This window comes from Corylus avellana, chromosome 2 (assembly GCF_965113065.1).
Source record: "Corylus avellana chromosome 2, dhCorAvel1.hap1.2, whole genome shotgun sequence".
Classification (NCBI taxonomy): Eukaryota; Viridiplantae; Streptophyta; class Magnoliopsida; order Fagales; family Betulaceae; genus Corylus; species Corylus avellana.
This window is the reverse complement of record NC_142491.1, coordinates 19,169,656-19,672,799: the sequence shown is the minus strand read 5'-3', so window position 1 is coordinate 19,672,799 and position 503,144 is coordinate 19,169,656. Positions and strand designations below refer to the sequence as shown.

At 36.3% G+C, this 503,144-nt stretch overlaps 35 protein-coding genes and 4 pseudogenes across 58 annotated transcripts; 24 read left to right on the top strand and 15 right to left on the bottom strand.

Moving 5' to 3' along the window:
- Positions 1-8: 8 nt before the first annotated feature.
- Positions 9-3,575, top strand: LOC148587450 (F-box/LRR-repeat protein 10-like). Its single transcript, XM_088514025.1, has 4 exons — positions 9-131; positions 356-564; positions 809-902; positions 1,887-3,575. The coding sequence occupies exons 1-4, from the start codon at positions 36-38 to the stop codon at positions 3,420-3,422; spliced, it is 1,935 nt and encodes a 644-aa protein (XP_088370151.1). The 5' UTR covers positions 9-35; the 3' UTR covers positions 3,423-3,575.
- A 23,512-nt stretch (positions 3,576-27,087) lies between these two features.
- LOC132167100 (serine/threonine-protein kinase STY46) lies at positions 27,088-39,773 on the top strand. Of its 2 annotated transcripts, none has more exons than XM_088513363.1 (16): positions 27,088-27,493; positions 27,994-28,108; positions 33,403-33,503; positions 33,711-33,830; positions 34,347-34,401; positions 34,746-34,856; positions 35,121-35,207; positions 35,386-35,561; positions 35,665-35,772; positions 36,223-36,296; positions 36,419-36,594; positions 37,327-37,422; positions 38,410-38,490; positions 38,590-38,643; positions 38,922-39,056; positions 39,322-39,773. In XM_088513363.1, the coding sequence occupies exons 1-16, from the start codon at positions 27,291-27,293 to the stop codon at positions 39,400-39,402; spliced, it is 1,773 nt and encodes a 590-aa protein (XP_088369489.1). In that variant the 5' UTR covers positions 27,088-27,290; the 3' UTR covers positions 39,403-39,773. The 2 variants fall into 2 exon arrangements, with proteins under 2 accessions (XP_088369489.1, XP_059433980.2); XM_059577997.2 differs by having other exon boundaries at positions 27,089-27,493; positions 35,157-35,207.
- A 7,145-nt stretch (positions 39,774-46,918) lies between these two features.
- On the top strand, positions 46,919-51,397 carry LOC132169839 (mechanosensitive ion channel protein 8-like). Its single transcript, XM_059580792.2, has 5 exons — positions 46,919-48,678; positions 50,086-50,209; positions 50,429-50,722; positions 50,799-51,001; positions 51,102-51,397. The coding sequence occupies exons 1-5, from the start codon at positions 47,039-47,041 to the stop codon at positions 51,394-51,396; spliced, it is 2,556 nt and encodes an 851-aa protein (XP_059436775.2). The 5' UTR covers positions 46,919-47,038; the 3' UTR covers position 51,397.
- Positions 51,398-55,178: 3,781 nt separating this feature from the next.
- On the top strand, positions 55,179-82,992 carry LOC132163769 (serine/threonine-protein kinase STY46-like; annotated as a pseudogene).
- A 3,300-nt stretch (positions 82,993-86,292) lies between these two features.
- On the top strand, positions 86,293-87,490 carry LOC132169846 (uncharacterized). The gene is made up of 2 exons (XM_059580801.2): positions 86,293-86,854; positions 86,961-87,490. Exons 1-2 carry the CDS (start codon positions 86,293-86,295, stop codon positions 87,488-87,490), a joined length of 1,092 nt encoding a protein of 363 aa, XP_059436784.2.
- Positions 87,491-92,433: 4,943 nt separating this feature from the next.
- On the top strand, positions 92,434-96,774 carry LOC132167966 (mechanosensitive ion channel protein 6). Its single transcript, XM_059579020.2, has 5 exons — positions 92,434-94,548; positions 95,246-95,369; positions 95,589-95,882; positions 95,959-96,161; positions 96,256-96,774. The coding sequence occupies exons 1-5, from the start codon at positions 92,648-92,650 to the stop codon at positions 96,548-96,550; spliced, it is 2,817 nt and encodes a 938-aa protein (XP_059435003.1). The 5' UTR covers positions 92,434-92,647; the 3' UTR covers positions 96,551-96,774.
- A 3,342-nt stretch (positions 96,775-100,116) lies between these two features.
- LOC148587449 (uncharacterized) lies at positions 100,117-105,549 on the bottom strand (annotated as a pseudogene).
- Positions 105,550-119,935: 14,386 nt separating this feature from the next.
- ATR (Ataxia telangiectasia-mutated and RAD3-like protein) lies at positions 119,936-136,713 on the top strand. Of its 4 annotated transcripts, XM_059589807.2 has the most exons (16): positions 119,946-120,161; positions 120,859-121,003; positions 121,099-121,211; positions 121,430-121,764; positions 121,923-122,047; positions 122,623-122,767; positions 122,918-123,496; positions 123,579-123,654; positions 124,156-124,471; positions 126,779-128,035; positions 128,510-131,909; positions 132,010-132,579; positions 133,029-133,652; positions 134,151-134,345; positions 135,088-135,296; positions 136,295-136,713. In XM_059589807.2, the coding sequence occupies exons 1-15, from the start codon at positions 120,005-120,007 to the stop codon at positions 135,253-135,255; spliced, it is 8,205 nt and encodes a 2,734-aa protein (XP_059445790.2). In that variant the 5' UTR covers positions 119,946-120,004; the 3' UTR covers positions 135,256-135,296; positions 136,295-136,713. The 4 variants fall into 4 exon arrangements, with proteins under 4 accessions (XP_059445798.2, XP_059445790.2, XP_088369287.1 ...); XM_059589815.2 differs by lacking the exon at positions 136,295-136,713 and having other exon boundaries at positions 119,936-120,161; positions 135,088-135,477; XM_088513161.1 differs by lacking the exons at positions 119,946-120,161; positions 120,859-121,003; positions 121,099-121,211 and having other exon boundaries at positions 121,618-121,764; positions 121,895-122,047.
- A 291-nt stretch (positions 136,714-137,004) lies between these two features.
- Positions 137,005-138,720, bottom strand: LOC132166011 (pentatricopeptide (PPR) repeat-containing protein). The gene is made up of 2 exons (XM_059576751.2): positions 138,398-138,720; positions 137,005-138,286 (listed from the first exon to the last, which is right to left on the bottom strand). Exons 1-2 carry the CDS (start codon positions 138,698-138,700, stop codon positions 137,222-137,224), a joined length of 1,368 nt encoding a protein of 455 aa, XP_059432734.2. The 5' UTR covers positions 138,701-138,720; the 3' UTR covers positions 137,005-137,221.
- A 6,318-nt stretch (positions 138,721-145,038) lies between these two features.
- LOC132182492 (uncharacterized) lies at positions 145,039-149,186 on the top strand. The gene is given in 6 exon segments (XM_088513986.1): positions 145,039-145,326; positions 146,126-146,377; positions 146,948-147,091; positions 147,488-148,240; positions 148,771-149,011; positions 149,014-149,186. Coding segments are annotated over 6 exon segments (1,566 nt in total). The 5' UTR covers positions 145,039-145,215; the 3' UTR covers positions 149,079-149,186.
- A 2,723-nt stretch (positions 149,187-151,909) lies between these two features.
- On the top strand, positions 151,910-154,080 carry LOC132164763 (uncharacterized). The gene is made up of 4 exons (XM_059575319.2): positions 151,910-152,197; positions 152,425-152,525; positions 152,837-153,091; positions 153,728-154,080. Exons 1-4 carry the CDS (start codon positions 152,071-152,073, stop codon positions 153,896-153,898), a joined length of 654 nt encoding a protein of 217 aa, XP_059431302.1. The 5' UTR covers positions 151,910-152,070; the 3' UTR covers positions 153,899-154,080.
- A 282-nt stretch (positions 154,081-154,362) lies between these two features.
- LOC132167581 (UDP-glycosyltransferase 92A1-like) lies at positions 154,363-156,259 on the bottom strand (annotated as a pseudogene). The gene is made up of 2 exons (XR_015911573.1): positions 155,388-156,259; positions 154,363-155,306 (listed from the first exon to the last, which is right to left on the bottom strand). The product of XR_015911573.1 is annotated as a UDP-glycosyltransferase 92A1-like (transcript).
- A 2,676-nt stretch (positions 156,260-158,935) lies between these two features.
- On the bottom strand, positions 158,936-165,724 carry LOC132184282 (uncharacterized). 3 transcript variants are annotated; one of them, XM_059597856.2, is made up of 14 exons: positions 165,507-165,724; positions 163,810-163,921; positions 163,377-163,489; positions 162,359-162,481; positions 161,827-162,029; positions 161,657-161,732; positions 161,249-161,335; positions 161,012-161,092; positions 160,716-160,748; positions 160,518-160,571; positions 160,392-160,433; positions 159,964-160,042; positions 159,805-159,875; positions 158,936-159,403 (listed from the first exon to the last, which is right to left on the bottom strand). In XM_059597856.2, exons 1-14 carry the CDS (start codon positions 165,669-165,671, stop codon positions 159,320-159,322), a joined length of 1,323 nt encoding a protein of 440 aa, XP_059453839.2. In that variant the 5' UTR covers positions 165,672-165,724; the 3' UTR covers positions 158,936-159,319. The 3 variants fall into 3 exon arrangements, with proteins under 3 accessions (XP_059453839.2, XP_059453847.2, XP_059453856.2); XM_059597864.2 differs by having other exon boundaries at positions 165,499-165,684; XM_059597873.2 differs by lacking the exons at positions 163,810-163,921; positions 165,507-165,724 and adding an exon at positions 163,628-163,645.
- A 12,014-nt stretch (positions 165,725-177,738) lies between these two features.
- LOC132163088 (protein ALP1-like) lies at positions 177,739-183,765 on the top strand. Its single transcript, XM_059573285.2, has 5 exons — positions 177,739-178,015; positions 178,107-178,175; positions 182,068-182,593; positions 182,685-182,916; positions 183,007-183,765. Exons 3-5 carry the CDS (start codon positions 182,297-182,299, stop codon positions 183,432-183,434), a joined length of 957 nt encoding a protein of 318 aa, XP_059429268.2. The 5' UTR covers positions 177,739-178,015; positions 178,107-178,175; positions 182,068-182,296; the 3' UTR covers positions 183,435-183,765.
- LOC148587448 (uncharacterized) lies at positions 178,482-179,599 on the top strand. The gene is made up of 2 exons (XM_088512612.1): positions 178,482-178,592; positions 178,703-179,599. The coding sequence occupies exons 1-2, from the start codon at positions 178,482-178,484 to the stop codon at positions 179,378-179,380; spliced, it is 789 nt and encodes a 262-aa protein (XP_088368738.1). The 3' UTR covers positions 179,381-179,599.
- Positions 183,766-193,031: 9,266 nt separating the features above from the next.
- On the top strand, positions 193,032-195,741 carry LOC132167022 (Tetratricopeptide repeat (TPR)-like superfamily protein). The gene has a single exon (XM_059577914.2). The coding sequence runs from the start codon at positions 193,171-193,173 to the stop codon at positions 195,586-195,588; it is 2,418 nt and encodes an 805-aa protein (XP_059433897.2). The 5' UTR covers positions 193,032-193,170; the 3' UTR covers positions 195,589-195,741.
- A 4,735-nt stretch (positions 195,742-200,476) lies between these two features.
- Positions 200,477-201,430, bottom strand: LOC132167476 (uncharacterized). The gene has a single exon (XM_059578466.2). It carries the CDS (start codon positions 201,035-201,037, stop codon positions 200,498-200,500), a length of 540 nt encoding a protein of 179 aa, XP_059434449.2. The 5' UTR covers positions 201,038-201,430; the 3' UTR covers positions 200,477-200,497.
- Positions 201,431-208,592: 7,162 nt separating this feature from the next.
- LOC132181617 (uncharacterized) lies at positions 208,593-229,323 on the bottom strand. 3 transcript variants are annotated; one of them, XM_088513179.1, is made up of 16 exons: positions 228,278-229,323; positions 228,120-228,188; positions 227,922-228,029; positions 224,452-224,520; positions 223,300-223,464; positions 216,837-216,884; positions 215,918-216,024; positions 215,587-215,655; positions 215,021-215,072; positions 213,596-214,209; positions 212,302-212,508; positions 210,914-211,025; positions 209,493-209,606; positions 209,285-209,375; positions 208,967-209,143; positions 208,593-208,883 (listed from the first exon to the last, which is right to left on the bottom strand). In XM_088513179.1, exons 1-13 carry the CDS (start codon positions 228,638-228,640, stop codon positions 209,535-209,537), a joined length of 2,055 nt encoding a protein of 684 aa, XP_088369305.1. In that variant the 5' UTR covers positions 228,641-229,323; the 3' UTR covers positions 208,593-208,883; positions 208,967-209,143; positions 209,285-209,375; positions 209,493-209,534. The 3 variants fall into 3 exon arrangements, with proteins under 3 accessions (XP_088369305.1, XP_088369306.1, XP_088369304.1); XM_088513180.1 differs by having other exon boundaries at positions 208,978-209,143; XM_088513178.1 differs by having other exon boundaries at positions 208,593-209,143.
- A 3,598-nt stretch (positions 229,324-232,921) lies between these two features.
- On the top strand, positions 232,922-234,732 carry LOC132169476 (putative polyamine transporter At1g31830). Its single transcript, XM_059580513.2, is given in 3 exon segments — positions 232,922-232,981; positions 233,085-234,507; positions 234,509-234,732. Coding segments are annotated over 2 exon segments (1,416 nt in total). The 5' UTR covers positions 232,922-232,981; positions 233,085-233,130; the 3' UTR covers positions 234,548-234,732.
- A 1,797-nt stretch (positions 234,733-236,529) lies between these two features.
- LOC132169491 (serine/threonine protein phosphatase 2A 57 kDa regulatory subunit B' beta isoform-like) lies at positions 236,530-238,597 on the top strand. The gene is made up of 2 exons (XM_059580523.2): positions 236,530-237,656; positions 238,132-238,597. The coding sequence occupies exons 1-2, from the start codon at positions 236,640-236,642 to the stop codon at positions 238,468-238,470; spliced, it is 1,356 nt and encodes a 451-aa protein (XP_059436506.2). The 5' UTR covers positions 236,530-236,639; the 3' UTR covers positions 238,471-238,597.
- Positions 238,598-243,322: 4,725 nt separating this feature from the next.
- On the top strand, positions 243,323-245,450 carry LOC132169866 (protein FAR-RED IMPAIRED RESPONSE 1-like; annotated as a pseudogene).
- A 1,012-nt stretch (positions 245,451-246,462) lies between these two features.
- On the bottom strand, positions 246,463-259,099 carry LOC132169877 (rhamnogalacturonan I rhamnosyltransferase 1-like). Its single transcript, XM_088513450.1, has 8 exons — positions 258,892-259,099; positions 258,687-258,754; positions 247,995-248,083; positions 247,745-247,910; positions 247,361-247,650; positions 247,046-247,250; positions 246,809-246,966; positions 246,463-246,712 (listed from the first exon to the last, which is right to left on the bottom strand). Exons 1-8 carry the CDS (start codon positions 259,091-259,093, stop codon positions 246,463-246,465), a joined length of 1,428 nt encoding a protein of 475 aa, XP_088369576.1. The 5' UTR covers positions 259,094-259,099.
- Positions 259,100-262,249: 3,150 nt separating this feature from the next.
- LOC132165694 (uncharacterized) lies at positions 262,250-264,442 on the top strand. 3 transcript variants are annotated; one of them, XM_059576373.2, is made up of 6 exons: positions 262,250-262,335; positions 262,996-263,037; positions 263,135-263,232; positions 263,330-263,478; positions 263,658-263,739; positions 263,992-264,442. In XM_059576373.2, the coding sequence occupies exons 2-6, from the start codon at positions 263,001-263,003 to the stop codon at positions 264,103-264,105; spliced, it is 480 nt and encodes a 159-aa protein (XP_059432356.1). In that variant the 5' UTR covers positions 262,250-262,335; positions 262,996-263,000; the 3' UTR covers positions 264,106-264,442. The 3 variants fall into 3 exon arrangements, with proteins under 3 accessions (XP_059432356.1, XP_059432340.1, XP_059432348.1); XM_059576357.2 differs by having other exon boundaries at positions 263,327-263,478; XM_059576365.2 differs by having other exon boundaries at positions 262,258-262,335; positions 262,999-263,037; positions 263,327-263,478.
- Positions 264,443-268,229: 3,787 nt separating this feature from the next.
- On the bottom strand, positions 268,230-295,308 carry LOC132176474 (transportin 1). Its single transcript, XM_059588702.2, has 29 exons — positions 294,875-295,308; positions 291,283-291,570; positions 289,646-289,735; positions 289,277-289,354; positions 289,091-289,171; positions 288,482-288,532; positions 288,151-288,236; positions 286,579-286,645; positions 286,431-286,487; positions 286,308-286,337; positions 286,122-286,181; positions 285,847-285,960; positions 285,044-285,157; positions 283,625-283,723; positions 281,405-281,530; positions 281,224-281,298; positions 280,988-281,059; positions 280,721-280,831; positions 274,952-275,035; positions 273,837-273,944; positions 273,195-273,296; positions 272,828-272,890; positions 272,669-272,743; positions 271,914-271,985; positions 271,698-271,822; positions 269,768-269,819; positions 269,615-269,683; positions 269,465-269,524; positions 268,230-269,034 (listed from the first exon to the last, which is right to left on the bottom strand). Exons 1-29 carry the CDS (start codon positions 295,061-295,063, stop codon positions 268,951-268,953), a joined length of 2,682 nt encoding a protein of 893 aa, XP_059444685.1. The 5' UTR covers positions 295,064-295,308; the 3' UTR covers positions 268,230-268,950.
- A 4,124-nt stretch (positions 295,309-299,432) lies between these two features.
- LOC132167793 (Sept9 (DUF616)) lies at positions 299,433-308,126 on the top strand. Of its 3 annotated transcripts, XM_059578820.2 has the most exons (9): positions 299,433-299,629; positions 300,721-300,772; positions 301,637-301,746; positions 302,235-302,414; positions 303,225-303,302; positions 303,388-303,587; positions 306,204-306,619; positions 306,958-307,142; positions 307,722-308,126. In XM_059578820.2, the coding sequence occupies exons 3-9, from the start codon at positions 301,665-301,667 to the stop codon at positions 308,093-308,095; spliced, it is 1,515 nt and encodes a 504-aa protein (XP_059434803.2). In that variant the 5' UTR covers positions 299,433-299,629; positions 300,721-300,772; positions 301,637-301,664; the 3' UTR covers positions 308,096-308,126. The 3 variants fall into 3 exon arrangements, with proteins under 3 accessions (XP_059434803.2, XP_059434801.2, XP_059434805.1); XM_059578818.2 differs by lacking the exon at positions 300,721-300,772; XM_059578822.2 differs by lacking the exons at positions 299,433-299,629; positions 300,721-300,772; positions 301,637-301,746; positions 302,235-302,414 and adding an exon at positions 302,624-302,707.
- Positions 308,127-309,658: 1,532 nt separating this feature from the next.
- On the bottom strand, positions 309,659-316,605 carry VAB2 (ATPase, V1 complex, subunit B protein). Of its 2 annotated transcripts, none has more exons than XM_059593552.2 (15): positions 316,536-316,605; positions 315,807-315,868; positions 315,506-315,561; positions 315,313-315,411; positions 314,982-315,041; positions 313,851-313,962; positions 313,555-313,763; positions 312,636-312,764; positions 312,374-312,511; positions 311,931-312,081; positions 311,664-311,746; positions 311,116-311,163; positions 310,503-310,556; positions 310,324-310,407; positions 309,659-310,214 (listed from the first exon to the last, which is right to left on the bottom strand). In XM_059593552.2, exons 2-15 carry the CDS (start codon positions 315,859-315,861, stop codon positions 310,029-310,031), a joined length of 1,464 nt encoding a protein of 487 aa, XP_059449535.1. In that variant the 5' UTR covers positions 315,862-315,868; positions 316,536-316,605; the 3' UTR covers positions 309,659-310,028. The 2 variants fall into 2 exon arrangements, with proteins under 2 accessions (XP_059449535.1, XP_059449541.1); XM_059593558.2 differs by having other exon boundaries at positions 316,478-316,561.
- A 1,215-nt stretch (positions 316,606-317,820) lies between these two features.
- Positions 317,821-323,896, bottom strand: LOC132189608 (uncharacterized). 2 transcript variants are annotated; one of them, XM_059604358.2, is made up of 12 exons: positions 323,494-323,896; positions 323,164-323,270; positions 322,719-322,787; positions 322,564-322,618; positions 321,827-321,874; positions 321,579-321,733; positions 320,513-320,754; positions 320,170-320,260; positions 319,012-319,137; positions 318,725-318,878; positions 318,252-318,346; positions 317,821-318,163 (listed from the first exon to the last, which is right to left on the bottom strand). In XM_059604358.2, exons 1-12 carry the CDS (start codon positions 323,747-323,749, stop codon positions 317,978-317,980), a joined length of 1,584 nt encoding a protein of 527 aa, XP_059460341.2. In that variant the 5' UTR covers positions 323,750-323,896; the 3' UTR covers positions 317,821-317,977. The 2 variants fall into 2 exon arrangements, with proteins under 2 accessions (XP_059460341.2, XP_059460347.2); XM_059604364.2 differs by having other exon boundaries at positions 321,579-321,637.
- A 1,314-nt stretch (positions 323,897-325,210) lies between these two features.
- Positions 325,211-329,666, top strand: LOC132168030 (chaperone (DUF3353)). Its single transcript, XM_059579097.2, has 3 exons — positions 325,211-325,607; positions 327,719-328,079; positions 329,353-329,666. The coding sequence occupies exons 1-3, from the start codon at positions 325,278-325,280 to the stop codon at positions 329,526-329,528; spliced, it is 867 nt and encodes a 288-aa protein (XP_059435080.2). The 5' UTR covers positions 325,211-325,277; the 3' UTR covers positions 329,529-329,666.
- Positions 329,667-331,069: 1,403 nt separating this feature from the next.
- Positions 331,070-337,635, bottom strand: LOC132192251 (protein ALTERED PHOSPHATE STARVATION RESPONSE 1). The gene is made up of 4 exons (XM_059607530.2): positions 336,483-337,635; positions 333,765-333,985; positions 332,290-332,513; positions 331,070-332,197 (listed from the first exon to the last, which is right to left on the bottom strand). Exons 1-4 carry the CDS (start codon positions 337,360-337,362, stop codon positions 331,357-331,359), a joined length of 2,166 nt encoding a protein of 721 aa, XP_059463513.2. The 5' UTR covers positions 337,363-337,635; the 3' UTR covers positions 331,070-331,356.
- Positions 337,636-344,330: 6,695 nt separating this feature from the next.
- LOC132177546 (Protein phosphatase 2C family protein) lies at positions 344,331-351,154 on the bottom strand. Of its 5 annotated transcripts, none has more exons than XM_059589925.2 (8): positions 350,548-351,153; positions 350,118-350,232; positions 349,570-350,004; positions 348,088-348,455; positions 346,310-346,546; positions 345,559-345,602; positions 345,367-345,451; positions 344,331-344,799 (listed from the first exon to the last, which is right to left on the bottom strand). In XM_059589925.2, the coding sequence occupies exons 3-8, from the start codon at positions 349,886-349,888 to the stop codon at positions 344,530-344,532; spliced, it is 1,323 nt and encodes a 440-aa protein (XP_059445908.2). In that variant the 5' UTR covers positions 349,889-350,004; positions 350,118-350,232; positions 350,548-351,153; the 3' UTR covers positions 344,331-344,529. The 5 variants fall into 5 exon arrangements, with proteins under 5 accessions (XP_059445908.2, XP_059445916.2, XP_059445900.2 ...); XM_059589933.2 differs by having other exon boundaries at positions 350,123-350,232; XM_059589917.2 differs by lacking the exon at positions 350,118-350,232.
- A 20,189-nt stretch (positions 351,155-371,343) lies between these two features.
- On the bottom strand, positions 371,344-372,735 carry LOC132169894 (uncharacterized). Its single transcript, XM_059580839.2, has one exon. The coding sequence runs from the start codon at positions 372,733-372,735 to the stop codon at positions 371,344-371,346; it is 1,392 nt and encodes a 463-aa protein (XP_059436822.2).
- Positions 372,736-384,589: 11,854 nt separating this feature from the next.
- On the top strand, positions 384,590-384,944 carry FP6 (farnesylated protein 6). The gene is given in 3 exon segments (XM_088512611.1): positions 384,590-384,646; positions 384,649-384,811; positions 384,814-384,944. Coding segments are annotated over 3 exon segments (351 nt in total).
- A 2,226-nt stretch (positions 384,945-387,170) lies between these two features.
- On the top strand, positions 387,171-388,346 carry LOC132169910 (F-box protein At2g26160-like). The gene has a single exon (XM_059580855.2). It carries the CDS (start codon positions 387,171-387,173, stop codon positions 388,344-388,346), a length of 1,176 nt encoding a protein of 391 aa, XP_059436838.2.
- Positions 388,347-409,055: 20,709 nt separating this feature from the next.
- Positions 409,056-409,655, bottom strand: LOC148587446 (uncharacterized). Its single transcript, XM_088512609.1, has one exon. The coding sequence runs from the start codon at positions 409,653-409,655 to the stop codon at positions 409,056-409,058; it is 600 nt and encodes a 199-aa protein (XP_088368735.1).
- A 15,676-nt stretch (positions 409,656-425,331) lies between these two features.
- LOC132167387 (Putative adipose-regulatory protein (Seipin)) lies at positions 425,332-432,652 on the bottom strand. Its single transcript, XM_059578347.2, has 2 exons — positions 431,669-432,652; positions 425,332-426,117 (listed from the first exon to the last, which is right to left on the bottom strand). Exons 1-2 carry the CDS (start codon positions 432,392-432,394, stop codon positions 425,440-425,442), a joined length of 1,404 nt encoding a protein of 467 aa, XP_059434330.2. The 5' UTR covers positions 432,395-432,652; the 3' UTR covers positions 425,332-425,439.
- Positions 432,653-454,327: 21,675 nt separating this feature from the next.
- LOC132186066 (Splicing factor, CC1-like protein) lies at positions 454,328-470,256 on the top strand. 5 transcript variants are annotated; one of them, XR_009440703.2, is made up of 16 exons: positions 454,328-454,469; positions 455,125-455,759; positions 456,293-456,361; positions 461,034-461,115; positions 461,225-461,281; positions 462,104-462,159; positions 464,295-464,529; positions 464,899-464,982; positions 465,255-465,329; positions 465,925-466,008; positions 468,669-468,733; positions 468,807-469,047; positions 469,131-469,219; positions 469,312-469,426; positions 469,511-469,639; positions 470,003-470,256. XR_009440703.2 is itself a non-coding variant. In XM_059599859.2 (15 exons), the coding sequence occupies exons 2-15, from the start codon at positions 455,176-455,178 to the stop codon at positions 469,550-469,552; spliced, it is 1,878 nt and encodes a 625-aa protein (XP_059455842.1). In that variant the 5' UTR covers positions 454,328-454,469; positions 455,164-455,175; the 3' UTR covers positions 469,553-469,931. The 5 variants fall into 5 exon arrangements, 3 of the variants coding, with proteins under 3 accessions (XP_059455842.1, XP_059455834.1, XP_059455860.1); XR_009440704.2 differs by having other exon boundaries at positions 469,995-470,256; XM_059599859.2 differs by lacking the exon at positions 470,003-470,256 and having other exon boundaries at positions 455,164-455,759; positions 469,511-469,931.
- A 487-nt stretch (positions 470,257-470,743) lies between these two features.
- LOC132188571 (monooxygenase 2) lies at positions 470,744-475,429 on the top strand. Its single transcript, XM_059603071.2, has 6 exons — positions 470,744-471,131; positions 471,232-471,378; positions 471,590-471,658; positions 473,678-473,843; positions 474,219-474,447; positions 474,851-475,429. The coding sequence occupies exons 1-6, from the start codon at positions 471,055-471,057 to the stop codon at positions 475,393-475,395; spliced, it is 1,233 nt and encodes a 410-aa protein (XP_059459054.2). The 5' UTR covers positions 470,744-471,054; the 3' UTR covers positions 475,396-475,429.
- A 2,020-nt stretch (positions 475,430-477,449) lies between these two features.
- LOC132167548 (monooxygenase 2-like) lies at positions 477,450-482,783 on the top strand. The gene is made up of 6 exons (XM_059578554.2): positions 477,450-477,529; positions 477,633-477,779; positions 478,055-478,123; positions 478,544-478,709; positions 480,314-480,548; positions 482,242-482,783. The coding sequence occupies exons 1-6, from the start codon at positions 477,450-477,452 to the stop codon at positions 482,781-482,783; spliced, it is 1,239 nt and encodes a 412-aa protein (XP_059434537.2).
- A 1,902-nt stretch (positions 482,784-484,685) lies between these two features.
- LOC132181407 (monooxygenase 2) lies at positions 484,686-486,746 on the top strand. The gene is made up of 3 exons (XM_088513500.1): positions 484,686-484,944; positions 485,016-485,162; positions 486,336-486,746. Exons 1-3 carry the CDS (start codon positions 484,865-484,867, stop codon positions 486,406-486,408), a joined length of 300 nt encoding a protein of 99 aa, XP_088369626.1. The 5' UTR covers positions 484,686-484,864; the 3' UTR covers positions 486,409-486,746.
- Positions 486,747-503,144: the final 16,398 nt, after the last annotated feature.

Sequence of the window (503,144 nt, the reverse complement as noted above, 5' to 3'; positions counted from 1 at the left end):
TGGATCACCTGCCCCCGGAACTCCTCGCCACCATCATGGCGAAGCTCGACGTGGCATCGATCTGCTCCGTCGCCTCCACGTGTACGGCCTTTAGGGCCTGCGCTTCTCAGCTCCCCACCTTCCACCTCCTCGTGAGTCACTTCCTCTTTCTCATAAAACCCTAGGCCTCTGTTTGGATGCCGAGAATACGATGGAAAAAAGAAAACACGTAAAACCGTAGTCAAAATCTTGGATTTTGTTGTGCTTTCCATATAGTAAATTTTGAGTGTGAAAAAATTACTAGAAATCTTGATTGATTCTGAGAAAACGGGAAATCAGATTGAAAAAATGGAAACTTTGGATTTGCTTGTTGCAGGACATTGCTCCTTCTATGGATTTGTTGCGGCCTTTGTTGGGGCCGCCGAACCCTTACATGAGGAGCCTGAAGGTCGACTGTGATAGGCTCAATGATTCGGCGATCGAGCTCTTGCTTCGTCCTCCAGCGCACGAGCTTTGTCTGCACAATTGCGCAGATTTTAGCGGGAAACTGCTTTCCGAGGTCGGCAGGCGATGCCGGAATCTGAGGTTCGAACTCTCTCGCTCTATTTTGCATGCTGAGAAATGGCAATATCTGAATCATTTAAGTAAACTTAATAATTGCGATTTTAAGATGTCCATTAGTGGAATTCCCAAGAAAATCTAGACGATCCTAATTTATCAAGGTACGCATGCGCAATCATGAACAAGACATGTTTTGATAAATAATGCCGTGGTTTGGAATTGATTTCATATTTGTTTGCGGCGTTGATAGCTTTGGTGTGTTCTTCAGGTCTCTATGCTTGGGTTCAGTGGCCGAAAACAGAGTGCGGGGGATTCATATTTCTGATCTGGAGGAGTTGCTCATTGGCTGCACTCAGCTAGAAGTAAGGCTTTAGTTCAAGATTAATTGATAGAGAACAGTTAGTACAAAGAAAAAGAAAAATAAATCCAAGTGTAACGACTATATTAAAACTAACATAAGGTCTTATAGAAGTAATATTTTTATGAGATAATTTGTGGTTTTAATGAAGACAAGTAATTGGAAAAAGGTACGGAACGAGTATAGTATTTACCCAGAAAAGAAAGTGTAGTGAATATTAGTTTGAATATCCCTATGATGCCTAGAAAAGAACAAGTATCTCCATAAAAAAATTATAAAAAAAAGAGTAGTCAATGAAAATAATATTGAATAAACAATAAGTACGATTGTTTAAAGACGAAGTTTTGTAGCAGATTAAAGTAAACATGTGATCGGTATAATTATTAATAGAATGTGTTTTTACATATATCAGCTCAATGCCCCACTCTCATTAGTATTCTTAAGAGCCCTCGTTTATCTTGATGTCTATTGACTTGTGAATAGGAGTAATTAATATCATTTGGTTGTTGATCTGGCCGAATGGATGCAGAAATGCTTGGTCATTTCAATAAGATTCTCACTCCATCATCTAGTAATGCATTGGATGATATGACACCTGTCATATTGCAGTAACTATTTTTGTCCATATTCATCAACGCCTTGTGCTGAATGATTGGCTTATACTCAGAAGCTTGCAGTAGTTATTATGTCAGTTTCAATGCAATTGTCCATGAAAGCGGGCATAATGTTCCTTCTTGGCCATTAGGTTTTTTGGGGGCATCCCGATTAACAATTAAACTGGTTCAGATCATTCATGCATGTCAGCACATTAATGATAGTGCCATATGCTGAAGTTTCTGTAGAAACCATATGGGTCTTGTATATGGCTTAACTACGGAAACTTGATCTTTCTTTTTCTAGATTTGTGATTCTTGCATGTTGTCTTTTGTGCCATTTTATAATTGTCTTATGTGTTTCATCTGAATATGTATTGCAATCGTTTTGGTAGGCATTGATCCTGATGTTTGATGTTTCACCATTTCTTGGTCATGATTTGGCTCGAGTTTGGGCTTTGGCTTCTAAAAAACTCACTTCTATTGAGATCGGGTACATTCCTTCAGTAGCAGTGACTGAGATGCTTAGCCCAAATTTGGGACCCCATCAATCGCCAATTCATATCCAACCATCCATGTTGTTAAGCATTCAGAAATTGTGCCTATCAGTAGACTGCATAACTGATGCCATGGTTAGTACGATATCTAAAGGTCTCATCTCCTTAACCCATTTGGACCTTCGTGATGCACCCCACAGTGAACCAGGAATCGCACAGGACTTGACCAACTTTGGCCTTCAACAAATTAATCAGTACGGGAGACTGAAACATCTCTCATTGGTCCGGCGCCAGGAGTTCCTTATCACCTATTTTAGACGAGTAAATGATCTCGGAGTCCTCTTGATGGCTGATAACTGTACTAACATGGAAAGCATATATCTTGGTGGCTTTTGTCGTGTTACAGACACGGGTTTCAAAACAATCTTGCATTCATGCTCTAGATTATACAAGCTTAGGGTGTTTCAGGGGACCCAGTTAACTGATCTGGTTTTTCATGACATCTCTGCAACTTCCCTTACTTTGACACACGTTAGCTTGATATTTTGTAATCGTTTGACCAATCTTGCAGTCAGGAATTTGGTATCAAACAAGGATCTTAGAGTTCTTGACCTGAGAAATTGCAAAAACCTTGGGGATAAAGCACTTCAAGCCATCGGCATTCTTCCTCAATTGAAGATTTTACTGTTGGATAACACTGATATAACTGATGTGGGATTGTCATACTTAAGACAGGGAGTTATGTGTTCACTTGTTACATTGTCCATTAGAGGGTGCAGGAGACTTACAGATAAATGCATTTCTGCATTATTTGATGGTTCATGTAAGACGGAGTTGCGAGAATTGGACCTATCAGATATTCCTAACCTTTCTGATAAGGGAGTTTTGTTACTGGCAAGAAGTCGGGTTCCATTCTCTGAACTCCGAATGCGGTGTTGCCCACTCATAGGTGACACTGCTGTCATGGCATTAGCCTCGATGCAGGTCAATGAGGACAGATGGTATGGTAGTAGCTTGAAGTTGTTGGATCTTTTTGACTGTGGTGGCATCACACAGCTTGCATTCCGTTGGTTAAAGAAGCCGTACTTTCCAAGGTTGAGATGGTTGGGAGTTACGGGATGTGTGAATAGAAATTTGGTAGATGCTTTGGCTAGGAGTAAACCATTTTTGCATGTGGAATGCGATGGTGAGGAACTGGGGGCTGATCAATGGGATTGCTCGGATGGTTCATACGTCCACGACTATGATGAGGTGCATGACTACGATGAGGTGGATGAACTTGAACAGTGGCTGCTAGAAGGTGAGGGCGAGCATGTTGATGAAGAGATGGGAGATGAAGTGGATGAACTTGAGCAGTGGCTGCTAGAAGGTGAGGGCGAGCATGTTGATGAAGTGATGGGAGATGCTGAAAATAATGCTGAATTGGTAATTTAATTTGGAAGATATGTTTTTACTGTGTATTTATACATGCTTGTAACATTATCGCTATCTAGTGTTGTTGATATGTAGAGATGTAACTCTTTGTATCAAGAAATTGTGGTTAAGAGTTTAGAAAATTTGATATCCTGACTCAACTACATCACTCAATGTTCTTTGTAAAGCACTGTTACAGAATTTCCTTCGCCTAAGTTTACAAAGAAATTGTATATCCTCAATTATTTTTCTAATTCATGTAAAATAATAATAATTTATGAACTCAAAATCATATTGTACATGAATTTCAATTTTAAGGTTAATTCTTTGACCTACAGCACTACACAGGCCTTGTGGCCATTGTACTGGTAAGCTTCCCAAGAGTTTCCTTTCTTTCTTCTCCCAAGGATTAGTGATAATTAGAATATAATCATTTATAACATTCAGTTTCTGTGAGATTGAGTTGTCCACCACGTTAATTTCTTATTATATCAAACTGAACTTTATAAGTGATTCTAGAGAACTTCAATTATAACTAAACTAGTTTTTTGAAGTGATAGTGCAGATTTGATTGACGCAGATTTAACTAACACTTTTTCTTGAATCGTTACATTTGTACCCAAGTTCTTGCATACTAGAAAGGCCCTTGAAGCCGAGAATATGATCCCCTCTATTTCATTTGAAATTGATACATTGAAATATTGGATAATATTCATCTCATTATTAGGATTTAAAGTTTGTATATCTAACGGTGTACATAATGAGTTGGCACATTTTTTAAAAAAAAAAAAAACTATATAATATAATAAAATGTACATTGTTAAATGCATCCGGACGATAAAAATAATGTTGGCCGGTGAATCTATGATTATCAGCTAGTCTAAGTTCCATGTATATATGGTGATGATCCATCAGCCCCCCACCAACTTTGTTGCTAATGCTTTCACCAGGAGACTGGAGACAGCGATGGTGGATTGGCGTCTCTTCATAATATCCCGAGCATTAGCAATGTGATTTGCTTACCTTTTGCCGTTGGGTGGCCACAGAAAGTGAGCCTTCTTGCTTTTTCATGTAAACATTAATCGTCGTCTAACATATCTTCTACAAAAAAATTCGGACCAATTCCTATCGCTAATGATGTAGATTATGAATGATTGAATTGAATTGAATTGAAATGCCAACTTTTGACAGGTCAACAAAAAATAAAACATTACAAGTACGTTTATGTTTTATAATTGAAGGCTGTCTCCTCCATCGAAGGAGATTATAAATTTGCTTAATTCTTATCCATTTCTATTATAACTCAAACCAAGCACAAAATTTAAACGGGGGCTCGAGTGGGGTTCCCAACTTCCTTCAACTTAGATCGAGATTTAAAGTAATTATCTATTTGAATTACTAGTAATTTGAGTAGGTAACGCGAAAAAGTTTATCTGGAATTTATTTACTTAAATAAATTTTAAGTTATCCAATCACCTATCTGAGCAGATGGGGTTCATATGGAACCTCTCACATTATTTGTCCAAATTACTAGCAATTTAGATATGAGAATTGTGTTGATTCTTATTTGCCAACTCATATTTGGTCTTTCTAAAAATAATGTGATGTGACCGTCCAAATGACATTATATCGGCCGCTAAACAATAAATTGTTAAGTAAAAAAATTTAGCTTGTTAATTTAATTAATTAATGACTCGCGTGGTAAATGCCATATAAACTACACTGTGAATTTATATGAAAAATTAGTAAAAATCTAATATCACAAACATTTTCCTACTTAATATGACCCTACAAAATTATGACGTTCTATTCAGCATATATAGCTTCCCAAGATTTAACACGTGGATCAGTCCCACTAGAACTGATGCGTTTTTGCTTGACATCAACAGCTGAGATAGTCGGGTCAATTCAGTGAGTGGGCCTGAAACAAGATCAAATCAGAGTGGGCCGAGCTCTAATCGACTGATTGTGAAGTAACTCCGGAGCTAGAATACTTGCAAACAGTTAACTGTGGGGCTTACCATGAGGAGTAACCTTTTGAATTGAGTAGTATATATATATATATATATATATATATATTCTTGTTCCAATTCTTTGTTTTTAGCTTTTAAATCTTTTATTTCTATTTTGATTTGATTGACTTCATGTTGTAAGTCTTGGAGGGTTACTTCCCTTTGTTTTGATTTAAATATGTTGAGGATTTTATCAATACTAATTTGTGGTTCTGTAATTTTTGTTGGTCTATTTTTTGTTTCATTTTTTATTAAATTACTCTTGAATTTTTTTAAGGTATTTGGCTTTAGTTTTTGGGTCTTCTATTCCTTCTATCAAATCAATTAGCATTTCTTCATGTTTAGTTAGTACATTTATCTTAAGTTTTGTTTTACAACATGAATCTTTGCAACCTAGTTCTATCTCTGAATTACTAGAATTTTGACTTGATTCATAATCTGTTGAGGTGTTAAAAATTTCATCTTCATTGTTACTAGAATATGAATTTCTGAGTTCTAAGATTTTATATAAATCTTCTTTTTCTTTGTTGGAAATTTTTAATTGGTTGATTTTATCTTTTACTTTGCACTCATTTTTGTAATGGCCTGTTTTTCCACATTTGAAGCATTTTACTTTCTTTTTATCATATTTTTCGTTTTGTGGTTTTTTGTAATATTTTCTTGCTGTTTTATTTTTCTTGTAATATTCATTTGGTTCAAAATTTTTATTTTTTCTATAACCTTTTTTTAAGGGTTTTCTAGTTTTAGCGTATTTATCCTTATGTTTTCTTCTAGAGGGTGGTATAGGGGGTAAGCCATATTGTTCACAAAAATTTCTCATTTCATATTTTGCTTCTCTTTTTTCTTTGTTCAAGTTTTTATTTATATTCATGTCTATACACATTTTTAATCATATTTTACTTATTGTACTTATGATGTCTCCGTAGGTGAGTTTATCATATTCTATAATTCCAGTTTTATTACTTAATTCTTCATGAATTTTATGGGCAAATAGATTGGGAAAACCATTGATAAATTTCTCTTTCCAGAAGACATTTTTACAATCATCTCTTAACATTACTCTTGACATAAAAATATCTTTATACCATCTAAAATCACTTAAGGTTGGACACCTAAGGTTACTTAGTTGGTCATGAATTCTAGATGTAACATTATTAGGGATTCCTGTAAAATGTTTCATTATGTGTAAATTAAAACATTAATTCCATTGGGGATTCCTCTGTTATGTGCTTCATCATAAATTGTGATTCCTTCTTCATCTTTTTGAACTGCATATTTTATTTCACTACGATTTGCTTCAGTTATGTATTTTTCCCACCAAGCTTTTAAGGTTCCCGTAAATCTTGATGTTAAAATGTCTACAATTTTTGCATTAGTTTTTTCTGAATTTGTAAGGTAATTATTAGTAACCATTGACATGTGTTGTAGTTTATTTAAAATTTCTTGTTCAGACAAACCATCAATATTCCATTCATAAATCTTGTCAGTAGAAACTGAGAATTGGTTAAAAACATTTTGTTCTTCATACTGAATGTCTGGTGGTGTAGGTCTAGAGTACCAATTGGGGGTGTTAGGCGTTGGTCTAATCATTCTATTAACTTGGAATTCTTTGAATTGTTGTTGCAATTTGTTGTATTTCTTGATCTGTAGTAGTTTGTTCAAATTCTGAACTTTGTGTTTCACGTGTTGTTTCATATGTGATTATTTGTTTGTCTTTTCTAATGATTTGGATAGTTTCAGAGGGCAAGGTTTCACTTTTGACGTTTTCAAGTTGTTTTAGCATATTATTAACATTTTCAAGACAGGTTTCGCCTTTATCCTTTAAGTATAACGTTTTGGGTTGTGAAATTTTTAAGAGGGGTTGTTCGTAATGGGGTTTTTTTTTTTTTTTTTTTTTTCAGTTTCAGTTTTAGTTGAGGGTGTAATTCTGTTTTCTATTCGATATAATTGTTTTCCTATGGTTATGAGGCTTTGGTTTGTTTAATTGTTTTGTTCCATGATCTTTTTTATTTCGTCATCTTTGGAAGTTTTAAAAGGGGAGGCTAAAATTTTTTATCCTTTAAAGTTTACAAAGATCGGTTCTTTTGGAAGGTGACTTGCTTCTATTATTGTTTTATCTTCCACTTTTTCCCACTGGGTTAACATATTTAATTTTTTATTTTCATAAATTTTTATAAAGTCAAAGAATTTTATATATAACTTATGTTCATTCATAAATTTTTCCCATTCTGCAAAGATTTTTATTTTTTGTTCTTTTGTATATTTTAACTTATATTTTTCTCTTTTTTCTGTATTCTTGGTAGAATTATAGTTTTTATTAAGGATTGGAGGTCTAAAGTAAATGGCTTAGTTACAGTCATTAATTGTTGGTGTAAATGAGGTTATTCTATATCTGTTTGTGTTTGGAAATTTGGTCATTCTTCTTCAAAATTTTCTTGATTAGCTGTATAACATGGGGAGCTTATTACAAATTCTACTTTTATATCTTTTAACTTTAAATTTTTATCTCTTCTTAAAGGTTTAATATTAACGGAGGAATAGGCAAAATTTCTATGGTTTGTTGGTGTATCTTTTGGGTTTCTATGGCTTGTTGGTGTATCTTGGAAAGCTGTTTCTTTTATCATGAAGGGTGGTTTGTTGAGTCTTGGTCTATCAAAACTTAACCTAACAGTACCATCTAAGTATTGTTGTAAACAATTTAGATCAAATGCTGTATTTTCTGTTTTTGTTGGAATGTTTTCATTTTCTATTAGCCATTCTGATGGGAGTTCTACTTCAAACCATACTACTAATCTTGATACCCTAACATTTGTGTCACAAGAATGTGTCTATATAAGTAAAGTTTTATCTTTGAGACTTTTAACAAGAGCATGCACATTAAGATTTGTTTTCATTGACTTATAATAAAATCTGTAAATTAATGCTAAAGGTTGGCTTCCTTCTAACATATCGAAACCTGCTGTTTTAATGTTCAAAGTTAAAGCTTTTAAGATCTGTAGATCACTTAAACTTAAAGTTAAGTCAGGGAAACAGTCAAAATGAATTGGTCCTTTATGAAAACTAGATTCAACGACTCCTAACATGCTAGTGCTGTAATCTTTATGTCTTGCATCTCTTAAACACAAAAGTACAGAGGCATTAATTCCTAGACGTACTAGGGGTTTTACAGCAACTTGAATTAATCCTATGTGAAGGAAATTCATTTTCTTTTCTCTGAGTTTTTTAATTACTTCTTTAGAAAGTAATTGACATGTATCATGATGTTTATTTATAAGTATAAACTTGTTCAACTGTTTTTACGCTGTAATCATTGCTAAAAGACAAGGGTGAAAAACTTGATTTATAAATTTCTTTGGTTGAGACCTTGGGTATGTTCCAATCATGTGAATCTATATTTACTTCAAGAATGTTATATTTTTCTTCATTAACTATATCAGGTAAAGAAGGCAAACTAGATCTAGAGCTCATAGAAGATGTGGATCTAAACAACCTAGACATAATTCAAACTATTTGTTAAGGACAAGACAATAAAACTGCAGACTTTCTACTTCCAAATGCTTTTCTTTAACGGGTCTTTAAGTGTTCTGGAATAGCTATTTATGTGTCCTACTCTGTATCCTCTCGACTTACAAGCCTACCCGGCCTAGCTGCGTTGACGGCACAAAGCGTACATCCCGTAGAACTTAAAGGTTTTGCTAAAGATAACATTTGAAAATATACTTGTTTTACAATTCTGTTTTCTGGAGTTAACAAATATATGAATAGACATCAAGATGAATAGATCTAAACATGGCTTTGATACCAAGAGGGGACTCGCAAAACGAGTTGACATAAGCGGAAGAATTAAAGACATAATGATGAATTTAAAGATTAATAAAAAAAATTTCTGAACAGAGTCAATATAAAAGTGAACAAGAATCAGAAGACGAAAAATCTACAAAATCTTCAACCAAAAGTTTAATCTTCAAAGAAACTGCAGATAAAAAATACTTAAACATAATTGATAGAATCCTTTTCCAAAAATGGCACTCTAGAGTAACAATAATTATTAATGGTGAATTCGAATTTGAAGTTATAGCTTTGATAGATTCAGGTGCAGATTTAAACTGTATTCAGGAAGGAATGATACCTACTAAATATTATTCAAAAACTACAGAACATTTATCATCAGCCAATGGCAGTGAAATGCAAATAGATTACAAGTTATCCAAAGCACATGTCTATCAAGATCATGTTTGTTTCAAAACTTCATTTGTCTTAATAAAAAACATGTCTGATTCAAAGGTCATATTAGGGAATCCCTTTTTATATCTTTTGTATCCTTTTACTACATATCACAAAGGAATTACCACAGAAGTTTTAGGAGAAAAAGTAAAATTTAAATTCTTCAAAAGACGCCATACTAAAGATCTTAATATGTTAAAAGAAGTTTCAATTTTTAAAACAATTAACATTTTACAGAATAAGAGCAAGCATTTGAACTCCCTAAAAGAAGAAATTAAAAATAAAAGAATCGAACAATAACTATTAAGTGACATCCTTTTATAGAAAATTGAAAGATTTAAAGAAAAAATACAAAATGAAGTTTGTTCTGATCTCCCCAATGCCTTTTGGCATAGGAAAAAGCATATTGTAAAACTTTCGTATGTAAAAGATTTTAGTAAAAGAAATATTCCTACTAAAGCTAGACTCATCCAAATGAATCAAAATTTAATGGAACTTTGTAAAATTGAAATTAAAGAATTGCTTAACAAGGGAATAATTAGAACAAGCAAGTCCCCTTAGTCCTGTTCAACCTTTTACATACATAAAAATGCAGAATTAGAAAGAGGAGCTCCAAGATTAGTAATAATTTACAAACCTCTTAATAAAGTTTTACAGTGGATAAGATATCCTATTCCAAACAAAAAGGACCTGATAAACAGAATAGGTCAAGCCAATGTTTTTTCAAAATTTGATATGAAAAGTGGATTCTGGCAGATCCAAATCCATGAACAAGATAGATACAAAATAGCATTTGTTACACCATTTGGCCATTATGAATGGAATGTCATGCCCTTTGGGCTAAAAAATGCCCCAAGTGAATTTCAAAAGATCATAAATGAAATCTTTGACCCTATAACACATTTCTCAATTGTTTATATAGATGATGTCCTCATATTTTCAAAGTCAATTGATGAACACTGGAAACATCTTCATTCGTTTCTTAGTATCATCAAAGTTAGTGGTTTAGTTGTTTCATCTACAAAAATCAACTTGTTTCAAACAAAAATCAGATTTCTAGGATTCAACATCAGTCAAGGAATGGTTAAACCCATTGATCGGGCCATTCAATTTGCAGACAAATTTCCTGATATCATCCTTGATAGAAACTAGCTTCAAAGGTTCCTAGGATCTTTAAATTATGTTGCTGAATTTTATCAAAACCTTAGAAAACATTGTAAACCATTGTATGGACGTCTTAAAAGCAACCATCCACCTTGGACAGATCTTCATACTTCAATTGTCTAAGAAGTCAAAAAATATGTCAAGACTTTGCGTTGTCTTGGCATTCCTGACGTAAAAGCTTTCAAAATTGTAGAAACAGACGCCTCCAACATTGGATATGGAGGTATTCTCAAACAGAAAATCTCTCCAGATTCTCCTGAACAAATTGTTTGTTTCCATTTAGGAATTTGAAATTCAGCACAAAGTAATTATAGTACTATTAAAAAAGAGATTTTATTTATAGTATTATGCATCTCAAAGTTTTAAAGTGATTTGTTAAACCAAAAATTTTTAATTCGAGTCGATTGCAAAAGTACAAAACATGTTTTAGAAAAAGATGTTCAAAATATAGCAAGTAAACAGATTTTTGCCATATGGCAATTAATTTTAAGCATTTTTTATTTTGATATTGAATACATCAAAGAAGACCAAAATTTTATACCTGATTTCCTCACTCGTGAATTTTTGCAGGGAAAATATGGCTTAAAAGCCACAATTCAGTAAAAACAAAAATAAAACACCTTTCATCAAGTCACAACCAAGTCACCATATAGTCCTGAGCCCAGGAAATGTAAACCCCTATGACATATGTTCACCCATTAACATGTTAAACAAGTTTCAGGTTCTTAGTTCCCCAAGACCTACTTTTTCATTCACTTTAGCATCCCCAAGTCATCCGAACCCTTACCAGTTGGTAGAATGTCCTACAGCAACCGTTATCCCTACGCAACAGAACTCTTCAAAACTCATACAGCAGCAAAAATTCTATACCAACCAGCCAATTACCCATACCAATAGATCTAGGTTTGTCCAAAAAACCTATATAGAAAACCTGTTTTTTGTGGAACATGACCAGCGTCATCTCAAGAATCCTTTGGATCTTGTAAATAATTATTTCCCTCCTAAATGAAATTTCATTCCATTTCACCCATTTAAATCCATCAATTTCTACAGAGACATTTTACTCCAAACGGCATCAATTACCAAAGACTCTGTCCCAGACAAATTTGATTCAGAACAGAAAAGAATAATCTTTGATAAAATGTATATCACAAAGATTATTTCAGCAAAAGAATGGGGTCACCCAACTAATCTCAAAGTCCTACAGGGCCACCAAGTTCAATACAGCTACTATGATTACATTGAAGCATGATCAAAAGTACTTCTTTATCAAAACAATAATAACAGTCATTCTTGGTATCTTTGTTTTGATAACAACTTCAGCAGTCAGCTCCCTATTTGGTTCAACAGATGGTGGCAAAGTCATGGGATTATTCCTGAGATTTTACCCTCAGAACTTGCAGATGCATTACAGTAGTTCTTTGCAGCCTACAGAGTTAATGAAGCAGAAAGTCAATTTCCTTCCTTGCTTCATATGGCGAAGAAATATAAAATCTCATGGCTCTTCAAATGGGATTATGCCATTGATCAAGGAATTTGCAGAAGAAACAGATATGTCCGCTGGTGGGACAAATTCAACATTCAGAAAATATTTTCATCAATATAGAGAGAATTCCCTTCCTTCACCACTCAAAGCCAATTCATGGCCAGCAAATCACATCTACAAACAGAAATTGCAGCAGCCATGACTCAAGTCCAATGTAAAGAAGACCTCAAAGACCTTTGCAGAAGCCTTCTTCTTAAAGCTAAAGGCATTGAAGAACAAGGAGAACAAAGCTCAGCTTCATCCTCCTCTTCAACAAACCAAGTACAGCCCATTTACCAAGAAGCCCAAGACCCCTATGATCTTGGTGAAAATTGAGACTTAGAGAAGCCCAAATACAGCAATCAATGTTCCAAAATACAGCAAACACTGTTCCCAAATACAGCACTGTTCATGTCACCGTTCTGGCGGCCATTACTGTTCATGCCATTGTTCACGTACTGTTTATGTCGGTAGCTACTGTTCATAGCACTATTCAGCACTATTCACCCCAACAAAACACTGTTCATCTACAGTATTTAACTTTTAATTTTTATTTAAAGCTCCTTCAGCTCTTGTAAACGCAGCTCGGCCCACTCTCCCTCTCTGATCATCTGTGAAATCTCACAATATGTATGTCAAAGTTTCATCTATGTATTATAGAATGTTTCATTCAATGAAAGCCTTCAAGCTAATTTTACAGCATCATATTTTCGTAAGTACTTATTTTCATATATCTTTTTTTCATTATATATATTCTTGAATTTATGGTTCCAATTGAAGTATCTTCAACATTTCATATTCATATTTATGTTTATATCTTTGTGTATCCATCCAGATATTCTGTTCATATTCAACCTAGAATCTTATCTGCAGTCTCTGTTTAAATTCATCATTATGTCTTTAATTCTTCCGCTTATGTCAACTCGTTCTGCGAGTCCCCTCTTGGTATCAGAGCCATGTGTAGATCTGTTCATCTTGATGTCTATTCATATATTTGTTAACTCCAGAAAATAATGACATGAACAGTGTTGTATTTGGGAATAGTGTTTTCTGTATTTTGGAACAGTGATTGCTGTATTTAAGCTTCTCTAAGTCTCAATCTTCACCAAGATCATAGGGGTCTTGGGCTTCCTGGTAAATGGGTTGTACTTGGTTTGTTGAAGAGAAGGACAAAGCTAGGCTTTGTTCTACTTGTTCTTCAATGCCTTCAACTTTAAGAGAAGGTTTCTGCAAAGGTCTTTGAGGTCTTCTTTACATTGGACCTAGGCCATGGCTGCTGCAATTTTTGTCTGTAGATGTGATTTGCTGGACAGGAATTGGCTTTAAGTGGTGAAGGAAGGGAATTCTCTCTGTATTGATGAAAGTATTTTCTAAATGTTGAATTTGTCCCACCAGCGGACATATCTGTTTCTTCTACAAATTCCTTGATCCATGGCATAATCCCATTTTGAAGAGCCATGGGATTTTACATTTCTTTGCCATATGGAGCAAGGAAGGAATATATATATATATAAGAAGAAGTATTCAACACTAATAATGAAGTATCGCAAACACATATGAAGGTTTTTGGAGTAAAAGGCAAAGATTCATGATGCAGTACCACGCTGCACAAACAAGGATCCTTGAAATAAGGGACAAAAGGTTTATGCATTTATGGTGTGTGCAAAACCGAAAGTGAGTAGAGACAAGAATGCATGGCACGAACAAACCCACATAATACACAAGTGCTCTTGAGGAGAAGTGTAGAAATGTGGTGATTGATTCACAAAGATCGTTGAGAATATAAGTATGAGTGTAGAAAAGGTTTGTATCCCACACCAAAAAGATTTTATAAGTTAGAGTGATTGATATAGTATAATTGAGCCAAAACCCATAGAACTTAAAAGTTTTTAGATCGACTTGGGTTTTGGATACAAATAAAAAAAAAAAAAAAAGGCATGAGCAATATCCTCTAAGAGCGACTAAAAAGAGAGTTTTTAAAACAGCTAGGACAACAGGGTATGCTTATTCTTTCTGTTTCTACCACAATGACAGAAATACCATTTTCAGCTATAAATATTGTCAAAATTAAGCTTCGCAACAAAATAAAAAATGAATTTCTGATTGATTATTTGATGTTGTACATCGAAAGAGAAATTGCAACGAAGTTTAGTAAGATTCAATTTATAGAAAAACAATTATTTTATTTATTTTCTTTTCTTTATTTTTTTGTTAACACTAAATGGTTAATAATCTTCTTTTTTATATTAATTTAATCTCTTGTCTTAATATATTTCTGATTCATGCTTTTGTCCCATTAACTGTTCCATTAAAAGCCTACAACACATTTAAACCAGTCAAGTGGCTAATGTTGGAATAAGATCCTCTCTATTTCAAACGAAATAGATAATATTCTGTTAATGTTTTTAAGGGTAAAATTATCATTTTTATTTTTTGGACAATTTTACCCCTCCAAAATATACTAATGGGATATTATCAATTTCAAATAAAATAGAGATGATCATTTTCCGCTAAATGTTGTGGGCATGGGAGGCCTGCACTAAACCTTTTGAACAAACAAAAAAATAAATGAGAAACATTTGATCGTGACTTTCTTACACAAAAATGGATTAGATTTTGACCCAATCTGTAATTAGATTTTGGTAGTATTCCCATACATATCCTCTTTCATGCTATACTGTTGTTTTCCTACTTGACAAAACAAAAATATCTTGACCACGTAAATGTGAATGAAATACTCGGAAAAATAAAATAAAAAATAAAAAATGGAATTCTTAGAAAAGACTTAACAGTTTGTATATTAAATTAGTATTCAAATGCTTTCTGGTTCGTGCAAAGCATTTGTTTTATAACCATTAATATTACAGATGGTTGGGCATATTTTTAGGATGGCACAAAAGAATATACTTAAAACATGATAATTTATTATAATGCTCTAAAAGAACAGGGTTCCACCTCTGTCTGCTGAGAAAACAGAACTTCCCAACAACAACAAAAAAGACTTGCAAACCAACTTTGTTTTGTTTTGTTTTTTTATTTTTTATTTTTCTTGTTTGATTAACTACCATGGAAAACGGATTAAGATAAACATGGCACATTTATTAGGTTCCTAAATATGATGCGTACAGACTAATATCTAGAAGGAGCTATTCAATTTAGATTCATTTAGGGATTGCCATATGGTGTTATTACATTAATCTAATATTACATGTAAAGGCTCAAGAAAAACGTTAGTCATATCTTTGATATCAGTTCAAAATGACTAATCAAATTACAATTGGAATTACTTATAATCAAGCAACGTGAAATTTAGCACTAAGAGTGTATATGTGGGTGGAAATTAACTGTCACATCTGCTATCTATAACTATCCGTTATCTGTTATCCACACATGCAGATGCGGGTATAGTTAGCAAAAGTCACTATACATATATGTGAATGCGAATAACAATTTTAGTGTATGCGAATGCGGTTATTATATATAATATATTTTATTATTAACCACATCCATATACCCTTTATATATAATATATTTTTTATATATATTATATTTAATAAGTTCATTAAATCAACGTTGTTTTTTTGGTGGTAAACACCAAAATGACATCATTTTAGATTAGGTATATGTTGTGTTTACATTGTTTTAGGTTTTTTTCTTCACAATTCACTCAATAAAAAATGTCAAAATAATGTGAAATCAATAAAGACCCAAAGAAGGCCCAATATACTAAAATAGGCCCATTACCTAAAATGCTGATAACAATTAATAACCGTGGAGATGTGTTATTAAAGACATGAGGTCGATGCGGATGCAAATATCTAAAAGTAATATTCTCATGCGGGTGCGAATATTGTAAATAATTGCATTCGCATCAACATGTACACACTTACTTAACACTCATGAGTGATGAGTCTTTTTATGATTCACCCGCTTAATATGGACCGTTAATCTTTTCGATATAAAACTAACTTTTTGGAGTGTCACATGTTAGTAGTTTGTTTCTAAAATTTTCTAAAAGGAATTCTTTTTTAATGGAATCTTTTCTTTTTTGCAACTTTTACCTTTATTTCTATACATTTTTAGTTTCTTTTTAAAATATTTTTCCTTCGTAATTAATCAACCAATCCTTTCTTTTCATCTTTATTCCCACACGATATTTGCCCCTTCCTACTCATTTTGATCACCAATTAAACTGCTTATAATAAATTTATGCGTCAGTGCGTGTGTATATTCATATGTGTCACGTGTATATGTATATACACACACGTGAGGGCACTACCAAAAAGAAAGTTCATGAAAGGAGGTAATATGTCCACATTCAATGGATCTGGACATTATATGTACATTCAATGAATACGCCATCTGTTGCTACATCCTAGTTTGTATGTTCCTCCTCTTTCTAATTATGTGTGTTTTTTATTAAAAAATATATATATTTAAAGAAATATATCTCTTTTGAAAAATGCTTAGCATACAGTTTTTAATATAATATTTTTAGAAATTAATATAGCAATTTATAAGTGATAACAAATGGAGCGTCTAATATTATGGTCTTTTTGGACTAGGGATGAAGATTATTGTTATTAGTATGTCTGAATTTTACACACATTTATTTAACATTGATTAACGTTGTGTTTTAAGTGACTTTATTGTCATAAAAAATATGTCACGTTAATTATTATAAAATAAGTGTAACAATTGAACGAATGTGAAGAATAGCTTTACGCTTTACAAAAATTCGAAAAACTTGAGAAAGATAATGGAGATTAATCTGTTGGATCGACTCTTTGACCATCTCATCTAAAAATTAATTGATGTCGAGTGAAAAAAGTTAAAGTCTTTTATGGCATTTGAAATTGCATTCCACAGAGTATGTTCTAAAAGCCGTCTACGTGAGCAGAGCGGCATTGTTGCACCTCAACAATCCCTTACTTAACATGATGCTCCCGCGACTCAAACTCATGATCCTAACTCTGATACAATTTGTTGGATTGCGCATTTGACCATCTCATTTGAAAACCAATTAATGTTCAATTAAGGGAGCCAAAGCCTTTTGAGAAATGCTACACTTCTCAAAAGTTTGTTCCTAAATGATATGTCACCATCCTGTAAAATTTATCATTTTGAAAAATATGTCACAAACTCATAAGATAATGAAACATTAGTTATAAACTAACTTTTAAAGAAAATTTTTGAGAAGTGTAACATTTCTCAAGCCTTTTATAACATTCAAACTTGCATCCCATAAGACATTATAAAAGTCGTCCATATAAGCAAAACCGCACTATTGGAACGATAAAACCTTATATAAACACTTTACAGAAAGCAAAACGAGGTCTATAAGGATACTTAGGCTTCTCATAAACTATATAGGCTTTTTCAATCCTTTTACTTTTTAAGCCAAGCAAAACCCTCACAACAGCATAGGAGGAGTTCTCTCATACATAGACCACATGGTTCTCTTCCTTAAACAAATTCATGCATTAACAGGACAACATTTAAGTAACACAACCAACCATGATCAGAGTACCGCATGCAGAAAAAGAGAGAACCCATGTTAAGTTTCCCACTTGCCAAGATTCTCTACCTAGGCTCGGCTAGAAAAGGCAACATATTTTCATAACTTCAAGCTATATTTTTTTTTCTTTTTCTATAACCTTTTTCCTTGGGATAGTTGATATTTATTTAATGAACAATTTTGGCACATGATTTATTAAAATAATAATCACCCATTAGCGTGAGAATAATTTAATTAATTATATATAGAGACCTCATAGATGCTGTAAGATATTCCACACTTATATATTCTTAAGCATTTCAAAATCACAGCACAATCATCAACATGATCGACTGCGTGTCACATGTGGTTGGATTTTAGCAACTTTTTTGTTTCAATTATATGTAGCAGATAATCGTTAATTAAGGCCTAGGATTAGCCATCGGCAGGGACAATAATTTCATTATCCTTGTCTTTAATTGATGTATTTTGGCTAAGAGTTTCACTTCATTATATTATTGGTACACCGATCATAATGATTGTGATTCATTCATAGTATTGCAACTTATTACTCAAATTCAATTTTTTTTAAAAAATAATAATAATAAAGCTGTTTAAGTACAGAATATTTACGGATCGATGGCTGGTTTAAAAGAATTTACTTTTTTATACTTTTTGATTTCTTTAATGTATTTTTTTTGGATAATAAAGAAAAACTTTAGAAGACAGGTAATCACAAATTAAAGTAAAGATAAACCATTTGAACCTTAACCAATATTAATGTTGACAGATATGTAGTCTACTCATTGGGGATAAGTGTAACACTCCGGTCCCATATTGGAAAGATGAGAAGAAGTTCACATAGAGTGGGTGGTTTATAAAGATAGTCATGGGTTCTAAGTCCTACATCACCTTGTTATTAGGTAAAACTAAGATTTATAATGAATTCTAAGAAAGTTTTAAATTGACTAATTTTTTTGAGGTGATCATAGCGCAGATGTGGTTAGCGCTTTTCCTTAATCGTTTCAATAAGATTGCTATGAAATCACATGACGTATATAGAAAAATGATACAACGTCTATCATTGTCTTTCTGGGATCCTTTTGGCTTAGCTGACTTTTGTTTAAAAAATAAAAATTGCTATGAAATCACATGCTAGGGAAAATTGCTAGGGAAAATAAGATTGCTATGAAATCACATGACGTATATAAAAAAATGATACAACGTCTACCATTGTCTTTCTGAGATCCTTCTGGCTTAGCTGACTTTTGTTTAAAAAAGAAAAATTAAACCAAAAAAAATGTCCTAGTTGGGTGACTTGTTTTCTCTCTCCCACATTCCTGTTTTCCCTATCATCTCTCTTCTTCAAAAAAACGCATCTCTCTCTTGCGGCAGATCTATGTCTCTCTTCCTCCATAACACACAAACTTGCTAAAATAAAGCGAGCTGGTTTATAGAATACGGAGAGCCCAAAATCAATGGCTTTAAGAGCGGCACCTCCCTCCTCATTGTCAAACAAGAGAGAGATTTTTAATTATTGAGATCAGTCAGATGAACCAATTTTTTTGGTTTAAGTTTTTATTTTAAAATAAAAAATAATGTCAACTCGGCTAGAAAGACCCTAAAAAGACAACCGTAGAGGTTGTAACATTTCTCATATAATAAATATGTTAGCGTGTTATTTGAAAAATTCAAATGATAAATACAGTAACATTAAATTTTTAATTATGAAATGATTGATTTCTATTTTATTTTATTTTATTTTTATTTCAACGGAAATTAACAGAATTCTTGTCCAATTATTTGTCAGTTGAGGCCACAGATAGGATAAATTAAAATAATAATAATAATAAATAAATACACGTTTTATAAAAGCAAAACTTCATATTTGGTTGAAAAACATGGAAACAAAAGCCTTAATTAGAAATGTACAAGAAAGGAAGGATTATGATGTCAGGCTGTCCAGTGACCAGTGACCACCATCCACGTTTACAGACAACTCTAGCTTTGTTCTCCATTTTGACCAAAAAGACAAGCACGAAACACCGCTGTTTTGGATAATATATTTTATTACCATATCTCCCCCTTTGATTCAATGGCTGGACCTACCGCCTTGGACTCCAAAGTCTCCACAGCATATTACTTAATCCAACGGCTATTACGGCGGCTACAACTCGCCGCTTCGCTGGCAAACCTCTCGTCCTCATCCACTCTCCTTTAAACCTCTCCTTGCCCCTTCGCCACCTCCAAGGGTCACTTTGCCATGTCATCCAGTCATTTCCGTCCACGTTTCTTCTCGTGCAGGTCAACTTCGTCCTCGTGCCATTCGAGGCTCGCCACGTGGTGGCACATAGCCGGTTTTCCTCATCCTATCCCATAATCTCGCTAATACTATAATGCGTTAGTTTTTGTGAAGATAATATTTTCAATAAATTTCCTAATCACCCCCCATCAACTAGGACCTCCTGTTATTGGGTAGATTATGTGGATTAGGATTTTTAATAATTTCTTGTCTAAATTATTAATAAGAATATTTTCAAAAAATCTCTCTAAATTTTCACTCGTTTTGACGTTACCCTCAAAATTTAAAAACTCTAAATTAAATGTATCAAACTTTAAATTTCTTTTAATTATTCATTTATGTTAGGATTTTTCGTTAATTCATCTCAAAATGTCTAAAATACCTCTTTTTTTTATTAAAAATTTGCAAATATGTTTACAAAAATATTACACTCGAACCTTTACAATTTTTTTATAATTAAAAATATGGGTATTTTGAAAATTTTAATAAGATTTAATGAAAAATTCTGACAAAAATGGGTAATTAAAATAAATTTAAAGTTCAATACCCTTAATTGAGAGTTTTTGAACTTCGACAAAGTATTTTCAAAATGCGTAAAAGTTAATGAAGTTTTTGTAAAGCTTTCCCTTATTAATAATTTAGACAGTATATTGTAAGAGAATAACAAGCAGTAGTTTAATTAATAATCAAGATTGAATCTCTCAAAACTTCTCTTTATTTTTTCTTTCTAATCAAAAGTTTCTAAAATTAAGTCAATTTTGAGATTTAGTCTTGACTATTGATTAAACTACAGCATACATACTGTTAAAATAAAAGCATGTAAGTCAGATCCGTTTGCAAGAGCTACGAGATTTAACTGCTTAAACAAATTTTGAACTATCTGACTATTTATTCAGGTAAAGAAGTCCCATGTGAACCGTCTCCTACATATAGCCCAAATTAATAACAATATCAAGGTTCTTATCCAAATCGTATACCATAAAAGGAATAAGAAAAAAAAAAATGTTTCTTCGCAGTGGTTACGGCACACTATATAACGTCTTCGGTGGTTACCGCACCAAATATGTGCATTAATTTAATTAAGTTTGTTTATTTTTAAATGAATGATTATCGCTTAGTTTATTGCAAAACAGATCCACGACTTGCATGTTTAGCTTGTGAGGTTCTAGATTACCAAGCTCTATTATATAATAATTTAGTGCAACATTTATTCATCATAAATAAAATGAATAATAAAGTACAACAACATCTTGACTAACTGGGACAGGCTCGTTAGATGAAGTGTTAACGTCAAAAATGTCGGTAACTCTTTGTGACCGATTGATGTGAATCATGGAAGCTTGCAAAACAAGAAGTAAGAAGTACGATGTCCCTACAGGTTGTACAGGTCAATACTAACCACTCGCATCTGTTATTTACAATTATTTGTTATCAAATATTCGTACATGTGAATATGGTTCATAATGAATACTGGACAGAAATGGAAATGAAAAATAAGTACACAAATTTACTTTCAAATGATAAATAGAAGTTGACCATTTAAGAGATAATACCAAAAAGATATAAAATATCATCACCCAAAAGATTATAACAATGAATACAGAACTAGAACACTCACCACTTTAAGGCTTACATCAAAGAAATACAAAGATACAAGGAAAACTCTCATCTCAAAAGTCACTAGCTGGTTTTTTAACACAATACTTCAATCTGACCTACACTTGCACACACAAGTATTATATAAGCTTAGATCAACCCTCTAAGCATAGGATAAGAATCTAATGAAGTTAAACAAGCAATAATGCTAGAAAATAATCATTAATTCGTGGGGCAACAGACAAGAGGACAAACAATCACCTTAATGCATATTTTCGAGAAGGCTGACCACTCAACTTCAAATGGTCATAACTTTTGGCACGCGACTCAAAATGATCTGAAACCTTTTTAGTTAGAAAGATAAGATTCTGAACTTCAAGTTTGACCTAGCCATGTGCTCAAAATAATGAAGGAATGGACGGCTGTTGTGCAAATTTATTTAACTCGCAAGTGCACAAATCAATTGTAGTTAATGGATTGCAAGTGCGAGGTCGAACCCACAAAGAATTGTATTATTGAAAGCAATTTTAAATCTAAATTAATTAAACCCTAATCTAGTTCCAAATTTTATTGCGGGACGATTTTGGAATAGTAAATCTACGAATTAGGAAAATCCTATTTCACAATGCACAAGGCTATTTTTTGAAAGAAGTTAATGATGCAGAAATAATAAAGTGGAAATAAAAAGACAGTGACACAAAAATTTACGTGATTCGGTCTATGACCTACATTCACAAGTAAAAGCCCTAAGGCTACATAAAGCTTGTATTTCTCTTGGTAAGTTTACAATATAACATGATCATTTATTATAGGAGATTAATGTATGATACAAATAGACTTTTACTCTAACTAGATAATAGTTTTTAACTATAACTAGACTTTAACTGTAACTCAGTAATATTCTTCAACTGTAAATCAATAATAATCTTCAATTATGACTATTATTCTTGAACTCTTTAACTGTAACTATTATTCTTCAACTCTATGATATACTCTAACATTTTCGAGTATGTGCATCTGTGTATATATAATAATAATAATAATTTCACAAAAATGTTAATTGTTTTGGTGTTTACTATCAAAATGATGTTTTGGGTTAGATAGGTTATATGTTTACATTTTTTTTTAAAAGTAATGTGAAATCAATATATTTTAAAAGCATTAGGGCTTCATTTTTGTTTTTTTTTTTTTTTTTAAAAAAAAAAGGCACAAAACACTAAAAATCTGCTCAAATTATTAAATCGTTTAAAAATAGAGACCCAAAGAAGGCCAAAAAGAATATAATATGCACAAAAAACAAATTACCTAATATGCGAATAGCGGATAATAACCGCAATAATCACATAGATATGGTAAATAAACAAATAATGCAGATGTGAATATCTAAAAGAGATATCAACATTTTGAGAATACGGTTGTAAATATTGTAAATAACCACATCTGCATCTGCAGTTACACCATTAATGAAGACTATATGGGATCTCATACCTTTTTTGGATCATTATAACCCTTCTTATGTAAGAATATTCTTTTGGAAAGTGATACAGTTGGGTATTGCCCGATTATTGTGTCGCACATTTTCCTTCAAAAGTGCGGTTGACATAAAGCTCAATTTTTAAGCTATTGGTAAAACGTGGTTTTGGGTGTTTTGAACCTCAAAAGTGCTTTTAAATTTTTTTTACCAAACATGCACATTTTCTTAAAACTGATATTTTAGATGTTAAATGCATTTTTAGTCTTATCAAATGCACACCCAATTAGACCTTTAGTCACATAATAGACACATAGTCATAGTCCTCAAGTGATAGCTCAATCGGTTGAGACTACACATAATGAAGCGAATGTCACTAGTTCGAATTCTCTTCCCCCCTCTTATGCGGGATATCCAAAAAAAAAAAAACACTTAGTCGTGCAATTAAAACAACTGTCTCAAGGGTGGATAGATAACTCCTAGACCGTATCAATTCTTTTGGTTGAATGGCCCTTTATTATTTATTTCCATGTCAATGTCCAGGTAGGTATATAAGCACATAAATACACATTAAAGTATTTATGAGCACTTACATTAATATAGTTTTGAATTTACTATAAGGTGTAAACTAGTATCCCATTTGCATGCATTTTGAAGAAAGTATATATGGTGGTCCATAGAGCATTGAAAGAAGAGTTTACGAGCTAAAATTTGCCAGGTGGCAAAAAAGGACACCAAAAAGTATAGGAGTTGAATGATGTCGGTTGAGATTCTTTTATGTGGGTCTAGGGCAACGATAAATATGTTTCCAAACAGTAGGAAAGCACCCACGTCATTAAAGTGTCACGTTCCTTATCTCCCCATCTTCATAACTTCATTGTACACCTCTGAAGCTTACATCAACACGCACTCACTCTCTGTGTCACGGCTTTTCGATGCTCCCCTTGGCCTCTATCTCACATTTAAATCATGAACTCAGTGCAACAACCCAAAACATTCAACATTCAATTTACTTTTTTATTTTAATTAACTAATTATATATTTTTTATTATTTTAACTATTCATTTTCATTTTGTTTTCTATTTTATTTATAAATTTTTACTATGCTATTTAAATATTAGCATAATGAAGTGGCATTGAAAATTTGTCTTTTATTATTACTTTTATACAACCCGTTATTTACTAATCCAAATGCTTATTTTTTACTATGACATCATCCCAATTATATAGTAGTCTAATAAATAGCATTACTCATTTTTTATTTATTTATTTTTTTTTTCACATTTGGTGAGTAAATAGTGCTCACCAAATTTGTTGAGTGCTATAGTAGTTCACCAAATGTTTCAACATTTTGCTAAGAGAATGTTTGAGATCGTGTTTGAGAAATATAACTTTTAAGTAAAAAATCGTTTTTTTGACCATTTTTAAGCTTTTTGGACAATTAAAAGTGCATTCAAATTTTTTTACAAAATAAGTATTTTTTTTTTAAAACAAAATTTTTGAATGTTAAACGCATTTTTAGACTCCTCAAACACACACCAAAACAAACCCTAAGTATATATAGTTCATTTTGGCCTCATTTTAGCATTTTATTTGAGCAGATAATCACGCTCACTTGAAATAAAAAGCAATTATTTTATGGTCAAAACATATTTTTTTATTCTAATGTTTATTTCGCGTACATTTTTATTGAGTTGACATGCTTCATTTACAATTAGATTTTTTAAAAAAGAAAAAGAAAAAAATTAAGAGTGAATAGAACATGCTACACGAAATAGAAATAAGACAGTAAATAAATCACTTAATCACACCTCCATTTTACCATGATAGTACTCATTATTTAATCCGTCATTATTATTTTTTAAATAAAAAATAAAAAATTAATATTCACTGTGGCGTCAATCCAGTCAAATAATCATAAAGCGAGGGAGTGGTTTTTAACGGAGCTAAATCCCCCTCCGTTTCATCCGTCTTTCTCGCATACCATCACAATCTTGGCATTGATTAACAACGAGATCTGCTTTTCTTGGTGACCAAGATTCATATGCTCAAACAGAAAATTACAAATATGGGCCTGACGGACCATTGCTCCAAGTATTCAGGAGGTGGCTATGTAGCGTCAGAGCCAGATCATTTCAATTTAGCACCACATACGGAAAAAAAAAAAAAGGCAGCAATAATTCTAATAATAACAAAAGTCGTCAGTAAGGACATGAGTGTCTTTTCAGTGCAAGCTTATCCAAAACCAGTGGGCGCCCAGAATATGCCATTTGGTTCCTCTTTTGGCCGTGTAGTAAGTGGGAGTGGGGAGAGAACGGAGAGCTCCCATTGGCTGGCCTGGAAGGTGGGGTTTGGGCATCATGGATTCTTACTCATGGGAGATTCTTCAAAGAGATTTGTTAATAATTATAATTACACCCATAAATTAAGACAAGATTTTATGTGATGTAACGCCATTCTATCATTCCTAATGGGTCACACGCATGAATTATTTCGTATTTATCATTTAAAAAATTAATTATGTATATATTATTATTTATTATATATAAATAAACAGAAGAAGGGATAAACTTTAGCATATACATAACATCACCTTTTATATATCAATTTGACTGTTTACTTTGGCATATCGCCACACTTGCTATCGTGGTGGTCGACTTGACAAAAATATAATATTTAGTCAAATGTATTATATTATAACAAACTTTATATTATCTTTATATCTTTATATATATATTATAAAAGTTATTGTTTTTATGTATTACATAGTTTGAATCCTGATCGTGTAGATTTACTAGATTATTTTTCGTACAACGACTTCAATTTTATTACTTTGATTATGAACTAATGAAATATTATGAATAATCTAAACATTTAATTAAAAATAATGACTAATATATTCATCAAAAAAAAAAAAAAGACTAATATTTTAAAAATTGACCAAGTTTTCATTCAAACTAAATTGTAAGAATTTTCTCTAATTAGACGGTGTTCAAAACGAATGTGATGCATACAGTTTGGAAGAAATTACTCTAACTCAATTTGGAATAAAATCATCTCCTTTAAAAATTCTATCAATAAATTATCGTAAAATATTTAAAAATGACGTAAATTCTCTCTAAATTAGGTTGCCTACTTTATAAAATCATGTCAGATTTTTTTATTTTTTTATATTTTTTAAATAAAGACTGATCTTATTCAAATAAATCTGAAAATAATAAAACATCTAGAGCCAAAGCTCTAAACACCAAAAGCATAGAACTCTAAACAATAAGAGCAGATTGCTCTAAAATAACTACATCAGGAATAATATCCAGGATTTCTTTCATCCAAATTCTAGAGACACCAATTCAAATTATGTCTGCTTTGAGCAGATTGATCTCTTCCATCCAAATTATGTCTGCTTTGAGAATGTGAGAAACACATATTTTTTTTAAATAATAATATTAACAAATTTATGTGTTTCTCACTTGCTAATTAAAAAGCCATGTTATTCTTATATGCTTAAAAATAAATGAAAAATTTATAGATGAAAAATTCATACAACCAAATTTAGAAAAAAAAAAAAAAAAAAAAGTCCCTTAGAAAATCAGGTCAAATATTTTATTCTATTTACTATTAAAATCAAAAGAATCACTTATACGATGTACTTACCATTTCAACAAAGACATCCCTCAATCAAGGGGTCATTAAAAATTAATTAATTAATTAATTTTTTTTTTTTTAAAAAAGGTTATATATATATATCATTAATACCATGATAATTACGAAGAATAATAAAATAAAATAAATCCGAAATTAGGAAGCGGATCCACCTCCCCGTGACTCAATGGTGCCCTCTAGCCGCTAAACAGTCACTCATACCATAAAAAACACACTCTTTATTCGCTAATCTTTATATTTTTATATTAGTTTGTTTAAGCCTTTCTCCAAATCTGCGTTTTCCATATAAACCGACCTCGTTGTTTCTTCGTTTCTCCAAAATCAACCACCACTTTCACGTAAACCAAACACCAAAAGATTCTCCCTCTCTCTCCCTCTCTGAGTCGCTCTCACTTAATTTGTGGCATTTTTTCGTATTCTTTCGGTTCGTTTTCAATGGTGATGGAGGACGCGGAGAGCTGCGGGAGTAGGTCGCACGACTCGTCGTCGACGTCGCCGGCGCGGACTCCGCAGCAGCGGCAGAAGCTGGAGGTGTACAATGAGGTTCTCCGGCGCCTGAGGGATTCGAACAACGAGGAGGCTATTCAGCCTGCCTTCGACGACCAGCTTTGGGCTCACTTCAATCGCCTCCCCACTCGGTCCCTCCCTTTACCCTAAACCTCTCCATGTATAGATATACGTGTGTGTGTATAAGTATGTAGGATTGTATGTATTCTTGCATAAATGCGTGTATAACTGTATGTGTACTATACTGATCGAGGTTTTGGTTGATCTTCGATAAGTACTATTTTTTCTTTTCTTTTCTTTTCTTTTCTTGTTTTATATTTTTGTGTTTTGGTGCGTGATATCGTTTAATGGATAAGCATACTGCATAAAGTTTTTTTTTGTTCAGATTGAGACAGAGTAGAATGGATTCAATTTGATATTTCATTTACACATTGTTGTTTGGATAATTCTAGGTTTAATAGGAGTATTAGTTTCTGTGACTTGGTGGATTATTGTGATTACGAATTTTATTGGTTTTACGGCGAGCTTGTTGGTAAAGTTTTTGTATTTTTTTTGCATTTGCAGAAAAAAAGAAAGGTGTTCTTGGTTTTGTTGAATGAGTTCTTGAGCTATTTGATCAAATACGTTGCAGGTATGCGCTGGATGTGAATGTGCAGAGGCCAGAAGATGTTCTTATGCACAAGAGATTGCTGCATTTGGCTCATGATCCCGCCAGAAGGCCTGCGATTGAAGTCCGCCTCGTGCAGGTTAATTGATTTTCTTACTCGTACTTTGTAGAATTGTTGCATTCTCGATGCTCATACGATAGCTAGCAGGATACTATTTTCTTACTCGATTATTGTTGGAGTACTCGGATGTTGTTCATTTAGTCCTATAATTAGTTTAGCCTATCTGTGCTTGGCCTTGTGGATCGAAAGAGTATTTATCCTCACAATTTGGGATCTCTTTTCATGTCCTTTTCTATGTGTGGTGAATGGTTATTGTCATGAGTAATGAGGTGTATTCCCTTCTTGATTACCTTCCAAACTTGGATTTAAGCTGTTAACCCTTTAAGACCTTATGGACCATTTTGGTATGTCATACTCATATACAAAGAAGGATACAGATGTTTGAGAGCCCTATCCTGGACAACTGATTCCATGAACCTTGACCGTGTGCCAAATATCAGTCTGGTTAGGAATTCAGATTTATGTGCTGAAATGCAAGCCTCATCTGATAATATTTGATAATTTTGTAATTGACAGCTGGGTTGATATGCCCATAATATAATGCATAGGTCTCTTCTGGTTGCCAGTTGTGAACTGTGAAAGATTCACATGTTTGACCTGGTTTGATTTGGATTAATTTTGATGAAATGGAATTGGCCTTGCTTGTTCATAACTGGGTTTTCTATATTTCACAGAATTGTTTGCTTTCAAATTTACTTTTGCCTTTTGGAACAATGGCGAGAGGTGCAAATACAATATAGAATTATACTTATTCACTTTGTAAGACAATTAATGAACCATGAAAAAACCATTTAGACTCATTTGAACTACTTGTGCTTATTATGAAACTGTAATTCCCCATTACACCTCAAATGCTAAGATGAGAGGGTATTTATTGTAGTCAAGTAGATTGATTGGGGCACATTGGAGATATGCCTTCACCTCATTGTTCTTTCCCTCTCTATGGTAAACGTAATTATTGTTTGATTTTACATTTTACTATTACTGTTATATCATCGTAATCATTATTAAATTTTGTAGCAAAAACTTTGATTAGTTGAAAGTTTTGGATTTGAGATATCATAAATATTACAAGGAAGGTCATGGAGAGGTGGTTCTTTGTGGAGCCTTCAACCCTTGTGTTCTTGGTAGTGGAAGGTGCCTTGATGGTGAGGTTGGAAGAAAGGAGGAGGGATTTCTCGAGTGTAGTGTTTTTGGGTACCTAGAGTACCGCTTGGCTGGTTTTGACATTGGAGGAGTTGTTGCGGTTCCCTAGTGATGAGGAGTTTGTCAAGTCATTTAGGGAGGATCAAAAGATTCTCATCGTTCGGAGAGGTGGTAACAATTACGACAGGTTCTTGGCGGTGGTGGTTTACGTAGTGGGTGACTGGAGAGGGCTCCTTTTGATCCCTGAGGGTCGTGACGAGGCCACTTTTTCCTTTTGACGTTGCTGAACACCTTCTCATTTCATTTCTTCAAATCAAATTCTAAAGCCTGGAGCTTGCATGCTAAGACAAAACTTGGCGTACCTTGGAAATAATAAGAATCCCACCACTGTTTCACCAAGCCCACAAAACCTTCCACCTTAAGCCACATGTTTTCAAATTTGAAGGGCCTACTCCCCCTTTGAACATTGCTGCAGTCCAGAAGGATAGGGAAATGATCCGAACAAAGGTGGGGGAGCCTTTTCTAGGAATCACCCGGTTACAAAGCATTCCCATTATGGAGAAATAAGGAATCTATTAATCCTGAACCATTCAAGGGGATCATGTGAAATCGACCATGTATAGGCACCACCAACAAGAGAGGGGTCCATCAGGCCCTGATCAAAAATAAATTCAGAGAACTCCATCATGGCAGAACATAAATGAGATGCACCCGACCTTTAATTGTGGAAGCAAGTGACATTAAAATCAGCCCCAATACACCAGGGTAGGTTCCACCAACTGAGCAAGCCAACCAATTTATCCCATAAAATCCTTCTATCCCTATCAGGATTAAGGCCATACACACCTGCAAAGGCCCAAGTGAAATGATTAGCATCGTTTGTGAAGGAAACAGGCAAGGAGTAGACCCCCACACACTCAACAATCTTCTCCACCACCCTTTTATCCCACATGATTAGGATGCCCCCGAAGCCCCACTGGAATTCAAACAACACCAGTCCACATGACTACAATCCTCCAAAATTGTGCACAATTCTATTTGACATAACATCAAGCTTGGTTTCTTTAAGGCAGACAATGTCCACCTTCCAATCCCTTAGCAAATTCCTAACTCACAGACATTTTGACCCTCTCACGTTCTAGGAAAAGATCCTTGGCTTTATAAAATGCAGGGCACGCCCTCACCTTGTGTTTACCACGACTAGAGCACGCACCTGTAGCATTGTAGTTAACTGACCACTCCAAATTCTTAATCTCCCTTCTAGCTTTCGAACCACGTTTGGAGAGGGCAGCCAACACCTCGAGCTCGACGTTCCTCTTCAAGAAAGGTCAAGAGGGCAAACATTTGATACTTATGTCCCTCGCACGAGATCTCCACATTGGGATAAATCGCCTTCGCACACTCCACAACCCAATTGGAGTGACCCAATTCAGCCACTGAGCAGGGAGAATAGGTCCCCAAAGGAGAAAGTAGATCGCCTTCTCCATCCCCAATGCACAAAGCACTGGCTCTACCTTCCTCTACAGGAAGTTGGTCACCCTCACGAGACAACCAACACAGAGAGCATCCTCATGGACATGTTGAGAGGAGCAAGAGCTACAGCCCCCACAAATTCTTGGGAACCCAGCTCTTCCCCATTGTTAGGCTGCAAGGCGTTGAGCCCTGGCGGTTTTTCTATGGCGTTCTTTCAAGCTTGCTGGGATGTGTTTAGAGTGGATATTATGAAGGTTGTTAGTGATTTCCATGCTAGAGCTAAGTTTGAGAAAAGCCTCAATGCCTCGTTTATTTCACTTATTCCGAAGATCCCTGGTGCTATCCACCTCAAGGACTTCCATCTGATTAGTCTTGTTGGGGGGTATCGACAAAATTATTGCTAAGATCTTAACTAATAGGCTTAGGACGATTATGGAGAAGATCATTTCCAAGTCTTAGAGGGCCTACATTAGAGATAGGTAGATTCTTGATCCAGTTCTTATTGCCAAGGAATGCCTTGATAGTAGGCTCAAATCTGGCAAGCCGGGTGTCATTTGTAAAATGGATTTAGAGAAAGCGTTTGAACATGTGAGTTGGGATTTTCTGTTGTATATGCTGAGGTGATGAGGCTTTGGAAAAAAGTGGTGCTCTTGGATAGTTCACTGTATTTCCTCAATGCGCTTTTCGGTCTTAGTTAACGGCACTCCTATAGGATTCTTTAGTAGCTCTTGTGGGTTGAGACAAGGGGATCCTTTATCCCCCATGCCATTTGTTTTTGTGATGGAGGCTTTGGGTAGAATGATATTTGCTGCGGTTAATGGGGAGTTGATGGATGGTTTCTTAGTGGGAAATCTACCTTTTCTCATCTTCTATTTGCAGATGATACTCCGATCTTTTGTGACACACTTCCTAGTCAATTGCGTTGTTTGCGGAGCTTATTCCCATGCTTTGAAGATGCTTCAAGCTTAAAGATGAATTTGGCCAAGACAAAATTGGCCCCTATGGGGAATGTTACTCAGGTGGGGAGGTTGGCCCGAATTCTAGGGTGTGGGGTTCCACTTTGCCAATCAAGTATTTTGGTCTTCCGTTGGGTGCCTCCTATAAGGCCAAGCATATATGAGACGACATTATTGAGAAGGTGGAATATCGGTTGGCCAATTGGAAAATGATATATTTGTCCAAGGGTGGTAGGGTGACCCTCATCAAGAGTACCTTGCTAATATGCCTATGTATTACATGTCTCTTTTACCTCTTTCGGCGGGTGTTACTAATTGAACTGAGTAGATCCAATGAGATTTCTTGTGGAGTGGGTTAGGTGAAGAGTTCAAATATCACCTGGTGAGTTTGTTCAAATTTTGTTCAGCGATCTTTGAGGGGGAGGGTTGGGTATTAGGAATCTGATGCTATTTAATCGTGCCATTTTAGATAAATGGTTGTGGAATTATGGATTTGAGAGAGAGGCTTGGTGGAGAGAAGCAGTGGACTCTAAATATTGCAGTTTATGGGGAGGGTGGTGCTCTCTTGAGCTTGCAAGAACCTATGGGGTGGGGTTGTGGAAGAATATCAGGAAAGGGTGGGAAAAACTTATCAGCTTTACCAAATTTGAGGTAGGGGATGGCTCCAAGATCAGCTTTTGGCATGACCAATGGTGTAGTCTCCAACCAGTGGAACGTGACCTTCACTAGAGTGGCACATGATTAGGATGTAGATTTCTTTGCCTCTTTTTTCCAAGTGTTACATTCACTTAGAGTGAGATGGGGTTGTGTAGATAAGTTGTGGTAGGCTCCTTCCTATAGAGGATTGTTCAAGGTCAAATCCGTTTATTACTCTCTGGCTTTTTCTATAGGTAGCTACTTCCACTGGAAGAGTGTATGGTAGATGTAGGCTCCTTTGAGGGCGACCTTTTTCGCGTGGTCTGCTACTCTAGGCAAGATCCTCACCTTGAATAATCGTAGGAGGCAACACATCATCGTGATGGACAGATGTTGCATGTGCAAGACAAATGAGGAGTCTGTAGACCACCTTCTTCATTGCGATCTGGCTTCCACTATTTGGAATGTTTTTTTCAGTCGTGTTGGAATGTCTTGGGTTATGCCTAAACGTGTTGTTGATATGTATGATTGGTGGTCGTCCTCGGATAGGCCAAGAAGTGTTGCTGTGTGAAAAATGGTGCCTACGTGCCTATTTTGTTGTTTATGGAGGGAAATAAATGATAGAAACTTTGAGGATAGGGAGAGGCCATTGGGGGAAATAATATCTTTGTTCTTCGACACTTTGTATTTTTGGACAGCGGTATATGTGTCTCTTCTGTCGATTAGTTTTAATAATTTTCTTATTTGTTTTGCTATTTCTAGTTAGATGGTTCCTTTTGTATACTTCCTATGTATTTAGGGACGTCTTACGCTTTCAATGAGACTGGTTTATTACTTATCAAAATAAAAATTTATTGTAGTCAATGCAATTTGTATTGCATTCTTTTTATCCTAGTTGTACCGTGAATCTTATATGACATTAGGAAGCAGATTATATCTCATTTTGTTTTTGCTCTCTTTTTTTTATAAAGGTTTTTAGGACGCTCATCTACTTTTTATAATATGTTCTCTCTTTTCTTGTTTCTTTTCTTTTTGTTTTTTGGGAACCTTTTTGTTTAAATTGTTGCATGAGTGCATTATGGGAATCATACTTTTCTGCAGGTTCATTCAACTTATGATGGGAATTCAGTTGATTCCGTGCATTCAGATTTTCCTCATGAAGAAGCTGCCCAAAGTTCTATAAACTACTCTAGCAGACAGAGGTTCTTTTTTTTTTTTTTTTTTTTTTCTTCTATTATTTCCTGAAATATATAGTTAATTTTTTGGAAAAAAAATTCCCGTAAGCATCACATTGATAGTCCACAAATGAAAGTTATGTTCAATTTGTTTGCTTCTTTTGATTGTTCACTTTACTGCTTGATGCTTGCCATTAACATTCTGACATCTCTAACTGGCTTTTCAATTGTCAGCATACATCCACCACCTGCATTTGGTTCATCTCCTAACCTTGAAGCCCTTGCGCTTGAAGCAAATGACTCTCATGATCAAGAGGATGAACAGTCTGTACATGCCAGTACACGGTTTTCTCAGTAAATACTTGCATCTCAATCCATTCATTTGGCTAGAGCTGGCAAAATTTTACAGAACATCTTTTGTTTGGATTTTGGACTTTAATTGATTAATTTTTTATATCAATTTTAGTTACCCTTTCTTTTTAATAGGCTTTGAGATTCGCCTTTGTACTTGCTAAATGATCTAAACCATACATGTCCATGACGAGTTCTACTAAGGCTTAACTCTCTCTCCCTCGCTCAATTTAGTGCTTTTAGTATATGAGGATATAAAGAACTCTATATACTTATTTATTTAGCTATGATTCCTCGAATACAGTTTTTGACTTGCTTTGATGTACTACCATATGATGACCATCATCCAAAAGGTATATTGCCAAAATATGGTCATGCATGATGCTTCAACTGAATTTAAACATTAGTACCAATATCATACATTAGCAGATGATTTTTTATACATTTAGTGAAGTGAACTGGCTATACTTTCAAAGAGGATTGTGATATAGTATATCTTTGTGATTGACAATGCTGTAGGCCCCTGCATGAAGTCACCTTCTCATCAGATGACAAGCCCAAACTCCTTAGTCAGGTATTTAATAGGTTTTCATGTTTAAGCACATCAATTATTATCTTCGTATGATGTTTATTGATTTGCAGACCGTGTGTGTATGCCATGTCTGTGTGTCTTCACATGCCTGTGTGCACATGTGCATACATGTGCATACATGCCAGACTGATGGCAGTAAACATGCTTTGAGCTTGTAAGTATGGGTTCTTACAGAATTCCTGATATGAACATACCCATGAAGCACTCAACTCAAATCAACCTAGCTTAATCAAATTTTTTGAACATTAAATACAGTATGAAATTATGTCTCTTGTTATATGGTAGCATTCGCATTCTGCATGGTCATGGTTATGCAAAATTTGCAGTTGACTTCCTTGCTGGCTGAGATGGGACTAAACATCCAAGAGGCACATGCTTTTTCAACAGTGGATGGTTACTCCTTAGATGTCTTTGTCGTTGATGGTTGGCCTTATGAGGTAATTTATGATTTAATTAGCAAACTGGAAAGAGTAGTCCTTCTATACGAAAATAAATTCAACATTATATGGCATTAAGACAAGGCCAATTGGTCTGCCACTACAATATATCTTTTATTTGCCATAGTTTCGTTCTTCTTCTTTTTTTTTTTTTTTTTCTTTTTTTTTTTAAAGTAGTATTTTGAGAAGGTAAATGCGCTTTTGGATCAATGGAATTGTATGAAATTTTTGATTAGTTCAGTTTTCTGAATTGCATTACAAAAGCAATTCTTTATGTGTTCACAAGCATTGCTGATACAGGGCACAGATCAGCTTAAAACTGCATTGGAAAGAGAAGTTCTAAAAATTGAGGTAATATCTTGCTACTCATTTCTGCTTTCAAGTAGGATAGCTCGCACTAAGCACGATCTTGTACCATGTCAACTGAACAATCCAATTTTCTATTCTATTCTTTATTCTAGTTCCCCTTCTCAATTATATGTGAACAATGCATCCATAACTTAGTTTGGAATTTGGGGTTGCTATTCAGAGGCAGGCTTGGCCGAATCCTCGATCATCACCTACTGTAGGCGAGCTTGATCAAACAGTGATCAAATGTGAACCTGATCATTTGACAATACCTAATGATGGGACTGATGTATGGGAAATTGATCCTAAGCATTTGAAGTTTGGAAACAAAATTGCATCAGGGTCGTATGGCGATCTGTAAGTTTATACTATTTATACATACCTTCCTCTTCTTCTTTTTGGCTAGGTATCTACTGATTGCTGTTAGTGTTAAATTAACTAACTTGTTTAATTGAATCAGGTACAAAGGTACATATTGTAGTCAGGAAGTGGCTATTAAAGTTCTCAAGCCTGAGCGTGTAAATTCAGATATGCAGACAGAGTTTGTACAGGAAGTCTTTATTATGAGGTTTGTTTGAATCATATTATTTGCACTATTTGGGCCTTTGATATCTGTTCTTCATTTTTGTCTTTGAGGATGTTGTGCAAGTCCTGTGTAACTAAGCTTCATGTTCTTGTTGTGGGTGTTTGTTGTATGTTCACCTAATAAGGAACCAATGTAAAACTAGCACCCATGTGTGCCTTTATTCTATGTGGGCTATTCATCTCCCAATGTGAGACAAGAGTGTTACAGAAAGTAGATGCATTATGTAATGACAGCAATATCTACCTCTCCACAATCAACTCTCTGTCGATTCTTTAATGGATTCTTCTTATTTCTTGATCTGAAACTTACTTTAATTCTTGTTTGATTCACTCAAGTTATAGTGCTCAGCCATATATAAGTAACGATGATTCTACAGTAATTTTTCTTTGGAATGCTTGGTTCGCTTTAACAAGCTTCTTTTGAATATTGCAGGAAAGTTCGACATAAGAACGTTGTACAATTCATAGGTGCATGTACCAAGCCTCCAAGCTTGTGTATTGTAACAGGTGAATTCCATCACGTTTGCAAATTATATTTGCTTTTAATGGCACCTTTTACTTTAAGATTTTTGGTTATTTTTATTTGATATCGTCATTTCAACAACTTGTTTTCTGCTTTAAACTTTCAGAATTTATGTCTGGTGGAAGTGTCTATGACTATTTACATAAACAGAAGGGTGTTTTCAAGCTTCCGTCCTTGCTCAAAGTAGCAATTGACGTTTCCAAGGGAATGGACTACTTGCACCAAAATAATATAATCCACAGAGATTTGAAGGCTGCTAATCTTTTGATGGACGAAAATGAGGTAAGCGGCTTCTCAAATATGTATTTTATCCATGTCAATTTCAACATGGTGTTCGTAATTGCTTTCTTTGTCTTGTGTTTGTGCATTTTTTTTTAATCCATGATATATGGTGGCAAGTGCAGATATCCTCATATTTTCTTTCTGTCTTCGTAAGGATCTCAGGTGGTTATATATTTCTAATGGTTTAGACCATCACATATTTTCTGGTCAAATCCATAGTCTTTTCCTCATAGGATGGTCTGTTTGATTTTTATAGATTCCAGCATGTACAAGGCATGACTGGTGATTACATAGTAATGGAAGCTTCCGTCCACCCTGTAGATGAAAAAAAATACCACTACTTATTTCTTTAAGATATTTCTTGTGCTGAAGTATGGGTAGATTGAACTTATATCACTAAAAAAAGTTATTCAACCTTCCTGTTTTCTATCTACATTTTCTTCACTTCTAAACCCAGAACTAAATAATCAATGGCCAGGTATTGACAGTGCTCTGCCTCCGATTGTATCTAGCACTTCTAAGGTCTCTTGCAGACCTGCATATACAGAATCCATTTCTAATGGCTTTTCCGTTTAAAAGTTTTCTTAGTTCTCATGTTTTCTCACTGGGCTTACATTACTGAGGCATCTGAATTAATTTTGATGAAGGTTTCATATATATGCCATGATTAACTGTAGTTCAGCACGATTGCAAAATTTATTTATTTATTTTATCATATGTTTTGCCTTTCAGGTTGTTAAGGTTGCTGATTTTGGAGTTGCTAGAGTAAAAGCTCAATCTGGAGTTATGACTGCAGAAACTGGGACATATCGGTGGATGGCTCCTGAGGTGTGAATTTTTTACATGAAATCTTGGAGCCTTCAATTTTAAAAAGTTTTTCAAGTGTTCCAATACGTACTGACATCTGCCTTTCCTACACCTAACATGGCTACATATGTTATAAATTGTATTTGGAATTTTCTGATAATGCTTCATATTGTGAGTAAAATATGCAAGAGCTTATTATAAGTTTTGATAACCGTGGAATTAATATGGCCATTTGGTTATTTAATATTTACTTATGCCTATTTTAATCAGGTATCAAATTATTAAAAGTTTATATTAGATTCTGATATTAGAATAGTAACTGATTGTGTTGACCATCACTTAGAAAATGAATCTATTTGAAGCAGTGGGTTGACTGTGTGTTGCAGTTGTTAGGCCATTTGGTCATGTTGGATGTTTGCTCACTTGAAACTGTGTTGCACGCAGAACATTATTTTTGGACTTCTTTGTCTACAATGATACTGATTTTCAAGGCACTCAATTTCTTTGACCTGATAATATTGGTTATAAATTAGGTATCAGGCCAGTGGTCGTTATACAAGACTGTATGTTAAAATAAAAATAAAAAATAAATAAACCTTGTGGATCAGTTAGTGGAGAAAATTTGGCTTTCGAATGTTGTACTTTTCTTTTATCAGGGGCATTCCTGTTTTTCTGTGAAGACCTGGGAGCTGGAAAGGATTTCTCGCCCTTCCCTTTTGTATGACTTTTCATTAGATTAGAAATATGGTACTGTTCTCTTTTGCTGCCTCAAAAGAGTGAGAGAACAAGAAAATGAAGATAAAAGAAAGAGCAGATTTGATGTGAAGCAGCTTATAAATAATAAAATCAATAATAGCAACCTAAATTTGTTGCCTTAAAAGTGCTGCCTTTTCAATTTATGATTGGATGTATACCATATATCAGTTTGCTTGGCAGCAGTTATTTTCTATCTTCTATTAGGAGGTTATCATATTGTCATTTTCTTACCACAGTTCTTTTGCATCGAAGGTTATAGAACATAAGCCATACGATCACAAGGCTGACGTTTTCAGTTTCGGAGTTGTGTTATGGGAGTTACTAACTGGAAAGGTATTGCTTGGTGGTGGTTTTTTTTTTCCTAGAATAAAGTATTTGTGACTTGCATTTTCCCCCTTCAATTGAATTATCTCTTCTTCTTTTTCTTGCCAGCTCCCATATGAATACTTAACCCCATTGCAAGCAGCTGTTGGAGTGGTTCAAAAGGTACAATATTTTTTCAACATTGTGGAATAAGTTTTGTGACCATATAATGTTGCCTATATCTCATCCGGGCTATAGGCAACATTAGATTAGGTTGGATGAATTTCCTCCAACCCAGTATAGAAAAAAATTCTGTCCTTTTTGAAATATATCTGTCTGAGTTGGAGGGTTGAGGCCTGTTATGGAACTGGCTTAGTGCCTTCCTGTAACTGAAAAGGCTATGTTGATTGAATGGATATATCTGGTATGTGAACATAAATTACGTTTTACTTCTGTTCCAGGGTCTACGGCCTACTATCCCAAAGCATACTCATCCAATGCTTGTTGAGCTGCTAGAGAAATGCTGGCAGCAAGACCCAGCATTAAGACCTGACTTCTCAGAAATTATAGAGATACTGCAGCAAACGGCCAAGGAGGTAAATTCTCGTTATGCATGCATTACAATGGTTTCTAGTGCATGATTCAAAAATTAAGAAAATACTACAAGCACCTTTTGATGACTTTTGCTTCTTTGGTAGTATTCTCTCTCTTATTTGCTGAATTTTTGTAGAAAATCTCTTTCAAATCATGTATATTTTCATCCACCGCTGTCTTCCCTCCTTCCCTTTCTTTCCCTTGTCTCACTCCCAAATATGCCTCAAATTAAACTAATTTCCAAATTATGTAATGCATGTGGAACAGGTTGGGGATGAAGGAGAGGAACGACGCAAGGAGAAGTCAAGCGGAGGGTTCCTGTCTGTTCTTAGACGGGGCCATCACTAGTGAAGAGAGACAATAATGTCGCTTAACATGGACGTAGAATTTACTGTGCAGGCCACCTGTCACTTCTTACATCAGTATGTACAGTATGTTGTCCACATGATCAGGGTTTTTTTTTTTTTAATATGTCACTCGTATCCATTCTTTTAACCAGCCATTCCCCTTTGTGTTATAAAACTAATTAATCTGTAAGAATGGATGATGGTTTGGTTGAGAGTTGTAACTTATTACTGTTCTTCTGCGGCTTTATATTAACAAGAAATTACTAATGTGAATTTTCCTTTCACCAATTCCTGCTTTTCACAAGTAGCTGTATAAATATTCATATGGGAGATATGGTGTCTTGAGTAATGCTAGAAGTCTTTATTGTGTTACTCTTATGTCCCTTCAATGATAATGTGGCTATTAAAATTGCTATTGAGCTTGTGATTGTTCACTATTAGATTTTGATCAAATGACGATTTTAAAAACTATCTTATTTTTAGAATAATACAAAAGAGATTTTTAGAATTACACTAAAATTACTGTTATCCACATGATTAGTCCCATAGAACTGATTGAACAAACAATTTGGATCTTTCGTTATTTGGACCAATAAAATCCTCAAAGCTAGACAAGGGAATGAACTATATATGGACCCCAACTACTCCAAATTGGTAAACCCCATATTCAAAGGTTGTCAGAACAAATTGGTTGTATAATTTTAGTCAATGATTCACTAAATTAGTTGTTTGAACTGCTAAATAATTTAGGTCGATAATGTGGGAAATTATGTATGACATCTAGGAAATCTTTATTAAGAATTTAAACAAATAATGTAAAAAAATTTATATAAAGCGTAATCATTTACTTATTCAAATTACTAACTTGTATCATCATCCCTCTTAAAATTGGAGCACCCTAATTTTGGATAGGTTAGTGACTTGGCTGGGGACAAAAGTTGATAATATATTATTTGAACTCTCTGGAAGACCCGTAGGACAATCCTCCAGCTGGGCCGACAAAATTTCCGTACAAAAGTAAATTGCTCAAAATTAAGGAATGAGGGCGTGACGCGGAGCCGCACTTTAAGTTAGTGGGACTATAGGCCTGTCGTGGTTGTGTATATGTTTTTGCCTTCTATGGAATCTGCGGGAATGTATATGGTTTTTCCTTGTTACACATTGAATAACGTACACGAGTAATTATTGGGTCACACCAAATTCTGCGGATGGTTTTAAGAGAATTATCACAATCACACAAGTGGAGTTTACAATATTTAACTTATATTACATGCTTATCGAAATATGACTTGTCGCTTGAATTCTTCCTCAAGAAGAAACTATCATTGGACATTGAAATAAGTGCTAATTTTGTCTCTAAATTTTTCAATTTAAATTATCTATTGTTGAAACTAGGGGTGTCAACAATAATGCTTATCGAAATTTTTTGTCTCTAATTATTTTGTCCCTAAAAGTGCCATAGCACTAGAAATAACATTGTTGAAACTAGGGGTGTCAAGGTGGTTACGGTTAGTAGATTTCACTAGCTAACCGCCTGGCCGTTAGCGGTTAGTGAAATAGATTATAACCGCCCGCTAACCGCTTATTCAAAATTGAGCTTTTTTTGGGCTTTCTTTAAGGCTTTTCGGGCCTTTTTGGGTTTTTTAGGCTTTTTTTTTTACTTTTTTTTTACTTTTTTTTTTTTTTTTTTTTTTTGTCGTCTTCTTGAGCCCAATTGCTGTAAAAAGAGCCCATATTGAAAAATCAAAAATATTTGACCCAAAATTTACATTTACTTGTACTTTAAAAAAATTTCCTTAAATATTAAATCATAACCGGTTAACCATTTTTTTTTTTTAAAAAAAAAACAACATATATATATATATAAAAATTCAACACAACATATAAAAAAAAAAGTTCAAAATTCAGACAACTGTCACAACATATAATGATAATACATTAATACTTAAATTGTGTTTATAAGTAATACATTGGTCATTGTTTAATCCAATGTCAATTACTTAATTTGATATTATACAAATCATATCATCATTGTACATTAATAATATGATTCACTTGAAGTCTTGAATAAAGTATTTGAATTGTCATTGAATCATATGATTAAATATTGATATTATACATTTGTATTATTCATATGCATATGTAGACTTATATAGACTTATAACATATATAGACTTATAAGTTTATAACATACATTGGAAATAAGTCTTTAGATATTTAATTGTTGTATTAGTATGAATTGGTATACTTATGAGTTATGTCATATTATATATGTATAATTTGTCATTATATAATTAAATGATTTAATGATCAATTGATTATGTGATATAATCATATAAATTATAGTGATAATATATTAATACTCAAATTGTGAGTTAATTATTTTTTTTTAAAAATTGTGATTTAATGATTAAGTGATTATATGATATAATCATATAAATTATAGTGATAATATATTAATACTCAAATTGTGATTTAATTATTTTTTTTAAAAAAAATTGTAATTTAATGATCAAGTGAATATGTATAAATATTTTTATAATTATAATTATAAAAAAGTATTATATAAAAAAGCGGTTAGCGGTTACCGTTAGTAAACCCAATAACCGCTAACCGCTAACCACTAGGCGGTTATAGCGGTTAGCGGTTACGTGGTTAAACGGTTAGCGGGCGATTTTTAACCGCCCGCATTGACACCCCTAGTTGAAACATCCTCTTTATATTAAGATTTGGCCATACTATCAATACCAATCATAATTGTTCATGTCCAAGTTTCGGCCATAATAGCCGTTAGTGGTCAAAGTCATTGAGTCAAAGTACTAGTCGATGTTCAAATTCTGACCATAACCGTTGATGTTCCAAATCAAGCCATAGTAGCTATTCTTCACCTAAACGATGTTGAAGATAATATTGCTAACAGGTTGTTTATCTTGCGAGGCATCACAATGATAAAAAAAGGGAAAATTCACTTTACCCCTTAAGTTTCTGGAATTTTTTAATTTGAACTTTAAAGTTTTAAAATTGGCAATGTACCCCCTTAATGTTTCAAAAATTTGAATTCAGAGCCTCCATCACTAATTTTCGTCTAATTGGATGGAAATTAAAAAAAAAAAAAAAAGCAGTGAGGGTAATTACGTAATTTCATAGATTTTTGTCCAATTTGACGGAAATTAGTAACGGAATGCCTGAATTGAAATTTTTTGAAACATTAGGGGGTACATTGCCAATTTTTAAACATTGAGGTTCGAATTGAAAAACCTTTGAAACTTCATGAGAGTAAAGTAAATTTAACCCTGATAAAAATCTATGATTTGATTATGAAAAATTAAGGGATTTGTTTGTTATTAGAGAAAAAAAAAATCAAATTAAAATGCTATAAATAGAAAAAGAAAATCTAGCCTACCAGCTTTAATGTGTGCAGCCACATAATTTCCATGCCTGGCTGTCTCTATTATGAGAGATTCTATAGCATAAACGTAGCTTCCTTTTTTTATTTTTGTTTTAAAAGTTTGGTTGATATAAATATAACCCTAGTTTATTCTCATAGGATTTTTTTGTTTGTTTGTTTGTTTTTTTTTTTTTTTTTTAAAGGTAATAATCAAACAAAGCCTTTGTTTTCTTCCTAATTGGTTGATTGAAAATCCCTCACAAAGACAGCGATGTTAATTGAACATACACGCTTGTTTTGTTCTGTTCTGGTCTACCCAAAATCGATCGCAAAGACAGTGATGTGAATCAAACAAACACGATCCGTACAGTTAGAAGAAACCCTAGCCGTCTCTTTTCTCTCTAGTAGCCGAGAGAAAAGAGAAACCCTTTAGCCACACAGGGGAGGAGGGTTGGCTGTTTAGCTGCCTCCCTCCTCCCCTCGTCCTCCTCGCCAGTGCTAGTTATTTACCTGATGCCCTAGCCTAGGGGCCTCCTTTCTTCCCCTTCCTTGCCGCTTCTTTTCCCCTATGTTTTTGTTCGTTTTTACCCCTTCCCTGCCGCTTTTCTGTCCCCGCCTTCATTTTCTGCAGTAGGCTCCTTAGCCTTGTTTTGGCTCTTTGTGGGTTCGGATTTTGTCTGTGGTCACCGCTGACTTGTGTCGCCGCTTCGCTACCTGCTATTAGGGTTTTCTTTCATGCGTCCCCACCGCGTCGAACTCCCACGCCCCTTACGCGGCAGTTTCCGGCCTACACGGGTCCGACTCCCTTCCGACCACCATCTTCCCACTTAGTGCTCCTTTTCCTTGCTTTTTCCCTGTTTTGGTAGTTCCTTGTTGTTTTTTTCCTTGTTTGTGGTTGTTTTCAGGTCCTGCTTTGCCGGTCTTCTCCGCGCCTGTTCGCCGCCCACCGTCCACTGTTGGGCCTTTCGACGCGTCCCTACCGCGATGAGCTTCTAACGCCCTTGGTTTTCGGTTCCCGGCGTGTGCGTGATCGGAGTATGCTGTTTCTTTTCTTGTTTTATTTCCCTGTTATATTGCTTCCTTAAGATGTATTTGTGTTTTGACGTGTGTTTTTTTCCCTATATTGTTTAATTTTCTTGTTTTGTTCGCTTTGTAATAAGGCTCTTTCCTCTCTCACTCGATCTATGTCGCCTTCGGGTTAATTAGTTTTGGTCCAAACCTTTGGGTTGTGAATGTGATCATATTATCCTGGCCTTCAGGTCGTGGAGGAAGAGTTTCGGCATAAGAGTCTTTCCGCTCTCAGGGTCGAGGAATAATTGCTATCCATGCATTTGGTTGAGTTTGTCTGTCACAGATCTAGTATTAAATCTGATTTTAGTCATGGGTTAGCGGATTGGTCTCGAATCTTATACTAAACCTGGTAATCTTGTAACCTTATGCTATGGTTGCTTCAGAACTTTGCTATGTGATGTAAGAGCTTTATGCTCATGGTATTATTGAATGAAACGTTGTGTTTTTCTAAAAAAAAAATCAAACAAACACAACAACGGTTTCTACATTGGTTGACTTCAATGAATAATAATAATAAAAATAAATAAATGACACGTAACAAACTTTTCCGATGAATGACACGTAGCAAACTTTTCCAATATATTTGGCATTTATAGCGCCTCGATTCCTGTCACATTCTTGTGGTTGGTTAGCTCTAGAAAACAAAACGAGGCCTATTTTTAGCCACGTGGCGTCACTATAGGCAGCTTTACGGTGCAAAACAGTGAAAACGTCACTGGTAGGTCAGCTTAGGATTTTATTTATTTATTATGGAAAAAATATAAAAAAGCCCCACAAACTATCAGCTGTTTTCGATTTAGCCCCCTAATGTTCCAAAAGTGATAAAGTAGCCCCCCAAACTACCAAACTATAACATTCTGGCTACTCTGTTAGTCAAAACCGTCAGTTTGGACAGAAACTGCAAAATGACGTCGTTTTGTTACGGGTATGTTACTACAATGCTCTTTTATGAAAAAAAAAATAAAAAAATTGGGGAAAAATATAAAAAAGCCCTTCAAATTACAAGCCTTTTTCATTTTAGCCCCATAATGTTCAGAAAGTGATAAAGTAGCCCCCAAACTATCAAACAGTTGCAATTTGGCCACTCCGTTAGTTATTACCGTCAAATATGATGAAAAGTTTAAAACTACGTCGTTTTGGCAAGGGTAAGTTACCAAAATGCCCTTTTTAGAAGAAAAAAAATCATATTAAAATAGGCAAGCAAAACGGCGCAGTTTTGCTTGAAATTAGGGTTTCCTTACACTTACCAAAACGGCCCTGCTTTAGTAAGTGTTAGGAATTAAAAGAAATGGGAAAATATAAAAAAGCCCCCCAAACTATCGGCTGTTTTCAATTTAGCCCCATAATGTTCTAAAAGTGATAAAGTAGCCCTTGAAACTACCAAACTATTGCATTTTGGCCACTCCGTTAGTCAAAACCGTCAGTTTAGACGGAAACTGAAAAACGACGTCGTTTTGTTACGTTTTAGAGTGTTGAATCACTATTTTGAAATATTTATGCTCTATATATCACTATATTTAAATTTACTGCTAAAGGAAATGGAATGAAATCAGATTGGATATTTTTTTTCTTCTATATCTCAATCCATTTAATTAAGACAAGATATCTCACTTATCAACGTTGGAATTAGATTTTTTGTCAAGATATTTAACTATCTTGACAAAATAGTTAAGTATCTCACTTAACTCTTCATTATTATTGTAAACGAAAAGTTAATAAGTGAGATATCTTGACAAAAGTTAATATCTTGACAAAAAAATCTAATTCCAACGGTTGATAATTTGGAGAGATTTTTTATATTTTTTTCATTTATTTTTTTTATTTTATATGGGAGTGGGACACGTGTACTTGCGCGGGAAGCATTGAGCTCCGTGTTCCCACAATGCCCTTGTTGATTCCAGGTGTTCACAGTGATACTTACAAACGCACAAATCTTGTGGGAATACAAAGAAACGTGCACAAGAAGACAATGTTTTAGCCTTTTAGGACATGCAGATACGTGATTGGTTGTTTGAGCGTCGAAATTTTGTTAAATTGGGAAATTATAATAGCCTTGTACGTACAAAATTTGGGGCGAAAATGTTCATAAGGCGTGATTTATAGTTAATTAATTATCTTTTGAAGATATTTTTGAAAGTGTTGTGATGTAACATAAAATATTTTTGTGTTTTGAGCTATTTATTAATATATAATATATTGTAAGAAAAAAAAAAAAAAAAAAACAAACTGAAGGACAGAAACAACACTATTTTCATTTTTACTTAATTAGGGCTTAAACTTATTTATAATTTATGAATAACTCTTAACTAATAGAATATACTGTATGAATTATAATATTTTTCTATTTTATGGAAGGATATGAGTATGCTAAATTATTATTCATACTTATTTTATGACACTAGTGTATCTATTTCTCAGGAAAAAAACAAAAAAAAAAAGATCAGTGGTACTATGGTCATTATGTAAACAATCTAGGGCTTTTCTGTTTCGTGGTCTGTGGTAGAAAGACACCCGGACAGACTCTCTCTCTCTCTCTCTCTCACGGTCTGGTTGAATTGAAAATCTTGAAATTTTTTTTAATTGCTCTCGCTGTACACGCGTCAACCAAATTTCCCTACAAACCTTAAACAAATCCCGACAATATTTTTCTCAGATTCAAGGCACCAACTTTCCAAACATTCTGGCATTGTTTGCCAATGGCGGCTGGAACTGTATCAAGCCCTCCTTCAATTTTAAAAAAAATATTTTTTATCTTAAAATTAATCTTAATATTTTTATTTTTTATATTACATCAATTATTTTTTTATAATTATTTAAATAAAAAAATTATTACAAAAAATTTATTTTTTATATAAAATATATTTTTTCACTTTTTCTCACAAAATATTTTCACACAAATCAATCAAACACATTTCTAAAAATATGCTACAGTACCCGACCCTAATACAATACCAGGGCATTGGCAAACACTACCGCTGACTAATAAAGTTTCAGTATGATATAATATTGAGTACCAAATATATTTTATTCGCAGAAACAAATAAATAATGGATTTCTCTCGTTCATATCAAATGGCTCTAACAAGCACTTGAGGAAGATCTCCGCTGGTGGAGACACTGACAGTAGCAACGAGCACCTCCCCATTCTGTTCGACCACAAATCCAATGAGCAGCAGTCAATGAGAGCCTTTGAACGCTCCGACCGTGGCGAAGTCATTGTCAAGATCGACGACGGAGATTTCTCTGGTAAAAAAGACGCGGTGAACCCCATCAACATGAACAACGACAACAACAACAACAGTAGCAAGATTTGGAGAGACGCCAGCTACGACTTCTGGAAAGAAGACGACGACGACAACAGGAACAACAATGTGAATAATGGGGGTGAGATGTCTTTGGACATGGATCTCGAGATGGACGAGCTCCGGACTCTCCCTCCGGTGGCCGAGTCTACGATGAAGGTCACGACCCAGACGTCCAAGGAGCTCAACGTTTCGTTCCAGCCCTCCAATGCCGGGTTCGAGTCGGCGACCGACGCGGTACGACGTCGTTACAAGGAAGCGTCCGTGGACGAAGAAGAGGGACACCGTAATCAACAACAACAACGACAATCGCCGCCGCAACAAGCTCAGCAATGCGGTAGGGCAAGTGGGTCTGGGGCTTTGGGCGGTGAGGTGGTGAGGTGCACCTCGAACGGGTCGTTTCAAAGGAAGTCGAGCTTGTTGAGAGCGAAGACCAGGTCGAGGCTGATGGACCCACCGGACGAGCCGGAGAGGCGGTCGGGCCGGGTTCCCACGTCGGGTCAGCTCCTGCTGGCCAAGGCCTTGGACGACTGCGAGGACGACCCGTTCTGGGATGATGATTTGCCGGACGAATACAAGAAAAGCAGTCTCAGCGCTGTGACTGTGTTGGAATTCGTGAGCTTGATTTTGATCATCGCCGCTTTGGTTTGTTCTCTTTCGATTCCTTACTTGAGGAACAAGAATCTGTGGAAGCTCAAGCTGTGGAGATGGGAGGTTCTGGTCTTGGTTTTGATCTGTGGGAGATTGATGTCCGGGTGGGGGATTAGGATCATAGTGTTATTTATAGAGAGGAGCTTCCTTTTACGCAAAAGGGTTCTCTATTTCGTTTATGGGGTTCGAAAGCCGGTGCGTAATTGTCTGTGGCTGGGGCTTGTTTTGATAGCTTGGCACTTTTTGTTTGATAAAAAGGTTGAGAGGGAGACCAAGAGCGATAAGCTTGGGTATGTGACTAAGGTTCTCGTTTGTTTGTTGGTTGGTTCCTTGGTTTGGTTGGTGAAGACCCTTATGGTGAAGGTGTTGGCTTCGTCTTTTCATGTCAGTACTTATTTTGATCGGATCCAGGAGTCTCTGTTTAACCAGTATGTGATAGAGACGCTTTCTGGGAAGCCATTGATTGAGATGCGGAATGCGGAGGAGGAGATTAAGCTTGCCGATGAGGTGAAGAAGCTGCAGAACGCTGGCGCTACTATCCCCCCCGATCTCAAGGCCAGTGCTTTCCCTTCGATGATGAGTGGAAGGGTTATAGGGAGTGGAAAGCTTTCTCGGGCATCGTCCAAGAAGGGGGATGATCAAGGGATCACCATTGATCATCTGCATAGGTTTAATCCCAAGAATGTGTCGGCCTGGAATATGAAGAGGTTGATGAATATTGCTCGGCATGGGACTCTTTCCACTCTGGATGAGCAGATTTTGGGTACCACTAAGGAGGATGAGACTAATTCCCAGATTAGGAGTGAGTTCGAGGCGAAAACTGCAGCCAAGAAGATATTTCTGAATGTCGCTCGGCAAGGGTCCAAGTAATTAGTCCTCAACTTCTATGACATCTTTCTTTTTATTGTGTTTTTGTGTGTGTGCCCTTAATTAGTTTGATTGGAACTTCTTATATTGCAATGTGTCATTTCATGCACTTGAACTTATATGGGGTGAATTTTGTTAGTAATTGTTGTTTCCTGATATGGAAGTCTTTGTGAGTTACTCTGTTATGTCTGTATTTGAACTATTTCCTCAAAAGAACATCATGCGTCTATATATATGTATACACCTTAATACCTAAATAGTAGCATACTGTCAAGAAAAAAATGGATTAAACAAGTTTTAAAGCACCACAGCGGAAGGGGTTCAGAGCTTTTCTTTTGGAAAGTTGGGGGGGTAGGGGAGATGAGTTACAAGAGCCATCCTGGTGGGCATTAAGACTTAATATGTTGTCAGAGGTATTATATAACATCTTCAGTTCCTTTATTGGCAAGTCTAGATCACATGATTTTCTGCCAAGGGGAAGCCAGCAGCATCTCCATTTAGAATTGAGCATATATATGTTCCGTTAGGAGTGACCACCAATTTCAGATGTTCAGTGGAATTAATCTACCCCTCTTTGTGCAAATTAAATAGTAACACAATAGCAAAATAATAATCAAGCAAACCAACAAGCAAGACACCAAAATTTTTACGTGGAAAACCTTCAAATGCGAAGGTAAAAACCACGGGACCTAGTCCAGTTAAATCTTCCACTATCAACAATAATGAGTTTACAATTTGTCTTCCCTAGAGAAATATCTAGAGGTAATCACCACATTAATAATACATACATTGTTGGATTAAACATAAATTCATCACCCTAAAGTAGATTCTAACAAGAATAAAGAAAAATCTTAACAAGTAGGTATTAGCAACCAAGCGATTAGAGAGGTATTCCAACGATCGACACCAGTCAATACATAGCACTCGTCGTCAGGAGCAATACTCTAAAATTGCATCAAGATCGGACCACAAATGAGCCTCCAATCTCTGACAGATGTGAATAGGCAAAACCCTTTTTCTTATTTTTCTTTTTCTTCTCTGCAACGCCGCACTCTTTCTTTTTCTTTTATATTTCTCTTTTTCTCACTTTTGTCTCTTATAAACACACGCACCATGTGTTAGAGTTCTACTACAAACAAAACTCTTTGTTTTGTTGTAGTCCATGTGGTCCTCACATAAGAGGGACCACCCAACATATTCGACTTTTGATACTGTTCTTTTAACCTTGAGGCATATTTTTTGTATTGCTTGTAGTATGTCCTGGTTGTTGGTCTGTGATCTCTCCATCCTATGAAGTACCGTTCGTTAAGTTGATTGACTAATCACCTATCTAATGCATATATGATTTGGTTGTAATTATCCTTGTTCACTTTGTAATCGATCTCTGTTTATTGTTTCTTTCTCAGGTTCATCTACCTGGAGGACTTGATGCATTTCTTGGTAGAAGATGAGGCTTTGAAAACCCTGAGTCGCTTTGAAGGAGCCTCTGATACCAAGAGAATTAGCAAATCATCCTTGAAGAACTGGGTGGTGAGGACTGGGCAACAAATGGTTTTTTATGTTTTCACTTTTTCGATCCCCTTTTCAATGGCAGCAGTAGAAGTGAATCTTCTAGTTGATAAGTTAGAAGAAGCATGATTTACAATGTCTAAGCTTTACCTATTAAATTTTAAGAATCCTGGTCGATCTATAATTGATTACAGACAGCATCAATGGTGCAGACATTGATTATGAATTTGATTGTTCCAGGTCAATGCCTTCAGAGAGCGGAGAGCACTTGCTTTGACGTTGAATGATAACCAAACAGCCGTGAACACACTTCATCGAGCCGTGAACATTATGGTTGCCCTTGTTATATTAGTTATTTCGCTCCTGATACTGGGAATTGCCACCACCAAATTTCTGCTCCTTGTGAGCTCTCAGCTTGTCGTTGCCGCATTCATCTTTGGAAACACCTGCAAGACAGTATTCGAAGCAATCATCTTCTTATTTGTAATGCACCCATTTGACGTGGGAGATAGGTGTGAAATCGAAGGCATTCAGGTAATTTCCCATCTCTTAGTTGTTAATTTTTGCCTTTTCATACCTGGGTCCTAATCTGTTTTCAAATAAATTTCAGATGGTTGTAGAAGAAATGAAAATCTTGACTACCAGTTTTCTGAGATATGATAACACAAAGAGTATTTACCCAAACACTGTTCTTGCTACCAAGTGTATCAATAACTTCTTTCGAAGCCCTGACATGGGAGATGCTGTTGAGTTCTGTGTCCATATATCTACTCCAGCAGATAAGATTGCGCTCATAATACAAAGAATCATAAGGTATCTTTAGGAAGATAACTTCTACCTCATTTGACATTGGCTACATATATATATATATATGCTGATATTTTTCTCCTTTTTGTTGCTGCTGCCTCTGCAGTTATATTGAGAGCAAGGAGGAGCATTGGTATCCTGCACCTATGACTATATTCAAGGAAGTGGAAGAATTAAACAGGCTGAAAATAGCCGTATGGCTGACACACAGAATGAACCACCAGGACATGGGAGAAAGGTGGTCAAGGAGATCTCTTTTGGTTGAAGAAATGGTTAAGATTTTCCGTGAGCTTGACATTCAGTACCGCCTGCTGCCCATTGACATCAATGTCCCCGCCATGCCTCCTACTCCTGTGAATTCTACCCGGCTTCCCTCTACTTGGTCAGAAACTACAAGTTGAGTGAGAAAACATGAGGATTTTTTTTTTTTTTTTTTTTTTTTTTCTCTGACTGAATATGATCCCTTGGTGATGCTCTCTGTGTGGCACTATTTTCATAGAGTAGGTTCTTCGGGAGAATGCAGAGGCGTTTTTGTGTATATTGCTTTGTAGTTGGTTAATCTTGTTCCAAGTTATTCTTTTGAGTCTTTATCACAAACTATATCCCACTATAGCAATTTCCTGTTTTAACAGAGTTTGAATTGTTCTATCTCTCTCCTCTTGAAAGTAATTTCCTCCTCGCTGATGATTCCATAGAGTAAGGCTTACTTGGCGTATTTTAAGCGACTTACTTCTGTTTTTTCAAGTAAGTAATATGTAAAGTTACTCGGCGTATCTAGGCACTAGTTCGAATTCTCCATTAGAAATTCAAATTCGCTGAGTAATATGTAAAGTTACAAATTTAATGATAGATTGATCTATTTATTATATGAAGTTTAAAAAATGGTTGAATACCTAGTAGGTGAAAACTCAGTCCCGGTTTCCGGTTATTGGCCAAAATCGGCAACCGGAACTAAGGTGCCAGGTTTTTTTATTTTGAAAACCGGAACCTAGTACCCGGTTAACCGGTTATACAATAACTGGCCGGTTTCAATTGGTACTCGATTATCCGGATTAGGGTAACCGATTTTTTTTAATTTTTTTTTTAATTTTGGGCTTATTATAATTATTGGGCCTAATTTTTGGGTTTAATTTAACCATTTTGGGCCCATTTAGAAAAAAAAATAAAAAAAATAAAAAATTAGCCTTAAAATGCCCTAAAATTTCATTTTAAAAGGTTACATAATACATGAGATTAAACTACATCTACGTAGACTACATTAGTAGATACATGTGATAAAATGCCCTAAACAATTAGTCTGTGTGTGTCTGAGTGTCTGTGTTTAGAAGAAATGAAGAAGAGAACAATACTAGAAAAGTGATTTACGATTTTTGTGAACCCTAGAGTAAAAACAAAATAATAAATATACTAAATTCGAATATATATATATATTAACAACTTAGAGCGTATATATACATACATTAGGAGTGTTTGACATAATAAAATAGACATGCTATCATATAACATCTAGTTAAAACATACCATCAAGGAGTCCCATATATCTTCCTTCGTACGTTTTGGTACCTTCGTCCAGTCGTCTTGTATTTCAACATAATTTCCGCTCCTTATAATCTTACCGGTCATGTATCTAAACCTCAGAACACTAAATCCTTCGGGCAGCCACGAATTATTGTACTCGAGTATGATCCTTTTCCTCGCGGGGACCCCCAGCAACCTGTGCGAGTTGTTAATGGTGAACACCTCTAAATAGGTGCTTCCATCTGGATTGATACCTAACACATTAATAATTACCGATGTTAGTTATTTCGAATTGAAATTTTATATATTCAACTTTTATTCAATCACATACGCTTGGTTTGGATCTAAGTCGAGTTTGACGTATTCGATGTGATCCTGCGAATCGTGATCATTATTACTAGTCAATAGGAGCGACTCACACTCGTAGTAGTTGACACATGCATCATGAGGCACTTTACCCTGACCAACGTCATATACGTTTCTAGGTTTAGTCCTTACAGCATAAACCCAATCTGGGTCCCTATCATCTTGGACGTAAAATACCTGGTCAACTTGTGAAGTTAGCACATACGGCTCATCAATAATCAACTCTCCCGTGTGGATAAGGTTTTTGAAGTTGACAAGCATTAGGCCATAGTCGTCCACATTGTATCCCTTGTCCCTCGTGTTGTCCACCCAATCACACCTGAATATAATGTACTTAGTCCTGTCGTTGTACTCAATCTCAAGTATTTTCATTAACTTCTTGTAGTACGTTTCGCCATCAACAGTCTGCACGCACACCTCGCTGTTCTGAGTCCTCTTTCCAACATCATATACATGAGTGCGAAACAGCTTGTTATTAACCACATATCTATTGTATCCATCTGCTGACTCCCTCGGCCATCTACAATGCATTACTAATTTGTCACCAAGTTCCTTTCTGCATCGATCGTCCAATTGATCGACCTGTAAGTATATTACGTACAATGGAAAATGCAAAATTAGTTTGTTTAGTTGATATGAACTAGAAGCAAATATACTCCGACTGTTCTTTTGTTAATTTTTGACGTTAGTCTTACGTAGTCACGGTACCAATCGCAGAACTGCTCATAATGTTGAGTTTCCAACTGATCTTCCATCATTCGCCCCCTATTGCATGATCGCCTACGTGTATCCATTTGTATCCTACAATTCAAAATTAGTTTCATTATAATTTAAAACTAATGGTGCAAGTTGATTGACCATATACATGCCAATGAAGGACCTCGACTTACGTCCGCAGTTGAAAGAACTCGTTAAGTTAAACATAATATACTGGTGAATCTGTGTCAATGTGATGCGGTCAAGTCCGATTTGTGTTCCATGTCCCTTTGAACCATCCGGATTTCTTTGGTTCTTATTGTGAAATGTTGGTGCATTATCTAAATACCTCGAACAGAACGTCACTAACTCAGTAGCTATGTAGCCCTCCGCAATGCAACCCTTAAGAGCCGCTTTGTTGCGCACACTAGACTTGAACCCTCCAAGGCTCCTACATATGAACATCGATAAGTCAATCAGTTCAGTTAGTAATTGTCTTGTATTGTAGTGAAAAATAAAATCAGAAATATTTGTAAACAAATTTTACCTCTCTCCCGGATACATCAACCTATACTGTATTGGTTCACCGAGTCGGCATTCACTGACAAGATGCACGACCACGTGAACCATGCTGGTAAAAAAGCTGGGGGGAATACCTATTCCATCTTGTTCAAAGTGATACAGACGTCACCTTGTAGTCGGTCTATATCTTCTTGTATCAATGTTGTTGAACATAGGCTCCTAAAGAATGCAGACATCTCAATAAGAGGTATAACCACGTTACCTGGCAGTGATCCACGTAATGCAATAGGTAGAAGCTGTTGCATCAGTATGTGATTGTCATGACTCTTTAAACTCGATATCGTACGTTCCTTATGTCATACACAACGGGAAATGTTCGAGGCATATCCGTTGGGCACCCTTACATTTCGTGGCACTTTCAAAAAATATTATTTTATCATCCTTGGACATCGTGTGGGAAGCTGAGGGGCATATATGTTTACCATCCTCACCCGTGTAGGGATGAAGTGTATGTATCAAACTCATTTCTTGCAAGTCTGTGCGGGCTTGCTATGTGAAAATGGTGCCTACGTGCCTATTTTGGTGTTTATGGAGGGAAATAAATGATAGAAACTTTGAGGATAGGGAGAGGCCATTGGGGGAAATAATATCTTTGTTCTTCGAAACTTTGTATCTTTGGACAGCGGCATATGTGTCTCCTTTGTCGATTAGTTTTAATAATTTTCTTATTTGTTTTGCTATTTCTAGTTAGATGGTTCCTTTTGTATACTTCCTATGTATTTAGGGATGGCTTACGCTTTCAATGAGACTGGTATATTACTTATTGAAATAAAAATTTATTTTAGTCAATGCAATTTGTATTGCATTCTTTTTATCCTAGTTGTACCATGAATCTTATATGAAATTAGGAAGCATATTATATCTCATTTTGTTTTTGCTCCTTTTTTTTTATATAATGGTTTTTAGGATGCTCATCTACTTTTTATAACATGTTCTCTCTTTTCTTGTTTCTTTTATTTTATTTTTTGGGAACCTTTTTGTTTAAATTGTTGCATGAGTGCATTATGGGAATCATACTTTTATGCAGGTTCATTCAACTTATGATGGGAATTTAGTTGATTCTGTGCATTCAGATTTTCCTCATGAAGAAGCTGCCCAAAGTTCTATAAACTACTCTAGCAGACAAAGGTTCTTTTTTTTTTTTTTTTTTTTTTCCTTCTATTATTTCCTAAAATATACAGTTAATTTTTTAAAGAAAAAATTCCCATAAGCATCACATTGATAGTCCACAAATGAAAGTAATGTTCAATTTGTTTGCTTCTTTTGATTGTTCACTTTACTGCTTGATGCTTGCCATTAACGTTCTGACATCTCTAACTGGCTTTTCAATTGTCAGCATACATCCACCACCTGCATTTGGTTCATCTCCTAACCTTGAAGCCCTTGCGCTTGAAGCAAATGACTCTCATGATCAAGAGGATGAAGAGTCTGTACATGCCAGTACACGGTTTTCTCAGTAAAAACTCACATCTCAATCCATTCATTGGGCTTGAGCTGGCAAAATTTTACAGAACATCTTTTGTTTGGATTGTGGACTTTAATTGATTAATTTTTTATATCAATTTTAGTTACGCTTTCATTTTAATAGGCTTTGAGATTCGCCTTTGTACTTGCTAAATGATCTAAACCATACATGACCATGGCGAGTTCTACTAAGGCTTAACTCTCTCTCCCTCTCTCAATTTAGTGCTTTTAGTGTGCGAGGATATAAAGAACTCTATATACTTATTTATTTAGCTATGATTCCTCGAATACAGTTTTTGACTTGCTTTGCTGTACTACCATATGATGACCATCATCCAAAAGGTATATTGCCAAAATATGGTCATGCATGATGCTTCAATTGAATTTAAACATTAGTACCAATATCATGCATTAGCAGATGATTTTTTATACATTTAGTGAAGTGAACTGGCTATACTTTCAAAGAGAGATTGTGATATGGTATATCTTTGTGATTGACAATGCTGTAGGCCCCTGCATGAAGTCACCTTCTCATCAGATGACAAGCCCATGTTGATATTTGTGACTTGAATAAGACAAGTCAATACACGTGGGGCCCATTGCAAGTTGCTGTTCAGCCTAGGAATACTTCTCCTAGTTGGATTCCTTGTGTGGTGTCGTGGCTTTACACACCAACTTTGAGTCCTTGCCCTGGGAGGTTTTGGAGTACTTCTCTAACTTGTATTAGGAGTACTATTCTGACTTGGAGTTGGAGTCTTTACCCAATATATAATAGCATGGTGTTGTGCGGCAAAGTGTAGAGCAAAAAGGAATGGTAATATTTGCTTGTATTTTGGTGTGCCAAAAACGTGTGGGACAAAACGTGAGATAGGGATATCAGGAGAGTACAAGGCAGCAAGCACAAGGGGGTACCGCACAAGGGAATTAGAAAAGCCAAGTGTGGTGTTTTTTTCTTGGTGGTTTTTGGAGGAGCCAAAAACAAGTGATTAGAAGAAAATAGCGATCAGCCGTCATCCGTTCCAGCAAAAGAAGAGTTTGTACATCTGTCTTTTGTATTATATTTTGAGAATAATCTCTCTTGTATGATAGTGAGATTTTGGTGTATTGGGGCTTTGGGATCTGAGTAATTTTCTCCCTACTATTTTTGTACTCCATCTTTTGATAGTGAATTTTCTCCGGGTCGTCTCCGCCAGTGGATGTAGGCTTGTTAAGCCGAACCACTTAAATCTTTGTGTCGTGTGTGATTGCTTATCTTTGTTATTCCGCATTCTTCTTATTTTTTCGCATCTCACGGGTCTTGGGAAATAGGATTAATTTCCTAACAACTAGTATCAGAGCTTTTGGTTCGAGTGGGAGCGATGGTAGGTGAAGAAGGAAAGGTGGGAATCGAGAAATTCGACGGCAAAGATTTTGGGTTTTGGAAGGTACAGATTGAAGATATTCTTTATGGGAAAGATCTTCATCAACCTCTTTTGGAAGAGCAACCTGACGACATGGATGATAGCGAGTGGGCTCTGCTTGATCGTAAAGCCCTAGCAATTATCAGGTTATCACTGTCAAAATCAGTTGCACACAACGTTGTAAAGGAGAAGACCACAGCAGGTCTAATGGCGGCTTTATCAAGTATGTATGAAAAACGGTCGGCTAACAACAAGCTGCATTTGATGAAGAAATTGTTCAACCTAAAGATGGTAGAAGGGGCTTCGGTGACACATCATCTCAATGAGTTCAACACTATCACAAATCAATTGTCCTCGGTGGAAATTGATTTTGATGATGAGGTTCGCGCGTTGATCATCTTGGCATCTTTGCCAAATAGCTGGGAAGCCGTGAGGATGGCTGTGAGTAACTCTGTAGGAAAGAGTAAACTGAGCTATGAAGACGTCAGAGATTTGATTCTCAGTGAAGGGGTTCGCAGAAGAGATGTGGGTGAAGCCTCTTGTTCTGGTGCTGCTTTAAACCTCGAGACTCGGGGCAGAGGACAAGACAGAAACTCTAGTCAAGGCAAATCAAATTCCAGAAAAGGGAGAAGCAAATTTAGATTCGGACAACAACTAAAGTGTTGGAATTGTGGAAAGACTAGCCACTACAAGAAGAATTGTAGGGAACTGCGGAAGGAGACTGAGAACGATTATGCAAACATAGTGACAGAAGAAGTATATGATGCCCTACTTCTTTCTGTTGACAGTCTCCTTGATTCTTGGGTCGTAGACTCAGGAGTATCTTTTCATACGACAGCGATCCGTGAAATTCTCGAGAACTATGTTGGTGGAGATTTCGGGAAGGTGTATTTGGCTGACGGAACGGCGCTGGATGTTGTGGGCCTAGGCGATGTTCGCATTAGAGTTCACAGTGACTCGGTATGGAAGTTACAGAAGGTCAGGCATGTTTCGGAGCTGAAAAAGAATCTGATTTCAGTGGGACAGCTTGATGAGGAAGGGCATTCAATTCATTTCCACGGTGGAAAGTGGAAGGTTAGCAATGGAGCTAGGATTTTGGCTTGTGGTCATAAGACGGGTACTTTCTATATGACCATGAACAACAAGGATACAGATGCTGTTGTAGATACGACTGCTGACTCAAAACTATGGCACCTAAGGCTTAGGCACATGAGCGAGAAAAAGATGAAGGTACTTATGTCAAAAGGGAAACTACCGGAGTTGAAGTCAGTTGAGTCTGATTTGTTGGAAGGCTGCATCCTAGGGAAGCAGAAGAAGGTGAGTTTTGCGGAAGTTGGCAAAGCACCTAAGCTTGGAAAGCTGGAGCTAGTACACACAGATTTGTGGGGTCCCGCACCAGTGGCATCTCTTGGAGGCTCGCGGTATTACATCACATTTATTGATGACTCAAGCAGGAAGGTATGGGTTTATTTCTTGAAAAGTAAATCTGATGTATTTGAGACTTTTAAGAAATGGAAGGCCATGGTTGAGACTGAAACGGGCTTGAAGCTCAAGCGTTTGAGATCAGACAATGGAGGAGAATACGAAGACAGGGGGTTTAAACAGTTTTGCGCAGTGAATGAGATTAGAATGGAGAAAACTATCCCGGAAACGCCACAGCAGAATGGCGTGGCTGAGTGCATGAACAAGACTCTCAATGAGCATGCTAGGAGTATGAGATTGCATGCTGGGTTACCAAAGACTTTCTGGGCTGATGCAGAGTGCACTGCTGCATATCTGATAAATAGGAGGCCTTCCGTTCTCTTAAGCCATAGACTACCGGAAGAAGTCTGGAGTGGAAAAGAGGTAAATCTTTCACATTTGAAAGTTTTTGGTTGTGCTTCGTATGTCCATGTGGAGTCTGATGCTATGAGTAAACTAGATGGTAAATCTAGTAAGTGTTTCTTCATTGGATATGGAGATGAGGTCTTGGGTTATCGATTTTGGGATGATCAAAATCAGAAGATCATTAAAAGTCGGAATGTGACTTTTATTGAGTATGCTATGTACAAGGATGCGTCAAGTGCAGAACCTGAAGTTACAGAGCAGTAACCGAAAATGTCTAAGTTTCTTAACTTAGATGAGCTTTCTGAAAGTACAGTACAAAAAGAGAAACAATTCGTGGAGGTGGAGCTTGATGAACAATGTTCACTCACGGATGAATGTGATAATAGAGAATCTTCAAGAAACTTACAGCACCGAGAAGAGTCTTATTCTTTAGCAAGAGGCAAAGAGAAACGTGATCGAAAAGCAACAAAGAGGTATGGCTTTGAGGATATGGTTTCTTTTGCTCTGACAACTAGTAGTGGAGATCTATCGTCTGTTCAAGATGGTATGCCGAAAGAGGTGGAGTCACTATGAAGTGGTAAAACTTGGAAATCGGCAGAATTACCCAAGGGAAAGAAGGCTAAAGGGTGCAGATGGGTCTACAGGAAGAAAGAGTCATCGGATAAAGCTGTATGGTCAACAGGACAAATAGGGAGGCATGTTGTTATGTCTAAATCAGGTCCTATGCTTAAGTTCAAGAGGCACTTGGACTTAAGTGACACTTGTGGAGTGTGATTGCCCTTAGGGGCTAAGGCGGAGACATCTGGAGGAAATACATTTTGCGACTTGATGGGATTCAAGTCAAGGTGGAGATTGTTGATATTTGTGACTTGAATAAGACAAGTCAATACACGTGGGGCCATTGCAAGTTGCTGTTCAGCCTAGGAATACTTCTCCTAGTTGGATTCCTTGTGTGGTGTCGTGGCTTTACACACCAACTTTGAGTCCTTGCCCTGGGAGGTTTTGGAGTACTTCTCTAACTTGTATTAGGAGTACTATTCTGACTTGGAGTTGGAGTCTTTACCCAATGTATAATAGCATGGTGTTGTGCGGCAAAGTGTAGAGCAAAAAGGAATGGTAATATTTGCTTGTGTTTTGGTGTGCCAAAAACGTGTGGGACAAAACGTGAGATACGGATATCAGGAGAGTACAAGGGCAGCAAGCACAAGGGGATATTGCACAAGGGAATTAGAAAAGCCAAGTGTGGTGTTTTCTTCTTGGTGGTTTTTGGAGGAGCCAAAAACAAGTGATTAGAAGAAAAAGGGTGCTGCAGAGTGAGAGAAGAAAATAGAGATCAGCAGTCATCCGTTCCAGCAAAAGAAGAGTTTGTACATCTGTCTTTTGTATTATATTTTGGGAATAATCTCTCTTGTGTGATAGTTAGATTTTGGTGTATTGGGGCTTTAGGATCTGAGTGATTTTCTCTCTACTATTTTTGTACTCCATCTTTTGATAGTGAATTTTCTCTGGGTCGTCTCCGCTAGTGGATGTAGGCTTGTTAAGCCAAACCACTTAAATCTTTGTGTCGTGTGTGATTGCTTATCTTTGTTATTCCGCATTCTTCTTATTTTTCGCATCTCATGGGTCTTCGGAAATAGGATTAATTTCCTAACAGCCCAAACTCCTTAGTCAGGTATTTAATAGGTTTTCATATTTAAGCACATCAATTATTATCTTCGTATGATGTTTATTGATTTGCAGACCGTGTGTGTATGCAATGTCTGTGTGTCTTCACATGCCCGTGTGCACGTATACATAAGCATACATGCCAGCCTGATGGTAGTAAACATGCTTTGAGCTTGTAAGAATGGGTTCTTACAGAATTCCTGATATGAACATACCCATGAAGCACTCAACTCAAATCAACCTAGCTTAATCAAATTTTTCGAACATTAAATGCAATATGAAATTATGTCTCTGGTTATATGGTAGCATTCGCATTCTGCATGGTCACGGTTATGCAAAATTTGTAGTTGACTTCCTTGCTGGCTGAGATGGGACTAAACATCCAAGAGGCACATACCTTTTCAACAGTAGATGGTTACTCCTTAGATGTCTTTGTCGTCGATGGTTAGCCATATGAGGTAATTTATGATTTAATTAGCAAACTGGAAAGAGTAGTCCTTCTATACGGAAGTAAATTCAACATCTATTATATGGCATTAAGACAAGGCCAATTGGTCTGCCACTACAATATATCTTTTATTTGCCATAGTTTCGTTCTTCTTTTTCTTTTTTCACATTCCACACTTTTTTTTTTTTTTTTTTTTTTTTAAAGTAGTATTTTGAGAAGGTAAATGCGCTTTTGGATCAATGGAATTGTATGAAATTTTTGATTAGTTCACACTACAAAAAAATAAGGGTTTAATGACGTGGCAACTATTCATTATTTGTTACCACGTCACCATATGGTAACGTGTGAAAAGAGGACACGTTACCATGGTAATTTCTAACGTGGCATTTTTTACACGTCATCTTATGGTAACGTGTTGTATTAACACGTTACTTTATTGTAACGTGTTAAAAAGACACGTTACCATATGGTAACGTGTGAATATGACACGTTACCATAGGGTAACGTGTTTATTTACCACGTTACCATATGGTAAAAATATGGTAACGTGGTAAATTGACATGTTGCCCTTTGGCAACGTGTTAATTTAACACGTTACAAACTTGTAACGTGTCCTATTAACACGTTGCCATTTGGCAACGTGTCAATACGACACGTTACAAAATGGCTAAAAATTTAAAAAAATTAAAAAATAAAATTTTTCATAAATTTGATAATAAAAAAATTGTTTTAGTGACTCCTTGCATTATTTGGTAGATGAGAAGTGTGTTTTTTTATACAAGTATAACCTTGTAAACAATTATACAATTCTATTGACATTCATTAATCTATTATTATTAATTATATTATCAAATTTAGTACGTATGTTAATAATTCAAACTATATAATATAGAAGTTGTAAAAACTTGAGCCATATATATTATAATTTAAGTTTATTGAGAGTGATGAGGACTCAAACATACACATGAAAAAGAAAATGCATGGGAGCTTAGGACTTTGTGGCAGGCAGATTGATCATGATTGCATGCATGCAATGCTAGTACATTAAATTTAGTGACTCCTTAACTAGCAATATGATAAAGTAATGATTATGAAAAGAGCTAAATTCTTAATAACCCTATCAATTAATTAACAAAAGTGAACTGGATGCAAGCTAGCACTGAACATGCTATACATTATTATAAAGTTGAGCAATAAACTTGAGCAATACATTATTATAAAGTTTATATAAACTAATGAAATAAATAAACAAATCAATATATACTATCATACTTTATAATGATCATTATAAAGTATATATCATAGGATTTTTTCCTACTATATTGCATGTCATATAGTAATTGAGTTCTTTATATTATGGTTTATGTTTTGCATTATATAAAATTATAAATTCTGCATATTTATATATATATATATATATATATGATCAAATTTTTTTGTTAGCTAATTAACTTATTAATTTGGTTGAAATATATTATTTTTAGGGTCCATGGATGTTTGTATGATAGGTACGTATGTAGGAATGTAGGATTGTTCAATATGAGCATACATGCAAAATATTTATATCTACATTTTTAAGTAATTAAGTAGTTTGAAATTAGGTAAATTTATTTTATTTTGTGTAGGTTTTACAAACCTATTAAGTAAATGATCATTTATATAATAAACAAAAAATTGAAAATTGATTTAACAAAAATAATAATAAAAAATATAGAATGTTGAAAAAAAATGAAAAAAAATAAAAATAAAAATTATGTTACTTTATTTTAAAAAAAAAAAATTGCGACAAAAACATAACTTACATTTATTTTATTTAGGTCCCCCTAACAAATTATGCCTTTCAATTTGTTTAATATAATTTGGTTTAGGTTTTGCAAATTTATATTAGAGTACATGTTATTAAATCAACAACGAACATAGATTTTTTTTTTTTTTTTTTTTAAGTACGGTACCCAAAACAAATGGTTTTAATTTTGTATTATAATGTAGTTTAAGGTTTGGAAATTTAGATTTTGTAACAATTAACCTAGAAATATTTTATTTAAAGGATCCCCGTAACAAAGACGATATAAAATAGGAAAATATAAAATGTAGATTATGTTAAGGGCTATAAAAAACCTATAGGACACAAACCGAAAACAAATAACAAACCTATATTTATTTTATTTAGGGTCCAAATATATACATAACAAATGCATAAAAAGGAAAGACAAGAATAACAAAAAGGTAATGAACCTACTTTTACTTATTCACCGTTAGGGTCCCTTTGGGCCATAGTAATGCATTTATGTTTAAGTTTAGCGTTATTATGATCATGCAAATTATCACGAGAGTGAGCTACTCATTTTAAACAATAATCACCTAAACGATCCGCATGATGACATCCAATACGTCCGACCTGGCTTCGTACCCATCGAAGCGTATGTCATTTTATATGAATTAAATTTGTACATTGATTGGTTTGTTGTAATTTATTTGTACATTGATTGTCAATTATGTCCTCGACATTCCCGGCTCTTCGATTGATTTAGGCCCGAATTACGGATACCCAGGCGTTCCGACAGGCCTTACCCAGTTCGGGTATCAGTATGAGACTACTCCTCGCGCCTCGGACAAATCCCCACGTATGCCATCCCCGGGACCGACATTGGCAAAGATTGGATTATTGTCGCACAGGTATTTTGATCCGCCGCCACACAACAGCGTACCTGTGGATGGTAGTGAGACACAGGCCCCTGATGACATGGATGGTGGGACAGATGACCCTGCTTGGCCAGTATTGGCTATCGACCATGTTCGTACGATAGATATGTATGTATGCTATTTCGAACCATAAATATGTACAAATTTATGCATAATGGTACATGTAATAATTAAGTTTATAAATTCAATTAATATATGTTTAACCATTTGTGTGTTAATACTTCATCATTGCAGATAGCGACGGTAACTTTAAAGTGTTGACCGCAAATGACTCACACAAGTTGTGGGACATTCCCGCTGGGAAAAGGGTCGTCATGGAGTATAATGGAGTGTGGCAGCCCATAGGACAAAGCGGCAAAAAATTTAGACTGATGATGGGCAAGACTTGCAAGGCCGGGTCCTTTATCAGGCTATCTGACAACTGGAAGGATGTACCAGGACAATGCAAGGAGGAATTATTGGAGTCATTGATGGTAAGTGTGGATTAGATATTCTTAATTTATGATATGTAGCATTTGTATATTAAATTTTGTAAAAGTGTATATTATATAGCATTTGTATAGTAAAAGTGTATATTATATAACACTTGTACATTTTGTAAAAGTGTAAATTTTGTAAATATGTACCAGCATTTGTATATATATAGCATTTGTATATTAAATTATGATGGTAAGTGTATATTAAATTTGTATATTAATACCCTAGTTTTTAATTGATGTAGAATTACTTCTATATCATGCCTGGGTCGGATATGACGCAAATAAAAAAATACGCTTTCAGAGACATGGGCGAGAAGCAGAAGCTTTTGAGACACAAGTTAAGGAAGAAGCTCATGATTCAGAGTGACGACACTCCTTCGACAGTGGCGGCAAGGATGGGCCAGACCATTTCAAAGTACAACCCCGCAGACGTGAAAATATTGTTGGGAAAATGGTGTAATCCCGCTTATCAAGTAGGTCACTTCAAACTATTTGTGTTTCGTTAATTGTAATTGTTCGATGCCTTAGCTATTAATAATGTCTACATGTTGTGTTCGTAGGCTTATTGTGCGCACATGAATCAAATACCAGACTACACCGGCACGAAGAGCTTTGCAAGGGTGGCACATGAGGACATACTACTCTAATTCACCATAACTATATATGTATGTCATATATTGCGTAGTACATATACGAACGTTGATAATCATGGTTTGCACTTATTGCAGGTAATTACTTCGGTCAAGGCTCCTACGCAAGCGAAGGCTTACATTAAGACTCATACAAAGAAGGATGGTAGCTGCCCAAATCCGATGGTCGCAAAGAGAATTGTAAGTGGCAGACACCTTGTCATGAATTTTTATTTATGTATTAACTAATTGAGTTTTAACAATTATATATATAATAATGATCATGTATAGGCACGGATGGAGGAGTTATTGGAAAATGACCCTGCGGAACAGGTAGATAGGCCCCAGGGGATGATTAGGTGGACACCGAATGACGCTTATGCTCAGGCGCACAACAATAAGCCTGAGTATGCGGGTCATGTTCGAGGGGCCAGTAAGAATATTCTGCCTGCACGCAGCACCATCCACTCATACTATACACCGTCCCAAGCACGGTCGCAGAACCGTGGCGGGACAATGGTCTCGCGGGAAGAACTTGAAAGAGCCATTGAAGCTGAGATGGAGAAGCACATGGAGCAAATGGATGCGAGGCTGGCGCAGCAGAGGGACGAGATTACTGTGGCGGTGACCGCGCGGGTGACTCAGCAGATGGCTGCTCAGATGACGGAGTATGAGGCCCGGTTTCGCAGCCTTGAGGGGTCGAGACGTATGGGGTCCGAGCCGGAGGTGATGACTATCAGGAATCCGCAAGATGCGGAGTCCCCAGCCCGAGTGATTCTGAGATCCTTAGTTGATAACCGATCAGGTAACAATATATTCTTATTGTTTCTATTTGAGTAACATGATTATCTTACGAGATGAATATCATTTTAATGGCTAGTAATTTTGTTTGGCAAATAAACTTTGTTTGTATCTAAAACAATTGTATATAACACAATTGCAACGTACTATGTGTAGATGATGTAAGAGTAGAAGCTGAGGACGACGATCACAATGAAATCCAACACCAGACCCCGGCTCGACAGAAGTCTCGTTTGTCAAGACATTATACCCGTAATTCAACAACCCCGTGAGTAACATTGATAATCGAGCAGCATATATATATATATATATAAACTCAAAATAATCTACTTTGTAGTTCCTGGTTGGTTTGGTTGTGATTTGAGCTTTGCATAGTTAATCTTACCATATTTGTTGAAGCCGTCTCAGTGAATAAATGTATATGTAGATATATATGTGTTTGTGCTTAGGTCGTGCAAATATGAATGTCGATGTATATTTTTTCTCACTTACTTGGACATTGCTCATCTCTTAGGAGTTGATAAGTATATATCGCAAGTGTCAACTAGCTGATTGGTTGTTTGTTTTATCATTTGCAGTTAGTACAGATAAGTCGGGAGATAATAATGGTCATGATAATCAATGTTCACTCGGCTTTGGTCGGAGTAGTGTATGACTTGGCTTAAGTTTACATGTATAATTTAAGGCTTAAGTTTTTTGTATTTATGAATAACGTTAGTTGCATTTTATTTTACTATGTCCTACTTCCTACGTTGATGTATATATTTAGAGTTGGATTATTGTAGTTGGATTGTGATTATATATTTGATGTTGGATGGATAGTTGGATTGGTTGGTTTGGTTGGTTTGGTTGTGATTATCAGGTGTCGATCGTCGGAACGGAAAAAAATTTACAAAAAAAAAAAAAAAATTTCCCTACCAACTTTCGTAACGTGTCATATTTTGACACGTTACAAATGTTTGTAATGTGTCAGAAACTGACACGTTACAACTTGGTAACGTGTTAATTTCTGACACGTTACCAAGTTGTAACGTGTCAGTTTCTGACACGTTACTAAATTGTAACGTGTCAGATGATGACATGTTACAAAAATTGAAATAGTTACGCCTACTTTCATAACCCGTCAAACACGTTACTATAGACACGTTACTACACTTTAGTAACGTGTTAACACCATATGCACGTTACTAATGGTCTGTAATTAAAAAAATTGATTCTTGTAGTGTCAGTTTTCTGAATTGCATTACAAAAGCAATTCTTTTTGTGTTCACAAGCATTGCTTGATGGACTTTGGGTTGATGCAGGGCATAGATCAGCTTAAAACTGCATCGGAAAGAGAAGTTTTAAAAATTGAGGTAATATCTTGCTACTCATTTCTGCTTTCAAGTAGGATAGCTGGCACTAAACACGATCTTGTACCATGTCAACTGAACAATCCAATTTTCTATTCTATTCTTTATTCTAGTTCCCCTTCTCAATTATATGTGAACAATGCATCCATAACTTAGTTTGGAATTTGGGGTTGCTATTCAGAGGCAAGCTTGGCCGAATCCTCGATCATCACCTACTGTAGGCGAGCTTGATCAAACAGTGATCAAATGTGAACCTGATCATTTGACAATACCAAATGATGGGACTGACGTATAGGAAATTGATCCTAAGCATTTGAAGTTTAGAAACAAAATTGCATCAGGGTCGTATGGCGATCTGTAAGTTTATAGTATTTATACATACCTTCCTCTTCTTCTTTTTGGCTAGGCATCTACTGATTGCTGTTAGTGTTAAATTAACGAACTTGTTTAATTGAATCAGGTACAAAGGTACATATTGTAGTCAGGAAGTGGCTATTAAAGTTCTCAAGCCTGAGCGTGTAAATTCAGATATGCAGACAGAGTTTGTACAGGAAGTCTTTATTATGAGGTTTGTTTGAATCATATTATTTGCACTATTTGGCCCTTTGATATCTGTTCTTCATTTTTGTGTTCGAGGATGTTGTGCAAGTCCTGTGTAACTGAGCTTCATGTTCTTATTGTGGGTGTTTGTTGTATGTTCACGTAATTAGGAACCAATGTAAAACTAGCACCCATGTGTGCCTTTATTCTATGTGGGCTATTCATCTCCCAATGTGAGACAAGAGTGTTACAGAAAGTAGATGTATTAATTAATGACAGCAATATCTACCTCTCCACAATCAACTCTTTGTCGATTCTTTAATGGATTCTGCTTATTTCCTGATCAACTTACATTAGTTCTTGTTTGATTCATATATAAGTAACTATGATTCTACAGTAATTTTTCTTTGGAATGCTTGGTTCCTAGCATGCTTTAACCAGCTTCTTTTGAATATTGCAGGAAAGTTCGACATAAGAACGTTGTACAATTCATAGGTGCATGTACCAAGCCTCCAAGCTTGTGTATTGTAACAGGTGAATTCCATCACGTTTGCAAATTATATTTGCTTTTAATGGCACCTTGTTACTTTAAGATTTTTGGTTATTTTTATTTGATATCGTCATTTCAACAACTTGTTTTCTGCTTTAAACTTTCAGAATTTATGTCTAGTGGAAGTGTCTATGACTATTTACATAAACAGAAGGGTGTTTTCAAGCTTCCGTCCTTGCTCAAAGTAGCAATTGACGTTTCCGAGGGAATGGACTACTTGCACCAAAATAATATAATCCACAGAGATTTGAAGGCTGCTAATCTTTTGATGGACGAAAATGAGGTAAGCGGCTTCTCAAATATGTATTTTATCCATGTCAATTTCAACATGGTGTTCGTAATTGCTTTCTTTATCTTGTGTTTGTGCATTTTTTTTTAATCCATGATATATGGTGGCAAGTGCAGATATCCTCATATTTTCTTTCTGTCTTCGTAAGGATCTCAGGTGGTTATATATTTCTAATGGTTTAGACCATCACATATTTTCTGGTCAAATCCATAGTCTTTTCCTCATAGGATGGTCTGTTTGATTTTTATAGATTCCAGCATGTACAAGGCATGACTGGTGATTACATAGTAATGGAAGCTTCCGTCCACCCTGTAGATGAAAAAAAATACCACTACTTATTTCTTTAAGATATTTCTTGTGCTGAAGTGTGGTATGGGTATATTCAACTTATATCACTAAAAAGGGTTATTCGACCTTCCTGTTTTCTATCTACATTTTCTTCACTTCTAAACCCAGAACTAAATAATCAATGGCCAGGTATTGACAGTGCTCTGCCTCCGATTGTATCTAGCACTTCTAAGGTCTCTTGCAGACCTGCATTTACAGAATCCATTTCTAATGGCTTTTCCGTTTAAAAGTTTTCTTAGTTCTCATGTTTTCTCACTGGGCTTACATTACTGAGGCATCTGAATGAATTTTGATGAAGGTTTCATATATATGCCATGACTAACTGTAGTTCAGCACGATTGCAAAATTTATTTATTTATTTTATCATATGTTTTGCCTTTCAGGTTGTTAAGGTTGCTGATTTTGGAGTTCCTAGAGTAAAAGCTCAATCTGGAGTTATGACTGCAGAAACTGGGACATATCGGTGGATGGCTCCTGAGGTGTGAATTTTTTACATGAAATCTTGGAGCCTTCAATTATAAAAAGTTTTTGAAGTGTTCCAATACGTACTGACATCTGCCTTTCCTACACCTAACATGGCTACATATGTTATAAATTGTATTTGGAATTTTCTGATAATGCTTCATATTGTGAGTAAAATATGCAAGAGCTTATTATAAGTTTTGATAACCGTGGAATTAATATGGCCATTTGGTTATTTAATATTTACTTATGCCTATTTTAATCAGGTATCAAATTATTAAAAGTTTATATTAGATTCCGATATTAGAATAGTAACTGATTGTGTTGACCATCACTTAGAAAATGAATCTATTTGAAGCAGTGGGTTGACTGTGTGTTGCAGTTGTTAGGCCATTTGGTCATGTTGGATGTTTGCTCACTTGAGTCTTGAAACTGTGTTGCACGCAGAACATTATTTTTGGACTTCTTTGACTACAATGATACTGATTTTCAAGGCACTCAATTTCTTTGACCTGATAATATTGGTTATAAATTAGGTATCAGGCCAGTGGTCGTTATACAAGACTGTATGTTAAAATAAAAATAAAAAAAATAAAAAATAAATAAACCTTGTGGATCAGTTGGTGGAGAAAATTTGGCTTTCGAATGTTGTACTTTCTTTGATCAGGGGCATTCCTGTTTTTCTGTGAAGACCTGGGAGCTGGAAAGGATTTCTCGCCCTTCCCTTTTGTATGACTTTTCATTAGATTAGAAATATGGTACTGTTCGCTTTTGCTGCCTCAAAAGAGTGAGAGAACAAGAAAATGAAGATAAAAGAAAGAGCAGATTTGATGTGAAGCAGCTTATAAATAATAAAAACAATAATAGCAACCTAAATTTGTTGCCTTAAAAGTGCTGCCTTTTCAATTTATGATTGGATGTATACCATTTATCAGTTTGCTTGGCAGCAGTTATTTTCTATCTTCTATTAGGAGGTTATCATATTGTCATTTTCTTACCACACTTCTTTTGCATCGAAGGTTATAGAACATAAGCCATACGATCACAAGGCTGACGTTTTCAGTTTCGGAGTTGTGTTATGGGAGTTACTAACTGGAAAGGTATTGCTTGGTTTTTTTTTTTTTCCTAGAATAAAGTATTTGTGACTTGCATTTTCCCCCTTCAATTGAATTATCTCCTCTTCTTTTTCTTGCCAGCTCCCATATGAATACTTAACCCCATTGCAAGCAGCTGTTGGAGTGGTTCAAAAGGTACAATATTTTTTCAACATTGTGGAATAAGTTTTGTGACCATATAATGTTGCCTATATCTCATCCGAACTATAGGCAACATTAGATTAGGCTGGAAGAATTTTCTCCAACTCAGTTTGGAGGAAAATTCTGTCCTTTTCGAAATATATCCGTCTGAGTTCGAGGGTTGAGACCTGTTACGGAACTGGCTTAGTGCCTTCCTGTAACTGAAAAGGCTATGTTGATTGAATGGATATATCTGGTACGTGAACATAAATTACGTTTTACTTCTGTTCCAGGGTCTACGGCCTACTATCCCAAAGCATACTCATCCAATGCTTGTTGAGCTGCTAGAGAAATGCTGGCAGCAAGACCCAGCATTAAGACCTGACTTCTCGGAAATTATAGAGATACTGCAGCAAACGGCCAAGGAGGTAAATTCTCGTTATGCATGCATTCCAATGGTTTCTAGTGCATGATTCAAAAATTAAGAAAATACTACAAGCACCTTTTGATGACTTTTTCTTCTTTGCTAGTATTCTCTCTCTTATTTACTGAATTTTTGTAGAAAATCTCTTTCAAATCATGTATATTTTCATCCACAGCCGTCTTCCCTCCTTCCCTTTCTTTCCCTTGTCTCACTCCCAAATTTGCCTCAAATTAAGCTTGTTGGGTCATGGATCAGCTGAGTTGGGCCCGATAAAACGGTTTGCTGGCCCATCCCTAGAGCTCGGTCATTTTTACTGTTCACCATGTTTATACTCGGCAAATTTATGCCCAATGAACCACGCTCGGTTAGGAGGCTCGGTAAACCGAACCTCACATGAATGTGAATTCTCGAGAAAGCACTCTCAGAATATTATATATACCTGCATAAATATCCCATTTACCGTTCTTCAATATATTGTTGGCACGTGGACCTTCGGTAAGTCCACAGTGTTGGATGAACAGGTGCAACCCGATGCCTGTAAAAGAGGGGTCCCTTCTTTTGTTTTGGCAACTTCTTTTTCCTCTCCTTAACTGAATATTTCTGATTATCTTTATCTTTGAAGTTATATTTTCTCTTAAACACTGTGACTAACTTAGGCATCGGAGCTATTCCCTGCCGGACAACGCCGACAGCTTTGATTCCTTTTCTTTGACATTTCTCAGCCAGATAAATCCCAGTAGACATCAAGATATTTATGAGATCCATCCTACGTCATCATTCGGAAAATTGCTTAAACAGTTTGGGGCCGTCTGTGGGAACTTCGATTTTTTATTGGTTCTTACTAATCTCAAATATTCCGATATGGTGAACGCTTCCCCACATCCTGTTACACCTCCAAACCCCGACCCTATTACACCTCCACACCCTGCTCCAAATGTTCAAACCAATATTCTTGGAACATCACACGAACCAAACACCCAAGCAACCTTATTGGAAAGTTTTATGAAGCGAATAGCTGAATCAATGGAAGCTATGAGGAAACAGAACGAGGAAATCGTCTCTAGGTTAACTCATAGAGAAGATCAAATGCACGAAGGAAGGCAAGAAGGAGAATTCCAGGAACCACCATCGCCGACTCGACAGCAGTCAGTCCGGCGAGACGCTGAAAGTTCGATACGTGGGAGTCATACTACTATACAAACTAGGAGAGACTCTCACCGAGAAAGATCTTGTAATAAGGTGCAGTTTGGTGGTAAGTCTCATCGTGGCGAAACTAGTCACGCCAAATCCCATCATAGCCGCCCTCACCAAGGTTGTTCTCACCATCCAAATCCTGAAGGGGTTGTCATGAATAAGGAGGTGCGAGATCTTCAGGAGAAGTATGAGAAGATGGCTTTTCTAATTGAAAACGGTGAAAATCAATCCGTAGCCAAAGATCTTATGCAGTATACCAATCTGCCTTTCACTGACTTGGTAATGAGATTTCCTCTTCCTGACAAATTCAAAATGCCTCGGGTCAATAAGTATGATGGAAGCACGGATCCTTCCGATCATATGGAGAGTTTCCGAGCTCACATTATTCTTCATGATACTCTAGACGAGATAGCTTGCCGAGCTTTCCCACTAACTTTGGAAGGTATTGCCAAAGAATGGTTTGGAGGTCTGAGTCCTAAATCTGTTGACAACTTCGATTTTCTCGGACAACAATTTCTGGGTCAATTCCTTGCTGTTCGGAAAAGAAAGAAAAACCCTGCTTATTTACTGTCTATCATCCAAGGGAAAACCGAGTCTTTAAAAGATTATATGTTACGTTTTAATCGTGAGAAGTTGACGGTCGAAACCCCGGATGAACAAATTGTGCTTTCAACTTTGATGTATGGCATAAGAGCTGATGGGTGGTTAATGGCCGAGTTAGCTTGGAAATCAACCTCGGGAACTCTTCGGCAGTTCACGAACAAAGCTGAAGAATTCATTAACCAAGAAGAAACTATCTCAGCTTTGATGAAGTCCAAACCCGAGGAGAGTAAGCCTGTCACTGACTCGGTTAGAATAACACCAAAGGCTTTGGTGGAGAAAAAAAAGACAAGAGATCATCAGAAGGTGAGAATCCTAGAAAAGAAGATTGAGCTACCACCCAGGCAGAATCAGCAGCAATAGTATGTAGGATGGACACCTCTGAACACAACTGTTTTCAAGGTATTCATGGAGCTCAGGAAGGATCCGAGCTTCCAATGGCCCGAAAAAATGAATGCTCTTCCCCAAAATCGCACCACTCAGAAGTTTTGTGAATATCATAACGATCACGAGCATTATACCAAGGATTGCATAAGCCTTCGGTTTGAAATTGAAAAGTTTCTCATAAATGGGAAGTTGTTGAAGTTTGTAGCCGAGGAGAAAGGTCGAGAGAAAAATCCTCAAAACGAGTAGAGTCATTGTTCAGCACAGAACATGGAGCCGGACAATAATAATTTTCGTAATTAGAGACAAAGGCGTGATGAACCGAGGGTCCCTCATACCAATCAACAAAACCCTCAAAATCAAACCATAGTTGGGGAATCCGAACAATCGCAGGAGGATTGGCTGGGGGAGGGGAATCCAGTTCGGCAAGGAAAGCCTATGTTAAGCAAGTGAGAACGGAAGAAGTTTTTTCACTTGAGAAGCCCTCCAAAGCCCATAAACTGGAATCGGGCGTTCTATCATTTTCGGAGAAGGATGCGAAATAAATTTCAATGCCACATGACGATGCGTTGGTGATAACTTTGACAGTGGCTAATCAAGCTATTCATCGAGTTCTAGTGGACAATGGAAGTTCGGCTGATATTCTCTACTGGACAGTTGTTCAACAACTAGGCGTTGGCCGAGAAAAGTTAAAAACCTTTCTTGTCACCATTAATCAGGTTTGCAGGGGAGCATGTTCAACCCATCGGAATGATTTCTCTTCTAGTAACAGCAGGAACCGCTCCTAAACAGTCCACAATCATGGTGGATTTTTTGGTGATTGACCGACCATCGGCGTACAATGTAATCATCGGTCGCCCAACTTTGAACCAACTAAAGGCTACAACTTCTACCTATTGTTTGAAGATGAAATTTCCGATGACCGAAGGCGTCGGAGAAGTCAAAGGTGATCAAATTGTCGCCAGAAGGTGTTATAATACATCTTTGAAGAGGTGCCCAAAATCAGCACTATTGACGATCAGCAATTTGGGCAGTGCGAAGAAAATCCAGTTGAAGAAAGAACCAGCCGAGCCATTGGTTGATATACCAATAGCTGAAGGAAAGGTTGTGAAGGTCGGTTCTCAATTAACTCCAGAAGCCAGGGAAGTTCTTATTCGTTTCCTTCAGGAAAATCTGGAAGTTTTTGCATGGTCTCCCGAGGACATGCCGGGGATTGATCCTAAGGATATTGTTCATCATTTGAATATTAATCCAGAGATAAAGCTGGTGAAACAAAAGCGAAGGAAGTTTGCACCTGAGAGAAACATGGCAATTTCCGAAGAGGTAGACAAGTTACTTAGAGACCGGTTTATTGAAGAAGTCTATTATCCTGATTGGTTAGCCAACATGGTCATGGTCAAGAAGTCCAACGGGAAATGGAGGATGTGCGTGGACTTCACCGATCTTAACAAGGCTTGCCTGAAAGATAGTTTTCCACTACCACACATAAGTTCGTTAGTTGATTCAACGGCCGGGTATGAACTTCTGAGCTTCATGGATGCGTTTTCTGGTTACAATCAGATCTTCATGCACCCATCTGATCAAGATAAAACAGTGTTTATCACTAACCGAGGCTTGTATTGCTACAAAGTCATGCCTTTCAATCTGAAAAATGCCGGAGCTACCTACCAAAGGCTAGTAAACAGAATGTTTCAGGAGCAGTTCGGGAAGAATATGGAGGTTAATGTCGATGACATACTGGTCAAGAGCAGGCTGCAGATAAATCATGTGGCGGATTTACAAGAGGCGTTCACAACGTTGAAACGGTTCAAGATGAAGTTGAATCCTACGAAGTGCGCACTTGGGGTTTCATCTGGAAAGTTCCTCGGATATATGGTGTCAAGCCGAGGAATTGAAGCCAACCCAGAGAAGATTCAAGCAGTGCTAGATACGCAATCTCCAAAGAATACAAAGCAGGTTCAGCAATTGACCGGTAGAATTGCAGCATTGAATAGGTTCATCTCTCGATCCACAGATAAATGCCTTCCCTTCTTTAAAATTCTACGGAAAGCTTTCGAATGGTCAGAGGAGTGTGAACGAGCTTTTGACCAACTCAAGAAGTACTTGGTTGGCCGACCTCTCTTTAGCCGAACTATTCCTGGAGAAGTGTTATAATTATACTTAGCGGGGTCTCCAACCGCGGTCAGTGCGGCTTTGATTAGGGAAGAGGAGGGAGTTCAGAAACCTGTTTACTTCATCAGCCGAGCGTTACATGGCGTTGAGGAGAGGTATGTGCAAATGGAGAAACTTGCCTTTGCTCTAGTCATTGCATCTAGAAAGCTTCGGTCGTACTTTCAAGCCCACACAATCAATGTGTTGACCGAGTATCCATTGAAGAAAGTGCTTTGGAAGTTGGATCTGTCTGGTTGGTTAGTTAATTGGGCGATTGAAATTAGTGAGTTCTATATCCATTTTATCTCACGCAATGCTATCAAAGGCCAAGCACTTGCGGACTTTCTGGTAGAATTCACCAACACGCAAGACCTGGAAGTTTGGCCTAAAGAAAAAATATGGGTGATTTATGTGGATGGTTCCTCTACAAAAAAGAACGGTGGAGCTGGAGTGGTGATGATCACACCAGATGGAAAAGAGTTAAAGAGTTCGTTAAGATTAGAATTCAAGACTACTAATAACGAAGCAGAATATGAAGTAGTAGTAGCTGGGCTCGACTTAGCCCAGGAGATGGTGGCAGAGTTTATGAAAATACGGAGCGACTCTCAGGTGATTGTCAGCCATATTCGTGGCAAGTTCGAGGCTAAGGGCAATAAAATGAAGCTATATTTATCCAAAGTCCAGAATATGCAAAAGGCTTTCAAAAAATTTTGCATTGTTAAATTCCCGAGGGAAGAGAATGAGAAGGCAGATCTGTTAGCTCGGTTAGGGTCAGCAACCAATGATGGAGTAGAAAAAACCGACCAACCGATACAAATTCTGCAGCAGCCTACTATCACCGAGAAGGTCATGGTTTTAAGTATTGAGGTCATGCCGGCCTGGGCCGAAGAGATTGTCTGTTATCTAGAGATGGGAGTTCATAAAGGGGATAAAAGGAAGGCTATGCAATTGAAAAGAAAAGCTACTCGATTCACTTTCCTCATGGCGCCCTTTTTAGAAGAGGTTTTATGCTACCTCTCCTTAAGTGTGTTTCTCAAGAAGAGGGTAATTATATCCTCCGAGAGATACATGAAGGAATTTGTGGCAGTCATTCAGGAGCTCGAATGTTAGCACACAAAGGTGTTAAAGCAGGGTTCTTTTGGCCGGGTATGAATCGGGATTCCATGCAAATTGTCAAAACTTGTGATAATTGCCAACGTTTTGCCAACGTCATCAAGCAACTACCTGAGGAGCTTAGTTCAGTCTCCTCGCCATGGCCGTTTTCACAGTGGGGAGTGGATATAGTAGGGTCGTTACCTCCAGGAAAGGGGGGGTGTTTGGTTCGCTGTAGTTGCCGTGGATTATTTTACAAAATGGGCAGAGGTCGAAGCCTTGGTTAACATTACAACGAAAAATATCGAGAAGTTTCTTTGGAAAAATGTTATCTACCGATATGGAATTCCTCATGCCTTTGTTATACACAATGGCAAACAGTTTGATTGTGATTCCTTTCGAGACTGGTGTGCTGGGCTTCATGTTCGCCAATACTTCTCATCTCCAGGACATCCTCAGGTAAATGGACAAGTAGAAGCAATGAACAAAACCATATTCAAGATCCTAAAAAAGAAGCTCGGTCAGCACAAAGGAAACTGGGCAGAAGACCTTCTCGAGGTTTTATGGGCATACCGTACCACCAAAAGAACTCCAACCGAGGAAACCCCTTTTGCTTTAGCCTACGGAACCGAGGTTGTCATTCCAGCCGAGATTGGATCGAGGAGCTTTCGTGTAGACACCTTCAACCCCGAACTCAACGGCGAGGGTCTGAAATTACATCTCGATTTATTGCAAGAAAAGCAGGATCAGGCTCAAGTTAGTATGGCAGCGTACCAACAGAGGGTAGCTCGATATTTCAATCGGTGGGTCAAACATCATAGTTTTCAAGTTGGAGACTTGGTTTTGAAAAAAGTCACTCTTGCAACCAAGGACGCAACTGATGGGAAGCAAGCACCAAGCTGGGAAGGACCATATAAAGTAACCAAATGTGGCAAAGCAGGAGCGTATCATCTCACAAACTCCGAAGGCAAGCCACTCCAACGACCATGGAATGCTGAGCATCTTAAGAAGTATTTTGTATAGAATTATAATTCTCAGAGCTTCATTTTTGTTGTACTCCTGTTATAACGAATAAATACTCATGAATGAAGGATCCTTTGAGGTTATAATCATGCATAAGTCTTAAAAATGTGGCAGACCATACCTTTTATCTAAACACTCAAAAACAAAACAACAATTGAGTAAAGCGTTTTCCGAGAGCCACCTTTGGAAAAGTGTCTATAGCATTTTCCGACCCTTCGGTGAAATATAGCCGGAGAGTTTCCCGAGCATCGCTCGATGTAATATCACTAAGGCGCTTTCACCAAGGAAGAGTTTGGAAACATAGCTGAACAAGCGTTTTCCGAACTTACCACCTTTTCCCTAAAGGTTCCACTTTGGAGGAATATAGCCGGAGAGTTTCCCGAACTTAGTTCGGTGAAATATCACTAAGGCGCTTCCCCAAAGATGAAGTTCACAAACTTAATCGGACTGTACTGTCTAAAACTTAACCTTCCCCCAAAAGTTACTATTCGGCGAAATATAGCCAGAGAATTTCCCAAACTTTGCTCGGTGAAATTTCACTAAGGCGCTTTCCCAAACTTAACCTTTTACTCAAAGGTTCCACTTTGGTGAAATATAGCCGGAGAATTTCCCGACCTTTGCTCGGTGAAATATCACTAAGGTACTTTCCCGAGGAAGAAGTTCACAAGCATGACTAACGCCAGCATCTTCCTAATTTAAACATTTACCAAATGTTCGGCAAGACATAGTCGAACCAAACACTCGGCATACCGAATGTTCAAATATTGCGTTTAAACATAATCTTTCCCCAAGCATGCACATTTGGTATTCCTCTTGGTAATCCGCGTAAGACTTAGTAATTCATGCACTCCATCCCCAAATTCCAGAAAATCAAGCAATGATCAAAAACACACAGTGATCGGCGATTACTCGTATTTTGTGAGCGTACTTTCTATGAGCAAACACACACATAAATAGACCCAAAATTTTACCCTTCATCAAGATTCACATCATTATAAATTCAAAATTTATAAACAATAGGAATCGAGGGGGTATACATATATAACGCATAAGTTATGAAGCACAGAAGAATTAATCTCTGTCAAAAACATTCCTATTTCATTGTCAGAGTAAAGCAATTAGATACAATGAGGGAATTATGTCATTTCAGAGGCTAAAAAAAAAAAAAAATCATCAAATCAAACAGCACAATCCGATGCACAGTCCCATTCCTCATCAAATACAGTCACTGATTTTTCCGAGTCATCAGGTGCTTCAGCATGCTCGACTGCAGTAGAAGATTCGCTAGTCCGATACCGAGCAAATGGGTTAAAACCGAAGATTGTAATGCCTTTACAGTCAGGCATCTACTCCTGACCAACCACAGCAATCTTCGAAATGGCCTCTTCATTGGGGGGAATATCTTCAGGCTTAATTGTGTCTAGATCAACACCTTCTAGAGGACTTTTTGACCAACTCCGAAAGGTCTCAAAACCGGAGATGAAGCCTATACCCCAGCCATAATCTCGGCCCCAAGAAGCAAAAGAAAGCTGTTTATAGAAATTTCGAGCTTTATCCTTGTATCTGGTCACTTGCTCTTTAGCTCGAGAAAATTTTCCCTTAAAACTTACAGTTTCCTTTTTAGCAACCTTAAGCTTCTTCTATGTTGATTTTTGTTTTTTCTCAGCAGCCAGAAGTTGCTCCTCGGTTGCCTTTAATTTTCCCTCAGCCACTTCGGCTCGTGTACATTGCGCAGCCGAGTATTTTTGGGCCTTTTCAAGCTCCTCAGAAACCAAATTAATGCGAGACTCGGTAGCTCGACATTGAAGTTTAGCATCGGCAAAACTCTCCTTAAGACGGGTAGCTCCATCCTTGAGAGTCGAATAATCAGCCAACAAACTCGCGTACTTTGCTTTCTCAATAGCTAGCTCAAATTCCAAATTCTGAGACCGAGAAACAGCTCCAGCACTTTGAGCCTCCAACCTGGCAACCTGCTCGCCCGAGAGAAGAAGCTCACTCTATTGCTAGAATGACAGTTCTTTTAGTCATTTTATCTCGGCCTCAGCCTCTTCAAGCTTTTTCTTGGTATTCTCGGTTTCCAAAGTCGAGTTCTCAGCAGACCTTCTAAAGTGGAGGTAGTAGTTCAAACTGTGCATTGATCCTTGCAAAAGAAAAAAATTTTAGAATCACCCGTTTTTATCTTTAAAAGGAATAGAAAAACAAAGAGCAATTTACCTCCAGCTGATGTACAACATGTGCTCCATCACTTCCTTTGGAAGCTGGGCTCTTTCTTCTGGCGAACTATTAGCTGCGATCAGATTTACCAAAGCAGCAAAGGGATTTCCAAGCCAGTTGTCACCCAGCCAAGTGAGAGGCTCCCCAAATGACCAAGTTATCGGGTCAGGTGTACAATCTACCGAAGGACCTGTTGGTCGTGAAGTCTCGGTAGGATTCTGTGCGGGTTCACTCGGAGTACTATCTCTCGACAGCTGAGGTGAGCCTCCAAGGTTGGCTGAGTCTCCTACAGTTTCATCCGCAGTTGCAACAGTCTCGATATCCACTCGCTCGGGAACCACATGGGCACCAGCCACCTCTTCAGCCGTTGGAAGCTCGGAAGCTATAGGCTTAGGAATCACTGGCACATTGCCCGCAGACTCGGTAACCGAGGGTTCAACAGTCACGGGCTCCTCAGCAACTTGAGTTGCAACACCTGCAGTTTCTGTATGTGCATATTCGAGTTGCAGGGATGGGCCCCAGCCTCGGTTTGACCAGGGTAAACCAAGGCTAACGGCGGTATTATTGGCATCCTTGAGGCAAGCTCCCTGAGAATATCACCAACGTCTACCAGATCCTCCTCCAAAGAATCAGAAGCACTTTGGTGTGCGGCTTCAGTTAAAGTTGAAGGAAGGGGAACTGCCGAGATTGGTTCGACTTCTAAAACCTTGGAGAAGGGAGGTCTGGGCCTCATTGGTGTGTGAGAGGACGATCGGGGGGGTCGGTTTGCAGGAAGGACATCTCGGGTTGATGTGCCTTGTTCTCCTAGAAATTCTCTGACACACCTAAGAACCGAGGAATATGCTCTGACATACGAAGCTGGCGCTTCAACCTCGGAAGCTCCAAGTACCCCCGAGTCACTTGCAACACCGGCTCTTTTTCCCTCAGAAAGAACATGCGGTACTGTTCCTGCTATTTCAGGAACCGAATGTGCCTCAGTTTCTTCGGCCTCTAAATCGACAATTGGTTGTTCTGCTTGTGAGCTGCCCTCAGTTTTCTTCTTCTTTTTTCATTTTCTTCTCCAAAGAAGGAATCTCAGGATCTTCTGGCTCGTCAGTAATAGCCAGAGAGACTCTAGCAGCAATTGGCGACCTCACTGAGGTTTTCTTCGAGAAGGCATCCTCGGCTTTTCTCTTTCCTTTAGCTTTAGAGGGTTCCTCGGCTCTGATGGCTCTCCTTCTTGGAAACTCGGCAAGCTCGGCAGTTGGTCTCCTCGGCACCTCGACAGATGATACTCTCGGTGGAGTAGCTTCTACTAGTCTTGCAGGTGCAGAAGTCCACACATAGAGCCTCAGGTTCTCATCAGTCATGAGGACATCATAATCCATTTCCAGTGGATGAAGCTCGGCGTAATCTAGTACGCTCCTTACGCGCCTCCTCACTGTTTAAACTCGGTTCTTGTTGACCTAACGGCATATGTCAGGATTAGTTTTGCTGCAAAAGGAAGTATAATAGATAAATATGAAGCTCGATTTTACCTCGGTTTGATGGGGGCAATAGTTTCCCGAGGGACACTTGGGTCCCTAATTATTTCCGAAGGTGAAAATTCCAAATCACCTTGGACAAAGAAGAATTCATCTTTCCACCCCTTGTTGCTCGTGTAAGTAGGCCTGAAGGTAAGGAGCTTCATTTTCTTTCGAAGTTGGAAAGTGAACAAGAATTCAATCTTGGGACACTCCGTCAATCGGTAAATTTTTAGAAATTCCACGACGGTAAGTGGATGGTCTACTCCGAGAATTTTTGGCCAAACAATCATGCAAGCAAAGAAAACCCTCCATGCATTTGGCGACAATTGGTGCGGAGCTATCCTAAGGTAACTCAACAGCTCCAGAACTATCCTAAAAAACGGGAGTCTCAGACCTATTCAAAACATCTCCAAATAGACACAAATTTCGATACGATTGACATCCACCACTGCTCCAACACTGTCGGTATCGAAGCGCAGTCGAACCGAATCGGGTAGATGCCAGGTTTCGCGAATTTCGTGCTCATCACCGTCTGACAATTTTGATTCCCAAGTGACCGAGTGTAAGGCACCCAATGCGCTAGGGACATCCTCAACTCTACGACTCATTAGGTATCGGTGAAAAGGGGTTAATGGACGAGGGATGGAAGAGAGACCTTGTTGAAATAGGATATGGGCAACACTCAATCGAAGACGGTTTACCGAGGGCTCAATCAGAGGGAGAATGAAATCAAGGTAATGGAGAACGGGACTATTTGGGTGGACAAAAGGTTCGGCTGAAGGGACAGATTCGACCGAAGTCTTGAAGTACACCACTCTCGAAAAATAATACTCGGCCGAAAGGTCCGAGTGAAGGAGAGCCAGATTGGAAAGAGAAAGAAAATCGCAGAAACTCAAAAAAAAAAAAGAAAAAGAAAGACAACAATGGCTTCTAGACAAAAGGCAATGAGGAGAAGGCGAAGGTAGGAACTGTTTTTAAAGACTTATGAAAGGTGGAACCGAAGCAATGCAATTAAAGCCGTAGGGGCTAGGATTCCTCAAAAAGGCGCATTTCTTCTTTTCCTCTTCGTGCAGACGCTGACACATGGCCACTATAAAATTCAAACCACAAGAGGCATGACACGTGGGTCTCCGGGAAAAGGAAGGTAAACCATTTATCATTCAACACGTTTATCTTAAAAATTCAAAAGTTTGAAAATAAAATTCCAAAGTTTGAAAATAAGAGCCAAATCACGCTCATCCTTTGAAAATTCACTTTTATTTTTTTAAATAATAATAATAACAAAAAATCAAAGAGAAAAGCTGACCCATACTCGGATATCTACACGAAATTTCCATATTTTGTTAGAAAAGGAAATTGGGGGGTAACTATTAGGTCATGGATCAGTTGAGTTGGGCCCGATAAAACGGTTTGCCGGCCCATCGCTAGAGCTCGGTCATTTTTACTGTTCACCATGTTTATACTCGGCAAATTTATGCCCATTTATGCCCAGTGAACCACGCTCGGTTAGGAGGCTCGGTAAACCGAACCTCACATGAATGTGAATTCTCGAGAAAGCACTCTCAGAATATTTTATATACTTGCATAAATATCCCATTTACCGTTCTTCAATATATTGTTGACACGTGGACCATCGGTAAGTCCACAGTGTTGGTTGAACAGGTGCAACCCGATGCCTGTAAAAGAGGGGTCCCTTCTTTTGTTTTGGCAACTTCTTTTTCCTCTCCTTAACTGAATATTTCTGATTATCTTTATCTTTGAAGTTATATTTTCTCTTAAACACTGTGACTAACTTAGGCATCGGAGTTATTCCCCGCCGGACAACGCCGGCAGCTTTGATTCCTTTTCTTTGACATTTCTCAGCTAGATAAATCCCAATAGACATCAAGATATTTATGAGATCCATCCTACGTCATCATTCGGAAAACTGCTTAAACAAAACTAATTTCCAAATTATGTAATGCATGTGGAACATGTTGGGGATGAAGGAGAGGAACGACGCAAGGAGAAGTGAAGCGGAGGGTTCCTATCTGTTCTTAGACGGGGCCATCACTAGTGAAGAGAGATAATAATGTCGCTTAACATGGACGTAGAATTTTCTGTGCAGGCCACCTGTCACTTCTTACATCAGTATGTACAGTATGTTGTCCACATGATCAGGTTTTTTTGTTTTTTTTTAATATGTCACTTGTATCCAGTGGCGGAGAGACAGGGGGGCGGCCCAGGGGCGAGTGCCCCCGGTAAAAAATAACAAATAAAAAAAAATAAGAGTAATTTTAAGTCAGAAGTTGGAAGATGCCCCTGGTAAAAAATTTGAATACCCCTCCAAAATATTTTTACCACCTTTAAAAAAATAAAAATAAAAATCTCAAGTCTCAACAGCACACGGCAATACACTTAAAGACTAAAAAAAAAAAAAAATCTCAAGCCTCAACAGCAAACGGCAATACACTTATACACTAAAAAAAAAAAAAAAAAAATCTCAAGTCTTAACAACACACAGCAATACACTTATACACTAAACAAAAGAAAAAAAAAATTATCTCAAGTCTCAACAGCACACAAATGAAAATTCTTGGAATTGTTTAATTCTAAGTGTATGTGCTCTTTATGGTAGAGCATGATAATTCTTGTGGAATTATTACTGTTGGTGTAGACAGTGTTTTGTACGACATCCCAGGGCGTGGGGATGGGCATCGGTCAAGATGCGGACCTGAGGTCTCAGGTGGAGGTTGCCAAATTTTCGCCAAGGTGGAGATTGTTGATAATGGCTCAAATTGTCAATAAGTGTAAAGATAATTGCTGGAAAATATCAATATTCAAGTTGGTGGGCTCAAGTCATATTTATCTATAAGAGGATAAGGTTAGGCAATACACTTATACACTCAAAAAAAAAATAAAAAAAATAAAAAAAATAAAAAATAATAATAATAATAATAATATTACCCTAAATCCCTAACCCCTCTTCGGCTCTTCCAAACTCCAACTTGAACTTAATCCTGCCCCTGCGGCTCAAGCGTGGACTGTGCAGCACATCACTGCCCATCGACCTTGAATTGCTTAGCCGCACCAGTGCACCACCGACATTTTCACACCACGGCTCGACGGCTGCCCACGGTGATAACCCATCAGACTAATCTTCGTTTTTTATTTTTTTTTTATTGATTTTCATGAACTTTGTTTGATTTTGGTTTATGGGTTTTGTTGGTTTAACTCATTTCTCTAACATGGTGATTTGGTTTTTGGTGGTTTAGAACTCAGAAGGAGACCTAGAGAAGGGAAAGAGAAAGAAAGTTTGATTGTGTGTGTGAGTGGTGAAAAGCAGAGGGATAAGGATAAAAGATTGCTCATTGGTAGTGGTGCCGTAGTGGGGACTTGGGAGTTGGGAGAGATGGGAACTTGAACTTCAGAAGAATCAGAACTTGGGAATGGGAAGGCTATTTCATGTTTATGTTTGTGAGTATGTGACCACACTCTTGAAGCCAACAATTAGTGACGAAACTTGAATTGGGCTCCACACTCCACTTTTGACTGACTATGTGACTGTGAGTAATGAATATTGCTTAACTTGCTTTATGTTTATAAATATATTTGGTTCCTAGAGACACGAGATACATGAATAATTAAGGCATCAAATTTGTTTGTTTGTTTTTTGTTTTTGCTACTCTCCTGAGTTCTGACCGCATGATAGCTTTGCTTACTTTTACTAATTTATATTTGGCCCATAAAAACGACAAGACTCAAGAGATACTTTGTATATTATTCACAGTACTTAATTTGTTTTTAGTATATAAATTCAAGGATATCTTTGGCCTTGGCTTTAAAAGTATCGCCTACCTTTGGATCCTTCCCCACTAGAACAATATTGAACTTAAAATTGCTAAATTACATTGTGAGATAAATGTATAATTCATATTACTCATTCTAAAAACTGATATATGATGTTGATATTCCCATTTAACGATTACATTTTATATCCAATTAATAATTTTTTAGGCAAGGACATGAATAATTCTTTTTCTTTATCCTTGATGCTTGTTTCGGTTTGAGTCGAGGTTGTCGAAGTAATAGAGTTTGGCTTGCCTTAATAGAGATGCATTGTGCAAAAATAAATGGTTAAGATTGCTATATTTGAGGAAAACTTTAATTATTGTTTTCCTGGGGGAATTTTCATTATTTATTTTTGAACAGGAAGATTTTCAGTGATTTTTTTACCTAACTGGAGGTAAGCCAAAGGGATCCTAATCATTTTCAAATGTAGAGAAGGAATCAATTCATCCATGTATTTTTTGGGCACAATCATTCTCGCTTGGAGTCTACTGTGAGGGTAAAACTAAAACCAAAGTTGAAAACCATTATGATTATCCGGACGAAAATCTCTCAAGAATATATGCATCAGTTAGGCTACAGATTTACATTGATAAGAAAGAGGACAAATTTTCCACTCCCAATAAAAAAGAAAATAGAAAAAAAGAAAAGAAATGCAGACTACCAAAGCTGCTGCAGTGATGATGAGGTTGAAAACATTACAATCCCCTTATAATGAATCAAATGTAAGGGATAAGGGTATGAACCTTTCAACATCTCTCCACTCTCAGACATTCCCATGGGGAAGGTGGTTAGGCATCTTTAATTGGGCAATTTGCAAACTCTAATATGATTGACTGAAATTTATGGAGCTTTTTAATTGTGATATATCTCTTATTTTCATCATTTTGTTTATCTTATTCTAATAAAAACAATATTGTTATTTTTTTTTTTTAGGTGTGTTTTATATATTTTGGGATTTTGTCAAGCATCAACGAGTTTCAGAAGATTATTGCCAATCTCAGGTTTGTTCTTTTTATTAATTCATTTTAGGCTAATAGCTATCGGAATATGCTAATAATTTTATTATAATATCATTAAAGACTTAGAGTATGTTTCATTAGACATGAATTGTTTAATATGAGAATTAAAACTAATAGATAAATAATTTTCCAGGTTTCTGAAAATTCTTATATTACATTATGAGCAAGCCAAAAACAATTGATGCATTTTTTAAGAAAAAAGATGCTGATTCAAATTCTAGAATGTCTTCATCGACATCCAATCCTCAAACTTTAGCTCCTGAGCAACACCCTTCTAAGATGCCAAGAATTGAATCTCAATTAGTTGAGTCAATTGACATTTCTACTTTACAACATGATCCCGGGTTACGTCCTCAAATATGAGAATATCTTGTTAATCAACGGGATGAAATTAGATGTGCTTATCTTAAAGCCGGTCCGAATAGGTTCATTCCTTCTAGTAGTCTTGGATACCCGTTTTCGGGAATTGAAAAAACCGCTGAAGATTTCAATCATCTTGGTATAAGATGTTTGATTGGTTAGAATATTTTGAGGACAAAGATGCTGCTTATTGTTTACCTTGCTTTCTTTTTGCTAAAAAGCCAACGGGGCGGTTTGGAGGTAGTGCATTTACTATTGAAGGATTTCGCAATTGGAAGAAAGTTAACGATGGTACGCATTGTTCTTTTTTGGTCCACATGGGAAATGGGCCATGTTCACCTCATAATAATGCTGTTAAGTGTTGTGACAATTTGAAGAATCAATCTCAACATATTGATAGGGTGATAGATAAGCAAACTTTGGAAGAAAAATTGAACAATCGATTGCGATTAAAGACTTCAATCGAATATATTCGTTATTTAGCATATCAAGGATGTCCTTATAGAGGTCATGACGAAGGTCCCGATTCTAAAAATCGTGGCAATTTTCTTGAGTTGATAAAACTTGTGTCCAGTTTCAACGACGATATTGCTAAGGTTGTTTTAGAAAATGCTCCACAAAATGAAAAATATACTTCACCTCAAGTCCAAAAAGATATTTTACATGTCTTGGCAAAAAGAGTACGAGATGCAATTCGTGAAGAAATTGGTGATTCAAAATTTTGCATTATTGTTGATGAGGCACGAGATGAGTCTAAGAGAGAACAAATAGCTATTGTGTTTGAGATTTGTTAACAAAGATGGTTTTATACAAGAACGCTTCTTTGATATTGTCCAAGTTAAAGATGCATCGGCATTGACTTTAAAGGATAAAATATCTGATGTTCTTTCTCAAAATTGTCTTGATATTCAAAGTATTCGTGGACAAGGGTATGATGGTGCTAGCAATATGCGTGGTGAATGGAAAGGATTGCAAGCATTATTTCTTAATGAATGTTCTTGTGCATATTATGTTCATTGTTTTGCACATCGATTACAATTAGCATTAGTTGCTGCATCTCGAGAGGTAACTGTTGTTCATGATTTCTTCTCAAATTTGAATTTCATTATCAATGTGGTTAGTGCTTCATGTAAACGTCATTGTAATCTGCAAGATGCTCCAGAAGCAGATATCGCATATTTGATAGCCATTGAGGAACTTGAAACTGGAAAAGGAGCTAACCAAATTGGCACTTTGAAAAAAGCTGGTGATTCTCGTTGGGGTTCTCATTTTTATTCTATTTGTAGCTTACTAAGGCTGTTTAATCCTGCTTGTTCAGTACTTGAAAAAATTATAAAAGAATGATCCACTTACTCTCAACGTGGGGATGCTGAAGCTGCTTATGAAATGATTACATCATTTAGATTCATATTCATTTTACATTTGATGAGGGAAATAATGGGTACCACTGATTGTCTTTCTCAACATTTGCAACAAAAATCTCAAGACATCTTGAATGCTATGCAATTAGTTTCTAATACAAGTACTCCTCCAAAAATTGAGAAATGAAGATTGGGATAATTTTCTTAAGAAAGTAGTCTCTTTCTCTAAGAAATTTGAAATTGACATTCTAGATTTGTGTGCTCGTTATGTTAAAGGCCGATGTCGTCTTTCACTGGATCACATTACGGTGGAACATTATTATCATTTTGATGTATTCAATGCTGCTATAGACTTTCAATTGCAAGAGCTTGATTGTAAATTTGGTGAAAGGGCAATGGAACTCTTGACACTTAGTTCAACTTTGAATCCAAATGATGCTTATAAATCATTTAATATTGATGATATATGTAGTCTTGCAGAGAAGTATTATTCTCTTGATTTTTCTGAGCAGGAAAAAATTATTTTGAGATTTCAGTTGAAGCATTTTGAAGTTGATATGCTTCATCATCCGAAACTACAAAAATTGTCTTCCATTGCGGAATTATGTCGAGGATTGATAGAGGCAGGAAAATCAGATACATATTATCTTATTGATAGATTGGTTCGTCTTGTTTTGAATCTTCCAGTGTCTACAGCAACTACCGAACGAGCATTTTCAGCAATGAAAATTGTTAAAACAAGACTTCGTAACAAAATGGAAGATGAGTTTCTTGGAGATAGTTTACTTATCTACATTGAAAGAGAAATTGCTAAAAGTTACGATTCAGATTTGATACTTGATGATTTTGTTTCTCTAAGACCACGTAGAATGCAATTTTAGGCACTTTGTATTTTGTATTTTCCTTTACTTTTGTACTAGTGCCTATATGGTAACTGATATATGAATTTAGCATATATTTATGAAGTCAGATAAATATGCTTTTTGTGATACATATATTGTGGTATAATTTCTTTTGATTGTATTTACCATATTATAATAAAAATATAATATATAAAGAGAACAAAAAAAAATTATTTTATCAATATATTTTATTATTTTATTGATGCCCCTGGTATACTGAATTCCTAGCTCCGCCGCTGCTTGTATCCATTCTTTTAACCAGTCATTCCCCTTTGTGTTATAAAACTAATTAATCTGTAAGAATGGATGATGGTTTGGTTGAGAGTTGTAACTTATTATTGTTCTTCTGGGGCTTTATATGAACAAGAAATTACTGATGTGAATTTTCCATTCACCAATTCTTGCTTTTCATGAGTAGCTGTATAAATATTCATATGGGAGATATGGTGTCTTGAACATAAAATTACGAGTAATGCTAGAAGTTATTGTGTTACTCTTATGTCCCTTCAAGGTAGTGGCGGAGCCAGACATTTCATATTAAGGGTGCTGTTAAAATTTTTTTGGCGTCCTAAAAATTTTCTCCACCCTAAAAATTTGGTAATTCACACAATATATGCTTCATAAAAAAATATCTATAGAAATTTATAAATATGTGCTCAAATTAATATATTAGAAATGTAACATGTCGGCACTATATCAAAAAGATAAATACAAAAAAAAAAAAAAAAAAAAAGGGTCTAGAAATACATTTTACCGTCTCTTAGAAGTACAAAATCATCGAGTATATCCATTTCGATTTAGATGCTTATGGGTTTTTTCATTTCTAAATAACCAGACTCCATAGATATATAATGAGTAGGTAAAAAGATTTTCTTTTCTTTTCTTTTCTTTTAATTTTGTGGATTTTGAGCTTGTGATTGTTTACTATTAGATTTTGATCAAATGATTATTTAAAAGCCACCTTATTTTTATAATAATACAAAAGATATTTTTAGAATTACTCTAAAATTATTGTTATCCACATGATTAGTCCCATAGATCTGATTGAACGAACAATTTGGATCTGTTGTTATTTGGACCAATAAAATCATCAAAGCTAGGCAAGGGAATGAACTATGGACCCCAACTACTCCAAATTGGTAAACCCATATTCAAGGCTGTCGGAACAAATTGGTTGTACAATTTTAGTCAATGATTCACCCAATTAGTTGTTTGAAATGCTAAGTAATTTAGGTCGATAATGTGAGAAATTATATATGCGATCTAGTAATTATTAAGAATTTAAACAAATAATGTAAAAAAATTTATAGAAAGCGTAATCATTTACTTATTCAAATTACTAACTTATATATCATCCCTCTTAAAATTGGAGCACCCTAATTTTGGATAGGTGAGTGACTTGGCTGGGGACAAAAGTTGATAATTTATTATTTGAACTCTCTGGAAGACCCGTAGGACAATCCTCCAGCTGGGCCGACAAAATTTCCGTACAAAAGTAAATTGCTCAAAATTAAGGAATGAGGGCGGGACGCGGAGCCGCACTTTAAGTTAGTGGGGCTATAGGCCTGCCGTGGTTGTGTATATGTTTTTGCCTTCTATGGAATCTGCAGGAATGTATATGGTTTTTCCTTTGTTACACATTGAATAACGTGCACGAGTAATTGTTGGGTCGCGGATAGTTTTAATAGAATTATCACGATCACACAAGTGGAGTTCAGAATATTTAACTTATATTATATGCTTATCGAAATTTGACTTGTCGCTTGAATTCTTCTTCAATAAGAAAATATCATTGGACATTGAAATAAGTGCTAATTTTGTCTCTAAATTTTTCAATTTAAATTATTTATTTCCTACGTTTTAAATTTGTGACAGATTGTAACGGACCCGACATGCAAAGGCGATTAAGATCGTAATTATCCGTAAGGCGCTACTATTGTCCTTTTGATAAATATTTACAACCAAAGACATAACTATAAAAAATTTTCTTTTCATTTTATCATGTGAAACCACAAAACTTGCATCTTTTCTTCCTAGTGGTCACGGGTTTGAACCCGCTTACGGTAGTAGTTCACAAATCAGATGCTACTAAGAATAGGCTCTACCAACTTGCACTTTGGTGGAACTGTGGTGACAGATTCGCCTTCTCATGCGGTAGCTATAACTTAAACCGAACATTTCACAACAGATGGAAACCCCAATAGTCACGCCCAATAAAAAAATTACACCAGTCGCCTCTTCCCGCATTTTCAATTAGAAACATAACTTCATTGACGTAACTTAATTATATATTCATAACTTATACATTAACAAAAGGGCACCCGTACCCACATAACATGATTTATAAAGACCAAGTCCCCAATAGTGACTCCCAAAAGATGACTAGGGGTCATGTTGTGTATATATATATTCAGCTCACCCATCTCCATATCGACTTTAGCTGTTAAATAAACATTTAACAAATCGACTATAGCTGTTTAACTATTAGACTAAATAAAGCCAAGAACTTTCTCTAAAAAAAATATATATATATATTGTTGAAACATCCTCTTTATATTAAGATTTGGCCATATTATCAATACCAATCATAATTGTTGATGTCCAACTTTCGGCCATAATAACTGATAGCTGTCAAAGTCACCGAGTCAAAGTACTAGTCGATGTTCAAGTTCTGGCCATAATTGTTGATGTTCCAAATCAAGCCATAGTAGCTATTCTTCAGCTAACTGATGTTGAAGATAATATTCACTAACAAGCTGTTCATCTTGTGAGGCATCACAATGATAAAAATCTATGATTTGATTACGAAAATTTAAGGGATTTGTTTGTTATCAAAAAAATAAATAAATAAAATTACCGATAAAACACTATAAATAGAAAAAGAAAATCTAGCCTACCAGCTTTAATGTGTGCAGCCACATAATTTCCATGTCTGGCTGTCTCTATAATGAGAGATTCTGTAGTATAAACGTAGCTCCTTTTTTTTTTTTTTTTTTTTTAGGTAATAATCAAACAAAGCCTTAGTTTTCTTCCCTCACAATTCACAAAGACAGCGATGTTAATCGAACATACACGCTTGTTTTGTTCTGTTCTGGTCTACCCAAAATGGATCGCAAAGACAGTGATGTGAATCAAACAAACACAACAACGGTTTCTACATTGGTTGACTTTAATGAATAATAATAATAATAAGAAATAAATAAAAGAGTGAACCCCGATACTAATGAACGACACGTAGCAAACTTTTCCGATATATTTGGCATTTATAGCGCCACGATTGCTGTCACATTCTTGTGGTTGGTTAGCTCTAGAAAACGAACGAGGCCTATTTTTAGCCACGTGGCGTCACTATAGGCAGCTTTATTGTGCAAAACAGTGAAAACGTCACTGGCGGGTCAGCTTAGGCTTTTTTTTTTTTTTTAATTTTTAATTTTTATATGGGAGTGGGACACGTGTACTTGCGCCGGAAGCTTTGAGCTCCGTGTTCCCACAATGCCCTTTGTTGATTCCAGCTGTTCACAGTGATATTTACAAACGCAAATCTTGTGGGAATACAAAGAAACGTGCACAAGAAGACAATGTTTTAGCCTTTTAGGACATACACATACATGATTGGTTGTTTGAGCGTCAAAATTTCGTTAAAATGGGAAATAATAATAGCCTTGTACCTAAAAGATTTGGGAATTAGATTTGAATTAGTGATATGTATTTTATAAGACGTGATTTATAATTAATTGAATTATCTCTTAAAAATATTTTAAAAAGTATTTTAATGTAATATAAAATATTTTTATGTTTTAAGTTATTTATTAATATATTGTATGAATTATAATATTTTTCTATTTTATGGAAGAATATGAGTATGCTAAATTATTATTCACACTTATTTATGACACTTCTCAGAAAAGAAAAAAAAAAGGATCAGTGGTACTATGGTCATTATGTAAACAATCTAGGGCTTTTCTGTTCCGTGGTCTCTGTCGCAGAAAGACACCCGGACAGACTCTCTCTCTCTCACTTTCAGGGTCTGGTTGAATTGAAAATCTTGACATTTTTTTAAATTGCTCTCACTGTACACGCGTCAACCAAATTTCCCTACAAACCCTAAACAAATCCCGTCCCGGCAATATTTTTCTTAGATTCAAGGCACCAACTTTCCTAACATTCTGACTGAAAAAGTTTCAGTATGATATAATATTGAGTACCAAATATATTTTATTCGCAGAAACAAATAAATAATGGATTTCTCTCTGAAGAAATCGTTCAGATCAAATGGCTCTTACAAGCACTTGAGGAAGATCTCCGCTGGTGGAGACACTGACCGTAGCAACGAGCACCTCCCCATTCTGTTCGACCACAAATCCAATGAGCAGCAGTCAATGAGGGCCTTTGAACGCTCCGACCGCAGCGAGGTCATTGTCAAGATCGACGACGGAGATTTCTCTGGTAAAAAAGACGCGGTGACCCCCATCAACATGAACAACAACAACAGTAACAAGATTTGGAGAGAGTCCAGCTACGACTTCTGGAAAGAAGACGACGACGACGACAACAAGAACAACAATGTGAATAATGGGGGTTTTGATTTCGTGCCACGCGGGCAGGGGGTGGAGGATCCGCCGTCGAAGCTGATTGGTCAGTTTCTGCATAAACAGAGAGCCTCCGGTGAGATGTCTTTGGACATGGATCTCGAGATGGACGAGCTCCGGAATCTCCCTCCGGTGGCCGAGTCTCCGATGAAGGCCACGACCCAGACGTCCAATGAGTTCAAGGTCTCGTTCCAGCCCTCCAATGCCGGGTTCGAGTCGGCGACGGACGCGGTTCGACGTCGTTACAAGGAAGCGTCCGTGGACGAAGAAGAGGGACACCGTAATCAACAACAACAACGACAATCGCCGCCGCAACAAGCTCAGCAATGCGGTAGGGTAAGTGGGGCTTTGGGCGGTGAGGTGGTGAGGTGCACCTCGAACGGGTCGTTTCAAAGGAAGTCGAGCTTGTTGAGAGCGAAGACCAGGTCGAGGCTGATGGACCCACCGGACGAGCCGGAGAGGCGGTCGGGCCGGGTTCCCAAGTCGGGTCAGCTCCGGTCCGGGATGCTGGCCAAGGCCTTGGACGACGACGAGGACGACCCGTTCTGGGACGATGATTTGCCGAACGAATACAAGAAAACCAGTCTTAGCGCTGTGACTGTGTTGGAATTCGTGAGCTTGATTTTGATCATCGCCGCTTTGGTTTGTTCTCTTTCGATTCCTTACTTGAGGAACAAGAATCTGTGGAAGCTCAAGCTGTGGAAATGGGAGGTTCTGGTCTTGGTTTTGATCTGTGGGAGATTGGTGTCCGGGTGGGGGATTAGGATCATAGTGTTCTTTATAGAGAGGAACTTCCTTTTACGCAAAAGGGTTCTCTATTTCGTTTATGGGGTTCGAAAGGCGGTGCGTAATTGTCTGTGGCTGGGGCTTGTTTTGATAGCTTGGCACTTTTTGTTTGATAAAAAGGTTGAGAGGGAGACCAAGAGTGATAAGCTTAGGTATGTGACTAAGGTTCTCGTTTGTTTGTTGGTTGGTACCTTGGTTTGGTTGGTGAAGACCCTTATGGTGAAGGTGTTGGCTTCGTCTTTTCATGTCAGTACTTATTTTGATCGGATCCAGGAGTCTCTGTTTAACCAGTATGTGATAGAGACGCTTTCTGGGCAGCCATTGATTGAGATGCGGAATGCGGAGGAGGAGGAGATTAAGCTTGCCGATGAGGTGAAGAAGCTGCAGAATGCTGGCGCTACTATCCCCCCTGATCTCAAGGCCAGTGCTTTCCCTTCGATGATGAGTGGAAGGGTTATAGGGAGTGGAGGGCTGCAGAAGAGTCCCCGAGTGAAGAGTGGAAAGCTTTCTCGGGCATCGTCCAAGAAGGGGGATGATCAAGGGATCACCATTGATCATCTGCATAGGTTGAATCCCAAGAATGTGTCGGCCTGGAATATGAAGAGATTGATGAATATTGTTCGGTATGGGACTCTTTCCACTCTGGATGAGCAGATTTTGGATACCACTAATGAGGATGAGACTAATACCCAGATTAGGAGTGAATGCGAGGCGAAAACTGCAGCCAAGAAGATATTTCTGAATGTCGCTCGGCAAGGTTCCAAGTAATTAGTCCTCAACTTCTTTGACATCTTTCTTTTTATTGTGCTTTTGTGTGTGTGTGCCCTTAATTAGTTTGATTGGAACTTCTTATATTGCAATGTTTCATTTCATGCACTTGAACTTATATGGGGTGAATTTCGTTAGTAATTGTTGTTTCCAGATATGGAAGTCTTTGTGAGTCACTCTGTTATGTCTGTTATGTCTGTATTTGAACTATTTCCTCAAAAGAACATCATGCATCTGTATATATGTATACACCTTAATACCTTAATAGTATCACACTGTCAAGAAATAAATGGATTAAACGAGTTTTAAAGCAACACAGCGGAAGGGGTTCAGAGCTTTTCTTTTGGAAAGTTGGGGGGGAGGGGAGATGAGTTACAAGAGCCATCCTGCTGGGCATTAAGACTTAATATGTTGTCAGAGGTATTATATAACAACTTCAGTTCCTTTATTGGCAAGTCTAGATCACATGATTTTCTGCCAAGGGGAAGCCAGCAGCATCCCCATTTAGACTTGAGCATATATATATTCGACTTTTGATACTGTTCTTTTACCCTTAAGGCTTATTTTTCGTATTGCTTGTAGTATGTCCTGGTTGTTGGTCTGTGATCTCTCCATCCTATGAAGTACCGTTTGTTAAGTTGATTGACTAATCACCTATCTAATGCAAATCTCTGTTTATTGTTTCTTTCTCAGGTTCATCTACCTGGAGGACTTGATGCGTTTCTTGGTAGAAGATGAGGCTTTGAAAACCCTGAGTCTCTTTGAAGGAGCCTCTGAGACCAAGAGAATTAGCAAATCATCCTTGAAGAACTGGGTGGTGAGGACTGGGCAACAAATGGTTTTTTATGTTTTCACTTTTTCGATCTCCTTTTCAATGGCAGCAATAGAAGTGAATCTCCTAGTTGATAAGTTAGAAGAAGCATGATTTACAATGTCTAAGCTTTACCTATTAAATTTTAAGAATCCTGGTCGATCTATAATTGATTACAGACAGCATCAATGGTGCAGACATTGATTATGAATTTGATTGTTCCAGGTCAATGCCTTCAGAGAGCGGAGAGCACTTGCTTTGACGTTGAATGATACCAAAACAGCCGTGAACACACTTCATCGAGTCGTGAACATTATAGTTGCCATTGTTATATTAGTTATTTCGCTCCTGATACTGGGAATTGCCACCACCAAATTTCTGCTCTTTGTGAGCTCTCAGCTTGTCCTTGCCGCATTCATCTTTGGAAACACCTGCAAGACGGTATTCGAAGCAATCATCTTCTTATTTGTAATGCACCCATTTGACGTGGGAGATAGGTGTGAAATCGAAGGCGTTCAGGTAATTTCCCATCTCTTAGCTGTTAATTTTTCCCTTTTCATATCTGAGTCCTAATCTGTTTTCAAATAAATTTCAGATGGTTGTAGAAGAAATGAACATCTTGACTACGATATTTCTGAGATATGATAACACAAAGATTATTTACCCAAACACTGTTCTTGCTACCAAGTGTATCAATAACTTCTATCGAAGCCCTGACATGGGAGATGCTGTTGAGTTCTGTGTCCATATATCTACTCCAGCAGATAAGATTGCACTCATAAGACAGAGAATCATAAGGTATCTTTAGGAAGATAACCTCTACCTCATTTGACATTGGCTACATATGTATATGCTGATATTTTTCTCCTTTTTGTTGCTGCTGGCTCTGCAGTTATATTGAGAGCAAGAAGGAGCATTGGTATCCTGCACCTATGACTATATTCAAGGATGTGGAAGAATTAAACAGACTGAAAATAGCCGTATGGCTGACACACAGAATGAACCACCAGGACATGGGAGAAAGGTGGTCAAGGAGATCTCTTTTGGTTGAAGAAATGGTTAAGATTTTCCGTGAGCTTGACATTCAGTACCGCCTGCTGCCCATTGACATCAATGTCCGCGCCATGCCTCCTGCTCCTGTGAATTCTACCCGGCTTCCCTCTACTTGGTCAGAAACTACAAGTTGAGTGAGAAAACAAGAGGATTTTTTTTTTCTGACTGCATATGATCCCTTGGTGATGCTCTCTGTGAGGCACTATTTTCATAGAGTAGGTTCCTCTGGAGAATGGAGAGGCGTTTTTGTGTATATTGCTTTGTAGTTGGTTAATCTTGTTCCAAGTTATTCTTTTGAGTCTTTTATCACAAACTATATCCCACTATAGCAATTTCCTGTTTTAACAGAATTTGAATTGTTCTATCTCTCCTCTTGAAAGTAATTTCCTCCTCGCTGATGATTCCATAGAGTAAGGCTTACTCGGCGTATTTTAAGCGACTTACTTTTTGTTTTTTCAAGTGAGTAATATGTAAAGTTACTCGGCGTATCTAGGCATTAGTTCGAATTCTCCATTAGAAATTCAAATTTGCCGAGTAATATATAAAGTTACAAATTTAATGATAAATTCATCTATTTATTATATGAAATTTAAAAAATGGTTGAATACCTAGTACTTTTTAAAAAAATGGTTAAAAAGTAGGGGTGAAAACCTAGTCCCGGTTTTCGGTTATTGGCCAAAACCGGCAACTAGAACTAGGATACTCGGTTTTTTATTTTTGAAAACTGGAACTCGGTACCCGGTTAACCGGTTATACAATAACTGGTCGGTTCCAGTTGGTACTTGATTATCCGGACCAGGGTAGCCGATTTTTTTAATTTTTTTTTGGAATTTGGGGCTTATTATAGATATTGGGCCTAATTTTTGGGTTTAATTTAACCATTTTGTGCTCATTGAGAAAACAAAAGAAAAAAACAATCAGCCTTAAAATGCCTTAAAATTTCATTTTAAAAGCTTACATAATACATGAGATTAAACTACATTTACATAGACTACATTAGTAGATACATGAGATTAAATGCCCTAAGCAATTAGTCTGTGTTAGGGCTGGGCACGAGGCGGGGCGGGGCGGGGTGGGTATCAGGTTTTTTCCCACCCGCCCCGCACCTTGCGGGTTTGGGATTTTCCAACCCGCCACCCAATCCCAATGACCAAGATCCGCGCGGGTCGGGTTAGAGAGATCGAGAGGCGAGAGTGACTGAGTGAGATGAGAGATCGAGAGCCGAGAGTGACTGAGTGAGATGAGAGATCGAGAGTCGACTGCCGAAAGGATCGAGAGGCAAGAGTGACTGAGTGAGATGAGAGATTGAGAGCCTTCAAGGTGCTGAGTCTAGGGGTGGGTATCGGGGGAATCGGTGACGGTAGGGGGTTTTCCGCCTACCGTCCAGACTTTGTCGGTGAAGTCGGTAATTTCATCGACTTCATCTCGACTAAGTTTATTTCGACCGTTACCGTCATCGATTATTCGGTGACAGTGACGGTAACGGTCAGTAACCTGTTAGAGAGAGAGAGAGCGTTGTGGGGTGGAGAGGTCCGGTTGGTCTATTCTTCGTCGCTGCTTCGCGGGCTGGCAGATCACAAACTAGAAAGCTGCTTCTTCAAGATGAGATGATGGGCTGCTGGATGACAGCCTTACGTGGTAATGGATGACATCTCAAGTTGGTGATGAGAATTATACGGTTAGGATTTAAAGAAAATGATCCAAAGGCTAGAAATAAAAAGAGCTTTGTACCAATCCCCTAGAAAAAAGAGCTTTACAGGGTAACTCTTCAAAGCCTTCTTCTTCTTGTTTCTCTTCTTCTTCATCTAGTAGACCAGTGCTATGAATTCCACCATAGCCGCCAAATCATCATTTCTTATTTCTGATTTCTGATGTCGGTAACTTCGGTTCAGTTTCGGTCGAAAACCGTCTTCTTTGAAGGCTATTTTGCCTACCGAACTGAAAATGTTGGAAATCTTAAAAGCCTACCGCTTATCGGCCGGCCGGTAGTCTGTGTCGGACGGCGTCAGGGCGGTTACGATTGAAACTCGACCTGTTGGGTTGAGAATATCCAACTCGTGCGGTGCGGCTGTCGGGCTGTGTTGAGTGTTGAGAACTTGAGTGCTGGGTGCCGAAATCGAATGGGTTATGGGTAAGTCTAGGGTTTTCTTTTTGTGTTTTAGGACCTGCGGGTAGGAGTGGGTCGGGGTGGGTACCCGCATAGGAAATTTTAGTAAACCCGAAATCCGCCCCACCCAGCCCCGCACGGGTTGGATATTCTCAACCCAAACCCGCGAAAATAAACATTAAACCCGCACGGGCCGGGCCGGGGCTGGGTGGGTTGGGCGGGTTTTTGCCCACCCCTAGTCTGTGTGTGTCTAAGTGTCTGTGTTTAGAAGAAATGAAGAAGAGAACAATACTAGAGAAGTGATTTACGATTTTTGTGAACCTTAGAGTAAAAACAAAATAATAAATATACTAAATTAGAATATATATATATATATATATATATATATATATATATATATATATATATATATACACAACTGGTTACCCGGTTATAACCATGTATTTAAAAACCCCAAAACTGGTAACTGGAACAGGGCACCCTAGTTACCAGTTTTTCCCAACCGGTTTCTCGGGTTTTTTTTACACCACTAGATAGAACCCTTATGTTTGGTTTCAGACAACTTTCTTCTTCCTGTTCATCTTTGGGAATAAAATCCCAAAAATCAACAGGCAAACCCCTAAACTTTTTCTTCAGAAACTTCACTGACAACTTTTCATTTACCTATGCTATAATCGCACTATTTCTAAAGAGTTCCTTAGAGGAAACTTTAAATTTCACTTTTGGATACCACTTTACTTAATTTTCCAGTTTATTATGGAAGCATGATTTTAAAATCACAAAGGCTTGAAAAGAAAAAAGAATAATAAGAGCATAGCAAAATTATAATACAATACTTGCAACTCTCACTACAAAAAAATGGATTTTTTTTTTTTTTTGACAGGGTGTTTTTGACGTGTTAGGTGGCCTGACACGTCACTAAACTTTATTAACGTGTGTCGGGGGTTAAAATTATGGGTGACAAAAAAGGGAATTTTTTGACGTGTCACTGTTTGACACGTCAATAATTTGTGACGTGTCAAAAAGTAGCACGTCAAAACACTTTTTTTAACATGTCATTTTCTAACACGTCAAAAAATTTCTAACGTGCCAGAAAATAACATGTCAATAAATATTACTGATGTAGCAGTAGTGGCACGTCATAAATTTTTTTGACATGTCGGTACTACAATGTCAGTAATAGTCAGAAATTTTTTGACGTGTCAAACGTTATGACACGTCAAAAAAAAATTGGTAATTTTTAAATTTTAATTTTTTGCCTCCCCCTATATATTTTTTGAATTTTTTCGGGGTTCTAGCCGACTTTCAGATTTAACCTGATATACAATTTACATATATACTACAAAAGAACTATCCATCAATCCATGCAAATAACATAATACATATCCATCAACGTCAATCACAAACATACAAGTTCGATGTACATTTAACAAACTATCAACAAAACCAGCTTTAAGACACAATAAAACTATCTCTGTTATCACGAGACATATATATAACTATATATCTAATTACATCAAGAAAACTATTACAAATACAATTACATCAACAAAACAACTTATGTTCACCAAGTGCGAATGGCCAACCATTTGCTCAATCCAAGTCATCATTGATATCAATAGCATCCTCTCCATAGCCACTAGCTGCAAATGACAAAACAATCAGCAAACAATATGATAGAATCTTATCAAGTCTTAATCATTGAGCAACGTTACTATGTAAACAAAGGTCATCATACTCAACAAATTCATATTTATATCTACACCTCTAACATATTTTCGTGATCAAATCAAATGGATGTCACATTCTACAAGGACCATAGTGGTCCATCTCACGATGCCAAACATTTCAAATGCATAGCTCTAACCCACATCCACCACCAAACCAACCAAGATATAAACCAAATTCAACAGGATTTGCAACATCATTAATGACAATCACTACAAAATATCTAAACTCTAAATTTAGAGGTGCACATATATATAGGTACAGTTCTAAAACCACATTGACCATTAAAAAATGTCATTACCTGACTCACTATCGATCGACAATCTCAGAATCGCGAAAGGTGGGGAAGCTCTGTCTAGCGCTGCCTTATATTGAGTCACCTCAGGCGCGGAGCTCGACCGCATCATTTCCTCGAGCTGGCGAAAACGGGCCTCAAACATGGCAACTTTTGCTGTCATCTGAGCTTCCATATGAGCCTCTTTTTCAGCCAACTGCAAATCTTTTGCAGCCATCTGCGCAGCCACCTGCTAAGCTACCCGTGCATTTGTCTGCTCTCGCTCTGCGGCCAACAGCGCATCCATCTGTGCCTTGTGCTGTGCCCTCTCAGCCTCAAGTGCTCTGTTAAGAAATTCTTGTGAGACCGTGGAGTGCCCGGGGTTTTGTGACTATGCTTATGATGGTGTATAGTATGAGTATGTTGCCCCGCATAGGTAGAATATTTGGTCCAACCTGTCGAACCCTACCAGTGTACTCAGGCTTATTTCTAATCGCCTGGGCATACGTGTCGTTCGGCGCCCACCGTACCGTCCCCTCTGTCATGCTCAACAATGTTGCAAGTTCAATAGGTATTAGCTCCTCCATCCTCTCCTATATGTTACATTAATTATTGGTGCATCATATAACTATTAATCGTAAATAAATTATCACACACATATATAAGCAAAACAACTTATGAAAGGTGAGTAGCATACACATCTCTCCTTGATTATGTCATTCGGATAATTATCATCCTTCTTCTTATGTGTCTTGATGTACAACTGTGCTCGTGTAGGAAGAGTGCCCATAGTTACGGTCTGCCGAAAAAATAGAACATAAAGAGATGTATATATATATATATAAGTATAGGGTAAATTACACACATACCTCCTCATGTGTCAGCCTCGCGATGCTCTTCAACCTGGTGCAGTGAGGCATATTGTTCAATGCTCGCAATCTCTTTATATGCGCAGCTTACTCCTACACAATTAACAATCTTAATTTGTGAGCACTAACACAATTACAATTAATAAAACTAAACAAAATAATAGTATAACTCACAACCTACCTCATTCTGCTTGTCACACCATTTATCCAACAAGATCTCCAAGTCAAAGGGGTCGTACTCGTCGAGCTTTCCTTGCCTCATTCTTGCTCCTACGATGTCTGGAGTATTGTTCGATTGAATGGCAAGATCATCTTTTAACTGGTGCCTCCAAGTCCTTAGCTTGACGCCCATATCTCGAAACGCGTCCTTTTTTACGGCTTTAATATTGCACTTTGGTAGGACGTAAAAGTCCACCTGCACAAGTTAAAAATCGATAAATTAAAAAAACAAAAATATATATGTGTATATGTATATACATATACATTCACATATATATATATATATATATATATATTAACAACTTAGAGCGTATATATACATGCATTAGGAGCGTTTGACATATTAAAATGCACATGCTATCATATAACATCTAGCTAAAACATACCATCAAGGCGTCCCATATATCCTCTTTCGTACGTTCCGGTACCTTCGTCCAGTCGTCCCGTATTCTAACATAATTTCCTCTCCTTATAATCTTACCACTCATCCGTCTAAACCTCAGAGCACTAAATCCTACGGGCTGCCATGAATTATTGTACTCGGGTACGATCCTTTTCCCCGCGAGGACCCCCGGCAACCTGTTCGAGTCGTTAATGGTGAACACCTCTAAATAGGTGCTTCCATCTGGATTGATGCCTAATACATTAGTAATTACCGATGTTAGTTATTTCGAATTGAATACTAACAGCAAAATATAAAGACATATATATTAGTGTTCTGGGCATATGTACTTACTTATCGTCTGGACTTGGCGAGGGCCTAATCGGGCTGGAGCAGTGTCCTCGAGCTGCGAGTCATCTGTGGCACCTGTCCCACCAAGCAGGTCCTCTGGGGCCTCTGTCTCACTGTCATCCATACTTGCGCTAGGTTGGCTGTAGAGTCGCTCCACATGGCCATGAGAACACACTCCTAACTCGCTCATCGTCATTAGGTGATCAGGTGTATGAAAGGATGCATCTTTGTCGTACAGAGACGGCTTATACCGATACCCCAGCTGGGTCAGGCCTGTCGGACCGTATGGATTAAGAACACGGGTCTCCCCTTCCACATCATCTAGAAGTAATGGTTGATACCCAACCTGCTGCCTCATAAGCATAGCAATGTCCTGTTGCTCGCTGTCACTAGGGTGGTACGATATAGACCTTTGCGCTATAAACTGCTGCACTGGAGATGTGGACCTCCGTGCACTTGCCTTCCCCCTAGTATTCATATCAACCTACGAAAGACAGCACGCACCCAATTAATTACGTATACAATGTATGAAATATGCACTGTCATATGTAAATGACTCACCCGATTAATTGTGTTGATGTAATAATTAGTGAACAACTACCAATCAATGTAGTAAGAAATAACAGTAAACCAGTCAATTAATGTGAACTACACACACACACACACACACATATATATATATATATATATATATATATATATATATATATATATATATATATATATATATATATATATATATATATATATTCAACTTTTATTTAATCACGTATGCTTGGTTTGGATCTAAGTCGGGTCTGACGTATTCGATGTGATCCTGCGAATCGTGATCATTATTACTAGTCAATAGCAGCGGCTCACACTTGTGGTAGTTGACACATCCATCATGAGGCCCTTCACCCTCACCAACGCCGTATTCGTTTCTAGGTTTAGTTTTACAGCGCAAACCCAATCTGGGTCCCTATCATCTTAGACGTAAAGTACCTAGTTAACTTGTGAAGTTAGCACATACGGCTCATCAATAATCAACTCTCTCGTGTGAACAAGGTTTTTGAAGTTGACAAGCATTAAGCCATACTTGTCCACCTTGTATCCCCTGTCCCTCGTGTTGTCCGCCCAATCACATCTGAACATAATGTACTTAGTCGTATCATAGTACTCAATCTCAAGTATTTCCGTTAACTTCTCGTAGTACGTTTCGCCATCAACAGTCGGCACGCACACCCCGCTGTTTTGAGTCTTCTTTCCGGCATCATATGTAAGAGTGCGAAGCAGCTTGCTATTAACCACATATCTATTGTATCTAACTGCTGACTACCTAGGCCCTCTACAATGCATTACCAATTTGTCACCAAGTTCCATCCTGCATCGATCGTCCAATTGATCGACCTGTGAGTATCTTACGTACAATGGAAAACACAAAGATAGTTTGTTTAGTTGATATGAACCAGAAGCAAATATACTCCGACTGTTCTTCTGTTAATTTCTAACGTTAGTCTTACGTAATCATGGTACCAATCGCAAAACTGCTCATAATGTTGGGTTTCCAATTGATCTTCCGTCTTTTGCCCATATTGCATGATCGCCTAAGCGTATCCATGTGCATCCTACAATTCAAAACTAGTTTCATTATAATTCAAAACTAATGGTGCAAGTTGATTGAACATACACATGCAAGTAAAGGACCTCGACTTATGTCCGCAGTTGAAGGAACTCGTCCAAGTTAAATATAATATACTGGTGAATCTGTGTCAATGTGATGCGGTCGAGTCCGACTCGTGTTCCAAGTCCCTTTGAACTATCCGGATTTTTTTGGGTCCTATTGTGAATTGTTGGTGCGTCATCTAAATACCTCGAATAGAACGTCATCAACTCAGTAGCTATATAGCCCTCCACAATGCAGCCCTCAAGGGCCGCTTTGTTACACACATTAGACTTGAACCCTCCAAGGCTCCTACATATAAACATCGATTAGTCAATCAATTTAGTTAGTAATTGTCTTGTATTGGATTGAAAAATAAAACTAGGAATATCCGTAAACAAATTTACCTCTCTCCCGGATACATCAACCTATACTGTACCGGTTCACTAAGTCGGCATTCACTGACAAGATGCACAACCACGTGAACCATGCTGGTAAACAACCTGAGGGGAATACCTGTTCCATCTTGCTCAAAGTGATACAAACGTCACCCTGTAGTCGGTCTATATCCTCTTGTGTCAATGTTGTTGAACATACGCCGCTGAAGAATACATACATCTCAATAAGAGGTATAACCACGTTACCTGGCAGTGATCCACGCAATGCAATAGGTAAAAGTTGTTGCATAAGTACGTGATTGTTATGACTCTTTAAACCCGATGTCGTACGTTCCTTAAGTCGTAAACTACGAGAAATGTTCGAGACATATCCATCGGGCACCCTTACATTTCGTATCACTTTCAAAAAATATTGGGGAAACTTCATTAAGGACCCCTAAACTTCCACCCGTTTTGAAATACCCCCCCTGAACTTCAAAATCTCTCAATTTAGTCCCCTGAACTTTCAATTGCTCTCAATTTGGACCCTTCCGTTAATTTTAGCAGTTAAAAATTCAAAAAAAGACCAAAATATCCCTGATTTTTATTTTTTATTTAAAAAAAAAAACGTTTTTGAAGGTAGAATTTTATACAAAAGTCAGGGGTATAAATGTCATGTGACGTTTAAAATCTAACGGATGGGTCCAAATTGAAAGCAATTGAAAGTTTAGGGGACTAAATTGAGAGATTTTGAAGTTCAAGGGGGTATTTCAAAACGGGTGGAAGTTTGGGGGTCCTTAGTGAAGTTTCCCCAAAAATATTTTTTATCATCCTTGGACATCGTGAGAAGAAGGTGGGGGCATATAGGTTTTACCATCCTTGCCCATGTAGGAATGAAGTGTATGTATCAAACCCATTTCTTACCAGTCTGCGTGGGCTTGGAGGTTGTCATTCGTTTTCTTTAGAATGTCCAGTATTGTGCCAAGTATGTTGTCCATCAAATTTTTTTCTATGTGCATGACATCAATGTTGTGCCGCAATAAATTATCTTTCCAATACGGCAACCTAAAGAAAATATTTTTTTTCTTCCACAATACATTATTAGTACTTTTCTTCCGCGTCTTTCCTTTTTCTTTACCATCCGGCTTTGCTTTACCGGCGTTCTCATCCCCAGATACGATCATTTCTAATTATTTCAGGATTTCATCTCCACCTGGCACATCGGGGGCACATTCTAGTTCTTGCTTGCCATTAAATGTTCTTTTGTTCTGCCTGCACAGATGATCCATGGGCAAGTATCGCCTGTACTCCGTAAAACACCATTTATGGTCATGTTTTAACCATCTGGACCTTATCAAGTACATACAGCAAGGACATACCTTCTCACTCCTGGTAGGCCATCCGGACAAATCTGCGTATGCGAGGAAGTCATTAATTGTCCACATCAACTGCGCTCATAACACAAAATTATTTTTCTTTGAGACGTCAAATGCGCGTACTCTTATATTCTATAGTTCCTGTAACTCTTCAATTAAGAGTTGAAGGTAGACATGTATATCCATTCCAGGTGAATTTGGGCTCGGGATAATCAGGGATAGTATGAAAGACGTTTGTTTCATGCATATCCAATGAGGCAAGTTGTACGGTACAAGCATTATAGGCCAAGTGTTGTTGGATGTGCGCATGTTCCCAAATAGATTAAATCCATCTGAGGTTAGTTTAAGCCTATCGTTCTTGCTGTTCGCTGAAAATCCCGGATGTAAATTGTTGAATGAATGCCATACTTCGACGTCGGCCGGATGCCTCAATACGCCGTCCTTAGTAAGGCCGTCTGCATGCCACCTCATATAGGGCGCAGTATGCTCTGACATAAATAGCCTCTGTAGTTGTGGTATGAGTGGAAACCACCACAACACCTTCACCAGACGCTTCTTACTCGATGATATGAGTTGACCATCCTCATATAAATGGATTGCATCATTCCATTTAGATTTTCCACAGACGGTACATGAATCCAACTCCTTATTACCCTTCCAAAATAACATACAGTCATTACGACACGCCAGAATCTTCTCATACTCGAGTCCCATGTCCCGTAGAAACTTTTTCGCCTCATATGTATTAACTGGCAAAGTTTCATCACTCGCAGGCAGCAACTGATTAATGAACTTAACGAAAGACAAGAATATCGCGTTACTAAGTCCACCAACGCACTTCAAGTTGTACAGATATATAATTACACTTAGTTTCCTAGGTTTGGTCCCAGCATGAAGTGACTTCTTCGCTTTTTTAAGTAGGTCGTAATACTTTAGTACTTCACCTTCAGCAGCTTCTTGATTCACAATTTCTTCACCCCCTTTACACCACGAATTGAGGCTCACAATTGTCTTCCCTGACTTTGTGTATGCCGAATAAATCACGCAACATGGCGTGCATGTCTCCACCCTGATCTGTGCTTGCACCAACATTTACGGTCGAACAATTCAAATTAGAGCTTGTAGCAAGACCCCGTACATGCTTCTCACCGTGATAGTACCAGTGTGTGTATATAGTCATTATTCCTTTACCCCCTGTCAAGTGGTCAAATACGAAACTGAACGGGTGGCGCTGGTTATTTCGACATGTCTTACAAGGGCAACAGATGAATCCATCAGGAGTTGTACAGTTACTAACTGCAAAGTCCACAAACAATCTACACCGGTCTCTGTATTCCCTCGTACCCCTAAACTTTGTCATCCAAGTCTTGTCCATTTTTCTCTACGTACATTAGGAACAAATACATAATACTTAAAAATAACAAATAAACACATACGCCTAATCTAAATACAAACCAATTAATATAGTACAAATTTAAAGAAATCTAGCTGGTTTTTTTTTTTTTTTTTTTAAACATGTAATTTACATGATGTAAAGTTGCAAAACCTAAACAACACCAAAACTAGTCCATATTTAAATGCTTTTAAACTAGTCCATTAAAAAAAATACAAAACATGCACGTACTATACCTACCATATGTTCAAAAAATTTAAATATAATTTAAATCAAATAATTCACAGAAATATATATATTGACAAATGCATTTCTTATTTGTCAATCACTAAACATGCATATTAATTTCTTCAAACCCCAAATGTTGCTATTTCTAACAAATTAAACTTCAAATTTAAATGCTAAAACCGTTAAACACTAAACAAACATATATGAGAACCCTAACACTAGGTTAGTTAGTATCCTTTTTTTTTTTAAGTGTCCATATATGTGGACCCTAAATGAATTACTTCTCAAAATCACCAAATATAGCTCACAAATCAATTGCTTCCTCACAAATACTCAATCCAGTGCATTAACGAAACATCATCAAATTGAAGACAAAATAAAACATAAAATTGATAAAACAAAACAGTATAAACATCTAAATACATATATAAATGCAATATAAAACATATAAATACAATAAAAAACATATAAATGCATAACACACACACACACACACACACATACCCAAATCGGAGAAAATGTGGCCGGAGATGAGATGGAGAAATTGAGGCGGCAGAACCATTGGAGTCAAAGATGGCGACGGCGAACGGCCGTTAGAGAGAGAGAGAGAGAGCTGTTAGAGAGAGAGAGAGAGCTAGTACGATGAGAATGGGCCGGTGAGCGAGTGAGAGAGTGAGTGTGAGATGCAGCGGGGGAGGGCGACAACGACGGCGAAGATATTGACGGCCGGGGGTGAAAAAAACGGAGAGAAAAAGGAGTTGGGGGGGGGGGGGAGAGCTGTGCGCGGGAAGGAGGAAGAAAAGAGGGGGGAAAAGGAAAGAGAAGAAGTTGGCATGGGGATTCGTGTCCACATGGGGTTTACTGACGTGTCAACATGTGACATGTCAAGAAATTCTAATGTGCCACATGTAGTACGTCAAGAGGAAGAAAGAAGGGGGGAAAAGGAAAGAGAAGGAGTTGGCATAGGGATTCGTGTCCATATGGGGTTTGCTGACGTGTCAACATGTGACATGTCAGGAAATTCTAACATACCACATGCAGTACGTTAAGAAATCCTTGATGTGCCACATGTGGAACGTCAATAAATTTTTGTGGCACGTCAAAAAAGGGCTGATTAATTTAAGGTAGGTTAATTATGGTAAGATAATTATGGTAATTTAATTATTTATGGTAAGTTAATTATTTAATTAGTAGTTAGGTTTTATAAAACCTAGCAACTAATTAAATATTTAATTTTTAAAAATTAAAAAAAAAATGGCTCTTAAATCATTTGATTTTTTGATACTCCATTATATATATATATATATATATATATATATATATATATATATATATATATAACATGATTAATTTTTAGTACTGTGTCCAACTAATTAAGTGCTCGATATATGCCTACATACGTATTTGTATATAGGTATATACGGGGTGTTTTTTACACAACACCCCCCACTGTGGCACTTTTCATTTGTAAAAAAAAAAATAGTGATTGATATGAGAAAATGGAAAAGTGGTATTAGAAAGTAGAAAATTTTGTTTTGTATTGATTTTTTTATTTGAATAGTAACAAAAAGTAAATGATGTGATATAAAAAGTGAATGATTTGATATATTTAGATAGTGAAGATGATGTATAATATTAGAAACTTGGAAAAATTACAATTTACCCCCCAAAGTTGGAAATGTTTTTCAATTCGAACCTCAAAGTTTTAGTTTTTGCAATCCACCCCCTCAAAGTTTCAATTTTTTTCAATTCCGTTATTCCGTCAGTCAAAGCGGCTTTGACTAACGGAACAATGATCATGTGCGTGGCCTTTTCGTACCCAAAATATCCCCTTATGGGGCTGAATAAATTGGCCAGATATCGTGGGTGGGTGAGTTGGCCGGATCCTTCACAAGCAACTCCCAGTAAATACGTAGTGTCCAGGGATTGATTTCGTGTCAGCGTAGCTCGTGTACTCCACCACGCTTGTGTTGAATTCCTTTATGAGCGCCATCGCATTTTCTATCACCATCTGCAACTCCACCTCGTCCGTCTTGTCCGAGTCAATGCTCAACAACACGTTCTTTCTTCTTATGAACTGAAATTGTGGAGCCATGTTGTATAAACCTGTGACTTGGAGGATGTCACCCACTCGGTACCGGTTCAGTCCGGCATAGGTGGTGATGATGAACTCGTACTCCTTCCCAACATTATTATAGGGTTGAATAATGTGCAAATGCACTGCACCCATCCTTAACTGCTGCCATTAACATGTGCCATGTGGATTTGCTTTACACCCATCACATGGGATGAACCTTAGTTGCTGCCTGGTGTGGTGATCATACCACTAACATTTAGTTGCCATTGCCGCCAGGTGTGGTGATCATACCACTAACACTTAGTTGCTGCCATGTGTGGTGATTATACCACTAACAGTTGCCAAGGCTTAATTAAAGCAAGAATTTGAAACTAAAAATGATCCCATGTTAGTCCCCTGTTAGCCCCTGTTTGGCTGATTTTGCTAGCATGAATAGAACAACCTTTCACATCCCTTTTCAACTTCATGCAGCATGAAATTAATGCAAAGAATTCCTAGTAAAAGGATTTAAACTAAAATTTGTTTTGATTTGCTTCCATGATTACTATGGTAGTAGTAACTAAATTTATAGAAAAAAATATTTACAGTAGTGAAACATATGAACTTCAAGGGTCTTTACAGTTACAGTTATTGCTACTGCACGTGATTGTCGCTTTGGTGTGGATCAGAGCACGAGCCTCTTTTTTAGTCTGAAGAATTTGGTAAAGAAGATTTCACCTTTGACAGGTACAACAGAGGTTGGGGAAGAAGATGAGGGAATCAATTTTAATGCTGGTTTTGTTGTGTGTAGTGGCTTTGGTATCAGGGTGAAGCAAAAATCACAGCTTGGTGAGCTGGTAAATGGTAATGGTCATAGTTCAAGTCTTTGGGTATTTTGGAAGGGATGAGGGGTATTTTGGGTACTAAAACGCCTTAAGTGATCACGTGCATCGCACATGATCATTGTTTCGTCAGTCATAGCGGCTTTGACTGACGGAATGGCGGAATTGAAAAAAATTGAAACTTTGAGGGGGCGGATTGCAAAAATTGAAACTTTGGGGTTCAAATTGAAAAACGCTACCAACTTTAGGGGGTTAAACTGTAATTTTCCTTAGAAACTTTAATGAGCTTACCCTCACTAAGCTATTGAGGTTGAAAGAGAAACATACTTTAGCTTAGTGAGGGTAAGCTGATTAAATTTTCCACAAAGAAAATAAAAATAACCATTGATTCCCTGCATTTAGTTTTCAACTCTACATGTCAACATGTATAAACTTCATTCCTTCTAGGTTTCCACAAATAAAATACAAATAACCATTGATTCAAAGCAATTGTAGGATCTTAACACACAAAGCTATAAGGGAGTGTCTATGCATAGAAGGAGGTGTGTTTATCAACAAAATATCCCCATCATTCCTAGACCTATATATAGTGTCCCTAATTTGGAGTTCATTGATATGACGCACAAGAACCAAAATACCTTTTATATGCACATAAACCTCTCCCTTCTCAATGATGTCTACAATAATCACTCAACTTATCAAAGTTCCACTTGTTCAAGCACTCATAAATATGCACTGCAACATGACATGGTATACCAATTTCACTGAGCTTGATACGTGGATCACCAACAACCACCATGTGAAAATAGTGATCACTTTGCTTTCCAAGTACAACATCTTTCATCCATCTCAACCCATAAGAGTGTGAGGGATCTGCCCCATTGTGTTTGTTGGGCATATACCAAATTTTATTTGAAGACACATTTGTGCTTAACTGCATATTAAAAGTAGGGGTGAAAATGCAGGTTGTTATTGCTATCTGCACTTATCTGCTATCCGCATATATAGATGCGAATGCGGATAGTGATTTTAGGGTATGCAGATGCGGATAATATGTGCATCCGCATTTATATATATATATATATATATATATATATATATATATATATATATATATATATATATATATATATATATAATTTTATATTATTTAATTTATGTTTTTTAGATTTGCTAGATTATGTTGTTGGATTTCACTTTAGGAAACTATTTTGATTTGTTCTGATTTAATTGTCTTATATGTTGTTATTATTATTATTATTATTTAAAGGGAATTTAGATATAAACTCCTTAGGTTAATGCGTCTTCATTTAAAACTCCCTAGTTTTTTTTTCAAAAATTTAATCCATGGGTCAATCGAAACTACAAGAAACTCCCTACCGTTAAAAAATTTTAACACCAGTTAGGGCACTCAAAACTCCCCGTTTTACCTGATTAAAATATTATTTTTTTATTAAATTAATTTTAAAAGTTAAATCTAAAAAAAATAAAAATAAAAATTTGAAGGGTGGCCAAGGGTGGCACCCACACCCCCAACCCCTATGGGGTGGCCGCGAGCCACCCCATGGGTGGAAAGGGGTGGCTCTACGGGGGTGGCTGCTAGCCACCCCAGGGATGGCCGTAAGTCACCCCAGGGGTGGTTTGCCCACCCCTGGGGTGGCTTGTAGCCACCCCCAGGTGGTTTGGGGTGGCTTGCGGGCCACCCCAAGCCACCCCCGCAGAGCCACCCCTTTCCACCCATAGGGTGGCTCGCGCCCACCCCATTGGTGGTTTGGGGTGGCCTGGAGGCCACCCCTCCACCCCATAGGTGGAAAGGGGTGGCTCAGGGGTGGCCCACAAGCTGGGGTGGCCCGCAGGCCACGCCAAACCACCTGGGGGTGGCCGCAAGCCACCCCAGGGGTGGGCAAACCACCTCTGGGGTAGGTGCCACCCCTGGCCACCCTTAAATTTTTATTTTTTTTTAGATTTAACTTTTAAAGTTAATTTAATAAAAAATTAATATTTTAATCAGGTAAAATGGGGGTTTTGAGTGGCCCTAATGGGTGTTAAAAAAATTTTAACGGTAGGGAGTTTCTTGTAGTTTCGATTGACCCAAGGACTAAATTTCCGAAAAAAAAAATACCTAGGGAGTTTTTAATAAAGGCGGGTTGACCTAAGGAGTTTATATCTAAATTCCCTTATTTAAAATATTTTTTCTTGTCACCAACTATAGATGTACTGGAAGCTAAATATAATACATGTGATGAAAATTTTATTAGCAAAATGATTAGCAAGTGTGATATGAATAATAGTTTTCAAGTATAAATAATTAATTAATTTATTTATTATTTGCTAGAAGCAATAAGTAGTGAATGCCAACTTGAAGTTTTAAGACACTCATTACCTCAAATGCAGATAGCGGAAAATATCCACATTTCTTATCCGCATTAACCGCGCGGATGCGAATAGTAATCACATAATGTGGATGCGAATGCGGATGCGGATATCAAAAACCATTATTCGCATTTTGCGGATGCGGATGAGAATATTGCTATTATCCACATCCGCATCCGCATTTTCACCCCTAATTAAAAGTATACAATAAGCAAAATGAATAATAATCTACAAAAAAACTGACTCGAATGCTGGATGAAATCAAGGCTGTGCAGTTTGCCTAAAATTTTTAGGCAGTCCAGAGCACAAGAACCCAACTCATTAGCTATCCCCCTAACATCAACCAACTTCTCGTAGGCCCTAGTCCGTTCATCCTGCAATATTTAATCAAGTAGAATCAGCACAAGTAGAAAACCAGAAATTCTGTAGGATTACGTGTGATTGGCCATCCATATCAAGACAATGAGAGCAGTGAAACAGAAAATTCTTACAAAGATCAATTGCTGTCCATTAGAAAATGCATATGTAACTTCAGTCACAGAATGACAATTTGGTGTAATTGGAAAACAGTTGAGAAAAAGTGAATATGTCCTCAGAACAAACTTGTTGATCAACTTTGGATCGATATCATCCAACAAATGATGGACCCGAAAACCAAAAATAAGGCATCATAAAAGAGAGGACATCATAGACCATCAAGTTAGCATAAGAACTAGAAGAATGACTAACTATGAGAACCATTAGAACAAAGCCAAACAAGCAGCTAAGTAATTTTGAACAAAATTGGTGAACTGAACAAAGCATGGTCTGCAGAAAAAATGAAGATTAGAAAATATGGTAAAAGTGTTGTAGCAAATATGGTTTGATGTGATACTCTTGATTGATATAGTTTTGGCCTAGTTACTCATTACTAAAAGTACTTTTTAGGGCTAGTAAATTTTCCAAATCCTTAGGGATCACATCAAAAGCTACTAGAACATACATTAACTAATTTTCTCCTATCAACCACTTGCCGGTACTTGAGGAGAACTATATAAACAGATGAATAAAGATATTAAATTATTAGATACATTCTACCTCTAGAAGATTGGTTAATTGGTTGATTAAATTTGAACAGATCCATAAAAAATACCAAGTTAGCGACCATGTCGTACTATTGTTAGAACGTAGTAACAGAACCAAATTCAGAGGATTTAGTTGCAATTCTAGAAGCTACAACACCAAGGAATGGTCTCTTGGTAGGGAAAAAAAAAATTATAGGAATTGTATATTGAAAGAGATACATTATGGATGTATCATGAGAAACCAAAACATCCATTGTAAAATAAATAGCCTTCACTTACATTGTTTATGTCCATAAGTAAATTTGGAGATAATAGTCTCTCATTTCCATAGAGAATATTTTGGAGGAGGGAAAGAAAGGAAGAAGAAGAATTTGAAGAAACAATTGTATGGAAGAGAATAACAATGAAGGGAGAAACCCATAATGCTTGATTTGGATTCCATGGCCTTTCACAATATGTTTTATAAGCCATACTACTTTCCATATAATAAAATTGAAAAAAATAATTGACTATCACTAAGAATAAACTTCATTTATTCTGAGTTTCCACAAAGACAATACAAATAACCATTGATTCCCTGCATTTAGTTTTCAACTCTGAATGTCAACATGAATAAACTTCATTCCTTCTAGGTTTCCACAAATAAAATACAAATAACCATTGATTCCCTACATTTAGTTTTCAACTCTGCATGTCAACATAAAGTTCATAACCATATTATAGTCTGTAAGTGATAGAAATAGATAGGATTGGTAGTGGGGAAGGCTGGGGAAGGGAATAGTCACCACATGAACTCTAGATTTCCACTGTTATAGTCATCCTTATTTAACATTACCAATATTATACTCTACCTCGATATAGAGGTTTTTTTTTTTTTTTTTTTTTCTAAAAAAAAATTTCTCAATTTAACAACCGACAATTTTACAACATGCATCACCTGAGAAACATGTGTGTGTTTTTATGTGTATGTGATAGCATTTCATAGTTTGGTAAATGGTCAAATGTAAATGGTTTCCAAATATAACTACTCGGGGATGCAATTTTAAAACAACTTATAATCATGCCCTAATCACATTAATTCAAATTATCAAATAAGGTTGCAGAATTGAGACATGTATATTGGAAGGCCATGTTACCTAGGCGTGTGATAGAACTAGGGGGGAAAACCCGGTCCTGGTTTCCGGTTATTGGCCAAAACCGGCAACCGTCACTGGAGTACCCCGTTTTTTATTTTTGAAAACCGGAACTGGAAACAGGTATCCGGTTAACCGGTTATACAATAACCGGCCGATTCTAGTTGGTACCCGATTATCCGGAGCCTGCAGGGTTCTTGTTTGAGAACTAACTACTATTTCTTTAGGGTTTTAAGGCTGGGTTGGGTTGTGGGGGGGTTGGGTTGGGCTAGGCTATGGGAAGCTTTAATTTATGGGTTGGGCTGGCTGGGTTGTGAGGGGATTTATGGACTATGCTGGGCTATGAGGGGATTTATGCTTATATATCTGCAATCAAAATGTCTCTGACATGACACAGTGTATGAGATACGGTACTAAAACAGAGTAAAAGTTTTCAGACGTCTATGATGTGAAGGTACGAGGTCAAATATTTAGAAGAGAAGGATGTTTATTAAGGGTATAAACTAGAATAATCTATGCCTACACCTCAAAGACTAGCTTAAATTGTAAAATTAGGCCTCATACAAAACTTGTTACCATTTGAAGCTGAAATGAGTCAAACACAAGCTTCCCCCACTGGACATAAAATAACAAATAGAGAAATAGTTTACCTCAGAAAATGGTGGTGCTGCCGTAGGGTTCTTCTTTGCCTTTTCTGCTGTAAGGACTGTAGGGTTCTTGTTTGAGAACTAACTACTATTTCTTTAGGGTTTTAAGGCTGGGCTGAGCTGGGCTGGGCTGGGCTGAGCTGGGTTGAGCTGGGCTGGGCTATTGGGGGATGGGCTAGGTTGGGCTGTATGGGATTGGGTTGTGCTGGGCTGGGCTGTGGGGAGCTTTGTGGGTTGGGCTGGCTGGGTTGTGAGGAGATTTATGGGCTGGACTGGGCTGTGAGCGGATCTATGCCTATATATTTGAAATCAAAATGCCTCTGACATGAAACATTGTATGAGATACAGCACTAAAACCGAGTAAAATTTTCCAAACGTCTATGATGTGAAGGTACGAGGTCAAATATATAGAAGACAATGATGTTTATTAAGGGTATAAACTAGAATAATCTATGTCTACACCTTAAAAACCAGCTTAAATTGTAAAATCATGCATATTGCAAAACTTGTTTCCATTCGAAGTTGAAATGAGTCAAACACAAGCTTTCCCCAAATAGACAGAAAAACAACAGAAAGAGAAAGAGTTTACCTCGGAAAATAGTGGTGTTGTCGTAGGGTTCTTCTTTGCCTTTTCTACTATAGGGGCAGTAGGGTTCTTGTTTGAGAACTAACTACTATTTCTTTAGGGTTTAAGGCTGGGCTGGGCTTGGTTATGGGGGGTTAGGTTGGGTTGGGCTATAAAGAGCTTTATAGGTTGGGCTGGATGGGCTATGAGGGGATTTATGGGCTGGGCTAGGCTGTAAGGATATTTATGCCTATATATCTGCAATAAAAATGGCTCTGACATGACACACTGTATGAGATACAGAACTAAAACAAAGTAAAATTTTTCAAATGTCTATGATGTGAAGATATGAGGTCAAATATATAGAAGATAATGATGTTTATGTTTATTAATGGTATAAACTAGAATAATCTATGCCTACACCTTAAAAACCAGCTTAAATTGTAAAATCAGACATAGTACAAAACTTGTTACCATTTGAAGTTGAAAGGAGTCAAACACAAGCTTTCCCCTAATGGACAGAAAAACAACAGATAGAGAAAGAGTTTACCTCAGAAAATGGTGGTGCTGCCATAGGGTTTTTCTTTGCCTTTTTCTGGTGTAGGGGCTGTAGGGTTCTTGTTTGAGAACTAGAGGCGGACCTACGTATGTGCTTGGGGGGACGAGTGTCCCCCCAAAGATTTTTAAAACTCCCTCAAAACTACTAGTAACTCTACTAATACCTCTTCTAGTTCAGTTTTTGTCCCCCCAAATGACCTTTTCACCTCTTAAAGGACAGGTTGAAGCCTCATTTAAGTCAAATCCTTTCTCATGATCATTTTATAGTGTTCAGACTGCACATAGAAGTGAAAATATTGAAAAGTCAATAAAACTATATTTATTTTCACACTCCACACGTTTGCTCAGACCTTTTGTTGTTTCATATAAAAAATATAAGCTTTGGTTGGTCTATTTTTCTTACTTTTCTTCTTCCATTTATTGTATGTCTCTCGCGTCAATTTGGAATGCCGCACACCGTTTTGGGCTAGTTATAATATGTCGTTAAATAATCGTATTGTTATTTGTGTATTCTAATAGAGCAAAATAAATGAATCCACACGCCATTTATCTTGAAAAATGGTTCATTTGATATTTGGTGTATTTAAAAAGTGGCTTCCAAAATTAAAAATTAAAAAGGTGGATTTTTAGCGAAAATTTGACTAGCGTTTGAGGAGCTCATTAGACAAAGTGCATTTCAGTAAGTTATAAAATGTCTTCTTGTTTTTTCTTTTTCTTTTTTCATCCCCCCTCACTCAAAGTTCTGGTTTTGTCCCTGTTGAGAACTAACTACTATTTCTTTAGGGTTTTAAGAATGGGCTAGGCTGGGTTGTTGGGGGATGGGCTGTGGGGGATTGGGCTGGGCTGGGTTGTGGGGGCTTAGGCTGGGTTGGGCTGGCTGGTCTACGAGGGAATTTATGCCTATATATCTGCAATCAAAATGCCTCTGACATGACACACTGTATGAGATACAGTACTAAAATATAGTAAAATTTTCTAGACGTCTATGATGTGAAGGTACAAGGTCAAATATATAGATGATAATGATGTTTATTAAGGGTATAAACTAGAATAATCTATTCTTACACTTTAAAAACCAGCTTAAATTGTAAAATCAAGCATAGTACAAAATTTGTTACCATTCAAAGCTGAAATGAGTCAAACACAAGCTTTCCCCCACTGGACAAAAAAATAACGGATAGAGAAAGAGTTTACCTCATAAAATGGTGGTGCTGCCGTAGGGTTCTACTTTGCCTTTTCTATTGTAGGGGTTATAGCCTTGGACCTAGGTAACCTTTTTTTTTTTTTTTTTTTTTGCATTTTATTTTAGGTATTTGACCTAATTTTTGGGGTTAATTTAACCATTTTGTGCCCATTAAAAAAAAAAAAAAACAATTAGCCTTAAAATGATCTAAAATTTCATTTTAAAAGCTTATATAATACATGAGATTAAACTACATCTACATAAACTACATTAGTAGATACATGAGATAAAATGCCCTAAACAATTAGTCTATGTGTGTTTGAGTGTCTGACTGTTTGTGTTTAGAAGAAATGAAGAAGAGAAGAGAACTAGAGAAGTGATTTACGTGAACCCTAGAATAAAAAATAATAATAAATATACTAAATTCGAATATATATATATACCCGGTTATAACTGGGTATTTAAAAACCCCAAAACCGGTAATTGGAACTGGGCACGTCGATTACCAGTTTTTCCCAACCGGTTTTAAACTAGTTTCTCGGTTTTGTTTTTACACCCCTATTAAAAAGTGAGTAATATGTAAAGTTACTCAACGTATCTAATCACTAGTTTGAATTCTCTATCTCCCTTAATTTGTGTTGACATGTCAAAAAAAAAAAAAAAAAAAAATTACACTTTGGTCGCCCTCTTACCCTTCAGGAAAAAAAGAAATGAAGTAAGAGGGCAAAAGAGGTTTTTATGCAAAAGATACAACAAACAACTTTTGGTTGATTATCTTAGTTAGGGGTGTAAAAAAAAAGGAAACCGGAACCTGAAAAACCATAAAACTAGTTGGAAAAAACTGGTAACTGGGGTGCCCGGTTCCAGTTACTGGTTTTGGGGTTTTTAAATAACAAGTTATAACCAGGTAACCGGGTATATATATATATATATATATATATATATATATATATATATATTCGAAGTTAGTATATTTATTATTTTTTTTAAGTCAAGGGTTCACAAAAATCGTAAATCACTTCTTTAGGTTATTTTTGACATGTTAATATTTACTATTTAGTGTTTAATCTCATAAGAATGAGATTTGTAGTTGAATCGGTTGATATATCATATATGTTGTATATGTAGATGTTTAATCTCATGTATTAGGTAAGCTTTTAAAATGTAATTTTAGGGCATTTTAAGGCTTTTTTAATTTTTATTTATTTTTTATTTTTTAAATGGGCACAAAATGGTTAAATTAATCCCTAAAATTAGGCCAAATATCTAAAATAAGCCCAAAATGCAAAAAAATTAAAAAAAACAAGTTACCCGGTCCGAATAACTAGGTACCAACCGAAATCGATCGGTTATTGAATACCCGGTTCCAATTTTCAAAAATCAAAAATTGGATACCCCTACTTTGGTTGCCCGTTTTGGCCACTAACCGAGAACTGGGACCGAGTTTTTATCTCTAATCTTAGTGTGTTTTTAGATGAAAATGTTTTTTAGAAAAACTGATTCTCGCTATTTGGATCGTATTAAAAATGTGAAATGATATTTGTAATGAAGCATATTTTTTTAGCTAAAATAGGCTGTCTGCAGCTTAACAGTGTGGTGTGACAAAAACATTAAGTGTGTTATGGGTTCATTCATATTTTACAATGTGTAACAAAACGTATTCATTACATTTATTTGTCTTGTTAATCAATTTTGTTTAATGTAATGGGTTCAAATCCAATCATTTACCACAAAATATGGCTTACCATTAATGCCCACGAATTGTTATCAAACATGAATTTATCATAATTTTTTTTTTTTTTTTTTTTGACATGTTCGCGCAAGAGGGGGAGGAGAATTCGAACTAGTGACCTCCACTTCATTAAGTGTGGTCCCAGCCGATTGAACTACCTCTTGGGGACGAATTTATCATAATTTAAATGCAAATGTTGATCAAAGCAGTAGTCGTGGGATACAAAACAAAGATAATTTTCTTCCACCCTAAATTAATTCTTTCAACCATGCTTCTTTCTCTTTTATTTCTCCTTTTGTTTTTGTATTATATATATTTTTTTGGAGTTCTTTTGGTTTTCCAAGTAGAGGGGTTTGGCTCGAATGCTCGATGCTCTCACGTGGGCCCACCGCTCAGTTGCCTGGCAAGCACTATCCCCTACTGTTGTCTAATAACACAGGTTCGAAATTGGGAGGGAAGAGAGAGAGAGAGAGAGGGGCATGAGTGGGCATGGCGAACCTGTCGAGCCTGGTACACGAGCTACGAGAGCGCATAGCTGCGACCTCGTCGACTCCTACACACATCGGAGACGACGTCGCTTTGGAGACCAGATTCCGCGCCGTCCTCCCCAACCTCCTCCACGCCTACGTCGTCCCCTCTCCCTCCGGTACCCTCTCACTCCCGACTTTTCTTCTCTCTGTTTGGTTCCCGAGAAAATGAATAAAAGAAAGGAAAACGAATGCCATTTCCATCAACTCGAAAGTGTCTGCTTCACTATTTGAGCTAATTAGTTGAAACTTAGCGAATGTTCCAAAAAGAAGGGATTTTAGTTTAATTTTATTTTTTATTTGCCGCGGATGAGAGAGAAGTTATAGCTGTATTGAAGCTCATCGCTCACACTGCTAGGAATTTTATTATTTTAGTTGAAACTGAGCAGATGTTAAAAAAAAAAAAACAGATACAAAATTTTAATTTGATCTTTTTTTACTTGCAGCGAATGAGAGTGAAGTTATAGCTGTGATGAATCTAATCTCTTGCACTACAAGGAGTTTTAGTTGAAACTGAGCAAATGTACAACAAATAAAAATGAAAAGAAAGTTTATTTTTGTGTAAAAGATTTAAATTCTAGGTTGAAGATTTTAATATAATTTTTAAACTTCTTATTATTTTGCAGTGAATGAGAGAATTTTTAGCTACATTGAATCCAATCTCTCACATTGCTAATAATTTTAGTTGAAACTGAGAAAATATGCAAAGAAAAAGAAAAAAAGGAGAGAGACAGTGAGAGAACGAGAAACAAGGTTTTGTGTAAAAGATTCAAATTCAAGGTTGAATATTTTAATTTAATTTTAATTTATTTGCAGCCAATGAGAGAGAAGTTATAGCTGTATTGAAGCTAATCTCCCACACTGCAAGGAATTTTCCTGGAGTCTTTTACCATGGGAAGGCTAGCGCAGTTTTACCTGTGGTCGGTCGAGTACTGCCTTTCTTTGCGGAACCTGCCTTTCGGTTAGTAAATTTTGTGAAGTTTTGGCTGTTTGGTGTAGAACTTTTATAATGTTACTTTGTGTATTGCTCATTCTTTTTCGAATTCATGATTTCAGCTTTCGACATGGAGTAATTTTCGAGACCATTGGATCCCTTTTATCCTTGCTTCGTAGTGGAGCACGAGATGCGTACCGACAATTTTTCGTTGATTCCATGTTAGTTGTTGAAGGTATTAAAAGTTCTTTTTGAACCTTTTTTTTTTTAATCCTAATAAAGATGCTAGTAGGAATGCTCCTTTTACTTGTTTTATGGGTCTTAATTGGTTTTGTGGTATGTGTCTCCCATATTGATCTAATCATATGATAGTCTGGATTGAACATTTGCTAGGCATTAAAATTGCCAAAAGTATATAACAAAGATAATTTATTTGCCTTTCTCGTCATACAGATCTTTTGTACGTGGCTTTGCTCTCTGCTGACAGTTCAAATATCACAGAATCGACTTGTTTGAATTTAAAGTGTTTCTGTGAGTCCTTTACGGGAATTTTTAGTGATCCTGATCATCTCGGAGATCTTCCGGAAAGTAATAAACCAACTGATGGCATTGGAATTATGATTAATCTTACGGGAAAAAGGAGGTGGCGACCTTTTGTGACCTGGATCATTAAGCTTCTCAGTCGATGCTTAACTGAAGGAACTTTGTATGTTGAAGGACTAATCCATGGGCCATTTGTTTCTTCTGCATGTTCTCTTATATGTTATGGTGACGCTGATTTGCAAATGGTAGGTGGCAAGAGCTATGAGTTCTTTCTGTTAGTATATCATTCAACTTGTGAGCTTGTTGATGCAATTGTTGGTCTAATATTGTCTCATTTTGTTTATATATGTGATTCATGGTATCCTTATAATACAGTTGCCTGACAATTGAAATTCTGTGGAAGGCATGTTTTGACTTTGCACGCAACATTGGATCAGTGATAAATTATGATATTCTTTCATATCAAAACTTAATCCAGTCAATATCCACCATATTAAGCGAGGACAAAGAGGGGCTTCCTGTATTCAGGTATGTGCTCAGATGTTTGAAACTTGTTCTTGGCTGGTAGAACTCTTATCATTAAGCTTTAATGTTGCATGTGAAATCACTTAAATGGATGAAACTCTAAGTCAATAATTTGCTTTTATAACATTTATGATACTGTATATAGGAGTTAATATTCTTTATGATTGTCTTAATTGCTTTGCCATGGTTGATATATTTTGCTTTTGTAGGAGGTCAAATTTATTCAAATTGTTACTATCTCAATGGTTGGACTCTAATGGTTATATAAACTAGAACTGGTATATCTAATTGTCTGGTAGGCCATTCAGCTACCAGTATATTCTTGTAATGTTGATATTCTGCTGCATTGGATTGTTTTTCTTGTTCTCCTAGAAACATTTTATGTATCTGTCAAATATGGTTGCTAGAAATCAGCTGTTTTTGACTATTCTTTTTATTGATAAGTTTTGACTATTCTTTCTAGTCTTGAGAAATATTACTTTCCATGTGATCTTTTTGGAAGAGGATGAAAGGAGTTATTCAAACTGTATTATTTGCTTAGTTTCCCCTAGTTCCCTAATGTTAGGCTTACATTGCAGAAATATGGCTTATGATTCGTCCCTGGGTGGTTGCCTTCATGCACTACACTCTAGGTGTGCTGATGATGTTGTCAAGCTAACAGCTGCAGATTTAGTCAGTGTTTTTCTTCAGTCACTGTGGAGAACCAAAAGCCAGGAGCTTAAGGTTAACTTTGAAAAATGTCGTTATTAGTCAAGCTTAGTTATTCTTGTGAGGCATTTTTCTTATTTTTGGGTACCTGATAAATCTGAGGGATTGAATTGTTTCGGGAGACTTAATAATAATTTCTAATTCTAGACTTATGTTTTTATCCAGGTTGCATTGTGTAATGCGTACATCAGGATTGCTAAAATTTGCCCCCCTCATGTCTGGAGGCCAGAATCTCTTATTCGTGCACTTTGTTTTCCAGAACCGTGCTTTCTACTGATAGATTGCTTTCGAGTAGCTTTGTCAATTCTTGGTCTTGATAGTGTTGGGGGGAGAACAACAAATTGTAGTGCTCTAGATTTATTAACGTCAAGTGATAAATCAATTGAAAACTTGAGGGTTGGAGAAAAGAGGCCTATTTCAGATGTGGATACTTTCAAGGTCAAACGTCAGAAGTTAGATAATGAAATTACGGCATCTGATGCTAATGTTCAGGTGCAGAGCAAGCACACTTGCATAGTTACTCGTGAAAGAGAAGACAAATATGCAAATGATATGCATGAATCACTTCTTTCGTTTGTTAAGTATCTTAACTCTCCTGATGCTGGAACTGATACTTTAAGTCCACATGTTGCATTGACGGCTCTTAGCATGCTTTGCATTGCCTTCTCTAGATTCCCAGATACCAATCTGTCAATCTTCATTTTTCAACAGATGTATGCATGGATTCCCAGGATATGCGAGCTGGTAGGTAGGCTTAAATGAGCAAACTCTTCTCATAAACTCACTACAGTTTACCCTATTATTAACTGAGATTTACATCACATAGGCAAAGCAAGAGAATTCAATGACGCGTGACGTTTCCATTTACCTGGAGGGAATTCACAGCATATTGCTTTTGCAAAGTAAGGCAACAAACTTAACCTTCATCAAGGCTGCACCAACCTTGTTTGTATTGTATATATTATCTTGGTTCTAGTTCTTAAAAATTCTTAATTTTGATGACGGTTTCTAAATATCTCTTAGATGAAGGAAGTGAACTTCTTTTAATTTTACCATTTGCTGCTTTCTAGTATATGTGCTGTTAACAAAGGCTTTACTGAGCTCATAATTTGCACGTGCTCAAAAAGTTGATCATAAAAAGGTTGAAATCATGAAATGCATTTCATCAAACAATGTTGATGTGCTTTGACAATAGATCTTATACAAAAACTTGAGAGTAAGATATGTATAAAATTTGATAGTTCTCTTCTATAGGTTTTGGAGTGAGAAGACTATTTACTGCTGTGAAAATTTCAGATCTTCTCTTCCATTTACTGCCCATCCTCTGGAAATTTGCTACATGTTTCTACTTTGCTGCTATTCTGTCATCTGTGACTTAATGCCAACTATATATTCTCTACAAGGTACCCCGCTTATGGAGAACAAGCTTTTCAAAATTACAGATAATAGTGCAGACCTTTTATCTATGGTACTAAAGCTTCCCTGGTCTCATTCTCTTTTGATTACTGAACCTCAAAATACATGGAAAACAAAATGTATATCAGTTCAAGTTGCATCCAAGCTTGGTTCTAGCTTAAAAACTGAAATTGGTCTTGAAGTCTTGGATTTGAGTCTTCGTGATGAAGTTGAAGAAGTTAGACTTGAAGCTGTCGTTTCTATGCCAGTGATTGTCTTCTGGTCTGGTCTCGGTGTACTGACACATATATTCAGAAGGGTGGAGTAAGTGAACTGTTGAAGTTATTTATTTGACCTGTTTTTGTTATTACATGTTTTTCATATATGATCAGTATATGTTTGATTGCTTTTGTCATTTCTTGACTGTGAGTCACAAGACTTGGGATAGATTAAGGAGATCACACAATGTGAAGTTTTTGGCTGAAGGCTTCATTGACAGAATTGTATTCATTCATGACATGTTTCTTCTTTCTTGAAACTTTTTTTTGTTCTTTTTTCTTTTTGTCCATAAAATTGAACAACATAACTAGTATACTGTTGACTGACTGGGAAAGTAGAACCAAGAAGGAATGCTTAAATTTCTACAAGCTTAATTTACTCAAACTAAGAATAAGCTTTTTAAGGCTGAACATTATTAACTTAGGAATAAGAATTATGCTACAAGTTAACTTAGGAATAAGAATTATGCTACAAGTTAGGGTTGATTAGGTCAAGAGTATGCATATATGCACAAGAGTCAGACCCCAAGGTGGTTGGGTTTTATACTACCGATGGATGCATTAACATGGAAACAATGGCATACTAAAGTGAAAGGAATGAAATGTGTTAAACCACAATTCATCATAAAAGGTTTAACCAATAGGAAACGATAAATTTAATCATTTAATTAATATTCTAACACTTTTTTTTTTTTTTTTTTACTTGTGGGCTCAAACTCCCCCTTAACAAATGAGGTTCAACACGTTAAATATTTAATTGAAATGAGAGGTAAATTACGAAGACAAGGTTTGAGTTCAGGACCTTTGCTCTGATGTCCCTTAAATCACCACTTATCTTGAAAGCTTAAGAATAATTAGATATCACTTGGAATATTGCATGTGTGCTGGAGTTTGAGAGAGTGTTAAAGTATAAATTAAATTGTTAAATTCAATATTTCCTATTAGTTTAAGCTTTTAAGATAAATGATAATTTATCATGTTATCAGAGTAAAGGTCATGAGCTTGAACCTGACTTTGTAATTCACCCCTCATTTCACTTAATATTCCACGTGTTGGGCCTCACTTGTTGAGAGGAAGTTTGAGCCCATACGTGTGGGATGTGTTAAAGTGAAAATTAAATAATTAAATTTACTATTTTCTATCAGGTTAAGTTTTTGAAATAAGTGGCGATTGAATAAAATATATCTATATGGATAGACATACATATATAGGAGTGTGTGCAGGTTGATCTCATTTGATAATTTGTCAGTATACTTAAGTTGACATGTAAATAAGTTTTGAACAACTTCTAATAATTCATTGTCTGAATCTTTTGCAGTCCATATTGATACCTTAGGAATTTATCGTGATAATCAGTCTACCCAAAGAGTTTGCATTAAATCTTCTTGTCTTGTATGGATGAAGTGACTATCATATAGTGAACAAGATGTAGGTCCCATAAGTCATGGTTCTTGTGATGACTAGGATTGGAATGAGCTGAATACAATTAATTATGCAGCTGTTCTAGCTTGGCTTATTTGAAATTCTCCATTTAAGTGGCATGTCCTTTTCTGTTCTTGTACATTGTAGCTCACATTATTCAGGCCTGGCCAGGTTCACTTGTCAAGTGCACAATGTAGTTTTCATGTCTTGATTGGTTGTACATTAGTTTTATGAAAGTCAAGTTAATAAGAAGTAGCTGGTGCTAGTAAGAGACTTGATATTGTAGATTGTGATGCTTATATGCTTAGATAAAGGAACTAGATTTAGTTTTGGCTGCATAAAAGGCACGTTTGTATCTCATGTACTAATTTTTTCTGTTTAGACAGAGATTTGGTATTGGCATCTTGAAAATCCTTCGTACAAGTATTAAATCGGTTTTTTTTTTTATTTTTTATTTTTATTGAAATCATTTGTAGGCAAGGATCACCTTCCATATAATTTTTTTGAATGTTTTATTTATCAGCATAAGTGCATGATAAATTCTGTCTGTCACTCAGCCTTGAATTAGTTGTGTGGTGTAAACTATATCAAATGTTCAATATAAGGTTAGCTTTGGGAGCAACATCTTGGTTATGTTGCTGTGATATGGATTAATTTTTGTTTTACCTTTATATATATACATACAAATATTTGCTTTTTTATGGGTCAGAGGAGTGTGTGAGTGGTCAGCTGACATCATGTGGTTTTTGTTTGCTCAGTACTTGTACTTTACATTCTAGAGTGCTTTTGATGTTTGAAGTGCCAAAGTGAGATTCACTCCCTTGAGTTTTTTTTTTTTTTTGTTGTCCTTGTGCTTAAAATTATTAATGCAAGGACATCTTACTAAATTTTTTTCTTGTTTTTGTTTACCTTTTTCTTCTTCAATTTGCAGGTTCTTGGGGAGAGAGAAGCATGTGAATGTTAAGAAAATTGTTCCCCTTTCTCTTGGTTTTTTGTCATGCCTTTATGGATCTTGTACTGCTGTAGATGGTCTAGATAAAAGTGTGTGCAAATTATTTCTGAATATAAACAATGAGAAACATAGTCAGACAGTAGATTATTTACTGCAAGGATTCTGGTGTTCAAAGTGTGACAGAAGTGTTGTGCACAATGCTGAAGTATATTCAAGAATCATATATCCACCTGATATGCAAAGGATGGAGATTACTTTGGATAGTGATTTCATCCATCTGCAGTCACTTTTTTTTAAACTTCTTTATGACGAGTCATCGGAAGAGGTTCAAGTTGCCTGTGTGGAAATTATTCGACGGATTCTTGTACATGGGACTGCAGATGTTCTGCTTAAAACTAGATCTGAATGGACTAAATGCATTGATTTTCTGCTCCTTAACAAACGGAAGGCTGTAAGGGAAGCATTTTGCACTCAGATTAGTTCCTTCCTTGAGGATCCTATTTTGAGTTGTCTATTTTCTGATGAGGGCAGTCCGAATACAAGTAAAGAACAAAATTTCCTGGATATAATTAAACATGCCTTGGCTGCAGCTGAAGATTCCCAAATCTTCGAAACTCTTTTGGAATCTACAGCAGAAATTATGATTGCAGTTGATATTTACAGCCAACTCTTTTTGTTTTCTCTTATCTTGTTGGTCGATCAGCTAGACAATCAACACGTGACGGTGAGAATGAATGCATCAAGGTTAATACACAAATCTTGCTACTTTCATCTTAAAGGAGGATTTGAACTTATCCTACTAAAAGCTGTTCATCTTCGAAATGAACTATTTGATTATCTATCCGTGAGGCTAGCAAGCCGTCCAGAAATGGTCAGAGAATTTGCAGAAGCTGTTTTTGGTGTTGAAACTGAAGAACTTGTGAAGAAAATGATTCCTGTTGTTCTTCCGAAGCTTGTGGTGTCTCAGCAGGATAATGATCATGCAGTTGACACCTTATATGAGTTGGCCAAGTGTTTAAATACTGATATGGTGCCTCTGATAGTTAATTGGCTACCAAAAGTGCTTGCTTTTGCTCTCCACCAAGCAGATGGGCAAGAGTTGCTCTCAGCTTTGCAATTTTACCATACACATACTGGCTCTGACAAGCAAGAAATTTTTTCAGCTGCATTACCTGCCCTTTTGGATGAACTTGTTTGCTTTCTGGATGGTGGTGATTCAGATGAGATAAGCAAAAGGTACTAATCTCTACACAAGTTCACCAGAACTTAGCAAGTAGTTATGGAACTTACTATAGTTGATCTGGTTATTCTTTTTCCTTTTTTGTTTGGTAAAACTTCCTGGCCTTTGTTTGTGGTAGTGATTTTTCATAGATGTTGGTTTCTATGCATTTGTAGGTGTCTTGTAATGTTTCTCTTTTATTAGGCCATGAAGGAGTTCTTAATAACTACCTATATACTTGGGTTGCACCCCTCTCCGCTTTCTTTAATCAATATTATTATTATTTATCAATATATATATATTGCCTGCGCATTTACTAAACTTTTTTAGTCACTAATTTGTGTTGATTCCTGGGACCACTGACTAGTGACTGCAGAGCAAAGTTAGAAGCTTTTAGCCGATATATTATACTTACAATTTTATTAGGTGGCAATCTATGCAACTACTATTGGTCATTCTGCCAAGCATTGTGATTTTGTATCTGTTCACAGGTTAGCAAGAGTACCTCAGATGATTAAAGAAGTTGCTAGAGTTCTAACTGGTGGTGAAGATCTTCCAGGATTTTTGAGGAACCATTTTGTTGGCCTCCTTAACAGTATCGATAGAAAAATGCTCCATGCTGATGATTTATCGCTGAAAGAACAAGCCTTAAAACGTATTGAGATGCTGATTAAAATGATGGGTTCTCACCTTAGTACTTATGTGCCAAAACTAATGGTTCTTCTCATGCATGCTATCGATAAAGAATCGCTCCAGAGTGAGGGCCTCTCGGTCTTGCATTTCTTCATTGAGCAGCTAGCAAAAGTATCTCCATCTAGCACAAAACATGTAATTTCTCAAGTTTTTGCTGCTCTTATTCCTTTCTTGGAGAGAGAGAAAGAAAAACCTTCAGTGAATTTGGATAAAGTGGTGAAAATTTTGGAAGAACTTGTTTTAAAGAACAAAGTTATCCTAAAGGAGCATATTGGTGAGTTCCCTCCATTGCCCAGTATTCCAGCTCTAACAGAAGTTAACAAAGCCATACAAGAAGCGCGGGGGTCAATGACCTTGAAGGATCAATTGCGAGATGTTGTTGATGGTTTGAATCATGAGAATTTGAATGTGAGGTATATGGTAGTGTGCGAGTTCAGCAAGTTGCTAAACCTAAGAAGAGAGGAGGTTACAGCTCTGATCACTGCTGAAGCTGGTTCAGACATGGATGTTTTGAGCTCTTTGATCACATCCTTACTAAGGGGCTGTGCAGAAGAATCAAGGACTGCAGTAGGACAGCGGCTGAAGTTGGTCTGTGCTGATTGCCTTGGAGCACTGGGTGCAGTTGACCCTGCCAAAGTGAAGGGTTTTTCATGCCAACGCTTTAAGATTGAATGTTCGGATGATGACCTTATCTTTGAATTGATTCACAAGCATCTGGCCAGGGCTTTCAGAGCTGCACCAGACACCATTATTCAAGACTCGGCTGCATTGGCGATACAAGAGCTGCTAAAATTTGTAGGTTGTGAGGCATCACTGGATGTGAATGCTTCTGCTTCTATTTCACAGACACTGAAAGAAAAGGAATCTCGAAAGGTCATTGCATCTAGAATTAAGGGCAAAGATGGTAGTGGTGAGATGAATAGGAGGGGTCAAAAACTGTGGGACCGGTTCTCTAACTATGTTAAAGAGATCATTGCCCCTTGCTTAACCTCTAGATTTCAGCTTCCAAATGTGGCTGATTCTGCATTCACCGGCCCAATTTACCGCCCATCTATGTCATTCAGAAGATGGATTTTCTTTTGGATAAGGAAACTAACTGTGCATGCAACTGGATCTCGTGCTAGTATTTTTAATGCTTGTCGAGGTATAGTCCGTCATGACATGCAAACAGCTATATATCTGCTGCCTTATTTAGTCCTAGATGCTGTCTGCCATGGTACTGAGGAGGCACGCTGTGGCATAACAGAAGAAATACTATCCGTTCTTGATGCTGCTGCATCAGAAAACAGTGGGGCAACAGTTCATGGAGTCAGTGGTGGGCAAAGTGAAGTTTGCATTCAGGCTGTGTTCACTCTTCTTGATAATCTTGGGCAATGGGTGGATGATGTTGAACAAGAACTAGCTCTTTCCCACTCTTTCCAATCATCAGCTTCTAAGCAACAAACATCCAAGTCAAAGGATCAACGTCAAACTTCTTTGACAGATCAAGGCCAACTCCTTGTACAGTGTAAATATGTTTCAGAGCTTCTGACTGCAATCCCAAAGGTGACACTTGCCAGGGCCTCTTTTAGGTGTCAGGCTTATGCAAGGTCTTTAATGTACTTTGAGTCTCATGTGCAGGACAAGTCAGGTTCTTTCAACCCTGCGGCTGAGAGGAGTGGAGTTTTTGAGGATGAAGATATTTCATATCTAATGGAAATATACAGCTGTCTGGATGAGCCTGATGGTCTATCTGGATTGGCATGTTTACGAAAGTCTTTAAGGTTACAAGACCAGCTCTTAATAAACAAAAAAACAGGAAACTGGGCCGAAGTTTTGACTTCTTGTGAACAAGCTCTGCAAATGGAGCCCACTTCAGTTCAGAGGCATTCTGATGTACTTAACTGTTTACTAAACATGTGCCACCTTCAGGCCATGGTAACTCATGTGGATGGTTTAATTTCTAGGATTCCCCAATACAAGAAAACATGGTGCATGCAAGGTGTGCAAGCTGCATGGAGGCTTGGCAGGTGGGATTTGATGGATGAGTATCTTAGTAAAGCTGACGAAGAAGGTTTACTTTGTAGCAGCTCTGAGAGTAATGCTTCCTTTGACATGGATGTTGCAAAGATTCTCCAGGCAATGATGAAGAAGGATCAGTTCTCAGTTGCCGAGAAAATTGCATTGTCCAAGCAAGCTCTGATTGCTCCTCTGGCTGCTGCTGGGATGGATTCCTATACACGGGCTTACCCATTCATTGTGAAACTTCACTTGCTAAGAGAGCTGGAAGACTTCCAGAGTCTTCTTGTTGATGATTCTTTCTTGGAGAAATCATTTCATTTGGGTGATCAGGGATTCTCAAAAGTGATGGAGAACTGGGAGAATCGTCTCAGATTTACTCAGCCATCACTTTGGGCAAGGGATCCGCTTCTGGCTTTCCGAAGATTGGTTTTTGGTGCCAGTGGTCTTGGTGCTCAAGTTGGGAACTGCTGGCTTCAATATGCAAAGCTCTGTCGCTTGGCTGGTCACTATGAAACAGCAAACCGGGCAATTCTTGAAGCTCAGGCTTCAGGTGCACCTAACGACCACAAGGAAAAGGCTAAGCTTCTGTGGAGTACTAGGCGATCTGATGGTGCCATTGCGGAGCTTCAACAAGCTCTCCTGAACATGCCTGTCGAGGTTGTAGGCTCCGCTGCAATATCATCAATCACTAGCCTTTCACTGGTTCCACTGAACCCACCGCCTTTGGTTTGTGATACTCAGGCTTTGAATGAGAATCGAGATATAGCGAAGACCCTTCTCCTCTATTCTAGGTGGATCCATTACACTGGGCAGAAGCAGAAAGAGGATGTGATAAGTCTTTATTCCAGGGTGAGGGAATTACAGCCTAAGTGGGAGAAAGGATACTTCTATATGGCCAAGTATTGTGACGAGCTGCTTGCTGATGCCAGGAAACGTCAGGAGGAGAATTTTGATTTAGGTCCCAGGATAGTGCCCCCAACTTCTGCTGTTGTTGGTTCTTCAAATGTAAACACTGAGAAGCGCTGGTGGTCTTATGTGCCTGATGTACTGTTATTTTATGCAAAGGGGCTACATAGGGGCCACAAAAATCTCTTTCAAGCACTTCCAAGGTTGTTAACCCTGTGGTTTGAATTTGGGAGCATTTATCAAAGAAGTGGTTCGTCTTCCAATAAAGATTGGAAAAGTGTCCACGGGAAGGTAACTCTAATACTTCCAAAATTAACTTTATTCTTATAACCACTTTGAGACTCTGCCTCCTCCATTTTACTGTATGTTCTTTCCTTTATTATTTTGTCAGGTAATGAGTATTATGCGTGGCTGTCTGAAGGATTTGCCAGCATATCAGTGGTTAACAGTATTGCCTCAGTTAGTTTCCAGAATTTGCCACCAAAATGAAGAAATTGTTCGATTGGTCAAACACATAATCACTTCAGTGCTTCGGCAATACCCACAGCAAGCTCTATGGATTATGGCGGCTGTTTCAAAGTCGACCGTTCCATCAAGGCGGGAGGCAGCTGCTGAAATCATACAAGCTGCACGAAAAGGGTTCAGCCAAGGAAATAGTGGCAACAATTTGTTTGTTCAGTTTGCTACTCTGATTGATCATCTAATCAAGTTGTGCTTCCATGCTGGTCAGCCAAAATCGAGGACCATTAATATCTCAACCGAATTTAGTGCCTTGAAGAGGATGATGCCACTGGGAATTATTATGCCAACACAACAATCTCTTACTGTTACTCTACCAACATATGATGTGAATCTCACAGACTCGCTTACCTCTAATATCTTTTCTGCCACAGATCTTCCTACAATATCAGGAATAGCTGATGAAGCTGAGATTCTCTCATCTCTTCAGCGACCTAAGAAAGTAAGTTCTATATATAGTGGTTTCTGCATTTGCATGTCTCTTAGATATTCTCCATCTCATATTCTTCTCTTGCATTTTGGACATATTCCACAATTTTATCCACTTTGAAAAGTCAATAGACACAATTTTAATAATTTATCCTTTATTTGAAAAGTCAATACCAGTTTTTAATTTGCTTTATTTGAGTTTAAACTGAGGATAATTTTGAAAACTGATAATTTTATTTCATTTATAAAGACCAGCATTAAAGATGTCCACGTAAAAAGTTGAATTTTGAAGGTACAACAATATGGGACAAATGGAGTATTTTGTGTTACTTGATATGAATTTCAGGGAATAGGCATTATGTTGATTTTGGTGAATGTTTCTTGGACGATACAATTGGATCACTGCTCTTATCATAGTCCACTTGTCTTTGGATCATCTTTTAACAATAGGTTGTATTTCAGATTGTTCTAATGGGCAGTGATGGCATTGAACGTCCTTTCCTCTGTAAACCCAAGGATGACCTCAGGAAAGACGCACGTATGATGGAGTTCACCGCAATGATAAATCGTTTGTTATCCAAATACCCTGAAAGCCGTCGAAGGAAGCTCTACATTCGCACCTTTGCGGTGATTCCTCTAACAGAGGACTGTGGTATGGTAGAATGGGTGCCTCACACTCGTGGATTGCGGCATATACTTCAGGACATTTACATAACCTGTGGAAAATTTGATAGGCAGAAAACAAATCCTCAAATTAAACGGATTTATGATCAATGCCAAGGTAAAATGCAGGATGATGAGTTGCTGAAGAACAAGATTCTTCCAATGTTCCCACCAGTTTTTCATAAATGGTTTTTGACCACTTTCTCTGAGCCGGCTGCTTGGTTTAGGGCTCGGGTTGCCTATGCACACACTACCGCAGTGTGGTCCATGGTTGGGCATATCGTGGGGTTGGGTGACCGACATGGTGAAAACATTCTTTTTGATTCTACCACAGGTGATTGTGTTCACGTTGATTTCAGTTGCTTATTTGACAAAGGCTTGCAGTTAGAGAAGCCTGAGCTGGTGCCTTTCAGGCTAACCCAGGTTAGCTAAGTGCTCAAATTCATGTCTTTTAGATTGCGATCATATTTTCTATAGTCGTTGGGAAGTCCTGAGTTGTTTTCAACATTTTGTTGAGCATCTGTAACCAGATATAATAAAATCTAACGAGAATTGTTTAATGAATATATCTGTTCTGTAATCTTGCTATGCCTTTTGTACTTGGGTTGCACTCCATTTTTTGTGATTTTCTAATGATTACGTTATCTAAAATTTTTGTGTGGAATTAGTAATTATTTGAAATAAATTATAGTGGCAAGATATTCATATTTAACATACTTATTGAAAGATTTTATCTATATTAGCCTGCTTGTGTTTTCCTGTGCATGTAAAGTTGTATAGTTCCAATAATATTCCATGTTTCTGAATAGTTCATGGTTTATATATTTGAATTATTGAATGGTTACCTAATTCTTATTTCTGATGACACGTAGTTCCCAAAACCTGGGTTTTTATACTTATGGACTGTTGTATAACCTACAGAACATGATTGATGGTTTGGGCATCACTGGGTATGAAGGAATTTTCTTGAGGGTCTGTGAGATCACGCTGTCAGTACTGAGGACACACAGGGAGACTTTGAAGAGTGTTCTTGAAACTTTCATTCATGATCCGCTTGTAGAATGGACAAAGTCTCACAAGTCCAGTGGCATAGAGGTTCAGAATCCACATGCACAGGTTTGGATCTTCATTCATGTCCTTTATCATTGCTGATTTGTTATAACAAGTTTAGCTATGCTGTTCTTTCTCAAATTAAGCAATTACAATGACATTGGTTCATTGTTGCATAATTGGCTAATTTCACATATTCTGAGGCTCAAACAAATCAATTATTTTGCAACTTGACTAAAATTGAAAAGTGCTTTTCAGTAAGTGAAGCATTGCCCTACTCTGCCTCTGTTAAATTGACTCCTAGTCCAACATAGTGTCACCTTCTTCATTAAATTTTATGCATCTTCTGTATGTAAATCTACCTGATGGAAAAACAACTTATATTTAATGAGTTGAAAGTTGAAAGGGGGTATTTTGTGGTGATTGAACGTTGTGGGTAAAAAAGTTGCATGATGAGTTTAAACTTATTAATCAATATTTGCAGCCGTTAAATTTTGAACTTGCTAAATTATGGAGATAGGAAGATGTAGTAGTAAACCTTCTACTACAATAGCATGTGGATTGATGTTTTAAGTAAGCATCCTCAACCTTAAAACGGTGGAATATATTCTTTTATGTATTTTCTATGCTCAATATGTATTCTGAGAAAAGAGTTTTCAATTGACTTGAATCACTGTGTTGGCTTGCCTAAACAAATATTGAAGTCAATGATCCTGATATCTTGGTTTTGGCTTTTAACAGATCAGTTTGTGGGTAAAATATATGGTTGAAAACTAACAACTAAGCATCCTCTGTTTGAATCTTGCAGCGAGCCATCAGCAATATTGAGGCAAGGTTGCAAGGGGTTGTTGTTGGTGTTGGGGCAGCACCATCTTTGCCTCTAGCTGTAGAAGGTCAGGCTCGTCGGTTAATTGCAGAAGCAGTATCTCACAAAAATCTTGGCAAGATGTATATATGGTGGATGCCATGGTTTTAGGAGTTAAATGAATAGAGAGGTTTTTCCTCTACTGAGTCCAGGTCAGATATGCTGCATGATTTTCTTCCTCTGTATATATAATTTCGAGGCCTTTGTTTCCACAACAGAATCTTTGATAGTGACCGGGAAATGTGGAAAACAGTTGATAGATACGATTGGCTAACTTCATAGGAGAACTAATTATGATCTTTACCTATATCAACAGTCTTTTGCAACATTCAAGTGCTGTGTTTGCTTTCTTCCTCAGATCTCTCTAAGATATATAAGGTTCCAACCGCCCCATTTATACAAATCTGCATTCCTACATTTGTTGGCTTGCTCAGCCTCCTTAGTAGGATGCCCAACAATCAGCTTCCAACATGAAATTTCATAATTTATCATACAACAATCTGAGAATGTTTGGTGCAGCATATGATTGTTTGTTACCTATCTATCCTTGATGAGATTCTCACTAGAATTGAATCAAAATTCTTAAAATACCCAAGATTTATAAAAAAATAATACTAATAATAATAAAAAATTCAAAACATTCTTGGGTGGCAGACCATCCCAAGGAATGGTTGGCCACCTTGGCTGAATACTGGGAGTGGTCGTGGCCACCCTCAATGGCACCAAGGATGGTGTGACCAATCCCAGTCTTCTGTTAGGGTGGCCGGCCAGCCATAGAGTGTTTTGAATTTTTTTTTTCTTGATTAATAAATTTTAGGTTTGTAGAAAAAAAAAATGCATTTTTTGGAAAACTCATTTTCTTCCCCAAAATAGCTATTCATCTCACTTTTTAGAGGAACAATTATTCCTTAATTTAGAGGAATAGCTAGGCATAATGTGCAGCCAAACAAAAGAATGACTGTTCACATTCCATTTAAAGTTATTTTGCATACCAAGCGTGCGCTAATTGTGATTCTGTGGAATTCTTGTGATTGCTTTTTTGTGTGCATGCTCAACTGATGACTGCTCAGAATTTCAAATAGTTATTTGGTTTTGCATAGAATCAGGCAACACCTTATGATTGATATAGAATGTTTTGTTGCAAGTGCAGGGTTAACATGATTATACAGGTGAAACTAGATAGCTACTCAATTTTGCGTTGAAATAAGCCTTGTAATTCGTAGAGAGAATGTGTCTTTGGCAGATTTCTGCAAGATGGTGTTTCACTATGGGGGAATATCCTTGTCATGGATCATGCTATAACTTGTTGAAGGTTTGAACAAGCTGAAGGTGACAGTATTCAAAGAGTGGACCACCTACATGGGACTGTGGATAGGTTTTTGGTTAAGGAGGTAGTCAAAGGGAGAAGTGTTGTACACTGTATGCTGCCCTTTGCAGCAGTAACTGAACATTTGCAGTATGTTCAGTTGCACTAGCATTTCCACCTAGATACCTAAAGGACTCTCTGTACATGAGATATTTCCTTTTGTATGTTACTTTGGGTCGGCATAGGTTTTTTCTTCTTTTTTTTTTTTTTTTTTTTTTTTTTGTATTATATTATGTAAAATGGCATTTTGTAATTAATTATTATTATTATTTTTTATTCCGTTGTATATACATAATATTTCTGTTCCTGTACTACTGTCAGCTATGATGCGACTCTCTTTGGTTGAAGGTGGAAACATTTGCTATGTTTATGTTGACGTTTCAAATGATAATATTTTCCATAAAGCTGCAGGTGGGTGCTTGAGATTTAGTTTACATGGAGAGAATAGAGCTTCATTACCTTCAGGAGAATGAAAGCCAGGCTTCCCGAAAAACAAAAGGAAGAAAGTGTAGCATTCATGGCAAGCTGTAAAGGATGATCTTTTGCCTATCTAGTGAGGTACAATATTGACCAAAATTTTGAGCTCATGGATTTGGATCCAATCCATTATGTTATATTACATGCAAACTAACAACAGCCAATTTCCATGCTCTCAAATCTGAATTGTTTTGACTCGTGAGCCAATCCGTGATCTGCAGTTTCTCCTATCAATCAACATAGCCAGTCTCTCACAACTTTCCCCTTGCCAATAAAACAACCATTGTTCTTCCTATCATTCCTCATTGGACTCTTCATCCGAACCAACATATTTCTAACCAAACCCTTCACCGGCGATTTACCTCTAACATTGCTATGCTTTCCCGACCCACAGACCACGGTAACCTGCCCTGGAATTACATGCTTCCCATCCTTCAAACAGTGGCGCAACTCCTCCAACCACTGCAACATTATCAAGTAGGCCGAACCCAAATGCATTCCATGCAAATCCAACTTAGCTTCCAAAGAATCCCACTCCATTACCTCCTCCAAAACAGAACATGACCCAACCAATTCTTCCACCACCAAAGCCTCATCACCATTCAAAACCCCACTCAGCTCCTCAATGGAAAGCGGTAGACCATTGATGACTTCTAGCATTGCCATGATTCTTGGGCATGAATTCAAGACCGAGTTGTACGTCCTGACTGAGAAGGGAATGCTTAAAGCTTTCATTTTCCGAAGCATCGAAGCTATTTCTGTCAGCTTGTCATGAGCTCCATATGCCGAAAGAACCATGTTCGAACAGACAGTGTCTATACCCAAACCTTCATTCTCCATTTGGCGCACGATTCTCTGCATATCTTCAAACAATCCCAATCTCCCATACGCATACAAAACAGACCTGAACTCAAACCGCGACGCTTTCAGCCCTCTCACGCGCATTTCTTCAAACACGTTTTCCGCCTCGCGAGGCCGACCCATTTCGCACAACCCCCCGACCATTGATTCGTAACATCGACGTTTGACGTAAACAGAGGCGGAGCTATGAAGAAGCTGATTCAGTTGAGTGTAAGAAGCCTCAAATCCTCGCTTTGAACTTCGCTTGGAGTGAGACTCCACCAATTCGCAGTAGAAATGAACGAGCTCTCGCTCTCGCTGCTCTAACTTCGAAACGGCTTCAGAAATCAGCCTTTCCCATTCATTGTAATGGCCTTGTTTATCAAGCAATGCCACGAGCTCCGCTACCAGCTTTGGGTTCCAACTGAACCAAGAGGTTTCAGTGATTCTCGTGTACAACTGCGAAAAAAAACAGCAACCAACATTACTGAGATTGGAGTTCGAGCAAGAACGGTTCTTAAAAATATGACAGAAAGAGAGCATAATATGAATGACTAGGTTGGTGCTTACGGGGAGGGCGAGGGAGGAGAGGTGGGGGTGGGAGGTGCGTGGGGAGAGTAGATGGGAGAGGGTGTGTAGAGCTACGGATTTTGGTGAACTTCCCACAAATTTGCGTATTAACTTGTCTGTGGCTGAGGGATCTCCCAAGGTGGTGGAGGTGGTGGTCAGGGTGGAGAGGAAGCGGTGGGCTTGTTTGGTTAGTGCGCATTTGGGCAACAAAAGAGTTAGTTTTTGTGGCGGTGCTTTGTGAGGGTTGCATGGTAATGGCGACGGGAAAGGCAGTTTAAGACTGCCTCCTAATACTACCATCATTCGGCTCAGCAGCTGCGTTAGTGTGAGCTAGGTGCCTATAATCTTTAGGTGCTGACCATTACATTGTAAAAGTGATAAGATTCTAGGGGTTGAGTAAAATTTAAAAAAATATAGGGAAAATTACACTTTACCCCCCTAAAGTTGTCAGGGATTTGCAATTCCGCCTCCAAAGTTTCAATTTTTGCAATCCACCCCCCTAAAGTTTCAATTTTTTGCAATTCAGGCAATCCGTCAGTCAAAGCCGCTTTGACTGACGGAACAGTGATCATGTGCGCCACACGTGATCACTGTTGGCCTTTTTGTACCCAAAATGCCCTCACCCACACCTTACCCACAGCAAACGGCGTCGTTTGATGCTGCTCCTTCGCCAGAGTTCGTTGATGGGTCATTGCTCGAAAATTTGCCTTTACCTGCAACAAGATGGAGAGCCCAAATGACGGAATCTCCTGCAACAGATCGAAATCTCCTCCTCTGCCCCCTTTGGTGTTCAAAGACAAAGTCCCCTTTAACACTAAATTAATTCAAACTTTGAATGTCATTTTCTACAAAATTAATTCAAATTTTAATTATTCATTTTGTTGACAGTCTTCCTAAAGGGATCGCACAAGTCAATTTGTTGCTTGTATGTTTTGTTTGTTGGTGGCATACAGATCTTCAGGAAAACCATGTGCTGCATTTGGATTGGTTAATTAAGTCTAAGCTCAAAGAAAGATGTTGGGAGATGAGAGCATCCCAGAAAGCTAACGCGTTGCCCCACGCCTTGTCCTCTTCCATGTGCTTGCCCCACACCTTGTTCTCCTCCCACAGACAAGCCAGATCTAAGCAAAGCCAACCAAGTTCGAAGCCAGGTTTTAGGGATTCAACGAACTCCAGCATGGGGGTATTTTGGGCGTGAGTTGGGTTGGGCGTGCGTGCGTGATGGAAAAGCATGGGGGTATTTTGGGTACAAAAAGGCCAACAGTGATCACGTGTGGCGCACATGATCACTGTTCCGTCAGTCAAAGCGGCTTTGACTGACGGATTGCCTGAATTGCAAAAAATTGAAACTTTAGGAGGGTGGATTGCAAAAATTGAAACTTTGGAGGCGGAATTGCAAATCACTGACAACTTTGGGGGGGTAAACTGTAATTTTCCCAAAAATATATATACATTTATATATTTTGAAAATTTTGATATGATTTAATGAAAAATTCTAACGAATGGACAAAATTGAAAAATACTGAAAAATGAATACACTAAATTAACACATAATTGTAAAAGTAATGAAAGATCAAGAGTAATAAATGAAGTTTCTCTTAAAAATAAATAGCAACTACAATGTAAATAGCTAGCTAGATATTACGCAACCCATTTGAAGTTGAGAAATGATAAAAGACATTCTCTCAACTATCTCAGTATATATATAGTCTTATACTTATGGCTCAACACGATTCAAACCTGACATGCGACATTTAGGACTAACAATTTTGTATACAGCTTATAAACACGACATGAACCGAGCACAACATTAGTAGATTATGGTTAAGAGGTCTGGTCCGTTAAATTACAAATTGCTACCCCAAGAAAAAATAATCTTCTCCTAATGAAAACAAAATTCATAATAAAGAAATAATATGACTGGAATACACAATCCTCTATCTAATCCTAATACTATTAGGATTCCAAAATTTCTTTAACTAATATCACCTAGCTGTCTAACTTTAAAAAATATCAGTAGGAAACGAGGAAAAAATGCTTAAATTCTATAGAAGGGAGAATCATTTTTAATTCTTATGGATTTTAACAATCGAAAATGTCGATCAAACTGATCTTTCAATGTTCCCTAGATGCTAGCTATGTTTTTAGAGATTGAGGAAACCTTAATATATAGAAGGGAGAGCCATTTTTATTTCTTATGGAATTTAACAATCGAAAATGTCTATCAAACTGATCTTTCAATGTTCCCTAGATGCAAGGTATGTTTTTAGAGATTGAGGAAACCTTAATATGGCTGTGTTTCAACAAGCGTCTTGGAATCATGCCGCACTGATTTCTATTTACAATAGTCTAAAAAAATATCTAAATTGCTCAAAAATTAGTGAAACGAACTTGAGTAGAACTCACCATTGAAAATCGGTTTAAAAGAAGAGGATACTCAAGAACTTATGGTTAAGATTAGACTTAATCCATATGGGATACAAGGATCGTAACATATCACCATTATTTCACAGCTAACATCCATGGCGGCCAACTCTATCGACACTGATCCAATTACAACCCTTTCTTTTTTGGTGGTTTCACTCACCTATTAGTATTTTAGTCAAACCCATAGGTCACTCTCTTCGTGAGTCGGACTTGTGACGTGGTGTTTGACTTTAATACCAAATGATACAAATTTTACATATAACTCACATTTAAAAATCAGCTTACAAGAAAATGGTACTCAAACAATTATATATACATAGTTAAGATTATATTTAATCATGTTAGACACAACAATCGTAACAATTAGCCTTGTTTGTGGAGATCCTATGATGTTCCATTGCAAATTTGCAATTGACTATGATATGCTTTTGTCCATTTACAATTGTCACCTTATGAGTAATCACAACCTACTGTCCTGACTTGAAATTGTGTTTAAAACACTCACTAATTAGTAATGTGCAAATAAACTAGTTTTAAAAGGCCGGCATCTTTTTAAAATGACACCTGTTATTGCTAATTGGGTTGACTCTTAAATAAAACAAACAAAACAAACGGAGAAAACCATACTTCACTCAAATTTCTGTTCTCTCTCAAATTTACTTTGAAATGGTAATAACTTTTCCAACTTTGAAAAGTTGTAATTGATCTCTAAAATTATTTAACACTTAGCCCACGTTGTTACTATTTATGCTCCCTATAACATATGTGAAAGTACAATTAAAAAAACAAAACTTCTTTGGCCATTGAGACCCGTGGGTCTTAAGTAATTCTAAAAGCCCATCTTGTATTACTTAAAAAATGAGATGACTCTAAAATTATCATTTGATCAAAATCTAATAATGATCAATCATAAATCCAATAGTAATTTTAAAAGCCACGTCATTTTTTGAGAGACTTCGATCCCTTGAGTTTTTTATACTTTTTTAAAAATATTTATCTTACATTCGCAGTCTCCTCTCTTGAGTTTTGTATACTTTTTTAAAAATAGTTATCACGATGTAAGAGTATTAGCATTTTGGGTCACGTGTCACACATAATGCATTTTTTTTATTTGACCAAAAAAAAAAAAAAAACCTACCAAAGGGGGTTAAGTGAAAGAATTAAGGCATGTTTGGATGTGCGTTTGAAGATATTAAGACAAGAGTTACAAGAGCTCATGTTCTCATACTATTTCTCTATAAATAGAGCATTGTATACAATCAAATAATAAAAAAGTTAAAAGAAAAGATGTAGCCACAAAAAGGCTTTGATGTGTGGACGTAGGCCATAGGCTGAACCACCTTAATTCTCTGATTCTCTCTTTCATGTTCTCATTTCTCTTCTCTTCTCTAAATTATAAGTTCTAATAGCCTAAAAATCTTTTTGAAGAAAAAAATATCCGTTTGGTAAAAAAATTGAAAGTGCTTTTAAGGGTCTAAAAATAGTCAAAACGCACTTTTGACAAAAGTTTAAAAATAAAGCTTTTGCCAAAAAGCGTTTTTTTTTCCTACTTAAAAGCTCTATTTTTCAAATACAGTCCCAAATATGCTCTTAATAATTTGCCAAAAAGGTATGCAGTTGTCTATGTGAGATAAAAAGTGAGATTTAATGCGACAACGTGAAACACTTGTAGTAATATAAGTATCATGTTTTGCAAGATGTAGTCTACAAAATTTGTATTTGCAGAAATAATAATAAATCGATATTTTTTGTGAAGAAAAAGCCTTTTAAGTATTAAAATTGCTTTTAGGCACCTAAATGCAAAACCAAACACGCCCAAAATCGCAACTACCAAATCCATTATTGCCATGTTTGGGGTAGTTTATTTATATTTAGAGATTTAAGTACAATTTTGAGTTTTTAAGAGATAATACGTTTCGTAAATATCAACCTAATTTATGCGTTTATCTGAAGAAGTTACACGTTATTAAAAAAAAAGAAGAAAAAAAATGCTTGAATGGAAAACTAAGCACAAATTCTATTTTTCATCTTTAGAAGTTTTGATATATTCATCTAATATATGTACTTCTTAAATGTCAACCTAATTTATGCTTGTATTCAAAGAAGTTACATGTTATAGAAAAAAAAAAAAAAAAAAAAAACTCAAATGGACAACCAAACACACATTATATTTTTCATTTTTATAAGTTTGAGAAATACTACATATCCCAAATTTTCTTCTAAAAAGTTGGTTCTCAAATGATGTGTCACCATCCCATGAGTTGGTGACACGCTTCCTAAAATAATAAATCACATGAGATTGTGACACATCATTTGATAACTAACTTTTTGAATAAAAATTTGGGATGTGTAGCACTCTTCTATAAGTTTTGATATATTCATCTAATATATATGTACTTTTCATCTAATATCTTATGTAGATCTTTATTTTGTGTCTACACATATGCTTAAAAATTGCTCGAGTAAAAATGAGTCTGTTTGGTAAAAAACTTAAAAAAAAAAAAAAAAATTGTTTTATTACTTTATTTGTTGCTCTAAAAAAGCATAAACCAACAGTGTTTTAAGAGAAACTTGAAAACAAAACTTTGTTCAGGCATTTTCTATAAATAAAAGCTCTATTTTCTAAGGCAATCCTAAATAAGTTTTCAAAAGCTGAAATTTTTTTATAATATTAAAAATATTAATTTAAATAATTAAAGTCTACATTTTTCTTATCTTTGTGATTTAACAAACCCAATAAATACAGAAACAATAATTTTTGAGTTTAATCAAAATAGAAACGGGATCCTCTCCGGTTCAATATCGAGTTAGTTATATGTGAGAGGTATTTGTGTTTTTTCACTTTTTGAAAAGACAAAAATATTTCTCTAATATAACTAACTGAATATTCTTCAGTTTATTTAAATTGAAGAGGATACTAATTCATCAAGTCCTTAATATGACAACATTAAAATTTCTCAATCATTTAAAACAATGTACAAGAAGCAAATACCAAAAAAAGGCATTCCTAAGTTTTACCATAAAAGACATGGGATTTCCCTAATATGGTTCTCAAGAAACTCAATATACGCTAAAAACATAACAAAAAATGGATTGAAATCTTCTAAAATTCATTTTAAATTTAAGATTCATAAATTCATAAATCTCAATCGTTCATCTCATCTAAACATTTAAAATAAGCTATGTTTCAGAATTTAATGAAGAAGTTACTCTCATCCATATCATAAATCTCGTCTATTTCATCTAAGTATTTAAAATAAGTCATATTTTAGAATTTATTGAGATGGATGATGGTAACTTTCCCATTTAATGACATGGATGATGGTAGCTTACTACTTTTCTTAAATTTTGAAACATGATTTATTTTAAACGCTTAAACGCTTAAATGAGATGAATCATTGAAATTTACAAATTTAAAGAAAATTGGGGAAAGTCCACATAACCCCCTCAAACTACCATTTAATTGACAATGTCCCCCCCAAACTTTCAATTGTAACAATGTCCCTCCCAAACTACCAAAAATTGTCAATGTTCCCCCCAATGACGAAATTACCCTTAGTAGAATTAAAAAAAGAAAATAAAAAAAAAAACTAAAACTTCTAGAAAAAACCTAAAACTAACAAAAAAGAAAAGAAAAAAAAAATCCAAACGATGGCCAATCTTTTTTTAAAAAAAAAAAAAAAATTGAAAATTTTCGTTTTTTTTTTTTTTTTATTTTATTTTAATTTTTGTTTTCTAATTTTATTTAAATAAAAATTTACGTTTAAAAAAATAAAATTTTCGTTTAATAAAATGAAATTTTTTGTTTTTTAAAACTAAATAAAAAAATTAGTTTTTTTTTTTTAAGAATAAAAATTTCCGTTTAAAAAAAAATTAAAAAACTTTGTTTAAAAAAAAATTGTTTTTTTTTTTAAATATTATCTTTCAATTAAATTTTTCGTTTTTTTAAAAATCAATTTTTTTTTTGACTTTATAGGGGTATTTTTGTCTTATTGGGAAATCTATAGGGGCATTTTTGTCCTATGGCTAGTCTTGGGGGGATATTGACAATGTTTTGGTAGTTTAGGGGGGACATTGTCACAATTGAAAGTTTGGGGGGACATTGTCAATTGGGTGGTAGTTTGAGGGGTATGTAGACTTTACGAAAAAAAAAAAAAAAAAAATTATAGTGAATGTCAAATTGACAATGCACAAATAATAGGAGAGAGAAGGGCGGTTGTGTATAAATCCACGATTCGTCTCTATGAATCCGAAAACACCTCTCTTCGGGTCACAGTTTCTTCGCATCAGCTTGCACCCAGCTCTCCTATAAATTCCCTCGTTCACGTGATCGGAGCGATTAATAATAATAATAATATAATAATAATAATTGAGGTTAAAGTTTTAAGAGGATGAGTAAGCGAGCGAGAACCAGCGTCGACAAGGCAGTGGTCGATATTTGGCAGCGGGAGGTCGGCCAGCTCTCCACCAGAAACTTCGCGCACAGACTCGGCGCCTCCGAGGTCTTATCCTGGTTAACCTTAATCCCAAGTTTTGTTTTGTTTTGTTTTGTTTTTGTTTTTGTTTTTGTTTTTATTTTTATTTTTTTGTTTTGATTGTTTTTTCTGTGACTTCTTAAAGATGGGTACTGTAGGATTGGTGGGAATTAGAGTAGAATTATCTAATACCTGTTCTGGGTTCCGGATAATTTGGTTGGTTTTCCCTGTTCTCGATCAGGGTTATACACATTCGTCACTGTGGATTTGGGATGGCTGAAGTCCTGATTGGCTTAGAATTGTTTACTTCCTGTTTGGGTTTGGGATAAGTTCGTTGCTTTTCATTTTTCTCAATCAGAATAATTAACATTCATCACCATGGAGTTGGTATATCTTGATTCCTAATTGGGTTTTCATCTTATATGTTTGGTTAAACTTGGTGTTCTATTTGTTAATATTGATCTGATTTTAAGTGCATAAGATTGAATTATTTTTATTTGCCTTTTCTTTTTTCTTTTTTTAATATATAGATTTTATCTTGTTGACTTTTGACTGTCGTTCAAAAACTTTCTTTTTATTTCCCTGATGTGTGCTTAAGAACCAAACAGAGGTTTAGTGACAATGGCTTAGAAGCTCAATTGACTGCATTCTTTTTATTTGGAACCATAAGAGTGCTGAACTAAGTGGCATTCACAAGTCACAAATTTGATCCTAGAACATAATGGAAATAGGCATGCAAATATTTTCACTGATGACTATGCACTCTATAGCGTGTTGCCAAGTTGATGTTGTACAAGGTATAATTAGATGAATTTAAATGTGCCAGGATCTTGTGCTCCGACTTGATACTTACAGGAAGCTGGAAAAGCACAAAGGTTGTGTGAACACCATAAGCTTCAATGCAGATGGTGGCATTCTGGTTTCGGGCTCCGATGACAGGCGGGTCATACTCTGGGATTGGGAAACTGGGCATATCAAGCTTTCATTTCATTCAGGTCATAATAACAATGTTTTTCAAGCAAAGATCATGCCTTGCACAGATGATCGAAGCATTGTCACCTGCTCTGCGGATGGGCAGGTATGTCATTTGTTCCAAAGCAATTACTGTATGGAAATGAAGTATCATTGTTTCATTAAAATGTGTACCAGCTTTATCTTAGAATGTAAGAACGTTATTGGCCACAACCAATGGTCTCCAACTCAAATTACACTTCCTCTCTTGGTCCCCTCATAAGAATGGAATGGAGAGTGAGATCATGGATTCAAGACTCATTGGATGCTTGTTAATTCACCAATCAACTTATATATATGTCTATGTCTATGTATATGTACACAAACAGACCAAAAATTATTTTTTTCACTTGAACCATTCCTTAACTTACGTTGAGGTTTTCTCTTAATATTCTAAAGAGAATTGTCATATGAATGGATAGGGAACAGGTCACCTGTTCTCCAAGTTAATGGATTATGAGATCTTGGCATTACAAATTCAATGATTTGATGTTGCTTGTTTATCTCCTTTTGCACCTTGTTTGCAGTCAGAAAAAAATTTCACCTTGTTTTCTTTTGCTATCAAGATTAGGAATTTTTCTTGTTTTGTAACCACAGCACTTATCTTAATTCTTAGCGAACATTTGGTTAATTTTAGGTGAGACATGCTCGGATTCTGGAACGTGGATGCGTGGAAACTACATTGCTTGCCAGACATGAGGGACGGGCTCATAAGTTGGCTATTGAGCCTGGGAGCCCACATATATTTTATACTTGCGGTGAAGATGGATTAGTGCAGCATGTAAGTTATGATCCCCCCTTGCTACTTTGATTGCTGATTGTGTAGTTTCATTTATTTGGAGAATTCAAGTACCCTGGGACAAGCCTAAACAACTGTTCATAGCAAAACAGGGTGAGGTATAATTATTTGATGAGCTTCATTTGGAGGCTTACAATAGAGAATAAAGTCTCTACTCCATCGAGCCTCCTTTCCTTAGCTTTAATTGCTTTTGCCAACTATCCTGAACTTTTCAATGTTACGTGACTAGTTGATCCCAGTTATAAATGTCGCTTGGCATTTTCCTTGCATCATACTAGTGATGGATCTTTTCATTTTTCCTTACATATTTTGATTTTTTCCGTAATGTTTAGTATTTCTGGGTTATATGGTCATGTGATGCTGTCATTATTGTTACAGTTTGATCTGAGAACTCGGGCTGCCACTGAACTTTTCTCATGCCAACCAACTGATGGTAGAAGGATCAACATGTCATTTATCCCTCTAAATGCAATTGCCATTGATCCAAGGAACCCAAATCTCTTTGCGGTTGCAGGGTCTGATCAGTATACTCGACTTTATGATATCCGCAAGTATAAGTGGGATGGATCATCTGAGTTTGGTGAACCCACAAACTACTTTTGCCCTCCTCACTTGATTAATCATGAGCATGTTGAAATAACAGGCTTGGCCTTCTCGGAACAGAGCGAACTTCTTGTTTCATATCATGATGAGTTAATCTATCTTTTTACAAAGGATATGGGATTGGGACCTAATCCACTTCCAGCCTCTCCAGTGTCTATGAGCAGTGATGCAAGTGAAGCAGGAGGTCATCATAAATTGGCAGCTTGTCCATCAGTTATGGATACTGATGATAAAGTTACTCCCCAAGTTTACAAGGGGCACAGGAATTGTAGGACGGTGAAAGGTGTGAACTTCTTTGGGCCTAAGAGTGAGTATGTTGTGAGTGGATCAGACTGTGGCCGGATATTCGTATGGAAGAAAAAAGGTGGGGAGCTCATTCGTGTCATGAAAGCAGATAAGACTGTTGTAAACTGTATTGAGTGTCATCCCCATACCATGGTGCTTGCAAGCAGTGGAATTGACCATGACATCAAGATATGGACTCCAAAGGCCCTTGAGAGAGCTACATTGCCTACAAACATTGAACAGGTATGACTTGTAATCTTGAGCTGATTATTCAAATTCGAAAGCTTGATATGTTCTCAATTGTATTTGGTTTTGGTGGTTTGGCCAGAAACTTTTAACTTTGAACAAGTAGTGGAAACTTAACTTAAGGTTTTGAATGCATATTGCTTCATTTCTTCATGATTAGAATTTTCTTATAAATAGGTAAAGTAGGTTGCTGGCTACTGACATGGTCTTTCACATTTTTGTGTTTGCTAGACAGAGTAAAAGTGCGTGTTAGTTGTTTATGTAGGACTTTGCTGGTTTAATTTTTTCTGTTTAGATTTCCTACTCTTTGGTCCTTTTCTTACTCCCTGAACTCCCAAGGCTTGGAAAAAACTCAGGTGGTCCTGGAACTTTTCAGGATGTGTAGAAAGTTGATATTAGACCAGTATTGCCATTTTGAGGTTGATAAACAATTAGATGTAGACATGGATAGGGCTATACTACCCATGCTACAAATCAAATGGGCAGCAGAGGAACTAATTTCTCTGCCGTTACTTGTTTTGAAAAAGGTTCTGATACCTGATCGAATTCTTCATTGGTTTACCTTTGGTGACTTCGACGACGATGACAATGACGATGATGATGAAGACGGTGATTTTTTCTATGATGATGATATTTCTGATGATGTTTCTGATGAAGATGATGATGATGATGATGATGATGGTAGCAATGGTGATGAAAATGACAATGACGACGCTGTTGATGATGATGGTAGCAAGGGTGATGAAAATAATAATGATGGTGATGGCAATTGATTGATGATGCTGATGATAACAATGGCAATGATGATAGTTTTCTTGGTAGCTGTGTTGAATGATGATGATGATTATGACTTACCCTTTTTGTGTCCAGCAGAAACCCAAGGCTAGGGACTGGACGGATAGTATATTTTCTCCTCAGGAGTTGATGTTGCATCTACTTCAATTCCGAAGGCAGAGGACTAGCAGTACAAGCCCCGAGCGCAATGGTGAAAACTCCGCTGATGGTCGGGAATTTTTAGAGCTATTTTTTACATTCAATGCCAACGGTGATGCTTCTTCAGATGATGCAGGGGATACCACCAGTCAAGAGGATTTGTTTAGTTGAGATGCTGGAGCCATAGTTTGTTTGACTATGAGAAATGGTATCTTGTACATTCACATCACATGCTTGTCCTCTATTTAACTCCTGTACCATTTCTTAATGCTTTTCAATTTTATTTTATTTTTACTTTTTTGTCAATATATTACAGGTTTGTATTTGTTTATCTTCGATATTGATAAGGTCTTATACATTTACCTTCTTTTGTTTTTGTTATTGTTTCTTCTTCTTCTTTGGGCTAGATTCAGTTCTGTTGTGGGTGGTATTGTGGTAGCCGATGGCTCTTTTTCTTCCCTTAATAGTCATATTTAACATTTGTTTGCTGGTGAATTTTGCTGAAATTGGAATCATGGCTCTAGCATTTCAGAGCTTTCAAAAAAAAGCATTATTTGTTTCTCAGGTTAGCAGTCTTTTGTACTAAAATATGCTTTGAAATATTTTAGTTTTCGATTTTATTTTAGAAATAAAAGTCTGGCTTAATGAGTAAAGCCTAGATTAAGGACCTGCTTAAGGAATTCTATCCTCTCTAATCCCCTTAGAGCATTCTCAATGAACTCTTTATTCTTTAGCTAAAATTTGGCTAAAAAACTCACTAAATTTTATTAGTTTAACTAGCAGCTATGCAAAAGTATCTAATAATAAACTCTTTAAATTTTACTCTAATCTATTTAAATGTAGTTTTTATTCTATCTTCATTAATTTTTTATTCTCAATAGCACCCCCAACAAAGTTACAACTTGCAAACCCATAAAGGTGAGTGAGAGAGAAAGTGTGAAGATAAATATAAAAACATAAAAAATAGAGTAGAGAAAGGATTTTGTTCTCCAAATGTGGAGAGAAGTTTGACAAGCCCTAAAATGGAGAGGGGAATAGAGAGCTTGATGGAGCTTGATTTTTGTAGAATTTAACCAAATTTGGGTTAAAAGTGAATTTTAGAGAGTTCATTGAGGATGCTCTTGCTACCTATCTTAGCGTTCTAGTCTGGAACTTAAGACAAGAAAAATGAATGGTTTTTTGAGCTTGTAGGAGTCCCTTATTCCCCATAAATACATAAATACTCCTTATGAACAACGAAAAGGATTGGGCAACTCGATAATAAGCTAGAAAACAATCAAAGTAAACAAAAATTAAAAGGGAATGCATTAAATGAATGACGCGACCTTATGTAATCTTAGCACGAACACCAAGAAAAGAGGCTGCTATGATTGCTTTTATTTCCCTGTTTTGAAAAATAAAAAGTCAGAGGAGAATGTAGCACATAGAAAAAGAAAAGTTGGACTTCCATGAAGAGTGTCGTTAACATTAACAATGTTGACGTGTCAGTTTCAATCAATTATTTAATTTTTATTTTTAATAATTTCTAATCCAATGATTGATTGGGATTGCCACGTTCAACATTATGTGGATAGTTGTATGATAAAAATGTAGTACGCATATGACTAATTCAAGGGTTTGTTGTGATTGCCACATCAGCATTGTGAGATTAGAGTGTAATTTCTAGCATTGCTTGAAATGCAAATGTAATTTCTAACATTACTTTTTTCCAATTAATTTGGCTTAGGTGTTGTAAAAAAAATTACATCTCATCTCCTGTAATTTTAAACGGTCTAAAGTTAATTTTAAATTTTTTATAAAATAAGAGGAAAAGTAAAATTAAATATAGACCATTGAAAACATATCACCTATAATATTTTAAAGGGTTAAATACTAAATTAGTCCCTAGGGTTTCACAACTTTATTTTTTCCCCCATGGGGTTTCATTTTTATCACAGGAGGTCCCTGTGGTTTTGATAAGTGACCAAATTAGTCCATTCGTTAGTTGACCGTTAGTTGACTGTACGGACTGACACGTGGACCAATCAGACGTCGACACGTGGCACATATATTAATTTTTTTTCATTTTTTTTTAATTAAAAAAAAATGTTTTTTTTTTTTAAAAAAAAATATATATATATTTAAAAAAAAAAAAAAAAAGAAAAATCGGAAGAAACTGGGGGTGGCCGAGCCACCTCCTTGGCAATTTGGGGGTGGCTCGGCCACCCCCATCCGGCCAGATGGGGGTGGCCTAGCCACCCCCATGGCCAAAGGGGGTGGCCGAGCCACCCCCAAATTGCCAAGGGGGTGGCTCGGCCACCCCCAGTTTCTTCCGATTTTTCTTTTCTTTTTTTTTTTTTTTTTTTAATATATTTTTTGTTAATTTTCTTTTAAAAAAAAAACATTTTTTTAAAAAAAAAAACATTTTTTTTAATTAAAAAAAAATTAAAAAAAAATTAATATATGTGCCACGTGTCGACGTCTGATTGGTCCACGTGTCAGTTTAACGGTCAACTAACGGATGGACTAATTTGGTCACTTATCAAAACCACAGGGACCTCCTGTGATAAAAATGAAACCCCAGGGGGGAAAAAATAAAGTTGTGAAACCCTAGGGACTAATTTAGTATTTAACCCTATTTTAAAACAGTCTTTTTTTTTTTTTTTTTTTTTTTTTTCAGCACATAAGTTAAATCTTTTCCCAAGACAGAAATTTCTTCCAGGTTGGATTTCCTCCAAAGTGCTGAGCTTTTCATTTTTATACCCAAGAAATCCTGACTGGGCCATCTTGGTCAGGATCGGCCCAACCCATTTCGGCTCTCTCCGTCTTCCACACTCGCCGATATTAATATCTTCCTCGGACGCGAGCGAGTCACGCTGACTCACTGAGTTATCTGAGCCTGCGACTCGGTTCCCATGGAAACCCTAATGAGCTCATCCTCTGCGGCGATCATGTCCTCCTCGTCCTCGTCACCTTTCTCGAATTTCTCTACCAGACGGACTCTCTCTTCGAGGCCCTTTCGGCTCCCTTTCGCCACCAAAGGTAAACACTTTTTTCTCTCATCTTCTTTCTATGCTCTGTTTGGTTTCCGAGGAAATGTAAGAACGAAAAATTTATTTTGATAAGCGATTGCAGAGTCTGGGAAGGTTTTGGACTTTCTTATTTGTGTTTCCTGCAGTTTCTCAGCAACCAAACAAAGCGTTTCATTTCATTTCTACTGTTTTAGGTTTTTCAGTTAAAGTGGATTTTGTATTGTTTCGATTTCGCAGGTAACGAGAATGAATCAAATAGTCCTCGGTCTGATTCGAAGGACATCAACAGTCTTCCTACTGTCAGCAATCTCCCTCTCTCCCTTTCCCCTCTCTCAAAGGTATAATCTCTCTCAAACACGCGCGCACACACAATCCAAGAAAAAACTTTCTATTTTCTCTTTGGATGCTTAGAAAGTTGAGCCAAACATCAAGAAGTTCGTACTTTTTTTGGAGTCATATTTCTATGTTCTTGCAATGTTTTCGTAAAGTAAGCGAAACCAATTTGTTGTAAGTGAATTTTTTCATAATGTAATGATAGCTAAAGTTTTGGAAGTACAATTTTTTTTTTTTTTTTAATTTTCCTAACATTTCACCAGCAACCAAACGTGGCATATTTTCTCTTTTTCCTAATGAATTGTTTGTATGTTAGGATGTGGCAATGGGATTGGTGCTGAATGCAGCGGCAGGGAGAGGGTGGACCACAGGTTCGGGTATGGAAGGCCCTTCAGTTCCTGCCCTTGAGACGGGCTTAGGCACTGAGAATGTGTCCACTTTCCCATGGTCTCTGTTCACTAAATCACCTCGCCGAAGAATGCTTGTGGCTTTTAGTTGTAACATTTGTGGACAGAGGACAACACGAGCTATTAACCCACACGCTTATACTGATGGCACTGTCTTTGTGCAGGTAATAAATCACAGCATGAATGTAAATCGTACTCACTTGTATATATGTGGTGATTTTAGTTGCCAAATTCGTTAAGTGGGTCTTCAACCTGATTTGGATTAGGGGAATAAATATTATTTAGCTGGGAGAAGATCATTGTATATTTAGTGAATTTAACAATTTTAGTGAAATTCAGGTTTAAGATGCTGTGAGCTACTTGCTTGAAGTTCTTGTTAGTAGTTTGACAAGTTGTTGTATGCATATGTTAATTTTGGACTTAAACATGAATTTTGAAGATGACAAGTTGCTTTCATTTTTCAGACAGCCAAGTGATTTCAATGGTAGTATCATTTAGCTGGAAAGATAATAGGTCGAAAGCAAACTTGGATGGAAGATGTAGCTCTTTCTGTAAAAAGTCTGGTTTAAGGTTTGTAAAAATTCTGGCTGTCAAAAGTGGGATTTAGAGTGAGGATTATGGTCAATTTTGGATATTTAGTTACAAAGGGTTTGACAAAAAATCTATGAATTGAGATGGGTTTGTTGTCCCATAAACATATCATATGCTTGTTGATGATTTATTAATTTGAATACCTATCTCACAATAGATGCTATTGAGATGACTTTAATGACTCTGGTTGTTTTGTTTCTGCTTTGTAGTGTTGCGGATGCTACGCATTTCATAAGCTTGTGGATAATTTGAACCTGTTTCAAGACATGAAGTGCTATGTGAACCCGAATTTTGATTACAAAGGTCACAGCTGGGATGATGTTAACTTCAAATATCTGGACGCTGAAGATGGCAATAATGACATATTTCCTATCCAGTGAGGTGGGCGGTCCACTTTTCAAGTATGTATATTCTGTCCTGGTATAGTGGGATCTTAGTTTAGTTTCCATGTATATTGTGAAGGTTTTTCTATAGGGACTTATTTTTTCAATTCAGTCTCAGATGGCTAGGGTTGTATTCAGGTTGATAAGATATGCATTTCATTGAGGATTGTGCATGTTCATTGCAATTCTCTCTCTCTCTCTCTCTCTCTATGCAATCATGGTTTGCAAACGTATATGTTCATAATGGGGGCAGTCCTCCCTCTCCCTTAACCCTCATCGCTAGTTGTGTGAGTGGGATTTGGGCCCAGGACTCTGTACAATCCCGAGAGACTTTGTCAGTTAGATTAACTGACCTATATGGTCGTATGTGTAGTGTTAAGTTCTACTACATGCATTACTTTTGGCTTCTCACTCTGGCTACCCCTTTGACACGTAGGAAATAGGCATTAATCTAGAATTTATCCATGATATGATCTCATTACTATCTACAAATAAACTGAACAACTTAAGTCGCTACTCTATTTTATTTCATGCATTACATCACAGTTTTTTCAAGTAGATCATTCCAACGTATATGTTCATGGAGGGGGCAGATTTTGGGGGAGAGGTCTTTTCTTTGTTGAGGTTGCTGTGCCTAGGAAATCATTGATGGCTTTAATAGATGAGCCTTCGAAACCTCCTTCTCTTAATGCATCCTCCATCTTCTCCTTAATTTGACAGGCCTTTCTTCTCATCTCCTCTCCTTTCTCCGTTTTACCCAATTCTTTCTCAATCACCCTTGTAATCTCATCAGGCTTGATGGTTGCGGACTCGATCCCTTGTGCAACCTCAATACAAACACCTACTTCATTTTCCAGCATCTGGGAGTTAAAGCACTGCTCTCCGGCCAGTGGCCAGCCGATGATTGGTATCCCTTGACTCAAGCTTTCCAGTACTGAGTTCCACCCACAATGGCTGAGGAATGCACCTGTGGACTTGTGAGATAAAATTTCCTCTTGGGGAGCCCATTTATGTACCAAGAGACCTTGATTATTTTCTCTTATTCGTCCTTCAAACCCATCAGGCAACCACTCAGCTCTAAATTCTTCCGCTGGGCTGAAACCAATTGGCGGCCGAATGACCCAAATAAATGCCTTGTTGCTTGCCTCTAAACCCAATGCCAAGTTCATCATTTGTGAAGGTAAAATGGTGTTTTGTGATCCAAAAGATACATACAGAACTGAAGCTGGTGGATGGAGATCAAGCCATTCACAATAACTGTCAGTTTTTGAAAAGTGTTTCTCACCATTCTCTTCTTGGTTATAGCCATCCTTATTCATGGAAGAGCAGGCTGGTCCAATCATCCAGACTGGCTTCCCTCCCATTTTCCTGCTAAAATATTTCAGACCAGTATCCCCTAATCCCTCTATGGTATTCAATAGAATTGCATCAGAGCATAAGCAAAGTAAGAACTGACGCATACGGAAAAGGAACCAAGAGTCCATACCATTGGCAAACTTGAGATCATTTCCAAGTCGTGATTGTTTAATTTTGGATGCTTCAGGAAAGTCCAGCAGTGAAAATTCGTCATCATTGGTCTGGCATTGGTATATGTTAAGAGAGATCGAAAAATATATGGCCATGCTATAACCAGCCCCAGGTATGAATACTGTGTGATAAACTCCAAGCTCCTTGGCAACTTTGACCGTCCATCCCAGGAACATATCTGTGATGATACATGCGGGGGCATGGCCATCACGTTTGGTAATGTCTATGAGGAGGCTTTTGAAGGGTGATTCAAGATTTTCTGAGGCTTCCAAGAGGCGGATGATGAATTCATTAGACAGTGTATCGGTGTTTTCTGCACCTAGTGGGAGACCATAGTGATTCCCATTGAAAGGGATTTCAGCCAGCTTTATGTTGGTTTTGGAAGGGAGAGAGGATTTGAGTCTTTGGATGTTAAGAGGGGTGTTCACTATGGTGACGGTATGGCCCTCCCTTCGTTCCAGTTGCCTTGCAAGTGCCATGAAGGATTGAGATGGCCATGAGCCATGAATGGAAACATCAAAATGTTTCTTTCTTCTCTACCATTAGCCATAGCAATTATAGAGAGAGCAAGAGGGTTGGGGGAGCTTAGAAGCAGAGAATTGGGGTGAGGGATTGGAAGTGCATGGTCCTATTTATTTATTTGCATAGTGCTGACATGAGGGATGGCATCATTCATTTAGGAGCATGTCTCATTAAGCACATATTCATCTATGTGCACTGTCTGCGGGGAAATTCAACAAAATACGTAATAATCGGTTTAAGCATTAGTTTTCTGTCTCTATATAAAGCGTAACTGATATAGAGGCTAGCGCGTCCCTAAACCTAAGCCTCAGCCCATCCCTACAGATAGCCACAGGGAAACTCTGATGGTCTCCTGTAGAGTACTTCCATATAGCAGTCAATTGCGTCACTAGACCTACTACTCTATATCAATTGATGGTGTTTAATGCGCTTTAAATGATATGGTACTTATATAAACCCCAAAGGGTTGGTTCAAGTGGTAAATGGTCTTTGTGGTAGTCTATGAGCTCTAAGGTTTAAATTCTTTTGAGTGCAAACAATTCCTTGAGGTTAGTCGCGAAGCCGGAATATTATTCGATTCGTGTAATGGGGGCGTTTTACACAAGCTTGAGGTTTACCTAACAAGAATGGGTAGACAAAGTGGCCTTGTCTTGAAGGGGTTCTTTGTTATTAAAAAAAAAAAAAAATGATATGGTACTTAAATGTCTCTATTTCTAGATGGTGTTTAATGAATTCAAATGGAACGGTGCTGATGGGCTTGGAAAACAACACAGAGTAGACTTGTGGGATACATTTTTGTTGACAGTAACATACCGTGATGTTCGTCTTTAATGACCTATGAAACTATTCTTTTTGGAACCAACCTAGTAGAAAGGTAATTTGGCCCTGTTTGTTAATGTGTTGAAGAGTTTTTTTTTTTTTTTTTTGTGTGTTTTTGATTTAAAAAGTGTTCTGATGCGACATAAATGTGAGAATTGTTTTTGTGTTTTTATAAGTGTTTTATGTTTGGAGAAAAGAACCAAAAGACAAAAAAACAAGAATTTTATCAAATGGAGCCAATATAATCCAAAAAGCTCATCTTTTTTTTTTTTTTTTTTTTTTTATGAGTAATAAAAATTTATAGAAAAAAGGGCCAAAGCCCTCGTACATGAAAAGTATTTAAAAGAGCCAAGACCCTAGAGGTTAGCACAATCTAAAAAGCAAATCAAATCTACCCGATTTCTTGAGACAAAAGAAGGAACATATACATAAATTCAATCCAAAAGAGACCTAAAAATTGAGGATTTTTGGAAAAAGCACACTGGACTCTCTATCCTTAAAGAGACGCTGATTCCTTTTTTTCCAAATGCTCCGTAATAAAGGAAGCAAGAATAACTTTTTAAATAGCCTTTTTGGAGTAAGTTGGCCCTTGAAATTTCCAACGGTGGAGCAACTCTAGGATGTTACTAGGCATGACCCAAGAGACCCCGAAAATGTTAAGAACCAAGTGCCATAGGCCAGCAAAGTACTCAAGATAATTAATAGATTCCTCATTCTTTTTGCAAAGGCAACACCAGTTAACTAGATGGAAGCCCCGCCTTCTGTGGTTATTCACGGTGAGGATTTGACTCATAACTACTATCCACAAAAAGAAAACAATGTCAAAAAGGACATTTACCTTTCAAATACTTTTTTAGGGGAAAGCACTCTGTACCAGACATGGTTTTACTTGACTAAAAAAATAGCTTAGGATAGACATGGTTTTTATCGCTAGGTAACTTAACTCTGAATTTTTCACCTTATACATATAAGGTGAATTTTTCCTAGCCTCAACTTTGATTTTGTAATGTATATAGGTGAAATACAACAAAAATACGTAAGTATCGGTTTAGGCATTAGTTTTCTGTCTCTATATACAGCGTAACTAATATAGAGGGTAGCAAGTCCCTAATCCTAAGCCTCAGCCCATCCCCCACGGAAAGCCATAATAAATTCTGGTGGTCTATTGCGTCACTAGACACACTACTGTATATCAGTTGTTGATGGTGTTTAATGTGCTTTAAAGAATATGGTACTTGTGTTACAAAAAAAAAAGAAAGAATATGGTTCTTGGCGTTTAACGAGTCAAATGGAATGGTGCTGATGGGCCTGGAAAACAACCATAGAGTAGGCTAGTGGAGTACATTTTTGTTGACTGTAAAATGCCATAGTGTTTCGATGTTATATAAATGTGAAAATTATTTTTATGGTGTATTGAGTGTTTAATGTTTGAGTTGGTTGTTAATATATTTTTTTGATAAGTGAGTTGGTTGTTAATATTTTTGAATAACTTTACTTTAGACCCTTGAATTATCACGCGATTTGATAAGTCCTCAAAACTTTAAAATATCTCAATTTGAACTCCTGAACTTTTAATTATAGTCAATTTAAACCACTCTGTCAAATTTAGCTATTAATTTCTAACGGCAATACCTTAAAAAACCAAAATATCCCTAATTTTCGTTTTTTTTTTTAAACAAAAAACAAAAAACAAAAAAAAAAAAACAAAAGGAGAGAAATTTTTTTTTTTTTAATTTTATAAAAAGTCAGGGGTATAAACGGTATTGTCTCACTTTTAACGTTTAAAATATGACAAAGTAGTTCAAATTGACTACAATTAAAAATTTAGAAGTTTAAATTGAGAAGTTTTGATGTTTGTGAGGACTTGTCAAATCGCATAGTAATTCAGGGGTTTAAAGTGAATTTACTCATAATATTTTTGGTTTGAGAAAAGAAAACAAAAGACAGAAAATAAGAATTTTAACAAAGAAAGCCAACCTGTTTTACTCGACTAAAAAACAGTCTAGGATAGACATGGTTTTTATGTCCAGGTAAAACTTGCCTCTAAATTTTTCACTAGAACCCATTGGGGAACAAATAGAACTTTCTTTTCTAGCCATCATGTACAGTACCTCAACGCACTAGCGACCACAATTTTACATATGAGACCAGAAATTAGACAGCCCATAATCGAAATCTAATTACATTTTCGGGTCCTGAGATACATATAAAGAGTCCTAATGTGAGGCGTACATAGACTTTAATACTGAACCAACCCACAAGATTGTATGACTCACATGAATCCTAATTATAGAAGACCTTTAGTTGCTTACACTGGACCCAACTGTTCTTTCAAGCTTTTGAGAATCTTCTAGAGATTTTAAGGTGTTCTGAGTGGAAGTGTGAATATATATTTGAGTGCATATTTTGTTCTTATATTCTCTCTTCTTTTTTGGTTTGTTCTATGTGCTTATGAGTGGCCCGGATAGAATAATATCGATCTCAGGGCAAAATGAAGGCCAGAGAGAAATAGTTCTGTTATATTAGAATAGATAACCCAAATTCTAAGAACTAGGCCTCAATGCTGTGATTATTTTCAGCTCTGTGACTTGAAGGAACTCCCCTTATCATAATACTCTGAATGAAGGCAATCATCTGCATGACAACATGTAATTTGTTAAGCACATCCATAAGAACTGAAAGCATTAAAATGATGTATGAAGAAGAAATTAAACAATCAACATGTAAATTTTCTGTGACACTAGTGTAAGATTTTCCACCTTAGATTATGTACTTATTCTTTTAGGAAATCTCATATTGGATCCATCTAAATAATTAGCAACTCTATACAAAAGTTTTGTTGGACTTGCGTATCACCGGCATCATTGACATGCATGACTTCCGGTTTAATTTTATATGGTTTAACTATAATAATCATAGGTTTCACACGTGCAGTTTAGTCAGCATGGACTGCCATTCTTTACTGCTGGAATGGTACCAATTTTCCTATTGTGATTTCTTGTATGACTATTAGCTCAGAAAGTAAAAGAAGTTACCATGGCAAACCCAATGCACATGATACTGAAACCAGGGAATTGAAATGGTGCTTCTTCAGATAGGAATAAAGCTGCATAGATGGCAGAAGAAATTGTCAATCTTTAGATACTTTGATCTGTAATAAGTTTTTTGTTTTGGTTTCTCAATCTTCGACATACCTGTTAGAGGACTAAAAATTAATGGAGAAATGATGGTGGCAAAGGAACTTATGCCTGAAATGCATCCTTGAGCCTTCCCCTGACATGCATCTCATTGTTTCAATAAGTTAAATGAAGGAAAGAAAAAGAAAACTGCTATGATATGTAAGATGAATAAAGCGGGTGTATTCAGGGATTTGGATTTCCTACAATTGGTTGTTCGAATTGCACACAATTTGGGTAACTCCACAAAAAGGGCAGGCGTGGTGGGGTTCACCTGCCTCGGGTAAGTAAGCCCCACATTTGGGCACCCTTAAGGCAGGTAAGCGGGACACTTATTCTTTTTGGGGGTGTGCAATTCAAACAACCAATTGTTGCAGATCACTATTCATCGGTAAGTGGGTAGAGTAACAAGTTAGGACACATGTTGGAAACCCCATAGAATTTACCTGCTCGATGGGCCCAACTTGTTTTGAAACGATGCTGCGTAACTGTGAGTAAATTTCAAGAAGTATTTTAGTATAAGCTAGTGTAATACATACAACTTTTACCAAGAAAAAAAGTAAATAACGTACGCTTGGTTGCACACAGACGGTAAAGATGGAAAACACTGTAGTGGCATAAGGAACCTGCAGATGGTGAAAATGTCTTGGAGGATTATATGAATCAAAAGATGCTTAGAAAGAAAATACTCGTAATATTTGAAGCACATATTCTCATTTATTAAATAAAAGAGAAATAAGAAGCGCAAGACTTTATTGAAGAAGGATTACCCAATCTGACCAAGCTATGCTGCTAACAAACATCTGCATTAAATCATGTCATAGTCAGTGCTATATGTTCAATGAACTGTTTCAGTCTCACTAGCTAGCTTGCACAGACAATAATACCCAAATGGCTGCAAGGAAAATATGAAAGAGTAATGTTGTACACACTCCCTGACGTGGTAGTGAAAATTACTATTTGATCTAAAATCTAATGGTAATTTTCACTGTTACGTTAGGAAGTCTGCACTTGAAAGTGTGTAGCATTTTTTAAACATAAAAAGAAGGGATAATAAGGCACGTACGTTTGTAAAGCCCATTAAGAGACCTATGGAAAGCAGCTTCTCCTCTCCAATAACAGGTACCAAAATGGGCATGAAAATCAGCTGCAGGAATTTCCAAGTTTTCAAGAGAAAAACACATGGTGGCCAAAAAAATAAAAGAGAAATAAGTAGTTCCCTTAAATGAAAAGAAAAAGATGAAGGTGCTGAGCAAATCAGATAGCAAAATGTAGATGGCAGAATGTCGAAGAACAAAGATACCTGTGAAATGGTCCCTGAAACCGCAACAATCAGCATTAGATCAGCATATTGGTTTTTGTTGAAGTGGAAACGAGCCTTTAGGAAGTACTGCATGGTGCGAAACGTTTCGTTTTAGTAATAAGAGAGAGAAATTAAATATGGACCGTTTGATTTATGCACTATAAAGGATAGGAATATTGAGATCTGGGTGACATTATATGTTCTAAGCAAACCATTTCTGTTTCTGTGATTTGATCATTCAAGTGTTCTCTAATCCATTGAACAACTACATTATTGTATAAGCTTCATTAAAGAACTGTTGTTTGGTCTTTGGTTTTTTCATGGGAGTTTTAACAACCTTATCAACTGCACTAACCATGTATATCAGGTGATTAAATCCATAATTTTGACAATGAAGAAGAACTATACCAGTAACGAAGCTATTATCCCACCCTCTGCAAGACCATTGAAGAATGTAACAACTGCTGCTTGCGAAAATGTCGTGCTGCAAATACGATGTTTGTTAAGTTACTTTACACGTCAACCGGTGCGATATGAGCGTGAAAAGTAGCGTTGCATTTATATACACAAAGTGTTACCTAATCTTGGTCAAGCTAATCAGGTCCCCCATCGATGGAATCCTCTTAAAGACTTGCGTTGTCTTTTCTAAATCAGCATCTTCTTTAGTAGCATTTGGAGCTTCCTTCAAGATCGGTTGCCTTATTCCAACTCCATTGGGTATGCTTTCCTCCAGAAAAACTCTCACGTAAATGGCTGCAAGGATTGACATGAATGCAGCAACCTGGATATTTCATAAAATAAAATAAAAAAAATAAAAATCACAAATCAAAACCAATTGTTAGCCAACTAGCCAAGTATAATAGAAAAGTTTATTCCTATTAAATCATTGCTTATCCCAAAAGTTTAAGTCGTTAGGATTGAATAAATTTAATCATTTAATTAATATTTTATAACACATTTGTTGAAATATTAATTAAAATAGAAGGTAAACTGTGGAATTAGAATTCGAACTCAGTTAAATCACTACTTATCTTAAAACTTTAACTTTAAAAAAATAAAAAATAAAAAATTAACCATTTAATCAATACTTTAACAATTTCTAAAGAATACCTGAAATGTTGAAGCAGTGGAGAGAAAACGAGCTGCTAAGGTTCCACATACAAACGCAGCTGAACCTACCCCAGCTAGAATTCCAAATGCTGGTGCCCGTTCACATTCTGGAATTTTATCTGCCTGAGAAGCAACAAACACACACAGTTTCAACACACAGCAGAAGATTTTTTTTTGTTTTTTTGTTTTTGGGTGAGTTTGAAGGAAGAAACAAATGCTCGATCTATTCCCAGCCCTTGTTTTCAAATGCTAGGGACGTGCTATAAGAGCTTTGGCAGTCTCACATAGTAATCAACTTTCCCCGTTATAAATCTTATGAGAATGCTTTGATATAAATTTTCAGCTTATTATAAAAGAAGCTGATCTGTTGGTATCTTATCTTGCTTTCTTCCAGAAAATAACATGGAAACCTTTGATCGGATGGTTTTGGTGGTTTTTTCACTGCCCTTTAACCCTTCTTGCCTTTTGCTTTTATCTAATTCGCTGACTGGTATAACAGCTAAAGACTAACTCAAGGGATGGTAATTTGTGTGTTGGCGTGTTGAGTTTGAATTGAGTCGACTCATAGGTTAACTCAAACCCGACCCATTTAATATAACAGATTAAACTTACCCTAACACAGCATCACAACCCATTTAAATAAGCGAATGACAGGAAACACCTATATAATCTGCTTAATAAACGAGTTGTGTTGGGTTAACTTGCAAAACCCATTTAACAAATAGGTTGTATTGGGTTTACCCAAACACGACCCGTTTGACCAATTTTGACATGTACCTTTAGCCTTTTGGGGGTTCTGTTTTTCAATTGTAAAAGATAAATAAATTTGTTTTTTATACAGGTATTGGGTCACATATGGGTTAAAAGAGTTGACTTGGGATTGACTAATTTATAAAACGGGTTAATCGACCCAAGTCCATTTCCATCCAGCCACTTGAACATGCATCTTGGCATAACAGCTTGAGACTTAAGCACAGATACAAGCTATAGGGGGTGGCTTGGGGGGGGAATAAATTACCACATAAGCCAGAGCAAGGCAGTTGGTGCAGCCATCAGAGACCATGGCAGTGAGAGTCCTGATGACGAAGTAGGCATAAAAGAAGTTGGTCGCCCTGCTATATGCCAATATTACTGCACAAATATTTTCCTCCCCTCGTTAGTATAACATTTATTCATCCATCTCAAATCTGTATCAACCCATTTCATCCTCAACAATTTTGGGTAGAAAAAAGGGTAAAAGTATACATTAATGTTTAATTATCACTTAACTATTAATTTCCCATGCCATTTTGGTCAACCACTTGCTTCAAAAGTCATCAAGATGTGAAAAGCTTACAGACAAGAGTGGGTTTGTAGTCCCAAAAAGGCACTCATATATATATATATATATATATATATATATATATATATATATATCACCAAATATTAATAAGGGAAGGAAAGAATTATACCTAGTGGAATGATGGAGAGTGTAATGGGGAGGGTGAGCAGGGCTTTTCTCCCGTACTCGTCCGACAGATTCCCAATTACTGGTGTGATTATCATTGCTCCCAATCCTATGATCTGCATCATCACATTTCCTGAAACTTAAAATTCAATAACAAAAACTATATATATAGTGCTGTTTTGGTAAACACTCGTACAATTTTCTTTAATTTACTCTTCTTCTTTTTTGTGTGATTCATCCTTGTCAAGTGTAAAAGTAGTGCACCATAAAAAGTGATCCAAATTATAGTAATGGGCTTTGACTAGTTTCTGTACTGAGCTTGCTTCACCACACATTCATGTAGGTCCATTCGCCATGGAAAAGGAAAGTGACCCACTTCTCTTTCTCTCTGGTTACGTCCTAGAAGATTCCCCTTCCCCCTTTTTCCCTACTAACAGCCCCTTTCAATCTTCTGAACATATTTGTACCTCATCAGATCACCAATCTGGGATGCAAGATTGATATCAGACGATTCAGACTGTCTCAACTTCTACTTTTATGCCGAAAAAGAGGCGATTAGAGTGGCATCTTTACTTTGACATCAACATAATAACATTTATTTATTCATTTTTGACATGTTTACACAAAAGGAGGGAGAGGAGGGAAAGAGACTCGAATTAGTAACCTTCGCTTTATTAGGTATAGTCCCGTTAAGCTACCCCATTGTGTTTTTAAATGGCAGACAATTGAGTTTTTTTTTTTTTTTTTTTTTTAATGAAATTTAACTGAGTTTTCAAATGAAATTGCAAATTAACCCAAAAACAAAAACACTAAATCAAGCTCTTTTTTGTTATTAAGGAAGTGGGTGGCTAAAGGGAAAGGGGCCTCAAAATTGGACTTTATTTACCCGAAAATTGAGTCCTAAAAATGGGTACTTATTCTATCTTTAGACTGACTTTGTTAAGCAACCTATAAATTATAATATTTACAGACAATTTAATCAAAAATAAATAAAGAAAGTGTGTTTGAAACATGGATGTAGCAGGTGCAGCTGCCAAAGTAGACGTTTCAATTACATAGAATAGAATAATGGTAGCTGAAAAAGCATTGATTTTATTCGATATATCTCTCCTTATTTTTCAAACTTAAGAAAAAAAAAATCAGAAAAATTTGAATGGCTATGGAGAGCTAACATGGTAGGTTTGAAGCGTAGGTTGGGATATTCAAGGCCTGCAAGTTACGTGTATGTCCAAGACTGCACATTTAAAGCTATTATATCGAGTTAAGATACGTCTTTGGAATCATCTGAGACCCCCATTAAATTTGAAAGAAAAAGGGCAAAACTGAAAATGACCAATTTTTTTAATTTTAAAAAATAAATAAATTACACACTATTAATTAACCAACTCTCTCTCTATATATCTTTTATTACCATGCAAAATGTGGAATTAATTGACCATGCTTAACAATAATTGAGCTCTAATACAACTTTGTATTGGACATTAAACCACCAATTTGTCAACAAAATTAATATTTAATTAAAAATTAAAATTTAATTGATATTGATCTTCTTCCCTGATGGCCTTAACCCAAAAACAGAAAAGTATTGTGGAGTTTAAGGAAGAAAATTGTTGGAAAAAATGAAAAGCATGAGAAGAAGAAGATGAAGAAGAAGAAGAAGAAGAAGAACCGGCGAGAAGAATCAGAAACGTACGTACGTACCGCTTGTTGGGAACCGGTGAGGTAAATTGCGAGGGAGCACTCGTCTTGACCGGGGCAAAGAGCTAGCATGGTGACGTCGGTGATGGCCGGAATCACCGTGAAGTTGGCAAAGGTTGAGAGGAAAACCGTCACGAAGAGGTGGCTCAAACCTGAAAGCTTCTCCATATCTCTCCAGAAATATCTAAAAGAAAAGCTGTTTCAGTGGGAAATGAAAGTTTTCATATATATATATATATAATTAATTAATGGGTTTTTGCGTATTGTACGTGCTAGCTTTTGCTTGTTTTTTTCCCCTCTTAAATGGGTGCGCGAGTGTACGTGTGAGAGACAGATTAGGAGAGTGAGGGGGAAAATGAAAACATTTTTCTGTGTTTCATGTCGTTTTCTGAGTGCGCGTAGCTTCTAAGATATTGTAAAGATAAATCGACAGAATTCAACACAGGTTACATAAACAAAGAGGAAAGAATGACTTTTTTCAAAAAGTTGGTTTGTCCCGAAAATAATTATGAGTTTCTTTCTAGAAGCAGGAATAGAGTTTTATAATGAATTTGGAACCAGAGGAAATTCAGTTTGTTTTCTTTGCCATCGGGATCTCTTTCAGTTTATTGTCTAAATGTGATATGATTTTTAAAATTAAGAATATATTAAAATTTAATAATAATTACTTCAAATTCAATGATGATTATAAAACTCACGTCACATTTAGGAGGACACAAGGACAACTCTAGCATTATGCATATCAAATTGTGCGTAATTTTTAAAAATGTAGTTAATCATTTAACAAAATCGCAATTTGGCCTTTAAAATTATAGTTTAATATTTAAAATTGTGGATTTAAAAAAAAAAAAACATCTTCTTACCTGCGATTTAAAAACATAAACGCAAATTTTTTACATTTTCAAATCAAAAATTTTTAAAAGTGAAATCTCAAATAATTTATTTTTTGCGATTTAATTTAAAAACACAGATCCAAAGTAAGCTTTCAAATAAGATGATAGCTCGGGATCCCCTCAAATCCTTGAGGGGATTTGAGATTCTCAAATCGTTAATCTTGACCGTCCATCTTAATCCAACGGTCTACATAGCGCTACGTGTCTCATTAGTTAGAAAATAATAAAATATTATTTAAAATTTAAAAATTAAATCAAAATTAAAAAAAAAAAAATTCAATTCAATTTTTAGAAAAAAAAAAAAAAAAAAAAAAAAAGGGTGGCCGGCCACCCCCTATGAGGTGGCCAGCCAGCCCTTTTTAAGAAAAATTGAATTGAATTTTATTATTATTTTAATTTTGATTTAATTTTTTTTTAATTTAAATAATATTTTATTATTTTTTAATTAGTCAAGCACGTGGCGCTAAGTAAAACGTTGGATGGAGATGGACAGACAGGATTACAGGATTTGAGGGGACCCTGATCCATGATATATTATGTGAAATTAAGTTTTGGCCTTATAGTAATAAATTAGCTTCGTTATAATCTATAATAAATTACCTTGTGTTGAACGGTTGAACCGACAACAACTAAATTGACCAGTTTGTCGCTTACTACGAGGCTAAAGTAAGTCGGAATCACGCCCACTGTACAACATTATCCAACGCCATCTTTAACCGCCCATATTTCTCTCTTATCTCATTGCTTATGTCAGACATTGACAGTTTTAACCACAAAAGTACCTTCAAATTTTCAATGCAGGAAATATATATTATAACTGATTTCTTTCTTTGGCCAAATTATAACTGAACTTCTTTCTTTGGCCAAGTCTAGATTCAAAAGGAGGGAAGAAAACAAGAATACAAGAAAAAAAGGTTGTAATATTTCTGTCCAAAAACAAAATTTAGAGAAGTGTTGTGATAAAATTTCATTTTTTTATGAGAAAAATGACAGGGAAGCGATCAATTGTGATTATTATATTTTGACGTGAGTATAGTAGCACTTGCTTACTGAAAACTATCCAGATGAGGCTTAGACGGCCGAAACAGCAGGCACTCGATCCCTCAAGACTAATTAAACTATAGTTTCACACAGCCTCACCAGAATATTAGTTGTTTTCAAAATGACTAATACTAATCAAGTTTGTGTGAGTAATTCTTATTGCATAGAGCGGAATGCACGCTGTAGTGTGATGTGTTTCATTGTTTATGAGGAAACTAACCCATGTTGGTAAGGTCACGAGTATCTGCAAATATTAGCAAGTAATTTCCATTATTTTATAGAAAACTGCTTTTCAAAGAACTCTAGCTTCACTACCACGTAGCAATGCCATTACATTTAAAATAAAAAGTTTGATCGATTGGCTTTGTAAAGAGATAAAGTTGTGTTTCCATTATGAGTAACATCTCCAATCACGTACTAACATGTGTCAAAAATTATAAAATAATTGAAAGTATAGCATTTTCCTTCCATTTTTATTAAATACTAGTGCAACGGTAGGATTCGAAGAAAGTAGATATATTTTAGCTTTATGGAAGTAGAATCTAGGCTTTGTCACTTCATAACAACAAGGAATTTAGTTTGGGCCGGCCGGGCCTGGCTGGGCCGGGCCTAAGTCCCTTTTAAACCAAGAACCTGAACAACTTGGAAAGTGGAAATAGAAGGATTTTTGTTTGTCGCACACCTGGGCCTTGTTTACCTGGGCCTTGTTTGGTTTTGTTTTGGGTTTTTTGTTAAAACCCATGTGAGTTTCTTGTTCGGCCATTCTAGTCCAAAACCCAAAGTGAAAATGAAAATGGAGATGAACACCTTGAAATTTTGTGCCCAACAGACAGCCCACACGTTTGCCTGACACCCATGCAAAGTAATGATCTAACCATTACCATGTGCGAGCAAATAGCAAAAACTTTCTTAAAAAAAAATTAAAATAATAGAAAAACTTTGTTAAAAAACAATAAAAATAAGGGTAAAATACTTCAGACCCCCCTAAGGTTTCACAACTTTATCTTTTTTCCTCTTAAATTTTCATTTTTATCACAGGAGGTCCCTGTGGTTTTGATAATAGACCACGTTAGTCCTCCGTCAGTTGACCATTAGTTGACTTAACAGAAAGCCACGTGGACCAATCAAATGTTGACACGTGACACCCACTTAATTTTTAAAAAAAAAATTAAAAAAAAAATGTATTTTCTAAACAAAAAAAAAAAAAAAAAATTGGGGTGGCCGAGCCACCCCTTGGGCCATTGGGGGTGGTTTCGGCCACCCTCAAGGCTCCATGGGGGTGGCCGAAACCACCCCCAACCACCATTGGGGGTGGTTTCGGCCACCCCCTAGGCTCCATGGGGGTGGCCGAGCCACCCCCAGTGGTTACTGGGGGTTGTTTCGGCCACCCCCTTGGCCTCCAAGGGGGTGGCTCGAATGGCCAAGCCACCCCCAATTTTTTTTTTTTTTGTTTAGAAAATACTTTTTTTAAAAAAAAAAAAAAAAAAAAAATTTTAAAAAAAGGGAAATCATATATAAAATCATTAGGTCAACGCGTTTTTATTAAAAACTCCCTAGGTATTTTTTTTCGGAAATTTAGTTCCTAGGACACTCGAAACTACTAGAAACTCCCTACGGTCAATTTTTGTTAACTGTCGTTATTTGAGTTAAACGAACCGTTTCACTTAAGTCCACCTCAGTCGAATTTTTGTATCCTACGCGTTCACATTGGACACGTAGGATATAAAACTCACCGTTTTGGACCATCCAAAACGGTGAGTTTGGCTTAAACTTGAGGGCTTCTTTTTTGAAACCCTCAAGTTTCATATGGTTAAAAAAACAAATCACCCGATACACCTCAAGCGGCAACCCACCGACGCAGACACCACCGACGCAGACCCCGCCGGCGACAGAACCACCGGCGACAGAACCCACCAGCGACAGAGGCCACTGGCGACAGTACCCACAGGTTAAATCACTCATTCTGACGTCACTTTTTCGGCTAGGTTTCCGTCACATCACAATATTTTGAATCGGAAAAATCTGGTTTCGACGAAGGTATTTTCCGAAATTTCTTTGTGGGTTTTGTTGATTGACTAAAATGGAAGCCTTTAATAGCTGTTTTTTGAATTTTTTTGTTGTATTGGAAGCTTTTGCTCGAAACCCCATCCCCAAGCTTTTTTTTGTCCAACATGTTGAATATTGCACTTTTGAGCCAACATTATTGTTGATTGGCAGTGAGTGTGGTCCACTTTGGTTGTGGTCCTGGAATGAGACAGTTGTTTTTTCGTGTGCACTGGCAAGTTGGTCAAAGGGGATTTTTTCATCTGTATAACTATTTATTTTATTTTTTTGCTTCTCTACTCAAATGGTGGATTGCTGAGGACATGAAAATAGGAATTCTTTGTTCATAGTTTACGCCAGTTTCATCATTCTACAATTGAGAAGTATTTTTTTTAATTTTTTTTTTTTTTTTTTACCTAATAGTTCATGCCATACTTTTCTATGCATGTCTTTGTTTTTAGGTCCTCCAATATTTTTGCCACCTTTTTAGTTGATGAGAAGAAAGTTCAATTACTGAAAGAAATGTTAATCATATTAGTATTAATATTTGAAAGAAAAGTATTTTTCAATGGAGAAAAAGTGGTATTATTATTGAGATATGATAGATTGTGGTTGGTTGGGTTTTGATGACTTTGTAAATTTTTTTAGGGAGGTTTCATCATTCTACAATTGAGCAGTATTATATACGTGGTTGGATATTACGGCTAATTTCTTCTTATTGCATGTTTGATTACACTGCATATTTCCATGTTTGTAGGGAGCCGCCTATGCTCATATCCCATCTCTAGCTACTACACTAACAACTTAGTATTGTTTAGATTACAAATTGAGCAGTACAATTTCTGCAGGGGAATCACATTTTAAACAATGTGATTATCTTTTGTTTAGGGTTTAGGGTACATTTTTTTTCCTAGTATTGTTTAGATTACAAATTGAAGTAAGAACAATTTTTTGGCAAACTTGATTTTATTCTTCTTTTATGAGCTTGATTATTCTCTCACATGTCAGTTATATATTGTTAGGTTCATATTATAAGATGAACAGGAGGAAGAAAGATTTCAGGAAAGGAGACAATGAAAGCGAATTCTACGACAGGAAGATGAAAAAGGTTTGTGAATTTTATTTAGTGAAACCCATTAGGGAACTGTGATTACTTCTAATAATTGTGGGTTTCACTGTAGAATGAACAGTCAATGTCGTCGGCATCTATAATATCATCGGCCAAAGAGGATATGGAACCTGTGCAGTGTAGGTGCGGACTTACAAGCCCAATTATAACATCCACTACTATAAAAAATCCTGGGAGGCGATTCTATGGGTGTACTATGTATGACCGTAAAAAGGTATTTGAATTTGGATAATTTGGTTTTAAGAAATAGTTATTACTTCGTGCTTGTTCGTAATTATCATATTTTTTTGTGTAATTACAGAAAGTTGGCGAATGTCGTTTTTTCCAATGGTATGACGAAGAAACCTGTGCTCGCGGAAGGGAGGTCCTACCTGGGCTGTATAAACAAGTTCATTCCCTGAAAGGTGAAGTGTCATTACTTAGGGGCAAACTAAAGATCCAAACATATATGTTGGTTTTTTTGTTGGTGATTTGTGTACTGTTGATTTGTCTAAGGTTGATGGGGCATTGAGGCATGGGAAAGAGGCAATTAGATTATTATGAGTGGAATAGACTATTTATTTTGTTGTTGTCAAGGATATTGTTTACTGAGCTATGTTGTTCACAACAATATATGGTTATGGCTTCTATGTAACAACTATTTTCATGCATTGAAGGTTGGCTTATTACTTTTATGGAACAACTATTTCCATGCATTAGTTTTATTCGTATGCGGCAATTTATGATTATTTGTAAGTTGCTCTTAAGTCTGAAATATTGAACCCTGCAGTAGAATTTGCAGGCAGAATTAATTTTTTCCGTCCACTAATACGATCCGGAATTGGTAATTGCCATGACCAAATTCCAAAATGTAATTCAATAACTAACAGTGCACGTTTAATGCTTCATGAACAACATTGAAGCTAACAAGCACATAAAGTCCCAAAATGAATCCCCCAATTGTTTTTTATATTACAAACAAAAAACAAAAAAAAAATCGACATATAACTTGATTATGAAATGGGTATGCGGGAACAAGGCAAAAGGAAGAGATCTGGTAAGTGATAAATGTGATCATTGCGTGGCACCACTTCTTCGGCTTCTTAGTACACGTGTAGCCCTACGTGTACTACCATGATGTGATGATTCGACTGCTGCTTCTGCCTGTGGTTCATGTTGGGATCCAAAGAATGCATCAACAAAAATAATAATTAAGACAAATATTATTTTTAAAAAAAAAAACCAAAAAAAAACCGGAAATCATTGTGAATATTACTTTCTTAAGCACAAGTATATGAGTTTTTTTAAGCACAAAAAAACTTGAATTTTACCTGTAACTGAGTAGCCCTACGTGTACGTACACTTGGCTGTGATGACCTGTGGGCTTCTGTCTCTGCCTGTGGTTCATGTTGGGATCCAAAAAATGCGTTAAAAAAAAAAAAAAAAAAAGGAATCATCGTGAAATAAGAGTTTTCCTAATCACAAAAAAACTTGGATTTTACCTATGACTGAGTAGCCCTACGTGTACGTACACTTGGCTGTGATGACCCGTGGGCTTCTGCTTCTACCTGTGGTTCATGTTGGGATCCAAAAAATGCGTTAGAAAAAAAAAGGGAATCATCGTGAAATATGAGTTTTCTTAAGCACAAAAAAACTTGGATTTTACTTGTGACTGAGTAGCCCTACGTATACGTACACTTGGCTGTGATGCCCCATGGGCTTCTGCTTCTGCGTGGGGTTGAGCTTGTGATCCCTACAATAATTTAACAAAACATTAAAACAAATACCAACAATAATTATTATATTACTTAAATAATAATTAAGTTAACAAATTTTGGAATATGAACCTTATGTTGTAAAATGTCTTTGTTTTACCTATTCTTGAGCAGCATCTTTTTTCGGCTTATATTTCTTCGATTTCCATCTCTTCCGGTCCAAGTTCAAAGGTAAATGACAACCTTTATAATTATACCCTAAACCCCCACAATTTCCACATTTAACGATATATCCACTACGGGTTAGCTTGTAGGGGTTAGTCGGCTCATCTACAGCTTTTCGCCTACTAATCTTTGGTCGACCAGGAGCCCTTCTAACGATAGATGGCAAGATTTCATCGCATGGATCATCAGCTGGCCATGTCTGTGGACCTTCCACGCCATAAACTCGAGCTGCATATCCTTGCATGTACTTGTCCATCTTGTAATAATCATCCAAATAATCCTCTAGTTTTTGTTTATGCATGTAAATTGCAGCACAAGCATGTGAGCAAGGGATCCCACTCACCTGCCATCTTCCACATGTGCATGTGTGATGATCTAACTGGACTAAACGCCGTGGCTCGTATATGTGCTCTATCTCAAACTCCAACTCATTCTGCTACCGACTAATACAATTCATTGCATCACTTTTTGACCTCTCCAATTTTTTTTGGATCTTTGGGCATACTGTGTAGTGCGTTGACCGGATTCCATTCCTTTTCTGTTGGAAGCGTGCAATTATTTGCAGACAAATTTCTACGGTGTCCACGTGGGATCATCCTTGAAGTCCCACTTATAAGTACGAATAAGATACTCAACATCGCATCTGGAGTTTTCGTATTGATTACCACAAATATGAACCGAGTAGTACATCTTAATTTGAAAACAAGTCTTGGTAGCATCAGTAGAGGCATGAATCCTCCATGAGCAATGCTCTAATTTACAGACTGCACTCACCCTACTCATGTCATTATGCTTGTAGTTGTAATCAAACCCTTTCTGCACAGCATGCGTCCTCAGTGCCATCTTGAAGGAATGTGAATCTGCAAATTGATCTCCAAGCTCAACGTCATTGGAATCTTCAAGTCATGTTTCAGATTGAACTGTCTATACCGCTTCCTTTTTTTTCCAACCTCGCCAGCATCACTGTCTTGCAAACTTGCAAGACCATCACTTTCATCATCAGATTCCTCATCCCCAAAATCGGCTCCTTTATCACTTATGTTAATGTCAACTTTTTCCCACCATTTGGACGTCCCATCCTTCTCTTTATTGACCTCAGCGGCATCATAGAAAAGGTCTTCATCCTCGCCATCAGTTGCTTCGAAGTCAGTCAACAGCTCCTTGATGCCTTCATCAATATCCTCTTCCACTTTCTTCTTCTGTGGCCTACCACCACGTCCATTTTTTTTTGTACCAATTTTGGGCACGGTGTCCGCACCAACATTAAGATTGTCTTCCTCGTCCTGCAAAACCGGTTGAGCAACCCGTGTTCTTTTTCTTTTGCGTACTAAAAAAAATATATACAAAAATTAAAATAAAAAACCAAAAACAAAAGGATCAACAACGACAACAATTCACAAATGATTGATTATATTACAACATAATATAATAATTGTGACAACATAAAGTTAGTTGCTGGTGAATACTATTTCTAAAAAAAAAAACTAATAAGAGTCCAACTCAATTTCAATTTGTATGTACCTCCTCGGCTAGTGGTCAGTTGCTTGCTTTCTTGGATGGCGTAACAGGACGGGCAGCCTTAGTTTTAACTCGTGGGCTTTTGAAATGTCTTGATTGAGAATTTCCACATTCTCCAGCTTTTCCTTGTACATCTCCATCTTCACGTGCAGCATTAGGTATGTCCTCCATCCCTAAAAGAAACAATCAAATTTGTTGATAGTCATTTGGGGAGGGAAGGCTAAGTGCTCTCATGGTATATTATTTGAAAAAAAGATAAACAAATAAGAAATAAGTATACTACCTTCAGCCCTAGGTATTTCATCCACTCCGTCACCACCTTCTCCATCTCCATCATGACGGGCAGCCCTAGGTATCTCACCCACCCCCCCCCCACCACCTTCTGCATCTCCATCATGACGGGCAGCCCTAGGTATCTCACCCACCCCGCCACCACCTTCTCCATCTCCATCATGCCGAGCAGCACTAGGTATCTCACCCACCCCGCCACCACCTTCTCCATCTCCATCATGCCGAGCAGCACTAGGTATCTCACCCACCCTGCCACCACCTTCTCCATGTTGTCCTTCAATAACTTCAAGAAATAAATGCTCATCTACCATTATAGCATTGTCCACCATATGTTCAACATATAAATGAACATCTTGTGATTTGTAATCAGCCATAATATTTACAAAATCTACAACGTCTACATCACTATTTAAAGATATCACTGTATTATGTGGACTATCACCGACGTTATACCAACATCTAACGTCGCTCATGTATCCTAACTCCTAAGTCACGAACCAACTCTTTGACTTCCCACATACTGAAATAGTCAACATCATAGGCTTTCACTTCATGGATGTCGCCACCAACGTATTTAAATGGGGTATGGGTCATTGTCCCACCGTGGTGCATGATTATATTGACAGCCATATCTGTAAACATATAAAAGAGTGTAAGAAAAAAATATTTGTCCATACAAGGAAACACAAAAAACAATAATATCTATCTATTGCATGAAATGAAATGATTTATATATATATATATATATATATATATATATATATATATATATATTCAGACTAAGAATTATACGTGCATGTTTTGGTCTCAAGATGCCCAAGTTAAGCTGATTGAGGATGTTAGGTTGACATAGTTGATAACCATTCATTTGGGAAAAAATGACAAAACATAATAGTAATAATAAACATATATTTTTGCACATGCATGTTATAGGTGCAAAGTGCACTTTTCACCCATTGTTATATGTGGAAAGATCAACAAATGCATACAATACACTCATAAATATGTCCAATGGAACTATTACACAAAAATTACATTTCCAAAAGAGAGTATGTTTATAGTCAAAACATTCTATGGATCTTCATACAGACATTACACAAGCATCAACCCCAGTCGTTCATTTGGGATAGATTTATTATTTTGGATTATGGGGATCTCATTTTGTGTTGAGATGGATACATTTGACTAACACCAAATGGGGATCTCATTTTGTGTTTATTATACACCAGTATTATACAGGGAAAGCCACACTCAAATTAAAATAACAGATAAATTAAACACCAAATTTGACTTCTCCAAATTCAGAACATCCATACCCTTCTAGAATGAGCACGGTGAGTTGTATATTGAGCAAGTTTTTTTTTTTTTTGTAACAGTATATTGAGCAAGTTGAGTTGTACATTAAATGGAAGGAAATTAAGCCCCATAGAAAAAAAAAAAAAAAATTGATAGAATGCCTTCTGCCTAACACGACAAAACAATAATAGACTAACTTGCCAGTGCACACGAAAAAACAACTGTCTCATTCCAGGACCACAACCAAGGTGGACCACACCCACTGCCAATCAACAATAATATTCGCTAAAAAAAAAAAGCTATTCGACAGATGTTGGACAAAAAAAAGCTATTCAACAGTGCAATATTCGATAGATATTGGACAAAAAAAAGCTTGGGGATGGGGTTTCGAGCAAAAGCTTCCAATACAACAAAAAAAATTCAAAAAACAACTATTAAAGGCTTACATTTCAGTCAATCAACAAAACCCACAAAGAAATTTCGGAAAATACCTTCGTCGAAACTAGATTTTTCCGATTCAAAATATTGTGATTTGACGGAAACCTAGCCGGAAAAGTGACGCCGGAATGAGTGATTTAACCGGTGGGTACTGTCGCCGGTGGTTCTGTCGCCGGCGAGGTCTACGTCGGTGGGTTGCCGCTTGAGGTGTATCGGGTGGTTTGTTTTTTTGACCATATGAAACTTGAGGGTTTCAAAAAAGAAGCCCTCAAGTTTAAGCCAAACTCACCGTTTTGGATGGTCCAAAACGGTGAGTTTTATATCCTACGTGTCCAATGTGAACACGTAGGATACAAAAATTCGACTGAGGTGGACTTAAGTGAAATGGTTCGTTTAACGCAAATAACGGCAGTTAACAAAAATTGACGGTATGGAGTTTTCTAGTAGTTTCGAGTGACCCAGGGACTAAATTTCCAAAAAAAAAAATACCAAGGGAGTTTTTAATAAAAGCGCATTGACCTAAGGATTTTATATATGATTTCCCTAAAAAAAAAAAATTAAGTGGGTGTCATGTGTCAACATTTGATTGGTCCACGTGGTTTCTGTTAAGTCAACTAACGGTCAACTGACGGAGGACTAACTTGGTCTATTATCAAAACCACAGGATCTCATGTGATAAAAATGAAATTCTAGGGGGAAAAAAATAGTCCTTGTGAAACCCCAAGGACTAATTTAACTCAAATAAAAATAATAAAAAAAATCTTGAAATTAGTCCAGCACTGACCTGAAAATGAGTTGACAACTAGGCATTGGTAATAGGCATGTTTTTGTTGGACTGTTAGTACATAGGAAGTAGTAACATTTATTGTGAATATCAGATGTGGGTTGGATTAATGTGAATTACAACTGCGCCCACTTAGAGATCAGATCTTTGTGGACAAATCATGACCTTTTGTTTACCTTACTCTTGCCATGACGCTGACACGTGTCTTTTTGCTATTCTACATGAAACCACTGAGGCTCTATGCAATTGGGTCATGTGCTGCCAATAGGTAGTACAAATCTGAACCAAGCATGCCTTTTAAGATTCGCCAACGGCTATTTCACATGCATTTACTGTACCCATTATGATGTGCAGAGACCTCGTGAAGCGTAAGGGGCATTTTTTGGTAAATGACTGAGACTTTTTGACCGTCTGATTTGCATCCACTCATCCAGGACCGTAGGATTAAGATAGATGGGTTTCTGCCAAATCAACTGCTGCTACACATTAGCAAATGAAAAGTGACTTTGCAAATAAAAAAAAAAAATGACTTTGCAAATAAATAAATAAATGTCATGCCTCGGCCAGTGTATCCAATCGCCCAAAGATTACTTTTCAGAAAAAATCACCCTTTTCTCAGGCGAAGGTGACCGACCATTGATTTCTCCACAGTTGATCTTCGAGATATGCTCATTTCCAACCGTCAAGATGGACCACACATCTACTCACCATTCTCTGCAAAGGTGTCTTAAATTTTTTATTTATTTATTGATTATTTATTTATTTATTTATTTTTGTTGAAAAAGTCAAGATGCACTCACACTCAACGAGAAGCATTACTCGTTGATCTCCGCCCATCTTCTCCAACTTCTCCAGTAGGTCGTATCCTCTTTAACAACGAGCCCTGAGCATCTGCTCATATCATCAATACCCACAGAGCCTTCAATCGTAGTACATCTTTGAATTGATAGCTGAACAGTTCTCAACGTTTGTATAAGAGAATTCGGAATACAACCTCGCCAATGCAGACCCACACCGAACGTCACAGCTGTTGGTCTGAAGAATCGCGTAGTGATTCTTCCAGCCCCTTCGTTCGACCATCTCCTTGCAAGCACCCGAATCCTCATCCGTGTTCTGCATCTGCGGACACGGGCTCCCCTCCAAGGACACGCACTTGGAAGGTTCGTCTATACCTCCCACAGTATCTGTATTAAATGGAAATGCCTGTGTATTACTGATTATTAGTAGTGACTGTGTGAGATTTTTGTGTAGGCTTATTGGACAAGGAGCAGCAAACGATACCTTCCCCCATATTCACCCGTATTCTGCAAGAGGCGTAAGGTATGTATATGTACGTTTTTGTTTCCTTTTTGTATGTGTTTGCTCTTGTACTAGTATATGGTAATTGAGTTGGATAAACATACATATACATAGATGGAACCCGTTGAAGGTGATGACTCGACCATTTGGTCTCCTGAGTATGAAAACATATTTGTTCAAATTTTGGTTGAACTCGCTAACAATGGTCGAACAGTGAATGGGTTAGTCCACGTGAACATGTGGTCCCCTATTGCTTCCAAACTTTATGAAATTACTAGTCGGACCTACACCGCCGCCTAGTGTCGAACAAAATTTTCGCGTCTTAGGATGAACCACCGCGAGTTTTCCGACCTCCTCCATCACAAAACTGGGATCGATTGGGACCCAGTGAGAAACACAGTCCAAGAGACAGAAACTCAATGGCAGCAATATCTTAGGGTACCTTTTGCACAACCCTCTAGCATTTTTCCTTTCTGTCTTTGAGTCTTTAGGCAACATAGTGTATTTTCCTTATTTTATTTTTTTTAATTTTTTGGTGTATGTCTTAGATCAACAAGAAGGCTGGGCGTTTCAGAAAGAAAGGTTGCCCAAACTATGAACTATTGGGTCTTCTTTTCAATGGGTCAACAGCCACTGGGGTGCTTCGGCATTCCTCTGCTAGGACCCCACTAGGTAGTGATGAAGAAGAGGAGTTGAACGATGCACTATTACGGTTTGGAATCCATGTTAGTAGGGAGGCAAATGCAGGTCATGGCAATGGTGTAGATTCTGTTGGGGGTTCAGGGGGTGGGGGCGACAATGCTGCTCCCCCTAGTAGGGGTATAGTAATTGGGGGAAATGGGCGTGGCAAGCATCATGTGAATAGCTCGGGTCCCAGCTCAGACTACAAGAGGAAGGGGAAGGGAAATGAGTCCTCTTTAATGGACTCCCTTAGAAGTGTTGCTCTGAAAGAGTTTCGTGACTTGTCCCGTCTAAAGAAGGAGATGTTGATTCAGGATCAGCAGAGAATGAGTAGTGGACGAGAAGCCAGTGGCGGTGGTGCAAGTAGTGGCGTGTCCTTCTCTAATAACATTAGTAGGGCTACAGCCATATTGGATGAGATTGCCCCTGATTTGGATGATGAGAGGTACCTGAGGGCCTTTGATCTTTTTAAGGACGAGAGCATTCGAGATGGTTTTATAGCTATGCCTCCAGCTAGGAAGAAGGCGTTGGTAGCTTCACTGTAGCAATTTCACCAAATCATTGCTGGTCTGGTGACATGTTTTTTGCCTGATGTTCACTGCATTGATGCAGGTTGGAGCATTTCAAATGCTCTTTGTTTTGTTTATTATGTTGTATGGCTAAGAAGTGTTTATGTTATGCTACTAATCTTTATTTGTAAGGGGCTTTAAGTTTGGCATGTAATATTCCTTGATAATGAGCCACTGTCACCTTATGGGTGAAACTTGGGCAAATTTTCTCTTGGGTTTTATGACTCCTTTATATATTTGAAAGTGTACCCTAGAATATTATCAAATGTTTATTTGAATGGATGGTATGCTAAATTCCGTTTATGGTGTGTTTAGTCCCATCCCACCTTATGTTATTTTACCAAAAATGACATTCAACATAGTGAATCAATTGGAGCCCACTGAAATTGACCATTTGACCAATTTACTATGATTTATATTTTTATGTTATGGTTACTTATTGGACTTTTGGTGTAGTAAATGTTGATCAATTTTTGATTCGCAATTTTTTGTCAAAACGATCTAGGCATGAGGAAATATTGTTGATAATCCTGAAAAGTTGTGGCAACAATCCTGACTTCATATGTATGCAAATATACATATGAGTGCATCTTGAGATACCTCATCGACTCAATTTGAAGAACTTATTTAACTACAGTATACTAGGCTAGATTAGATTGACACCTTTTATTGTCGGCATTAATTTTAATGGGGTAGCAATTTCTTGATTAAGAATCTTTGTCAGATTTATATTTCTATATTGGTTATGTATCACTGATTCCAGAATATATGAAAGTTAGATGGACTGATATCCCAATCTTACCCTGCCAAGCTAGTTGGACATGCTTCCTTACTTTTGTTTTGAAAGTTGTACTCTTTTCCAATTATATGCTTAGCTTAAAGTTACTTTCTTTGGGGCAAGGCAAATGGTTTCGTAGTATCCAATCACAAGCCCAATTGAAATTCCTACTCCAAAACCCCAAAGACCTAGTATAGTACTCACAAACCCCATCTCCAGTCCACTCTCACACCACCCCAAATCACTTATGTCCCAAAAACAGAACAGCAAACAAGAACGAAGCAAAAGACCCTCCTAGAATTTGATACAGTTTCTCAAATACAGTTTCTCAATTATATTTTCTCTTTCCCCTCTCATTGACAAATAAATATACAGTGGAATAAGTGAAAGACCCAAAAAATTACAGGCCAACATTTCGCTCTTATTTGAGTTCTTATTCGCAATAGAGTAATGATAGATGAGAATAATACAAATAGACTTTAACTATGATTAGGTGATAGTCTTCAAATGTGATTATATTTATATGTGATAAACGTCTACGGTTGCTAGTCGTCAACTACTAGATGATAGATTTTCATTGTAGCTAGGTAATGATAAATTTCAACTAGTCTTAAATTGCTAAATGATAGCCTTTAATTGGGATACATGTCACAATCCTAACTAGTCTATTTTTTATTAGAATTGAACCCAAAAGTAAATTACCAACAACATTACCTACATGTATATAATGGACTTGTTGTACTTGGTATATTCTCTTTTTCTTTTCTTTTCTTTTTTTAATCTTTTTATTTTTTTATTTTTATTTTTATTTCTTTTCTATTCATGGGCGTTCAATTTTCGGATAAACCTTACATGGGCATTCAATTTTCTCATAAACCTGAATATCATTTGAGAAAAAGGAAAAAGAAAAAAGAAAAAAGAGAGATGGGGGTTGACAAGTCTTGCTACCGCATAAGATGATTGTAGCCAATATATACCCATTAGTTTTAGAGTTTATCTTTGGGTTGCTGTCATTCCTAATCATGGATCACTTTGACTCAATGCCATACGTCCATCTTTGGAACTCACCCCACCACCCCTTTGAGAATGTCGGAAAAATGTGAGGATGGTTAAGTTGTGTTTAAAAGAAAAGAAAAGAAAAAGAGACCTACATTAACCCCTTGGAGTAGTGATTTAGTGAATATCGGCGTGCATGAACAGTCTGCATGTCGGTGTTCATATATCTGGAAATTATTATTTTTTTTATTGTTTAAATATTATTTTAATAATATTTTATAATAAATGAACACCGGCGTGCACACTGTGCATGCACGTCGATGTTCACTAAATCACTACTCAACCCCTTGATGATAGAAAATCCCGACTGGATCTGGAAATTTCTTCAGCTCCTTCCATACAGGATAAAAGCTAAGTAGAAGTGCCATTTGTTTCCATGATTACCTATTAATATGTGGAATTGCCTATAAGCTTTTTCAAAAGGTCCCAGAATAATATCTGGAAATGGTAATAATTTATTTTAAAAGAGATAAGGAACCAGCTACTACTTGTTGTTTCTATGTTGTTATCATGCTTTTACCACTAATGGCCTGCATGTGTACTATACTTGAGTCTTGGGATACAACTCTTTTTTCTAAAAGTAAAAATTTATATATTTACTTATAATGTTAAAGAAGCACATACAGTTGATAAAGAGACAACGGTGTATGTCATTACCATCTATAGAAATTGATATATGACACTATAATTTATTATGGAGTCAATGTTAGTGTGTTGAAATATTTATGTCAATGGGGTGCATATTTAAAAATCTCTATAAATTAAACACACAGATAAAATGACTTTGTTGTGCGTCGTTTGACCTTCGTCGTTGCAATTTTACGTATAGGATGGATGCATCTATCCCTAACTTCATTTTCTATGGTGCTGAGCATAATGCAATGGATGACGATGATTGGTTCGCAGCGATGTTCATGCTCCTACTTGAAATTGATGACACATTTGATGAAGCACCTGAAGTTGAGAGGATACTTCAGCGCACTTCGGCACTCTAGGGTGCCGCATTTGTGCAAGAAGTGCTAGTTGGTCACCCAGGTACTTGCTATGAGCTGTTTCGCATGCAAAGGGACACTTTTGTCTCATTAGCAAATGTTTTGAGGGCAAACTACCTAGAAGATAGTCGGTCACGGAGAGTGGAAGAATCACTGGCCATCTTTTGCCTAATAGTTGGCCATCGACAAGGGATGAGGGTTGTAGCAGACAGGTTCCAGCACTCCACTGAGACAATTTCACGCCATTTCAAGCATGTGATGAGGGCAGTATGCAACTTGGGAAAGACCCTTATAAGGCCTAGGCAGCTCGATGGAGTGCACCCATACATACAGGGCAATCCAAAATACTTTCCATGGTTTAAGGTACGTATATATTTTCGGTAGTTTGAGGATGTTTGAATTTATTTGGGACCTACCTAACCATTCAACCATTTTCCAATATTTTGCATGTTAGGATTGTGTGGGGGCCATTGATGGTACCCATATTCAAGCTTGGGTTCCGGGGAAAAAACAAAACGCATTTCAAGGACGAAAGGCAGTCGTGTCCCAAAATGTAGTGTGTGCTTGTGACTTCGACATGATGTTCACGTTCGTGTATAGCGGGTGGGAGGGGACAGCCAATGACTCAAGGGTCTTCTACGATGCCGTAACTAGACCTAAAAATGAATTTCCTACACCACCGGAAGGTGAGAGTGTCTTCTCTCCACAACCATGTGTCAATATTTATAAATAAAGTTGTCTAATATCTGCTCACACAAGTGCATGTCTACTTGCAGGTCACTATTACTTAGTTGACTCTGGGTTCCCATGCGCAAAAGGATACCTCACCCCCTATCGTGGAGAAAGATATCATTTGCAAGATTTTCGAAATGGTGGTGACCCTCAAGGGTTTAAAGAATTGTTCAATTACCGCCATTCCTCACTTCGTATGGTAATTGAACGCTGCTTTGGAGTGCTGAAAAGGCGTTTCCATGTGCTAAATGGCATGCCCAAGTACAAAGTGTGTCGCCAGCCCCTTATAGTCAATGCATGTTGCACACTGCACAACTTTATCCGCCAGGCTAGCCGTGATGATATGTTCTTTGAACATGCCCTTCCTGTGAATCTTGGCAATGGTGCTGATTACAACAACCCCTACGACTTCTCTGATGAAGCTGCTTTGATCATGGCAAACACTAGGGACCAAATTGCGCAGTTGATGTAGGATAATATCCACCCGCCGAACTGACGTGGGGTTGGGTATTGCAATGCAACTATGGAAATATTCTTGTTTTGATAGCCTACCGACAGTACTGTTTATTATTTTATGCTATATGATGTGTCATGGGACAATTTCTTTTGTGTATGGCTCGACATTATAGCACATTTGCTTGTGCTTGAATATGTGTGTGAGCGAAGTGTGCTGTGAACATGCTATGTATGGGCTTGTCGGTTGTGGACTCTTATGTCTATCGTTTTGGTACTTGCTATGTATAATTATGTCGGGTGTGGACACCTATTATATGGCTACCTTGTTTTGGTACTTGGTATGTATAATTAAGTCGGTTGTGAACTCTTATTATATCTCTATGTCATTTTGGTGCTTGCTACATATAATTTCGTCGGTTGTGGTCTCATATTTATATCTATGCCATTTTGATAATTTATAAGTATGACTATGTCAGTTGTTGGACTTATATTTTACATTTATGTCATTTTGGTTGGCTTTATCTATGTGTTAAGACTAGTTATGGAGCTCGAGATGCAATGTACATGTGGTGCTGGACCAATGAGACTACTCGTTTCTAGAACCGACAGGAATTATATGCGGCGCTTTTACAAGTGTCCCCTATACAAGGTATGCAATGTTTTTGCTTAACCTAGACAATAATACATGATTGCATCGTTTGACTTACATTGAAGGAAAAATTATTATTGGCTTTTGAATTGAAATTTGTATCAATGATTTGTTGGTTGTTTTCACGTCTTGTTTGTCACTTTTCATTGACAATTATGCACAATTAGATGTTCACATATATTTGTAATCTTTGAACTACTGGGATAAGTATAATATGTTAAAAAGTCGTATGTATTGTCATTATTTTTTGTGGCCCTAAACATAATAGTCACTCTTCACATTAAGACAACACTAGCTGATTTGAATGAGGTACTTCAACTATTAATATGCATTTATCTTTTAATACATTGGTATTCCGTCCATGATCGACTGGTGTTACTGCAGAATCATCCAGATAGTTTCCATTAGGAAGATGAGCTACTACAAAGTTTGTCGCCGCGCTCGTCCCAGCAGGGGCGAGCACATTGGGAAGATGAGTTGTTGGAAAATATGTCACTGCAGAATCATCCAGGTAGTGTCCATTGGGAAGATGAGTTACTACAAAATTTGTCGCCACGCTCATCTCAGCAAGGGCGAGCACATTGGGAAGATGAGTTGTTAGAAAATATATCAACACAATCAGACGATATCTTAGAAGTGGGTGTACACGGTAATAGCGGTGCATTGGGCAACCAGTGGCTCAATAATGCTATGCGATGCTGTTTTGATTCTGTCGTCTGCTGTTTAAGTTGCCTAGGAGTACTCCTACTACTAGTGCTCTTATTTGCTTGAAGTGCATTTTGGTGACATTGCATTAATGGTAACCGGTTGTTTGTGGTTTGTTGTTAAACCTGCAGGAAGGATAATTTTTGTTTATGGTAATTGATCTCTTGTTAGTAGGGTAATGGTAATGCATCGTTCAGTATTATGTAGTTGGGGCGAACCATTGTTTGTTTAAACCTATTGAAGATGGTTGCCTATTTTTTGCATTATGCATATATCATCTATTTCGACAATGTCAGCTCATTAACGACAAAAATAAGTGTAAGCATATTTGTTTTTAGTCCATACGTGTAGTGAGAGGCACCAAGACTAAGAGCAGTTTTATTTTTTTTATTATTATTATTATTATTATTATTATTATTAATATTATTTTCATAATTTATCTTATTTCATGTAATTATATGGATTTCAGATTTGTTTAGGATTTTTGTTTTTTTACCCTACACCAACAGGTGTAAAACACAATTGGGGAAGCCCAACTTGCATAAAAATAGAAGAACTTCCGTTTCGGGTACTGTAGCATGCAGTAGGAGTCTTAAAGGTGCTGCCAAAAGTAACCTTTTTTTTTTGGTTTTTTTTTTTTTTTAATAATGTGTTAAATATTACTTTAGTTGGGTAAACCTCTATTTGTGAATCCAATGGAAGTTAGATCCTCCAATGATTAATACCAATCATTGGCAATCATTTTTGATTTACACCAAAAGTTATTGTAAAAATAAGTACAAAAACAATTTGTATCACATTATAAACTTATTTTCACATAGAAATCTGAAATAGAATTATTTTGAAAATCAAAAAATAAGAATTTGAAAACAAAAACAAAAACATGCCTAGCCAAACAAGGCCCTGATCTTCACACTCCTAGGCTCCAACTTCAATGGAAATAAATAAGAAAGAATGATATGAACCTCTCCCTCCAACAGATATCAAAATAAAATGATTTCCATCCTACGTAGATATTATTTTTTAAAAACTAAGTAAAATAAATCAAAGATACTTTCTTTTTTATTTTTTAAAAAATAATATTTACCTAAGACCGAGAGAAATCTAATTAAGAGAACACAAAAAAGAATACAAAAAATTCCATGCATTCCGTATTTCCTTCATCTTCTGCTTCATTAATGCTGCTGTACATATATAGACATGTTCCCTTTCCATCATTTGTACATATAAACATGAGTAATCATCAGGTACATGTTGTACATATTAACGGATTTTTTTTTTTTTTTTCCTTTTCTAATGGTAGTAACTAATTTTTTCTTTTCTTTTTTTTTTTTTTTTTTTTTACTTATCCTAAAAAGTAATTAATCACTTTTTAAAACTTGAAAAGCTATTTGTCAAGACATCAAACCACGGGAACTAAAAATACATTAAACTTGTAGTGCATATATATGATGTGGAGTTTTATTGGGATCACGAGGCATCGATCTTCATAGTCAAGATAAATGCTCATCTTGACATGCATTTTGGGCAGCGTATATTCCGTAGTTTTTCTTTGTTATCAAGTACAAATCTGGTGCCTTGAATGAGGTGATAGATGCCCTCAATAGGAAGACATCCTTATTGGTGACTATGTGGACTAAGGTAATTGGGTTTGATTTATTCAGACAATCTTTATCTACTAATTAACCCATATTTTAGTTCTATTGTGAGTGACTTGGAAACAGGACTAAGTTATGCATGATGGGTTTCTATTTAAAGGAAATCAATTGTGTGTTCCTGAAGGTAGTTTTCGTCTGAAGATTATTCAAGAGCTTCGGGCTATGTGGGACGTGACACGATTTTGAAGCTTGTATCTTATCAATTTTATTGGCCTAATATGAGGAAGGAACTTGCTAGATTTGTGGATGGGAGTCGGATTTTCCAGGTGTCCAACGATACCGCTACTAATGTAGGATTGTACATGCCACTTCTTATTACTAATCGGTAAGCATAAATTTGGTCTTGGGGTTGCCGATGACGGAGAGAGGTAATTAATGATTCCTCTCTTATTTTTTGGGTGGTGGATCGGTTCTTAAAGATGGTTCATGTCATAGCTTGCAAGAAGACTTCAGATCCGATTAATGTGGCTCAATTATACTTTCGAGAGGTCTATCGTCTTCGTGGTTTGTGGTTAGCTATTGCTTCTGATCGAGATACTCGCTTTCTCAACAGCTTCTAGAGGCGTTTATAGTGGTGGTCTAATATCAAACTCGATTTTAACTAGTAGTGCTTATCATCAATAGACTAACGAACACACGAAGGTTGTTAATTCCGTTATTTGGGGACTTTGCTTCCTAGTTTGATGCATCATATCATCCCAAATCTTGGGATCGTAAGTTTCAAACAATAGCTAATAAGCAACATCTACTCATTTATATATGCATGCAAAAAAAAAAAAAAAAAACTAGATTTTAGCTCGGCTGCCTGCTAAAAGCTTAGGCTGAACTTGCAAAGAAAGTTACCCATATAGTTTGGGCACTTATAACGTGATCATGTGCTATGATTCATTAAAAGCAGAATATACAAAATAAATGTGAGTTTTGAGAACTGGGGCCCCAACTCATAAAACTTGACTATCTTGTGGTTGTGGAAGGTGATCAGTTCTTCATAAATGGATTGACATTTTGCCACCACCGACCACCGACTTTTGCCAAACTGGCCGGCGGTGATGAATAGGGTTATTACAAGTAGTTAACAAAAATGATTAGAGAGACAGGCCATACACGTCTCAATCATTTGAGAACTAATTGGAATTAAGGGTGAAAGAAGTCAAGCACGCACCATTATTATTCCTGAAGAATGCCACCTAGACCTACCTATTAAAAATAAAAAAGAAAAAAAGAAAAGAAAGATATATAAAAATACAAAGAGGTCCCTACGCCGCCGCCCCTCCTCCATTCAGGTGTACGCGTCGGGTTATTAAATCCAGCGCAAGAACAGGCACTGCATGTGAGGCGTACGTTGGTGAACTTCCATTTCGCTTTTGACGTGAATAAATTAATCTTAAGTTTTGTTTTTTTTATTATTATTTCTTCTTGGTTTGTTTATTCAATTAATTAAAGAAATGTTGATTACTTAGCTTCAAATTGTAACAAATTACGTATGGAACCACGCACGATTTCTTATTGGGAAGGGCAAAGTATCAATGAATATATGGTTTATTAGAAAAAATTATCATATATATATATATATATATATAATATATATATATATATATTGACGTGTTCACACAAGGGGAGGGGGAGGAGGATTCGAACTAGTGACATCTACTTCATTAGGCGTGGTACACAGCCGATTGAGCTACCCCTTGGGGACAAAATTATCATATTTTTTAGAACATGCTAGATGCAAAAAAAAAAAAAAAAAAAAAAAAAAAAAAACATAAAGATTTATGTAGTACCTTACCACTAAAGGCTACATCCGCCAACATGATCAAGCATCAATTACATTCGTACAAAGCCCTAAAATCAGAAACGACCATAAATACGACCTCCCAACTAGTCAAAAGCTCAAACTTTTGCTCATTGGACTAAGTCATTAAAAAAAAAAAAAATCTCATTTGAACGGGTGCAAACCGGTCGAAGACAAACTAGGCTGTACATAGCTTAACATAATTAAGTCTTTAAGGGGCGGAACTAGGAATTCTAGTGTGGGAGGACGTTTTAACATTAATTAATTAGTTCAATACTAAACAAACACTAATTAAATGATATCTAACGAGGATAAAATTGAGCATGCTTATGAGATTGCATAAAACTGTATTATAAATACTTGTATTATGTATATTGTTTTAAAATTTTCAGCAATGACAAGTGAGTTTGCAAATTTTGGTGGACGAAAGTATTATTTTACGGGGCAAACTATTAAAAAAAAAAAAAAACATATATTTTAAGACAAATTTTAAAAATTTTGGAGGGACATTCGTCTCCAAGGTAACAAGTAAGATCCGCCCTGAGTCTAATTCTTAAGCTGAAAATATATATATATATATATATATATATATATATATATATATATAATTTTAACTATATATATATATTCAAAACCGGGAGGGGAACCATGCACGGGGCAAACTATTAAAAAGAAAACATATATTTTAAAACAAATTTTAAAAATTTTGGGAGGACATTCGCCTCCAAGGTAACAAGTAAGATCCGCCCTTGAGACTAATTCTTAAGCTGAAAAAAAAAAAAATATATATATATATATATATATATATATTCAAAACCGGGAGGGGAAGCATGCATGCACCTAGGCCCTAGCTAGCCTCCTCGATCTGGTCCCGTTGGAACTACTTTGTTTGACAAATAAGCCACTATTGATTATGCAAAACTAATTAACAAAGTCAAATGTTAGTAAGTTTTAAAACGATATTTTTAGTTGTAACCCAAAAGGAATTAAATTTAATTACCCAACCATTTTATTATTATTATTATTATATATTATTAAAGATTCGTCGGATCACTATATAAAGCTTATAAATGGAAGGCAGAATTTGATTCATAGAGAAAGAGAGGTAGAGCAGAAAAGATGGAGTTGAAGGTTGGAGCTGCGTGCATGGTGTTGCCAAAGCGAGCATTTCGGGTCTGCAAATCTCGGAATCAAGCAAATATTGTGAGAAGGAGTACGTTAATGGAAACTATTGTGAATGCCAACGACGGAGGAATTGTGAGCTGCGTCGAGGAAGATGGGGTTGTGAGGATGAAGATTGTCGTCAAAAAACAAGATGTAAAGCAAATGCTACAAGTGATGAGTGGATCAGATGATCATCATCACCACAAGATCAACGCTCATCGATCATCGATCTCGTCTGCAGAACAACGCCTAAATCTTTTGCGGAAAAAGCATCTGCTGAGACTCGATGTAGCCAAGAAAACCCGCTCGTCGTCCAGTTCTTGGAGTCCTGCTCTACAAAGCATCCCAGAAGAAGTTTAAGCTTAATTAAGTACTGCATGCATATATTTCTTCAACGTTAATTGTATTTTAAGGAAATTGATTGCTGTTTAATTAACATGCACCTCAAATTGATCATCATGATATATATTGTTTCTCCTTTCACAAATCGATCCGTTTGTTAATGATTCTAAGAGTGTGTTTTTTGTTTTTTGTATGAACAAATATTTCGATGTACGTAACATTATAAATATGACAATAGTTTGGAGTGTTTTGTGTTTTTCGTTGTTGTTAATTTCTTAATGTTTTTTGTTTTTGAAGTAATGTTAACAAACAAAGCCGAGCTTCCTATTGTGTTCTTTGTGAAAATACATATCGAAAAATTGAATCTGATCACTTGTGCTAACTTTATTTTTACTCCTAGTAACTGTCTTTTGAGTGGTGGACGGGAGGGGTACTGAGCGAGAGGTGTCAAATGAGAATATAATCCTCTCTATTTTAAATTTTTATAGTCATGAATTAAAGCTTGTGTATCTATCAGTATATATAATTTAAAAAATGCAAAATCATGTATACTGTTAACTTTAAATCTTGACCATAAAATATATAATATTCATTTTATTTGAAACTGAGAAGATTCATGTGGGTCAAATGGCCCCTTAATTTGGCCACCTTAAGAATTTGTTACAAACATATTTGCCCACCCTAGAAAGAAGGAAATTCCCCCGCAGCCCACAGTCAAAGCCGTTATTATCCTGAGCCACAATTGATGCCTCTTAACTCGCATGGGAGGAAGTAAGGAATAGGATCTTCTCCATTTCAAATTTTTTGTACATGGTTGGGGTAAAATTGTCCGGATCCTTCTCCAGGAAGCGAGCGCTTCTATGCGGATTGACCCCAAAAAAAAAAAAAAAAAAGGCTCAAAAAAACAAAGTAATATGAATGGTCGTTCCATTTCCATACTTATCCTAACAGGTATTAATGGATCAAATGAATTAGAATGACAGCTCTATATATATATATATATATATATATATATATATATATAATATTGGCGATTTGAATTTCTATATAATAATTCCAAATCAATATTCATGAAGATAGGACTATTGAAGCAAGCTTGGGTATATAATGACTAGGAAATGAGATGCTTGATGCATATATATGGCCCCAGAATTAAATGACATACAGATAATTAAATTTTTACAGTAATTTCAGTAATTAAAACTCATGTAGACATAAGATGAGAAATCTAACAAACAGAAGTAAACAATTTCTGTTTTTCTTCGAAAATAATTTCCTAGTTAGTACTATATATAACTTAAGGTGCGTTTTTTTTTTTTTTTTTTCCTCCTTTTTTGACCAATTTTTTTTTTTTCCCTTTTCAAAGTAGTTTTAAAACAAAAATAATAGAATAAGAATATTGTTACAATCAGTGTTGCACCAAACATGCTTAATGCCTGTGTTACTGTGTAATACCCTAAGGAGCCGAAAAAGATGGATTCGAACTAATAACTTTTATTTCGTGAGGCATAATCCATAGCCGGTTGAGCTACCTTTTGAGAATTCACATAAATAATAGTTGAGAATGAATCACTGAATTCTATTTAACTATTACCCTTTTGAGGTTAATTCATTAACTGATTAGAGGGAAACGCCTAGTTTTATAACTTTTTTACAACTTGTTAATTAGCACGTATCAAAGGATAAATAAAAAATTTTACGACTCTTATTAGGAGCTTGAAACAAACAGCCAAGTCGGATCGTAGCAAGCAATCCAGTAGGGCAAAATCACAAGGCCATCAGGAATGCTTCCACGAGAAATACTCTTAAAACAATGGAATGATTACATTAGAAAAACTATAGAATCCGAGAAAAGGATTAAAAAAGAAAATCCCCAATTTCCTGCTGTCACCCAATTATTAGTTTCTGAAAACGTATGTTTTTGAAAATGTCCAAGTCATGGTTGGTTGGCTTCAACTTCAATAAAGCAGGCTAACACCAACCTTTTCCACCCACCACTTTCCAAGCATAACAAGCAAACGCGGGGACTTTGGATATATGTCTATCATTTTTTAGATTTTTGTGAGTAGATATGTCAAACTTTACTAATAAACCATGTTTCCACAACTTACTAAATTATTGAACAAACCAGAATACAATAATTTAGTAACTTGTGGAATTTAAAATTACCTCAAAAATAATTTATTTGATTTGATTGAATCACGTAAGTCGCAAAATGTAGTTACTAGCAGCAATATATATCTTTTTCTTTACTCGTGTCATTAGGTGCTATCAATAGCACATAATCTCTCGGGCGGAGTGAACAATTTCACTTGACCTAAGGCACGTCGAGCATACAACCCCACCGACTTAGGCCTGATCAAGGGCAGAACCAAGATTTGTTACTAGGAAAGACGAACTTACGTGAATGTGAGTGGTGGTAATAATGAGGAGTTGAACTTCTGAGATCATTGAACCATTGAAAAGAGTGTTTTCACCGCGTGATCCTCGAATTCATTCATTTATATGCCAGGGCGCTAACAAAAGTAATTAAGCGTTATGGAGTTGTGCTTATGGTCAACAACTCAGTTGTTTATGTTCTTAGAAGAAAACAAAGGTAAAAAATTAAGTTGGATGATTTTCAAGGAACATATACATGCCTATCACTCGACTTTGGGCATTGAGCGTAAACCTGCCAACTAGGAGGGGGGGTGCTATTCCGTGTTATTTTTATATGGATATTTAAAAAAATAAAAAATAAAAATCAAATTCCCTTCTAGTTGAAAAATTGGTCATTCTTGTGTGTCATCAGACTAATAAATATGAAATATCATTCATTCATTCCATTTTAGCTTCTGGGGCACTGTTTGTTAAAATTTGTATTTTATAATAATGTTGTATATTGAATCACAATGAATATTGTACATAAAAGGTCTATATATACAGGCCAATAATACATATACTACATATACATAACTTATGTGGGACAACCAATGACAGACACAGGGGGGGACCGGGAGTGGCCCTAGTCCCCCCAAATCACAAGAAAAAAAAATTTAGGCAAAAAAAAAAAAATTAGCCCTTGATCCCTCTCCAAATTGAAACTTGGGTCCGTCCCTGACAACACTATATATAATTTAACATATGTTTTTTGTTATCTATTTTTAAAATAAAAACATTAACAAATAACTCAAACATAAAAACACTCTAAAAATATAAAAACAATTTTCATAAATATTGGAGTAAAATAATAATAATAATGGATAAAATTTAAAAACCCTCCGGATGTGTATCGTTTTTCATTTACATTTCCCTCGAAAAACTCCCGCCTAGAACATCACTACCGTTGGAAACGGAATAAACCTTCATTCGCCCTACCGACTCAGGTATTGCAGAAAAGCGAAAACTCAATGGTTTTTAAGGGTTATATCTCCAGGACGTTCAAAGCTTCCTCCGTTTGAAAATGGCAGCGACATTTGTTCATGCCTACTTCTACAACTCCAATGCACCAGAAAGTGTTTCAAGTAGACAAGTCAAAACGATGAAAACAAACCGGAAACCATGGCTCGTAAAGAAGCCGAAAATCTACAAATCAGCTTCACTTAATTGGAACCAATCGAATGATGTGAAAGCTTTGGTTGAACCACGCACTCTCTCGCTCACGCGGAATCTCCGTGCTTCTGTTGATTCTGGGTGTATTGAACATGCACTCTACATGTTTGAGAAAATGAACCGTTGTGATCCGTATGTCTGGAATGTGATGATTAGAGGGTTTACCAATAATGGGTTGCTTAGAGAGGCAATTGGTTTTTATTGTAGAATGGGATCGGAAGGAGTTCGAGCTGATAATTTTACATACCCTTTTGTGATCAAGGCGTGTACAGGGTTGTTGTCCTTGATGGAAGGGCAGAAGGTTCACGGTAAGTTGTTTAAGATTGGGTTGGATTTGGATATTTACGTTTGTAATTCGCTTATCGTTATGTATGCAAAGATGGGGTGTGTTGAGTTTGCAGAAAGGGTGTTTGGTGAAATGCCGGTTAGGGACTTGGTATCTTGGAATTCTATGATTAGTGGCTATGTTTCCGTTGGGGATTGTTGGAGCTCATTGATGTGTTTCTGGGAAATGCAGGCACATGGAATGAAGCCTGACAGGTTCAGCATGATCAGCGCTCTTGGTGCTTGTTCTCTTGATTGTTGTCTGCGAAGTGGGAAGGAGATTCACTGCCAAGTGCTCAGATGTGGTTTGGAATTGGATGTTATGGTACAGACATCACTTCTTGACATGTACGGAAAATGTGGCAGGATGGATTATGCAGAGAGGTTGTTTGACAGAATTACTCCAAAAAACGTTGTGGCTTGGAATGCAATGATAGGTGGGTATGCTCTAAATGCTCATCCTCTTGACTCATTTGCTTGCTTGAAAAAGATGCAAGTTGCTGATCTCTTGAACCTTGATGTGATCACAATGATAAATGTGCTTCCCTCTTGTGCACAATTACAAGCTCTTTTAGAGGGTAAATCTGTCCATGGATTTGCCATTAGAAGAGGTCTTCTCCCTCATTCAGTCTTGGAAACTGCTCTAGTTGACATGTATGGAGAATGCGGGGAGTTGAATCTGGCAGAACGTGTATTTGGTGAGATGACTGGAAAAAACTTGATATCATGGAATGTCATGCTTGCTGCTTATGTACAGAATGGGTGGAATAGTGAAGCGTTGAGTCTGTTTCGAGATATTTGGAACCAGCCTTTTAAGCCAGATGCATTTACATTTGCAAGCATTCTACCCGCCTGTTCTGAATTAGGCTCATTGAGAGAAGGGAAGCAAATCCATGGTTTTATCATAAAATCTGAACTTGGTACAAATACCTTCATCTTGAATTCAATTGTTTACATGTATGCCAAATGTGGGGATTTAAGGAGTGCACGAGAATGTTTTGATCGCATGTTGTATAAGGATGTGATTTCATGGAACACGGTCATTATGGTATATGCCCTTCATGGGTTTGGTAGGTTTTCTGTTCAGTTGTTCTCTGAGATGATGGAAAAGGGCTTCAAACCCAATGAGAGCACCTTTGTCTCCCTGTTATCATCTTGTAGCATTTCTGGCATGGTCGATGAAGGGTGGGAATACTATAATTCAATGAAAAGGGACTATAATATAGATCCCGGAATAGAGCACTGTGGCTGTATGATTGATCTTATTGGCCGGGCCGGAAATCTTGAGCTAGCCAAGAGATTCATTGAGGAAATGCCCTTGGTCCCTACGGCCAGGATATGGGGATCACTGCTGACTGCAAGTAGGAACAACGGAAACATAGAATTAGCTGAACTTGCAGCTAAGCACATTTTATCCTTGGAGCATGATAATACCGGGTGCTATGTCTTGCTTTCAAATATGTATGCTGAAGCTGGGAGGTGGAGAGATGTAGAGCGGATTAAATGTCTTATGATAAAAGAAGGTCTAGAGAAAACGAATGGCTGTACTGTGGTTGAGATCAGTTCTAGAACTTGCAGATTCATCGATGACGACAGGTCCCATGCTGAAACAAACATGATTTGTGATGTATTAGATATTATCACGAGGAATATAGGGGAACATGTTTATGTTCATAGTGTTACCAAGTTCAGACCATTAGATTTGAGGAAGAAAAGAGCAAAATCACCAGGGAAACACAGTGTGAGATTAGCGATTTCTTTTGGCTTGATATCCACTACGATTGGAAGCCCTGTTCTTGTAAGAAAAAACACTAGAATATGTGAAGATTGCCACAGTGCTGCAAAGAAGATTTCAGAGATTACTAGAAGAGAGATAATAGTGGGAGATTCTAAGGTCTTTCACCACTTCAGAGATGGGCATTGCTCATGCAGGGATTATTGGTGACTGCAGTTTTTATAAACACTTGGAAAATTGTAAGACATGCCTGGCTAGAATCTAGATACGTTTTCATGGCACAATGAGCCAAAAGATCTAGCAGAGAACGTATATATTACTTCAGGAAGTTGTCCATTTAATCAAATTAGCAACATAGTGGCTTAATTTATTAAAAAGGTCCATAACATTCAGAATTAACAATCTTCTTCAAAAATTTATAGTGTTTCGTGATATAAACAATAGAAATGTGAAAACAGATTGTATTTTAAGGAGTATTTTGTGTTTTGAGTTGTTTGTTAATGTCTTTGACTTAAGAACAGAAAACAAAGTCGTTAACAAACATGGTCAGTGTTTTTTGTCTGGGTTAAGAACCATGTAACTCTTCCTTTTTCTTTTTTGGAATTAATCCCTTTTTTATTTTTTTTTTAATCAATCAAGCCTTTGGATTTAGGGGTGAAAACTAGCATGGGTCACAAGACAAAGGAAAGTTCAAGAGTGACAAGAACGTGTTGAGTATAAGATGAACTAAATCACATCTTATAACACACGAAAAGTTGTGGAATTTCAGAGAAAAGATCAAGGAATTTTTGTTTCTCTATTTATTAAAAATATATATATATTTAAAAGTCCTGCCAATTGTTCATTTATGTTATTTGCTTGATTAAGAACCTTAATAGTCATTTTCACTCAAGCCTACGTGTGAAAGACAAAGGGAAGTCAAAGGCCAGAACATTAATAACATATTGAGTATGACATGAACTAAATCCAATCTTATAATAAACTACAAGTGGTTGAATTTAAGAGGAATGATGGTTATCTCAAAAGTTTAAATTAATATAGAATAATAAATTTACTCATTTAATGTATATTTTAATTTTTTTTTTTAATAAATAATGCTTAACATATAAAATATTTAATTAAAGTGAGAGGTAAATTATAAAGACAATATTTAAACTCAATAATTTAAAAATTTAAGCTAGTAAAAAAAATATTAATTATTTACTATATAAGGCGCGGCTTAAAGAAGAAAGAACCTTTTCTATACGCGCGCCGGCAGGGCGCGTGGGGAAGGCAATAATGGAATGTGGTCTGGAAATGTCCCTTGTCAAAAATGGCCTTGGAATTAAATCCACAGCATTGAGCGGCTGAGCCTACCAACCTTATCACACCCACCATTCTCGAAGACAGTAGTACTGTAGAGTCAAAGAGTGTTGTACAGAGCAAAAAGTGGGGAATTTGAAGGGTAAAACCGTAAAGTTGTCGCTACAAATTTCTTTTAATTTTTTTTTTTTTAAATTTGGTTGGTGCAGTCTTGTGCGTGCAAGTTGGATTGCGGTTCAATTGCGACATCATTATATATTATTTGACAAATTTTATTCCTCCATAGCCGGAGGGAACATGTGAGCCATAGCGTTGGTGTTGCAATTTACTCTCAATTTTTATTATAATTTTTTACAGTAAAGTTTACTTAACCCTCAAAACTATCGATTACGATAATTTACCCTCAAAACTATCAATTACGATAGTTTGCCCTCCAAACTACTAAAACAATGATAATGTACCCCAAAATTTAACAAAATGATGAAATTACCCTTATTAAAATAAAAACAAAAATATTAAAATTTTAATTTTAAGGGTATTTTTGTCTTATTGAAAATTCTATAGGGGTAATTACGTCATTGTGCTAGCATTGGAGAGTACATTGTCATTGTTTTGGTAGTTTATGAGGTAAATTGTCATAATTGATAGTTTGTGGGGTAAATTGTCACTGGAGTGGTAGCTTAAGAAGGTTAAGTGGACTTTACCTAATTTTTTTTATCACGTTTTACCTAAGTTATAATTATATTTAATTATTTAATTGTTAATATAGCAAACATTAGGTGCATTGTCACATTAATTTATATAAGAGACCTAAATATGTTTTAGGATTACTTTTATAAAGGTCTTCTGAACTTTCACGTGTTTTAAGAAAATTCCTCGCAATCTTAATTTTACTCCCTCAAACTTTTAATTTGATACAATCTACCCCTCTGTTAGTGGCGTTAAATACTAACAAAGGTTATGAAAAATACCAAAATACCCACAACTTTTTCTTTTTTAAAAAAAAAAATTAATGTGAAATTAGTGTAAATTTGGAATTTTATAAAATTTTTAAGAATATAAAGATCATTTCATTCATTTAAAACATTTTTTAACGCCAAATCCTAACAGAGAGGGTAAATTGCATCAAATTAAAAATTCGATAGGTAAAATTGAGAGTTTTTTATTTGTTAAAATTCTCTTCTTGTGTATTTTGTTTTTTTTTTTTATTATTCTCAAAATAAAAATATCAACAAACAATCTAAAACATTTAAAATTGTTTTCGTATTTATGTCACAGAACATTTTTTAAAATAAAAAATATTAACAAAAACAAAATAGAAAGCTATTTCAATCATAATAAGACTTGTATAAATTTATAACCATTAAGTCTCCTAACATTATTTTTATATATAAAAAAGGCATAACTTAGTGTCTCATCATAGCTTACAATTATTATTACTTTCACTGCGGTCTAATCTTTCATAAAAAAAACAATGCTAGCTAATTGACTTGCTCTGGTCTATGGTTAATCAACCCTTGATAGCGCCACAAGTCATTTCGTCCTCAATCATGGATCAATTGCTCATAATTATTATAACATGCATTTTTTCCTATCTTATGTTGTAATATTTGTTACAAACATTTATTTTCTAGTCACTTGAAAATGTTTTATTATTTGATAATATCTTCTTAAAGATTTTTATGAGAAGTAAAAATCATCTTTAACCATTTTGGTTTATAACCATTTATATTTATTACTTGGTTATGAGATATAACTTTTATGACTATTTGTATTAATTAATTGGTTATGAGTTATTAAATAAAAATTAGTTTTAATTGATTTTTATAGTTTTAACCGTTAGTCTTTAACAACTTTAATTGTAGTTTGACCATTTGATTATTAACAAACGTTTTACTGTTTTTTGGTGTTATGCCATTAACCCATTGATTTCCTTACCATTTTATAACTGTTTGGGGTTAATATGTTTTATTGCATTTTATAACAAGTTTTATGCCTGGGAGTTTTTTAACGTTTTGACCATTTTTATCATTAAGATTTCCTTTATGACATACTTTCCAGCACTTGTATATATAGATATACTAATACATTGAAAGTGAGAATATATGTGAGAGATAGAAGAAAAAATCACTTATTTTCTATCTAAAGCTAAGGTGGTATAGTGTGTTGCAAAACACTTGTTTCATGGCATATGCTTTATTATTGGTTTTTCTACAAAATAATATTCTGAAGTCCCTTATCAACTTTGACAATTGGGTTGTTTTATTTCTCTTCGTTATTTGGAAATGCGTTTTTAACGAAGGTAGACGCTATAGTCTAATCCTGGGAGGTTGCGTGTCAAAGGATCCGATCGCACCGAGTTATACACTCCGGGAGGCACGAATCAACCTTTAAGGACAACGCTCTTTGGTGATTTTATAATATTGTGAGATATTTCCATACTCTATTTTCATCTTTTGTATTTTATTTATTTTATTGTTAATATTCATATTATAATTATTTTATATCAATGAGAATTTGTGCACCATCCAAAATTATTTCCAACATCTTACACTCTTGTAATAAATAAATAACTAAAAGGCAACAACAATATAAAAATAACAAGAAAAATGCTTGGGTATAATTTTTAATATAATTTATTTACAAACTAATATGACAAGTTTATAATTAATAAAATAATTTTAAAATGTATAGTTGACAAATTCGTCGCTAATTAATTAAATTAACAATTTTTTTTTTTTTTTTTTTTTGTTGCATATCTCTACTCCCAAATAACAAAAAAGAAATTATGCTTTATTTGCTGATGTATTTAGGGTGGGGGAAGAGATTTTTTTTACAAGTACAACAAAAGAACCAAACTATAGGAAACAAATATTACAACAACAAAATTAGAAAAAATATATATATATATTACAACAACAAAAATCACTAAAAAAACACATAATTAAATACAAGCAAATCAACGGAAAATTCCAATCTAGACAAATAGTTAGTACCTCACTACTTCGGAGGGAGACTTTGAAGATGGAATTCAAGCTGGAATGCAGCCAGCAAAGCTGATGGTTGCAGCCTATGATGAATATTTCTAACGAGAGTACTAACAAGAGGAGGTATATTTACAATAGTTGTGGGATCTCCTTCTAACAGTGAGTTAGAAGCCAATTAGATCAAATTTTGTTAAGGCTTAAATTTGAATATGAGAAATTTGAAAGACCAAAAGGACTCTTCGAAAAAGAGCTTAAGGACCATAGATTTGCTATAAAAGACCCGAGGTAGCGGTGGTGTGTGAAGCTCACTCGCACCAGTAAAGGTGCAGAAGAGACGTGTGAATGATAAAGGTGGATGGATAGTTGTAGATTTGATCTTCAAAACCCCAAGCAAAAAGATAAAAATTAAAAAATAAAAAATAAAAAAAAAAGGTAAAAAATAAACACCAATCTAAAAGAGACCGAAGGTGGAGATGATGGGTTTGAGGAGAGGAGAGGAGGGAACATCCTCCCTAGAACGGAGGAGGGGGGTTTGCTTCTTTGAGAGCCTGGATATAAAAATCAAAATAATCTTTTTGTATTTTTAGCCGTATTTTTGTTATTAGAAGAGAAAATAAAAAGACAACAAAAACAAAACAAAACAAATTTGTTTTTTAAAACATGTATTCAATATGTTTAATTATTTGAACAAAACCCTGGCAGTCTATTATATACAAAAAATCAATTTACAAATTGAAGAGATTCCTATCATATCTACCAGTCAAACCCCAGAAGTTTCCCAAAAAAAAAAAAAAAAAAACACCCTCTCTCTCTCTCTCTCTCTGTGTTTCTCATTCAACTTTCTCATCGTCCTCCTCATCGTCCTCGTCATCATAGCACACTGCACTCCCTCTTCTGTCCCAGAAAGCTTCCTTAATCCTGGAAACGACGTCGCCGAGCCAGCCAAAGCAGCCGAACCACCGGTGCCCACACGAGCACTTCTCTCTAAGCCTCCCAAAGAAGCCCTTGTTGCCAGTCTCCGCAGGCGTGGACATGGGCTGGAGATACGCTAAAGCCGCGTGTTTGACCAGCGGGTTCTTGATGGGGATCTCGTCGTACCAGCTCGAGTTGTGGGTCGGCGACATCACCGACAGCGAAGACGCCGGCAAGAGGTCCCTCAGGCTCGTGTACGTGATCGCCTCCATGCTTATCATCTCTATGTCGGCGATTGGGTACTCCGAGGAGTTGAAGCCGTTGGGCACGAGGAAACTTGGGGAATGAGAGTGGGAATGAGAGTGTGAGTTGGGGCGGAACTTCAATGGGAAATCCGGTTTTGGGTTCGGGTTAGGATTTGGGTCCGAATTTATTTCCTTGATCATAGGGGTTTCCATGGTTATATAATTCTCAGTGAAAGTTAACTGAAAATGTCTTTTCAAAATTTGAAGCTTTGGGTTTTGCTTATCTGGGTCTCTCTCTACTAATAGACTTTCGGATGGAGGGGGATAAAGGTGTGATTAGAGACTAAAACGGTGGCTTAATTAAGAGCTCTGAGAGATTTGGAAGCGGGAGGAGATTTAGGTGGGCGAGGGAGGACGGAGAAGTGCGTGTCCACGCGCTCTAAAGGGAGTGGTTATGTACGCTTTCGGGGTGGGGGGTGCAATACGGGGATGACGCCTGTCTACTTGGTAAATGGTAACGTTAGAATCGAGCGCGTGGAGCTCCTGATTATTTAAACTCTTTTGTTATATCTATGTGTATGATTACACCACGCCGCTGTCTTATTAATATGACACTGTAAATTTAGATTAACTTTTGTTGTTCAACCAAAAAAAAAAAGAACTATTTATTATAATTTATAGTGAAATGTTATATGAATCGAGATTCACAACGATTAAATAATTATTTGGGTATTTTTGCAAGAGACTCAGCTGTCTGAATAGGTAATCAAACAGTCTAAAATTTATTTGAATGGCTATGTAAAATTTAATCAAATTGTGTTCTCAAGAGGCAAATCAGTCGATTGAAAACTACATCTCTCATCTCATAAATCAAATATTTGTGAGCTAATGATTTTCTAATAAGCAATTAGCTACAAGGGTGTCATTGTGTTGGCAACCAAATCTTGCCACCTAAGTATAGGGGCCAGTAGTAGTAGTTGTCCAAAATTTTAAAATCAAATAAAATGCAAGTTCAGCACCAAACTCTGTACTTGATGAAACTTGACCATATGATTTGCATGGTATTCGCTTGGGTGGGTACGATTTTAATTTAATATAGAAAAACCAAAAAAAACAAATGATTCTTGTGTTTTCACACTTTCAAAAATTGCTATTTAGTCCCTAGGTATTTTTATAATTTTAATTCAATTCTCGAGTTTTCATTTTCAACAAATATGTGCTTAGATTTTACCCAAGTTTCACATATGTCTCTCTATCAATTTGTGATTTAACGTGCCATATCATACTACTTAATTGATAATACATTACATGGCGACATGGCTTGTGTTTCACTCCATATGTGCCAATTATTATATTATATGTTCTACTTGGTAAATTTACCTTAAATTATAAATTTGCACTGAATTAAAAATTAAAAACAAAAAAAAAAAAACAAAGAAAGAGAGAGATTTGTATGAATTTAAGGTAGGTTGATGTGTGGAGCTGTTTGAAATTGGCATGAGTAATAATACTGCACACGCTCTTATTACTACGGATAGAAATTTGCTACAAATTATTACGTTTTCATTGGTGGGCCTTTTTGCAACGATTAGTAGTTTAGAGAAGTTGAGTGTGACATGGTAGGTTGTGGGGAGTAACGTGTAAATGAGTTATAGTCAATAGGAATTAAGTGTAATTAACCCTAACAAATAAATGCAAGAGTTAATAAAAATATCATTATTTTTGTAAATTTTTTATATTAAAAATATTACTTGATGCTTACATGGAAAGGTACGTTCGTAGCTTAAATAAGTTCAACAAAGACTCGTTGATGGTACTTACAATTTAAGACCATCAATGAGTCTTTGTTGAATTTATTATACAATTACCTTAAATAGACACATGTTACATGTATATTTCTTGTACATTTGTTTTACACCGATTGCCATTGGATTTTATTTAAAAAATAAATATATGAAGATATACCGAAAATGTACAAAAAAGAAAAAAAATCATGTCTCAACTATATATATATATATATATATATATATATATATATATTAACGAGAAATCATTCTAGTCTTATTAATTAATAAATGATACATCACAGAGCAAAAACTCTTATAAAATCATAGCCGAAGCTACGAGGCTACAAGTCATAAATACATACATAACAAATATCTGTTAACCCATGACAAATTTTCAGTTGTAACAACAAATCTGTTTCAGATAGACTCAACTCAATGCATAGGTAGCTTATACTCATCGGCCCTGGAAGCAGAAAACCCATTGCCGAAACTCATCCTACTTAGCCCGAAAGCCAGAAAACTATTCACATTCACGACCAAAAGGTCTAGACAATCCTATTCAAACAAGTTACAAAGAAAATGCAAAATTAGTGCAAAGCCGCCGACATATTAATCATCCTGCTATATAAATTAGTGCAATTTATAAATTTGCTAGGCCTATGGTTGTGTTTGGGAAAGTTTTTTTTTTTTTTTTTCATTTTTATTTTTCTGGGATAGTAATAAGAATTCATTGATGTAATAAAATAATTTTAAATTTTCTTTTAGAGAAAAATGCTATTTTCTAGATAAATGGAAAAGGATCGGAGAAACAAACTGCCAAATATGCCAGAATTTGTTTTATAACTTGCCGACACATGTCAATTAGAGAAAATGATCATCTCCATTTAGTATATTTTGAAAGGTAGTGTTGTCCAAAAGTTTTAATGATAATGCACTACCCTTCAAAATACACTAAATGGAGGAAATTGAGGGATTTTAAAATGGAAAGGATTCTTTTCCGTCAATTAGCTAGCATGTCATTGCAAGGTGTTAAATTTTTTTTTCCTATTATTACTCCAGCTCCCTCTTTAGAGAAAAAAAAAAATGACATTGCAGATAGCATGGCACATCGTCTACACTCTACGAGATACTATCCCATGTAAGAGAATATATTACATTCTTATTCTCATATTTTCAAGTACATATATTCTTTGATATATCGAAAAAAAAAAAAAATAATAATAATAATAATTTTTATTATCACATAAAAAAGCATTTAAGAGTGAAAATAAAAATATGTGTAACACTCCTACTCTTGTAGTGCCACCAGTGACGCTCTTCTCAAGTAATATTAGAGCATTTTCAAAAGAGTAATCAAATTTTTAAAAGCATTCACAATGGAGGAGCAGTACCAAAATCTTAAAAAGCATTCACAAAGCAAACTCATAACTCCCTACTTTCCTTTAAAAATAAAATTAACAAGTAATATGCAGGAGTGGTAAGAAATCACGCACCTCTTCGCAACGATCATCCAATTCGTACGGACGCAAGGACGGTCTCAGTGGATATTGCATAACATACAGCTGAAAACAAATTTCAAGAAAATTAGAAAAACACTAGTGCGCACACAATATCATACACACGAGTGAGATATGAAAATAAGTACTTAGACCTTAGTGTCGTCATCCAAGGAAGGATTGAAGAAGACGTCGATTTCGCGAACGACGACATCGTCTTCATCCATGGGATCATCTTCAACAGTGCGATCATCTTCCTTTGATTCTACCTTGGCTTCGGTATCCGTTTTTACGGCACCATTCGACGCCAAGGATGCTTCATCCTTAGCGCTAATTGCTTCTTCTTCTTCCTTCTTAGTCGTAGTGGCGGCATCAACTTCAAGGGGTTCTGGTTTTGATACAGGCTCTTGGGGTTCCGGTTTCAAGCTTAGTTTGGATTTCAGTTTCGGTTTCGGCGCGAATCTTGAGATACGAGACAGAACATGTCCCGACGCGTTTATGTTGTCTAGGTCCATGCTCAAAATCTGTCTCACCATAACTCTCTCTCTCTCTCTCTCTGTGGCCTGAACGGTGAGTTGCGTCGCTGGTGAGGTTTTGGAGGCGGCGAGTAAGATTTTTGAGAACTCTCTCTCACAGTTAATTGCTTCTTCTTTTTTTCTTTTTTTTTTTTTTTTTTTTTTTTTTTTTAACCTAAGAAAACAAAGCAAACTCTTAACTCCCTACTTTCCTTTAAAAATAAAATTAACAAGTAATGTGCAGGAGTGGTAAAAAATCACGCACCTCTTCGCAACGATCATCCAATTCGTACGGACGCCAGGACGGTCTCAGTGGATATTGCATAACATACAGCTGAAAACAAATTTCAAGAAAATTAGAAAAACACTAGCGCGCACACAATATCATACACACGAGTGAGATATGAAAATAAGTACTCAGACCTTAGTGTCGTCATCCAAGGAAGAATTGAAGAAGACGTCGATTTCGCAAACAACGACGTCGTTTTCATCCATGGGATCATCTTCCTTTGATTCTACCTTGGCTTTGGTATCCGTTTTTATGGCGCCATTCGACGCCAAGGATGCTTCGGCCTTAGCGCCAATTGCTTCTTCTTCTTCATTCTTAGTCGTAGTGGTGGCATCGACTTCAAGGGGTTCTGGTTTTGGTACAGGCTCTTAGGACTTCAGTTTTCAGCTCGGTTCGACTCCCTACTTTCCTTTGAAAATAAAATTAACAAGTAATATACAGGAGTGGTAAGAAATCATGCACCTCTTCGCAACAATCATCCAATTCGTACGGACGCTAGGACGGTCTCTGTGGATATTGCATAACATACAGCTGAAAACAAATTTCAAGAAAATTAGAAAAACACTAACGTGCACACAATATCATACACACGAGTTAGATATGAAAATAGGTACTCAGACATTAGTGTCGTCATCCAAGGAAGGATTGAAGAAGACGTCGATTTCGCGAACAACGACGTCGTCTTCATCCATGGGATCATCTTCAACAGTGGGATCATCTTCCTTTGATTCTACCTTGGCTTCAGTATCCCTTTTTATGGCGCCATTCGATGCCAAGGATGCTTCGGCCTTAGCGCCAATTGCTTCTTCTTCTTTTTTCTTAGTCGTAGTGGCAGCATCGACTTCAAGGAGTTTTGGTTTTGGTACAGGCTCTTAGGGCTCCGGTTTCAAACTCGGTTTGACTCCCTACTTTCCTTTGAAAATAAAATTAACAAGTAATATGCAGGAGTGGTAAGAAATCATGCACCTCTTCGCAACGATCATCCAATTCGTACGGACACCAGGACGGTCTCTGTGGATATTGCATAACATACACTAAAAACAAATTTCAAGAAAATTAGAAAAACACTAACGCGCACACAATATCATACACACGAGTGAGATATGAAAATAAGTACTCAGACCTTAGTGTCATCATCCAAGGAAGGATTGAAGAAGACGTTGATTTTGTGAACAACGACATCGTCTTCTTCCGTGGGATCATCTTCCTTTGATTCTACCTTGGCTTCGGTATCCGTTTTTACGACACCATTAGACGCCAAGGATGCTTCAGCCTTAGCGCTAATTGCTTCTTCTTCTTCTTCCTTCTTAGTCGTAGTGGCGGCATCGACTTCAAGGGGTTCTGGTTTTGGTGTAGGCTCTTGGGACTCCGGTTTCAAGCCCGTTTTGGTTTCGGCGGGAATGTTGAGATATGAGACGCAACATGGCCCGGCGCGTCTATGTTGTCTAGGTCCATGCTCGAAATCTATGTCTCCCCACGACTCTCTCTCTCTCTCTGGGGCCTGAACGGCTGAACGGTAAGTTGCGTCGCTGGTGAGGTTTTGGAGGCGGCGAGTAAGGTTTTTGAGAACTCTCTCACACAGTTACTTGCTTCTCTTTTTTTTTTTTTTTTTTTTTTTTTTTGTATAAGGGGTGATAACATCGCGGTTTCAGCCCAAATGCTCTCATGATCGTCAACGACCATGCCTTTTTAGAAGAAAAAAAGAAAGCTTAGTCAAGAAGGATAAGTCCACAATCAATTCCCTTGAGTGGAGAAGAAAAAATGGCCAATCCTCACAGTTTCGTTAAAGCCTCACTCAAGGTCACCCAAGGTTGCCATAAGACCTCGCTCAAGGTTCCCAAAAACCACCAACCCCGCAGTTCACCCACGAACCTGCAAAACTCGCCAACCTTGCCTCGTTTTCGAGTCTGTCAAAGCAGAGGCCCGAGACCCGAGTCCCGAGTTCCGAGACCTGAGCCCCCGTGGCTCGAGTCCCGAGGCCCGAGTCTATAGATTTGGGCTATGTTTTTTTAGCCATATTTTTAGGCTATAATTTATTTGGCCATGTTTTTTTTCATCTTTTTTGAAACATTTTTTTGCCTTGAACCTCTAAAATAAGACTAAAAAATAGCAAATTAAATGCCCAAAACACTTAAAAAGCCCAAAAGTTCATTTTTTTAAAAAAAAGGGTTATAACCACGCTCTTATTGGATTAAATAACCGTTAACCACCGGTTATAAAATAACCAATAACTGCCTAGACGGTTGGGGTTATTAAAAACTAATAACCGCCCAAGTCAATTGCGGTTGCCGGTTATAGCCAATAACCGACGAATATAACTATTTGAACACCCCTAGTGATCAGCACCATAATTATAAATAAAATATAAATAGAACCATATCAAACCATGTGGTTCATCACCCACATGAAAAGTGTTAGGGGTATTAGACAACCAAAACAACATCCCCAATCACTTTACAATCTCTCACGAATCTAAAACTTTGTTTTTTATTCATCGCTATGATAGATACGAAATTGCTGTAACCCACTCTTTAAATCTAGTTTCATAAACATGGTGGCACCACATAACCGATCCAAAAAGTCATCCACTCAAGGAATACAGGAATATATGCATGATTGTGATATTGTTAATGATACAACTATCCACACACATTGTAACACCCGAGAATAAGGAGTGTTATACACATTGTCAATGACCCATCATTCTTGGGCGTAAGCAAAGCTAGTATTGCACAATGGCTAAGACTTTGTTGGATATGATCTTTAGACAATACCTCATCCATTTGACACTTAAGTTTCTCATGCTCTTCAAGATTCATAGGATAATGATGGCGATTAAGATTAGAACCAAGCATCGGATCAATATGATGTTGCATGTCCCCCAAATGAGGTAACCCAATTGATATGTTTGGCTTCGTCAATCCTACAGTGGTGAAGTTTATACCGTTATACTATTAATGTTGTATAACATTAAATATCATTTTTTGTTCCCAATCAGCGACACATATGCTTATGACGTTTTTTTGCATCTGACTGCAAATTTTACAAAGGTAACTCAGATCTGATACAACGATCGACATACAAGAAAAGACAAACAAATATATATTTACTATATTCTGTATTTATTTGTCTTCTTATATTAGCATATATATTAAGGACAAAAACATATGCTTTTCTTTTTCTTTTCTTTTTTGGTTACATCATGTTGACTAACATTTGTAATGTTTAATTATCAATTATTTTGTGTAAATACTTTTTTATATGATATTCATATTACGTTAGGCTACAAGGATAGCATGATCCATGTCAGTTCTTATTCAAATTAAAGGGTGTTTGGTAACGAGAATAAAATTCTCCTTAACTCGATTAATGTGTATATTAGGGGGCTGTTTGCTTACGGGACCAAGATATTTCTTATATTTGGTTTCATATTTTTTAGAAGTAGCTCTATTTCCATGAAAAGTGGAAAAAAAAACAAAAAAAAACAAAAAAACAAAAAAAGGAAAAAGAAAGAAAAATTCGAACTAATGACCTCCGTTTTATGAAGCATAGTCCACAGCCGATTGAGCTACCCCTTAAGAACTAGGGACCTTAGTATTTATAACTTAATGAAATACACAATTGCATGGAACTGCATCCTCTCCGGTTCATGAACTAGAGAGGATCCTAATTTCAATCGCCTTTAACCTTCAATCGATAAGTCAATTTATTATGTTTTAATATTATTACATATAACGGTATAAATGATGTCACATCACTTAAATTTTTTGAATGGTGTGCCAGCATAATTATCACATGATATCATCTACACCGTTAAATACAACATTAAATTCTGACCATAAAATCACTCACCTCCATTTCACTAACCTTGTCCCAAAATCACCCACCATCCTCTGGTACTGCTCATACTATATACAAAGGGTAACAATTAATTGTGGTTTGGTATTAAACACATTCAAAGCTTTGTGTCTTCTGCAAAGATACATGGAAACCATGAGAAAACAATGCGGACTTGATGGGTCTTATAAATTATAATCAATCAAACAGTAAGGTACTTAGGCATAACCCCGCTACAAGTGAAACTTCGTTTCCAATTGAGCAGCTGAGCACCCTCTGCAGCGAAGAAACAGCACAAGTTGACACAATAGTAGTCAATCTTCTGGATCCGTCATAAAGCCAAAAATTGTTCTTAGCATTCTTATGAAAGCAAGAGCAGAAACGACCAGAGACACCTGAGGATCAATGTCAATATTTGTAGTGATAACTGATACGTGAAAGGGGCAACAATAATAATGCTTCAATCTTTACGTGAATTTCATCATTGCTATGATTTCAACTAAAAAGATCAATTTGGTTTCTTAACTGGCACTTACCTACACATCTAAAACATTTTCATGGAGGTACTAGGGAGTGCAAGAAGCGGCGGAGTATCCCCACAGATCTCTTGTGGCAGAGAACAAGCAGCTGAAAAAAAAGGCTTGTTGAAATGCTTGAGCATCATCAATATCAACAACTTCCTTCAATATATAAGATCAAAATTTGAACATCCTCTCATAACTTGCATCTTATTTTTCTTTCTACCTTCAAATAATTTTTGTTACTAATCCAATGAACAGTGCAGTATCATTTTGAACCTCCATCACCACTTTTCAAGACCCATGCAGAACCTTTGGAAACACAAATATCATTCATGACCTGCAAAAAGATCATTATTATTAATAAGATTAACTGCAATGCACAAGGCAATAAGTGCGCAAACATAATGGAGGATAATTTTTAGTCAAGAAAAATAAATAAGTAATTGGACTCCAGAGACAATAATCATTATTATTATTATTATTATATTTGGAATGGATCACTATTGAATTTTGATCCAATGATATTTTTAAAACCACATAACCCTTGGAGGGACAAAAGGCTTCCTTTCTAACATTACTCCCATATTAAATCAAATAGAAAACAATGAATTTAACTAACATCCTAAAAAGTTAAAGTTGATGGAAAGTGGGAAATCTCAACCATTTCTAATAGTGTACTTCCTTAGATCTCTTAGTTTTTGATACTTGACTATATATCATCTCTAAAATATAATTCATCAAGCAAAGGAAGATGCATTTTTGATGTCATTATTAAGTGCCTTTGTCCATTAGTTTCAAGTAAAAGGTACAACAAATAGTTTGGAGCAAGAGTTTTGGGTGGGGAGGGGTGTGGACTAGTAAATTGGCAAGATTTAAACTTGACACCTAACACAATCCACCCTCCTTCCTTTACTGCGAGCCAGGGCCCCCTTGCAATTGTATGTTAAGAGAACTTGTGTTCCAGTAAATTGAAATCTAGAAGCATTAACCCATACGATGTGACTCTACTTTAGCTTTTTTTTATTTTTTATTTCTCCAAGCAAAGTTAAGAGGGGACAACCAGAAGCTGGAACTCTACACTGCCTATTGATTATGCATCCTAATCTTCCATGCAGCACTATATTGTAATGTGATTAAATACTATGCTGTAATTTTAAAAAAAAAAATTCACATCTCTAGGTCCTCGCACACTTGAAGATATCCCTTATTAAATTTTAAAGTGCTTACTCTGCTAGGGATTCAAATCCTCTAATGTCATGATGAGAAGCATGATTCATGCAGGTGAAATCTAAGCCACGCAATGTTAAACCAGGGGTTTGACACCTACAAATATAAATAAAGTGCCCATCACAAGAGTAGATGGGTCCCATTATGGTAATGCAAGATCATGGCCATACATAAAATAACATATTGCTGAAATATGGCTAACATGAACCATGTGTTGTTAGACGATCTTAATCCATCCTGTCAAGAACTCTCTACTCTCTAGTAATACCAACTACTGATGAAGTCAACAAATTCCTTTTCTATTTCTATTTTATGATGTTGTCGTTGTTATTACTTCTACTACAACAATTATCATCGTCTATTTATAAGTGGAAGAAAATCAAAAGCAAATCTGAAGAAACAAAATTAACTAGTGACCTTATTATATTCATTATTGGTGATATCCCTCTTAAGAGCCAACTTGGCAGCTTCAAATACTTCAGCCTTTTTAACATGTGACCTTGCACGTAGAAGGTCAATAACAATGCCCCTGCAAGGTGACAACATTTAATGAGAAGAAGAGAAAGTCACAAATAGCATTAATGCAAAGTATTTCGTACAATAATATAGGAGTACCAAAAACTATTAATGCAAATTCTTCTTAAAATTCATAAAGCTCCGCCAGAGCATCAACACCATTTCTTTTAGCTCATAAAATTTTTGAATAAAAAGAAAAATGGCTACTTATTTTTGGTCATTTCATGTTTATAAGCATTTCAATAACGTCTTTGAAGTTCCAATTCAAACAATAAAGTCCTTTTAACTTTATTGAGTCAGTATCAAATCATCGACAGACATTAGTGCTACATGACGTAACTTGATGATGCTTCACATTCTCCGCCATATGGCCCATCAACAATGGCAGGAATATGACATGTAGATGGACATATGACCACGCGGACTTACAAATGGAACCAAACTCAGTTTATATAATATTTGAGCAACTTTGGAGAAATGCATGGGCCATTGTCACAAAATAAATAAATTGAGAGATGGAGGGCTTTAAAGAGAATAAATAAATAGATGGCTGTCGCTACTGCCAATCTCACAACCCAATTTGGCAACTACAAACTGCTTCATATATTTCCCAGATCTGCAACCACAAAACCACCACCTTTTCCTGCCGCCATCTTGTTCAAGTTTGTAGCCACAACCCATAACCCATAATCAACTCAAAGTTCACTGTGACCAACCTCTAGACTCTGATCACCACTACAGCCTCCATCTCACACCATGAAAACCTTGAGGTAACCATGAAGCTACTAGACTAACAGGCTTGCTGACCTATACCATACATAGCTCACCAACCCTTTCAATTATCACTTACTTTAACTAGACTAGTTCATCGAGTTGGTTGACTGGTGCTTAAATTGGTTCAATAAACTTGAAGGAACTCTCTAAAAGATACATTTAAAACCAACAATGGCCAACTCAACCATCCCATTGACTTGAATGCATGATGTGATTTGAATGTACTGATCACATGTTCTTTCTCCTATGCATGCCACGTTATCTATTTATTGACCCAAATGACAAAGAATAAAAGTATACAACACATCATCAAGCTCCGTGACATACCAGTTATGCTGAAGCATAAATTCAAGGACTTTACTGCTCAAACTAAAATTTCAGTTAGACCTAAAAAAATTTGGACCATCAGGGAAATAAATTTCTTATGAAGTTATAGATAACAAAATTATGGTTTAGCCGAAGAAGAGATACCATGACTCATCCAAAAAAAAAAAAAACATGAAATTGTGAATAACCTCAATGGATCATATTCTGGGTGTTCTGGAGATGACTCTAAGACATAAAGGTCATTAATATTTATTGCAACTTGGTTTATGATTTCCTGCAATTCTTCCGGACTATCAACACCATATGCAGCAGCAACTACCATTTTAGCATCACGCTTTGGAAGAGTAGACAGGGAAATCGCCAATTGACGCAGACCTTGGCATATCTGCTGGAAGCTGACAACAAATGACAATATCATTCTACAATGTATCATTGCAGCTAGTTTCCAAAAAAATTTATCAATCTCAATCTAAGATTGACTTAATTAAAAAGCTAAAATTGCATGTGGTGCAAAATACTAGAAATATGGCCAGTGGAAAATTTTATGATAGGCAACTTTGGATAATAGCATGACTAAAAGAATCAAGATAATACATCTGCAGCATTTCAGAAGAAATCATGTTGACAAATATAGTAAACATTAAACATGGTGGGAAAACAATATATGAGTGACTCTAGCCTTCGCAAGTTTACCTAGCTTCGTAACCGCAGAATCAAGGTTCAGGCTTGAAACTATTAAAATATACAACTTCGTACTCTTCACCACCAAATTATCTACAAGTAAAAGTACTGTAATGCCACAACTACAGTAGAGCTGCCCACAAAACAACTTTGCACCACCTTACTACCCAGTAATACTCAACAGACATAAAACAAAATCAACAATGGACTCTTAAGACTTTTTGAAAATCCTAAAAAAAGCTTAATTATGGAAAGTATCCCTCCCAGCAGAGAACTAAAGGCACAGCTAAAATTACTAAATGTAAATTATGTACATCCGTCTAAAGAGTGCAAAACAGTAGTTTCTTAAAATTTCCACTCAAATAAGTAAGTATTTCAACCCTAACATACTCTTGAGAGGACCTTCAGAACCATGAAAGCATCTGGACGTCACAGCAAGCCAAAGAGAAGCAAAATACTTTAACAAGCCTTTACTTGCCAAAACTGATATTCATATAGAAACCTGCTAGATGCTTTTCTGGCTGCATCAAACAGTTAAGGAAAACCCCGCGCGACAAAAGAAACTCAAAGCAGCATCTTCATATATGTACAAAAGGATATATATACATGGAAAAAGAATTGTCAAAAGTCTATTGCTCATTCACAGCTATGCTCAATGTAACTATTACTAGACAAAAATTGTGGACTAGTTTGGGCATAAAAAGGGTTGATGTTGAAAGTTAAAATAGATAAATCAACTATTATAGTCAAGTGTCTATAGTGTAGGAAATTGTGACAAAATCAAAGCTCCCAAAGTCCTACCTGCAAACCTTGTGAGTTTGAAAAACTTTTGGCAGGACCCTTGGTAGAGCTTCTCGAGTTTCTTCTAACATGGTCTTCCTCCCACTAGATACTCTACTTGCAATTTTTGTAACACTTTTATCGGAGCTCACAGTTTTTCCAGGCATACCAGTCATAATAGGCTTTGAGACAGCATTCTTTTCCCGAGGCCCACCTCTTTTACCTCCAATACAACCATATAACTTGCTTTCAATATTGTTCCAAATCTCTTTTTGCGCATCAACAATTTCTGGATAGAGTTTTATAAATGAAGCATCAGCAGGCTCTTTCAATTTCCAACCATTAAATGTAGGGGAAGATCTTTTGATGGCGAGAGCATCCAGGAAGATGTTCATTGTTTTCTTAAGAATTGTTGGGATATCTGATTGTGAAATTACTATATTCTTGCTGAATAAAAGGAGGACATAATCCCTAGCTAAGGATGATTCACCACCCTCAGGAATTAGCAATGGACTTTTTGGAGCCCAAAGGCCTTGTACCAGTAGAGCATGCTTCTGAAGGACTTGCAAAAATTCTTCATTGGAGTAGTCTGGAGCAAAGTGTTTCAGAAATGTGAATCGGTGAACTGGAGGTCCCTATTAAGAAAAGCTCCTAATTAACCATACAGAAATCAGAAATAAATGCTCAAAAACAGTTATGCAAATAGTCTAGTAGTCCTTGCTTCAAAATTCTTCATAAAATATGTGCATACGTGTAGAGAAAAAAAAAATTTCAAAATTATTTTGACTTTTACATTAAAGAGCCTTGCTAGACAGAGAATGCACCCTATGCAGTGTGAACCTAGTATACAGAATTTGCCCACATAGGTAGCTAATTGCCTGGAATTCAAGAATAACACCTTTTGTGTGGCGTTTGTCAAATTTGTGATTTTGGCTGAGTTAAGTGCGAATTTGACCACAAATTCCTTTTCTAATTAAATTTCATTAAAAAAAAATTGTATAGTGTAGGTATCAGGGTTTGACCACAAACCAATAGATTGGAGAACTGAAATTATTGCCATTGAGGTACTTTATTTCTTTTGACAAGCGTATGACAGTTAGTTACCTTTCTTTCAGGCTAATGCAACAAAATTAAGTTAATAACTTATGCAATATAAATGTATAGACACTCTCAAAACACTCTCGACCTTGTGATAATTTAGATGTCACTGCTCTAGCGCTCTCACTCTGTAAATTTATACCCTGGGAGTGAACCATAAAATGATGAGTGACAAATGCAAAAGTCCCTAAACCATTGACCTACAGGAAAGCTCCAACTATTCACTATGTGCAAGGCCATGCATGTGCATTCACAAATTCACACACATGCACTGGCATCACAAACTTCTTTTCAAGTGCCATTATATGCTCATCACATAATTCAAAGTTAAAGTAAATTAAAACAAACCTCACAGAGCAGTTTCTTGATGCGTTCTTCCAGAGGCAGTGTGTGCAAATACCTGAAATATTATCCATCAACATTTTTAAAATTCTACCAACCAAATAAAAAAAAATGAATTTTAAACTTCAAGAAAACATGAACTTGACCGGCTGCATGTCAGAAACGGAATTAATATTATGTCCCCTTTGGTGTTTGCCGTACCCAGCCGTGCTAATTAAAATACACAAACAATCTATTTGTTTATTATTTACTTATTTATGCGGTAAAACATTAATTATCTAGATGTTTTGTTTTATGTGTTTATTTCTTTGCTATGCGAATGGAAATTGGAGCACTTCAAGTGCACTCAAGTGTGAGTTAATTATCTCCCAAAAAAAAAAAAAAAAAGTGTTGAGTTAATTGTATTAATTTCATCGAAGCAGGTGCATGCCAGAAATGGAATTGAAAAACAAAGCAGAATGAGGCGAAGGTAATTTGTCTGTATACTAGCTTCCCCAATAATTTCTTACATCAATATAAAGATCGCACAACAAGACATCAAACCATTCATCACACAGAATATATCAGAGTACCTTCGTGAAGGACCTTTGGGTTTAATGTTGTTAGGTGCCCCGCGACAGAAGGAGTCAACATAGTCAAACCTTCAAACAAGAATAATAATGAAGGGAAAAAAAAAAAAAAAAAAGAGTAAAATGATCTGCATAATTGCTTTAAATAAAGAGTCAAGAATTTGGTAAATAAATGGAGATCTCATTTTTTTGATAAGTAATAACCAATCTTATTAAAAGCGTAAGGCGCCCCAAAATACACTGGGAGTATACAAAAGGATCTCCTGTGGTTCAAATAAACAGTGAGGATTGCAAGATGAGATGATATGTATCAATAAGAAAATAAAAGCCATACGGATTCATCATAAATTGTATAGGAGAGCTTTTTTGTGCCACCATTCTTTGTAAATATCTGGCAGAGAAATCACTCTCTGAACTATGATACTTGAGAGGAACCCAAGACTGCAAAAAGAAAAGAAATGAAAAGAAAAATATATTTATATGAGGGTCCTAAATAATTCTCAGTTTGCAGTTCAGACAAAACCGGAAGAATAAAAGCACTTGAATAGAGCATGCAGCTGTTTGAAGATAGAAAGGTGACTAGGTCTTACAATATCTCCCAATGATGGACTAAATTTTTTTTTTCAATAAGTAATCAAAATATTATTAAAAACGTAAGGCGCCCCAAGTACAAGAGAAAACACCTAGCTAAAAGGAGAAAAAAGAGTAAGGAAACTATGATGGGCTAAATAAAACAAAAGATAAAATAAAAACAAAAAATAACTTGGCAGAGTTCCACTGCTTCTTAGTTGCTAGACAAACCAAGTATCTGAGTACAAAAATATATCAATCCAGAAAACAACCTGATTCACATAAACACAGCAGTATCTCATATGATTAATTTCATGCAAATGGCAAGAAACTATAACAGATAGCCTGAAAGGTCAAAGCAAACAATAGATAGAGAAATAAAGCCACGACATATGACATAAGATGCTGTGAACATATAATTAATCTGTTAATAGGTCCACTTCATTCCTACTAAGCTGCATATTTTACTTGTTAATAGAGAAATAAAGCCACGACATATGACATTAGATGTTGTGAACATATAATTAATCTGTTAATAGGTCCACTTCATTCCTACTAAGCTGCATATTTTACTTGTTCTCTGTATTTAATTAAAGCACTTTGGATGTTCACCGTTTAAACCACTAGTGAAAACATTAAATAAGGAAATATCAACTGTTATATTCCATGGTCAAGTTTTACACCTCTTCATCGTCAGTTTTCTTGTCAGTTGAAGGCTCCATCCGCTTGTTCTGAAATGAAAACAAATTAATAAATGAATACGAAACAATTGAAAAGCAAGCAGAAGAAGTAAATACCTCAAAGGAACTCGACAGGCAACCAAATTTAATTCAATGAAATGGGGTTAGACTCCCATCACCCCAAAAGAAAGTTTTTTTTTTTGATAAGTAAAAATATATATCAAAAGCGCAGAGGGGCGCAACCCATATACACGGGAAGTATACAAGAGAGCGTCTAAGAAGAGGAGAAATGAAAGAGGAAATCAGAGAAGCTAATTACTAAAGGAGCTAGCCAAGCGGCTGTCCAAGAGTAAAGAGTAAAGAAGAAAAGATGAATCAATTCCTCTATAGTCCTAGTAGAATTCTCAAAACATCTAGCATTTCTTTCAATCCATATACACCACATAAGACAAAGAGGAATCATCTTCCAAACTACCGCACTTCTAGCACGGCCTCCCGACCACCAACAAGAGAACAAGTCCCTTACTCTGCCAGGCATAACCCAATGCAACCCAAACCGACTGAAAATAGTGTGCCAAAGAGCTCTTGCAGTTTCACAATGGAGAAGAAGATGATCTACTGACTCTCCTGACTTTTTGCACATACAACACCACTCCACCACCACAAGGTTCCTCTTCCGCAGATTATCATGAGTCAAAATTTTGCCAAGGGCCGCGGACCACCCAAAAAAAGCCACTCTCAAAGGCACCTTAGAGCGCCAAATACTCTTCCAAGGAAACATCTCATGGCCAAAATTAGACAAGGCCTTGAAAAGCGACTTAACCTCGAATTTACCTTTCCTAGACAAGGCCCAGCAAATACGATCCACCGTACCTACGGAGATCTTGCACGAGTACAACCGCTCAAAAAAAGGAGCAACCAACTCCATCTCCCAATCCTGAACATGTCGCACAAAAGTGACATTCCACTCTATAACCCCACTCCTCCAAGTTAAATTGTCCTTCACCCAAGCTTCTTTGTGTCTTGCAATGTTGAACAGAGAAGGGAAAGCTTGCTTCAAAGGAGTTTCCCCACACCAAGTGTCATGCCAGAAACGAACTTTCGAACCCTCCCCCACCTCAAACCTACACCCTTTGGCAAAGGAACTCCAACCTTGACGAATATGCTTCCATACACTCACGCCATGAGAACCCGAAACCTCCTTCGTGCACCACCCACCTTCCTGTTCTTCGTATTTGGCTTTGATAACCTTGCACCAAAGAGCCTCACTCTCGTTCGCATATCTCCAAAGCCATTTCCCCAAGAGAGCTTGATTAAACTAATGCAATTTTCAGATACCAAGACCACCGTAATATAAGGGACGGCAAACGTGATCCCACTTTACAAGATGCAACTTAGCCTCATCTCCCATTCCTCCCCACAAGAAATCTCTTTGGACCTTCTCAAGCCTTTTAGCTACACTCATGGGAATCGGAAACAAAGACAAGAAGTAAGTCGGAAGATTAGACAACGTACTCTTAATAAGAGTTAGACGGCCTCCTTTAGAGAGGTACATCCTCTTCCAACCTGCCATTTGACGCTCCATCTTCTCAATTACATCATTCCACATAATCGTGTCCTTATATGGCGCCCCAAGAGGGAGACCCAAATACTTCATGGGCAAATCGGCAACACTACACCCCAGGATATTAGCTAACACCCCAATGTTCTCCACATCTCCAATAGCCACAATTTTAGACTTTCCAAGATTAACTCTCAAACCCGACACAGCTTCAAAACATAAAAGAATGAGGCGCACATACCGGATTTGATCGAGAGAAGCTTCACAAAAAATCAAGGTGTCATCCGCAAATAAGGAGTGAGAAACCTCCAAATCCGAGACCACCCTATCTCCCACAGAGAAACCTGTCAAAAGACCTTGGTCAACCGTAGCATTCACCATCTTACTCAACGCCTCCATGACAAGCACAAAAAGTAACGGAGAAAGGGGATCCCCTTGCCGAATTCCCCTCGAACTGCTAAAGAACCCTTCCGGAAAGCCATCCACTAGAATGGAAAATCTTACCGACGTAATACACCATTCTATCCAAGCCTTCCACCTTTCCCCAAAACCACACCTATGCAGCAAGTACAAAACAAAGTCCCAATTTACATGATCATACGCCTTCTCCAGGTCCAACTTACAAATAACACCTGGCACCCCTTGCTTCATGTGACTATCCACACACTCATTTGCAATAAGAACCGAATTTAGGATTTGTCGTCCCCCTATGAAAGCATTTTGAGAGTAGGAAATAACCTTGCCCAAGACAGTTCTCAATCTGAAGGCGAGAACCTTAGAAACAATTTTGTACACCCCTCCCACCAAGCTTATGGGCCGGAAATCCTTCATCTCTACCGCATCCGCCTTTTTAGGAATCAAAGATATGAAAGTAGCATTCAAGCTCTTCACCAACTTCTGTCTGCGGTGGAACTCATCAAAAACCGCCATAACATCTTGTTTAACAACACCCCAACAAGCTTGAAAAAAAGCCATGGAGAAACCATCTGGACCCGGCGCCTTATCACCATCCATACCTTTTATCACCTCCCAAACCTCCTTTTCCTCAAACTCTCTTTCCAACCACCTACAATCCTCCTCATCAATAGACAAGAATGGCTGGTTGTCCATTCTAGGCCGCCATGAACTTTGCTCCACGTATAATTGTTGATAATACTGCACCATGTGATCTTTAACCACAACTGGATCATCGGATAAGACTCCATTAATACGAAGCACTTCCACACGATTGTACCTGCGATAAGAATTTGCCATCTTGTGAAAGAAGCGAGTATTTCGGTCCCCCTCCTTGAGCCACAAAGTTCTAGATTTTTGGCGCCAATAAATCTCTTCACACAACAAAGTGTTCTCCAAATCTTTCAACAAATCTGCCTTTCGAGATTTCTCCTCTGGATCTAACCCTCTCGACTCTGCCAATTCATCCAACTCTTGAATATCTCCCATCAACTCCTTTTTTTTCCTCCCAATATCGCCAAACTCCTCCTCATTCCATTTTTTCAAATCCATTTTGAGAGATTTCAATTTATTAGCTAACACATAACTCGGAAGACCCTCGAAAGAATAAGATCCCCACCAAGAGCTAACCTTGTCAAGAAAACCTTCGGCTTTGAGCCACATGTTCTCAAATTTGAAATATTTTTTACCTCCACAATGAGCCCCACAATCCAAAGCAATAGGGAAATGATCGGAGAACATGCGCTGCAGTCTTTTTTGAGACACTGCAGGGAAATGATCTTCCCAATCCGAGGAGAGCAAGAACCGATCTATTCTGGACCAGGTCTCGTTTTCTTGATTATTGGACCAAGTAAATTGTCCCCCCACCATCGGAAAGTCCATCAAATTATACTCCGAGATGAAGTCTGAGAAATCCATCATGCCCGCAGAGTAATACGAAGCACTAGAGCGCTCACTAGGGAAGCGAATCATATTAAAATCCCCACCAAAACACCAAGGAACCTCCCACACATTCAACAAACCAGCCAACTCTTCCCAAAGGATCCTCCTCTCCACATCATCATTCGGACCATAAACCCCTCCAAAAGCCCACACCCAGTTGTCCTCCACATTTTGAAAAGAGCATGCCAAGGTGAACTGCCCCACACACTCCTCCTTACACTCTACCACCCTCCTATCCCACATCATTAACAACCCCCCCGACAAACCATTAGACCTTTTATACTTCCACCCCACATGTTGGCCACCCCAAAGACTGTGAACCACTTCCCGGGATATAGTCTCCATCTTCGTCTCAATCAAACAAACTATATCTGCTTTCCATTCTCTCAGAAGACCCCTAATACGCAACCTTTTTTTTAGGGCATTCAACCCTCTCACGTTCCATGCGATGATGTTAAGCTTCATGATCCACCACTTTGACCCTTCCCACGACCCCTGCCTTGCATAGAGATCGTCTGATTTCTGTTTACAAGAATTGCACTCCCTGAAAAATCCCCCAAATCAGAGTCAAACTGCTTCCTGGCATCTTCAATAGACTTAAACAGGGCTGCCAACTCCTCCTTCTTCCCCTCATCTGAAACACCTATTTTTGGGCAGAAATTGATACAGCTTTCTACTACCCATTTAGGAGAACACTTTTCAGATTCGAATTCCTCCAAACCGATAGTTGCTGAGCTACTGTCCTCCTCCCCATTTGACCCAGTCCCAATTCCATTCTGTCCACTAATAGCTGATTGCAACAGATTCGAAGTCTCCTCCCTGCATACCCCTGTCGCCATCCCAGAACACCGATGAGGTGCAAAAACCACCGGAGACTGAACTGGGTCAGAGCCCATGGCCTCACCTGCACCTCCTCTCTCCTCAAAACACTCCGGCGACTCCCCCCCTGCATCTCCAAGCTCCAAGCGGCGCTCCGGCGCACTCTGTGACTTCTCCGACGAGAAAGGGGTTTCCGGCACCTTCTGGATATTTCCCGGCCACGACCCTAGAATGCCTTTCGCCTGCCCAGAAGCCGACGAAGAGGCTTCTTGCGAGCCCACCAACATAGTTTTCCACCTCTGCGGCCCGCGTTTCCTCCTCCTATAAGTCATCACCGCTTTTTCTTTCCTGGTGGACTGTGCCTCTCTCGCCTGACTTATAGAAACCTTGTCACTAGTGTCGTCGGTCCCCTTAGAAAGCTCTTTAGCCACTGACCCAACCCCCTTGACCTCTGAAGACACCGGCGATGGGATTGCCGCCCTATCTGAGTCAGGACACCCACCAAACCTAAACTTCTCCTTTTTCGTCAAAGCCTCTTCTGCTGAGCAACCTTCTCGTAATGGGCCATCCTGTCCTGGGTTACTTAAGCCCATACCCGAAACTGACCCTACTTTAGGTTTGAAGACCGAAGTCTTCTTCACCCTCCACCATTTTTTAGGTTTCATAAGCTTCCTTTTCAGCCCAGACACCTCTATCCTTTTCGAAGCATGCCCCAGCCCAAGCCCAAACCCATTTCCCTCCATAGCCTTGAGCGCCATGTCGACCTGCGCCATCCCTACGTCACAGTCTTGTTGCAGACGCTTCAACAGCTCTCTGACTTTGAGGAGCTCGATACTTACTGCGGAGTAGGTTTGCCCAGCAGCATGGTGCCCCTTTCCTTCTTGTCCCATCATGCGATCAGCCACAGTCATCGAGACCTGTGATGTCGCCGGCGATTGTGAATTACTCGCCGAAGCTCTAAACGAGCACCCCAAACCACCATCAATCATCACGCCTCGTCTTCCAGACTCTGCAGTTTCATGATCGTTCTTTGCCCGACGTAAAATCCTTGTCGGAATCACCCCAGGATCGCCGTTGGCCCTCTCCGAGTAAAAAGTCTTTGTCGAAACCAAGCCTTTCCTGCCAAACTCATGGGTTTTCTGTCCCATATGTCCAGAAGCACTATTCGGCCTTCTCTGTACCTTAGCGAACTGTTCCTGCTCGGAGTTACAGCCCTCCTTAGTTTGCTTCAACGATAGACCCACTGCCTCCGCGTAGCTCCTGCATCCCTTGACCTCCTTATCGCTTGTTTCTCCCTTGAGCACACCATGCTCACTGATCACAAGAGATTCCCGTAGAGAGGAGTTTGCCACTCTCATCTCCTCACTGAAACGATCCCAGCCAATTCCAAGCCTACCTTCTGGAATGATGATCGAGCCACACCTCCTTCGTCCATCGAATTCCTCCACCGTTAGAAAACAACCATGCCTATTAGCACATTTCTGAGCAATGATTCTCGGATACCCAGCTCTAGACTGATCCCAGAAGACTTCTGAACTCTCCACTGCAATCAAATCCTTCACAATTCGCACCACCCAAGCTAGCTCATCTTTCTTCAAGAAGATGGACCTTTGAAGTCTTTTGCTCCTCTCAAAAATCCTCACCCCTGATGCCCCTACCTTAATCAGCACTTCAAACTCCTTGGATTCCACCGACCATGTTACAGCCAACACTGACCCCAGACCCCTCTCACGCGCCACCCACGCTCCGACACAAGGCGGGAGAGGATGAGAGAGAAGAGAGATAAGTATGTAGCATTACTCAAGCATACCCCAAAAGAAAGTTACCAAAAAAAAAAAAGAAAAAAAAAAAAAGAGGATAATAATACTTTTTTTTTTTTTTTTTGATAAGTAAAAGGATGATAATAATACTACTGCTAATAATATATAAAAGCATTATGCTTAGTCCCAAAATCTCATATCAGCTATTGTACGTTAAAATAATTTAAGCTTCATCTTTAACTAGAAGAAAACCACATAAGCTGAGCTTTTCAATTATTAATTGATTATAGATGTCAGAGTACATTTTAAACTCTAAACATGGATATGCTTGAGGAGTACCTACTATAAACACGATCAGATCCATGCACTTGTATTCTTCTGCAATAGAGGACTACATGCCAGTAGCATATGTCAAATAAAAGAAAATCACCTGCTTCTTAGATGGACCAACAGATTTTTCTTCAGAGGATTCTTCCAATTTAACTGTAGCTTCTGCATTAACTTTAACATTGTTCTTCCTTTTTGAGCCACAAGACTTCAGGTGTTCCAATGATGGCCGGAGCTGCGCAACTGCATGAAGTGTATTCAGGTGTAACTGCACAGTAAAGAAGCGGAGAAAACCTCTTACAATGCTAAATTATGATAGGGAGCTCTGAGAGAAAGGAAAAGAGGGGATAGAAACTATCATCAGGGAAAGCAGATGAGAAGAAAGAATAGAAGTTTTCTCATGTTGCTTGGGTGTTCATATCAGAAAGGAGAGGAAAGAAACTTAAAAACAAATGATACCGTTATACGTTCTCTTAGTTATCTCTTTTCTTCAATCAATCTAAGGGTACATTGGTCATTACAATAAAATTCATCAAGCCACTTTCCTAACACCAAATCCTCACCCCACTTTTAGGAGGATTATAAAGTGGTCCAATGAAGGAGAGGAGCTCTCCCTTCCTCACTTTCTTTATACATCCAAACCTGATGTTGAAGTTTTATACTCCCCAAACTCTCTTATGGGGAATTAAGCAACTAATATATGAGTTAAAAATCAAAGAAATTACTTTCAAGCAACATGGGATTAAGGAATGATAAAAACTTAGGGGAAAGTACACACAAACTACCACTACATTGCCCCCACCCCCCCTCCAAAAAAAAAAAAAAGAAAAGAAAAGAAAACTATTGATCAAGTGAATGTGCCCCCCCAAACTACCAAATTTGTCAATGTCCCTCCAATGATAAAAATACCATTCATAATTTATTTATTTTAAAAAAATCTTAAAATTATATTTAAAATAAAAAACAAATAAAAAAGGAGATTTCAAGGAACCATAATTTTTTAATAAAGACATCACCCCCATGATTCAGCAGTAAGCAGACCTTCATGGGACTGATGTTCCGCTAGAAAGCACCTAAATGACAAGTACAACTACTTGTGAGGCAGATCTTGGAAAAAAGGGCTGGTTGACCTAAACATTAGTGACCAAGTGCTGAAACATACCAGCATATCTACTGATAATAGTTTATGTAAATTCGGCCACATTCATAGCATAAACAGAGTAGGTTAAACCTCAAAAAGCAATATATGCAATACCTTATTACCCATCAGAACACCAATAGCATAGCCAGTTGTGAGTGGCACCTTCCATGATGATGACAAAGTCTAAAGAGAAACCAAGAAATATGAGTTCTTGTTACGGAAACAAATTTGAATGCAAAAGGCAAGATGATGAGGACATCAAAGCCTCAACAAATGTAGTTTTCCAATTAAAAGAATAATTATCAGTAAAAACACAGCAACAATCTTAACAGAAGTCGTAATTGAGCTCCAAAACTTGTGGACTAACTATACTAGACAATAGTGAAGAGGAGATGGACCCTGTCCTTATCACCTTAATACTTGGGATACCACCACCGTTTCAAAAGTAGGACTGGAAGAGTCAATCATCAATGACTTCCCATATCAGGCAAAAGTGCAAACCTATGAAGAAGTACAAATAGTGGCACAAACAATAATATTGTTTCACAAATTATAGATCCAAAATCTGGAAAAAAAAAAAAAAGTTATTTAAATTCCTCAAAACCCCTGCCTACATCACCATGCAATATTCTTGGCCACACATTGGCCAAACCACTAGGCACTAGGTCCAACGTGAGTACAATCACTTAACCATGCTCCATTTGTAAAAAAACTAAAAAAGCAAAAGATATCCATTATTCTATCTGCCGATGACACCTTACTTTTCAGCGGGGCCGGCCCAAATAATCTACGCATTTCATGGAGTTTATTCCTATGATTTGAAGTAGGGCTGGCAATTTAACCCGCAAACATGACACGTAATTTTATGGTTAGAGTTTAAATTAAACGGGTTCGAGTCATAAACAGGTTGTAAAATAAACATGTCGTGTTCGGGGTTGACATAAACGGGTTCACGGGTCGACACATTTGTACAATTTATTTATTTTTTAAAATTTTATTTTTAATTTTTTAAGTCAATTTTAAGTTTAGCTTAATTCAGGGTTGACAATTTAACACGTGACCCGCGAACTTGACACGAATACATAGCTTTAGAGTTAAGATTTAGGTTAAACGGGTTCATGTCACAAATGGGTCATAAATGTCATCCATTTATGACCTGTTTAATAAACGCGTTGTGTTCAAATTGGCAGGTTAACCGGGTTGACATGAACACGACACGTGAACTAATTTTGCCAGCCCTGTGAGATATGTAGACGATGTGATTGGGTTAGCTGGAATTTTGGGTTGTGGGGTTGTCTCTGCCCTTGAAGTATCTTGATCTTCCATTGGGAGCGTCATATAAGGCTAAACATATATCGAACGTTGTGATTGAGAAGATAGAACGTCACTTGCCTAGTTGGAAAAGGTTGTATTTGTCTAAGAGTGACAAGATTACCCTTATCAAGAGCACCCTATCCAACTTACTTACGTATTTCATGACCATTCTTTCTCTCCCTCCAAGTGTTGCAAACCGTATTGAGAAGCGTTGACGTGATTTCTTATTAGGGGGTTAGGTGAAGAGTTCAAATATCACCTGGTGATATGGTCTAAGGTTTGTATACCGATCTTTGAGGGAGGGTTGGGTATTAGGAACTTGCTAAAGTTTAATCATGCTCTCTTAAGTAAATGGCTTTGGGGCTATAGACTTTAGAGAGAGGCTTGGTGGAGGGTGGTGGAGGATGGTGGAGGACTCTAAATATGCAAGTTCATGGGGAAGGTGGTGCTCTAGGAAGCCCATTGAGGTGTATGGGGAGGGTTTATGGAATAATAGTAGAAGGGAATGGGGAACATTTTGTAATCAAACTAGATTTGAGGTGGGAGATCTTTCTAAGGTTAGTTTCTGGTATAATCTTTAGTGTGAGGATGCGACCCTTAAGGATGCTTTTGTTGTGACTCGTGAAATTTTCTAGAGGTGCCATTCAGTGGAACGTGAGCTACTAGAGAAGACCATGATTGGGAGGTGGAAGCCTTTGCCACATTTTTCAGAGTGTAGTATTTAGCGAAAGTGAGACGGGAAGGAGAGGACAAGTTGTGGTGGGTTCCTTCCAAAAAGGGATTGTTTGGTGGTAAATCCTTCCAGAGTGTGGTTGTCATGATGGTGTCCGTTTCATTGGAAAGTTTTTGGTGTACTAAAGTTCTGTTGAGAGTGGCCTTTTTAGTTGGTCGGCAACCTTAGGAAAGAACCTCAGGATAATCTCCAAAAGCGGCATGTTATTGTGGTTGATTGGTATTGTTTATGTAAAAGGAATGAAGAGTCTATAAACCATCTTTTGCTTCATTGTGAAGTTGCTTGTGCTATTTGGAATGTTTTCTTCAGTCGATTTAGGTTGTCTTGGGTCATGCCTAGATGAGTAGTCGATGGTGCCTTCATGCCTTTTGGTGTCTATGGAGAGAAAAGAATAATAGAAGTTTTGAGGACTATGTGAGTACTTTGGATAAAATTAACACATCGTATCTTTGGACAGCTTTTTTTTTTCTTTCTCTTTTGGTGATTATTATCATGATTTTCTTGTTCTTCTTGCCCCTACTAGCTAGGTGGTTTCTCTTGAATTACACGTCTATTGATATTTCAATTACTTATCAAAAGATATCCACCTAAATGGGAAAAGAAGGATCAAACCTGTCAGATAGATCAATTCAACTCTTTTTTTTATGTTCCTTATCAACAGATATCCACCTAAATGGGAAAAGAAGGATCAAACCTGTCAGTTAGATCAATTCAACTCTTAACAGGTCCAAATTCCAATTCCTTCATACCTAGCTTGACCGTTTCAATTAAAAACCAGATTAGAACCTCAACCGGCTGGTTGGACCAATCAACCATGAGTTGAAAGGTAATCAAGCCATACAGCTCACTGTTATCAGCTTAAATGAAAACCACTATTTAATATGCCCAAAACACGTTATAAAGGAATGGATATGTAAACTTTACTACTAGACCAACTTGATGTTTTGTGCAAGGTATTATGCAAAATCTATTGGCAAAAAAAAAAAATGCAAATGCTACAACTAGAACTCGAAACTTTTATAATCATTTCAACCACTTTAATCATTAGATCAAAACCTCCCCTAACATTAATCTCTTCACTTCAATCTGATAACAATACTATCTAATATTTATGATAAGATCAGACCCTAGTCGAACCTCGGTCAGACCTCTAAATTTTGAAGTCCACTCAAACAGCCCGACCATTAAAATCAGGAATACCACCAAGTAAAAGAGAACTTCGGCGCAAAAGTGGAACACTGTGAGAGTGCTTACTAGAAGTATACAATAAGGAACCCAATCTATCCACCAGAAGAAGACAAAGCTAGCCCAGCTTAGTATTACTAGTAACGAAATTTGTGTCATGCCCCAAAACCAAGTTTCTTAACCTCCATGAACTTCCACAGTCTAATTTCACATCCAAAATAACTAAATTCGCAAATAAACCAGACACTATACTGCATATAACCATGTTTTCATTATATTAGTATTTCTGGCTACTTAAACAAAAATTTAACATAAAGAGATGTTCCATTTAACATCAGAATTATAAACAGACCTGCTTGGTCATCCTCAGCCGGTCACCAAAATCTTGGTCATAATTCTTGGAATCAACATCAAGAGCCAAATCAACTTCCACTTGTGTACTCACAGGTTTCACCCTAACCTACAAAAACAAAGCAAACTCATAACTCCCTACTTGCCTTTAAAAATAAAATTAACAAGTAATATGCAGGAGTGGTAAGAAATCACGCACCTCTTCGCAACGATCATCCAATTCGTACGGACGCCAGGACGGTCTCAGTGGATATTGCATAACATACAGCTGAAAACAAATTTCAAGAAAATTAGAAAAACATTAGCGCGCACACAATATCATGCACACGAGTGAGATATGAAAATAAGTACTCAGACCTTAGTGTCGTCATCCAAGGAAGGATTGAAGAAGACGTCGATTTCGCGAACAACGACGTCGTCTTCATCCATGGGATCATCTTCCTTTGATTCTACCTTGGCTTGGGTATCCGTTTTTACGGCGCCATTCGACGCCAAGGATGCTTCGGCCTTAGCGCCAATTGCTTCTTCTTCTTCCTTCTTAGTCGTAGTGGCAGCATCGACTTCAAGGGGTTCTGGTTTTGGTACGGGCTCTTGGGGCTCCGGTTTCAAGCTTGGTTCGAATTTCGGTTTCGGTTTCGGTTTCGGCTTGAAGGATTTCGGCGCGAATCTTGCGATACGAGACGGAACATGGCCCAGCGCGTCTATGTCGTCTAGGTCCATGCTCGAAATCTGTGTCTCCCCACGACTCTCTCTCTGTCTCTCTCTCTGGCCTTAACGGTGAGCCCGAAAATCCTCTAATTCTTCACAGAAATGCCCATGGTACAATTCAAAGCAGTGAACCCATTATCCATCACTACCGTAGCGAAAATTATTAAAGTAAACGCAAGAACTTCGAATCAACCCAAAACCCTAAAAACAAAACTCGATCGACTCCTTCCATTTAGAAGCCCTCGATTTCAACTCCAAATGAGCCTTATCGTAGAAAACCCATAGATTCAATCAAAAACTATAAGATTCGTAACCAAGCCTAAGCTCTCTCGCAAAGTCTCATACATCATCCTCCTCGCCTCCTATCTCTGTTGCCGCTCCCACCACTCCCCCATTGCCCCCAACAGCAATCACCACCACCACCGCAGCAACCACACACCTCGACGCCTGGCTGAAGCTGAACGGCTCGTGCCCGGTTTGAAGGAACTCGCCGCTGCCAACCCCGCCGTCCACGCCGCTCTCGGAGGTCGTTCCGCTCTTGAAGTAGGTGATAAGATTTGTGCGTTTTTCTTTTCTTTTTGGGTTTTTTTTTTTCTCCGTTACTTCTTGGGTGTTGGGCGGTTTGGGGTTTTGCCGTTTGATGTGTTTGTTTAGTTGCCCAGAAAAATGTGTAAATATTTTTGGATAAATAGGTATTGGGGTTTCTGTTTTTTACTGAATTATGGTTTTTGTGTTTGATGAAATTAGAGCAGAAAAAGTATCTTCGTTTTATTAAACAGATGGGTATTGGTCTTTCACATAATATTGAATTCTAGGATTGAATCATTTTTGCCAATGCATGGACATATGCATCCCAAAATAGTCGAGCTCTCAAGCTCGAACAGGGTTCCAACCCTATCAAGCCGAGCTCGAGCAACATTTCTAAGCTTATGTCGAACTCGAGCTTGAACTTGGCCTCAAAGTAAACGAGCCGAGCCCGGACAAGCCAAGCTCGATTCGTTTACACCCCTAATAGAGAATGTGAGAGGAGAGTTGAGAGAATAGAGAGATCAGATGATAGATTTAGGTTAAATTTCGGTTCTCTAATATTCAACCATTGGATTTGAAAAAATAATTAAATCTTAAAATTATATTTAAAATAAAAAGTATGGTTAAATATCCCATTAGTCCCTAAGGTTTGGAAACTTTATTTTTTCCTCCCTAGGGTTTGAAAAGTGACCAAATTAGTCCTTGTGGTTTTGAAAAGTGACCAAATTAATCCTAGTTGAGTTAACAGACTGACACGTGGACCAATTAGAAGTTGACACATGGTCACCTAATTAAATTTTTTATTTTTTATTTTTTTTTTAAATAAAAAAAAAAACTTAGGCCCATGGGGGTGGCTTGGCCACCCCCAGTACCTGCTGGGGGTAGGGGTGTTAACCCTGTCCGGTTTCCCGGTTTTTGCCCAAAACCGAGAACTGGAACCAGAACCAGGACCCCGGTTAAACCAAGGTCCCGATTACCGGCCGGTTCTGGTTTTACCTGGTTCAGTAACCGGTTTTTTAAGAAAATTGTTTTTTGAGCTTATTTTAGGTATTGGGCCTAAAATAAGCCCTTTTTTTAAAAAAAAAAAATAAGTTGGCTCATTTTTAAAAAAAAATCTATTAGTGTTTTTGTCTAAATTAAAGGAACTTTGTTGTGATTGTTCCAAATAATTATTATAACAATAAATATAAACTACCAACAATAAATATTTTATTTATATTCAAACAATATATTTCATTGTGAGCCTAAGAAATTGTAAAAACCAAACTTTATGCAAAGAAATACATCAAATAAGTGACCTAATTGATCAAATTTCCAGATGCTTCAGACCCCAACCTCAGAAAATGAACAACTACTACAATCAACCCAATAAACCCAACATCAAAATTCCATCAAATCTTGTTTAGATGTTAATATTATACACTAAAGTAAAAATATATATAAATATTCAAACAATATATTTCTTTGTTTTCCATTTTTCCTACTCTCCAAACTGACTATCTGAAAATTTCAACTTAGCATATATATATATATATATATATATATATAAAATGGAAAGTCGGTTCCCGGTTTCCTGGTAAAAATCGGGTACCAAAAACCGGGTACCGGAACTGGGATACCCGGTTTTTGGATTTTTCAAACCGGGACCTAGTCTCCGGTTTCCCGGTTTCGGTTTCTGTTTCCCAGTAATTTTTTACACCTCTAACTGGGGGTGGTTTCGGCCACCACCTTGGGCACCAAGGGGTGGCTCGGCCACCCCCATGGGCCTAAGGGGGTGGCCGTAGCCACCCCAAGGTTTTTTTCTCTTTTTTTTTTCTTTCTTTTTTTTTCTGAAATTTTTTTTTAATAAAAATTTGAAATACGTGGCCACGTGTCAGCTTGTAATTGGTCTACTTGTCAATCCGTTAAGTCAACTAATGACTAATTTGGTCACTTTTCAAAACTACAAGGATTAATTTGGTCACTTTCCAAACCCTGGGGAGGAAAAAAATAAAGTTTCCAAACCCTAGGGACTAATGGGGTATTTGTCCCTAAAAAATAAATAAAAAAAAGGAGATTTAAAGGAGCCATAATTTTTTAAGGGTTAAATACCCCTGTGGTTTAGTTGCTTTATTTTTTACATTTTAAGGTTTGATTTTTATCACAGGAGATCCCTGTGATTTTTATAATAGACCAAATTAATCATCTGTCAGTTGACCGTTAGTTGACTTAATGGAAGTTCACGTGGACCAATCAAATGTTAACACGTGGCACCTACTTAAATTTTTTTATTTTTTTTAATTAAAAAAAAAAGTATTTAAAAAAAAAAAAAAATTGGGAGCCACCCACTTTGGCCATTGGGGTGGCCTGGCTCCGCCATCCCCAATGGGTACTGGGGGTGGCTCGGCCAACCCCCTTGGGCACCAAGGGGGTGGCTCGGCCAACCCCCTTGGGCACCAAGGGGGTGGCCTGGCCACCCCCATCTAGCCGGATGAGCCACCCCCAATTTTTTTTTATTTTAAATACATTTTTTTTAATTAAAAGAAAATTTAAGTAGGTGTCACGTGTCAACATTTGGTTGGTCCACATCGATTTTCGTTAAGTCAACTAACATAATGAGTAATTTGGTCTATTATCAAAATCACAGGGACCTCCTGTAATAAAAAGAGAAAAAAATAAAGCAACTAAACGTCATTGGAGTATTTAATATTTAACCCATTTTTTAATAAAGACGTCACCCCCGCCATACACATGTGACTCGTGCGTGAAAGGTTCGCCCAAAACGGACACTAAGAGTTTCAAGCAGACGCGTGAACGGAAGTCCACGTGGACCAATCAAATGTTAACACGTGGCACCTACTTAAATTTTTTTATTTTTTTTAATTAAAAAAAATGTATTTAAAAAAAAAAAAAATTGGGGGTGGCTCGGCCAACCAAGGGGGTGGCCTGGCCACTCCCATCTGGCCGGATGGGTGGCTTGGCCACCCCCAATTTTTTTTTTTTTTTAAAAAAAAATACTTTTTTTTTTAATTAAAAGAAAATTTAAGTAGGTGTCACGTGTCAGCATTTAGTTGGTCCACATCGATTTTTGTTAAGTCAACTAATATAATGACTAATTTGATCTATTATCAAAATCACAGGGACCTCCTATGATAAAAAGAGAAAAAAATAAAGCAACTAAACGTCATTGGAGTATTTAGTATTTAATCCATTTTTTAATAAAGACATCACCCCCGCCATACACATGTGACTCGTGCGTGAAAGGTTCGCCCAAAACGGACACTGAGAGTTTCAAGCAGACGCGTGGTCGCCCACTCATACAGCCGCTTACTATTTCCTTATGACACATGGCTACGCAAAACAGCTATAGCTTCACTTGATTCTCGCTCAAACACTTTGAATACTTTTCTTCTTCTCTAGCCATCTTCTTCAATGCATTACACTTGGAATTCAAATCGTTATTGCCTGATCGGTTTCTCTACGATCTCTCTGGGATTGTTAGTCTAGCAAGAGGTAATTGTTTCTTAACTTTTCTTCTTATCGTATATATATTATTCGTATATGCTCGTTACCTTCATGCATGTGAAAGTAATTGCTTCATCTTTTTGCTTACTTTGAATCTTGATTTGTTTGAGAAGATACCAACTTCAATATTGATTCTTGAGAATAAACTAATTTTGCAGAGAATTTTCTGACCACGCAAAAAGAATTTTTTTATTGATTGGTGGAGATGAGAATTTCATATCTTCTGGTTAACATGCATTGCGTCTTTCTGTTGGCCTTCCCCAAGATTTCCTGTTGAAAATTCCGAATGCATTTTGAGTTTGAGCTTGGCTCGTTTCATTGGTGGGTTTATTAGCAAATTAAGTCTGAGCTGTTCACGAATCACGGGCACCTTTGTTGCATGGATCTGTAATAGATTAAGTGAAGAATTTTGTATTCCATGCAGAAACAGATCGAGAAAATCATTAAACAAGCAAACCACTTCCCAAATAATGGAGCGAAATTCCGTTGAGTATGTGGCTTTGGGCGAAGGATCGACTCCCAAGTTAGATAATTTTCAAAAGGTTTCGATCATACCTCTTGTTTTCCTAATCTTCTATGAGGTCTCCGGCGGCCCTTTTGGTGTCGAAGACAGTGTTAAGGCAGGCGGTCCGCTTTTAGCTCTTCTCGGATTCTTGCTTTTTCCGTTTATATGGAGCATTCCAGAAGCCTTGATTACGGCAGAGCTGGGCACCATGTTCCCGGAGAACGGCGGATATGTTGTTTGGGTTGCATCGGCTTTGGGGCCTAGCTGGGGATTTCAGCAAGGTTGGATGAAGTGGCTTAGCGGGGTTATTGATAATGCTCTGTATCCTGTTCTGTTTCTTGACTATCTGAAATCAGCTATCCCAGCTTTAGAATCTGGTTTTCCAAGAGTCATGGCGGTGCTAGTTTTGACTGTGGCTCTCACTTACATGAATTACAGGGGTTTAACGATTGTGGGATGGCTCGCTATATTTCTTGGAGTGTTTTCACTTCTTCCTTTCTTGTGTATGGGAATTGTTGCAATCCCAAATTTGAAGCCATCGAGGTGGGTGGTTGTGTTTGATCTCAACAGTGTAAACTGGGGTTTGTACTTAAATACTCTGTTCTGGAATTTGAACTACTGGGATTCGATTAGTACTCTTGCTGGAGAGGTTGACAACCCGAGTAAAACTCTCCCAAAAGCTCTGTTTTATGCTCTTCTGTTGGTTGTTTCTGCCTACTTTTTCCCTCTTTTAATTGGTACAGGAGCCATTCCACTTGATCGTGATCTTTGGTCTGATGGGTATTTCTCAGAGATTGCCAGGATCCTTGGAGGTGTATGGCTGAGAACATGGGTTCAAGCAGCTTCTGCTCTGTCAAACATGGGGATGTTTGTGGCTGAGATGAGCAGCGACTCCTTTCAACTTCTGGGAATGGCGGAACGCGGGATGCTTCCCTCCGTCTTCAGCAAGAGATCTCGTTACGGAACCCCGGTCGCCGGAATTTTATTCTCGGCATCCGGTGTAGTCCTACTCTCGTGTTTGAGCTTTCAAGAGATTGTAGCTGCAGAAAACTTCTTATACTGTTTTGGAATGATCATGGAGTTCATAGCATTTGTGAAGCTGAGAATGAAATATCCTGCAGCCTCTCGGCCTTATAAAATACCCATTGGTACATGTGGAGCAATTTTGATGTGCATTCCTCCAACCCTTTTGATTTGTGTGGTTTTAGTGCTTGCTCCTCTCAAGGTCATGGTTATGAGCTTATTTGCTGTGATGGTTGGGCTGGTTATGCAGCCTTGTCTGGAATACACCAAGAGAAAGAGATGGCTCAGATTCTCCATGAGTACTTCTGACCTTCCAGATTATCCATAGCACTGCACATCACCAGCGCAATGAAGCATGAATGGTTTTGTTGTTGCCTTTTATTTAACTCTCAATGGCATTTTTCTTTTTGCCAAAGAAAGAGTTTCTCTTTGCTTTGTATTGAGTTAGGAATAAGCTTTTAAATATTGGTGTAGAGTTTTTGTTTTGGCATGCAATTTCAGTAGGAATATAACTCAATGGACTCATATTAATTAGAAAGGTGCCAATTGAATGACTCTTGCACTTGTACATATTAAAAGGTTAAGATATCTGTTTTTAATTTAATAAAATAGAGACTTGTGTTTCAAATATTTTTACCTTGAAGCATTCATTAATATTTTCTGTCCAATAAATAACAAAAATGATATAAATATACAATTATACCTTTCAATAATAATAAAAATATAAGTGGGTGGAGCTAGGTCCTTAACCAGCCATGCCATGTCTGCATGGTTTAGTGCCTAGCCACAGCCATGGCTAAATGTTGTCACCTAACCCATGGTTGGATGCTATCACCTAACCAGCTATTTGCTTGATCTTCTTGATATATATGCACCATATATAGCATGTTCCTTAATAGAGTAAGCATATTCTTTTGAAAGCACAAGACTTTCTTGTTCCCTGCTCCTCATATTTGTAGCACTTTTGGCTTTGGGTTATGGGATCTGCATATTGCCAGGATTTGTGGGAAAGACATTTGAGTTAAGACTAAATGACCACATCCTGGCCCACTTAAATATTCCTTTAAGCCTAGGTAGTGATGTTAGGTTTTTTCTTGGGTTTGTCAGATTTTAATTATTAGATGAAATTCAATTATTTCCTACTAATTACTCTGTTTCCTTTCGCTCGTCTTGGAGTCTATAAGACAACATTGTGTAGTTTTCTACCAAGAGTTTAAGTCTCTCGGCTTCATTTCTTCCAATTTGGAGCCATCGGGTGGTTGCGACTAACCCTCTTTGACCTATTGAGGTGGTCGTGACCATTCTTCCATGAGTCATCGGTTCGCTATCTTTATAATTGGTCAGAGATGATAGTTGATCACCCCAAAACTTGTTAGAGCTGCACGGCTAACGTGAAAAAGAAAGTTAGGTTTGTGTGACTAATGTGGCTAAAGTAGTGAATCTCATATGAACTACCACATCAGTTTGTAACAAAATACAAGAATATCGTAATATTCAAGGTGGTTGTGAGTCATGACCATTCTTTCATGAGTCATCAGTTCGGCCATCTCTATAATTGGTCAGAAAGAATAGTTGATCACCCTAAAACTTGTTAAAGCTGCGCGGCTAAGGTGAAATAGAATGTTAGGGTTGCGTGGCTAATGTGGCCAGAGCAGTAAATGTCATATGGACTGTTACATCAATTTGTAAAAAAATACTATAATATCTATAATATCCGTGGTTGTGAGTCGTGACCATTCTTTCATAAGTCATCAGTTCGGCTATCCCTATAATTGGTCAAAGAGGATAGTGTATTATGCTCAAAACTTCTTAGAGTTGTGCGCGCAGCTAATGTGAAAGAGAAGGTTAGGGTTGTGTGACTAACGTGGCTAGAGCAGTAAATGTTATATGAACTGTCACATCAGTTTGTAAAAAAATACAATAATATTTGTAGTATCCCAATCATTTTCCTAATAATGTAGATGTCTACTACTGGTTTCTGTTTACAGGTGCATTCATTGTGTATTCTTTTCAAGCCATCATTCTCCACAGTTGAGAAGGTCTCCAAGCAACATGGTGGTTAACCAATTTCATCCCACTTTGATCTATGTGGCCCTCTGTTTCAAAATTTTCAGACAGATGGTTGGTGAGGCACATGCATGCTACACATAAAAAACTACTAAAGATGTTGTCCTGTTGCCAATATGCTATTATGACCCAGACGAGGAACAGCAACAAAGAAAGACCCCCAATCACTTTGTCACTTTCCCTGTCACATCTCTATGAAAACTCCATACTCCATTATGTGTCGGATATTACAACGTTTCTTGTTTATGAAAAATCAGCTGCCCTTTCGGCCTTTCCTTCAGATCCCCAAATATCAACAAAGATAAGAAGAAAATATCAAAAAATTAATGCCACATAATAATCTATCTTAGCAGGAGAGGAGAACAGAGAGGAAGAGAACAGAGGATGGCTGCACAAAGAAACACCCTGCCTGCCTCTCCAAGGAGAAGATCCACCACCCTTCAGCGCCTCTTTGAACTTGATTCAAGGGATGAAAACAGAAGCACTAATGTTTTCATGTTTTTGTCAAATTCTGAAAACGAAGAAATTCTTTCTATTATCACATACTTCTCCAGCCCTCTTGAATCCCCTTCACCACAAGATCTTAAGCGGCTAAAGCTCACTCAGCTCCTCTCCATCATAAAGCAGAAGACGACACTGCATGATCAAACTCTAGCGCCTCTCATGTTGATGCTTTCGAAAAACCTGTTCCGGCCGCTCCCTCCGCCTTCCAACGCCTCCATTACCTCAGATTTTCCAGATGATGAAGACCCCATTTCCAATTTTTCACCAAAATGGTCGCACCTCCAAATTCTCTATGATATCCTCTTACGAGTAGTTGCCAGCACAGATCCTAAGATGCTTGAAGACCATGTCGACCAGCCTTTTCTTCTCAATCTTTTAGCTCTTTTCCAATCTGAAGACCCCAGAGAACGCGAAAGCTTGAAGAATTTGTACCACCGGATATATTTGAGATTCACCTCCTACCGTTCATTCATGAGGAAATCAATGACAGATGTGTTCTTGCACTATATATTTGACACCGACCGGCATTGCGGCATCGGAGAGCTGCTTGAGGTATGGGGAAGTATCATCAATGGTTTTACTATTCCACTCAAAGAAGAGCACAAGTTGTTCTTGATGAGAGTGCTGATTCCTCTGCACAAGACAAAGGGGATGCTGGCTTACCATAGGCAGCTGGCTTATTGTGTCTCTCAGTTTGTGCAGAAGGAGCCTGTGCTTGGAGGGCTTGTTGTGAGAGGAATTTTGAGGTATTGGCCTGTTACTAGTTGTCAGAAGGAGATTCTGCTTATAGGGGAATTGGAGGATCTGGTGGAGAACATAGATCCTGATCAGTATAGAAAGTTGGCTCTGCCTCTGTGTTCCAGGATTACAAAATGTTTGAACAGTTGGAACTCACAGGTAAGCTCTCAATGATACAGTAATTCTCTTAAAGGTGTTTTCTTTATTGGGGTTTAAGGTCTTTCTTTGAAGTTTAAATGATCTCTGGTGCCTTTAGTTTTATTTGCAAGTTACTGGGATCAAAGAAAAGATAATTTTTGGAATCTACAACTGCTAAAACCAAACTTGCCATCCAAGTTTATTTTCTTTTTAATCATGTTTTTCTGTTGTCATATGGGGATTATGATCACAATCTTCAAGAATTAAGATCATGGGGCTAGCTAGGTGCTGCTTTTTTAAGGCTCATCAAATGCCTAAGACACTCTAGGTTGTAATGACTCAGTTTGGATTCTCTCTGTTTGAAATGAAATTAATAGTATTAATTAAAATCATTATTTTTTATCAGGCTTTTGAAATAAGCAGAAATTTAACATGATATTGTACCAGATTCATTGAGTTCCCTGACTCAAACCGTCGTCCCATAATTTGGATCCAGGTTGCTGATCGTGCACTCTATGTGTGGAACAATGAGCATTTTGTGAAGATGGCGTCAGCAGCAATAGAAGAGGTATTTCCTGTTGTGGTTGAAGGCATGGAGAAAAACCTAAAATGGCATTGGAGCAAAAGCGTAGGGCAACTGACAGAAAATGTGAAGGTGATGCTGGAAGAAATGCATCCATTTTTGTACTCCAAATGCCTCGAAGAAATTGACCTCAGAGAATATAAAGCTCGCCTGGATGAGATGCAGAGGAAGGAAAAATGGGAGAGAATTGAGATGGCAGCAGCCCGGAAGGAGTTCCTTCAACCACCACACTACTTGTGTGTTTCCCATTGAAGAACAAAGTGTACCAACTTGTGCTGCCAAAGTGACTCAAAACCCATTTGAGTATTATCATGGAAGATAAATGAAAAGCTTAATTTCTTTCTACTTAATAATTAAGCTCTACTGAAACCAGCAGGCATGTATGCTAATGCCACCCAATATATACATATATACACATACAGATAATATATATATATATATATACTCATATCTTATTTCTATGATGTAGTGAAGATTATGGCAATTTCAGTCTAATACTGTTGAATATATACATGTAAGTAAAAAATAATTAAGCTATGATCTCATCGGAATTGGTGTCCAATGAGGAGGAACAATCCCTCCATCAACATGAGCTAGGCTTCTGCAACTTAAACGTATGACCCTAGCTCTAATACCATTTGTTAAATCGGACATTAAGGAAATCACATTTAATGACATTTGAAATAGTGACGTTGAAAAAAAAAAAAAAAAGTCACTATTTGGCGTCCTTTTATTGTTCAAGCAACACCATTTTAAAAGTAGAGTCGCTCGGACAGTGCGCGTCACCTTGCATTGTTCAAGCGTCGCCTTCCAAAAGGTAACACTTGGCCCCAAAAGACACCATTTAGTGTCGTTTTCACCATAAAAACAACTTTATTTTTGAATCCATACACTATGTTTAGAGTCTTTTACCAAGAGTCATTATTCAAACGTCACTGAATTAATAGTGTGACTTTTTCTAGCTAAAAATGTCATCTCTCACAGGTTACTATTTGTGAATTTTTTTGTAGTGTTAGTTGGTGTCTAGTGAGGAAAGCCAAAGCCTTTTATGACATTCAAAATCGCACCCCGCAACACATATTCTAAGAATTGTTTACGTAAGCAGAGCGACATTGTTGCACCTCAATATTTTTGAGTTAAACAATGTCCTAATAAGTTAGAATAATGCTATATAATACAGTTTTAGCTCACAATTATCCCATAAAGCTAACGTAGCAGTTCCAACTAACCTTTGTATTTTTTATATTTTTTTTTAACAATAATTGATCTAAAGGTTGATTGAGATTGTCATATCAGTATTGTAAAATAATTGCACAATAAAAATATAGTTTCTAACATTACTTAATATGTTATATTATGATCTTAATGAAAGAACTCCCTAAGGACAACAACCTCTACGGACTCTCATAAGGTTGTTAATCTGTTTTCCGTAGGGTGAGTGTTAATCATCCGAAAAAGTTGACAATCTTATTTGTTTTTCAACAAAATAAAGAGGAAATAAAATTAATTTTCAGCCAGTTTGAGCACCATTTAGGAATTAGGAATCACATATATTGATTGGCATTTGTTTTTCAACTAACCTTTTAATTTTTCAAAGGGCGTAGGTCTAATAATCTATCTAAGAGCCATGGGGATAGCAAATAGATAATTAATTAATTTGGTTTAGAAATGGGGTTATTGATTTTTATTTCTTTTCTTATTTTTATTCCTGTATCTAACGTAAGAAGTAGAAGATGTCCCGTTTTTCACGTAAGCTTGTTAAGCCATGTTACCATGCCACATATACACCCTTGTGCCCTAAAAGAAAAAGAAAAAAAATAAAATAAATAGGGTGTAGGTTAGGTACATAAATTTTAAAATGCGACAAAATTAATACTTCTACTACTTCACAAATTTGTAATTTGATACGTCAATCCATCTATCGAGGTTCCAAAGAATTAAAGACCATTTCAACGGTAGAAAAAATAGTCATGTGAAATCACCATTTTCTCTTGGATAGTGTGCACCATGATGGGTTGGTGAGAAATCGGACTTCTGCTCAAAATGATAAGACTTGATGGCTACTCCTCTTAGGCCTTGGTTCCCTAAACATGAAATACAACACGGGACCACCCAAAAAAAAAAAAAAAAAAGAAAAAAAAGAAAAAAAGTAATGATTTAATGATTTAAGGAAATTTTTAAGTGGTCAGGACATGTATTAGGACGTGTATTCAAATCTTCATAATAGAGAATTCTCACATATGCTTAATTAATATTAGCGGTCTTAAATTTTTATTAATACCCTGGTGGGGTTGGGTCAAGTTTAGCTCAATCAAACTTGAGGGAACACCTGCGGTTTTTATTGTCTAGGCTCCTTTTGTACGACTCCCAGTGGGTAGGTGCTAATATGATCATGCCCAACAATGACGGATCTAAGGGGGTCGAGAGGGGGCATATGCCCCTTCTCGACCCCTAAAAATTTTCCTTACCTCTTGGTAAAAATTTTTCTTATGCCCCTCCCCTCCTCAGCCGTGATGATGCCCCCTTTTAGCCATAAGTATGCCCTTTCAACCATGATTATGTCCCAGTTATCATGGGCAAACGATTGATGCAGTGTTTCTATTGCAGTTTTCAGTTATAGGATGTTTTAGGTTTAGATTAGAATGTTTTTTTTTTTTTTTGACATGTCCACACAAGGGAAAGGGAATGGAGGATTCGAACTAGTAACATCCGCTTCATGAGGTGTGGTTCACAGCCGATTGAACTACCCCTTGGAGACGTTTAGATTAGAATGTTAGTTGAAATGAGGAAGAAGATGATGACAAATTGACAATCATGTCCTTTAATTAAATACAGGCATTTGGATTGTTTGTGGGCCAATTGACAATCATGTCCTTGCTATTTGAACTCTGTGTGAACTAAAACAAAATTTTAGCTTCTTTCTTTTTAACAATAAAGTGGGCTTTGGAAAGAAGCAAAAAAAAAGTCAATGGGCCAGTGGGTTTGGTTGAGAGTTTTGAGACACCAAACTCTAAAAACTATTAACATCTAAGCCACTAAATACTTCAAACATCACAACACAACATGATTAAAAACAAAAGCGTTTTCTCCAATAAATAAAGCAAACAAACAAAAGCCAAAATTTACGCTTGAAAAAAAAAGAGCCTAAAGTTTAGTAAATATGTAATCAAATTTTTAGATTTAGATTTAAATTGTTCTTTTCAGTTGATTGTTTTAATTTTTATATTGCTATTAATTCAGCCTATTCTTGATAATAACTTTAACAAAAAAATTGAGGGATGTAATCTTTAAATATATAATCAAATTTTTAGATTTAGATTTAAATTATTCTTTTCAATTGATTGTTTTAATTTTTATGTTTTAAAATTAACCAGAATGCATACCAATTCAAAAACTTGACGAGGTTCAATGATGGACAACCGATCATAACACAAGAAGGCCAAATTGCTATTCAAACGTTTTGCCAAGCTCAACCCCTTCTTACATCGCTCATGCACTTTAGTTAGAAGGCAATCATACAACTGCATTATACATCGAAAAACAGCTTCTTTCAATTGCATTGGTGGGATGTCTTCATCTGTAGCACAAGTAAAATTATAATTATGACAATAGTCGCCGCTAATAATGGTCAATAGCTGCGACTAATAGCCACCGCTATTGTTGTCGCTGCTAAATAATATATATATATATATATATATAGTTTTTAGCGGCCACTATTAGCGGCGACTTCTAAAAGTCGAAGCTAATAACCCCTCAATAGCGGCGACTTTTGTTTGGTCGCTAAAGTCTATATTGCTTGTAGTGAATTACATACATATTGAAACTTCCTGACGGCATAGAGCTGCATGTTGATGATGCCAAGATTTTTCAACACTGTCAAAAGTCAACACATACAGGAAAATGCACCTAAGCTGTTAAACATCAAACAATGTGCAAATAATTAATGTCACATGTGATTTCCTCCAATTTTTTACATGCAATAACTTGTGTATATTTCTCAGGGTAGATATTCTAATGAATCTCCCTAATAAAAATACTTTATGCTACCACAAATAGATTTTTCCTTTCAGTTTCTGAATGCATGTTACAACCAATTGACATTCTATAGCTTTCCACAAATTCAAAAACTAGGTCATACCTAGTTAATGAGTTAGATCACAATGAAACTCTTCAGCTCTTTCGTTGAATAAACAGATGAATCATATACTCATCTATGTAAAATAAATTAGAAAATTAAAATCTATCAGTGTGCTATCCAATTCAAAAGTTGGTGTAATAATTCTTTCAATGTTGATCGACAATTGATTTGGAAATGCCTGATGGATACAGCAAATAGATAGGTAGTTGTTGTAGCCAGAAGTAGCTTGCATCTATTTAACGCTTACAAAAACTGTACACCATTCCACATGTTCAGCACTTACAAAAACCATGTACCATTCCACACTTGCAAAAACTATACACCACCATCAGCCAAAAAACAGCAATGCTTCCAAAAAATTCTTGTAACATGTACTAAAACATTAGCTGAACAAAAAAGAGCAATGCTTTCAAAAAAACAAAACAACATGCTCAATCGCCTATTCAAATAGGTTGAAACTCGTATCCTGCAGCAAATCAAATTAGTAAGTTAGCAAAACAAAAAAACCGTTATAAGTTAGTAAAGAATAAAATTAAAATAGAAAAGAAAAATGAAAAAGGAGAATGACAATGACATAACAATGTAAGTTGACAATAGCAGGGAGCTTCAAGTGTGTTTACCTTAATAAAAGCAGTTTCCTGCGTTCCAATTTTGAGATCATATTGAGTATCAGTTATTGAAGCCAATGGAGCTTCATTTGTGTTAAATTCCCTTTCTTGGATTCCTTGGCAAACCTTCAATTTAAAAAGATACCAAATGTGTTACAATATGCTTGAAATGTTTGTGTTGATTGTCATTTAGTGAATGTTGTGATTCCAATCTTGTTCCAATATGTTGATTGGGTAACTGTATTTTTTTTTTTTTTTTCATCTAGATGAAAATGAAGTTGTCTGTGATTTAGAGTTAGTAGACAAGGATGACAATGATGTGCAATGTAATAAGAAAGAAGCAGAACCGGAGGTAGGAATGAAGTTTAGTTCTGAAAAAGAACTAATACTATATTATAGGCGGTATGCTCAGCAATCGGGGTTTGGGGTGACATCTAAAGGAGGTAAAAATAATCCAGACGAGAGTCATAAGTACGTCACCCTTACATGTGCTCGTTATGGCAAGAAGCCAACTGATGCAATTAATATTCACAAGCCTAATCCGACAACGAAAACTGGGTGTAAGGCCAAGATCAATGCATTGTTCAAGGATGGAGCATGGTGTTTGACTACTGTTAATGTGAACCATAATCATGCTTTAAGCCCTAGTAAAACAAGATTTTTTCGATGCTATAGGAGGATAGATGATAATGTGAAAAGAAGGCTCGAATTAAATGATATAGTTGTGATAGGTGTGAGTAAGAACTTTAACTCTCTTGTTGTTGAAGGTGGAGGGTATGAAAATCTGTCATTCATAGAGAGAGATTGTCGAAATTTTATTAATAAGGCAAGACATCTTTGGCTTGGCAAAGGAGGTGCTGGAGTACTTTATGACTACTTTACTAGAATGCGAGAAATGAATGATGGCTTCTACGCTGTGATGGATTTGGACAACGACTCTAGGCTAAGGAATGTGTTCTGGGCTGATGCACGAAGCAGGGCTGCATATAAGTATTTTTGGGATGTGGTTACATTTGACACGACGTATTTGACCAATATATACAAAATGCCATTTGCTTCTTTCGTGGAAGTGAATCATCATGGTCAGTCAATACTTTTCGGGCCCGGATTACTATCAGGTGAGGATACGGCCACATTTGTTTGGTTGTTTGAAACACGGTTGAAATGCATGAACGGCCAAGCTCCACTTGCAATAATAACATATCAGGATAAGGCTATGAAAAGTGCAATTGCAAAAGTTTTTCCTAGAGCCCGACATAGATTTTGTTTATGGCACATTATGAAAAAATTCCCAGAGAAGCTAGGATCACATGCTCAATACAAGTGTGGCTTGAAGAGTGCCATACAAAGTGCAATCTACGACTGTCAAACTTGTGTTGAATTTGATAACAGTTGGCAAGGTGTACTGGAAAGGTATAATCTTCAGGATAATGCATGGTTGTGTTGGTTATATTGTGAGCGGGCTCATTGGATACCAGCGTATTTAAAAGATACATTTTGGGTTGGAATGCAAACTACACAAAGAAGTGAAAGTTCATGCATTTTTTGATAATTATGTGCACTCCAGAAGCATGCTGAAGGAATTTGTTGACCAATTTGACAATGCTTTGAGGAGAAAGGCTAAGAATGAGAAAGTAGCTGATTTCAATTCTTTTAATGCCATCCTTCCCTGTATATCTCATTTTTCTATTGAGAAGAAATTTCAAGAACTTTATACCAATGCAAAGTTCAAAGAAGTTTGTTAGGAGTTTAGTTGCTTGATGTATTGCAATTGCTCTCTTATTAAAAGTGAAGGTGCAATTTCTACCTACGAAGTATCTGATGAGGTAACAATTGATGATTACACAAAAGAACGAAATTTTTGTGTTTACTTCAATGGAGATGAATGTGAAGTTAAATGCACTTGTGGGTTGTTTGAATGTAGAGGAATCTTGTGTAGGCATGCCCTTGCTATACTGACATTAAAGAAAGTTAAATCTTTGCCCACAAAATATTTTCTTGACCGATGGAGAAAGGATTTGAAGCGCGCATATACTCTTGTTGAGAGTAGTTATAATGTCTTTAGTTGCAACCCTGATGCCCGAAGATATGATTGCTTGTTGAAAAAATATAGTGAATTAGCAACGCTTACATCAACCAATGAGGACCATTACATGGATGTGATGCGTTGTATAGACATGTTGCTAGCGAAATACAAGTGTTCAATGTATGAACCCAGTCTACCCTCCCATGATATTCCATGCGCATATTCCAAAAGTAATGAAGCCATTGATGGTGTAGTAGTGAAAAGTACCAAAGTTCTTAGTCCTATAGCGGTTAAATGTAAAGGCAAGGCACCATTCAAAAGAATGGTGTCTACGGTTGAAAAAGTCATGACACAAACAAAAAAGAAACATCAAAGTCACAACAATGCCAACCAGAAGGGGAGAAAAAATCAGGTTGCTTATTTTTCTTCCTTTTATGAGCGTTTCACTTATTCCTACTAAATGCGTGATCACATAGATTGTATACTTATAGACAGTAATTTGTTATTTTAAGGAAGGCAAATGAATCAGTAATTGAGGGCCGCAATATGGGGGAATGATGATTGCTCCACCTCCGATACCTAAATTAGATTATAGAGATAGGCGCCTTACAGTGCTGTGAGGGGCGTGATTGGGAGAAGGGGATAGCCTCTCGGTTTCCTTCTAGAAGTGGCACGTGTTTTCCTTGATCTCCAATGTTATTCTTTTTTTCTTCTTGGGGTGAGATATTTCGTTAGGTTACTATCTTGAGGAGGATCTCATGGCGCGTTGCCTTTTATGAGAAACTAGTACTGCACTTCATTAGTCTCCATTTTTCTTGTTTACTTGCTACTTTGTCATCTCCTGGTTTTTGTATATGCTTGTGTCTTTAGTTTTCTTAGGTTTCAACACTTTTCATGCGACTGATGTCCGGAAGCGTTAAATTATAAATTTCTTCTTCAAGAGTTCCTTCTAAGAAATCTGTTTGAGTGATGCCATTGCTTGTATTCTGATTGTAGCATACCTAATCTCAAATGCAGCCTTCTGGTGACCAATTTCCTAGTACATAGGTTGGTTGCTCATGTCTTGTATTTTTTTTTTTTTTGCTTGAGAATGTTTCTTTTTCTCCAAACAATTTGAACTTGACATTGCCTGTATTCTGATTGTAGCATACCTAATCTCAAATGCAACCTTCTGGTGACCAATTTCCTGGTACATAGGTTGGTTGCTCATGTCTTGTATTTTTTTTTTGCTTGAGAACGTTTCTTTTTCTCCAAACAATTTGAACTTGACATTCCAAATTAAGTTCTCGTTATATTGAAAGTCAAGGTCGTCATCATGGGATCACATTACATTACAGTGAAACATCATTATCATTTTAACATATTTAATGCTATCATAGACTTTCAATTGATTACAGGAGGTGTGTGCGTAGCAAAGGGTGAAATAACACATCTCTAATCCCCTCATCAAAGCGCATAACCTACGTGTTTTATTATGTCCTCTCTGGATTTTTAACAATTGCTGGCAAACATTCCTGCGGATTACTATAGAAATAATCTTCTTGCATGGGTCTCGCAGGAACCTCTGTCCTTCGAGTAGGGCTGCCCATGCGATCAGCATGGCTTGTCTGCACTTCTTGGGAGAATTCATCCCAGCTAATGAGTGACCCATTTCTGTAATGATCTATCAGATACACTAGAAGCCATCTGTCTAAATTGATTGTCATCTTGAACCCCAAATATCTAGAAAACAGTTAAACCACATAAATTTTGTGTAAGAATTGCAATAAACGATGAATTCTAAGATTAATTTAACGATTGGTAGATTATATTGAATACCGTCGATGGCCTTCAACAACCCTTGCCATGTTTCCTCCATATGTTGGCACAAAAATGTCACTTTGTAATGATACAATGTAATCCAGCGCGGCCATCATGTTTGAATGTTTCAGGAAGGGCTTAAGGTCTGAGGTTGTCAGCAATGTTTCCTTTCTAATCTGTTCCACAAAAACAAAAACAAGAGATAATTAAGGAAAGGCTACCATGTGAGTGATTACATGCAATCGATAAACTAACCAGATTTGGAAAAGCTGCTCTGAGGGGGGCCATTCTCCTTTCCCCACCATATATATTTCCAGCAGCAATATAAATTTGGATACTGGGATCAATATCCAATGCCCTCAATGCAAGTGCAGTTTCCTCGGGAGTTAAAGGGCAACGGCCGTCTTTTCTTTTCTTTATAGAATTTATTGCTTTTCGTCCCCACCATGGGGTGTCATATCTGATAATTACATGTACACAATTTTATGCATTGGACATTAACAAAAAAATGCTGTTAATTAAAAGGTTTGGGAAATCAAGGTTTATCTAGAAACGAAGATAACTGATCACCTCAGTTTTGTGAGTTGATCAACTTCTGTCTCATTGCAACCTTCATTACAACTAGTGAATGCTAACATATCCATTTCATATCTGAGACGAAGAGCCAAGTAAGGACCGTTTTGCCTCAGAATCCTGACAATCTTCTTCCCTATTTCCTCTATTGAGGTGGTGAATCTCAGAGCTTCATAGTTTGCTCGGCACCGCAGCTTTTGAAGCTCTTCAGGAATCCCATTATTTGCAAGCCTATAATCAGTCTTAGTGAAATGCAACACTTGGTGCTCTTTTATCCGGGGAAGAATCTACATGCAAACAAACACATGAACAAGAAAACAAATTATACTCACAATTAAATTAACCAAGCATGATTTGATCAAATTGGGGGAAACAACGTGCCTTGTAGTAATAATAGCCCATGTTGGACCATCTGCTGGATTCCATGGAATAGATGGTAGCGTTCTTCATTCTTCTCTTCTGCTCCTCAGGCAACCGTCTCAATATCTGGACCTCATTTCTCAAAGATGTAATGAAATAATTCACGTCAAATATATCTTGGAATTCACTGCTCAGAGTAAAGCAATTCGTTAAGAATTTCTCAATAAGATTCAATAAGAGAAAATGGAAGCAGATCGATCAAAGCTATCACCTTCTGTCATGCCAAATGGAGGTATTGTCCAATTCGGGAACAACAAGCGTGACATTCAAATATCTTGCAATGGCAACCATGTCACAAATCTGTATAACATAAGCAACTCAACAGTAATCAGAAGACACTAATACTGTTAGAATATATAATATATTCTGAATATATTTTGATACTCACCATAATTGTTGATTTGATATATTTTTCCTGTATATATTTATTGATATTATTTTGCAATATTGTACATTAATTCTGTGATTGTATTTCCTAGTTTATCTGGCCTTATTCAACTATAAATAGGCATCTTTGTATACAGTTCAATTCACACAAAAATATAGTATTCAGTTTCATCCCTATATTCTTTGGTTTATTTTAACATGGTATCAAAGCCAAGTTTTGGCCTTGTCTAGAGAAATAGGAAGTCAGTACGTTCTCCACGCAATTCAAAGGCTTTTTCGATCTTGTTTTGGTATAACTATTATACCAACAGGCTCAAAAAGGTCTGATCTATCCTGTGGAGTTCTCAGATAGTAGTTCTGAAGTTCAACGCGCTCTCACGTGCCGTCAGAAGTGTCTGTGTCACTGTTCACGCGCCACCGCCGGCCACCACGCGCCACCCTCTAGTCAGTCATTTTCAAAAAAATATTGCCAAGATCTAGATCGGAGTCTGCCAATCTACTGCCCTGTAGAAAGTACGCGCCACCAGGAGTGCACACGCACCGCCACAACTTTTTGTGGAATTTTGCACCGCCGCACGCGCCATTTTCGGTCACCACGTGCCGCCCCTATAAGCCGTTTTTAGAAACGAATCTCAGATTCGTGATCGGAGGCTGTCAATCTATTGAACTAGTTGAAGCACGCGCACCGAGGAGCCACCACGCGCCGCCACCCTTGTAAGTTGTCTTTTGAGCTCACCTGCTTACACTACAATCGGCCAAACTAGATTATTTCTGGTTTTTTGAGCTCACAGACTTGTAATACACTCAGCCACATCAGATCTCAGCCCTTTTAACCAAAGACCATATTCCTTATTATACACTAAGCCACACCAGATCCTAACCCTTAAAAACAAGCTCATATCCCCTATGATACACTCGGCCACACCAGATTCGATCCTCTCACTATGCTTGATAAGCCGAATGTTGCACATTCTAGCCCCTTAATTTACATATATTAATTCCTTAGCATTGTTATTTGTTTGATTTTGTTTTGTTTTTGTGTTTCAGGACTTACTTGACAAACCATTGGGCGTAAAAGAACAAAAAGTTGAGCATTCTGGATCTTGGATCGAGCGCACACGGGCGTACAGTGCACGGCAAGACTCATTTTTCCAGCTTGGGCTTGGTTTTCAGTCTCCCAATTGGACTGGGAGACTGACTTTCGATTTTCTAAGGATTTTTAGGGTTTTAGGGTTTTCCAAATCCTTATAAATATGGCTCTAAACATTGTAAACAGACACACCGCTTCCTAGAGCTAGAAATCAGAAAATTGTCTTTGGAGCTTAGAAGATCATGAGCGGCTAAACCCCTTCGTGGGGTGTTGATGTAACCCTATCCAAGCACAATGGTTTGATTGTATTTAATTTCTAGATTTTCAATTTATGCATGTTGATTGTATAACTATGAGGATTGCTACAATTGATTTCTGTTCTTAATTATTAAATGCAATTGTTCTTAAATTCCAATATCAATATTTGTGAAATTCTTCTCTTGTCTTAGAAAGTATTTTACCTTTGTTGATTTCAAATCATTCTTGTTTTCTGTGATTATGAGGATGATGGTTATACAATGGGTTTAATTGACATATGATCAATAGGATTTGATAGGCCATGCTTAGAGAAGACGGATTGTACTACACCCTAGTTTAGTGTAATTTAGGTAGACAGTCCGTGCAAACCGAAGATGGGTTACACTTATTCATTGATTATATGTATCTTGTTAAATAATTTGATAATTTATACTTAGGGAAGACGGGTTGTACCGCATCTTAGTGGTTAGGTGGACAATCCGTGCCAACCAAAGATAGATTATGCTTATTCTTTGATAAAGTAATTTCTTGTTTATTTATAACATACATAGAATGAATTTCTGGGATTGGTAATGATTAGCCATTGTTGTGCAGATAGAGGTGAAGTCAATACCCTGCTCTCTCTCTCTCTCTCATATATTTACTTCCTTTATTTCTGTTTATTTTATGCACTTTAAATTCACACAAACAAATCACTCTCTTTTAATTAAGTTAACTTTGATCTTTTAATTTTGATAATTAAACCCCTGCAGTCCTTGAGGTTCGACACCCTCTCTATAGCCGTATCCTACAAAGATTCGTCCTATTGTGAGTGGTTATTTTTATAATTGATATTTTTGGTCACAAAAATACCACATCAATTTTTGGCGCCGTTGTCGGGGACTGCTTAACAGTTTTATTGTCAAATTTTAAGGATTAATTTTAGCTTAATAATCTAATTTCCTGTTTTTCGTTGCTAACTTTAATTTTGTTTTTGTGTTTTTTTTTTTTATTTTTTTTTTTTAGAATTCTCAAACAGGTCCGTAGCTGCCCATCTCTGTGACTGCGATCGAGCGCACGTACGCACTCCACCTTCTGAGCTCGATCCTTCCATGCCTACGCTCGCACCCATCGACGGCAGTACGCTCGAGCGTACCCTGCCGTGCGATCGAGCGCATTAGCAGCAGTCGGCATCCAAATTTCCAGCGCACCTAAGGGCCGTTTGTGAGTTTTTATTTTTATTAATTGTTATTTTTCTGTTGTTATTTTATGTTAATTCTATTAGTTAGTTCATGTGGGGAGGCATTCCAACACCCCATGGACCATGTTCATATTGCTATAGTCCTTATCATCATGTTAGAGATTGTTCTACAGCAGGACAATTTTCTAATTATTCTTATGAGCATATGAACAGACCGTTCTCTAGACCGGGGAATGACCTTTATTCTGATCCCTATAACCCGGCATGGAGCAACCAGTCCAATCTCTCGTGGCAAGCTTAAGCTCCTGGGAATTATGCTCCACAACATCATGAACTGTACCATCAGGCCTATCCGCAGTTCAATGATCAATCATATTCCCCTCAATATCAAGCAACTCTACTGTAGCAATACCAGGCCGCACCACCTCCCTCAGATTCTAATTTTGAGGATCGGATGCTAAAAATGATTAGTGAGCTGGCGGGCGAGATAAAGCAGACGGTCAAATCTCGAGAGGAAATACTAAACTCACATTCCCAATCCATTGCCAAGCTAGAAGCTCAAGTAGGACAACTTGCCAATGCCCTCAACAGGAGGGATGAAGGAAAGCTTCCAAGTCATCCAGTGGCCAATCCTGATGGACACTACATGGAGGAAGAAAGTACTTCTTGTCATAAGCAAGCTATCACCACACTGAGGAGTGGAGAGGTGGTTGAAAACCTCGTGGAAGAAAGGAAGGAGGAGCAAATTGAGGTCCCACAGGATCTACATCGGGAAAAAAGCAAGGAAGCAAGCACTAAGGTTTCTTCACCATCACCTCCTATTCCCGAGATGCCATATGAGCCCCAAGCCCCTATTCCAGGTAATCTGAAATCTTCATTTTTAGGGCTAGATGACACTATCCCAGTCATTATTTCTTATGACTTACCAAGAGGCCAGGAGGGTAGTCTGTTAGGGCTGTTAGACGAAAAAAAAAAAGAGACCATCGAGAAGGATCTACCTCGATATCATGGCATTTGGAATTACCCATTTGTGGGTAAAATTTATTCTCTTTGGTCTAAGAGAAGAAAATATTGGTGCTTCAAATTTAAACTTAAGGGTCAGAGAACACTGCACGCATCAAGGATGTGGATTCTGTTGACTTGGCAGATTCCATATATTTTGACTAGATGAGTTAGTTTCATAGGATCGAGCGCAAGCCCTGTGCGCTCGACTCCTCATTCCACCAGGGTACATGATCTCCATCCAGGTTTACTTTATCCATTGTTGTTTCATTCCTTAATTATATTTTTGCAACAATGTGTGCACTTGATTGGTATTTGGTTGGAGTATCACTTTGTTTTTCAGGACATGTGTTTTTGCATTCAAGTTTGGGGGTATGATATGCCCACATCTGCCCATTCAGGTATTTCTGTACTCTTGATCTTATTCTTTAGTTCTATACATACATTGGGGACAACGTATGATTCAAGTTGGGGGGTATGGAAAAACAAAACACAGTCCATTATTATTGTTATGTCATTCTTAAGCATATGGTTGAGCTTTGATTTTGGTTTGAAATTCATTGTTAGGCTTAAAGCTGTGAACACATGATCATATGACTTAGGGATTTTGAGTCTTGTTACTTACTTTTGGCAACATCAGATGCTTCTTGTTTTAATTTAAATATATCTTGAGCACACTAGCACATGTCTGTGAGGTATGAATTTTGAGACCAATTATGTTTGTTTTCAATATCTTGAATTCTGTTGGGTGACATATTGGGTGAATAACTTTGGCATGCTATAAAAAATAAAAAATAAAAAAATCAAGTTTGAATTTTTCGCTGAGTAACCGAACCTTTTGCCTTATTAAGTAGTGAGTGTTCGCGTCAAAAAGTGAAATTTTTGGGTTGATTAATAAAATGACTAGCTTAGCTTCGTAGCCTTTTTTACTCGAGTTAGTAAGTCCTTAGGGGTGTCTTTACACCTAGTGCCCTAAAGCCATTTGGTTTGGGAGTCATTGGCCTAACACTCGATACATGGGTCAACTAGAAAGCTTAAGGGAGCTAAGCATTGCAAAGCCTACAAAAAAAAAAAAAAAAAAAATTGTATGCCTTGGTTGTTTCATTTGATATGAAGTCCAATGAATTCTGAGATGGTGATTCATTCATATTGGAATTATTTTGAAGCCTCATGACTATGTGTTGGTTCACTTTGCACTAATTGAAATTTGTGTATCTCAATCTGCCATTGGTAAGTGATTTGACTTGTTATTCCTTGGAATTTTGAAGATGGAATTTATAATTTTAAACTTGCTAATAAATGAAAACCATTATTTTTGTGATGCTTTATCCTTTTGAATGACATAATGATGACAATGTTTATGGGTATCATTCCTAGAAAACCCTCACGAGACTTCACTCGTCCTCTAGGGAATGCCTAGGGGTTTAAAAGGCATGTTGCATACGCTAAATGCAATCGTACATCCCACGAAAGATGGACTTATCTTTTTGTTTTTCAGTTTATTTTTTGTTTTGTATTGCTAAGGGACTAGCAATATGTAAGTTGGGGGGTGTGATAAGCACCGAATGTTGCACATTCTAGCCCCTTAATTTACATATGTTAATTCTTTAGTATTATTATTTGTTTGATTTTGTTTTGTTTTTGTGTTTCAGGACTTACTTGACAAACCATTGGAAATTGGGCGTAAAAGAACAAAAAGTTGAGCATTCTAGATCTAGGATTGAACGCAGCACTCCTGGGATCGAATGCACCTACGCTCGAGCGTCTGCGGCCAAGGATCGAGCGCATGCCTGCGCTCGCGCGCACACCAGCTAGGCTCGAGCGCACCAAATCTTGGATCGAGCGCACACGGGCGTACAGTGTACGGCAAGACTCCTTTTCCAACTTGGGCTTGGTTTTCTGTCTCCCAATTGGACTGGGAGACTGACTTTTGATTTTCTAAGGATTTCTAGAGTTTTAGGGTTTTCCAAATCTCTATAAATAGGGCTCTAAACATTGTAAACAGACACACCACTTCCTAGAGCTAGAAATCAGAAAATTGTCTTTGGAGCTTAGAAGATCATGAGCGGCTAAACCCCTTCGTGGGGTGTTGATGTAACCCTACCCAAGCACAATGGTTTGATTGTATTTAATTTCTACATTTTCAATTTATGCATGTTGATTGTATAGCTATGAGGATTGCTACAATTGATTTCTGTTCTTAATTATTAAATGCAATTTTTCTTAAATTCCAATATCAATATTTGTGAAATTCTTCTCTTGTCTTAGAAAGTATTTTACTTTTGTTGATCTCAAATCATTCTTGTTTTCTGTGATTATGAGGATGATGGTTATACAATGGGTTTAATTGACATATGATCAATAGGATTTGATAGGCCATGCTTAGGGAAGACGGATTGTACTACACCCTAGTTTAGTGTAATTTAGGTAGACAGTCCGTGCAAACCGAAGATGGGTTACACTTATTCATTGATTGTATGTATCTTGTTAAAGAATTTGATAATTTATACTTAGGGAAGACGGGTTGTACCGCATCTTAGTGGTTAGGTGGACGATCTGTGCCAACCAAAGATAGATTATGCTTATTCTTTAATAAAGTAATTTATTGTTTATTTATAACATATATAGAATGAATTTTTGGGATTAGTAATGATTAGCCATTGTTGTGCAGATAGAGGTGAAGTCAATACCCTACTCTCTCTCATATATTTACTTCATTTATTTCCGTTTATTTTATGCACTTTAAATTCACACAAACAAATCACTCTCTTTGAATTAAGTTAACTTTGATCTTTTAATTTTGATAATTAAACCCCTGCAGTCCTTGAGGTTCGACACCCTCTCTATAGCCGTATCCTACAAAGATTCGTCCTATTGCGAGTGGTTATTTTTATAATTGATATTTTTGGTCACAAAAATACCACATCAAGGCTCACAGAACCTATCCTACACTCAACCACACCGAATTATATTCCCAAAAAAAAACAAAAACAAAAACAAAAAACAAAACAGAAGGTCGTACCTACTACCACTCTCCCAAACACCAAAGATATTACCCAACCTATCCCTATTATTCTCGATGGCTCCAATTACCCGGCTTGGTCTCAAAATATGAGTAGGTGGCTTAAAGGACATTGTCTTTGGGAGTATGTTTCTGGTGAAGAACCTAAACCTCTTGCTGGAAAAGAGGAACCCGCTGCGGCTTTCTCTACTCGCCTCCGCACATGGAAAAGTATCCATTACAGCATTATCTCTTGGTTCTCCAACACTTGTGTCGTCTCCATCAGCATGACATTTGGCAATCTTGACAATGCCAAAGATGTCTGGGACATGTTAGCTCAGCGCTACAGCACTACCGATCTTGCTCAGCGGTTTCATATTGTGACCAAGCTTCATCACATGCGTCAAGAATCAGGTCAGAGTATTACTGATTTTTATTCACAACTGACTTGTCTTTGGAATCAATTAGCACTATGTGAGCCTAAGTGGAGGGATAAGGTTGATGCCTCTGAGTACTTTGCTTTTCGCGATAGCATGCGCCTAGCCGAGTTTCTTGCAGCAATTCAAGATGAGTTTGAGCATACTCGAGCTTCTCTTCTTTACCGCTTACCACTGCCATCCTTGGAAAGTGGTCTTAGTGTACTCATTTCAGAAGAGACCCGATTCTCCACTATGAAGTTACACACCTCTGAGATGGTCATGGCCATTGCATCCCGTAATACGCGTGCCCTTAATTCTATTCCTGTCCGGTCTTCCTCATCCAATCGAAATATCCAGTGCCACTATTATCAGAAATTTGGCCACAGGTATAGTGAACGCAGAAAAAGGCTTTCTCGTGGGAATCATCGAGCTCCTAGTCATAAGGCTGCTGCGGTCAGTCATACTGATACATCATATATGTCTTACACCGATATTGCACCCTAACCCAGTACCCTTTCTCATGCAGAAATCGAACCTCTCATTCATCAGGTTTTATCTAAGTCCAATCTTAATATCGCCATGTCCACCACTCCAGGTAATTTCTCTTGGTATATTGATTCTGCTTGTTGTAATCACATGACACCGAATTCTTCCATATTTTCTGCAAAATCTGTGTTACCTAGGCCTACCACCATTTACATTGCTAATGGTTCCCATCTTGATGATAGTCACGTCGGGTCTGTTTCTACTCATCAACTATCTATATCTGATACATACTTGGTGCCTAATCTCTCGTTAAATCTTTTATCTGTTGGTCAACTTTGTGAACTTGGCTTAGAACTGCAATTTTCTAACCGAGGTTATGATGTGCAGGATCCACAAACAGGACAGCTAATTGGGACCGCATGTAAGATTGGACGTCTGTTTGAGCTTTCATCACTCCATCTTCCTCCTGCTATGTATGCTGCTACTCCATCTCGGTCTCCCTCTACCACCCTCAGTTTATGGCACTCTCATTTAGGATATGCATCTATTTCTCGTATTCGTTCTTTAGCTACAAGTGGTCAGTTAGGGTCTGTTGAGTCTGAGGCATTTGATTGTGTTGCATGTCAACTTGAAAAACAGAGTGCATTACCTTTTAATAATAGTGCATCTGTTTCTTCTGCTCCTTTTGATTTGGTGCATTCTGATGTATGGGGCCCTGCGCCAATTCCCACCATGGGTGGATCCCGCTATTTTGTAATTTTTGTGGATGATTATTCTCGATACACATGGCTTTATCTTTTACAAAATCGGTCTGAACTTCCAAAAATTTACTCTGAATTTCAACGGATGGTTCAAACCCAATTTTGTCGAAACATAAAAAATTTTTGTTCTAATAATGCCATGGAATATCGTGAATCTACCTTCCTTACTACCCTCAAACAAAACGGCACTCTTCCCCATTGCTCATTCCCAAATACTTCTCAACAAAATGATCGTGCTGAACGTAAACACAGGCACATCTTAGACACTGTTAGGGCTTTGCTCCTATCTGCTTCTATCCCTGAACACTTTTGGGGAGAATCCGCTCTTACTGTTGTTTATACCATTAATAGGGTCCCATCTCCCACTACCTTAAATAGGTCCCTCTATGAACTCTTGTATGGTTCTCTTCCTGATTACCAATCTCTCCGCATCTTTGGTTGTATCTGTTTCATGCTTCTTCCACCCCATGAACGAACAAAATTAGAACCTCGTTCTCGCCTATGTTGTTTTCTTGGGTATGACATTGAGCACAAAGGATATCGTTGTTATGATCCTATTTCCAAACGGCTCCACATCTCGCGGCATGTCACTTTTTGGGAACATTGGTTCTTTAGTGATATGGAGTCTTTTCCTACTAGTCCCTCTAGTTCTTCTCCTATCTTCACTAATGTCTCGTTTGATTTGCCTATCCAGACGCCATTCCGACGGTCGACCCCAATGACTCTGCCCTGCCTGTTGATCCATCTACTCTTGAGCCAACTCCCTCTATCCCTCGTTGTTCTACTTGGGTAACATCTCTTCCTTCCCATCTTCATGATTATCACTGTTATTCTGCTTTTGCTACTCTACATGAACCTCACTCTTTCCGTAAGGCTCATACTAACCCTCTTTGGCAGAATGCTATGTCTGAAGAATTTAATGTCTTTTCCAAAACCCATACTTGGGACTTAGTTGATTTACCTCCAAGCAAAACTGCAGTAGGGTGCAAGTAGGTATACAAGATTAAGACAAAATCTAATGGGTCTATTGAGCGATACAAGGCACGTCTTGTGGCAAAAGGGTTCAATCAGGAGTATGGTATTGATTATGAGAAGACTTTTGCGCCGGTGGCTCGCCTTACTTCTGTTCGATCCCCCTTGTTGTGGCTTCTGTGCATCGTTGGGATCTTTTTCAAATGGATGTGAAAAATGCATTTCTCAATGGTGATCTTAGTGAAGAAGTTTATATGCAACCTCCTCCTGGGTATGATCATCCGCCACACAAGGTTTGCCGACTTCGCCGGGCATTGTATGGTCTAAAACAGGCTCCACGAGCTTGGTTTGCCAAATTCAGTTCCATTATTGCTCAAATTGGGTTTGTTTCTAGCCCCTATGACTCTGCTCTTTTTATCCAGCGATCTGATGCTGGTCTCATTCTACTCTTACTATATGTTGATGATATGATTATTGCTGGAGATGATACTGTCGATATTCGTAACCTTCAACAGTTTTTGAGTCAACAATTTGAGATGAAGGATTTAGGTTTTCTCAACTACTTTCTTGGATTGGAAGTGTCTTCTGATCCAAATGGTTACTATCTCTCTCAAGCCAAATATACTTCAGATCTCCTCTCACAAGCTGGCCTTACCAATTGCAAAAATTTTGATAGCCCTCTAGAGACAAATGTCAAACTTCGTGCCACTGATGGTGAGCTACTTTCTGATGCCACTCTTTATCGATAGTTAGTTAGAAGTCTCATCTATCTTACTGTGACATGACCAGATCTTGCTTATGCAGTCCATCTTGTTAGTCAGTTTATGACCGCACCACGCTCAGTTCATTATGCAGCTGTTCTTCGCATCCTTCGCTACGAGAAGGGCACTTCGTTTCATGGTTTGCATTTCTCTTTTCACTCATCATTAGACTTACATGTATATTCAGATGTTGATTGGGTAGATGATCCCACTGATAGTTGTTCCACCATGGGTTATTGTTTCTTACTTGGTGATTCTCCCATCTCTTGGCATAGCAAGAAACAATCTGTTGTTGCCCGCTCTAGCACTGAAGCTAAGTATCGTGCTCTTGCTGACATCACTTCTGAGCTCCTCTGGCTCCGTTGTCTCCTACATGATATGGGTGTTTCTCAGACCTCCAGTTCTCCTATCTTTTGTGACAATCTAAGTGCGATTCAAATTACGCATAATGATGTATTTCATGAACATACTAAACACATTGAAATCGACTGTCATTTTGTGCGCCATCATCTTATATATTCTGAATATATTCTAACAAATACTAATAGTGGCTACGTTTAAGGAAATTAACTAGCATATTACTTACACCAGCTCGCATTTGATTCAATCCACCATTTGCCGCAACCATCAGATATCCATTGTTTTCATATACTCCTGAGACAAAATTATTTCACATTCATATACTCCTGAGACAAAATTATTTCACATTTATTGATCATCCACAAATGTCTTAAACCATAAGAGGTATTGAACACAATGATATGTGCCAATAAAACAAGCATAACACTCACTTGGAGGTGGAATGTCAATGTGATGAGAAGACCAGAACATCAACAACCTCGGTGTCATCTTCTCGCTCAGGGGTCTCAGTTGCAGTGCGCAGGCGCACAACATCAATAGCGCCGTGGCTCCAACCACGCATAAGTTAAATTTGTCTGAGCTCGACCCAACTACAACCCAACTCTTCAACTTTTCAGCTTTGATCCCTCCCATATTAATCAACGTGCTCGATCAACTACTTTTCAGCTTTGAGATCCCTCCAATATATAACCAAACTAAATTTTTTAGTTGATCAAAATCAAAACCAATTAACCTTAATTAGTGTCATCCACGCATGTCTCCTGTACAGCTTAAAACTGTACATGAAAAAAACACAATACTGTTTTAAAAATATGGTAATAGCTAGGTTCCATTAATATATTAATAGATTACTACATATATATAGAAAAATATTGTGACATATTACATATAGTAGAGTGAAACCTTACATGAATAGAGAAGCAAGATTTGAGCTTGATTTTCCCGAGCACCAATCAAAACAAACACCGTTTGTTGTTGAATTACGAGGTATTACGCCGAACGTGGTGTTCCAACCAGATTCCGGTTATAAAAGCCGGACAACTGGTTTTAGGAGTCGCCGGCCGGCATATAAGCCATACAAGATTTTTAAAGAAATATAGAAATATCCTATGCGGTTTAGGAGAAAAACACAACAGGCCAGAAGTGTCATCAATTAGACGCACATGCAGCCATTTGTCAACCACGTAAACAGAAATCCTATGCGCGCGGTTTAGGAGAAAAACACAACAGGCCAGAAGTGTCATCAATTAGACGCACATGCAGCCATTTGTCAACCACGTAAACAGAAATAATAATAATAAAAAATAAAAAATAAAAAATAAATTTGTGTGAGCTATAGAATCATCTAGGCATGAAGGTGTATTATAAATAGAAATATCCAATGCGGTTTAGGAGAAAAACACAACAGGCCAGAAGTGTCATCAATTAGACGCACATGTAGCCATTTGTCAACCACGTAAACAGAAATAATAATAATAATAATAATAATAATAATAAAATAATAATAATAATTGTGTGAGCTATAGAATCATCTAGGCATGAAGGTGTATTATAAATACTAGCACATAATTCTTCATTATAATTTAATTTTAAAACTTAAACACTTTCCATCTTACTTTTCATTATAAGTTAAAATAGGTGTGTGAAAATACATACTAAATGTTATACACCAGTAAATTACTGAACATGTATTTTTTTATTTTTTTAAATGGATCAAACATCTACTTAATGAAAAGTATAAAAGAAAAAAAAAATAGCAAGAAGGACACTTGAATTCTGATGATCAAAATATTAATAGAAAATTAGTAGGAAACTCTGATATTGTTGATGTGATACTTATTATATTGTAATACAAATAAAACTCATAAAGTTCTAATCATTTTAAAAAAAGAAAGTACAGAGTAAAATAAACAAAATCTTCTCTCTTCTTTTTAATACAAAATAAAAGACACATTTCACTCAATATAATTAAGCTTATTCTTGATAATTGTTTTTATATTTAATTATTTATGAATTTATATAGTTTTTGTTTCATATTTTAAATGTATAAATATATAATTGTAGTTATCTGAGATTATAGATAAAAACAACCATTCTATTGAGCTCAAATCAAATTCTAAATGACCTCGTGTAGAAGTAGATTTAGCAAATTTGCCCGAAAGTCTTGTTTAAGAAAGAAAAAAAGTGCGATTATAATCCTAGTGATAGAGACCAAATCCGAAGAGCATATCTACAAATAAGAGTGCTTGTCATTTTTTATATTTAATTATTTTTTTTTTATTCATAAAAAAATGCCCTCCATGAGTGAAAATCTTGGATCCGCCACTACGCCCAGGTAGGATAATCAAAATTGGTCTCTTCGGCCTAGCAAAAAAAAAAAAAAAAAAGTCAACATATTTTGATTTGTACCATATAAGATATTAGTCAAAGTTAAACTGAGGTTTAACCTCTTAGAATTAAAAAATAATAATAATAAGGAAAAATTACAGTTTACCCCCTTAAAGTTGACAGCGTTTTTCAATTTGAACATCAAAGTTTTAATTTTTGCAATCTACCCCCCACAAAGTTTCAATTTTTTTCAATTCGACCAATATTATCTCAAAATTCCCATATTGCCCATGATTTTTTTTTTTTTTTTTTTTTTTTTACGAAAAAAATAAATAAAAATTTGGGGGTGCAAAAATGGCCAGATGGCCAAAGGGGTGGCTATGACCACCCTGAATTTTTTTTAAAATTTTTTTATAAAAAAATAAATAATAAAAATGAGGGGCAATATGGGAAGTTTTGGATACAATTGGTTAAATTGCAAAAATTTGGAACTTTGGGGAGATGGATTGCAAAAATTGAAACTTTGGTGTTTGAATTGAAAAACGCTTTCAACTTTAGGGGGGTAAACTGTAATTTTTCATAATAATAATCACGATGAGGTTAGCGGATTGTTTTGCTGCACACAACCTCTCTCGTCAGATTTCTCAAAGACCCAACAATTGTGCCAAGCCACAAAATGCATAGTCCTCGTGAGTTTGAGGATAGATCGATTGTATCACACCCTTATCTACCAAACCATTGTTTCCCTTCTTTCTTTTTTTTAGGTGTCAAGTTGAGGTGGTAGTATTTTTAAGAGCATTAGTATTAATCTCATCGGGCTTATAATTAATATTTTACGCATTTGTCGTCCAGTTGACAAACAATTAAAAATTCTAGTGTAGTTTAAAGAGTTACAATTGTTGTTAAAACTTGGAAAACTTTACTTTAGACCTCTGAACTATCGCTTGTTTTGAGAAGGCGTTCCTTAAATTTCAAAAACTCTCAATTTCCTCATAAACTTTCAACTTCAATCAATTTACCCAATTCCTTCAAATTTAAAACGTTAAAAGTGATAAAATAATGTTTATACCCATGATTTTTTTATAAAATTCTAAATTTACCTTTAATTTCAAATTAAAATTTAAAAAAAAAAATTGAAAATCAAAGGGTAATTTAGCATTTTTAGGCATTTTCATTAGAGATTTACGGCTAAAACTAATGGAGGGGGTAAATTAATTGAAATTGAAAGTTTATGGATGTAAATTGAGAGTTTTTAAATTTTGAAAAGTTTTCTCAAAACACGTGATAATTCATAGGTATAAAGTGAAGTTTTTCCAAACTTTATTAGTGTAGTTTCCCATGCTGCAGCTAGTGATACTATAATAAACGAAGTCGTTTTTCAAAGGGAGTGGACGACTCGCCGTTTGTATCCAGTTGGAAAAACAGTTCGTTTTACACTCGCGAGGCCTCTCCTCTCCTTAACCCTTCCTTATTCTTTGCTTTGCTCATTTGCTGATTTCGTCGGGTCCTTTTCTCATTCCTCTTCTCCTTCTTCTTTGGACAAAACGGTTGGTATAGTTGATGGTTATTCAAAGGAAAGATAAATTGATAATAAAAAATTAAATTAAATTCTATGCAGCAAATGTTTGCTTCTTGATTATCCAGTAGAGGGACAGATTGTAAATTTTCTCTCGGTCGAGAATTAGTGAAAAAATTAGCACCATTTGAAGTTTGGGGGTGAAAGTTTCAGTTTTTTTAAACAAATAAGATTTAGGTTTGCTTTAAACTATGTATATATATATTTGTTGAGCATCTGGGTAGGTTTGCTTTTGCTCCCACTATGATCTGTTTGTTAATTTTTCTAGCTGAAATATTCTTAGTAGCGGTTATTCTTGTATTTGAGAATTAGTGAACAACTGAGCATCCCCATTTGAAGTTTGAGCGTGAAAGTTTCACTTTTTTAACGAATAAGAATTTGAGTAGGTTTTAAACTATATATGTATGCTCTTGTTGGGCATCTGGGTAGGTTTCCTTTTGCTCCCAATATGATCTGTTTGTTAATTTTTCGAGCTGAGACATCCTTTGGAGTGGTTATTCTTGGATTTTACTTGGTAGCTTAAAAAGTGCCAATTTATGATTGGGTGCTGTTCTTTATTCAATTGGGTTTCTTTTCTCTTTTTTCCCTTAAATTCCCACTGGGAGCTAAAAGCTCTTTTCTTGCATTGCAGTAGGAATGGCATTTGTTTCTGGGTTGCTAGCAAATTGTTCAGGTTTCTTTTCCCCTTTCTCTAAGGCTTTTATCTTGGTTATATTTTTCATTGTATTTGCCATTGCATAATCTTTTTTTTCCCCCTCTGTTGTCTATAGGTTTGATTCATTTCCATCCTAAACTGCCATTCAAGATTGAAAGACATAATTCTACGAGATATGATGATTACAAGGCCTTTCAGCCACCAGCTCGACTGGTAACTTTTTAATTCCTCTGCGGGTGTGTCTGTTTGTAACAGTTTATAATTGTATTTAACAAACTCATCTCTGAATATTTGATGAATTACATAGCAGATTCATAGAGCAAGATTTCAATATTCTTGTCCAGAGCATTTAGGCACCAGATATGTGACATTTGTAGGAAGAAATCATCATCAGTTGAGCTTTCACGATGACTTGCCTGAGGAGCCCTTTTGGCTCAGTCTGATTAAGGAAGCCTCGTGGTATTGTACTTACAGATCTTTCTATGTTCTCTTGCATATATTGAACCATTGTTAAGCCTGTCATGAATCAATACCCGATTTTCTGTTTCATGTGAAAATTGGACATACTTGTTGATATCAATGTGGAACAGATTCAGTTATCTTTGATGAATTAACCGTTGTCTTATATTCTTTTTTAGGGGCTTAAAATCTCTATTTGTATTTCTGGTTGAGCAACCTAGTCAGCTGAAGTACATAGAGTGGCCAGGTTTCCAAAGCACGGTATGTATCCAAAGTTTGTGGTTCACTTGGAAGTTTAGAAGTGTGAGTCTTAACAAACAAGGTGCTTACTGCTTAGTACCTTAAAAATATGATTTTCCCATTTTTGTTGCACTGCAGATCTTTGGGAATGCAATTGTCTTTCAAATTGTCAGTAAATAATCATTTTGCAATGCGTGTCGAGAATTATTTTAGTTTCGAAGTCACTGCCATAAAATGTTGAACAAAGCTGAGTTTCTCACTGGTGTTGTGCAGCTGAAGACTGCAACTCTCACTCTTGTTATCGTAGCAGTGCTCATCGTCGCACTAACCTCTGTTGACTCTGCCCTCTGCTATATGTTGGCTTTGATTCTCAGAAGAACCCCATAATCAAATGATGTTCCTTGAAGAGTTTATTTCTAATGCATGGTCCAGATCAAGCTTGTAGATGCTCGTCTGTTCATGCCCATAGCATTGCAAGGAAGAAAAGAAAAAAAGCATTGTGAGAAAAATCTGTATGCCTTTCGAAACTGGAAAAGCTAGAGCTATCTCTGGAGTTTTGCTATCAAAACAGTATTATAACTATTAAATGAAGATGTAAACTGCAGAAAACAATTCTTAATGTTGCTCCTCATGTTTAATTTTTGGGAAAGATTGTTGGGTGTGCTGATCAAAAATTAGAAGAAAAGATGATATTTACAAGGCAAGTTTCTGTTACCAAGTTCGATGATGCTATTTTGTTTCTGTTTACCTGTTTTATGCACATACAGGCAAACTCAAGTCAAACATAATTTGGTTAAGTCTAAGATGATAATTTTGGTTAAGTCTAAGAACTATTTTTGATCTTCTTACCACAATTTGGTGAAGTACGAGACCTATTCTTGATTTACTCTCACACAGCCTAACTCCTGAATCTCTATATCAACCAGGAGTTCAAGAAGTTGGTAGAATATAAATTAACTTGTTAAATTCATTTAGTCCTATCAACTTAAGTTTTTAGGACAAGTGGTAATTTTACATGGTATTAGAGCAAAGATTTTGAATTTGAAACTTGTTTTAGTCATTCACTTCTCATTTTAATTAAGTATTTTACGTGTTGAACATCACTTATTGAGAAAGAGTTTGAGCCCACACTCATCGACAGCTTATGCCTTGTGCATCAAGTAGAAGTTCACAAAACATGAAATATGCACCACTTTGGAAAGATCCAAAGTAATATTAAAAAATAATAATTATAAATACTGATATTGATCAAATTCACCAATAGTCTCCTTCAGAGAACTCAAATTGTGAATCTGCTCTTCAAGATGCTCTTCAGGAGCAACTCAAGCAAGTAGGGGTGTCAATGCGGTCGGTTAGAAACCGCCCGCAAACTACTAACTGTTATAATCGCTAACCGCTATAACCGCATAGCAGTTAGTGGTTAGAGGTTATTGGGTTTACTAACCGTAACCGCTAACCGCTAACTGCCTTTTTATATAATATATTTTTTTAATTATAATTATAATAATATTTATACATATAACATAATCATTTCATCATTAAATCACAATTTTTTTTTAGATAATTAAATCACAATTTGAGTATTCATATATTATCACTATAATTTAGATGATTATATCACATAATCAATTGATCATTAAATCATTTGATTACATAATAACAAATTATACATATATAATATGACATAACACATAAGTATACAAATTCATACTAATACAATCATTAAGTATCTAGAGACTTAGTTCCAATGTATGTTATAAACTTATAAGTCTATATATGTTATAAATTTTATATATATATGCATAAGATCAATACTTAATCATATGATTCAATGACAATTTAAATACTTTATTCAAGTTAATCATATTATTAATGTACAATGATAATGTGATTCATATAATATCAAATTAAGTAATTGGCATTATATTCAATAATGTGTTACTTATAACCACAATTGAAGTATTAATGTATTATCATTCTAATTTATATGATTATATAATAACAAATTATAATATATATAATACGACATAAGTCATAAGTATACCAATTCATACTAATACAACACTTAAGTACCTAGAGACTTAGTTTCAATGTATGTAATAAACTTATAAGTCTATATATGTTATAAATTATAATTATACATATATGCATATGAATAATATCAATACTTAATCATATGATTTAAATGACAATTCAAATACTTTATTCAAGTGAATCATATTATTAATGTACAATGATAATGTGATTCGTATAATATCAAATTAAGTAATTGACATTGGATTAAACAATATGTTACTTATAAACACAATTGAAGTATTAATGTATTATCATTATAATTTTAGTAATATTATCACTATAATTGATATGATTATATCACATGATGAATTGATCATTAAATCGTATGATTATATAATAACAAATAATACATATAATCATATATATCATATGTTTTATTTGAACTTCTTTTATATGTTCTATTGAACTTTTTTTATATATTGTGTTGAATTTTTTTTTTTTTTTTTTTTTTTTTTTTTTTTTTTTTTTAAGTTAACCAATTATGATTAAGTACAAGTAAATGTAAATTTGGGGTCAAATATTTTTGATTTTTCAATATGGGCTCTTTTTATAGCAATTGAGCCTAAGAAGACACTAAAAATACAAAAAACAAATGAGGGTAAAAAATGCTACAGTAGTTAAAAAAAAAGCCTAAAAAGGCCCCAAAAAAAGCTCAATTTTGAAAAAGCGATTAGCGGGCGGTTACCTATTTCACTAACCGCTAACCAGCGGTTAGTAGTTAACCGCTAGGCGGTTTGCGATTACGGTTGCAGTTAGTGAAATCTACTAATCGCTAAGGCGGTTACAGTTGACGGTTATTTCCAATAATCGCTAACCGTAACCATATTGACACCTCTACAAGCAAGAAGTTTTATGGAAATAGAAATCTCATGAGCTATGGTTTACCGGATAAGATTTAAACACGAAATTTTTTCATGCATCTACAAATAATTGCAAAAGGTATAATTTTGTTTATTTCCTTAAACTTGATGATGGATCTTGCCTCGGTGATAGAGAGGAAACTTGGGCTTATTTTGTTGACTACCTCAATAAAATTTTCTCCACTTCTAATCCGTGATGATATGAAATTATGAATTGTTTAAATTCGAAACCCCATTGTGTCTGTTGAGGAAAACCTATTGCTTAACCAAATTCTTGATGAATATGAGAACTTCCAAGCCATTTCCCAATTAGACCCTAATTGAGCTCTTGGCCCACAAAATGACTGGCATTTTCTAGAAAAACTAATGGCCGATTGTGAAGTTTAGTGTCATAAACAAATTTGTGCAAGCTTTTTTCAGAAGGGTATTCCTTCCAAAAGAGCTAAACCATACAAACTTCTCCTTTAAAAAAATCATTTATCCAACCCAATCTGCTTTTATACAAAGGCAGATCAATTCATGATAACACCATTCTAAGCCATGAAAATTTTCATTCAATTGAAACAGGAAAAGGCAATGGAGGACTAATGACTCTAAAACTAGATATGGAAAATTCATTTGACTATATAGAGTGGCCATTTCTTTTAAGAATCCTAATCATGTGGGGATTCCATCCAAATGGGTTCACTGGATTCAACAATGCCTATCCAGCGTGTGCAAGCAGTTGCAGTTGCGATTATTCCCTCCTAACCATTTTGATCCCATTTCGGTTTCAGTACAATAAATCCTCAATATCCACCTCCCCCAAAACCCTTCAACTAACCGATCCATCGTTTGCTCGTATTATTTGGAGAAGTCTTAAATGGCCATTGGATACCTCAATTTTCCAAGATCAACCTATAGAATCCTGGATCAAGGCCATCTTAAGGCCTCATAATCAGCCGGCAATCCGTAAAAGAGATGCTCCTGAATTCCAAAGACCGGTTGCTGTCACTCTAGATCAATTATGGCTACCCAAAAATCTTGCTGTCCACAAGGCTCTCTCCTGAATTTTCTTTCACTCTCATGCAGATTAACTTCACCTCGAGAGCCCTAGGTTCTAAGTTTTAGCAACCCCCTCCCCATCGGGTTACTTCAAGGTGAACTTTGACTATAACAATTAGGTCAACTCTAGCCGTAGCAACTGCACTCCTTAGTGACCCAGACGGATCCATTGTCTCGGCTATTACAAAACGTCTATCCAACATCAGCTTCAAGCTTGGCAAGTGAGCCACTTCTAACGCTGTGCTTGAAAGCATTCCTAACTCTTCCCCTATTTTCTCCTCCATCGGAATTAAAAACGGAAAATATCCCGTGTAACATATATATTATTAGATATGTCAAATCTAATATTGACCATGAAATGAATCGTTTCACTTCACTTGAATTTCACAGGATACATTTACACCACTACAATCCAATATGTTTGTTTTGATAATCAGCCTTGAGGCATCATAGGTATGAGTAGAAGATTGTAAAATATGGATCATAAATGTAGCCAACCATCAGCTTAGAAAGGAAAAGGTACCATAACAATTCACAAAATGGAGAAAATAAAACTGCCAAGTTCAGTTCAAAGAAAATACAATTCCAATCATTTATGAAACCCAAGGTTACAGAATATTGTTCAAAGAAAATACAATTCCAATTATTGTTCCCACAATTCAAATCCAACAGCCGCTGTATGCAGCAAGAATAACTGCGCCTCATCAGGTTATAGTCCTCGAACAAGATATATATATATATATATGCTAAATCCCTTTTACAAAATCTGTGGAAATCAGACATAAACCCTATTCCCTGAAAGTTAAAACTATGGAAAAATCTTGAGCCCAAAAAAAAAAAAAAAAATGATGACTCCATAACCTATTGATAAATGTTTAGAATTTTTTTTCAAATATAAAAAACCAAAAATGAACACACCATCTCAAAGCTTAGAAAGCTGCACCCCTGTACACCCTATCCACATCCCAACCCTAAGTGGCTCCATTTCTCAAATCAAATGCTGTCCAGATACAAACAATCTGTTGAGGTTTCGAAGAAGTGCAAATTAGATCCAAGCTTTGATGAATTAGGTCAATATGATGCTTTGCCTTAGAAAATAGAGACAGACTTCATCTTTGGTTAATCATGACTGCAATAAAATCTTGCACGGTGCACAGATGACCAACAGTATTGATTCAGACACACAACTCTGAAGAAGCACATACTGCAGAAGAGTGCCTGCACAGATAATATGTGGGCCTTGAGAAACACATTACACTTGATACTTTGACAGCTTCTCCTTTACTGGGGGCTCCAAAGCAGACATACACTGGTCCCATGCTCCATTTCTAAGCATCTGCCAAATTATGTATTGATGTAAGTACATCAATATTATACAGTCTTATCTATGCCCTGCCTTTTTTATTTTTTATTTATTTATTTTTTCCTATAAATCTTTAAAAATTATTAAAAAATTTCATCCCAGCCTTGATTACTTTATTGGTACTAGGAAGGTTTTCTTTTTTAGAGTTAACCATCAAACAAGAATTTAACAACACGAGAATCCAATACTTTTTCTTTTTCTTTTATTTTTATGAATAAAAGAATCCAATACTGTCAATGGAGATATACACAGCACACTCAAAAATAGAGGGAACAATTAGGCACTCTACATTTTCAGCAAACCCTATTTAAGAATTATTAGTTCTATGATATAAAATTGAAGCTGGAAGTAGGTAAATCACAGTAATTTTACAAAGATGCTGCAGAACAAAAGCAATGCTAACCTGTTTATAACCATGCAACACTTGGCAAATTTCATTATGTAGATCTTCGCTCCTTATTTCCTATAGACATGCGAAAAGTGACACCATTGAGCTTTTATTAGAAAACAGAACATTAAAGTAGTCTGAAAAGGAAGGCAAAGCCAGTCTTACATGCCAACTTGCAATTGCTTTGCACATGAAAACAAGTGAACCTAATGCCCCAGATGGATTTGCTTTAACCTGACAAAATTTGAGAGAACCCCATGTGAAAATTTTAATTACTGATATTTCTAAAAATAAATTCATAAGAAAGCAGATGTATACCATTGCACATAGTCCTCGGAAAGCATCCTCCTTTTCAATATCATCACGTATCCTGCACAAATTAATTGATAATTAGAAACATGAAGGCCTGGAAGCAATGGTAATTGTTTTGAGTCCATACTCAAAAAGAAAAGTGGAAAAGATTATGGGTTTCTTTGAAAAAACTTTTTTGACAGTTTTTTTTTTTTGTTAAAAAAGTGTTCTAATGTGACATAAAGGTGAAAGTAACTCTGAGTATTGTGTGTGTTTTGTATTTGGAGTTATTTGTTGATACTTTTGCCTTCTTTTTTTTTTGGCTATAAACGAGGCCAATAACTTGGCTTGAGAGTTGGTCTTGTCACCAATTTTTGATATGAATAAACAACAAAAAGTTGGTGTTGGAGTAAATGCTGACTTTGTATAAAATCATTAACTAAGCCCAATGCCCAACATAACCACACTGCGATCAAGGTCTATGAAGGAGTCCAGTTTTTCCACGTGTTCACTTAACTATCATGTGCAAAATTCTGAAAGCTCTCATCTATCTGTGACAAAACAAACCACAAAACACACCCTGAGTCGAATACGAGTCAAGCGTGCTATACAGTCCGTCAATTAGGCCCAATTTTCCAACCACAATATAATGGTCTTTGGCAGAGTCTAGTACTTTCATTGTAAACCGTTTTTTCTGCCTTGATCAAAATTATGGCAGCAGTTCACATAGAGGCTGGAGAATGGACCATACATAATTAGGAAGAGTTCCCAAATCTACTGAACAGATTGTGGACAATCTCTTGATCCATTGTCCAACAGCATTTTCTCAACAGACTTACTCTCCCCAATATAGGTTGCTACTTATTCACATGGTCAAGTAGAAGGTTCTTTGTTGATGATATTTGGAAGCCTCAAGAGATGAATAAGATTTTGACGGTCCTATTCACACTGCTTTGGGTCATTCTGGAGGAAAGAATGAAGCTCCTTTAAAAAAAGGAATCTAAGTATGGAAAAAATAAATTGATCGACTCAGCTCTTATTCAGTCAAAATAATTTCAGTTTTATTTCCCTTCTACTTTATGTACAATGGTATCCTCCTTTTCCCAAGTGACCTCTTGTACTTCTATTTTAATTGGGGCTTTACGTGCCTGATTGGGAGGGGGGAATAATGTTTCACCAATTAGTCAGCGAAATTGAAGTTGAATGACAAATATAATTCAGAGGGGTTTGTCACCAGAAAGAACAGAATGCCAAGGAAAAAATGTGAGGAATAAAAGGAGTGGGTTAAGAGGAGCCAACCCCCAAAAGGTTAGGACTTGTTTCAATTTAGTTTCCCTTCGATTCTCTGGCAAAGAAAGTCCTTCATTGTCATTAATTATGGTAAATTATAAGAGAAAAAAGTCAAATGCAAGAAAGTACTAAAGTAAACTCGGGCTGTTTTAAACTTGTAAAGATTACAGGTGTCATAGAATTTTACAGAGTTCTAATTCAATGTCGGTGCTAGAAATCACATTGTGGACCAGAAATTTGCGGATTCTAAAGTAGCATACACAGGCAGAGACCGACAGGGTTCAAAAAGTTTGCAGTTCTAGTATTAGACTTGGAAAAACTTTTTTTTTTGATCGGTTAGTATTAGACTTGGAAAAACTTGACAGACTAACTCCAGTTAACTATCCAAGTTATACTTAACCTTAAAATTAAGCTTGACATAAATGTGTAACAAGCCTTAAAAGGAATTCAACTTTCAGACAGTTATTATGATTATTGCATCAAGTATCCAGCAAATGAAGTAGGTAAACAACATCTAGAACATGAAGTAGGACTGCTAAAGTAATTTTGAATTCCAAGTCATGTTGCTGATAGTTGAACAAAACTTTGATTACCAGCATCAGGAGCTTCCTGACAACTGGTATTGACACAAATAAGTTTCATTTATCAGTGCAGATAAAGTACTTACATAGACAAAGCACCGCACCATGATTGCATGAAATGTTCCATATGTGGGGAAACAAGCTCCGGACAAACCCAGCCAAGTCTCCCAAGTGTTATTGCACTATTCTCTATGAGTGATTTGTTGAGCTCCTGCTCAGAATCAAGAAATGCGATTAAAGATGACAAATGCTCTACAATACATATGCACACATACACAAACATTAATGAAAGAGACAGTCACCTCTGCATGTTGAAGGATTGGGACTAAGCATGAAATAACTGTCAAAACAATTGGAGCAATTTCTTGACGAACCTGAAATTTAAAATCACATCCAATCACAATTTCATCTAGTGAATAAAATGGCATAGTGAATAAAGTCATGGACTCTGTTCACAGCTATAACAAAGAAACATAAAACCGAGAAGAAGCACCCATATAATTAGAACTATATTTTTAGAACTAAACATATAGTCTAGAGGGAGGTTAGGAAATCATTACAAACTCAAAATCACTTGCGTCAGCACAGCGTTTACCAGTATGAAGCCAAGATCACTGTCTAGGATTCCATAATCTGGCATCCCTATAATCATATTTCCAGAATGCAAGCCCATGATTGAACATATTATGCAAACCTTAATAAGTCCTTTCCTGGCCACTTAGGTAATGATTAATGAAACCGAAGAATTCTAAATGACATAAATTGCAAACTACCCAAAAAGCCTATGCCAAGGCATCATGCTGTTCTCTTTAAGAGAATGTCATAGATCAAGTAACCAAACTCTGCAAGATGAGATGTGGATTAATAAACCCAAAAACATTATATATATATATATATATATATATATATATATATATATATATATATATATAAACTCCCCAGCCCTAAAGCATATGTTTTTTGTTTTTTTTTTTTTAAAAAAAAAACAGCATTTACCAAAAACTAAAAGCTAGCAACATCTAAGAGTTATTGAATAAGTATAAAGAGCTTAACATACCTTAACTGCTAATTCCCCAATGGCCCAACATGCATTATTTGCTACCGAAACAGTTTCCTTCAGTTTAGGAGTGTTCTGTACAGCACATATGTAAGGTAGATAAAAAGGCTACCAAGACTACAGTTCAAAAGTAAAAGCCATGAGATAAATTTCACTTACCAGTTGCTTTGCTGCAACATCAAGAATTTCAGACAAACGGGGGTGCAAATGAACAGGGCATACCTAATCAAAATTATCAAAGGATGTAGATATGCATGAGAGATTCAGATAGATAAATTACCTTAAAACAAAAGTTATAGCTCCTATTGAACCACTAGCCCTATTACCCTGTGGTACCTAGCCGCTTGCTTTTTTGATAAGTCAGTAGTTTTTTTTTTTCACCTAGCCGCTTGCTTTTTTGATGAGTCAGTAGTTTTTTTTTTTCACCGAGGAACAGTTCACAAGCAGCTCAAGCCATGGGTTGCGAATCCATCCAAAGGGATGGGCATAAAATTAGGTCATGTGATGGATAAAATTTTCAACTTACTCTTGCCAGGTCCCCAAGAAGTGCAAAGGCACTCTGCCGGACATCAGAAGCATCATCCGTGCAACATTGCAGAAGTAGATCGCTCAAATTACTGTGTGAAACCTGCAGAAAAAGTAATATAAGCACACATAATTAAGCATGTCAATGTACAAGCCATATCCTGTTTGTATTCTTAATATGTAGAATATCCACATTCCATTCAGAAATGTTGTATCCCAGGCTCTGCTACAGACCCACTTACAATCCACCAATACAACACTTGGACAAATTATCCATAATTAGGCACAATCAACAGTTGCCTATATGACTCACAAAAAAAAAAAAAAAAAGAGTTGCCTATATGACTATTTATCCAATAATACTCATTCAATGGTAAAATTATTTTAAGAAAATCCCAACGCATTATCTAGCAGCATTATCTAGCAGTATTATATATAAAGCTATCAAAGACATTTAGGTATACCCAATTTTTCTGATTGAAGTTGCTCTAATAAAACAAATTTATTAAAAAAAAAAAAAAAAAAAAAAAAAAAAAAAAAACCAAATTCAGAACAAAAGCAACCAAAACAGGCAGCTAAGAAAGCAAACACTCTTTATTTCATATCTTTTCTTGATCAAGAAATTTCAGCAAAAGAGGAATACCAGACTCTCTATCCCACTGCCAAGACCCTCTGCAAGTCCGGAGAGAAGATCAAGAGAGCATACAATAAACTCTTTATCATATGGAACCCCTGCTGAAACAGGATCAACCTGCAATAGAAGTTCAAAGAAACAACTTGCAAAAATTACAAGCGGACCATATTTTATAGGGATCAAAGATTTTACAAGGAAAACAGAAACTTTTCATACCATGCAGATCAAAAGTGACTTTAATGCCAAAACAATGCAGACTATTTGAGGTTTCAAAAATTATATGGATGTGATACCAGCATGCAAACGTGCACAGGATTCTGAATGAAGAAGATATTACTGAAATTCGTAATACATTTTTTTTTTTTTGATAAATAATCAAAATTCGTAATACATTCTCACAGAATTTCACATGTTGATTTCTCTCAAGTTGCTCTCACAATTCAAAAGAATGAAAAGTTATGAATTTTGAAGCGAGATGAGATACACTTGATGTGCTATTTTGCATCCATACTAAAGAGTGTCTTCCAATGAACCTTTTTCGATGAGAGAGGACGGTGGGGGAGTTAAAGAACTTCTTCAAGTCCCTTTTTCATTGGATGGCTGCCTATGATTATTTCCACATTTCTAGTTTCCATGACTTTTTTTTTTTTTTTTCAACTTTTTTCTTTTTTTTTGGTTTCTCGTTTCTCTTATATACATTTTGTGTACTTAGGTGCACCCTTTGGTTTTAAGGAAATTCGATTAATTATCAAAATTTTTTTTTTTTTTTTTATTAAGAGACTTTGGAAGCAAGTAATTCTTTTTTCAAGTTATAACACTTGATACTATGCCCTTTCTATGATACTTTATGTAGCAAATGTCATCTCCCGCCAATGATAATGCTGGCTAGGCATCTCAAATTGAGAAAGGATCATAAACTATTGTTTCTTTTTCCTTTTCATATTTCCAGTTTGATGTATATGAACTGTTCTGTCAACATTTAAAACAGACCCAAAAATAACATTAAATACAGAGATATCTTCAGAGAACCATCAAAGTAATATTAATGATTGATAAACAAATAAATAAATAAGTATATCATAGCCACTGATTCATAGACAATCAAGATATCAAATTACTCAAACCTTTGCCAATTGTTGGGTCTGGATGATGTTTATGCACCTCTGAAATACAGGCTCAGCAAATTGAGAGAATCCAGTACCCAATGCCTGGAAGAAGAAAAACACATTATTCTACTGTATTTCTGAGTTTTCTTTTATAACTTATAGTTATTATATCTAAAAAAATTGAGCACAGTTTTCAATGAAACGTTTATGACATAGAAAAATATGAATGAATGCATGTGGTTGGCACATCAAGCATATATGTGAGAATCATAGTTGCCTCAAGCAGGATTTTTTTGTTTAAAAGAAGACGAACAATTTAAGAGAGATCATGCTTCTTAAACTCAACTAAAGAGGAAGACCTTAGTATGATAACTCTCCAAGATTCCACAAAAAATAAAGAACTTCTCAAGCTTTGACTCTTGGAAAACGCAGCTTTGTTGTAATCCCGGAGGGGCGTGAAGGGCAGGGTTGGAGACATTGTATCTAACAAATGGGGCGGCTAGTGAAGCATCTAAATCAAGTGAGGGATGCAAATGTGAAGAAGACACCAGTACAGACACGAGCGGTGGTTCCTGGGCGGACGTTTGCCGATGTGGTGGAAGGGAAGAGATTAGAGACCGAAAGAGAGGTAAGGGGGGAGGGCAAGATGGGAAATTCAGAAGAGGTACTCAATAAGGAAACCGTTGAAAAGGTTGGGAAAGGAAAGGAGAAGATCAAGGAGGCCGAGATTCATGCAGTTTCAAAATGGAATGAACTGGTGGAGCTTGTGGATGAAGGGGGCATCAATATGAAATTAATGAGAGATCTTTTGGAAGCTGTTCAAGGCAAGATGAAAAGATACGTCCAGAAATTTGGGATGGATTGCGTGGAAGAGGGAACCTACCGTGTTGACATTAAAAATGGGAAGGGTGGGGTCACGAGTCAATTGGGCCCAGAAAAAAAGCATGATAATATGGGGTCTAGTGACAGCAGGCCTTCTTCCAGGCTGCCCATCAAATACTATAACAAAACTTATTATCGAAGGAAGCCCAAGGCAGGGGCATTTTGGTGGGTGAAGCAGAGGGTGAGACGTGTGTAGCCGGTGCCGGAGAAGTCACCGGAGACCAGCCGGAGTAGTGTGCAGGAGTCTCTCCCAGATGTAGGCAGAACGTTTGATCCAGACAGCCTGGAAAAGAAGACGCCGGAGAGGGAGAAAGGTCCGGCGAGGGAGAAAGTACCGGAGAATTGTTGAGGAAGTTCAATGGAGGAGCAACAGGCTTCAGTAGGTTCTGATGAGGCCAGTCAGGATATGGGGCAAAAGCAACAGAGTCCAGTGAGTCGTCAGAGCAGCGAGAAGCATGCTCGTCGGAGCTATTCACCGGAAGTGAGGCAGGTGTTCTCCACACCTCTGACAACACCTGAGGAAGCCGATATGGATGAAATTCTGGAGGGGCAGCGTTCCAGGGCGGATTTGGATCAAAATTTGGTGATGGAGGGTAGCTTGGAGAGAAGCCAAAACAATATGCCGGAGACCGCTCATTCTCCAACAAAGTCTAACGAAGCCACAAAGAATGGTGAGGTGCGACAACCCTCTAGGGTGGTGCAAAAGCTTCCGACAGACTTCTCTGAGGGGGTAGGTCCATGTGTGGTGGAATCCAAGGGGAATTTGGTGGTGGGTAATTTTGAGGATGGGGAAGCAGGTTTGGAGGAGATAATTCCAGACAAGGTTTCCAATAGCTAGGTAATTGATAGTTGTATAGATTTTTATCCCAAAGTGGGAGTGACATGTGAGGGGTAAGAGGATAAAATGGCAATGTTACTTAAGGATATTGAAGATGCTAGAAAGCAGCCAGTTATAGATTTGGGGGGTATTTCCACCAGCGCTCGTGCCCCCAGAGGAAGTAGGAAGCTTAAGAGAATAGATTGCTTCATAAATTATGATAGGGGCCGGTTGGAAGTCCAGCAAGGTAAGGGAAGAGGGAGGGGTCAACATGGTGGTTTATGAAGCCAAAAATCATTGCATGGAATGTGAGTGTTGAATGCCTTCAGGAAAAGATTACGGATTATGGGTCTCTTAAAAGAATGGAAAGCGGATATTCTGTGTCAGATCGAGACTAAGATGGATTTTATTTCCTGGGAGATGGTACGCAGTTTATGGGGAGGCCAATATGTGGGTTGGATGTATAAGGGGGCCAATGGGGCGTTGGGGGGCATTTTGTTGATGTGGGATAGGAGGGTGGTTGAGAAAAAGAAGGAATGTATGGGGTGTTACACATTGGCTTGTTCTTTTCAGAATGTGGAGGACCATCTTGAATGGGCATTGGTGGGAGTGTATGGCCTGAATAATGATGTGGAGAGGTTCCTTTGGGAGGAGTTAACTGGTTTGATGAGTGTGTGGGAGGTCCCAAGGTGTATTGGTAAGGATTTTAATATAGTTCGTTTTCCTAGTGAGCGTTCTAGTGAATCGAACTATTCTAAAAGCATGATGGATTTCTCGGATTTTATATCCGAACAAGGTTTGGTGGATATTCCGTTGGCGGGGGGTCAATTTACATGGTCTAATAATCAAGAAGATGAGATCTGGTCAAAAATCGATCGGTTCTTACTCTCACTGATTTGGGAGGACACTATTCGGCAATGTCACAAAGAAGGCTCCAACGACTACTTTCTGATCACTTTCCTTTGTCGCTAGATTGTGGGGATTCTAGGGGTGGTAGGAAGTACTTTAAATTTGAGAATATGTGGTTAAAGCATGAAGGCTTTGTGAACAAGGTTAAGTCTTGGTGGGATTCGTATACGTTTGATGGCTTACCGAGTTTTGTTTTGGCTAATAAGCTGAAATCCCTCAAGCTGGATTTGAAAAAATGGAACGAGGAAGTGTTTGGTGATATTGGGAGGAAAAAAAATGAGTTGTTGGAAGGTATCTAGGAGCTGGATGTTTTGGCAGAGAATAGGGGACTAGTAGAGGAAGAAAAGACTAAAATGGCTGATATGTCGAGAGAACTGGAGAATACCTTGTTGTGCGAGGAAATTCATTGGCGACAAAAATTGAGAGCATTATGGCTGAAGGAGGGGAATAGTAACACTCAGTTTATTCATAAGGTGGCCAATTCCCATCGAAGGTATAATCGTGTGGAAGCGTTACATATCAATGGTGCTTTGTCCCATAATCCGACCGAGGTAAAAGAGCATATTGTGCAATTCTGTTGAAGTTAATATTTGGAGCGAAGTACTTGGAGACCTAAAATGGACAATCAAATTTTTTCGTCCATTGATGAGAAGAAGAAAAATTGGTTAGAAAGATATTTTGAGGAAAATGAGGTTTGGGAGGTAGTAAAAGTCATGGAGGGTGACAAGGCACCGGGACCGGATGGGTTCACCATGGCTTTTTTTCAATCTTGTTGGGCTGTGGTGAAACATGATGTTATGGCTTTTTTCCTGAATTCTACCGAAGTCGGCAGTTGGTGAAGAGTTTGAATGTAACTTTTGTGTCCTTGGTTCCAAAAAAGGCGGATGAGGTGGAGATGAAGGATTTTTGGCCTATTAGCTTGGTGGGAGGGATGTGTAAAATTCTATCCAAGGTTCTGCCCACTAGAATGAAAACTGTATTGGGAAAGATCATCTCTAACTCTCAAAATGCCTTCATTGGTGGTCGGCAAATTTTAGACTCTGTGTTCATTGCTAATGAATGTTCGGATGGTCGTATGCGATCAGGTACGCCACGTGTTATTTGCAAGCTAGATTTGGAAAAAGCTTATGGCCATGTTAACTGAGAGTTCTTGTTGTATTTACTGAAACGGTGTGGTTTCGGAGAGAGATGGAGGGAGTGGATAGAGTGGTGTATTTCGTCGATTAGATTCTCCATCTTGGTAAATGGAACTCCGGAGGGTTTCTTTAATAGTTCGCGGGAAATACGGCAAGGGGACCCACTTTCACCGTTACTGTTTGAGCTGGTTATGGAGGCTTTGAGTAGGATGGTGAATGTGACAGTAGAGCAAGGTTTATTATCAGGTTTTTCTATGGGAGAAAGGGTCTTTTCAGATTTGGTGGTTTCTCATTCTTTATTTACTGATGATACCTTGATTTTCTATGAAGCATATCCTGAGCAAATCCGTTATGTGCGCCTTATCCTTTTATGCTTTGAGGCTGTTTCGGAGCTGAAAGTTGATCTTGGTAAATCAGAACTGGTTGCTATAGGAGAAGTGGGAAACATTGGGACTTTGGCTGATATTCTTGGGTATAGTGTTGCGGCTTTGCCCATGAAGTATTTAGGTTTGCCATTAGGGGCTACATACAAGGCTACGTCTATGTGGAATGGTGTGACGGAGCAGATGGAACGTCGGTTGGCAGGTTGGAAGAAATTGTACCTATCAAAGGGAGGTCGGTTAACCCTTATAAAGAGTACGTTGTCTAATCTTCCAACTTATTACTTATCCTTGTTTCTGGTTCCTATGAGTGTGGCCAATAGGAATGAGAAGATTCAAAGAGATTTTTTGTGGGGAGGAATGGGAGATGAACAAAAACTGCATCTTGTTAACTGGAACCAAATTTGCCGTCCTTTAAGGGCCGGCGGTCTAGGCATTCGAAATGTGCATAAGTTCAACCAAGCTCTTTTGGGGAAATGGCTATGGAGATATGCAATAGAGAGCGAGGTGTTTTGATATAAGATAATCAAAGCTAAGTATGAAGATCAGGATGGTGGGTGGTGTTCGAAGGACGTGTCGGGGCCTTATGGTGTAGTTTGTGGAAGCATATTAGACGAGGATGGGATACTTTAGCAAAAGGTGTGAGGTTTGAGGTGGGGCTAGGATCGAAAGTTCTCTTCTGGCATGATACGTGGTGTGATAATCAGCCATTGAAGCATGCTTTCCCTTCCTTGTTTAGTATTGCAAGGTACAAAGAAGCGTGGGTAAATGATAATTTTATGTGGAGGAATGGGGTTGTTGAGTGGAATGTCATCTTTGTGCGTTCCGTCTAGGATTGGGAGTTGGATGTGATATCATCTTTCTTTGAACTGTTGTACTCTTGTAAGATTTCTCATGGTAATGTAGATCAGATTCGTTGGTCCCCATCTAAAAAAGGTATGTTTGAGGTGAAGTCGTTCTATAAGGCCTTGTCCATTCCAGCTTATGAGGTGTTTCCATGGAAGAGTATTTGGCGCTCTAAGGTGCCACCGCGAGTGGCATTTTTTGGGTGGACTGCGGCTCTCGGCAAAATTCTGACACATGACAATTTGCGAAAGAGGAGTATTGTGGTAGTGGAATTGTGTTGTATGTGTAAGAAGAATGGGGAATCCGTAGATCATTTATTGATCGTGGCCACTCGGCTATGGCACTATATCTTTACTTTGTTTGGTATTGAGTGGGTTATGCCGCAAAGGTTCCTCGACTTGCTTGCTCGCTGGAATCAGGCGGGGGGTAGGGATCTCTCTAAAGTTATTTGGAGGATGGTTCCTTTGTGTGTCACTTGGTGTATATGGCAGGAGAGGAATGCACGAACTTTTGAGGATAAGGAGTGTTCGGTGGATGGGGTGAGGAAGAATATGATCTCTATGCTATACTTGTGGGTGTTGGCTCACCACCGTATTGATGTCCCGACTATAGAAGAGTTCTTGAATATGTGCTCTTTGTATATTCTGTAGGGGTTCTCTTGTATATATATTTGCACTAGGGTTGCGCCCCTCTACGCTTTTTCAATAATATTTACATTAATTATCAAAAAAAAATTTGTCACAAACTCTAGATACTCCAATTATCCCTCAAGAAACCAATAAAGTAAATCAAGATCAATAGAAAAGAGTGAAAATACCTGTGCTATAGATGTAAAACACTCCAGCAGCGGAAAAATGTCCTTATCTGAACTTGAAAGTTGCTGCCACTTTGCAATTAATGGCGGCATCAGAATGTCAAGATAATTGTGCTGCAAACCATCATGATAGTCAGTTGGCATAGAATTGTCCTCTCAACAAATGCAGCTGAGCAACAAACTTTCAATACAAGTACAAGTACTCATTGTACACGTCAGACTGAAGAGAAGAGGAAGGGGGTGGGATTATCTTTAGGATAACAATGATACCTGATTTAGCTCCCTTCCAACAGCATCTGCTAAAGTTCCAATAGCATCATATACGATTCTGAGGTTCCGTCTCTGGATATCATTATGAAGATATTAATTTAAGGCAGCCAAAGAGGTGTATACCATGATACCAAGTATAAACCATTATGCAAAATTCAATTAAGTAATCAACCAGTATTACATCTCATCATTGTAACATATAAGGAACTTGGTCATGGCGAAGGCCAGAAAACAACCTGATATTTCCCAAAAGCACACATAAGGTGCTGCAAAATAATTTCCAAGTGTGGTGCCAACTCTTCCGCAGCCTCCTGCAAATTAACAAACCACCACTGAGCTTTACAAATTCTTAAAACCAACAGAAATGAGATAGTGAAACCACATCTAGAAAGAATTGAACATATTTATAGAAAGAACCTCTTCCAATGTTGCAAAAGCTGAACAAGCAGCCTCTTGCACCCGCTTGTTAGGATCCAATATTCTTCGCAAAAGACCTGTAAGAACCTTGTCAAATTGCTCATAGCCTTTTTGATGTCCAATACCCTGAGATAGAAGAAAAGTCTAATTATCAACTTCAAAATCTCCAGCAGGCCCATAGAAAGAAATAAGATAGATTGTAATAGTTCACACTTTAGTGAAATATTAGTCATAATCACTTTTAGATATAGATATATCATAACGGTATTACATCTACTTCAAGTATAAATGTGTGGAATCATATTTCAATGTGTTATCAGGTACCTTACGTGCCAAAATGCTTCTGGTCATGGATACCTTGTAAGTTTGATAAAATTACCTGCTTCAATAGAGAACTGCATCTAAATTGCTTTTTAATTGATATAGGATATGCCCAACGGAAGGCCATCATCAAGATTGAAACTAAGAAGCCTCACATTTAAGAAAACCCTAAAATGGAGAGTACTATAGAAGTAATGATATATAGAGCTCGTGGAGTCTAACCCCAAAATACCCCCATACCTCACTCATCACATTTTAACCAACCGGCAACACCACTGGGGGAAGAAAACAGTTCTACGGGATACTCTGACAATCAATACGAAATGTCTCAAATTCTTTACTTGTTATAGATTGACGAACAAAATTAAAATGATCACTCAAATTTGATCGACTTCAAGTACTCCTATTCTCCAAAAGCTTCAAACTTATTAATTAACCCTAACCCTAGATCCATGTCCGTAACAAATGCTTTCCACAATTAAAGCAGCTCAAATTTTCCCAAGAACTAAAAAATAAGCCATTGGACCAAGAGCATATCCTCCCTCAAAAAATAAGGGTTGAAAATGAGGTCATGGATTCAATCTCATACAGGTGTGTGAGTTTTATTTGCCAATCAGGCTTCCACGGATGAAACTTATAGAAGAGTGCAGTCAAGTTTTCTTAAATATCTAGTGCATGCTGCTTGACGTTCGGGACATGCTATGTTTCTTATAAGATCTTTAAAAATACATTTTTCACAGTGGATCTGATAATCTTGAAAGCCTTCTCACACTCTTTAGTTTCAGCTAAGCTATTCTTTTTTTATAAGTAATCAAGATTTTATAAAGAGTGAAAGGCCACTGTGCTCAAGTACACATAAAGTATACAAGATAAATGCCTAATCAAAAGACGACAAGCAATCAAGAAAGTCAGGAAAATTAGAAATAAAGTAAACAATCACAACTCAAAAGTAAATTGCAGACCCTTAGGCACTTATCTCCATCATTGAACCCTCTCACATTCTAAGAAAGAATTTTAGTCTTCATAAATAACTGAAACAGCCCTTCCCTTAGATCTACCACGACTAGAACTACCACCCCTTGAATCATAGTTGATACAGTAAGCCAATAAACGCCAGTGTCTGTTTAAACACTGCTGAGCAAAGAAAGGTCTAGAACCGACCTGAGACGATTTCAAGAATTCCTTCAACCCCTATGCTTGAGGCAGAGCCTCCACCGTTTCCAACAGCCAAGACATGCTAATCTTACCCAAGAAAACAGAGCAGAGAACACTTCTGCTTCTCTCAAAAATCAAAAGGACTGAGACGCCCTCCTCCACCGCAAACTTAAAGGACTTAGATTCCAAGTAAAGCCATCCTGAGACACCCATAGTATAGAGACTGGAGCTGAGAACTAGTTAGGAAGAGAACCACAAAAGGAAATGGTTGACACGCACTACCACTCACCAACAAGAGAGAGAGAGAGAGAGAGCACAAAAAGTTCCCTAAGCTTAATCCTTTGGGAGTTCCCTAAGCTAAGCTATTTTTGAGTCATGATGTTGCTACCTAGCATGAAGCATGGATAACTTCTAGCCAGCTTATGAATCATTCTTCACAATCGGATAGGAAATTTTTTTACCACACAACACCCAACAAATTGAAGACCCCCTTTGATCATCCATGAAGATCGAACCAAGTTAATCAATATAGTCAATATTGAGTTTCACCAAAGTAGCAAACCACTACTCCTGCCTTTCTACCATACTACACAACATTTACATTTTGTTATTCTGTTCAATCGTGCTTACTCTAGAATATTTGATTAGAAGAAAAACCACTTAAAAGCTATTATATGTTCTTAGCAGCCAAAGAAAGAAGGCAATAATGATCTAATTGGACAATGGAAAGGAAATGTATTATACCTGAACAATAAACTTGCTGAAACGAGAAAGTGTCCAACATGAAATACTCCGTATGAGTGGAAACTTATCATCTAAAAGAGGGATAAGAAATGTGACAATCTGCAAATATCAAAAATATGAATTTAATTTGAATTTTTCAACTCGCTGAATCAGAAACTGTAGATCTTTTTTTTGGTAAGTAGCAAGTGTAGAATAACAAACAGTACTTTATGCATGTTTGATAAAATTTTCAAAAAGTATATTCGGTTTTTGCTTTTGGAAAGTGTTTTTGAAATATTAAAAATTGAAAAGTGTTATCTATAAGGACCACATTTGAAAAAGTGTTGTAAGGGCCACATTTCAAAACATGTTTCGTAACCGAAAAGTGTTTTGAATTAATTCTAAAAATTTTCAAAACATAAAAGAAACAAGAAGAAGAAGAACAAAAAAAATTGGGTCTTACTGGAGGCTAGCCTCCATGAGTGGCAGCCACCACCCCTTGTCTGTGAGGGGTTGAGGCTAGAAAAATCCAGCCGCCACGCATGGCCTCAAAACAGACCTGGCTGCCACCGTAAGGCCACCACACAAATCAGATGACCCAGCGGTGGCCACCAAGCAGGGCTGTCATGCCAATCCAACAGGCTAGACACATTTTTTTTAAGACAGATATCTAACATTCATTCCTATTTTCTGATTTTTAAAAAGACACATATCTGATATTGGTTCCTTGTTTAATTTTTAAAAACAGTTTTCAGACCAGTTACCAAATATGGTTTCAAGAAAATAAACAAAAATCTTTTGTTGAGAAGTGTTTTGTGTTTTAAAAAGTTTTTCCGAAAACGAAAACTAGAAAATTGTTTTCTGCATTGGAAGGCGCGGGGGAGGGGGGCACATTTGAAAACTTATTTGGATAACTATCTAGTTCTAGTTAGGCGTCTCTTGTATACTTCCTATGTATTTGTTTGCACCTTTGCACTTTTTAATAAATTTGTGTTAACTTATTTTTAAAAAACTATTGTCTGAAAAATGTTTTTGCATGTTTGAAACCCAAAAAGCCTTTTGGAAAATTTTACCAAACAGCTACAGGATTATAGCTCAGCAGCAACAATCTACTAAATTCTTTATCAAAATTATAGCAATTCCATGATTCCCATCTAGTTGGGAATGGAACAAGTAAGGAATTACACAACTGGATAATACTCATGAACATAAAAATAAAAACAAAGTGAGGAAATAAAAATTATCTCAAGAAAAATGGGGATAGAGAAGACAAGGGCCAAGGAGATATTTAAATGTACAGTACAAAAAAAAAAAAAAAAAAAAAAAAAAAAAAAAAAAGAAGAAGAAGAAGAAAGAACATATGCATCATATTTTCACCCATTATTCTGTAGCCATCTGCTTCAAAGCTTAGCTAATCAAAATGAGACAACAAAATATTACCTCAGATAAGTGAGGATAAAGACCATGAATGCAACCTTCAGCTATGGCACCAAGAGCCAAAACAGCAGCTTCCCTTTCTTTCCAGCTTTCATCATCTGTGGCGGACAACTTGGCCTGTGGAAATTCGACAAGTGAAAGCATTTGATGCAGGAGCTACTAACTTCAGAGAAAAATTATCTACAATAGGATACATGTTTATCCAACTTGCAATCACAACTTACACGGTAGAAGAATCCTACCTGATGTTAAAAACAACCTTTTGAAAAACGTAATATATTCAAGTACAAATTACAGCTATCATGTTTTAATTGATCATATCAGTAAAAATCCAAGTCTTGTTCGTAATCTTGTGCATGTACGTGAATGAGAATGTTTTCCATAGTACTAGCACATGTTCTGAATTTTTCATGAAGTACGGCAAAAAATAATAATAATGCAAACATATTTTTCATACTAAGTTGCCATATAATAAGTAAATATCCTTAAACATTATGAAGATGCTCAGTAGATCAGTTGTCTTAATGACAAAATAATCCATCAAAACCTCAAAGATTAAAATAACAGTTTCAACATTATGGAACCATGAAATTTTATGATCAACCACAAGGACCATCTGTACCAACTGCGAAAAGAAAATGAAGAATGAGAGGTAAAAACGAGGGAGGGTTAAATGAGAAAAAAGAGCCCCTCATCTAAAATCTCTACCATGGAGAACGGGTTAAAAAATGAAGACAATAAGCAATAAAATAGGTAAATCCTTCCGCAATCAAATATTTACATTGAATGCCAAATAAATCAATCACCTGAACTATAGGCATCAATGTTGGAAGAATGTCATCTCCAAACACATTAGAGATTATATCAAGAGCAGCAGCACTGCATTTCCGTAAATTCCAGACATTAACAATGTCATCATCCTGTATTTGAAGAATGTGATTTAGAAAAACTTCACACCCATGACATCATCTTTAAAAAAAATAAATAAATGAAACCAAAACTAAGTGATCTTTATGGAGTAGACTTGACCAGCCAAACAATCTCAATAAGCAAAAAGAACAACGATAATGGTGCTACTTACATCGTCTTCCGCATTATCTGACCCATGAAATCGTGAGGAATGGAAACGAGGTTTGAGATCCTTCAGCGAAAAAATTGGAGAAAAGAAAAAATAAATTCAAACTTGAATGAGCAGGATGTTACAAGTGAAAGAAGCATATAAACCATAGAAAACCCAGGAACTCAACAACGGGAACATGGTTCTAACCTGATCACGATCTGGGAGAGACCCATCTTCCTGCAACAATAAATTCAAGCCAGGTGAATTATGAACTACAGCAAGAACCAATCAGATACACCCAAAACACAAATTGACCCAGAAAAGTTAAACCTCAGCATCCACAATTGATTCATCATCATCAGCATAAACCATGTTGGACAACAAAACCTGCAAGCGCAATAGATATGTTAAAAGAGAATTGCACGACTCCAGAAAAAAATGATTGTCAAGAAAAGTCTCAACAAATAATTAACTATACCGGGATTAGACGTGGCAAAAACTCTCTTAAATTCTCTGGTGGTAACTGGGCATCACAGTAAGCAGACCTACAAATCATGATCAACATGGAAAAGGAAGCTTATCAAAGGACCAAAAAAATGAAAATGAATAACAGAAAATTTTAGAAGGCAATGTTTAAGATTCCAAACATCATAATCTTCTCACCTACAAGTGCCGCATGAAAGTTGGAAATCATTTTTTCTTCCTTTTGCAGGAAAGGAGAACAAATAGCCACACCACAATCATCAACATAAAAATTTCACAATGGCTGTTGCTCTATGCATAGGGTACTTTAGTAAGAACCCCAAAGCGGAAAGTGGCAAGATATAACAAATTTAGTTATTCTCTCAGCATAGTTTCAAGATCTTATTTAATAATCTTTAGCATTTCTGCGCTGGACAAAAATAGTGCTGACTGGGTGCAAACAAGGACTAAAAGAACATGAGAACCAACTCTGTTTTAGTCCAGAAGAAAGCAAGACCATGCAAATCAACCAAGTCCCAAACAGGGTTCCTAACAAATTTCAGTTTGAATAATAAGTTAACCCTCTGCATATTCACGGTCCAAAGCAAGAATTTCAACTTCTGATCCTCCCATACATATAAATATAAGCATATGGCTCAAAGGGCTTGGGAGGTGTTGGGGGGGGTGGGGGTGGGGGGTGAGGAGTTAATTTATGTATATATCAATCTTTATGAATGTAACTGAGAGTGTGGGATAGAGAGATTGGAAAAATTATCTACCATGTAAATAACCTCCACCAGATGTCAAAAGCCTTTAAATAATCATACCATTTAGGCTCAAGCATAACCAACTAATGCCACCGACTTATTTACAAAACACATTAAAACATTAAAACATTAAATCAACTAAATTTTGCAAAAAAAAAGCACTAAAAACGTCATTTTACTCCCATCTACTTATTGAAGGAACCTACACAAAAATATGAAGTTGCATGATTGAAGGGAAGCAGGAATCAGAAAAGAAAATTCCTAACATCTATTACCAATCTCTCTTGCATGAGATCTAATAGCTACACAAATGGCCAGCATGCTACTTGCCAAGACATTCATATCTAAATTCAATAGTTACGAGAAAAAACTCTTGAGTCTTTTTTCTGTCATTGAAGCAAATAGAGACCGTGATTCGGGGGTGTCTATCTCCAATACTAAGGGGAAGAGGGAGCTTAAAAACTTGGAATGCTCCATTAATTTTGAGAGTAGAGGATGTGGCTCTAGTAGGGTCAAAGGCAGGGTGTTTTAGCTTTGCCTTGTAAGCTTAGGGTGGTTTTGGGTTTGGGTTTCAGGTTTTGTGTAGGTTTTTTTGGGTGTTAGGGTGCATTTATAGGGATTTCTCTATGGGTTTTTGCGGGCTTTCCTTTGAATACACTCTGTGTACTTAGAGGCGCATTGCACTTTTTTGATATAAACAACAATTACTTTTATTTTTTGATAAGTTATATACAACAATTACTTATAAATATATATATATATATATATATATATATATATATATATATCTAAATTCAATAGTTCACAAAGTGGAGGATCACCAGAATTCACAGGATTCAAGAGCTACTTCATCATCAGTATCCTTGTTGACTTGCAACATGTATTCAATTATATTCCTCAGATGTGGCTGCATTAAAAATGTAAAAAATTGCATCATCACCGGTAAAAACAAGAGGTGGCATTAAAATATACACTAGGCATTGCAAGATAAGCTAGTACGATATTGAGAAGCGCTACAGAATAACTCTCTAGGCACCCAAGAGGAAACTAAAAGAAAGCAACATGTAATAAAACTTGCAATAAAGGAAAGAGTACATGATGAAAACAGATAATACGTGCATAATAATACACCCGCACAGAAAAATAAGCTACCTCCAAGAAAGATGGACGGACTTCGATAAGCTGAACAAATGCTGCACAGACCTATAGGCATACAAGAAATAGATGAGATCACAGACAAGTTTATAAGACATTAATAGCATTCCGCATCCATCATCAAACAAAGCCACTAAGAAGCACAAAGGCGGTAAGTGTAATAGCTAAAAACAACTATTGGTGTAAGCAAAAGCACTACTCTCCACCCATCTTCGTACTAAGTGCAAATACCAGTACTCAACAACATGACCAATTACAAATTTAGAAAATTGTCTCTTGACTCTCTTAAAACAGACATAAAACACATGATAGAGAAAACAAAATATCATATATTCACAATTTATTTCATCTGCCATTGACATTATATTTTATACTAAAGTATGATAAGGAAAGGGAAACTAGGGCGTAGCAAAAGACCTGCTACACCCAATAAAATTTTAACAAATAGTTGTGCATAACTGAGGTTTTTAACCGTAAACAGATTACAAATTTAAGAGAAAATACTTTCATCTCTACTGGTGAACTTATTTTAGTGTTACATTAGATGCTTTTATTGCAGAACAGACTCTGGGACATTACAACAGTCAACAAGGAGAAAGTCCTTACCAATTTCCGCACTTCTGAGGCAGGGTCATGAGCAAGAACAAACAAACCTTGAAGATATTGATCCATAGATACAAATAAAGCCTGCGAACAATTAGCTTATAATAGTAACTATCAACCCCATGCATGAAATTTTCTCTGATAACGTCCAGAGGAAACTGATATAGCAATTTATTGAATTATACTTACAGCGGGCATCAACATGATGTATTGATTAACAGAACCCAAGGAAAGCTTTCTTAATGAGGCATGTGGTGACTGAAAAAACTGTTATAAACAAAAACCAGGTCAAAAATCCACAAAACAAAAAATATATAGCAACATGAAAAGTTAAAAGGTTCTATTACAAACTCCAGTGCAGAACAGTTATGAGATTAGTTCAACAGAAGATGCAAAATGAAGATAAACATTTTTTTTTTTTCTTTTATTTGGCACCGGGTATCTGGAGCTTCGCTCCGACTAATCCCGGGGGTGCACAGATGAAATAAAAAAATTTTACAAGCATAAAATAAAGATAAACATAAAAAGGAATTTTTTAAAAAAAAAAAATTATGTTACCTTATATAATCTAGGAAGAATAATGCCGATAGGTCGTTCAGATAAGCCAGGCACATCTGAATCAAGAACTTGTGGGATATCCTCGCAAATCTGCCTTACACCACATCATCAAGGAATCAAAAATTATAAAATTTATACAAAAGCTATATGTTAACACTTCTAAAGAGATACTATTATTGACACCACTTGAGTGCATATAGATGTTGCAACGAAATGATATCAAATAGACATAAAAGGAACTCTATAAACACCTTGTCAGAAATGCCATATGAATGAGAATTTGCAACCTAGGATTAAATAAACCAAAAAGTTATTTGCTTACTCCTACGCACACAACACACACATCAGTAAAGCTAAAAAATAGAATTTGTGCAGCCAACCCCCACAGACATTTCAGGAATTGGGACAAATAATGAAGATGACGATAATGACAATATGTAAATTAAATGACCATACATGAGTGGTTTCCTATGCCAATAAAAATCATAGGTAAAGCCACTTGTACGTTTATCCTCTTAAGCTCATTGATAGAATCATAGCCATCTGTGAATGCTTCAATATGAGTTGGTCATTCCCTCTGTTTTTTGTTAGAGAACCAAAAGCACAGAGCCAGAAGAAGTATTAGCTTGGGACCAAGTTCCACCCACATAGAATGGTTAATGCAGCAGGAAATGAATGATAGGTGTTTTGAGGACCACAAGAAGACTTTGGAGGAGTTGAAATCTTTTTTCTTCAACATATTTTATCTTTGGACAACTGCTTATATTGCTCTTTTAATGATTAGTTATCACGATTTTCTTATTCTTTTACCCCTTCTACCTAGGTGGTTTCGCTTATGTACTTCCTGTGTACATAGGGGCGCCTTACGCTTTTAATAATATCTCGATTATTTATCAAAAAAAAAAAAAATACAGCAGGAAATGAAATTTCACTGAAGACAATAGTAATTATGTCCACATAGTCCAAAATAGAAACATAAACACTTTTGTGTAACTCCAGGTTTGTTCACCAGGCTCCAAAAAATCAAGGTTTTTTCCAATACACAATTACTGGAAATAAATATTACATGATAGCCAAATAGTACTGCTTCCTATCACCTTATAAAGCCCCATAAAGAAATCATGTTACACATTTTTTGTCTTACTACTGAATTATTTTTGTAGCCCTTGCCCTGTTTTAGAGCTGCACACAAATATCAAATTAAGAGCATGTTTGGGATTGTGTTTGAGAAATATAGCTTTTAAGTTCAAAAACGTCTTTTGACAAAAGCTTCATTTTTAAGCTTTTGCCAAAAGTGCATTTTGGCCATTTTTAGAGTAAAAAAGTCAAAAAAACACTTTTGGAATTTTTTACCAAACAAGCCAGCTTTTGTTGGGCACGGCTTTTTAAGTATTAAAAGTACTTTTTAAGCTCTCTAACACAATCCCAAACAGGCCCTAACAGATTTCTAAAAAGTTGCTGCCCAATCATCCAACGCATCTTAAACCCAAAATCATGTCCAAGCACATGTTAAAGTGCTAGTAGTACAAAATAGTTATAAATCATAGAGAAGCTTTTTAGCACATCTACTTCATTCAAAGCACTATTTTAGATAAGAAAATAATGGTAGTCCATTGAATCAAGGATGTAGAATATACCTTCGATAAAGCATCCATAGCACCTTCCATGTGATTTACATCATTACTGTCTAAGCAATTGACTAGAGCTTGCAACAATTCAGGCCATCCCAAGATTCCCCCCAGTTGAACAACAACACTAATAATGGTCCCAACTGTAGATCTAATGTGCCTATCTGCTGCTCCCAAGCAAGGCAACAACTCTGATTTTATATATTGCTGGTTTACAGGAGTCATGGATTTATATGCAGTTCTAAGGTTATTTTTTAATAGCAGGCCTGCAGCTTGTCGAATTTCCACTGATTTACCCTGTTCAGAAGTTCCCAAAAAATCAAAACAATAATTTATCCAAACCCAACATTAGAAATTTCACCAGTGCACAGAAAAATACACATGTTCAAGGAAAAAAATCAATTTTCTACAAACTGGTAATTTGGAAACTGAAATGTGGTGTGCAAAATATCAGATTAATAAGTCAAATTTCAAGATCCATATGCAGACAGTACCTGCAGAAAAAAACTATCAACTTACACTATGAAATGAGTATGTGCAAACAGTCTGAAAAAAGATTATCTACACATCTGTTAATAGTTATAATCCATCTAAATTTTGTTTTTTCCTTTTCTGGGAAGAAAGGCGATCGGCTCCTATGGTTCAGGTCAATATCTTGGGACTGTTATCATGCAATTTAAATTTGGTCAATTTCTTATGCTTGCAAGTTCATGAACAAATATATCATTGTGAAATGGGGCAACATTGATGCTTAAATAGACTCAAGACTAAACTCTAGGGCAACAACCATTTATTGACTTACCTAACATAATCTGGGGCACGCCTAGAACTTAATTAGGTGCTGGAAATTCACTAGAACTTATGGAGAATGTGGGGAAGGGAGCTTCGAGGGTAATAGAGGTAGATTCCATTGTGGGATGTATTTGATCCGTCTTTGGCCATGGTGAACTGTACAGAAGAGGAAAGTAGGGGAAGTGAGATGCTGAATATTCACCCACTTGCTACAATTGGGGAATAAGGAGGATCTTATTCAATGTCATCAGATTGGGTGGTTGAGAGGGCAAAAAAAATTTGTCATGTAGTCAGATTGTGATGCGAAGGTTTTGAGGATCAACTTTTCGCTTTGTTCCCTGCGATTGAGGCTAGCCAACATCAAAGTGGTGTGAGCAGTGTTCTAGATTTGAGGGGGAAATCAGGTAATAGAGGAAAACATGAATTAAAGTGATTGGTGTGTTCATTGAATTATGAATTAAAGTGAGGGGGGAAATGTTCATTATGAAACCTAAGATTATATCATGGAATGTGAGAGGCCTAAATGATAAGGAGAAAAGGATGGGATTAGAAAGATTCTAAGGAAGTGGAAAGCAAATATTGTTTGTTTAGGGAGGTTGTAATCATGTGGATTGGTCATTTTGGGGTCAAGAAGGGCATCAAGAGGTATTTTAGTAATGTGGGATGGGTGGGTGGTGGAGAAGAATGAGGAGTGTGTGGGTAAGTTTTTGGTAGTGTTTCAAACGCATTACTGAGAATTTTGAATGGCCATTTGCAGGTGCATATGGGCCAAATGACAATGTGGAACAAAGATGTCTTTAAGATGAGTTGGTTGGAATGATGAGTTAGTGGGAGATGCCATGTTGTATTGTGGTGGGGGGGGGGGGGGATTTTAATGTAGTATGGTGTCCTCGTGAAATATCAGGCGATTCAAGGCGATCACAAGCGATGTTGGAATTTTTAGAATTCATTCTTGTGCAAGGGCTCATGATATTCCGTTGGTAGAGGGAATTTTACATGGTCAAATAATCAAGATTCTGAGGCATTATCTAGAATTGATAGATTCCTACTATCTCTAGGGAGGGAAGAATATTTTTCAAATGTTTCTCTGAGACGTCTTCCTAGAATCTTGCCATATCACTTTTCGTTGATGTTGGATTGTGGTGTGGGGAGTTGGGGAAGTAGGTATTTAAGTTCGAGAATGTAGCTACAATCAGAGGGTTTTGTAGAGTGGGTAAAAACTTGGTGGGGGTCGTATAATTTTTAGGGTTATCCTAGTCATGTGTTATCACAGAAATTGAAAGCATTGAAGTCAGATTTGAAGAAATGGGATGAGGAGGTCATTGGTACTGTTAGGAAGCATAAGAAGGAGATGTTGGAGGCGGTGAGAAATTTCAATGGAGATAAGGCCCCAAGACCTTAGGGTTTTTCTATGGCTCTTTTTCCAAAAGTGTTGGGAGGTATTAAAAGAGGACACTATGGCAGTTTTCAAGCAGTTTCATAGCCAAAGGAAGTTCGAGAAGAGTTTCAATGCCACCTTTGTATCTCTTATTTTGAAGAAAGCTGAGACGGTGGATGTCAAGGATTTCCATCCCGTTAGCTTGGTGGGTGGCGTGTACAAAATTATTTCTAAAGTCCAGGCAAATAGGTTGAAATCGGTATTGGGGAAGATTGTGAGGTTGCAAGAGAATTATGGAGTTTGCTTTTCCAGTTGGTTGGGGTTGTATGGGTTATGCCTCGAAGGGTGAGAGAGTCGGAGGAGACAATTGGTACACCGTGAAGCTTTGGAAATGAGGAAGTTGGCTCTTTTGCATTTAATGTGGTGTATTTGAACAAAAAGGAACGCAACAGCTTTGAAGATTGTGAACTTTGACGTTGGAGTTGAAGATGTTGCTCCAATCCCTTTATACATGGATAGTAGCGTTTAATAGCGTAATTGTTTCTAATTTCTCTGAGTTTTTGGTGTATTGTTCTTCTTTTTCTATACTTTAGATGTTCTCTTGTACGCTTCCTATGTAATAAGGTTGCGCCCCTCTACGCTTTCAATAAATTAAATTACTTATCAAAAATTGCCTAAAATACTCTAGGACAATCACCTATGTATTGAATTGCCAAAACAATCTAGGACAACACTTAATACTATTGACTCTTAAAAATTAAATTAAATCCTAATAACTTGTTCTGCATCAAACATACAGCATCCATCTAAAAAAATAGGGTTTTGTGAATTATTAAAATTGATCCTATCCTGCTAGCTATGGTGATGACTCCAACTCGTTTGCAAGGCCCCACTGAAGATGATAGATCATTAATTGATTGCCATATTAAAATTGAACCAAGTTATTCAAATCCCATGGAACCACCAAAACAAGCCCTAAACAGTTGAGATAAAGCATAACTGGGACAATTTAACATTCTACAGCACCTTATCATTCCTTTGTTCGAAGAATCAATTGAAAAACCAACTTCAACAACTTAAAACCCTTAAACTAAACCCCACTCGAGCTAATTCGAACCCAACAAAACAAAAAATCAACGAAATCAAACTTTTAATCACAAATAAATCCATCCCTATGTACTCATTGCTTAACAAACACATAAAATCTAACAAAACCCATTATTCTCCAATCAATTCCCTACTTCCCAGACAGCCAACCACTTCAATCAAAGCCAAAATTAAACACATTAAAATCCCTTGAAATCCCTTCTGTATAACAATCTGATCAAAACCCAGTACCCAGCAATACAAAACGAACCAATTTTTCTCGATAATTCAACGATAAACAACACGATTATATGTCTGACACAATAGAAGATGAATTGGGGTTACCTCGGCTCGTGCGAGAATGAAAGAGAGGTAGTTGTTGAAATCAGGGAACTGAGAGTAGTGCTGGAGTTGCTGCCAAATCTGGGACTTGTCCGCGGAGGAAGCGTTGTGCGAAATCTGCTGCTCCAGCAAGCCACAGATCTCTCTGAACCCATCCTCCTTGGGCTGCCAAGAGGCACTACTCGCCGCCATGTTTAGCTCTTTTGAAAGCTTAATCTAAAGCCCTTCTCGCTGTGTGTACGTGTGTCTGAGAGAGAGAAAGAGAAAGAAGTTTACCACAGGTTGTGAGGTTTTGGTGGTGGGCGGAGCAGAGCCGGAGACACCGAGCTGGGTTTGGGTTCAAACTATTGTCTGCGAGAGTCAGAGAGAGAGAGAGAGAGACAAGGACAGAAGGGAGACAGATGGATTGTGGGTTTTGCGCTTTTGGCTGGCTTGTGCTATTGTATGTGAATTAAAGTACGGTAATCTAATTTATTAATCCTTCTATTATCGGCAGTGGGCTCCAAGGAAAATAATTTTCCTGGTGTTCGTGTTAATAAATAGGAGCTTTTTTTTCTAATGACAATGGTGTTTGGGGCTTCATATCAGCTGATCATTGAATATGTACACACAGGATTTCACACTTATCTGACAATTATCTGGTTATTTTTAACCTTAATGAGATTTTACTATATTGTTTGTCCAAAATTGGCTATTCCCATGAGATTAACTAAAATTAGGTTTGATTGTGGTATGGCATTTTCTTTTTGTGTAATGTGGATTGATACCCTTTGAAATAGAGTTTTTTTTTTTTTTTTTTTGATGATGGGTTATGGTTCATGCATTCTTCTCATTTTAGGCTTCTTATGTGGTGTGGATCTGTACATGGAAAATAACTTAATAATATTATACAACTCTAAGCCCACAGCTTGACAAGCATTTAAGAGACCATCTCCGGTGGCGAGTCTTCCATGAAAAAAAGGCATATACTCCCAAGTTCGCATAATTACTAGGAATGTAAATTCAGCCGATTATAACCGGTTACTAAGCGGTAATTAGTAATCGGCTAATGGGTTAACCGCTTTTAAAAGCGGTTGGAAATAACTGGTAATCAGTTCTACCGGCCCAATTATCGGTTTTTACATTTATATACATTCGGTTATAACCGGTAACGGGGTGTATATATATATAATAGATATTAATATATTTATTCTTAAAAAATGTAAAACGAATTCATTTACTTTGGTTTTTTTTTTTTTTTTTTTTTTTCAATAATCACAACAAAACCTAGCTTATTAGGTCAAAAAAGTTATAATTGTTTTTTTTTTTTTTTAAATGCTAACAAGGGCTAAATTAATCCCAACACTTGAAATATGCCCAAAATATCAAATTTTTTAAAGACCCGATTACTGGTGCGGAAAACTGGCTACCAACCAGTAACCGGCGGTTATTTTGGGTAATAGGTAGTTGGTTACTAATTTCAATTTTTAAAATTGACCAAAATTGACCAACCGGGTACACCCCTAATAATTACAATCATTCACGCACATTCTATTATTTTCACTCCTTTCATTTTGTTTCCTCCACATATCCCGACTTGCCTAGACCTCTATCACTATTGCTGATCGAGATGACATGCATCCCAACCCACCATAATTGGTGATAGGGTTAAATATTCCAAACCCCCCTAAAGTTTTTTAGCTTTATTTTTTCCTCCTTAGGGGTTTCATTTTTATTACAGGAGGTCCCTGTGGTTTTGATAAATGACAAAGTTAGTTAATCCGTTAGTTGACCATTAGTTGACCGTACGGACTGACACGTGGACCAATCAGATGCTGACACGTTGCACATATTTAATTTTTTTTTGTTTTAATTTAAAAAAAAATGTTTTTTTAAAAAAAATTAAAAAAAAAAAAAGGAAAAAAAAATTGGGAGTGGCTCGGGCCGGATGGGGTTGGTCGAGCCACCCCTTGGTGCCCAGGGGGTGGCCGAAACCACCCCCATCCGGCCAGATGGGGGTGGCTTGGCCACCCCCATGGCCAAATGGCCAAGAGCCACCTCCAATTTTTTTTCCTTTTATTTTCTTTTCTTTTTTTTTTTTTTTTAAAAAAAAAAACCATTATTTTATTTTTTTTAAAAAAAATTAAAAAAATTAAGTAGGTGCCACGTGTCAGCATCTGATTGGTCCACGTGTCAGTCCTAACGGTCAACTAACGGATGGACTAACTTAGTTATTTATCAAAACCACAAGGACCTCCTGTGATAAAAATAAAACCCCAGGGAGAAAAAAATAAAGTAGAAAAATCTTAGAGAGGTTTGGAATATTTAACCCTTGTTGAAATGGTCTCATTCGGAGGCTTACAAGACTGATTCCCGTTGTGCCACGATTGTGACCCAATAAAAACTAGACTACTGAAATGGGCCCCTTTAAAGGCCCACAGGGAAACCCAACCTATAGAATCCCTTCGGAGACCCACACAGGAATGCCTAACCCGTGAAACCCAACACTCCCTCGTTTGACCTTCCTGTCTAGCCTAACATTGCCTCCAGCTTTAGCAATTCCTACTAATTATGTTGCTTGAAGGTACTTCTCATAAAAGGCAACGTGCCATGAGATCCTCCTCAAGATAGTAACCTAACGAAATATCTCACTCCAAGAAGAAAAAAAGAATAACATTGGAGATCAAGGAAAAAACGTGCCACTTCAAGAAGGGAACCGAGAGGCTATTCCCTTCTCCCAATCACGCCCCTCACAGCACAGTGAAGCGCCTTTCTCTATAATTTAATTTAGGTATCAGAGGTGGAGCAACCATCATTCCCCCATATTGCGGGCCCCAATTGCTTATTCATTTGCCTTCCTTAAAATAACAAATTACTAAATATATGTATATAATCTCCCAATAAGATAATCATATAAAGCTTTAATTAACGAATATAACATTGTCTTGGCTATTCAAAATCCAAGTTTGTTTATGGATTGGAACTTTGCTAATGTAGTAGCTGATATTAGACTTAATTTGCTTAATTTTTCTGTTTGGAAAGCTGTAAAAATTTAAAGGTGTGCCAATTTTTCGTGCACATTCTTTAACTAAATGGACCACTTTACACCTTGTACTTTGAAGCATTTTCAATTGGTCTATCATTTTCACTCTCATTCGGATCAAGAAAGAAAAAACCCTCAATTGTAATTCCTTTCCTCGTTTGAATAAAAATAAAATATTGAATATAAAAGACACCCAATTCGGGGAAAATTGAACCAAGTATTTAGGAGTTGGGAATTCAGCTAACCACATTGCATTCATGGCTCGGAGGACCATATATTCTATATGCCCGCTTTTGTTTGTTGTACTCGTAAATACAAGTCTTTGATCCTGGAATTTGAGGTTTGTGGGATTTCGCTACATTTGGAATAAAATTAGAAAGAGTTTTCGGGCAGGTTGTGATAATTTTGTTGGTGGGTGGGTTTTAAATGTTATTTGACACTAATAAATAGATTTATAATGAATTGGCCAAAATAATATCTCATCATCCAAATTTAGAAAGAAAAAAAAAAGTAAAAAACTAGGGTATAGAGGAGTGATTGAGTCTATGAACTATTTGAGAATGTTCGACCACTCTCAAAGTAGATGATAGAATGATTGAGAACTATTTGAGAATGGTTAATCACTCTCAAAGTAGCTGATAGAACGATTGAACTGCCCTAAAGTGGAGTGGCCGACCACTTCCAAAATGGCCAATAGGGATAAATTTATAATGAATTGGCCAAAATAATAACGCATCATCCAAATTTAGAAAGAAATAAAAAAATGCAAAAAAACTAGGGTAGAGAGGGGTGGCTAATTCCTCCATGACCTATTTGGAAATGTCAGACCACCCTCAAAGCAGCTAATAGGATGGTTGAATCGCCCTAAAGTGGAGTGGCCCACCATTTCCAAAATTGTTTCATATAGATGATAGTAGCCAAAACACAAAATAAAAGGCATTACCAAATAGATACTTAAACTTACTTTCATTTATATTTGAAGAAATTTTATTAAAGACCCATAAACTTTTATCTGATTTGAAAAAATACCTTAAACTTTAAAATCTCTTAATTTAGTCTCATGAACTTTCAATTGCAATCAATTTGGATCATCCCTCAAATTTTAAACGTTACATGACGCTTATACCCCTAACTTTTTTATAAAATTCTAACTTTATTCTTAATTCTAAAACTTTTTTTATTAAAAAATAAATAAAATTAGGGATATTTTAGTTTTTTTTTGATATTTTTAAACTCTAAATTTGACGGAAGAATTCAAATTAAGAGGAATTGAAAGTTCAGAGGACTAAATTAAGAGATTTTGAAATTTGAAGAGGCTTTATCAAATCGAGTGAAAGTTCAAGGATTTTCAGTGAAGTTACTCCTTTATATTTTATATCATAGTATTTTTTTATACAAACAAAAATAAAAAATAAAAGGACATATTAAAGGTGAATAGACACTACATTTATGAATTCTCAATGACAAACTATATATCAATGTTCCACATAATTACGAGGCAAACTATATATTACGCTAATAAGTGGTGGGACTCGTGGGAGCAGTAAGCACGTCGTCGTTTTAACCCCAATTTCTCTTTCCCAAGACACTCAGCTCGAATTCGACTGTCTCCGCAACAATTCCTCCATTTTATCTTCTTCACCGGTCACCGGCGCTGCATATCCATCGTCCATTTCTTCTGACTCATCCTCCTCACCGTCCGATTCATCTCCGCTCGGCATCCATTGGAACTCGAGGTAAAGCTTTTAGTTTTTCCTGGTTTCTATATTTACTCATTCGGGAAAACCATGAATATTTATTGGTGAAAATTGGATTCACAATTAGCAATTAGGTTTAGAAGAGAAAAAAGAGAGAATTTTCGAAGAAAATTGACAAATTTGTTCAGAGTTTAATCGAAGTCAGTGAGTTTCCCAGATCCGGCAAATTTAATCTGATAAATTTGCTAGTTAGTATATAGTACAGTGTAAGATTTCGTAATTACTATGGCTTTCAGCATTCACAATGGGTTCACTACATTTAACTTTCTTCTAGAAATCTAACAAAACTTCTAGAAAGACCCAACAAACTCTCTACATTACTTCAGATTTCCCCTCCCCATTATCTTCTTCCCTGCACAACCATATCAGCAAGAACACATAGGAATGAGCCGAGAATGAAAGAAAGTTTGGAATACAACTTCCATTATGCTACTTTCTTGTGTTGAAACTCTCTCTCTCTCTCTCTCTCTCTCTCCCTAAAACTTTTGGAATACATATACGTATTTATATACGAAGAAAGTTTCAGAATTTGATGACTTTGTGTTGCTTCTGAAACTCGCCGATTAAAGGTACGTTTTTTTGTTTGAATCGAAATCTCCAATTTTTCGATTGAAGTTTCCCCTTTTCTGTTTCAAGTAATCGGATCAGGTTTTTGTTTGGATAGCATTGTATGAATCGATCAGGTCAGGGGTTTTGATTTCTATGTTTTTGTTACGATTTTTGATATCTGATCTTTTGTGATCTTAGGGATTTAGGATTTGATTTGATTTAATTTTTTTTTTTTTTTTTCCTTCTCTTGGGGAAAAAATCAATTCTTTTTTCGATGGCTGAGTCCGATGCTTGCTGAAGTTGTGGCAATTTGAGTGTTTGTGTTTGGGGCTTAAAAATCTTTAGGAAAGGTCGATTTTTCGTTAAAAAAAAAAAAAAAAAAATCGTAATTTTACTGTTTTGCTCAGAGTATGCCTAAAAATTTTGCTATCTTTTATTTTGTTTTTCTTTAGATAAATATTGTGATATGGTTTTCTTAGGCCTTCTTCGATTGTGATATGGTTTCGTTTTCTGTTTTTCAGTGATAATGCTATCTTGTGCCCTCGGAGTTGGGCCTTGTTTGGCTTTGACATGGTAGAGTTGATTTGAAACTTCAGTTGTATGAAGTTGATAATATTTTTATCTTTCTAAGTGTGTGAAGATTCAAGTTCAGTTTTTTGGAACTGTATTATTGGAAACATGAGGATCACTTGGTCAACTCTTATTCTTTTAGTTACATAAGATGGACCAGATGGTTGTGCTCTGTACATATAAATGATGTTTAGATTTGGTCTGTGGAACTTTAGAAAAAATTCTGGATTCATTATTTTTTTTTAATGAGAATGTGGGATCGACACTACACATTCATGAATTACTTGTACATTTACTTAGAAATTAAAAAAAAAAAAAAAAGAAGTATTGGTACATTGGTGTCAAATGAGAGAAAATTTAGATAAACTCTACGTCTTCATAACTCACTCAGAATGTCAAGTAACCTTATATTATGCTCTATTCCGTTTTTATCAAATTACGTCTTCTAACCATTTTACAATTAACATTCAGTCGTATTAATTGTTTTTTAATTGATTGTTTGATAAAAAAGACTGCGTTCTTAAAGTTTGAAATCTTGTTCAAGGGTTGAAATCTTGTTAAAAAAAGAAAGAAAGAAAGAAGGAAGCAATTCAGTTAAAGTGGTTGGCATCCAAACTAATAAAAAATAATATTTAACTAAAGTAAAGAAAGATATAGAGAGTTTAATATTTGGTTCCTTTTAAAGGTGGCTCACCAAATTTGTTAAAGTGACTTTTTCTCCTCAAATTTAACTTTTATTTGAGGAACCCATTGTGAATGGTCTTACAAGAGCCATAGAGTCCCAATGCTAATACAATGCTAGTTGAGTAGTCATTAGGTATTGTTATTATTATTATTTTTGATCTTTTGTTGCTTTTTTGGGTGTAGTGATGAGCAAATTTAGAGTGTAATAACTATGGATGGCGAGGCTCAACGGTCAGTATCTTTTCGGTTAAATCGTAGAGGAGAGCGGGCTAATCAAAGCCCTCATTTCAAAGGTAAGCAAGTCCACATTTCTCAAATCAGTGAAAATAGTTATTTATATTTGCGTTCTATACATGGGTTTTTGACTTTTTTCTTGTGGGGTTGTTCTATGCGGTATAATGAGTTAAATCTTTGTTGTAGTACAAGAAGCGAATGACTATGTATGAATTTTTCAAGGCAATGCAAAGCTGATTGTTAGCGGTTATGTGGGTTTTGGGATGTAAAGATCAAGGATTTTGTTATAAAAATCAGTGAAAAATAATGTTTACATTTCATGTTTCATATTTAGGTTTTTGTTCTGCCATTGGTTTATGCGATCTAATGAGTTAAATCTTTGCTGTAGCTATGAGTAGATTCTTTTAAGGTAATGAAAAGCTGATTGTTACTGTTATGTGGGTTTTGGGTGTAGCACTAGGATTTTGATAATCATAGAGGTAGCCTTATATTTTGTTGTGTACAAGAAATTTAAGTAGGTTATGTTTTGGTGGTGGTGGTGGTGCAGATTCGGAAGAAGGTTTCTTTTATCCAGAGAGGTTGCCCCAAGATTATCCCATGAAGATTGTTTGGAAGAAGGGGTTTATTCGATTGGTTCTCGTAGCAGGCATCTTGTGGGTGTTGCTAATTCTTATTGCATTGTTGTTTCATGTGTGGTCTTGCCAATCTTCAGTTTCTTTCTTTTCAGGTATATGTGGGAAGATGTAAATCTTTCCATGGTATTTTGAATTGGTTACTTTTTGTTTTTGTCATAAGTTTCTTTTCTGCCTGCACTCAATTTGGTTCCTGTGGAAATAAAAGAAGATGATTGTATCTTTTAATTTAGCAATTGTTGCTTACTTATCAAAAAAGAAAAGTTTTAATTAAATTTTTTTTTTCCTGCATTTCAAAAGCTGAATAGCTCAACACATAGCTCAATACGGAAGCCTCTGGTCTGGAGGTCTTGTTTTCTTGGGGTTCCCAAAAGCTGAAAGGTCATAGGTTCGAAGCAATTTCTTTTCATCTACCTACATATCTATGGGAACTAAATGGGAAATTGTGTAAACTCTTTACAAAAGGAGAGATGATAAACCTAGGATTTATGATATAGCTTATGTTGAGATATTACTCGCACTGCTTATGTCCTTTGCAATATTTTCCTGTTTAAAACTCAATAGATAGATTCATGTGACATTTGAAATTCTGGAGAGTGAGTGGGAGAAAAAAAAAGGTTTTTCAAGCAGTAAGAGCTACAAATTTGGCAGCTATTCATGAATAAATGTGGAATGTAATTGCGCATTTGAATCAGGAAGAGAGAATACATTGATCTAGTTTTGGGGTGTTGGAGGGAGGGGCAGTGTGTTTGCCATTCTGGAATTACTTGCTATTTTTGCACTTGATTTCTGGTTATAACATTATGTATGCTTTAGTGGAAAGGATCTGTACGATTCAAATTTTGTTTTCCTTATATCTTTTCAATGGTTTGTCATGATATCACAGTTTTCTGCTTTATGTGCAGCTATGTGTAACAAAGATAGCAAACTATTAACAATATTAGGCAGAAGTGGGATTGTACCACAACCTCAACCACAACACCGTAAGATCATGGCAATATCTCTTCTTTGATGTTTTGATCTTTGCCTAGTTGCAATAATTGATATTGATTTGCTCATTTTAATTAGGCTGTCCAATTCCCCTTGCCAATGACCCTGATAAAATAGTTATTCCGAAGGGAAGAACTCCTGACAAAATTGTTAAAGATTTGTCCTATGTCATGGAGGATGAACTTTGGAATAATGGATCTAAGACATCTGCACTATTTGGAGGGCATCAAAACTGGTCACATCGAGTGGAGAGTTTCAAACTAAATTCAACTATGAAGGTAAAATGAATATTTTGCTACAGTCAAATATCGTGTTAGCTTTAACTATTGTTCTTATTGTTGTTGTTGTTGTTGTATGATATTGTCTTATGAGTATATCTTCAATGAGGTTGTGGCAGAAAAGCTGCCTTTTGTGCCCACCACTAAATGAGTGCCAAATCAGTTTATAACAAATTAGAAAAAAGTCTTGAATGCATCAGATTATACCTACCTATTGTGAAACCCAACGTATGAAACCCATTTTTTCCCTTTCTCACTTGGCTTTTCTCACGAAAACATCAACCCCATTATTTCTTACGCAAACGCACAGCCCACTGCCCAGAGTGAGACACCGCCACGCCACACCATGGATGGTTGGGTGTTTGCATATGTTTCATTCATTCCTACCTAAAAAATTTGCAAGAGCCAAAAGCCACGAGCCGTGGGATTCTTTTCTTTCCTTGTATTTGTCTGGCCACGTGTGATGATGAAGAGTTGGCCATTAATACAGAGATGTTTCCAAATACGTACAGAGTAAAGTTTTTCTTGTGCTACAATAATTGCTCAAAGAAGATGCTGACAGTTTGTTGAAGGAAGGCCAAAAAATGTCTTCTTTCACTTTGGCTGTGCGTCTCACAAGCAAGCACTTGTGCATTTGTTTGGGTTCGCAACCCAGCAAATTCAAGCACAACCGCCTGGCAAAAAAATGGATTGGAGCAACCCATTACTCAGAACTTACCGGTGGAGGGAATGGGTTTTTCTCAGAGGCCCTGCGGTGGGGTTTTCTGAGTCCCTCAGCCGAAGCAGCGAATCGGAGACAACATCTGCTTGGGTGGTGGCGCAGCAGTGGGGAACGGCTTGGGCATGGCGGCGTGGTCCAATTCTGGGTGGTGGGCTGGGCGGTGCGGGTGGGGCTGTCACTGGGCAGTGGCAGTGTGTTTCGGTCATGGTGGTGGGCTGATGTGTTGGAGAAAGAATGAGAAAGGAGAAAGAAGGGGTAGAAAGAATGGGTTTGATGTTTGCGTGAGAAAAGTAGAGTGAGAAAGGGGAAAAAATGGGTTTCGTACGTTGGGTTTCACAATAGGTGGGTATAATCTGATACATTCAAGACTTTTTTTCTAATTTGCTCTAGGCTGATTTGGCATTTATTTAGTGGTGGGCACAAAAGGTGGCTTTTGTGCCACAACCGCACAGAAGACGCACCCTTGTCTTATTGCTGCAACTACTACTCAAACTATCATTCTGATGATTATGATTATGATTATGATGATTTTGAGTGATTGAAATTTTACTAAAAAGCAAAAAGACGTAATCCCAGTACACAAGAAGTATACAAGAAAGACACGTAGCTAGAAGGGGAAAAAATAACCAAAAAAAACATTAAAATCAAGCTCATTAGGAAAGGCTAAAACATTTGTCCAGATGTAAAGAGTATTGAAGAAGAAAGATTTTAGTTCCACCACCGTCTTCTTGCGGTCTTCAAAATTTATATCATTCATTTGCTTCCAAAGACACCACAAAAGGTAAGACAACACCATCTTCCACATTGCTGCACTCTGAGGACTGCCTTGCTAGAAACATACAAGAAAGACACCTAGCTAGAAGGGGAAAAAAGATCAATAAAAACATGAAAATCAAGCACATTAAGAAAATGTAAAACAATTGTCTGGAGGCAAAGAGTATTGAAGAAGAAAGATTTTAGTTCCACTACCATCCTCTCGCGGTCTTTGAAACTTCTATCATTATTTTTCTTTCAAAGATACCACAAAAGGCAAGACGCCACCATCTTCCACATTGTTGCACTCTGAGGACTGCCATATAACCTCTCAAACAAGCGAAAAGTTTTATCACTCCCCTAGGCATAACCCAAGACAACCAAAAACAATTGAAAATAACACTCCATAAGGCACTAGTAGCCTCACAGTAGAGAAGAAGATCCACAGACTCCCCACTCCTCTTAGACATACAAATCCAATCGACCACCAAGACATGATGCTTCCTAAGATTATCCAAAGCGAGAATCTTTCTTAGGGCGGTCGACCAAGCAAAGAACATCACTTTTAAGACAACCTTACTGCGCCAAATACACTTCCAAGGGAAAGGAGAACCATCATGAGGGATAAGGATGTTGTAGAATGATCACACGGCTCTCTTGGAGGAGGCCTAGCAAAGCTTGTCTTCACTTCCCCGACCTAATCTAAAGGAGTATAATAAAATTATAAAACAAAACAAGACATCCACCTCCGAATCATGAGTTTCAATTGCTTAATATTATTTTGACAATAATCATGTGGGACAAGGATGTTGTAGAATGATCACACACCTCTCTTGGAGGAAGCCTAGCAAAGCTTGTCTTCACCTCCCCAACCTAATCTAAAGGAGTACAATAAATTAAAAAACGAAACAAGACATCTACCTCCCAATCATAAGTTTCAATTCCATAGTATTATTTTGACAATGATAAATTTTTTTTTCCTTGATTCTAATAGCATAGGTTATTGCCTAAGAAGGTAATGATGATGAAAGTTGCTTTGATCAATTTTATGTCTTCCATATATGTTGAAAAATCCAATCTTTTGTCACTTTTATGTTCCTATTCAATATAGCTTTTTTGTTTATTATTTGTTGGTCCTTCAGGTGCACTGTGGATTTATTCGCAATAGTGGTGCTGAAATGGCTCGTTCAGACATTAAATATGTCAAGAAGTGTACGTTTGTGGTTGCATCTGGCATTTTCGATGGATACGATATACCTCATCAGCCTTCAAATATAAGCCGTCGTTCTAAGAAGCTCTTCTGTTTCCTTATGGTGGTCGATGAGATTTCCCTCAAATTCATAAAGGAAAATGTTACTGTCAGACAGGATGATGATGGGGGGAAATGGGTGGGTATCTGGCGTCTTGTCTTACTAAAGAATCCACCTTATGATGAGCCCAGAAGGAATGGGAAAATACCCAAAATTTTACTCCACAGGTTGTTCCCCCAAGCTCAGTACAGCATTTGGATTGATGGTAAAATGGAACTGATCGTTGATCCGTTGCTAATGCTGGAAAGGTATCGTATAATGCATGTTTTTGTATGTCTTGAGACTTGTAGAGAAACTGCATCCTATATTCTTATGATTTTAGATAGAACTTTAAACTAATCCTTCATTCAGCTATTGAGAGGAAAGTAAAGAAAATGAAAGTTGAATCTTTTGTTTGTTATGTTGTTCTATAAGCTTGCTACCCAACTGGATCAAAGCCAGGGAAATACTTTTAATCTGTCTATGTGGGAGATTCTCATTTGTTTTAGAAGTGAAAATAGGTCAATGTTAAGATCACCCATCCAAGATATTATGGGGAAACTACCTTTTAAAGGAACTGTTTTTTTTTTTTTTTTTTTTTCTCCAGATATTTATGGCGTGGGAAGTACACATACGCCATTGCTCAGCACAAGCATCACCACAGTATATATGAGGAAGCTGATGCAAACAAGCGGAGAAAGCGATATGCCCGACCACTTATTGATCTCCACATGAAAATTTACCGCTATGAAGGAATGGAATCATGGAGTCCGGGAGGGAAAACAATTAGTGGTAAGTTGGAAACAAGATATTTGGATCTGTACCTGGTTCTGTTTAGTTCTTTTTAGTGAAATTCAGGCGCTGACCTCTAGGTTATGACACTGCACTAAACACGTAAGCAGAGACTTTAAAAGATGGTTCAAAAGTTGTTAATACAAGAGTCCTCATGTATACATCATAAGCTTTGATTAGTGAGCAAAGGACAAATCAAGCCACTGTTGGTTGGAAAACTCACACAAGAAGTTTTGGAAATTCAAAGGCTTTGTGAGCAGAGTATTTATTTTCCAAAAGGATAGATAGTTTCCACACTTCAGTTTATTCTATGTTGATAGAGAGAGGCACGGCCTTTTGTGTTGGAGGAGCCCATCCTCTGACACAAAAGGCCAACTTCTGTGAGTTCCACCTTTCACCAAGGTATTTTCATAGTAAAGTCAATCTTCTTGTGTTTTACTTGGGAAAGTAACCTAACTATAATTCTATAAATGACATTAAATTGGTTACTCATCAGAAAAACTGGCCAACCTTCCATTTGCATAGTGTAGAAATGATACCCTTGTTATATCATAATATTAACAGAGCTTTGACATGCAGATGTTCCAGAGGGAGCCATTATCGTACGGGAACATACGGCGATGAGTAACTTGTTTAGCTGCTTGTGGTTCAATGAGGTCGACCTCTTCACACCAAGAGACCAACTGAGCTTTGGCTATGTTGTATACAGGTTAGGGGGTTCGTTCAATTTCCATATGTTTCCAAATTGTGAGTACAACTCACTGTTTGTGCTGCACCCACACACAAGGGAGCATTCTTCAGCTGTTGAATGGGTAAAGAATATTTCTGAGCTTGATGGGAAAGGTAGCAGAATGAAAGAGAGTAGGGGAGGGTTAGGCTTGTGGACTCCTTATCCCGGGAACCTTGATTCTGTTGTCCTGCCGTCTGTAGCAAGAACATCAAAAGCAGGCTGAAGTTCACTTAATCAATTGATCATTTTTATTAGCTTCCAAGATTTTCTCATGATTTAATTTGTTGTCTAGTGAATGTGTTTTACACATTCTTTTTCCTACAAAGAGGGCGTAAGAGATGTGGGTGTATACCTACCCAAAATTGATCTTAGTGCATATCTTTTCACCTAAAATAAAAGACGCTGAAAAGTCTTTAAATCAATAAAAACCTTGACAACTCCCTATACCCTAAAAACCCTATCCATTCGTCAAAGTTATATACATTCATTTCTTTTTAAGTGAAGTCAACTTGGAATTGGTTTTTTTTTTCTCGAACGAAAGAAAAAAGGACGTATCTTGTATGTATATTAATTTTTTTGGACCTTAAATACTTTTTCTTTCAAACGATTATTTCTGAAATAAATGAAATGGGTGAGCAAGATTTATGAGTTTAGCGTTTGATTTGATATTCAGAATTTGGTCATTTAAAAACCTGGAGCTGTCTCCAATTTCTCGACACCCAGAATTCAAATATTATAATTTTGTATATAGCATTACGAGCACAAATTTTTGCTCTTTTTATTTTTTTATTTATTTCATTTTTGTTGCAAATACATTCCATAAAACAAAAAGGGGTAAAAAATGTTGTGATCTTTTATACCTTGGGCAAAAGCTAAAGAATGAGCCACATGATAGAAGCGTGAAGGCACCAAAACAGAGGAGGCCATGAATATAACCATCTCGAAACTCTTCAACCCTACCCTAGTAGGCATGAGACTCTTCAACCCTACCCAAGCGGACAAGATAATGACCCTCGAAATACCTTTCACAAATCCAATTTTTGAGATCAACCCTATCCAAACCTCTACTAGGTAAAAACAACCCCAAAGAGAGGAGGGAAGCATTGCTGATCTCAAAAATCGGATTTGTCAACGAGGAGTGACTCACTTCAAAAACAAGTCTTCTCCGCAAGATAAAACAACCAAATCTAGGGAGACCAGAACCCAAAAATAACAAAAAGAATAGGAAAACAGAAATTAGAGCAGAAACATAACACACATAAAAAATTAAAAATCATCAGCAAGCCACAGGGGTTGGTGAGAAGACGGAGGAAGATAGATTGGGCATGCAAGCCAAGCACGGGCACATGGAGGCCAAAATTGGACGCAACGGAAGATGTCAAGGAGCTGCGTTGCCTAAAGCTTTAAAATGGTGGCTCGACCACTCTAAGGTGGTCCAACCATCCTCTTTGGTGGATGGTCCAAAAAAACCTTTTCTTAAAAAAAAAAAATTTCGTTCAAAATAGATGAGGTCATTACGGTCAGAATTTTGAGAATTGCAGGATCCTGAACCATCATTAAATGACATGAAATAATAAAATAAAACATTTGAAGTCCAGACAATTAGGGCAAAACTATATAGCTCGAGGATTTCACATTTCACATCTCTCCTCTAGTTCCCTAGGAATCATAATAGCAGTCAAAAAGCTCATAGCATGCTCACACATAAAGCTACAGAACCAACATTGACATTATATTATGAAAACATTAAAGATTATATATCGACTTGAAAGTAAGAAATTCCATGGAGATAAAACATATTAAATATGATTATAAAACAAGCAACATATGACATATCTAACTGGGCTCCATCAATCCTAAATGACCGATCGTTCGTCAAAACTCAATAAAGGAGTAAATGCAACACCCCAAATCACAAATGGGTGACACAAACTAACAAAAAAGGAAACGAAAAATACAGGAATTACAAGATCTGCAACGTCCTCACTAAAAGAATACTCCTCATTGGACTAGCCGAACTCAAAACGGACCAGAACCTTTATTTTTACTGCTGGATATAAGAGAGATGTGCAAGCCAGGAAGGAAAAGCAGATAAATAAACAAATTGCAGAGCTCATGCGATGCTGATTAAGGTGAAGAAATAGGAGACACGAGCATCAATTAGTTGCGTCTCGGCTGTAGTACTGGTCAAGGGTCTTTGCAGGTATACGATGGAGAAGCTCACGGGGGAAAATGCGAAGAAGTGTCCATGCCAAATCTAGCGACTGGAAGATATTGCGGGTGTCATAGGCTCCTTGGGCTACAAATTTCCTCTCAAATTTATCCAAGAACTCCAGATACAGCTGTTATATAAAGACAAATCTCATTAGCATGTTCTGTTTGTTTCCGTGAATTATTTACTCATTGATGCAACAAGAACAATCTTCATAATAAAGAAATGAGGTAACAGACCAGGTCCTCAGAAGAAAGCGCTTCTTCTCCAACCACAGCTTTCATTGCCTGTACATCCTTCCCAATAGCATAATTTGCATATAGCTGAAAATAAGGCAAACATTGCATGAAAAGGAAGGTTAGATGGCTTCAAGTTAGACAGTACCGAATTTGTATTATGATTGACTACCCAGACAGACCTGGTTGGATACATCAGCATGGTCCCTGCGAGTCATCCCCTCACCAATGGCACTCTGCAGAAAATCAATAATGCTTTAGAGTACACCCCCAAATTTGTACTTAAATTTCTGAGATGCCATCCCTCTCAGGACATGTTTGGTAAAATGTTTGGCAGACAGCTGCTTTTTTACAGCAAAAGCAATTTTAAATGTGTTGTAAAACATGCTAGGCTGCTGCTTGTGCTGTCCAGTAGCAGCTTTTGGGAAGCAGCAAGGGGGTTTGCTTCTCAAAGCACCCCTAGGCTAGTAAATTATTTTGATTGGCAACCTCATTATTTTTTAAACATTGCCATGATAATCTTTTATACTTTCTCCAATCATCCCATGATATTTATTTTAGTTATTTCACATGTTCAGAGCAATTTTAAAAACAATATTTAACAGACACTAAGCAAAGCATTTCATTGTTGCATGCAGCTGCTTCAGCAGAACATTGACTAAACAATTTTTTAGCAGCGAAGCTGCAGCAGTTTTGCAAAGCTATTCATTCACAGCAGCTTTTGCATAAGTAAAGCATTACCAAACTGGCCCTCAATATGTAGAAAGTTCGAACGATTTAAAAATTAATCCTTACCTTCATCAGACGAGACAGGGAAGGGAGAACGTTGATGGGTGGATATATCTGCTCAATTCAAACAGATCTTAGCTTCAGAATCTTTATAAGCTCACATAACTAAGCAATATCATTCCTAATCTGTGTACCAGTGATAGAAAGGAATAAGAGACCTAGCTCTCCCAATGCAACAAGAACTATTTTACAATTTGAAATCAAACTAGATGAAGCTAATCTTCATGTATTGTTTTTAGTGACCAACCAGTTCTGTCAAACCCATTCACAATAAAAATATTCACCAATACCACATTAGTATAGAGAATGGACAGCTCTCATCGGTGGCATAAAACTAAATGTCCACTTCCTTAAATACAGTTTGCAGTATCCTGTTTATCAGATACCAATATTTGGACATTAGGATAAGAATGTTGCATATTACATGTTGCCACATACATCCCTAAATTACCACCTACAGAAGACACCGAAATCTATCTGAAGGTTAGATAACTCATCAAACCACTATCCTCAATGACATTACTTCAGGACTCTAAACATTGTTATAACCTTACCTGTCTGTTGTGCAATTGCCTGTCAATGTATATCTGCCCCTCCGTGATATATCCTGTAAGATCTGGCGTGGGATGCGTTATATCTGGCCAAACAAGGAAAGCAATGTTAAAGAATAATGACCACTAAAGCAAGAAAGAATAATAGGCGAGATGATCTTTTTATTTTTAAGAAAATGTAATCGAGATATCATTAAAAGCATAAGACGTCTTTAGGTACACAAGAAGTATACATGAGCAAATGTCTAATCTGGTTTAGGATTGCTTTACCATCATTAGGCATAGTTAAAATTGGAATTTGTGTTATAGAGCCTTTCCGCCCTTCAATTCTTCCAGCACGCTCATAAATTGTTGCCAAATCAGTATACATATACCCAGGGTACCCACGCCTCCCAGGCACTTCTTCACGTGCAGCAGACACCTGCACAGCAGCAATAGGTAGTTCGTGTCATGCAAATTGTTTTAGAAAGTGCTTGAAGATCTTACAGAGCAATCAAAAACACTCCAAAAAAATAGCAAAGTTTTAACTTTCTAATACTTGGAAACCATGTAATTTGCAAATATTTTGGAATATATTGAAGCTATCAGAATTCCAAAAAGATGTTAAAGGATGTTACAAACAGGTGCATGCATTTTGATTTTTCTTTTCAACAAATTACAGTATAAGGTAGAGCCTCAACTAGCAAATTTAAAATGTAAAGTTTTTACATTACCTCACGAAGAGCATCAGCATAAGAACTCATATCTGTAAGTATGACAAGGACATGCTTCCCACATTCATAAGCCAAATATTCAGCAGTAGTAAGAGCAATACGAGGAGTGATAATACGTTCAATTGTAGGGTCATTTGCCTGTATAAGAGCACGTCAGGACACACAACTTTAGGAAAGGCATTCGGGCAAGGTATAGCTGAATTCCCACATTATAGAAACGGGTAATCACAATATGATTCACATGAGAATTTCAAAAATATACCAGGTTCAAAAATAGGGTTACTCTCTCCATTGAGCCATTCTCCTCAAAATCGCGTTTAAAAAACTGTGCAGTCTCCATATTTACACCCATAGCTGCAAATACAATGGCAAAGTTGTCCTCTTCCCCATCCTGTAAATTCATATAGCAGGTTAGAATAATCACCTAAAAGTTAGAACCAAAATAAAAACATTAATAAGAAGATAAGAGACATAGTAAATCAAGTGGCCGTCCAAGAAACAACAGGGTCACAAGTAAGCAAATAGCATGAGATAACATTTTAATTGAATCAGTTCGACTTCAAGTCATCCATGGGACATTTCGACTCTTTCAGAGATTTCAAATTTAGAAGTTTGACTACTTTAATACAAGGATAAATATGACACTATATGGTAGATAATTCTGGCACCACACGAATTTCATTGCGAAAGGGAGCTGCTATTTCTACTTCTACTAAGATTTTGGCTTTGACTACAAAATTATGGTGTACATGCATTTGTAGTTGGACAAAATTAATCAAAGTGGATGGACTTCAAGCCATCTATGGGCCATTCCAACTCTTCCAGAGATTTCAAATTTACTTTAAGCTACAAATGCATGCAATTTTATCTAAGAGAGAAAAAAAAAGTAAGTTCAACCACTTTAATCTCCAAAGATAAGTACTTCATTGTAAGGTAGATAATTCTAGCCCAACACAATTTTCATTGCATAGGGAGCCACTAGCCCTACAAAGATTTTGGCTTCACCGACCAAAATTTTGTACATGCATTTTTAAGTACGTCTAACATAAAAATCAGTGACAAAAGGCAAATTCATCAGAAGATATAGGACAACCTTTTTATGGTTCTCCTGCTTTCAGACATCTAACTTTGTTTAATATTCAATTATCACTAGCTAATAATTATTAGTACAACAGTGATACCCCAAGAAGGTTTTCAGTCTTCTCCAGTCGCTTGACCAAACCAGCTTGGCGACATATCTGAGCAGCAATTTCATTATGTGGAAGACCGGCAGCAGAGAAAAGAGGAATTTTCTGTCCTCTGGCAATTGAATTCATGACGTCAATTGTAGAAATCCCTGTCTGTATCATCTCCTCAGGATAGGTTCTCTCACTAGGGTTGATAGAACTCCCTAGAAAAGACAAGTGATGAATTAAAGGATATGAAAATATATCATGGATACAAACATCATGTATCATCATTTGCTCCACTAACTCACCAGATATATCCAAGTAAGCCTCAGGCAAAATAGGGGGGCCATTATCAATGGGTTTTCCAGAACCATTAAATATACGCCCAAGCATGTCCATTGAGACAGGAGTTTTCAAAACCTGCAACAATGTCCAGGGAGAGGATGGGGGATTAGAGGAGCAGAAATGATTCTTCTGAGAAAAAATGCTGAAGTAAAAGTCAGACAATCAAAAATTGCAAAAGACAAAACCGAGCTCCCCTCTATAGTCCATACTAATACATCACTACTTTATAGTTCATCAAAAAATGGCTGCCTAGCAGAGACTTTTTTACACCAGGCTACTCAATTTATTAAAATACCAACATGTGGAGGAAACTCTTAATTGAAGTACAGGCAGTTGGTGCCAAAGCCTTATACAATAAGTGAAATCCCTCTGTGCTACAACAAATTCTTCTATTTGCTTTTGGACAATCATATTCACATATACTATGCCAGGCTGTATGTATTATCTCATTCAGTTCCCATCTCCTTTATCACCTCATCACTCTACCAGTGAATCCATAATCTAAACTTTCCAATATAGTGGCATACAATCCAGCATTTGAAAATTCGGGATTAATATAACGCCACCAATGCTTAGCATTGAAGAAAGAATGCATGGTCCCAGGAATAAAAAGAGTGGGATTAAAGTACATAATTCCCTTAAAGAACCTATCATGAAGGTCCTGATGCTTTTAGCCAAGCACAACATCACAAGTTTCTAATACCAAATGACCCGTGTATGTGGGTTGCGCCCTCTGCGCTCTTTTTATATATCATCATTACTTATCAAAAAAAAGTTTCTAATACCAAATGAGAACTTCTAGCATACTGCAAATACACCCACTAGGTCTTGTAGTGTTTTAGAGTCCCCTTAATGATATCACTTCACCAGGTAGATAACTCTAGAGTCAAAATTTACATAATGAGCGTACCATGCAATGCCTAGACAAATCAATTCACTATGCCAATTTTTTTTAAGTAATTCATATCATTGATAAGCGCAAAGGGACACAACCCTAGTACACAAGATGTATACAAAGAGAGTCCCCCCATTAAAGGCACTAACGGAAAAATACTTCAATAATACATAGGAAGAGTATGAAAAAAGTTTAGTACCTCTCCTGTAAATTGCACGGTTGTGTATTTGTTGTCAATTCCAGATGTTCCTTCAAAAACCTGGCCATTAACAAACAAATAAACAAAGCATAGAGATAATAAATTTCTTCACTATTGACTATAATACCAGAATAGATTTAAAGAAAAGGGGGGGTGTTTTTAACTACAGGGCAATTTAGAGACATGTATGAACTATAATTCTATGAAGAAGTATAAGGGTCCATGATCAAGATGTGAAAGTTCTAAAATTTATAAACTGAGCAAGAATGTCAATTATGGGGAAATCACAACCATGAGGATCAAATAATATAGATTTAAAAATAACAATAACCTGGACAACAGCCTTTTCGCCATCAACTTCTAGAACTTGACCACGTCGAGTGGTTCCGTCTCCTAAACGTATATTGACAATCTCTTGATATTTCGGCCCCTGACACAGTTAATCAGAGGATAGATTATTCACCCAGAAATACGAGGAAGGGTGAGAAAGCTTAACAAGACTGGCAAGAAGGTAAAATCCCCACCTTCACTTTTTCAAGGATAACCAGAGGTCCGGCAACCCCAGAAACAGTTCTATACTCTGCAATGTAATTAAAAATAAATAAATGAGCAAAACTTATTGAAATATAGCTAGAACCAATTGTACAAGTTCTCATAATCTTAACCACTTTATTCTATTTACTACACATAATTTACTATTAATTCATTGAAGATTGTGCTTGATTCTCATATTCTGAAAGTATCTCAAAATCACATGGCCAAAATTGACCTCATCACTGAATCCAATGACATGAAATATAACACGTAAATCAGTGTAAAACTCACCCATGCCAACTTCCAGTGTCCCCTCCATGTCGTTTTCGTTTTGCACCACGCCCATTATAGAGCTTCAAACACACAAACAAAAAATTCAAAAAATCCATAGACACCAATATAAACACAACTACTGTGATACTTCGGGGGTTCATAAATAAGATACTCCAGTATGCTCATGCTAAATTATTCATTATTCTCTGTTTGGTTGCCAAGAAAACACACTACAATGGAAATGAACCGAAAATGAATCTCATTTGCCTAAATTCAACTAATCCAAATACTGAAATTCGGCACAGTTACGAGTACAGTTCATAGTCCTCTCGGGTCCCGCACAGCAAATACTGCAATCTATCAATTTGTGACGATTCTTATTTCTCACTTTAACCAAACGCAGCCCTAACTCAAATTCTATGACAATTAAACGCCATTATTACTCGAAAACCTCAAAAATTACACTAAAGAAACCTCATTTCATACAACATACGATAAAACGAAAACAAAACTATCGATAATTTATAAAAAAAAAAAAAAAAAATCGCCAAAAATCTAACTAAGAAATTCGAAAATGAAAATCAAATTTCCACATCAGCTACACAATTGAACACGTTCCATTGTCATATATACTCAAGGTTTGTGATCACAGAGACTATAAAATTAAGATTGAATCAAAGAGAAATTACGATTTAGGATCAAGTGGCTGCGAATTGAGGATGGATCTGAAAGTGAATCGGAGCGTACCTGTACTTTTTGATCCGAAACAGAGAGAGAGCGAGCGAGAGAGCGAGAGAGAACGAGAGAGGGGGAATAAACTGGGATCTAGTGGAGGAGAAAAGTGAATAAATTATATAATTTATAAGTAAATTAGAAATGTAAATTAAATCGGCTGATTTGTGATTATTGAAAATATTGATGGATAAAAGACAAGAACGACTGGTATGTACTACTGCGTAAATGGCCCAGCCAGCCCGGGGGATATTTGGTTCGTTGCTGTGTTTTGACGTGGCTGACAGTGATTGTGTTGTGTGTGTGATCTGATCTCAATCTTTTAAAAATAATTTCAGAGGATTTTTTTAAAAAAAATTATTTATTAAAAATAATGTATATGGAATCCTAAAATGTGAATTATTTAATTAAAAATAAAAGATTTTATTGTCTTTTTTAAGATAGAATAATCTACAGATATATACAGTAAACAAGTTCAGTCACTCTATAATAGGACCGATTGTAGAGTAGTATAGTCCAGTCTTTTATGGGGACACAGACAACTGATTGGGGGGACGGGGTCCACTGCAGCTTCCGAAAATTTTGTCGTTTTTCAGCTTGGCATTGTAGTTAATATCTGACGGCCCGAGATGAAGGAGCTAATATAATTTTGTTTCACTTCGTAAGAACTAAGATGGGACTTAGAAAGTGTATAACCAATCAATGGAATAAATTCCTTCAAATTTGGTTTTAAAAAAATTTGCTTTAACTTATTCTATAAAATTCATATGTTTTCAAAATACATATAATTTTTAATAGGCTCGATACCCAGTCTATCGACTAACTGTCCCGAGAACAGTTGCTTAACACCACATCGAATCTCCTCCTAAGCCACGTCAATAATTGTCCCCATGATCCTAGCACGAGGCAGTACGCATGATAGGTATCATGGGATGTAGGAAATATTTGCAATAAGAAAATTTCCAATAAAGGCGTGTAACACGTAGTAAATGATTACGGCAAAATTTGTTATAAAGAGCGGCAAACATCATGTAAAATGGGACTTTTGTCCCCTTCATTTGGACCATACTTTCGCTTTCTCTAAAATTTTACTATTTAAATCATAATGACTTAAGCATCAGAGTTATCCTCCGCCAGCTCGTTCCAACAAGTTCTGTTGCTAAGTTATTCTCTCCTTAAAAGTACTTCCAATCGTTACCTTGACACGCGGTCAACTGTTCTAACATTTATCAATTGGACCTCTTTATGTAAGCTCTACTGATAAGCAATCATGGCTTCCACTCAAAAAATCTGCTTGATCTGAACAAAATCCATTCCACATTCCTTTGATCTTATTTTCCATTGGAACAAATACATGTTTTGGTGTTAACACTTCCAGAACAAAGCTTGTGTTCAAGCCTGCAACTTCAAGATTACAACTACCACATGAGTACAGATTAGCCAATGGCATGACAGGTTTACTGAAGGAAAAAATTGGACAATGGAACTTGGTCTCTAAACTCATTAAATCTCCTGTTGAGGCTGCGAAGGACTTGAATGTGAGGTTCCTCTTCCTCTAAGGGTATTATTTTAGCAAAGCTTCCTTCTTCAAGATAGTCTACCACCCGGTTGGCAGCTTCAAGTCCAGTGACATAAGATTTCTCCTGTGAATTACATTCATTGTTACATATTTTCATATTGTTCATGATTTTCACTGAAATCAACAGAGGAAAGGGAACAGTTTGAATCAACCTGTGACCAGGAGCCGTGTCGGGTTATAATCCAGTCTCCGGCCATGAAAAAGTTTGGGAAAGATGTAGACCCGCGCATCATGTACTTGTACGAACCTACAAAAGTGTTTAGCCATCACATATCTTAAAAAGTTTAAGTTAATAAGAAATGGTGAATGTAATAATTTATATTAATATTCTATGCAACGAAAAGAAAAATGGAGATTATCTTAAAGATATAAGGAGTAAAAGTCAACGTAAGACCCAGTTAACTCTTGGATAATTTCCTAGACAATTGATGCTTTCTTAATAGAAGATCATTGAAATGATCAAAAATAGCACTGATATAGGTAGAAAAAGAGTAGAATTAATTCATTTGTCTGCCATCTATACAAATTTATATACAAATCTACAGATATTTAGATCAAGGAATGCTAGCGGTACTTGGTTGAGCATTTAGGATTTTCTTATAAATATAACAAGCCCTTAAATTACCTGGAAAAAAGTGAGTCAAAGATTGTGGAAATCTTCCTATCTCCTTATCCATCACAGTAGCGTGCTCAAAGTCCTTGATGCACTTTGAGAGGTAAGACATCACTTTTGCAACTATATCCTCATCCTTCATCGGCAACAACTCGTTGGAATGATACTACAAAACAACATATTTTGAGACAAAAAAAAAAAAAAAAAAAAACATGATAAACCTCGGTTCTGAATTTTATTTTTTTTTAATTTTTTTAATCTTACTAGTTTGAATTAAAAATAAAAAACTTGAAACTCACAAAATCAGCTTGTAGGACTGTTACTGGATCATCTTTATGCTCATCATGAATTATGTTCAAGTCAAAAAAAGTCCAGCCAAATTCATCAAATCCAGAGCAAGCATTACTTGCATTCGGAATTTTAACCTGCACAAATGTAGTCATTTTTGATACTATATAAAGGAATCCATAGAAGCCATGACTCATGAGTAATATAGACACGTGATAAGTGCAGCATGAAAATGTTGAGTGCACTTGTGAGTGTTTTGTCCCACATTGAGAAAACATAAAAAAAAAAGAGTGCTTAATATATCTAAGTGGACCTTAGCCCATTAGCTTAGACTTTTGGGCTAAACTTGTGTTCAATTATGTATATTAATGTACTCTTAGTAAAAACTCCATAACTGTTTTATCTCCCAACAGATAAGGATCTTCATCATGAAATTTCTACGGCCAGAAATTGTTGGCCCAATAGGAGCCTATTTATTGAAATCAGCAAAACATATTAATAGCCCGGTAACCTATTGGTAACTTCTCCTCCTTTCAAATGTGTAGGTTTGGAGTTCAAGCCAACATGAGTAGAAACAGTAGTCAATTGTATGAAACAAAACCGACTCTGAAGCAATATGATAGAACCAATAAACTTATACATCTTAACGTCGGACAATTTAAGTCATTTAATCTAGATAAACTGTAGCCCAGATTTGTCGAGCACATACATGACAGGCATAATCTGCTAGGGTGCAACTTTTTTTTCTTTTAAAATGTATATACGATTATTATACAGAAGGATGCAACTTTTTTTCTTTTAAAATGTATACATCTATTTGGTATTTAATGTGAGCTGAGTAGTCAAACAGGTGACTAGGAGCAGACCCTTTTACATTTCAACAATTGGCTTGGTTTGTAAACAACCATCCATATAGGCTATAGCACGTGGAGATGCACCATTGATGGGTATGGTAGATGCAAGAATTCCCCATAACTTGAAAATTTTACATAATAAAATAATTAAACAAAGGAAATATATCACAAATTTGGGTTGCGATGGCTAATAATATTCGAAAGTTTCTTTTCTTAACCTACCATCTCTATGCGATCTTCTGTACCATAGCTCCTAAAGACAAGCAAATAATGATAAGAAAGTGAGGTTAGAAATAAGGACTTCCCCACACTCACCTTCCTATCAAGGCGAAGCTTGACAGTGACTACATCGATGCTAGTCAAATTTAAAACCTTCAGAAACTCCTCCCTTGTACATAGTACTGCACTATACAGAACTCAATTTCCAGTTAAAAAAAGATAGCAAGAACAGGGTTAAAGAATGCTCTAACATGCTTCTCAATATTTTAAAGTAGGAACAGATCTGCCGAAAGCATTATCCCAATTGGTCTCTATAAAGATGATTGCAAAAGATACTGTCTGATTGTAACACTATTCACCAATTCTAGATGAAACCAATTCAAGTTAATATAAAATTATAAGAGAATTAATTTAGTGTTCAAAATTCTGAAAAATGCACCTGTTCTTGACAAGTTCCTGGAGTCTGGATATTCCAACAGCCAAGATAACTGCATCAGCATTATATGACTCTCTGCCACAAACTACTTCTGAAATACAGGTTGGTTCCTCCTCATTAAAGAAAAAATCTGTCACTTTTTTGCCCTCCAGAATTTCACAACCTTTAGACCTCAGGAAGTCAATCAAAGGCTCAAAAATCTTTTCCTTGACTGTCCCACGACACAATACCAAGTCGAAATCTTTCTGCATCAACCACATAGAAAAGCATATAGCTTCAGCTTAAGAAAATGCAGAAAACATCAGGAAACATTACTGAACAATGATGCAAAAGTAGGGATGTTTGCATTATGTTTTCCAAGCCAGTTTACATAAGTTTGAAGGTTAACCGAAAACATTATAATTTCTGGCAACATGCCCAGAGAAAAATTTTAGGTTGAGCACACCTTCATTTTATTCTTTCAAATATCATTTTTTCTTTCAACATTCTCAAGTTTTATGGGTCATATAACATTTATCCTCTGGGTAGCTGAAGATAATTTGACCTTACAGTCGTAAACTTGTAACATCAGTACCTGCAACTCTATGGGTTCATTCAACCTGATAAAATTCCTGTAATAATGACCTTATGGTCCATTTTGGTACTCTTACCCTCATTCCTCCCATATTGTCAGATAATTTTTCCTAGTTAATATATGATAGTGTAAACTGTTGCAGTGTTCTTGTGGTGGAACATAAAGTATCCTAGATGGTGCAGTATTATTATTTCTTGACCCATATGGTATACAGGGAGAAAAGGATCTGACGCATGTTTGGTCTCAATAAGATTTGCAATTGAAAAACTTCACACTGGTAGAAGTATGTAAATTTGATACTTTGATTGAGGGAATCATGCATTTCTTTTATTTGTTATATACTTCGTTTTTTTTTCTTTCTTAGTTGCACGGTCACAGCTTCATTATCACACTTCAAGTTCCCAACCTAACTTTCTAATCGGAAATCAACACAAATGGCTGTAGAGACTTGTGCAAAATCTTATGTCTTCTAGTAAGGAACTCAACCCATCACACCTGGTGGGCAAGGATGTAGTATAGCACCGCGAGAGTTGCAGCAGCACTACATTGTTCTGCTGGAGTAAATAAACCCACTTGAAGCAATGGACCAAAAACATCCCGATAAAGCCTTTCCGAGAAGCCAAACTGTTTTAAAAGCTCCCTTGCAGTAACTAACAGTTAAACCTCTGTATAAGACACTTCAAACTTCGTTTGATTTTATTCATTGGTGATAACAGATAATCATATGAAGAGGGGATACTTACTTGAATCATATTTTCTCCATGCCGTTTCGGTATTGTCAAAGTCAATTACTGCAAACAAAGGTGCAGATGAGTGAGAGGAAATAACAAGTAACGAAGAACAGCCTTTAACGATTTCCCTTTAAATTCCCAAGGATTGCAAACATGTAACTCAAATACAGACAGCTATTTTCAATTCTTGAGAGAAGCATGGAATGAAGACCATCACAAGTTTAAAGCGATGGAATATAAATGTAGACATCTAAAGTATAAAAAAATTATTATCTTAAAAAAAGTAAAGAAATCAATTAGAACCGTAACTCCCGTCATATTACTGTAAGCTCTCCTGAGGCAACTCACCAGAAGTCCAAATACAGTGCATTGGGTCTCATAATGATCTTAAACAATATGTAAATATAGATGCTAGTTATATTTTTCAAGATGTTATTGGCAATAAACATCTGCCATAGAAAGTTCAAAAGGCATCAACAATGGTTTGGAGTTGTCCAGATGTAATAGAGGGTGATGGAGGACACTGAAGTCCTGTTATATGTACTGAATGGATTCTTAGGTGTAACAACTTATGATTTTCTCGGCAATGGATTCTATGTTGAGAAAAGACAAAAGAAAAGGAACAACTAGTGGCAATATTCCCACCATAAAATGGAAATCAACTCATGAGGATTCCCTTTACTTTTGTAGTCAGTAGATCCATTGCTCTGTAAATGGCAAAATCTAGATTTTTTAACAGTAGGATGTACCTGCAGCTCCTAAAGGAAGTGATGTTAACCTATCCACCAATGGGAGCCGAGCAAACTGCACAACACAACAAGGATTAAAGTACACAAGGCTAAATATACTTTTCTAACAAATAAGAAAAAAATAAAAATAAGAAAGGGTACAATCTTAGACATACTTGAGTATAAAATAATGTTCCCAATGGAGTCGGCAATTGAGGCAAATCTTTGAATATTGGGAATTCAACCTGCAGAATAACCTTGGTTTTGTTAAAACAGTTTTAAGGCCCCTCATCTCAAACTCAATCAAATTGTTTGATGAAATCTATATACTATAATTTGTCAACACCATTCTACTACAAAAAGGCTCATAGAGAAAACATTAGAACTCCAAACTGAGTTTATTGATGGAGCAAATTAGGAACCATGGGAAAATGTCTGCAAATCAAGTCTTCATCAATTTGGGTAACTAGTGTTACTTCACCACTTGTCCTAAAAGCTTAAGCTGATAAAAATGGGTAATTTTAATAATTTAATCAATACTTTGACACACTCTTTCAAGTGTGGCTCAAAATACTTTAACAACTAGTTCAAAAAACAAGATAAAAGCAACAATGTAATTACCTCCAACCCCTCTCCTGAATAATGTGCAGATGCTGTCCAGTTAGTGAAGGGCCTGATACCCAGCTCATCAACAAGGCTAAATATGTTTTGGTAGGGAGACCAATAACCTACAAAGTAGAATCCTATTTCATTATCAAAGGAGCTCATACTAGGCACGTATTTGAATATTAATCAGACACCCAAATCAACTCTCCTACTTTTAAATCTAGGTCATTACAGTTGGGTTCGTGTGAATTCATTGAAAACTCTTAGCATCAGCAAAACCCAGATTCCCATTTCGATTATCAAACGCAAAGAACAAAACGAAGGAAAACGTATTTCATTAATTACCACGGATACCAACATCTTCTGGACTGCCTTCGATAACAGTGACATCAAATCCCTGATTGCAGAGGTGATGAGCAGCTCCAAGGCCAGCCCAGCCAGACCCAACGATTACCACCTTCTTCTTCTTCTTCTTCATTTGGCCATTGTCTTCCCCTCCATTTGCATGGCTTTGAAGAGCATCAGCTCTGCAACAAAACCCACTTCTAAGTCTCTTATCAGAGAAGCATGGTGCGAGCGTGACCCTCCAAGAAGCCAACATCGTTGTGGTGTCTAACTTTAACGGCTTTCAACGGCTATTCAGTTGCTTCCCGGCTTTTATGTAGACTAAGAAGCAAAGAGGAAAACTGATTTTTAGGTGGGGGTGAGATTTTTCTCTTGAGTGTGGCCAAGAGTTCTGACCACAAGCAATGCACGTCTAGACGTGTTGCCAACCTTAGCACACACGTGTTGCCAACGTTAGCACACACTTGATGGTTGGAAGTTAAGGAGAGAAATTTTCTCCAAAAACCAAGGAAATTTTCTCCGCTAATTTCAATAATCTCTCACATATTGTTAACAATTATTTATTGTCATTTTACTAACTTAACAATCCAAACATTAATTTTAAAAAAATTTAAAGAAATTAAATGACACTTGTCATTTGAAGTAAATTTTTTCCAAACCAATTTAAAAAAAAAAAAAAATTGTGTCCGAAAGTTGTTGGATCAAAGACAAAGACACATAAATGTAAAGAAAGAGAGCGAGTTAGAGAAAAAATGTAAGGACTTGAGAGATGTTTCTCTCAAGCAAATAATAATGGATTAAGGTAGATAATGAGCATCTCAAGAGGGTACATAATGAGATGCCAAGACAAAAAAATTAAAAAAAGAAAAAAGAAAAAAAGAGATAAAGTGTTGTATAGGTACTTCAACTTTTACCGCTAATTATGGCAGATTATGTTCATGTTAGTCATTAAAATGTAAACCGTTAAGTGACCATTTATGTAGCATTTAATATATTTATAATTTACGTGGCAAAAATTTTAGACACTCCAGCTGTTTAGAATTTTTATTCATTTTAAAAGTCTTGCCACATCAGTTTGGAAATAATTTTGGCTCCTACTCTTTAGCTCTCTAGCACTTTTCCATATCAACTATTAAAACGGGAGATAGTAGTTTAATTTTGTAAGAGATTATGATAAAAATTGTAGTTTTCTAAAGATTTTTTAGTGAGATAATATTTATATTAAATTGTTCCAATGAGGTAATCATTGTGTAATTTAATAGTGTATTTTATCCAAGAAAATATAAATTAGGCATGAGAATCAAGTGTCAATAAGAACAAAAAAAAAGGTTCAATAATTGAGTTAGTTTTGTCTTGCAAGTTGCTTCACTAGGATGTTTCTTAATGTACTGGAATTTGTGGACGTTAGGGGAAGTTGTTTTTATTATATATATATATATATATATATATATATATATATATATATATATATAATTCAAGATTTTAAATAACAAATAACTTAACATTATATAAACGTTTATAGATGTTTCCCTTCCCTTTCCTTTTCCAAATCTTTTGTGGGTGGTCCAGAATGATTATAAGCATTCCCATTAGTCAGAAAAAAATTATTGTTCAAAAAAAAAAAGAAAAAAGAAAGCCACGTGATCTTTTTATAACTATTATCAAGATCCCCCATCTGACGGTGGGCGATTAAGAAGCACCTACACCACGGCAACACACACGTAGAAATCAGCCTCTAGATTAACCGTCTTCTACGCTCAATAGCCTCACGTTTCTCCCAAAAAATGGCTGCCACTCTCTCAGTCCGGCCCAACCGCTTCACTGCCGGTTCGCTATATCCTCGGTCCCCGTACTGGAGGCGTGGACCGGATCACGCGGGACGGCCCATTAGGAATGAACTCTGGCGAGGCCTGACTACTCCGAGCATTACACTGTCCCGGCGCAAGCTGGTCCAAGCAGGCTCGCGAGCTGACGATTCGGCGCCGTCCGACATGTCGGTGGAGAACGCTCTCAAGCTCCTCGGAGTCACCGAGGGCGCGTCGTTCGATGACATACTCCGCGCCAAGAACTCGATCCTCGCCTCCTGTAAGGATGACCAGGAGGCAATTGCGCAGGTCCCTTCCCTAAGCTTGCTCTCACCGGATTACTCCTCTTCCTTCTTATCTCGGTTAGAAGAAAAATATTAGTACTTTTAGCAATAGTTATTAATTTCATTTATATAATCCTGCCATTGATAATTTGGTCATTTTTCTTGGCGTATTTATGGTAAATTGTGCTCATTGCAAGTTTGTTTTAGAATTTTGTTCTTGATTAGAATTGTGAAACTAAGGGTCTCTTTGGTTTAGAGCATGTGATTTGAAAAATAGTGATTTGAAAAGGCAGTTAGTGAAAATGAGATCCTTAAAAATACAGTAAAGCGGTTAGCAAAGATGCATTTTGACCTTTAAAATTGCGGCATGACCTTTGAAAGCGTGTGTTTTTAAAAAATTATCTCCTTGTTTGCGACTTAAGATGTGGATTTTTCAAAGTTTCAAACTGCAATTTTTAAAAATTCACTTCCAAACAAAATACTTTTGCGATTTAGTTTAAAAACATACTTTTAACTTGCAAAATCGCATGGTCAAACAAATTCTCTTCCTGTTGTTGTGGCTTTTAGAGTATCTCCAGCAATGATAGTCATTTTAGCTACTCAAAATACCTTTTGTATTTTAACTACTAGTTTTTTACTACAATCTCCAACAGAAACATCTATTCAACTTTCTACTTTCTTTAAATATTGTTTTTATTGTTTTTTATCCTTACTTTGAGGGCGAGAGAGAGAGAGAGAAATGAAAGAGAAAAAAAGAAGCTTACAAGGCAGTAAACTTTCAAATATGAAAGTTCATTGTAGCAAATTTTAGCAAAACTTTTATTTTGAAGTGTCTGTTGGAGGAGAAAATAGCACATAATAATTATATTTAACTATAAATGGTCATTTAGAGCATCTATTGGAGATGCTTTAGTGTGTTTGGATGATAGGTTGACAAATAAGAGATTGTATTTTCTGGATGGGGTATGATACGCAGTATTGTTAATAAAAGAGTTACTCTCCTCATAATTTTGGATGGGTTGTAAAATGCTGTTGTTGGACTGGGATCCTTTATATTTTATACGGTAACTCCTTTAGAGTTAGAAACAGCCCTTCCGCTTTCCGCCTTTGCCTATCGGAGTCGATTTCCACCTTGCCTCTTGGAGGCAGAGTTGGGTGGAAGTGTCGGAAACCATCTGTTTAGTAGTCTTTTTGGAAAATGAAGAACTTTGTCTTCATTCTTCGTCCGATGAAGATCGAAGATCTTTCATCTTAGTCAAAGACTTCTTTGTCAACGAAGATTTCTAAAACCAACAAAAGCGAGGGGTGAACCATGGTGGAGACTGTGATGGGTGAACGGTGGTGGAGATGTCGAGATGGTGAAGGGTGTCAGCTAATGAGAACAAGAGATTCGAGAGAGTGTAGACTAAGTGGGGGGCTGCAGGTTAAGGTATCGACTGATGGGAGTGAGATGAATATATCTCCCCACCAAAATGACACCATTTTTTGCCTTAGAAAATATTTGATTTCAAAACTTATGTACAAAAAGATGCTTTATTTTATTTTTTTAAATCACATTTAATAGTCGGGTTGGAATTAATCAGATTTTTTTGCCCATTTCCTACTTCTGACTCGAATTCTGTTGAAAATAAATATTGGTTTCCAACTTCCGCCCTGACTCTGGTTGGAAGGCAACCTGCTGAGGTCAGAACCGGGTCAGAAGTCAGGGTGTGGTTTTTGGCACACCCTTAACGATAATTTTACTATATCCCTAATCATTATATTCAATTAAATGGTTCAGATTTGGTCAACTCAGCATAATGAATTTAAGTAAAATTTAATCCTTTGGAGTCGTTAAATATTGAGGTGGCAAAATCTGAAGTATTTAATTAACTTTAATTATTAGAATCTTAAGAACTCCACGTGGAGTTGTCATGAAAATATAGAAGATTTTGATTCGATGTTGTTATTGTAAGTTTAATTCTGGTAAATGCATGGGTCCAATATCTCAATGTGGTAGTGCATTGTTTAGGTGAATGTTTAATTTCCTTTACTTATTAATTACTGGAAGCAATTGACTGCTTCTGCCTGTTTTACCCTAATAAAGTTGTAGGTAGTCTTCATTTCCTTGTCACAACTATTTTGAATGTGTTTTAGGCTGAAGCTGCATATGATATGTTGCTTATGCAAAGCTTAACTCAGCGGCGAAAAGGAAGGGTTGTGAGTAGTAACATTCGTTATGCTGATGTTAAACCTGTAAATGCTCCTGGAATGGGATCAATGCCTCAGTGGTTGCAGGCTACTATGAAAAATGCACCTGTTTCAGTTGAAACTCCATCGACTGGTGAGCTGGGCATACAAGCAGGCGTATATGGGGCTCTAATGGTCTTAACCTATGTCAATGGAACTTCGACATCGCCCACAGTGCCGTATGGTGGGGCTGATGTTCCTGGATTGATCTTGGCAGGTAGCTTTGGAGCTTCCTTGTACTTCATGACCAAAAAGAATGTCAAGTTAGGTAAGGAACTTTATATATTTGGTTCCGCTTGCATGGCTATATTTGGATTCAAAGGAATGTTGTCCTCAAGAAGATTAAGATTCCTTCCAAATTTAAATTCAAGTAGTTTAGCATGTGTTGGTTTACTATGGTTCTCCATTATTGAGAAGGGGGACAAATTAGCTTCAATCAATGGAGGCATTAGTTAGGTGATCTAGCAAGTTAGTTATTTTAGTGTTCTGACTTATGTTTCTGATTATGTAAATAATAGCTGTTAGATTGCATTTCCTTCTCTCACAAATAAAGCAAGGTTTCAAGTTGTTGTAGTAGAACCTGTCATTTTAATGTTGCTGGCATCAGTTATACTTCGTTATCTGGTTGAATCTGTTTTAGGAAGTGTTATGGTTGGTACATTTTCTCCATTAGCTTAAACACCACTGTAACTTTTCTAAGGTCACTTCGTTGTTGACAAAGGAAAAGCAAATATAAATGATTTCTTTCAGAAGGAACACCAATGTATGGAGGAAAACAATACCGTTGAGAACTTAAATGGAGTATGACTTCATATAAAGTCAACGTACCTGGTTCTGGTTCTGTCATTGTGATTTGGTTGAGTTTGGGGTCCAGGAAAAAAAAATGGGATCTCCTGTTATGAAAAGGCAATCATGATTGTTTTTGATATTTTCCACTTTTAAAGCAAGGCAGCGGCAAAAAATTTTGATCTTGTGAATATAAGCATGATTCAGCTGGTGATTTGGACTATTAGGGGGAGGGATTAGATAATTCTTCCTGCCTTTTCAATAGCATGTCAAGGTCTCAGAGTGAAAATTTTTGGGTATGTTTCTTAATGTGTTGTGGCATGTGTTTTTTTTGTTTTTAGCTTGACAAAGTGTTCTAATGTGACATACATGTGAAAATTGTTTTTTGAGAAGTGGTTCACATTTGAGAAAATATTTTCTGTAGAGTACACCTGCATATTTTGAACAATTCAAACAGATGTAAAGCCCTACTTGTAAAAAAACTAAAAAGAGAGAAAAAAGGTTGGGATGGCCATGGGACAAGCTTGACAAGCAGAGGGGTAGCCACCCTAATTATTATTTTTTTGCCAAATATTCTTACAACAAGAGATGAAGACAGATTTATAAAGTGTTATGAGTTTTGAGTTGTTTATTAAATCATTTGTCTGGAGAACAAAAAATAAGAAACAAAATTTTTAACAAACATTGCCGAACTCATCTTTCTTTAGCTTCAGCTAGGTGAAAATATTTGAGTGTTTTGCTATTCATATTTGCAGGGAAGGCTACTGTAATTACCCTTGGGGGCCTTGTGGCTGGCGCTGTGGTGGGATCTGTGGTTGAGAACTGGTTGCAGGTAGACATTGTCCCATTTCTTGGCATTCACTCCCCTGCAGCTGTAGTAAGCGAATTTATACTTTTCTCTCAATTTTTGGTCTCCCTGTACCTAAGGTAGGCTAAGAGAAGATTGTAATTGTAATTTAAACCCTGCAATCTATAATTATTCATTTGCATGATCATACCCGACCTTTTTGAGGATGTGTATCATTGCATATTGTACAAATCTCAATAGAATGTAGTGAAACTTAAATCATTTCAACGAGTTGCCTGCACACTGTAATGGTCATTACAGCTCGAGCAATGCTTCATACTATACAAACATTTTACAAATATTCTACAAAGTTGACGTGATCAGGTTGAGTAGCCATTGTGTATATATATATATATATATATATTGTAAACAATGGTTGATATAAGGGTTACTAGACTCTTGACATATCAACTTTGTAAGATAATTTGTGGAATGTTTATGTAACATGTTGCATTACTCTTACAACTCTTAAGATATGAGGGACCAGCATCATTCATACTTTAAGACAGCTTCATTTTTGTAGAAAGTTTCAAATTCGGGATCTTTTGTTGCACGGATTTCCTGAGAAACGAAGTCATAGCCGCCTAGTTAACATTGTTGTCTTCTGATGATTAAATTCTTGAAAGCTATTGGGACAAATTCTGATAATCTTGTGAACATGAAAGCCCATTTAAAAGTTACATGAAGATACTTGCTATATGAGCTTTCCATGGTTGAATATATTTCTCATGAGATCAGGATGCTGCATTTAGGAAATGAACTTTTGAGATGAAACTGAGATGCACCATTACCGTGACCCGTCCCGTCTCTGAAATCTGAATGCACTGTTCTGATGAATTGGAGAGTTGAACGAGTTTGACATGGGATGAGACTAAAGCTCACGCCCATGTCTGTCACTTCCATCTCTCTCTCTCTCTCTCTCTCTCTCTATATATATATATATATATGATGTTTCAGGAGTTGGGAAAGAATGGTGTTGTCGCCATTCAGTATTGATCCTATGAAAGATGATCTGTACAGAGTAAGCGAGTGTCCTTTCTTCTAAACATCATGTCTTTCAGTCTTTCTTCTCTATATCGTCGTTGTATACTTATCCTCATTTATATCATGTATCACATCCAACTGTTACATTTATTTTGGTTAGTCAAATAGAAGGCCATGTATTGTGTAGGGAATCAAAATCCTTTTTTAATTTTTTTTCTTCTTTTCAAAACATAAATTCAAAAAATTCACCTTTTAGCCACCCAAAAAATAAAATCACTGCCAACATTTGGCTCTCCATTTTGAAAAAGCTTTTTGCAAAATGCTGTGTCATTTGACTAGGATAGCTTTCTGCCTTTTTAATAAAAAAATAAAATAAAATAAAATAGAAGCATACTCACAAAACACTCAAAATAATTTTTACCTTTATGTCATATCACAACCAAAAAAAACAAAAAAAACAAATATCATCTAAAAATGTTATGAAGCCAGCCCTAGTTAAGCTGAATGTAAATGCTCTTATATTCTTAATATAGCCGAATGATTATGAAATTTTGTCCGTACTTGCATGTAATATTTTCCTGTAGAAAGAGGCCCAACTTGGGAAGTCATGGCTCACAGGATTTGTCACCACGCAATTCAAATAATTCCCATCCAACACCAATGTTCTATTACTTACAAGAACTGCCCACTTGAATTTCCTCTCTCTACACTTCTTGAGACTCTTGCCAAGAAAGAGTAGAAAACAGGAAATTTACAGGTTCTGCCACAAAATCTGCGGGCATCCACAACAACTATTGAGAATACAATTATCAATTCATTGCTGCAAACAACTCCTAAAATTACAAATAAGTGTCTCAGCGAGCTGCTTTGACACAATACAATATACAGACACCTTACAGAATGCATAAATGAATGATACTCAAGGCTGTCATCTACTGCCATTTTCCTCAACCTTGGAGCCCTCTATATATGACAGGTTCCCAGCTTTCTCATCATTTTCACTGCAAGCTACAAGGTCATTGTACATTTTTTGAGATGCCTTGGAGAACTCTGTTAAGGACTCAAAAACTGTAGAAAACCCGGTTTGAAATCCATTTAATGTGGTCCTTTGTGTTTCTTGCATGCAATTGTGGTGTTTCTCCTTCTCTACATCTAACTTCCTTCTCAATGTGTCCAATTGATCCCTCTTATCAGTCAAGAACTCACTCTGATGTTCCACATCTGACTCTAACTTCTCTTCTGTAAGCTTAAACTCAAGGAACCTGCTCTCTACCTTCTGTAATGCTCGAATCCTTCGATCGAGGTATTTTGCTAGATTGTCAACTTTCCTCTTCTGTTGCTGTTCCTGCCCTTGCTGAACCCACAGAGCCCTCACATCCTTCGCAAAGCTTTTCAACGCAAAGGCTACAGCTTTATCTGGTAATTTGTCAATGGAGGCTAACCAATCATGGCAAATCACAAGCAATGGGGGTCCATTGATTCGATATGGCACAGCTGACTTCCTGCCCCTAGAGCATAATTCAACTTCAGGGACTACAAACTTTTCTAACCAGCCATGGAGAGCTTCTACATACCCTTTCTGTGCTGCAACATAGTCAATAAAGCATGCACGCCAATTCTGAAGCTCAGCCTCGAGCTGAAGTGTTGCTAATCGGTGAGAGTCATTGCAGAATTTTCCAAAAGTGGGGCAAGCAAAAGACCTTACTTCAAGCAGGATCTTATTCTGGGTTTCATGGGATTCCAACATAATTTTCCAGGTTCTCGTTAGGCTGCACTAGCAAAAAGGAAAATAAGAAAACTAGGGAAGGCCCATATTTTTTTAAATTGAGTATGCTTGTTTTGCCACGGCTAAACCCCTTACCCTTTTAATAGTTCAACAATTTGAGGCTGCAATTCTTCATCTCTCATTTTCTGAATTCTCTTTGAGATTGACTCAGCACTTTGAATCGCAATCAAGATTCTGGCATATAAATCTTTCACTGCAGCTCTGGTCTTGTCCAAAGTAAGTTCATCATCTCCTTTGACATCCTGGTTTCTCAGCCGTGAACATTTTTTCTCATAAATTTTTCGTGTATTGTCTCCAGCCTAAGGGCAAAGTAACATGTCAAATACCGTAAGTAGATATAATAGAAATCAGGTTAAGTTTCTGTAGTTTGTAGGTTTTTTATGGTTTAAATTCAAATCATAGCATGTATGAGACACATACTGGGTTAAGGACCAATAGTGTACTGTTGACGGGATAAGTTCTGATCTGAAATAAGCAGTTGCGACAGTTCTGTTTCTTTTTTGTCAAGGTGGTAGTGATCATCAAAATGACAACTAAACTTGATTGGATCTTCATACGTACCAGAAACTTTCAGTAGCTAAGCAAGTTTATTCTCAAGAAAAGGGAACTGGAATATCAAATTCTATCCATTGCATCATCTAGCTAGCAGTAGGGATAGACTTTGTCAACATAAAATAGCTTATTGTTATAAGCTGTTTGAGATTTTTTCTTGCAACATGGATTACTAAAATACACGTTTATGAAGTACTCCACTTCTTCAAGGAGTTGAGAGTAAGTAGTGATCATGAATTTAGCTGCAAACTCCTACAAAAGATAACGCAAGCATGTAAGAGTTCGCCACTGTTTTAGTGAAAGTTTCTTCTTGTTACATCCTCGACGGTTAACATGATTGTGATTCAAGAATAATACATTTTTTTTTTTTTTAAAGATTTGATGTTTCTTCTAGAATTTGTGTTTATTTGAATAGTAACTAGTGTGCCCAGACATTACAGCTTTTGATTCTCCGCAAGGATGCCTGTAGTAGCGTGCATTCAAGCAAAAAATCTTATGCCTGGGCAGTATTGATATTAAGCCTGCAAAAAGCAATGTCTTCCATGAAATTAAGAGATCTCTATTCTCAGTTTCGTGTTTGGAATTAGTGCTTAATTCATCTAGATAGAAGTTCAGTTAACATCATTGTAAAAACCTACCTGCTCAAAATAAAGATAATGAGATAGCTGTAAACGCTACTTATTCACCAATACTCGAATGTCAGATTACTATTTTTCTCAGTGACCTTATTAGCCTTCAGCAGATAGAAATCCGCATGAAGCAGGACCTGGAGTCACTGATGATACGAAGATTCTAAGAAGCAGAATTTTGTACAATTCCAAGTTCAAAATCTAAACAATATGTGTCTTTATACCAAAAGTAAGAAAAGGTAAAAGTGACTGATATAATTTATCCATTGATTGACTCTGTTCTTTCACAGTAGCCAAAACATATAAAATTTTAATCATTTGAGAATAAATTATGGAAGTAGGGAAGACAGTTTGAGAGGATAAATTTACCTTCACTTCTTCATACAGCTTCTTCTCCCAAGCATATAGTCTGCCTAGGGTTAGTGAATGGCTTCCTGAAGTCATTCCTCCATAGTCATCAAAGAGGTCATTCTTAAACTCTGTCCATGTTGAAGAACTTCTCGAAGTGGATGCTACAAGACTCTTACATGAAGGTCTAGATGAAGTGGACCGGTTCCATGTAATAGCTTGGATGATTTTTGTTGAGTTCTCTGAACCAAAGAGGAAAAAGCATTGTTTTTGTAAGGTAGGACTTTTTTTATTAATAAGTAATCAAGATATCATTAGAAGCATAGGCGTCCCCAGGTACACAAGAGCAAACACCTAGCTACAAGGACGAAAACAGGAAATTATGATAACTAAGCACTGAAGGAGAAACAAATGCGACTGTCCAAAGATACAAAGTATTGAAGAAAAAAGACTTAAGCTTCGCAAAAGTCTTCTCACAGTACTCAAAACTTTTGTCATTCATTTCCCTTCATAGACACTACAAAAGGCCGAAGGCACCATCATCCACACAATAGCACTCCATGTGTTGTCACCTGTTGGCGGTTCACCAACAAGCATACAATTCAACTATTCATCTAGGCATAACCTAAGACAACCCAATGCGCTTGAAAAAGACATTCCATAAGTCTCAAGCAACCTCACAATGGAGAAGGAGAAGAAGATGATCTACAAACTCATCATTCCTTTTACATGTACAACACCTTTTACACATACACCATCTATCGACCACGAAAGCATGTTGCTTCCTAAGATTATCCATGGTAAAGATCATTTCTAGGCGATCGACCAAGTAACAAAGGTCGCCTTCTAAGGAACCCTAGTCTGCCAAACACTCTTCTAAGGATAAAGAAAGCCATCAACAAGTTCCAAATCCCCAACCCTCCTTCAGAAATAGGAGAACAAACCTTGGACTAGCTTACATGTGATATTTAAACTCTTTGTCTAGCCTACCCCATAAGAAATCTCGTAGAAGCTTCTCAATACTGTTTGCACCACCCATGTGGAGAGGGAAGAGGGACATAAAATGCGTAGGCAAATTTGAAAGTGTGCTCTTAATACGGGTAACCCTACCACCGTTAGACATATACATCATTTTCCAACTTAGACAAATAAGGTAGGATATTAGCATTTGGATATTTATAACAGATTCTTAAAGAACTTATGAAAAAGTTTTCATGTTATATCATCACTACAGAACAAGTGAATTTAGACCCACAAACAAAAAAGTAGAGGATATGTATTTTTACAAAGTTATTCCAACTTTTTGAGAAAAGAAAATGATACCAAGGTCCAACTATATCAGAAATCAACAAAGTAAAACTGTTAATTAATTCAACAAGCATGATAAATGTGTCAATCTAATGGAGTATTAAAAACAAGCAAACTTAGGCAGATCTCCAACATCATATGAAATATTAAAATATTTATATCATACAAATGTATGTACATACTTATATTTGTGTGTGTGTGTGTGTGTGTGTGCGCGCGCGCGCGTAAGTATATAACATAAGTAATACATTACATGCCATGTTTGTACCGTCTGGATGCCTTCTCAGTTTTCCTTTTTTCCTTTTTCTAATTTTTCTTTACACCATACGGACACCTACACCTACTTTTCTTTATTAAAGCATTTTTTTTCCTCCTTCAGGTCCAAAATAATGGAATCCTAATTAAAGCATTTATTCCTTTCTTGAGTTTAAATCAAAATAGAATTTTGTTTTTAGAGATCAAATCATAGAGTCCAATAGTCTTGTTTATACAGATTTAGGGTACAATTTTTCTGTGTGTACAATTTTGAAATTATTAGCTGTCTTCTTTTTATGTATTTGACATAATTTTGTTTTTATTAATTAACCTCTGCATCACATAGGCATGCAGCTTGTAAATATAAAATCTATGTTGCAGCCATGAAAGGTAAGCCCCACCACCATAGACCTTTTCTGAAGAAAAAGGAATTAAATTCATAATAGTGGAACAACGAAAAAGGGAAATTCCCAAATGTAAAAGCAACATAGAAAGGAATGCTAACTTACCACCTCTTATTGGTCCCCCCCTTTTCTTTCATTCTTTCTCTCCTACCTTTGGTTTTGAAACAAAAGGCAGGGAGAGGTATAGGGGAGGCATTCTTCTAGACAAACCTTTTGGTTAGTTCAAGGAAAAAGTGAATCTAGGTTGCTTAGTGCATAATTACATACAAATCAATCGTGTAAAGGCATGGAAGAAAATTCAGAAGAGGTCAACTTTTTGAACAAGGAAAGAAGGATAAGCCCCAGAGCAATAGTTCTTATCAAAAGATGAAGAAGAAACAGTAGTAGGACTACCAAAAGGACAAACCAAAACCCGAAGTAAAAAGAGACCAATTGAAGGAAATTATTATCAAGCTATCTGAAAATTTTGCCGCAGTTGAAACTACTACTCATGCAGACACAGCATAAGCCAGACAAGTGAAATTTTTGGTAATTATAACACATTGCAGATGCCCTTTAAACTTTGATTACAAGTCAAAATAGATACATGCAAAGGAGACATAAAAAAAAAAAAAACAAAATTTTGGAAAGTAAAAATCCCAACTGATTTTCTTACTAGAACACATTGCAAATCAACTTAAAAACTGTGTTGCAAATGAAGATAGGACCATGCAGAAAACTATACGAACAAAATCTAAAACTTGAAAAATCAAAGATGAAAACATAGACCCACCTTTTATTTCCTCCAAGTTAGACTGCAGATAAACTCTATTGGCCTCTAGCATCCTGGAGACATCCTTGCCAGAATCAAAAGCCCTAATAAAATGATCCTCAATATCCTTCAGTGCATCTAACAGTTCTCTTCCTACCACTGGGGTATCAATAACTGTAAGCCCCTTCTGCTCTCCCTGGCTCACATTAGCACCATCGACTACCTTCACCACCTCAACCCCGCTCTCATGCTCAACACCACCATTTTCTTCAACCACCACTACCTTGGCTTCTTGCTCTTCTCTGTCACCTTCCTCTTCTAGCTCTGGAATCCCTTCCTCTTCCCTCACAACCCTCAAATCATCGTCCGAGATCCTGCGGTACCCACCGATAAGCTCAGGTCTCACATTTTCAAAAGGATTAAAGAAATCCCACCCAAAATCTCTTTGTGGTGATGGCATTTGTGGAGGCATTTGCATATAAAAATACCCACAGGGCTGTTCTTCTCTTTCTACTTCTGCTTCTGCTTCTTCTTCCCTCTCTTCCTCAGAAGAATCTGAAGAGGTTGAAGACCCACATGACTCACAAGCAATGGCTTCATGGGTGGTGGACTCAGAGGGTCGTTGTTGAAGGAACATTGGGTTGGTTATCACATTCTCAGTTGGTACAGATGGAGGGCAAGGTGGTGGGAAGGTGATGAGGAAAGGTGAAGTAGGAGAAGAGTGGCGAACAACAAAGAGCTTTATGACTGCTGCTACTGCATAGAGAGATTGACAGTACCTACAATGTGCCTCTGCAAGAGCATGTCTTCTCTCCACAGCAAGCTTCAGCTGGCGTTTCCTCCCTCTGCAGATGGATACTACTTCCTCTTCTTCCTCTAGCTTAGAAGCAACACAACCCATACCTTCCCTCGTTGAAGTTGGAGGCGTGAGGTTGAGGCTGCTTTCACAAAAAAAATGGGCTAAAGTGTGAAAAAGGTCGTTTTTTGGAAGAATCTGTGTATTCTTTTCCGATAAAAAGCAGGTGGGGGGTTTTCCCAAATGGAGGTGAATGTTTTAAGTTATGTTCTTGTTCAACAGAGCTAGAGGAGAAAATGGTTTGGAGGAGCTCTAGAGTAACCCATGTTTCACTTTCTGGTAAAGGTAGGGTTTTGCTAGAAATGTAGCTCTTGGAGATGTTTCAGAGCCTCCCTACCCCACCCACCCCCACAGACACAGACACAGAGAGAGAGAGAGAGAGAGAGAGGTTTTGCAGAAAAAGTTTTCTCCAAAAAAATAGTTTATGCTTAAGCTAAAGCATGACTGCTAAACAAAGAAGATGTCTTATTAGAGTGATTTTTATCCCTTAATCAACTATAACAGGCTAGAGGTTTAGCAGAGAATATGGAGTAGAGAGAGAGAGAGAGAGTAGATGACAGAGAAAATGCCAGGCAGAAGTGTAGGGAGCAAGAAGGTAGGGGCTCGAGAAAGAGAGAGAAGAAGGGGTAGAGACAATCTTGTGTTTGGTAATTCGTACTCAAATTTAGTTGGTGTACGACCAATCCATCTCTCAATCCATTCTCTGCTTCAAATCCATCTCAAACCTTAGTAGTCTTAAAAAGTTGAAACAGTAGAAGAACATTATAGGCACTGAAACAGACTGCTTATAATAATGTTCATGTTGTTTGTTTGTCATCTTTTATGCCACGCCATCCATGGATGATACAGATTATTCATTGATCATCTTTTTACACAAGGCATGCTCTTATTAGCCCACCCACGGTGCCCACATATACACAGTCATACAGAGGCAGGGCAGGGAGGCAGTGAGTAAAAAGAGGAGTCAAACTTAGTAGTAAATTACTAGTAAAAGGGCACAGTGACCACTGCACAGAGAGAGAGAGAGAGAGAGAGAGATCCCCGTGGTGGTATTATTTTTTTAGTTTATTCTTCTCTGTCTCTTCTTACTTTTTAACAAGCTTGTGGAGCACTAATAATCGGAGCATAATTGTGTTTTAGTTTGTAATTGGATGTCAAGTATGGGCTTAGAAAAGCATAAATGTCTCATGTATCATATCATATTGTCTTAACTACTAAAGACAATTCTGTCTCTTCTGGAATGATATCTTTTAGAAGCAATAATTTGTAGTTGCGTGTCAAAGTTTCACTCTGGTCAAAATATGAGTATAAAATAATGGAGAATGCTAAATGCTTTTTAATGTTTTCTTAATTTTTTTTTTTTTGAGAAATTTTATTTTAGTCTCTTGAATTTTTACTCCATTTTACAACTCTCTCTGACCTTAAAAAATTTCTCACTTTTGACTCATAAACTTTGAATTTTTATTAATGTGGACTCATCCATCAGATTTTAAACATTACATTACGTTTATACCCCTGACTTTTGTATAAAATTCCAAGTTTTTAAAGTTTTTTTTTAATTTTAAAAAAAGAAAATCAGGGATATGTTGGTCTTTTTCTAAAAATTTTAACGGCTAAAATTGACAGAAGGATCCTAAGTGAGAGCGATTCAAAGTTCAGGGGTCCAAAGTGAGAGATTTGAAAGTTCAAAGGAAGTTTGAAAATTCGGTGGAAGTTCAGGAGGTCAAAGTGAAGTTTCCCCTATTTTTTTTTGATCTAGGTGGATATTATTTTCTAAAAATAAAGTGAGATAAATAAGATTTTTTTTTTTTTTTTTTTTTTGCTTTTTAAAAAAATAATATACAGAAAAACACCAGAATAACATCTAGCATTTCCTTAAAATAATAAAGGTCAAATTTTAATTGGATATATTTAATGAAATTGGTCAAACTCTTCAATCAGAATCTGATAATCTTATGTTGGGTTCTTGTTGAGTTTGTAGGTTGTGTCAAAAATGATTACTCTTTATATCCCATGTTGAGTTCAGATCATATCGAGACATTAATATGATACTATATACGTCAACCAGAATCTGACTCATTTAATTAAATTAGTCAGACTCTTCAACTTTAATCCGTTAATTTCGTGTTGAGTTAATGTCAGATTCACATGTCGTGTCAAAAATTATCGGTTTAGGCAAGAAAAAAAATAAGTCCAACTTATTTTATAACTAATTGATGTGTGTCTTATGTATGTGACTGAAATATGTTAATTTGTTTTAATAATTAATAAAATTTTAATTAGATGATAACACAAATGAGCAAATTACAAAATACTCCAATATTACTCCTTTGACAATGGCAGTGGATGAGTGGATTTTACAAGGCTGGAGAGGCGTGGGGTGTGGCATAGGGAAAAAGAAAGGTCTGTGTTTGGTCCATTTATGAGTCAGGTGGTGCCCAATTAGTATCGTCGTCTACTTTTGTCAATATTATTTAAACCGGACATGAAGTTTTGGCAGGTTATACTTAACTCTGCTGATATATTTCACTGAAACTCAAAACTTTTACCCAATTTAATAAACTTATTCTAAACTTTAAAATATTTCAATTTAGTCCATTCAACTTTCAATTGCAATCAATTTGAACTCTCTATCAGATTTTAAATGTTAAATGATGTTTATACCTTTGAATTTTTTATAAAATTTCAACTTTACCATTAATTCCAAAACGTTTTTAATTAAAAAAAAAAAACGAAAATCATGGATATTTTGGTATTTCTAACGGTTAAATTTGACAAATGGGTTCAAATTAAGAGTAATTAAAAGTCTATGGGACTAAATTAAGAGATTTTGAAGTTTAGGGGGGGTTTGTCAAATCGGATAGAAGTACAGGAGTCTTCAGTGAAGTTACCCCATATATTTATAAAAAATAAATTATAAAAATTATTTTTCATCTCATTTTTTTACGTATTTATTTAGAATGAATTAATGAATCTACCATTAAATTTGCGTGAAATTTACGTGAGTCCACAAATTCAATGGTAAATATATTATATTTGTAAAAATAAATAATGAGAAATGATTGGTGTCCATATTTTTCTCATCTCATCTAACAAATCAACTATTAGATTTGTGGACTTATGTGAACTCACCTAAGTCAATAGTGGACTCCACAAATATAATGATCGATCTATTAAATCTAAAGGAGAAATGACACAAATTTCTTACAAACTCGTTTGGAAGAAATTTCGTTCAACTCACTTCAACCTATTATAATAAGTGTCAAGTGTCATCTAACATGTTTATGATTATTTAAATTGGGTTAAATGAAATTTTTGTTGATAAAAGAATATAAGAGAAATATGGACAAATTATTAACATCAATCATTTCTCATAAAATAATTGAGAGAAAGATGTGCAATATGCCTCTAAAACAATACTCTTATTAATCTAAAATTGCAAGATCTCGTAAAGTTGGGGTTTCAATTCCCTTTAATATGTTAGTATCATTCTTTATTCTATTTTTCAATATATTTTTTTAACAAATTTATTGTTGAATTTATATGTGGATCCCACAAACACAATAATGAATTCACCTATTTTTCTGTTAAAAAAAAAAAAAAAAAAAGGTAAAGTCTACTTAACCCGCTCAAACTACTACCCCAATGATAATCTATCCTCCAAACTATCAATTGCCATAATTTACCCCCTCAAACTACTAAAACAATGACAATGTACCCTCAATTTAACAAAATAACAAAATTACCCTTACTAAAATAAAAACAAAAATACTAAAATTTAATTAATTTTTTTTTTTCAAAATTTTAAGGATATTTTTGTCTTATTGAAAATTCTATAGAGGTAATTTTGTTGCTAGCATTTGGGAGTACATTGTCATTGTTTTAGTAGTTTTGAGGGTAAATTGTCGTAATTGATAATTTGGATAATAGATTGTCATTGGATTGGTAATTTAAGAGAATTAAGTGGACTTTATTCTAAATAAGATGAAATATAATTTTTACCATTTTCCTTACCGAATTTTTAGTTTTTAGGAGGGAAAAAGAATTTAATGAAGAAAGGCAGCGCAGGAGTTAGGAGTACGAGGGCCTCTTGTTTTGTGAGAAGGGCCTAGAGGACCCCAAACGTTGTACAAAACCCATTTGTTTAGATAATTGGTCAAACTATTAAAGTACAAATATATATAATCTATATGTACAACTGCTATTCAATTCCACATTGGGTTGACACGACCTATCTATAATATACAACTTTTATATTATTAAAAAAAATGATATTAGCCTCCATTTAAGAAATAAAGATAAATATATATATACACACATATATAATGTTTGAATAATACTATTTATTAATTAAACTAATATACAATTGTCATAAGATTTGAGATAATGCGACATTAAAAATTAGTCTTTGGGGTACAAGAGTTTATAAAAAAAATAATAATAAAAATTACAATCGTATAATAATCTATTAAATAACATTTTTTTTTTATAATTTTTACGGACTTAAATAATAATAAAAAAAAAAGTTGAATCTTGTGGTTTCTTTGGATAAATTTTTTGTCCAAATAGGTTGTAAGAATTTTTTTTTCTTTTAATAGATTAAATGGAAGAAAATTCTTGAAAAGCAAGTTTGGAGAAAACTTTATCCGGTTTCTCTTCCTTGTAAATATGACTTATTCTTTTTTTTAATTAGAAAAAAAAAAAGAAAGTCTTTTTGGTTTTTTCTTTCTTTTGTTCATTCCATTGGACATTTGACAAGGGATCCGGCTTAGGTACGGTAGGGATCCTTGTCCATTGGACATTTGACAAGGGATCTGTTTAGGGGTGGCAAAATAGGTACCTGACACGACCTGATTACGACATGCAAGTACCCATTACACGATTAGCCTATACATAGACACGACCCATTTAGCTAAACGGGTAATCGGGTTTGACACGATTATGACATGAAAATAGCCGGGTAACCCGACACGACATGTTTTACCCATTTAAAATAACCGGGTCTAATCGACCCGACCCGACCCGTTAAAAACCCTAAACACACTTGGGAAAGAACTACATGTATTTGGAAGCAATTCATCAAGAACCCAACAATGACTACGAAATAAAACCCCATTTCATTGCTTAGTCCTTATTTCTAAAAATTAACTAGAACAATCTAACAAGAATCTCAAACTTCGCCTTATAAAAAGCTAACCAACAGTGAAAACCCATCTTATGAAACTCAAAAATTCCCACTTCCTCCACAACCAAAACTTAATCTAAAGCGAAATCAAATCAAACCCACAAGAAAACAACACTGAACCAACACAACCCAGAAGAGAAAACACAAAACTCGACACACGGATCACAAAAGAACCCACAGAACCTGATCAGGATCTGAAGAAGGAGCTTCTGAGCGGTCTCAATGGGATCCATGGAACATTCTTTGAGCATTGCGAGGTTGACGGCAACGGTAAGGACTGAGGATGCCTTACTAACGGCGACAGCGAGGAGGGAGAGAAAGAGAGAGCCAAGACTTGAGAGGGAGATGGAGGGAGAGTGAGAAACCGAGACTTGAGAGAGCAGAGAGGCAGAGGCGCGGTTTAGGTTTACAGTTTACTCACTTTACTACGTGTGCCTTATCCTTAAAAAAAAAAAAGAAAAGGGTCTAGTGGGTTGACCCACCAAACCCGCTGGGTCTTACTCGGGTAGACCCGATTACGACCCGAACCTGATAAGGCCAAACCCAATACCTATTTTTTCGTGTCGAATTTGTGTCGAGTTCACGGATCGTGTCAAAATTACCAGTCCTAAGACTCATCCGTCTATTCCAACAGTGGCATGGAGAAATGTGCAACTTAAGCTAGGTTTAGAACTTAGAAAAATTATTAGCAATAAAAAAATCGAGAATTAGGTTATATATATATATATATATATATATATATATATATATATATGGGTTTTCTTTGTGGGTTACAGAGAATATGCTCCAATTCAACCTCTGACAAGTATCTTACAGGGAAAAAAAAAAAAAAAACCTCTGACATGTGAGACAGACAAGGCAGTCTTTCTCCCACCTCGTAACTCCCTACTTCCTGGCTTTTCCATATTCTTTTTCAATTTCTGTTTAAAATCTCCAGGAATATTATATTAAAATGCCCGTGATTTACTGTTGCTGAAACATTGCCGTTTAGTTCCATACAAACCCGATTTGGTCCCTTCTTTTGTGCCGTTTTAATGTTTTAATGGCAGGGCAAAAGTTTTTTTTTTTTTTTTTAGCAGCTGTCATTTTTTTTATAGGATTAACAAAAAATTCTCTCCATAGTTTTATTCTACATGCAAATTATATTGTTTTACTCATATATTTGTCTCTTAATCCCACTGAAATTGACTGAGAATACAGTTCACCATTACATGTGATGTGAAACAAATGATAAATATAATGCATGTATTTCTACCCCATCATCACTAATTCAGGTCCTGTTTTACTATCAACATCAACTGCCATCACCTCTTTTATATATATATATATATATATATATATATATATAGAATGTACCTCCTTGTGGAACATCAAGGCACTACCAATCTGAGCTATTAAGCAAAAAATGTAGAGCTCTTTTGACATCTTCATAAAATGAGAGTAATATTAGGAAGAGTTGTCAGTATCAATGAGATTATATTTGGGTTTACCTTACAAACCCAATTCCTGCAGAACCGGTCGACTGCCCAGAAATCACTCTACAGCTGAAACTATTTGGCTTAGGTACGGTAAAAAAACAATCCACTGAGAAATCTCTTGTAATTTTTTCAACAGTTCAAATTCAATTCTAAGTTTTTCTCTATAACATTGAAAAAACTACAAGAGATTTCTTATAGATTTTTTACAGCATCCAAGCCAAATCCAAACTTGTCTTGGAGCCAGTTTAGGAGTAAATTAAAAGAGCAAACAAGCAAGCAACAGAAAGGAAAAGAAAAGAAAAAATAATAATAGAGGGTAAGATTTGTGCCAAGGAAATAACTATAATAACTATCACCTAAAAGAGTTCTCTTTCTCCATTTCTTTTTCTCATTTTTGGCACAGGAGCTAAATGCAAGTATTAGTTTCCAGTTAAAGGTTACAGTGTACACTAAAGAATTTAAGGCCTGCTCCTCTGATCTCTTCTGGAAGCTACCTGATATTCACACAAAAGAGAATAATACAACAGACAAGCATGAGATACAGCTTAACTAGGTATTGCCAGCTTCCGTTGGTGTAGCAAAAGGAGCCAGCGTGTTAGGAGGAAGGTTTATACCGCCCCCTCTCACCGATATATTAGGGCACTTGACGGAGCTAGCCCGGCTCACGAGATTTGAGTCGAAAAAGACAACAATCACTGTGATGTCATCGTGGAAATGGCGGCGGACTCCACGGTCAATCTTCTTCAAGTCTGAATACCTCATTTCTCTCTTCTTTGCTGCTTCCTGCAAAGCAGCTTTTACCAGCCTTCTTGCACTTCCCTGCATATAGTTAAACAAAAAGTAAATTCTCTTTCCATTTTCCATTTCTCACAAACTATGAGCAAGGAAAACAATAAAGCTGTCTCTCCTGCTTGGGGGACAGTTCTACATTTGGCAGTCAATAAAGATATACAGGACCAAGACAGCTAATATTTTAAGTTTACTGGTTTAGGTAACCCAAAGAGGTGTATTGGACAATCCATTATATTGAGTGCACCATGCATATATAGACACAAAATCCTGTAAGTCAGCATGGGAGGAGATTCAAGCAATATTTTATTGGAAATGGCAGAAAAGCAGAACATATTTGAGCGTCTCATGGAAATGACACTGCTTTTTGCATGGTCTCCAAAGGTACTCATAGATGGGTATTTATTTTAAATAATAGAGAAAACCTATTGGAACGCTTCCATATCTACTATGTGACCGAATGCTCATTTAGTGTAGAGTTGATATTATCAATATGTTTTAAGACAAAAATAAGAACTTTTTTGTCTTCCACAGATTAAGGCTACTAATTTAAACTCTTATCTACTTGATCATTTATTAAATGTGCATAGCCCTTACCCTCACAGACATAATATAACAGTGTTCAAATGACATCACTTTCTTCTCACCAAGAGGGCAGCCAAAATCAGCAGCCTGAACTAATCTTTTTTACAAAATTTTTGTGGAAAAAATAAAATGTACGATCCATTAGTTGTAGGAAAAAGGGGAAAAGAGGGAAAGAATGGGGGAGAGGAGATTAAGAATTTACACCTGAAGAACTCCCAACTGAACTTAATGTCCGAACAGATGTCCACCTAATAGCCAAAGAATTTAGTTCACGCACAACTACGAACTACAATGAAGAAGACGATAATGATGATAATCATGATGATCTAATCCGGGCAATGGCTTTTCTAGGAGATATTGCTACAAATTAAGAAGGAAAAGCTTTCACTAATGTCAAAAGTAATAGCATACTGGTACATCAACAGTTCAAAAGGGTTTTATCTTTTCAAAGAATGTGTTCTTTTGGGAGCATAATGGGCAAATGATGCGCTGTGCTCATATTTTGGTTCCGAAGGAAACTTGAGCATTTTATTACTTGACCTGTATTCACGATTTATTTACATATTTGAACAAATAAAAAATTGGAAGGTGTAAATCCCACAATTTAGACTCTAGAATTTCTTATAATTTGGATATGCTATTTTGGGCTCAAACCATTAGGAGTAGGACTACGAGGTTATGGTTCATTTACAATAACATCTAACTGAAGAAAGGGCCTGAAGAACACAAACAAACATGGGACATCATATATATATAACAAAACCGTGTAAGCCAACAAGAACCTTTTGAATCACTTCCTAGATATAGTAAAGAGACCAGCTCAAATCTAGGTTGAGCTGACAACTGCCTCTACTATACTTTCTGGCCCCAAGAATACTTGGAAATAAACAACTTAAAGATCTCTTTATCAGTTAAGAACCAATGTTTAGTGTTAAGATATATGTAGAAGTCTTACGCTGCGTTGACGATTCTGAACTATATCAACTGCTTCCTGATTGCTAAGGTGTTCCCAGAGCCCATCAGATGCAAAGATAATAAATTGATCATGTGGTTGCAATGGGTGCACTGAAATTGTTGGTTCAGAGCTCAGTATTGGCCTTTTCAAAGGTTCGCGAAGGCGAAATTTAGAGTACAAAGGCTCCCTGTTGAACTCAGCCTTTTTTAAATATTCGTCACCAATAGATCTAGAAATCTGCAAGATGAAAGATTTTGACAATTAGGGAAAACAATTAAAGAAGAAGATGCATAAAGTGAAATAAGCCAACACATATCCGCAAGAACAAAACTCTTGTATAGCATCATCATACTACAATCCTGTTTGGGACTCATAAAGCTATTGTTCATTCCATATTTCCATGATAAATTTTAGAGAGAGAGAGAGAGAAAGAGAACACGTGCCTCTTTCTCTTAGGATACTTCCCAAATTTTCAATATATTATCTACTGTGAAATCAAAAGGAAAAACCAAAAAAAAAAAAAAAAAACTCACAACTATCTATCATAACCAGCTGACCAGAAGAAAAATGAATAGGAGGAAAAAAAAAAAACCCAAATTTATATCATGTAGACTACATAAATCAAATATAAATCTACCATATAACACAACACCTCCAAAGTAGCAAAAATTAGATCCCGGATGGCCTGGGAATAGGATCCTCTCAATTTCAAATGAAATAGAATATTTATTTTGTGTAAAATGAGGGGTAATATTGTAAATTTTGTCCTTCAACTTTAATGTTAAGATAATATTACCCCTCATTTTACACTAAATGGATACTCTCCATTTCAAATGAAATGGAGAGGATCATATCCCGATGGCCTGACCTATAAAGTGACATCTACTTCATTAATTAATTATTCACATGACAGTCTGCCCACTGATCCTCCTATAGGTGGAAATGATATTTCATAATTACTACAGTCGTAAACTATAAGAGCTACCACACTGGTAATTAATGTATGTAAAAATATTTAAATGAAACTAGCATTCTCTTAAATTTTTAAGAATTGTCCACGGTAAAAAGAGGGGGAAGGGGGGAGGAGGTAGAATACTCCACTCTGAGGAATTTTCAACTCCTCTTGTTGTACTACATGCTTTTGCAATTCTAAATTTGGTAATTGACATCTGACTGACTATCACAGAATCAAGTAGATGGAGATACTCCATAAAATAGGAACTGCACTCTTGAACAGGGAATTAACATCGGATTGGCAATACTAGATAAGATAGGAACACGTTTACTTGCTCTAACTGCAAGAAAACTAATAGGAGAAACTATTCTTACCCTTTCAATTTGCAATTTCTCCTCAATCTTTCAATTGGGGTTGCAATGTTCCATTTTGCCCCCAAAAAGACAAAAATGGCCATAAAAAATAAAAACAAAACAAAAAACAAAAAAACAAAAAACAAAATAAAAAAATTAAGGGAAAAAAGCACCTCACGCACAGCGTGGCTGTGGGTCACTCCATGGATCACATTAGCCAAATTAAAAGATTGGGGCAATTATAGCTTTCATCATTCCAACGTCTGTCTCAGAGGGAGGTGTGCCACAACACAATAAAAAGGATTTTCAGGAAAAGTAACAATTTTGAAAAAGGACTGAGAAAGCTCCGAAGTGGGCTGAGAGGAGGTCAAAGAGTGACATGGCAACAAGGGTGATAAATTGATGGAGGTAAACATAGTTTTCCCATACTAGTAATAAGAACCAATTTTTACGCATGGTATGAAACTTACCTGTATAAGTCCCTTCACACGCCAGACATTATGCTTCAAAACTACAATCTGCGGGTCATCAGGATGCAAAGAATGCAGCTCCTGTCTCACGGACTCTATACTCACATTGTGCTCTACTGACAATTGAATGGCTAAAACCTCTCCTGTTGCCTTCACAACTCTTCCCATGACAGCACGGGAATCACCAAGGTTGGCAATGTAAAGGGTTCCACTACAAACAACACCGACAAGAACGCATGACCCAACCGCTGCAATCTGCGGTTTAATTGGCCATTGTTTGGTAACAACAGACAAGAACCCATCTTCTGTCGCTTGAAATGCTTTCCGTATCACATCCACTGACATTGATTGCTGCTCCGTAGTAAACCCTGCAAATAAATATCAAAACAGAAGATTCAGAACAGCAACTTGAACTTAAAACCCACAAAATCACTACCAAAATATAGTTTGTCCATCAATTATTTAATTACTTGAGTAGGACTCAAAATTTGAAGATCACAATTATAGTGCTCCAGTTAATGGCTGAGAGCAAGGAAAAACAAACACACACAAGAAGCCTTTTTAACTCGAGCAACATTGAAGTTGACTAAAGCCTTATCCTTCGCTATATGTTTTCTTTCCATAAATGTTCTCAGCAGGCAAATAAGGAGCAATCAAATTTGGGACCATAACAAACCCAAGGGATAGCAAAGTCAACTTGGGATCACCTTCATGAAGACATGTCACTAAGTCAGAGGTTCAAATGTTCCTCTCCCACTCCCCTTGTGGCCAAACTCACTCATCAATTTACACCAAAAAAAAAAGAAAAAAGCCTTCGAGTTTCTAAAATATGACTTTTTATCAAAGCACTCCCTAAGGTTAAAAGTTTATCAATTTACTCCCTAACATTTCAATTATTGTCAAATAGATCATTCTGTCTAACCTCCCTTAAATTTTTAACTGTGCTTGCACGTTATACCCAATCAGAAGGCAACGAGTGTCCCCTATAATAATAAAATATCAAAAAAAAAAAAAAAAAAAACTAAAAATATAAATATAAAGAAGAAAAAAAGAAAAAAGAAGAATAATAGACATAAAAATGAAAAATAAATAAATAAAATACCAGAGGTGGAGTGCCGTGCAAGGCTACCCCAAGTGTTGGGGAGGCCGGCGAGGTCACCCCAAGCATGGGCCACTCCCCAACTGTGGGGGGTGGCCACGCCTCACTGCTAGGGTGGCTGCGCAAATGGGGGTGCCCACGTGGGCCACCCCACCTATTGTGTCATTTTCGACACATGTCACCTTCTGATTGAGTATAAGGTGGCAGCACGTTAAAAATTTAACAGAAAATAGATGAAATGATCTATTGGATAGCAGTTGAAACTCTCAGTAGAGTAAATTGACAACATTTAAACCTTAGGAGGGATTTGATAAAAAAGTATACATAAGAACCTATGAAGAAAGGAAGGGAGGAGCATTGAAAGTTGAAGACAAGTGACTTACTCTTGAGATGCTGAAATAGGTGATCATTGACATAGCGCGATGTCTCAGGCCCACCGTGCCCGTCATAGACACCAATAAAGGTACCATGGGGGCCAGTCTCGTGCGAGCTCAAATTGCCCGACTCAATCTGACTCTGGTCCTCAAGCAAGTTGTTGGCCTGGACTACAGCCATAGAGAATTCACCATTCAAGTGCTGTCCACTGTCTTTGTACCACAATAGCCCTTCTTGCCGACCCCCCGCATCCGACCCTGCGTGAACATATCGATCCGACCTCGGCCGAAAACAGGCCCTCAAAAAGTTCATCAACTCCGATAACATCCCTCATCTCATCCAAACAACCCTCAAAATTATCATCCAGATCAAAACCAACTCCGACCCAAAAATCCCAATTGTGAATTGTGTTCTTCTCAACTTCACAGCATAATATTCATGCACTACAACAGCATCAACAACCAAAACACACATAAAACATCAATGATTGCACAATCAGAACATTCAGAGTAAACATCAGAGCACAAACAGAATTAGATAATTGAAGGCTTAGAACCTAACAATATCAGATAACTGACAAAGAAGCCGACTTCACTGTTAAATTCAGTTGGGGGATTGCACCATAAACAGAAGGAATCAGGTCCTATATACTGAGAAGCAATCCTTGTTTCCTATAAAAACAGAAAACCCATGACCACAACCAGCCGCTAATAATGAAAAAATCAACAGAGAACCAAAAGGGGTTTTTGGAAAAAGGAGTGGTCAAAGCCACTTTGTCTCAGACAAGTGCTTGGTCAACCATTGGGACATCCAGAAGGTCTACCTCTTCACATTGAAAACTAAACCCCTCCAGTCATACAAACCGCCCAGAAACCCATCAACCACAAACAATTCAAATTCCTCATTTTCCAATATATACACCATAAAATCATAACAACAAACCATTTCAAGAAGGAAAAAAAAAAAAAAAAACAAAAGAAGCTTACCCAATACAAGTTTGCTGTTTCCTGCAAGCTACTGTGTGCTACAGTTGACGAAGAGAAGAGGATCTGGAAAGAGCAAGAAGAAGCTCATGTGGGCATGACAGAGCATTAGATCTGTGGATCCATCAAATCAAAGATGAGCGAAAAAAAATGGGTCTTTGTTGTGTTTGCTTTTTTGGCTTATAGACCCAGAGGAAAGGAGCAGAAACGTGAAATGGGACTTTGGCGAAAGACCCAGAGGCAATATATTGGGCAAACTCAATCTTTGTTTGAGTTCTTTTTCTCCTTCTTTCTCAGCAGACAAGCCCCATAAAAGACCAACAATGGAAAGCTTGAAGCCAGCAAAGCAGAGGTCCAGTTATGGGCTCCACCCCACTATAGCCCAGAGAGAGAGTCAATGAGACTATTTGGACAAATGATAGTGTGCTCCGCGGTATTATGGCGCTTCCATGAAATGGGGTTCACATGAAAACACATGGAACTGAGGTGGGGTTTATGGCAATTGACACGGCACCAGCAACATCATGTTGTGGGGAGGAAGAAAATAAGAGGATAGGAATTATTGATTGTTTAGGGGAAGGAAATGAAAGGGGACTCTTTGTATTTGTAGAAGAGAAATTCCTCAAACCACTCACCGAGTCACCACCTTATCTAAGAGATGCTATGCTCTCTTTTGTCTCAAACAATCTATGATAAGCAAGTTGTAATTATATTTATTCATTTTCTTGTTTGAGAAAAAAAAAAAAAAACTTGCTTATATTTAATTATGTGAAACTTCTTTGTCACTATATTTAATATGAGTATTTTTAGTGTAGTTATATTAATGATAATTAAATTATTAAATTTATTATTTTTTTAATCAACTTCAGCTTTTGGTATGAGATTTGAATTTCTTACCATTTTTATTTTATTTTATTTTTGCCTGAAGAAGAGGGGCAAGGGTAATAACTGGGGATTGGAAGCCGCCTCTCAAATATTCCTGTTCATTTGAACAGAAGGGAGCATGGGTACGTAATAATAAGAAGGAAAATACTAAGGGCTCTTGTGATGTTCTCTTGATTCAAGGTGAATATTATTTTTAAAAAACTAAGTGAGAGAAATAATAACAATTTTTCTTTTTGATTTTTTTGAAAGTAATATCCACCTAAGATAGAAAGACACCATGAAAGCATAGCATTCCCCTAATAAGAATAGAGATCGGTGTTTTTTTAAATGATTTTTAATTAAATATTTATATGTTGGGTCTCACTTATTTAGATAGAACTAAAATATTAATTAAATAATTAAATATAATATTTGTTATCAGTTTAATTTTTTTAAAATAAAAAGTACTACTCTTCTTCACATGCATTTATCAGTTATTGCATGGACTAACGTGGCTTGTTTTGAGTAACTTTTCATTTCAACAATATAAAAAGTCACTTAAAATATATTATATTAACCTATATAAAATAAAAATAATAAATGAGCGTGAAAAATAATAATATTATTAAATTAAATATAATTTAACGGCATGAATAATATTGTTTGTCATGTTGGATCCGTTTGACTAGTTTAAATTGTAAATAAAAGACGGTCCATTTGGGTTTGTCCACGACTCTCATATTTGAAGTAGTAGCACTGAAACATGGTGCCTCTAATGTGAAGGAGAAATTGTAAAATTATTCAGTCTAAACATCACAGGCCAGCTAAACAGCTCATTAAGTACTTTTTGGTGTTTGGACGTTTCCTGGACTCGTCGGTTAATGTATTAATGTCTTAATTTGATTTTTTTTTTTAAGTTAAATTTTTATTGAAAAATGCTATAATTTAATAAAAACTTCATATTTTGCTCATAAAAGTCTACGTGGCAAAATGCCACATGATCTTCATTTTGTTTTATTTTTTTCTCTCCACAAAAAATAGAATGTGACATTTTGCCACATAGACTTTTATCAATAAAATATGAAATTATATATATATATATATATATATATATCAAACATGGGCTCCATCAAATGGGCATATTGCCATTGTAAGGTTTAATTAGATATATATATATTTCAATATCAAACATGGGCTCCATCAAATGGGCATATTGCCATTGTAAGGTTTAATTAGATATATATATTTCAATTTTTGAAGCTTATTTTGGCATCTTTCCTTGGGACCCTTCATTGCTGTAATAAAAGGCCCTTTCAGTGAATGCGAAGGCTTAGACTATTTTGCACCTTATCCACAAAGGCATATAAATGACCTAAAGGGTTCCTTTTTCTTTTATTCTCTTTTTTTTTTTTCCTAATTCACATTCCACAGTAGAGGTTCCTATCTATAAATGTGCAATAGATAAGAAAAACGACAGGAAGAAATGGAAGTAAATTACAACAAAGCTATACCAATCGAGAGTGCATTTGGTCTTGCGATTCCACACGTCAAATGCAAATTTTAAACAAAATTGTAGAAAGTGTCCCGTTTGAGAATGAGTTTTTTTTTTTTTAATGTCAGTTTGTTGGGTAAGCAAGTGACTTAAGTCTATTTTAAAAAACGCACGATATTAAAGGTTGAACTACAATTTTACCAAATATTTATTTATGTTTTTTTTAAAAAAATCATATTTTCATTAACTATATTTAAAAATTGCTATATATATATTTTCAAATTGTACAATGGCAGTTTGAAAACGTGAAAAAATTAAATGCTTTTTCTGCAGTAGGCAAGGGAGTGGGCGCGTTTTTAAAAACGCATGATATAAAGGCCGAAACAATAATTTTACCAAACGTTTAAAACACCATATTTTCATTAACTATATTTTGAAATTGCTTTTATTTTTATCTTCAAACTGCACGTTTTAAAATCGTTAAATCAAACTAACATTAAAAAAGAAAAAGGGTAAAAAAAGAAAGAAAGTAAAAAAACAGTGCAACAAACAAGGCACTGTGGCACTAGGTGAGATGAAAGGCAATTAAACGTTAATAGAGGTAATTGGATGAGGACATAATCCACCAATTGTGCAATGTTGGTCTCCAATAGTGGAACTGTTGGGTCCGTTTCAAAGGTCACTAAAGGTTGTCAATCTTACATAGAAAGTTGACATCTCCTGTGTGACCTAAAAAAATGTCACATCCATTTTTCTTTTAAAAATTGAATGATGCACTCTACATGTCCCAACTTTCACCTTCTAATCATGTGGCCGGGGATGCATTTCAATATTATATCTCCAATGCCTTTCCATAATCTCAATCATCCCCTCTCTTTCTTTTCATACAAAATGGAAATTATAAGGTTTTATATATTCATGTTCTTGGATTAGGCCATGATCATCAATAGGATTAGTATTACTGCCAGCATGACCACTTTTTCTAATTAATTTATCATCTCGGAAGCGTTAAATGATTAAATTCATTCATTTTTATTAGTTTAAGCTTTTAGGATAAATACTGATTTAACATGGTATATATCATATCCATAAGTTATTAGTTCGAACCTTGACTTCACAACTTATCATAATTTTAATGAAATATTTCACGAGGTAGGCATCACCTATTAAAGGAGAGATCGAGTCCACACGTGAATAAGGTCATGTTTGGGTGTGCATTTGAAGAGTTAAAAAAATTAAAAAATTAAAAGCGTTTTTAAGGGTCCAAAAAGCTTAAAAATGACAAAAACGCACTTTTGGTAAAAGCTTAAAAATAAAGCTTTTGTCAAAAAAACACTTTTTAACTTAAAAGCTCTATTTCTCAAATACAATATTCTCAAACATGCTCTAAGAGTGTTAAAATATAAATTAAATGATTAAATTTATCTCTTCATATTAATTTAAACTTTTGGGATAAATTCTTACAAAAATAAAAACTTTTTAGATAAATTATTAATTATCTCAAAAACTTTAACCAATAAAAATAAATAAATTTAATGATTATTTATTTAATATTCTAACAATTCGGTCATGTGTTAGAATCAATTAACCAGGTTTGAATTAGTCTGGTTATTATTTATAGGAGTAGTGATTCACACAAGGCCGGCGTGCATGAACAGTTCATGCACGCCAGACAATTTTTATTTTTTTAATATTTTAATATAAAAAATAAAAAATAAAAATAAAAATTGCCCAGTGTGCAAACTGTTCATGCACACCGGCGTTGTGTTTATTATTACCGTATTTATAGAGGAGGGGAGGAGTACTGGGGAAGATAAACTAATTAACACACTGAAGAAACAGGTAAGCTGAATCTTCATGTTGCAGGCTTTATTTTTATTTATTTTTTATTTATTATTTATTTTTTAACTTACTAGGAAGTTGCTAGTTAATTGTTTGTCTCTCATGAGAGAATCAAAGACTGCTGCATTTTCCAGGCACCGCCTGCATCTTGCATGTTTTGTCCTTTATGAAGAAGCTCATGAAAGTCTTTTCTTTTTTCTTCCCCATTATATGAAATCCATTTATTTAGATGGAACCAAGCAAGATTATTCAATTGTAATCTTCATGTTTTTATGAGTTAATTAAACAGCCGTTATGTGCAGGCATATATATATGTTGGTTATTTTTATGCTGCAACTTTTGTTTTTTGGCCATTGTAGCAACTTCTGACAGGTGTTATTATAAGTAATCTCTATCCAAGCTGAGTGCTTGAATTAATTAAGAACAATTATCTTTAATGTACACCACAAAATCCAAGATTAAGATGGGATAATTAAGCTCGCATGTGTTTGATAGTAAACCATCGACCTCTTCACTATTAATTAAGAAGTCTCTCTTGATGTTTCTTTTTCTACGTACGTTCTTTCATGTTGTTAGAATATATTCTCTGATATTTATATTTCTTAGTATAGGTTGATTTATGTTTTCGTGTATAAATCGATCTAGATTTACTCGAATAAGTCGATTTATTTAACTACAAATCATGATACATTATTAAGTTAATGAGTATAATGTAACCCTAATAACTATTTAAAATGGTCGACATAAGTATTTAAAACCGAACCATCCATAAATTTTTTTTCTCTCTTTCTCCGGTTCTAATACACCTCCCACCGGTTCCACGTGCATGTTACATGTTCAATAATGAATAGGAAGGAAAGTCCAAAAAAAAAAAAAAAAAAAAAAACAAAACAAAACAAATATCTTCAGTAGCTTTGATTTTTTTTCTTTGTTTTTTCCTTATTAATTTGCTGATTCCCACGTGGTAGGCATGCACATGCACCTCAGTTTTCAAAGACATTTTCCTCAAACTGAACTGAAATGATTTTTGCACGCAGGAATCATTTTTATAACATGTTACTGTCATGGAGGACACCAATTTATAATTTTCACCACAATGTCGTACTGGTTTTTTGGCTGGTCTGCCATGGAAAAAGAAAGAGAGAGAGAGAGAGAGAGGGAGATGAAAATCAACCACAAAAGAATAACCAAGCAGACAAAATTTTCAGCACTTGTTAGGATTCTTTTTTCCCGTGGGAAACAGTTTTTGAGAATGAATGGTAGTACAAATGTCAGATTGTCCTTCCAGCTTTTAACTTTGATGAGGTCATTGTCGTCTTGCCAAAACGTGAATCATATGATATCAGGTTTTTACCCATTGGCAACGATGGATGCTGGCCATGAAGAGAAATATACATACATGTTCACCTTCACACACATAATTTCCGACAGTGATGGGCATGTTCATGATGAAAAGACATAATTAATCGGTATGTTTAGGGTAAGAGTAATGATATTTTAATATGCTCTCATACGACTGTTATATAATTATCATGATGTAACTGTAAAAATCAACTTTTTTTTTTAATTGTAAAAATAAAAATCAATAACTGATATTCACTATCACATCAATTGTACGACAGTCATAAAAGAATTTACTAAATATCATTTCTCTTGTGGTAAACCGACATAACCCACAATATAATTTTTGGAAGGGTTGGATCGTATGTGAAATTATAATAATTAAATTTCCATATTTATGCGAGATATGACACTTGGCATTTATTGAAGTAGGTTGGAAGAATTTTCCTCCGAAATGGGTTTGGAGAAAATTTCTGCCCATAAATTAATAGTCTCTAAGAAATGCCGCTAATTATGGTAAACAAAATAATTACTAACCAAAAGTCTTATTATTCATATTCATTGAAAGTCCCTTGTTTACTTATTTTTAAAGTCTCATTTTTAGGGCATGTACTAGGGTGTGGGTTTGAATTTCTGCAATGGAGAATCTCCGCATATGTCTGATTAGTATTAGCCGCCTTGAATTCCCATTGATGAACATGGTGGGGCTAAGTCAGGTTATGACTCAATCGGACTTGAGGGAGCGCATGTGGTTCCCAACGTCTCAGCCCCTCTTGTGCGGCTCCCAGTGGGTAGGTACTACTATAGTCACGCCCAAGTAGGATAGCCACAATTGGTCTCTCCGGCCTACCATTTTTTGAAAAAAAAAAAAAAAAAAAAAAGTCTCATTTTCACATTTATGAAAGTCTCTAACTTGCATAACTTTTTTTCGGACGTAAGTTTCAATTAAATGCTTAAAATTAAAGTAGATTGAAAGTCTTTAAAATGCATAAATTCTCACTGCAACATATAGAATTAAAACGCCTAAAAAGTCTTTAGTGTCCATCTTCTTTGGGGATGATAATTTTCTACAAATTAGTTTGTAACTATTTTATACAAACCTATCTAATAAAGTAACATGTGTTCCTTACTATGTAAAAAGCACAGGATTTTTTAATAATATACGCTATGAGACACATGTCACTTTATTAGATGGGTTTGTATGAAATAACTACAAATCAGTTTGTAGCAAATTTCTGTCTTTTTTTTTTTTTTTTTTTGATATCATATTCGATTACATATCACTTTTTTTGTAACTTTCTATTTTAATTTTCTCTTTATTTATTCCTTCAAGTGTTATTCGAAAATTGAATTCTTCTCATCTTCTTAGGTTCATGATTTTTCAGCAATTTACAGGTCTTCAAATCAAGTGATAAGTCATTCTATATCTTACAAGTAATTAAAAAAGAGAGGTCAACACTCCTTAATTACCAAAAACTCACTTATGGTCAGCCACTTGCATTAACTTTTTTTTTTTTTTTGATTGTTATGAATAATTAAATTTCCATATATATATTATGGTTTTGCAGTTTGAGTTAATGTTAGATAATGTTATCATAAAATTAAGCAAAAAAATATAGTTTCTTTGATAAATCATGTTACATTGTTCTACGTTTTAAAATTTGTTTTATTGTAGTCATAATATAGTTTTATATTATAAATAGTATTTCTTTTATTTGTAAATACTTTTAATTATAGACGTCATACGTACATCTGAATATGAACAAAAATATTATTTAATATTAATATTCAAATAAAAATCATTTAATTAATATTTAAATATAAAAAAAAAAAAATCACTTAAACTTATGCTTTAAACTTTAAAATGAGTCTGTTTGAGATTGCGTTTGAGAAATAGAGCTTCATTTTTAAATTTTTATCAAAAGTACATTTTGGTAATTTTTTATAGTTAAAAAAAAACTTTTAGAATTTTTTACCAAATATGTCAACTTTTATTTCACAAAAATTTTTAAATACTAAAAATAATTTTTTAATTTTTTAATGCAATTCCAAACATGTCCTAAATGAGCCTATTGCTCCCTGCGGGTATATCCTTTGAAATCAACACGGGCGGTAATAGACACACGAGAGAAATCTCCGTGTTAGAAAATCCAACAAAAAAGTTTCAATAAATGTAAACAAGACAAGGGTAAGTGACAAATCTACAAGTTAAAAAGAGGCTCGTGATTTGCTTTCATTTCAAATACTTACTGAGAAAAGGTACGGTATATATATATATAGGAAAATGTTAAGGTCATAACATAAATCTAACTTATGGCCAACTTCTTTCCTATGTGTCATTTTAAAAAAAAAAATAATAATAATAAAAAGGATTTTGAGTTTTTGAAAATTTGGAAAAAAAAACAGTTTGTTTGGTTTCAAATTCAATTTTTTTTTACACGTAAGAGAGAAGTTGGCCATAAGTTCAGTTTGTGTTGTGTCCGTATCAAACCTCATATATATATATATATATATATATATATATATATATATCCAACTTGTCAATGAGTTTGTAAAAGTCATGAACCAGATTGCATTGTACACACGTGTCTCTTCTTATCCTATTGATGGATCATATCGGAAGCTTAATAATTTGCTGTCTGAATTGTTGGTTAGTAATCGAATAATAAATGTAAGAGTTTTTATAAAATTCATTTGTTTGAACAAAGAACGAAGCTATTTAAAATATGTTCGGACAAATAAAGCTCAAAATTACGAACCATCTAAATAATAAAATTGTGGAGAATCTCAATCCAACATAAATATTCAACCAATGGTCAGGGACTCGGGGTATCATCCATTAACCAACGAGCAAATTAAGCCTTCCCCTGAATGTATATAGTGTTTATTATATATTTAATTAAGTAACTGCATTATTGGGTACAGAATATTATTATATAAATGACAGGCATGGAAGGAAACAGTAGTGAGAGATAAAATTGGATAAAGGGGAGGGAGATTTGTCCCTTTACCTAACAAAATTGAATTAAATTTATGTAAAAGGGACACAAATAAAATTGGATCAGGGCCTGCCTGCAAGTGGAAGCTGAGCAAAGATGGTGGGGATATATATATATATATATATTGCCGTACAATTCCTCCCATTATTGGCATTCTTGAAGCCAAAAGTGTGCCACGTGAACAGAATAAGACATGCATTGTGTCACCCCGGCCTACAAAGCCCATGAAATGGAAAGAGTGGATAATTCCAAAGGAAAAAAGTAACAAATAAGTTAATTCAAATAAATTAAGGTAGTTTAATATATGTTTCGTGTATATTTATGGACACATGATAATTTAATAGACTCATGGTTGGCTCTTCCTGCCTAGGGCCGCCAATGAAGTAAGGCCTTTAAATACTATTATTACAATTAAGACACTTCTATAATAATCAATGTCTTTAATTAATGCCACAATTATGATAATAAGTAAAATAATTATTACTAATTGAAAGATGAAAAGAATTCAATGTAATATATTGAGACTTTAGAGGGAGCAATGAAGAAAGATGAAAAGTCAGATAGAAAGAAAGGTACAATTGGTCGCGGGAGGGGGGGGGGGGGGGGAGAGAGAGTTAGCTTCAATGCTTTAAAGAATATTTCCAAAATTAAAATTGATAAAATCCTACTTAAAATCGATAATGTCACAAGAAAGATGAAGCGAATTAGTCATATTATCAATTGAAATGAGATGAGATGTTAGAAAAACTTGAAAATAAACAAATTAATTGGTAATTTTGCATTTAGAAAAGCGAGAAGAATGAAAATTCCACTTAGACTTGTTTCCTTTCATGCATATTTAAAGAATTTATTTCAATGGAATTTAAAGGAAAACTTTCTTCTATCTTTAACATCACTTTCATATCACAAGAGGGTAACAAATGAATTAATTAATTAAGTTATTTGGAACCATTAATATTTTTAGAAAGACAAGCTATAATGTTAGATTGTGATATCTATTTTCTTTGGCCAATAAATAGCAGTTAGTGGGTCACATAAATGGCCTAAAATATTAGGTTAATTTGAGTTTCTCCCATCACTATTTCTTCCTCATATCATATGCTAGGGCATGGAAATTGGAAAGAGCTAAATCATTGAGCTCCTTATTAGTTAAAGAAAAGCATAAAAATATATAAGAAGGAAAAAATTAAGGGTCACTTTTGATAGCTATACCTGCTGCCTTATCTCAACCACCAGCTGGGAGAGATCGACAATATGGATAATGTTGTTCAGCTCAAATCTATATATATATATATATAGTCATGTCTCAGTTAAGAACAATGTACCTGTTCTAGGTTTTGCAGCATTAATTAAAGTGGCCCATCTATCAGATGTTCTTGCTCAATTCGTACATTGAATTGGGTTTAATGATTTAATTAATTCATTATTCATCTATAATATATTATAATAATAATAATTCTAGTCTCATCTGTGAGAGAAACTGAGAAAGAGAGAGAATCAAACTATGTTTTCTTGGTTTGAATTAAGGAGATAAAGTTGAAGGCTAAATAAATTATTTATTTATTCAATAATTAGTTGAGATTGTCAGTTTATTGTTTTAACATTGTGAAAAAGATAAAGTTGAGAGTGAAATGATTTTTTTTTATTTATTTTAACAAAGATTATTTAGAAGTGTCGGTCGGTCACATTAGCGTTATCGACACGGACAAAATCACTCCCGCCATCATGGGGATTCCAGGTCCCCACAAAAAGATGAATTTTTCTTCTAAATTTTATATATTTTTAAATAGACCCTCAAAATTAATTTTTACCTCTAAATTTTTATTTTTATTTTTTAGATTTTTTTTTTCCTCTCGGAATATTCTAGTTTTGCCCCATATTGTAGGATAATTATTGAATAAAATTAATTCTAGTTTTGCTCCATTATCTTAATAATAATTCTAGTCCCACCTGAGAAAAACCAGGAGAGAGAGAGAGAGAAAGTCAAACTAAATTTTTTTCATGGGGTTTGAATTAAGGAGATAAAGTTGATGAGGAGGGGCCAAATGAGACAGCTGGGTTAAGGCCTTCCTGAGTAGTACTGCAACTCATGGGGGTGGTGATTATAATCAGAAGAAAACAAAAAAGTATTTCTATTTCTATTTTTATTTTTTCTGATTCCATGACTTGACAAAGAAGTTTGATCGTCACTTATCTGGGTCTCTTTGATGCTACTTAATTTCTTCCCGTTACATCACATTGACCACTGACTTGGAATCTACCAAACTCTTTTTCACCATGAATGAAGCTGCTCGCTGCTTCATCACAGTTGGACCTCATCACCGACACCCTGCACAATATAGTAGAATACTCCCTCTTAGTCTCTCATATATATATATATATAGTGATGATGTATGCAATGATGCATGCCATATATATATATATATATGACCCTGACCCATCATAGGGATTGCCGCATGTGTGCGTGCACACACACACACACACATATATATATATATATATATATATATATATATATATATATTTTCTAGACCACCCGTGGCCGGGTGGTTTAGTGATTTCAAAGAAATTTTCAGAAAGTTTGATACGTATTAGGTTGTGAATTCAACTCTTTGTGACGAAGAATTAGTCACACAAATTTTATTAGTATTAGCTGCTTTAGAAATCATTGATGTCTTGGTGGGACTGAGTTAAGCTATATATGGCTCAATTGGTTTTGAAAGAATCCTTACATTTCCCGTTGTCTAGGCCATTTCTGAACAGTTTCCAATTGATAGGCGTACCCAGACAGAGTAGCCGCGCAGTTGGTCGCTTCCTCCTACCATTTTAATTGTATATATATTTTATCTAGAAGATTGTTGAATGTTGATGATAAGAGTCAATTTACATAACGTTTTGCATGACACGGAATCTAATGAGAAAAAGGCAGGACAAAGATGCGATGAAGCTAGAAGATAGAATTCAAAAGGGTACTGGGTCCGATATTTGAAATCAACGACCTTTCAGACTTTCAGCTAGCTAGCTATATATTTTGGAACTGCTTCCATGGTCAACAATATTATCATTACGGGAAATCTAAGGAAGGTGGTATCCTTGAAGGTGGTTTACATATAAACTTTTTATAATTCATTTGTCAATCTTTGCACATTCATGGATGTCAAGGGTTATGATAGAAAGAATAGACTATCAAATTGGCCGCATCAATTTAAAAAGAGAAAGAACTTGCAATTTATTTGGGTTATTAGTCGATTTGTATAACAAATAGGTGTCATATATATATATAAACAAGGTTTTTTTTTTTTTTTTTTTAGAAAAAAAAAATTATTTTTTCAAAAACATTTCAACATGACACGAGTTATTAAAATTTTAAATGATACGGTGCAATGTAGATCAACGTGGTACTATATATATCATTAAATATAATAGAATAAAATTTTAATATAAAAATAAATCATCTATATTAATATTCAAGTGATCAATAGACAATCGTATTATGTTATAGAAGACCAACGTCATTATTTCATAATATTTAAACTGCTTTATACTTGTGTTTATAGCAAGCAATATACATTGATCATCATCAATTCATCATATATAATTCATGTATTGCACCGTACGTGCAAAAGGGAGGCCATGGGTTGCCATTTTACATTTGAACAAGGAGACTACGTACCAATCATAGTCTCCAGAGTACTTCTAGAGTACATGGTAGCATGATTGATACATACCCAATGTTTTCATTTGCAAATTGCAATATTAAACTATCTACAACATTTTTCTTCTAATTATTAATAAAGGAAGGTGAGGGGGACTAAGAGTATGTTTGAGATTGTGTTTAAGAAATATAGCTTTCAATTTTTGTTACCAAATGGATACTTTTTTTTTTTTTTTTTTCTTTCAAATTGATATTCTGAGTATTAAACGTACTTTCAGGCATCTCAAACGCACACCCAAACAGACCATAACTGTGGCTATTCTGCTTGGGCGTGACTATAGTCTATAGTAGAGCACATACTTTTTAGGAGCCGCACAGCTAACCCAACTCCACTAGGGTTGCAAATAAACTACACATTAGCTTCTCTTAACATTTTCCTATACCATTTAAATATTATTTCAAATAAATGCTAAAAGAAAGAAGGAAGAAGGAGAGGAAAGAGAAAACCTTTTTATATTAAAATAATACTAAGGGAAGCAAAAGTGTTACCTCCTAAGGCAAATTAGCGCGTATTAACAATGATTAATGCAAAGCATAGAAACCCTAGTTCTAATTATTTAGTCATATTCCAACAGCAAAAGATGTTAGAAATATTATTCCAGACATGCATGATGCTTCATCTAAGGCGACTAGTCGTAGTTTAACATAATACATGGTCTGACCATTTTTTTGTTGGGGCATTGAGAATTAGGTTAACTTTTACATCAAGTTGACCCCTGACTTTTGAACACATTGATGAGACCTAACTCGAGCAAATTGATTCTACTATTGGGGCAATTTTGCTCTGACCATATCTACATGAGCACCCAATTGAATCTCCTTAGCCAAAATTCAACTCAAAAACCCTGTGAAAATCTCTCAAAAACAAGATATATAGCAGTATCCCCCCTGGACCTTTACCAGCTTGATGTGATAGCATTTTAGGTGGTCCTTTTTTGCACCAATTGCAATACATGTACGCGATGAATAGCCTATCCTTTTGTATTGGCAGCAAGAGAGAGAAGTAGCCAGATATGACCCAATTAGGTCCACGATAAAGAGGCACATGCTTAATTAGTTTTGAGGTGCACTTTGAAAGTTAAGAGACCCACACAAATTCAATTTTGGAATTAACCTAAAAGTTGGTGGCTTTACGCCTATGGATTGGACCGTCTAATTACCGTTAAGATTTTATTTTGTTTCATTTAAGGGTATAAATAGTGTCCTGTATGATGCACATTTAGGTTAAAGTGCACTTGTTTAAAAGTTAAAGACCCGTCGCAGTGCATGGGCTGGATATGTATGAAATGAAGATGATTTATTTTGTTGCGTTTTGTGCACTTATTTTAAAGTTTGAGACCCATTAAAATTTTCTTTTTGAACCGTCTGAACATATTAAAGTTAAGATTTTATTTTGTTACATTTAATGTTATCTATGGTGTCAACGTTATTTGAAAATATTAAATGACGTAGCAACATATTCGATGCGCGATGAGATATACATAATTATAATTATAATTAAGTGTTTAAAATCTAATCTACTCCACTTTATTTCATCGTGATCCATGTTTGACATAGTTGAATCCTCATTATGAAAAAGAAAAAAATTAATGATTTAATATATAGGTGGAGGTTGATATTCCAGAAATATAAAATAGTGGCAGTGCTTTATTGCTGTTGTTGTCGTGCATTAGCTTATGAGTTTCAATTGATGGGTCGAACACGAGGGATTAAAGAACAATATTATAGTTTAGATCCTGTTAGCTTCTGCTGTTGACATATTTGAACCGTTGAATCAATGATCATGTTCTTTAATGTATTGGCAATCTCCATGATTCTTTGAACTAATTTTGCAGACAATAACCTTTGAGAGTGATAGTAATTAAAGCACTCAATAATGATGACGAAGATGATGATGATAATTCAATTTTATATTAAACCCCCATCGAATCGGCGTGGTGTTTCAATGTTGACATGCATACGTGGCTCTTGTTCTAGAAGACGATTATGCAATCAAAGGTGTTGCCAAGATGAATATTATTATTATTATTATTTAATCCCATTCATTCATTCATTTGTCGTTGAATCTGGATGGTATATATGTTGTCCTTCCACGCAGCCATTTACGAATGAATTTCTGAAAATTCTTTTCTATTTTTAGATCTATTGAAATTGAGAATTAAGATATATATATATATATATATATATATATATATATATATATATTGGTTCCAATTGGAGAATTAAGAGTTGATAAAGGGGGAATAAGAAAAGCATAGGTAGTAGAGTCGATGGAACTATATAAGTCATTTACAAACTATCATGACATTTAACACATCATATCATTCATTAAAATATGGAGAATGATCTTATTCATTTTAAATGAAATTGAGAAGAGCCTGTTAGTATTTTTCAGATGGATAAAATTGTTCAAAAAATTAAAATAACTATTTTACCCATCTTAAAAACCTTAACCAGATCGACTCCATTTTCCATTCTCTAAAATATGGGGTGCCACGTGACAGTTTACATGACCTTTATCATGTAACCGCGTTTACAAGTTAACATGACAGTGTACTAGACATTTATCACGTCGATCGGTTATTATAAATTTTCACTACATGGCTCTTATTCTTATAAAATTTAGATCGCCATGCAAATTTATAAGAGGATTTGTAATAAAAATTTAGTACTCCAAGGAATTTTTTATTTTTGGGTTCATTGTTACTAAATGTGCTTAAAACTTTAAATCGATAATGTTAAAAATTGAAAGATATCATTTATATCACTCGACTTTGGATAGTATTTTAGTTTTAGAAGCAAATCGATAGACGTGACCATGCATATGCTAGAGGTTGATCTCCTTTAGGTAACACCTAATTAGTTAAAATTTTGTCACGTACTGAATATTTTTCATGTTTTATTATAAATTAATAGTGTTGGTATAATAAATTTGCCTTTAATGCTCAATCAAACACTCAACTACATAATTAAAAAAAAAAAAAACAAAAGTCAAATAGTTCTCTGCCCGCCACCTCCACATTTAGAAATCTCTCCTTAAAAGTATTGGCCACTCGCTCCTTAAAATGGGCCACTGACTCCATGAAGGATCCGAATCCTTTACGGATTGGAAAGTATTCAATTTATGGTTAAGATTTTTTTTTAAAAATTAAGAACCACAAATGGGACGTGTCCCACTAATAAAAAAAATAATAAAATATTATTTAACATTTAAAAAAAAAAAACAAATTAATAAAAAAATAAGGGATGGTTGGCCACTCCACCTTGGCCATAGGGGTAGTCGGCCACCCCCATTTTAAATAGGGGTGGCTTAATGGCCAGCCAGAGGTGGCTAAACCACCTCCAAGAGCCTTGGGTGGGCTTGAGATGGCCGGGGGTCAAACGAAAAAAATAATAATAATAATAGGTTGGCTCTTGGGGTGGCCGGACCACCCCCAAGGGCCATGGGGTGGTTTGGTCACCCCTGGTCGGCCATTGGGGGTGGCTTGAGCTAAAATGGAGGTGGCCGGCCACCCCCTATAGCCAAGATCTTTTTATTATTATTATTATTATTATTATTATTTTAATGTTAAACAATATTTTATTATTATTTTTTTATTAGTATGACATGTGTCTTATTTATGTTTCTAAGATTTTTAAAAAGAAATCTTAGTCATGAACTGGATACTCTCCGGTCCAAAATGAACTGGAGTTTTGGACTGGAGAGGATCCGGTTCCCTCCATAAATGGGGTATCGTGGCTCTCTCTTCCAAAAATATCTCTATTCAATTTTTCTCTTAAATGTCTCATTGACTTAAGTATTAGAGTATCTCTGGTTCTCCTAAGGAGGGACTGATAGTTTTTCGGCAGCTGTTTTCTCTGTTTTCAGGGTGACCAATCACCAATTCTGTTGTCCGAAAAAATTGATTCCAACAAATAACATGATAAAATTTTATCATAAATTAATAACAATAGGGTTTATTTTCATTGTTGCGTGCATGCAGACAAGCTCATGTTCCAGATTTTTAATCGCTGATATCATTGATTACTTGAAGGCTTTGAAAAATATAAGTACAAAGTTTAATTTGCTTACCCAAAAATGGGTTTGGTATGGTAGTGGAGCTCTGGAGCTGACCATAGGGCCCCAATTAGCCCAACAGAGCCCATAATCATTTTTTGTGAGTTGGGCTGCTCGTATGACACTGAAAACTGGTTTCTCAACGCTGCGCAGAGCTGAAACCCCTTGGAAGGGTTTTGGAACCCAAATCCTCATTCCTCATTCACCTATCTCTCTCAAATTCCGCCTTGGAGACAGAGAGAGAGAGAGAGATCTGGCAACCAATTAAAAAACAAAAAACATTAACACAACCGTAGCTCATGCCAAAATAGTAAACACCAAAAGCCTCATACTCTGGTTAATTGGTTGGTTGCTGACAAATAGAATACCAAAAAACATTTAATTTCGCATTTTTTGGAGCACAAGAAATCTCATTGAAATAATCATGTAAGTTACATTCACTACCAACCAATCAAAACATACATTAAAAACGCAATTTCTCTCCTTTTCCACCATTCGTCTGCAAACTCAGTTCTTTTATCAAAAAAAAAGCACAAGGAAGCCTGGCGAAAGCCTGCTGCATGCAACAAGAGGTGACAACGGCAGATTCATTGGGCGGTAGTAATCTTCTTGGTTTGGTGGCTGTCCTTCATTTTTCCTCCTCATCGGAGGAATTCATCTTCTCCATTTTTTTTATCAAACTGAGTCGCACATATGTAAAGAAGGGGTTGTCTTTAGATATGTGTGGCTCAGTTTGATCAGAAACTGAAGAAGAAAGATTAATTCCTCCGGTGATGAGGAAAACAGGAAGTAACACCAACAGAACAAAACGATTATTACCGCCCAATAAATTCGCCGTTTTCAACTCTTGTTGCATCCAGCCTTTCGACGGGCTTCCTTGCGCTTTAAGAATCGTCGCTCTTTGTCGGATGACCAAACGGTCATCGAAACGACGAAACACCTCTATGACCGTTACACTTGCATTTTACTACCACCCTCCTAGCACGCAGGAGGCGCTGCTAGCCGTGTGGGCGAAGTGTGCCTCAAGCTCGACTTGATGAGGAGACGATATCGTGCGAGAGCTGGAGGGAGATTGTGATGTACGGCTATATATAGGCTTATAGCTATCGAAAGTATTGGTGTCAAAATTTTTTATCTTTTTTGTTTCTTGTTCCCATATATTTAGTTTTGCATTATTTTGGGGTTTTTCAAAATACGTACGTACAATAAAAGATATATATATTATATTGTCGAACTAGTGGTCACTGCTTCATAAGGCGTGATCCACAGCCGATTGAGCTACCCCATAGGAACATATATTATGTTGTAACCCTGAATCATTAATAGTAAAATATAGTTACACTCTCTATAGACGTAGGCATCGTGTTGAACCGTGGACGTAAATCCGTGTCTCAACTCTCTCTTTTTCGATATTCCATATTATTCATTATTGTTGTGCGCGGTAACAACAATTTTTTTTTTTTTTTTTTGGTGGGTCTATCCACTCACACTATTAACTAATCGCATGAATGTGCGGTGATTTTCTAACTTTTAATGACCAACGGTCACAATATAATCTTCGGTATATGTTAATGACCAAACAGTTAAAAAAAAAAATCAATAGCTTTAAAATGTCATAAAAGTAATTAATATGATTTTAAAGGACCGAGATTCTTTCCATTTTAAAAGAACTGGAAAAGAGCCGGTTAGTAATAATTAGATTTTTTAACTGTCAGTTTACCCTCATGTTATTACTAACCGAGGAGAAGATCCTAGTTCATTTTTAAAGCCCATAACCATTTGTTAAAGACAATGTAAAATCCGTATGAAAACATATTGCCTTAAAGTCCAATGCTAACTTGTCTTAGAGTCTGTTTGGTATTGTGGTGAAAAATAGAACTTTTGGATGTAGAGCTTTTGTCTGTGAGTTTTTGTCAAAAACACTTCTATCGAAAAGCTGTTTACACGTTTGGTAACTGCATGTCTGAAGTGTTTTTTTTGAAGTTATTGATGTTAGGTAACTAAACTAAGAAAATGCTTTTAGTTGCAAAAATGACCAAAAAGGACATGTAATGTTATTGAGAATAATAAAATACTTACATCATTAAAATAAGAATATATAATCACCAAATAAACACAAAATAAACAAAAAAAGAAAAGAAAAGTAAATAAATAAATAAAAGACTTTCCCCTTACGCGTACTGCTGCAGTGGGGAAACCCCGGCCCCCACATTTTTCTCTCTATTTTTTTTAAGTCTCTTTTATGCAGATCTCTCTCTCTCTGATCTTCGTCTATATTTTTCTCTTTATTTTTTCTAAGTCTCTTTTCTGTAGATCTCTCTCTCTATGTGATCTTCATCTATATTATCGCCGACCCAAACATGCGCTTAATAACAAATGATAATAAACGTTTGAAGATTAAAAACCATAAAAATTGTTAATGAAAAACAGCTCAAAAATAAAGCAAGTTTATTACATTGCAACATAATCTACATTAGTTCCCAAGGGTAGTTCAATCGGTTATAGACCACGCCTTATAAAGCAGAGATAACTAGTTCGAATCCCCCCCCCTTCCCTTGTGTGGATATGTCAAAAAAAAAAAAACATAATCTACATTAATACAATTATAAATGAAATAGATTCACTTATTCTCATCTTAGACATTGTTTGCTTATCTTACACGACCATCTTATTATTTGGTTTTGAAGTGACTTCATCTCTTTTGATTATTTGGATTTTAGGGAATGGGTAAACGGTTGCTTAACTATCCGCTTACATCTCTTTTAGCATCATTTAAAAAAAAAAAAAAAAAAAAAATAAATTCAAGAACCAAGATTGCTCATTTTTGCATCTAATATTTAAGCATCTTGATTTATGATTTTTTTTCTTTGGTTATCCTTTTCATTTTCATTTATAAGTCACTACATGTAGTGACCCAAATAATTAAATAAGTTTAAGTAGTTTAGTTAGAAGGTTAATTTGGACTTTGGGTCACTAGAAATAGCTAAGAGGGCATTTTGATAATTTCACACTTTCTGACCGGACGTACGCATAAGGGACCATGCGGACGTACGCTTGCAAATAGTATATGGACCTACGCATGGGGGACCACGTGGACGTACGCCTGCAAATAGTACATGGATGTACGCTGACTTTTGGTTGACCACTGGTTAATGTTCATATGTACGATGCAGCCTTAGGTTCGTTAGGTTAATAGTACGCGGACGTATGCCCCTATAGTATTGTACATAAGTTGCTTTTCTAACAGCCCTACAGCGCTCACAACTTTTTCCACCTATAAATATCCACCCCTACACGCCCATTTACTCTCCATTTTCGCCCCTGAGCCCTCTGGAACCCCTCTATGAGTATGGTGAGTTCTTGGAGAAGAAGATGTGGTTTCTTGGAGGTTTTGCTTTAAGGAGGTAATCTTCTACGCTTAAGCTTTCTCTTTAGTTGTTATATTGCTTTTCTAGACTAGCTTAGTTGTTGTTTTGAGATTCTAGCTAGATTGTACCTTTAATCTTCATTTAAGTTGGTTTAGCCTTTCCTCCTTGTAGAACGTATTTTCTTATGTATGGACACATTGTGTTGAGATAAGAAGGTCCTAGAAATCCTTTGGGTAGCTTTGAAACCAATTTGGGAGGATAAGAGGACGTTTGGAACAAATGAGGTTCTACCTGAACTCTTTGAGCGGACGTACGGCTTAAGACTCGAAGCGTTCTAGGGAAAGCCACTTTGACCTATCGTCCAATAGCCTCTGTTTTCATATTTTATGTTCGTTTTAGTTGGATTTAGAACTAATGATAGGTTTTTTTTTTTTTTTTTTTCTCAGTATTTGAGGTTATGGACCCTCAAAGGGATTTTATAGAAGAGACAAACTCACATGGATACTTGTTGTTACTTTTCCAGCATTGCACGACTATATATATATATATATATATATATATATATCAAACATGCATATTTTGTAACTCTCATGAAACATGCATATTTTGTAACTCTCATGAAGTACATTTTAGACTGCTGTGAACTCCCTTTTACAAAAATGTATGCTGATAAACAAGATAATGATTAGACTTGTAAAACTATGCATGTAAAAGACGGATAATATTAATTACATCGTATGACATGGTACATCGGTACGTCCAAAACAACAGCCATGGGCTGTAGGTACGTACCGCATAAGAGTTTCAAAGCTCTCTGGCAAATGAATGTACACCTTTGATTATGTACATAAAATATATAAACATCTTTTAAGTCAAAAAACGCTTTTGAGCAAACATTACCAAACAAGTATTTTTTTTTTCAAACGGACTTTTTGAGTGTTAAAAGCACCTCAAACGCAATCCCAAAACATATCCTATGAGAGTTGTGGTGGACCTACATAATATTTAAATAAGTAGTAATTCATAAATTAAAATAAAACATGAAATAAATTAAAGATAAATTACAATAATCAAAGGTAGATGAATAGATAAATTACAATGAGAATAAATTTGTTATAGCATCATGGATCCGGATGTGGTGTAAACCAACACATTTGACACTGCGTTGGAAGATTGATGCTAGGAAAACAGCGTTCAATCCTATCGTCATCAAGGTAGAAAACGCCAGATTCTTGGCAAACTATTGGATCAGGAGTATTCAAACCATATGTAAGACTGTCTTCTGAAAAGTAAATCCGATTCCCAGAAAAACTATTGAAATCTGGAGCTGAAAGAGATGATGACTCGCTTTGTGACACAAATAACATTTTATCACCTATACTAGCTACCCTAGTGAACGTAAAAGTGGACCAACCAATCTTGAACACTTGATATTTGGTTGTTTTCATGTAATTAAAATCAAACGACAGGTCTTCTTCTTCTTCTTCCTCATCCTCATTGTATACTACTGTAAAGAGATTATTCATTAGTGCGCTCACAATCAACAATTCACTGTCCGACTCCACCAAGTGTGATTCCACCCCAATATCCTTGTGAATAATAATGTCACCGTTAATTTCACAATCCATATCTTCGTAGGGTACACGTCGTGCACTAATATTTGGAATTAGTTTCAAAACGATGGCTTCTTCACGGCTTCCCAATTCCAAGGTATAACTTGTGAAACTGCCTTCTTCTTCTTCTTCCATCATGTGCATGTGGTGTACTAAAGCGTACAACTTGTCTTCATGAAACTTGACGTCGAAGTAAGCAGGATATTTATCCTTTAGTCCTTGGAAGACCCTCCATTCCTTATCGCCGACCTTGCAAACCGCTAAAAGGTCAGCCGTCCGCAACCTGAAAGTTGCTGCAACAATACATTTTGAAAGGTCTGTAGACGATAGTTCAATCTTTCGAATAAAAGAAGTAATGTGGTTTGGATGCCACGCCACGTCAACAAAATCCTTGAAAGATGGGATTGTTGACAAGGATGGAAGGTGGCGTTGGAATCCTGAAACGGGATTCAAAAGAAAAACTTGTGGGTCATCTTGTGTTCCCCTAGCAATAGTTAACCAACCTTTGGAAGATCCAAAACACCAACCTCCCTGCGCCGCCTTAGGTAGCTTTATATTATGAACTATGCCTTCCGACATGCTGAAGAAGCTTAAGGAGTTGCAATTTTGGGCGTGAGGGAGAAGCAGCCATGGTACTGAAGGGGCACTGTGGATGTCTTTTTGCTTCACAATTGATCTCCAAGATTTGCAAACACCTCCTAACCGAATGCGATCGATTATATTTAGGCGCCCTAAAATCTCACCCATCATATCATCCGGAACTTCATCCCACCGACCATACACATGAACAAATGACGGCTTTGGCTTTGATTTTTTATTGTTATGGTATAAAATCTGCTTCAGAAACGAGGATAAACTGAAGGAAAGGTATTCTCCAAGGTTACCGTATAATTCAGCCATAGATGAAACAGAGTGGTACGTAAAGAAGAAAGGAGATATAGAATCAGAAAAATCAATTCTGTTGATTTTTCTATTCCGTATTTTCTTGTAAAATAATCAAAGAGTCTGCGAGTGTTTTTTTATAAACTAAAGAGTTGAAGTAGACTTGAGCTGTATCTTCTTATTTGAATTGATTTGGGAGTTCTGAGAGCTAGAATTGGATCTAGGCTCTTACTCTAATTTAGATTTTAAATATGACTATTTCACCTACATTCTCTCGATAGAACCACACCTTAATTATATCTTCTACTATTAAATTAATAGCTTTGTGAGCCTGTCATTGACCCTGAGGACCAATATCTGATGTTGTAGTGTAAAATTATTTACATCATATCCTAAAGAAATTAGAAATCATGGCAGAAAAAGAAAAGGTGGACTCATAATACATATTCCTACGAAAAAGGTGTTTAAAATTTTTAATCCTAAAACTATGAGGATTCCAACAGAGAAACAATATAGACTCCATCGTGAATCACAATACAATTAACTTTGGCATATATATTAAATTCAAGAAGAAATTCCAAACCATATGTAATATATTGTTTTAAACTCTAATTTTTTTATTTTTTTTTTATTTTTTTACACTTCATGGCTTAATTATAACAAGCTATCAACGTGTGCCAAAGACACAACTTTTTATTTATTTATTATATTCCTATAATAAATACCCCTATTCTCTTAAAAACTAAAATAAAAAATTAAACTAAACTATCTTGTTTTTTTTTTTAAATAAAAAATAAAAAAAGTTTTTTTGGATAAATAAAAATAACTCGTACGATATAAAAAGTATGGGTAAATACAAAATCAGACTGTGGGGTTAGCCTAAATTACAAATCGTTCCATTATCTATAAAAGTGAACTCAGAGTATTAGACCTAATCAATCTCATACTCCTAGAGATGACCTAGAGGATGAAGATAAAGAAGATAAACATCAAGTGCCAATAGAAGAACACTCATGATAGGACTCTAGTAGTCAGATAGGGTTTAACTTGCATTGTTATGGTAGAGTTTAAGTTATATATGATTTCTTACTTATCATTGGCTATATTTACAAACATTGCCATACCATTTAAGATAGCCGGGGTAGGGTAATAGGGCGGCGGCTAGGGTTTAGGATTTTTCCGGGTTTGGAAAAAACCATCATTAAATTTTTAAGACTTGAGCCTTTCATAAAAAGACAGTATGGGTTCCCATGATGACCTTCTCATCTCCAATAGTTGAAAAAACATTGGAGGTCTAATAAATACTTCTTTTTTAAAAATAAAAATAAAAATAAAAATGGCATTGTAGCGGATAGAGAAACTATTTTTGGTTAATTAATTTTATTTTGTTACATCTAACAATGCACATGGTGTGAGTGAGTGCCACTTCATTTAAGATTAAAAATGACATGACAACATATATACTATTAATTTTGTGAAATCTAACATCGACCATCAACACTTGAAAAGGAAGAGGATTCTGATCCCTGTTAACAAGAACCTATTTTATTTTTTTCTAAGCAACAAGAATTTTATTTTATTTTTCCTAATTGAAATATGGTAGGCCGAGGAGACCAATTGTTACTATTCTACCTTGGCGTGATCATAGTAGCACCTACCTGCTGGGAGCCACACAGGAGGAGCCTAGACGGTGGGAACCGCAGGCGCTCCTTCAAATCCGACTAAGCCATAGCCCAACTCAGCCCCATCAGAGCATCAATGAAAATCCAAGGCGACTAATACTAATCAGGTACATGTAGGGATTTTCATTGCAAAAGTTCGAACCCACGCTCTAGTACATGCCCTGATCACTTGAAAATTTCCTTGGGAACAAGTTGGAAAATTTTAAACTATGTAATTGTAAGCCAGATAGTTAAAATTGGAAAATTAGGCACAACACCTCTTAGGCTGACCAAAACGGCCCAACAAGAAGAAGTTTCAACTGAAGAGCCCGCCAGCATCAGCCTGTAGAGGTGGACGACATTCTGAGGACAAGACAATAGCCCAGTGGGCTAAAAGCTGGCCGGGTCGTATAATAATCCCCATGAACAAGAAAAAAAGGGTTGCCAAAATGTTAGCCCCAGTACCCACACTGGCCACTGGGTTGCCTAAACCCCTAATCCCTGTAGTCTATCTATAGACGTCATGGGCTGTTCATTCCAATAAGTCGAGCCATAAGAAGCCATAAGAAGAATCTTCTCAAGAAAGATCATTTTATGGTTCAAGGAAAAAAGTCAAAACCACATTTGCATTAAAATTCGTAACAATATTACTCCATCAACATTCTACATATTTAGTTGACCAACCTCACTTTTCTTCAACAGTGACAGTCAATATCTAGGCGTAAACAAGATTTAAAGATAAAATAAATAAACATACAGAGACCTGGAGAGGGATGATCAATCAAGATATGTATTTAAGATAATTCATCTGTCTGTAGGTGTAGGTGATAAAATACAAACTAAATGAAATGACCAACCCCATATAGTCAGTACATGGGACTAGTCCAACCTTGTCCACAAAACATAAAAATGTAAACAATTAAACAAATACAATTCAATAGTAATTATGAAACTTTTCTAGGTCTAAAGTATCACTCCTGGGATGGTGGCTCAGACAGAAATACTAGTATCAGTATGTGTTATGAAAGTAGAATTCTATCACAGTAAAGGACTTTGGCATGAGTCACAAGTACACATCCCATGAAGCTCTGAAGATTATCTTTGCAATAGTTATCTTAAATTAGTAATAGTTTAATTAAATAATGAGAGTTATCTATGTTATGAAGTTATCTAGCATATTTATTATATAGGTCTCTTAGTATTTATCTTCTAAGTGTTATCTTGTAGTGATAGTATATATCACTGTATTTTCAGATGATATATATATATATATATATATATATATATATATATATATATATATATATATATATATATATATCAGTAGTTATCTAGTTATTTATTTTAGAATAAGAGTTTATCTCTAAGTGAGTGTAGGAGTTCTACTCCAAGTCCAAGTCGTTATAATCTTTCTATTTAAAGGATGATTATTTTAATAGAAGGGAATCAGAAAATTAATCTCAAACATTATGTTGGAAAAGATTTTTAGGTTTCCTAAAAATTTAAAAGGTTTAGATTCCCTCAGAATCTAAGATCTATGTGTTGGTTCTCAGTCCAAATGGCAAGTATGCTCACTATTCAGTCAAAAAGTGAATAATGAGCATACTTTTGTTATAATTAGATTAGGAATTGTAATCTAAATATGAGGCATCACCCCACTTTCTAGTTTTTGATGAGGCAGGTTCTTTCTTGGTACAATTGTGAAGAAATTCTTGATAATTTTCAGTGACATCTAGAATCTAGTATTGAAAACTTGTTTTACCGTGCTTATCTTTTGCTCTGTGCTATTGGCGCTGAGGTAAAAAATTTGCGAAAATTGCATGCTAATTTTGTTCACAAGCAGAAAAACTGGGGTTCATAAAGTTGGTGCCGATCACGAGTGTGGATCTAATACCATACACCAACATTTTTATGTTTTGAAACATGAAGTTCAGTGTTTGTTTTAAAGGATTTCTGCATTGCTGTTTGGACGTTTGTGTCAGCAATGCAGAAATTCATGTTTGGATTTTACATGCAATGATTTATTTTATTTATTTTTTTATTTTTTGTCCTGGTGGATAAACAAAGTATCAAATGCACCATGACTAAAACACCAACATCAACTACCAACATATAAAAATTCATTCAGAAAGTTGCCTCATAAACATGCAACGCATCAAGCACCCTATCTTGAGCCACAGCAGACACATCCTACAAACATATTTTATGGTCATGTGAGCCACTTAAAGGTACCCCTCCTTAAGGGGACTCCGAGACAGCCCGTACCCTTCCATATCATGACCCCTTAGCCGCAAATCTGGATCATAATCACTCCCTTGTTGCTTCCCCGATTGTTTGGAGCAATCAAACACATAAACCTCAGATCCACTTGTCTTTGCACCCACAATTACCGGGTTCTGCGGCATACACCTTGCCCTATTCACTTCTCCATCAACAACAACACGTATCTTCTGTGTCATCTCCTGATCTCCACCTACAAGAATTCCAAACAAAACAACCAAACATATGTTGAGGTAGAAATTCCACCACTGATTTCGGACAAAATAATTTTTGAAATAAGAGCGGTGAGGATCTTCAAGTGCCGTTTTTGCCTATGAAAGCACTAAAGATGCACATCACAACGTTCGGCTAGAAAATTTTCCAAATATTCACCACAAGACAATTCTTGATAACAACAATATAAGTATCTTGTCTCTCATCTCTGCAAATTAAAACACTAAATAGATAAATCAAACACATTCCCCTAGATATTTTAACAAACACTTGGTACCCACTAAAGAACTCGTCAAAATACCAATCATCCACAGAACGATCCATGAAAATATTAAATACCACAAAATCTTTCTCGAAAATGAGTTGAAGTACCAGAAACTGACCTTATGGACAATGGGGTTTTCGGCGTTGCCATCTACGCTGGCCTCTGACGTTTCTCTAGGGAGGAGAGCGTCAGTGACCATGAGGAAGTTGGGGAAGCCCTCGGCCGTGTGAGTCCCGAGGACGAGCCTGTGGACGGCGAGAGATGGGTCGGAGGCGTGGGGTAGTGGGGCCGGAAGAGGGGCCCAGTGGAGACGGTGAGAGACGGCCATTCGAGAGGGTGCGAGATGACCAGGTCGTAGAGGAACCGCGTGTTTTTCCTCCACACGGCGTAGTCCTCGTCCACCTGGCCATCGAGACCCGCCTCTTTCTGCTGTGATTGTTGTTCCTCCGCCATGGTCTCTCTGTGTGTAGCTCTTGCTTTGTTTTCTGGGTTTCCCGCCAAGAAATTGGGCGTGGAGGGAATGACGGGGTGTGGTGTGGGGAAGAGTTTTACATAGGTGTGTGGTTGTTTGGCGCCAAAATTCCAATGGGTGGATTTTGGGTTGGGTTGGGCTAGATGAGGAAATCCTTAGGTGCGGTTAAAAAATGGGATTTCTTTCTATTTTTCTTTTAACGGTTTATATTTTATTTTATTTTATTTCTTTCTCATTAAAAGTTTTAAATAAAAAAATTTTCCCACACCTAAGCCATTTCCTAAATGATTGCCAAGCTCAGAAAAATAACGAAAAAATGGCCCAATAACTAAAAACCTATATATATATAAAGTATATTAGGTTTTAGGTTATATCTGGTATAACTTTTCCAGATGTTAAACTACTCAACAATTTTCACTTGATTTAATGATAGATTATTGTCTTCCATCTCAAGCAAAATATAGATGATTTATTTTATGATTAATATTAGATTTTACGTATCTAATAGTGCATATATTGTCTTTGTCATTTAAAATTAAATAGATGAAAGTAGAGAAAGAGAGATACATCAATTATGTGGTTAGGCCATACGCGTACATCTATAGAGGTGAAAAGGCAGTTATTGGTTATTGGATAAAATCCCTAACCATAGCTTCTTAGGCGGTTAGTAAAATCTGCTAACCGCCTAGGCGATTAACCATCCGGCGCTAACCACTTTTTTAAATAAAAAATAAATAAAATAAAAAGTTTTGTTTTAAAAAAAATAATAATAACTAAAACGATGTCGTTTCATGTATTTTTATATGTTTTATATATGCGGTTAGCGGTTGGCTAATAACTGCCCACCTTCTTACCCCTAATAGAGGCTATATATTTTCTGGATTGATTTGATTGTGGACCAGGCTTTATTTATAGAGTTTTACAAGTGATTTCAAAATTTTCAAATGTTAAAAAAAAAATCCTTTAAATTAAGGTATACAAGTAAATATGCAACAAAACAAAATTTAGATTATAAAATGAATTTTCTTCATTTCCCTTGAAATGAAGAAGGATCCTATTATATGTGGTCTGTGCATATTATAACTTTTTATCAATCAATGGTTCGATTTTACATGCCATGATTTTACAGGTACTTATTGGTGCTAATAAGGTTTTGGCTTCAGCCCTTTACTATAACCATTAATGGTTCAAATTTTATCCTGAATTTTGGTTCTGTGACCAATTTATTTTCCTTATTTTTTTTTCTTGATTGATTGTTTAGGGTTCCTTTGATCTGGTTAGAAACCAACTAGCCTTCTGTTCGAGGTTGGAAGAAAAAGTGGTCACAGAGGACACCGGAGCTTGCTGGGACAAACCCATCAGACCGGTTAAACCCATATATAATTAGTGGTTATGTTAGGGGTCTAATAATAGAGGTATTTTAGGATTAAAATACCTTAGAATAATATATTATCTTTATTGATAACATTAGATTATGGATTAGAATTTAAATATTAGAGATAAGTATTGTCATTAGAGTAGTTTATTTTACTAAGTCTTTTATTTTTACTATGCATTGTAATTGTCTATTTAAAGATATCAAGCTCATTAATAAAAGAATTAGAGAATTAATCACAAACCTTGAGTTTTGAACGCTTACAAATCTATTTACTTCACGAAACTTACAAATCTACATTTTGAACGCTTTTCAAGCAATCACTGCTGGGACATTATGTATGGTACGTACTCTTTTCTCTTATTGTGATTTTACAGACTACTGATCCAGACTGAATTACTAAGTAGCTGCCGAGTTCGAGTCTACTGTGACTTACTCTTTCCTGAGTTTCTGCTGTGCAGTTGCTAACAAGGGATTTGAGTAGTTATCCTTTTTGAGATCTTAGGATCCTAAGATCATAGGATTTGGGAGTTATAGATATCATCGAATTTGAATATATGTATGCGATCTGCGTATATCATATTTGATTCGTATTTTGAATAGATTTGATAGCCTTTTGAATGTTGGGATAAGATCACTTATCTATTTGGAATATATTAACATTTGTATTTGCAAAGTGTCCAAGTTGTCCTTGTTACCGAGACCAATTTGCCCAAGTTATTAGTCTCGGATTCACAGGTCTTGAAAGTTGAGGGTCTCGGGCCTGACTGTGTGAGACCTATCGGGGCTTTGATCTTTCCATGCTTAGGGCCTGAGGCCCACTGGGCCTTGAAGAGGTTGATCCATGACCCAACAACATTAAATAAAAAACAAGAAAAGCAAGCACATAATTCCTAGTAGCTTTTTCTAATGCGAATTATACCTGTTAATTAAGATCTCAAACCATCAACCTTCTATCGTCTGTTGACGATGCCAACACCGTCTCTCATGGTTAGGATCCCATTCTACCTGGAATTCTTCCTCTCTGTAAGAATTAAGAATCAAATCAAGGGTACAAAAAAAAAAAAATTAAAAAAATTAAAAAAATGATGAGTTGACTTCTTCAATATGGTCATCAGAATTAGATCAATAAAAACTAGGAAATGACGCGTGAACGTGCCGACTCTTGTTCACGCGTCATATATGAAACAAGAGACCAAATGAATAAGGATATAAACATAAGTACGTACTTGTACATTTGGAGCCAGTACCCAGTAGCCCGTTACAAGAAGATCAATCTTCTTTTGCCCAATTAATAAAAAAGAAATTAACCAAGAAAACAAAAGAAAACAAAAGAAAGCTATAAAATGAAACAACAAGTGGCTGTCTAAGACAACCACTTATTGACAAGTCTTGTCATGATTCCTCCTGTGATCAGGAGGAATATTACCAGGAACACCCAATACCACAAAGAACACGGTGGAATGGGCTTCCCCTTCAACCCCTCATTCATCTTCCTCTCTTCCTTCCGCTTCTTCTTCTCCACCTTCAGCTCCATCCTTTGTTCCTTCCGCTTCCACCGTTGCTCTTTTTTTTTTTTTTTTTGGGTGAATGATAGGAGGTAGATTTGGGAGTGACCACCACTTTCCTGCTCGGAGGTAGGGTTGCCTTGGGGAGAATATCGGAGAGGGAAAAATTCACAGAGTGCGCACGAGAGAGGGAAATTCAGAGAGTGCGCGTGAGAGTGGGAGATGGGGCTCGCTACGGCTATTTATAGATGTTTAACACCAAAATGACACCGTTTGGATCAGGATCCACTGCCATTCCACTGAAATTTCAGTTTTTGAAATTTTAGATCTGTGCCGTCCATTTTCATTCAAGGGCCAAGGTCATGCCACATGTCCTACTAATAATAAAATAACATTTAAATTTTAAAAATAAAATAATAATATAATAAAATAAAAGGTGCCGACTTGATCCCTTTAAGTTTGACTCTCTCTTCTTTTTTTTTTCTTTTTTCTTTTTTCTTTTTTCTTTTTTTTTTTCTTTTTTTTTTCTTAATTACTTTTACTTATGAATACAACTATAGTTACTATAGGAATAGGATATATATATATATATATATATATATATATATATATATATATATATATATATATTAGATGGACCAACACCGAGCAAAAGATAAGCACGTTAAAACAACTATAAGCACATTTGGCTCAAGAATTTTTTCCAACCATGAGGTGGTAGTATCTAAAAAAAAAACATTGGGCAGACGTGGAGATGTGCAAAACGGTGTCGTTTTAACACCAAAACGGTGTCGTTTTGGTGACGAGTCCTATATATAGCCGTAGCCTCTCATCTCCCGCTCTCGCACTTTGTCAACAACTTTCCTATCCAAGATCTTCTCCCCAAGAAGGCAACAGCAACCCCAACCTCCCGCTCTCTCACTCCGTGAACTTTCCCCTCCAAGATCTTCTCCCCAAGAAGGCAACAGCAACCCTGCCTCCGAGTAGAGAATGTTAGTTACTGCCGAATCCACCCGGTCAGTCGGAAAACAAGGATTGTTGGATCGGAAGGTGGAAAGGAGGATGCTGAAGGAAGAGAAGAAGGTGATGAAGGAGAGGATGAAGCAGAAACCATGTTCTTGGTTCTTCTTGGGAAAGGTATTCCTCCTGGTCACAGGAGGAATCATAGTTTTAATAATAATTTTCAAGAAGTGGCTGTTTTACATTTAATAGGTTGATTTATGACCCAACAAAAGAAATTTAAACAAAGAAAAATTAAAGACGAAGTGGCTGTCTTAGGCAACAGCAACCCTGCCTCCGAGTAGAGAATGTTAGTCACTGCCGAATCCACCCGGTCAGTCGGAAAACAAGGCCGATTGTTGGATCAGAAGGTGGAAAGGAGGATGCTGAAGGAAGAGAAGAAGGAGATGAAGGAGAGGATGAAGCAAAAACCATGTTCTTGGTTCTTCTTGGGAAAAGTATTCCTCATGGTCACAGGAGGAATCATAGTTTTAATCATAATTTTTAAAAAGTGGCTGTCTTACATTTAATAGGTTGATTTATGACCCAACAAAAGAAATTTAAACAAAGAAAAATTAAAGACGAAGTGGCTGTCTTAGGCAACAGCAACCCTGCCTCCGAGTAGAGAATGTTAGTAACTGCCGAATCCACCCGGTCAGTCGGAAAACAAGGCCGATTGTTGGATCGGAAGGTGGAAAGGAGGATGCTGAAGGAAGAGAAGAAGGTGATGAAGGAGAGGATGAAGCGGAAACCATGTTCTTGGTTCTTCTTGGGAAAGGTATTCCTCTTGGTCACAGGAGGAATCATAGTTTTAATCATAATTTTCAAGAAGTGGCTGTCTTACATTTAATAGGTTGATTTATTCCCAACAAAAGAAATTTAAACAAAGAAAAATTAAAGACGAAGTGGCTATAGCCACTTCGTCTTTAATTTTTCTTTGTTTAAATTTCTTTTGTTGGGTCATAAATCAACCTCTTAAATGCCTGTCAAACCTTGGGCCCGATCTAAGCATGAAAAGGTCCAGGCTCAGAGAGTTTCGGGTAACCAGGCCCGAAACCCCCAACTTCCGAGACCTATAGATCCGAGCCCCAAATTCCGAGACCTCTAGATCTGAGATCCATAAGATCCGAGACCTTTGAAGCCGAGACCTTTAAGTCTAAGACTAATAGCAAGGATAACTCAAATATCTTGGGAAATACAACTGTTAATAAATAAGCCGATCTTATCCATACAAAAGCTATCAAATCTATTTAAAATACAAATTAGATATGTTATCCGCAGATCGCATACAAATATTCAAATCAAGTGATAATTATAACCACAAAATCCTACGATCTTAGTCCCTTAAGATCTCGGCAATGAGAACTACTCAAATCCCTTGATAGCAACTGCACCACAAAAATTTAGGGAAGAGTAAATCATTGGTTAAGGACTTCCTCCATTCACTGTATGCGGCAAAGCGCCGTTGACGGCAGGGGCATCATTAGCCAATGTACGGTAGTGGTCTCTATGTTGGTGGCTAGAGATTAGGGCCACCACCGCTCCTACAAGCTTGATTTATAAAAAAAAATAGAGGTTTAGTGATGGTTTAAGGCTAGCAACAGTCACTACAAAAGTAGTGACAGTTTTGTAGTGACTGTTCCAAAGAGTTGCTAAACAATGGTAGGAAAATGGGAAAAGATGTCGGTTTAGGCAAAACCGACAATGATTAGTGATAGTTTTTAAAAAAACTATCACTAATTTATTAAATTCCTATATATATATATATATATATATATACATTAAAATGAAAATAAAAATAAAAATAAAATGAAAAATAAAATCAATAAATAAGTGGAATATATATATATATTCTACTTATTTATTGATTTTATTTTTCATTTTTTTCATTTTATTTTTATTTTTATTTTCATTTTAATGTCGATTAGATCCAGATCTTCTTCTTCTTCTCCCTCTCTTTTCTCGATCTCTCTTTGTTGACGCTGCCATCGATCTCTCTGTATGTTGGTCTTCTTCTTCTTATTTTCTCCTTCTTCTCCCTCTCTTTTCTCGATCTCTCTATTTATGCCGGCATCGATCTCTCTGTTGGGCTCTTCTTCGTGTGATTTTGGCTCTTGCGGCTTGCAATCCAAAAATGGCACGCACAGAATCAAAAGGAGGTAGCACAAAGCTTCACTTCTCGAATGGGCTTAGATTCACAAACATCCAGTGTCCTCTTGATTGTTGAGGAGGCCTACAGAAAAATGAAGGAAAAAAAAAAAAAAGGTGATCAGTAGATCCAGTCAGAAAAATAAAAGATGACGAAAGAAAAGAAAAAATTGGAAGAAATGTGAAATGGGATGATAGTGTGTTAAACTTTTAAACCCAAAAAAATATTCAAATTAGAAACAAGGGTTGAATCTGTGTTCAAAATTCAAAATTTGAAATTGGTGTCGATTGGTTGAATAGTAAACCGAATGTCGGTTTTTTTCTCAATACGAACTGGAGTTGATGGTAAAACAAAATATATAAGCAACGAACAATTTCAGAAATAAAATAGTGTTAAAGTTGCATGCCTTTGTTTCTACCATATGTGAACAATAAAAATATAAGGCTAAACAATATTCTCAATAATTACCGGAATACAAACCTCTAAACAATATAAATCTATCCTCAGCAATATGAGATTAAATAAACTAGAAAAATGATCTTTATGGTTTTTTATAGGTACGTCAAAAACTTTTATTCTTAAATGTTATTGGTTTGTCTCCTCTCATCAAAGAGCAAAATCAATTTTATAACGTATTTTTGCTATAATAAATCACTCAATATTGTAACAATAACTATAATAAATATAATAAATAAATGTGACGGCCATACGGGTTTGCTTACAATGTGATCATTTGAACCTTAATGGAGTACCCATAATTCCAGAACTCGAATAAGTTTGTAGCCACATCATTATCCAAACTGGTTTGCAATAAATTTCTGTGTGCCCACGTGTTAGAATCTAAACTTTTTGTTGTATTGAGTGTAATATAGCCGTATGTGTTAGCCATGGGACAAATTTGATTGATTTGAAAAGGTTGGTGTGATTAGATGGTGGAGATCAAGATGAAGATGGACTGCGAAGGATGCGAGAGGAAGGTGAAGAAGGCACTGGAGGGAATGAAGGGTGTGTGAAACAGGTGGACGTGGAACGCAAGGTGCACAAGGTGACGGTCATTGGATATGTGGACCCGGCCAAGGTGGTGTCCCGCTTGGCTCATCGAACGGGCAAGAGGGCCGAGATGTGGCCCTACTTGCCATACGACGTCGTTGATCACTCCTACGCACCTGGGTCTGCGACAATAAGGCCCCAGCTAGGTACGTGCGAAACGTGCTAGACCCGCAGATGTCGTATCTGACACGTGAGAGCTCCACTAAGGTGCGATACACCACAACTTTCAGTGATGAGAACCCCTATAAATGCTGAACAAAAAATAGTAGTAGTACTTATGTGGTGGACTTATTAGGACGGTAGATTTCTTATTCCCCTTGAGATTGGTGTGATAAATGTTTTTTTTTTTTTTTGTTGGTTTGGACTCTATGACTTGGTCATTAGATCTTAGAATCAAAGAATTAAATCTTCAACTTTGTAATTTTCATTGTATATTTTGATGGAAATATTCGTCTAGCTTCAATATTTTTTTTTTCAATTGGTTATAATTATGTACCAAAATATTAACAATTTTAAAAAGAAAAGACCTCTGTTATCTATTTATGAGTAATATATAAGAAAAAACTACATGTGTCAAAAATTATATATGTTTCAAAAATGCCACTTTTTTATTATTCCTATAATACCCTTATTCTCTTAAAAACTAAAGTAAAAAATTAATAAAATAAAAAAGTTTTTCTTTTTTTTTTGAAAAAAAAAAGAGAAAAAATAAAATTAGGCTTTTAGTTTAATATATTTATATATTTTTATTAAGAGTGACACGTGTTGCCATTTTATTGGTGTTGACGTGACATCTAAGGGAATTCGTCAAATTTTTTAACAAAATTTGACCCTTGGAATTATTATTTTTTTTTTTTTTGGCATATCCGAGAAAAGTAATTCTAGAAGTCACTCTTGTATCCCTTTTGTGTCACTCTAAGAATGAGGTGGCTTTTAAAATCACCGTTTGATCAAAATTCAATAATAATCAATTATAAGGCCAATGGTAATTTTAGAAACCACATTATTTTTTGAGTGACACAAGAGAACTTAATCAATCTCATAGTCTTTGATACCATATCGAGTTTTGTGTAATGCTGGCTACCTTAACGCGTATGACAGTGTTTGTAAATATAGCCAATGATAAATAAGAAATCATATATAACTTAAACTCTACCATAACAATACAAGTTAAATCCTAGATGACTACTAGAGTCCTATCATAAGTGTTCTTCATCCTCTAGGTTATCTCTAAGAGTATGAAATTGATTAGGTCTAATACTCTGAGTTCACTTTTATAGGATATGAAACGATTTGTAATTTAGACTAACCACACAGTTTGATTTTGCATTTACCCCTATTTTTTATATTGTATGAGCTATTTTTATTTATCCCAAATTTTTTGTTTTTTTTTTTTTTTTTAAAAAATACAAGATAGTTTAGTTTAATTTTTTATTTTAGGGGGAAAATACATTTTACCCCCCTGAACTATCAACTTATTTACACTTTGACCTCCAATGTTTAAAAAGTGACACTTGACCCCCTAAACTTCCAAATTGTTACAATTCGACCATTTTGACTTTTTTTTTTCCCCCCAAAATGCCTCCATCCCAAGTTTTTTTTTTTTTTTTTTTTTTTTAAAATTTTTAAAAATTTAAAATTAAAAAAAAAAATTAAGGAGTGGCCGGCCACCCCAGTTGGGCCTGGGTGTGGCTTTGGCCACCCCAGACTAGCTACCCCTTAATTTTTATTTTTTATTTTATTTTATATATATATATATATATATATATATATATATATATATATATAACTTGGGATGTGGGCATTGGGAAAAAAAAAAAGTCAAAATGGTCAAATTGCAACCATTTGGAAGTTTGGGGGGTCAAATGTCACTTTTTAAACATTGGAGGTCAAAGTGCAAATAGGTGGATAGTTCAAGGGTAAAATATATTTTTTCCTTATTTTAGTTTTTAAGAGAATAGGGGTATATATTATAGGAATATAATAATAAAAAAAGTTGTGTTTTTGGCACACGTTGATAGCTTGTTATAATTAAGCAAAACAATTTAGAGTTGAAAACAATATATTATATTATATTATATTATATATGGTTTGAAATTTCTTCTTCAATTTTTTATGCCAAAGTTAATTATATATATTGTGATTCACGATGGGGTTGGAATAATTAGGATTAAAAATGGAATATGCATGCATTAGGAGTCCTTTTCTTTTTCTGCTATGATTTCTATTTTTTGTTTTTTACCTATAAATTAATAAAGCCAAGCCACCAATATAAATAGAACCGATCAATCAGTTGAAATATAGCCTTCGATCTCCTTTCTTCTGTATGTTTCTTTCTCTTTCTCCATCTATGGCTGAATTATACGGTAACCTTGGAGAATACCTTTCCTTCAGTGTATCCTCGTTTCTGAAGCAGCAGATTTTATACCATAACAATAAAAAGATGTGTATGGTCGGTGGGATGAAGTTCCGGATGATATGATGGGTGAGATTTTAGGGCGCCTAAATATAATTGATCGCATTCGGTTAGGAGGTGTTTGCAAATCTTGGAGATCAATTGTGAAGCAAAAAGACATCCGCAGTGCCCCTTCAGTACCATGGCTGCTTCTCCCTCACGCCCAAAATTGCAACTCCTTAAGCTTCTTCAGCATGTCGGAAGGCATAGTTCATAATATAAAGCTACCTAAGGCGGCGCAGGGAGGTTGGTGTTTTGGATCTTCCAAAGGTTGGTTAACTATTGCTAGGGGAACACAAGATGACCCACAAGTTTTTCTTTTGAATCCCATTTCAGGATTCCAACGCCACCTTCCATCCTTGTCAACAATCCCATCTTTCAAGGATTTTGTTGACGTGGCGTGGAATCCAAACCGCATTACATCTTTTATTCGAAAGATTGAACTATCGTCTACAGACCTTTCAAAATGTATTGTTGCAGCAACTTTTAGGTTGCCGACGGCTCATTTTTTAGCGGTTTGCAAGGTCGGCGATAAGGAATGGAGGGTCTTCCAAGGACTAAAGGATAAATATCCTTATTACTTTGACGTCAAGTTTCATGAAGACAAGCTGTACGCTTTAGTAGACACGCACATGATGGAAGAAGAAGAAGAAGGCGGTTTTGCAAGTTATACCATGGAATTGGGTAGCCGTGAAGAAGCCATCGTTTTGAAAGTAATTCCAAATATTAGTGCACGACGTGCACCCTACGAAGTTGAAATTAACGGTGACATTATTATTCTCAAGGATCATGGGTTGGAATCACACTTGGTGAAGTCCGACGGTGAATTGTTGATTGTGAGCGCACTAATGAATAATCTCTATACAGTAGTATTCAGTTACATGAAAACAACCAAATATCAAGTGTTCAAGATTGGTTGGTCCACTTCCACGTTCACTAGGGTAGCTAGTATAGGTGATAAAATGTTATTTGTGTCACAAAGCGAGTCATCATTTCTTTCGGCTCCAGATTTCAATGGCTTTTCTGGGAATCAGATTTACTTTTCAAAAGACAATCGTGCACATGGTTTGGATACCCTTGATCCAATAGTTTGCCAAGAATCTGGCGTTTTCTACCTTGACGACAATAGGATTGAACGCTCTTTTCCTAGCATCAATCTTCCAACGCAGTGTCAAATGTGTTGGTTTACACCACATCCATGATGCTACAACAAATTTATTCTCATATTGTTGTAATTTATCTATTCATCTTTATCTATAATTTATTTCGTGTTTTATTTTAATTTATGAATTACTACTTATCTAAATATCTATTTATGTCTGATGTTTCTTTGAAGAAAAGAAGTACTTGTTTGGTAAAAAAAATTAAAAGCGTTTGCAAGGATCCAACTTGTTCAAAAGCGTTTTTTAACTTAAAAGTTCTATTTCTCAAACACAATCCCAAATAAAGTCTAAGAATTAATTATAAGTTAAATGTTTATGTATTTTATGTATGTATATTGTAACTGTAGTTTTATGTAGCTTAGTTATGTTCTAGGGACTTAACTTTATTAGGAAACGTATGTACAAGAATTGTACACACAAGTAACCAAATAACATTGTACATTCATTTGCCAGAGAGCTTTGCAAGTTTGCAACCCTTATGCGCCATTTACTTGCATGCAACAAAATTTTTAATTAATTATGAAACAGCCCAACGTGTTATTTTTAAGCAAATCATTAAGCAAGCCATGAAAATAAATAAAAAATAAAAAATCTTAAAGAAGGCCATGTTGCTTCTGTGAGTGACAACTAAAAAGTCTATGTGATTTAGTCTTTTCCTTTAAAAAAGAATTAAAAAAGAAAAAAAGAAAAAAAAAGTCTATAAAATTGATTTGAATTAAAAAAGTCTATAAAAAAGTCTACACCAAATCCTTGTAGAAGGGACTCTCTTTCTAATTTCTTTAGGAAACAATTATTTTTACCTATAAACAAAGCCAATATTAATAGACTTAGATTATACACATAATATTTGTCTTTATTCTTGCTTCATTTCTAGCCGTTTCCTTCCAATCGGTTGAAATATGAGAACTCAAGCTTAATAACTCTAGTAGACGAAGGAAAAGATAAACTTAGTAGACTAAGGAAATATAAACCTATAATGAAATGAAAATAAACTAGAGAATAAAATATTTTTAACACCTTTCAATATAAACAACTAAATTTAAATTTGCAAGAATATTATCCTCCTTTTTGTATCAAAGCCTTGTTTTAAGAATTTTCATTATTGAAAATGCCTATTTAGTAATTAGTGTCACTACATAAAAAATGGCATTTTCTAACGTGGCTACAGTATAAGTTTTTTTGCCACGCCAGCAATTTTCTGACGTTTAAAATTTAAAACGTCAGAAAATTCTTTTCTGACGCATGAATAGTAGCACGTCAGAATTTTCTGACGTGTTACAACAGACACGTTAGAAAATTCTGATGTGTTAAATTTTGCAACGTCAAAAAAATATTACAGATTTTAAGAATTTAAAAATTATATAATTTTTGACGTAGGGACATATACCATGTCAGAAAAATTCTGACATGGCAGTGTACCATGTCAGAATTTTTCTGACGTGGTACACTGCCACGTCAGAATACTATATATATATATATATATATAAACAGATAATTATATATAATTATGTAGAATCTTTTTTTTAGGAGACTTTTCCTGACGTGCCATGTGTGGCACGTCAGAAATTTCTGACGTGCAACACATGGCACGTCAGGAAACTTCATGCGGGGACACCTCCCTGCACAGACTCGCCATGGGCGGGATTTTGAAAATTTTTCCCCAACTTTTTTTCTCTTTTTATTCTTCCCTCTTCTTATTTTGAAATTCCTCACTCTCACTCTCTCTCTCTCCTCTCTCAATCTCCCTCTTCTAATAGTACGAAGCTAGTCTCTAGAGGAAGAAGAAAAAGAAAAGGTAAAGATAAAAAGAAGAGAAGCAGCAAATTGAAGAAATGCAAAAGAAGAAGAAGAAAAAGGAAAGAAGAACAGAAGCAGAAGAAAAAAAAAATAAAAGGAGAAGAGAAGATAAAAAGATTTTTTGGGTTTTTGAATATTTGTTGGGTTTTGAGGTTTGGGTTTTTGATTTTTTTGTTTTGGATTTTTGATTTGTGATTTGTGATTTTTTGAAGACTTTTTCGGTTTGGGTTTTTTGTAAATAGAGAAAAGAAGAGAGAGACAATACTGAGAAAATGGAGAGCAGGGAGACATGAAGCAGATCTGCAGAAACAAATTGAAGAGAAAAAAAAGGAGAAAAGGATCTTTTCTTTTTTCTGCAGATCTGCAGAGAAAAGAAAAGAGAAATTGGCACAGCTCCCTCACGCGTGAGGGAGCTGCCATGCAGAGATTTCAAATAATAAATTTTTTAATTGAAAAAAAAAATCCAGAAAAATTAAAAAAAAATTTTAATTAATTTTTTAAATTTCCTGACTTGCCAATTTTGACACGTCAAGAAATTTCTGACGTGCCAATTTTGACACGTCAGAAAATTGTTCTGACGTGCCACACAGTAAAACGTCAGAATTTTCTGACGTTCCACCCATTGACGCGTCAAGAAATTTTTTTCCCGACACCTATGCTTCTTACAATCGACACGCGTCAGAAACGACCCATCAGAAAAATTTTCTGACGTGTCAAACACTAGAAAACGTCAGAAATCTCCAGTAAAATTTTTTTTTTTTTTTTTTTTGTAGTGTGTACTCGAAGAGTTAAAACAAAGACAAATCAATTTATCAATAAGATGATATACCTTTCATTTTTTATGGCTTATATTAATCATCCATATAATTTTGCAATAGAAGAGAAATTAATTCGAGAAATTAATTTATAAGTCCGGATGACTAAGCACATCACGTTGAAAACAGGTAAAAATATATTTTGCTTTTTTACTTGAAAATATTTTGAACAACTTGCTTAGTGAAAAATTGAATTTTTTATGAATTCCAAACTTTGCTTCGTTTAAGTTTTTTTTTTAACAAACGAGTTATCTTCAATGATTTAAAATCAATTCTCGAGCAAAATGTTCCATCATACAATACCAAATATACAAGTTAAAAACTTTACCGCCCCAGCACTATCTATGACATACCCAATAGCTTTTAAGATTATTACAAAACAACACTTTAAAAATGTCATCATCACAATCAGTATATAGATCTGCAGCATAAACTGACGAAGTAAGTCTCTGGCCGCTTTCCCTTTCATTAATAACAATTCTTTCATAAACTTGATAACTCATCCATCATTTGTCAATATATAGTTTACTCCCAGAAAAGAACCAAAAGAAAACAAACGACCTATCAGAAACCATTCTGTTATTCTTAAGCAAAATTTAAGAAAACAATAAATCCAATACATCGGGCTACAATAGACTTGTCTTATTCAGAAGCAAAAACAAAATACAGAATCAAACCACTCCCAGTAACAATGTCGCTGACACGCCGGCGCGTGGCCGACAAAATGATGCATGAAGGCCGGCGGTTGAAAGAAGGGGTGGCCGGCGAGCACAGTGAACAGTAACATGGATGAACGGAACAGATGGAGAAAGCCAGATTTGATTCTAAACAAAATAGATTGAAATAGCTAGATAGCTTCTTCTTTGTCATTCCTCTTTCTTCTTCCTTCCTTCCTGATAAAATGCAAATCAGTTATAGGTTCTAGTGCAGCTTTGCTGTGAATATAACTGATTTGAGAAACTAAAAGTCTATAACGGATTTGCATTCCATCCACTAAGCCTGAAGGAAGGAAGGAAGGAAGATGAAAGAGGAACGACAAAGAAGAAACTATCTAGAACGTAATCATATAAACCTATTATGGCAGCAACAAACGTTTGCTCATTGATATTCGAACATCGTTCACCGATCGACTAGCAAACATTCGTCTATCTGGATCAATCCTTCGTCCTCTAGAATAAACTACCAATTTAACCTAACTACCTATATTCATGAATTAATTCAACCTTATCAATGCTTAAAGGTTTGAACACAAAGTAAACCAAGTATTTCACAAGTCACATGGGTTGATTCTAAAATGTGTTTCCCAAAATTCATAAGGGTGAAGACTTTAATTATTTTTATTTCAAAGCTAACACATTTGTTAAAACATTATTTAAAATAGTTTAGATATGTATTTGGTAAAGAGTTTACTACCATCTTGTATAGTATTTTCTAAATATCCAAGTTTTCATTCAAAAACTCTTTAAATCAAGAACTCCTTTTTAAGAAAATCATAAGTTTTATCAAGCAATTAACTAATCTTGTTGGAATATGGATCTAAGCATTAAAAGTAGAAGGAAAACAAAGAATAAATTACCTTTGGGCAGAAGTCAAAGCTTTAGAGAGATCAAACCTCCAAGACTCAAGAGCAACCATCTTTTCCTCCCTCTATCTTTTCTAGCTCTATTCATAGAGGAATTGCATGCATAAAACGCCAAGAAAAGAAAAGATCCCTTCTTACGTTAAAATTTTATGCATACGAACGATCGTTCAAAGGAAACTTTGACCTTTTCGAGTACTGTAGGTTTTTAATATATATATATATATATATATATATATATATATATATATTGGATAATAACTTCTATAGAGTCTTGGCACAAGCCAAAGCCTTTATGCCCTCCAATAAGAAGGCGACACATCAGCGTGAAATAGTATAACAAAAATATGGTGTTCTATCTAATCTTTTTTTATAGAATACCTAAAACAAAACACTTTCTAGAATAAACTTTTCATATTTTTCTCCAAAATCACCTTGGCCACCAACCTGCCGCCGGAGACGCTGATAGAGACGACGCCGGCCTGTACAGAGAAAGCCGAAGACGACGCCTACTGGTGCCCCTCTCTCTTTCACTGGCGGCAACATAGATTTTTTCTCGTGTGCTCCCTCTCTCTCACACACCGGTGATGTTTTCTAATCTTCTAATCTTCTAAATGAAAAAAAATGTCTTGGAACAATTCTCAATGATTTTCTTCTTGTATTTTTACAGCCCATTGTGAATGATTTTTCTGTTTGGATAATGTTGAAGCAGGGACGAATGAATCTTAATTTTTGGTTGCTTTGTGATAGTTTCTGTTGCCGCCGGTGAGAGAGAGAGGGGTACCGGCCGGCGTTGTCTCCGGTGGTAGGTTGGTGACTGGGGTGATTTTGGAGAAAAATATGAAAAGTTTATTCTAGAATGTGTTTTGTTTTAGGTATTCTAGAAAAAAGATTAGGTGGAACATCAAATTTTTGTTATACTGTTCCACGCTGATATGTCGCCTTCTTATTGGAGGGCACAAAGGCCTTGGTTTGTGCCAATACCCTATAGAAATTATATATATACTGAATACTTCGAAAGGAAAGATACTTATTGATTTATAAAAACTAGATATACATTGGATTTCCTGTAAGCAGTTCTTAGAGTGCCAATAATTAATGAAAAATGCTACACTTAAAAATATATTTTTTCAAATGTTGACTCCCAAGTAATGTGTCAAAATCCCATGCAATAATAACACATTTTTCAAAATTAAAGATCTCGTAAGATAGTGACAAATCACTTAATTGAAAACTAAGTTTTATAGAGAAAATTAAATAAACGTAGCATTTCTCATAACTAATATATAGCACGTGGGTTAAAACTCAGTCACATGCCATTTGTAATTAGGGGGATAAGCCGCAAGTGATTTTAACTATTAGCTGTGCAAAAATATTAATTGTGGGCCATATTTTGTCACGTTCCATTTATATAGGAGAGAGCTTCCCGGGTGCCACGCCTGCCGCAAATGGCTTGGATTCAAAATCTAACCTCTGCCATTAACAAAGCAAAACCACGCTGAAATGAAAAATAATAATAATAATAAAAAAAGATAAAATCTATGTGTTTACGTGCAGTTCCTCGGACACAATTCCTCATATTCTCTTCAATAGTCGTGATGTATTAGAATGAAAATAATTGCATAATATTAATATTAATACTATGCAATGACTAATGAGTCTATATTCATAATTAATGTTTGGTTCTTAAATTTCTTTTGTTTGGGTTTCTTCATCCCTTACAAAAATAGACAAAATATTCATACCAAAAAATCAAAACTTATATATATATATTATCTAAACATTAAAATTACCTAATGTGATAAGAAAATGTTTTTCAAAATAATAAACATATCAAACATTCTACAAGATTTGAATTAACTAATGAGTAATATTATTTAGTAGATTGTTATACTAAATTTAACGTATAACATTTTATTAAATTCCTTGCTTTCCGATTTTTGTTTTAGGTTTGTTTCTGTCTTTGGTGTTTTCTGTTCTATTGTGCTTGTGTTCTCTCTCGGTGGGTACTGCTTTTGAGGGTTTTCACTCAAACTCTCCCCCTCCCTGTTTGTTTGTGTGTGCCGCCGATCTCCTCCGTGCTCGCTTCGTTGTTCACCGCTCACTGTCGGGTCTTTTCACGCGCCCCTCCCGCTCCAAGCTTTTTGTGCCACCTTCGGCGGCGGTTTCTGGCCAGCTCGTGATCGGCCTCCTCCGGCTGCCATGACCCGCTTTGAGTGTTTTTCGCATTTATTTTCTTGTTTTGTATTTCCTTTGAGTTCCCCTGTATTTGGTTTTATTTGCTGTAATTTCTTTTCCTGCATTAGTTTTATTGTTCCCTTTATTTCCCTGTATGGTTTTATTTATGTTTGTAATAAGGCTTTCTCCTCCTACTTTGTTGTGCCCGGTTGCTGCTCGATCTTACTGGTCCAAACCTTTGGGTTGTGGATGTGAAATTTATCCTGACTTTCTAGTTGAGGAGGATGAGTATCGGCTTGTGGGTTTTGCTCTTAAAGTCGAGGAATAAGTATCGGCTTGGGGGTTTGGCTCTCAAGGCCGAGGAATAAGTATCGACTTGGGGGTTTTGATCTCAAGGCCGAGGAATAAGCGCTACCTATGCATTAGATGGTGTCTGTTTGATGCAGATCTGAGTTTTCAACCTGATATTTAGTCATAGGTTAGCGGATGCTGTGTTTTGGTTGATTTGGTCTGTTGTTGATGATTGTATCTTTAGCTTCGACTATGATTTACTTCAGAGCTTTTTGCTCTGTTTGTAAGAACTTTAGGCTCGCAACTTTTATCAATGAATAAGTATGATATGTTTCAAAATATATATATATATATATATATATATATATATATATATATATATATATATATATATATATTACTGAAAAGGAAAACCGGCCTTTTGTAACCCCTTAAAGTTTAAAAGGAAGAAAAGACTGGAATTTCAAAAAAAAAAAAAAAACCAAATTATAGAATTTGAAAATGAAGTGTATGGATGAGAGAAAAAACAAAACATCATCATGTGGGTCCCGTGAATCCATATTCTGAGGATGTCATTGTAGTATTGTTAGAAGCTAGACAAGTCTTAAACAATAAATACAACACGCACACTTACTTCATGTTTCTGGGAAAGGATCTCTCTATTTCAAATTCTCTTCATTTTTTTTAGTTAGTGTATTTAGAACGGTAGTATTGTCCAAAAACGTTAACCTCAAAAAAATTTGGACAATCTAGCCTTTCTAAATGCACTGACTGGAGCAAATGGAGTGAATTTGATATAGAGAGAATCTCCGGTCCCATAATAGGAAGATGAGAAGAAGCTCACATAGTGTGGGTGCTTTATAAAGATAGTCATGAATGCTAAGCCCACATTGCCTAGTTATTAGGTGAAACTGAGCTTTATAATGAATTTTAAGGAAGCTCCAAATTCACTAGTCTTTTTGGGGTGATAGCGCAGATGTAGCTAGCGCTTTTTCCTGGGCCATTACAAATGGTATCAGAGCCACCTAGTAACGCCAGGTCATGTGGTACAACAGATGAGAAGTTTGTAATACTCAGGTCCCATATTGGAAAGATGAGAAGAAGCTCAAATAGAGTGGGTGGTTTATAAAGATAGTCATGGGTGCTAAGTCCCACATTGCCTAATTACTAGGTGAAACTGGGCTTTATAATGAATTCTAGGGAAGCTTTAAATTGACTAGTCATTTTTGGGTGATGGCGCAGATGTTGCTAGCGCTTTTTCCCGATGAAAAACAACATGGATTTATTGTAAGTCTTTATTATTCCGATTTTATTGGTTTTATATTTCAATTGTTTTACTTATTTTCAAATGTGTTGAATGACTCTTGGATATCTTTTGTGATTCCAGGATACACTTGATGGTTTAAGATAATTTCACATAATTGATTGTTTGATTATATTTTCCTAAAAATTGGATATCCCTTGTGATTTGTTCTTCGGATACATTTGGTGTTTCAATTAAACTTAGATTCCTTTTGTAATTTATGCAATGAATGGATACATGAAATGGTTTTGATTAATTCTTTGAAGCATAGTAAAACATACATAAAATTTAAATTGTGAGAACTTTGGATTAATATTAATGAATATGAAGTATATTGTTGTGATTTGGTGAGTGTGAATTTCGCATCTTTAGTACCTTTACCTTTTGTTTTACTTTATTTAGTTTATGTTGTCTTTGAGTTTTCAAAACCCAAATTCAAAACCCTTTTGGAACTAGGTTAGGATTTAATTAGTTTAGATATAAAGTTGTTATTCAAGAACACAATTCCCTGTGTGTTCGACATCGCACTTGTAATCCATTATATTGCAAACAATTCGTGCACTTGCGAATATATTAAAATTTGCACAAGAAGTAATTTGGTTCTGCCATCAGCATTCAATGTCCAGATTTGAATTGAAGTCCACAATCAGCATTCAATGTCCACCAATTGCATTCAATGTGTTCCCTTCATATGCTTATATATTGTTTCCTTTGTAACCGTTCAAATTACAAAATCAAATAGACAAACTGTAGTCTTATATTTTATGGAAAAGGATCCTCTCCATTTTAAGTTCTCTCAATTTCCTTCATTTTGAAGGATAGTGTTGTCCAAAAGTTTTAATGATGATTGTGCATTAAATGCACTGCCCTTCAAAATGTACTAAATGGAGAAAATGGAGTGAATTTAAAATAGAGAGAATCTTTTTCCATATTTTATCTTAGTGTTCTTCTCCTTCCCTCTCTTCTCATTCTTTACAAAACTTTCATCCCTTATTCAATATTTTACAAAGTATGGTTCTAAATATTTGGGCATGTATTATAACTTGAACAGATTCTAGAAATTTAGGGATGTTTTTCATGAGATCCTCAAAATATTGTTATTAGTATTATTATTATTTCTCACACAACCTAAACAATTGCACATTTGCACCCTTGGAACCGCTCCGGACGCACCTATATATACACTCTGTGTCTTTCCCTTAGAACGACTCCAAATGCCCTTTCAAATTCTCATTCACTCACTCAATTAACTCACTATTTCATTCCTGAATCCGAAACTACCACCATGAAAATCATGTAACCCTAGCTTCGCTTGGCTATGGAGGAAGATGATCGCAAGGCCTTGTCTCCATCTTTGTTTTCATCATCTTCTTCCTCTTTGGAGCCCAGCAAGAGCATTGCAGAGAGGAGGGCGGCCAAGTGCGGCTTCAATGTTCAAGGTATTAAATCAGAGTTGTTTCGGACGACAAGCCCCTTGGCTTCGCCGGCAGCTCGGGCTGGCTCCCCGAGGCTCACCATTCCTCCCGGGATTAGCCCCGCCGCCTTGCTTGACTCCCTCATCATGCTCCCAATCACCCAGGTTTCATTTCTTTCTAATTTATTTATCTATGGTAGTTTTGACGGTTTTATTATTATTATTATTATTATTATTATTATTTTTCGTTTTTCGTTTAATCTTTTTTAGTGTATGCGTATGTGTATGTGCATATTTATGTCTCTGTAGACTGTACCAGTACGTATGCATGTGTTGATTTGTGTTTGTTTTTGTTGTTTGATTGTGATTTTTATAGAAATCATTTGTGTCTCAATCTTTTTAAAATTTACCCTTTCTTTTCTTTTAAATTGCTTTTCTTTCATTTGTGTATATGCATGTTGTTAGTACACTACAAAAAAAAATAATAATAATAAATAAATAAATAAATAAATAAATTTTGACGAGTCTATAGTAACACAATTTTTGTCATATCACTAATTACTGACGTGGTAATTACTACCACGTCAAGAAAAATTTTATTGATGTATTGAATTTGCCATGTCAATAATTATTGAAGTGTCAAAAATGACACGTCAATAATTATTGACGTGCCATTATTTCATACGTAAAAAATTAATTAATTAATAATATTAATTATTTGTTTTAAAAAAATATTAGATAACAAAATTTAATTGGTATATGTATAATTATATATATACGTGTATAATTATACCTGATTCAAAATTCTTGTGTTTGTACTCTTTTAATTTATTTTGAAAAAATTATTATAGCCATAATAATTTTTTCAAAATAAATTAAAAGAGTATAAACCACAAGAAATATGTACATATTTATTATTATCTATAAACATTTAATAGCTAATGCATAAGAGTACTCTTAAGAGACAAGACCATTAACTAGTTTTATAAAATTTTAATGGGTTTGAATATATCTCTTAATATATGACGACTTATACCAATTATACATATATATTATATACATATATCAATTCAATTTTGTTACCTAATATTGGTACCAATTAAATTTTGAATCGGGTATAATTATACATATATATTATACATATACCAATTAAATTTTGTTACCTAATACAGGTACCAATTAAATTGTGTTATCTAATATTTTTTTTAAACAATTAATTAATTAATTTTTTACGTGTGAAATAATGGCATGTCAATAATTATATATTGACGTGACAAATTCAACACGTCAATAAAATTTTTCTTGACATGGCAATAATTACCACGTCAGTAATTAGTGACGCGACAAAAATTGTGTTACTGTAAACACGTCAAAAAATTCTTTTTTTTTTTGTAGTGTCAGTATATGTACGAGGATTGTGTCCATAGAAAATGTAATTGAACGCATCGAACCTGATTTTTGTTAACAAAAAATTAGGCTTATGTGTAGTTTTGAGGGTAAAAAAATGAAAAGATAACATGAAAGCGAGGGGTAAAAGATATGGGTTTGAGAGCTTTGGAGGAGAGCAATAGTTTATGGAAATTTTATAATGGTAAAACTAGGGTTATTTTCTGCATTTGATATTATTTTAGTAGTGCCATTAATTGTTTTGGCAATTAGTTCGAACTAGATTTAACTGTGACGTTGGCTCCTTCAAATTCATGTCTTATGAGGATCCTAGCTCTCTGTCAGACTTTTCTAACTTTATAGAAGGTAAATTGTCTATTTTTAAGTGACACTTCATATTTTGGCGTTTCCAGTATGTCTTAATTATGACAATCATATATATATATATATGTGCCGAAATCTCTCTTAGAAGTGCCTTAAAATTGTGACATGTGGTGTGAACCTATGTTTTTTTAAAGGCTAAACTGATTTTTTAAGGCATCATTTTTTAACCGATTTATTAAGAGTGAATGAAAAAATTAGTCACTAATTAGCATCATTACTTGCGTTAATTATATTTCAAGAGTTTTTCATATATAAATTATTCAATAAATTAAGTGTTATTAATGTCCGAATCAAATAAGGAAACAAATAATAGAAATGAAATTATACGTTTAGTCAATTTAATATGTATATTAATACGTTTAGGATTCTCCAAAAAAAAAAAGACACACACATATATATATATATATATATATATATATAAAACCGGTTTTTTCTTAAAAACCCGGTCATTAATTAGCGTCAATTATATTTCAATATAATTAATTTGCGTAAATTATATTTCAATATAATCTACATGTCATTAAGTAGCGTCATTAATTGCGTTAACTATATTATAATCCATGTATTATTCTTGCTAATTTTTGTTCTTGATACTATTTATTTTAAATCATATATACTTATAGGAATAATGATTTATTTATTTTTATTTAAAGATGTGAGATATATTTTTATATGTCTTTTTAACTTATAACGAAAATTAATGATGTGTTTAAATTTTAAAATTAAATTATAATTAAGAATCCTGTGCAGGTTATAAGCTAGTTTAAATAATTCAGGAACTTGATTGGGACTTTTTAAATGTTACGGACCAAATCTTAACTTCTTTTAAATTTAAGGGACCGAAATAAGTATTGTCGGCATTAATTTTCTTTAATTACTTTCCCACAATATATACCATTTACCCTTAATACTTGTTGAAGCAGTTTTCCAAATGATGACGTGAAAAAGGGGCCAGCACAATATTTGATAACCGAACGTTGGAGCTGAGAATGAGACAAGAAAAAAGGGGTCAAAGCTGCCGGCGTTGTCCGGCCGGCGAAAGCTCCAATGCCTAAATTAGTCACAGTGTTTCAAGAGAAAAATGAACTTGAAGATTATGATTCAGAGAAAAGATAAGCAAAGTATTCAATTTCAGAGGTGAAAAGAAGTTACCGAAATAATGAGAGGGGACCCCCCTTTTATAGGCATCGAATTGTTCCTGTTCATCTAACACTGTGGACTTACCGAGTATCCATGTGTTGACAATATACTAAAACAAGATATTTATTCCTGACATTCTAATATTTCCGAGAGTAATACTCGGTACCTGCCTCAAGCTTGGTTGACCGAACTTGACAGCCGAGTATCAATAACACAACCAAATAAAGCTGCCTTGCCGAACATGAGTTTGTTTTAAACAGTAAAAATGACCAAGTATGGGGAATGGGCCGGTAAATCAGAACTGGGCCCAAGTACGCCGAAATTCGACCCAACAGTTACCTCCCAAATTTCCTTTTTCTTTCGAACAAAATAAGGAAATTATATGTAGGAAACCGAACATAGGTCAGTTTCTATAAGCTCGGTTTTGTCGTTCGGTAAAATGATGCGAGTTGGCTCTTAAATTTCAAATTTTCAAATTTCGAATTTTCAAAAAATAAAACTGAAACATTTGAGATATTTTACCTCCGCCTTTCGAGAATCACGTGTAGGCTTCTGGGTGGTTTTGCGCCTGCTGTAGTTACCACACGTCAGCTTCTACACCAAGCGAGAAACGTAAAGTCGTCGCTTCGCCGAACCCTAGGCCCTAGGGTATTAAATGCGTTGCTCGGCTTTCTCCCTTTTGCATATCTTTATAAAAACCTTCTCCTTCTTTAAAAAACTCTATTGTCGTCTTGCAAAAGCCATTGTTGCTCTCAGAATTTCCATCGACCTTCTTCTTCTCTTCTTAACTTGGTTTCTCTTTTGTTACCAAACTTTTCCGTTGAATATTTCTTTTCAAAGGCTTTGTGTTTTCCAGAATTTCGGCTGAGTTTGCCCCTCTTGTTTTGGGCATTTCATCTTCCTTCTTCCCTCACACTTTATTTCTCTGTTATTAATACCTGAAAATGAGTCTTGAGGCTGAAGAAGTTCCCATGGAATTGGGCAAATCACACCCAGTTACCTGGCAAGCAAAGCTCTTCGAGCATGATAAGCCCAAAATACGTGAAGAATGGCAAATCCCAGATTCGGTTCAACTGCGCTTCGACACCGACCGTGTTGGAGCAATAGCAGATGCCAACAGTAATGAGATCTGTGTATATCTGGAGATGTTCCGAGCCGGGCTGAGGCTTCCTTTCCCCCGAATAGTTCGGAAGCTGTTGAGCTACATTCGGATAGCTCCCCACCAACTAGCACCGAACGGTTGGAGGTTGTTCTTTGCCAGCATGATTGCTTGGCCGAGCATACTTGGGGAGGATCACCCCCTTACAGTGCCGAAGTTTCTCAAGATTCATAAACTTACCAAATGCGCCCGAACCAAGTTCCTTTTCACCTTTTAGACTCGGAAGAAACATAAACTTCTCACCTTCCGGTCTACTTATCTGAGCAACAAAGGATGGAAGGATGAATTTTTCTTCATCCGAGGTGAATGGGAATTTTCACCTTCGGAAGTTATAAGGGATCCAAGCGTTCCTCGGGAGATTACTACTCCGTCAATCAAAGGTATGAACCGAGCTTAGTTTTACTTATTTTCGCCTTTCTTCTTTCTTTTGGCAAAACTAATCTAAAACTTGCTTCCAGGTCAACAAGAACCAAACCTGACCGTCAGTGAAGAGCAGCATGTCAGTGATATACTTCGGCATGCCGAGCGTAGTCCACTAGAAATGGATTACGATGCTATTATGACCGAGGAGAACAAAGCTCGATACATGTGGACCCCGGCACCTGCAAGGCTGGTAGAAGCCGTAGAAGCTCCTCCATCGAGAGTCCCAGTGGCCGAGGTGCCGAGAAGGCCAGCTGCTAAGGTATCGAGGAAGCAGACTGTGAAGGCCACCGAGCTTTCCAAAATGAAAAGCAAGAGAAAAGCTGAAGATGTCCCTATGGAGAAAACGCCTATGAGACCGCCAACTAGTGCAAGAGTCTCATCAACGATTAATGAGCCCATGGGTCCCAAAACTTCCTCCCCAAAGAAGAGTAAGAAACGAATAAAAACCACTGCGAGGAAGATAAAGAAGAAAAACTGAGCTGCCGAGGATAGCTCGAAGACAGCCGAGCCTGCTTCCTAACCTGTTGCAGAAAAGAGGACGGGACACTCGGCTGCTATGGCTGACGCAGTGAGGAGTGGATGCACTGCTAATCCAAGCGCACCTGAGTTTGAAGTGATCGCTCCCCATATCAGGGCATATTCTAGTGTCCTTGGAGGGGTCAGAGAGTTCCTGAGCAGACAGGAAAAGTCGGCTCAAGATGCTCTTTTTGCCGAGAGGACTCCTCAATCTTCTTCCTTCACTCCTGCTGGGGTTGAAGCTCCAATAGATGAAGCTTTGAAAACCACTCCCCACTCGGCCACTCCTCATATTCCAACCCCCACCGAGGCTGTATACATAAGCTCCTCTGACTCCGAGGAACAAGAACCAATAGATGCTGGTGAAATCTTCGCCTTCCTGGAGAATAGGACAACTGCTGCAACACCCCTGGCCGTTATCCAACCGGTTCAAACAGAAGAGGAGTGATAAGCGCCGAATGTTGCACATTCAAGCCCCTTAATTTGCATATGTTAATTCCTTAGCGTTGTTATTTGTTTGATTTTATTTTGTTTTTATGTTTCAGGGCTTTAAATGACAAATACAAGAAAATCATTGATATTGGGCTCAAAATGCAATTAAAGTACTGTAGCAGTTACTGTAGCAAGTTACTGTAGCAAGTTACTATAGCTACAGTACGCTCGAGCGCAGCTACAGTGCGCTCGAGCGCACACGAGCGCCAGAGGCAAAACAGACTCCGAAATTGAGAAGGAAAGTTTTTCTAGGTCTCCCAATCTGACTGGGAGACTGAATTATGGTTTTCTGAGGATTTCTATGGTTTTTAGGGTTCTCCTAATCCCTATAAATAGGCCTCTAAGCATTGAGAAAAAAGGCACACCGCTTTCTAGAGCTAGAAATCAGAAAATTGTCTTTTGAGCTTAGAAGATCATGAGCGGCTAAACTCCTTCGTGGGGTGTTGATGTAACCCTATCCAAGCACAATGGTTTGATTGTATTTAATTTCTAGATTTTCAATTTATGTATGTTGATTGTATAACTATGAGGATTGCTACAATTGATTTATGTTCTTCATATTAAATGTAATTGTTCTTAAATTCCAATATCAATATTTGTGAAATTCTTCTCTTGCCTTAGAAAGTATTTTACTTTTATTGATCTCAAATCATTCTTGTTTTCTGTGATTATGAGAATGATGGTTATACAATGGGTTTAATTGACATATGATCAATAGGATTTGGTAGGCCATGCCTAAGGAAGACGGATTGTACTACACTCTAGTTCAGTGTAATTTCGGTAGACAATCCGTGCCAACCGAAGATGGGTTACACTTATTCATTGATTATATGTATCCTGTTAAAGAATTTGATAATTTATACCTAGGGAAGACGGGTCATACCGCATCTTAGTGGTTAGGTGGACGATCCGTGCCAACCGAAGATAGATTATGCTTATTCTTTAATAAGGTAGTTTCTTGTTTATTTATAACATGCATAGAATGAATTTATGTGATTAATTATGATTAACCATTGTTGTGCAGATAGAGGTGAAGTCAATACTCTACACTCTCTCTTTTATTTTAAATCTCTTTTATTTTCATGCACTTTAGTTTTAAAGAAAATCAAATCAAATATCTTTTTAATTAAGTTAATTTTAATCTTTTAATTTTGATAATTAAACCCCTGCAGTCCCTGAGGTTCGACACCCTCAATATAGCCCTATCCTACGGGATTCGTTCTATTGCGAGTGGTAATTTTATTATTGATATTTTTGGTCACAAAAATACTACATCAATTTTTGGCGCCGTTGCCGGGGAACTGCTTAACGGTTTCATTATCTAAATTTTAAGGATTGATTTTAGCTTAATAATTTATTTTTCTGTTTTTAGTTACTAATTTTAATTCTGTTTGGTTTTTATTTTTTTTAGAATATGCAAACAGGTCCGTAAGCTGCCTTCTCTGTGACTGCGATCGAGCGCATCCCGCGTGCGATCGAGCGCACGGACGCACTTCAGCAGGAACCCAGCCAGCAGTGCTCGAGCCCTCTTCTCCTCCGCTCGCACCCAACTACGGCAGTACGCTCGAGCGCACCCTGCCGTGCGATCGAGCGCACTTGCAACAGCCTGCATCCAGAATCCTAAGTGCTCTAAGGCCGTTTGTGAGCTTTGTTTGTTTTCTATTTTAGCTTAATTTTTTTCTGTTTTCTTTTAAATTGCTGTTTAGTTTATGAGAGGTCATCGTTCTTTGTCTTTTCCATTAATTTCTTGTGACCTTGAAATTGAATGCACCCTTCAACAAATTAGATCCCAAAAGAACTCTAATTTGCTAGAGGAGCGTTCCACTGAGACCATGGGAGACGGTAACCACGTAGCTTTGCAAGATCATTATCTTCCCACCACTTACACTACTCCCACATGTCTCCGGCTGCCGGAAATTACGGCAACCCATTATGAAATTAAGCCCAGCACTATACGAAGTTTACCTTCATTCCTAGGGCATAGCACTGAAAATCCTTATGACTTCCTCAGTGATGTCGAAGCAATTTGTGATACCACTAAAATGAATGGATTCACTGAGGATGCCCTAAGGATGCATCTTTTTCCTTTCTCCCTCAAAGAAAAAGCCAAACATTGGTTCCAGACCTTAACACCCAACTCTATCACTTCTTGGGCTCAATTGCAACAAGAATTTCTTAAGAAGTACTTTCCCATAGGCATGACCAATGACACTAGGAGAGCCATCACTACCTTCTCCCAATATGAGGGAGAAGATTTCCATGAGACTTAACCCGCGAAGGGTGAACTGCCGAGCATGACTACGGAGATTTCTCTCGAGCCTCCAAAAAATACTTTCATGGAGAACCTAGCCAGGTCTTTGAGGGTAGCTGAATCCTCGGCTGAGCGTACACCTGAATCACTTCTTTGGACATTCGGGGAGCCCCTCACTCGGCTAGGTGACAAATGGATGGCCAACCCTTTCGTTCTCCTGGCTGGTGCAATCCCGGGCAACAGCCCGGTGGAAGTCAATACTCAGCTCTCGAAAGAAGTGATGGAGCACATGTTGTATCATCAGCTTGAGGTAACCACATTCCCGAACACTTGATTTCTGATGGTAGCATTCTTGTTCTAATAAATAAACTTCTTTCCATTTGTAGGGTTCGATGAACAGCATGAACTATTACCTTCACTATCGAAAATTTGCTGAGAATCAAGCTCGGGAAGCTGAGAGTACCAAAAAGAAACTTGAAGAGGCCGAAGCCGAGATCCAGCGTCTAGAAGCTCAAAGTGCTGGGGCTACCGCACGGTCTCAAGAGTTGGAGTCTGGGCTTGCTGTCGAGAAGATAAAATACGAGAGTTTACTAGCTGATTTCTCGACCCTTGAGGAGGGAGCAACCCTACTGAAGAAAAATCTTGACGAACTCTCGGCTTTGGAGCCCGAAGGCCCCCGAAGGAAACTTGAGGAGGCCGAGCGAAAAGTGGCCGACCTGGAGGCTCAGTGCTCTTAGAACCTCTCTAGGATTCGAAAGCAAGAAGTCCAGGGGATTGCTGAGAGATCCCGAATCAGGCAACTGCTTCTCAACATCCTGGCCTTGGGGAAAAAGGTCGATTCTTATAAGAAGAAATGTACTGAGGCCGCGTTTGAACGTCGTGCTGCCGAGGGTCGAACTAAACGAGTCTCAGAAGAGTTGGAAGCAGCTAAGAAGGAATCAGCCTTTCAAAACTCTAGGGTCGAGGTGGCTGAAGAGAGAGTGGTGGCCATCGAAGGGCAGCTTCTGGCCTTGGAGAAAAAACGGAAGTCAGATAAGAAGAAGGCCAAAGCTGCTGCTAAGAGGGCTGAGGGCCTTAAAGGAAAATTCCTGGGAGCGAAGGAACAAGTGTTCAAATATAAGAACAAAGCTCGGGATTTCTACAAGCAGCTCTCCTTCGCTTCCTAGGCTCGAGATTACGGTTGGGGCACGGGCTTCATCTCAGGTTTTGAAACTTTCCGAAGATGGTTGAGGAATCCTCCCGAAGGTGTCGACCTCAACACAATCAAACCTGAAGATGTTCCTCCCACCAAAGAAGACATTTCAAAAATCTCCACACTTGGCAAAGAGCAAATGCCTGACTGCAAAGGCATCACAATTTTCGGTTTTGACCCGTTTGCTCGGCGTCAAGTTGGAGAGTCTTCTACTGCGGCCGAGCGTGCTGATGCTCAAGATGACTCGGAGAAGTCGGTGGTTGCATCTGACGACGACTGGGATTGCGCCTCTCCTTAAGTTTCCTAACTGTAAATACCGAGAGAACATCTCTCTTTCTGTATCTAATTTATACAAACTTTGTAAATGAAAGAAATTTTTCATAATGAGAAAATCTCGTGTTCGGTTCTATTAAACTTGCACGAACAATACTCGCAAACATACTATTTATACCCCCCTGATTCCCATAGTTTATAAATGTAATTTATACTGATGGGAATCTTAACGAGGCGTAAAGACTTTGAACCGAGTGTAAAACTTGAATTAATATTACAACATGCTGTATGTTTAACCGAGGATGCGCTGTTTGCAAGCAAATTACGTTAAACCATGATAAGTGTATATTTGTTTTAAGGAAACTGCTCGGTAAGTGTGTATGCTTGCTTGAGGAATATGCTTGGTATGAAGGCTGAATGCTCGGTGGATTTTGTAGTTTGTAGAGATATTATGCACTTCATCATCGTGAAAGTGCCTTAGTGATGTTTACCGAAATACGTTCCGGAACTTCTCTGGTTATATTTATCCGTTGAAGAACCTTCGAATAAAGGTTAAGTTCGCAAAGCGCTTTGTTCAGCTATATTTTCGAACTCTTCCTTGGGAAAGTGCCCTAGCGACGTATCGCCGAGTTACGCTCGGGAAAGTCTCAGGCTATATCTCGCCAAAGGGTTGGAAAGTGTTATAAATACTTTCCAAAGGATGATCCTCGGAAAAGCGCTTAGTGCAGCTATATTTCCCGAAGTGTGGAATCGAAAGTTTGTTAGTTATTTGAGATCGGCATATTTAAGACATTCTTCTTACTCGGGAAAGCGCCTTAGCGAAATTTGACCGAGCGACACTCGGTGATTTCTCTAGCTATGTTTCACCGAGCTAAAATCTTTTTTTTTTAAAAAATTTTGCGTTTGGTTTAATGAAAATGCCTTGGTAAGAACATATCGAGTGACGCTCGATAATTCTAGGGCAATATTTCATCAAATGCATGGTCTGCCACATACTTAAGATTTTCGCATGATTATAATCTCAGAGGACCCTTCATTGATATATCTCGATCAACTACGAAAAAAGAATTTAACAAAAGTGATGCTCTGAGAATTATAATTTTTATACAAAATATTTCTTAAGATGTTCGGCATTCCATGGTCGTTAGAGTTGTTTTCCTTCGGAGTTTGCAAGGTGGTAAGCTCCCGCTTTGCCACATTTGATCACCTGGTATGGTCCTTCCCAATTCGGTGCGAGCTTTCCCTCAGTTGCATCTTTGGTTGCCAAGGTGACTTTTTTCAAAACCAAATCTCTGACTTTGAAACTTCAATGCTTCACTCGTCGGTTGAAATACCGAGCTACCCTTTGCTGATATGCTGCCATTGTAACCTGGGCCTGATCTTGTTTTTCTTACAGTAAGTCCAAATGTAACTTCAGACCTTCGTCGTTGAAATTGGAGTTGAATGTGCTTACTCGAAAACTTCCTGATCCGACCTCGGCAGGGATGATAGCCTCAGTTCCGTAGGCTAAGGCGAAAGAAGTCTCCTCGGTTGGAGTCCTTCTGGTTGTGCAGTATGCCCATAGAACTTCGGGAAGATTTTCTGACCATTCTCCCTTATGCTGACCGAGCTTCTTCTTCAGAATCTTGAATATGGTTTTGTTCGTTGCTTCTACCTGTCCGTTTGCTTGAGGATGTCCCGGAGATGAAAAGTATTGCCGAACATGAAGTCCGGCACACCAATTACGAAAGGACTCGCAGTCAAACTGCCTACCATTGTGAGTGACAAAGGCATGAGGAATCCCATATCGACAAATAACATTTCTCCAAAGAAATTTCTCGATGTTCTTAGCGGTAATATTCACCAGAGCTTCAGCTTCTGCCCATTTGGTGAAATAGTCTACAGCGACCACAACGAACTGAACTCCTCCTTTCCCTGTAGGTAACGGCCCTACTATATCCACCCCCCATTGTGAAAATGGCCATGGTGACGACACCGAGCTTAGTTCTTCTGGGGGTTGTTTGATAGCATTGGCAAAGCGCTGACAGCTATTACAAGTCTTGACCATATTTATAGAGTCCCGGTTCATGCTCGGCCAAAAGAATCCTGCTCTTATTGCTTTGTGAGCCAAGATGCGGGGGCCCGAGTGACTGCCATAGATTCCTTCATGAATCTCTCAAAGGACATAATCGCCTTCTTCTTTTGAGATGCATTTAAGGAGTGGTAATATAAAACCTCGCTTGAAAAGAGTTCCATTGACTAGTGCGAACCGAGCAGCTTTTTGTTTTAACTGTACAGCCTTTCTTTTTTCACCCGGCAGAATTCCCCTTTCAAGATAATCAACAATTTCTTCAGCCCAAACAGGCATGACTTCGATAGTTAGAATAAAAACCTTCTCATCAATGGAAGGCTGTTGCTGAATTTGTATTATCTGATCAGATTCTCCTACCTCACATTTGGTTGAAGAGCCCAAACGGGCCAGATGGTCGGCCTTCTCGTTTTCTTCCCTTGGGATTTTAACAATGCGAAACTTCTTGAAAGATTTTTGCATACCTTGAATTTTGGACAAGTAGAGTTTCATTTTGGTGCCCTTAGCTTCAAACTCGCCGCGAATATGGCCGACTATAACTTGTGAATCACTCCGAACTTCCACCAATTCTGCCTCTAGCTCTTGAGCTAAACCCAGCCCAGCTATTACAGCTTCATACTCGGCTTCGTTGTTGGTAGTTTTGAATTCTAACCTCATTGAGCTCTTCAACTCTCTTCCATCCGGCATGATCATTACGACCCCAGCTCCGCCGTTTCTTTTGGTAGATGAACCATCCACATAAATTACCTATGTTCTCTCTTTCGGCCAATCTTCCTGGTCCTGAATGTTAGTGAATTCTACCACAAAGTCTGCTAAAGCTTGACCTTTGACAGCATTACGTGAGATAAAGTGAATGTCGAATTCACTAATTTCAATTGCCCAGTTGACTAGACGACCAGACAAATCCAGCTTCCGAAGTACTTTCTTTAACGGATACTCGGTCAGGACATTGATTGTATGAGCTTGGAAGTACGGCCGGAGCTTTGTGGAGGCAATTACTAAGGCGAAAGCGAGTTTCTCCATCTATACGTATCTTTCCTCGGCGCCATGCAACGCTCGGCTGATGAAGTAGACTGGCTTCGGAACCCCTTCCTCCTCCCGGATCAAAGCCGCACTGACAGCAGTTGGTGATACTGCCAAGTATAGATATAATGTCTCACCAGGAACAGCTCGGCTGAAGACAGGTGGACTAACCAGATACCTTTGAAGCTGTTTGAACGCATGTTCGCACTCGTCAGACCATTCGAAAGCCTTGCGTAAAATCTTAAAAAATGTAAGGCACTTATCTGTAGGCCGAGAGATGAACCTATTCAAGGCTGCGATTCTTCCTGTCAACTGCTGTACCTGCTTCACATTCTTTGGAGATTGCATATCCAATACCGCCTGGATCTTCTCTGGATTAGCCTCAATCCCTCGGCTAGACACCATATAACCGAGGAACTTCCCGGATGAAACTCTGAATGCACACTTTGTAGGGTTCAATTTCATCTTAAAACGCTTCAATGTTTTGAACGCCTCCTGCAAGTCGGTAACATGGTCCATCTGCAGCTTGCTCTTGACCAGCATGTCATCAACATAAACTTCCATATTCTTGCCAATTTGTTCTTGAAACATCCTATTTACCAGCCTTTGGTAAGTTGCACCGGCATACTTCAGACTGAATGGCATGACCTTGTAGCAATACAAGCCTCGGTCGGTGATGAAGGCCGTCTTTTCTTGATCAGAAGGATGCATAAAAATTTGATTATAGCCGAAAAAGGCATCCATGAAGCTCAGCAACTCGTACCCTGCCGTTGTATCAACTAAGGAGCTAATATGGGGCAACGAAAAACTGTCCTTCGGGCAAGCTTTGTTAAGATCAGTAAAATCTACACACATCCTCCACTTCCCAGATGACTTCTTAACCATCACTACGTTGGATAGCCAATCAGGGTAATGCGCCTCTTCGATGAACTGAGTCTTCAGTAGCTTGTCCACTTCCTCGGCTATTGCCATGTTTCTATCGGGGGCAAACTTCCTTCGCTTCTGTTTTACTGGTTTGACCTCTGGATCAATGTTCAAGTGATGAACAATATTCTTGGGATCGATCCCCGGCATGTCTGCAGGAGACCATGCAAAAACTTCAAGGTTCTGCTGGAGAAACCGAACATGGGCTTCTTTAACTTCAGGAACTAGCTGCCAGCCGATCTTGACAACTTTCCTTCGGCTATAGGTATATCAATCAATGGCTCGGCTGGCTCCTTCCTCAACTGCATCTTTCGCTCATCAGCTAAACTACCGATCATCAATAGTGCTGACTTTGGGCATTTCTTCAAAGATGTATTGTAGCATCTTCTAGCAACAACTTGGTCCCCTCTAACCTCTCCGACCCCTTCAATGGTTGGGAATTTCATTTTCAAGTGATAGGTAGAAGTGACCGCCCTTAGTTGATTCAAAGCTGGGCGACCAATGATCATATTGTAAGCCGATGGTCGGTCAATAACCAAAAAATCCACCATGATAGTAGATTGTCTAGGAGCAGCCCCTGCTGTAACCGGAAGAGAAATCAACCCAATGAGTTGGACATGTTCACATGCGAATCCTATTAACGGTGACAAGAATGGTTTCAACTTCTCTCGGCTAATGCCCAATTGTTGAACAACTGCCCAATAAATAATATCAGCCGAGCTTCCATTATCTACCAAGACTCGGTGAATGGCATGGTTAGCCACCGTCAGAATTATCACCAAAGCATCATCATGTGGCATTGAGACCTCTTTTGCATCTTCCTCCGAGAATGTTAGAACGCTCGGTTCCTTTTTCTGAATTTTGGAGGGTTTTTCCAGCGCAAAGATTTCTTCCATTCTAACTTGCTTGGCGTAAGCCTTCCTTGCCGAGCTTGATTCTCTTCCGTTAGCCAGACCTCCTAAGATGGTGTGAATTTCACCAATAATAGCTTGATTCTGAGGATTTTGCTGTTGATTCTGCGTAATCCTTGGCTCATCTCGCCTTTGCCTTTGGTTACGTGATCGATCGTTACCCTGACCCGAATGCTGTCCCTGTATATCCTGAACATTTTTTCCTTTGCTGTTTTCCTGAGCCAAGAAATTCAATAACTTCCCATTTCTCAGAAATTTTTCAATCTCAAACCGAAGACTGATACAATCCTTGGTTTGATGCCCATGATCGCTATGATACTCGCAAAACTTCTGAGTACTGCGGTGCTGGGGAGGAGACTTCATCCTTCCTGACCATCGGAAACTCGAGTCCTTTTTAACTTCCATGAACACCCTATAAACAGTTGTATTCAAGGGTGTCCAGCCCATATATTGTTGATTCTGGTTTGGATGAGGCAAAAGACCGACCTTCTTATCCTGAACCTTAGGATTTTGACCGTCTTTTTTCTTCTTCTCGATTATAACTCTCGGTTTTGTCATAATCGGATCAGCAGCAAACTTACTCTCGGCAGCTTTAGATTTCAGCAATGCCGAGATAGTTTCTTCTTGGTTGTTGAATTCCTCGGCCTTGCTGTTGAACTGTCGCAAAGTTCCTGTCTTCGGCCTTTTGGACAACTCGGCCATCAGAGGCCCTTCGGTTTGTATACCATGCATCAATGCTGAGACAATGGTTTGGTCGTCAGTACTCTCCACTGTCAGCTTCTCCCGATTAAATCGTGACAAATATTCTTTCAAAGATTCGTCTTTTCCCTGCATGAGAGACAGCTGATATGCCGGGTTCTTCTTCCTTCTTCTAGTGCAAGAAACTGACCCAGGAACTGTTGCCCAAGATAATCAAAACCATCAACTGATTTAGGGCTCAGACTTCCGAACCATTCCTTTGCAACTCCCTTTAAAGTTAAAGGGAAGGCTCGACAAGCAATTTCATCAGGAGTTTCATGAAGGATGATATGAGCTCGGAAACTCTCCATATGGTCGGAAGGATCTCCACTTCCATCATATTCGCCAACTCGCAGAACTTTAAAATTACCAGGCATGGGGAACCTCATCACTCGGTCTGTAAAAGGCAAGTTGGTGTATTGCATTAGATCTTTAGTAGCAGACCAATTTTCTCCATTTTCAATTAAGAAAGCCATCTTTTCGAACTTCTGCTGGAGATCTTTAACGTCCTTGTGCACAGCAGCCTCTGCAGGTTTATTAAGATACGACCGAACATGACAGGAATGGCTACACTGAGAATCATCGTGGTGGGTTTTGGCATGGCTGGACTCACCGTGGCGTGACCTGCCACCAAATTGTGAATGCTTGGCAAGCTCTTGTCGACTAGTGTTTGCTTTAGCCCGAACAGTATGAGGATTGCCTTGTATTGAGCTTCCAGTGTCTGGCTGGGTTGACTGATGTCGGGCTGATGGTGGTGGATTCCTGTGAGACTCTTCTCGTCTTCTCTTCTGTGCCGAGTCTTCTCTAGGAGGCAGCCTAGAGACGATCTCTTCATTCTGCTTCCTTATAGCCTCAACAGACTCGGCTATTCGCTTCATAAAATCCACCATGACAGCTATTTGGGGATTTGGATCATGTGAAGTTCCGGGTATATCTGTTTGGATGATTGGGATAAGGTGTGGAGGTGTGCTCGTCATATCGGAATTTTGAGATTTAGCAAGAACAGATAAAAATCGTTCCCACAGACGGCGCCAAACTGTTGAAGCAGTTTTCCGAATGATGACGTGAAAAAGGGGCCAGCACAATATTTAATAACCGAATGTTGGAGCTGAGAATGAGACAAGAAAAAAGGGGTCAAAGCTGCCGGCGTTGTCCGGCCGGCGAAAGCTCCGATGCCTAAATTAGTCACAGAGTTTCAAGAGAAAAATGAACTTGAAGATTATGATTCAGAGAAAAGATAAGCAAAGTATTCAATTTCAGAGGGTGAAAAGAAGTTACCGAAATAATGAGAGGGGACCCCCCTTTTATAGGCATCGAATTGTTCCTGTTCATCTAACACTGTGGACTTACCGAGTATCCATGTGTTGACAATATACTAAAACAAGATATTTATTCCTGACATTCGAATATTTCCGAGAGTAATACTCGGTACCTGCCTCAAGCTCGGTTGACCGAACTTGACAGCCGAGTATCAATAACACAACCAAATAAAGTTACCTTGCCGAACATGAGTTTGTTTTAAACAGTAAAAATGACCGAGTATGGGGAATGGGCCGGTAAATCAGAACTGGGCCCAAGTAAGCCGAAATTCGACCCAACAATACTCATTCAGACAGAGTTCTTTTCGTTTATTTATTTTCTATTTTTTGAAGTTTGAAATGTAAAAGTGTTGTTGAATTTTTTTTTTATTTATCAGTGGAGCTTCTACTGTGGGTAGGAAGTAAGGAGGTATAGTTATTACAGTTACAACTTTGTCTACTTCCCGTACAATGACAACACTATATTTCGTCTTTGGTTTACTAGCCTACAGCTAGCTGCCTCATATCTTACTATTTGTTCTTTTCGTCTTTGGGATCATTCCTAGCTCTTTCTTCCCCCCCTCTTCCTCCTTATAATATTGCAAGTATCTTTGTGAGAATCATAGAGGCCATTGCATCAAAGTCTAGGGTTATCCTACATCAAGTGGAGGTTATAAACTTTATCTTCTACTTCTACTATTCCTCATTGATGAGTCTCGTTTCTAATAATCATTGGTGACTAGAGTGGAATAACCTGTACAAAAATGCCGATTATCAGGTGGATTTAGACGTAAAGTGGAGAAAGGAGGAGTTTTAGTAATGTGATGATAGACTTATGGTGGGGAAGCTTTGGAATTACAACTCTAGTGGATGATTGTATTTTGACTAGTAAATATTTATTGATAAGAATTCATAAAGAAAAATGGGGAAAGTGTGACAATTTAAGTACATAGGCAGCGTAGTAAAGGAGCTCCATTCCCCTTAAATTGCACATGATAGATGATTTCATGAATGTATCTTCAAATGTTTACTAGTCTAAGAATTCATAAAAAAATGAGTGAAGTGTGACAATTTAAGTTCATAGGCAGTGTACTAAAAGAGCTCCCATTCTCTTAATTTTTTTTTATTTTTTTTTTTTTAAGTAAAAATGTATATATCAAAAAACCCAAAAAGACGCAACACAATTACACAAAGGGTATAAGAAGCGAGCCTAGAAGCACCCATGAAAAACCCTAAGCTCACAAGGAGCCCCCAAAATTAGGGCCGGCAATTTTGACACGACCCGCGAACCCGACACGAACACGACACGAAAAAACAGGTATTGGGTTTGGGCTAATCGGGTTCGGGTCGTAATCGGGTCTACCCGATTAAGACCCGAAAATTTCGTATCTGGCGGGTCAACCCGTTAGACACGTTACTGTGCGGGTCTGGAGGGTCGACCCGCTAGACCCGCACAGTATTCGGGTCTGGCGGGTTTGCGGGTCGACCCGCCAGACCCGGATGTTTTATTTTTTATTTTATTTTTTATTTTTTATTTTTTTCTGCCTTGCCGCCAGACCCGGATTTTTTTTTTTTCTCTTTTTTTTTTTCTGCCTTGCGGACTCCTCACGTTTACACAGACTTTAAGACTTTTTTTTTTTTGCCTTGCGGACTCCTCATGTGTAACTTTAAGACTTTTTTTTTTTTAATTTTTTTTTAATTTTTTTTAAGTACAGACTTTAAGAAATTAAGACTTACTTTATCATTTTCAGCCTTTGGAAACAAGGAAGCCTGCTTCAAGAAATAAGTTAATACATAATTACCAACAAAAGAGAAAACCAACAAGAAAACTTAGATTTTCATTGTTTAAATTAATTTTTTAACACTTTTGTTATATGTGGGACTAAATAATAAGTGGACTATTTTAATAAATAAACTTACTTGTTTTAACTTTTAACTTTTAAGTTTAGGTGAAATTATGAGTTTAGTAATTTCTTTTGGAATACAATTTGTCAATTACAGTCACTTTCCGATATATATTTTTTTTTCTTATCCTTTATTAAAGCCTTTAATCTCTTGGAACTCAATTTTTTGTATTGACTATATTGATGTATTATTGTATTAGTATTATTATTACAATTTTGAATTTTTTTGAAAAAATTTTATAGTTTAAAGTAATCGGGTCGTGTCGGGTTACCCGGCTATTTTCATGTCATAATCGTGTCAAACCCAATTACCCGTTTAGCTAAACGGGTCGTGTCTGGGTATAGGCTAATCGTGTAACGGGTACCCGCGGGTCATAATCGGGTCGTGTCAAGTACCCATTTTGCCACCCCTACCCAAAATAGACCCAACCAAAGCCCAAACATAAAACACGAAAAAAATCTAGGACTAAAACCCACAAAAGCCCAATAACAATCCTAAAAACCCAAAGCCCCTACTGCACCTCGGGGGAAAGAAAAAACGCACCGACACTGGCACTTCGCCTGAGAAGAACTCCGACCTCTAGCCTCAAAATTTAAGGAGCATTCCAAATTTTTGAGCTCTCTTTTCCCCTTAACCTTAGGAGCAGAAACATCAAGAGTAGGCTCCATCTTCTTCTTATCGATGACAGAAAAAAGATCCAACAGACTTTTATCGTCACCTCTCCAGAACAACCCCACCACGGGGTCGTAGTTCATCGCATTGATCACCTCCTTGGAATAACCCTCCACCCCCTACACCTGAATTTCAGACACAACCTCGGCAGACAGCTCCTTATTTTTAAGGAGCTGCTTAGCAACCTTTTCCTTCACCCTCTGGAAATACCCTAGTTGGGACTTGGAGACAAGGGAATGAAAAGGAGGGCTATTATTCATAGCCAACTCAGCCGCCCTACTGGTGTGAGAAGAAGACAAAACAGTAGAGCATACTTGAGCATCCACAATGTCAACCTTGGAACCCTGAATAGACGAGGGCACCTCCTCCACCGGAATAGGGGGAGAAACAGTTTTCGACCCTAAAAACCCCTGATGGATCAAACCTTTCTCCGGAACAGGGTTCTAATCAGCCTTAACAGTAACTTCCTCCTATCCCTGAGATGACATGGATGCCTCCTTTACCACCGACGGAGAAGGAGAGACAGCTCTCGGACCAAAAAAAACCCCGTCTGATCAAGCCTTTCGCTGGAGAAGGAATCTGATTGGCTTTAGCAAGAGTTTCCTCTGTCGCCGAAGTATAGACAGAATCCGCCTCCCCAGAAAAAGACTCATCCCTATCCCTGCGCAGAGGGCTCACCGAAAAATCCACCACAAAAGGGACAGAGAAGGCCACTTGAGAAACAGAAGTACTCACCGGCTTAGATTCCGACAACAAAGCAGCCTTTGAAGAAGACCCATCAACGGCAGTCCCAATATTCTCGCCCGAAACGCGCACCGACTCAGGAGGCTCATCGTCCGAGAACACAAGCGCACCCAATCGAACCTCAAGCACCGGCGACGAAGAAGACTCCGGACCCACAGTAGGCGGAGGAGACTCCAGGGCAAGGATAGGGCCTTCCCTACCCTGTAAGGGCCTATCCCAATCCATCAACTGCAACCTTACAAGAAGACTTAAGATGCCTAGATCTTTTGGACTTTAGGGGAAACCCAAGCCCAAATCCTTATAGCCTGTCTACGCCTTGCGAAAACCGTTAAAATGCCCAGCGGAATTGGGCATTAGAGAAGGGCCAAGCCCGATACCCTTAAAGCCATCCAGATTTTTTAAAACAGCCCTAACCCGTTTTCTAAAGGGAATTCCTTCAAAACCCTGCTAGAAGGCCTTCAAACAACCCAACAAGAACCCGGCCCATCTCTAAATGAAAAAACCCTAGTAGATGTTTGACACTTCTCTTGACAGAAGTATCCCTCATCTTCTTCGAAGAACCAGCCACCAGCAAAGAACATTCCAGTTCAAAACAATCCACCGCGAGCCGCTGATCAACCCCACCATTCCCCATTCACCTTAAATTGCACATCATGGATTATTTCATGAATGTATCTTCAATTACTTGCCATAGGTTTGACTCTTATTTTGCTTGCAACTCTAATTGATAATAAGTCTTTCCAAAAATTTGTTCAATTCCCATAGAGTTCAAGCTTTTAAGGTTTTTGTTAGAATTTCCTCCACCATTATTCAGCATATGTAGTGTAGTCTAGGGGACGATGATCAATATATCTACATGAGATGCTTGAACCTTTGGAACCAATTACCTTAAAAAACAGGAACCAAACATGCCTGATATCTTTTTGGTAGAAAGCGTTGCAGAAGTAGTGATACGATTTAGCTAGGTAAGGAACTCTTCTTGATGGGTTTATCAACTTTTAAAAATAATCATACTTATAATTGAGCCAATTCCTTAGTAGTCTGACCTGTAGGACAGACACATCTCATAGATGTTGCCAAGCTGACATTGAACAACATAAAGAAATATTAGAATGCAGTGAAAAGATTAAAATCTATGTTTTATATATGGGCGGAAAAGTTTAGGGTAAAGATTTGGTTTAATGCTCCAAAGGATTGGAAAGGGGAATTAGAGAATCTACGGTTCAGTTTTTGGGCTATGTCTTGTATCTTTGGAGGAAATTAAGTCTTTTATTTTTCAACACCCGTTTGTTTATCCTTTGGTGATTAGTTATTATAAATTTATTTTTGGGTTAATAACTTTTTTGGTACCTAAGTTTTGAAATTTTTTAATTTTCACTCCTAGATTTTAAAACATGACTAATTTAGTACCTCAGATTTTGAAAAAGACCGAATCACCGCCTCAAGTTTGAAAATTTTCACATGCAGCATCCTTGCCTAATAAGGTGTTGAGGGGATCTGCTCTTTGAGGAGCTGGGTTGGGCGGGATGAAGCTTGGAGTCTATGAGTGTGTGATGCTTTTCAAGAGTGATTGAAGTATTGAGCAAATAAAACTAGTGCTGACTCCTTTTCACATGTTGACACGCTAAATGAAAGAAAATGAATGTCTGTCCATTGGAGGAGCTGGATTTTATTTGCGATTGAAGTTTGAATTGATAGAATGTCATAGAGAAAGGAAAACCTAAGTTTATTACTACTCAATTATTTAAAGAAGCTACTCTTCCAAGTTGTTAAGCAATTACTTATTGATGGATAACATGTAAAAGCATATGCACTTCATTTCCCCTTTGAATTGTGGGATAAGCTGATTAACCAATTCCTTAATAATGTGATACTTCTAAAAAAAAAAAAAAACAAAAGACACTTGATTTATAGAAAATAATATTAACATAGGACTATAAGAACACAAGGAAAACATCTAGCATTTTCCATATTAATATATTATTTGATTTACTTATTTGATGCTATCAATTTTTTTTAAGACTTATTTCAAGAATGAAATTGTGGAGATTTTAAGTTTGTAAGAGAATATAACGATATTAATGTATTTCTTAATTACTTATTTATCATAATTTGGGGCCTTAATTGAATAATATTGATTATAATTAAGGCCTTAAATATATTTTTTTCATAAAACAAATCTTCATTCCTTTGTCCACTATTAGGGTAAAGTACACAAACTCCTTTAAACTATTACTCAATTGACAATGTCCTCAAACTTTCAATTGTGACAATGCTCCCGCCCCCCTCCCCCTCCCCCGGCCCCCCTCCCAAACTATCAAAATATTGTCAATATCTCTCCAATGTTAGCAAAAAAATAAAAATGCCCATATATATTTCTCAATAAGACAAAAATACCCCTATAAATTCATCTTCATTCTTTTGTCCACTATTAGGGTAAAGTACACAAACTCCTTCAAATTACTACTCAATTGACAATGTCCCCAAACTTTCAATTGTGACAATGCTCCCCCCCCCCCCCCCCTCCTCCCGCCCTCCTCCCAAACTATCAAAATATTGTCAATATCTCTCTAATGCTAGCAAAAAGATAAAAATGCACATATATATTTCTCAATAAGACAAAAATACCCCTGTAAATTCAAAAAATAATAATAATTTTTTTAATATATATACAAAAAATTTCACTTTTTATAACAAAAAAAAAAAAATCTAAATTTTATAATATTTGTCTTATAAAAAGGATTTTTTTTTATTATTATTTTAAATTTGCCACCCTTTGGAATTTTTTTTTTCTTTAGTTTTAGGTTTTTTCTAGAAGTTTTATGTATTTTTTGTTTTTATTTTACTAAGGGTAGTTTCGTTATTGGGGGGAACATTGACAATTTTAGATAGTTTGGGGAGACACTGTCACTTTTTTTTTTTCCTAATTGAAATGGAAAAAAAGGTTACAGGGCGGATCTTTCATATTCTTGATCCGAATGGAAGAGAATGGGGGATCCAGTGGGAATGCTACCAAACACATCATGGATAACGGCCTATTTAGCTAACGAATGTGCACTAAAATTGGTATATCTAGAAATTTTCAAAGCATTCCAGCTTTGAAAGGAAGAGAGCACAAGAGAAATATCAGAAACAAATGAGAAAAAATGCCAAGAAGAGAATAAATGAGGCTAATTCACAACAAGAACCACCAGGAGAGCATCCCCTTCCAAAGCAAAAACACCACACCCAGTAGAAGACGCCAGATGAGAGGCCAAAACAGCAAAAGTGGCTTCTCCTAAGAGCACGCACATTAGTGGAGTGGAGTTTTTGCATAGCTGCAAAAATAATATTCCATGAATAATCACTAATAACCGCAACAGCCACCGCAAAATTGTCTCGTATTGCAACATCAAAATTCCCTATTAAGCATCCAATCTGTGGAGGGAGCCATAGAGAGGAAAGAGCACCAACATGCCAAGCTGAGAGATGGGACTCCAAATTGATCTTAATCAGCAAAATTGTCTTGGATCAGGTTGCAACGCCTCATGAATCAGCCTAGTCGTAGACAGCCAAATAAAATCCAAATTGAGAGTCGCAAAAAGTTGAAATTTTCTAATATCAGCCTTAGGAATAGCAAGTATACTGGAGGGATAAATAATGGCAAGAACCCAATCCTTAATAGGCCTAGATGAGAAAGAAGAAATCATGAGAGGCCAAGGAGAGCTCCTCCAAAGAATTCTGGCCAGATCACACTCCAAAAAAATGTGGCACAAGGTCTCAATTGGACCCTTGCAAAAGGGACACACCCAAGCATTGAGCTTTTAGAAACCACAAATCTATCAATTTACCAATTGAAAATAAAGAAAATTACACTTCAATTGTGACAATGTCCTCCCAAACTACCAAAAATTGTTAATGTTTCCCCCAATGATGAAACTACCTCCAATATTTATATATTTGAAAGATAAGTGCTACATCCTACACTTCCCAAATTTTTTCTACATAATATGGTCGATGTTGAGACAGTTTGCCGGCCACATAATCGTAACACCCTAAAAATAAAGGCATGCTCTAGGGGAACCAATAGTAGTACACAAAGGAGGGATCACAATAATGAAAAACATACTTAACTACTGTTTTTGCATTAATTTCTCATATCCTTACAAGAAAAAAAGTGGTTACATTGATACTTGAATGGACTCAGTCTAGTTCCCTCGATATCCTGTAAAAACAATATCCTATTTACTAGAGGAAAAACCTAAAAGAAAAAATCCCCTTTCTCTATCTATGCTTTGTCATTTTATTCCCCATCCACTGTTCATCGTTCTTGAGATCAGGGCCCTATCTTTCCCTTAAGGAATTGGCATGAGCATTCTTGGGATTGTATGGTCTTCTCTAAGGTAGGTCTGTTGTTCGTATCATTGGGAATGGTTTCCACGGTGGTAATAAAGAGTAATGGCCTGGATTCGACCAGATTCTACCATGAAATGATTGGTTCTTTCCTTGAATGGATGTCTACTTTTGCATAGATTCATTCAATGCATGATAAGGCTCATCTCACTCGAATAGTCAAAAAAATATCATTATTAGGAAATAGGTATAATCTACTTCGATTGGCACGGATCATCTGTCTAACCTCTAGATGTAGTACAATCCATCTTCCCTATGTATGGACTATCAAATCTCTTAAGCATAACTCATCTTTGGTTAGTACGAATCATCTACCTAAATTACACTAACCTAGGGTGTACAACGATTAGTCTTCCCTAGGCATGGCCTATCAAACCCTCTTGATTATGTGTTTATTAAAACTATTGCATAACCATCATTCTTATAATCACAAAAAATAAAAATAATTAATTTCAATCAAGATAAAAAGTTTTCTAAGACAAGATAAGATTTCTATCAAGATTGAATATAAACATGAAAATCTATTCTCTTAGTTATACAACCATCATGCATATAGAAAAAATCCTAAATTAAAATACAATCAAACCATTGTTACTTGAAAATGACTACATCAACACCTATTACGGATTTAGTTGCTCATGGTGGTGTTGGAATGGTCTTCTGCCATGATCATCTTCTATTTAACTCTTCAAGCCCCCAAGAAGATATTTGTGTGAAATTTCTCTAAACTAAGCACCCCCCCCCCCCCCCCCCCCCCACCTCTTGAAAAGTTTATGACGTATTTATAGGGTTTAAAATAAACCTTAGGAGCCCTTGGAGTCCCAGAAACTCTGAATTTTTGTCCCCTAATCGAATTAGGAGAACTTATTTCCATATCAATTCTGTGTTTCTACCTAGCAGGTAGATGCGAGTGCACTCGATCCCAATTGGTGTGCTCGAGCGCTGATGCACTCGAGCTCAAAATGTACTGCTCAAGCGCATGTGCGCTTGAGCGCATGTCTGCTCAAGCCTAAGGAGGAATGTGCTCGAGCGTAGGTGTGCTCGAGCCTAAGAATGCTGAGCTCAATCCCAAAAACTACAATAGCTCCGTAAAGTGTATTTTAAGCTCAAAACCAATGAAATTTCTTGTTTATTTTTTAAAAACCTGAAAACACTAAAACAACACAAAATCAAATAGATTAACAATACTAAGGAATTAATATATACGAGTTTAGGGGCTTGAATGTATAATATTCAACGCTTATCATAAAGTTATACACTTAACACCCAGATGTTAGGAAAGAGGAAATAAATTTTTCTAATAATCTGTTTGTTAAGTGGGGTTATATACTTAGCATCCCGAAGCTATAAGAGAGATAAAATACTAAAAATAGTAGCAACACAGTGTTTAAATGTGGGTATACGTTTAGATATATGAAATTATGAAAATGTGATAAACAAACATGTTAATGTGTGAAATATGCATGTGATATAATATGTACCAATTTATGTTTAAGTGAATTTTCCATTAATTTTCTATAAACTCATTATATGTGGTAAAAAACATTCCAATGAAAAAAAATATGTGAAATTCTATATGTCTTATTAATTAAACTTGTAAACTAAAAAATATATGAAATTCTATAAGTTTTATTAAACTTCTATGCTTAGTTTACAAAACGACTATAATTTTAGAAATATACATTTTTGGAAAACCCTATGGAGGTAGTTGTTTTAGTAAATGCAAGTTAGAGAGATTTGAAAAGAAAAAAAGTGGTTCACGTTACAGTCGTATGTTCAAAATGTTTATGCTTGATGAGTCGTGAACCTACATATCCACCTATAAAATTATGATTAAAGTATTTCTCTTCAAATGACTATTGTTATGCAGCAGTGTTCATGCGATAGTGCACGGTTATCATGTTGAACACATCATTAATACGCGGTCACAAATTCCTGAAATTTTTGTAGTGTTACAGTACCTATTTCTCACATATATATGTGAATTCTCTGTCACGTCTTACCATGAGAACTTGTGTCCTTCGTTGGTTTAGTTGCAAGCCTTGTTGTCTTCGTAGCCGTTGATCCATTAGATTAATGTGAGTGCTAGGCTTGACTTCCTGACCTATCAACAACTAAAGCCCAAATTCAATAAAAAGTTTTCATACTACCCTCAAGAACAAAGCTTGCTCTGTCTTAAAGTTGGGTTTCAAAAAATGATTCATCACTCATATAAAAGTTTTGGCGTACTTAACAATTCAACTAGCATAACTATTCATTCATAAATCACCCCATGTATTTTAAAAGCCGTCTTCCTTTCATTACTAAGACAAATCCTTACACTGAGAACCGACACAAATCATGTGAATGTCGGCAATTGTGTTCAAATGATACAAGAAGGAAGCAAGCGTGAATGTTTTAATTTCCGATCCCCTCTCCTTCGATGGATCCAGCCCCCTATGCGCCCCTCCTCCGCTCTCACCAGCTCTCCAGCTGCCAGTAGACACTGGCCGCTTATCTCTCCGACACCTTGGCGCTACTCCGCCTTGCCCTCCACTGAAGTTGCTGATTTTTGGGTTTTATTGTTGTTTTTATTGCTTTATGTCCTTCTGTTACTTGTTGTGGTACTTTTTGATTCTTCTTAGTTCTTATGTTGTTGTGTGTTGCTTTTGTGGTTATGAGAGGTCTTTCCTTTGCCGTTGTGGTTATTAGGTTTCCTAATAGTAAAATTTTTCATGCTGTCATCAAGTGTCTTTCATCTGGTGAAGCCCATGCTGCACATCAAGCTGCTCAAGATTACTTTAATTTTTCTGTTTTGGTTCATTATTTGCCTTATTTGTAGTGCACTTTTATGTGCACATTATGTAGTTTGATGGGCCGCTTTCAACTTTCAGGTTCAGAAGCATTCCCAACTACTATCTCCTTCTTTACTCCTTTCAGATCTAAAATGAAAATGACTCTTCCTATGTTCCCTTTTCCTTATTTGCTTTTTTAAAAAAAATAAAAAATAAAAAAAGGCTTGAATTTTTTATTGTGCCATACAGGAAGCCTATATGAATGATGATTATTTAGTATTTTAGAGAGGGAGCAATATGGGATCGAAAAAATCAATGTATTGAAAGACATTAGGCAAGCGAATATTTAAATACCCAAAATAACAAGATAAAGTCATTTGTTCCAATGCGATTCCTTCTTTTCTTTTTTTTTCTTTTTATGGTAGGATTGAAAGGAAATGTGTAGCTCGTGTTTTCAATATAAGACTTAAGAACATGTTTGAAATTGCATTTAAAAATTAGAGTTTTTAAGTCAAAAAGTGTTTTTTTTTTTGACAAAAACTTCATTTTTAAGCTTTTATTAAAATTGCGTTTTGACCATTTTTAAATTTTTTGAACCCTTAAAAAAACTTTTAATTTTTTTTTGCCAAACGAATACCTTTTTCTTCAAACGGATTTTTTGAATGTTAAACTCATTTTTAGGCCCCTCAAATGCAATCTCAAACAGGCCCTAAATATATTAAATGTCTAAAGCTTGTTTATTTGTTTTTTTGGAAACAATTTTCTTTCTAAAGACACTTGAAAAAAAGATATGAAAAGGTCGTGCCAATACATTTTTCTTACTAAAGAGACTTTTCTAACTATGAACTTGATGGATAAAGTTTCGAAAAAATATTTTTTTATTTCCTTTTAGTTGACGTACCACACCAATTGAAGTTCTCAACAAACTATATACAGGGATGACCTTTTTTCCCTACTTTTAAATTTTAAATAAAGCAGAGTGATTATGCAACTCATATTATGATATTAGTTAATTTCACACACACACACACACATGTTTCTCACTAAAACGAAAAGTACATGTTTCTGATAATTAAGCACATGTTTCTCCTTAACACACTGATTCAGAGTCCCCAATATCTTCAATAACCGTACTAGTGTCTTCCCTTGTCACACTAATGCTCGATGTGGATGAGCCAATAGTTTCTAGCATTGCCTCCTGAAGGTAGATCGCCTTTCTTTTGCTTCTGCTTCTACTTCGTTTCCATCTTCTCAACAACTCTGAGACCTCTCTTTCCTCTCTAGCTTCTATTTCTGCTTCTACAGGCTCTTCAATTATCAATGCTCTCTCATTGTGGTCACTCAAATTTGCCGTTGTCATCGGGAAGATGAGTGGTTTACAGCAACACAAAAGAAGTATGAGGAGCATAATGTATATATGTAGAGACGTCCATACATATAATGTCCATTTCCAATTGTGCACCAATTGTTTTGTCCATGGTAGCTGAGAGTGGATGAAGAGTTGAGCTTCATACAACTGTGGTGGTGATGAAGTTCCAGCCCTTGGAACCAAAATTACTCTTATAGCTTCTGTTCTATGCCTCCCTTCCTTGTGCTTTAATATTTCTATGCTTATTTTTTGAGTCTCGCTAGAAATTCCAACAAGAAGAGGGACGCTCATAAGAAATGTACGAGCAAATCGAATTGGGAAGCTTCTATACTGCAACATGCATGGATGGCTAGATTTTGCTATCACATTTCCATTGACCGATAAGAGCTCTGCAGACAACTAATAAAACAAATTCCGGATAAACAATATGAATAATTTCTTTTGTCGCAAACTGACCTACCAAATTATTTTTCTATCACTCCAATGTGAATTTATTTAGTACGTGTTTCTCATCACTCAGAAACCTATCAGGGGATAACATTAATTAACAAACTATCAACTAGCTCTAGAAGACAAGAACAATTAAAGATATATATAGCATAATTACACATCAAGATAATGTGAGATCAAGAGGATTCTACCACAACTAGATCTGTACAATCTGAAAGACCCACTAAATTAATGACTATAGTTTTTGAAAATGTAAATTTAAAAAAGTGGTGCTACATGCTTTCAACAAATAATAGTTTATTAATTACAAATTCTACAAAATTCCAGCTCTCATGACAATGCAAGATTGGATCAGGTTGTTTGTAAAAACGAATTTTCATTTAAAATTTTGGCCAAACTAAAAGAAAACATGCCCCTTGACAACTTTGGATAGGATTTTATATTTTGGTTAGTTAGGTCGGATTCTAACGTGATATTCCTTCTTTGTGCCAACCATAGTTTTCCAAATCATACAACGAACATAATCAATCCCATAAAATCAAGAGCATCTTACTCTAAAATACAATCCTAGGATTCTATAGCAAGCCGGCAAAATGCAAGTCAACTGCATGAAGCAGTAATTAAATGTTAAATAACAACTGTAGTACATAAAATTTATATGGTTATCCATAAACCAAATTGATCATTCTGAAGTATAGAAAAAAATGGGTAATTCTTTGAGTGTGTTAATTGGATGTAGTGCTGGTGTTGATTGAAATATTCTCATGAACTATGATCCTATCGTACTTCTTTTATAAAGTGGAGGAAAATGATAGAGAGGAGACGATGCAAATCTCTGAGAATCATGCGAAAGAAAAGAGCCACTCTAACATTTCTTGCATTGGACAATAAAACCTATAAAGAACCACAAAAACTCCATGATTAGATTCTTTGAAGCTTAGAGAATGCTCCACGTACGGCATGCTACAAGCATCCTATACTCAAGATATTGTATGCTTTGAGATATATAGAAGTAACTTAAAACAATTTTATTCTTCATGTCTGTGGCTATAGTCTATATGCAATGTATATTTAGCAGTAGCATATTTACTTCTCTATTAGGAAGAAAAAAATGGTCATAAAGATCACAAGGAAAGTGGACAAAGCTGTACCCTCCTTTAGACATTGGTGGCTTGGATACAATAGTACCTTAAGCCAAGTTGAGTTAAAAGATCTTTTATACGACTATGTCTGCCTTTAATGAATTTTGGCACATTAGAATGTGGGGGAAGGCAGAATTATTGATTTTTATTTCTTCCTTAATTAGGGCAGCTGTTGGTTAGACCAAGCAAGGGCATGTGCTAAAACTCGCCCCTCGGTGACCATGCTGGATAAACCCAAGAAAATCTCGTAGATATAGAGCTCCAATTGGGAGCTGTTTTGATCCTAAACTAATTATTCTAGCCTTCAGTTTTGAAACTATTTGGAGATTAACTTACCTGATGAAAGTTGGTGTTTGGAATGCAACTGAAACTCTTTATGGAGATCAGACTCGTAGTAACATAATGAACTATAACAAAATTCTTTCTTAAGATTTCTTTGCTTGTATAGCCTCAAGGAGACACCTATTCGTGATGTGAATATTCTTCCATCCTATATGTATATAGTAAGCCTTCCAAACAGAATACCCTACAAAGTCCAGATGTGTCAACAAAGCCTTTTGGAACTAAGTACCATTTGAACTAAAGCTCATTGCCACCCGAATATATTTCTCATTAAAAAGCCTTTCAGCAGGATTGCTATGCTGCATATTATCAAAAAGCACATATGCTTTGCGTTTTTCTTTTCAATATGAGTACTTTTGCCACTTCCATACATTAAACTAGGAAGCCACTATAAAATGTCTTGCATATATAGTTTGCCACTACACCAATTTTTCTAAGTACTTTGCATGGTTTTTGCCTATTCTATGTTATCATGACTTGCGTAGTCGAGCTTTTTAAACCAATTTCTCTGAACCAGGAACTAGTATAATAACTAAAACAAATAGAAAAGGGTAGAGAGTGGGAGAGAAATGCAAAGAAACTAAAATCAGCATAGATTCAATAATGTTATGACAATTGGCGTGTTTGGAACCCTTCAACTGTCTATTAAGAGATGAATTTTGATTCCAAAATTTCATCTATGATAAAATAATATATAGGCATGAGCAAAATAGAGAAAAAGAAAAGAAGATCTGAGTTGGTTTAGCCTTAGAGGCTTAAATCTGCTGTTATAATTTACCAAATAAGGATACATTGTTGTTGTATTGATTTGTCTATAATTGTATTACAATGGTGGTATTTATAGAGTACAATGGGACACGCGGTGTGATAAGAAAGGAAAAAAAAAAAAACAAGGAGTTCTTAGTATTATGATAATTAGTACAAACAAATATGGAAAACAAAATCATATGAATTTTAACATCTTTTTTTTGTTTTTTTTGGTGCGTGGGATTTTTTTTAACTAAGTTGACTTGACGAGTTGACCGGTCATAACTCGATTGGGTTGACACGCTAGTGACTCAAGTTGACTCAAAGGTTGATTTGGTTGGGTTGAGTTGGAAGTAGACTTGTCCACCAGAGTGAGGCGGAAAATGGCAAGATAGCCAGAGACGATGAATATTGTTCCAAAAGAATTAGAGACAAAGGCCAAAGTAGGCAAATGTGGTTGTCAAAGGTCGTGAAGACAATGGCCGAAGGTGGTGGAGACGGTGACTTATTTGGTTGAGGCCGTGGCCAGTGGTGAGAATGCAATAATGGGCTTGGTAAAAATTGAAGACCACATGCTGAGGGCCAAATTGGGTTTAGACCAAATTGAAAACCATGGGATTAAAAACTAGGCTTGGATCAGCATGAAGACCAATGGCCAAAAATATGGATCGAGTCATGGGTTGAGATTAATTAGGATAATCCGAGAGTTCAATGAACGGGTATGATGTGCATGTGGCACGTGAGCGAGTGAGAAGAAGTGAGTGTAGGGTGTAAGCAAGCAGATCTATGCTAAGCATCAACGACTCTTCGTCTTTCTTCTGATTTTTCAAAAAAAAATGTTGTTTGTTTTGTTCCACGCGTCATGTGTGTCACGAAGTCGTTTCTTTAATATTAAATCCTATCTGTTGAAATTTTTAACTATAGATGTCCAGTTATTTTAATAACAGCGTGCCGGATCCGGAAGGGGATGAGGAGACTGATAAAGACCACAAAAACGTGGCCTAATACCATGATAAAATAATGAATAAAATAAAGAATAGGCAGAAGCAAAAACAAATACAAGATAATAGATTTGAGGTGGTTCTCACCTAATTAGAGGCTTACATTCCACCATTATAATGCACATTAATGTTGTCGTATTAACTTGTCTATAATCATGTTTAGGATATAATGGCATTTATAGAGTAGATGGGATAGGTGGATTTTAATACTTTTCCTATATTCAAACATGGGATTCGGCTTCAGTGCGGTAGTTTAAAACTACCACACATCAGCTGTGAAAATAATGGAGGGTTGAGATTGTTTTGAGTATTATTTTAAACCAAACTATGTCATTTTGGTGAAATCTAGGAACTCAATGAACCAAACGTCTGAATCAAACGTTTTCTTCCTTACGCCGTTTAAAGAGGAAGTGGGAAAGTCTGTTTAATCTCACTCTCTAACTCTTCACTCTTTAGATTCTCTCTCTCACTCTCTCTATCTCTAAAGAATAGCGACTACCGACTGGTGTAGCGGAGAGACCCATAGTTCGGGTGTTGAACATCCTTCAAACCGCAACAGCCCGACTTCCTCACATAAATGGGGCTGGGATACTCTTTGTCGATTATTGTTAAAAGAAGACTCCAACCCAGCAGTCCATCATTCCTCAATGCAAGCTAATGTGGAGAATTTCTGCATGTCGGCCACTCTCCCTGTTTTCCTACTACTTTTCACTACGTTTCATGTCCTTAATTTATTACTTGTTTCCTGCAATGTTTATTGTAAAGCAGCCCACAATTTACTCCTTGTTTCCTGCAATGCTTATTGTAAAGCAACCCACATGCTTCTTATCTTATTTCTTGCATTTCTGTAAAGGTAGTGTATTGTTTATTCTTTGTTTTATTGTAAAAGTTGTCCTCCTCCCTTGTATTTCTCACGAGCCATTGGCTGTATATAAATGAAAGACTTTGCTGTTTTTGGTTAAGTTGTAACCAAAACAGTTTATCATATTTTCAATTATGCCACCAGTGCGCCACTACCATGTATTCGCCGTCTATGATTGTTGCCTCTACCTTCTACTGCGAGTCTGCGAACTAAACAAAAGTCATGACTGGGTCAAAACTCTTTACAAGAAGACTGGTTATACCAAACGAGAACTCAATTCTTGTGCTCAAACTCTTGTACGATTAGCTAAGATGATTGCGCATGGAATGCCCAAAATAAAGATTTTGAGAAATACTTGGATTTTGCATGGGATGCGGTTGCTCTAATAACTTTTTTTTTTTTTTTTTATTAAGTAATAAGAGGTTTTATTAAAGAAAAAAGAGCTAATAACTTCTTGTTTTTGTTTCTCGAAAATCTTGTTGGTTCCTTATTGTGAGGATTTTACCATGTACAAATTTTGTTCAAAGTTGATATTTCAAGCATATTGGTTACATAGTGAATTTTTTGTAACGATGTTTTTCTTTTGTCAAATCTTGTAACCAAGATATATGCAATATCTGTTACTTGCTGTTTTGCGAAGGCTCTAGCCTCTAGTTTGATAATCTGGCACTACTTTGTTCTTTTTCCTTGAAAAATATTTTATGAACAACACGTATCCATGCCCACTGCATCTAAGCAACTACCCACTTTGCTCTTATCCTCTATTCACCCCTGTGACTCAACTAAAACAGAGACCACCTCCTCATCAATTTTTTCATGTTCTGGTCCTATAATTCCCTTATGCTTGGTAACATGCTCCACTTTGATTAGTTAATCAAAGTATTTCGGATTGGTTACTTGCCCTGCTTACTCTATCAGGAGATTTCTATCTTCTTTTGCTCTTACCACCCATAAGAAGTTGCTGCTAGCTTGCCTTAGGGCCCCTACCATTTTTGTGAGGAAATGGGGCTGCTTGGGTTTTAAGAATGTTTGACACCCAAAAAATGTAGGTATCTCCGTCACACCCACTGCTATTCTTCAGAGAGAAAGAGAGAGGATCTTAAAGAGTGAAAAGTACTTTAGAGGGGGAGATTAAATAGACTTTCCCACTTCCTCCTTAAACTGCGTAAGGAAGAAAACGTTTGATTCAGACATTTGGTTCAAATACTCATTGAGTATTTGAGTTCCTAGATTTCACCGAAATACCCAAAACAATGTCAACCTTCCATTATTTCACAGCAGATTTCAGGACCAGCTTAATTATAAATTAAACCGACATCTAAAACCATGAAACTAAAGAAAAAGTCAATAAATGAAGTAAAACTTGAATTAACATGATTAGACTCCAAAGAAACAGGCATACATACCTGAAACACCCCAATCTCCCTGTTGAAGTCAGAATCAGGCATCAAAAGCGCCAAAGAAACATGAAATGTGTGGCCAATTGGAACACCCATCGACTGCTTCCACCTGCTGTTTCTTTCAACCCCAGCATGATAACCAAAATAAAAGACAGCCGTAGGATAAGCCTCCGTGTAATCAAAATACAACCTCTCCCTCACAAAGACAGGGTGGTCCACCCACAGTTGCACCAACCCAACACCCACCACAATAGCTAGAACCAACACCGTCATCAAAATCATGCACGCGTATGCAGCTCCGAGGAACCCAAAACTCAGCTTCTTTAACAAGAGGATGCTACCATGGCTGATGGTGGACGGCACTTTCAGGACGGCGGATTCCACAGTCTGTTGCGCTTCCTCGGCGCGGTGGTAGGACTCGTGGACAATGGAGAGAAGATAAACGACGGGGGAGAAGAGAGAGACCAAGCAGTTGTAGATCAAGTCTGCTTGGAGGGATATTAGTTTTGTGAAGCATTCTAATGGATTTGGCATCAGAAAGTGGACTTCTTTCCAGTCCTCCATATTTGGCTGCGGCGGTGGTGATGAATGGGTGCGGCTGCGGCTGTGGGGTGTGGCTTCATGAGAGACGGGCAGAGAGGTTGAGTGGTAGAGATTTACATGTGTCTTCTGCATGGGATGGGGGAGGTGGGACGTGGTGACTATGCTGTGTGAAGAGATGACATGTGTCATGGCATCTTCTGTGCGGATGTTCACCGTTTGTGCCCACACTGTCCACACATATCAGCTTGGAACAAAAATAGATAAAAAAAAATACCGAATGCAACTAGATTATACCCCCCAAGTGTTGAAACCCAAGGTAAGAAACTGATTTTTCCCCATTCTCACTCAGTTTTCTCGCCCAAACATAATACCCATTCTTTCTCATTTCTCATTCTTTCTCCAACATATCAGCTCACCGCCGCCAACCAGCGCACCGCCGCCCATGGCGGAATATGTCTTGTAATAGTATATTAGAATTGTTATTAAATAAAGTAATTATATATTATTATTCTTATTAGGAAAATACGAGACTTGCTCATAAAGTAATATCTCTAGTAGGAAATATGGGATTTGTCTCCCATTAGAATTATATTTTCTATTTATATGTATTTCTATTTCTGCTATGTAATAGTCTATTAGGAGGCCTAAGATTCCTCGAATTATCTTACTACAAATCTATCGTTCTTGTTGATTATTATCCCCAGAAGTTTCGAAGAATGTTTGGCAGAATTTCGCCGCCTTATCAAGGAGTGGAGGGATGAAATTGCTGCCCGTCAAGAGCAGCAATTAATATCACTCTCGTCGCCACCAAAAAATCCATCAAATAAACAACCAACAAATGAAATCACAGCCCCACCACCGATGGCCACAACACCGCCCAAGACCAACCAAACATCCATAGAACCACCAAAATTCTTACAAAAAACCACCATGTCACTGCCGGCAATCCAAACACACAAAACCCAATCAGAAAAACACACCATCGGTCCCCAAACAACCACATCCAGGCCAAACCCCGCCGCCAGCCCCACCATATATCCGTTGTCTCTAATCAAACCACCACAGACCCGGCCACTCCACCAGGAAGAGCCACCAGATGCTGCTACTGTTCAAGAAAATCGTCGGCAGCAGTACTGCAAAACCAGTCCACTGATCAAACTGCACTGCCAATGTCAACAAACAGCACACTGGCGTCCAACCAAACCGCCAACATCCCAACGGCATCGTTTCACTGCCGATCTCCGAAGAGGCGCTCTCAACCCACGCCGTCATCCCCACCATGTTGATGGTCTGCACTAGGCCTTTACGCCCCTGGGTTTCGATCTTGTTCCTATGGTGTGAGAGAGACACAACTAATGAAATTCGTTTTTTGGCTCTCTTGTGATTGGATCGGAAATAAGAGAAAGAAGCATGTCTTCTTTGGATTCAGAAAAAGACGAAAAAAGAAAAGAAAAGGGAAGTATCTGAGATGGCCTTTTAAAGTTGAGGGGAAAAAGAAAATTGATGGAGGCTTCCACTGTCGCTCTAAAATCCAGTTTGCAAGCCTATTTTGTCTCCTTCAAGAAATAACATTTCCACGTCAGCATGCCATTAGTGAAAGAATTTTTAGGACCTTGAGGACAAGGTCCAATTTAAAGGGAATGGAGTGTTAGGGGTCTATGACCTAATAATAGTATATTAGAATTGTTATTAAATAAAGTAATTATATTTTATTATTCTTATTAGGAAAATACGAGACTTACTCATAAAGCAATATCTCTAGTAAGAAATATGGGATTTGTTTCCCATTAAAATTATATTTTCTATTTATATGTATTTATATTTTTGCCATGTAATAGTCTATATAAACTTAAGAGTTATCAATAAAATATATGAGAAGTTTAATATTCAATTCTAATAGTTGTTTTAGGAGGTTTAGGGTTCCTCGAACTACCTTAAAATTAGGAGGCCCAGAATTCTTCGAATTATCCTACTACAAATCTATTATTTTTGTTGATTATTCATCCCTCGTTACGGAAGCCCGTAACAGAATACGCCGCCACTGCCTAGTGAGAGCCCCACCCGCACCGCTCAGAAAAATCCATCATTTTTTGGTTGCTCCAATCCATTGGTAGTCTCATTGATGGAGACTACTCCTCTGACGAGTTGTCGGGTTTTTTATTGTTTCATTTTGTTGCTTGTACATCAATTTGTGGCCCAACAGAGGATTGAAAGAAATAATATTTGACATGGGAATAATCCACTTTCAGAAGAGAAGATCAAACCGATAAATAGAAAGAACCCAAAAAAAAAAGAAAAAAAAAAAAAAAGAGAGAGAGAGAGAACGACAGGGGAACAATGGAGACGGAGAGTTAGAGAATATTACTTACCGGTGGAGCAGCTGAACCTTGTCGACACGGCTCTAGCGCTCTCGCCGCGGATGGAGCAAGCGTTGGAGCTCAGAGCCAGGGCTCTACTAAATCTAAGGTCGTTCAAGGACGTGGCTGATATGTTCCAAGACTACATTCCGAGCCTGAAAATGGCGAACGACGACTCCGGGTCTCTGTCATCTGAGAGCTCGTCTCAGCCGCTCTCGAGGGAGCGAGTCAAGCTTCTCAGCTCCGGCAACTCGTCCTCCGAGTCGCCGAGTCGGGATCCTAGTTTCAAGTGCTTCTGTGTCTCGGACTTGGCAGGGCTCTGTAAAAACTGCGACAAGAAAGGGCAGTGGAGGTAAATTGGTTTGGGTCGCGTTAATTTATTGTTCTGTTCCATTGATCTCGAAATGACAAATTGTCCTTTTTTTCTGTTAATTATTATTGCATTTTGGTTCTTCTTTTTATGACTTTGTTTAATATTGAGGCGTGTTCAATTGGTTTGAGTAAATGCACAGCTGCTCATTATGAACTTTCAAGCTTTTGGCCCCTGAATGATTTTTTTTTATTTTTTAAGGGTTAAATACTAGAAAAATTTTTAGAACCCTTTATTGATTGCCCCTTAGGTTTTTATTTTTATCACATTTATAATTTGAGGATAACTTCTGTACACCTCCTTTCTGCCCACGAATGAGCATTTGACAAGTAAGATTATTACACCAACTAAAATAGGATGCAAAACACTTGATTATAAACTCTTCCTCCCAAAATCACAAAAACCCCCTTTTTTTTTCTTTTTTTTTTTCTTTTTTTTTTTCTCTCTCTCTCTCTCTCTCCAGCGGCGCCCTCCCGCCTCCCCTCTCCCTCAAACCCCCCTCAGACCCTTACTCCCTTTCTCTATCTCTGATCTCTCCCTCTCCTCCATCTACCAGCCCCATGCCGGAGCCCATTCCGACGCCGGTTCCTCTATCCGGTGCTCCATCTCTCTTTCTCTAGCCCGACGCCGGTTCCTCTCTCCGGTGCTCCATCTCTCTCTCCTCACCGGCGGCGAAAAAGAAAAATGTGGTTTGGTCAAGATGTAAAATTTTGGTTTGGTCGAGATGTAAAAGGAACTGGCCGATTTGTGTGAAATTTTCCTTCTCTGATAGGCAAAAAAAAAAAAAAAAAAAAAAAACCACAACAAAAGTTACAAAACCAGTTTCAGTACATATGAAAAAGGGGGCAAAAGTTTCAGTTCTTTTTTGGATCTGGTTTTAGTGGCCAAAAGAGACATTGAAGCTGTGATTGTTTTCAAATTTTTTGGTTGATCTTGCATATTCGCTGCCAACCATCATGCCACAACAGTTTTGGCCATGAACTTTCATATTGCATTCACCATCATCGGAATCTGCATAACATATAAATTCAGAATTATTGTACTCTTGACGGCAGAGAGATGCCATGCCACAATGAACCACATACAACCATATTACAACCCCACGAAAAATATCTTGTGTATTACAACCATACAAAAAACATCATACCACACAACACAAATCACAAAAAAATATCTTGTGAATTACACCCTCGGAATGGGCTCCGGCGTATTCTCTGGTGTGGGGCTGATAAATGGATGAGAGGGAGAGATCAGAGAGAGATAAAGGAAGTAAGGGTCTGAGGGGGGTATGAGGGAGAGGGGAGGGCGTCGCTGGAGAGAGAGAGAGAGGGAGGGAGAGGGAAAAAGGAGGGTTTTTGTGATTTTGGGATAAATAGTTTATAATCAAGTGATTTGCATCTTATTTTAGTTGATGTAACAATCCTAGTTGTCAAATGCTCATTGGTGGGCAAAAATGTGGTGTAAAACCACCTCCTTATAAAAGTTATCCTCTTATAATTTTCATAAAGACAAAAATTATACTTCTGTTAAAATTTCTTACAAAACTTAACGAAACACTATATCAGTATCAATCACTAGCCGCCATATATCATATAATTATTTTTTTAAAAAAATATTAAAAATATTAAAAAATTATATTTTTTTCAAAAAAAAATATAAATTAAAAATTTGGGGGTGGATCTTGGCCATTTGGGAGGTGGCCACCCCATCTGGCCGGTTTGGGGTGGGGAGCGCCCCCCACGGCCGGATGGGGGTGGCCGGGCCACCCCAAGGAACCCAAGGGGTGGCTGAAACCACCCCCAGTGGGTTTGAGAGTGGTTTCGACCACCCCTTTGGCCATGGAAACCACCCCTTGGTGTCAGGAAATCGCTTGCGTCAACCAGCACGGGTCCGCTCGCTGACACCAGTATCTCCTTGTTCTGAAATTCGATGAACATCTTCCACGCGTTTAGCTCCTCATCCCTGGCGTTGAGCACCATGGCCTGTAGTGTCCCAGAATTTTCAAAGCTATTTAAATAGATTATTTTGATAATGATGTTATTTTAATATCCATTATAGCTAAGGATTTTAATTCTTGGGAAATTTATGAGAGTGGTAATTAGAGAATGGTAATTGTTGAAATAGTATAGGGTTGGTGAAATAGTAAAATGAGGGTATAATTGTAAATTGAAGATAGAATGAGGGTATAATTGTAAATTGAAGGTAGAATAGTATAGGGTTGGTGGAATAGTGTAGGGTTGGTGGAATAGTATAGGGTTGGTGAAATAGTAAAGGGTTGGTGGAATAGTGTAGGGTTGGTGGAATAGTATAGGGTTGGTGGAATAGTGTAGGGTTGGTGGAATAGTGTAGGGTTGGTGGAATAGTATTTGATTTTCTCCTATAAATAGAGCTCTTCTCCTTCAGAATTTTCACCACTCATCTCCTCTCCCATCTCTTGCATATATTCTTCCTTCTTCCGCTTTTTACTCGGTCTTTCTTCTTTCTAAGAGTGTTTACTCAGAACAGAGAGAGAAAGGGCGAGACCAAGCGCTACAAGAAAGAAAGAACACAAGAGATAGCGGACTTTAGAAATTAGTTTCAAAAGATATACTAGTGGTGTTAGTCATATTGGAGCAACTAGATTCCTTCATACCACTTTTAGCTTCAGTCTAGAGGTAAGTAAATTCACTACCCCTTCTAAAATTACTTCATGTCATGCTATTTATATATTCTTGTCATGCTATTTATATATTCTTGTATCAAACTGTAAATGATTATTTTATTTACCTGTCATGGAGATATGTTGCATGCATGAAGGATTTCTAAAAGAATTATTTAGAAAGTTTATATTTCTTTAAATGCTTTTTAAGCACAACAAGTTTATATTTGGAAAAGTTTCCATTTTAAGAAAAGAAAGTTGAGAAATGATGATGATTATAAGAAAGAAAAAAAATGATAAACCCTCATACATGTTGCCCTAAGATGCATCAAAAGAAGTACAAAGAAAAGTACAAGAGATGAGATAAATGTTTATGAAATGAGGGCACATGTATGGAGGAGAGTATTTTTGGCCCCAAGATAAGATAAGATGAGAGTTCGGTACCGATACTCGGATGGAGGCGAAACCACTGAAGGAGGCTATGCCAGAAGGTGGTATTCCATCAACTAGACCGTTGAGTGCACCAAGAAAGAGTTAATTGACGGTCGGGCATGGCTGAGGCCTCAGTTCAGTGCCATGGTCACAGGACCCGCAACCCTCGTGCACAGGGGTAATAGTGTACATGGGCCTTATTATGAGAAAATGATACTATATTTTCAACGATGATATGCTATGATGATTTACAGAGATTATTTATAATGATGCATTATGATGATGATTTATAAAGATGATTTACAACGATGATCTATTACTAGATGTAATAGTATGTATATGTTACGGGAGATGCAACCGTACATACAGATATTATTATGGCTAGAATTATATTTATTTGCGAAAATGATTTTCAAAACTGAGAACAAGGAGTAAAACTATTTATGGTTGTGGATTTTACTTGCTGGGCCCCCTTGGGCTCATTCAGTTTTATTTCTTGTTTTCAGGTAGAAAGGATGCTGGAATAGGAGGCCGGAATGGGGTGGGAATAATTATTAATTTTCAAAGTCTTTTCATATAAGTTATTGTAATGATATGATATTCCGCAACTAAAGTTTAATGTTTTCTAATTTCGCTTGTAATAAAATCTCTTGAATAATGTTTTATACATTTTTCGAATCCTTTAAAATCAAGTACTCTGATAGACCTTATAGATCTTTGCAAAAACTTTTGTTGTAAAAGAAGAAAAGTGGCAAACTCAGCCTTAACGGGCTGGGGATGTTACATGGCATGTGCCTTGAACACCCATGCCTGGGCGCTCACGTTCTTCAGGTGCGGGTACTCTTTAAGGCGCGAAATGAAGGTGTATGAGAGAAAGATCCCATTACAATCATCTTGCTCAGGCGGAGGAGCCGCAGGCGTGGAGGTTTCATCGTAGTCTTGGCCGTCACAGACTCACAATTTTTTTTTCTTTTTTGAAAAATATAATTTTTTAATTTTTTTTTAAAAAAATTAATTATATGACACGTGGCAACATTTTATTGGTGCTGACATAGCGTTCCATTAAGTTTTGGACGGAATTTTAACGGAGGTACCATCTTGGTCTTTATGAAAACCATAGCTACCTCCTGTGATAAAAATGAAACCTTAAGAGAAAAAAAATAAAGTGTTGAAACCCTAGGGGGCAAAAGAGTATTTAACTATTTTTTAATGATTTTTTAAGAAAATTCTATAACAATATTTTTAAAAATGATTATATTTCATTAAATTATATGTTGATGAGACATGCTGGATTAAAAAATAAATAAATAAATTACTATCAGAAGATGAAGTACAAAGAGTGGTAGAGAGAAAACCACTTAAAACCGAAAGACTTAATACACCAAAATTTCAGTCTTACACAAAAACAAAAACTCTATTTTTCTTGTAATAAAAATAATTTAATCACACTGAATGCTATATCTTAGCCTGAATCTCACCTTTAAATATTGGTTTCCAGTGTGTTTGAGCTATTTTTACTCTTCTGTTTCTTTGGTATCCTATATGTACTAGAGCCCTAAACATCAATAACATTATGCATTAACATTATGCATTAAAAATATAGTTTAGTTGTCATTCATTTAGTGGTGGGCAACCGAATTTAAGATATTATCCATGAGATGGACATGCATAGCCTTTTCACTCAAAACGGTTGGCCAACTGCATTTGAATCTTTGATTTTAGGAGAAAATGTACTTAAATTTATTTTCAATTATTTTTAAGACATGGTATTTTTATGTGACAATATGTGCAGTTCGGTAGTTTGGGCTGACAAAATGTGACCGAAGTACTAAGTTGATCTTTTCCCATTAGTCAGGTATCATCTCGGATACGATTTGAAACCTAGGCGAAAAAAAATAAAAAAGTGAAAACCTAAGTACTAAAAAGGTAATTAACCCTAATTATTAATGTGAAATTAAAAGTAAATTTGAAATTTATTAAAATTTTCTTTTCATCAAATCAAATTAAAAGTTCAACAAGAGGCCAAATTTTTTATATTGTTATTCTAAAGAGTACACAATGGTAAAACAAATATTCCGATATTAATTACTAGATAAAACCCATAGATTATTCTGTTTCAGGGGTGATTATAAAGCAAGAACTGAAGAGATAAAAAAAAAAAAAAAAACATTTTTAGGCAGTGTAGACGGAATTTATTTCTCAACAAGATAGACATCGATCCTACTTGTCTGCATGAGTATTACCCTTCTAACTTCCCCGCCCACTAGAAATTGCAGCAATAGAAAAGCACGCACTACAAAAATGCTGGGAGTTTTTAACTATAAGTTTTTGACGTGTCAATGGTATTGACACGTCAAAAACCCCTTTTGACGTGGGCCGTGCTACGTCGAAAATATTTCAGCAAAAAGCTACGTCAAAAAATTTGTTCATCTTTTTTGACGTGTCACTCTGTTTGACACGTCAAAAAGGTATTATTATTTTTTTTTTCCAATTAAAATTAACCTGATCCGTTTTACAATTAACCTGATCTAAATAGAATTACAATTACAATTACAATATTCAATATCCAATATAATATTCAATATATCCAACTCAACCCAATACAATATCCAACCCAACCAAATCCAGTACAATATCATATCCAATGTAATCCAATACAATTAATATCCAATCCAATACAATATCAAATCCAATACAATCCAATATCCAATTTAATCAAATTTAATCCAATCCAATATCCAATCTAATCCAATCCAATACATAATATATTTGTTATACATGGGATCCTAGATAAAATGTATGTGGCTATCTTAAATTGTTGCAATTTTTTCCTTTTGGTTTTTTATGACATTTACATAATCTAAATTTGTAAGACCTAAATTAATTTTTTATATATGGGGACCCTAGATAAATTAAATATAGCTAGCTAGGTTAAATGTTGTTTTTTTTTTTTCGTTTATTATAACATTTATGCATTTGTATGGGAAGTGTAGATAAAATCAAACCACCTACCTATGTTATTTGTTTTCCTTTATTTTTTACTTTCTTTTTTCGTTCTTAACATTGTTCTAAATTTTCAAAATCTAAACATTAATTAACAACCAAAATAGATATGCCCTTGTTATTTTTATTTTTTTTATTTTTTATTTTTGGTTATGATAAGGTGCAAAAGCAAAACCTACACAAAATATGGGTCTAAATCTAAAAGCAAAATTCCCCAAAAAAAACCTAATTTCGAACTATTAGGGTACGTAATTGTGCATGCATGCATACAAATACATTAAACAATATTATCACCATAAACAAAACATATATGTCAAACAAGTAATATTACAAAACATATTCTTAAGTAAATAAATTAATTAGCTAACATGTAAAATTAATTTGCTAATATAACTGCATCAACAATATATAATAATATACACTGTAAATTACATATTTATTTAATTTATTTAATTATCTAATAAATAAATTAGTATATATATATATACCTGATTTTCGAGTCGGAGAACGCGTGAGAGGGCCTTCGGAGCTTAAAGTCGTGGTCGCCGGAGGGAGTAGCGGCGGTGACGTGCGCCGGCGAGAGAGAGAACCACCGAGAGAGAGAACCACCACGTGAAAAAGAGAGAGAACGGCTGAGCTGACTGAGAGGACGCGCGCGGTGAGAGAAATGTTGCAGAGGTGACCGGCTGGGCTAATCGATGGAGAAAAAAATGGCGGAGGATCTGCAGGTGGGGGGTTGTGTAGGGGAGAGAAAGAAAGAGAGGGAAGAAGCAGGAAAAAGAAAGAAAGAAAAAAAGTCAGGGAAAAGATAGCTGGGAAGGCGCAGCCGGATGCGCCTTCTCGAGGAAGCTTCTTTACGTGTCAATACAAACACGTCAAGAAGCTTCTTGACGTGCCATGTGTGGTACGTCAAAAACCTATAACTTATATTAATTTAAATATAATTATAAATTATGTTACTATTAAAATTATATTTACTCTATCATATAATTTATATTAAAATTATATTTATTATATTATATAATTTTTACCTATTATATAACACATTATTCGTACAACAAGTACAATTACAATTAATTAGAGAATAAATAAATTAATATTCTAGATGTATAGATAATTAAATATATTTTGTAATGAGGGCTCAATAATCCACTCACCTACCACATATTTTGTGTTGGCCGAGTTCATGTGAGGTTTGCGGGTCTTATAAAATAAATGTATTCAATATGTCTTATATATTTTTAAAAAAATTAATATGGCTATCATATTAATGTTACTAAACTGATTTATGCATGATAATATCATGTTCAAATTAATATTAATGAAATGGTTGATTTATATGCATGCATGTGATAATTAATATCATATATATGATTATGCATGTACATATATACACACACACACACATACACATATATATATATATATATATATATATATATATATACATGTGATATTAATTGGCATGCATGTGATATATATACGTACGTATACATATATACCAAGTAATTTTATTTTATTTTTTGAAAGAAATACATTCCAATTTTATTAATAATAATCACGAGCATAAAACTCTTACATTGCAGGAGCACAAAGCCCTAAAAATGCAAATTATAGCCGAAGCTATAAGGATACAACATCACTTAAAACCTCCGCTAACCTATGATTAGTTTTCAGTTGAAATAACAGATCTGCATAAGACAGACACAATCCAATGCATAGGTAGCGCAAATTCCTCCTCGACCCAAAAGCCAGGATGAAGTTCACGTCCACAACTCGAAGGTTTGGTCTAAAATTCACATCCACGACCTAAAAGATCTGGACCAAAGTTCAGTTCACATCCAAGCAGGCAGATCGAGTGGCCAAGCCTTATTACAAAACAGAAGTAAGAAAACTGAAATAAAACGTGGGCGAACCAAAGAGGCAGGGCCTTATTACAAGCAAATAACAGGAATGAAATCCATATAGGGAAAAAACATGAACAAAGTCAATACAAGGAAAATAAAACAAACGGGACCAGGCACACGCAACGTGGATGTCGATTGTGCACTCACCGGAAACCGACACCGGAAGGGAACGATGGAAGCTCGACGCGGTGGGGACACAAAAAAAGCCCAAAACAGTGGACGGAGGGTGGCGAAACCAATCGCTAGCTGGCCGAAAAACCATCGCAGCAGGGGACATTGAAGCTCATCACTAGAGGGGCACGAGAAAAGACCCAGCGGCAGACGGTGGGAGGCAGAGCGGGCGGAGGAGATCGGTGGCGAACACAAAACAAAACTGGGGAGAGTTTGAAAGAAACCCCCAAAATCAGCACTCACACCGAATGGCACACAAGCAAGGCTACAAGAACATCACACAAAAAACACAGCAAAAAAACAGAAAGGAAAGGAGTAGAAAACAACCAGAGAACCCCGCCATGGACAAAAGCGGAACAAAGAGGAAGGGGCGGCAGAGAAAGGGTAGGGAGGAGGCAACCTGGGCCAGGGATATCAAGTAAACTACTGGCACCCGGTGCAAGGGTAGGCGAGGGGGAGGAGGGAGGCAGCAAACGGCCATCCCTCCTCCCCTCACCATGGGGAAGGGGGCTTACCTGAGGCTGCGGCTCTAGAGAGAAAGTGAGAAAACCCTAAGGCTTGACTGATATACCAAGTAATTTATACTAATATGATAAACTATAATTTTCCTATCCAATCAAAATTAATTTTGTATGCCAATTAAAATTAATTGTTTTTTAATTGATATTTTTTATATCAATTATTTTTTAATTGTTTTGACGTTTTAACTACAACACGTCAAAAACATATAAAATTATATTTAATTATATTATAATTTATTTAAAATATTATAAATTATATTTATTTTAATTTTATTAAAATTATATATTAAATTATATTTACGCTATCACATAATTTCTATTAAAATTATATTTATTCTATATATTATATAATTTTTTCCTCTTATATAACACATTATCCATACAACACAATTACAATTAATTAGAGAATAAATAAATTAATATTCTAGATGTACACCTAGAATATTATCTATACATGTATAGATAATTAGATGTATTCACTCACCGACCACATATTTTGTGTTGACTGAGTTCATGTGAGGTTTGGGGGTCTTATAAAATAAATGTATTCAGTATGTCTTATATATTTTTAAAAAATTAATATGGCTATTATATTAATATTACTAGACTGGATTATGCATGATAATATCATGTTCAAATTAATATTAATGAAATGGTTGATTTATATGCATACATGTGATAATTATATTAATTGGTATACAATATATAGAATGATTATGTATGCATAGGATAATTAATATCATATATATGATTATGCATTTACACACACACACACACACACACACACACACACACACACACACACACACATATATATATATATATACACACATGTGATATTAATTGGCATGCATGTGATATATAGACGTATACATATATACCAATTAATTTATACTAATATGATAATTATCATATTGGATAGGAAACTTAATTTTATAAACATAATTTTCCTATCCAATAAAATTTAATTTTTTATGCCAATTAAAATTAATTGTTTTTAATACATATTTTTTATATCAATTATTACTGTTAGTTCTTGTGTTGGCTTAATTCAGTTCCAAAATGCAGAGACTACTGTTCACGGGCTCAAACACTAATATAGAATGCTCAGAATCCAATCGCCACCGTACATAATGTAGATTCATGTATTATGAACGTCCCTGCAAAATTTCAGCTCAATCGGACCACAAACACCTATCGATCGAAGCTGTTGATCAAGACTGGACAGGCTGGGTCCGGACATGCCTTCCCCTGGTCCGGACCGCATTTCCAGAAACTCAATTTCTGCTCCGTAAAGCCTTGTCTGGATAGCCCATTATCCTGTCCGGACACCCCGTAAGTTTTAGGCCCAAAAACGTGATTTTAAGTAGGTAAGGTTTAGGGTTTTGTCGGGGTATATATACATCATTATAGAAGAGAGATGCACGAATTTTTCACCCCCAGAGAGTTCGTCAGAGGCTGTGCTAAGAGAGATTATATGTGGTGAGCGTTAAATTGAATCTCTGAGAGTTTTAGTTATTCCCTTTGATAAATCTACGGTTGAAAAGTCTATCGGAATTCCGGTAAAAGGAAATCATATAGAAGAATTGTGCCAGATGTTCTGGAAAGGGCTACTGCGATAGAAGTCAAGTGGGTCGCTTGTCGTGTACAAGGTAGAGTCAAAGGTTTTGTAATTCTTCTTTTATTTCTTATTCTTCTTATAGTGGATTGATTTCCTGGGTTTGGCTGCCCCGGAGAGGTTTTACATTTAGAGAGTTCTCTAAGTGGTTTCCTCTTCGTAACCAAATATCTGTGTTCTTGAATGTTCATTACATATCTGTATTTGGTTGAATATTAACTGTTAGGTTAGATCTTATTCCGCATAATCTTTGTGAAACACCTAGACATTTGAATATGTGTCATTTGGAGTCGTTTTTAGAATTTTCAATTGGTATCAGAGCAGGTTCACTCTGTCAAAGGATTAAATTCCTGAGTGTGATCCTATATACTTTCTAGATGTCCCAAACTCTTGATTGTTTTGAAACTATTATGTCTTCTGATAAACAGTATTATTCTGATTATGATTCTGATAATGAAATAGATCTTTAGGAGACTTATAATTTGTTGTTTGTGAAATTCTCTGAGTTACAAGTTATTAATTCCAAGAATCTAAAGAAACTCAGAGAGGCTGAACATGAGAAAGATGAGCTAATTGGTGAATTGAGTGATTATCTTGATTTGTGTAAAACATTGAAATCTGAAAATCATGATCTTGCTAATAAAGTTGAGTCATTAGAGATTGAATTAAAGGAGTCCAAAACTCTATTAGAAAAATTCTCTAATGATAATCTTGACAAAATTTTGCATACCCAAAAATCTACTTGTGATAAACCTGGGATTGATTTTGACAAGATTATTGCTCATTGCTCTAACCTTGCTTCTTCTTCCAAGAAAGTTTTTTTTGAAACAGAAAACTTGGAAGAGCCATTGGATAAAGATAAGCTAGTTGCGATTCACTCCTCAAGAAGAAGAGGAAAAGAAGTCTTAAAGAAAAAGAAGAAAACAGCTACTACGACCTCAATAGGTAAGAAGGGTAAGAAAGGTAAGTACTCTCGTGTTGAGCACTTTTTACCTAGAAGCAACTCCAACTTTGTTTACCTTGCAAGGAACCAACCTTCTCAAAGGTTTATTCCTACATGTCATCATTGTGGTAAGATTGGACATATTCGCCCTAATTGTTTTCAATTGAATAATCATGAGTCAAAAAGAGATTATTTTCGTTCTAGGAATAGTCATGAGGAATTATTCAACATGCTAAGGAGTGTTATCACCCAGTTAAATGATTTGGAAAAAAGTCGCACATTTGTCCCCAATATGAAGAAAGTTTGGATTAAGAAGGTTGATACCATTCACCCATTGAGGGTGAGTGGTAGTGATCTCACTTAAATTTAGGTGAGTAAATAACATGTCTAGGAGTTGTTGTTTTGTTTATTTTTGAAAATCCCAGAGCATGTTGTTTTTCTTTGCTTTGCATTTTTTTTGTTTTTCGCTTTCTAGTTTATGCATTGCATTTTTGTTTGTTTTGCATTTGTTTTCGTTCATGTGCATTTCTTTTGTGAAAAATTTCAAAAAGACAAAAATATGTTACTTTGATTATTTTCTTTTCTTTCTTTTGTCCTATGCACCTAGATAGTCCATTAATTTCTCATGTTGCTTTTTATGAATTTAATTCCTTGCGTCTTGGAATGTTCTTAATATGCATGAGATGAAAATTTGTGTCAATGGACTTGTGTTTGTAGTTATCTAAAACCTGAGCTTATGTGGTACATTTTGCTTATGTATTATCTCTTGTGCACATTTAAGCTTAAATTGAGGTTATGTTTCACTTTATTTGTGAGGTCTGTTAGGTAACCATATGAGGTTTTTGACTAGTCGTATTCTTCAAATTGATCATATGCTAGTTGAATCTAGGGCTTAAAAATTCATGCTTTCTCTTTTGTGATAAGCACCAAAACTTTAAGGACACTTTCTCAAAGAGAAAAATAAACAAAATAGTGAAACAAATAAAATCAAAAGATCATATTCCAAAATGAATTTATTTCACTGTGTCAAACTTGTGCAAAATGTTTTATAAAGAGAAATGTATAGGATGAGAGTGGTTAGGCCCTAGTATGATAAGGTTTGACTTTTGATTTGATATACTTGTCAAAACTTCATGGTGGTGAAACTTTCTCCTCATTTTGTAAGTTGAAAATTTTTCTCTTTGGATGGCTTACACACACACCACACAAGCATGGATTGAATGGAACATTTTTCTTGGCTTGGGTTAAGCAATATGAGTTTCTTGTCATTTCTAGTCTCATGTATATTTTGCATATTTGGAGCATGTTTGGGATATTCATTGTGTAATACATGAGTCATTGATGTGTCTATCATGTGTGTTCATTTGACTTTTGAGGGGGAGAAACATGTTTTGCATTTCCAGTTTCTTGTTGTTAATTGAGTCATACATTGAGGGGGAGTTTTGCTGATGTTTCTTTGTGATCATGCATTCTACGTCAGTTTTTTTTTTTTTTTTCATGAGTTTTATTTATGTCTTCTTGTTCCATATATGCCTTGATGTATTTTGTGAAATGTTTCAGGAAACATGAAGACCTTTTGTCATTCTGTGACAAAAATGGGGAGTAAATATGGGGAGATGATGGAAATGACTCGACATTTTGGTTTTGTCATTGAATTGCCAAAGGGGGAGTTCGTTAGTTCTTGTGTTGGTTTAATTCAGTTCCAAAATGTAGAGACTACTGTTCACAGGCTCAAACACTGATATAGAATGCTTAGAATCCAATCGCCACCGTTCATAATGTAGATTCATGTGTTATGAACGTCCCTGCAAAATTTTAGCTCAGTCGGACTACAAACGCCCATCGATCGAAGCTGTTGATCAAGACTGGACAAGCTGGGTCCGGACATGCCTTCCCCTGGTCCGGACCGCATTTCCAGAAACTCAATTTCTACTCCGTAAAGCCCTGTTTGGACAGCCCATTAACCTGTCCGGACACCCCGTAAGTTTTAAGCCCAAAAACGTGATTTTAAGTGGGTTAGGTTTAGGGTTTTGTCGGGGTATATATACATCATTATAGAAGAGAGAGGCACGAATTTTTCACCCCCAGAGAGTTCGTCGAAGGCTGTGCTAAGAGAGATTATATGTGGTAAGCGTTAAATTGAATATCTGAGAGTTTTAGTTATTCCTTTTGATAAATCTACGGTTGAGAAGTCTATCGAAGTTCCGGTAAAAGGAAATTATATAGAAAAATTGTGCCAGATGTTCTGGAAATGGCTACTGCGGTAGAAGTCAAGTGGGTCGCTTGTCGTGTACAAGGTAGAGTCAAAGGTTTTGTAATTCTTCTTGTATTCCATATTCTTCTTATAGTGGATTGATTTCCTGGGTTTGGCTGCTCCGGAGAGGTTTTACATTTAAAGAGTTCTCTAAGTGGTTTCCTCTTTGTAACCAAATATCTGTGTTCTTGAATGTTCATTACATATCTGTATTTGGTTGAATATTAACTGTTAGGTTAGATCTTATTCCGCATAATCTTTATGAAACACCTAGACATTTGAATATGTGTCATTTGGAGTCGTTTTTATAATTTTCAATTACCTAATTATTTACAAATGTTAATTTTTTTTTTTTTGACGTGTTGGTTAGACACGTCAAAATGTTTTGACGTGGTAAGATGACTCGACAAAAACTTTTGACGTGTCAAATTAACACGTCAAAAGTTTTTGACGTGTCAAATTAACTTGTCAAAAGTTTTTGACGTGTTAGGATGACACGTCAAAAACTTTTGACGTGTCAGAAAGGCACGTAAAAAACTTTTGACCTGTTAAAATCCAACACGTCAATAATATTTTTTTTGACGTGTCTCCTTAGACACGTCAAAATGTATTGATGTGGCAAACGTCAAAAAATATCTTTTTTTTTGTAGTGATACATTGAAGATCAACCTTAACCTTTGGACGTGAGAAAGTTATTTGTGGTGGGTCAATTCTCAAGGGGGTCGTTCAATATATATGACTATGAAAACCTTCATGAATTTCAGGTAAAGATGCATAATTCTCGTAAACTTACAGACTAACTGAACCAAGTTGAACATATACAATAGAAAATACTCTTTGCCTCGGCTTCACCAATCTCGCATAAGTTCTCAAAAGAAGGTATTGTCTCCATAAGATGGCATGTGAGGAGGATATAAAAGTTTTTGGATCCTAACTATTCAATATTTTGCAACTTCTGATGTAAAAACATGCAACAGATTTCTTCCAGCTAGGTCATGAGAATCTGCAAAGTGGCATATGCATGTACTTTACTCTTTATTTCAGGTTTGCATATATATATATATATATGCTAAAGCTACTTACGATTTTTTTTTATAGATTACGAATTTTTACTTTGATTGAAAACTTATGACAAGGAAATACTTCATTCCTGCATATCTGCTCATCAATGTTTGATATACAGAAAATGCAGAAAATAATGACACTAAGAAAGCTCTCATTTGGGATGGATTTCGGCAAATAAAACAAGCTCTACCCAGCTCAGAAAATAAAACAAAAATAACCCAAAACCAAGCCTCAACCTCAATCGGCTCTCTTGATCGTCCCTCTTGCTGCATAATGGACTGTGGAACTGCATATCTCTTGTTGCAAAAGCCTCAATCGGCTCTCTTGTTCTCTCAGTCCCTTGAATTCCTAGGGCAGCTTTATGCAAATTAATTGAAGCATTTGATTTGTTTGAGAAAAAAAAGCTCGTTCATTTAGGTGGAAAGAGCGAAGAATTTGTTTGAGCCAGTGGCTCGTCCTTAGTCTGTGCAGAGTATAATTCTCCATAACTTTTCCACAAAATTAGTTGTCCCACATTGCTCAACTAAAGCAACCACTCAACATTTATTATCTATAAATAAGATGGGTTAGTTGCAAGCTAATGCATAACTTGGTGCAAGCCATGTGCAAGCTAGCTGGCTTTTTAGCTGTGTTAGTTTGTTAAAGTTTAAAATTTATATAAGAATAAGCTCAAAACATAAAAAATTTTAAAACCCGGTTACCCGATCCGGATAACCGGGTACCAACTGGAACTGGCTGATTATTGCATAATTGGAAAACCGGGACTAGGTTTACACCCTTACTAGTATTTATGTCTGAGCCACCATCCCAGTAGTGATACTTTATACCTAGAAAAGTTTCATAATTACTATTGAATTGTATTTGTTTAATTGTTTACATTGTTTATGTTGGTGGACAAGGTTGGTATAGTCCCACTGACTATATGGGGTTGGTCATTTCATTTAGATTGTATTTTATCACCTACACCTACATACAGATGCGTTATCTTAAATACATATCTTGATTGATCATTGATGAGTGTTAATCTCTCATATTTTAGCCTCTTAATTTATGTATGTTAATTTCTCAGTTGTGAAATTTTGCGTTGATTTATTTCCTTTTTGTGTTTTTGTCAGTTTTTAGGTGTTTGAGGGAAAATGAAGCGTGTTTGGAAGTTTCAGGCATAAAAGACCAAATTTGGGAAAAGCTAAAAGTTTTTGATCAAGCAAGCACCCATGCAGAGTGCAATCAAGCGCACTACACCTAGGCTTGAGCTCATCAGCGCTCGAGCACCAGAGCCAAGATTGAGCGCAGGCATGTGCCCATGTGCACAAGAAGCAGGATCAAGTGCATCAGTGCTTGAGCGCACCACACCTGTGATTGAGCGTACTCGCGCGGCCCAAATATGGAAAGACTTTTTCTCTAAGTTAACTTAGGTTTTAGAAGTCTTAATTGGACTACGAGGCTATCATCCAATTTTATTACGTTTTCTAGATGCTATAGGGTTTTCCTAAGCCTATAAATAGACTTCTAGGCCTCTTAGAAAAACACACAATTCTGGAGAGAGATAAATAGGAGGCTACTTCAATAAGCGTTTTTCGGTTTCTTCTTTCCCTTTTCTTTTTAGTTTTAGTTTCATTATGTGTGACTAAACTCTTTGTTAGGGCTAAATTGAATCCCTAATCTTGTCTTTTTAAGTTTAGTACTAGTGCCTTTGTTTTAATCATATTGTGGTTTATTTTAATTGATTATGTTTATGTGATTGAATTCCTCATATTTTATGGTATGGATTTGTTAGTTAAGTCAATTTAGATAACCGAATCTTGGGCTTAATAAAGTGACAAAAGAACCTCATAATGAGTTCTTAGCTTAATCAACATGAAAACTATGAGTAGATACCATGCTCTACGATTCATGTGTTTGTCGATTTTCATAGAATTATGTTTCCCTTAAGAACAACTTAGTAGATACCAAGCTAAATCCTTTAGGGAAGAAAAGAATTATAGTAGATACCATGCTTAATTCATTGCTTAGGGAGATTAATAGCTTAAGGTATAAATACAATGCTCTTAGGTTGACAAGCATTAAATATACCATATGATTGGAACATTGGCCTAGTGTTTTCTTAATTAGTCTAATTTGTGATGAATGTCAAAACCCTAACTCTTTTATTAATTATTTCCTTTATATCTTTTCAAAACCGAGACAACTTTTGTTATTTTAATTTGGAAAATCAATTCTAAATAAAATTAACAATCATCGTGGGATGATCTCGTATTTACCACACTCTACTATCGTTTGATATTGTACTTATGAGTAAAATGTATCAAGTATTTGCCTATTAATTTAGGTGGATATTTGGTACAACAATCATCCCTCTCCAGGTCTTTGTATGTTTTTTTTATCTTTTATTTATTTTATCTTTAAATCTTGTTTACCCTGATATTTTGGCTGTCACTGTTGAAGAAAAGTGAGGTTGGTCAACTAAATATATAGATGGAAACAGGACATGTGAATGTTGATGGAGTAATATTGTTACAAATTTTAATGTAAAACTGGTTTTTTCCTTGAACCATAAAATGATCTTTCTTGAGAAGATTCTTATGGCTTCTTATAACCCTTGTGTGGCCAAAAGGTGGCTCGACTTATTGGAATGAACAACCCATTACTTGGTAAACCGTGCAATTTCTAGCGTCTATATACTATAGGGATTAGGGGTTTAGGCAACCCAAGTGTGGGTATTGCCACTGGGGCTAACATTTTGGCAACCCTTTTTTTTCTAGTTCATGGGATTATACGACCCGGCCAACATTTAGCCCACTAGGCTATTGTCTTCTCCTCATAATGTCGTCCACTTCTGCAAGCTGATGCTGGCAGGCTCTTCAGTTGAAACTTCTTGTTGTTGGGCCATTTTGGTCAGCCTAAGAGGGGTTGTGCCTAATTTTCCAACTTGTTCTCAAAGAAATTCTCAAGTGGTCAGGACATGTATTAGGGTGTGGATTTAAATTTCTGCAATAGAAATTTTTCACATATACCTGATTAGTATTAGTCGCCTTCGATTCTCATTGATGCCCTAATGGGGTTGGGTCAAGTTATGGCTCAGTTAAACTTAAAGAAGCGCATGCGGTTTCCACCGTCTAGACCCCTCCTGCGCTGCTCCTAGCGAGTAAGTATTATTATGGTCACGTCTAGGTAAGATAACCACAATTGGTTCCCATGGCCTATCCTTTTTCAATTAGAAAAAAGAAAAAGAAAAAGAAAAAGTTATTGTTGCTTAGAAAAAAAATAAAATAGGTTCTTGTTAACAGGATCAAAATCCTCTTCCTTCTCAAGTGTTGATGGCCAATGTTAGATTTCACAAAATTAATAGTATGTATGTTGTCATGTCATTTTTAATCTTAAATGAAGTTGCACTCACTCACACCATTAATGATGGTTGAGACTTAAATGAAAGTTAGTTTGCATGTAATCTCTTGGATATTTTCTACTCACAGGGGCAAGTGTGTCGTTTGAGCGAAAGAGAATCTGGAATTTGGTTGAGAAGAGAAGATGGAGTTTGGGTCACCAATTTCTGACTTCCCATTTGCTTCTGCACTGCAAGGGTTGTCGGGCCACTTTTGTGGGTGGTCGGCCACCCATTTTATTTTGGGTTTTTTTTTTTTTTTTTTTTTAATGAATTTGAAAAAAAAAAAATTAATATGAGATTTTTCGTAATTTTGATTCAATTCTAATTTTTGCATGATCAATGATCAGAGTAGAGATATAGCATAATAAACCGCTTTAAGCTCTATCACTACTCACATCATATTGAAAGATACTACATTGGCATCCTAAATGGTGCTTCTCTCAATTCAAATGCTTCAAAACTAGCCCATGTGTTGTGGACAAGCCATATTGGGTAATTTTTATTTTTATTTTTTAATAATGGTTGATTCAAAGGTTGATTTGAACTGAATAACAATGAGATAAACGTGTGGCTTTTAACATTACTCGTGTTATGAACGATTAGAACTAGCATAACTCTTGTGCTTAGGGTTAAATAACAAGAATTGTAATTTATCAATTGTTCACATTGGTGGTTTTTGACCCTAGTGGTGTAATACATTTGGGTGGGTAGATTAACTGTTTACCGGTAGAAGTTGGTCGGTAATCGGTTAAGAATTTTTATACCGACGTCGGTTCAGTTCTGTTAATCGGTATAAATATTTTTTTGTCGGTTAACCGAATTAATTGATAATAAATATTATTTTAGTAGAATGATGATTATAAGGGCATTAGCTAGGTTTTTTTAGTAGAACATATTAGTTGGTGGATTCTATGACCAATTTATTAGTATAACATATGTATGGTAGACTCTCATTGCGTTAATTAATGAGCCCATTTAAAATTTGTTTAGTTCAATAAGCTATTTTAGCCCAAAAAAATAATTTGGGATCCAAAAACAATCAATTTGTGGTCCAATAAATAAAGTTCACGGTTAACCGATTAACTGAACTTTCAAAATAAATCATCATCGAAATGTAATCGGTGATTTAACCAAAAATTTTGGATAACCAAACTAAAAATGGCTCTATCGAATCGAATCGATACCCACCCTTATTACAAATATTGTTCTAAATTTTATGTATTTTTTATAAGGATTTAAATTTTCTATACAAAATTTATAGAAAATTTATAATAAATTTCTATCCAATTCATAAAAAAGTTTTAAGAAAAATAATATAAGTGAAATAAAGTCGTTTTGATATCGCAACCCGATTATATACGGTATTGGATTCGGACATTGGAGGGTCCAGATCCGTTACTGACCCAGGCTATAAGGTCACGTGCCGCTCACTTTTTTACCTTCTTGCACTTACGAGTTACGATAGAGCAGAGAAGCCATAAATCTATACTCTCACACGCGAGCTCGAAACCTAACGTCTTGAAGTTTTAAGCGCCAGAGTGCAATCTCGCTGTTCTTCAGTCTACGATTCGAAGCTCTAAGATTCCGTTTTGCTCTGAAGGTAATTTTTCAAATTCTTGTTAGGAACCCTAACCGTCCGTTTGGTTGCTGAGAAACGTTGTAAGCCTCGGGATTTAAGTAATATATAAGTGTTTTTCTTTTTGTTTGATTTCGTTTTACTTCCGTGTGATGCATCTGAGAGCAAATGGAATTTACGTGATTGTAATAAGGGCTTGCTTTATTTCTGGGTGTTCTAGGGCTTGGGAATGAATATTGGATTGAAAATTATGTTCCATTTAAATTAAGGCTTATATTTGATTATTATAGAAATTGGATGGAAAATATTTGCTGGATATTTTTTTTGGGAGAATGAAATTCAACCGCTTTTTTTTTTTTTTTTCCTTTGTGGGGGCGTTGTAGAATAGCATTCAGTTGTTATGTGTGTGGTTGCCGAGGAATGTGAAAGGAGAGAAATTGCATTGTATTGTATGTTTTGATTGGTTGGAACTGAAATATGTAACTTATGATGATTATTTGAATGAGTTTTCTTGGGCTCCAAAAAATGCAAAATTAAAAAATTTTGGTATTCTAGTTGTATCTACCTATTGTCAACAACCAACCAGAGTATCAGGCTTTTGGTCTTTACTATTTTGGCACTAATGTTCTTTTGCAGCTATGGTTGTGTTGATGTTTTTTGTTTTTTAATTGGTTGCCAGATTTCGACTGCAATAAACTTTATCTGTGTGGTTTTTAAGAGGAAAATTCTGATGGATTTTGACGCCTATGATTATTTGGAGAAAACCGTTGAAAACCCTGAGCCCCAGAAAGAGAAGGAAGGTGCACTTAATGGTGGCGGTGAAACTGGGAAGTCCGGAGACAAAGATCGTAGTCGCAGTTTGAAGCATAGGAGTGATGAGAGGGACGATAATGTGGAACGCCACTCGAAGCGCTCGAGATCAGGAGATGATTCGCGTGATCGTGATCGGAATAGAGAGAGAGGCTCATCTCATCAACGCTCACGGTCTAGAGATGGGGAAAGGGATCGACACAGGAGTAGCCGGGAACATAAGGATAAGGAGAGAGATGGGGATAGAGATAGGGATAGGGAGGAGAGGAACGGGAAGGAGAGAGATGGGGATAGGGACAGAGAGCTTGATCGTGATCGAGACAGAGACAGGAGAGAACGTGTCCGTGAGAGTGAGAGGGACAGGGAGAGAGAGCGGTCACGTCGAAGCAGGAGTCGATCAGAAAGGCATCGGAGTGACCATGACGAAAGAGAGAGGAGTCATGACAGGGAGCTCAAAGAAAGAGAAAGGGATAGGGAGTTACGGGAACGGGACAAAGAGAGCAGGTATGTTTTATTTTATATTCATATATTATTAAGCTCTGTTTGTACTTGTTATGTGTTCATATTGTCACATGATTTATTACTATGAAATAAGTTGGCTGCATGAGCTTCATGGTGTCATATTGATTGTATACTGAATCTAGAATAGCTCTAATGAAAAGCGAAGGTTAATTTATGATGTTATTTCATATGATTTCCAGTACATGCACTTTCAGATGTAAAATGGAATGAAATAAGTCTTCTTAAGTTGATAGTGTTCTTTATGACCTATGTTATCTTGCTGAATTGTAAAACTGAAATGGGATCTGAGCAATGTATTTGTGTAGGGAAAAAAAGTTTCTTATTAAAACATTTATTCTCTTGGGGACACAGAAATTTGTTAGTTTAGAATTGTAAGAAACTCTTGGTAATCTACCAAAACTAACGAGTAAGATTTTTCATTCAAATATGTTTCTTGCTAGTCTGCAGGCTAATAATAGTTAGGAATGAAATTCATTTAAAGTTACACAATTTAAAAGGGATAACTCTTCTTACAGCATGTCAATGGCAACTAAGCACATGAGGAATCCCACCCATTTCGTGAAGTTGGGATCTGAAGGAAATGAGTGAGTTCTCTAAATTGAGTGGTTAGTGTTAATGCTTTCAAGCAACGATAGTATAGGTACTTTTTGGGAGGTAGGTGTGATCTTGTAAGACCTTAAATCAGTGCTCTAAACATTTCAGAACCTTGGTGTTAGTTATGTGCGTTGTGGTTGGTCCACCTGATTTTAATGTTAAAATTGAGTTTAGAGTGTTAATGCTTCCAGGAAATGATAAAATAGGGACTTTTGGGGTTTTGACACCTTACATTGAACTCTAAATATGTCAGTACATTGATTCTGCACATTGGCTTCAGTTATGTACATATACTATGTAATCAGAAGGTGGATTTCTCCTTCTCTGTTTTTTCCCGGAAGTGAGTGTTCCGTTTGGTCATTTGTCCTAATGAGTGACATTTTTGTCAAAAAAAGAAATGTTGGTGCATGCTTGGTATAGTTTTTGAAAACTTTGTTTTTGTGTTGTGTTTTGAAAAGAGTTTTTGAAGAGGTGAAAAGAGAAAAGTGTTTTTTTTTTTTTTTTTTTTTAAATGAATAATGTGAAAAGTGTTTTTGGTTAGACCACATTTGAAAAGTGTTTTCTGTAGGGTCTACAGAAGAAAATTTTCTCGTAGACTTTTTGAAAAGTGTGTTTTAATGTTTTCGAAAAGCAAAAAATCTGAGAAGTGTTTTCAAAACATGAAAGAAACCAAATAAATAAAGCCAAAAAAAATCAAGGGTGGTTGTATGGTCACCTCTCTCTCTCTCTCTTTAATAGGTAACAAGTTAGCTCTACACCTGAAAAAAATAAGCATGCGTAGGAAGTTTTTTAAAAAGTGTTTTGTGTTTTGTTTTTTAAAGACCGTGAGAGAACAATGGTGGAATTGGAGGCCTTTTTTTTCCTTCTCAATACTCTCTACCATTGGACTGCTGCCATTGATTGTTTTCTTGATTACTTATAATTATTTTTTTTTCAAGCTTTCATGATTTCCTAGAATTTTTTTTTTTTTTTTTCCTTTTATGGTTAGGTGTTTATCTTGTTTGCTTCTTGTACTTGGATTGTGCCTTTGCGCGTTTTAATGAATTCCATTTACTTATCAATAAAAAGAAGAGTGTTCTGTTTGGTAACTATTTTTCAAACAGTGTGTTTTTATGTTTGAAAAGAGAAAAGACTTTCCAAACACGTTACCGAACATGGCCATGGGTTTTTCCAATTTGTTTGTTAGTGAGTTGAAAGCAGCTCAATCTGCAGCAGGTTTAAATTTCAACTTATGGAGTCATGCTCCAGAATGTTATTTGTTATTAGAGATGGCACGAATACTTAATCGAATTCAATTGTTGAGGCTTGAAGATAGGCCTTTATTGAGGGGAGAGTGTGATGTATTACTGCACAAACAATTTTCTTTATCCTTGCTGTACCCTTTATATGCTATGAACATCTTGTGGTATTTATTCTGCATATAAAGAATTCTTTTGTTCTACTTTAGGTGGGGCCTGATTTTATGATATTTTCTGAGTTTTTAGTGATTAACTGGGACATGGGGTCAAAGGTATGTCATTTGCTTGCCTTAAAGAGTTGGTGATGTACATTTGGTGAAGTGTTCTCTGATAAACGAGTGGTCAATTGGGAAGGAACTTAATGGAAACAGTCAGCACCAGTGATATTCAACTGGAACGGAATATATGTTATATCATCTCTTTTTTCGTGTTTCATCATCTAATATCTTCTTCTTTGTCTGCTGCTGCTACTTCTATGACATTTTTGAGCCGTCAGGTTGATTACTTCTTTTTTGTTGGATTTTTCCTCATGTTCACATGGCTAATATCTTCCATGTTTGTTTTTGCACCACCACTGCCAACACTACCACCATTGTCATCATCATCTTCTTCTTATTGTTCTTGTTTTAATGAGCCATATCTGTAGGGGTTTCCCTTTTTATTTTATTGTCTATTTTGACTCTCCCAAGTTATTCTTCTTATTTGTCTGCTGCTGCTGCTTCTTCTTATTTGTCTGCTGCTGCTGCTTCAATGGCATTTTTGAGCCGTCAGGTTGATTACTTCTTTTTTGTTGGATTTTTCCTCATGTTCACATGGCTAATATCTTCCATGTTTTTTTTTTGCACCTCCACTGCCAACACTACCACCATTGTCATCATCATCATCTTTTTTTTATTTTTCTTTTCTTATTAGTCATATCTGTAGGGGTTTTCCTTTATTTTCTTGTCTATTTTGACTCTCCCAAGTCCTAACACATTTTTTGGATTATTCTAGAGTTTACATTGTTTCTGAGCTTTTAGCTGATTGTAGTGTGCTTTTCATGCTAGTAATCATTATTTGTTTTTGAGAGAGGTAATCATTATTATTTGTTAAGGGTAAATGTGCTGTTTCCATGTGTCACTTATGTAGGTAAAGAAAAAGTTGTGAGACTTGTGTGAAAAGGCTTCTTATTTCCTTGCTTTCTCCCTGTTTCCATGTGTCACTTATGGGGGTTGGTTGCATTGTGCTTGTGTATGTATGCTATTCTTGGTCTATGCTTTGTTAATGTAGCATTTAGCCCAAGGTGGTGGGTCATGTTTATTGCGCTATCTTCACAAGTTATAATTTGGGTAATATTATGGAGAAATTTGTCGCTAACAAATGTTTTAGTAGGAGCAATGCCTTGCTCCTTCTAGAAACATATGTTTTGTAGGGGTCCTGCCTGGTCCACTCTTTCTCTCTTTCTATGTGCCTGTTCTGTTGCTTAGTTACTTAGACCCTAGGAAGTTGATATGAGATACTTGTTTATGACATTTGAAATTCAATGGAGCTGTTGACCATTTCTATAGTGCTGATAAGTAGGACACTCAGGGGAGTTTCTTAAATTAACTTAACATAAACAAGTGTATCCATTTAGTGCTGTTGATTGAAACATCTGCAGTGAAAGAATCTACTTGTATATGTCCCTTGTGTGCTGGTAAGCTTAGTTGATAGGGAAAATGATTTGTCCTCTTATCTTTAGATTTGAGTCCAGGTTGCCAATATGCTTTCCTCTTTTATTTGGCATGAATTCTGTGTCCAGCCAACTGGACACAGGTTCTGCATTTGATGTGGAAGCACATTCAATCGAACGAGTCACCTTGTCTTTACCTTAGTTTTGCTTATTTTGGGCCCATTCTTTCCTCGAAGTATAATGATCGCTTTTTAACGGGTTTTATACTATAATCTAAATATATTTTCTACACTGGTAGTACTTAAGTTTAATATAGTTACTATTTAACAGTATTAAAAATTCTGTATATTGAACATTAGATTCTGGGAACTCGCAGATATGCTAGAGCAATCTTCAGATGGTCTTTCTGGCAATTGCGCCAGGCACAGGAACTCAGGTCATGGGTTTTTAACGTTTCTCTTAAACTTTCTGGAATCTCTCAAAAGCTTGCGTTGCAAGATTGGGGGTTTCGATGTTGGGGTTTTGACCATGGCGGTGCTGTAATGTTTTGATTTTTGTTATCCTCCACCTTTGAACTCAGTAGCTTGATTGTATTTATTCTGTTGCAGAAATGCTGGTGAGGGAGTGATGGGCTTTGCTTAAGAAGCAGTTCATCTTCTGATGCCTGTGGGGGATTTAATGTTCTGATGACTATGAGATTGGCCATTATTCTTTTGCATATATTATAGGTTGATTTATTGTTGATATGTTTGATTGCCTGTCATGAAGTTTTAGGTTTTAGATGACGATTGTTATCCTATTTATATCCTTCTCAAAGTCTCATTCACTATTATCAAATCTCTGAGTTGCTGTTATGTGTAACTGTGCAATTGACCACAAGTTGTTTTCTGTAGTCACTGAAGAGACTTTTTTGGATCTTCTTTTGAAATTATAGATTCCTGGAAATTATTTTTTCTCAATTAAATCCTTTTGCATTTCCTGCATTATTTACTTTGCCCTTTCATACTTTCCTTACAAGCACTTACATTTTCTAACAAGAAACTTTATACGGATTGCATATAGTGTCTTATTTTCTGAACTTTCCTAGGTGTGAGACTCTAGAGCTCAAGCTTTCTCTATAAGCATTGATAAGTTCTGATTGGCTTGCAAATTGTGTGAGTCCACTTTTTTGTGTTACCTGGGTATAATGTGATGTCACTAGTATGAGTTTACAATGAAAATGGGACTGTAGACCTGATTTTGAGGTCTCAGTTTTGTTCTATCTGCTTTGTGGAATATGAACTTTTAACAGGTTCCAAATTAATGCAATTAGGTCCTTGGGTACTGCCGTCAATACAACATGATGATGCTGTTTCATTTATGATTATGTTGTTCCCAATTTTTTCATTACCTTTAATTGCCACGTCTTTCTCCAGGTTGGTCCTTATCATATTTAAGATGAAACAGTCTTTCGATTTCACCATCTGCCTGCATTGGTAATTTCATGTTAACTTTGTGTAGTTCCCTGCAGGACTGTTTCTTGGGTTCGGCCTTTTTACACATAGTGAAGAATAATTTGCTGCCATTTTCGGACTGCTATTTTCTTTCTATTCATTTACAATGCAGGGCAATGTTTGCCACATCAAATGGATTTATAGTTGCAAGGAAAATAATATACATTTAGGCTTAAGAGTGCCCTAGCTCAGCTTGTTTTTCCATTAGAATTTTTCATTAACAAATTTGTCAGTTATTAAACAGTTTGGGTCTATATTTCACATCTTCATTCTCTCGCAGACGATATAAAGAGAAAAAGGAGGAAGCGACTGAACCAGAGGCTGATCCTGAACGGGATCAGAGGACAGTATTTGCTTACCAGGTAATCAAATACATTGGCCATAGGCATTATATTCGTGCTCTTGCCTTAAATTCTGTCAACCATATTTTCCTTAAGATTTGACTTATTTTCTTGGCATGAAATTATGAAGATTTGTTTGAAGGCAAATGAAAGAGATGTATATGAGTTCTTCTCAAGGGCTGGCAAGGTTGGTATTTGTTAATTTTTTGCTTTGTATTGAAATTTTATCTTCTGTTTTATATATGTAATCTTTCAGAAATTATGGAATATTATAGATTAAAAGTTATAAATAGTATTACTTACGAAGAAATTAACCTTTATACAGTTCACTTTGTACTTTCTGTTTTAGACCAATGAGCTCTAGCTTCACTTCCCATCCCCATAGGGTTCGGTTGTAGGGTTTGATTATGGGTTTAAACTCATTAGGTGCATGGATGACTTACTACTACTACTAATAATAAAAAAACAAAAAGTCCTCCTTTTGGATAGGCAAGGGATTTGCTAGCTACTTATCAGAAAAAAGGGTAAGGGAGACGCTAGCTGTAAGATGAAATACTTGAATAAAAGATTTTTAGTATATCATATGAATTTACTAGAATGTTTTTGTAGGGTTCCCTCTTGCAATATGTGCTTCTATGGAGCTAATATCTTGGCCTCAACTTTCTTTTTATTGTTGACATCCTAACTCTCAAATTTGGTTTCAATATTTGTTTCGATCTGAGTGGAATGCAGTGAAACAAAATTTGGAATAAGTGACTGCGTGTTTAGGGAAAGATAAATTCTGGATGTATTTAACATAAAGCTAATTGACATGTCTCAAAGTGAGACAGCAAGTGTTTAGTTGCAACTTTGTTGAGTTTTTTTACCTCATTTAAGTATTTAACTCTATCCATTGCTCATATACACACACAAGTGCTGCGGCATATTTTCTTTGTGAGTTGATTTTTTCTTCTCTCTCTCTCTCTCTCTAAAGGCAATTGTTACTATGTTGCTTTGTCTCTCATCTCAGGTGCGAGACGTACGACTTATAATGGATCGCAATTCAAGACGTTCTAAGGGAGTTGGGTATGTTTCATCTAGCTATATGACTCAGGCTCGCTTACCTCTTGGTTGATCTTGCTTTGATTTTACATATATATTGTAGCCGATATATTTTTGAAGCTTGTCATACTAAAATCCCTTAAAATTAGTGCTACATTCTTATTTTCAGTTAAATAAATGAAGGTATCAGAGGGAACAGTTTCTATAACAGTAGATATGGTATTAGCAGAAAGCATATGGTTTGGAGGCCTATGCATATCGTTAATAGAGAAAAGTCTACAGATATAAATTATTTTTTTAACATAAATGAATGCTATCATATTATGGTAACATATCAATTAAAAAAAATCATCTAAATCTACATGTAGTTTGCCTTTAACAAAACCTTGTTAAGTGTTGATTATTGTTGTTGTTTTCCTATATGTCCATTTAGCGTGGTTCATTTTCTTGCATCAAATGCAAAAGGTAAAGTAACTATTTGTTGGGTATGGAAAAAGGAAGAGAGGAGAAAAATGTCAATACAAATAAGACCATATAGTTTTATATGATGGGAAATAAATGATATGTTATTCGGATCTATTCTCAAATAAAGTAAAATAAAAAGATATATTTGGTTAATGCGAATGGGCCTTATTACATGAATAAGATGAGGATTTCATTATTTTGTGATATGGACGTGTGACGCATGTTTAGGATTTTGCTTCCAGATATAGTAATCGGTGAGATATTTCTCATAGATTGTGACAATAGATAGTCCATTGGGAATGTATTAGAATAGTCTGATTTACTTGCTTGTAGCATTCTTTCATCTGCACCCTGTGCAAGGATCATTTCCTGGAACTACTGCCAGATCTTCCCTGAACTGTGTGTTTTGCTTGATTGCTATGAGGCAATGCGAATATTGTTGCTGGATGTAGGTACTATTGCTTGGGGAGGAAAGTATTCTGGTTAAATGAGAAAATGGTGATGGGGTTTTCAATTAAGCAATTTCCATGTTTTATCTATTTTAAAAGCTGAAACCATATAGCAAGAAATTGAACAAAACCACCACAAATGTTTCTGTTGGTGCTTATGTAAGTGCGTTGCGAGAGTCAGCGTGCATTGGATGGAAAAGGAGGAAAGGCTTGTTGAGAGAATATTATTGGCTGGAAAAATGTTTGAGCTTCAAAAGGCTGAGGGTTTGAGGTAGTTGGTTGACAGCAGAAGTCAAAGAATATGGTTGTGCATGAATCTGGAAAAAGTGCTTAGCCCGTCAGGGGTGAAAGCTCCTGAATTATATGGTAACTGGTTCTGGCGGGTGGGGTCAGTTACCCGTAGGAGTTTGATTAACGGTGAGGATTGTTGTACAGTATGTGTTTGCGACGTGCAATTAATCTGAGTAAAGTTCTCCTACGTTATTAAAAAAAAAAAAAAAAAAAGAATCTGGAAAAAGAAAAGGTCAAATGGACCAAAAGTTAAGGAAATGGTGAGAAGACATTGGTCTATGAGGTGGCTTCATGATTTGAGACATGATTGTGGGAGTGATGCTAGTTTCTTGTTGAGGAATTGTACCGATATTAGATATATCATGTAAGAGTCATCGGTCGTTTCATAGGGTGTAAACTGAGAGTGGCTGGTTTTAAAGGGAAGTGAAATCTTATTAACTTGTTATTCATTTAAATTACTGCTTGAGAGTTGAATAGTTAGAATGATATGGTTTTCTTTTGTACTTCATGCAGTGTATCTAGGATTGATCCTCCAACAGCAATGATGGATAGAAAAATTGACCATTTGTTTTGAACTGTGTGGAGACTGTAGCATTATTATGTTTGTATATTTGTTTCATAATTATTTCTTTTGAACTCTTTGCCTCGTGGAGCATTTGGAGGGAAAAAATGATTGGAACTTCGAGAACTAGGAAAGGACTTTGGGGGAGCTCAAATCCTTTTTCTTTTATTCTCTTTTCTTAGACAACTGCTTTTTTAGCTCCCTTAGTTATTAGCTTTAATGACTTTCTTATTCTCTTTTCTTCTACTACTTAGGCTTTCTCTTGTATACTTTATGTGTACTAGAGTTGCGCCCTTTTGTGCTTTTTGATATATACTTCATTACTTATTAAAAAAAAAAAAAAAAAAATTCCTTTTGAGTCCTTTTGATCCTAACTATGTTTCTCTTGGCAGGTATATTGAGTTCTATGATGCAATGTCTGTCCCTATGGCAATAGCACTCTCTGGTCAGCCTCTTCTTGGTCAGCCAGTTATGGTAAAGCCATCAGAAGCTGAAAAGAATCTGGTACAATCAACTACAGCTGTGGCTACTGGACCTGGTGGGCTTATAGGCCCCTATTCAGGAGGGGCTAGAAGGCTGTATGTTGGCAATCTGCATTTCAACATGACTGAAGCTGATCTTCGTCAGGTAAGCATATTTTATGGGGCATCATTCTGTCGAATCTGTAGGGTATTATATTGCACAAGTTATTGATTGTACTAGAGTATCAATGGGAGGAGGCTGGTAAATTGGAATGGGCTATTCCTCCTTGTTATATTTTATATTCTTATGTTTTTGTTTTTACGTTCTCTTTATAAATTCTTAATTTTTAAATAACATGAAAATAGTTTCATTAATATAGATGTTCTTTGGTCTTCTCATTAGTTTTCATGATTTATTTATTTTTTTGTCACGGTTATCATGCCTTGTTGAAGTTATTTTTATTTGAATTCTTGATATGTTTTTATTCCTCTAAATAAATTATTCAGATCCTTTGCTTTTGTTCTGAATGTTCAGGTTTTTGAAGCATTTGGTCAAGTAGAGCTGGTGCAGTTGCCTCTTGATGAAACTGGACATTGCAAAGGTTTTGGCTTTGTCCAGGTGAGTAACACTATCAAAACATATAATGATTACTGAAACTGCCTGTAAATGCACCACCCTGAAATAAGTATTAAATGATATAATGAGTCCTTTACATTGATTGATTGATATTGGGTTTCAATATGCATATAGCTTGTTATTTCTAAATCAAATGGTATGCTACCTGATATAGTGTTCTTGGTTGCCTCTACTGATGTTCAGGTGGCCATGTAAGATGCTCATTAAGTTTCCTCCTGAGTCAGTGGGCTAATTGAATATGTTGTTTATTGCAGTTTATACGCCTTGAAGATGCTAGAAATGCACTGAGTCTGAATCAACAATTGGAAATTGCTGGTCGGCTCATCAAGGTATTGCAATCAAGTTGTTCATACTTATGTTAGGCTTGTGAAGTTTTAGGCTTTACAAGGATTGTGTTTTTCACTTGTTAGATGCCTATATGAACATGTAAGACCTCAATTAGTTAGCATTTATGCTATTTGTGTTCTGTTGAATGTGCATGCAAACTAATGGGGTTCAATTGTTTTGAACTTTTGTTAACTAGAGCTGGTGTAATTCTAGTCATATATTTGCCTCCTCTGCCCCCCAAACCCCAAAGAATATGATCTGTAATGTACGCATAGATGTGTTGTTCCATATTTACTATGGCACAGTGTTGTAGTCCATTGGGTTAACGTCTGCTTCTTGTCATTTCTAATATTGTTAAATGGTTGTCTTGAGTAGCAGCATATCAGTCAATACCATAACTTAAAAAGAACTTTACGTAGTGATCCAGAGTAATGACCGAAGGTCTATCCTTTTAGATCAAATTTTGATTTTTTGGCTGTCACTGGTCTTTACTAACTTAGCAGGTGCTTCTGCATAAGTCTTGAGGGCATTCTTTTTGTGTCTCCTGCTTGGAATATTCTCTTATTCTTTTTATTTATTTTTTTATTTTTTTTTCAGGTTTCAGCTGTTACTGATCAAACTGGAATGCTAGATGTTGGAGGAAATCCTGGTGACTTTGATGATGACGAAGGAGGTGGCTTGGTTAGTTAAACTTCTATTATATTTTCTCTCTCTCTCTCTCTCTCTCTCTTTTAAATTAATTTATTATTATTATTATTAGGGGTGATCATGCGGTTAACTAGCCGCAACTGCTAGGCAGTTAACTGCCCGGTTAGCGATTGACCGCATCCAGTTAACTGCTTTTTTAGGCTTTTTTTGGGCTCACTTAAATTCTTTTTTTTTTTTTTTCCTTTTTTTTTTTTTTAGGGTCCAATTTTCAGTTTTGGGCTTATTTTGCCCTTTTTGGCATCAAAATATACACTATTTAACAAACATATAGGTGGTGATATACCACATTGAGCTTGCTCCAAAATGAGCCCATATAAAAAAAATGTATAGGGTACCTAAAAAAGCCCAAATGCTATCAGCATAAAAATAATAATAATAATAATAACATAGTTATATGAAAATCATCAGGATGATCAAATTTCTAACCCAAAGTAATATAAATATGAGAATAAAGGAAAAGCCAGTTGTTAAAAAGCTTTAGAGTAGATATCCCAAACAAGGAACACAAACATAAACATATTCAATATACCATAATAAAAATATAATATTATAATATATATATATATATATATTAAAAAAGCGGTTAGCGGTTAATAAAAACCGCATGAACACCCCTAATTATTATTATTATTTTTAAGTCTAGGGTTTTCTTTCGTATGCTTCCTGTATATTTAGGGGCGCCTTGTGCTTTTAATGATATTTGTCGGTTACTAATAAAAAAATTTATCTAGTTTTTAAAATTTATTTCTCTCCCTTGAAGTTGGTTGAAGGACCAAGGCTTGATGCTCCATCTCTCTCTCTTTTAATATTTATTATTATTATTTTTTAATACTATGGCAGTTATTTTTTTTGTTTCTTTCATCTGTTCATCGGTGATGGCAATCTTACATGATAACCAGGAAGTTGTGGCTCTGTGCCAAGCAATGTTTAGAGATTGTTCTTACGAGCATGAAAGCTCTTACTGCATCCACTGCTTTTGTATAATGCTCACTGTTACCATAGTTGGTTCAGTGGGCTTTTAGTGAGTATTACTTTGGCTATGAAGTGGCCTTTTCCTTTAGGCAGTAGCATGCGCTGATCTAGATATATTCTTGCATTTTCTGCTTATACAAAAATGATGATAATGTTTGATTTTAAATATCAAGTCCTGGGTGCTTGTTAATATCACTTCAAGGCAGAATAAAGATTGCTTGTGTACATTGCTTTGGTTTGGTAGCAGATGAGGAAACTTGAATTAGATAACTCTTCCAATAGGAAGCCATTTATGAAGGAGTTTTTTGACTGGTCGCTGATTCCTGTATGCAAGCAAATTTCATTTTTAAAAATTTAAATATCTGAATTAATCTTTTCTTTCTTTCTATTTCTCTTGTTGCTCTGGCTTAGATATCTGCAGTAATTAACATAGATATTAAGGTGCTTCAAAAGAAGAGTTTTTAGAGTCGCAGTGAGAATGTGATTTCTAGGCCTAGGGGCAGACCTAGTATTTTAGATGTGGGAGGACAAAATAAAAAAGTTTGGGGGGGTAAAAGTTTGATTTTTTTGATAAGTAATAGTCAATCTTATTGATAAGTAAAATAAAAAATACTTATCAAAAAAATTGACTATTACCCCCCCAAGTGTAGGGTTAGTTCCGCCGCTGTCTAGGCCCAAATGAGGGTATTCTACTATTATTTTTCGGTGGTAGTACATTTGTCTTGTCTGTTACTTGGTAATTCAAACCAGGCATGGGGAGCTGGTCTTTGACTTGAATATTCTCCATAAAAGCTACAAAACGGCATTTTCATTAAACGCATTAGACAATTGTGCTATCTTTTAGTGTGGTGATAAGGTGATAAATGATATTGCCTCTCCCTTGTGTCATTTTAAAATGTTGTTCAACTGAAGGTTTCATGCTTTTAAGCAGTTAAGAGGGCTGTCCTCTCTTTTGGCATGTTGGAGTTGTTTCTTGTTTGAGAAATGATACACTTCCCAAAAGATGGTTCACAAATGATGTGTCAGCATCCTATGATCAGTTGGTGACATATTTTCCTAAATAATAAATCTCATGAGATAGTGATACATTATTTGGGAATCAACTTTTGGAGAAATCTGCTGGGAAGTATAGCATTTCTCTTCTTGTTTTTATCACTGAATTTTTTGATTTCTAGACTACATCTAGTGCTGTTGCACTGGCTTCGTGTTGCTACTGTGTTGTCATTGACCTAGTGGTGTTAATGGTGCTGTTGTTGTCATGAAAGTGCTACTATGACTTGCTGGACATCTTAACGTTCATGGTGACAAAACAAATGATTCTGAACTTTTTCTCTGTCAACAATATCCAAAAGTTCTAGATATTGTGCCCTTTTTTTTTTTTTTTCATTTGCATGTCTAAATTATGTAATTACATATCTTTGGATGCCAGATTTTCTTTATAGTGTTTCTCTAGTATACATCTCATGTACTATTGTTACAGCCTTTTTTGCGAATAAATTCAATATATTAATTATCAAAAGATTTTTTACATTTCTCTGCTCTAAGTTATCCATCTCTCAATCTCTTGAATATTCTGGTTGGTCTATTATTAAACATCTGTTTGTTAATTCCTCTTCAATAAATCATTGGCCAAGCTGACCTGTTGTCCTTTTAATTCTCAGTCTCTAAATGCACGTTCTCGAGCACTTCTCATGCAAAAGTTGGATCGCAGTGGCACTGCATCTAGGTTTGTCTCTGCCTAATTTGTTATTATATCTGAAATTGGCCTGTTTTGATCTGAGATTTTCTTCCTTCTGCAGTATTTCTGGTTCTGTTGGCACTACTGCCGTCAATAACACTGGCCTTGCTTTACCACCGGCACCTATCCTTGGAGCTGCTCCTGTGGTACCTCCGGTTGTTGCTCCCCTTGCTTCTTTTCCTGCTCTTGCTGGACTTGGCGCAGGTCTTCAAGTTCCCACTGCTGCTGTGCCAGCTATTGATACAATTGGTGTTCCGAGTGAATGTTTATTACTAAAGGATATGTTTGATCCAAATGTTGAGGTTGGTGGGTTTTGCATTTTTAAATAGTTTTCTGTTCATATTCTTGTTGCTAGCTTATTTTTGAATGACATCCCCTTTTGCAGACGGAGCCAGATTTTGATTTGGATATCAAAGAAGATGTTCAAGAAGAATGTTCAAAGTTCGGAAAATTGAAACATATTTTCGTGGAGAAGTGAGTTTAGAGTGCAGCTTTTTTTTTTTTTTTTTTTTTTTTTTTTTTTTTCTTTGGATACTTGGGTCTTATATATTTATACTGATTAACAGGAACAGTGCTGGCTTTGTGTACTTGCGATTTGAGCATACGCAAGGTGCAGTCGCTGCACAGCGTGCTCTCCATGGAAGATGGTTTGCTGGAAAGATGATTACCGCAGCATTTATGGTAATCATGTTTTCTATGGCTTCATTTTATTTTAATACATATTGCACAATACAAAGACTAAAAATAAAATTCACATGCATGCAGGTACCCCAGGCATATGAGACTAAGTTCCCTGAAAGTAGATAGGATTATGATTCTGGATGTACAACAATGGGAGTCTAAAAGAGTAGTCTGTATGCCTATTGATGCCGCTTTTTATTGCTGCCTCTTAAGGTTAAGATAAGATGTCATTTGCTTGTCTTCAGTTTTGGGATTTTTTGTTTATTGTTTTCTTTTTTTTTTTTTTTTGGGAGGGGGGGAGGAAGCGAGGGAGAAAAGCTTGTGTACAATAAGTAGTTATACTCGGGTGTTTGCAAATGAGTTGCTAATAGCAGAAGATTGTGAAAAGAAGTCATACTTACATTTTATGAATTTGTTACTGCCTTTTACAATCAAAATCTAAGAGTCAACTGTTTGGATGCAACTGCTGCTTCCTTTTGTAATCTTGAGGTTTTTTTGGCTACAATTTCTGGCTGTCAGCTTCTCTTGATTATACTTCTATGTTGTCTGATATTGGTTTTAAATTTAGTTTTGCAGCTTATGGCTTTTGAAGCCTCTCCCAATGGTTGTGATTTCCAGAGCCATGGTTCATCCTTACCCCAGATGTTGGAACTTATCATTTTTCTCCGTTAGACTAGATTGAAGCCCTAGTACAAACTAGACCCCACAATTTTTGTTTTTGTTTTTTTTTTCTCAACACCTAGAAAGTGCTAATGATGTTTTGTCGAAAACTGGTTTGAGAGTTTGAAACCATTCTTAGGTATCAATTACAATGATCATGATGTTGTCCACGCGCTATGTGTTTGGACTCTCTGATTTTTCATTCGAAATGTGCATTTTTAATCAAAATTGCAGAAAATGTTCATTTGAAAACATGGACAAATTCACTTTTTTGTGCAGTAGGCAAGATGGTGCATTAAGCCAAACTGTGTATTCTCACGTACAACACGCATAGACAAAAGCATATACTAGAACATATTTTAACTGTGTTATGAATTTGCTATTTTTTTTAAATTGCACATTTTAAAATTGCCAAACCAACAATTACCGATGTACTAGATTGCAAATATGAGATGCATGTTAGAGTCTGTTTAGGTGTGCGTTTGAATAGTATAAAAATACGTTTAACATCTTAAAAGTCTGTTTGAAGAAAAATGTATCCGATTAGTAAAAAAAATTGAAAGCGCTTTTAAGGGTTCAAATAGCTTAAAAATGGCCAAAAAAAATACTTTTTAACTTTAAACTCTATTTTTCAAACACAATTTTAAAAATGTTCTTAGTGTGTGTTGTGATTCAAACGTACTTCATGGTCCAGATATTAGAGGCATATTACACTTGCGTACAACATTTGTATTGTCTGCCATCTTGGCCTTTGTCAGTGTTGTCACCATCCTTTTGTTATCGTCCTTGACCCGTTCCTTGTGGGGATAAGGTGGCATTAAATCCGAGAAAGCTCATCCACAAGGCATCCAAATTCCGGAAACTTCATTAATAATCCCAACCAAAAACCAAATCATTTCACGTATAATTATACTAATCCCCATTCTCCCCCACCCTCCTAAAAAAAAAAAAAAAGGCAAAAAAACATCATGGAAGAAGTAGTTGAAGACATTGTGATTGTAGGAGCTGGAATTGCTGGCCTCACAACATCCTTAGGACTTCACAAGTACCTATATATCTTCTCTCTCTCTCTCTCTCTCTCTCTGTGTGTGTGTTGTGTTGCAACATAATAATTATGATTGTAAGTGATGCGAATGTTTTCAAAGGTTGGGAATCCGAAGCCTAGTATTGGAATCCTCTGATGGGTTGAGGATCGAAGGATATGCCTTGACATTATGGACCAATGCTTGGAAGGCCTTGGATGCTGTTGGCATTGCCGATTCCATTCGTCACCAACATGAACTCCTTGATGGGTAACTATTTTATATATGTATATTCACCCTCTACATCTGCATTGTGTATGTAGGGTTTCTATTATTTGTCTGTTGGTTCAATGCTTAATTAATTGCTAGGCTTTTTACTGAGCGATTAATTGATGGTCTCTATTATTTACTGTTTACCTGTACCAAAATTATTGTCAAAGAAAAGAAAAGAATGAACTGACCCGTAGCGATTTGAGTGCAGGAACGTGAGTACCTCTACAGTTTCGGGACTTCAAACTTCATATATATCTTTTAAGGTCAAAGGAAAACAGTAAGATTTTTTTTTTTTTTTTTTTTGGGTTCATTTCTCACATTCCTGCATTAGAAAATAATTTTCTTATAAGGAAGGCAAACATAGATACAATTTATAACCATTCAGTGAAAAGATCATTCCTTTATCTGGATGGCTTATCTTCTCAATGTGGAAATAGGGTGTTACAACTATGTATAACAACTAGGGTTCGTTTATTTCGACATAAAATGGTGGTCAATGGAAAATATTTTTCTTTTGACTGAAAAATTTTTCTTTAATTTTCGGAAAATGAAAACCGTAAACCATTTTTTGACTTTGAGCATTTTATTCTCAAATCGACGGACCCTGCTAAGACTTGCCTGGAACCCTGCCGGGACCCACTCGAGACTTGACCAAGACTCGCCCAAAACCCGCTCGGGACCCCGCCGAGACCTGTCCAAGACCCAACCAGACCTGAATGGGACTCGCCCGGACCTGACCATGATCCGCTGGGACTTACCTGGGACTCGTCCAGTACCCGCTTAGGACCTTGCCGGGACTTGCCCAGGACTCGCCCGGACTTGCCCCGGACTTGTCCAAGGCCCACCTAGGACCTTGCCGGGACCCGCCCGAGACTTGCATGGGACTAGAGTAGGACTTGACTAAGACCCAACTGGGACCCCGCTGGGACTTAACTGGGACCTACCTGGGACCCCACTCAAGACCTACCCGTGACTTGATCGGGACTCGCCCAAGACTTGCTCGGGACTTGCCCTGGACTCGACTAGACTTGAACGGGACTTGCCCGGACCTACCTAGGACCTACCAAGGACTTGACCAAGACTCGCTCGGGACTTGCTCGGGACCCGTCCGGGGCTTGAATGAGACCCAATCGGGACCCCGCCATGACTTGACCGGGACCTGCCCCTGACTCGCCCGGGACTTGCTCGGGAGTTGATTTAGACCTGCCTAGGACCCTGTCGGGACTTTACCGGGACTCGCCTAGGACCCACTCGGGACTCATCGAAAAATATTTTCAATGGAAAATATTTTCGGCGGAAAACATTTTCCTTGAAAATGATTTCTTAGAAAACATTTTCCGGTATTTGGCAGGTATGGAAAATCAGGCGGGCCCCCGACGTCGAAAAATGTTTTACATTTTCAACAGAAAAACATTTTTCTGGAAAACATTTTCCGGTATTTGGTGTGTACGCAAAAGCATATTAAACACTAAATGCGGAAAACATTTTCCGGTATTTGACACGTACGGAAAATCGGGTGGGCCCCCGACATTGAAAAATGTTTTACATTTTCAACAGAAAACATTTTCCTGGAAAACATTTTCCGGTATTTGGTGTGTACGCAAAATCATATTAAACACCTTGGCAGGTCCTGCCAGGGTGTCGGGTTGATCCCGACGGGGTCTCGATAAGGTCTTGGTAGTGTCCAGGTGTGTCCCGGGTAAGTCCGAGTGGGGTCCTTGCAAGACTCGGTTCGGACACCTCTTAAAACTTGGTTTGGACATTTTCGCAATTTAGAGGTTAATATGATTTAATGAAAAAATATATAGAAAGAAAAAATTTTGATTTTCCGTACACGCAGTAAACGCCGTAAAATGTTTTCATCAGAAAACATTTTCAGGGAAAATGACTTCCCTGAAAATATTTTCCGACGGAAACCATTTTACGTCAAAGAAACTGAGCCTAAGTGAAAGCGCTAGCTATATTATATGCGCTATTATTTTAACAACTGACACTCGTATATATCAAATATTTCTTGCAAAACCAAGAAGTTTCTAAGTATTTGTCCACTTTGCACTTCTTGACAATCATTTCTTTATTTCTAATTACAAAATGCAGCCATGAGACAATTTAGGTGACAAATGTTATATACCATGTCGGAAATTTGTTTTTTTGTTTTGATTTGATTTTTTCTTTTTTTCTTCTTTTTTTTTTTTTTTTTTTTTTAATTTTTTAATTTTTAATTTTTTTATATTAAATTTGTGATTGAGATGTTTGAACAGCTAGCTAGGTTTAATAATTGGTGTGTGATGTGCAGTGGAGTCCATGAAGTTCGTCGTGTCAAAAGGAATATGTTGGTGGAAGCCATTGCAAAGGAGCTTCCAAGTGGCACAATTAGGTACTCTTCCAAGGTGGTTTCTATAGAGGAATCAGGCTTCTATAAGCTTTTGCATCTTGCTGATGCAACCACTTTTAAAACCAAGGTAAAATTCATTTCATCGTCCAAAGGAAAAAAAAGAATCATCAATCCTTGCAATGTTTGTTCGATTTGCAACAAACCCAATTACCTAGAACCAAAAACAAAAAGGAATCGTGAATAAATTTACGGGGAGAAATCTTGAGCAGACCATCTATGTAGTTTACAATGAGCCCTATTTAGATACAAGAATGGAGGAACACATCCCATGATTCAAGTGCCCAAATTATGTGTGGATTGATGTTAGTTGTAAATGGTAATTGGTAAGTGCTTGATTCATGTTTCCTTCCTTAACAATGTATACCAAAAAATAAGAACATAATTTACTTTTGATTCATGTTTCCTTCCTTATTGGAGTACCAATGTTTTGAATGAATTAAAGGTGTTGATTGGGTGTGATGGAGTGAACTCAGTGGTGGCAAAGTGGCTGGGCCTAAAGAAACCAACTTCCACAGGGAGGTTTGCCATCAGGGGCTGTGTAGATTTCAAGCACAATCATGGGTTTGCTTCCAAGTCCATGCAGTTCTTTGGAAATGGTGTTCGATTTGGTTTTGTTCCTTGTGATGATGATACTGTTTACTGGTTTTTCACTTGGATTCCCACCAGCCAAGGTGAGTCCTTCCCCTCAACTTATAAGAGCATGTTTGATTTTTTTTATTTTTTTTTTTTAAAAAAAAAAAAAAAAAAAAAAATTAAAAAGGTTTTTGTAGTCACAAATGCCATGAAAAAAACAATGTTGAAAGTTATTTGGAACATGTTTTTAAGCCGTCTTCATTGTTTGTTTGTTTTTTTTTTTTTTTTTTTATGTCAATTTAAGATTTTAGAATAAGTTATAATTTATATGGTATCATATAAAAAATCATGAATTCAAACCCTGCCTCTCACAATTTACCTTTAAATTCAATTAAAATATTTCACATGTTGTCTGATTTCATACTTTTTCTTAATCTATTAAGATAAGTGATGATTTTTGACAAGAAGATGCTCCTAAATTTTTCCTTGTCTTTTTTGCAGAGAAACAGACAGAAGATAGCCCAGCTAAAATGAAGCAACTTGTATTAAGCAAGCTAGGAAAAATGCCTGAACCAGTAAGGGCCATGATAGAAAATACTGAAGTGCATAGTTTTGTCCCATACCGGATAAAATACAGACACCCATGGCAGCTTATTTGGGGAAATACAAGCAAAGGCAACGTTTGTGTAGCCGGAGATGCTCTCCACCCCATGACCCCAGACATCGGCCAAGGTGGGTGTGCTGCTCTGGAAGACGGTGTTGTTTTGGCAAGGTGTCTTGCTGAGGCCATATCAGGAAAAACAAAGGAAAAGGCTGAAACAGAAATGGATGAATATAAGAGGATTGAAATGGGGTTGAAGAAGTATGCCAAAGAGAGGAAATGGAGAAGTATTGAGCTCATTACTACTGCTTACATTGTTGGTTTCATAGAGCAGAGTGATAGCAAAGTGATGACCTTTTTAAGGGAAAATTTTTTTGCTGTATTCCTAGCTGGTTTACTGCTAAAAAAGTCTAGTTTTGATTGTGGGAAGCTTATCATTTCTTGAATTCAATCAAATACATACTCTTTATATTATTGCTTCTGTAAGATGCATGGTAATTTTTGTGTTTTTTTTTTTTTTTTTGGGTTGTCACTTATATATATATATTAGTGTTTTTTAACTTGGGAGACTCTTTGTCTTGCATTGCATGTAACATCAATGCTAATGTTGCGTAATTTTTCTTGTTCATCGCATTAATGGGTGTTTGGAGATTGATGTGGACATGTAATTTTTACGTGGAGAAGATTTTAAGAATGATTGATTTGTTTTTCTTGTGAGGGTGATTGGTTGATAAGAAAGTCTAAACCTCCTTTTCCCATCAAACTTTTTTAAAAATTAGGAAAAATTACAGTTTACCCCCTTAAAGTTGACAGTATTTTTTAATTTGAACACCAAAGTTTTAATTTTTGCAATTTACCCCCCAAAGTTTCAATTTTTTTACAATTTGACCAATTTTATCCAAAACTTCTCATATTGTCCTTAATTTTTATTTTTTATAAAATTTTTTAAAAAAATTCGTTCCCATATTGTCCTTAATTTTTATTTTTTATAAAAATTTTTAAAAAAATTCGGGGTGGCCTTAGCCACCCCTTTGGTCATCTGGTTATTTTTGCACCCCCAAATTTGTTTTCATTTTCATAAAAAACAAAAAAATAAAAATAAAAATCAGGGGCAATATGAGAATTTTGGAATGATATTGGTCGAATTGAAAAAAATTAGAACTTTGTGGGGGTGGATTGCAAAAATTAAAACTTTGATGTTCGAATTGAAAAACACTGTCAACTTTAAGGGGGTAAACGGTCATTTTTCCTAAAAATTAATCATTAAATCTTCGAATATGAATTATCCTCTCCTTAATGCTTATTTATATCCACTCCACACAGGGATCTTTGGTTTTTAGCAAATGCATTAGCTATGTTTGGGAGAGCAGGCCCGGCACTGTAGCTGGAACGGTACTGTTCCAGCTACAGTGCCAACTGACACGTGGCGCCAGAAAATAATTTTTTATCTTTTTTTTTTTTTTTAAAAAAAAAAAAAAAAAACGGTGGGAAACCAGCCCCAGATCGGCCAGGGGTGGCTCCAGCCACCCCCTTGGCCAAAAATGGGGTGGTCCGGCCACCCCATTTTGGTCAAGGGGTGGCTGGAACCACCCCAGCGTTTCCCACCGTTTTTTTTTTTTTTAAAAAAAAAAAAAAATAAAGATAAAAAATTATTTTCTGGCACCACGTGTCAGTTGGCACTATAGCTAGAACAGTACCGTTCCAGCTACAGTGCCGGGCCTGCTCTCCCCAAACATAGCTTTTATGCACCGAAGGTGGCAAATGGGCCCCCAATAATAATGCAATTACTTTATTCAATAATATTTTATTCCTATTATTTTATTGCACCTGGTTGGCGCTCAAATCGAAGTTTTGGTTGGCTTCCAAAACAACTTAGAATAATGTACCACTTCAAATTTAAAATATAGGCGGCCATCATCAACTTGGCTTGTTCTGATCAGCAAGCATCATATTCACCACCATGGAGCAGTAGTTATTATAATCATCCTACTATTCCTCCCAATTTTTTAAAGGTCACTAACAATTAGGGAAAATATAAAATTAGTCCTTATGGTTTATTGTTTACCTAATCTATAATTAGTTTCTTATAGTATCAAAATGAATTCAAAGGTCTCTGAGATATGCAAAAAAAATAATTTAGTTTTTACAGTCAAATTTTGTACGTCTACTAATTTAACAGATTCTGTTAGTGCGACATTGACTTAAATAGGACAAATATTACAATTTATTGGCTTTAATGTTTTACGCTATCATAATCTGTTAAGTCAGTGAATAAAATTTGGTTGTAGAGACTAAATTGCTTTTTTTTTTTTTGCATACTTTAGGAACCTTTGAGTTCATTTTGAGTTAAACCATAATGACTGATTTTACATTTTTCCTTAATAATTATTCACCAACCTTTTTGTAATCTTGCAACCATCTTCCTATATTCGAAAACTATCCACACACATATATATAGTGTAGATCAATTCCCAGTGCCCAGAAAAAGAGAGCCAAAATATGATGGAAGCAGTGCATGAAGACATTGTGATTGTGGGAGCTGGAATTGCTGGTCTTACAACATCCTTAGGACTTCATAGGTACCCACCTTTCCTCTCTCTCTCTCTCTCTCTCTCTCTTTTCATGCTTATTAATTTAAGATTGTAAAGAATGCAAATATATATATATATATATATGTTGTAGGTTGGGAATTCGAAGCTTGGTGTTGGAATCCTCGGATGCTTTGAGGATCACTGGATTTGCCTTCACGACATGGACAAATGCTTGGAGGGCCTTAGATGCTGTTGGCCTTGGTGACTCCCTACGACAACATCATCAAAGGCTTTGTGGGTAAGTAGTACTAGTACTCACCCGCTCTCTCTCTCTCTCTCTCTCTCTCTCTCTCTCTGTATGGACCATATATGGTGTTAATTTGGTGAGCCTGGGCTTGGAAAATATAGAAATATACTTCTACATGCTTTTGGTTTTGGATGCTTCCAATGATTTATTAATGCTTGTACATCTTTTATAACCACCATAACATTATCAATCATTTTTCATTTTAAAGCAAGTAAATAAGAACATCCACACCAGATAACTAATTAACCGCAGAAATTTCTGTGCAGGAATGTTGCTACCTCTACAATTTCAGGACTTCAAACCTCAGAGATGTCATTTGAAGTCAAAGGAAAATAGTGAGTTTTACAGCACTGCCAATGGTGCCTCTATGACTATAGCATAACTAATAAGGGCCATTGTTAACTGCAATGGTAAAGATTTTGAACTGTCAGCACAAGTATGCGGATTAAAAAGAGGTTACTTCATGCAAAATGCAGAATATATAGGATTATTGTCATAATGAAATTGGTTTTTCTGCTAAATAAGATGTCATATATACAAGTATCCAAAGTTTGATCATTGCAAGACTCAGAAGCTGCCAACTGCTAAAAAAGTATTGCTTAGCTTTGTGTTTCTTCAGAATCATTTGTTTCGAGTATATGTAAACTTAGGTGACCAAAGTTTATATAGATGCTGACAATTTTGTGTTGATGTTATAATCATAATTGAGATGTTTAAGATATACATAGGCCGGATAATTGCTGTCTGATGTGCAGTGGAGACCACGAAGTTCGTTGTGTTCAAAGGAAGTTGTTGTTGGAAGCTCTTGCAAACGAACTCCCGAGTGGCACCATTAGGTTCTCCTCCAAGGTGGTCAATGTAGAGGAATCAGGCTTCCATAAGCTTGTGCATCTTGCGGATGGAACCATTCTCAGAACCAAGGTATACTTGAGCTGCATTTTATTGTCGATTTTTTTTTTTTTTTTGACATGAATTTCTTTCGAATTGAAATAGAGGAATTTTAATTATTTAACTTATTTTATAAAGTTGGCATGTATCCTTTAACATGTGAAAAACATTTTGTATTTCTCACATGCTCAACGAACATATATATTAGTCTTATAGTTGGATTGAAAGACTAAACTAGAGGAAATTTATGTCAAAAACGAGCACAAATTCAAATTTTGAGAATTTCAAACTCTAAATACTAAAGTTCATCATTTAATTTATACTTTAAATATTTGTTTTTACGTGTGAGTTCCAATAATGACACATATTTTAACAATCATTTTATTTAAAGTAGATGCCAAAAAGTGGTTTGCTTTCGTCTAAACCGCTGCTTCTTAAATTATAGAGGAGTTGGATAATGACCCCTTAGGTGATGATTTTTTATACTTATTTTATTAAGTAGAAAGCAAAAGTGTGGTTTTCTTTCCTCCTTTTTCTATAGACTATACCACTCATTCCATGACCCTACTTATATTGGAGTGTAATAATGGCAAATACTTTTTCTTTACTTTTTCTTTTATATTTAAAGTGCGTTTGAGATTGCAATTTCATAAGAATAATTTACGTTTTTAAAGATATTGTAAAATGTAAAGTGTTTAGCATTACGATTTAAAAAACACTTAATTTAAAATAGAAAAAAAAAATAAAAAAATCTATGATTTCTATAAACAGGCTAAGGGGTGCTTATTTGAAAAAGCACAAATTTAAACCAAAATCACTATTTCGCATAACAAATATTTGATTAAAAAAAAAACTTTGTAACATGTTTTACTAAACGTCTTTGCGATTTTAAAAACGCAATTGTTCTTAAATTGCACTTATTGAAACCGCAATCCTAAGCGGACCCTTATTCTATTTGTATTGTGTAATTAAGTAGGAAGCCGAAAAGGCAGTTGTCTTCTTTACATTTTACCACTACTCTGGTTGGATGTGTAACCAATCCAATTAAGCAGAGATTAAAATTTTCAGTAAGTTTGTTGTTTGAATCGATAGTTATGGGCTCACCTGTTCGATTAGGTTTCAACAGCACACTAACTTGTTGGAACATGTAGGCCCTACAAAAGCTCTTTCACATTTTCTGTCTGGATTACTACCAATTTGGGTAGCAAATTATAGAGAATTCAAATTCATTATGTAAACCCAAAAAGTGGACGCAGATAAGGAACAAGGCTTTTTATTGCACATGCAAAGAATTATGACTATGAAATCCCAATTAAATTCACAGGACAGGACAATTTGTCTACTGGTTGCGAGTATTATGAAAATCATATTTATTTTAAGGAAAATGCTTGGATATAAGTTTAAAGTTTTACTATAATTTTCTTACATATTGTCAATGAAATGATTAGAAGTGTATAATTGATAAGTTACATTCTTTGCTTAATCATTTAACTAATTGTAAATTGTCCTGTCAGTTTACAAAAAAAAAAAAAAAAAAATTATAATAAAAATTGAAATACCCCTAACATTAATATTCTTATTCTCAATATGTTTTGGAGTATAATTACTTATTAGAGTATCCACTTTGTGAATGGAAGGCGTTGATTGGGTGTGATGGAGTGAACTCAGTGGTGGCAAAGTGGCTGGGCTTCAACAAACCAGCTTTCACAGGGAGATCTGCCATTAGGGCCCGTGTGGATTTCAAGCGCAATCATGGGTTTGGGAACAAGTTCATGCAATTTTTTGGGAAAGGTGTTCGATCTGGTTTTATTCCTTGTGATGATAACACCGTCTATTGGTTTTTCACCTGGACTCCTTCCTCCTCCAGCCAAGGTGCCATTATTCAATTCCCAATACATAGCTTACTTTGATTCTTTGCTTTGAAAGAACAATTTTCTAAGTATTAGAATATAAATAAATAATTAAATTTATTATTTCTTATTAACTTCAGTTTTTGGGACACCTCATAATTTAATTGTTGGGAATTAATCAATTACAAATAGCAGCAGAAAATATATCTCAAGGGCTGAACCCTCATGATTGAGATCGCAATAGTTTTTTCCAAATAATATTGTTTACAAAGAAGAAACCACTAAAAAAGGGCTAGGGTTTTGCAAAGAGAAGATTAGGGTTTACTCTCAAAACCTTTTGAATTTTCTCCTCAATTCTAAATTGTGGGAGAGAGTGTGGGTTCTCCTGCACAAGCCCCCTGTAAATAAGTGTGTTAGTCTTAAGTTAGATTAAAACCTTGTATCTGGATCCCCTCTTATTGGAGGGAAAATTAGAGATTCTCCAATTATCAATCTTGGCCATTCAATATTATTCAACGGCTCATAGACTGTCACGTGTTCTACTTAAGTTTAAATAATAAAATATTGTTTAACTTTTAAAAAGAAAATAAAAATTTAAATAAAATAATAAAAACATATGGGGTGGCCGACTACCCCAGCTGAGCACCAGGGGTGGCTTCGGCCACCTCCAATCCTATGGACCTAGGGGGTAGTTCAACCACCCCCAACCGGTCTTATTGGGGGTGGATTGGGGCTCAACTGGGGTGGCCGACCACCCCATATGTTTTTATTATTTTATTTAAATTTTTATTGTCTTTTTAAAAGTTAAATAATATTTTATTATTTAAACTTTAGTGGGACACGTAGCTTTGGATAATATTGGATAGCCAAGATTGACAATTGAAAAATCTCCAATTTTCCCTCCAATGGGAGGGGATCTGGATCCTAAAACCTCACTCATCCACATGCCACAACGATTCGTTCTCCTTGTGCAATTCAGTCAAGCCTAATAAGATTCTATATGTCCTCAACGAGTAGTTCAATCGGTTGTGAACCACGTCTCATAAAGCGGAGGTCACTAATTTGAATCCTCATTCCCCTTAATTCCCTTGTGTGAACATGTCAAAAAAAAAAAAAAAAAAAAAAAATCTATATCAGCTTGTGGAGTGGGCTAAAGAAAAAAAAAAAAAAATCTAGTTTTAACCGGCTTCTACACGTCATCTCATAACTTGTCATTAACTACCATTAATTACAACTTATTTAAAAAAAAAAAAGGTATAATTGCACTAGAGTATTATTTAATTTGATTGATCAAGAGCTCATTCGGCTTCTTATAATTACATTTGACCATTCCATGAAACATTTATAATGAAATTAAGGTTAATTCAAAACTTATTGTCGCTACTATCTCTAAATATTTAAGCATTTGATTTAATCTCTTGAGTATTCTTATACTTTCAAAATAATATTTCATCGATTAACTTCTTACTAAAATATTATGAGCAGGGGCAGACCCCAAAATTGTAAAATTCTCCCTAGCTAATTTTTTGTTTTAAAAAAAATATATACCCTTAAAAATATATTTTTTGGCCCCCCATTTTTTTTTTTTTTTGGCTCCCCAAACCTAAAACTCTAATTCCGCCCCTGCTCACGAGGCATATATGGGTTAGAATCTCCCATATAATAGTTTTCCAATACATATACGGGGCATAATATTGTTTACCATTATTATGCAGAGAAAGAGATAGAAGATAACGCAGCTGAAATGAAAAGACTTGTGCTAAGCAAGCTAGGAAAAATGCCTGATGAAGTAAGGGCTATTATTGAAAACACTGATTCGGATAGTTTTATATCATCCCCATTGAGGTACAGACATCCTTGGGAGCTTCTTTGGGGAAATATCAGCAAAGGCAATGCTTGTGTGGCCGGTGATGCACTCCACCCCATGACTCCAGACATTGGCCAAGGTGGTTGTGCTGCCTTGGAAGATGGTGTTGTCTTGGCCAGGTGCCTTGCTGACGCGTTCTTGAAAGAACCAAGTGGGGAGAAGTTAGCTGGAAAAGAAGAATGTAAGAGGATTGAAATGGGGTTGAAGAAGTATGCCAAAGAGAGGAGATGGAGAAGCATTGAGCTCATTACTACTGCTTATATGGTTGGTTTCTTCCAACAGGGTGATGGAAAAGTGATGAACTTCTTTAGGGATATATTTGCTGCATACTTGGCTGGGGTGCTGTTGAAAAGGGCTGATTTTGATTGCGGGAAGCTTAGCATTTCCTAAATGCACTCATATATATGCCTAGCTATGTACTAAATATAAGGTATATAATATACCAAGATTTCAATAATAATGGGTGTGATTATCCAGTAACGCATCATCATCTCCTACTTGATCATAATATAATATTAGATAATATAATATTAGGTGATCGATAAACTTAATTAAATATGATTACCTTGACACCAATAACTTTTCCATGTAAACTCTAATATGTGATCCTCCACAAATCAACGTCAAATTGTGGTTGATTTATATATATGTGTGCACACTTTGTCACTACCTTATTTAACTGGGTCCTTTACTATATGCTCCCAACTGCATAGTAGAGGTAATTTTATTTAGCTATATTTCAAGTAAATGACATCAATTAATCTTTGTGATTGGAAAAATAGTCCACACTTGATCGTGGGCAGATGTACCCAAACATCATGTATCACACGCACATTCTCCTCTCTCTCTCTCTCTCTCTCTCTCTATTCAGTTTTCCCTTGAGAAACTTAGGTATCAAAGGCTCTTTGGTCTTCTCAGGGTCGGCCGGTTGTTTTTACGTGAGCTTTTCTTTTTATTTTGCAACAATCCTGTTGTCTAGTTCAACCATCCAAAAATCTGCTCATCTGTATTTTGATGCATTTTTCTTTATTTTGTAAGAAACCCGCTGTCTAGTCTAGCTGTTCAAAAATTTGTTTATCGGTGGTTCTCAATGACCTTTCTCATTATTTTGCAAGAATCCCACCGTCCGGTTTAGACATTTACCCTTGAAATTTTGCTAATTGAGATGTTTGTTATTCACTTCAAAGACATTTTTGGTGGATTTCTTCTACCACATGTGCCAGGGTTGAGAAGGAGATAAAAAGATAACTAATATTAAATCATTTAAATGTTATTCGTATAAATTTTAAATAATATATTTATTATGTGACAATCTATTAAATTTATAAATTCTAACCATATATAAAATCTCTGTAACTTATAAGATTTGTATTTCAAGTCATCTGGACCTTCTTTATTATTCCAGATTTGGCTTATGTGACAAAGAAAATGATGTAGTTTTTTTAATTTTTCCGATATAATTTCAATTTTCTTTTTTTTATAAAAAAGATATAATAAAATCAAATCTGAAAGGATAAAAAACTAGCTGCAAGCCAAATCTATTAGGACAGAATATTTAGACCTTTTGCAAATGCAGTGTGAATGTCCACTTGTCTGTGATGGTGAGTCACGTCGGTCAGTCTCAGACTTTCACTTTTTCCTTTTGGCAGACTCTTGTGGATCGGAGAGTATCAGTGGCTAAGATTTCTTCCCTAACAAAATTTTATAGCCACAAATAGGTGATGTGTCCTTATAATAAAAAATTAAAAAATAAAATAATAAAAAAATTATGTGACCCACTACCCCATTTTTACTATGACCAGAACCTTGATCTAATGACAAAAATATCTTTAATAAAAATTAAAAGGAAAAAAAAAAAAAACAAAGCCAACAGTAAAAAAAACGCAAGAGAATGGTTGAACAAGCCCTAACACTTAGAAATAGTGGCCCGATCACCTTAAGTAGTTCAGTGTGACAAATCCCTGGGTTAGCCGAGCAACCCCAAACAGAGGTTGGAGTGATTGATCCACCTCCAAAAAAATTTTGGCTCAAGCATCCGTAAAGTAGAACTACCCTTTTTTAAAATATATATATATATATATATATATATATATGAAATGAAAAATATTGACATTTTTTAATAATTTAGAAAGGAGATCGATAATAAGGTGATACTTTTTTAGTAGTGGATAATGGATATGAATACTTTTCCCTTACAATTATATATTACAATCATGGCAGCCTTCACCGTCAAGTTGTGGCCTGTTGTCAGCATCAATCATCTACTTTGTCTTCCTCCCGCTTTTTAATAGTTATCCACTAACCTGTTTGTAATCTTGCAACCATTTTCCTATCTTGGACAAAAAATTCATTTCCAAAGTCTGCTGCACTGTATTGGAAAACTATCATATTCACATATATTTAGAGAAGATTTCCCAGCACCCAGAACATAAAAAAAGAAAAAAAAAAAAAAAGGGAAAGAGAGCCAAGATATGATGGAAGCTGTTGATGAAGACATTGTGATTGTGGGTGCTGGAATTGCTGGCCTCACAACGTCCTTAGGACTTCATAGGTACCCACGTTTCCTCTCTCTGTTTTCATGCGTATTTAAGATTGTAAAGAAGGCAAATATATATTTTGTAGGTTGGGAATTCGAAGCTTAGTATTGGAATCCTCGGATGGTTTGAGGATCACTGGATTTGCCTTCACGACATGGACAAATGCTTGGAAGGCCTTAGATGCTGTTGGCGTTGCTGACTCCCTCCGACAACAGCATCAAAGGCTTAATGGGTAAGTAGAGTACTCATCCACTCTTCATTATTGCCATCAACTTTAACATAGAACATGGTGTTTGTTGGCTTCAGTCTCCACCATCAGGATCTCTCTCCCAAGCGTAACCGGATCCTTTTCATTTCATCTTACTCTTTACTCTTTATTTCAAAGTATGGATTTAAAGTTCGTACATTGAAATGCCTTCAGAATTTATATTATTTAAATTTTGAGAAAATTATAATTTACCCCCTATAAGTTGACAACGTTTTTCAATTTGAACATCAAAGTTTCAATTTTTGCAATTTATCTCCACAAAGTTCCAATTTTTTTTTTTCAATTTGATCAATATTATTCCAAAATTTTCATATTGCCCATGATTTTTCTTTTAAAAATTTTTTATGAAAAAAAAAAATTGGGGGTACAAAAATGACCATATGGCCAAAGAGCCAACCCGATTTTTTTTTTTTTTTTTTTTTAATTAAAAAAAAAATTAGGGGCAATATGGGAAGTTTTTGATACAATTGGTTAAATTGCAAAAATTTGAAACTTTGTGGTGTGGATTGCAAAAATTGAAACTTTGGTGTTCGAATTGAAAAACAGTGTCAACTTTAGGAGGGTAAACTGTAATTTTCCCTTAAATTTTTTTAAAATATTTGTCAATATTAACTTCATATATATATATATATATATATATATATATATATATAAAATGTGAAAGTTTAAGCGAGTAAAAATAGATAAATTTAATTATTTAATTTATATTCTAATAAATGCACCGGTTTTAAATCTTGATTATGAAATTGATGAAAAATATTGGTACTTCACATATGTTTGGTTTTAGATGCTTCCAATGATTTATTAGTGGTCAATATTACTAATACGTTATGATAAGCCTCTTTTAACCACCAAAACATTATCATTCTTCATGTTAAAGCATGAAACTATCGAAGTTTGAAAAGAAGGTGTTTGACAGAATGTCAAGCTCATGTATTTGGCTGGAATAAAACAGTCACTCACAATTTGATCTTAGAAATATTCAATTTTATCTTGAGTCCAACTCTATCTTGATATTATCTGTTGGTTGAGAGTTTATCTTGGACGTTTGCTCCTTGTTCTCTGTTTGAATTTTGGGTCCAATAGAAACTGACTTCCCGGTACACCATATAACTAGCCTCTGAAATCTATGTGCAGGAATGTGGCTACCTCTTCAATTTCTGGACTTCAAACCTCAGAGATGTCATTTGAAGCCAAAGGAAAACAGTGAGTCACAGCGCTTCCATTGGTGCCTCTATAGATTTTGAGCTGTCAATTTCTTGGATACATAATAAGGGCCATTGTTTACTGCAATGGTAAAGATTTTGAGCTGTCAAGCACAAGTACGCAGATTAAAGAGAGGTTACTTCATACAAAATACAGAATATAGGGCCTTCTCCAAGCCATTTCTCTAGTTAGAATGTTAAATGATTAAATTTATCATTTTCTATAAATTTAAGCTTCGAAAATAAGTGGTGATTTAATATGATATTAGAGCGAAGGTCTTGAATTTGAACCTTGTCTCCGTCATTCATAACCTATTTCAGTTAAAAATTTCATGTATTAAGCCTCACTTGTTGGCAGAGTGGAATTTTGAGCCCATACGCGAGGAGTGTTATAATATTAATTAAATAAAATTTACCAATTCCTATAAGCGTAAGTGTAGTGAATCAGGGAAAAACACTAGCCACATTTGCACTATCATCCCAAATTGACCAGTCAATTTGGAGCTTACTCACAGTTTCATATAGTAAATAATTAATGTGAGACTTAGCACTCATGACTGTCTTTTATAAACCACTCACTTCATGTGGGCTACTCATCTTCCCAAATTGGGACTGGGTTGCTACTTACTTCTTCTCTTAAACCCCTAACGTCCTTGTTAGGGCCACGTTCATACCGTCTGTAACAACTCTGAGAAAAACGCTAGCCAAATCTGCACTATCACTTCAAAATAATTGGTCAATTTGAAGATTTTATAGAATCACTTATAAAGTCAAGTTTTACTTAGTAAGTAAGCAAAGTAAGACTTAGCACCAATGAGTCAATATTGCTTTCAAAAGTAGAGAAAAAAAACAAAACTTAAAAATATGCTTGAAAATCCGAGTAAATTACACACAAAAAAAAAAAAATCCATAAGCATTCAAATGAATTAAAACATAAGACCTTTAATTTTAGTTTAATTTATATAAATTAGAATAATTTAAAACATTGTTGGTCCGAAAAAAAAAAAAAAAAAAAAAAAAAAAAAAAAAGTAAAAAAAAAAGGTTAAGAAGGATAATTACCTCCAAGTTGAATTTTTAGGCCAATAGATTATGTTTTTGTTAATGTTAGAGAGTGGAGAAAGAGAAAGATACAGATGGAGAGAAAAAAGAAAAGAGGTATTAATGTTGGAGAGTGGAGGGAGAGAGATCTTTTTTTTTTTTTTTTGAATTTAAGAGAGAGAGATGTTGAATGAGAGTGAAAGACTCGGAGAGAAAAGAGAGAGAGAGACGTGGAGAGAGAGGAAAAAAAAGGAAAGAGAGAGATATATGAACCGGTTCAAGAGAGTGAGATGTAGAATGAGAATGAATGACTTGGAGAAAGAAAAGAGAGAGAGAGAGAGAGAGAGAGAGAGAGAGACGTTGAAAGAGAGGAAAAAAAGAGAGATAGAGAGAGAAAAAAAAATATAAACCGTTCAATTTTTAACTGTTCACTTTTTAAAATAATGAGTTAAAAAATCGGTTTACTCTTTAAAAAAATCGGTTTACTCTTTACTCTTTAAGAAGAATAATTACCTACAATTTGAATTTTTAGGCCAATAGATTATGTTTTTGTTAATGTTGGAGAGTGGAGAAAGACAAAGATAGAAATGGAGAGAAAAAAGAGGAGAGATATTAATGTTGGAGAGTGGAGGGAGAGAGATGTCTTTTTCTTTGAAATTAATACAGAGAGACGTGGAGAGAGAGGAAACAAAAGGAGAGAGAGAGAGAGAGAGAGAGAGAGAGACAGAGAGAGAGAGATATGGAATGAGAGTGAATGACTTGGAGAGAGAGAAAAGAGAGAGAGAGAGAGAGAGAGAGAGAGAGCAAAAAATGAGAGTTATAGAGAGAGAGAAAAAAAATATGAACCGTTCAATTTTTAACTGTTCACTTTTTAAAATAATGAGTTAAAAAATTGGTTTACTCTTTTCTCGTTAAGAAGAATAATTACCTACAATTTGAATTTTTAGGAAAATAGATTATGTTTTTGTAAATGTTGGAGAGTGGAGAAAGAAAAAGATGGTGATGGAGAGAAAAAAGAGGAGAGATATTAATGTTGGAGAGTGGAGGGAGAGAGATGTCTTTTTCTTTGAAATTAATAAAGAGAGACGTGGAGAGAGAGGAAAAAAAAGGAGAGAGAGAGAGAGAGAGAGAGAGAGCAAAAAAAGAGAAATAGAGACAAAAAAAAATATAAACCATTCAATTTTTAACTGTTCACTTTTTAAAATATTGAGTTAAAAACTCGGTTTACTCTTTAAAAAAATCGGTTTACTCTTTTCTCTCTAAGAAGAATAATTACCCCCGATTTGAATTTTTAGGCCAATAGATTATGTTTTTGTAAATGTTTGAGAGTGGAGAAAGAAAAAGATAGAGATGGAGAGAAAAAAGATGAGAGAAAAAAGAGGAGAGATATTAATGTTGGAGAGTGGAGGGAGAGAGATGTCTTTTTCTTTGAAATTAATAGAGAGAGACGTGGAGAGAGAGGAAAAAATAGGAGAGAGAGAGAGATGTTGAGAGAGAGCAAAAAAGAGAAATAGAGAGAAAAAAAAATATGAACCGTTCAATTTTTAACTGTTCACTTTTTAAAATATTAAGTTAAAAACTCGGTCTACTCTTTAAAAAATCGGTTTACTCTTTTCTCTTTAAGAAGAATAATTACCTCCAATTTGAATTTTTAGGCCAATAAATTATGTTTTTGTAAATGTTGGAGAGTGGAGAAAGAAAAAGATAGTGATGGAGAGAAAAAAGAGGAGAGATATTAATGTTGGAGGGTGGAGGGAGAGAGATGTCTTTTTCTTCGAAACTAATAGAGACAGAAGTGGAGAGAGAGAGATGTGGAATGAGAGTGAATGACTAGGAGAGAGAATAAAAAAGAGAGAGAGAGAGAAAAAAAAATATGAACTGTTCAATTTTTAACTGTTCACTTTTTAAAATAATGAGTTAAAAAATAGGTGTATCCTTTAAAAAAATCGGTTTACTCTTTACTCTTTAAGAAGAATAATTATCACCAATTTGAATTTTTAGGCCAATAGATTATGTTTTTGTTAATGTTTGAGAGTGGAGAAAGAAAAAGATAGTGATGGAGAGATATTAATGTTGGAGAGTGGAGGGAGAGAGATGTCTTTTTCTTTGAAATGAATAGAGAGAGACGTGGAGAGAGAGGAAAAAAAGGAGAGAGAGAGAGAGAGAGAGAGAGAGACGTTGAGAGAGTGCAAAAAAAGAGAGATAGAGAGAGAAAAAAAAACTGAACCGTCCAATTTTTAACTTTTCACTTTCTAAAATAATGAGTTAAAAAATCGGTTTACAGTTTAAAAAAATCGGTTTACTCTTTTCTCTTTAAGAAGAATAATTACCTCTAATTTGAATTTTTAGGCCAATAGATTATGTTTTGTAAATGTTGGCGAGTGGAGAAAGAAAAAGATAGTGATGGAGAGAAAAAAGAGGAGAGATATTAATGTTGGAGAGTGGAGGGAGAGAGATGTCTTTTTCTTTGAAATTAATAGAGAGAGACGTGGGGAGAGAGGAAAAAAACAGGAGAGAGAGAGAGAGAGAGATGTGGAATGAGAGTGAATGACTGGAAGAGAGAGAGAGAGAGAGAGAGATAGAGAGACGTTGAAAGAGAGGAAAAAAAGAGAGATAGAGAGAGAAAAAAAAATATGAACCGTTCAATTTTTAACTGTTCACTTTTTAAAATATTGAGTTAAAAACTCGGTTTACGCTTTAAAAAAATCGGTTTACTCTTTTCTCTTTAAGAAAAATAATTACCTCCAATTTGAATTTTTAAGCCAATAAATTATGTTTTTGTAAATGTTGGAGAGTGGAGAAAGAAAAAGATAGTGATGGAGAGAAAAAAGAGGAGAGATATTAATGTTGGAGGGTGGAGGGAGAGAGATGTCTTTTTCTTTGAAATTAATAGAGAGAGACGTGGAGAGAGAGGGAAAAAAAAAGGAGAGAGAGAGAGAGATGTGGAATGAGTGTGAATGACTTGGAGAGAGAGAAAAAGAGAGAGAGAGAGAGAGAGAGAGAGAGAGAGAGATGTTGAGAGAGAGCAAAAAAGAGAAATAGAGAGAAAAAAAAATATGAACCGTTCAATTTTTAACTGTTCACTTTTTAAAATATTAAGTTAAAAACTCGGTCTACTCTTTAAAAAATCGGTTTACTCTTTTCTCTTTAAGAAGAATAATTACCTCCAATTTGAATTTTTAGGCCAATAAATTATGTTTTTATAAATGTTGGAGAGTGGAGAAAGAAAAAGATAGTGATGGAGAGAAAAAAGAGGAGAGATATTAATGTTGGAGGGTGGAGGGAGAGAGATGTCTTTTTCTTCGAAATTAATAGAGACAGAAGTGGAGAGAGAGAGATGTGGAATGAGAGTGAATGACTAGGAGAGAGAGTAAAAAAGAGAGAGAGAGAGAGAGAGAGCAAAAAAAGAGAGATAGAGAGAGAAAAAAAAAATATGAACTGTTCAATTTTTAACTGTTCACTTTTTAAAATAATGAGTTAAAAAATAGGTGTATCCTTTAAAAAAATCGGTTTACTCTTTACTCTTTAAGAAGAATAATTATCTCCAATTTGAATTTTTAGGCCAATAGATTATGTTTTTGTTAATGTTTGAGAGTGGAGAAAGAAAAAGATAGTGATGGAGAGATATTAATGTTGGAGAGTGGAGGGAGAGAGATGTCTTTTTCTTTGAAATGAATAGAGAGAGACGTGGAGAGAGAGAGAGAGAGAGAGAGAGAGAGATAGAGAGACGTTGAAAGAGAGGAAAAAAAGAGAGATAGAGAGAGAAAAAAAAAATGAACCGTTCAATTTTTAACTGTTCACTTTTTAAAATATTGAGTTAAAAACTCGGTTTACGCTTTAAAAAAATCGGTTTACTCTTTTCTCTTTAAGAAAAATAATTACCTCCAATTTGAATTTTTAAGCCAATAAATTATGTTTTTGTAAATGTTGGAGAGTGGAGAAAGAAAAAGATAGTGATGGAGAGAAAAAAGAGGAGAGATATTAATGTTGGAGGGTGGAGGGAGAGAGATGTCTTTTTCTTTGAAATTAATAGAGAGAGACGTGGAGAGAGAGGGAAAAAAAAAAGGAGAGAGAGAGAGAGATGTGGAATGAGTGTGAATGACTTGGAGAGAGAGAAAAAGAGAGAGAGAGAGAGAGAGAGAGAGAGAGAGATGTTGAGAGAGAGCAAAAAAGAGAAATAGAGAGAAAAAAAAATATGAACCGTTCAATTTTTAACTGTTCACTTTTTAAAATATTAAGTTAAAAACTCGGTCTACTCTTTAAAAAATCGGTTTACTCTTTTCTCTTTAAGAAGAATAATTACCTCCAATTTGAATTTTTAGGCCAATAAATTATGTTTTTATAAATGTTGGAGAGTGGAGAAAGAAAAAGATAGTGATGGAGAGAAAAAAGAGGAGAGATATTAATGTTGGAGGGTGGAGGGAGAGAGATGTCTTTTTATTCGAAATTAATAGAGACAGAAGTGGAGAGAGAGAGATGTGGAATGAGAGTGAATGACTAGGAGAGAGAGTAAAAAAGAGAGAGAGAGAGAGAGAGAGCAAAAAAAGAGAGATAGAGAGAGAAAAAAAAATATGAACTGTTCAATTTTTAACTGTTCACTTTTTAAAATAATGAGTTAAAAAATAGGTGTATCCTTTAAAAAAATCGGTTTACTCTTTACTCTTTAAGAAGAATAATTATCTCCAATTTGAATTTTTAGGCCAATAGATTATGTTTTTGTTAATGTTTGAGAGTGGAGAAAGAAAAAGATAGTGATGGAGAGATATTAATGTTGGAGAGTGGAGGGAGAGAGATGTCTTTTTCTTTGAAATGAATAGAGAGAGACGTGGAGAGAGAGAGAGAGAGAGAGAGAGAGAGATGTGGAATGAGAGTGAATGACTTGGAGAGAGAGAAAAGAGAGAGAGAGAGAGAGAGAGAGAGAGAGACGTTGAGAGAGTGCAAAAAAAGAGAGATAGAGAGAAAAAAAAAACTGAACCGTCCAATTTTTAACTTTTCACTTTCTAAAATAATGAGTTAAAAAATCGGTTTACAGTTTAAAAAAATCGGTTTACTCTTTTCTCTTTAAGAAGAATAATTACCTCTAATTTGAATTTTTAGGCCAATAGATTATGTTTTGTAAATGTTGGCGAGTGGAGAAAGAAAAAGATAGTGATGGAGAGAAAAAAGAGGAGAGATATTAATGTTGGAGAGTGGAGGGAGAGAGATGTCTTTTTCTTTGAAATTAATAGAGAGAGACGTGGGGAGAGAGGAAAAAAACAGGAGAGAGAGAGAGAGAGATGTGGAATGAGAGTGAATGACTGGAAGAGAGAGAGAGAGAGAGATAGAGAGACGTTGAAAGAGAGGAAAAAAAGAGAGATAGAGAGAGAAAAAAAAATATGAACCGTTCAATTTTTAACTGTTCGCTTTTTAAAATATTGAGTTAAAAACTCGGTTTACGCTTTAAAAAAATCGGTTTACTCTTTCCTCTTTAAGAAGAATAATTACCTCCAATTTGAATTTTTAGGCCAATAAATTATGTTTTTGTAAATGTTGGAGAGTGGAGAAAGAAAAAGATAGTGATGGAGAGAAAAAAGAGGAGAGATATTAATGTTGGAGGGTGGAGGGAGAGAGATGTCTTTTTCTTTGAAATTAATAGAGAGAGACGTGGAGAGAGAGGGAAAAAAAAAGGAGACAAAGAGAGAGAGATGTGGAATGAGTGTGAATGACTTGGAGAGAGAGAAAAAAAAAAGAGAGAGAGAGCAAAAAAAGAGAGATAGTGGGAGAAAAAAAAATATGAACCATTCAATTTTTAACTGTTCCCTTTTTAAAATAATGAGTTAAAAAATCGGTTTACTCTTGAATTTTTAGGCCAATAGATAGATGATTTTTTCTTAATATTCAGAATTATATACGTTTTATTTGTATTGAAAGAAGATAGATGATTTATTTGTTTGCATTAAATCTTTATTGAAAGATTTTGTTTTATTTTGTATGCATAATTTTTTTTTTCTCAAATATTCACAATTATGTGAATTTTATTTGTATTTAAATATAACCTTTAGCATGTCTTTTTATTGAAAGAGTGATGATTGATTTTTTAACATGACTATTTTAGCCTGTAATTAATAAAAAGAAAAAAAAATGAAGATGCGTTTATGTTTTTAAATCAAATATAATAAAGAACCCTGTGTATAGCGCGAGTTATATGCTAGGGTATCTATGTATAACTAGATACATAGATATATACTTCTTCTTCATTTTTGTAGAGGTCACCAAAAAGAATTCTCCTTCCAAAATGCTTCTTCTTCATTTTTGTAGAACGCTTATCATATCATTTTTGGATTTATCTTTGTGTATCTATGTATAAATTCTTCACGACTGTAAATTAATTATTTTTATGTTTGTTTCTCTAAAAAGTTTTATTGTATTGAAATATAATAGGTATCACACCAATAAGATTTTATGTTTTAATTTATTTCAATATTTTATTATTATTATTATTTTTTTTTTTTTTTGTAATTTACTCGAATTTTCTAGCATTTTTTGGAAGTGTTGAAAGAAATTTATTTGATTGCATTAAATATTGAGTGAAATGTGTGTTTTATTTTGTATTAAAAAGAAGAGAGAAGATTTTATTTATTTTACTCTGTATTTTTTCTGAAATAATTAGAACTTTATGGGTTTTATTTATATTACAATATAATAAGTATCACATCAACAATATCAGAGTTTCCTACTAATTTTCTATTAATATTTTGATGATCAGAATTCAAGTGTCCTTAATTCTTGCTATTTTTATTTTTTCTTTTATACTTTTCATTAAGTAGGTGTTTGGCACATTTCAAAAAAAAAAAATATACATGTTCATTACAGTAATTTACTGGTGTATAACCTTTAGTATGTATTTTCACACACATATTTTAACTTATAATGAAAAGTAAGATGAGATGCGTTTAAGTTTTGAAATTAAATTATAATGAAGAATCCCGCCCATAGCGCGGGTTACATGCTAGTTTATAATAATGGGTGTGATGAGTTGTTGCCCATGGCATATGTTTTAAAGCAATGTAATTCAAGTGTTGAAGACATTCACCAGCTTCAGATTTTAATTGGAGATTTCTTTTTGATCCGTGAGAATTTCAAATCAATTTGAACCACCAATTAAAATAGAGGTTTCCCTTTAGTAATTTTCGTAGTATAAACTTACAATGAGATTGCATATAGAAAGATGTTTAGGATTGTAAATGAGTCGATCTTGTTTTATTTACAATTTGAGCTCAGCTCGTATAAATTCAGTTTGAATTATGATTATTTAATAAATGAATCGACTTTGAATAATAATTACGGCTCAAATATTAATATAAGAATATTGGGTTTTTAGCAAATGCAATGAATGTGACAAAAAATTTGTGATGTGTCAAGTCACCTCATTCATCAAATATTAATAAAGGAATATTGGGTTTTTAGCAAATGCATTGAATGTCACAAAAAATTTGTGATGTGTCAAGTCACCTCATTCATCAAGTTGTTATTGTTGTCGGCCATTTTTTGTAATCTTGCAACCATTTTCCTGTCACATGTATATCGTGCTCGCCAACTTGTACCATAAGTCACCTCGGTCCAGCCAACTTTTAAAGGCCAGTGCCAGAGGCAATGGACCGGACCGGACCTAAAGATTTAAAAAAAATTTCTTAAAATTAATCATAATATTTTTACTTTTTACATTACATCAATCCATTTTTATTAGTATTCAAATAAAAAAATTACTATAAAATAATTTTTTTTTTTACTTTTTTATACAAAACATTTTTTTTTTTTTTTCTCATATCAATCAAATCTGATATAGTTTTGGTTCACTTCTTTTTTCAGCCCTTTTCCAACTGTAAAGACTAGAGGCCAACTTTTCTTTTGGCAATCGCCTGTAGGGCTGTAAATGAGCCGAGCCGAGTCGAGCTTTACCAATACTAGGTCGGCTCATTACAGAGGGGAAATAATCGAGCCGGTCTCGAGCTCGAGCCGAGGTAGAAAACCATTGCCCGAACTCGGCTCATTGGAAACTACTTTGGCTCAGGATCGAGCTTGGGCTCACTAGAACGGGAAATTTGAGCCGAGTCGAGTACTCGAGTGGCTCGACTCGGCTCGAGCTTGAAAATCATGAGTTGATTTCTTTCCAGTTTTTCGAGCCCGAGCCCGAGCCCGGCTAACGGGCCAGACGAGCCTTAAATGTGTGGTTCGGCCCGTTTAAGGCTCGTTTAAAGGTCCAATTTTTCAAGCCCGAGCCAGGTTAACGGGTCACACGAGCCTTAAAATGTGTGGCTCGGCCTGTTTGAGGCTCGTTTAATGGTTTTTTTTTTTTTTTTTTAAAAAAAAGTGAAAATTAAAATCACTAAAAATTCAAATTCAGTGAAGAAAAACACAAAATTCATCATAAAAATTCAATATAATTGCATGATTGTATCAACATCAACAAACAGCCATGTGACAAACTACAAGCAAATTGGAAATGAACATAAAAACATAATAAGTATTACAAAGCAAATTCTAAATGAACCTTTAATAGAGATTACAAGCTAATTGAAAATGAACCTATAATAGAGATTACAAGCAAATTAAAAATAAACCAAAAACAGGGATTACAAGCAAATACAAAATGAACCTATAACAGAAATTACAAGCAAACTCAAAATGAACCTATAAGCTATAATAGAGATTACAACTTTACAAGGAAACTCAAAATGAACCAAAAATAGAGAATACAAGCAAACTCAAAATGAACCTATAATAGAGATTACAAGCAAAAAAAAAAAAAAAAAAAGAACCTATAATAGAGATTACAAGAAAACTCAAAATGAACCAATAATAGAGATTACAAGCAAACTCAAAATGAACCTATAATAGAGATTACAAGCAAACTCAAAATGAACATAAACAACAAGATTACTTAAAACAAAATACATCAATTTTGGTTCCCAGTTGCAGACTTGCAGTTGCCACAAACTGGCTCTCTGAGTCTCTACATTCAATGATTTAAAATTAGTTACATGAATAAGTTAATATAATCAAATTCAAAAAGAGATAAAAGATTAGACCAATAAGAAAAATACAACTAAATTACACAGCCCTAGTTGCCACAGGCCTACAGAGTCACTGCATGCAATGAAAAAAAAAAAAATTGTTAGATGTTTTTAACTCCCTTGCAAGTTGTCAAGGGAGAATTGTCACTTAAGATTATGCAAATGGACATTTTAATGATTGTTCAAAAACCAGATCTGCAAAAACAATGGGAGGGCAGAAAAAGGTATAACAATTAAAACAGGTTGTCCAAATGTCTAATATTTCAAGTTCCAACAAAGCTAGCAAACGTATAAAAATTAAAACAAGTTATCCAAATGTCCAATATTCCAAGTTCCAACAAAGCTAGCAAAGGTATAAAAATTAAAACAGGTTATCCAAATGTCCAATATTCCAAGTTCCACCAAAGCTAGCAAAGGTATAAAAATTAAAACAGGTTATCCAAATGTCCAATATTCCAAGTTCCAACAAAGCTAGCAAAGGTATAAAAATTAAAACAGGTTATCCAAATGTCCAATATTCCAAGTTCCACCAAAGCTAGCAAATGTATAGTAATTATTACAGAACATAACATCAAAATCTAATGTTGACATTCAAATTACATATTTAATAAGCAAAGGAAAGCAGTAAACAGATTCCCTCACAGAAATGAGTGATGTGGTATTTTTGCAACAAAAAATATCAATTACAAAATTATCACTCGAAATAGAACGAATCACGTAGGATAGGGCTATATTGAGGGTGTCGAACCTCAAGGACTACAAGGGTTTTATTATCAAAATTTGAAAGATTAAAATTAACTTAATTCGAAAGAGACTGATTTGTTTGTGTGATTTTAAAGTGCATGAAATTAAAGAGAGTAAATATATGAGAGAGAGAGAGAGAGAGAGAGAGTAGGGTATTGACTTCACCACGATCCGCACATCAATGGTTAACCATATTTAATTCTAGCAATCCATTCTATGCATGTTATAATTTAAACAAGAAAACACATGAAAATAATTAAATACAATCAACGGAATAGCATAACCCATCTTCGGTTGGCACGGATCGTCTACCTAAATTAATTAAACTAGAGCGTGGTACGATCCATCTTTCCTAGGTATGGTTTATCTAACCCTATTGATTGCATGCCAATTAAGAACCATTGTATAACCATCATTTTTATAATCATAGAAAATAAGAACGATTTGAGTTCAATAATAGTAAAATAATTTCTAAGACAAGATAAGAATTTTACCAATATTGAATTGGAATTAAAGAACAATTGCATTTAATATGAAGAACAAAAATCAAATGTAACAATCCTCAGGGTTATACAATCAACATGCATAAATTGAAAAAAGCTAAAAATTAAATACAATCAAACCATTGTGCTTGGAAAGGGTTACATCAATACCCCACAATTGATTTAGCCGCTTATGATCTTCTAAGCTCCACAGACAATTTACTGAAATTTAAACTCTAGAAAGCGGTGTGTATATTTACAATCTTTTGAGCCCTATTTATAGGGATTAGGCGAACCCCAAAAACCTTAGAAACCCTAAGAAAACCGGAGGTCAGTCTCCCAGTCCAATTGGGAGACTGAAAGCCAAATCCATGTTGGAAAAGGACTGCTGCTGCACACCACAAGCCCGTGTGCGCTCGATCCGAAATCTTGTGCGCTTGAGCGCAGTGTGCTTGAGCGTAGCTTTTGTGCGCACGAGCGCAGGCATGCGCTCGATCCTTGGCAACAGACGCTCGAGCGCAGGTGCGCTCGAGCTTAGGAATAGCCGCGCTCGATTCTAGATCCAGAATGCCCAGCTTTTGCCCTTTTAAGCCCAATTTCCAATGGTTTGTCACATAAAACCTAAAACACAAAAACAAATCAAAATCAAACAAATAACAATGCTGAGGAATTAATATATGTAAACTAAGGAGCTTGAATGTGTAATATTCGGCGCTTATCAATGAGAAAACAGCATTCATGGCATATTTGACAATTCCACTTCCAACATTTTCCCCAAACACAAAAACAAAGTTAATAAGGTGAAATTATAAGTAAAAAAGAGCTTGGAAAATGGAAATAAATAAAATAAAAGAATCATAAAGAACTTGCATTCAATGATTTAAAATTAGTTACATGAACAAGTTAATATAATCAAATTCAAAAAGAGATAAAAGATTAGACCAATGAGAAAAATGCAACTAAATTACACAGCCCTAGTTGCCAAGGCCCACACAGACAGTCACTGCATTCAACGAAAAAAAATATTGTTAGATGTTTTTAACTCCCTTGCAACATGTCAAGGAAGAATTATCACTTAAGATTTGGTAATTAAAAATTTCACATGGGGCTTTTAATTATTATTCAAAAATCAGATCTGTAAAAACAATGGGAGGGCAGAATGAACACAAGTTGATGCATGATATAGGCTAATAGATTACAAGCAAACTCAAAATGAACCTATAATAAAAATTACACATAAGAAAAACCAGTATATGCAATGTAGTTAAACTTGAAAACAACAAAAGGAAACTGGAAAAGTGAACAAAGTAAATTACCTCAATTCCGAGTCTCCATGCAGTTATAAGTTATAACTTATAATAAAGCTTAAAACAGGTAATCCAAATGTCCAATATTCCAAGTTCCAACAAAGCCAGCAAAGTATAACAATTAATACAGAACATAACATCAAAATATAATGTGACATTCAAATTACATATTTAATAAGCAAAGGAAAACAGTAAACAAATTCAGTTTTTTCAGAGAATCCCTCACAGAAATAAGAAAACAGCATTCACGGCAAATTTGGCAATTCCACTTCCATCATTTTCTACAAACACAAACACAAAGTTAATAAGGTGAAATTATAAGTAAAAAAGAGCTTGGAAAATGGAAATAAATAAAATAACAGAATCATAAAGTAACTTACAAGTATTCGAGATTTTTTCTTAATGCCATGAAGTACTCTAACCCAATTTGAACCACATAGGAGCATTTGAACAGTATCAATTGATAATGATGCTCTATAGGGTTCAATAACTCTACCAAATTTATCACTCATCTTAGCTGCCATTAATCTTATATATTCATTCCTATCCGTAGCCTTAATATCCACAATTTCTTTTCATTCTCCACACCTTAGGTAGAAACAGATTAGATGTAGGATAGTCACTTCTAGAGACAACATTGCTCACATCATTGAAAACAGCTAAAACTTGGTTCACATTCTTAACCTTATCCCACTCTTCAGGACTTACCACCCACAAAAAAGCCTGCTCTACTCTATAGTATCTAGGAAACACTTCCTTGAACCTAATTGCAGTCTTCAACATCAAGTAAGCGTTATTCCATCGGGTAGGAACATCTAAAATAAGTTTATTACAACCCAGGTCCAAACGCTTTGCTATATCACTAAATAAATTCAACCGCCTCTCAGAAGCCACTATATACTTAATCCCCTGCCTAACAAAATCTATTATGTCCCCTATTTCTGAAAGCCCTGCTTGCACCAACAAATTGGTAATATGAGCACAACACCTAACATGAAACATATGCCCCCCAATAGGCAAACTACCCCTCAACTCAATATCATCTCTCAAAATGTCAATGGCAACAGCATTAACACTTGCATTATCAATAGTTATTGTAAATACTTTATCCAAAATGCCTCATTCAATAAAACTGTTCCTTAAGGCTTCAGCAATAACAACCCCCAAATGTGGAGGAGATACATTACAAAAATTTAAAATCCTCTTTTGGAGTAGCCAATTAGAATCCACAAAATGGCAAGTAACCACCATATATGAAACCCTTTGGGAGGAGGTCCACATATTAGTAGTTATGTTTACCCTATCAATCCCACTTAGAAGTGTTTTCAACTTTTTCTTTTCAATGTTATAAGTGGCAATGCAATCACTTTTTACAGTGGCATGGCTAATTTTTTTTCCAGTATGGTGTGCAAGCCCTCATGAACTTGTTAAAAAAGTTCATGCTCCATCATATTAAAGGGATATTCATGTAGAATTACCATATGGGCAGCAAGTTCTCTAACATTCTTCTCATTGAAAGTAAATTTGTCAAGGTCCCTAAACCATCATTGTCATCACTAGGTTCAAATGACAAAGTCTTTTGCTTCTTAAGACTATTCACCTCCACAAACTTCACACAAGCAGTTAAATGCCTACTAAGGGTGGAAGTAGTACTAGATTTCCCTACAGAAAACAACCTCTTACACCAATTACACTGGAATTTTTTAACACCATTTATTGTAATAGAAGAAAAGTCATTCCAGACTTTGGAAATCTTTTGCCTTTCCTTCCTTTGGAAGGCAGCTGACCCACCTTCAACCCCAGCCCCACCTTCAGCCTCAGCCCCATCCCCATCCCCAGCCCCAGCGTCATCCCTAGATTCAACAACAACAGGAAAAACCAGATTAACATGTTCATCTAGTGTGCATTCAGTGCTAGCAGACACACCAGATCCAGGAGTAGGGTCGGCAGTGAGTGAATCATCACTCAAATCAACATCATTGAATTTATTGAGTTGAAATGTATTGTCCATGATAACTGTTAATAATTTGTAAAATTAAAAAACTCGATAAAAAATAACATAATGCATTAATGGAAAATCAAAAATCAATTAACAGAAACTACATTAACAGAATATATTATCCATAACAGAATAACTTATGTTTTTGCTTTAACATAGGCAGTGTACATAACTTAATCAAAGTCTCAAAGCATAGCTTAATTAGGCACATTAATGCATTATACTTATACATAACAGAATATAACAAACATTTACATCATTAATCAGGGAGCAAAAATCAAAGCATAAATTTTTTTGATAATGAATTAATGAAATGGGCAAAAATTCATCACATTGAGCATAAATGCATAACTTAACAGAACTTAATCAAAGGCTCAAATCATAGCTTAATTAGGCACATTAATGCATTATAATTATACATAATAGAATATAACAAACATTTACATCATTAATTAGAGAGAAAAAAATCAAAGCATATATTTTTTAAATCATGAATTAATGAGATGGGCAAAAATTCATCACATTGAGCATAAATGCATAACTTAACAGAACTTAATCAAAGGCTCAAATCATAGCTTAATTAGGCACATTAATGCTTTATACTTATACATAACAAAATATAACAAACATACATTACCACTCAGGGATAAAAAAAACATAGCATAACTTAATTGGGGTTTCCTATTAATTTAGCATAAGTTGTTAAAAACCTGAGTCTCCGACAGACAACTGAATATGTTGCAATAGGGTTTGTACTTTGCAAATACAAGTATACAACCCACCAATTCAAGGAGGTAGTGTGCACAACTTCCTCTCATAAATGATAAAAACACACAATATTATAATTAGAAATTAACTAAACAAGTCACAACAAAATCAAGAAATAATTTAAGAGACTAAACAAGTTATGATTCAGGAAGTTAGGAGTTAGGATAAACATAACTGAGAGTGATAGAGTCTGCCAGCTTCACTCTTCAAAAGAACGAACAAGTTTGTTTTCTCGAATCGATAACAAAGGAAATAGCAAACAAAGTTATAGAGCACATATAGAAAGGGGATGAGAATGAATAAGAAACAAAGCAAGAGATTGGAACTGGAAGCACAATACTCAAGTGCCATATCCATCAGGACCATCACCGTCAGATCAATAGCCGTCGGAATGGTATGTGCTACGCCTAGGGAAACCTGCCACACGGCCCACATTACAACCACATGTTAACAAAAAAAAAAAAAATCTGAAATCAGTTAAATAAATCAAATAACTTAAATAAGCAAAAAAAAAAGGGGGGGGGGGGATTTGGCAGCGAGATTGGACGGCATAGCCGCATAGGTGATTCGGTGAACAACTGGAACTCTGGTATACACAAACTCAGTCTTCTGGTTTGAAATGGAAGACTGGAAGAGATTCACGCGTTACCTCAATAGTTTCTCGCAAAAATATTGTACGAATGGCTAGAAGCCATTAGATGTAGTGGAGAAATGATTGATCAACAGCTGGGTAGCCTTGATTGGAAAACTGGAACAAACGGGTTGTTGGGAGGGGGTTGAGAAGGATTGAATGCGTGCATTCAATTCTTCAACCACGATGGGAGAAGGCCGAGACTGGCATTGAATGCTCACTGCAGTGACTTCATAGTTCCTGCAGTGACCATTGCTATTCTGCGAATGACGGAATGAGATTGCTTTCTTTCTCCGCAGTCCCTCTCCCTCTCGTCTCTTGATCTCCCAGGCAGACGATTAGTTTTAGGTTTTTTTTTTTTTTTTTTCTCAAAACGATTCCTAGCCGTTGGATCTAATAAATGTTTAAACAAAAATTCTTAATGAACGGTAGGATTTAATCCAAAAATTTTGATTTTGTCCTAGCTTGCCGCATGTCCTACTTTTAAGTTTTAAATTTTTTGATCCAATAAGGCCGTGACTATTGCAATCTCGTGCAACCCTTTAATAAAATCCGTAGATTATATAGAATATTTTAGTTATATTATTTCAATCGTTCGATCAGGTGATTATAGGGAGCTTACTCTGTCTCGTGGAACACCAAATCACTCTTACGTTGGGCGTGGTTTACAGCTGTCCTCCATTTCATTGATCCAACGGTTGTAGTTTAATCTCAAAAT

Bases quoted from the DNA above. Each gene is read 5' to 3' on its own strand.
- LOC148587450 (XM_088514025.1), top strand. From the start codon at position 36: ATGGCGAAGCTCGACGTGGCATCGATCTGCTCCGTCGCCTCCACGTGT. The intron at 132-355 runs GTGAGTCACTTC...TGCTTGTTGCAG, and splicing joins TCCCCACCTTCCACCTCCTC to GACATTGCTCCTTCTATGGA. The intron at 565-808 runs GTTCGAACTCTC...TGTGTTCTTCAG, and splicing joins AGGCGATGCCGGAATCTGAG to GTCTCTATGCTTGGGTTCAG.
- LOC132167100 (XM_088513363.1), top strand. From the start codon at position 27,291: ATGGTGATGGAGGACGCGGAGAGCTGCGGGAGTAGGTCGCACGACTCG. The intron at 27,494-27,993 runs GTCCCTCCCTTT...AATACGTTGCAG, and splicing joins TTCAATCGCCTCCCCACTCG to GTATGCGCTGGATGTGAATG. The intron at 28,109-33,402 runs GTTAATTGATTT...ACTTTTCTGCAG, and splicing joins TTGAAGTCCGCCTCGTGCAG to GTTCATTCAACTTATGATGG.
- LOC132169839 (XM_059580792.2), top strand. From the start codon at position 47,039: ATGAGAGCCTTTGAACGCTCCGACCGTGGCGAAGTCATTGTCAAGATC. The intron at 50,210-50,428 runs GTGAGGACTGGG...TGATTGTTCCAG, and splicing joins CATCCTTGAAGAACTGGGTG to GTCAATGCCTTCAGAGAGCG. The intron at 50,723-50,798 runs GTAATTTCCCAT...AATAAATTTCAG, and splicing joins GTGAAATCGAAGGCATTCAG to ATGGTTGTAGAAGAAATGAA.
- LOC132169846 (XM_059580801.2), top strand. From the start codon at position 86,293: ATGTTTGATTGGTTAGAATATTTTGAGGACAAAGATGCTGCTTATTGT. The intron at 86,855-86,960 runs GTGATTCAAAAT...GTTTTATACAAG, and splicing joins TGCAATTCGTGAAGAAATTG to AACGCTTCTTTGATATTGTC.
- LOC132167966 (XM_059579020.2), top strand. From the start codon at position 92,648: ATGGATTTCTCTCTGAAGAAATCGTTCAGATCAAATGGCTCTTACAAG. The intron at 94,549-95,245 runs GTAATTAGTCCT...TTTCTTTCTCAG, and splicing joins GTCGCTCGGCAAGGTTCCAA to GTTCATCTACCTGGAGGACT. The intron at 96,162-96,255 runs GTATCTTTAGGA...CTGGCTCTGCAG, and splicing joins ATAAGACAGAGAATCATAAG to TTATATTGAGAGCAAGAAGG.
- ATR (XM_059589807.2), top strand. From the start codon at position 120,005: ATGGCGAACCTGTCGAGCCTGGTACACGAGCTACGAGAGCGCATAGCT. The intron at 120,162-120,858 runs GTACCCTCTCAC...ATTTATTTGCAG, and splicing joins CGTCGTCCCCTCTCCCTCCG to CCAATGAGAGAGAAGTTATA. The intron at 122,048-122,622 runs GTATGTGCTCAG...CTTACATTGCAG, and splicing joins GAGGGGCTTCCTGTATTCAG to AAATATGGCTTATGATTCGT.
- LOC132166011 (XM_059576751.2), bottom strand. From the start codon at position 138,700: ATGATGGTAGTATTAGGAGGCAGTCTTAAACTGCCTTTCCCGTCGCCA. The intron at 138,287-138,397 runs GTAAGCACCAAC...TTTTTTTCGCAG, and splicing joins TCTCCTCCCTCGCCCTCCCC to TTGTACACGAGAATCACTGA.
- LOC132164763 (XM_059575319.2), top strand. From the start codon at position 152,071: ATGGAAACCCTAATGAGCTCATCCTCTGCGGCGATCATGTCCTCCTCG. The intron at 152,198-152,424 runs GTAAACACTTTT...TCGATTTCGCAG, and splicing joins GCTCCCTTTCGCCACCAAAG to GTAACGAGAATGAATCAAAT. The intron at 152,526-152,836 runs GTATAATCTCTC...TTTGTATGTTAG, and splicing joins CCCTTTCCCCTCTCTCAAAG to GATGTGGCAATGGGATTGGT.
- LOC132184282 (XM_059597856.2), bottom strand. From the start codon at position 165,671: ATGGAGAAGCTTTCAGGTTTGAGCCACCTCTTCGTGACGGTTTTCCTC. The intron at 161,336-161,656 runs GTATAGTTCTTC...CGCACCATGCAG, and splicing joins GGATAATAGCTTCGTTACTG to TACTTCCTAAAGGCTCGTTT. The intron at 161,093-161,248 runs GTATCTTTGTTC...AAATTCCTGCAG, and splicing joins TTTCAGGGACCATTTCACAG to CTGATTTTCATGCCCATTTT.
- LOC148587448 (XM_088512612.1), top strand. From the start codon at position 178,482: ATGAACCACCGCGAGTTTTCCGACCTCCTCCATCACAAAACTGGGATC. The intron at 178,593-178,702 runs GTACCTTTTGCA...TGTATGTCTTAG, and splicing joins AATGGCAGCAATATCTTAGG to ATCAACAAGAAGGCTGGGCG.
- LOC132163088 (XM_059573285.2), top strand. From the start codon at position 182,297: ATGCAAAGGGACACTTTTGTCTCATTAGCAAATGTTTTGAGGGCAAAC. The intron at 182,594-182,684 runs GTACGTATATAT...TTTGCATGTTAG, and splicing joins AATACTTTCCATGGTTTAAG to GATTGTGTGGGGGCCATTGA. The intron at 182,917-183,006 runs GTGAGAGTGTCT...GTCTACTTGCAG, and splicing joins ATTTCCTACACCACCGGAAG to GTCACTATTACTTAGTTGAC.
- LOC132167022 (XM_059577914.2), top strand. From the start codon at position 193,171: ATGGCAGCGACATTTGTTCATGCCTACTTCTACAACTCCAATGCACCA.
- LOC132167476 (XM_059578466.2), bottom strand. From the start codon at position 201,037: ATGGAAACCCCTATGATCAAGGAAATAAATTCGGACCCAAATCCTAAC.
- LOC132181617 (XM_088513178.1), bottom strand. From the start codon at position 228,640: ATGGACCTAGACGACATAGACGCGCTGGGCCATGTTCCGTCTCGTATC. The intron at 216,025-216,836 runs GTGTAAAACTTG...TTCTTTTTGCAG, and splicing joins AGAAAACTGACGATGAAGAG to TCTTGGGTTCCTCTCAAGTA. The intron at 215,656-215,917 runs GTATGGCTTTTA...TCTTGTTTGAAG, and splicing joins ATACAATTTATGATGAATCC to GTTTGACTATGTTGACTCCT.
- LOC132169491 (XM_059580523.2), top strand. From the start codon at position 236,640: ATGGCTGCACAAAGAAACACCCTGCCTGCCTCTCCAAGGAGAAGATCC. The intron at 237,657-238,131 runs GTAAGCTCTCAA...ATTTGGATCCAG, and splicing joins TGAACAGTTGGAACTCACAG to GTTGCTGATCGTGCACTCTA.
- LOC132169877 (XM_088513450.1), bottom strand. From the start codon at position 259,093: ATGGGAGGGATCAAAGCTGAAAAGTTGAAGAGTTGGGTTGTAGTTGGG. The intron at 247,651-247,744 runs GCACGTTGTTTC...GTTTGCATGTAG, and splicing joins TGGGCTATTATTACTACAAG to ATTCTTCCCCGGATAAAAGA. The intron at 246,713-246,808 runs GTATTCAATATA...ACTGTTTTCTAG, and splicing joins GTTGTTGAAGGCCATCGACG to ATATTTGGGGTTCAAGATGA.
- LOC132165694 (XM_059576357.2), top strand. From the start codon at position 263,001: ATGGCATTTGTTTCTGGGTTGCTAGCAAATTGTTCAG. The intron at 263,233-263,326 runs GTAACTTTTTAA...TGAATTACATAG, and splicing joins TTCAGCCACCAGCTCGACTG to CAGATTCATAGAGCAAGATT. The intron at 263,479-263,657 runs GTATTGTACTTA...ATTCTTTTTTAG, and splicing joins CTGATTAAGGAAGCCTCGTG to GGGCTTAAAATCTCTATTTG.
- LOC132176474 (XM_059588702.2), bottom strand. From the start codon at position 295,063: ATGGCGGCGAGTAGTGCCTCTTGGCAGCCCAAGGAGGATGGGTTCAGA. The intron at 281,060-281,223 runs GTTGTTTTCTGG...AATGATATCCAG, and splicing joins GTGCTTTTGGGAAATATCAG to AGACGGAACCTCAGAATCGT. The intron at 272,744-272,827 runs GTAAGTGAAATT...TGTGCTGTACAG, and splicing joins ATGTTGCAGCAAAGCAACTG to AACACTCCTAAACTGAAGGA.
- LOC132167793 (XM_059578818.2), top strand. From the start codon at position 301,665: ATGGATGGCGAGGCTCAACGGTCAGTATCTTTTCGGTTAAATCGTAGA. The intron at 302,415-303,224 runs GTATATGTGGGA...CTTTATGTGCAG, and splicing joins TTCAGTTTCTTTCTTTTCAG to CTATGTGTAACAAAGATAGC. The intron at 303,588-306,203 runs GTAAAATGAATA...TTGGTCCTTCAG, and splicing joins AACTAAATTCAACTATGAAG to GTGCACTGTGGATTTATTCG.
- VAB2 (XM_059593552.2), bottom strand. From the start codon at position 315,861: ATGGGCGTGGTGCAAAACGAAAACGACATGGAGGGGACACTGGAAGTT. The intron at 315,042-315,312 runs GTTATTGTTATT...GTTAATGGCCAG, and splicing joins GCGAAAAGGCTGTTGTCCAG to GTTTTTGAAGGAACATCTGG. The intron at 311,164-311,663 runs GTAAGGTTATAA...TGAATTGAGCAG, and splicing joins GGCAATTGCACAACAGACAG to ATATATCCACCCATCAACGT.
- LOC132189608 (XM_059604358.2), bottom strand. From the start codon at position 323,749: ATGTTGGCTTCTTGGAGGGTCACGCTCGCACCATGCTTCTCTGATAAG. The intron at 321,875-322,563 runs GTACATCCTACT...CTTTGTTTGCAG, and splicing joins ACTTCCTTTAGGAGCTGCAG to TAATTGACTTTGACAATACC. The intron at 320,261-320,512 runs GTGCATTTTTCA...AGTTCTGTATAG, and splicing joins CAGGAACTTGTCAAGAACAG to TGCAGTACTATGTACAAGGG.
- LOC132168030 (XM_059579097.2), top strand. From the start codon at position 325,278: ATGGCTGCCACTCTCTCAGTCCGGCCCAACCGCTTCACTGCCGGTTCG. The intron at 325,608-327,718 runs GTCCCTTCCCTA...AATGTGTTTTAG, and splicing joins ACCAGGAGGCAATTGCGCAG to GCTGAAGCTGCATATGATAT. The intron at 328,080-329,352 runs GTAAGGAACTTT...TCATATTTGCAG, and splicing joins CAAAAAGAATGTCAAGTTAG to GGAAGGCTACTGTAATTACC.
- LOC132192251 (XM_059607530.2), bottom strand. From the start codon at position 337,362: ATGGGTTGTGTTGCTTCTAAGCTAGAGGAAGAAGAGGAAGTAGTATCC. The intron at 333,986-336,482 runs GTGGGTCTATGT...TCTTTGGTTCAG, and splicing joins TAACTTGGAGGAAATAAAAG to AGAACTCAACAAAAATCATC. The intron at 332,514-333,764 runs GTAAATTTATCC...CTTTGCCCTTAG, and splicing joins AGCTGTATGAAGAAGTGAAG to GCTGGAGACAATACACGAAA.
- LOC132177546 (XM_059589925.2), bottom strand. From the start codon at position 349,888: ATGTTATCGGAGTTGATGAACTTTTTGAGGGCCTGTTTTCGGCCGAGG. The intron at 348,456-349,569 runs GTAAGTCACTTG...ATTTATTTGCAG, and splicing joins CCTATTTCAGCATCTCAAGA to GGTTTACTACGGAGCAGCAA. The intron at 345,452-345,558 runs GTGTAAATTCTT...TTTGTAAAAAAG, and splicing joins TTCAGTTGGGAGTTCTTCAG to ATTAGTTCAGGCTGCTGATT.
- LOC132169894 (XM_059580839.2), bottom strand. From the start codon at position 372,735: ATGGCTGAATTATACGGTAACCTTGGAGAATACCTTTCCTTCAGTTTA.
- LOC132169910 (XM_059580855.2), top strand. From the start codon at position 387,171: ATGGGTGAGATTTTAGGGCGCCTAAATATAATTGATCGCATTCGGTTA.
- LOC148587446 (XM_088512609.1), bottom strand. From the start codon at position 409,655: ATGCCGGATGGAAGAGAGTTGAAGAGCTCAATGAGGTTAGAATTCAAA.
- LOC132167387 (XM_059578347.2), bottom strand. From the start codon at position 432,394: ATGACACATGTCATCTCTTCACACAGCATAGTCACCACGTCCCACCTC. The intron at 426,118-431,668 runs GTATGTATGCCT...TTGTTTTATTAG, and splicing joins GGGAGATTGGGGTGTTTCAG to TTGTCTGCAGAGCTCTTATC.
- LOC132186066 (XM_059599859.2), top strand. From the start codon at position 455,176: ATGGATTTTGACGCCTATGATTATTTGGAGAAAACCGTTGAAAACCCT. The intron at 461,116-461,224 runs GTAATCAAATAC...GAAATTATGAAG, and splicing joins GGACAGTATTTGCTTACCAG to ATTTGTTTGAAGGCAAATGA. The intron at 465,330-465,924 runs GTATTGCAATCA...TTTTTTTTTCAG, and splicing joins TTGCTGGTCGGCTCATCAAG to GTTTCAGCTGTTACTGATCA.
- LOC132188571 (XM_059603071.2), top strand. From the start codon at position 471,055: ATGGAAGAAGTAGTTGAAGACATTGTGATTGTAGGAGCTGGAATTGCT. The intron at 471,132-471,231 runs GTACCTATATAT...ATGTTTTCAAAG, and splicing joins ACATCCTTAGGACTTCACAA to GTTGGGAATCCGAAGCCTAG. The intron at 474,448-474,850 runs GTGAGTCCTTCC...TCTTTTTTGCAG, and splicing joins TTGGATTCCCACCAGCCAAG to AGAAACAGACAGAAGATAGC.
- LOC132167548 (XM_059578554.2), top strand. From the start codon at position 477,450: ATGATGGAAGCAGTGCATGAAGACATTGTGATTGTGGGAGCTGGAATT. The intron at 477,530-477,632 runs GTACCCACCTTT...TATATGTTGTAG, and splicing joins ACATCCTTAGGACTTCATAG to GTTGGGAATTCGAAGCTTGG. The intron at 477,780-478,054 runs GTAAGTAGTACT...ATTTCTGTGCAG, and splicing joins CATCATCAAAGGCTTTGTGG to GAATGTTGCTACCTCTACAA.
- LOC132181407 (XM_088513500.1), top strand. From the start codon at position 484,865: ATGATGGAAGCTGTTGATGAAGACATTGTGATTGTGGGTGCTGGAATT. The intron at 484,945-485,015 runs GTACCCACGTTT...TATATTTTGTAG, and splicing joins ACGTCCTTAGGACTTCATAG to GTTGGGAATTCGAAGCTTAG. The intron at 485,163-486,335 runs GTAAGTAGAGTA...ATCTATGTGCAG, and splicing joins CAGCATCAAAGGCTTAATGG to GAATGTGGCTACCTCTTCAA.